The sequence below is a fragment of the Lithobates pipiens genome, unplaced genomic scaffold (assembly GCF_037356315.1).
Source record: "Lithobates pipiens isolate NorthernLeopardFrog02 unplaced genomic scaffold, aLitPip1_a1.2 Scaffold_23, whole genome shotgun sequence".
Lineage (NCBI taxonomy): Eukaryota > Metazoa > Chordata > Amphibia > Anura > Ranidae > Lithobates > Lithobates pipiens.
Window position 1 is genome coordinate 35093080 of NW_027507785.1, and position 420808 is coordinate 35513887.

Below are 420808 nucleotides of genomic sequence, written 5' to 3' on the forward strand. Positions count from 1 at the left end.
GGTATTGAGCTATCCCTTGTTGAACAGTCAATTGTATAGGGAAATGGACATGTCAGTCAGATGGTTGTCACATAACACATGTGCTAGTCTTTCCTGAGTTTAGCTTATTTTGTGAAGGGAGAAGGGTTCATTGGAAGTCTTCAGACTGGGCAGATCCTCTCTACCGACTCAACCAGGTGATGTCTGCTTCCGCTCTTGACACAAGACCATCCAGTCTGGTCACAAATCGCCAAGCATGCATTTTCTATCCAATGTCCAGCACACGGTAGTTCGTATGTGTGTATTACACTCCACCAGACTTTCTCAACCAGGATTCCATGAAACCCTGGGTTTTTCTAAAGAGGTTCCTAGGGGTTCCTTGAGTACTTCTGGATTGATCTCTAACCTACACTGACCATTAGTGCAAGAGAGCAATGTTCAACATACATCCATTGAAAGGGGTCCCTTCTACATTGACCAACAATGTAAGTTCCAAGGGGGCCCAGATGCAATGAATCATTTAGACAGCAGTGGGGATCAATTGACCAATCCCTTGTTGAACAGTAGGAGGTATTGCAGAATTGGGCAGATCTGTCAGATGGCTGTCACATAACACATGTGCTAGTCTTGCCTGAGTCCAGTTGATTTTGTGATGGTAGAAGGGTTCACGAACAGACACCTCCTAGCCCTCTACGCAAGGGAGACAGTGGAAATTGGAGGTCTTCAGATTGGCCAGATCCTCTCCAAAAGTGGTCAACCGAGAGATGCCTGCTGCTGCTGTTGACGTGAGAATGTCCAGTCTGGTCACAAATGGTCAAGCCATATATTTTTTATCCTATATCCAGCACAAGGTAGCTCACAGGTGTGTATTGCACTACCCCAGCCTTTCTCAACCAGGATTCCATGGAACCATTTGTTTTCCTCCAGAGGTTCCTTGAGTAGTGCCCAATTGATCTCCAAGCTAGACTGACCTTCAATGTAAGGGAGCAATGTCCAACCTACATCCACTGAAAGGGGTCACTTCTACATTGACCTACAGTGTAAGGATACCAAGGGGGCCCAGATGCAATGAATCATTTAGACAGCAGTGACGATCAATTGACTAATCTCTTGTTGAACTGTCAGAGGTATTGTGGAATTTGGCAGATCTGTCAGATGGCTGTCACATAACACATATGCTAGTTTTACCTGAGTCCAGCTGATTTTGTGAAGGGGGAAGGGTTCATGGATAGACTCCTCCTAGCCCTCTACCCAAGAGAGACAGTGGTACATGGAGGTCTTCAGGCTGGCCAGATCCTCTCCAGAAGTATTGCACTACCCAGCCTTTCTCAACCAGGATTCAATGGAACCCTAGGTTTTCCTCCAGAGGTTCCTAGGGGTTCCTTGAGAAGTGCCCAATTGATTTAATTAGTTGCAGTAAAGAGGACTTAACCTTTATTTCTCTGTTGTGTACAAAGTGTAGCACCCACCTCTGTCTGCCCTTTCATAATAAGGAGCAGATACAAGCTGGTCGCTGTCTGCGGACTGTGATCTCTGGCTGGGAGCTGACTTGTTTAGTTCTCGCTGTCTTTATTGTGACTTGGACTAGCCATAAGAGCTGAGTCACAGCAAATGTACAGAGCACAAGAGCATGTAAATTTGTGTACATATTTAAATGCACCTTGCACCGTGCACGCTCTGGCATAGGCTTGTGCAGGTACATGTGTGCGCACATTGGCATTTGCATGTGTACATTTGTGGCAAAAAAGCTATGATCCATGGTGTAAAAAAAAAAAGAAGAACTAGGGCTGGCTGAAGGTTGTGTTAGCTGTCTTTCCGGGAAGGTTAGATAATAAGTAACAGAAAAGCTGAAACACTTCTGGAGAACATGCTGCTACAGGCTCCCTCCATTGCTGGTCACTTGAGCAAAAGCTATGTGATTGGTCACATGAACTATGTTGAAGCGCAGAATCAGAATTCTGATTGGATGACCATCTCTTTCAGCAAAGATAACGTTCCTAAATTTTCAGGATTTGGCCATATGAATTTAAGTAATGATCTGCAGGAAAGTAATTTAGCGACTCTGTTACTATTTATTTAAGCACCCCAGCAAGGCGCAGCTTTAAGCAAAATAAATCGAAAGCCAAATCTTTTTTTTTTTTCAGTGGAGTGGGAAAAAATTAGAACCACTGCCATTTTTTTTTCATGATGTCCATGTCCTAGTAGAGGAGATTTAGACTACATTCGAATTATTATATATATATATATATATATATATATATATATATATATATATATATATATATATTTATGGTCGAAGCCCTATGTCCGATACGTATCTGAGCAATACAAGTCTATCATAAGATACCCTATATGAAATGGACCTGAAAGTGTGCCCTGGTCTAATGGACAGTATACCAAAATAAGGGGGCATACCCAGTGATTAGAAATAAATGAGTTTGAAGAGAAATGTTTTGAGAAATGCCTTAAAAAAGGGGATGGGAGGGTGGGTATTGCGCACAGGAAACCGACAAAGACCACAGGCGAGTGGGCTGGTTAAATACCCCCGGGCTCCTCCCATAAATTCAGGCCACCATACTGGCCTTCCTACTTATGGTCGAAGCCCTATGTCCGATACGTATCTGAGCAATACAAGTCTATCATAAGATACCCTATATGAAATGGACCTGAAAGTGTGCCCTGGTCTAATGGACGGTATACCAAAATAAGGGGGCAAAAACACTTAGGTAGGGGTAAGAGATTTTTATTGTTTTCAGCTTTATCTTACTGAGCCAGTTGGGAGAATGCCCGAGACATTTCTACCTGTGGGTTAGGAATGTATCGAGCGAAGCAGGCCGATTTCCACCTGCCCAATCTTTTGATGACGTGGTCCGGCACCCCGTGCCGGGATGCAGATGAAGCTGCTCCGATGCGGAAGGAATGACCGGAGTACTCACCGGGATTGAGGAGCAAATTGCGGAGAAGAACCCTTACATGCTTGATGAACTGGTGGTTCGTTAGTGGTTTGACCGGGAAGGGCAACAGAGGACAAGAGTCCGGGAGCTCGGGTAGAAGAGAGAGCAACTGTGAAAGTACAGCGACCGGGCACCAGGCGTTGTTGGTTTTGTAGAGGTGGATATCTACGCCGGTGCCTGCTTGCTGAGTCTTGGTAACCGGGAGGTGGAGAATGAAGTGGTCCTGGTGACGGATCAGATGATGTCTGCGAAGGACTGGACTGTGTGTGTTGTTATGGGTGAATTCGCTGGGTCGTAGAAAGCCGTAGTAGGCTAGATAAATGGCGGCCTGTATGACCACACTGGGGAGAACACCGAAGGGGTAGCTGATAAGTATGTTGGACATGTCCCTGAAGATGGAACTGGTGATGGGGAGCCGCTTGACCTTGTGTGGTGGTTGCTGTTTCTGAATGCCACGCAGGACGGCTCGGATAGCGTGAGATGAGAAGATGAACGGTTTGGTAGGATCCTGTAATGAGAGGTAGTGCTGTATGCCAGCTAAGTATAACCGGATGGTGTTGAAGGACAAGGCCAGTTGACTATGGCAGTACGAGGTGAAGGCTAGTATATGCCTGGCATCAGTTGGGGTGCCTACTGAGGAGGCAACCAGAAATGTATTGAACGCTTTCCAGGCTACCTGGTAGGCTTTCAAAGTGTTGTCTGCGAGTGATTGGTTGATGAGCCGAGTGGCTCCATGTAGATGCGGCTCTAGTCCAGGGTCAACTGAGACCAGTGTGGGATAGGCGCTGACACCGTATCTGCTCCGGGAACCTGCCGGAAGAAGGACAGGAAATTAAAACGGGACAGTGCGTCAGCGGCAAGGTTGTGCTTTCCAGGGATAAACGTGCAGTATACATTAAACTGATGTCGCAGAGACAGCTGCACCAGCCTGCGAAGGAAGGACATCACGGAGAGAGACTTAGACCTGCCTTTGTTGATAATTTCGGCCGTGGCCTGGTTATCGGTGGTAAAACCTACGGTTTGTCCTGTCCAGGTATGACCCCAGAGCTGGGCGGCTGCTACAATGGGGTAGAGCTCGAAAAGGGATGAAGACTGACTAAACCCAGGGATCAAGAGTATTTGAGAAGGCCAGGGTCCGGCGAACCAATGGTGGCCAAAAATAGCCGCAAATCCTGTGGAGGCTGCGGCATCTGTTACTACCTGTGGTGAGAGAGGTGAGATGGACGGGATGAACAGGGAGATACCGTTCCAGGAGGACAGGAACTCGTCCCACATTGCTAAGTCTGCTATAGCTGCGACATCCAGGCTAAGGACTTGATCCGGGTCTTGTGCCTGAGAAAGGCAGACCAACAGGGGCGAGATAAAGGAGCGACCTTGTGGGATAATTCGCATGGCAAAGTTTAGCATGCCTAGTAGCGCCTGTAGCTGCCTCTTTGTACATCCCCTGGTGCAGGTGAATCTGTGGAAGACTGCCCTAATGCGGGTCAGTTTGTCGTAGGGCAGGCTGGCCTGCATGGCGCTGGTGTCTAGATTGACTCCGAGGAAGGTGATAAATTGTGCGGGCCCGTCAACCTTATGTTCGGCGATGGGGACGTTGAGATTCCCAAAGACGGTCCTTAACTTACCAAGGTCCCTTGGAGGTATGCCTGGCTGTTCAATCAATAGAAAGTCATCCAGGTAATGGATAACTTGCTGACAACAGGCCTTGTGCCGAAGGATCCAAGCAAGAGACTGTGCGAACGTGTCGAACAGCCAGGGGCTGCTCTTGGAGCCAAATGTTAACTTAGTGGCGAAATAATATTGATCTCTCCATTTAATGCCGTGCCAGCACCAGAGGGATGGGTGAATAGGCAACAGTTTGAAGGCATCGGATATGTCGGCTTTGGACAGCCACGCACCTGTGCCTACTTCAAGGATGGCCTGGATCGCCATGTCCACGGAGGCATATTTTAATGAAAATTCTTCTGAAGGAATCAGGGAATTTAGGCTGGGAATGTGGGAAGAACGAGGCGCAGACAGGTCGTACACCAAACGATTTTTATTTGAAAACTTGCCCTTGACAAGCCCAATAGGGCTAACTCTCCACATATTGAAGGGGGGCTGTGTGAAGGGGCCTATGACGAAGCCTCGTTCCACCTCGGTTTGCAGCAACTGATCAATGGCCTGCTCGTCGGAAGCTGCTGAGCGGAGGTTTCCGCACTCGTAGGTTGTGTGGGGCAGGGAGATGAGGCCGGTATGGAAGCCTGTAGTGAAGCCACCGATGAGGAAAGTGGCTAGTGAAGGAGTGGGGTGCATGGAGAGGTAGAAGCCCAGGCATAGGACGTCTATGCGGCTCAGTCATGAGCCCTTGCGAGCTTTAACCTCACACAGATTTCTGGGGTGCGCTCTGTGACATATGACACAGACGTGCAATAGGCGGCACTGGCTAAAATTACATGAGCCATAGTTGTAATTATTACAAATGGCCGCACCCCCCATGGTTCGGACCGAACGCCCAAACTTGTCCACTTGAGTTTTCGGTGTAGGGCCTGATGGGCCTTGGCCTGTGCCGGAGGTGGAGGGGAACTCTACCGGGCGGCTAGCCGTGACGTTGGCGCACCAGGGGGCGGTATGGGTGGAGGACTGGCAGATGGCACACAGAGGTGAACGAAGGCCGGCAAAATGCCGGCAGAACAATTCGGTGTCCATCAGGCTCCAGTCCGTGGGTGATTGGAACTGTGCCAGTTTAGCGGCTACTTTGGCGGAAAAGGAACGATGGTAATCATAGAAGGCGAAGCCTCCGTATTTGTAACCTAGGTCCACCACTGTGTGGAGGTACAAGTCCAGCTCTTCCCTTCTGGCGGGGGATGCTGAACAAATGACGTCTCTAAGCATCCCAAAAGCTAGGGCAAACTCTGGGATGGAAAGTTTGCGGTTCAGCCTGGGATCCTTGGCTTTGAGGACTACAGAGACGTCTCCCCATGTGTAGGCCTTGTTCTCAGCAAGGTCGTGGACTGAGATAAGCAGGGAGGCAAGGTTGATATCCTTGCCGTCCAAGATGTCCTTCCTTATGCCGGCCGGCACCAGATGTGCTGGGTGGACAACGGGACATGTCCCTGCGTTACCTGCCGACAGTGGTAGTGGGACTGGAACTGGAACAGGGGCGGCTGTGGCTGGTTGATCCTCTAGAAGCGTCACTCTGGTCTGGACGTCCGTGACCGTGTTGTTTAAGGACGACACCATTGAGTGCAGCTGAGAAATAGTCGCTGGGTTTGACTGGAGAGAAGCCTGAGGTGGGGTACTGGGCCCGGCTGTAGCTGGAGGGGTGGAGAGGAGCCTGAAAAGCTCTGCCTTCCTAGCGGTAGCGGGGAAGGGAATGCCCTTGCGTCTCAGGTCTGCCGACAGCCTGGGGATAGTCCAACCCCTGTAGGACTGTATGCTGTCGCTCATTGAAGGCGGGCGAGGAGACAAGGGGGCGGTAAAGTCTTCGCTGCCGACTTGGGACATGGCTCCAGGTGAATCGTGCCCTAGGAGTGATGTCCCATCTCTCTGGGGACGAAGGATGGACGACCGGAACCTATAGAGGGTGACATAAGTCAAGACTGTTTCTCTATTTTACCAAGTGAATCCACCTGTTGCTGAGTGCCAAGGCGGGAGCGAACGCGTATACCTATATATATATATTGTCACGCCCTTCATATATATATATATATATATGTATGCCAGCATGGTTGCTGTCGCATTTTTACGCCTTCCCCTCTCTCTCTCTCTTTTTTTTTTTTTTTTTACCTGGGAAGATAACGTCCAAGCTGGTGCAGGGTGGACCTACTGAACTTGACTGACCTGGAGAGAGAAATAACAGATGACAAACTGGTGAGGAGCCTAACAAGTAAACTGAAGAGTGACGCAAACGGTTGGCTATTACGAGCGAGGTGCACCGGTGAGTAGACAGTTTCGTCGTAATTCCTTTCATTATCACCACCATTTGTTCTTCATTTTCCCCCTTTTTTTTTTTTTTGCTGTCCCAATCCGACGTATCATTTGCATGAAGGATGGGATGACCTGTGTCCAATGCGGGAGCGTAAATAAGTGCTGGATTTGTGACCGTACAATAAGGCAACCTGTGGAGAAAGTGAAATGTGGCCGTTCCCTCTGGGGCACACCGAACCGAATCGATGCATCATGGATGCTACTGGATTCGAGTCGGAGCGCTGTAAGTGACAGTAAATGAAGTATGATTGCCATGACAGAGGCACGAAATGGTCGTGTCGCAAGTGCGACTGACAACAAAGCGGACTCTGGAGCATGTACTGAAATGTGGGAAATAACCTGGGGCGAACCGGAACGAATCGGTGCATGTGAAGGTGCGACTGGATTCGAACCGGAGCGCGGAGCGTGACAGTGAAATGAAATGAACAACTTCTGTCATGACAGAGGCCTGGATCGGCTGGCCCCGAACTGAGACTGGAACCGAACCGGTCTCTGGAGCATGCACTGAAATGAGGCTGAAAAAATACCTGGGGCCGTCCGGACGAATCGATGCACAGGGATGCAACCGGATTCGAACTGAACGCACTACGTGACAATGAAATGTTTCCCATGATAGAGCTACGAATCGGAGAGGACGCAGCCTGCGACCGTCAACGAGCGGGCTCTAGAGCATGTACTGAAATGAGGCCAACGCAACTGGGACACGTCGATCGAACCTGTGCGTTGAGAAATGCGACTGGTTTCGATTCGGAACGTAATAGGTGACAGTGAAATGATTCCCATGACAGAGACCCGGATCGATTAGCAACGAGCGGGCTCTGGAGCCTGTACCGAAATGAGGCCGAGCAACTAGGGGCACACCGGAACGAATCGGCGCATTTAGCGGATGCGACTGGATTCGAATCGGAGCGCAGTGAGTGACAGAAATGAGTGAAATGATGAAATGACCTACGTGAGCCAGCTGTGGCAGAGGTACGAATCGTTGTGCCGTGTGATGCGACTGGCAACGATTTGTCTGTGGAACACGGTGATGAGGCAGACAACACAACAAGTTACGAAAACAGTGCAGTTTTTTTCTTCGAGCAATTCCTACTGAAATGAGGCCCGTGAAATGAAGGGCACTGCGAAAATGGTGCGTTTTGAGTGATAAACGACCCGGTTTCGTAACGAATGACTCGAGATATTTCAAGTTTTAACGATACTCAAAAATAGAAATGTTTCTTAGTAAAGGAAGGTCAATCGAGACCCTTACCTGCGGCAGTCGAGCCAGAGACGTTGTACAAAACACGAACGTGAACGAAAACCACGAGACTTCTAGTAGAGAGAAGTTATCCGAATGGCAACGAAACTCGAGCAGTCGGCCTAGTGACGTAGTATTGCGCACAGGAAACCGACAAAGACCACAGGTGAGTGGGCTGGTTAAATACCCCCCGGGCTCCTCCCATAAATTCAGGCCACCATACTGGCCTTCTTACATATATATATATATATATATATATATATATATATATATATATATATACACACACATATATACACACACAAAAATCTGAAATATTTCTGCAAGCTGAATGACATGTCACCTAATTTTTTCTGAGATTAATTCCTGTATCATCAGCCCAATCTAATGACCAAAATGCACTAGAGATTTCGCACTGAGCTATTTCAGAATACTATACTGTATTCTGGCCACTAGATGGAGCTGAGGATCCAGGCATTAATCTCTTTTAAAAAAAATACTGTCTGCCGCCCTCCATCACTAATTGGATTAACAGAGTCTCAAATATAGCTGAAATGGAAAATTTAATTTGTCAACCTGGGCATGTTGGCACCACTTCCGCACTTCAGCGGAATGTCACCAACTGTTAACCGGAGCCTCACCACCGAGAGAATTAGATACTCATTTATCTCATTAAAGTATCCCCCTTCGGGGGCTCCCCCTGAGCCCTTCCTATCCCTAATGCTTGCTAACTAAAACACTTTTAGGCCTTCTATTCTTACGCCTCATGACACAGTGGTCATTGTCTCCCATGCCCCCCTGATCCTTCTGTAGGCCTCATCCAAAGCCGATATTCTACCCAATCCTCCCGAGGATCAGGCCGAATCTTCCATTAATGCTTTAGAAATAGCTTAACATTTGCTGCATACTTTAAGGTTTTTCAGTTATAATAATATTTGGCAAATCTAAATGGCTCATTTACAGCCAGATTTCCGTTTCCAGTTGTTGTACATGTTGTGTTAATTTGCTAATTTCATTGGTTAGCATTGTTCTTGATCCAATGTATTTTACTCAACTGTATATTGCTATTGGCTTTCTTTGTACCGTGTGTATACTTCAATAAAAGATTTTGGAACTAAAAAAAATACTGTCACATAGAATATAAAAAGCACATACATATGAGCTGCTCGTGCGGCATGCCTAGGGTTGCCACCTGTCCAGGATTGACCCGGACAGTTCGGGTTTGGAACCATGTGTCCGGGTTTGAGACTGCCTGAAACCCTGACACATTATTCAGACTGGACTATGGCTTCCCAGCAGGGTTGCTGGCTGCAGTTGTCTAAGCTGAGAGTGACTGTTACATTCTTTCACGCTGCCCAAAGCCAGCACTAACACACACACAGACAGGAGAGAGGGCTTGATCTGAACCTCTCCTCCCCACCTCCTACCCCTCTGTGTCTGCCCACACTCCAATCCCCAGCGCTGTACTTCAGAAAAGGAAATCCCCTTCTCTCTCCTGCCTCTGAGAGAGTACACTAAGGTATATCAGGGTTCTCAGAGCACCCCTTACATCAGATTTCCCCTTTACACCAGAGGCCACAGTGTTTCCTCTCCATACATCAGAGTTCTCAGTGTTCCTCCTTAAATCCGGGTTCCCACAGGATCCCTTATGTCAGAGTCCCCAGAGTTCTCCTTTGCATCAGAGTCTGCAGAGTCCCCCCTTACAGTGAAAAGGAACTATGCAAGTTCAGATGTAAAAGGGGAACTCTGCGAACTCTGATGTAAAGGGGGACTCTTGTTATTAATTGCATTTGATTAGAAATGTTATTTAATACCAAAATATATATACCGTATTTATCGGCGTATAACACGCGCCGGCATATAACACGCACCCCAAGTTTAGGAGGGAATTTTGTGGAAAAAACTTTTAGGAGGGAAATTTAAGGAAAAAAAAGAAACTTACATTTAAATGCCCATCAATGCAGCCTTATCAGTGTCCATCTGAAGCCTCGTCAGCGTCATTTGCAGCCTTGTCATGCAGCCTGTCCTCATTGCAGCCTTATCATGCAGCCTGTCCTCATTGCAGCCTTGTCATGCAGCCTGTCCGCATTGCAGCCTTGTCATGCAGCCTGTCCGCATTGCAGCCTCGTCATTGCAGCCTGTCCTCATTGTAGCCTTGACATGCAGCTTGTCTGTCTTAGTGCATTGTCCGCTTATGTTTTTAAAAATGGCGCCCCGCCGAGATGTCCCATGTATCTCGGCGGCACCCGGAAGTTCTTGGCAGCTTTCGGCCGCTCTCAGACCTTCTCGGCGGCTTTCGACCGCTCTCGAACCTTCTCGGTGACTTTCGGCCGCTCTCGGACCTCGGCAGCTTTCGGCCGCTCTCGGAAGATCTGAGAGTGGGCGAAAGCCGCCGAGAAGATCCGAGAGCGGCCGAAAGCCGCCGAGAAGGTCCGAGAGCGGCCGAAAGCCGCCGAGAAGATCCGAGAGCGGCCAAAAGCCGCCGAGAAGGTCCGAGAGCGGCCGAAAGCCGCTGAGAAGGTCAGAGAGCAGCCGAAGGGCCCAAAAAATTGTGCGGAAATCGCGGAGTATAGGCGTATAACACGCACCCGCGATTTCCCCCTGATTTAAGGGGAAAAAAGTGTGTGTTATACGCCGATAAATACGGTATATATAGTTTATAATAGAAAAAAAAATAAAAAATTGCTGTGTGCCGATAAAGTGTTCGGGTTTGACTTGAAGAAAAGGTGGCAACCCTAGGCACGCCCCAAAGCGTTTATATAATGGGAAGATTCCCTCGTGGGTTTTTTAGCAGCCAAAAAATGATTCAAAGGGTCGTTAATTAAAAATTCTTTATTATATAAAAAGGCAGTTTAGCAGTTACATAGAGTTGTAAAAAATTGAGCTCTGGCATTTACATGAAAATGGCAAATCCAATCAATCATAATGGAACTACTTATTGTATGAAATCCTAATTTGCGTTTTACTGCAAAAGTGGTGTTCCACATAAAACCCCTACAGGTTTCGACCCTTCTAATTGTGGTCTTCTTCAAGGGGGTATATTATTCTATGTAGAGAAAAAGAAATATTTTGCATTTAATAATCATTTAACATTTTACCATTATCTTTAAACACACACAACGATGCATATTTACCAATCATGATGGAAGTGAGAAAGACATGTCCTAAGCTAATTTCAGCAATCCCAAAAACCATTTGTGTGTTTCGTCTCTGCCTCCCACAGCACGGGCCCCGCCCTCGAGGAACTTACAAGAGACCGTTTGTGTGGACCCCCAGAGGAGATGAGGGGAGCAAGCGAGCACCTGTAGTATATCATAATAAACGTACTATTTTTGCATTAAGTTAAACAAAAAGGGGGTATATTGAAGCTTTTGAGGATATTGCCACAGTATACAGCCACTGATTAAATATTTGAATTATTAGTTGTCATTTGAGTTTGTTAAATATTCCTTGGCAACAATGGGGACCCACATGGGTGCCATTGTGTATCGTGTGTAAGAGTAATAAAAGTAATCAAAAATGTAGTTAAATGTGGTAAAGATCCAGTTATGTGAATATGATGACATGAGTCACAAAGTGAAATGATGCAAAATGGTGTACTATATTATGAAAATAAATTATGAGAAATGAAAATGAAATAAATAAACTAAACTCGAGGAAATAGATGAAGTGATACAAAAAGCTAATAATAAATACATTCTAACAGTACCTTAGGTGATGTGAAAGTTTATTATTAGTTGTTACAAAGATTTTGAAGATTTAAATGTGGCTTTGCCTTTCCCTATCCCAAAGACTTACTTAATGGCGACGTTGTCCAATATGTCTGTGTGTCAGCAGCTCACTGGGATTAGTCTAGGATCCACAGGATATGGAATCATTATATATACTTCCTTTTGATTTTTGAATTGGGTACAGGTGCCTGTCCCTCAAGGGCCTCCCCCCTTCCACAAAACCCATCCGTTCGACCCGACCGCCATTACGGCGGTCTCCTCAGTGTTCCAGAAGGCATTGCCCCGGACGCTGCCGTCATTTCTGTGACAAACGCATGACGTCACACGCATGCTCCGCAACAACTACACATGCGCGCAATGCCATATGACGTCCAGCAATGATTGCGGAATGCCTCTGGCACAGTAACACTCTCTCTTACTGTCACATTTCATTTAGATTGAGATTGCAGGAATACTTCTGCCATTTGTGCAATAGACCCCCTATGTGTCCCGGTGATGATTTTCACTGAGGCTAAATCTAAATATTAAATGGCTTTCATTGGAACGGGAGGAAATGGGAAATGTATTAATGAGGACCCCTTTTCCAGTGACTTCCGAAGATTTCAACTCACTTTCTGTTGTCTCTCCAAGTGAGGGACACAGACAAAAATAAAATGACAGGGATTGTAACCTTTTTCTACTATATCCAAAATTAATAAAGAGTTTAGGCTTTAGATGTACTTTAACATTTTAGGATCACCTTACCAGGATATAGGTAGATCTCCTACTAATGAACCTTAAGGCCACATTCGCATGGTTGAGCTGTGGTAATGCACATTACAGTGATGTAGAGCCATCACCCCAAAAGACGTGTGTCACTGTGCACCACAACACATGTACTACCGGGTGTCGCATCACAAAAAATGACTACATGTAGCCTTTTTTCTTTTATATTGGAGAGATGCATCTTTTTCGGGGCATAAGGCCCTGTTTACACTGTTTCACTGCAGTAACACAAATGAATAGACTGCCTTAAAGCTGATCTGGTTTATAATAAAGGCTCCCCCACATTGCAAGGGGTACCAAAAAAAGCATTTTTACTTATCTTATCCATCGTTCCCCTGGCAGTTGGTGATCTTCTCTTCTCTCTGATGCTCTGAATTGTGGGCAACCCCTTGGCATCCTCACTCAGGATGCAGGACTGGTGGTCCTACGCAAAGACAACACTGCTGCAACACCATAGAGAAGAGGCTACAGGGTACTAGTCGCATGTAAGTAGGTATTTACTTCCACCTCACTACTGAAAGTATCTCTCAGGCTATCAACATAATGAGCTCCCCTTTGGAAATTCTCTTTAGTCTTTAGGAATACATTGAGGTAGTTACAGAGGGAAGAGAGTTTTGACGCCGCTATCCTCTATCACACTTTCCTATCGAATGGGCCTCCTCTATCGTACAGATAAAATCTGTGCCTCCCCAGAGGGGTGTCATCATCTACCGCTCCTTCACCTCGTGGCAAATGCTTCACTTCTAAGCCCCCCTGACCTCCTCAAAAACCTTCACATTAAAGATTCCCCACACCCCTTGATAAGGGAGGGGGGATAGGGATGTCTATTGACGATAGCTTCACCTTAGAGGAAAGATGTCTATTCTACTCTATTCTTCAGAGAGGTGCACAAAGCGTCTCTATTGCTGTCTTCTCTCCATTGTTTTTTTCACTGCTACACCTCCTAAATTGCTTCACAAGGCAGATTGTCTTTTCCTACACCTCCTTGCAGCTTCCAATCACGAGTAGTGGTCACCTCCCTCTTAAGCTCCATAGACACTATCAGTTTTTCTGCTGAGTTTTTCCTTCGAGTTTACCAAAACCATGTAGTAGAAGGGCCTGCCTGATTGCCTACAAATTGAAACTCCTAAGGTTTGACCTCATATTATATGGTTTTGGTAAATCTGAAGGAAAAACTCAGCAGAAAAACTGATAGTGTGTATGGGGCTTTAGAGAGGATTACAAGGAATTTTCAAAATCCTACATGTGGACTTTTATCCACTCAACAATGTTCCTAAAAACATCTATTCTAATTACTGCTGTAACCAGGCTCCCGGATGCTCTCCTGTAGACATATCACTAATGCCACGTACACACGACCGGACTTTTCGAGGGACTAGGTCCGACAGACTTTCGACAGAGTTCTGACGGACTTTCTGAATGAACGGACTTGGCCACACACAATCACACCAAAGTCCGACGGATTCGAACCTGATGACGTACGACCGGACTAGAATAAGGAAGTTCATAGCCAGTAGCCAATAGCTGCCCTCGCGTCGGTTTTTGTCCGTTGGATTAGCATACACACAAGCGGATTTCTCGGTAGGACCTTGGTCCGGCGGAGTTCTGGCGGAAAAATTTGAAACATGTTCCATTTCTAAAGTCTGTCAGACTTTTGCAAATTTAAAAGTCCGCTGCAGCCCACACACGATCGAATGGTCTGCCGGAATCGTTCCGTCGGACCTTTGATGTTGAAAAGTCCGGTCGTGTGTACGCGGCATAAGTCTACCACAGCAGCTTGGATTCTGCCTGGTCTTCTGTAGACCTTTCACTACATCTCTCATTTGTGTGATCCTCTAACTTTAAAAGCAACCACGATTTTACTCCCTATCTATTCACACTTCAGTTTCGTTTTTACACCTTGTGGTGTTATATCATTAGACCCTAAATCAACGCCTGATCTTTCAAGTCCCAGGGGGGCTTGGAGACCTTTTTTCCTGGAAAGGTCCTGAGTCAAATCTTTGAACTATAGGTCCAAACACTGATGCACTCACTTCCCTCTGCACCTTTCTCTGGCTTCTTCTATGACCTTGTACTGCTCAGAATATCTGGATAATCCTATCTATCTTATATCATTATTATTTGCATTCCCTTCAGCATGGTATTTTGTCCATCACTGACCCAGAAATTAGTGTAGTGGACCTCCTTTTCTACACAGGTCTTCCTGGCCTACAACTCTCAGTCTCTACCCTAAGTTTAGATATGCAATCTCTCCACATCTCAAGACGAAGGATCACTGGGGTTGCCTGTTTTACGAGCCGAGAAGTCCTGCTCTCACCTTCATAAAAGAACTGTTTTTTGCACTGGTCAACATCATTCGCTGACTTAGTACTAAAAAAAAAAAATTCTGTTTGGAAGCACAAAATGCCTAAGGCCGCGTACACACGGGCGGACTGTTCGCCCAACTTTGTCCGCTGAACAGTGTTTGGGCGGACAGTCCGCTCGTGTGTGGGCTTTCAGCGGACAGTTTCAGCGGACAGTTTGACGAACAAGGTTTTTCGGAAATTCCGTAAAACTGTCCGCTGAAACCTTGTTTGAGCGAACAGTCCGCCCGTGTGTAGGCTTGTTCGTCAAACTAAGTTCCGCGCATGCTCAGAAAGGATTTACACGCCGAAAGTTATAATGCAGTGTATAGGACGTCGTATTTTTCGTCCCGTCGTACGTGCCGTTCACGTCATCGCGCACGGTTTCAGCAAACTGTTCGTTCGTCGTGTGTGGGCATGTCCGTCCATGCTAATTTTGAGCGGACTGTTTGCCGAAACTGTTGGACGGACAAAGTTGGGCGAACAGTCCACGCGTGTGTACGCGGCCTAACCCTTGGTACCCAGCAGGTTTTGGCTAGGTCTTGTATATCCTCTTTCTAACACCTTGGCTTTGCACTCATAATGCTCTTCCTTTTTTGCAAGAGTTTGGTCTTTTTCGCGGTTTAAATTTTCTGGGGATGGTTTTGCCCACATGGAGCCCTCACTTTGTGCTCAAGGGGGTTATTCCCGTATGAGGTCCTCTGTAGGAATGGAACCTTCTTCTCTTCATTAACCCTAACAGTTGTAGTTCTGCCCTTTCTTTCCCTGTTTTATTCCTGGGGGTCCCCTGCTTCTCTTACGCTCAATGGGGCCAAAGTACAGTAATAGCTTGGATTACGAGCATAATTCATTCCAGAAGAATGCTTGCAATCCAAAGCACTCATATATCAAAGCGAGTTTTCCCATATGAAATAATGCCAACTCAGATAATCCGTTCCATAGCCACTGCTTGTCTATGCAGTGCCGCATGTGGCCAGAGGTGCGGGGGTGCCAGAGACACTCAGAAACACTCGAAGATTCAAAAAGACCACTCAGAGACACTTGGGAATGGAGTCACCGGTGCCCTCGCACCTCTGGCCAAATGCGGTACTGCACACCCCACCGGCTCTAATCCTGCTCACCTTGCGAGACAACGCTTGCAATGCAAGTCAGGATAAAAAAATAAATAAAAAAAAAGCTCATATCGCAAAACAATCGTAAAACGTTTTACTCGCAATCCAAGGTTCCACTGTATACTAAAGAGCAAGTCTTTCTTGCTTTCCTGGGGTTCATTTTATTGCCTTTCGTGGGGATGTAATTTCCCTCCCTATGTCCAGCCTTGAAGGCATGTCAAACACCTACAAATTGCATTATGGGTGTGGTCAAGACTATCATCAATGGCTGCCTCTCATGTATATCCTTGCCAACGAACCCGTATTCCATTCTTTAAAGGGCGCTCATTCTATGGGATTTCCCCCTCCTCTTGCACAATGTGGCTAATTGCCTTTCTTTCAGGGCTTCTGTCCTCAGGGATAGAGTCCCTCCTCCCCTACCGAAACCCATTACCCCAAGGGCATTTGACATTGGAGTTTCCCATGGATTTCAATCCACTGACAGTTTTTCACGTTTTCACAGCTGTTTTTTGACAGGTGACTGTTTGTGCCTCTGCTGATACCTGCTTTGGCTACAAGGTGCTTCTGCTGTTTTCCATCTGTTTGGGTCATTTGACCCTTCTTGTTCTTCCTGTGGGTCTGTTGCTACAAATTTTGGTTGTTTTCACGGCCAGCCCTCGATTTATTACTTGGGGACATCCCTTGGTCTTAGAATCAACTCCTATACTGTAGGATTAATAATAGGAGTTTTGATGTACCTGTAAATTTCATATCTTGGTGTACAGTAGCCTCCACGGCACTAGAGACCGGTCTCACAAAAGAAAACCCTTCCATGGACCAGGGGGAGGGGAGAGGGAGTTGGATGCAGGGGGTGTTGTTGGTGCAGGCACTGATGTTGGCTGAGAAGACCTGGCTCGCAGTCTCAGCTCCAATTCATCCCAAAGGTGTTTTATCAGGTCGAGGTCACGACCAGTCAAGTTCCCCCACCCCAAACTCGCTCATCCATGTCTTCATCGAGCAAGGTCCATAAAGACATGGATGAACAAGTTTGGGGTGGAGGAACTTGACTGGCCTGCACAGAGTCTTGACCTCAGCCTGATAGAACACCTTTGGGATGAATTAGAGCGGAGATTGAGAGCCAGGCCATCTCGTCCAACAACAGTGCCTAACCTCACAAATGCGCTTCTGGAAGAATGGTCAAACATTCCCATAGACACACTCCTAAACCTTGTGGACAGCCTTCCCAGAAGAGTTAAAGCTGTTATAGCTGCAAAGGGTGGGCCAACTCAATATTGAACCCTACAGACGCTAAGACTGGGATGCCATAAGCCCTTGTACACAACAAAATCCGTCGAATTTTTTCCGATGGATTTTGTCCGAAACTGGTGTTGCATACACATGGTCGGACAAAGTTGTCGGAAAATCTGATTGTTCAGAACGTGATGATGTTCGTTCGTTACGTTGCGGCTAGTAGCCAATAGCTTTAGTCTCGTGATTTGATCGGAGCATGCGTGGCACTTTGTCCGAAAGGAATTCTCTACAAACGATCGGACAAAGTCTGATCGGATCATGTTGTCGTAAAATTTTATATCCAGCTCTCAAACTTTGTTGGTCGGACATTCCGACGGAAAAAGTCCGATGGAGCCCACACACGGTCAGATTATCTGACAACACGGTCCGATCGGACATTTTCCGTCGGAATTTCCAACCGTGTGTACAAGGGCTTACAGTTCATGTACGTGTAAAGGCAGGCGTCCCAATACTGTTGACAATATAGTGTATGTTAAGGCACATGTGCTAATGCAGTGCTACAGTGTGAACTAACTAAACAGTTAGTATGTGAGCTGTCCCTGTTTTCTCAGAGGTAGAATTGTACTAAAAGATACCAGGAAAAGTACAATTTTCAGAGGGGGTGCACAATTATTTTTTCCAGGATGATATTAAAGTTAGCCATATATGTTACCATTTGATTTTATAATGTATTTTTAGATTTACTAAAACTATATATTATATGAGGGTTACCTAAAAAAAAAAAAATCCATGAAATCGGTACCCAATCAGACAAGCTACATAGTGGCTTGTAAATCTAAGGTAGATTGTACAATTATATTTTAATATATATGATCAGTTAAAGGGAGAGGATGTGAGTCTGCTTTGTAAAATTTTCATGTCTGACACTCCGGTCTCTTTATCAATATGTGATTTATGTTAGTAATGTGTTTGGTGTATGTTTACCATCAGCTATTGGGAACTGAATAAGCTGCTATGTAGAGCAATAATGTATCCTAAATGTATGATGTTACTTCACGTTACAGTGGAACTGTGTCGGACGCCGTAATAAAAATGTTTTTTAAAAAGACAAAATGATTTCTTCGTTCTTCTTAACCACTTCAGCTCCGGAAGATTTTTTTTTTCTCTTTTGGTGGTATTTGATCACCTCTGCAGTTTTTATTGTTTGCGCTATAAACAAAAAAAGACCGAAATTTTTGAAAAGAAAAAACATTATTTTGTACTTTCTGCTTAAAAACATATTCAATAAAAAAAATTAAAAAATCTAATTTTTTCATCAATATAGGTCCACATGTATTCTGCTACATATTTTGGTAAAAAAGATCAATAAAAAAAAAAATCAAATAAGTGTATATTGATTGGTTTGCTCAAAAGTTATAGCGTCTACAAACTATGGGATATATTCATGGATTTGTGATTTATTTATTTATTTATTTTTTTACTAGTAGTGCCAGAAATCATTGGCTTATAGCGGGACTGCGACATTGCGATACATTCATGGAATTGTGATTTATTTCTTTCTTTCTTTTTTTTTACTAGTAATGGTGGCAATCTTTGACTTATAGCGGGACTGCGACATTGCGGCAGACAATTTTTGGTAAAAACTTTTGGTAAAAAAAAAAAAATTCAAATAAGCTTATATTGATCGGTTTGCTCAAAAGTTATAGCGTCTACAAACTATGGGATATATTCATGGAATTGTGATTTATTTATTTCTTTTTTTACTAGTAATGGCGGCGAACAGCGACATATAGCAGACTGCGACATTGTGGCAGACAATTCGGACACTGACACTTTTTTGGGGACCAGAGACACCAATACAGTGATCAGTGCTTAAAATTTGCACTTTACTAATGACACTGGCTGGGAAGGGATTAACATTGCGGGGGGGGGGTGATCAAAGGGTTAAATGTGTTCCTAGGGAGTGCTTGCTAACTGTGGGGGAGGTGCTTGTACTGTGGGAAGGCAGAGATCCGTGTTCCTGCTTACAAGAAAAACAGGACCACTACCCTTCCTACTGACAGCCTACTCCAGCCAAAACTGATATTGTCATCAGAAACTAGCCACTTGACCTCCGGAGGATTTACCCCCCCCCCTTCATGAACAGGCCATTTTTTGCGGCACCGCATCTGACAATTGCACGTCTGTGCAACGCTATACCCAAATAAAATGTATGCCACCCCCCAAATAGAGATTTCTTTTGGTGGTATTTGATCACCAATGCGGTTTTTATTTTATTGCGCTATAAACAAAATAAGACTGACGATTTTGTAAAAAAATAAAAAAAGCAATATTTTTTACTTTCTGCCATAAAACATATCAAATTAAATAATCTAATTTCTTCACAAATTTAGGCCAATATGTATTCTGCTAAATTTTTGGGGTAAAAAAAACAATAAAGGTATATAGATTGGTTTACGTGAACGTTACAGCGTCTACAAACTATGCGATATATTTATGGATTATTTTATTTTATTTTTTATACTAGTAATGTCGGCGATTAGTGTCTCATAATGGGACTGTGATATTGCAGCAGACAATTGGACACTAACTGACACTTTTGACACTTTGCGGGAACCAGTGACACTAATACAGTGATCAGCGTTAAAAATATGCAAACTGTCCTAATGACACTGGCTGGGAAGGGGTTAAACATTAGGGGCGATCGATAGGTTAAATGTGTGCCTAGCCAGTGTTTGTGTTTACTATGTGTGCTGCTTTTACTAGGGGAAGAAATGGATTCAAGTCCCTGCTTTGAAGGAACACAGAATCCAACCCCCCCCCCCCCGTCAGAACAGAACTCTGCCTTGATTACATAGGCCGACCTCTGTTTTGCCCGACGATCGGCAGGTGCCGGAGGATATTGAGTGCTCGACACCTGCAGACCCCTTTTGTTTCCTTTAAAACTGGCTGATCTTACGATGATCAAATAATTATCAATCACACAGAGTACAATCTATAATAAACGTCTACTATAGAAAAAGCTGAACACCTTAAAATGCCAGTGGCCTGGCTGTTATGCTGAACCTCTGGCCTTAATACTTTGGACGTCATGGACCTGTGACAACATGAAATAATACACTGATCAGCTATAACATTATGACATAGGTGCAGCACTTGGAACTAAAAATAAAGTCCAATTTACATATTCATGATCAGTCCATATAAAAGCATTCCTAATCCTGCTTCAAATAAAAAATTGGAAAGTAGTGATCAATATGGGTAAAGAGAATTAGTCTTATATATACAGCGCAATGATGTGCGCTGACCACACCCCTGACAACCTCATTGATGATAAAACGCGTAGGGAGGAGTCGTGATATGTGATATCATTGTGTACTGCAGCCATTTTGATGCTTAGAAACTTTGGTTTTCCTTTTGCATTGATGCCTGATCTATTTTTTCACCAAGATCAGATCAGTAGTGTGTTCAATTTTATTGATATGTCCCTTTTATCCTTCCATACCTTTACGAAAGCATTAAGGATATCCTAGGCAGTGGAGGAACATCTTATTAGGCGGAGTCGGGTGGTTCAACTTCAGTGACACCATCCCAGGATCACTCTGAACAAGCTTGTTTGACCTTTCTTGGTGGGGGGTCCACATTGAAGGGTAAGAGGCAGTGTGGCGCCCCCTTTCTGGTAAGAGGCAGTGTGGCACCCCCTTTCTGGATACTCCCTCTTTTTACCCGTATTGATTGGTACTTTCCAATTTGTATTTGAAGCAGTATTAGGAATGCTTTTATATGGGCTGATCATGAATATGTAAATTGGACTTTATAATCTGATTTTTGGTTCTAAGCGCTGCACCTACCTTGCAATACTTTCTTTTTATGTTGTTATTCCAGCATACATGTGCTAGGAGTTTTTGCATTTCGTGTTTCTTATTTAACCTAGCGCAGCCTTTCTTGTACAATATTATAACATTATGACCACTGACAGGTAAAGTGAATAACATTGATTATCCTGTGACAATGGCACCTGAAAGCAGGTGGGATATATAAGACAGCAAATGAACATGTTGTCCCTGAAGTTGATGTGTTAAAAGCAGGAAAAAAATGGGCAAGCGTAAGGATTTGAGCACATAAAGCAGAGGTCTCAAACTGGCGGCCCTCCAGCTGTTACAAAACTACAAGTCCCTTCATGTCTCTGCCTGTGGGAGTCATGCTTGTAACTGTCAGCCTTGCAATGCCTCACGGGACCTGTAGTTTTTCAACAGCTGGAGGGCCACCAGTTTGAGACCCCTGACATAAAAAGATTTGAGCAAATGGGTCAGAGCACCTGCAAAACTTCAGCTCTTGTGGAATGTTCCCGGTCTTTAGTGGTCAGGACCGACCAAAAGGGGTCCAGGGAATGAAAACTGGCGAAACTGGAAACATGGTCATGGGCGGCTAAGGCTCATTGGTGTACGGGCGGAGGGAAGGTTGGCCTATGTAGGCTAGAAGAGCCACTGTAGCTCAAATTGCTGAAAATGCTGGTTTCGATAGAAAGGTGTCAGAACACACAGTTTCTTGCTTATGGGGCTGTGTAGCCACAGACCGGTCAGTATGCCCATGCCAACATTTGTCCACAGCTAAAAGCTCCAACAATGAGCAAGTGGGCATCAGAACTGGACCATGGAGTAATGGAAGAAGGTGGCCTGGTCTGATGAATTCAAGAATGGTTTGAGGAACACGAGTTTGAGGTGTTGACCTGTCCTCCAATTTCCCCAGATCTCAATCCAGTCGAGCGTTTGTAGGGTACATTATGCTGGAAAAACAAGTCCAATTCATGGAGGCCCCACTTCTCAACTTACAGGATTTAAAGCACCTGCTACTGACGCCACATACCACAGCATGGTATAAGAGATCCAGTGAATTGTAATTGTTTGTATGTACAGATTTGTTGCTGAGTAAAAGCCCATTAATATACCACAGAGATCGAAGCTTCCTTGCTTATAACGCAAAGTAACTTTAACCTCCCTGGCGGTATGATTATTTCAGATTTTAGGTGCTGAAAGCGGTACAATTATTTTGCATGAAAATTTGGCGTTTTATATTGTAGGCCTGTAATTCTTAGGAATAACTCACTTAAATCTGTCCAAACCAGAGTCTAGCAGACATCCCGGGTATGATAAAGTTTGAAAAATGAAATCATAAATTATAATATAATAAATAACTATAAATAATTGTACCAAAATAATATTATAACAATAATAAAAATTATTCAATAATGTAATCAAATCAAAAACACTGAAATTTGCTCAGTTGCAGAATTGTCACTGTCATTACTTTTCAGTATTTGATGACGGATCTCCCCACAAATCGCTATCCTTCAATTCTGCGAGTGATTCTAATTTATTATCGCAGTTTTCTAGCTGGTTTAAAACGGCTTTTGATGTAAAGGGACGGTTTTGGTTGCTATGGACAATCTCCAGTTTCCAGGCATAAAGAACAGTTTTATTATATAAAACGACATGCAGGACACTGGGCAGACCACTAGGGACAAAGGGGATGTGAAATAATTACATACAGCAATGTAATCTGTAAGATTACATTATACTGTATGTAATGTGTGTGTTTCACTTTTTGAATTTGGCGCCGTTCTCCGTCCCCGTGCGTCACAACGCTCATAGGGAGCGGAGATCGGCTCCGTGATAGATCGAGCGGAGCACGGCTCGCTCTTACAGCGGGGGGACATCGCTGGATCCAGGGGACAAGGTAAGTAAACCTTTCCCTGCATTCAGCGATGCGGTCCCGAGTCTGGCTCGGGGTTACCGCTTTTGGTACAAAATCTCCACCCCGAGCCAGACTCGGGAATACCACCGGGGGGTTAATAGACACGAAAGCAAAACAATCACATGTCAAACAAAAGGCCCGCGGGCTGAATCCAGCCTGCCAGGCCATTTCATGCGGCCCTTGCACCTCTCAGCAGCAGAGAGGACAGACAGTGCCTTAAATAAGTATTCATACCCCTTGAAATTTTCCACATTTTGTCATGTTACAACCAAAACCGTAAATGTATTTTATTGGGATTTTATGTGATAGACCAACACAAAGTGGCACATAATTGTGAAGTGGAAGGAAAATGATAAATGGTTTTCAAAATGTTTTACAAATAAATATCTAAAAAGTGTGGCGTGCATTTGTATTCTTCCCCCTTTACTCTGATATCCCTAAGTAAAATCTAGTGGAACCAATTGCCTTCAGGCGCCACCTAATTCTTAAATAGAGTCCTACTGTGTGTCATTTAATCTCAGTATAAATACAGCTGTTCTGTGAAGCCCTCAGAGGTTTGTTAGAGAACCTTGGAGAACAAACAGCATCATGAAGGCCAAGGAACACACCAGAAAGGTCAGGGATAAAGTTGTGGAGATGTTTAAAGGCGAAGTTCACCTTTTTTTTTCTTCTAAATTCCAGCTCCCATATGTACCAATATAGCAGTACTTCTTTTGCAAAAATAAAAAATCTTTTCATTTATTCTACCCATGCTTACCTCACTCTCTTCATGGATGTTTAACAATCCTGCTCCATTACTTCCTCCTTACTTCCTGAACAGACTTTAGGTCATGACACAGGAAGGAGTTGACCAGCTGAGGGTAGATCATGCAGTGTGTGTGTGTGTGCTAATGACATCAGCTAGTGGTAGAAAACTTTTCTTCAGCAGGGTCAGGGAAGCTGGTCAGAGTTGACGGGAAGATGGATGGAACCAAATACAGGGCAATCTGAAAAGAAAACCTGTTGGCCCCCGTACACACTGTCGGACATTCTGATGGAAAATGTCAGATCTGACCATGTTGTCGGATAATCCGACTGTGTGTGGGCTCCATCAGACTGTTTCTGTCAGAATATCCAACGGACAAAGTTTTAGAGCTGGGCTATAAAACTTTCCGACAACATGATCCGATCGGACTTTGTCCGATTGTGTGTAGAGAATTCCGATCGGACAAAGTGCCACGCATGCTCAGATCAAATTCCTAGACCAAAGCTATTGGCTACTAGCCTGAACATAGTCCCGTCGTAACGCAATAACGTCATCACGTTACGTACGATCCAATTTTCCGACAACTTTGTCCGACCGTGTGTATGCAACACCAGTTTCAGACAAAATCCGACGGATTTTGTTGTCGGAATGTCCGACCGTGTGTACAAGGGCTTAGAGTCTGTAAAAGACTTGAGACTGGGGTGGAGGTTCATCTTCCAGCAGGACAACGACCCTAAACATACAGCCAGAGCTACAATGGAATGGTTTAGATCAAAGCATATTCATGTGTTATGCCGCGTACACATGATCGGAATTCCGGACAGAAAAAGACCGATGAGAGCTTTTCATTGGAAAATGAGACCGTGTGTATGCTCCATTGGAATTTAGCTGTCCGAATTTCCGCCAGCCAAAAATTGATAGCATGTTCTCAATTTTCCAGACGGAAAAACTTTCTATCGGAAATTCCGATCGTGTGTATGCAATTCCGACACGCCAAAAATCACGCATGCTCAGATTCAACTACGAGACGGAAGCTATTGGCTACTGGCTATTGAACTTTCTTTTTCTAGTCCCATCGTGTTGTACGTCACCGCGTTCTAAATGATCGGAATTTGGTGTGACCGCGTGTAGGCAAGACAGCTTGAGCGGAATTCCGTCAGGAAAACCATCAGAGCTTTTTCCGACGAGAATTCCGATCATGTGTACATGGCATAAGAATGGCCCAGTCAAAGTCCAGACCTAAATCCAATTGAGAATCTGGGGCAAGACGTCAACATTGTTGTTCACAGACGCTCTCCATCCAGTCTGACCAAGCTTGAGCTATTTTGCAAAGAAGAATGGGCAAAAATTTCACTCTCTGCAGCACCCCCTCATCTTAGCATTCAGCAGATGACCCCAGCCCTTAGCTGGTCCTCCTCCAGGCGCCTGCACTTTCTGCTTCCCAGCTCCACCCCCAACTTTTTCCTGGCAGCAGCACAAGATAAAGGGGGGAACTATGATGTACAGTAATAGAGGGTGGAGAACTCTTGGCATCTGATGTAAGGAGGGACGGGGTGCTCTGGATATCTAGTCTTACAGATACAACTGGCCCATTGAGGGCAGCCATAACGCTGATGCGTCCCGTGATGAAATTGAGTTTGACACCCCTGGCACATATTTAAAATTAAAAGACTATTTATGCATAAACACCTACACAACACTTATCACCCCATCCTCCACAAAGAACGATATTCCACACATTTGTCATTAAAATTCAACCAGTCCTTTTTACTGAATCATTTCTTTTTCCAAATTCAACATTTCAAAACAAAAATGGTACAACATTTTAAGTTAAATAAATAATATATCTTGTTAAAATTACTCTTTAAATACTGTAACATTTCTCTAGGACTCCATCAATTGAGATATATTGGATCGGTTTTCTATTTATTATGCTCCGTTAAATCTTTCGGAGGCATCTTCTCAGATGTCCATACATGTTTCTGCTCGGGAACATCCATTTAGCATTCGTCTTGTTCTGTGGCTCTGGAAATTGGAAAGATTATAAACGCTACCATGTTAAAGAGACCCTGTCACCACAATCTTTACAATATCCACTTGCACTAACTCTTTCTGCTGCAAAAATATCTGTGCAGTCTATGTAGAGTTACAGAAATGAGACATTGCCTGGAGTGTCATAACCTTGGGGCTCGTTTGCACCAGTACATTGTGTAAATCCATGTGCACTTAACGTGTGTGTTGTGATAACGCAACCCCGTCAGCTTACAAAAAAATTCCAGATGAAGGGTTCGTGCAATTGAGGAGGTCACATCTCCAGTGGCCCGTGTCTCCTTCCCACCTTCCATTCCAGAGCTGAAACCCTTTCTGAAGGTGGCCATAGATGGTTTGAATTTTGGCAGCTTCCTGATGAATTGGATAAAATTCGAGCCATGGGTGGCTATTAAAGCACCACCTGGCTCAAAAAAAGTCAAGTTAAAAATTTACCTAGCTGGTTGTAAAGTTATCAGTGAAACAGTGACTGCATCCTATCAGATGCAGTCAGTGTTCACCAGCACCAGCCGCCGCCTGTGCCATGGCTGCCTGAATACATTGGAGATTCCTCTATCTTTAATGTTAGTGTTGATGGGGAAATCAATACATTTTAATCTCTCTCTCTCACAGACTAAATGGCCAAAATTCAAGACTTCAAGCTTAAAACTGAACTTAAATGTACCTGGGAACCACAGACTGAAAATTCATCTTTTTAATATTCAAAGCAAACTTATCCATGTCTTCATGTTTTATTGTGTTGATGAATCACTTAAAAACCTCTAGCATTTCTAGCTGTGGCCATCTTGAGTAAGGGCAGATGATTCATGTAGCATTTACTTTACTTTTCATCTACTATTTTGCCTGAAATCCATCTGCCCTTATCTCAGGCATGCAGGCAGAGGGTGTGCTTAGCTGAGAGAGCCCCTCCCCCTCTCCAAATGAATGAAAAAAAAAACTAAACCGTAATGACTCCTGGGATGTATAGCATCACTTTGGCCTAGGCCGGAAACCAGGTAGCAACTGTCAGGAGCGTGTGAATGCTCCTGTTCTTTGGCAGCAGCTGGCCTCATTCCAGCATCCTGGTTTTGGCTATGATGCATTTTCCCTGTCATGTCTTTCCACCTGCAAGGTGATTGATGTAGCAAGTCTCGGGGTGGAGACCAAACCTGATTTAAGCCAGCCAAGCCTGCAGTCTCATGCTTGTGATAGAGTGTCTAATACATGCAAGCTCTCTGTCTGTTTGTCCTCTGCTGTTTGGATTCCCCTATTTATGACCTTGGATCGGATCTCAACTGTTTTCTCAACTCTGCCTGTCTTTTGACTATGGATTGACCCAGACTATTCTGAACCTTGCCTGCCTTGTACCTGGATTCTTATTGAATCACTCTGCCTGTCTTCCAACCGCAAGTACCTGTTTGCTGTGCTCAGTTCGCGCCTGCCCCGGCGTAGTAGTCAGGCACGATATATCATTGTATATAAGACCTGGGGGCAACCGAGTACCATCAGGCCTGCTTGCCTTATGGGAAAGGGGGCTGCTATAGGCGAAGAACACAGACGCCAGCTATAGTATCTGACCGTCTGCATTAGGGGTACGCATGACAACAGAAGAAATGTAAAAATAAAAGTTTAAAACAAGTAAATATAATATACCTTTCTAATTACTAATGCTAGCAGCATAAGGATTAAAATCAGTTAATGTTGATTGAGAGAGGTTAGTTCACACAAGGCAAATACATGTATGCCCTGAACAAGGCCGTGCCTTGCTGTCATATGGAGACGCATGTATTCCATGCATCCCTGTGCCAGCAGTCCCCATTGTTGTCTATTGGGATGTAGTGGCTGCACAGACAAAGCCGCTGGGTCCCAAAAAGACATTCATATGGGTGTGGGTGCAAGTCCCCAAACCCACCCAGGGTGCATTCAGGGTTGTGTACCCACAGGGATGTCATAGTGTCCATGCAACCACTTGGGCCTCCCCATACAGTTTTGCTCTCCACCTGCTCTGAGACATACAATAAATAGCAGCTAGACTCAAAATCAGTTTACTCAATCAGATCAGGCAGCTATTGCGATTGGTTGCCAGAGGTTACAGTGTATCATTACCGCTCACTGACTGGTTGCTAGAGGTTACAGCACACATTACGGCTCACTGGTTAGTAGCTAGTGGTTACAGTACATGATTTCTGCTTGTTACTTGGTTGCTAGAGATTACTGTGGATATGACCTCAGGAGGGCATGATATACATATCAATGCCGTCGGCCGCCACTATTTACATATGAATGCTATTGCTATTTAAATATGAATGCCAGTAATTGGCATGTAAACACAGTGTCTGCAGGTGAGTCATCTGTACACAACAATAGGGCAGAGCTGGGCAGCATTAGTAGCAGCACTTCACACTGAGATATCGGGACACAGCACGGGACTAAAACCTCAAGGGCCGAGGGAATTTAAACCAGGATAGTTGGCAAGTATGAGGCAGCTGCTTTGGGCCCCACAACAATGAATGGGCCCAGGGCAGCTGCCCCTTTTGCCCTGCCTTAAAAACGGTCCTGACTATGCCCCAATAGAAAACAATGGGGCTGCTGGAACAGAGATGAACTGAACACCTGCCCATCCCCACGCTGACAAAACACAGCCCAGTGTAAATGAGGCCTAAGACTCGTTAGCATTCAACACTTACAGCAGTGTCGATGGCCTGTGTCCCCTGTCACAGGTTATGGTTCCTTCCTCTGGTCCCTAAGCCACCAGAGAATGCAACAGTAATAAAGAGGTCAGAGGATAGAATCACAGCGTGGAACGGGAAATACAGGCATCTAACACAGAACAGACTTACCGAGGACACAGTGCTGGGATGGTGGGAAGGTTGGAGACACAAGGATTTCCTAACCAGTATTAGTTGTAGCTCAGAGTGCACTGGTAGCAGCTCAGGGCAGAAGGTTGTCACTTGCAATTTAGGAAGAATTTGCTTGCTGCTGCAGTATTAGTGGCCATATACATGGCAATTTGATAGAGCAAATGAACAAACATTGGGTAGTTGCTTACACTGCAAAGCTTAAGAAAAGGCAACCAACTTCTAAGGTCACTAGCAAACAATGGAGACATGCTGGTAGTAGGAGGGCTAATCCTGTGGGGTTTTTTTCCAAGTCTCCAAACCTCTGGTAGGTTGCAGTATAACCCGAAGGTGAAAAACTTAGTGTGCCTCTCAATGGACAAAAAAGAGACACCACCACATTTAATGAAATTGCTGTAGTTTTTCCCCGTTTTGACTCTTCATTTCACTTCAATTCGGTCTTTCAATAAAGTGCACTGAAGTTTTCACTTTATTGCTCAGTTTTATGGTGGTGAACGAAACCTGCAGGTGGTAGATTAATTCATTTCTGCTTTCTACCTGCAGTCCTATGTGCATTTTCCTGTGGCTCAAAAAGTGGTTGAAATGGGCAACTTAAAACGGAAGTAAACCCATCGATTTAACAGTTTTAAAAAAACGGTTACATTTCCGCCAAATTTAGGGACTGTTAACTGTAACATTGGATATACACCCAACCAAACTGTCAAACCATCCAATGGCATCACCATGGCAGTTGAAGAACAAACAAAGGACAAGATGGCAGCTTCCTTGGATGAAAACTATAGGAGGGTTTACTTCCACTTTAAAGAAATTGTGATGTTGAAGGTGGGAAAAGGGGTAATAGCTTTATACGGCTTGGAAACCCAAGGCTGGATTTATGTGGGATAAGCAGCATCAGTAACTCTGTATAGACTACACAGAGGCAGCTAACATAAATGCATATTGTAGAGAATGGAAATTGCGGCGACAGGTTCTCTTTAGAATAAATATATCCTATGTGCCTAAGTCAAGGCTATATGGGCAATCAAATCTGTGCTACTGAGAGATTTAACTAGTTGTTGAAAATCGTCTCATTAGTAGCGCATTGTGTCCAGTGCGATGCAAATAAGGCCAACAAAAGGGTAAACTCCATCATTGCAATAAAATTAAAATATATGTAACCTAGTCTTTTAAACTTGTGCTGCAATACTCACCTCCTCCCTGGTGCTTTCATTCTGTGATCCGGTGCCAATTTTTTTTCCAGGCTGATGGACACCCAGTGGCATCCAACCCATTTTCTGTGAGCCCAGGCTGTCATGGACATGCATCCCTGGGGTACTTCATCACACCAGCCTGGGCTCACAGGACTATTGCACAGAATGACAATAACACCTCATTGCTTGAGAACTGATTGGTCCAGGAGGAGGGACTGCCCACTGCCACTGTCAGAAGAGGAAGGAACTGTGATATCACATGACTAGCCAGGAGACTGCAGGTATGGTAGGGATTTTATAAAAAAAAAAAAAAAAGCTATAGAGGATCTAGTGAGAATGGAGGGTCTCTTAAATTCTGGAATTAAATCTCTAAACAGCCAACAGTCCTAACTGCCTTTGTAGCCTTACAGTGGAAACTCTCTTCTTAAGTGATCATTATTGTCCATCCGCTCCGGGTTCCTGGCCTTTTCATGTAAACCAAAACCATGACCAAAACTGCCCTCGTCGGTCACAGGTAGTCGTCCTCACTGGACAGGGAAGTTGAACCTTCAGTCTCTGTGTCGGAGGAAGTCTGGGACTCGGCTCTGTTCATGTTCCATACCTGAGGACAAAAGCTCTTGCCCCAGGTGCACGGGTAGCCCACGGGCTTGGCAGAGCGAATCAAATCTACCGCCAGTTGCCAGCGATCCCGCTCAGTTCACTTGCTGCCCTTTGCTCCCCGTTGTTTATTCATCGATGTCAGCATCTGGCTGATGTAGGAAGTCAAGAGATCGTCCATCTTGTATCCCTGAAGAGACAAAGTCATGAAAAAAAATGTTACAGGACCTGTGCTGTATGACAGCTGTTCGGTTTTTGACCCCTTTGCATTAATTCTAGGTGCCTGGCTGTCATGCCGATCTAATGACTCAGTGGGGTAATTTACTAAAACTAGAGAGTGCAAAATCTGGTGCAGCTCTGCAGAGAAACCAATCAGCTTCCATTTTTTTTTTTTTGTCAAAGCTTCCAGGTTTTATTGTCTAAGGTAATGGTCTCCAAACTGTGGCCCGGGTGCCAGATGTGGCCCTTTACCTGCTTTTTTTCATCCACTGATACCACCAACAGGCCATAATTCCCCCCCACTGAACCCAACAAAGGGGCACAATTCCTCCCAATGGCATCAACAATGGAGCACAATTCCTCATTCCTACGAATGACCCCAACGATTGGGCGCAATTCCTCCCACTGACACAAAGGAAGCGGTACAATTCCTCCCACTGACACCAAGGAAGGGGTACAATTCCTCCCAATGACACCAAGGAAGGGGTACAATTCCTCCCAATGACACCAAGGAAGGGGTACAATTCCTCCCAATGACACCAAGGAAAGGGTACAATTCCTCCCAATGACACCAAGGAAGGGGTACAATTCCTCCCAATGACTCCAAGTAAGGGGTACAATTCCTCCCAATGACACCAAGTAAGGGGTACAATTCCTCCCAGCGACACCAAGGAAGGGGTACAATTCCTCCCAACGACACCAAGGAAGGGGTACAATTCCTCCCAACGACACCAAGGAAGGGGTACAATTCCTCCCAACGATACCAAATAAGGGGTACGATTCCTCCCAACGACACCAAGGAAGGGGTACAATTCCTCCCAATGACACCAAGTAAGGGGTACAATTCCTCCCAACGACACCAAGGAAGGGGTACAATTCCTCCCAACTACACCAAGGAAGGGGTGCAATTCCTCCCAACTACACCAAGGAAGGGGTATAATTCCTCCCAACGACACCAAGGAAGGGGTACAATTCCTCCCAACGACACCAAGGAAGGGGTACAATTCCTCCTAACGACACCAAGGAAGGGGTACAATTCCTCCCAACGACACCAAGGAAGGGGTACAATTCCTCCCAATGACACCAAGGAAGGGGTACAATTCCTCCCAATGACACCAAGGAAGGGGTACAATTCCTCCCAATGACACAAAGGAAGAAGTACAATCCCTCCCAATGATGGGGTATTATTATTTCTCAATTTTCTTTCAGACCTTTTCTCTCCCTAATGCCCAAAGTCCACCCCCCCTTTAAGTCTGAAGGACAGTAAGCTGCCCCTTTGTTTAGAAAGTTTGGAGACCCCTAGTAGAAGCTGATTGGCTACCATGGACTGCTGCACCAGAGTGCTCCAGTTTTAATAAATCGACCCCTGTGTTTTATGATTCACTGTCTTGGAAGATATATGCAGCAAAGAAAGGGGGATCCCCTGCTTACCCTTCTTATGGCAGGTCAGTAACTGAGAAGGAATTAGTGTTGATGGATTAGCATGGCAGCCAAGCCACTAGCATTTTCAGAGGGAGAGGCCAGCAATGGCAGTTTTCTTAGTTCAGGATACCTTAAAACTAAGGTTCTAGCTCTTTCCAAAAAATAAATATATATAAAGTGCAAAAACTTACATGAATTTTATAGGGGGGCTCATTCACATGGGCAACTCTGCCAAGTCCATACATCCGATGCGTTTCCATTCACTAATATGGGCTGCCTGCACGCAGCTCAGCATTAGGATGGAAAAGTGAACAAATGGCTCTGCACACTGTACAGGGCTGAGTGCCTGTATGAATGAGCCCTTAAAGGGTAACTCCACTTTCATGGGAAAAAAAATAGCAAATAAAAAATATAATGTAGTATATATAGAATTTCTACACAAGTCATATTGCAATTTATTGTTATTAAAAAAGACTTCTCATTATTGTAGCACTGTAATTTTCTGCAAAATACAACGCAATATGGCAACCTGGAGGCGTTCGGTACACAGATGTGTACAGAACAGCCCCTATAAATATAATTTTCTGCTTGTGCAATCGGTTCACTGATTTTCCCAGAAATCCACATTTGGCATCCTCTGCAACAAAAATTTCATTTTTGGTGAGATACCCCCACAGAGAAATTACATCTAAATCACCCTGCCAATTTCCTCATTAGAACCTTGCAAGTGCAGCAGCTAATTGATAATTCTGAAATCACTCCCATGCACATTCATTTTGCAAAAGTGGAGTTACTCTTTAAAGTAAATCTGTAGTTCAAGTTTACTTTAAGGCTAGGTTTCACACTTTTGTGGTGCTTTAACGCAAAGCATGTCAACATGCACTACTTCACACTATGTTTAAGTGATTTAATGGGCTCTCTAATGTACTTAAATGCATGAAAAAAAAGGTGGCACACCACAACGCACGTTGTACATTATGCTAAACTGGAGTTGGCAAGCTGCATTGGGGTGCCATTAGGAATGCATGGCACTACAGCACCACAATGCACACATTTGCAGGCTTTGCAATAATGTGCATGCTAGCGCGCATTTCCCAAGCACAGAGGTCTGAAACCAGCTTAAGTTCTTTATGGGGCTGGGGGCGATGTGAATGGTCAATGTTCTCTGTAAAGTCCTGTTTTTTAGGTGTCAGTTCTATATGAATGAGAAAAATAAATACATGATTAGCTCACCAGTGAAGTCTCGCAGAGCAGTTTGCTGCCTCGAACCAGATTCCCAATGGTGATGTGAAAGTAAGTATTTCCGCTGCTCCAGTTGGAGATCTTTGTGAAAGGGTGGGTGGCCAAAATATCCTGCAGGGAGAACATCCATTACACTTCTAGTGTCATGTGATATATATATATAATATATAACATATCTTGGTACTTGGCACTTCCTATTGTTACACTAAATGCCATCTAGTGGAGAGGCAACATAGGATGGTGAGAGGTACTAACAGACATGAGATGATGGTCAGTTTTCTGGACTTTTGATGAATTGATGTCTATGTATCAGATGCCTGCTGACCATAACTGACTGGCTAGGTTAGGAAAATTGTTCCATTCAGTGTTAAACTCCATGAAAATGTGCGCTATAGCATCAGCCTGTGCTGCACCCAGTTCCTCCACCTCTGTTTGTGCTGCACCCCGTCCCCCACCTCTGTCTGTGCTACACCTGGTCCTTCCACCTCTGTCTGAGCTACACCTGGTCCTTCCACCTCTGTCTGAGCTACACCTGGTCTTTCAACCTGTTTGTTCTGTACCTGGTCTTTCCACCTTTGTTTGTGCTGCACTCGGTCCCCCACCTCTGTCTAAGCCGTACGTGGTCCATCCACCTCTGTTTGTTATGCACCCGGTCCGCCACCTCTGTCTGAGCTGCACCCGGTCCTTCCACCTCTGTCTGAACTGCACCTGGTCCTTCCACCTCTGTTTGTGCTGCTTGGTCTCCCCACCTCTTTCTGTGCAGCACCTCGTCCTTCCACTTGTGCCTATGCTGTTCCTGGTCCCCCACCTCTGTCTGAGCTGCACCCGGTTCCCCACCTCTTTCTGAGCTGCACCTTGTCCCCCACCTCTGTCTGAGCTGCACCCTATCCCCCACCTCTTTCTGAGCTGCACCTTGTCCCCCACCTCTTTCTGAGCTGCACCTTGTCCCCCACCTCTGTCTGAGCTGCACCCGGTTCCCAATCTCTGTCTGAACTGCACCTGGTCCTTCCACCTCTGTTTGTGCTGCACCCAGTCCCCCACCTCTATCTGAACTGCACCTGGTCTTTCCACCTCTAATTGTGCTGCACCCGGTCCCCCACCTCTGTCCAAGCTGTACCTGGTCCTTCCACCTCTGTTTGTGCTGCACCCAGTCCCCCACCTCTGTCTGAACTGCACCTGGTCCTTCCAGCTCTGTTTGTGCTGCTTGGTCTCCCCACCTCTTTCTGTGCCGCGCCTCATCCTTCCACTTGTACATATGCCGTTCCTGGTCCCCCACCTCTGTCTGAGCTGCACCCGGTCCCTCACCTCTGTCTGAGCTGCACCCGGTCCCCCACCTCTGTCTGAGCTGCACCGGGTCCCCCACCTTTGTCTGAGCTGCACCCAGTCCCCCACCTTGTCTGATCTGCACCCAGTCCCCCACCTCTGTCCGAGCTGCACCTTGTCCCCACCTCTGTCTGAGCTGCACCCAGTCCTTCCACCCCTGTCTGAGCTGCACCCAGTTCTCCACCTCTGTCTGAGCTGCACCCGGTCCCCCAGCTCTGTCTGAACTGCACCTGGTCTTTCCACCTCTGTTTGTCCTGCACCCGGTCCCCCACCTCTGTTCAAGCTGTACCTGGTCCTTCCACCTCTGTTTGTGCTGCACCCGGTCCCCCACCTCTGTCCAAGATGTACCTGGTCCTTCCACCTCTGTGTTGTGCTGCTTGGTCTCCCCACCTCTTTCTGTGCAGCACCTCGTCCTTCCACTTGTGCATATGCCGTTCCTGGTCCCCTCACCTCTGTCTGTGCTACACCCTGTCCCCCCACCTATGTAAGTGGTGCACCTGGTCTCCACAACTGTGTGTGTGCTTCATCTAGTCCACCTTTGCCGTTGCTGCACCCTGCCCTTCCAACCTCTGTCTGTGCCACACTCTGTCCCCCTACCTCTGTCTGTGCTGCAACCGGTCCCCCCATCTATGTGTGTGCTGCACCTGATCCCTCCACCTCTGTCTATGCTGCAGCTGATCCCTCCACCTCTGTCTATGCTGCAGCTGATCCCTCCACCTCTGTCTATGCTGCAGCTGATCCCTCCACCTCTTTGTACAGCAATTATGTTTATGAAAGGGCCTGTTGAAATACACAATGGATGATAGATTGTGACTACATGTCTCTGATCACCCAAACATTTTAGGGGATAGAGAATCCCCTAAAGTCCCATGTATGATTGAACGGAATGAATAATCTTTTCAATTTGGATATACAAGTAAAATAGATCAGCCTAAAGTGTATGTAAACACTAAGTCAATCTTAAGATATGGGTTGCCTATCAAGTTTAGGATAGATAACCCAATGGACAACTGAAGTAGCTCTCACAGCCATGTGATAATGCTGTTTCTAATTACTAGGTAGTAACCTACTGCTGTCAGCCTGCAACAGGAACGGTCTGGCTCCATTACTACAGCCCCTTGCTTAGGCCACCCAAAAGTGACATTTTGGTCACAGGTGGAACGCGGTGGGATCAGCCAGCCCCAGAATTCTGAAATACCTTGGGTGGTCCAACTGTGATATCGCCACACAATAATCGCCAACAGTACTCCTGTCTATATTTCATGTTTTGATTGTTTTCCGCCCACCTCGGAGTGTCCCGGTTCCTCTTGTTACAAATGTTCCCTTTTGGTTTATTAGTTAGAGCCAGTGCTCTCCAATCAGCAGGGAGCATGAGCTTTGCTGAGTGCAGAGCTATAGGTCTGACCCAGCATGTGCGGTGCTGGACCTCTGCAGAGAGACCACTCCGACCGCACAGACAGTAAGGGTCCCATTCTGCAGCTGCTGGCAGGGGACAGGCTTTTCTACTAAGGCTGTGACTGTATTAAAAAAAAAAAATTTTTTTTAGGTGATTTAAACTGAAGGTTACATTTGCTTTTTAATGTAACTCATGAATCGTGATAACTACAAATCTGTCTCTGACATTCACCCACACAGTTTGCATCATATTCTCCCTGTGATGTGCTGGCAAGGCAGCTCCAACTGCAATTCTATAAGAATGAGAAATTGAAGGCAGGGTATACATATATATATACATACTGTACCTTTGTCTTGGGGTCTATCAAGCTGACGCCATGCTTGTTAATTGCAATTAGGAGAATTTCTGGAAAATGAGGCTCTGTGGTTTGCTAATAAAAAAAAAGATACATAGTTGTTTTCCAGGTCAGAGATGTGCGCTCAAATCATCCCAAAAAATAAATATTACCTGGTTGCTTGTTTTCACTGCAGCTGCATTCACCCCCAATTCAGTTTCTTTCCACTCAACCATGTTAGCCAGAAACGAGAACCCTCTCCCTACCCCCAAATCACAGTGCTGGGTGATTAAGTTCCCAATCGCCAAATATCAGTGCTACCACATTGGTCAAAAGTGAGAGTAACGTTCTCCTTTATATCTGGAAGTACAGTACCGGGTATTTCTTTTTACTTTCAGTGGTTTATTAGGACAGTAAGGGAGCGATGGGGAAGCATGTGCAGCTTCGAAGGGTGCCACCTGTTGATTTTTTTAATTTTTCTTTTACAAAAGGAAAGTGATTATGCTTCCATATCAACCAATTCATTAAGGTGCACATAACGCTCATTGGGAATGAGTTGTGCGAAAATGCAAACTGTCCTATCAGCACATTGATGTGAACTGAAGCAATAGGGTGTAAAGCACACTGGCTTGCTTATGTGTTGGGACTGGGTTGGGCAAAGCAGCCCGACCTGGCCCAATGGGGCTGATGTGAATGGAATCTTAGGCTGCATTTACACCTGTGTATCGCGTTTTTGACAGTTTTTCTTTTATGTTTGTATGAGGGTTTTTGAGCGTTTTTTGTATGAGAGTTTTTAGAGCATTTTTGAGCTTTGTTTTTTTTATTAGTCAATAGAGAAACATATTTTTATTATTATTGTTATACACGATTTATATAGCGCCAACAGCGCTTTACAATGTATGTGGGGGGGGGGGGGGGGGACAACACAATTACAGTTCAATACAAAAGGTACAGGAGGGCTCTGCTTGTAGAGCTTACATTCTAAAGGGAAGGGGTGGTGGTACAAAAGGTAATAGCTGCAGAGAATGATTTGATGGGGGTGGCTCGGGGACAGTTGTTAGGTGGGTGTGGGATAAGCTTCCCTGAATAAATTAGTTTTTAGGGAACTCCTAAAGGTGGACAGGTTAGGGGCTGATCGGACAGACTGGGGCAGGGAGATCCAGAGGATGGGAGAGGCTCTGGAGAAGTCCTGAAGGTGAGCATGAGAGGAGGTAACAAGGGAGCTAGAGAGCAGGAGGTCCTGGGAGGAGCGGAGGGGACAATTTGGGCGATATCTGCAGATGAGGTTGGTGATGTAGATGGGGGCGATGTTGTGGATGGCTTTGTGTGTTATCGTAAGCATTTTGAATTTTACACGGTGGGGTAGGGGAAGCCAGTGAAGGGATTGGCAGAGAGGGGCGGCAGTCACAGATCGATTAGTGAGGTGTATTAGTCTAGCAGCAGCATTCATAATAAAAATATCATCTGTTTTATCATTTGTTGCCATGTTTTTCAGACTTTTCACCTGCTTTTATTTATTATTTATTTACATTTTTTGTTCGGCTGTTATTTACTTAATTTTTTTTTTTTAGGTTAGGGATTAATATTAGGGTAAGGGATTAGGGTTAGGGATTAATATTAAAGTTAGGGTTAATTCATTTATTGTAATCATTCTTCTTTATTTATTATTATTATTATTAATTTTTAATAATTGTATTTATTATTTATTTATGACTATCACTATTTATGTGTGTATTTTATTTATTATTTTTTTGTGCTCAGCACAGGACCTGTAAGCTAGTGGGGATCATCGGCGTAGAGGTGCCTACTACAGTGATTTCCAGCTTGTAAAGCAGGGGTCGCCAAACGTTTCTCACAAAGGGCCATTTTATTGTCCTTCAAGCTTTAGGGGGCAAGACTGTGGTCACTGGGAGTAGAAAGGTCCTGACGTTAGTGGGAAAAAATAATGCCAATCATCGTTTCAGTGGGAGTAACTGTGCCCCATTATTAGTGTCAGTGGGAGGCATTAGGTCCCATTACTGGTGTCATTGGGAGGAATTGTGCCCCGACGTTGGTGTCATTGAGAGGAATTGTGCACCTTTATTGGTGTCAGTGGGAAGTATTGTACCCCATCATTGGTGTCAATGAGAGACATTAGGCCTCATTGTTGGTGTTATTGGGGGAAATTGTGCCCCATCGTTGGTGTCATTGGGAGGAATTTTGCCCCATTGTTTGTGTCATTGGGAGGACCTGTGCCCCAATGTTGGTGTCATTGGGAGGAATTGTGCCCCTTCATTAGTGTCAGTGGGCAGTATTGTACCCCATCATTGGTGCCAATGGGAGGCATTAGGCCCCATCGTTGGTGTCATTGGGAGAAATTGTGCCCCATCGTTGGTGTCATTGGGAGAAATTGTGCCCCTTTATTGGTGTCAGTGGGGGGAATTATGCCCCACAGTTGGTATCAGTAGATGAAATAGTGCTCTAAGGGCCAGATAAAAACAAGCAAATGGCCACGTGACCCCTGGGCTGCAGTTTGGAGACCACTGCTCTAGAGAGATCCCACAGCAGTGGCGAAACTACCAGGGTCGCAACAGTCGCACTTGCGACTGGGCCCATGTGTTCTGCCACTGTGGAGGGGCCCCCAGACAAACATGAAAGACTTCCGGTCCGGCGCCTGATGTAATGACCGCAAGGATGGTGAGCTCTATCACCGCCAGTAATGACTTCTGGTACTTGTTCCAGTGACTGGCTCCCGGCGTGTGTGAGAAGTTTCAGGTCTCCCATGCTACGATTACCCTGTATAGCAGTATTTCTCCCTCTTCCTGCCTCACATACAGACTAAAACCCCCTTCCCCCTCCGCCTCGGCTTGGCTGTCACAGACAGAAGGAGGGGGAGGGGGGGGGGGAGAAAGCACACAGCACTCAACGGGACGGGACATGCTGATAAGGTTTGTACTGACTCTGAATGCTTGGTACTTGCAGGGAAGGAAGGAGGGGGGAGAGCTAGTTGTGAAAGGAGGATGCTTGCTGGGTGCATTGTGAAGTTTGCACTAGATGGTTACAGTGCAATGTGCAGCATGCACTGGATGTGTGCTGTGTGACAGGCAGTGCACTTTGGATCAGTGCAGTGTGCAGTGAGTGGTATATTGCAATATGTAGTGAGCACTGAATGTGCGATGTGCACTGTGCACTCGATGGGTGCCATGTAATGTGCAGTGCACACTGGATTTGTGCAGTGGATATGCCATGTGCACTGAATGGGTGCACTGCGCACTAGTGGGGCAATGTGCAGTGTGCTTGGATTTGTTCAAGTTGTGAGAAGCATACTTGCAGTGATTTGGGGGGATAAGATGATGCTGTATGTGCAAGGGGGCACTTTTGGAGCAGACAGAACTTGTGCTAGAAGGGGGGGTTCAATAAATAATATGACCCCCCCCCCCCCCAGCACCAGTTCTCTCTGCTCCTAAAACGCCCCCTTGCACATACAGCATTCTCTTATCCCCCCCCCCAAATCACTGTAAGTATCCTTTTCTGACAACTTTTTCCCTCCCCCCATCAAAGAGAGGCTGTCTGCTATTGAGATGATCATAGTTTCTGGGATTCCGGGCACCTCGCTAGAGATTTGGGGTAATCACTCCAGGACTCAAGGCCAGTTCACACCACGAATCACAAAGGAACGCACTCTGCATTTTTAAGCGATACACATGCCTTCCAGGTGCTGTGTGCGATTTCAGCCTTTTCATTTGAATAGGCTAAAATTGTGTTGGTCTGCACCAAGAGCTGTGCATGTGCTACTTTACAAAACGCACTGCAACTGGATTGCATGGTACTGCTGGTCATACAATCTGGTGCAGGCAAACACTGCATTTGCAACCGGCATTTGGGGAGTCATTAAGTTGACAACCACTGCAGATCGCTTTGGCAGTGCATTTTGAAGTGTGGGAAACGCACCCAAAACGCATGTTTCCCTCAAGGCATTCTGGTGTGAATAGACCCTTAGTCCAGACACACAGGATTTCATTTGTATCTCAGGAAGGTCACACCAAAACCGGGACAGTTTAGAAGTATGGATTTGTATTAGAAGTAGAGAGGATTTGTGTTTTGGGGGGTTTGTACTGGAAAGGGGGATTTGAGTAGTAGGATTTGTGACAGAACTGAGGAGAATACTTATGCTGGCATGGGGGGAAAGAATTTAATGCTGGGGGAGTTTGACCCAGGATGGTGGGAAAGGGTTGTACTGGAAGGGAGGACCTGGGGGACAGGATCTGTGCTAGAAATTGCGAGAGGATTTTTGCAGAGAGGGTGATTGGGTGGGGGTGGATTTGTAGAGACGTCCTACACGTTGCACCCCATCACAAATACAGGTGTAATGTGAAAGAGGTTAGAATGTGAAGTGAGGGTGGGTTGCATTGTGGAGGGAAGAGGGGTGGCAGGGCTTTAAAAATCAAAATGCACCTTCGCCTGTGTAGCCAAAAATTCTTGCATTGGCTCAGCTGGTACTGATAACCGCTGCCCAACTTGCACTTGCGACCCTGGTGTTCTGCCACAGTGGGGGTGGGCCCAAGATGGCAGGAAAGGGGCCACTGTGGGACCGTAATAAAGGGCCCCGGGACGAGAGGTGGGGGGGGCCCTTCACTATTTCTTGCATCGGGGCCCTGAAGGTTGTAGTTACGCCTCTGTCCCACAGTAATGTTATATGTGTAATTACATTGGTCCAAACTGGACCAATGCAACTATGAAAAATTATCCATACCTGAACTTCTTCTTTAATTCTAAAAGGGGAGTCACAGAATGCTTGGCAAATCAATAACATGTAATAATTTTTCTCTTTTTCTGAAAGCTCTCTACCTGATAACTATATAAGCCTGTGGTCATTCTAGTTTCCTTCCTTGCCGTAATTATCTTGCAATATTGGGGACAACAGACATAGGCCAAATTGAATCACTATCCTGATGTGTGTAGGACAGCATGAAATCTAAATAAAATGCTGTTATTTCCCAATTTGCAGGGTGTGCCTCATACTGGGAAAGTTCTGGGTTTCATCCTTTGGCATTCTTTATAGCCATGTTGGATCTCTTGGGGCATTCCATGGTTATGGCTGGTGAGAGAGCAGAACTTCTTCTGAAATGGGTAGAATATCCAGAGTGTTGAGGGTGATTGGAGAAGATTATGGGCAATATATTTCTTACCTTGACTTCAAAAAAGGCTGAACCGAATGTTGGCCACTTGAAGATGATCTTCAGAAAGGCGACCTTGGACTCCTCTCTGGTTTTCCCTGCGTGTTTATTGAAGTAGGCGATAATGGACTGCAGAGGAACATGCAAGTGTTAAACATATTTAGTTTTTTTTACTAGTGTAAATAAATGTGAAAATAAGTACATACATTGCCAACATTTTTAAATACCGTAGTTAGACTGGTTGCCAAAAAAACAATAAAATCCCTTAATAGAACTGCACCCGCGGCAATGAAAACAGTTGACCAAGAAACTCTCTGTCAATGTATAGCAACTGCAATGCAATTTTCAATGCCAAATATTAGCTCCAATCCCTTGTTTCTGTAGATACTCTGCCATACAGACCACAGACCAGGCACGACATTGGCTTAGACCAAGGCCATTCTCGAAAATGTATGTGTGCAGACTGAGCAGCTATCATGACCAGATTATGGACCATAATCTGTAAATAAATTGTTATTTTGCAAAGTGTAGGTTCAGGGTTACATCCCCAAAGGATCATATCTGGCCAGATTGCTATTGTAATTTTTCCAGCTGTATTCAGTAAATGTTATGACATTATTTTTGTGATCTAAAGCGGTCTTAAAGTAGAAATTGCGCATTTAGAATTTAGACGTAGAATTGCCTGGAAATTGTCCTGTGGATGGCCAATATTACACTGATAGATTTATTGCTTTTGGGCGTTTAGGAATTTTACCAATACTGTTATTTTTTGGCTAAATCCATTAATAAAAAGGCAGAAGAAATATTTCTCTATGATAATAGATAATTCAGCTATCCAACCAATAAGAATGCGAGCAGGAGATCAGTTATCATGAGACATTGCCAAATAAGTTTCTTTCGCCTATATGTGGACTTATATCTCTGAATTAGTAAGAAGTCCACGACTAAGGATTGGGTAAAACTTCAGGCAAACTACTTTAAAGTGGAACTAAACCTTTCTATCTGCTGAGGGCAGTGCCATTCCATTTAACAGAGTGCACACTGCAGTGCTTAGACTTTTCCTTTATTCAGATGTCCTAGCACCCGATCTTCAGACAAGTTTAGACAATTTTTCTTTCAGGGTGTTATTTTTTGGCATTGCCCTAGAGTGGGCATGATGGGTACAAAAACAAACAAAAAAACAAACTAGGTAGGATCCCAGGTGGACCTTGTTGGTTATTTTATGGTCTATACATTTGTATGTGGTTGTTGTTCAGTAAAAAAAAAGCTGCACTTGCACATTTACTGGCTTATTCTAGCAATGAATATTTGACAATGTCAGAGTTGACTAAGCATCCATCACATCTCTTTGGTGGTTGAAGGCAGGGCAGTATGGATTGGTATATTTAGGTTTGTAATGCTGTCTGTGTTCCTACTGGAGGGATTTTCCCTCTACTAGTGAAATCACAGAAAGTAAAGCCTCGTACACACGATCGGATTGTTGGCCAACAAAACCATGGACTTTTGTCCGAAGGGCGTTGGCCCAAACTTGTCTTGCATACACACAGCACACAATTGTTGGCCAACAAATATGAACATACTGATGTACTACGTGGTTTTTCAGTTCTTCTTCTGCAAATTTTTGTTAGCAGAATTTTGGTGAGTGTTGATTCGCGCTTTTCTTTTCACGCTTTCATTTAGCGCTTTTCATTTCGTATCTGAACAGACCGTTCTTCAACCAGACATGTTGCATAATCGGAGGAGATAACGTGTTATTTATTATTGGCCTTGGAGTTATTGCTTTGACATTATTTTTGGTTGAATAATGATGTGATTTGGTATATTTTCTATATTTTTGGATGCATAGAATGCACTTTTTGGTTACGTTCTATCGGCAGATAGCATGTCTAATTTTATTTGTTTTCTTTTTATAAATGCACAATAAAAAAATTGTGTAGAATAATACTTGACTATGTGTTTTACTTCAAATGACAGTTTGGGAGTAGGCAGTTACATTTTAAAAGATACAAATGTAAAATTGACAAGAGACACCAACATAGTTGTATCTTTGATCTTAAAAACTACGGGATAATGGTGTTGTGGTAACTCGCCCAACAAAAAAAATAAAAAAAAATAAAAAAAGAAGCATAATAATATTATTCTTGATATCATTAGAAAAAAAAAACTTAGAAAATTAGCTTTGCAATAACTCCATCAGTATCTCCAGCAAAGCAGCTACATTATTATCCCATTAAAGAAGAAGAGAATTGTGCGCTGCATTTGGAGATTTCATAATTTGCCGCGTCACGAATGTTAATTCTCCATTATGAACGCTAGTTTACAAGACCGACCGCTTCCGAGCATGCGTATTTGCACTTTGGACTTTTGTCCGACAAACTTGTGTACACACGCTTGGGAAGTCTGACAACACACATTTGTCCGTGGAAAATTTGAAAACATGCGATCCAACATTTGTTGGCGGAAAGTCCGACAACAATTGTCCAATGGAGCGTACACATGGTCGGATTTACCGGCAACAGCCTGTCATTGAACATTTCCATACACACAGGCCGAATGTCGGGAGACAATGGCCGGTTCCAAAAAAACGGCAGACATTTGGTCCGCGTGTATGCCGGTTTGTGAGAGAAGCCAGCCGGCTTCTGTTGGACGTGCATGCTAGAAAACCAGCATCTGCCCGGCTCCCGATAAACGCTCTCAGCCAATGCCGGAGAGCACTGATTGGAGTGTTCAGAACAGAACAGCTCAGCAGGAGAGATCACTAAACTAACTTTGCATGGTTAGTACAGCAGCCTCAACTGGAGCTGGGCTGAACGAAAATAAATTATTGATATGTACCCGGCTTTACTCTTCCATTTTTTTCATTGTTCATAGTAAGGTTTGCACGTATCCCAACAAGCTTAAAGATTTACATTATCAGAATAAAATTCCAAAGCTGGAAGTGGTAAAGGAGAAGTAATGGAATTTTTTCTTTTTTTTCCCCATTCATACTTACCTTGGTGGATGCAGCATCGATCCGATGCTGCATCTGTCCCCCGGCGCCTCTACACTGCGAACCGAGCGATCGAACATAGCCAATCACCCGGTTTTCATTTACTGGAGTGCTGAGCTGTGGAGGGGGTGGGAGCATCCGGCTGAGGGTCTCACCGGCTTGCTGAGAGGCTGAGCTGGGTGTCAGCCCATTCTCTGTGCTGAAAACGGGTCACAGGATTGCAAAACGAATTGCATTCCTATGATCCATAGGAGAGACTCAGCCAAACAAGCTTTGGCTATACTTCTCCTTTAATGAAATTCAATGGCGAATGTTTGCAGAATCTTCACTAGATGCCATGGTCTATTTCTTGCCAGGAAAACCCAACAATTAGTGTACTATTGCCACTATTTAAGACAATATTTATGCCTTTGCAAATTTTTCCCTTTGCAGGTGTCAGTGCACTGTTGATGTTGGATCCCAGGTGTAACTTTTTCATTCTGAGATTAAAGCATAACATTTTGTAAGCCTTCAGGTTTTAGTTTTATAAATCAAGCTCTTAAAGCCTTTTTATATCTGTACCCCTGCATGTTATGTTTTGTGGCAGAATTTTGCTTGGAAATGCCTTACAATACCTTTTTATCTTAGTGAAAATGTTGCTTCCCTGTCTTCCAATCCGGTGCTCTGTGCTGGCAGAGCTGAGTAACAGCTGCACCCCTTATCACATGTCAGGCAGACTTGTACTACAGAAGAAGAGAGGGGGCGTGTCTTGCCAGGTCTGTTACAGACTACTGGGTCTAATTCTAGTGCCAGACTGCATAGTTGCTCTGCACTACCGATGTAACAGGAAAGTAGAGGTAAGGTTGAATAGGGAGATGGAGATTGACTATGGATCTGACACTATATCTATTTCTGTGACTTTGATTGGCTTTTAACACAATAAGTGACAAATTTGAGATCCAATTATGTAGAATTGGCATTAAGGCAAACTCGATTGTTGACCTACCCTCTTCCAGTCATCGGGATTCAGCTGACGGATGAGATCTTGAGGGACTAGTTCCTTCAGCATCTTGGGGATATTTGGGAAATAGGACTTATCATCTTCATACTTGACTCTGTAGATCAGAGCTCCCAACTGGAGGACATCTTCCCTTGTGCACTTATGGTATCCGCGTAAGTATTTTGGGAGCTCCTGCAAATATGACACATTTTAGGGAGAATATATTAAAGGAGCCTACCACTTTGAATCAGTCATGAGAGCCAATAAATAACAAGCTATGCAATTGTAACTGACAAAATATGACATGTTTAGGTCTCTGCAAATGTGCAGAAGACAGGGCCATCTTAAAGAATGAGTGTACCTTCAGGTTCTCCTGACAGCCTATCTTCTACTGATGATACAAACATTCTCCATGCTCTCTAGAAGACATGATTGCCTGCTGAAGCCCAGTTGGGGCTCCAGCAGGCATGTAAGGTCCCTGTAAGGCCCCATGTAAGGTCCATGTTGGTCCTTGTCAAAACTTACACAGGTGATTGGGCCTGGTCATTCAGATGTCAAGCACTGCATTGTGGGAAGAGAGGGTCCTATGCTCCCATATATCTGACATGGCAGTACTGGGTATTTTTATGGTCTATGACAGGAGGACATAGCATGGGTGAAGTGTGTTATTGTATTAGCAAGAGGAGGGAAGAATGATCAAGTAAAGCTGTCCCTTTACTCTGAAAGATAAACTTTGATCATACCTGGTCAAATCAAGGACGTTTTTAAAATAAGCGATTCATTCCTTGTTCATTCTGGGCCCCAATATCAGATAAACGATCATAAGCAATTGTACATTCTCAGATCCCCCAACCATCGGCTGTAGTAATGCACCAGGGTCCCTAAACCATATGCACACCTACCAACAGTCTTGACTTGATAGGGTGGCACAGTGGTGTAGTGGGTAGCACTCTTGCCTAGCAGAAACAAGGGTCGTTGGTTCGAATTCCAACCATGACACCACCTGCGTGGAGTTTGTATGTTCTCCCTGTGCCTGCGTGTGTTTCCTCCAGGTACTCTGGTTTCCTCCCACACTCCAAAGAAATGCTGGTAGGTTAATTGGCTTCTGTCCAAAATTGGCCCTAGTATATGGGTGTGAGTTGGGGACCTTGGATTATGGGCTCCTTGAGGGTAGGGACCGATGTGAATGTGCGATGTATGTGTGGAGTGCTGCGTAAAATTGACAGTGCCATATGGGTACCTTAAATAGATAATATATAATAGAGGAGTATCTTAATGAGACACAATGTACAGGGATAGGGACAATTGTAGACACCCACACTCAATCAGGCTGAACTGGGTGGACTGGTGTCTTTATTCAGCCTTACTAACTATGTAACTATGACTTATAACAAAAAGGCATGGCTTCTTGAAAGGTAGAAGAAGCCTTACTGGAGCTATATGGAAGATTTTTAAGCTTTTAAGGAAGTTTATAAGAAGGTGTAAGCTGGGCTTTAAGGGTAAAATGAGAATACCTGGTAGTAGTGGAAGATGGAGTCAGCCATAGGATCCTTTGCAGGAACTGTATTTGTCCACAATTTTTTCATGAAGAACACTTGGTAGGTGAGAGAAGGCACTATCCCTGCAATAAACATATAGCATTGTCGGATGGGGTTGTGCTTCTTGTACAACATTGTGAGGCAAAACAACAAATGTAACCATGCACACTGCACATAGCGGGAGATTTACTATAACTGGTTCACACAGAATCTAGTGAATCTGTGAATAGTAATCAGATTCCAGATTTTATTGTTAAAACTTAAGCCCTTGTTCACAGTGCCGTGGCTTAAAAGTTGTGTAACTTTGAATCCGACATCCCTGCGCGACTTCATCCCAGCTTGCATACAACTTCTTTACCAGAAGTCAATGCAATTTGCGTTGAAGTTGCATCAAAGTAGCGCAGGAACCTTTTTCTAAGTCGGAGTGACGCGAGTTGCACAGTAGAACGGTTTCATTGTCATTAATGGTGTGCAAGTCGCATGAGTGTGAACCGGGGGTAATTGAACAAACTGATGCTAGAAGATTATTGGTTATTATACATAGCTGCACCAGATTCTTTGTGCAACATTATTAGTAAATCTCCCCCTTAATGTCAAATTGTCAGGGGAATCACAGCAAGCTTTGAACAGGCAAGGCCTGTCTAACAAAGGGGTCTGTCTGACAAAGGGGTGCTGTAAAAGAGATCTTCAATTTCCACTGCAGTTGGATAGTAAATGTATTACCTTCAATTACTTTTTTATTTTGACTCTAGAAACAGCTACTGTATTAAAGAGGAACTGATCTCTGGAGGCTGAGCACAAAAATAGTTCAATAGAGGGCAAAGGACTAGTCACCAGTATTGCCTGTGGTCACCCTGCAGCCAATCTGTTCCCCGTTACTGTTTTACCCTACCTTGTTCTGTACGGTCCCTCTGTATGGAGGCGGCCATCTTGGTAGAAGCAGGGCTTTGCTGCCTCATGTCATAGCCTCCAGCAAGAAAAACAATGATCACTCCAAGTCTGCTAAGACCAGCAGTCAGAGATAGCAGTGCCTTAGATCTCACGCTGCAGATATACAGATATGAGGCCGTATATACAGTGCCTTGCGAAAGTATTCGGCCCCCTTGAACTTTTCAACCTTTTGCCACATTTCAGGCTTCAAACATAAAGATATAACATTTAAATTTTTTGTGAAGAATCACCAACAAGTGGGACACAATTGTGAAGTGGAACAAAATCTATTGGATAATTAAATTTTTTGAACAGTGGTGCGTGCAAAATTATTCGGCCCCTTTACTTTCAGTGCAGCAAACTCACTCCAGAAGTTCAGCGAGGATCTCTGAATGATCCAATGTTGTCCTAAATGACTGATGGTGATAAATAGAATCCACCTGTGTGTAATCAAGTCTCTGTATAAATGCACCTGCTCTGTGATAGTCTCAGGGTTCTGTTGAAAGCGCAGAGAGCATCATGAAGACCAAGGAACACACCAGGCAGGTCGGTAATACTGTTGTGGAGAAGTTTAAAGCCAGATTTGGATACAAAAATAATTCCCAAGCTTTAAACATCCCAAGGAGCACTGTGCAAGCGATCATTTTGAAATGGAAGGAGTATCAGACCGCTGCAAATCTACCAAGACCTGGCCGTCCCTCTAAACTTTCAGCTCAGACAAGGAGAAGACTGATCAGAGATGCAGCCAAGAGGCCCATGATCACTCTGGATGAACTGCAGAGAACTACAGCTGAGGTGGGAGAGTCTGTCCATAGGACAACAATCAGTCGTACACTGCACAAATCTGGACTTTATGGAAGAGTGGCAAGAAGAAAGCCATTTCTCAAAGATATCCATAAAAAGTCTCGTCTAAAGTTTGCCACAAGCCACCTGGGAGACACACCAAACATGTGGAAGAAGGTGCTCTGGTCAGATGAAACCAAAATCAAACTTTTTGCCCACAATGCAAATTGATATGTTTGGCGTAAAAGCAACACAGCTCATCACCCTCAACACACCATCCCCACTGTCAAACATGGTGGTGGCAGCATCATGGTTTGGGCCTGCTTTTCTTCAGCAGGGACAGGGAAGATGGTTAAAATTGAGGGGAAGATGGATGCAGCCAAATACAGGACCATTCTGGATGAAAACCTGTTGGAGTCTGCAAAAGACCTGAAACTGGGACGGAGATTTATCTTCCAACAAGACAATGATCCCAAACATACAGCAAAATCTACAAAGGAATGGTTCACAAATAAACATATCCAGGTGTTAGAATGACCAAGTCAAAGTCCAGACCTGAATCCAATCGAGAATCTGTGGAAAGAGCTGAAAACTGCTGTTCACAAACGCTCTCCATCCAACCTCACTGAGCTCGAGCTGTTTTGCAAGGAAGAATGGGCAAGAATTTCAGTCTCTCGATGTGCAAAACTGATAGAGACAATACCCCAAGCGACTTGCAGCTGTAATCACAGCAAAAGGTGGCTCTACAAAGTATTAACGCAAGGGGGCCGAATAATTTTGCACGCCCCACTTTTCATTTTTTTATTAGTTAAAAAAGTTTCAAAAATCCAATAGATTTCGTTCCACTTCACAATTGTGTCCCACTTGTTGGTGATTCCTCACAAAAAATAAAAATTTTATAACTTTATGTTTGAAGCCTGAAATGTGGCAAAAGGTTGAAAAGTTCAAGGGGGCTGAATACTTTCGCAAGGCACTGTGTATATATATATATATATATGCTTAGGCACCCTCACATACCAGGATATGCATGTTTGCTGTTCCCTATAACATAGCAAGTATTCAGTTCCACTGTAAATAATGGGTGCTGTCTGTATAAATATTAAAGTAGAACTCCACACAAAATGTTTTCTTTGTTTTGGGAAGAGGGGACAAGACCTTGGTCAGATTTTTGTCTCTGTGTTTCTTGCAAGTTATCCTCAACCACAAAACCACAACCCAGCCAACAACAAAACCTGACACAGGTTCTTACATGCACTTTTTACTCTCTCTCTCTCAAGCACCATTTACTCTCTCTCAAAGTATTAATATGGCCCTAATTCCATTAAAATGCTGGGGTGTAAACTGATGGACATTCCTGAAACTTATTTAAAAAAATATCCATATGAACTGAATGAGTGTTATACGCAGGGATAGGTATGGGTCAGATCTTAACTGAGTATTCAGTTAAGGTTATAGTAAATAAAAGCATAAAATACACTAATTACTACTGATAAGGGTGCACATTTCTTACATGTATATAAACACACATACTATAGGTAGAATTATATCTTACAGAGTACCCAAGGCAAAGCCTTTGTTTTTAGTTTTGGATAAAGTGGGCAATGGTTAGAGCCTCTGTCAAGCTTTTATTGTTGTCTGTGTCCCAACTGTATCATCTTAATATTTGTGGAGGTGACCAGTGTCACCAAGACAGAAAGCAAGGGGCTAGCCAAAATGCTAGAGTTGTTCCCAGAAACAAGAGGTAAGGGGACATCTTCCAATGGGGACACCTATTCCTAGGACAAATGTTTGAGGCCGGGTTCTCCTATGTGTGAAATGGATGCAGTTTTCACCGAATCCAATTTGCACAACATGTGAATGTGATTGGCTCTCAATGGAGCCGGTTCACACATGTCTGGGGGGAGGCCACGGTGCAGTTTTCAAAATGGTCCTGTGCGTTTTTGAGTCTGGTTCATGTGCGAATTCAGGCAAAAATTTGAACCTGAATCACATCTGAACAGGTAAACAGAAACTGGACCTCGGGCTGAAAACTGCAGCCGCACATATGTGAACCCGGCCTCAAAAGGGTAATCCCCTTCCCTTTGAGAGATTTTTTCTAGTGATTACTACATTACATACTACTGACTTTTGCACCCTACATTACGACCGCAACATAAAGGAATATACAATGTAATACTGACATATAATCACACACATAGGTGGGACTTGATGGACTTGTGTCTTTTTTCAACCTAACCTACTATGTAACTATGTAACATTACTTTTGACCTCTGTACTTTGCAATACTTACTCCTGATCCTTGCACTCTGTATTATCTTCTACTGACTGCCGAAATCTGTGCTACCCACAACAGACTTCTGAACTGTGCATTCATTTCTACTGACCCCTAAACTCTTTAAACCTTGTGTATTTTTAATGGGGCTTTGCTAAGTTATCTATTTTTAAAAAGAAAGGTGTTTTGCACACTGGTGATGTTTGCACTCTTACATGTTGTTCACGTAGATCTCTACCTCTCCACAGTTGCCTATCTCTGCTGTAGGGGAAACTACAGTGGAGAAAAAATACAAAGTACGGTATGTAGGCAGGTAGCTTACTTGACAGATCAATTGAGACCCAGAGTCAAATCAAGTATGCTACCGCTTAGTCATCACATTTTAGCAGAAAACACCTGCAGAAAATATGTGCCATCTGCAGTGTTATATCTTACCATCCTTGGACGGTCGGGCTTTCTTTATCCAGTCAGTCAGATGTCTGACAAAGTCGAAGAAAAAATCTCCTTCTGGGACACTTATAACCTGAAAAGAGATAAACAGGTTTAGTTGACCCAAATTTGTGAGCCCCAGCAAGTATGGAGTAAAACTGAATAAAGGAAAAGGAGTGTCTGAATCCATTTTTTTGGGATAGACCAGTGATTCTCAACCAGGGTTCTATGGAACCCTAGGGTTCCTCCAAAGGTTTCTAGGGGTTCCTTCAGCATTGGGCAATTTCTGCCTCTCAGATAAGTTCCCACTGACACCATTGATCTTTTTAGCTATCTGTAAGGAGGTAATTCTTCCCAATGACCACAAGTGTAAGGACCATTCTTCTCACTGACCATCACACTAATGTATCATGAGTTGTAGATTTATAATTTTTAGCAGGGGTTCCCTGAGACCGGAGAACTATTTCAAGGGTTCCTCTGTGTTGAAAAGGTTGAGAAAGGCTGGGATAGAGCATGGAATGGGTAGAACCACTGTTAGATTTGTATTGCTGTGTCCCCACTGGAGTGATCCATACTCTCTATTTGTTCTGAACAGACATTAAGGGAAAAATCTAAAATGTTGAGTTGTCACTAGAGCAAGAAGTGAGGGGAATTCTTCCACTGGTGAGATTTTTTTCCGATGAAAACTGTCCCTTACTTTGGAAATATCTTCATTGCTTTACACAGGGCTCAAGTCCTGCGGGAACGCATGGGAACGGAGTTCCTGTACTTTTTCCACAACAGGAACTCAGTTCCCGTTCGCAGCCGTGTCCTGCAAGACTTTGAAGTATGCGAGCTGTGTGGCAGGTGCTACACCAGCAGCCGCCGACACAGCTCGCAATAGAAAGTGCCGCACACCTGACCATTCAGGCATTGCCAGTAGGGGGCCCCATGACAGCTTCCGCTTCGATCTACCTATGAATCACAGCTAGCTGACGGGTAGATCAGGTCCCTGCTGCTAAGAGATTGTATTTAGTCAGATCTCGTGATGCCCTCCTCCCCATCGGCCCCTCCTGATTTCCTGTCTCCTCATCCCCTCCCCCCCAGTCTCCTGCATACTTGCTCTGTGTGTCCCGCTGAATCCCCCCCTCCTCTATCTTCAGTGCCATATGATGAGAGAACCCAGAGGAGGAGCACAGCTATTCTGCTCACAGGACATGCAGGGAGAGAGGTGAGCTGAGGGAGGAACATCAGTTTGGGGTGGTAAGCTGAGCACAATACCTGGCAAAGTTTAATGCCAGGAGGGAAGTTTATGTGGAAATATGTGAAGGGTTGGAATAGCAGCGAGTGTGTGTTGGAGCCCTGCAGAGTTTGCAGCCCCCCAAGCTAACATACATCTCCTAAGCAGGAACACATCACTATCTCCCCAAGCATTCTGTCCAGATAATGTGCAGTTCATTTATGACCTTTCCGTTTAACCCTGTGTTATCCAAACTCTGTTCAATGAAAAGTGTAAACTCACCACATAAACACTCTATATACAAAATAACATTCCCCAATAAAGATCAGAACATGATGTTCACATTTCCATGGAAGCACAATTGAATGAATGCTGAATATTCAGAGAATTACCATATTTATGTTTATTGAGGATTGCTTAAAGAGGAAGTAAACCCTGATGGGTTTACTTCCTCTTTTTTTCCCTGCAAAGGTAAAGCATAATGGACTACTATGCATCGCATAGTAGCTCATTATGTGTCACTTACCTGACACAGGAGCCAGCGAAGTCGCCGTTGTCCCCTGTAGTCCGCCGCATCCATCTTGCTGGTGGCGTCTCGCAGCTCCGACGAATGACAGCGGCGAAGCCGCGATGACGTCACTCCCACGCATGCGCACGGGAGTCGCGTCTCGCAGCTACGCCGCTGCCATTCGGCGAAGCCGCGATGACGTCACTCCCGCGCATGCGCACGGGAGTCGACAAATTAGGCAGATCCATTCTTGGACTTGCCGCATTTAGTGCGCCTGCGCGCCGCTGTCTACGGCGCATGCGCCGTAGACAGCGGTGCCCATTTTCGGGCAAATATCTCCTAAACCATATAGGTTTAGGAGATATTGCTTGGACCTACAGGTAAGCCTTAATCTAGGCTTACCTGTAGGTCAAAGTGGTTTGAAAGGGTTTACTTCCTCTTTAAGCTTCATACACACAATACGAAAATTGGATGAAAAATACCACTTTTGAAGCGTTCGTGCATATGAGCGTATTATTATTATTTTTTTGGTGGGCGTTCCCACACAGGGATCTTGGGTGGGAGTTCCCACACTTTTTTCCCCAGGACTTGACCCCTGGCTTTACACTGAGATAATTGGAAGGCAGCAGGTCCTATTTAGGCAGAGCTGCATTTGAATTCTAAAAGGGAAGCCTTTGGCAACAACATCCATCTACAGGACCCCCAAAGAGGTGCCCAAAAAAGTGCACTGCACAGGAACCATCTGAGTAATGAAACGAAAGAGCCAGCACTACTGGAAATTCCATATGCGATCTTTATTCTCTTCCACAAGCAGTGGTTTCAGCTGGGAGCATGAATGTAGTATAAGAACAAGTATACGTTTTTTGGGTATAAATTATCGAAGATATATTTTTCTACCGAAGGAAAAGGTCCACATCATATTTCAAATTCATACCCATTGGTATTCTGGTATGAAGGTTAAAAATCCACCAGGCTTCTCGTTAAAGAAGCCTGCAATGTAAATCTCCGCCCCGGGGCAGATTATTAACCTTTTCTAACCCATAAAACACAAAGGTTGACATATTAGCTGAGAGTTGATATTTTACATGTTTAGACACATTAGATTGGCCTTTATCGTATGAGTAGGATGCACCATGATAGTACTCGCTAATTCTTGTTCTCAGAGATCTCGTGGTACACCCTACATACTGTAAATTGTAGGAAGTGCATTCTATTAAATACACAACATTATTGGTCCTGCAGTTGATATACAGTAATTGCATATGGCAAAGTTTTTGCCAGTAGAGCAAGATTTTGCTCCGCTAGTTTTTTGGGACTGTTTACTGCAAAAATGATAAGTATTGACTCCACAGGGATAAGATCTCGTGGTATTCAGCCATTTCCTTTTTGAACCTTCTGATTGATACAAACTGGGAGAAAAAATATCTGACTCATTGGCTGGAAATCCTGCAACCTGATTTAATAACTGGTTTTAGGTCCTTGTCAGTTGACAGGATGGGGAGATGTTTTAGTACAGTAAAGCCTTCGATTGAGAGTGACTTGGTTTGAGAGCGTTTTGCAAGACAAGCTACATTTTTAAATAAATTTTGACTTGATATACAAGCGATGTCTTGATATAAGAGTAGCGTCATGTCAGAACTGAGTATAAAAGAGAAGAGAGGCTCCTCTAAGTGTAGCAATATAGTTACATTTAATGAAGGTACAACATTTAACAACTCACACGGCTGATGAATAAAACAGGCACATCTAAGTATGCAGGCATCCGGGGTAAAGTTGTCCACATAGATCGTCCTCCGCACCTCCTTTGACTCCATCCCTTCCAAGTTGCGCTCCACAAGCGCTTCAAACCTCGCTTTCAGATTGCTCTACTGTAGGGTAGTCTTCCCGGTCACGATTGCAGACTGACCGCGTTGAAAGTCGGAGGTGTTGAGGATGCTCTATGTGGACATCTTTACCCCGGATGCCTGCATACTTAGATGTGCCTCTTGTAATCATCAACCATGTGAGTTGCTAAATGTTGTACCTTCATTAAATGTAACCATATTGCTACACTTAGAGGCACCTCTCTTCTTTTTTATACTCTGTAGCTCCTGCTTGATTTTGCTTCTAATCCCCTTGTGGAGGCTTCCATTTGTGGATGGACAGGTTGTGTAACCATAAAATATCACACTGCTATAAGATTTTTACATAGACTATAAACTAAAGTACTTATGAATAAATGGTTGTGGAACAAATCATTTGAGATTCACTTATTTCTTATGGGGAAATTCGCTTTGATATAAGAGTGCTTTGGATTACAAGCATGTTTCCGGAATGAATTATGCTCGCAATCCAAGGTTTTACTGTATAATGTTTTTAACTGAATTAAACTTCTGTGAATATGTTGTAACAAAAGTAGCAGGTTTAACAGAGTTGGATCCTTACATTCTGTTGCCTTTCTTGCGTGACTGTTTCAAAAGAAAGACTATCTCTAACCCTAGCAATACTTACAGCTCTATCAATATCATTTTGTTTATATTTACGTGCCTTCAATCTTGAGGTCACTACACTGCAATCATCAGAAAGACTGACAGGTGTGGAGCAATTATGTTTAGCTCTAATACATTCTCCCACTGGGACTGACCACACTGTATGTGCCGGATGGCAACTAGTCGCCGTGAGAAGGGAATTACCGGCACAAATTTTACGGTAAGTCTTGGTATTAACAATCCCTGTGGAGCTACAACCCTAAAATGATATCTAGAAAATTTATACTGTTTTGATGAACCATCTGACGCCCAGGACCACCACTTTTAAACAGAATAGAGTTACACTTGGAAAAAAAGTCCCCTTTTCATTTCAGTTACAAACATAACAACTGAACTCCTCAAAGTGGCCTTCTCTTCTAACTCCTCAAATTGTGCCGCCAAACGAGCCGACATACAAGCACACAATTTGATTTCATGTTCTGAGCCCCCAAACTCCTGCCATTGTCACCTTATCAGAGATCTTCACAAACAGGCTGAAACCTTCCGGGGATTTCAGGAGCAGCCGGTTAGCGATATCTTGGCAGAAATCCTTGGCTTTGGTGCTAGATTCCACTTCGAATGCCTGTAAGAGATGAACAGCTGAACATGCAGTGGGACTTTTCAGGATGTCAATTTGCAGCAGCAAATGGGACTTAATTATAAAACCAAGGTGTCCACCATAGTACCCAATTAAATCCATGCTTAACGGCTTCATTACTGGGTACTTTCACCCCCTTCCTGCCTAGGCCAATTTTCAGATTTCAGCGTTGTCATACTTTGAATAACAATTATGTAGTCATACAACATTGTACCCATATGATATTTTATCGTTTTTTTTCTTTTTCACACAAATAGAGCTTTCGTTTAGTGGTATTGAATCACCACTGTTTTTTTTTTATTTTTAAAAAAATAAAAAGACCCATAAAAAAAAGTTTCTTAGTTTCTGTTAGAAATATTTCTAAATAAGTAATTTTTCTCCTTCACTGATGTGACTGCACTGATGGCCACTGATAGGCTACACTGATGGGCACTGATAGGCGGCACTGAAAGTCAGCACTGACTGGCATTACTGATGGGCACTGACTGGTATCACTACTGATGATCACTGTTGGGGCTGCATTGATTATCAGGGCACTTATGATCAGTGCTCTGATTATCTGTACAGATCTCCCCTGTGAGGAGATGCTACTGATCGGCTCTCCTCTCCTCATGCGAGGCGAGGAGAGCCGTTAACCAGCATTTTCTTGTTTACATGTGATTGGCTAAGAGACTGGGGCAACACCATGTGACAACATCCCTAAACGAGAGAGGATCCCACCCGCCGTCATTTGTCTATAGGGCGGGCATGAGGTAGTTAAAGATCTACTTAACTTTTCAAGTAATTCTTTAAATTTGAACTTTAAAGCTTAAAGCCAAATTGCAGCTCTGCCCGGTTTACTGCTTCCCACCTCCGCCCTGGAGCACCCGTGCACCCTCATTTAAAAATGGTTGCCTTCCAGGGTGGGAAAGCCTGGTTGACCGCAATGATGGTCTTTGAGCAGATGTCCAGTATTTTTAAGGATTCACACAAGAAGTTTCTTAAAGTTTGGGAACCATGGATAAGCTATTCTTTCCCATTCCTACCTCCAACCAGTTATGGTCGTTTATAGGTGTGTGTGTGTGTGTGTGTGTGTGTGTGTGTGGGGGGGGGGGGGGGGGGTTATAGGCAGGGGGGCTTGAAAGACTTAATTGTGTAAAGAGTGAAGTACTTGATGGGTTAAATAATATGAATTCTGCTCTGTGTGATATGGATTCTATGAGTGATATGGACTCACCTAAATAAAATATCATGACTCCATCACAAATACTCCCTATCAATCACCTTCCCTGATAGCTGATCTCCAGGAAAAATAAAAACTGATTCTTGCAGTTGGTCTTCTCCTGCACTGCAAGGGTTAAATTCTTGTTTGGTCTTTGGTCTCCTACACTGCAGAGTGCATGAGCATCATGGGAAATGTAGTTCCAAAACATCTGGGGTGCCAAGGTTCACCATCACTGGTCTAGGGAGAACAGAAAAAATTATTCCAGTGCCACTTTCCTCCCTCCAATGCTCTGGGTGGGCCCTTCGTAACCTAACTTACAATGCAAGACTGCTTGTCCTGCATTGTATGAGATGATGTTAGAGTACCTATGACCGGTAGAGTTGCAAAAAGAAGCAGTTTGGTTGAACCGGCTATGCAGTTTGGAGGAAGACTATCAAAGTAAGGAATAAGGTAAGTATATATGCTTTTTATGTTAATGCTAAATAAAACAGCCTTTAGCCTTTGCAGTGCGGGGAGAGTTCCACTGCAAGGGTTGGGTTTTATTTTTCCTGGAGTTCAGTTTCAATAATTAAACACAACACATTTCACAAAGTTTGTATTCCTCCAGTATTGATTTCCTTGCAACTTTTGGCATCCGGTCGCATAAAACTTCAAAGCTGCAAAGGAAGTTGATGCTGGAAGACTTTCCTCCGTCAGGCATGGTGATTGCACAACTAGGCACCTCTACAACACCCAGCAGCTGACATTTACTGAAGGTTCCAGCCTGACCAGTGTTTGGATAGGGGAGTATCTCCACTCAGGACCATCAGAAAATCATATATTATTAGTCCTGGCCCAGGGGACAAATTACCCTTTTCCCCCCATCCCCGTCCTCAGTCTAGTCCTCCCCTGAACCCTTTTGTCCTCAGTGAGACATTTTCCATATAACAATTCAGTGTTCTGCATCTTCTCTTCTTTATCTCTCACCTCATCTGTGTCATCGGGGAAATACACTTTGTGGAAAATCTGGGTGGTTTTGTGCTGAATTGCTTCCACCTCTACCAGATGTGGCGGGTACTTCCGGGAGCCATTCCTACACCAGGGAAAAAAGGGTTACTAAATTATATAAAATCAGCTTGTTAATGTTGTAATGCAATTTGTCCCCAAAAAAATGACCTAACTAGGTCATAAACAGCTTAAAGGAAATGTGAAACGTGAACCTCTGGGAGAATATAGGATGGAAAAGGACCTGGGGGTCCTAGTAGATGATAGGCTCAGCAATGGCAAGCTGCTGCTAAAAAAGCAAACAGAATATTGGCATGCATTAAAAAGGTGATCAACTCCAGAGATAAAACGATAATTATCCCGCTCTACAAGACTCTGGTCCGGCCGCACCTGGAGTATGCTGTCCAGTTCTGGGCACCAGTCCTCAGGAAGGATGTACTGGAAATGGAGCGAGTACAAAGAAGGGCAACAAAGCTAATAAAGGGTCTGGAGGATATTAGTTATGAGGAAAGGTTGTGAGCACTGAACTTATTCACTATGGAGAAGAGACGCTCGAGAGGGGATATGATTTCAATATACAAATACCATACTGGTGACCCCACAATAGGGATAAAACTTTTACACGAAATGTAGTTTAATAAGACACGTGGCCATTCACTAAAATTAGAAGAAAAGAGGTTTAACCTTAAACTACATAGAGGGTTCTTTACTGTAAGAGCGGCATGGATGTGGAATTCCCTTCCACAGGTGGTGGTCTCAGCGATAATTTAAAAAAACTATTAGATAAGCACCTGAACGACCACAACATACAGGGATATACAATGTAATACTGACATGTAATCACACACATAGGTTGGACTTGATGGACTTTTTTCAACCTCGCCTACTATGTAAATATGTAGGGTGTCATTGTCAATCTCTTAAACAAATGCTGGCTTTAATGCTATTGTCCTGGAACAGTTATGCATACTAGACATGTGCACTGACAAAAAATGTGTTTGTTTTCCTTTCATTTGTTTTTTTGGAAATTCAGAAATTTGAAAATTCAGAAATCTGAAAATAGTGATTTTCAAATTTCCGAATGATCATATTTTCACATTTTCGGAATTCGAAAATTCGGAAATTAAAAAATAGGTATTGGAATTTCCTTTCAAATTTGGCTGTTTGTGAACATAACGAATACAAATTTATCTGAAGTTACAAATTATCCGAAATAACGAATGCCACATCTAAACAAATGGAATGGAACAAATTAATAATAAATAATAATAATGAAGGTTTTATTGTTATTATTGTTAATTTATTATTATTCGTTTGTTGCATTCAATTAATTTCGATACGGCATTCGTTATTTCAGCTAATTAGTAACTTTGGATATTCGTACTTGTTACAATCACTAACAGCCAAATTTGAACAGAAATTGCAATACCTATAATTTAATAGTTATCATTAGTTAGTTATTATTTCAGATTTTCGGGTTTTAAAATTTTCAGATTTTTATTCTTATTTTCAAAATTCCAAATTTTAGAACTTTCAAATTTCTGAAATGTTGAATTTCCAATTTCTGAAATTTCCAATTTCTGAAATTTAGAATTTTAGAATTTCCGAAATTTAGAATTTCCAAAATTTAGAATTTCCAAAATTCAGAATTTCCGAAAAATTGGAAATGTGAAAATTCCAAGATTCGAAATTTCGAAATTTCAGAAATTGAAAAATTCGGACATTTCGGAATTAACGAATTTGTCAAAATTTGTTAAAAAACTAATTTGGAACTAAACGAATTTCACATATATAAAGCATACCAAGGGCTAGGACATTAGAAAACATATTTCCTGGTGCCTCCATGGCAGCATACCTGTGACAAGCTCCGCCTTGGCTCCTCCCTCAGGACTAGTGAATATTATAAAAGAAAAGGTTAGTACAGCCCCCGCATTCTCCTTTTTTTCCTCATACCTCATGGCAGTGAATCCTGGTCGGCGTCCTTACCTTCTGCATTCGGCAGCGTCCGTCCGGGTTCAAGCCTCTCCCGGACGCAGTTCCTTCTCTTGGGCAGCTAAATGCACTAATAAGGTTGGAAGTCCCTTCTGTAGGATCTTTTGGAACAAGCAGTTTGTCTCTTAAGTAAGAGCTTTACCTGCAGTACGGGCATTCAGGCTTTAGTTCATGGCAGCAGTGGTGGCAGCTTTTCCCTGTTCTTGAGACTCGCTTTTGTTTTCTGGTCTCCCCTGTCTCCCTCTCTTTCTCTTTCCTCTCCAGCACCCTGGTTGTTCCCTGGCTCCCATTCCTTTTAGAGGCCCCCCCCCCCTTCCTTCCCCCTTGCGTCTGTCATTCCCACTCACTAGGGGCCGCGCGCGGCGAGCCTCTGGTGCTTTATTGTCGCTCGGCGTTCCCCGCTGTCGTCTGCGTATGCGCCGGCGGGTCGTATGTTTCGACGGTTCGTCTCGACGCTCGGCGCATGCGCGGTAGTTTCGGAGGCTTCGGCGGCCATTTTTACTGAGGGCGAAATGTCCACTTTGCCCTCAGAGTGGCTGTGGTGGAGCACAAGCGTGCTTCCACTCCCCCTCCTCCTATTTTATGCCTGTGGCTGACAAGAGAACTACACTCTGGACTTCCAGGCTATTCCCACCGCTGTTAAAGGTAAGGCATGTCTTAACGCTTGTAGATGCATTTTGTCTTTTATATATATTGCTGGAGGAATAATTTTTTAATCGATGATTTATTTATTTATTAAGTTATTTAAAAAATAATAATACATTTTATTTTGTCATTGGAATTTCCAAAAAAAAAAAAAAAAAAAAAAGCACACAGTAGTAAGGGGGGGGGAAATCGTTACTCCTGTAGGCAAATTCCCTTCTTTTCCTTGTAAATTAGTGCATGACCAGTCGACGCCTCTCCTCTGACTCTTTCCTAGCTGTTACCTCTGCTAAGCCGCCTAATATGAGCCTTTCGCCGCCCGCTCAAGATCCTACTCTACTCCCAAGGTAAGGACCTACGTCCAGGTAAGTTTAAAAAAAAAAAGAGTGCACTAAGGACGGTACTTTTGTACTTCAGTCCTGTACGCCAGAAGATGTCTAAGAAGACCTCAAGGCGATACGAAGATAAGGATGACTCCTGTCACAGTAGAGTCAGATCGCCCAGACATGGGACTTACAGAAGTGGCAGAAAAGCTTCGGCCAAGAGGCGCCGTCACTCACGTTCCCCGAGACCTAGACCTACTAGATGTCAGGCCTGCGGTGGCACCCCGCTTCCGGACAAACTAATTTGTCGAGATTGCCTTAGAGACTATGCAGCAGACAGAGAGTCTGAGGGCCTACAAGTGCCAGATCTCCTTAAAAAGGCAGTAAAGGTTGGTCGCCACAATGCCGATGCAACAACCGGCATCCCCTTCTCGGGAGCAGGCGGCTGAGGCCTCCATGCCCAGGCCGTCCACGAGTGGAAGTTTTTGTCCGTTCCCTGCCTCCCCCCTCTAGGCATCAGTACGAAATGGCCATTTCAGAGGATTCCTCAGATGACCCAGATGCCTCTGGCTTTGCCTTTGCCTTGGTCCGGCCTTATGTGCAAGCTGTTAAACAAGCGATCGGAAGCGGATTCCGCAATTCTGGAGGGCCCTCCAGTGGTCGATGCCGCAGTAGTAAGGCTGGCCAAAAATGTCTCTTTGCCCATGGAAGATTCAACTTCCTTCAAGGACCCTCTGGATAGGAGGATGGACCTTGACCTTAAGAAGGCCTATCAGATGGCAGCCAATACCTGTAAACCTGCGATAGCCCTGACATCAGTGTCCAACGCATTACGCGTTTGGATGGATAATATAGAGTCGGCAATCCAACAGGACATCCCTAAGGAAGATATAATCAAGGCGTTGGATGAGCTGAAGCTCTCAGCAGACTTCATTGGGGAGTCCGCCATCGACTCAATTTGTTGCTCCGCAAGAGCAATGCTTCACTCAGTAATGGCCAAGAGGGCACTGTGGCTAAAACCGTGGGCAGCGGACGTTGCCTCAAAGCAAAACTGGTGCAAGATACCTTTTGATGGTAAAGCCTTGTTTGGGGAGAAACTTGACAAGGCCATCTCTCAGGTTACTGGCGGAAAGTCAGGCCTACTTCCCCAAGACAGGCGATCCAGACGTTTCTGATCATCCGCACCAAGGTTCCAATACTCCAAAATAGGGACTACCGCCAATCCAGACAAGGGAAAGGCTTCAGGCACAACTGGAAAAGCACAGAGTCTACGTTTCTCAAGTCCAGGAGGCAGAGGCCAGTACCCACCCCACAGGATCCATCAAAATCCTTTTGACGCCAGGCCAGCCCAAGTGATCCCTGTGGGGGCCAGGTTGAAACAGTTCTCAAAGATTTGGGAACAAAAATGCAGGGATCCTTGGGTAGTTGCAACAGTCAAACACGGTCATTTCTGGTCTTTCCTAGAAAAACCTCCCAAGGACTTTTTTTTTTTTTTTCCCCGACAAGGGTATCAAGATCTCCTCAGAAAGCGGAAGCTCTAAAGCAATTTCTTCTTTCCCTACAGGAGCAACGAGCAGTAGTTCCAGTGCCTCCATCCGAGAGATTTTTAGGTTTCTATTCCACCCTGTTTCTAGTCCCCAAGAGAAACGGAGGGTGGAGACCCGTGGTAGACCTAAAGAGGCTAAATCGCTATATCTTTCTGGAAAAATTCAAGATGGAGTCTCTACAGACAATTATTCGCGTAGTCCAACCAGGGGATTGGATGTTGTCAATAGACCTGCAAGACGCTTACTTACACATACCCATACTCCCTACATTCCAGAAATACCTGAGATTTGCGGTGGGGCAAGTACATCTCCAATTTCAGAGCCTTCCATTTGGCCTCTGCACGTCACCAAGAGTCTTTACAAAGACCCTGATTGCCATCATAGCACCTCTGAGAGAATTGGGGCTCCGGGTGTATCACTATCTGGACGACCTTCTACTCCTGGCGAAGGACCCAACCCAGTTATTGGAACACAGGAATATCCTGTTGACAACACTAGTGGATTTTGGATGGAAGATAAACCACGAGAAAAGTCTCCTCTCTCCGACTCAAGAGATGGTCTATCTGGGAGCCCTGTTCAATACAATGAACGGAACGGTGTCTCTCCCACCTCAGAAGGTATCTTCCATTATCCAACAAATGAAGAAGGTGAGCTTGAGATCCTACCTGACAGCCTCAAATTGTTTGAGCCTGATAGGACGGATGTCATCATGCATCCCTATGGTCCCCTGGGCCCACTGGCATTTGAGACATTTTCAGCTGGAGTTCTTAAGACTGTGGAACAGACGATGTCTATCCCAACCCATACACCTGACGATCCGGATGCTCAGGAGTCTACATTGGTGGATGAAGAGACAGTCGCTTCCGAAGTCTTGCCCGCTAGGGCATGTCGACTGGACCATAATTACTACCGATGCCAGCGCAGCTGGTTGGGGAGCACATTCCAACCAGACCTCAGTACAAGGAAGATGGTCCTTCAATGCAGCCGGCATGGTGTCCAATGTCCTGGAGCTCAGAGCGGCCTATCTTGCACTACTAGCCCTGGAGTTCGAGTTTTCGGGCAAACCAGTTCTCCTCAGGATGGACAACAGGGCTGCGGTATCCTATGTGCACCGACAAGGGGGAACACGCAGCAGATCTCTCCTGAATGAGGTGGAGCCCATATTCCTCTGGGCCGAAGGGAATCTGAAGGACCTGAGGGCAGTCCATCTGCCCGGCCATCTCAACTCAAGGGCGGACGGCCTTTCCCGCAGGTTCGCAGATACCAACGAGTGGTCCTTACACCCGGAAATCTTCAGCTGGATAGTGATCCAGTGGGGGCCACTCGAGCTAGACCTCTTTGCGACAGCATCCAACACCAAACTTCCAAGGTTTATCTCGAGGTTTCCGCACCCCAGGCGGAGGCAACAGATGCCCTCTTAGCCCCTTGGGCATGCGATCGGGCCTACGCTTTTCCTCCGCGGCCCCTCATACCGAGGTTCGTGTCAAGACTCATGAGGGAGACATCGACGGTGATAGCGATTCTACCATACTGGCCAAGAAGGCCCTGGTTCCCTACGGTAATGGATTTGAGCACCAGTCCTCCAGTCAAGGTTCCAATAGTACCCCTCCTCCTGTCGCAAGGATCCCACATCCACCCAGATCCCCGCAGGCTGGACCTTCACATCTGGCAACTGGAAGGAAAAGGTTGCAAACCCTGGGGTGCTCCGACAAAGTGATCGCAACCCTGCTCAAAGCGAGAAAACCATCCACGAACAACATACGATAAAGTATGTAACAAGTTCAGGGCCTTCATGCTTGATAGAAACTGTGATCCAGGTTCCCCTTCGTCATCTCAAATTCCTGAGTTCTTACAGGTAGGCCTGGACCTAGGTCTTGCGTTAGGTACATTGAAGGTACAGGTATCAGCGATCTCAGCAGCAACCAGTAAAAGATGGGCGGAGGATCCATTGTTAGTCCAATTCTTTAAGGCCGTCAGGAAGATCAGACCACCAACCAAACAATCTTTTCCCACTTGGGACCTTACGGTCATCCTGGAATCCTTAGCCAATCCACCCTTTGCCCCTTCGAACTCAGCATCGCTTTGGAATCTAACTTTAAAATTAGCCTTTCTGATAGCCATAACCTCCGGCAGACGGGTGTCAGAGCTCCAAGCTTTGGGAGCAGATCAGGATCACATTATATTTTACCCAGATAGAGTGGAACTCAGAACAGTACGAGGGTTCATTCCCAAGGTCGCTTCATCCTTGAGCATGTCAGGACCCTGGGCACTCCCAACATTTTCTGAACAGGACTCTGTCGCTCTTCATGAATTAGACATCGCCTTCACTCTGAAATGCTATGTGCAAGCCACAGCTTCATTCCGGGTTTCCATCAGACTGTTCATAATTCCCTGGGGAAAATACAAAGGAAAGGAGGCATCAGCCAGAACGATCGCCTCATGGATCGTCAAACTCATCCACAAGGTGTACAGGACAAAGGGACTAGAGACCCCTTCGGCGGTCAGGGCACACTCCACAAGAGCGGTTTCTGCCTCTTGGGTGGCAAGAGTGAATGTGTCGATCGAAACTATTTGTCGGGCAGCGACCTGGTCGTCCCAACACACATTCCTGAAACATTACAGGGTGGACCCAGGAGCTCTCTCCTCAGTGGAGTTTGGCAGACAGGCAGTCACTTCGGCCTTCGCCTCTTTTAAATAATAAATTCTTTAAATAAACCTCTAAGCATTATCCCACCCGTCTCAGCTAGTTATTTGTCACAGGTATGCTGCCATGGAGGCACCAGGAAAACAGAAAATTGTACCATACTTACCGTAATTTTCTTTTCCTGGTGCCTATCCATGGCAGCATACATTCCCACCCTCGGTATTCTATATTAACGAGAATGCGGGGGCTGTACTAACCTTTTCTTTTATAATATTCACTAGTCCTGAGGGAGGAGCCAAGGCGGAGCTTGTCACAGGTATGCTGCCATGGATAGGCACCAGGAAAAGAAAATTACGGTAAGTATGGTACAATTTTCTGTTTTTCCTACTTTCTCAACCAGACTGCAGTGCCCAGAGCAGGCACTTCTGCATTCTAATAATGTCTTAAGAGCAGGAGTGTCCAACCTGTGGCCCACTGGTCGCATGTGGCCCAAGGCAGCCATGAATGTGTCCCAATACAAAATCGTAAACTTAATTAAAAATATAAAAAAATTTTTTTTAAATGCGTTACACTTAGCAAACACATGCGGCCAAAGAATAATTTGACAGTGTCTCTTTACTGGACTTTTATAAGTTTTATCTTCCCAAAGAAAAATCTCCCACACTTCACAATCAGGCGTTATTCATGTCATCAGTTTTTTGGCAGCACCTATATTTGTGAGCGACTATTTTCAAGGAGGAAACATGCAAAGTGCAAAATTAGGACCAGAATATCTGATGAGCACCATGAAAATTTATTGAAAATTGCTACTCCAACTATCTAACCAGACATCGATGTGTTAGCCCTTGTACACACGGTCGGAAATTCCGACCACAAAATCCGTCTGATTTTTTCCGACGGATTTTGTCCGAAACTGGTGTTGCATACACACGGTCGGACAAAGTTGTCGGAAAATCCGATAGTTTATAACGTGATGACATTCGTACGTAACGACGGGACTACATTCAGGCTAGTAGCCAATAGCTTTGGTCTCGTAGTTTGATCTGAGCATGCGTGGCACTTTTTCCGATCGGAATTCTCTACAAATGATCGGACAAAGTCTGATCGGATCATGTTGTTGGAAAATTTTATATCCAGCTCTCAAACTTTGTTGGTCGGACATTCCGACAGAAAAAGTCCGATGGAGCCCACACACGGTCGGATTATCCGACAACGCGGTCCGATCGGACATTTTCCACGGGAATGTCCGACCGTGTGTACAAGGGCTACGTTTATCAAAAACATTTTCAAACATCGCACTAGTTTTATTTTGCCCTCTTTTAGACTTATCATAAAAAATATTACAAAAAAATTAAGTTTTATTACTCTGATAGGTACAGTTCAATATATTTATCAGATAAAACGTATGTCATGGGCACTCAGAATGTCAGGACCAGGCAGATAGTGTCTTTATTGGACGGATGAAGTGGTCTTCAAACACTTAGGGCTGCACTCAAAGAGGGAAGCAATCTCTAATAGAAAACAGATGAAAGAAAAAAGGCGCCTCTAAGTGCAGAATTAAAACTTTTAATATCCCCAAACAAGATTAAAAACACTTACAGAATCAAGGATAAGAAGAGGCATAACATGGATGTATGAAGCAGGTGATCCGGCATCAGGAGGTCCCAGTGTATCATCACAGCTTTCCAGGGGTAATGATATGCAGCAGCAAAAGGTCCCAGGATAACCAGCAGGTGAACACCCCAGGCTCTGGGAACACTGGTGAAGCAATCGCGCCGTCTGAGTCAGGGTGAAGCATGAATCCCGGAAATGGCATCAGCGGGAGGGTACGACAACCAGCATGGACCGCAAACAGGAAATATGTCATCAAAATGGGACGCGGGTCATTGGCTTGAAGAAGGAACCAATCAGTAGTTCCGAAACGCATCCCATTTTGATGACATATTTGTTTGGGGATATTAAAAGTTTTAATTCTGGACTTAGAGGCGCCTTTTTTCTTTCATCTGCATTATATTTATCAATGATTGTTAATTTGTGATCTGCCTGACTTTTTCTGCTCATCAGCTATCTCTGTTATGCCGCGTACACACGATCGGAAATTTGGCCAGCAAAAGACCGATGAGAGCTTTTGCTTGGAAAATGCGATCGCGTGTATGCTTCATCAGACTTTTGCTGGCTGAAAAGCAAAAGATTGAGGGCATGTTCTCAATTTTCTCGTCCGAAAAAGTTCCTATCTGAAAATGCATTTGTGTGCATGCAATTCCGATGAGCAAAAACTCACGCATGCTCAGATTCAACTACGAGACGAAAGCTATTGGCGTGTTCACCGGGTTCTTGACGGTCGGAATTTGGTGTGACCATGTGTATGGAAGACAGCTTGAGCAAAATCCTGTTGGAATTCCGTCAGGAAAACCATCAGAGCTTTTTCCGACCAAAATTCTGATCGTGTATACGCGGCATTAGTGTATTTTATGTGTGGCCCAAGACAATTCCTCTTCTTCCAACGTGGCCCAGGAAGGTCAAGAGATTGGACACCCCTGCTTTAGAGCATTCTCATTGTAAGAAACCAAGTAAAAAAAAAAAAAAAAAGTTAAAGCGGAGGTCCACCCTAAAATGGACCTCCGCTCATCGGAATCCCCCCCCCCTCCGGCGCCACAATCGGCACCTTTCAGGGGGGAGGGGGGTGCAGTTACCTGGATAATCCAGGTAACTGCACCCACTTCCGGGCTAGCTCTCTGCGGAACGAGCGTAGGTTACGCCCCCGTTCCGCAAGCGCCCGCCCCCTTCAGCAAGTGCCCCGCTGCCTGCTGGGAAACACACAGCTCCCAGAGGCAGCGGGGACCGTCCGGATTGCGCCGCGCGGCTCGCGCATGCGCAGTAGGGAACCGGGAAATGAAGCCGAAAGGCTCCATTTCCTGATTCCCATACCCAAGATGGCGGCGGGACCCGGCAGCCGAGCGAGCGATCGGCTTCGGGTGCCGACATCGCGGGCGCGCTGGACAGGTAAGTGTCACTATTTAAAAGTCAGCAGCTGCAGTATTTGTAGCTGCTGGCTTTTAAAAAAAAAAAAAAAAAACGCGGAGTCCCGGTGGACTCCCGCTTTAATAAATATACAGTGAGCAAAGCCAAACTTTATCAAATCTTTCAGTCTGGGTTCACATTAATTGCGGCCGCTGCTCACAGCAGGGGATCTGGTGCGTCCCTGTTCACTGTTTTTCTGGTGCAAATCGGGTCTGAATTTGCACCTGAAACAGAGCCAAAGACGCACAGGACCCTTTTCCAGTGTGCTTTGTGGCCGCCCCGGAGCTGTGTGAACTTGCTCCATTGAGAGCCGGTCACACTCTCCTGTCATGCGAATTGTATGCGGATGATTTTTTTTTTATGGATGATTTGATTAATATATTTCAGTCACACTGATATATGAACACTGACTATAATAATTTTGAGAGCTGCATTTTTATGTTTCATAGAATGTTTAGCTCATCGCTTTGTGTATTTTTTACTCCTGACACCATCATCCTCTGATACTAGTTTTGTGGAATATTTTCATACCGGATGGCTCTCTGAAGCCTGTGCATGCAGTCTGCGGCCAGGACGTGCTGCTTGCGGGACTGGATGAATCTCTGCACATGGGGGAGAAGAATATTGCTGGGCGGGAAGAGACCGGTGGCTAACCACAGCAGCTCCCATCCCTTCTCTTCACTGTACCTGGAATACAAACAGAAATAGAAGATTTGGGACACAGCTTAAATTTTTTTTTAGATAACTGTAGTATTATTTGATACAGAAATATAAATAGCACGGTGAAATCAATTGTCTTTTTGTATGAAGAATTTTATAGCAGTTCTTTTTTTCCAGCTAATTTTATTTTGTAAAAAAAATTTCATCATTTTTATAGAAGTTTTGTTCAGCAGAGGTCACGTAGATTACTGGTAAAACATCTTCAATGTTCAATGTTTCAGAACAAGTTCACCTGAATGTGACAAACTACTACTAGCTTTACCATTGTACATTTAATTTCACCTTAAAATTCTTATATTTAAGCAATCGTTAACATAGAGAGGTAAACTTACAACTTTATTCTGTTTGTCATCTGACTATATGAATTTTAAAGATGTACAAATATAAAAGAAACCAATAATTTATGTTTATTATACACATATACAAAGTTTGCTGTTGCCTCAGCATGGGCCAAGGCTCTTGTAGTTTTTTGCTAGTGTAGACCAAGGTTTTTGTACGCTTTTTCCTAGTGTAAGGCTAAGGCCTTGTAGACTATTTTGCTAGTCTAGGCCAAGATTCTTGTAGACTTTATTCCTAGTATAAACAAGGCTCTTGTAGTTTTTTTGCTAGTGTAGGCCAAGGTTTTGTAAAGGTTTTCCTAGTGTAGGTCAAGGTTCATGTAGCCTTTTCTTACTAGTGTAGGCTAAGGTTCTTGTAGACTTTTTCCTAGTGTAGGCCAAGATTCTTTTAGACTTTTTCCTAGTGTAGACCGAGATGCTACAAATCTTTTTTTTTTTTGCTAGTGTAGTCCAAGGTTTTTGTACCCCTTTTCCCAGTGTAAGCCAAGGTTCTTGTAGACTTTTTCCTAGTATAGGCCAAGGTTTTTGTAACCATTTTCCGAGTGTAGGCCTCTTTCCAACTGTCAAAGATTATGTATTTTTTCTGCTTTCTGTAGTCCAAGATTTTTGTTGCCTTTCCACAAATCCAGGCCTATCTTTTACCTTAGTATTAAGTGATGTAGGAGCACAAATATGGGAACAGGGCTATAACTGGCTACAGCTAGGTCTATATTTCTGAGGTGGTCTAAAGAGCAATAATAGGCAAATGCAGCAAGCTATAATAAACAGATGATTTTGATTATACACTATGAGCTACTGAATTTTCCAAGCCCAAGGGAATCATACTAGTATTACTGTATGATGATATATTACCCAGTTTCAGCTTGACCAATAAGGGCTTTGCTAGGGAAAGGAGAATCCCTGTGTAAGAAGGAACTCAATTGTTTCTTTATCATGGACAAACAATAAGAGGCAAACTTAAGTGTACTCCAAGCAAAAATCAAGTTGCCCAGAAAATCAGGAGGGGTTTAAAAAGAAAGCTGATATCTCAACACTTTTTCATTCTGGCTAACCTGTCTACTGACCTGAATTTGAGACTTTAGGAGCTTACCATCCATTATCACACGAAGATATTATATAATTGACTGATATTCAACTAAGCAGCAATCCTAGTTTTGAATAGGAAGCGTGTACCCACCATGCAATAAATATGGAATGTGCATTTTGGTTAAAAGGTCTTGACTAAAGATGGGCCCCTGAAATTAAATAAGCTGACAACTCAGGAGAGAAACACAGACAGCCACTGCTGGACTATTATGATGAAAAATGAGTTACGGTACCTGTCTGTCATGCTGATTTTTTGGTTTATTTCTGAGACACAAACTTGGGACAAGCGTGCAGCTAGTAAAGTCCAAATTCTGGTTATGCATACTTATTCCAGGAACCTCAGTCCATGGCTCTACATGACAGCCAAGCTACTGTCATGTAGAATTCAGAATGCTACTAGCATTCTTAACCCATGTTCAGGTATAGAAAATCCCTGTAATTTTCTTAAGACAAGCTCTCTTTTACTTGGGTTGAAATCTCAGCTCTGGGAATTTCATTGTCCCTGAATCTATTAACTTACTTGATGTGGTTTTCGGTGAGCTGCTTGAGTATCTGACAAAAGATCTCATCTTTCAGTGGTTCTGCTTTTAAGGCACCTTCAAAGATCTGATCTGTCAGCTCGTTGACTGTTCGCATACGCTTGGATGGATAGTCTCCCATATACTTTAACATAGGTGCACAATACCAGTCAAGGATTGTAAGGTACAATTATTTCATCATGTTTGTGTTAAGACATTAGCATCAGTAATCCCTGTGTGTTCGTACAGTCTGATGTTAGCAACTCCCCACCTGCAGCTTCCCAGAACATTAATGCTAGTCATGCCAATCTCTCATACAGCCTATCCATCTGGTATTGCCAAGTAACGAGCTGGGTGACTTTAAATTGGACCATGAAAAATATATTTTGTTTAAATTCTTCTTGTGCCTTAAGCCTTACAGCTGTATGTCTGTTATGGGAGATCATCTAAGGCGCTGTTGCCTTTGACTGCTAGTCCCACCAGATTTATAGTACAATTTGTGGATGTTACTATTGTGCTACTCACTGCAACACGGATGCAACTTGGAAGCTACTTTGATGCTACTGTGAAGTGGTTTGCATATTCATTAGTGCTGAAATTGTGCTAGAATTTCAACAAAGAAGTACAAAAGAAAAAAAATCAGTCCGTGCTGTGTTGTATTGATGTGAATGGGTACCATTGTAAACCATTTGATTTCAATTGTCATGTTGTGCGACTCAAGTTGCATCTGAAATTGCACTAGTGTGAACGGAACATAAATGGACCATCTGGCCACACATTTTAGTTTTGAATGAATGCTAGCACTCACTCCCTATATCTTTCAGGAACCAGCAGGTAAACTGAAGGTGCGTATAAACATTGAGGAGAAAGGGGGCAGGTAAGTCAACCAATCGCTTGCGCAAGCAAAACACAAGCTAACTTTAAGATCTCATTATTTCTAAAACGTAGCAGTCTGAGGTTGGCAACTCCAGAGAGGAGGACCCACCTCTTGAAAACCAAGTGTTATTTCAACCAACCAGCTCTCACCCCTAAAGCCGGCCATACACAGTTTAAATCTCAGTTGGTTCTGCAGAAACTGGCCAAAATTCAAACCGTTAATGGGCAGGCTGAATGTATAAAGTTGATTGATCAATCAACTTGGGTACAACCAGCCTGCCAGATTATTTTGCAATCATCGCTAGCTGCTGCAATAGTGGGCAGGCTTCCTCCGCCCACCCCCGCCTGGAGAAGACAATTGCTGATTTCCCTGTCAGCACTGTCTGGTTTCAGAAAAGAAATTTGCACTGTGTATGGCAGGCCTAACTGAGATCTCAGTTCTAAGTGGACAGTTAATTTAAAACTTTTTAAAAAGTTAATATGGCATTACTTCTCTGCCTTAACTGAAATCTTGGTAGATGGAAAAAAAATTTATAATATAAAAACTGGACTCCATAGATGTATGATATGTGTAGGTCCAACCCAATAAAATATGGTAACTGGTTTTCCATGAAAGGATATCGATAAATGACATGCAGGCCTCCTGAGACATCTCATCACTTATCAGCACTTTCCTTAGAAGGCCTTGTTTGATTGGCTCTCGGGTGTAGCACCACAGCTTGTCTTTTCCTCGGTTTTTAGTTATCATGACGCGGCTCAGTGTATGTTTCGGAGGCGGCCTAATTATAGAAGGAGAAAGTTATTAGATGCATAAAAAGCTTTCAGGGTAAAAGATGTCTAAATTTGACGTTTTACTCTTCCACATGTCTTAAAAGTATAACTAAAGGCAAAATATGTAGAAGAATACATATCGGCCTAAACTGAGAAAGAAATTCGTTTTTTATATATTTTTTTGGGGATATTTATTATAGCAAAAAGTAAAAAATATTGCTTTTTTCTCAAAATTGTTGCTAATTTTTTTGTTTATAGCGCAAAAAATAAAAAATGCAGAGGTGATCAAATACCACCAAAAGAAAGCTCTATTTATGGGAAAAAAAGAACGTCAATTTTGTTTAAATGGAAGTAAACCCTTCCAAACAACTTTGACCTACAGGTAAGCCTAGATTAAGGCTTACCTGTAGGTCCAAGTAATATCTCCTAAACCTATATGGTTTAGGAGATATTTGCCCGAAAATGGGCACCGCTGTCTACGGCGCATGCGCCGTAGACAGCGGCGCGCAGGCGCACTAAATGCGGCAAGTCCAAGAATGGATTTGCCAAATTTGTCTACTCCCGTGCGCATGCGCGGGAGTGACGTCATCGCGGCTCCGGCGAATGGCAGCGTCGGAGCTCCGAGACGCGACTCCCGTGCGCATGCGCGGGAGTGACGTCATCGCGGCTTCTCCGCTGTCATTCGTCGGAGCTGCGAGAGACGCCACAACCAAGATGGATGCGGCGGACTACAGGTGACAGCGGCGACTTCGCTGGCTCCTGTGTCAGGTAAGTGACACATAATGAGCTACTATGCGATGCATAGTAGTCCATTATGCTTTACCTTTGCAGGGAAAAAAAGAGGAAGTAAACCCATCAGGGTTTACTTCCTCTTTAGGTGCAATGTGGCACAACTGTGCAATTGTCAGTTAAAACAACGCAGTGCCGTATCGCAAAAAGTGCTCTGGTCAGGAAGGGGGTAAATTCTTCCGGGGCTGAAGTGGTTAAGAAATCACGTACAAACATTCGTACAAAAATTCTCATTACATTTGATGACTTGACGAGTGTTGCTCGAAGGTAGTTCAAAATTGAATGCGCTTTTAAAATTCAGTTTTGTCGTGAATGGAATTTCCTGAATGGAATGGAAACCACATACACTGTTAGAAATTCTTTTGTTTGAGAAAAAAATTTCATCCTGCTTCTTTGAATTTCTCATCACGGTGATGAAAAATGAACATCATCATGACTAATGATTATAAAATCAAACTAATATTCTTAAAATTTTTTTTTTTTTTTTAAATTAAATTCTACTAGCGTATGCCAGGGCTAGATTTCTAACAAGGTCGTGTAGGCTATGAGGAGAGTCACCTACCTGGACAACATACTAAAAAGTGTTGCCGGCTGCTAGTAATTTCATAGAGTCATAGAACCTAATGCCTTCCAAACTGTGCCCATTACTTGTATACTTTTATTTTAATTGCATTCATTGCCGCTGGCCCACCCAGGATGGCTCCACTCCACCTGTATTGCCAAAACACGAAGTATAAATCGCAAGAACCATGGGTTGCAGCTTCAGTGTTTCGGGCCCTCAGGTCACCCACCTGAGGTGGCATTGCAGCCTGCGCTGAGGAGGGGGAAGCAGCCCCCTCCTTTCCTGGACCTCTCTCTCCAGAGGAAGACCCCAAGTCCATGTGCTCTTCAGATATAAATACAGTGATCCAGCATGCCTTGGAGTACATCCCCTTCTGATTCACCAGGGCTGTATAGACATCCATGTTCTCATCTGCAAGGTTTCCTCTCACTGTCCAGTACATCCCATAGCTACCAGACCAGTGTGAAACATTCAAGACAGTATGAGCAGAACCATAGCACACTAAACAAAGTCTACCAATCAATCAAAGCTCTCTGTTAACCAGACGGCATATACATTTGCCTAGCCGTCTCCCTGTTAAGCAGAGAAACCTAAAACTAAGTACCTTCACTCTAGCACCTACCTAGGAGGGCGTTACACATAAAAGGTGTCTGTCACATGCTTTCGATTTCCATTGTTCCTCTACAGGACAAATATCAGTGCTGGAGATAGATTCATCTACCTGTCCAAAACAGGTAGATGAACTTGAGTTAAGCAACACACGAGGAGGTGCTCTGAAGGCACTTGATCCCCCAGACACTGCAGCAGATGAGGAGCTTTGTAGCCAGGGTGGATGTAACTTAATGGGGATTCAAAGACACTAGTTCCCCATCAGGTCCGCTCTCCTTGTGATTGACAGCAGGCAGTGGGGGGATTCCTTAGCCAGCATACAGCCTGCTATTGGCTATAGAATCTACCTACTGCCTGCTGTCAATCACAAGTAAAGAGTAGACCTGATATGGACTAAGGTCTTGTTTCTCCATTGGGCTTCGCTCACTGTCAGTGGCACTGGTTGCTAGGAGCCTGTTCAATGTGAAGCCAACAGCATCCTTGACCACCAATGAAAGGTGGAGAAGGGCGGGGGTAGTGGCAGCAAACATACTGCTCTGCTACACAGCAGCATACAAAGACATGTACTCTGCCTATCAATCTCCCTGCCGACTCAGTTGTTCTTAATAACCTCCAGTATCATTGTCTATGAACTGGAGGTATCTTTCTGAATTTAGTGCAGCTATAGCACAATTTTGTAAAATTGCCACTTTTAACAACTACTGGAATCTGCCATACATGCAGGCCAATCTGAAATCTGACGCAGGCCGTTTTAACAGGGCCATACCATCGGAAAAGTGCTTTACTTAATTCCTACAATAGTGTTTCCTATAATGGATGTTAGCCCTTGTACACACGGTCGGACATTCTGATGGACAATGTCCGATAGGACCGTGTTGTCGGATAATCCGACAGTGTGTGGGCTCCATCGGACTGTTTCCGTCGGAGTATCCGACGGACCAAGTTATCCAGCTGGGCTTTAAAATTTTCCGACAACATGATCCGATCGGACTTTGTCCAATCATGTGTAGAGAATTCCGATCGGACAAAGTACCACGCATGCTCAGATCAAATTCCTACATCAAAACTATTGGCTACTAGCCTGAACCTAGTCCCTTCCTAATGAAATAACGTCATCACGTTAAGTACGATCGGATTTTCTGACAACTTTGTCCGACTGTGTGTATGCAACAGTTTCGGACAAAATCCGTCAGACAAAATCCGACGGATTTGGTTGTTGGAATGTCCGACCGTGTGTACAAGGGCTAATGCAACATATGAACCTACAGGATTGGCAACACTTCTTCCTCTTTCCTTATTTTATGAAACATTCAAATATATAGTAAATAATCCATCTTTCCCTTTCTTTCTTTTTTTCTGACTGTAAATATTGAATTTCGCCTTCATTTTACCAGTAACTCCTTTTTTTCTTTTAATCAAATTACTGGCTTTGTTTCTATGTATTTGCTTGTTCTTGGTCTTACTGGTAATCCTCATTAGTATTCTCTATTATCTCTTTGCCAACTACCTTTCTGTGCTTTCTCAATCTCTCCAACTTACCTTTCTCAAAACTTCTATCCGTAGTCAAATAATGCAGCTCCCATCACAAATTCAAAATAGTTAAATTGCTCCAACTAGTGCACCAAACATGTTTTGTCACACTGTGACTTTTTTAGACGTTAAACCGCTGCAAAATCACAAATTGTAGTACTAAGTTTTAGTATCTAGTGGGTGCTCAGACCATCCATTTTCATAAATATCTCTTACATTGTTTAGGGACAAGGATGGAGAGCTCAAAGCAGAGCAGGCCCATAGACAAGACAGCTTCATTGTCCAGGAGCAGTCTTGCTATTCCAACCTTTCTCAAACTTTTTACCCCAGAGGAACTCTTGAAATAATTCTCAGGTCTCTGGGAACTCTTGATAAAACCAATTCATTGGTGGTGAACAAAGTGGGAAGAATGCAACCATTACAGTGGTGGTCAGAATGCAACCCTTACGGATAGCTAAAATGATCATTGGCTTCATGTAATTTGCTTTACCAAGTGGAATTGACCTTGGAACTATATAAGCATAATCATTTGGAGGTCAATCAGCCACCGAACAAGGAACCCCTAGCAACCTCTGGAGGAACCTTAGGGTTTCATGGAACCCTGGTTGAGAATGGCTGGGCTATTCTCTGAAATGTCCGCTGCCAAAACCAAGAGAGCAAAATGGAAAAAAAACTGGTTTGCCTGATCTGATCATCGGATGCCAACTCCATTCATGCTTGCTCAACTTGGCTCTTTCTAAACAATATATAGACATCCTAAAATGACCAATGCCCTAATTTAAAGTTCTACCAAGGCTTGAACATCCGTGGACCTTGTTGGATGCAAATAAAAAATGAATAATGGAACATTTCCTCCTTACAGACCTCAGAGCCTACCAGTGGATTTAATTTTTAGGCGTATTGCGTTCAACAGTACATTGTTAAAGCCCAATTGAATGTACAGTTTAAGTTGGCTAAATACATTCAAGGAGCATCAAAATAAAAAGGTATGCAAAGTCTTACTTTTTTTTAAAAGCAGCCACAGCCTGTAGAAAAAGCCCGGGGGGGGGGGGGGGGGGTCTCTTTGTAGAAGTGTGACAAACACACTACTGTGTCATAGACCACAGTTTCCCAATGAGGAGTTAGCATGAGCTTAGTTTTAGTTGATTGCAGAGCTATAGGTCTGGCTCAATGAAGAGGAGAACTAAAATTAGACCATTGCTTCCACACAGAGAGTAAAAGACATTCTCTGCAGCATGCTGGCAGGGGATAGGCTTTTCAACTTTGTGGCTGCTTTAGAAAACAAAATTAATTGAAAGACATTGAACACCTTTTGCTTTGATACACCTGGGATGTATTTCACTGATTAAAACGTAAGGTTCAGCTTCACTTTAACATTACATCATTTCTGCAAATAACAGTATTTTTTTGTGGCTTATTGGGGGGATAAGATACAGTATATGTGTCTGCAGATGAGGATATGCTAACCTGAAATAATCATAGGAAAATTCCTCCAGCGTGTATGGCTTAACCTTCTCCTCTTGCTCATGCGTGGCCATCTGCACAGTTCGCACAACATCCTGCTTCTCATCTGGGGTCATTGTAATCAATGCCTTGATAAAACCACAGCGAAAGGAATATGATTATTGCAGCTGCACACCTGAAATACTTTTCTATTTTTTCCATTATAACAGGAAATGTGGGAGGCCAGCATAACATTTAAAAAATCACTATACTTTCAGGACAGTTATCCTTTAGGTCACCCCCTTTCCCCACCAACACCCCTCCCCCCAAGTCTTTTACTTACCTGTGCTTCAAAACACATCAATAGATGCCCTGTTCATAGGAAAAAAGTAAGACTCAAAGAGCCCATCTAGGAGATTTTTAGAGCAGTAGCTGTGCAGCTTCCAGTAGAGATCTCAGAGGAACGATGATAAGCAAGTATTAGAATGGGGATCATTTAAAGGGTAACTGTACTATAAGCATAGATATGCATTCAAAATGGAATCTGGGCACAAAAACTTTCATTCAAATAGATTGTTCAATAACCAGGATATAAATGCACTATGTGCAACAAATGACATTGCAAACCTAGATGTTGCCTTTTAAAAAATAGTAGTGACATCATCATTCTGCTGCATAAAACTGCAGAGAGCAGAACTTTGGGAGGGCCTAACAGGCGCCATCAACTACAGAAGGGGACGGAGATGAGACCAGTTGCTCTGCACAAGGGAAAAGAGCAGCAGTGAGCGGTCTTTATTACAGGAAGGTCCTGCCAGAAGTACATTTCCATACTGGATCATTGCAAAAGTCTGGAAAACCACATCAGAATTCAAATAAGAACAGACACGGCTCTTGTATTTAGACAATATTTGTTAAGCCCATTTTTCAGCTTTATTGCTCTCACATTTCCCTAACTCTGAAATCTGATCTAATGCTGGCCATAGATCCCTGATGGTTGGACATTGGGCATAATCTTACCATTGGCAACATGCAAGCATTAATATGAATGCTCGGGCCAGTGGTGCAGTCATGTTAATGCTTAAGAATATGACACTGCCACAGCCTATGTCTGATCACAGTGTAGATGTCTCCATGAAGAAGGAATCAGGATCCAACCCACCACTATTTATCATGCAACTTGGTTGATGAGTGGAAGCATCACATAGGTGGTTAATGCTTTCTTTCTCTCTTATGTATAAATGAGAAGAAGAGGAAGACATCAGACCACTGCATGGAGCATTTCCAACAATTTTGAAGACCATTTCGCCTGAAAGGAACGTACCACAATCTCAGAGGGAGGCTTCGTGACTGTCGGCATCACATACACAATCTCAGTGGGAAAATCTCCTTTCTGTTTGCTCCGTTCATTGTATCCATGAGCCCAGCCTGCATTCATGACAGTTTCCCCCGTATCCTGGTCCAGGATGATCAGATCTCCTTTCTGAAAGCCGAGGAATCCAGAATTTTCACCTGCTACATGGGCAGGACCATGCATCCCAATAAACAATACAGAAAAAGGTTTACTATGCTTGGTGTATGATAAGATTCATAAAGAACATTGCACAGTGCAAAGGTTTTCATTGAGGATTCATGTTGAGCTATCACTGTAAAGTCTGCCTGTTATGTTTTTTGCACCTTTCCTTTGCCTAAAAGAGCACCTGCACTCAGTTACATAGTAGTAAGGTTGAATAAAGTGAATGGCCCATCCAGTTCAACCTATATATGCGTGTGCTTTTTTTTTTCAATTTATCTACACTCCCCACTGACACCACCAACTGTGGAAGGAAGTTCTGCATATTTACTGCTTGAACAGTAAAGAAACCCTTACGCAGTTAAAGATTAAACTACTTACCAGAGGGTGATATAAGAACTGCTGCCTCCTGGTGTCTGTTTTTTGTTTTTCTTTTACCTTTCTTTTAATTGACAAATGGCAATTTTACACTGCAGGATTGCACCACAATTGCAAGTCAAATGTTTGGCTCGCAGTTGTGGCGCATCCCCATTGATCTCAATGGGCGAGTTTGACAGGCGGTTCCAAAACCACCCTAATTTTACTTTTCCCATTGATTACAAAGTTGACCTGTTACTCTGACTTATTTAGCTGTGTGAAAGTCCTCATTGTCTGGTTGGCTACAAGTTTGTTTAGTCTTAGAAATTTCCTTACCGGCTTGTACTGTAATTTGTCATAGATAGGTCTAGTACTGTGAATGCTTTAGTACAAGCAAGAACGAGTTGAAATATCTACACTTTGTCTTGAATTTCTCCTGAAAAATAGCAGTGCATTTCCTCTAACTAGGCTCCCCCCCCCCCCCCCCCCCCCGTGCCTTGACCCTTGTAGCTGCAGTGTGAGTTAATCTAAGGCATTATTAACGCTGACTGCTAATCTCACCAGATTTGGAGTGGGATTTGGTGATGCCTCTACTGTGCTGCTTAATGTTCTCCTTCGGCCAGCCATAGACAAAGCTAATTTCTTTGTTGCAGGAAAGAAATTTTCTCTTGATTTCCCTATCAACACAGTGTTGATATGGAATTCCCTCCCATGGAGCCATTATATTCTCCTGGCAGGAGAATACAGTGATTATTGCTAGCAGCTATAACAGCCACTAGCAATAATCGCATGTAAAATCCATCAGGCTGGTTGTACCCAAGTTCAACAACATGGGTATATTCAGCCTGTTGTAGTCGAATTTCATATTAGCCAATGTATGTCATACTATTCATATTAATTTACAAGTGTTTTATTGATAATATATTATTCATATAATTATTATTCATATTATTATTAGTAGTAGTAGTGGAAATATCATCAATATTATTATTAGTTCAATATTAAGAAAAGTTATTAATTTATAGGAGTTAATACAATAATATTTATAATATAGAAAAGCTCATTGTAAGTTATTAAGTCAATTGCTTAGAAAAGAAACATTTTGAAAACAGTTGAACTATAGTCAGATAAGAGAACATTCCTTAAAGGTAATAAATAAACATTGTCAAGAATAAGTGGTAATACTTCTTATACTGGTGGTTTAAAAAGTAATTATGTGAAATATGGGAAAGTTATGTATATTTAGAATTACAGAGTCAAAAGGGTCTGCTTGTGTCCTCGTTAAAACTGTTAAAATACATTGAATAAGAGAACACTGATGTGTATGTATATATTAATAATTAGACAATATTGAATAAAGCAGTTAGCTTTGTATGTGTAGATATGGGTATATATGTAATATCATTTGCAAATATTATAGTACCTTTTTGTGAAACCAATATATGAATACATACATATAGGATTGTATAGTTAAAAATTGTAGGACATATAACACATAAGGTGGGGTTATTGCAAGTTCATTTTCCCAAAGTCGTAAATCTGTTATCCTTCAGTTGGTGAAGTCTTATCAGCACAGGGAGGGTTTGATTTAACATGACCGGGTGCCATATTGTCTCTATACAAGTATTTCAACGGGCCATTAAAGCCATAGACAAAAACAGTTCTAAATCATTTTAATAAACATGAAGGAATTCTGGGAATGAATACGTTTGTCTGGTTTTATGACAAGTGTCAGATTTATGGTTAGTTACATTGACGTAGATCTTAGCAACCAATCATGTTGTATGTAATATGCTTGCATTGTAAGAAACTGTATAAATTAGACCTGCATCTTGTAATACTTTGAACATAAACCTGTATGTTCCCAGCTGTTAATAAACCTACATCACTGAGGTCCTGCCTGATTCGATTCATCAATATTCTACTCCACTGTCCAATGTCCATATGTGGTTCGAATCTCAGCCGATTCAGATTCTAACCATCTATTGCCGACTTTGCTGTACCTAAGGGCCTGAAGTGCAAGGATCTCCTTGCTTCTTCTTTATTCATTCCATGGATCTGTGTTTCCTACTCTTCTTCTGCCGTTACATGAATATTACTCCACACGTCATCATATCACCAGCTATCAGGGGAGCATAGCTGACATGAACAAGCAAAGCCATGCCTCTACTAAGATGGCTGCCTCTGCATAGAGATACAATGCAAAATAATGCATGGAATGGGTAAAATATTAGCTTCATAAAGCCTACAGACAATACTGTTGACTTGTCCTTTGATCTCTGCTTGCTTTTTTGGACATATCTGCCACAGTACAGGTCCTCGGACACCTGAGCATTTGACCCATGATTGGTTAACAAAGGTGATTTCCTAATTGCTAGCTTTAAAAAAACAAATGTTTTTCCCTCCATCCATACCTGGATTCAGATTGTCTTGAAGAGCCACCACATATTTGGATCGTTTTCTTAGTCCCTCCAGAAAAGTCACAACCAGGTCTCTGATGTCCTCTGCATTGTTGGAGGTGAAGGTGTACTCATCACTTTTAATGGTAGCCAAGGTAAAACTCTGACCCTGCAACTTACTCCCTCTGCCGTGACCAGCAAAATACAATGGCAGGGAGAGAAAAATATAACAGTGTTAGGTAAGAAAAACAATTGACACTCTGGCTAAATATAAAATCATAATATCACACAACAGCATCACAATATTAAGCTAAAATGTATCTAAAATCAGAAGTTTTATTTTTGTTTTGGGTAGAAAGATGATGGATTAGAACCCCTGCCCAGTTTTTATTATAGTCTGTGTCCCCAATAGGGAAATTAACTTGTTCAAATTGTCCCAATGACTGCTTCATTAGCACTGAAAGCGAGGAAGAAACCAACATTGTGAGTTGTCACCAGAACAGAGAGGGAAAATCAAATCAAAACAAGAAAAAATTTAATTTAATTTAATTTAATATCACTTTAATTAAAGGGTAAATAAATGCTATACATGGCAATTACAAATAAATATATAGTTTAGGGCTTGCATACAGGACAAAATGCTCAGGTTATCTCAGGCTGCATTTTACACCATTCTGAATGCTGCCATAAGAGAGCACCACCAGCAGATGCATTGTAATGCTGTATCAAAGTAATGCCATCCAAATGCAGACATATGTACTAACCCCTTCAGCTCACTGCAATCTTTCAGACATGGAAAAGCCAGCACTCAAAAGCAACAACAATTCAATTCAACCCGTATTGGGGCTTGTTTACACTAGTATTAGCCCTCTGAAGAATGATTTGCAGTGGATCACTTTTAAGATAGCTTTTTACAAGTGGTGAGGAGGTGTTATGTTGTCTCACCAACTGTTTAACCAATTAAAATCCCATATCAATAGGTACCATTCACTTAAATCAATCACATTTGGTGGGTTGTAGTGCCTGCTGAAAGTTACAGGGATTTTTTTTACACAAATGTACAAACCTCTTCGTTTTGCAGCTTAAGGGGGAGGCATTAGGGATTTTTACCATCCCTCAAATGTGAGTGTAAACTTACTTACTCGTCCTGGCCTATCTCGGCAGTAAGCCGGAGGTTTTAACTGTTTATACATCATATTCTGCAATGCGCTACAATAAGGGATGAATTGAAGGACTGTCCTTTGGCATGCGTTGTTGGACAATGGGAGAAAGGCTCAAATCTGGCACAGCTGGGAGAACCAGAATAAGAGCAAGAGTAATCAAGCTGCTACCCATGAGTAAACATTTCTCCACTTTTGGTGCAAGCCACACCCCATAATGCAATCTTTGAAAAAATGAGACCCAAAAAAAATTTTGCCATAGCAGTGCTTTTTTTTTTTTAATAAACAACAAATCATGATACAAAACAATACAATTGTGACAATCATTAATCCAGATAACATTACATGCAGAAATGCAGTATTATGAGGAAAACCTTTCCTGTCACGGAACCTGGCCTATAGGTGACAAAATATTCAGCCATCTGATCACATATGGTAAGGCCATCATGTTTCCCCCTGACAATGCTCCATTCCAAAGTTATAGCCATCCATCTTCCTTTTATAGTTGTGTACCATACAGTTGGTCTTTATGACATTTGTTGCATTCTGTGGGGTCATTTGCAGAGCTGTGTGTAGTGCATACATCATTGTTTGCTAGTATACCAAACAAGCACACAACCATTTTCTGTGCACGAACAAGCCGATCAATCAATATTTGCCTTGCAGGTGTTAGACCCCTCTGCAAAGATGGCCATATAAGATGTTCTCCTAGGTCAAATGCCTCATCACCCACAAGAATAAATGGGTAGGCTGGCTGACTGGTTCCAGGCCACTGTCTGTTTTGTGGAATATATACTTGCTTATTAGACAATATATTGGCAAGTTTTGAAGAGTCAATACTGATTCCAAAGGCCCCAACGTCAATGTAGGCGAAACAGTAATCAGCATCTACAACTGCTAGAAGAACCACAGAAAAATATTTCTTGTAGTTGAAAAATCTGCTTCCGCTACCCATTGGCTTTTGGATTCGGATACACTTCCCATTGATTCCAACAAGACAATTAGGGAAATTGCATTGTGACCAAAATAATTTTGCAACATCTGTCCACATTGCCACTGTAGGTGTTGGCAAGTTTGTAGATGTTTGTTTCAAGTCTCGCCATATAGCTTTGCAGGTAGAATGCACTATGTCACAGAAGGTAGATTTTCCTAGGAGAAACTCCAAATTGATGAAAGTAAATAAATTTCCAGTTGCAGGAAACCTGAAAAATAAAAACAAAAAATGATCAATTTCCCTTGTACAATCACTGAAAACCAGAAAGCAAAAAATGTGTGGAAATTTTTAGCCAGGGATACAGACTGAGAATCGTAGTCGTTCCTCCAAAAATCATTACCCCTATGTTTATTTTGAACAACTTGAATTTCTGCACTTCATCATGGAGCTTCATCCATGAGTAGACATAGCTAAATAGCTGCGACACCCAAAAGTAACTTGAAGAGTTTATAATCTTTATTTTCTGTCTCTTTGCTACATAGAACTGACAGTGACTTTGATAATGATAAGGAGGTAGTGGAGAGGGACGTTGAAGAGGACAGGGAGTACTGTGTAAGGGGCTCCAGTGGTAACATCTGGGTCAACCACTGCCACCAATACTGGAAGAGGCAGGACCTTCAGGCCAATCAAGAGATGCAGCTCCACCACCAGCTAGCGCCACAGTGCCAAGCCAAAGCACAAGTGGTCCAGTGGCTTCCAGTCGCAGATCCAAAAATCAGTGACTTGATAAACTCATGGTTGCACTATATTTTTTTCATAGACGAGAGGAGGGCAGAGAGAGGAGGGGAACATTTTCACTTTATGACCCTTATCTCCCTTATGGAAGAAGTACCCGGTCACAGGTTGATGTGTTTTTAAATAGACCAAATGGACCTACTTTGCTCTTACAATCGGGACACCCCGCCAAGTTCCAGCAGGTCCATTATGTCTGATCCTTCCCCATCAGCACCACCACCGACTTCTCATTACAACCACAGCAGGGGTGCCTACCCTACCAACATACTTACTCACCGCCTTCAACCTCATTTTCTGCCACACCCCCACCAACTCGGTCATCAATGGGAAACCAAGTCTATGGAGAGGAGCAGCAGTCCTAGTATAGCAACTCCCTCACTTTGTTTTTGTTTTTTTTGTTAATGCTGTTTTTTGCTGTTGGTGTTACCAAGGTGACATTCACCTACTTTAAATTAATATTTTTTAAGAAAAAAAATGAAAAAATATACAAAATCAAAAAGGGCTAATTAAAATATCACCTCTGACACATTGAGATTTATTTACTAAAACTGGTGAGTGCAAAATCTGGTGCAGCCATGCATGGTAGCCAATCAGCTTCTAACTTCTAATAAATACCGTACTGGTGACCCCACAAGAGGGATAAAACTTTTTCATGGAAGGGAGTTTAACAAGACACGTGGCCACTTATTAAAATTAGATGAAAAGAGTTTTAACCTTAAAATTCATAGAGGGTTTTTTACTGTAAGAGCGGCAAGGATGTGGTGTCAGCGGGGGGCATTGATAGTTTCAAAAAACTATTAGATAAGCACCTGAACGACCGCAACATACAGGGATATACAATGTAATACTGACATATAATCACACACATAGGTTGGACTTGATGGACTTGTGTCTTTTTTCAATCTCGCCTACTATGTAACTGCTATGAAACTATGTAACTTCCATTTTTATCAATTAATCCTTGCAGAGCTGCACCGGATTCTGCACACTTCAGTTTTAGTAAATCAACCGCAAAGGGTTTTTGTTGCAAATGTTTGTCTAGAATAAAAAAAATACCTAACAAAATTAAAAGCAAATATAACCTGTGAAACAATGTGTTTTTTTTTGTTGAAAATAAAGAAGTGCCTAGCTTCAAGTTTTGTTTTTTGTTCTTAGATAAAATTTCTCCCTGATTTAAAGTAGAACTATAGGCATTTTTTTTTACATTTTGGATAGAGTATGGGAGGATGACCCGTCAGTTCTATTTTTGCCCTCCGTATCCCAGTTGGGGAGATTTCCCTTCACTTCCTTTCCCATAGCCAACACAGGAAGTGAAAGGAAATCCCTGCAAATTAAGTGAACACCTTAGCCCCCCCCCCCCCCCCATCCCCAGGTCACCACTGGAACATTTCCGTGCTGTTACTGCTCTGGGGACAACCAAAAATGTGGGATTTTCTTTTACATTCATATTTAATGAAAATGGTAATGAGGACAAATAGAGATGGTGAATCTCCCTAATGGGAGCACAGACAGCAAAAAAAATAAATAAATGTGACAGGTCTTCTAACCCCTCTACACTCAGTCCAAAACTAAAAAAAAACTTTGCTTTTGTGAGAATGTAGAAGGTGAATACTTGCATACAAACTGGCTTGTGTTATGTTCAGTTGGATGTTCAATGAATGCGGCCTGTCTCCTAGCACCAAATTATATAATCCATTCAGAGAAGGACCCATGGCCTGGCCCCACCCCCTTTTTTTCTTGATTAGCTGACTTTGATTGTCGGCAATGGGAGCCAATGGTGCTACGCTGCTGTCTCAGCCAATGAGTCTGATGAGGGGAGTCCTGGGCAGCCAAGACACTCCTACAACATCCCTGGATCTAGATGGGGCTCAGGTAAGTATTAGGGGGGCTGCTGCACACAAAAGGCTTTTTATCTTAAAGTGGAGTTCCGCCCCTCCTCCACAAAAAAAATTAAAAGTCAGCAGCTACAAATACTAATATTCTAATATTAGGACACTTACCTGTCCCCAGGGATCTTGCAATATTAGCACTCCAGCAGATTTTCGGATCAGCTCTCGGGTGCTGCTGCTGCCATTCAGGGTAAGGGAAACCGACAGTAAAGCCTTTCGGGTTAACAGCAGGTTCCCTACTGCTCATGCTGGAAGTCCGCTGCGCTTTCTAAGTGGCCCGGCGGAGGAAGAAGGAGGGGGGGGCAAATTTCCGAGGGACATTGCCGCAACGCAGTCTCCTGGAAGTGGGGACAGGTACCTGTCAAAAACAGGTACCCCCTCCCCTCTCAAAGGTGCCAAATGTGGCACGGGGGGGGGGGGAGCGGAGAAGCAGATAGGTGGAGCTTACACTTTTGGGTGGAACTCCGCTTTAATGCATAGAATGCATTAAGATAAAAAAACCTTCTGCCTTTACAACCACTTTAAGGCTTTAGGACCATTTAAAAAAAAAAAAAGGTATAACGTATTAGAAACTTACCACAGTGTTACTAGAAGACATTCAGTAGGTGACACAGCCCCCCTGTAATTTCTGTCCTGCAGTTGAAGATCGGGCGACAGAATTTCAAGAAGGTCAAAGCTATCATGGAAGGGAAATGGTTAATGATAACGATGGATCAGTATGAATCATGCACACACAACGCATTGCATGACATATACCATATGAAATTACTTTCATATGGCTTACTATCCAAATATATTGCAAACATCATCTTACCTTTCAAGAGACTTGCGGGTATATTCATAAAACTCATCTTGATGTGACTGCAGATCATGGTATTAGGTCCAAAACTGACCCTTCTGTTCTCTTTCTATCAAGAGCGAATGGACCCAAAAAGGCAGTTTAAGGATGACGAGAATTACCACCACGATTATGGTTGTCAGAGGTGACATTGAAGAAAAACGGAACCCAACACAATGTGACAAGCATGTACCATCAAGGCACCTGTGTTTGTGTATGTGAGCTCTGACAGACAGCGTGCATTGTGGATGACAGGCTGTTGGCAGAACACTGATGACAGACTGTTGGCGGAAAATCCGACCTCTCCATCGAACAGTTGTCGGATTTTCCACGGAGAAATGTTGGGTGGCAAGTTTTAAAATTTTACGGACAAATGGCTGTTGTCAGATTTTCCAAGCGTGTGTACACAAGTCTGTCGGACAAAAGTCCAAAACACAAACACACATGCTCGGAAGCAAGGACGAGCCAGAAGCGGTCGGTGTTGTAAACTAGCGTTCGTAATGGAGAATTAACATTTGTGACGCGGCAAATTATGACATCTCGAAATGCAGCGCACAATTCTCTTCTTCTTTAATGGGATAATAATGAAGCTGCTTTGCTGGTGATACTGATGAAGTTATTGCAAACTAATTTTCAAAGGCTTTTTTTTCTAGTGATATTATTTATTTATCTTGGGCAAGTTATCACAACAACAATATCCCGTAGTTTTTAAGATCAAAGATACAACTATGTTGGTGTCCCTTGTCAATTTACATTGCATTTTTTTAAATGTAACTGCCTACTCCCAAACTGTCATTTGAAGTAAAACACATAGCCAAGTTTTATACTACACAATTTTTTTATTGTGCATTAAAAAAAAGAAAACAAATAAAATTAGACATGCTATCTGCCAATAGAATGTAACCAAAAAGGGCATCCTATGCATCCAAAAATATAGAAAATATACCAAATCAAATCATTATTATTCAACCAAAAATAAAATAAAAGCCTCATGCATGTGTCCTGCTTCTTAATATAGGGGGTCAACAATGCCAAGAGTTGGTGAATGCAGGGGTCCGTCATCTGGAGATAATTCTGAAAATCATCTGGATTATTCTCCTGGAGCTCCCGCAGCAAAGGCAAAGGACATAACTGGTCACAATTAATAAAGCAACCATTTTTTGATCCAAGAAATCCTGCTCCTCCTGTTCCTGGAGTGGACTGGACTTGGGTCAAAGCAATAACTCCAAGGCCAATAATAAATAACACATTATCTCCTCCGATTCCGCAACATGGCTGGTTGACGAACGGCCGTTCAGAAACGAACTGAAAAGCATGAAATGAAAAGCGATAAATAAAAAGCGCTAAATAAGAAGCGCTAAATGAAAAGTGCCAAATGAAAAGTGTGAATCAACACTCGCCAAACTTCTACTAACATGAAATTAGCAGAAGGAGCCCAAAGGGTGGCGATGAAAAACAACACAGTACGCCGATACGTTCGAATTTGTTGACTGACAATTCCTTGCCGTTTGTATGCAAGACAAATTTGGGCCAACGCCCCTCGGACAAGCGTCCACGTTTTTGCTGGTCAACAATCCGATCGTGTGTACGAGGCTTTTGAGTGCTGACTTTTCAATGTCGGTTGCACCAAGGGAGACTTTATTGTGCACCTGTAAGTACAGCACAGCACCAAATTTCCCATTACTGGTACAGTCATTTAGACTCAACTTTTGGAGGCCTCTCGCCAAATGTCAAAAACACCTGGCAAATCAATAAGATATCCCCATCATACAGCAGTCTGGGAATGGACCTTGTTTTCTAGGTGCTGAAGCAAACAACAGATGGCAGCATGGCCAACAATCCATACACTTACCAGCCACTTTATTAGGTACACCTTGCTAGTACCGGGTTGGACCCCCTTTTGCCTTCAGAACGGCCTTCATTCTTCGTGGCATGGATTCAACAAGGTGTTGGAAACATTCCTCAGAGATTTTGGTCCATAGTGACAAGATAGTGTCATGCTGCAGATTTGTCAGATGCACATCCATAATGAGAATATCCGGTTCCACCACATCCCAAAGGTGATCTATTGGATTGAGATCTGGTGACTCTGGAGGTCAATGAAGTACAGTGACCTCATTATCCAGTGGTGAGATGATTTGAGCTTTGTGACATGGTGCATTATCCTGCTGGAAGGAGCCATCAGATGATGAGTACACTGTAGTCATAAAGGGATGGACATGGTCAGCAACAATATTTAGGTAGGCATTTAAATAATGCTTAAATGGTACTAAGGGGCCCAAAGTGTGCCAAGAAAATATCCCCCACACATTAGACCACCACCACCAGCCTGAACCAGTGATAAAATTCAGGATGCATCCATGCTTTTATGTTGTGTACGCCAAATTTTGACCCTACCATCTGAATGTCGCAGCTGAAATCGAGACTCGTCAGACCAAGCAACGTTTTTCCAAGCTTCTATTGTCCAATTTTGATGAGCCTGTGCGAATTGTAGCCTCAGTTTCCTGTTCTTAGCTGACATGATTGCCACCGGGTGTGGTCTTCTGCTGCTGTAGCCAATCTGCTTCAAGGTTTGATGTGTTGTGTGTTCAGAGATGGTATTCTGCATACCTTGGTTGTAACGAGTGGTTATTTTAGTTACTGTTGCCTTTCTATCATTTCTAAACATTCGCCTCTGATAGCAACAAGGCATGTCCCTCCACACAACTGCACCTCACTGGATATTTTCTCTTTTTCGGACCATTCTCTGTAAACCCGAGAGATGATTGTGCGTGAAAATCACAGTAGATCAGCAGTTTTTTAAATACTCAGGCCAGCCCATCTGGCACCAACAACCATGCCACGTTCAAAGTCACTTAAATCCCCTTTCTCTCTCATTCTGATGTTCGGTTTGAACTTCGGCAAGTCATCTTCACCACGTCTAGATGCCTAAATGCATTAAGTTACTGCCATGTGATTGGCTGATTAGCAATTTGTATTACCAAGCAATTGAACAGGTTGTACCTAATAAAGTGCTCGTGAGTGTAAGTTGCCAGCATACCAATTTCTTCATTAAAAAAAAAATCACATTAAATAATGCATTGTATCCACAAATTGGTACAAAGTCATGGTGGCTTCCTTCAACAATGCAATGTGACATGCCAAATTACCTTGATGAAGGAACCCGTCGTGATTCCAAAACCTGATGACTACAACACACAAATAAATGCAACAATTTTTCTGGTGACAACTCTGAAGGTTCTCATTTACCCAGGTCACTGTTTAGCCAATAATAGTAAGTTGCATTCAACTGGATTTGTTCAATAATACTGAAGAAGGTAAAAAAAACTCAGAAGTATTTTTAACAATGGCACCCCTGAGTCCTTCAAGCCCCACAACACAATGAGACAGAAGCTTGTACATTCTATGGACCCAACACCCAAACACTGTAGTAAGGAATGCATAGACCTGCACACTGGGGAGACAAAACAACCTCTCAACCAACGAGTGGCTCAACACAGGAGGGACAATTCTAATTTTCAAGATTTCACAGTTTTCATACGCCTCAAGGAAATGGATATTCATTCGAGGACAGTGAGGAGCATATTTTGAAGAGATAGGACAACTGGTTAACAAGTGTGAGAAAGAAGCCATCTACATCAAACTGGAACAACCATCATTGATCAGGAGTGGAGGCCTTCAGCGCAACCTGTCTTCCACATGTAATGCTGTTTTAATGTCTCTACCCCAGTTATTTGACATATCACATGTGAGTTGAAAGATTAACACCTGCACAGACTCTCTGACACAAGGGAAGAGATTATGTAACTAGATGAGAGGGGTTCCATAACTTTCACACCTCCCATCCTGTTCTTGGACCATCAGTATCTGACTTTCCATGATGAATGGGTTAAAGTGTCTGTGCTACTTGTGTGGATATAATTGTTGGGGGTAGAACTGAAAAAATGGCTTGGAAAAGCTACGAAATGTCTTCAAGTTTACAGAAGTTAATGGGACCAACTACTGGTAGCTATGAGCCTAATGCCGCGTACACATGATCGGAATTCTCGTCGGAAAAAGCTCTGATGGTTTTCCCAATGGAATTTCGATGGAATTCCGCTCAAGCTGTCTTGCCTACACACGGTCACACCAAATTCCGATCGTTTAGAATGTGGTGACGTACAAGGCGTACAACGGGACTAGAAAAAGGAAGTTCAATAGCCAGTAGCCAATAGCTTCCGTCTCGTAGTTGAATCTGAGCATGCGGGATTTTTGGCATGTTGGAATTGCATACACACGATCGGAATTTCTGATAGAAAGTTTTTCCGTCTGGAAAATTGAGGACATGCTATCAATTTTTGGCTGGTGGAAATTTGGACAGCTAAATTCCGATGGAGCATACACACGGTCGCATTTTCCGATGAAAAGCTCTCATCGGTCTTTTTCTGTCCAGAATTCCGATCGTGTGTACGCGGCATAAGGCCCCTTTCACACGAACGTTCCAATTGGGTCCGCCTGTCCGTTTTTCAGACGGACCCGATCAGAACTTTAATTTTCCTCAATGGAGTGGTGGGTGTAAACAGACATGTAAAAATGAATGAAAATATTCGGAGAATGGTAAGAAAATTGTGTAACACATTTAAATAAAATTGGCTAAAATTACTAGGGATGCACCAATATATCGGTCGCTGAAAATTATCGCCTGAAAATAAGGTAATCAGCATTTTGCTGCTAACAAAAAAAAAGGAATTGTTGATAATGGCATGCTGCGGCAAAATTGCATCCTATTGATTTCAATGCAATCTCACGTCCCACTAACTTCAATGCAAAAACGCATCAACTTCAATGTAACTAGTGACTTCAATGCAAAAATGTCCCTTAGTGACTTCAATGCAAAATAGAGTCCCATTGACTTCCTAGCAAAAATCGGCCCCCTAGTGACTTTGATGCAAAATTGTGTCCCATTGACTTCAATGCAAACACGCCCCCCTAGTGACCTCAGTGCAAAATCGTGTCCCATTTAAAACAAATAGCCAAGTATTATACTACACAATTTTTTTATTGTGCATTAAAAAAAGAAAACAAATAAAATTAGACATGCTATCTGCCAATAGAACGTAACCAAAAAGTGCATTCTATGCATCCAAAAATATAGAAAATATACCAAATCAAATCATTATTATTCAACCAAAAAAAAAAAAAAAAACCTCATGCATGTGTCCTGCTTCTTAATATAGGGGTTCAACAATGCCAAGAGTTGGTGAAAGCAGGGGTCCGTCATCTGGAGATAATTCTGAAAATCATCTAGATTATTCTCCTGGAGCTCCCGCAAAGGACATAACTGGTCACAATTAATAAAGCAACCATTTTTTGATCCAAGAAATCCTCCTCCTCCTGTTCCTGGAGTGGACTCGACTTGGGTCAAAGCAATAACTCCAAGGCCAATAATAAATAACACATTATGTCCTCCGATTCCGCAACATGGCTGGTTGATGAACGGCCGTTCAGAAACTAACTGAAAAGCACGAAATGAAAAGCGCTAAATAAGAAGCGCTAAATGAAAAGTGCCAAATGAAAAGTGTGAATCAACACTCGCCAAACTTCTACTAACATGAAATTAGCAGAAGGAGCCCAAAGGGTGGCGATAAAAAACAACACAGTACGCCACTACGTTCGAATTTGTTGACCGACAATTCCTTGCCGTTTGTATGCAAGAAAAATTTGGGCCAACGCCCTCCGGACAAGCTTCCACGTTTTTGCTGGTCAACAATCCGATCGTGTGTACGAGGCTTTTGAGTGCTGACTTTTCAATGTCGGTTGCACCAAGGGAGACTTTATTGTGCACCTGTAAGTACAGCACAGCACCAAATTTCCCATTACTGGTACAGTCATTTAGACTCAACTTTTGGAGGCCTCTCGCCAAATGTCAAAAACACCTGGCAAATCAATAAGAAATCCCCATCATACAGCAGTCTGGGAATGGACCTTGTTTTCTAGGTGCTGAAGCAAACAACAGATGGCAGCATGGCTAACAATCCATACACTTACCAGCTACCTTTATTAGGTACACCTTGCTAGTACCGGGCTGGACCCCCTTTTGCCTTTAGAACGGCCTTCATTCTTCGTGGCATGGATTCAACAAGGTGTTGGAAACATTCCTCAGAGATTTTGGTCCATAGTGACAAGATTGCTGCAGATTTGTCAGATGCACATCCATGATGAGAATATCCGGTTTCACCACATCCCAAAGGTGATCTATTGGATTGAGATATGGTGACTCTGGAGGCCAATGAAGTACAGTGACCTCATTGTCCACTGGTGAGATGATTGGAGCTTTGTGACATGGTGCATTATCCTGCTGGAAGGAGCCATCAGAAGATGAGTACACTGTAGTCATAAAGGGATGGACATGGTCAGCAACAATATTTAGGTAGGCATTTAAATAATGCTTAAATGGTACTAAGGGGCCCAAAGTGTGCCAAGAAAATATCCCCCACACCATTAGACCACCAGCCTGAACCAGTGATATAAATTAGGATGGATCCATGCTTTTATGTTGTGTACGCCAAATTTTGACCCTACCATCTGAATGTCACAGCTGAAATCGAGACTCGTCAGACCAGGCAACGTTTTTCCAATCTTCTATTGTCTAATTTTGATGAGCCTGTGCGAATTGTAGCCTCAGTTTCCTGTTCTTAGCTGACATGATTGGAACCGGGTGTGGTCTTCTGCTGCTGTAGCCAATCTGCTTCAAGGTTTGATGTGTTGCGTGTTCAGAGATGGTATTCTGCATACCTTGGTTTTAACGAGTGGTTATTTTAGTTACTGTTGCCTGTCTATCATTTCTAAACATTCGCCTCTGATAGCAACAAGGCATTTCTCTCCGCACAACTGCCCCTCACTGGATATTTTCTCTTTTTCGGACCATTCTCTGTAAACCCGAGAGATGATTGTGTGTGAAAATCACAGTAGATCAGCAGTTTTTTAAATACTCAGACCAGCCCGTCTGGCACTGAAGTACCGTATATACTCGAGTATAAGCCGAGATTTTCAGCCTCTTTTTTGAGGCTGAAAGTGCCCCCCTCGGCTTATACTCGAGTCATCGCCGTCTGACTGCTCGATCAGCGTATCGAGCAGACAGACGGCGGACATACTACAATTTGAAAGCCGCGCCTCCTTCTCCGCCTCCGCCTGTGATAGGCGGAACACTGAATTTCCCAGCAGCCTGTGTTCCGCCTATCACGGACATCGTCTCATCCTCGTCCGTAGTACGAGGATGAGACGATATCGGTGATAGGCGGAACACAGGCTGCTGGGAAATTCAGTGTTCCGCCTATCACAGGCGGAGGCGGAGGCGGGGCTTTTGAATTTTAGAATGGCCGCCGAGGCGATCCTGGCAAGGCACGGGACGGAGGCAAGGCAAGGCACGGCACGGGACGGGACGGAGGCAAGGCACGACACGACACGGGACGGAGGCAAGGAGGCAAGGCACGGCACGGGACGGAGGCAAGGCACGGCACGGGACGGAGGCAAGGAGGCAAGGCACGGGACGGAGGCTCGGGACACAGGTAGGCTGGACACACACACACACACACACACACACACACACACACGGACACACACACACAGGGATGGATGGATGGATGGAGACACACACACACAGGGATGGATGGATGGATGGAGACACACACACACAGGGATGGATGGATGGATGGAGACACACACACACAGGGATGGATGGATGGAGACACACACACACAGGGATGGATGGATGGATGGACACACACACACACAGGGATGGATGGATGGATGGACACACACACACACAGGGATGGATGGACACACACACACACAGGGATGGACGGACACACAGGGACGGACACACACACAGGGATGGACAGGCATATCTCACCCTCGGCTTATACACGAGTCAATAAGTTTGCCAGTTTTTTTGGGGGTAAATTGGGGGCCTCGGCTTATATTCGGGTCGGCCTATACTCGAGTATATACGGTAACTGATCAATTCAGTCTAGTACTACTATTATCAGTTATGTATTCCTTTGTCTAGTCCCTATAGTTTAGCTATCAATCTATTACGCCAAGCACAGGTTATTGTTAATATCACAATACTACCACCCTTGGCTATGAAATCAATACACGGTCTAAGATCAATCAAATCTCATTTATTTCCCAAGGAAATAATACAGCGTGCATAAGGTATCAATAGAAGTTACAATAATACATAGCATACAATCAAAGTACAATATAAGCCATACTTATCCGACCTTCGCAGTTAAGCCTCATGATGGAAGTGAGAGGGGGCCGAACTCATGGTTGCAACCCTTTTTGTTAAACATACCTCAGCCATACCACACCCCATAGCCCATCCTACTTTTCCCGTAGACCAATCAGCGTCTCTGGGGCGTTTCCTCCCCCAGGCTAATTACCTCATACAGTCCTGCCATACTTGGCCTCTGGGGGGCAGTGTCTGCCCATGAATGGCAACTGCTCCGACTGGATTGCCATCTTGTGGCTCGATCTCGGACGCCCCACCAGCTGTCCTTTGTTCTTACAGACAAGTCGGCACCATACTGTCTTTGAAGTTCAGTACATTCCAGGTGGGCTGAATAGAACTCATTCTGCTATTCAAATTGTGTCACATTCCTTGCTTTTAAACATGTGAGACTGCCTGGCATCAATATGGCTGAGTTCGGCTGTACAAACAGCTGTGTAGATGTATAATACTAATTCCTGTCTGATTCCAACAGGCACCAACAACCATGCCACTTTCAAAGTCACTTAAATCCCCTTTCTCTCTCATTCTGATGTTCGGTTTGAACTTCGGCAAGTCATCTTCACCACATCTAGATGCCTAAATGCATTGAGTTGCTGCCATGTGATTGGCTGATTAGCAATTTGTATTACCAAGCAATTGAACAGGTTGTACCTAATAAAGTGCCCGGTGAGTGTAAGTTGCCAGCACATCAATTTCTTCATTAAAAAAAAATCACATTAAATAATGCATTGTATCCACAAATTGGTACAAAGTCATGGTGGCTTCCTTCAACAATGCAATGTGACATGCCAAATTACCTTGATGAAGGAACCCGTCGTGATTCCAAAACCTGATGACTGCAACACACAAATAAGTGCAACAATTTTTCTGGTGACAACTCTGAAGGTTCTCATTTACCCAGGTCACTGTTTAGCCAATAATAGTAAGTTGCATTCAACTGGATTTGTTCAATAATACTGAAGAAGGTAAAAAAAACTCAGAAGTATTTTTAACAATGGCACCCCTGAGTCCTTCAAGCCCCACAACACAATGAGACAGAAGCTTGTACATTCTATGGACCCAACGCCCAAACACTGTAGTAAGGAATGCATAGACCTGCACATTGGGGAGACAAAACAACCTCTCAACCAACGAGTGGCTCAACACAGGAGGGACAATTCTAATTTTCAAGATTTCACAGTTTTCATACGCCTCAAGGAAAATGGATATTCATTCGAGGACAGTGAGGAGCATATTTTGAAGAGATAGGACAACTGGTTGACAAGTGTGAGAAAGAAGCCATCTACATCAAACTGGAACAACCATCATTGATCAGGAGTGAAGGCCTTCAGCGCAACCTGTCTTCCACATGTAATGCTGTTTTAATGTCTCTACCCCAGTTATTTGACATATCACATGTGAGTTGAAAGATTAACACCTGCACAGACTCTCTGACACAAGGGAAGAGATTATGTAACTAGATGAGAGGGGTTCCATAACTTTCACACCTCCCATCCTGTTCTTGGACCATCAGTATCTGACTTTCCATGATGAATGGGTTAAAGTGTCTGTGCTACTTGTGTGGATATAATTGTTGGGGGTAGAACTGAAAAAATGGCTTGGAAAAGCTAATGGGACCAACTACTGGTAGCTATGAGCCTAATGCCGCGTACACATGATCGGAATTCTCGTCGGAAAAAGCTCTGATGGTTTTCCCAATGGAATTCCGATGGAATTCCGCTCAAGCTGTCTTGCCTACACACGGTCACACCAAATTCCGATCGTTTAGAATGTGGTGACGTACAACGCATACAACGGGACTAGAAAAAGGAAGTTCAATAGCCAGTAGCCAATAGCTTCCGTCTCGTAGTTGAATCTGAGCATGCGTGATTTTTGGCATGTTGGAATTGCATACACACGATCGGAATTTCCGATAGAAAGTTTTTCCGTCTGGAAAATTGAGAACATGCTATCAATTTTTGGCTGGTGGAAATTTGGACAGCTAAATTCCGATGGAGCATACACACGGTCGCATTTTCCGATGAAAAGCTCTCATCGGTCTTTTTCTGTCCGGAATTCCGATCGTGTGTACGCGGCATAAGGCCCCTTTCACACGAACGTTCCAATTGGGTCCGCCTGTCCGTTTTTCAGGCGGACCCGATCAGAACTTTAATTTTCCTCAATGGAGTGGTGGGTGTAAACAGACATGTAAAAATGAATGAAAATATTCAGAGAATGGTAAGAAAATTGTGTAACACATTTAAATAAAATTGGCTAAAATTACTAGGGATGCACCAATATATCGGTCGCTGAAAATTATCGCCTGAAAATAAGGTAATCAGCATTTTGCTGCTAACAAAAAAAAAAGGAATTGTTGATAATGGCATGCTGCGGCAAAATTGCATCCTATTGATTTCAATGCAATCTCACGTCCCACTAACTTCAATGCAAAAACGCATCGACTTCAATGTAAATACGCCCCCTAGTGACTTCAATGCAAAAATGTCCCTTAGTGACTTCAATGCAAAATAGAGTCCCATTGACTTCCTAGCAAAAATCGGCCCCCTAGTGACTTTGATGCAAAATTGTGTCCCATTGACTTCAATGCAAACACGCCCCCCTAGTGACAGTGCAAAATCGTGTCCCATTGATTTCAATGCAAACTCGCGTCCCATTTATTTCAATACAAACTTGTGTCCCATTGACTTCAATGCAAAATGCGGAATTTTCATTTGAATACACCACTAAAAATGTTCCTACTCTAATGAGCAGGGCCCTCTTAATCCTCTTGTATTTTATTGTATTATAATTGGATTGTTCCTCTTTATATTGTAAAGCGCTGCACACACTGTTTCTGCTATATAAATCCTGTATAATTAAAATAATAAAAAAGAAATCAACCGCATACATTCATACTCCCATTGAAATTAATTTCGCACATGGACACAAACAAACAGCGATTTCTTCAGATAAAAAAAGATAGGAATCTGCAACAAAGTGTGTACATAGATCACCCAGAGGGGAATGATGTTTTTCTCAAAAAAAAAGTGGAGTTACTCTTAAACTAGTAATAAAATGTGTTTTTATTGACATATTTAATTTCCTCTCTGTGGTACATCAAAAGTCCCATTTAATATACTTACCCTAATATTTTGGGCTGAGTGTTTTTTTCTTTTTTTCTATTACAGTGTTGCAGCCTGACTTGCTATAAGGATACAACACGGTCTGATCACTGGGAGGTAGAGGGGACAGAGGAAATGCTTTCTCCTGCCTGCAGCAGACTTATGACATCATTGCAGTCTAGGCAGAGTCATTGACTGGAGCTCAAGGATTTTTAATGATAAAAAAAAAAAAAATCAATGATAAAAACGGTAGCTTTTCTGAAAAATTATACTGATGATATGCAGTATATTGTACCATGTATGGAATGTATTTATGTAGACTTATTTAAAGTATAATTAAAGGTAAAACTTTATTTTTAGTTTCAGAAAGAGTGGAGAGGGACTACATTACCTGTCAGGTCTTTATAACTGTCTGTGCCCCTGTTGGGGGGGGGGGGGTAAACTATTTGTCTTGTTTACTGTTATCTTCAAAAGTGAAAGAAAATCTCAAACTTTGAGTTGTCCCCAGAACAGGAGTGGAGGAGAATCTTCCAATGGGGACACTAGTTCTGTTGACCCTGGTGACAACCAGGGATTCCCTCACTTTTTGGGGATTTCCACTCACTTCCTGTTTTGGCTATGGGACAGGAAGTGAAGGGAAATTTCCCCAATAGGACACAGATGGCAAAAAAAGGTACCTATAGGTTATCATCTTTATTCTATTTATGACTTTATTAGATCATATCCGCACGGATATCCTGGCCAATCACTCTCAGAAGGACAGTTAATTTTTGGACTTTCCTGAACAATCACTATTTCTTCTCCCCTGGCTCATGATAACTACGACACAAAAGCACCTGCTTGGTGCAGTGATGGTGAACCTTGGCACCCCAGACGTTTTGGAACTGCATTTCCCATCATGCTCCACTACACTGCAAAGTGCATGAGCATCATGGGAAAAGTAGTTCCAAAACATCTGGGGTGCCAAGGTTCACCATCACTGGCCTAGTGCATGCAGCATGCATGTCTATGCAAATTTCTGTCCAAAAAGACACCGTTTGGTTGTTGTATATCCAGATGACAGCTCCTTGATGTGAAGGACCAAAAGGGCCAAAAGCTCATCAATACACACAATACACATCTATGCCAAGTAGGCAGTTTACGTCACAATGTATCATGCTAAACTAAAGGTGGGCCACTGCAGCCTTTCACATGGGTTCTGTTGATCTCTCTCCTTTACGTGGCTCCTCCTAAGAGGTCCCTCAAACCAAAAGGTAACACAGATATTGATGTAAGCCCCAGGGAATCTACTGGTGGTGTAAGCCCAGGGGAATCCACATCACAAGATCACCAGATTTACAGTATGTTCATGACCCAGGTATTCCTAACAATGTCTGAGATGTCTATAGGTTTTACAGCTATCCCCAGACCAAATACCTGCTGCTGGATACAGCGGTGATCTCAGGGAAGGAAAGTTCTAGAAGAACTTGCTCCTGCTCATCCACAAAGTAGACCCCGGTCCAGTTAACGGCGACAATGACATCATTCTTCGGTAGACTCGGTCCTGGGAAGACAAAGCAAAGAGATTATGTATCTAAACATTAAAGTGCAACTTCACTCTCTAGTCTCAATAAACATTTTGACTATTTTTAATTTTTATGCTGCTAGCTTGTTTTTTTTTTAAAATAACAAACATGTTATACTTACCTCCTCTATGCAGTTGGTTTTGCATAGAGAAGCCCGGCTCCTCCTCTTCTCGGGTCCCTCTTTGCTGCTCCTAGCCCCTCCCTCCTTTGAGTGCCCCTCAGCCAGCAGCTTGCTACAGGGGTCACCCAAGCCAAGTCAAGCCAAGTCAGAGCTCTGTGTATCCATTCAGATACAGAGCCCTGACCTGGCCCCGCCCCCACTCTCCCCTAATTGGCTGACTGACTTTGATTGACAGTCACAGGTGGCAATAGCGCCACTGCTCTGTCTCAGCCAATCAGGAGGAGTACACTGGATGGCTGACGGGATTGTGGACATGCTGGAGAGAGAAGGGGCTAAGGTAGGTAATTAGGGGGTGCTGGGGGGGGGGGGGGCTGCTACAGGTTTTTTATCTTAATGCACAGAATGCACTAAGATAAAAAAAAAACTTCTGCCTTTACAACTATTTTAAAAATTAATAAAATAGTGTTTTTGGTTTGTGGTGCTTTAACCACCAACCTAAGCTGAACCTTTTCCACTGTCCACCAGTGTAACGAGGCCCTTCTTCTACTGTGCTCCATTGTAAGGGGGCCCGTCTCTTCCTTTATGCCAATGAAAGGGGGTCCTTCACCACTGACCACCAGTGTAAGGGGGAACCTCTACCATTGACTGCAAATCTAATGGGCCCTTATCCACTGACCACCAGTGTAAGATGAAACCTCTACCACTGGGTGGCAATCTATAGGGCCCAGACCCACTGGCCACCATTGTAAGGGGGGGGGGACCTCTACCACGGAGTGCCAGTCTAAAGAGCCCTTACCCACTGGCCATCAGTGTAAGAAGGAACATCTACCACTGACATCAAAATAATGGGCTCCCATGATCATCAGCAAAAGGGGGCATATTTTTGTTGACAATCAATGAAAGCTAGCATTAATCCATTGACCAGCATGTGAAGGAACACAAACGTTTTCCCCGTTTTTTTGTTTTCTGGTCAATATTGTTCCTTTAATGTTATTGTTACTACTAAAATAATTTTGTCTTATAAAACAGCTATGGTGGGAAGATATGCGTAATTTTGTATTCTTTTTTATTTAAAAAAAAGTTAATTCAAGGGTTCTTCCCTCTTATTAGGTTTGAGAAAGGTTGTGGTAGGCCCATGTAAGACCCCTTGAGGAGCAGAGCAATTTTTACAATACAATTATGGGTCTAATTATTTATCAGTAAGACTGTATTCACTTTTGATACTGAAATAATATTGGATGACTAAAGTGATCACCATCAGGTCGTGTTCCTAAAACTATTTTATTTTCCATGTGTTATAAAGGGAAGACATGCTGACCTGGGGTAGTTGTATGGCACTTTGTGCTACTAAAGATCATCCTTCCAAAATAATGTGCACAATGTGCATTGAAATGGCTTCTTGTAGACTCCAAGGAGCCTGACTGGAAGATAGGCAATGTTGTTCAAGGCAGTGCCTGAACAAAGACCTTCATGGCAGGAATACAAGGTATTATTTTATTGAAATTTGCAGATATAATTTTGAAAAATGTCAGATTAACTTTTTTAGTTTTTTATTAACATGCTAAAGTTTAAATTACATATTTTTTTTTTTTTGCATTCATTTATATTTTAATTATAGCTTCCCATATCATAATTATTATAGATCCTAAAGGTTCCCCCCACTCCCATCTTTAAAAGCAATCCTTCCACCAAGAGCAGTGTTTTTTGGAATAACAACCACCCCTTCAACATACTCCCTTATTTCAGAGAAATCCAATAAATATGTCCAAGGTGTATAATACTGTCTGAGTAGATTATTATTCTCTCCAGTGCAGAGGTCAGCTATGCCTACAGCTGCATACTAGCCCAGCCATTTTCAACTAGGGTTCCTCCAGACGTTGCTAGAGTTTCCCTGAGCTGTGTCTGATCGAACTCCCATCTGATGATTGCTCCATAATTCCAGGACCATTGCAGCTTGGCAGAGCCAGCACCATGACACCAATGATTTTTTTTAGCTTTCAATAAGGGTGGCAGTGTGACCATCACTGTTGGTTGGAGTGGCATTCTTCCCACTGGTCCCCAATATAAAGAGAGTTCTTTTCACTGTCCCCCCATGAATTAAATTTAGCAAGGGTTCCCTAAAATTATTTCCTCTGGGGTAAAGAGGTTGGGAAAGGCTACACAAAGGGAAAATACACAAAGAGTATATTGCAATATGTTTACTGTAAATATACCTGAGAACTTGAACGCCTCATAGAATCTAGAGAATAGCAAAGGCCACTTAAATCTGGCAAAATCCACCACGTTCTCCTTCACCTTCTGGGCATCGGATCTCTTCTGTGCATATATGCCCTACAAAGATAAAACAAACATACATGAGTTGCTCAAGAAGAAGTTCCTTTTTACGTGGCTTAAGAAGTAGTTATCTCTTCTACTCCACTCTATACTCCTCCTCTGTGGCCGCGTACACACGGGCGGACTGTTCGCCCAACTTTGTCCGTCAAACAGTTTCGGCAAACAGTCCGCTCAAAATTAGCATGGACGGACATGGCCACACACGACGAACGAACAGTTTGCTGAAACCGTGCGCGATGACGTGAACGGCACGTACGACGGGACGAAAAATACGACGTCCTATACACTGCATTATAACTTTCGGCGTGTTAAGCCTTTCTGAGCATGCGCGGAACTTAGTTTGTCGAACAAGCCTACACACGGGCGGACTGTTCGCTCAAACAAAGTTTAAGCGGACAGTTTTACGGAAATTCCGAAAAACCTTGTTCGTCAAACTGTCCGCTGAAACTGTCCGCTGAAAGCCCACACACGAGCGGACTGTCCGCCCAAACACTGTTCAGCGGACAAAGTTGGGCGAACAGTCCGCCCGTGTGTACGCGGCCTGTGAGTTACGAAACGGAAGAGGTCCAGAGATATTTAGAAAAGATCCCACTTACTGTGTTGACCCAGGAGGCAGCAGCAGAACTAGATCTCCCTATATCTGTACCAGAAATAGAAGCGGAGATGCACACTCTTCTTCCTAACCAAACCCCGGGGTTGGATGGATATCGGGTAGAATGGTTTTGCACTTATAAGGAATTCTTTGCACAAAATTTATTAGAGGTATAAAAGATGCTTTTGATAGGGGTATATGCCCAGACTTTCTCAGAGAGGCTTTGATCATTCTGATTCCTAAACCGCACAAGCACCACAACTTTTGTAAGTCCCATCGCTATATATCTCTAGTTAATGCTGATGCCAAAATACTGGCCAATCTTCTTGCTAGAAGGTGATAGCTTCCACCTCTGACCCAGACCAGACTGGTTTTATACCAATGAGATTGTCGGCTATTAATGTGCGCAGATTGTTTATGATCCTCCAGTCTGTAGGACCTGAACCAGACACCCAAATTCTGATCTCCTTGGACACCCTTTAGGCCTTTGACTCTATTGAGTGGCCTTATCTAATTTCAGTCCTTGTGCGGTTGGGTTTTGGACCTAAATTTATAGCTTGGGTAAAATAATTTTATGCTAACCCCATGGCTCGTGTAAGAGTGAACAATGTTATAACTAATACCTTTGAGATAGACCGGGGCACACGACAGGGGTGCCCATTGTCACCCCTGCTGTTTGCCATAGCTATAGAACCACTGGTGGCACTGGTTAGGGCAGACCAGGCAGTTAAAGGATGCTGGTTAAACCCCGTAGAGGAGAAAACCTGCTTGTATGCGGACAATATGCTGCTGTACTCAGCAGATGACGGTGAGGCTTTAAATTAAGCACTAATTGCAAGTTTTGGCACCTATTCAGGATTTAAAGTCAATTCAAGTAAATCAGTTGTCTTCTCTCTAGACCTCCTATTTGTCCCTACAATGCCCCCGGATGTCCCCCTGCAAGTAGTCTCCAAATTCAGGCATTTAGGTGTGGAGATTCAATTATCATTAAGTATCTATATTTCCAATAATCTTACCCCTCTGGTGGCTCATCTGAAAACCAACTTGCAGACTTGGTCCAAGTTACCTCTAAATACTTTTAGGCGGAATCAACATATTCAAAATTATCTATCTACCCAGATTTCTTTATATATTATGGCATGTCCCAATTTATATCCCAAAAAAATTATGTACAGAAGTAAAATGGATAATCACCTAATTTCTCTGAGGAACTGGACCACCTAGGATCTCACTGGAGACCTTATATTTACCCGTCATGGAAGGAAGCCTGGCCTTACCAAAATCTTCAATGCTGTTATTTAGCAGCCCAATTGATGCATATACATTGATGTTTTTTCCAGATCTAGATATTGCTTAGGTGGATGCTCCAGCTGCTCTGATTCATGCCTATGAAGCACTGATTAATGTACTATATAGAAATGGCCCATATCCTGAAGACAGAGCAGGTATACTTAAACTTTCGCATACAATTTTCCATCTATGCAATAAGAAAATAAGGGGCTCCTCCTTGAGCAAATCGCCCAACGCTCCTCTCTGGTTCAATCCCCAATTAGCTGAAGTATATAATCTCCCTGTGGGGATGTGATGGGCTAGTTATGGAATTAAATATGCTCACCAACTGTTTTTTGATGGTGTCTTTAAAATGTTTAGGGATCTCCAGCTGGAATATCAGATTCCCAACAAGTACTTTTATGGATACTTGCAATTGAGAGACATGCGGTAGCGGCTCAGTTTGGTTTGACGGAGGTATTACGTTGCCCCTCTAGATTGGAGAAATTTTTATTTGAGGATGACCATTCTAAACTTATAGCTAGATATTATTCTCTTCTCCCATAGGATGGAGAAGATAGCTAGACAATGGACATCTGACATCCCGACCCTAACAGATGAAACATAGTCTGAGGTAGTGGGGGCTCTATTGCCATCTGTGATATCTGCTTGGGATAAAATTATACAATTCAACTTCTTGCATAGAATTTACTATACCCCAGCTCATATGTATAAAATGAGTAGAGTGGATTCCCCAGAATACCATCACTGTCACACTGAGGTAGAGGACTACAGTAATTCCTTGGATTACAAGCATAATTAGTTGCTAGTAATCCAAATAAGAAATAATGGAAACTCAGAAGATTCGTTATACAACAACTGCTGGTGTATGCAGTATTGCATGTGGCCAGAGGTTCGGGGACACTGGTGATGCTCGGTGACGCTCTGAGATGCTCACAGATGCTCACAGATGCTCGGAGACACTCAAAGACACTCGGGAATTGTTGACACTTCTGGGTGCTCCGGCACACATTACACCCACCCACCTGGGAGTGTCTCCGAGTGTCTCCAAGCGTCTCTGAGTTCTCCAGCGCCCCAGGACCTCTAGCCACATACGGTAATACATACACCAGCGGGTTGAGTCCTGCTTGTCTTGCAAGACAGCACTCCCAAATCAATCAGGATTTAAAAAAAATATATAGCTCGCCTTGCGGAACGCTCATATACAGCTTTACTCGCAAACCGAGGTATCACTGTATTTTCACATGATCTGGCAGTGCACGCATGTGGCAACATTTTGGAAGGCAGTCCTTTTGTTCCTGGAAGATAGGCTGACCATCTCAAATATTTATTTTCCAGCCAGATGTCTATCAGGAGATTTTGGATCTATCTAGTAATAAAAAGACCCTGTTGAATATAGTGTTTTTTTTATGCTAAGAAAGCCCTAGCACTCAAATGGAAAAACCCTTTACTCCTTTCTGTTCAATTTTGTGTGGACTTAATCAATAGAGCACTACCGTTGTTCAAACTAGCGTATGCCTCTAGGGGATGCCCTACAAAAATTTGAAGCTATGGTCAGAATGGATCACTTCAGTCTCTGGTGACATTGAAACTTAAATAAATGTAGAAAAAATACTATACTGAAATATGGAGCGGGGTGACGTACCATCAAATGCTCTACAGAGCGGTTTTGCTTGAACTTGGTAGACCTTGGCATAGGTATCAAGGTTAGACTCATGCAGATTATAATACATAGTTAAGTTTTGATGCTCTGTATGTTCCTTATATGATTAGATGTATACACTATAATACCCCATATACATGGTCGGACATTCCGATGACAAAATCCGTCAGATTTTTTCCGTCGGATTTTGGGCCAAACTTGTCTTGCATACACATGGTCACACAAAGTTGTTGGAAAATCCGATCGTTCTGAACGATTTGAAGTCAAACACGTACTTCTGGACTATAAATGGGCCAGTAGCCAATAGCTTTCGTCTCTTAGTTTATTCTAAGCATGCGTGGCACTTTGTCCGTCAGAATTGTCTACACACAATCGGAATTTAAACGATCGGATTTTCATGTTGGAAAATTTTAGATCCTGCTCTCAAACTTTGTGCGTCGGAAATTCCGACGGAAAAAGTCAGATGGAGCCCACACACGATCGGATTTTCCGACAACATGATCCGATCGCACATGTTCCATCTGAAAATCTGACCGTGTGTATGGGGCATATGATTCATTAAACAGTTCCTGACCAGAGCACGACGATGTACGTCGACAGAATGGCACGGGCAGGCATATTGGCGTACATGTACGTCCAATCTTCAATGCCGCCCTGCCGTCGGGAGCGCGCCGCCGGCAGCGCGCTCCCGCGCTGGTCGGGACCGCCGTGAGTCCGGTCGCGGGACCCGCGGGGATGGGTCCCCCACAATGTCGCAGTCACAATAAAAATCGCTGATCGCCGCCATTACTAGTAAAAAAAAAATAATAAAAAATTATTAATAAAAATGCTATAAAACTATCCCTATTTTGTAAACTTGTAACTTGTAACTTTTGCGCAAGCCAATCAATAATTTTACCAAAAATATGTAGAAGAATACGTATCGGCCTAAACCGAGGGAAAAAAATGTTTTTTTATATATTTTTGGGGGATATTTATTATAACAAAAAGTAAAAAATAATGCGTTTTTTTCAAAATTGTCGCTCTATTTTTGTTTATAGAGCAAAAAATAAAAACCGCAGGGGTGATCAAATACCACCAAAAGAAAGCTCTATTTGTGGGAAAAAAAGGACGTCAATTTTGTTTGGGAGCCACATTGCACGACCGCGTAATTGTCAGTTAAAGCGACGCAGTGTCGAATAGCAAAAAGTGGTCTGGTCTTTGACCAGCAAAATGGTCCGGTCTGTAAGTGGTTAAGATTATATTATTCTTTTCATAGATTTTGATAATGCCTAAACTGATGTTTGTTGAGAAACTATATTTATCTCTGAAATGATTTTATACTGTTATTTAACCATGTACTTTATGAGATATGGATGCTTCTGTGAAACATCAATAATAAAAAAAGTAGTTATCTCAAAGTGACTAAATGGGAAAGCCTGGAGGAATTACAGGATGTCAGCAGCACATCCACACAAGAAAAAAAGTAATGGCAAGAAAAGTATTTTAGTGACTATTTATTCTCTTCTTTCAAATACTCTTGACTTTTTATACTGAATTAAAGTGGTTGTAAACCCTTACAACACACTTTGACCTACAGGTAAGCCTAGATTAAGGCTTACCTGTAGGTCCAAGAAATATACGGTTTAGGAGATATTTGCCCGAAGACAGGCACCGCTGTCTACGGCGCATGCACCGTAGACAGCGGCCAGCAGGCGCACTGAGCGCGGCATCGTCAACAACGAAGATGCCGCACGTGTCGGCTCTGCGAGACCCCACCGAGAAGATGGATGCGCCGGACTACAGGGGACAGCGGTGACTTCACTGGCTCCTGTGTCAGGTAAGTGACACATAATGGACTACTATGTGATGCATAGTAGTCCATTATGCTTTGCCTTTGCAGGGAATGAAAGAGGAAGTAAACCCATCAGGGTTTACTTCCTCTTTAAGAGATGTATTAACTAAGCAGATGATTTGGGATATTTCCTAAAGCAGTGGTTCTCAACCCTTTGGTCGAGGCCTATCTCCTACTGGGTCTTGGGGCCTTCATTTCCTAGGCGCACAGAGCCTTTTTATGTGGCCACCACCCGTTCCCTTTTATTTGGGCATCAGTAGCTGCCGCTAGGAAAGTCCAATCACAGCTCACGGTCTTCACTCAACATGGAGGAAGCACTGTGACTGGGGCTGCCACCTCATCCCTTTAAAACCAAACACATATTAATTACACAGGTTCTGTGGCTGATTAAGGTGGTAATTAAACTCACTTGGTGCCTTATCTGCATTAAATTAGCCTCAGAACCTGCGTAATTCAAAGGTGTTCAGGTTTCAAGGGATGAGGTGGCAACCCTAAAGCCTCATACACATCGGATTGTTTGCCAACAAAACCGTGGAATTTTGTCTGAAGGGTGTTGGCCCAAACTTGTCTTGCATACACATGGCACACAATCGTTGGCCAATAAATACGAACATAGTGAAATACTACGTTGTTTTTCAGCTCTTTAGCGCCATCCTTTGGGCTCCTTCTGCTAATTTCGTAGAAGTGACTATATATTCTCTTCTTTCAATACTCTTGACTTTTTATACTGAATTAAGAGATGTATTAACTAAGCAAACGATTTGGGCTATTTCCTAAAGCAGTGGTTCTCAACCCTTGGGTCGAGGCCTATCTCCTACTGGGTCTTGGGGCCTTCATTTCCTAGGCACACAGAGCCTTTTTTACTTCTTTAGTAGAAGTTTGGTGAGTGTTGATTCACGCTTTTCATTTCGCACTTTTCATTTTGCGCTTTTCAGTTTGTTTCTGAACGGCCGTTCGTCAACCAGACATGTTGCGGAATAGGAGGAGATAACGTGTTATTTATTATTAGCCTTGGAGTTATTGCTTTGACATTATATTTTTGATTGAATAATAATGATTTGATTTGGTATATTTTCTATATTTTTGAATGCATAGAATGCACTTTTTGGTTAAGTTCTATTGGCAGATAGAATGTCTAATTTTAATGCACAATAAAAAAAATTGTATAGCATAATACTTGGCTATGTGTTATACTTCAAATGACAGTTTGGGAGTAGGCAGTTACATTAAAAAAAATACAATGTAAAATTGACAAAGGACACCAACATAGTTGTATATTTGATCTTAAAAACTACGGGATAATGGTGTTGTGGTAAAAAAAACATAATATTATTCTTGATATCACTAGAAAAAAAAAAAGCCTTTGAAAATTTGTTTGCAATAACTCCATCAGCATCACCAGCAAAGCAGCTTCATTATTATCCCATTAAAAAGGAAGAGAATTGTGCGCTGTATTTTGAGATTTCATAATTTGCTGCGTCACAAATGTTAATTCTCCATTATGAATGCTAGTTTACAAGACCGACCGCTTCTGGCTCCTCCTTGCTTCTGAGCATGTGTGTTTGTACTTTGGACTTTTGTCCGACGGACTTGAGTACACACACTCAGAAAATCCGTCAACAATTGTCCGATGGAGCGTACAAAAAGCCTGTCATCACACAATTCCCACGATAGGGAGGCAGTAAATTGTATGTTGTACCCACATCCAGTGTCGCCAACCCACCAGATTGAAATTTACCGACCACACCCAAAATTAGCTGGCACAGCTATGTTTTTACTGGAATTTCCAAAAGTCACAAAAAAAGGCTACAAACAAGTACAATATGCAATTAGCAATGTGATTTAAGGTAGGTATTAAGGTAGGTATTAAGGCAAAAAAACATATTTCTTCTTTTATTTTCGATATAGTAAGTAGTTTAGGGTCAGGACTCAGGAGGGCAAAAAATTTGAATGAGCAGGTGGCACTTGGCTCCCTTGCACTGCACCGTAACATCACACACGCACCACCTCCACTAGACCCGCTCCCTGCTGCCACCGCCTGTACACACTGTAGCAAGCACTTGAATGGTCTCAGCCAGCTCCGGACCGAATCTGCGCATGCGCAGTTACGAGTGTCACAGCCATATTTTTTACTGCCAACCTTTTTATTGTCACTGGCATTTACTGGCACTAGAAAAAGGTAATTTTTTTACTGGCTGCCAATAAAAATATTGACGGTTGGCAACACTGCCCACATCATTTACCCATCATGCAGTATATTTCTTATGTTTGGCCACATACATTACAATCCGCTAACATTACAATCGAATATTTTTTCATGTAAACATTAGAAAAGTGTTAGCTGGATTTTCAGCTTTGTGTTTTTGATTGATGTATGTCAACACATCAGGGCCGTTTTTAAGGCAGGGCAAAAGGGACAGCTGCCCTGGGCCCTGTCATTGTTGTGGGGCCCAAAGCAGCTGCCTCATACTTGCCAACTATCCAGGTTTAAATTCCCTCATCCCTTGAGGTTTTAGTCCTGTGCTGTGTCCTGATATCTCAGTGTGAAGTGCTGCTACTAATGTTGCCCAGCTCTGCCCTATTGTTGTGTACAGATGACTCACATGAAGACCCCATGTTTACATGTAAATAACTGGCATTCATATGTAAATAGGGGCAGCCAGCGGCATTGATATATCATGCCTCCCTGAGGTCATATCCACAGTAATCTCTAGCAACCAATCAACAAGCAGAAATCATGTGCTGTAACCTCTAGCAACTAATCAGTGAGCCATAATGTGTGCTGTAACCTCTAGCACCCAGTCAGTGAGCGGTAATGATACACTGTAAGCTCTGGCAACCAATCGTAATAGCTGCCTGATCTGGTTCAGTAAACTGATTTTGATTCTAGCTGCTATTTATTGTATGTCTCAGAGCAGGTGGAGAGCAAAACTGCATGGGGGGGGGGGGGGGCCCAAGAAAAGTTTTACCCAGGGTCCAATCAATATTAAAGACGGCCCTGACATACATTATATTGCACAACTCTGATTTGATCTATGCATTGATTTTTGTTACAAAGTGCATTGCAGCGGATGTTTAAAACACACAACAATGCATACCAACATGCATTTTGATGCATTTTTATTGATTGCATTGGAAAACAAATTGGGAAAAAAAACACCTTGCTATTGTTTACATGAAAAAAAAAAAAGTCTGGGCAATGGATGGTAATGTATGTTGTGTGTGCTGGTGCACTGTGGTGGCATTCATTGCGAATGGCATCACAACACACCTTGAAAACACAAGTACAATGCAGGGCAGCACAACACAACACTTGGTATCCTGTGCATTATGCTGCTATAAAGTATAGCATTCTCTCATTTCCACTGCATTGCTGTGTTATGTACACATTTTTAATTCTTATACGCTTATGAATATAAACTAGAGCTGCACGATTCATCGTTAAAGAATCGAGATCGCGATTCTACCCCCCTCCCCCATCTTAAAAAAGCTTTGCTTCGATTCAGTGGAAAGAGTTCTCTGCTTGCTGCTGACAACTGTAGAAAAAAAACAAAAAAAAAACAACAGGCAGCCTGCCAAGTTTATCACATCGCTTAGGCGGAGATAACTATTAGGCTCCATGCACACTGAAGCTCATAAACTAAAGTTTTTGGGAGTTTGGGCATTTTTTTTAACAGCCCATAAACTCCCCTCTATGTTATCCTATGTGTCTATGCACACATGGACATTTTTGGACGTTTATCAGCAGTGGCGTTTATGGGCTGTTGTCTGAACGCCCTAAAATAGCGTCCAGGAGCTGTTTTTCTGACCACAAAATTTTTTTTTTACGTTTTTGATCCATTGAAAAAAAAAAAAGTTTCATAAAAAAAAAAAAATGCTAAAAAAAACGCGGAACAACGCTAGTAAACGCTAAAAAATGCTATTGCAAAAACGTTAAAAAACTTTGAAAAATTCACTGCAAAGCTACTGGCGTTTTTAGAATGTTATTTTAACGTCCAGTGTGCATGAGGCCAAACATTGTATCTTTTGGTTGTTTTAGACCAAAGGTATGAACTTCAGTCTGTAAATGAGGTCAGTTTTATCACTTAAAGTCGAACGTCAGTCATTTTTTCATCCATTAAATCTTCTGCCCTTGTTGTTGTTTTAACTTTGGATAGTAAAACATGTTTTTTCTGACAGTAAATACCTTATACAGCCCATTTCCTGTTTCCTGTCTGGTCATTAGCCTAGGCTTATGACATCATGCACAGCTCTCTCTCTCACTCTCCTGAGAGTTTGCCAGGAAGAGAGGGGGGGATGAGTCATAAGAGGCTCAATGAGAGCTGCAGAGCTTGGATGTGTGCCTCTGTGTGTCTGTGTAAATCCAGGAAGTGAGCTTCAGCTGCCCACAGTTAAAATGATTGCATCCAGACTCAGTGGAGGGAGATTCAAATTGAAACTAAACAAAGTATCTGAATTTGAAAATGAATTAAAAATGGAAACATATTGCAATTAATACGGTAAATAAGAGGATGATTCCTACTTCAGTTGCTTTATAGTATAAAATAGAAAAGAATATAATAAAACAGAATAGAAAAGAAAAAAAGCGATAGAATATAATAAAAAAGAAAAGGATAGAACAGAATAAAATAGAAAATAAAATAATATAATGTGTTATAGAAAATAGCATGGAATAGAATAGAATGGAAATTAGACATGTGCACACTGAAATATTTCGTTTTGGAATTTTGTTTTCGTCCAAAAAATACATTTATTTAGTTACTCCCGAAGTTAGTTTTTTTATTTATTTCGTTCCGTTAAAAAATGCATTCGTTCGAATATCCAAAATAATTAAGGTTAAATCTGTCATTGAAGGCTTATGGTGTCTGTCGAATGTTCTAATGCCGCGTACACACGACCAGACTTATGTCCGACAGACTTCCGAAGGAGTTCTGCCGGAGTTCTGCCGGAGTTCTGACAGAGTTCTGACAGAGTTCTGACAGAGTTCTGACAGAGTTCTGACAGAGTTCTGACAGAGTTCTGACAGAGTTCTGACGGACTTTCCGAATGAACGGACTTGGCCACACACAATCACACCAAAGTCCGACGGATTCGAATGTGATGACGTACGACTGGACTCGAATAAGGAAGTTCATAGCCAGTAGCCAATAGCTGCCCTCGCGTCGGTTTTAGTCCGTCGGAATAGCATACACAGGAGCGAATTTTTCGGTAGGAACTGGGTCCGGCAGAGTTCTGGCGGAAAAATTTGAAGCATGTTCCATATTCTAAAGTCTGTCAGACTTTTGCGAATCAAAAGTCCGTTGCAGCCCACACACGATCGAATAGTCTGCCGGAATCATTCCGTCAGACTTTGGATGTTGAAAAGTCCGCTCGTGTGTACGGGGCTTAAGAAGATTCAATGGAGCAGCTAAACTGTAGGACGCCGCAATCATACATTTCTGGTCGAATGTTCCCGCCTACAAGCTATAGTAGAATTCTAATGTATGACACTAGTAATAATTATATTTATTAATCAGTCAACCAACATTAGAATTCTTCTATAGCTTATGATCGGAGCAATCTGACCATAAATGTCCGCTCACAGCAACTGCTTTGTTGAATCTTCATGTCGAATCTTTTCTCTCTATGTCGAATAATCTTGGACTAATAGAGTTAGGTCAGACACAGTTTTGCTATTGTCTCTATAATGTTGAATCTTTTCTCTCTATGTCGAATCTTTTCTCTCTATGTCGAATCTTTTCTCTCTATGTCGAATCTTTTCTCTCTATGTCGAATCTTTTCTCTCTATGTCGAATCTTTTCTCTCTATGTCGAATCTTTTCTCTCTATGTCGAATCTTTTCTCTCTATGTCGAATCTTTTCTCTCTGTCGAATCTTTTCTCTCTCTGTCGAATCTTTTCTCTCTCTGTCGAGTCTTTTCTCTCTCTGTCGAGTCTTTTCTCTCTCTGTCGAGTCTTTTCTCTGTCGAATCTTTTCTCTCTCTGTCGAATCTTTTCTCTCTCTGTCGAATAATCCTAGACTAATAGAGCTAAGGTTAGACACATTCGACCACAGGTTTGATGGACACAGATTGCTATTGTCAGTGTCATGTCGAATCTCCTATCTATATCGAACTGTTGTCGCAACGAAAACGAAAATAAAGCATTTGTTTATGTCGGGTCTTTCGGTTTTTGGATTCTGCGCGTTCGTTATCATTTGTTAAAACGATAACGAAAATACCTGATATTCAGACAAAAACGAATGCACATGTCTAATGGGGATTAAAAGCCATTTTTTTTTCTTTTAGTTGGTATCAAACTGATTCTTACATAAAATATATTTTATAAACGCCAATTATATCACTAAAGCAGTACAAAGTTCACAGAGAATGTTGCGAATTACGAATTTATAGCAATTAATTAAATCCCAGATTATGGAAGAAAGATCTAGTTCGCTGCAATGCCAAATAATAAACAATTGCAGAATCGGCATCTGCAGATCTATATTGGAAGCTTTAACATTGCCTTTCCATACGATTCAGATCAACAAAAATATGTTTAAAAAAAAACCAATAGGTATGCAAAACCATGAAACTTGCATTTAACAAGGCACAACTAACACTGGATTTGTCTGAAAATAAAAGAATAGAATATAAAATAACAGAATAAAACAGAATAGAATAGAAAATAAAGGAATAGAATAGAAAAGAATAGAACAGAATAAAATAGAAAATAAAAGAATAGATCAGACAAGAATAGAATATAATAGAATAAAAAATAATGGAATAGAATAGAAAATAAAAGAATAGCATAAAACAGAATTGCATAGAATAGAATAAAATACAACAGAATTGAATAAAAAAGAAAAGAATAGAACAGAATTAAATAGAAAATAAAAGAATAGATCAGAAAAGAATAGAATAGAATAAAACAGAATGGAATAGAATATAAAATAAAATAGAATATAATAAAACAGAATAGAAAATAAAAGAATAGAGTAGAATAAAACACAATTGAATATAATAAAATACAACAGAATTGAATAGAATAGAAAATAAAATAGAATAGAACAGAATAAAATAGAAACTAAAATAATAGATGAGACAAGAATAGAATATAATAGAATAAAAAAGAATGGATAGAATAGAAAATAAAAGAATAGCATAAAACAGAATAGACTCTAAAATAAAAGAATTGAGTAGAATAAAACAGAATTGCATAGAATAGAATAAAATACAATAGAATTTAATAAAATATAAAATAAAAGAATAGAACCAAATTAAATAGAAAATAAAAGAATAGATCGGAAAATAATAGAGTAGAATAAAACAGAATGGAATAGAATAGAAAAGAAAATAGAATATAATAAAACAGAATAAAAAATAAAAGAATAGAGTAGAAAAAAACAAAATTGAATAGAATAAAATACAACAGAATTGAAAATAAAATAAAATAGAATAGAACAGAATAAAATAGAAAATAAAAGAATAGATCAGAAAAGAATAGAATAAAACAGAATGGAATAGAAAATAAAAGAATAGATCAGAAAAGAATAGAATAAAACAGAATGGAATAGACTATAAAATAAAATAGAATTCAAATAAAACAGAATTGAATAGAATAAAATACAACATAATTGAATAGAGTAGAAAATAAAACAGAACAGAAGAATAAAATAATAAAATAAAACTGTAGAGAATAGAAAAAGAATATAGTTGAATAAAACAGAATTGAATAGAATAAAATGAATCAGAATGGAAAAGAATAGAAAAGAAAAGAATACAATAGAAAAAAAAACAGAATAGAATAGAAAAAATAGAATAGGATACAAATGAATTGAATTATTATTATTAACGATTTATATAGCGCCAACAGTTTACGCAGCGCTTTAAATTTAATATTTGAATATTAATTAATTAAGATTAATATTAATATTAAAATTAAATTAATATTAATTTTAATATTTATATTTAATAGAATATAAAAGAATAGACTATAAAATAAAAGTATAGAATATAAAAATAGAATAGACTAGAATAGAATTAAATAGAACAAATATAGCCATCTTCTGGAAATTCGAATCGATGTGAAAATAGCAAATATACGAAACAAATCCGAATATATAATATGAATTCTGAAAACAAATCATTCTGACATAACTAATACGATGAAACGAAATGATTAACAAATCCGAGAGGAAACAAATGCGCACATCTCTAGGACACACTTCATACAGCTCTATATATCTAATAGTTCTTCTTCTCCCCAGACACTGCCATATATGTCTCTGTATCACATGATCTGAGGTTGGGCAGATCTTCATAGTGAGAGGTCTTCTCACCTCTGACCAGATAAGAGCCTGGTGGTTTTTGGGTACAGAGAGCTGTGACAATTGTGATAAATGGGCACCAATGGTTAAAACAAAAGCATCTACAACTAGAAGTAGTATTCTGTTGAAATGTATTTCCTCCACAGATGCGTTGATGGTACCTTTTTGTGTGCAGCGATTATGAACTGAGCCCATTTCTCCACGTTCTTGGATGGCGTTATCTCTCGGTCGGGGATGTAGGAAGGGATAAGATTTAGCAGTCTCTCCATGATCAGCTCAGAACCGTAGTCCACAAAGTACTGCTGGGAGGCCAGCTCTGCCAGATCTTCTTCCTGCAATAAAAAGGAGATTTCGGTTTTCATGGGGCGCGGAGATCGATCGGCAGTAATTGTAGAGTGTAGAAAAGGAATTATTTTCAAGGGTCACAAAACGGGAGGCTAATGTTGAATTCAGAAAAGATGGTTCCTAGTCGGGTAAAACGTCATCAGATTGATATTTAGACCTTGACTCTCTCTCTGGATGTACACTATATGGCCAAAAAATATGTTGACAGCCTCAAATTATTAAGTTCAAGTGTTTCCAGTGAGGGGTACTGTTAATGGTACTGTATACAAAAAACATTTTAGACAATTGTGTGCTTCTAGACTTGACACAACCATTTGGTGAAGGTCCTTTTCTGTTCCACCACCACTGTACCCCTGTGTACAAAGCCAGCTTCAAAGAAAGAGTTTGCTGAGTTTGATGTGGAGGAGCTTGAGTGTCCTGCACAGAACCCTGACTTCAACCCTACTCAACACCTTTATGCCGCGTACACACGATCGGAATTTCTGACAACAAAACCGTGGATTTTTTCCCAAAGGATGTTGGCTCAAACTTGTCTTGCATACACACGGCCACACAAATGTTGTCGGAAATTCCGAACGTGGGAACGCGGCGACGTACAAGACGTACGGTGAGCCGAGAAAAATTAAGTTCAATATCCAATGCGGCTCTTCTGCTTGATTCCGAGCATGTGGGGACTTTGTGCGTCGGACTTGTGTACACACGCTCGGAATTTCCAACAATAAAATGAAGTTGGCAGAAAATTTGAGAACATGCTCGCAAACATTTGTGTGCGGAAATTCCCGACAGCAAATGTCCGATGGAGACTACACACGGTCGGACTTTCCGACAAGAAGCTCACATTGAACATTTCATGTCGGAAATTACAACCACGTGTACGCGGCATTTAGATTGAATTCTCATCCAACATCAGTATCTCAAATGCTCTTTTGCCCGCTTGGATACAAGTTTTCCCAGACTCCCTTCAAAATCTTGCAGAAATGCCTTCCAGAAGAGTGGAAGCTTTAACCACTTCCCACCCGGCCAATGCATATATACGGCCGGGTGGGAGCTGTCTACCCCTGATAGGCCGTTCAGGAACGTCCTTCAGAAGTAGCGGGATCGCGCGCGCGCGTGCCCGCGCAGCGGCGCGATCCCGATGTGCTCGTGTCACCCGGACACGGCACATCTCAGATCGGCAGGAGGGCTCTGTGAGTGATTGGCCCTCCTGATCACATGACAGCCGTGTCCAATCACGGCCGTCATGTGATGTAAACAAACAGCCGGTTGCTAGGCAATCGGCTCTCCTCTCCTCACACAGAAGTCATAGCTGAGGAGAGGAGAGCAGATCGCTGCAGCCGGCTGATGATCAGTGAGTATGAGCTGTTTTTTACAGCTTTTTACTCACTGATCACCAGTCTAGTGTCAACACACAACACACCACACAGTACAAACACAGTCCCCACATATGTCCCCAAAACACACATGTCCCCAAAACATACATGTCCCCAAATAATAAAAACACATGTCTCCAATAATAAAAACATGTCCCCCACATATGTCCCACTAAAATCACATGTCCCAATGATTATCTGCACACATATGTACGTGATCACCTGCACACATATGTACATGATCATTTGCGTACATATGTCCGTGATCACACAAATTGGGCTGGGAATGAAGGGGGTGAAAGTGCCCTGTATTGAAGTGGTTAAGACCCCCCAAAGGAGGAAACCAACTGCATGTTGCACATGGTTTTGGAATGGGATGTCCAACGAGCTCATATTGGTGTATTGCGGGGATCTCCAACCCTTCTAAATAAAGGGACAATTTATTGTCCTTCAGACTTTAGAACAGGGGTCTCAAACTGGCGGCCCTCCAGCTGTTGCGAAACTACAAGTCCCATCATGCCTCTGCCTGTGGGAGTCATGCTCGCACAACTGTCAACCTTGCAATGCCTCATGGGACTTGTAGTTTTGCAACAGCTGGAGGGCCGCCAGTTTGAGACCCCTGCTTTAGAGGGACCACACTGTGCTCAGAGGTAGTGGAAATTTTTCTGGCATTAGTGGGAGTAAATATCTCCACATTTGCTATCATTGGGAGGAATAGTGCCCCTTTTTCGGTGTCAATGGGAGATATGCAGCCCTATTGTTGATGTCCGTTGGCAGAATAGTGTCTCGTATTATTGGGAGGAATAGTGCACTAAGGGCAGGTAAAGGCAGGCAAAGGGCAGCATCTGGCCCCCAGGCTTCAGTTTGGAGACCACAGATTTATTGGTCAGGTGTCCACCAAAATTTGGCCATATAATGTAGTCAGCCTGCAGTCTTCTCCTTGTGTCTGTGTGGGCTTGTTCCAGGTTCTCTGTCCTCTCAAACCAAATATGAAGGCCAGAGCTCCCTACAAATAGGGTTGCCACCTGTGTGTCCGGGTTTCAGACCACCTGAAGCCCAGACACAATATTCAGAATGGACTGTGGCTCCCCAAGTATCCGAGTGCAACAATCGCTGAGTACATAGGGGAGCACATGGGCCCCATCCCCATACAAGGACAGGAGAGGAGAGAGGGTTTGATCTGCTCTTCCTCCTCCCACCCCTACCCCTCTGTCCACCCACCCACACTCCAATCCCCGGTATTCTATGCCCCAGGAAAGGGATGTGTGGGCTGAAAGTTTGAAGCTCAGCAACTCAGCTCAGATACATGGTGGATGAAAGGTGTTAATACCTGAGCCTCCATCCTCAGGTGAGTGAGTTCACCATCCACTGTTTGTGAGGGAAGTCTACCCCCTTCCATCCCTTCTCTCTCCTGCCTCCTAGCGAGTGAGTACACTAAGGTAAGGGGTGCCCTGTTGACTCTGATGTAAGGGGGGCTTTGGAAACCCTAATATAAGGGAAAGGCTGGGAACTTGGTGGTCAGAAAATCCCTTACATCCGAGTTCCCCTTTACACCAGAGTACATAGTGTCCCCCCTTAAAAATAAAATTGCAGTGCGCCACTAAAGTGTTGGGGTTTGGCTTGAAGAAAAGGAGGCAACCCTACCTACAAAGCTTTGCGCTGATACTGACAGTAGGGACCACAGGAGATAGTTATAATGAAAGTTTTTACATCATGTAGCACTGACAGTTGCAGAGTTTCTCAGGAGCTATCAGGGCCATATTCTTTGCTGAGAGCACTGAACAGCTGAGAGGGAAGGTGGGAGGAAAGTCATTAAGATATGACACTCTCAGAAGCATCAGATTCCTATTAAAGCGTTTGTTACCCCAACACTTCACATTCCTGATATGTGCCTTCTGTACCATGTACTTGTATGAGAAAGTACCCTGTCCTCTTTTTTTGCTTCCTTTATGTAAAATTCCTGATGTTCCTGCCAATCCCTCTGCTCACCTATTAAAAAACTGACCACACTAAGCAGGAGAGCACACTGTGGTCAGTTCACTACCTATTCTGGGAATTCAATGTACTCTCCTCCAATGATCGGACTTGTCCTGACACGCCCCCACTGCACAGCCATTCACTGGGAAGTTCAGTGTGCTGCAGCTTTTCCTCCCCCAGCTCTTATGCAGCTGAGAACAGAGGGAATGTGATGATTTATAAAAAAAAAGGGGGGGGGGGGTATTTATAATGTTTTTTTTTTATATCTATATAAAAAAAAATTGCCTTTTTATTTCTATTGTAAACTGAATAGGTTGTTTTACAAGGTGATTGTTTACAATCACTTCAACTTTGCAAGTGTTGTAATTAAAAACCAAAGCAGCTAATTTCATTTAAAAAAAATGCCAAAAGGATTTATTATTTGGTCTTAAAGTGTTACTAAACCAACAAAAGTAAAATCAGTCTGTGTATGCAGTAAAGCATGTTTGTTATACTCACTGTGAAACTTAAGGGGTTAATTCTCTGCACTGTGTAAAAAGGCTGTTTGATCCTGTATGCACAGATCCTCCCCCTCCTGCACTGTCTATCTGTGGAAGGCCAGCTAACACAGGCAGAGTAGCCAACCTGTACACCGTCAGTTGTGTATTTATGGCTGGAGAGAACAGTTACTTGTTCTCAGAGCTAGCCAGGTTACATGATATTGACATCACACATGTGGGCGTGTTTACAGGCTGTAGTGGAAATCTCCTCCTACCTGAACTCTCAGCACTGGAGAAACTGTGCAGTTTGTCATGTAATAGTGGTATACAGATCATCCAAAAAGGTATAGAGTGGCAGTATTTTAATGTAAAAAGACGATTTATAAGCTGTTGGCACTGTGGGGGGGGGGGGGGGGGGGGGACAGATTAACTATTTTCATATTACTGGGTTTAGTAAAATTAATTAAAGTTAAAGTTAATTTAAAAAAAAAAACTAACATTGCATTTAAAAGTTTAAAGTGGTGTCAAGATGCTAAACACAATAAAGAAAATATATACAAAACACTACAAAATGTAATATAACAGATAAGGAAGCTGAACAAAGTTAAGCTCACCTTGTCACACCTATACTCTCCGAATTTCACCCCTCTAACAATCTGCTGATAGATGAGGTTGGTGGCTACATTGTCCTCAGTAGGATCATGCCAGGGGGTAAATATCTCTTTCCTGAAAAAAAGTCTCCATGGGGCATTGCGCTCCTGTGCCCCCTGCTCCTTGGCGTACTGCTCACACTGAGACACAGCATCCATCACATGATCATTCCCGCTGCCCAGAGAGGACACCTAGAGTGAACAGATTACATACTGTAAGGACCTCTTCATCACAAAATATCTGACAAATACATCAAATATATTCCTTACTGATTATTATGCTCCTAAGAAATGAAACCAAAGTAAATGATTCAATATTAATGAAAATCGTTGAATCTGTTACATAGTTAGTCTTTTGAAAAAAGACACAAGTCAATCTAGTTCAACAATAAAAAAAAATTAAAAAATTATATATATATATATATATATATATATATATATATATATATATATATATATATATATATATATATATATTAATAATAATAAATATATTTGTTCTGACTGATCTAAGGAAGGTTGCGAACAAACCAGCCCGAAACGTATTCTATAGATTTGAAGGAATAAAACAACAAATTTTTAAGTGCAGCGACTTTTGGAACTTTATTCTTATATATACAAGATCGTGGGAGGACCTGTTTGCTGGCACTAGATTGAAAGCTATTTGCTGTTCTCCTCTACACGTCAACATATATATATATATATATATATATATATATAGTCGCCCCTGAGGACGCACTTTGCATGACGAAACGTTGGGCGGAGCTGGGCTTGACGTGGGACGTGGACAAACTACACTACAGCGGCTACTTCTGAATCGCTGGATGCTTCTTTTTTTGCCTTTATGATTCAACCAAAATGTGAGTGGAACTTTTATTAACAATAAATCAATGAATGTTTTGAAAGATATCTGCGCAATGAGCGATGTCCTTTTTTTTTATTTTTTATGATTTTTGAGCTACACAAGGATTCCTGTACCTGCTTCATGATTTGAGAGAGTTATTACATGTGCATAACCCTTGCACTGATGGTAAGGGTCTGTCGTGTCGGGTGATGATGATGGGACCCTACTATCTTCTTATCTGTTTTGATGAGGTGGAGGGCGACTAACTGCTGATTTGTTGAATTTTTTTTCTGCATCTCTGGACTTTTGTGTACATTTCTTATGTTTACATTTGTCAATGAACTTTTTGAGTGTGCCACATTTTACCTTTACATATTTTGTATATTGTTTCCAGCAATATAGTGTGAGCTGCCATTTACGTTTTTATTTTATTTTTATTTTATTTTTATTGAGCGCAACAAATGTATTGTTTATATTTCAGTTTGCATACCCAAAATAATGATCAAATGATTGGTGACCACTCTTAGGCCGGGTTCACATATGTGCGGTTGCGGTTTGCAGCCCGGGTCCAGTGCTTTTCCGTTCACCGGTTCAGATGCTATTCAGGTCCGAATTTTTGCTTGCATTTGCAACTGAACCGGACGCAAAAAAACGCACAGGACCATTTTGGAAACCTCACCGTGGCCGCCCTGGACATGTGTGAACCGGCACCATTGAGAGTCCGTCACAATCACATGTCATGCGAATTGGAATGCGGTTAAAACCGCCTCCAATTTTCACATATGTGAACCTGGCCTTACCGATTCCCAATCATCAGCTGGGCACAGGGCTTTGGCTTTGAGGAATGTTTATATGCAGATTGCAGGTGGGAATGGGTTGAACGGCTCTATACCTTATCGAACAACGCTATATACAATGAGAAGCCAAAGCGGTCCTTCAGGCTGATTTTGTCCGCCAGTGCGTTGCAGAGCTCCTTCGCTGTGGTGGCCGAGTCAGTGAGCAACGTTTTTGTTGTTCCATCCATGAACGTCACCGGCAACATGATGGGCTTTTTGGACTTTGTAGCCTGAGAAAGATTAGGAAAGGAAATATGGCAGATTAGTGCAAACAATAAAAAAAAACACTACAGGGAACATGCGTAAAAAATTGGCCACGAAGAGCAACCAATCAGAATTCTTGATTAATCATCTTCAATGACATCAGAAGGTTGATTGTTACTATAAGAAACAATAAATGTTTTCATGCATTGGCCCCCTAAGGAAAGAATGGGGTTCATTTACTAAAACTGAAGAGTGCAAAATCTAGTACAGCTCTGCATAGAAACCAATCAGCTTTAATGAACAGGCTGAAGTTGGAAGCTGATTGGACTACAATGCACAGCTGAACCAGATTTTGCACTCTCCAGTTTTAGTAAATCAAACCCATTGGATAGGAGCAAAAAGGTCCAATTTAGGCTTCAAACAAGGGTCTTTATTTTCAGCCACAAGACTTTATTTAAAAAAAAAAAAATCGATTTGGACTGAAAATCCTTATTCTGGCTCTTTAGCTTTGAAAACAGACCCTGATGTCTCTCAGTTTTTGAGTTCACTTATGCCTCCTACACACGATCGGATTGTTGGCCAACAAAACCGTGAGCGTTGGCCCAAACTTGTCTTGCATACACACAGCCACACGATTGTTGGCCAACAATTAAGAGCGTAGTGGCGTACTACATTGTTTGTAGCTCTTTAGCACCACCCTTTGGGCTCCTTCTGCTAATTTCATGTTAGTAGAAGTTTGGTGAGTGTTGATTCGCACTTTTCAGTTCGCGCTTTTTATTTTGCGCTTTCCATTTCGCACTTTTCAGTTCGTCTCTGAACGGCCGTTCGTCAAACAGCCATGTTGTGGAATCTGAGGATATAACGTGTTATTTATTATTGGTCTTGGATTTATTGCTTTGACATAATTTTTTTGGTTGAATAATAATGATTTGATTTGGTATATTTTCTATATTTTTGGATGCATAGAATGCACTTTTTGGTTAAGTTCTATTGGCAGATAGCATGTCTAATTTTATTTGTTTTCTTTTTTTATGCACAATAAAAAGATTGTGGAGAATAATACTTGGCTATGTGTTTTACTTCAAATGACAGTTTGGGAGTAGGCAATTACATTAAAAAAAATACAATGTAAAATTTACAAGGGACACCAACATAGTTGTATCTTTGACCTTAAAAACTACGGGATAATGGTGTTATGGTAACTTGCTCAAATAAAAAGAAAAAAAAGCATAATAATATTATTCTTGATATCACAAGGAAAAAAAAGCCTTTGAAAATTAGTTTGCAATAACTCCATCAGTATCACCAGCAAAGCAGCTTCATTATTATCCCATTAAAGAAGAAGAGAATTGTGCGCTGTATTTTGAGATTTCATAATTTGCCACGTCACGAATGTTAAGTCTCCATTACGAATGCTAGTTTACAAGACCGACCGCTTCTGGATTGTCCTTGCTTCCGAGCATGCGTGTTTGTACTTTGGACTTTTGTTCGACGGACTTGTGTACACACACTCGGAAAATCCGACAACGGGCATTTGTCTGCGGAAGCTTTTAAAACCTGCCATTCAACATTTGTCTGTGGAAAATCCGACAAAAATTGTCCGATGGAGCGTATACATGGTCGTATTTTCCGCCAACAGCCTGTCATCACACATTTCCCGTCAGAAAATCTGATTGTGTGTACGAGGCTTAATAGTTTTGTTTAAAACCTGCACCATAGCTATGTGGGATTAGTGAAAATGTCTCCTTAAGGCTTGATTCACACCAATGCACTTTTTGATGCATTTTGCAGGGAAATTTTTTAACATGGGTTCCTATGGAACATGTTCACATCAATGTATTTTAGTGCCTCTGCGTTTTTAAAAAGGGTCGGGGACTTTTTTCCCGCAAAATGCAGCATTTTGCATGTAATAAAATTCAATGGACCCGCATTCAAGTACCGCGGTTTTACCGCGATTTTGTTGTGATTTGCGTTTTGCATTTTTTTGTTTCTTTTTTTTACACTGTATCTAGATTGTTGCTAAGGAGAGGGTCGGGACACCGGCCGCCATGTCCTTAGCAACCGCTGTCAGCTGTCTTCTCGCTGAATGTAAAAAAAAAAAAGCTGGCTAAAAAAAAAAAAAAAAGAAAAAAAAACGGCGTGAGGCCCCCCCCCCCCCCCAGGTCCATACCAGGCCCTTGGGTCTAGTATGGATTCGGAGGAGACCCCCAAAAAAATTTAAATTTAAATTTTGTTTTTTAAATGGCGTGGGGGTCCCCCCAAAATCCATACAGACCCTTATCTGAGCATGCAGCCTGGCAGGTCAGGAAAGGGAGGTGACGACAGATCAGCGGGACGCATCATCAGAGGAGGAGCAGCAGCGGCGGCGGCAGAGGAAGAAGAACATCGGAGACAGAAGAGCGGAAGAAGGAGAAGACCGGAGGATGAAGATATGGGACAAGATGGAGGAAGAAGCTGCGAAGAAGATTTTAATAAAATACTTGTCAAAAACTGTCTACTGTATTTTTTAACACTACACTCCTTTTTTCCAGGTGAATGGGTAGGGGTACGATATACCCCATACTCATTCACACAGGGTGGGGGGCTAGGATCTGGGGGCCCCCTTATTAAAGGGGGCTCCTGGATTCTGAGAAGCGCCCTGCCCGCAGACCCCGACAACCAACGGCCAGGGTTGTCGGGAAGAGGCCCTTGTCCCCATCAACATGGGGACAAGGTGCTTTGGGGTGGGGGGCACAGAGTTGAGGGCATGTGGCCTGGTATGGTTCAGGAGGGGGGGGTGCTCGCTCGTCCCCTCCCTTTCCTGACCTGCATGCTCGGATAAGGGTCTGGTATGGATTTTGGGGGGACCCCTATGACATTTTTTTTTTTTAAATTTTGGTGTGGGGGTCCTCTCCGAATCCATACTAGACCCAAGGGCCTGGCATGGGCCTGGGGGGGACCCCACTCAGTTTTTTTTTTCGATTTTTTTTTTTTAGCCGGCATTTTTTTTTTTAAGGCCCTCTCCTTAGCAACCAGCTAGAAACAGTGTAAAAAAAAACGAAAATCGCAGTAAACATGCATGTCCAAAACCGCGGCAAGCACCGCAAAAAGCACTGCAGAAATGCTCAAAAGCAAGATGCATAGATGTGAATCGAGCCTTACATGCACATCTGGGAAAAATAAGAAAAAAAACACATGCAGTACAGCTCTGCAATGCATGAACATTTCCCCACGTTCATTTTCCATTGAGGCCTGGTTCACACCTATGCATTTATTTTTTAGCGCAATTTCAGTTTTGCAGAAACACTACAGTCCATTTAACATAGTTTCCTATGGATGTAGTTCACGTCTGTGCATTTTATGGAAAGGGTCAGGGATTATTTTTTTTCCGGTTTTTGGTTCCATAGACTTCAATGGTTTAAAGATGTGTATTAAAAAAATGCAAAATGCACCTGCAACCTGCACAAGTGTGAATCAAGCCTAAGGCTTGATTCACACCTATGCATTTTTAGTGCTTTTTGCATTTTGCAGATTTGCACTACAGTCCATTTAACATGGTTTTCTATGAAACACGTTCTGTAGTGCAAATCTGCAAAATGCAAAAGGCACTAAAAATGCCATCGGTGTGAATCAGGCCTTAAAGTCCTTGAAAAAAACAAGAACAATTCCTGTTGATCTGCCAGCAATTCATTTAGCTCTGAAGTCCTGTTGTGGACTGATAACAAACAGCATTTTTTGTGGACTGAGTAGTGTCAGCCCTGCCCAGTTGTCTTTTGCTAAACTGAGACCAGTGGCTTAGCGTGGTCTGAGATAGCCCTTTAACTTTGATAGTCAAAGAGCTATCTCAGATTAAACCAAAAATAGGCAGGCAGCCAATCACAGACTCCGGCTGTGTATAACGTGGATCCCTTACTAATCTGTACTGTTGCCGTTATGTTGGGGTTATTGGCTGGCTGCTCTGCTGTAAGTGAGGAGACCCACCCCCAGGGGGACAGAAGGGGTAAAAGATGGGGGGCAATAAGGATCATCCCCACACAAGGTGCCCCCCCAGCCCCCCTCCTGTGTCCTCCTAGCCAGGCAGGAAATATGGTGCAGGAACAGAAGCCTCAGTACTTACACACGGGGCACCCTGTGAACTCCCGAGTGCGGTCATCAGGTTTCCTCGACTTGCTGTGTGTTGCTGCGTGTGGCAAGCTGGCATCCCGAGGTCACTGGCAGCCTTCCTCATCTCCTCCTCTCCTGCAATCAGCAGCCCATGGCCCGGGGTCAGGGGAGACAAACAGGGAAACCTGATGCCTCGGTGTGTCTGCACTGAGCACAGCTCCGCTTGCATTCTCTCTGCCAGGTTCTTCCCACTCCTGGCCGGTGATGTCAGCACCCAGTCCCACTGACGTCAGTGGAAACCTTCTATCAGCATCTCACACGTTTCCGGCCCTACTTCCATAGACAACAATGGGGCCCGGCTGGGGCTTTGGACCCAGCACACGCAGGACGTGGGGGACCCATTTCTGAGCCCCTCTAAATGTTGTGTCAGAGGCGACCGCACCGGCTGCCCCCCCCCCACGCTATGCCACTGGCTTGTACCTACCCACTCTCCCATTTCTGCAGTATAGATACTAATCATTCTGTACTCCAAGAAAAGAACAAGGAGGGCTAATAACGCTCCGCAAAGCTGACCATACATTATTATTATTTTTTTCTTTATGTTCAACCAGCAGGTTGACTGAAAAAAAATAAACAAAATGACCCGGATCTCCCTTCCACATATTCAATGTGAATGGGGGAATCATTCCTGCTGTGCCATTGTGTTCTAATGGTGGGTAGCCTTCACCACTGTCAAAGAAAAAGAGCAACAAAAATGGACTTTGTAGGTACCAATTATAAAAAATATACGGTATATATAAATGTATTTATTACACAAATAATACAACAATACATGTTAAAAACATTATGCAAATAAAGCGCAAATAATTATTAGCTATATCTCTCTATTTACTGAGTACATTGCAGCAATGGAATCCTGTACTCATAATAGGTAATGCAAGGAAAGCTCTACATGTTTCGCAGTCTTCTTCGGGAGCTTATTACAGTCTTCTTAGTGCTTCTTCGGGAGCTTATTAAAAAAGCGACAACCTTACTCATGCATGAGTAAGGTTGTCGCTTTTTTAATTCATCTTTCTTAACGCCTTGCGGGTCTCCACTCTCTACTATATATCTGGTAATGGTTACACACCTTATTACTATTACCACTCTGTCCTCTATATATTCTAAGATGCTTTTCTATCAGGCACGTCCCCACGCCTCTATCTCTTGTCACCTTATACATGCCTTCACTGGGAGCCCCCCGTTGTGATTGCTTTTTGGTACTCACCGCAAAAAATCTGAGACCTCTTACCAACTTTTGTATTGTTTACTATTATTGATTATGTGTATTTGTGTCTCTCTCCTGTAGAATATTTAATAACCTCCCGAAGAAGCACTCAGACTGCGAAACATGTAGAGCTTTTCTTGCATTAACTATTATGAGTACAGGATTCCATCCCTGCAACGTACTCAGTAAATAGAGAGATTTAGCTAATAATTCTTTGCGCTTTATTTGCATAATGTTTTTAACATGTATTGTTGTATTATGTGTGTAATAAATTAATTTATATATATAGATATATATATATATATATATATATATATATATATATATATTTATTTTTTTCCTTTTAACTATTATCTAGTATGCGGCACTGCTTTACCTTAAATTTTCGCAGTCCATCATGTGTTGGAATTTGGTAGACTTTTTGATATATGCTTCTCCACTGTCAGAAAATTGAACAGTGTTGCCGGCTATACATACTGTATTTGGGAAAAACCTGACAGACTGGTTATACACATGTCGATCCATAGATCAATTCATGTAAACCAGCCTGCCCATACATGACTCAAAATTTGGCCAGTCCCTGATAAACTGGCTGAGTTTCGATCCATGTATGGTCACCTTAAAGTGGTTGCAAACCCTCATATTTCCCCAGAGAACTGAACAGCCTCAGATTTCTACAAAAGTTTTACTTGATTATCTGCAGTCTTCTCTTCTCTACATCACTTCAAAAGGGCAGATCGTGTTAAAAATCTTTCTTTATTAGTCAGGAATGCCAAACACATATTGAGATCCAGAACCTTACCCCTGAACCGACAGGGCCCTATATACCAATACCACTCTGTACAGCGTTCAGCCCTGTCCAGCCGCAGCCTGCCATAGGCTTTGACAGGCTGCCTGCAGTGGGGCTGGACTCTGCCCCTGTCCCTCCCAGGTACACTAAAGTGCCAGGAGGGACTCACAGCAACTGCATGCCCCAGTGTGCAAGAGGTATTAAGTGCACCCGAAGCTTTATGAATCAGGCTGCATTCACACCTGAGCGTAGCATGTTTGAACCTTTTTTACCGGCGTTTTGTCGCGCGACAACGAGCGTTTTGTCACACTACAACGCGCGACAACGAGCGTTTTGTCACACTACAACGAGCGTTTTGTCACACTACAACGCGCGACAACGAGCGTTTTTTAACTTCGGCGTTTTTTTTCAGCCAATAGGAAAAATATTTTTCATCTGCTTATTTTTTCTTGAGCAGATACAGCGTCAAAACGCCCGTAGAAACGCTCGTTGTCGCGCGTTGTCGCTCGAATCGAGTGTTTCCATTAGTTTCTATGGGAATGAAAACGTCCAAATCAGCCCGATTCGCGCGACAAAAAAGGGTCCAGAACTTGTTTGAGCTTCAGGCGTTCGGCTTCAGGCGACATGGAGTGGAGATGTGAACGATCTCCATTGAGAATAATGTATTTTTTCCCCTCCAGCGTTTTGTAGCTTCAGGCGTAGGGCTACAAAACGTTCAGGTGTGAACGGGCTGTCAGGGTTTAGGCCTCATGTGTCACTATGTCATGGTAAGAATGTTTGCATTGTTATTGTTTGACTTTACCATTTGTTTTGTTTTTTACTGCATCCCTGTGTAGGCTTATATGTGGACTAGGGATGAGCTTGAATGTTCGAGTCAAACGCAAGTTCGACTCGAACATTGGGTGCTCGCCGAACAGCGAATATTATGGGGAGTTCGCAGGAAATTCGAGCACCGCGGAACGTGGTGGCTCAGGGGGACAAAGTCCACGCCCCGCACTATATAAGGCTGCTTACACAGCGGCTGTGTATAATGTATGGACGGAGATAGATTGAGCTAGATTAGATGATGGATGGACATCGCGGGACACTTTTTTATTTTTTTAATAAAGGAATAGTCAAAACTGTCTCTCGTTTTTATTTTTTTTACACTTTTTTGGTGAATGGGTAGGGATACAATGTCCCCGATACCCATTCACATGGGGGGGCCTCTCCTAGGGGGTTATACAGTGCGGGGAGGAGCCGTGAGGGGACCTCAGAAGTCGAGGATTGGGACAACTCAGTGCAAATTGAACTGCACCGTGGAGGTAAGTATCACATGTTTGTTATTTTTTATTTTTTTAAAGAAAAGGCTTTACAATCATTTTAAGGTTAAACCCCTTCTTTTCCAATCTCATTGTGTGGCCCCATGTCCTCTTACACTTCCTGAGACTGAATAGTTTTCTACCTACACTGGAATCACCATTGAGGTATTTTTAAATTGCTATCCTATCTCCTCTCAAGCGTCTCTTGTCCAGAGAGAATAAATTTAGTACTTGTAGTCGTTCTTCATAATTATCAATCAGTCCTCCAGTTCCCTTAATAATTTTGTTGCCCTTCTCTGGACTCTTCAGCTCCAGCACATCCCTTCTGAGGATTGGTGACCAGAACTGGACGGAGTACTCCAGATGTGGCCTAACCAGAGTTTTATAAAGTGGCAACATACTGAGACCCAAAGTCATTTATTTTAGGAATGAAATCTCTGAGATTCTTTTGAAGACCACAGGATTGTGGTAACTCACCTGAAGTTCTAGCCAGCTGGGTGGCTGTGTTCTGGTGCCATTACCAAACGTCCTCCGCAGTCGCTCTTCACAGTAGGGTGCATATCCCGGGGGACCTCCGCTAATGAAGTTTCTCAAGTACTAGAAAACACAAGAAGACAGAAATAAAAGTCCTATTGCAGGTACAATAGCAAATGTGTATATATATATATATATATATATATATATATATATATATATATATATATATATCTATATCGTTATATATATATATATATATAACATTTAACTGTTTGACCAGAATTCAACTTTAATGCAGACCTAGGGATTTTAATGTTGTAAGTAAGTTAACTCTCACACACAGAGATCACCATACCCCTCAAGATCCCCCATCTGCTTTTCTCTCCAGAAAGACAGCTTCCTGGACATAAAGTTGCTGTATTTTATTGTGACATGTCAGGAATAAATTTATGCAGACTTGTAAAATTACTGAAAGGTCCACATTAGGTAAAACCTCATTGGCATCTACCAGTGCCTAGTTTATCCTACTATTTTTACCTGTCATCTGTTGTGACAGGTGTACTTTATATCAATTAGACATGTGAAATTTGTTTAGTTGTAAATTCGTTTTTTAACCAATTTTGACAAATTAGTTAATTCGGATATTAACGAAAAACCCGTTTAACACATTTTTCCAAATAGTTTGTAAATTCGTAAATTCGAAAATTCGTAAATTTGAAAATGAGAAAATACGTAAATTTGAAAATGAGAAAATTTGTAAATTTGAAAATTCGTAAATTCATAAACCCGAAAATTAGAAAATCTGAAATAATAACTAACTAATAATAACTAATTATTAAATTATAGATATTGGAATTTCCTTTCAAATTTGGCTGTTCCTGAACATAATGAATACGAATTTATCCAAAGTTACAAATGGTCCGAAATAACGAATGCTGTCTCTAATGAATGGAACATAACAAATTAATACTAATAAGGGCAGCACAGTGGTGTAGTGGTTAGCACTCTCACCTAGCAGTAAAAAGGGTCACCAGTTCAAATCCCAACCATGACACTAACTGCCTGGAGTTTGCATGTTCTCCCTGTGCCTGTGTGGGTTTCCTCCAGGTACTCCAATTTCCTCCCAAAGACATGCTGGTAGGTTAATTGGATCCTTTCTAAATTGGCCCTAGTATATGAATGTGAGTTAGGGACCTTAGATTGTAAACTCCTTGAGGGTAGGGACCGATGTGAATGTACAATGTATATGTAAAGCACTGTGTAAATTGACAGCACTATAGAAGTACCTTAATAATGAAAACATTTTATTATTATTTATTAATAATTTGTTCTGTTCCATTTGTTTAGATGCGGCATTTGTTATTTTGGATAATTCGTGACTTCGGATAAATTCATATTCATTACGTTCACTAATAGCCAAATTTGAAAGGAAATTCCAATACCTATGATTTAATAGTTCTTTACTATTGGTTAGTATTTTGAATTTTCAGATTTTCTTTCTTAATTTTGGATTTTTGAATTTATGAATTTTCGAATTTACGAATTGCGATTATAAAAGGGCAGCACAGTGGTGTAGGGGTTAGCACTCTCACCTAGCAGTAAGAAGGGTCGCTGGTTCAAATCCCAACCACGACACTACCTGCCTGGAGTTTGCATGTTCTCCCTGTGCCTGCGTGGGTTTCCTCCGGGTGCTCCGGTTTCCTCCCACAATCCAAAGACATGCAGGTAGGTTAATTGGCTTCTGTCCAAAATTGGCCCTAGTATATGAATTGGGACCTAGGATAGTAGGCTCCTTGAGGGTAGGGACTGATGTGAGTGTGCAATGTACAGGGATAGGGACAATTGTAGACACTCAGGTTGAACTGGATGGACTGGTGTCTTTATTCAACCTTACTAACTATGAAACTATGAAAACGAATGACTCGAAAAAATAAAAAAATAAACAAAAACGAATGAAACAAAAACTAATAAATGTTTTGGCAGTGCACATGTCTAATATCAATCTAATTGCTTGCGAATATAGGTATAATCATCATCAAAGTCCACCAATTATATGTTTACAAACCTTTTGTTTAAATTGCAATCACACAAAAGCTAAAAGTAGGAAATTTGAAGACAAGAAGAATTTTTTAGCAAACCTTATTTTATTTTATTTTCCTACTTCTGATCTTCTATACACCCTTCTCTCACCAACATGTTTCAAATTCGGGCCAAACTGGATGCTGTCAGTGCAGAGCTTGTCAATCACTCAAGCAAACCACCCACACATCTTTTCTACACTTCAGCGGAAATCCAGTCACCCAAACATTTTTTTTTAAACACTGCTCTGTAATTTTCCAAAATTGTACATGAATATTACTAACATGTCATATTTTTAAAGTTTTTACTTTCTTATAAATAGTTTGTTACTCAGAGATCTCAGAAGCAGGCGGGTTTTATTTTAGCTGTGGGCACCTGAAGCCCTCCTGTGTTCATTTCCTGGATTTCTGTGCAGCTGGCTACCCAGCATGCACCTCCCGATCTTGAGGCCGTCCTTCTTCCTGACAGGTTGCCATAGCAATGTTGGCATTGGCGGAAGTTCCACTTCATTGCTATAGCAACCTGTCAATCAGAGGAGAGGAAGGTAATAGAAGACGGATCTCCCATTCGCTGAATTTCTTCTCTGCCAATAACACGACATCTCGCAATGTAGGCGATTCGCAAAGGACTACTGGGATACATGACGCCCAGGAACCCTTGTGAATCGACTAGTGATGTAATCGCCTAGGCGGGGACGGAAAGAAGTAAAGGAGAAATACCACAAAGAAAAGGTACTTCTAATTAGAAAAATAAAAATTTAAAATTGCTTTTGGAAAAGGATGAGCTAAGGGGATGAAATAGGGAGAAAGTTCAGAAAATGGGTGGAACGCCGCTTTAAAGTTGCTTTTTAGAAATCAAAAATTTGACTTGAGAGCATGACCAAACCCTATAAGACATGGTAAAGGATAACTGCCGAATTATACATAATGTACATCCTGCTTTAGGTAGTAGTAATTTCTGGACTTGTTCTGTAATTTTATAGATGTTTTTTAGCATCCCCAAGTCATTTCTTCAGTTCTAATGATGACAGGTAGAACAGACACCTTCATCCAATCACCATGGAATGTGTATTAATTGTCCAAGAACAAGATGGGAGGTGTGAATGTTGCGAAACCCCCCTTGTTCTAGGTACATAATCCCAGCTAAGGTGTCAGGAAGTCTGCATGGGTGTCAATTGTTGGATTCACATGGTTTTTATACTATTACTTAGGGCTTTTTTTCCAGCTGAAATGTAGCACACCCTGAAGCCTAGACTCTGTACATAGCACACCCTGAACCCTGGACTCTGTACATAGCACACCCTGAACCCTGGACTCTGTACATAGCACACCCTGAACCCTGGACTCTGTACATAGCACACCCTGAACCCTGGACTCTGTACATAGCACACCCTGAACCCTGGACTCTGTACATAGCACACCCTGAACCCTGGACTCTGTACATAGCACACCCTGAACCCTGGACTATGTACACAGCACACCCTGAACCTTGGACTATATACACAGCACACCCTGAACCTTGGACTATATACACAGAACACCCTGAACCTTGGACTATATACACAGAACACCCTGAACCTTGGACTATATACACAGAACACCCTGAACCTTGGACTATATACACAGAACACCCTGAACCTTGGACTATATACACAGAACACCCTGAACCTTGGACTATATACACAGAACACCCTGAACCTTGGACTATATACACAGAACACCCTGAACCTTGGACTATATACACAGAACACCCTGAACCTTGGACTATATACACAGAACACACTGGACTCTGTACGTAGCACACCCTAAGCCCTGGACTCTGTACGTAGCACACCCTAAGCCCTGGACTCTGTACGTAGCACACCCTAAGCCCTGGACTCTGTACGTAGCACACCCTAAGCCCTGGACTCTGTACGTAGCACACCCTAAGCCCTGGACTCTGTACGTAGCACACCCTAAGCCCTGGACTCTGTACGTAGCACACCCTAAGCCCTGGACTCTGTACGTAGCACACCCTAAGCCCTGGACTCTGTACGTAGCACACCCTAAGCCCTGGACTCTGTACGTAGCACACCCTAAGCCCTGGACTCTGTACGTAGCACACCCTAAGCCCTGGACTCTGTACGTAGCACACCCTAAGCCCTGGACTCTGTACGTAGCACACCCTAAGCCCTGGACTCTGTACGTAGCACACCCTAAGCCCTGGACTCTGTACGTAGCACACCCTAAGCCCTGGACTCTGTACGTAGCACACCCTAAGCCCTGGACTCTGTACGTAGCACACCCTAGGCCCTGGACTCTGTACGTAGCACACCCTAAGCCCTGGACTCTGTACGTAGCACACCCTAAGCCCTGGACTCTGTACGTAGCACACCCTAAGCCCTGGACTCTGTACGTAGCACACCCTAAGCCCTGGACTCTGTACGTAGCACACCCTAAGCCCTGGACTCTGTACGTAGCACACCCTAAGCCCTGGACTCTGTACGTAGCACACCCTAAGCCCTGGACTCTGTACGTAGCACACCCTAAGCCCTGGGCTCTGTACGTAGCACACCCTAAGTCCTGGACTCTGTACGTAGCACACCCTAAGCCCTGGACTCTGTACGTAGCACACCCTAAGCCCTGGACTCTGTACGTAGCACACCCTAAGCCCTGGACTCTGTACGTAGCACACCCTAAGCCCTGGACTCTGTACGTAGCACACCCTAAGCCCTGGACTCTGTACGTAGCACACCCTAAGCCCTGGACTTTCTACGTAGCACACCCTGAACCTTGGACTCTGTACGTAGAACACCCTGAACCCTTCACTCTGTACGTAGCACACTCCTGAACCCTGCAATCTGTGCATAGCACACCCTAAGCCCTGGACTCTGTACAAAGCACACCCTAAGCCCTGGACTCTGTACAAAGCACACCCTAAGCCCTGGACTCTGTACGAAGCACACCCTAAGCCCTGGACTCTGTACGAAGCACACCCTAAGCCCTGGACTCTGTACGAAGCACACCCTAAGCCCTGGACTCTGTACGAAGCACACCCTAAGCCCTGGACTCTGTACGAAGCACACCCTAAGCCCTGGACTCTGTACGAAGCACACCCTAAGCCCTGGACTCTGTACGAAGCACACCCTAAGCCCTGGACTCTGTACGAAGCACACCCTAAGCCCTGGACTCTGTACGAAGCACACCCTAAGCCCTGGACTCTGTACGAAGCACACCCTAAGCCCTGGACTCTGTACGAAGCACACCCTAAGCCCTGGACTCTGTACGAAGCACACCCTAAGCCCTGGACTCTGTACGAAGCACACCCTAAGCCCTGGACTCTGTACGAAGCACACCCTAAGCCCTGGACTCTGTACGAAGCACACCCTAAGCCCTGGACTCTGTACGAAGCACACCCTAAGCCCTGGACTCTGTACGAAGCACACCCTAAGCCCTGGACTCTGTACGATACACACCCTAAGCCCTGGACTCTGTACGATACACACCCTAAGCCCTGGACTCTGTACGATACACACCCTAAGCCCTGGACTCTGTACGATACACACCCTAAGCCCTGGACTCTGTACGATACACACTCTAAGCCCTGGACTCTGTACGATACACACCCTAAGCCCTGGACTCTGTACGATACACACCCTAAGCCCTGGACTCTGTACGATACACACCCTAAGCCCTGGACTCTGTACGATACACACCCTAAGCCCTGGACTCTGTACGATACACACCCTAAGCCCTGGACTCTGTACGATACACACCCTAAGCCCTGGACTCTGTACGATACACACCCTAAGCCCTGGACTCTGTACGATACACACCCTAAGCCCTGGACTCTGTACGATACACACCCTAAGCCCTGGACTCTGTACGATACACACCCTAAGCCCTGGACTCTGTACGATACACACCCTAAGCCCTGGACTCTGTACGATACACACCCTAAGCCCTGGACTCTGTACGATACACACCCTAAGCCCTGGACTCTGTACGATACACACCCTAAGCCCTGGACTCTGTACGATACACACCCTAAGCCCTGGACTCTGTACGATACACACTCTAAGCCCTGGACTCTGTACGATACACACCCTAAGCCCTGGACTCTGTACGATACACACCCTAAGCCCTGGACTCTGTACGATACACACCCTAAGCCCTGGACTCTGTACGATACACACCCTAAGCCCTGGACTCTGTACGATACACACCCTAAGCCCTGGACTCTGTACGATACACACCCTAAGCCCTGGACTCTGTACGATACACACCCTAAGCCCTGGACTCTGTACGATACACACCCTAAGCCCTGGACTCTGTACGATACACACCCTAAGCCCTGGACTCTGTACGATACACACCCTAAGCCCTGGACTCTGTACGATACACACCCTAAGCCCTGGACTCTGTACGATACACACCCTAAGCCCTGGACTCTGTACGATACACACCCTAAGCCCTGGACTCTGTACGATACACACCCTAAGCCCTGGACTCTGTACGATACACACCCTAAGCCCTGGACTCTGTACGATACACACCCTAAAGCCTGGACTCTGTACGATACACACCCTAAAGCCTGGACTCTGTACGTAGCACACCCTAAGCCCTGGACTCTGTACGTAGCACACCCTAAGCCCTGGACTCTGTACGTAGCACACCCTAAGCCCTGGACTCTGTACGTAGCACACCCTAAGCCCTGGACTCTGTACGTAACACACCCTGAACCTTGGACTCTGTACGTAGAACACCCTGAACCCTTCACTCTGTATGTAGCACACTCCTGAACCCTGCACTCTGTGTATAGTGCACCCTGAACTCTGCATTCTGTACATAGCACACCCTGAACTCTTCACTCTGTACATAACGCGCCCTAAACTCTGCACTCTGTACATAGCACACTCTGAATTCTGTACATTGCACACCCTGAACCCTTCACTTTTAAGGTAACTGGGTACTCAAGGCTGACCCCCCCCCCCCTTCCCCCAGTAAAAAAAAATGATCTACAGCCCTGGGTTGAACTTATCATGGCTTGGAGAAGCTATGAAACACCTTCAGCACTACAGAACAAGTCCCCGAAAATGTGACTAACTATTACTAGCAGTACCATGACCTGGATTAATAAGAACCTTTACAGACATATACTGCTTATGATTGCAAGTACGTGTTTTGTCCAAAAGATGGTATACTATGCTCTGCTTAAATATGGACCGAGATCTTAACTGTGCTGAGATTTGGCAAAATTTAAATACAATGTGGAGGAAACTCAATGCATAGGGGAGTTGTAGGCCTCCCACATATGCACCTTAGTTTTACTAATATAGGTCTTTTTTTTTACTTTATTTCTTTATTTGACATATTTAAATAGAACAGACCAAGTTATAACAGACCAAGTTACAGCATCAGTATATATTTTACAATATTGTTTCCTTATATCGCTTATACTCCCTTTCCTCATTTTCCTATTTATTTTGATTGATCCATACAAAATATCTTTTTAAATTTTTATCTTTTCTTTCTTACTTACCACTATCATATATACTCCCTAACCATCCTTTAGACACAAGTATTTACAAACACTCAAACATACACAAAAACAAAAAAAAATGTAGGTCTTAATGGGTCTCTTGAAGGATAAATTAATATTTCCACAAAAAAACAAGAAGATGAACTGACTCTAAATATCCTGATCACCGCTCCAGACCACGCTACACATAGTGGTTGTGATGCCCGGTGCTGATGGGGTGGCCATCGGTGGACTGTACACCGCAATACACAGCCCCAAAGTGAGTATCCATAATAATGCTCACAAAGGCAAGCACTCATTGGTCAGCACAGCCAAATGACCATGCTGACTAATGAGAAGCACATTGGACCATTGGAGACGACTTCTTCTGGGAAGGTGCCCCAGAAGAAATAAGCATTTCTCATTGGTCATGCTGAGTAATGGGCACTTGCCGGGCTGCTGTTAGAAATTACAGGGCCCCACACAGCCTACCTGACAGAAACCGTCCCCCCCCCCCCCCCCCCACCTGCCTGGCAGAAAGTGATTGATAACAAAGATTTTATCATTCCCTTTCTTTCTCTATAGTCTCAGCTGCACGGGTGACTGAATAGGAATCGCTCTGAGGCTTCCTGCTCATTCACAGACTGAAGCATAGTAAACACAGTTTACTAAGCTGTAGTGTTGAATGAACACAGAAGTGATTGGTAACGATCGCTCACTGTGTTGATTCAGGAAAGGAATGGGACAGTAAATTACATTGCCAGGGGAGGGAGATGAGGAGAAGCTGGCAGTGCCGCAAGAGGAAGCAGAATAGTATTGGCGTCTGCAATAAGGCAGTACAGCTGACCCTCCTGCTTAGCGTAGGAGGGCTGGCTGTACTGCCTTATCAACTTGCCATTGAGAGCATTATAGTGGATACCCACAGGGCATCACAGCTCCTATGTGCAGCGGGGTTCAGAGGGGTGGCCAGGATATTTGTAATTAGTTCACCTTTTACATTTTTAATGAAAAGGTGAATTTTAAGGTCCCATTCACAACTCAGTGTTTGGTAGCCTGAAGCTCCAAAACGATTTAGGAGAAAAAAAATAAGACTCAATTATTCTCTATATGGAGTTGGTTCACATCTACAATAGAAGTCAACTGAAGCCAAACACCTGAAACTCAAGAACGTTTCGGGTTTTTATTTTTGTACCTCGAATCGGACAGATTGATGTGTTTTTGAAGCATTTTATGTTCCATAGAATTTTATGTTTCCATAGCATGGAAACGCTTGAGTTATGCGTTTTTGAGTGTTTTTCTGCTCAAATGCAATAGTTAAATAAAAATAATGAATAATAATAATTACATAAAATACATACATAATAATCATAAATAAATACATAATAAATAAATAAAAAATTTAATAAAAAATAAACTCAACCCCTAACTCTGACTCCTAACCCCAAACCTAATATTTACCACCCCTAACTCCTAACCCCAACCATAATATTAACCACTAACCCCAACAGTAACCCCTAACACCAACATTTACCACTAACCCCAACATTTACCCCTAAATCCTAACCCCAACCCTAATATTAACTACTAACCCTAACATTAACCTCTAACCCTAACCCTAATTCTAACCCTAACCCCAATCCTAACCCCAACCCTAATATTTACCCCTAATTCCTAAACCCAACCCTAACATTAACCCCTAACCCCAACATTAACCCCTATCCCTAATCCTAACCCCAAGCCCTAATAACTCCTAACCCTAACCTCTAGCCTAAAAAACTAAATAAATAATAATAATGAGTAAATAAATAAAAATAAATAAAATAAATAGACCCCAACCATAACCTCTAACCCCTTACGAAAAAAATAAATAAAAAATAAAAAGCAAATAACAAAAAACACGGCAACAAAATGATGAAACAGATGATATTTTTCTCTATTGGCTAATGAAAAATGCCAAAGCTCAGAAATACTTTCAAATTGCTGTACAAAAACACTCAAAAAACGGCAGAAAAAAATCTGAAAAACGCAACGCTCATGTGTGAATGCAGCCTAAGAAAATCAGTAATTCTGCTGAGGCAGTAAAAGCCATATTCCTTGCAAACGCACCAAATAAACAGCAGCAAATGTGTGTAACTCACCTTGACAAATTTTTCGGAAGGCGCAAAGCATCCTACACAGAGAGACATGAGGATCCAGCCACGGGCATGGCTGCTTTTTGAAGGGTTCTGGGTAAGCTGTTTGCATATTTGGCAGTAGATTTCATCCCTGCAGAATTGAAAAAATGCAAGATCAGTTCAGCATACATTGATAGGAGTACTATGTACTATATGTAGCCCTGGCTCCTGGCGAGCATGCGCTATATGTTTTTGAAAATTTATATTCCTGAAACCACAGTTGGGTTTTAGGGCTAATTTTTCTAAATTATGGTTTCAGTACCAGTCTGGCTGGATTGCACTGAGTTCTCCTTGGCCGCAGGTGTCGCTGTCACCGCCGGCAAGTGATAGAACGCAGTTTAGCTGGGTGTATTGGGTGCCACGTTTTCTCTGAACCAACCCAGTGGGAGTGTTCTCTTGCTGTGCACTCTGGGATGTGGTATTTAAGGTACTGACATCACGTGCTTCGGGATTCCGGTCCAAAAGATTTTTCTGTCTGTTTGGGTCCTGGTCCTCCTGACCAGCCCCCATGGCCCTCCTGGCCTGGGGTGCGGATCCATGCAATTCCAAGTCTCGAGGTTGGATCGAGGCCTGAGGATTCAAAGGTGGTCTGGTGCCGTCTCATCTAAGGAGAGGCCCAGCAACTGGAGAAGCATTCAGGGGAGGACTCTTAAGGAGAAGGCCATGCACAAGGCTGGTTTCTCTGAAGGAGCCTGGAGGCTCAGTTGAAGAACATTTCATGGATCTACACTCATATGCTATCGCCGGACCAGCTGAGAGATACTGGTAACGTATGATAGTTCTCTAAATTTGTCTACGTCCATCGGTTACGCTCAAGTCTGTGGCAGAGACTATTCTCAAGTATTTCACATTCAAGTCTGTAGCAGAGACTTTTCTTTACTTAACACCCCACCGGCTGCTAGGCCTAGTGGGAGGAGGTCTATCCGGGGGTTGTGAGAATCCATCTGTGAAACGGTTATTCTCTGGATTTCTTCTATAAAGACTTTCTATTTTTGCAGTCCAAAAGTACCTGAACTTCCTCCTAACCCTCTACCCTAAACTGAGAGACCCTGTTTCTATTTCAAATAAATAACCCAAAAGAAGATCCAGTGTCAGTTTATGCATTTCTTTGGGCCATCTTCCACAGGAAACCCTAGACAGAGACGAGGTCAAGAAGGTATTCATCTTTCATTTTTCCCAGCCCTAAAAAAAAAATAAAAAAAATAAAAGGCAAACTTTGGGCTCGGGATCACCCCCTGTTTTTGACAACCCTACACCTTTTATTTTTATTTTTTTATATTTATAAATCCAGGTGTCTTCTGTCTGGTATCTCACATGTCTTCTTCACCCTTTCTTCTTCCGATGGTGGGCAGATTCCAGATGTTGCAGGGGGGCAACCATTACAAGTCACTATAGTTTTTTTTTTTTTTGGCACACACCCATAGGCTATAATGGTCTTTATGTGAGTACCAGTGTATACCCCGTACCCGAAGTCCATCCATGCACAGCCGTTCATACACTATATTGTCAAATGTATTGGGACACCTGCCTTTACACACACATGAACTTTAATGGCATCCCAGCCTTAGTCCGTAGGGTTCAGTATTGAGTTGGCCCACCCTTTGCAGCTATAACAGCTTCAACTCTTCTGGGAAGGCTGTCCACAAGGTTTAGGAGTGTGTCTATGGGAATGTTTGACCATTCTTCCAGAAGCGCATTTGTGAGGTCAGGCACTGATGTGGACAAGAAGGCCTGGCTCGCAGTCTTCGACTGAATTCATCCCAAAGGTGTTTTATCGGATTGAGGTCAGGTCTCTGTGCAGGTCAGTCAAGTTCCTCCACCCCAAACTCGCTCATCCATGTCTTTATGGACCTTGCTTTGTGCACTGGTGAGCAGTCATGTTGGAACAGGAAGAGGCCACCCCCAAACTGTTCCCACAAAGTTGGGGTCATGAAATTGTCCAAAAGGTCTTGGTATGCTGACGCCTTAAGAGTTCCCTTCACTGGAACTAAGGGGCCAAACCCAACCCCTGAAAAACAACAACACACCATAATCCCCCCTCCACCAAAGGATTTGGACCAGTGCACAAAGCAAGGTCCATAAAGACATGGATGAGAGAGTTTGGGGTGGAGAAACTTGACTGACCTGCAAAGGACCTGACCTCAATCCAATAGAACACCTTTGGGATGAATTAGAGTGGAGACTGTGAGCCAGGCCTTCTAGTCCAACATCAGTGCCTGACCTCATAAATGCACTTCTGGAAGAATGGTCAAACATTCCCATAGACACACTCCTAAACCTTGTGGACAGCCTTCCCAGAAGAGTTGAAGCTGTTATAGCTGCAAAGGGTGGACCGACTCAATATTGAACCCTACAGACTAATGCCCTGTAAAAACGGTCGGACTTTCCGACAGAAAATGTATGATCGGATCGCGTTGTCAGAAAATCCGACCGTGTGTGGGTTCCATCTGACTTTTTCTGTCTGGTTTTCCGACACACAAAGTTTGAGAGCTGGATCTAAAATTTTCCGACAACAAAATCTGATCGTTTACATTTTCGATCGTGTGTAGACAATTCCGACGGACAAAGTGCCACGCATGCTCAGAATAAATTATGAGACAAAAGCTATTGGCTACTGGCCTCTTTATAGTCCCGACGTACGTGTTGTACGTCACCTCGATTGGATTTTCCGACAACTTTGTGCGACTGTGTGTATGCAAGACAAGTTTGGGCCAAAATCCGTCGGAAAAAATCCAACGAGTTTGTCTTCAGAATGTCCGACTGTGTGTACAGGGCATTAGACTGGGATGCCATTAAAGTTCATGTGCGAGTAAAGGCAGGCGTCCCAATACTTTTGGTAATATAGTGTATATATTGGCGGCTGTATACAACTGGGCTTTCCAGGTGGAGGAAATATGACAGAGTTTGTGCTTCCCAGGCCCCTGTGTGAAAGAGGCCCAAATGTTTGCTGTGCAACTGTCTTATTGTCACCTAACTTTCTGCACAGAAATAAGGAGAGATTTGTGAAAAAAGGTATTGAGAATTGTTACTAACACCCCAACCTTCCCTGTTCTGAGGCGGGCAAACTTTTGCTAGTAGTAATAAAAATAACAAAAACAACACCAACCGAAGTGCTGGTCTCAGGATCCCATTGCCAATAATAAAATGGAGTTTTTCCAGGTTTGAAGTGGGACGATCTTCCAGCATGCTGTTCCCCTGCAGGGTAGACTCTCCATCGTGCAGTCTTTTTGTTACCTGAACCAGAGGAAGCAAAGGGTTAAAGAAAGAAAGAGTAATCTAGGTCACATTACCAATACTATAGGCTCTAATGAGAATATTAATTGTCTACTTGTGCTACTTCTAACTTTCTCAGTCTGAGCTCTTCTGTACATGGACAGCAAGTGGCTGATACCAACCTCAAGTCAGGTACTTACAATGCTTGCATTAAAAAAAAAAAAACATTAACCACTTCAGCTCTGAAAGTGGTTAGGTCATTTTTTTGCTATTCAGCACTGTGCTACTTTATTTAGTAATTGCACAGTCATGCAACACTGTAGTAATGTGAGTTGGGGACCTTGGATTGAGGGTAGGGACCGGTGTGTGTGTGGGGCATTGCCTAAATTGATGGCGCTATATGGGTACCTTAAATACATAATGATATAATAGATGAGCATCTTAATGAGACACAATGTACAGGGATAGGGACAATAGTAGACATTCAGGTTGAACTGGATGGACTGGTGTCTTTATTCAACCTTACTAACTATGTTTCTTATCCCTGCTTTGCAGGGATGAGAAACAGAGATCATTCCCTCTGTACAGAGCTCTGTGTTGATTGTACACAGCTCATCAGCAGGTTCCAGCTGTGAATCATTGGCTGGGACTTGCTAAAACGCTCGCCCCTGTGTACAATCACAATGGGAGCTGGTTGGAGGGGCGCACATGTGTGCTAGTGTCCTAAACACTGGAGTAGGCAGCGATGTACGGGTAAGTCACTTTGGTTACACAGCCTGTACGCAGCGGGGCGGCCGGGAAGTGGTTAAAGAATACAGAATTGCACTAATTTAAGTATTTTATATCTGCTCGGAGTTCATATTTTTTTACTTGTGTAGACTGATAGAAGACTTAAAAAGTCTATTTGCATAAATCAAATCAACGGTTTAACCCCCTTTACTGCATTTACTATGCACTTACTATATCTAAAAAAGATAGATGTTAGACATTCATTCATTGTTGTTTTGTGATAACATCCTGGTGATAGCAGCAGCTAGATTTATTGCACACAGTTTCTGCGTTCATTTGTACTTTTACATTCACACACCACTAGGTGGCAGCGCACAACTAACACATATCCTATCCACTTACTATATATATTTGGTTCCAGCTAAAAAAAAACTGCTTTATAAATAAAATTAAAAAGTGACCATACAAATGTATACCACGTACCTCCTCGGTTAACTTGGACTTTTTCTTCAGTGTTAGAGAGACCAGTTTATGGCGAACGCTATTCTTCTTTAGGCTGTCAATGTGAGCGTTCTGCATGGGATGGTAAAAAGAACATTGCATTACATTCTCCACCTCCGTTTCCTGCTTTCCTTCCTTACACAATGTTACACTTTACCGAACCTTCTCACCAGGCAAGTCTGTGAGTCAGCTAACTCAAATAAAAACAATGCACTCCCCATGTGGCTGATATCTCATCCCAGTGAACCTTAGAGGATAAAATAAAAGAGCAGCAGTTGCATATGTAGCACTACCCCAGCAGCAGCTGCTGGTTATTTTTGGGCTTACCGTTACCTTCTTCTCTCCACACTTCATGTCTAGGGGTGGCCCATGGTAGATGGCCCAGTAACTCGAGAGACTGACAACAGATACACTTGAATGGATTTTATTTTGTGAAACGTAGACAATAAACAGTCTCTTAAATTGGGATCAGAGGGTTGGAAAGGAAATTCAGGTACCCTTAGTGTCAAAGTCAAATGTTGAAGAACTTGCTTACTTTGACTGCATCCAGAGAATAGCCATTCGCAACTGGATGTTCACTCAGGTTGGACAGTCCCTCTCTCACAAGGCCTAGCAGCCAACAAGGTGCTTAACTCAGGAACAAGTCTCTGCCACAGATGTTGTTGTAGAACGTACAAGATAATGTCTCTGCCGCAGACGTTGTTGTAGAACATGTAGGAAAACTAAACTGAAGAACACTCGTGGGATACCTGGATCTTTCAGCCAGCTTGGCGATATCCATGAGACCAGATTCTCTTGGGTACTTCAGCCCTTCCAGGCTCTTACTAAGAAACCAACCCATGCGTGGTCTTCTTCTGAAGAGTCCTCTCCTGGAATGCTTGAAGTCACTGGGTCTCTCCCAAACCGGAGACGGCACCCAACCACCTCAGAATCCTCCTTTAGTTTCCTTGCCTCGGGCTACCCAGCCCTGAGACATCAAGATCGGGTGGATCCGCAACCCAGGCCATAGCCTTCCTGGGGGCTGGTCAGGAGGACCAGGACCATGAAGTCAGTACATCCATCTGGACCAGAACACCAAACCACGTGACGTCCGCATCTTAAATACCCTCTCCCAGAAAGCACAGCAAGAGTGCCACTCCCACTGGGCGGGCTCCAAAAGAGAGCACCCAACCAGAACCTAGTTCCATACCTGCCAGAAGAGACATCGCCCCCTGTGGTCAGGCGGAACATCTCATAGTCCAGTCAGACTGATGCTGAAGTCCAAATTTAGACAATTGTACCCAAACCAAACTGCAGTTTAGGTATAACCTTAACTTTGAAAAACGCATAGCGCGTGCTCTCCAGGAGCCGCCGCTACACACACGTAAAGCCCAATTCCAGGAAATCTGAAAATGATTCCTTTACGCCGTCATGTTCAATGCAAGGGCATTGACCCTGCAACGATGTTGAAGTCAGGACCTTAGACCTCTGGAGCATGGAGTAGAAGACGCTGTGGGGGGCTGATCTAGCAGTTAGGGGGAGCGGAGGTAGGTAGGTCGATTCCTAGGGACCTCTCACCGTGATGGGCAACCTCACTGTATAAGAGAAGTGGGGGGCGGCACTTCGGGGGAAGGCAGAACTGACAAGATTCAGGAACTTTTCCATATCAAAACAGCCCAGCATCCAGGCAGATCAAGAACACTAAAATGCTGCACTTTCTATGGACGGTAAAATAAATTTAGCATTGCATTCCATTTTTAGAAAGAAAAAACTCTTATGCCCTGTACACACGGTCGGACTTTCCGACGGAAAATGATGCGATCGGATCTCGTTGTCGCAAAATCCGATCATGTGTGGGCTCCATCTGACTTTTTCCGTCGGAATTTCCGACACACAAAATTTGAGAGCAGGATCTAAAATTTTCCGACAACAAAATCCGATTGTTTAAATTCCGATCGTGTGTGATGAAAGCTGTTGGCTACTGCCCTCTTTATAGTCCCGTTGTACGTGTTGTACGCCACCGCGTTCTGAACGATCGGATTTTCCGACCACTTTGTGTGACCGTGTGTACGCAAGACAAGTTTGGGTCAAAATCCGTCGGAAGAAATCCGGCGGATTTTGTTGTTGGAATGTCCGACCGTGTGTACAGGGCATTAGATTGTAAGCTCTAACGAGCAGGACCCTCTGATCTCTCCTGTATTGATTTGTATTGTATGTGCGCTGGCGTTTTATAAATCCTGAATAATAATAATAATAATAATAATAGAATAATAATAATAATAATAATACATTGGTAAATTAGGAAGATGCATAAGACCACTCCATGTATACACATCTACTCTCCATATTAGAGAACTGGCCATCCTCTGCTGGCTCTGGTGCTAACCCCAGTTATGTAAGACTACTTTACACATTGAATAAAGAATGCAATTCATATACACTAAGGAAGTTCACCATCTCTATTTGTCCTGAATACCGATGTCACCGGGTACTGAAGGGGATTGGAAATCCAAAATATTATGGGGTGTCATGGGAACAGGAAATTAGTGAAAGTCTTCCAATGGGGACAACCTGTTCTAGTGATAGCTGTTAGACATGTGCAATTCGTTTAGTTCCAAATTAGTTTTTTTAACGGATTTTGACAAATTCGTTAATTCCGAAATTACAGAATTTCAGAATTGTTCAATTTCCGGATTTTTGAATTTGGAAATTCAGAAATTCGGAAATTCAGAAATCCTAAATTTGGAAATTGAAAAATTCGGAAATTCAGAATTTTGGAAATTCGGAAGGTTGGAAATTTGAAAATCCGAAAATAAGAATGAAAATCTGAAAATTCATTCAATTCTGAACTTCTGAAAATTTTGCATTTTGGAAATTCAGAAGTTTAGAATTTCGGAGATTCTGAATTTTGGAAATTCAGAAAATCTAAAATTCGGAAAATGAAAATTTGGAATTTCAGAAATTTGAAAATTGGAAAAAATCGGAAATTCGGAAATTTGAAAATGCTAAAATTTTTACATTTGAAAATTCAAAATTTCGGAAATTTGAAATTGGGAAGTTTGAAAATTCGGAAAATTCAAAAATTCAAAAATCTGAAATAACTATTAAATGATAGGTATTGGAATTTCCTTTCAAATGTGGCTGTTAGTGAACGTAACAAATACGAATTTATCCGAAATAATGAATGCCTTATCTAAACAAATGGAACTTAACGATCTAATAATAATAAATAATAATAATAAAGCCTTTTTATTATTATTATTTATTATTCGTTTGTTCCATTCCATTTGTTTAGATGTGGCATTCGTTATTTCGGATCATTCGTAACTTCAGATAAATTTGTATTCATAATGTTCACAAACAGCCAAATTTGAAAGGAAATTCCAACACCTATAATTTAATAGTTATTATTATTAGTTAGTTATTATTAGTTAGTTATTTAGAATTTTACTGATTTTCTTTCTTTTTTTAGATTTTCACATTTTTTTATTCTGAAAATCCGAAAATTAGGAATTCGAAAATTCTAAATTTGGAGATTTAAAAAATTCGGAATTCGGCAATTAGAAAATTTCGACTTTTTGAATTCCCGAATTTTGACTTTCTGAATTTCTGAAATTCAGAAATTAGAATTTTCGGAATTCGAAAATTTGGATTTTCAAATTTTCAGATTTTCTAATTCCGAATTTTGGAAGTTTTCAAATTTCCGAAAAAAGCAAGAAAACGAATGAAACAAAAGCAAACACATTTTTTGTCAGTGCACATGTCTAATAGCTGTCTAAGAAGCATTTCCTATAAATTCTGAGAGATTTTCTATCTTTCCGTTGTGTTCCAGGATAGGAAGTGAAGTTAAATATCTCCGTTGTTCTTACAGGGCGGTAGTGGGGGTGCTAGAACTTTGAGCGAACACCCAAGCTAGCCTTGAGTTCAGGTGACACTTACCTCCCCCTCTCCTTGTAGTGCCTGGAGCTCCCTCTTGTAGGTCTTCTTCCCCAGCGTCTCGTAGATCTTTGTCATGACGGGGATCTTCTCGCTGCCGTCGCTCATGGCAGTGTGGTATTTTGGCTCCGGAAGGTCGCCCATAAATCGGAGAATAGTAATCCAAACAGCAAGAGCAGCCTGAGGAATGAATTCATAAAAATGAGAAACCAAGTTAGGAATATATTATGTAAAAAAAAAGCTCAAACTACCATTTACAAATGCAGGGTTAGACCCTCTGTCAGATTTTTATTACTTATTTTATATTTTATTTATTATTTTATTTATTTTAATAGATGTGTCCCTATGTTAGAGATCAGCTCTCTCTTTTTCTGTCCAGGTATTGGATGTCAGACAAAAGGTGAAGTGAAGGGAAATCTACATAACCAGAGTGACAAACTGAGATAAAAACCTGACAGAGTTTGTAAAGTGTAAACCCAACACCAAAATGTAATACAGTATATTGCAGCTTGCCATTCCTCAGTGGTGGCGGCTGCATTCGTTTTCTGCAGGTCCTTTTATCTTTATTTAAAGTGGTTGTAAACCTCAGACATTAAATATGAACAAAGCACATCCCCCTATAGTGTGTACTTGTCTCAATCCAGAGCACTAAGGGGTTGATTTACTAAAGGCAAATAGATGCTTTGCAAAGTGCAGTTGCTCCAGAGCTTAGTAAATGAGGTAAAGCTTCACTTCGCAAAGAATAGCCAATGACGTACAAGGAAAAAAAAAAAAAAAAACAGGATTTGTGCTTGTACATGATTGGATGATGGAAGTCAGCAGAGCTTCTGTTCATTTACTAAGCTCTGGAGCAACTGCACTTTGCATAGTGCCCAGTCTATTTGCCTTTAGTAAATCCACCCCTTGGTGGTCTGGATTGAGACAAGTACACACTATAGAGGGATGTGCTTTGTTCATATTTGCCTTTAGTAAATCAACCCCTAAGTGTCATTTCTGTCTGCTGCTTCATACCTCTGCTATCAGCACGAATCCCTTCTGCCTTTTTTTCTGACACCAAAAGAACAAAGGTGACAGGTGAAGAAGCTCCAGCTGATTGACAGCCTCAGCTCTGTTCCTGTGTGCTGTGTGAAGTGGGATGTGTCCCTTCCCTCCAATCAGCTTTCAGAGCTCTCCTCACTGAGCTCTGCAGTGTCATTTCTAGACATGTGCATTGACAAAAAATTTGTTCGTTTTTGTTTCATTAGTTTTTTTGTCTTTTTTGCAAATTTGAAAATTCAGAAAATTTGAAGATTCGGAATTTGGAAATTTGAAAATTCCGATTTTTGAATTCCTGAATTTCCGGATTTTCACATTTTCGGCTTTCCAAATTTTCTAATTTCCGGATTGGATTTTCAAATTTTCAAATTTTTGAATTTTCAAATTTCCGAACTTTTGAATTTCCAAATTTTCCAATTTTCCAAAATTTAGAATTTCTGAAATTCCAAATTTCCAAAATGTAAAATTTTCTGAAATTCAGAAATGTCAGAAATGGAAGAATTCTGAATTAAAATTCTGAATTAAGGAATTTGTCTAAATTCATACAAAAAAAACGAATTCAGAACTAAACAAATTGCACATGTCACTGCTTTCTGGTAGCTCAGTCAAGCTTTATAAATTCAACACTTTGAACAGATGTAGAGAAGAGAACAAAGCAGATAAACAAGTACAACTTATGTAGGAGGGTTTGTTTTATCTCTGTGTATCATCTGACGTCAGTCATTTCACTGGATGTACGTGAGGGGTTTACAACCACTTTAATCACTTTAGCCCTGGAGGGTTTTCCCCCTTCCTGACCAGGCCATTTTGTGCGATATGGCACTGCGTTGCTTTAACTGACAATTGCGCGGTCCTGTGATGCCGTACCCAAATAAAATGTATGTCCTTTTTCCCCACAAATAGAGCTTTCTTTTAGTGGTATTTGATCACCTGTGCTGTATTTATTTTTTTGCGCTATAAACAAAATTTTGAAAAAAAAACAATATTTTTAGGGGATATATTTATTGACTTTTATTTTTTTTTAAATAGTTTTTACTGGTAATGGCGGCAGGACTGTGACATTGCGGTGGACAAATCTAACACTAAATGACACTTTTTGGGGACCAGTGACACCAATACAGTGATCAGTGCTAAAAAAATGCACTGTCACTGTATAAATGACACTGGCAGGGAAGAGGTTAACTACAGGGCCGATCAAAGGGTTAAATATGTTCCCTGGGAGGTGTTTTCTAATGCCCTGTACACATTCCGACCACAAAATCCGTCAATTTTTTCCAGCAGATTTTGGCCGAAACTTGTCTTGCATACATACGGTCGCACAAAGTTGTCAGAAAATCCGATTGTTCTGAACGAGGTGACGTCAAACACGTACGTCAGGACTATAAATGGGTCAGTAGCAAATAGCTTTCATCTCTTCGTTTATTCTGAGCACACGTGGCATTTTGTCCGTCGGGAATTGTCTACACACGATCGGAGTTTATGCGATTGGATTTTGTTGTTGGAAATTTTTTTTAGATCCTGCCCTCAAACTTTGTGTGTCAGAAAATCAGATGGAAAAAGTCAGATGGAGCCCACACACTCAGATTGTCCGACAACATGATCTGATCGCACATTTTCCGTCAGAAAATCCGACCCTGTGTTCAGGGCATAACTGTGGGGGGAATGGATTCACTGGAGGAAAAGAGAGATCATGATTCAGCTTAGCTGAACCACAATCTCTCTCTCTTTTCCTCCCTGACAGAGTAGCGGTGTGCTTTGTTTACATCGGCTCAACGCTGCTCTGTCTCTCCTGTGAATGATCGCGGCGGCCATCGCTATGCGAGTGGACACAGCGGGAGCGGCACGCCCTCTAGACTGTGTGCACTAAATTACGTATAGGTATGTGAATTTGCGCACCCGGGCCGCCCTTCTGCAGTAAAATGGATTCTGTTCCCTTAAAGCATGCATAACAGCACAGTGCTTGTGCTCTGTAACTTGGCCCCCTGTATCACCTAAAAAAACCTGGCTGATCCTGCCTAGCTATGTCCCCCCCCCCGTAAATTGAGCATGGTATATCATGGCTGCTGAGCCCTGACACCGTTGTCAGTTTACATGCCCCTGTCATTCACAGCCTTGCTCTGTCCTTCTCTGTTCTCCTCCTCCCTCCCCTCCCTGCCTGTCAGCTCCATCCAGTCCACGACCCCCCCCCCCCCCCTGCTGCAATCAAATCTATACTATAAGCATGTCATCCCCTCTGTTATATAAGTTTTGAGAGACATTATAGGTCCTCTTACCAGTTGGTCTCCTTCATCTTCATGGTAGAGAAGAGGCTGCTTCAGGGGTCTCCGGATGTAGGTGTTGGTGGTTGTCCCCTGGAAATACGTTGCTGAAAACTTTGCATACTTATACTCTGAGAGGTCCTCTTCCTCCTCTTCAGGAAGAGGCAAAGAATCATCTAGATCAGCTTCCTCCATGTCTCCCTGAGCTCTCTCCAGATCCTGAAGAAAATAAATATTGGTTAAAGGACACTTTAAATTAAATAGTAGCACGGTTCAAATTCCGAAGTATGGAAAAATAGAAGAAGTAGAAATTCTGAAAAATCTAAATTTCGGAAGTTCGAAATGCAAAAATTCGAAGATCCAAAATGTGAAAAGTCAGAATTTCACATTTGGAAATTTCAAATTTTAAATTAGAAAATTTGGGAATTCAAAATTCGAAAATCAGCATTTTAGGAGTGGTAATCTGACATATATTCCTGGTTTTAGATTAGACATGTGCAATTCATTTAGTTCCGATTTTGTTTCTTAATGAATTTAGACAAAATTTGTTAATTCTGAAATTTATGAATTTTTCCGAATAATCGGAAATGAAAAATTTGGTAAATTCTGAAAAATCTAAATTTCAGAAATTTGAAATTCAAAAATTCGAAGATCCAAAATTTGAAAATTCTGAATTTAAAATTTGGAAATTTCAAATTGTAAATTCGAAAATTTGAAAATTCAAAAATTCGGAATTCGAAAATCCAGAAATTTGAAAATAAGAAAAGGAAAATCCGAAAGAACGAAAATCCAAAAATTTGAAATAATAACTATGAAATTATAGGTATTGGAATTTCCTTTCAAATTTGGCTGTTAGTGAACGTAACATATACAAATTACGAATTATCTATTGAATGCCGCATCTAAACAAATGGAACGGAACTAAATAATAATACGTTTTTATCATTATTATTGTTATTTCTTATTATTAATTTGTTACGTTCCATTCGTTTAGATACGGCATTCATTATTTTGGATATTTCCTTACATCAGATAAATTCGTATTTTTAGCCAAATTTGAAAGGAAATGATAATACCTATAATTTAATAGTTAGTAATAGTTATTATTAGTTAGTTATTATTTCACATTTTCACATTTTTGTTCTTATTTTCGTTGTTTTGAATTTTTGGATTTCTGAATTTCCGGATTTTTGGATTTTCGAATTGAAACTTTGAAATTTCTGAATTTCAAATTCCGAATTTTCAAATTTTGGATCTTCAAACTTTTTAATTTCACATTTCTGAAATTTAGATTTTCAGACATTTTTAATTTCCGATTATTTGGAAAAATTCAGAAATTTCCGAATGAACGAATTTCATATTGGGCTAAAATGGGATATTTTTTATTATATCGTCAATCAGCGACTTATAGCAGGACTGCGATATTGCGGCGGACATTCGGACACTAATTCCGTGTACACACGACTGGACTTTCTTGCAGACTAGGTCCGACGGTCTTCCCGGCGGAGGTCCGACGGACTTTCCGAACGAGCAGACTTGGCCACACACGAACGGACTAAGTCTGTTCGAAAGTCCATTCGTTTTGAACGTGATGACGTAAACGGGACTAAAGGAAGTTCAATAGCCAATAGCCGCCCTTGCGTCGTATTTGGATTGCGGGACTAGCACACAGACGAATGGTTTTACCGATTTTTAGTCCATCAGATTTGAGTCCATTGGATAGATTTAAAACATGTTCTATTTCTAGGTCCGTCAGATTTTTTTTTTTAAAAAGCGCTTGGACTAGCCCACACACGATTGGATTGTCCGACGGAGTGATCCCGTCGGACCTAGTCTGCTGGAAAGTCCAGTCGTGTGTATGCGGCATAAGGGGTTAATTTACTAAAGCTAGAAAGGGCAAATTTAGTCACAATTCTGCAGAGAAACCAATCAGCTTCCAGGTTTTATTGCTAAAGCTTAATTGAACAAGCTGAGGTTAGAAGCTGAAGGTTTCTCTGCAGAATTGTGACAAATTTTGCCCTCTCTAGCTTTAGTAAATAAACCCCTAAGTGACCCTTTTTAGGGACCAGTGATACAAATACAGTGATCAATTCTAAAAATATGCACTATCACTGTACTAATGACACTGGCTGGGAAGGGGTTAACCTAAGGGGCAATCAAAGGTATAACTGTGTGCCTAACCAGTGTTTTACTACACTGTTGGGGTGCTTTTACTAGGGGAAGAGATGAAAATTGTTATATATATATATATATATATATATATATATATATATATATATATATATATATATATGCACACATCTGGCACATGTGAGGTGCTGCCCTGTAGAAAATAAAACTGTTGGACCTTCAGTGGGTAAAAGAAATGTAATACTGTGAAATTTGTAATGTCCCTTTATACCAACCATTCTCAACCAGGGTTTTGCGGGACCCTAGGGTTCACCCAGAGGTTGTTAAGGGTTCCTTGAACCGTAGCTGGTTGACTTTCTATTTGCATAGTTCCAGGACCATCAACAGTTGGCAAAGCCAACAGAATGACATCAATTGACCATGTGTAAGCATTGCATTATTCCCACTAACCACCAATGTAAGGGGCCATTGGCTCGCAACGAATTTGTTTTAGTAAGGGTTCTCTTGAGGCCTGGAAATTAATTTAGAGGTTCCTATTGGTTTAACAAGGTTAACAATGGCTTCTTTATACTAGTAGCCTTGTCCTCTTACATTGGCAATCAATGAAGACTTTATCGCTTACATAGTATGTCAGTGAAAATAACTCCCTTACATAAGTGGTCACTGTAGATGGGAGATGAATCTGCCATTGCTCAAGGAACCACTAGCAACCTCTGGTGAAGAAACCAATCATATACACCTATACTCTTATAAATCCACACCTATTATGCCGCGTACACATGATCGGAATTCCAGCCAGAAAAAAGACAGATGAGAACTTTTAATTGGAAAATGCGACCGTGTGTATGCTCCATTGGAATTTAGCTGTCCGAATTTCCACCAGCCAAAGATTGAAAGAATGTCCTCAATTTTCCAGATGGAAATTCCGATCATGTATATGCAATTCCGACATGCCAAAACTCACACATGCTCAGATTCAACTACGAGATGGAAGCTATTGGCTACTTGGTATTGAACTTCCTTTTTCTAGTCCCGTCGTACGTGTTGTACGTCACCGAGTTCTAAATGATTGGAATTTGGTGTGACCATGTATAGGCAAGACAGCTTGAGCGAAATCCCGTCGGAATTCCGTCCGGAAAACTATCAGAGCTTTTTCCGATGAGAATTCCGATCGTGTGTACACGACATTAGTTAGAAAAGCCTTTCTGAAAAGCTTTTACCTTGGAGGAACCCTTACAATAATTTCCGGTCTTAGAGAACAGTAAAAAATGATGTCTATAGCTCATAGTACATTAGCATAAACAGGAAGTTGTAGACAGTTTTAGAAAGGATGGCAAATTAGGGGTACCTAGAGTATTTTACACCCAGAGCAGATCATTTTTCAACACACCCCTGCTGTATAACACAGTAATCATTTAAATCAATTTAATCATTAAAATGATTTATTAAAATGGGCTTAAGTGAAATTCAAAATTGTGAGAACTGTAGTGTCCCCTTACACTCATGGTCAGTGGAGCTGTGTCCCCTTAGATTAGCAGTCAGTAAAAATGTTACCTCCTACATTGTGATGCCAATAAAAAGAACTCCCTTACAATGGTGGTCACGGTAGGTAGGAGATGAATCTGCAATTCCCTCATTGAACCACTAGCAAACTCCATAGGAGACATAGAGTTCCACGGAACCCTGGTGGAGAAAGCCTAACTTAGAAGCTTCACTCTTTTCAACATTAGAAATTCTGGAAATGAAGCCATTTGGAATGAAATAGGTATTTGTGTTCAGAACCCGTTACCTCAAATCCCGTGGGTGCCTGCCCCTCATGTCCTGGAAGGGATGACGTTGTTCCAAGGAATCCAAACATTTTGTCCACCATGTCGGAGTCATTCACAGGTTCGTTTCTGGCCTTCTCCATCTTGTCTAGCAACTCCTTCTTCCTTCGGGCCTCCTCTTTCTCCCTCACCTCTCTCTCTGCATCCTCCCGGGCCAACTGGGCAAGACGTACCTATTAGTGAGTACAAAGTAAAACATTGTGAGATGAAGAAAATCATTTCATTATGACTCTACAATCTCCATGTCCTCTGAGGCTACCTGATCGCTTTTGTAAATTATTGTGGTGGGTTATAAAAATCAGATTTGAGTCATCTTTGGTGTGATTTTTATCCCTTAGGAGGTGAATGGTCAAGTAAGATGCAACTGCATATCAGGAGGGGAATGGGACTTTCAGGATCTTGCCAAAACTTTTAAACAAATTTGATGATTTGAAGTATGAACAAAATGTCTTCATCCCCATGGTGTAGAACAGGGGTGTCAAACTCAATTTCATTGTGGATGCATCAGCACTATGGTTGCCCTCAAAGGGCTGGTTGTATCTGAGGTGCGCTACGTACAGAGTGCAGGGTTCAGGAGTGCATTACATAAAGAGTTCAGAGCTCAAGAATGTGCTTCGTACAGAGTGCAGGGTTTAGGGGTGCATTACATACAGAGTTCAGCGTTCAAGAATGTGCTACATACAGAGTGTAGGGTTCAGGAGTGCGTTACATACAGAGTTCAGAGTTCAAGAATGTGCTACGTAGAGTGCAGGGTTCAGGAGTGTGCGTTACATACAGAGTTCAAGAATATGCTACGTACAGAGGGTTCAGGAGAGCAGCAGCCCATACATTAGGGGCGCATGCCCCCCCGTCCATGCATTTGGCCCCTGATCTACATACAGGGCACTGGACTCATGGATTCCAATGGCCGGGTGGTTGTTTTTTTTTTGAAGCATGTGATTACAGTCAGAGGCTCTAATAAGCTTCAAAAATGGTGGGCTCTGCGCCCCGATCTCACCCAGTTGTGTGACAATAGCGAATGAATATTGGCTATTGCCACACTGATCCTCCTCCTGGCCAATCAGGAAGCGGGTCTTGAGACCCTTCACCCAATTGGCTAAAAGGACAGGAGATCCTATTGAACAGTTGGGAGGAGGAAGAAGCCGCTAAAGCTGAGGAGAAAAGGACACAGGAGCCGCTGCCCGCAACCCCCCTGCCGCCAAAGCCGAGGAGAAGAGGACACAGGAGCTGCTGCCCGCAAACCCCGCTGCCTCAGAAGCCAAGGAGGAGAGGAAACAGGAGCCACTGCCTGCAACCCTCTATGTCAACAAAGCCAAGGAGGAGAGGACACAGGAGCCGCTGCCCACAACCTGCCTGCTGCCCACCACTGAAGCTGAGGAGGAGAGGACACAGGAACCGCTGCCTGCTGCCCACCGCTAAAGAGGAGAGGACACAGGAGCCCGCAACCCCACCTTCCACTGAAGCTGAGAAGGCGAGTACACAGGAGCCGCTGCCCACAACCCCCCCTGCCACCGAAGCCGAGGAGGAGAGGACGCAGGAGCCACTGCCTGCAACCCGCCTGCTGCCGAAGCTGAGGAGGAGAGGACACAGGAGCCGCTGACTGCTGCCCACCACCGAGGAAGGGAGGGGACACAAGAGCCACTGCCCGCAACCTCCCCTGCCACTGAGGCCTGGGAGGAGAGGACACAGGACCTGCTGCCCGCAACCCCCTTGCCGCTGAAGCTGAGGAGGAGAGGACACAGTAGCCGCTGCCTGCAACTCACCTGCTGCCTGCCGCCAAAGCTGAGGAGGAGAGGACACAGGAGCCGCCGTCTGCTGCCTGCTGCCAAGGAGGAGAGGACACATGAGCTGCTGCCCGCAACCTGTCTGCTGCTCACCTCTCGTAGGAGCCAGCAACCCGCCCGTAGGAGCCCGCCACCTAGATCGGGTAAGTGCTGGGTAGGGACGTACCGCTGACTGACCGACTGACCAACCAACTGGGGGGGGGGGGGGGTGGTTATGGTCCCCACCCCCCAAAAAAAGCCACCAGCCGCCACTGGTTTAGGGGTGTGTTACATACAGAGTTCAAGAATGAGCTAAGTACAGAGTGTAGGTTTCATGAGTGTGTTACATACATTGTAGCCGTGTTCACGTTCAATAAATGGTCATGTGCAGATTCAATAAACAGGTATTTGCTTTTCACATGATTGGATAATTTAAATCAATCTTCATTAAATTTATTGAGTGAAAAATGTTAGTTCATTTAGTAAGTCAGCCTCTCCAATTGATCTGCATATCATATTTACTAGTTATGTTTTTTTTTTTTCATAAAATATATACTTATTTAATCTATATTAACCCTAACCTAATCAGCACTAATTATCTTCTTCCTTCCCTTAGCAATTATTTTTCTGCTGATTTTTTTTGTTCTTTTTTTTTTTTTTACCAGGAATATTTAGTTTTTTACTTTTCATTAATTTTCTTTATTTCTTTTCCAGTGTCGCATAATGAAAAAAAAGGGGCAAATAAAATAAATAAATAAAATCCTTTGTAAATAAAATCATTTTTGCCAAACACTACTAGTGAAACTGAGGATTTTTTTTTTAATGTACAATGTACATATTCATTTCTTATCCTAAGTAATGACAATGTTTTTGCCAGATATAGAGAATATGGTGGAAACAAAAAAAAAAACTAAGCACAGAAGCACAGATTAACAAACTGTGATTTCTTCAGAATAACAAAAAGGTAGGAATTTGCAACAAAGTTTGTTAAATTCCTTTGCTTTGCACATAGATTACCCAGAGGGTTTTTTTTTATGTTTAAAGCTGAGTGTAGACATGTGTGGTTCTTTTAGTTCTGAGTCAAAATTCAGACAAATTTTTATTATTCAGAAATTCGGATGTATCCAAATTTCCAAATTACAATTGTAACGAATTTAAAGGAATCCGAAGTAACGAAACAAAATTTTGGACGAAATTTGAATAGTTTTCAAATCTAAATTTGAATAGATTTTAAATCTAATTTCCAAAGAGAATAAAATAGAATAGAAAATAAGGGAATAGTAGAATATAAAATTATGTATTAAAAAAGAATAGAATATAATAGAGTAAAACAGAACAGAATAGAAAGTAAAGGGATAGAAAATAAAGGAATAGAATAGAATAGAAAGTGAAAGAATAGAATAAAAAATTTATAGAATAGAACAAAACCATCTTCTGAAATTTGAATTTCAAATAGAATAAATTTGAATAGAATAGAGTGGGATTAAGAAAAAACTTAAAGAATTAAAAAAAAAACAATAGAATAAAAATAGAAAGAATATAACCTTCTTCCGAAATTAAAATTGAATAGAATAGAAAATAATAGAACAGAAAAGAATTAAAAAAATAGAATAGAAAGAATATAACCATTTCTCCAAATTTGAATAGCATAAATTTGAATTTGAATAGAATAGATTATAATAGAATAGAAAATAGAAAGAAAATTACCATTTCCCAAAATTTTAATAGAATAAATTTGAATAGAATAGAAAAAAGCAATATAATTGAATGTAATGTAATGAATACAATCATCTTCTGAAATTCGAATTGAATACATTTTTATTAAAATAGTATAGAAAACAAGAGAATAGAATAGAAAATAGCATATATGAGAAAAAATAGAATAGAGTAGAATAAAAAGAATATAACAATATAACCATTTTCTGAAATTCAAATTTCAAATGGAATAAATTTGAATTAGAATATAATAGAAAAGAATAGAATATAATAGAAAAAATTAAATAGAAAGAATATATCCATCTTCCAAAATTCGAATAGAATAAATTCAAGTTTCAAATGGAATTCAAATTCGAATTGATTAGAATTTTCTAAATTTGAATCGATTCAAATTAAAAAAAAAAAAATTCCGAAAACGAATTACACTAATTTATGCAAATAAAGAATCAAAACTAAACAAAACAATTTTTTCCGTTCTGCACATGTCTAGTTGAGTTTGTGGCCTCCATTTTGTTTAAGTAAAATAAAGAATTATATGGAAGCTAAAGAGACTTTACTTGATGTTTCCTTTCAGCTTCTTGTTTGGCTTTTTTGGCGCTCATCTCCTTTTTCAGGCGTTCTTCTTCAACAAGTCTAATTTTCTCTGCTTCAAGGCGGCGGTGGTACTAAAGAAAAAAGGAAGATAAACACTTAGAGAATAGTGTTCTTGGAAAGGCAGAGCACTGCCATACGGACAGTCTCCATACCTCTCCTTTAAGGCGCCTGTATAGCCGCCTAGCGATCATGCCTCTGGCGTGCGCCTGAATTGTGTAGACTGCCCAGAGACGGTGCCTGAAAGCTTTTCGGACCAGGTAACCTCGACATCGGGCCTGGAAGTAGCTGATACGCTTGCGGGCAATATGGTACTGCTGGTGAAGTTTCCGGGAGCGGTAGAGAGCCTGGAGCCGCAGGAAGCCAATCCTCATCTAGAAGACAAGAGTAAAGGGGGTCACCAAGGTTCAAGATCCATCCCGGTGAACAATGGCCATTTCTTCATGATGTCAGTCCTCGTTATCGACAAATAGAACCATTCTTTTTCTTAGTACCTTTCATGTTGATGAATAAGCCCCCTATGATTACTGGAGTATTTTTATTCGTTTTTTTTATAATCGTGACTTACCACAGCATAATTTCTCCTGCAGTTGTGTCCTCTCCAATATCTCTGGATCAACAAAGCAGATTTTCTTACTTTTAAGAAATTGGACCTAAAAAATAAAAGTAAATTGGTTATCAACTCATTAATTAAAAGATTGATTCAGACCATAATAACAGAGTAACGTTGTTCGTAGCCAATTAAAGTAATCTGGTGCTTTAGCCATACAGTCCGCTTCCTCTTTGCTCTCCCATTGGTCTGTTCATTTGTCTAGGGCAGTACTCTCCAAACTTTCTAAACAAAGGGCCAGTTTACTGTCCTTCAGACTTAAGGGGAGCCAGACTGTGGCCATTAGGAGTAGAAATTGTCCTGGTGTCAGTGAGGGTAAACAGTGCATCTTTGGTTTTAGGGAGAGGACAAGTGGCCCATTGTTGATGTCAATGGGAGAAATAGTGTCCCATCAATGGTGTCAGTCCATCAATGGTGTCAGTAGCAGGAATTATGCCTCATTGCTAGTGTTAGTGGGAAGAATAGTGTTTTGTATCCGCGGGAGGAAATGTTCCCCAAAGGCTGGATAAAGGCAAGCAAAGGGCCACACCTGGCCACCAGGCTATAGTTTGGACACCACTGGCCTAGGGCAGTGCTCTCCAAACTTCAGGCCTTTGCTTGCTTTTATCCGGCCCTTGAGGCACAATTCCTACCAATGACACCAAGGATGGGGCACAATTCCTACCGATGACACCACCAATGATGGGACACAATTCCTCCCAGTGACACCAATGATGGAGCTCAATGATTCCAATGATGAAGCATAATTCCCCCCCCATGACCCCAACGATGGGGCACAGTTCCTCCCAATTACAACGATGGAGCCCAATGACAAGAATGATGGCGCACAGTTCCTCCCAATGACACCAATGATGGTGTCCAATGACACCAACGATGGGGCACAATTCCTCCCAATGACACCAATGATGGGACACATTTCCTCCCAGTGACATCAATAATGGGGCACAATTCCTCCCAATGACACCAATGATGGGACACAGTTTCCCCCAATGACACCAACAATGAGGCCCAATTCTTCCCAATGTCATAAATGATAGGGCATAATGCCTCTCACTTACACCAAAGATAAGGCATTTTTTCCTCCCGCATTTTCTACTCCCAATGGCCACAATCGAGCCCCACTAAAGTCTGAAGGAAAGTAACCTGGCCCTTTGTTTATAATGTGTGAAGACCCCTCGCCTAGAGCAAAGAAAACTATCTGGTACTTCTAAATATGACATTTGATTATGGAATTAACATAATCGGACCTGGGCTCTGTTGTAGAATCTCATATTAGCCAATGTATTTCATATTATTCACATTGATTTGCATATGTTTTAGCAATAATATAATTGTTGTTAATATTATTATTATATAGTAGTGGTCTTATCAATACTATTGTTAAATAGAAAAAAATAATTATTAATCTTTATTAATATATAAATATAGAGGAGGTTTTAAATGCTGAACTTTAGATGACCTCTCTGCTTCATGCTGATATTCTTAACTGGGTGAAAGTTCATTAGGATACTTCATAGTTTTTAAATTCACTAATTGGAAGATGAGAGAACTTTTGACAGTAGTTAAGATATAGCTGATAAGGTAAGCACCGTCAAAGAAAACAGGTGTTTGAAATAATTAGGGGGAATACAGGAAAGTTATGTAAAGAACATTTAATTAAGTTTGACAGGGTCAAAAAAAGGTCTGCTTGAGCCCTCATTAAAACTGTTAAAATACATTGAATAAGGAAGTATATATATATATATATATATATATATATATATATATATATATATGTTAATAATTAGACAATATTGAATAAGTAATTGGCTTAGCGTATATGTGTGTGTATATTATACATATATATATATATATATATATATATATATATATATATATATATATATATATATATATATATATATATATACACATATGGTAAGTGATACAGTACTTTTACACATAGGATTATACGGTAACACATATAACACATCTGGTGGGGTTATTGAAAGTTCATTCTCTCAAGTTGTAAATCTGTAATTCTTGAACTTAGTTAAATCTTATAAAGATAAGGAGGGTTTGATAACACAGCTGGGTGCCAGACTGTCTCTCTCTACACAGGTGTCTTTATTTGGACAAAAGCAGTTCTAAATCATTTTAATGAACATATAGGAATTCTGGGAGTAATTACGTTTATCTGGTTGTAGAACAGGTGTCAGAATTATGGTTGGTTACATTGACGTAGATCTTAGCGACCAATCAAATCTAGGATAGATGGCTGAGATAGGCTTGTAAAAGGGTATATAAATGCAAGCTCTACAATTGTTAGTCAGATAGTGGTCATGGTTAATTATACTCTTACGGCCCTGCTTCCCAATTCATTATTTCAAGTGTTATGCTTCTTCCAAGTCAATCATGTGCAAAGTACACAGCAGATGGCATTTGACAACAATTTCCACATTGCTTCACTACACCTCCCAACTTTTTGAGATAGCAATGAGGGACACCTATCAGCAAATGTATACAGGCATAGGACACACCCCTTGCCACGCCCCATTAAAGGAGAATTGTACACAAAAAACAAGATTGGTTAAACCCACAAGTGCTTTTTTTACCACTACTATTACTTTATTTTGTCTTTTGGAATTTACAAATGCAGCAATTTAAAAATCAGATGAAAGGTTTAGCACTGGGAAACACTTTTTGATAGATAAAAAGTGCATTTTATATACATATATATAGACCAGATCAAAATGATGGACACATGAGGAGGAAAGAGGGACAGAGGGACGTTGCTCCAAATCAGGAACACTCCCTCGTAATCAGGGACAGCTGGGAGCTATGCTTTACAGCCCTTATGATATATTAGGAGTCTAATGACACAACTGAAAGCGCTAATTGGAAACTCCTCATGTGGAAAAATTATTTGATGAAGTCAATGTGGTAAAAACATATGTCGGGGCGTGGCCGAGCGGAGAACCGAGTGGACGTGCCTGGGGTGAGCTCCGCTACTAGAGCGCACACCCAGAGCCTTCCCGTCCACCGGAGCGGAACGGACCCCACCGGAGGCCCTGGGCATACCAGGAGGAGCTGGACATACCTCTAGCGCGGGTGCGCTGTTCGCGGAGCTCCGGCCGCCCGGCAGGACAGTCCGAGGCTTCGGCCTACGGCGGTCATCTTGCTCCACCCGGAGGCCGAGCTCCGGCGCACTGCAAAGCCCAGCGGCTGTTTCTACCACCTGCAGGTTGCCGGGGACACCCAGCCTGCCATCTAGAGCCCGAAGTCCTCCCTGAGTGGCCCTGGGATCATCCGAAACGGTCCTGGTAAGTGACGGCGGCCATCTTGGTACACCCGGAGGCCTCTCTGTTCTCTCTGGGCTCAATCCGTCCCCATCCACCCTCAGGAACACTCTAGCCGGACCACCAGAGACCCCTGAAGGGGTTGTTAAGGGGGCATGTACTTTTCTCTGGCTGCATTTGCTGACAAGGCTCTGGCTTCAGAGAATTAGAGGGGCGGCCATCTTGCTACACCTCCGTGTCTTCTGGGCCCCTTTCTAAACTCGCTGACCCCCTGGAAATCCTGGCTGGGCACCTTCAGAATTAGACGGGGCTATCCTTGAGGACCAACCCCCCCTTATTACATGGGCTGCTGATACAGATCCAGAGACCCAGAGGGGTGGCCATCTTGGTTCACCCAGGCTGCTGTATGCACCCACACTCCTGAGCTCCCGCATTCTTACAAACCTGGATCTCTACATACACGGCCGCCAAAGCAGCCCAACCAGATAGTGCCCACCTGGGGTCTCCGTCCGTTCAACTCCGCAGAGACACAGAACGACCATGTCTGGCTAAGGAAATGTCCGGCTGAGTCCCGTGATCGCCAGTAGCGGACAGGCTATACCTCAGACATTGCACATACCTAAACAGCATGTCCACACACAGCTCTCGATCTACTGAGTCTGTGGATCTCCAACAGGGTACAATCCAGCGATACCTGCTCCGTACGTCTCAGTCTGATCCCCGCACTCCCAGAGACAAGATGGCACCAGCGCGTAATCCAGGAAAGAGCAAACCTCCTCCTCCTACTCAGCCGACAACGGACAGCGGCGAGGAATCAGATGACTCCCCGACCCAGCACTCAGTCCTTTCAAGTGTAGCGTCCAGAACCGGCACCACTGTTGTCCCTCTTCCAGGTGCAGTTCCTGGAGCCGTGGCCCCTCCAACCTCAGGAGAATTACCTAGGTCTGAAGCCTCGACTCCTCTAGCGGCCTTCCGAGCGGAGTTTGAATCCTGGGCAGTCAAAATGGAGTCCTCACTCCATAAGGATCTTCAGGCCATCCAACAGCAGGTCTCTACCAATCAGACCGCAATCTCTACCCTGACTGATACTCAATCTGACCATGCTGCCCGCATTACGTCTCTTGAGCGGGCCTCCAAAGAACACTTGCACCGTATTCGTCAACATCAACTGCGCATAGAAGACGGGGAGAATAGGAGCCGCAGGAATAATATACGACTACAAGGCATACCGGAAGCTACGGCGGGTACAGACTTGAAACCATCTGTCACTGCCATCCTCAACCTAGTCCTGGGAAGAGAGACTATGTCCCCTATTGAGATAGACCTGGTGCACAGAGTGGGGGGGCCCAGGAGGGAACATAGTGACCGCCCACGTGACGTCCTATGCAGGGTTCACTATTTCACCCTTAAAGAGGAAATTATGCGCAAAGCGTGGCGTTTGGGCCCTGTGGACTTTGACGGTTCAACTATCCACCTATACCCAGACCTTTCTCGCAACACTCTCCACATGCGCCGAATGGTCCACCCACTGCTAGACCTGATACGCCAAGCCGGAGCAACCTACACTTGGGGGCACCCTTTCAGCATCAAGGTGACCAGGGCCGAGCATAAATTTGTACTCTCTGATCCAGATCAACTTCCAGCCTTTTTCCGCTTTTTGGAGCAAGATCCAACTGATGTACCTAACTGGCTGGACCCCCCAGACGACCGCACTAGGGTACAAATACGTGATCCCCTCCCGCAACGCCGCAGACATCCGAGGTATGCATCGCACTCTGTTGATCCTGGACCACGTCACCCTACCTCTCCGGAAGATTAAAGTAACTTCAGGAAACCTTTTGGACTTATTTCGATGCACATTGTATGACTAGCGCCATCTCAGTACTATACCTATCCCTTGTCTCCTGGATGGGCAGCATTTTTCTTTTTTGGGGATGTTATTCCTTTTTTTTTTTTTGTGGTTTCTGCCATCCTTTCATCTCACTTGTTTCTCCATATACTCTGTTGGTTATGCCATGATGGGGGATGGGGTGGTAGACCGCATACTAAATACTTCAGTACAGCTGGTGCACTTAATTCACGGACCTTCTCCCTGCCCTTTGCTAGTGTATTGTGACTGGCTGGGGTTCGGGAGAGGCAATGGAACAGCGGGTTGCTCATGCTTGATCTAGTTATGTAAATGTTGAGTTCCTAATCTGCTTTAATATACAGGTCTACTCTCTACATGTTTAGCGGTAATGGCCCACCTGGATGTGGGTGGAGGGGCGACTGATGGACCGGTTGGGTCCACGGTCCCTTGCTGCTATCCACGTGGGCTTCCTTAGTTATATACTCACAGTTTCTTACGCACCAGGTAGTTTCACCCTAATGCGCTCTCTGTCATTATACACGGATGGATCTCTGGCCCCCCGTTGGGGTATGTGGAAACATATGTTGACAATGTTTGCTCCCTTCCCGTGAGGTGTCTCACGGACTGTTGTCTCCTCTGCGGAGGGGGGAGACGGGACTGGTGTGGAGCTATTTGCCCATGCGGACCGTCTCCCCCTCCGTGGAGGATCTGCTGTGTGTTCTGTATTAATATCTTGTTATACTAATGTGCCTCAGTGAAGTTTTACATGCCTGTCATGCTACTGGGCTCATGGCTCAGGTTCTCCGCTTCGACCCTTCACCCTCAATAGGCCGGGCACGAATAGTGCTCGTATACGTGAACTTTCACGTGGTGTCCCGTTCTCGTGGACCCCCTTAGATTTACCTGGCTCCTTACCTGGGAGCCCTCTTTCCCCCTTTTTTTCCCCTTTTCTTTTCTCTTTTTAGTTTTTTACTGGTACACTTTCTGCTACCTTATAAGTTCCCCCTTTCCTTCTCCTACCCCCCCCCCCCCCACTGTCTATAACCTGACTTTCTTATCCGCATTCCACTATGGCTCACACAGTACTATCTCGTCCTCGTTTGACGTGTTGCTCGTACAATGTAAATGGCCTCAATATTGCATCCAAGAGAGGACAAATTCTTTACCACATGCATAAACAGCAGGTCAACGTATTACTGTTACAGGAAACACATTTCCACACAAACTCCACCCCTTCCTGCTCCAACAGGTACTTAAACAGATGGTTCCACAGTACAAACCCCTCTCAGAAAACTAAAGGCGTTTCTATTGCCTTCCACAAAACGCTCCCGATTGATCTGATAGACCAGCTGTCGGATCCTCAGGGAAGGTATGTGTTCGTAAAGTTCTCCCTATGGGGCACCAAATTTACTATAGCCAACCTCTACCTACCAAACACTAACCAAATCTCGACTGCTCTGCGATACATGAAGCTCTTGTCAGAATTTGCGGAAGGTAAACTAATTATAGGCGGGGATTTTAATGCCCCCCTAGACCCGCTTTTAGACTCGTCCACCTCTCGCTCATCCATCTCCTTTACTAAGTTGAGGGCTTTTAAACGGGCTATATACGACCTCCGTCTAATCGACATCTGGCGGGTTCTGTTTCCAACAAATCGGAATTATACCCATTTCTCACAGGTCCATCACTACTATAGTCGTATCGACTACTTCCTTCTTGACCATAGCTGCTTGGATTGGTCACCTGAATGTGACATAGACTCAATGGTCTGGTCTGACCACTCGCCTATATATCTGACATTATCTATCCCTTCCACACCTGTGAGGGAATGGACATGGAGGCTGAATGATTCCCTCCTCACGAACCCTGAGTGTTCCCACAAGGTCTCGGAAACGATTTCTAGTTTCTTGCTAGATCATGCCACAGACACCACCTCACTACCCTTCCAATGAGAGGCGCTTAAAGCTGTTCTGCGAGGCCTCTTTATTCAGGTGGGAACCCGCTTGAAAAAGACTCGTTCAGCTGCAATAACCTCAGCAACACAAAAGCTTCGGGACCTTGAGACCCAGCATAAACGAGCCCCTACGCTTGTGACTTTGACAGAGGTTTCACTGGCCCGATCCCAACTCAGGGACCTATACGAGGCCTCAGCTCGTACTTATGCGGACAGACTTGCTTTACATCAGTACCGATTTCGAGATAAATGTGGTAGGCCGTTGGCCCGCACCCTCCATCCAAGCACGCCTTCCACATTTATACCTCATATTCGGGCCCCTTCTGGAGAAATGCTTAATGAGCCCTCCAAGATATCACAAACATTCAGAGATTTCTATCAGACACTGTACAACCTACCGACCGGTATCCCGTCTAGCCCATCCCACACTCCTGCGCCCGATGGCCAGTCCTATATCGAGGAAACTGAGCTCCCTATATTAGATGGCGATACTGCAGAAGAGCTAGAGAGAGTAATCACAGCAGACGAGGTAGTGGGAGCAATAGCGGCCACTCCTTCAGGTAAAAGCCCAGGACCCGACGGTTTTACCCCTAAATTCTACAAAACATTTGCTCCTCTACTGACCCCCTTTATGGCTAAGGTGTTTAACTCTCTATCAGAAGGCTCAGCGTTTCCTCCACAAACGCTTGAAGCCCACATCGCCATTATCCCCAAACCAGACAAAGACCCTACCTTGTGTGCAAATTATAGGCCCATATCATTAATTGGAGTGGATCTGAAAATATATGCCAAAATATTAGCTACTAGAATGCAACCGCTACTCCCCCGCCTTATACATCTGGACCAGGTGGGTTTTGTAAGTGGCCGCGAGGCAAGGGATAACACCCTGAAAACCCTGCTTCTTACCGACTATGCCCGCACCCACGAAATCCCTCTATGCCTTTTGACGGTCGATGCAGAAAAGGCATTCGACCGGGTTGACTGGCAATTCCTTCGGTTGTCTCTGCAACAGATAGGCCTGGGTCCCAAAATGTTATCCCGAATTATGGCCCTTTACTCCTCCCCTTCCGCTAGAATTCGGGTAAATGGCTCACTGTCGCCTACATTTGCCATTAAAAATGGGACACGACAGGGCTGTCCTTTATCTCCCCTTCTATATGTCCTTGTCATGGAACACCTAGCAATAGCCTTACGCAATAACCCCAACGTCTCAGGTGTATCGATAGGCCCCATTCATTCTAAGCTGGCGCTCTTCGCGGACGACTTGCTATTGTTTGTAACCCAACCCCACCTATCCTTACCACATATAATGCAGGAATTCACGAGGTTTGGCATGCTGAGCAATTTCAAAGTAAACCATACTAAATCAGAAATCCTGAACATCTCACTGTCCCAAGAGGTCCTCCGCCAGATATCCGCTAGGTACCCATTTAAAACAGGCTCTACCTCCATCCGCTACCTAGGAATTCAAATACCCACGGAAAGGTCCCATCTATTCTCTTTGAATTATGCACCCCTGCTGCTTAGAACCAAGACGGATCTCTCAAACTATGCAAAGAAATGCCTATCGTGGCTAGGCAGAGTAAATGCCCTAAAAATGGACGTAATCCCTCGGTTTCTCTATTTGTTCCAAACAATTCCCATTTCCATACCCTCCTGGTTTTTCAGGAAGCTCCGCCAACTATTCTCCTCCTTTATTTGGGGAGGGGCTCGTCCCCGGATATGCTACGAGACCTTATCATTCCCCAAGATTCGTGGTGGAGCAGGAGCCCCGGATGCCTCCTTATATTATAGAGCAGCTGTGCTCACGCGTATACTTAACTGGTTCCATCATTCCTCCTCCAAATTATGGGTACAGATAGAGAGCCATATTAACCCAATAGATCTCTGTGCATTGCCGTGGACACCTACTGAATTCCTGAAAGGAGAGGTACAACTGAGCGACCTCACCCGACAAACCATACAAATCTGGACCCGAATGAATTCTTCCAAGACCCTATCTCCCATGCAGGGACCCATGGCTCCACTGTTTGGAACTCCGGCTTTCCCACCGGCCCTACAGGGAGCGAGTTTTGGACCTTGGTGTAAGGAGGACCACAGGCGACTTGCCCAAGTCCTACGTTCGGACCCCTCTCTGACTCATGACATTCCCTCTGACCCATCTTCTCATGCCTCTACGCACTGGCTGCAGAGACAACAGGTGATTTCCTTCATTCGCACTTTCCCTTCGTTACCTAATGTACTCGCTGACTTAACAGACTTGGAAGGCATGCTGCTCCAGGCCACCCCTCCTACACATGTAGTCTCTCAATTATATTCCCTCTTACATGGGGCTTACAATCCTGACCTTCCCCCATACACACAGGCATGGGAGGAAGACCTGGGCCACTCCATCTCGCCTGTAGACTGGCAAAAGTGCTTTATACTGACCCACAAAATGTCCATAGCCTCCAATTCTCAAGAAAAGGGGTTCAAGCTGTTGACCCGCTGGTACAGATGCCCTTCGACTTTGCACCGAATTAACTCGACACTTCCGGATACTTGCTGGCGTTGCTTGTCATCTAAAGGAACCCTACTTCACATTTGGTGGGCATGCCCCCCTGCGAGGAAGTTCTGGCAAAAGATCCTTGATTTGTACTGCAAACTTATGGCGACCTCCATCGCACCCTCTCCTGAGATGGCTCTGCTATCTCTGCTCCCGGGACCGCTTAAGTCAGTCAAGAAAGACGTTCTGCGGCACTTTTTGGCGGCTGCTAGAACGGTGTTGCCCAGACATTGGAAGTCAACGAGCATGCCTTCCCTGGGGGATTGGGCAATTGAAGTGGACCGAATTAAAACTTTGGAAAGAATGTTGTCGCAGGAAACGGGTAGGGAGGAACAATTCTCTAAGACCTGGACCTCATGGTCGATGTTTCGATATTCCTCAGAGTTTATCTCATGGGCCACAGAGGACTCTACCAATACACCTGTGTGATCAGGGTGGAATGTATATCTTTTGATCCCTACGCTCTTTACTGTCCTGACCCCTCTTTCCTCACTCTCTTCCCCCTTTCTTCCCTCCCATATACAAGTTGCAGTAATACCCGATTACTTAAGTTATGACCTCTAGTCTCATTAGACCAGCATGGTGGCACATACAGAGCTTCCCCCCCAGAGTGAACATTGTCAGAATGAACACAATAGCCCTAGTCTACCTGTAATGAGTGGGCAACACCCGCTGAGAGGATAGTGGTGCACACACACCCACTTTAACTTAGACTAATCATGGTAGGACTACAGGCTCTCTTACCATACTACCTAAACCGAAGCTCAAAACAAACACTTTAACCTCGTGACAGTTCAACACCACTGTGGTACAGTGGATTTCTCTATGGTTTCTTTTTTATGTTTATGTAACAATGTAAAACGAATATGTTGGAATATTCTGTATTTTTTTTTTCCCCCTCCTATCTTGCTTCTATATCTCAATAAAAATAAGATTGAATTAAAAACATATGTCAGTTTATTTGATGTAAGTTGATGAATAGCAAACAGATAAAATCTCCTTGCATGGATGGAACAGCTTTACAACTTACAAACCGCTGTGGCAGTACCTTGATGAGCGGTGAGGTGTGGACCAGCTGTATGGAGCGCTGCGTTGGTAAAATGTGCTCCTCGTGTGCCAAACCTACTCCGCTGTAATGGGGGAGAGGATGTGTGCAGAGCCGGGTGGAAGATCAAACTGCTAGGCCAAGGCACCGGTGATGAGCAGCAGGGCAGCCATGGGAAGGAGAGGAGCAAGTGGACAGTTGGATGGGCCGCTAGCAAGGACTGGCAGATGGAAGCGCCCGAGCGTGACGCTCAGGGAGCACGAGTCCAAAGTGAGGCTTGGTACACAGGGTTGTGGACGGAGCGCAAGCCAAGGAGAGGAAGGGAAGGTTTCTCTTGAAAGATCCCAATATGAACTACAGACAGCCCAATTCTTGGTTGATGCGACAGGGTTTTTCCTGGAGCACAATTACTTTGTGTTCCAGGACAAATTTTACATTCAGAAACATGGTACAGCTATGGGAACGACTTTTCGCTCCCCCATACGCCAACATTGTGATGGGTTATTGAGAAGAGAGATTCATATGGATGCACAACCCTTACGTCAGATATATAGCATTCCCTGGACATTATGTTGATGATATTTTGATTATTTGGAACGGGAACCTTGAGTTGTTTGAGTTTTTTGTGTCTCATTGCAATGACAATGCCCTGGGTCTGAGCTTTACATATATGATAGATCCCACCAAATTGGTGTTTCTGAACCTAGAACATGTTGTTTTTACCACATTGACTTCATCAAATAATTTTTCTACATGAGGAGTTTCCAATTAGCGCTTTCAGTTATGGCGGTTTTCAGATTTATTTATTTTTTTGTTTTTGCCCATTTTCACAATGCTCTTGGAGTGGTTTGTCCACACAGCTGCTTTCTGGTCCCCCATAAGACTTTCACATATTGATCCCAGGGATAATCAGTCCCAGTCACCTGGCGCTAGACTTATTATTGCTGTTTCATTGTTCTAGGAGGGGATATTTGGGGGGAGGGGTTGCTAGGAGTGGTCATTTAGGGGGATTTGTGCTGGTAGGGGCGATGGTGGGGGAAGAAGATTTGTGGAGGATGTTTGATGTTTGTGTGGGGGGATTTGAAGTGGGGGGAGATGTGTACTAGGGGGGGATATTTTAGGGGTAAAGGATTTGCGCTAGGAAGGGTGAATTTTTTGGAGGGTGACATTTGAGCTGGGTGGATTTGGGGGTGGAGGGATTTTTGCTGACACATAATGCTCATACATCTTGGGGGGGGGGGGGGGCGCAGTTTGGCATGTTTGCCCTGGGCTCTTGATGACCTTGATTTTTGATTTTGCACTCTCCAGCTTTAGTGAATAAACCTCTATACATCTTTGGTAATAGAGGGAGGAATAGTGCCCCATCGTTGGTGTCAGGTGGAGGAATAGCACCTCATCGTTGGTGTCAGGGGGGAGGTATAGTGTTCCATCAGTGCTAATCACTGCTAATGATAAATACAAATCTGGGAGACTCGCCTGTCTTTGAAGCCCCGAACCACTTTCTGGATGAGAATAACCTTGTCTGTAATGGCCTTGTCTCTTTCAATTTCCAGCAGCATGTCATGGTGGTCCTGGAATAAAATAAAATAAAAACATGGTTGAAGTGTATATAAAATCTAACAATGATCTTATTTGCTCCCTTCCTGTCATTTAAATATACTTTTGAAAGCTTTGTGTTATATTTGTTACATAATGGAAAAAAAATATATAATGTATATAGACTTATATTTCTGGACCTGATTTCTGGACCCCCTTTCACTGCTGCACATCTATCAGGTATTTTGTTTCCAGTTCTCTCTGTGGACTACAGAACACCTTCCTCTATGTTGAGATGAGGATGGGGAGTGTTCTGTAGTCCTAAAACATTTCCTGTCTCAGCCCTTGTACACACGGTCGGAGATTCCGACAACCAAATCCGTCGGAGTAATTCCGACGGATTAATTTCGGAAGAGGTCCAGAAGTGATGTTGCATACACACGGTCGGACTAAGTTGTCGGAAAATCCGATTGTACATAACGTGATGACGTTATTTCGTTACGACGGGACTACGTTCAGGCTAGTAGCCAATAGCTTTGGTCTAGGAATTTGATCTGAGCATGCGTGGCACCTTGTCCGTCGGAGGAGGCTACACATGATCGGAGTATGTCCGATCGGAGCATTTTGTCTGAAAATATTTCCGGCAAGTTGGAAAAGTTGGTCCGACGGATATTCCGACGGAAACAGTCCGATGCAGACCACACACATTTGGAATATCCGTCAAAACGCTCCGATAGGAAACATTCCCACGGAATCTCCGACCGTGTGTACAAGGGCTTAGAGTGACAACACTACTAAAACTAAAGCAACACCAAACTTTAAGATTAGTTAACTGCAATAAATTACATTTATGTTCTTGAGATTAGATATGCCGGCCCTTGGGGCACTATTCCTCCTACTGTTATGAGGTACTATTCCTCCTAATGACTTCAACAATGGGGCACCATTCTTTCCACTGACACCAACAATGGGGCACCATTCTTTCCACTGACACCAACAATGGGACATAACTCCTCCCACTGACACCAACAATAGGGCATAACTCCTCCCACTGACACCAACAACGGGGCATAACTCCTCCCACTGACCCCCAAAGATGAAACATTATTCATCCCACTGATCTTAGTGATGGAATATTAATCCTCTCACTGATACCAGCAATAGGGCACAATTCCCCCCTGACACCGACACTGAACAATTCCTTCCACTGACACTGATGGGGTACAATTATTATTATTTCTTTTACTCCCACTGACCATCAACCCAGAGGCATTATTTACTCCCACTGACGCTTGGGGCATTTTCTAGTCCCATTGACGTCAGTCTAGTCCCCATATAGTCTAAAGCAGGGGTCTCCAAACTTTCTAAGTAAAGGGCCAGTTTACAGACTTGGGGGGGGGGGCATTGGAAGTGGAAATTGTCCTGGTATCAGTGGGAGTAAACAATGGGATATATTTACTAAAGCTGGAGAGTGCAAAATCAGTCTCACTTCCGCAGAGAACCCAATCAGCTTCTAACCCCAGCTTGTTCAATTAAACTTTGGCAATAAAACCTGAAATCTAATTGGTTCCTATGCAGAAGTGAGACTGATCTTGCACTCTCCAGCTTTAGTGAATAAACCTCTATGCATCTTTGGTAATAGGGGGAGGAATAGTGCCCCATTGTTGGTGTCAGGGGGAGGAATAGTGTTCCATCAGTGGGAGAAATGGTGACCCATCATTGTGTCAGTGGGAGGAATAGTGCTCCATCATTGGTATCAGTGGGAGGAATAGTGCTCCATCATCAGTATCAGTGGGAGGAATAAATCTCCATTGTTGGTGTCAGTTTAAGGAATAGTGCCACATCCTTGTTTTCAATGAGAGAAATAATGCCCCGTTGATGTCAGGAGCAGGAATTATGCCCCATTGTTGGTGTCAGTGTGAGAAATAATGTCTTGTATCAGTGGGAGGAAAAGCACCCCTAGGGCTGGATAAGGGCGAGCAAAGGGCCGTAGTTTTGAGACCACTGGTCTAAAGGATGTTAAATGGGCTCTTTGTTTAGAACTGCTTCAAATCATCATCCTCCGAATCAGATATGGTGACATATGACCACAGATTGGCAAGATATGACTCTCCTCCCCAGCAAGTCATTCTCTTGCTGAGTGGGGAAACAAAAATGGACAACATGCACTTGAAGAAGGTTGCTGATTATTGTCTGGAAAACCTGTGGCATAATACTCCTTTATTATGTAGCAAGATCCCCAGCCTCCTTTAGTCTAAAGAGAACCTCCAGAGCCAAGAGCTGCTGACATCCTTCTGTATAGAGTGAGCGATGCAGGGAAAGGCATCTAGCAAGACACCACATCTGCATGTGTATGAATGCTGTCTCCTATGGCAACAGTCTTAGAACATTTCCTAACACAAGTTGTAATGATCTCCCTTACTTCCTCTACAGTCACTTCTTGTAGGTTCTCAACCCACTGAGCTCCCAGTCTCTCTCGCTAGACTTGCTGATTCACTAATTAGAAGAAAAGAGTTTTAACCTTAAACTACGTAGAGGGTTCTTTACTGTAAGAGTGGCAAGGATGTGGAATCCCCTTCCAAAGGCGGTGGTCTCAGCAGGGAGCATCGATAATTTCAAAAAACTATTAGATAAGCACCTGACCGACCAAAACATACAGGGATATACAATGTAATACTGACATATAAACACACACATAGCTTGGACTTAATGTCTTTTTTCAACCTCACCGACTATGTACAGTAACTGCCACCGAATCCCTTCAGCTCTTCCAGTCTTCACTTAAGTACCTTCCTCAAGCTTCTCTGCTGAGTCCCTAGCTTGACACTCCAGATACTTCTCAAGCTTCACCCCAATGGCCTGCTCACTCCCTGGCTTGACACACAAGGCTGCTCTGCAAGCGTTACCTCCGCTGGCTGGGTCCCTGGCTTGACACCTGCTGAAGTTTCCCGATTCTTCACCATCCCAGGTTGGTGAGAATACTGCTCCGGTACTTGCTTCAGCTACTCACTGTGGTCCCTGGTAATAAGGTGGTTGGTTCCTTAGTGGCGACAGCTTCCCCTCTACCTCCGAGCACGATGGGTTCTCCGGCCGGTAAAATCATCACTTCTGGTTGGGCTGTAGTCTCAACCCTACACTGCTCTCCTGTTTCTGGATAGGCCCTCAGACAGCCTAGCAGCCAGTTGTGCCCAGGATAGGCCCAAACTCTGGCCTAGCAGCCTGAGCAGTACAACACACGTCCACCCAGACAAGCGTCCAGGTGACACAGAACACTGATCACCTGACTCCACACAAATTTATAGGTTCTCCCAGCAGGCCAAGGGATTTAAGAAAACCCCCATTGGCTGATGTACCCCATATACTCCTAATCTGTCCTTGCTTTGTCCTTGTCTTATCTAATGTCCCCAGTAGGGATGAGCTTCGTGTTCGAGTCAAACATATGAATTCCGAACGTTATGGGCCGTTCGCGCCAAATTCGTGTGGCGCTCACGGCCCACAATGCACTGCGATGGCGCAGTGCATTGCTGGCTCATGATTGGCCAAGCATGCACTGTGACCCCGCATGCTTGGCCAATCACAGCGCCGGCAGCGAGGAGAGCCATGATTGGCCACAGGCAGGATGCCTGTGGCCAATCATAGCTCAGGCTGTGTAGTACACGCCCCACACTATATAAGGCCGCCAGCGCGGCGGCCTTGTGTAGTGTGTTGGTGTCTGAAGCAGTTAGTGGGTGTTCTGTGTACCTTCAACACAGTACACACCGATCGTTATTGGCCGATTTTCGATCTTGCTCTTCTGTAGTGGTTGTTGTCTACGTGCCCTGACCGCAGTATACACCGCTATATTCACCTCACCTATATAGCTAGTGATCTATCTTTTATAATAGAGCTTGCAGTCAGTAGTGTTAGGAGCTTGTGCGTGCTGTCTGCGTGTTCTGTACCCAGTACACACCGCTACAGTGGTGTGAAAAAGTGTTTGCCCCCTTCCTCATTTCCTGTTCCTTTGCATGTTTGTCACACTTAAGTGTTTCGGAACATCAAACCAATTTAAACAATAGTCAAGGACAACACAAGTAAACACAAAATGCAATTTGTAAATGAAGGTGTTTATTATTAAAGGTGAAAAAAAATCCAAACCATCATGGCCCTGTGTGAAAAAGTGATTGCCCCCTAAACCTAATAACTGGTTGGGCCACCCTTAGCAGCAACAACTGCAACCAAGCGTTTGCGATAACGTGCAATGAGGCTTTTACAGCATCCTGGAGGAATTTTGGCCCACTCATCTTTGCAGAATTGTCCTAATTCAGTTACATTAGAGGGTTTTCGAGCATGAACGACCTTTTTAAGGTCATACCACAACATCTCAATAGGATTCAGGTCAGGACTTTGGCTAGGCCACTCCAAAGTCTTCATTTTGTTTTTCTTCAGCCATTCGGTGGTGGACTTGCTGGTGTGCTTAGGATCATTGTCCTGCTGCAGAACCCAAGTTCGTTTCAGCTCGAGTACACGAACAGATGGTCGGACATTCTCCTTCAGGATCTCTTGGTAGACAGCAGAATTCATAGTTCCTTTTATCACGGCAAGTCTTCCAGGTCCTGAAGCAGCAAAACAGCCCCAGACCATCACACTACCACCACCATATTTTACTGTTGGTATAATGTTCTTTTTATGAAATGCAGTGTTCCTTCTACGCCAGATATACTTGGACACACACCTTCCAAAGAGTTCCACTTTTGTCTCATCGGTCCACAGAATGTTGTCCCAAAAGTCTTGGGGATCATCAAGATGTGTTGTGGAGAAATTGAGACGAGCTTTGATGTTCTTTTTGCTCAGCAGTGGTTTTCTCCTTGGAACTCTGCCATGCAGGCCATTTTTGCCCAGTCTTTTCCTGATGGTGGAGGCATGAACGCTGACCTTAACTGAGGCAAGTGAGGCCTGCAGTTCCTTGGACGTTGTTGTGGGGTCTTTTGTGACCTCTTGGATGAGTCGTCGCTGCGCTCTTGGGGTAATTTTGGGCGGCCGGCCACTCCTGGGAAGGTTCACCACTGTTCCATGTCTTCGCCATTTGTGGATAATGGCTCTCACTGTGGTTCGCTGGATTCCCAAAGCTTTGGAAATGGCTTTATAACCCTTTCCAGACTGATAGATCTCAATTACTTTCTTTCTCAATTGTTCCTGAATTTCTTTGGGTCTCGGCATGATGTGTAGCTTTTAAGGATCTTCTGGTGAACCTTACTGTGTCAAGCAGCTCCTATTTAAGTGATGCCTTGATTGTGAACAGGTGTGGCAATAATCAGGCCTGGGTGTGGCTAGAGAAATTGAACTCAGGTGTGGACAACCACAGTTATAGTATGTTTTAACAAGGGGGGCAATCACTTTTTCACACAGGGCCATGATGGTTTGGATTTTTTTTCACCTTTAATAATAAACACCTTCATTTACAAATTGCATTTTGTGTTTACTTGTGTTGTCCTTGACTATTGTTTAAATTGGTTTGATGTTCCGAAACACTTAAATGTGACAAACATGCAAAGGAACAGGAAATGAGGAAGGGGGCAAACACTTTTTCACACCACTGTATATCCACCTACATAGCTCTTCTCTATTTGAGCCCACTTGCCATCTGCAGGAGTTAATGGAAGTTGTGTGTGCCTCCAGCACAGCACAGTATACATCTGTATATACCCCTTTATCTCTGGTGTTCTATAATAAAGGCATCTGCAGGAGTTAGTGGGTGTTGTGTGCCTCCAGCACAATATACACCTGTATCTACCCTTTATTGCTGTTCTCTAATAGAGCCATCTGCAGGGCTTAGTGGGTGTTGTGTGACTCCATTACAGTATACCCCTTTATCTCTGGTGTTCTATAATAAAGGCATCTGCAGGAGTTAGTGGGTGTTGTGTGCCTCCAGCACAATATACACTACCCAACTGCTGTTTTACCCAACTCCCTTCAGGCCATTACCATGTCTGGAAGGCCAGCAAGGAGAGGCAGACAGGCGCGAGCCGATAAAAGAGGGCAAGCAGGCTCTGTGTCTAGAGACAACAGTGCTGGTCGTGGACGCGGTGCATTGTCATCAGCACGTGGCCATGGGACACGCTTGTCCTTCTTTTCGGCAGCTGGACATGTTGAACCGCAACATGCCAACGACTTGGTAGAGTGGATGACCAAGCCCTCTTCATCCTCCTCATCCTCTCTCACCCAGTCTCAGGGTACTAGCAAAGCAGCTGCCAACGCATCGTCTTCCCTCGTCTCAATGTCATCATCAGTGACTCCTTCCCTAGACCCACCACGTCCTCCTGAGGAGTCTCCTGAACTCTTTGAGCACAGTGTTGGGTACATGCTCCAGGAGGATGCCCAGTGTTTTGTAGGCTCTGAATGCAGAGAGAGGGGATGCTCAAGAAGGACAGCAATCTGGCAGTCATGTTCCACAAGCTGCAGCATATTGCCAGGTTTGCAACAGCGATGAAGAGGGAGGGGATGATGAGGGCACTGACTCCACGTGGGTGCCTGGTAGGAGAGAGGAGGAGGAGGAGGCACATGTCCAACGAGGCAGGATGCCCTCCGGGGGCCAGCTTAGGGGCAGCACACCGACTGAATCACACCGCAGAGCTCCGCCTGTGCAGGGCGCTGCCTCTGCGCGTTATTCTCAAAGTTCTTTGGTGCGGGCCTTTTTTGAGACGAGTGCATCAAATCGCATCGCTGCTATTTGCAACATATGTCTCAAGCGTATCTCGCGTGGCCAAAACATCAGCCGCTTGGGCACCACATGCTTGACCAGACATATGTTGACCTGCCATGCAGCTCGTTGGCAAGCGTACCTCAAAAACCCACACCAAAGAACAAAGCGGACCTCTCCTTGCTCCTCATCAGCTGGCATCTCCAACCCCACTAGACCTTCAGTCCTCTCTGAAACCTGCTCTGAGAGGAATGAAGGTGTAGAATTAGGTGTGTCACAGCCAAGTGCTTCCGGGCACTCTGCTAGCAGTACACCCACGTCCGATTATAGCAGGCAAATGTCCCTGTCCCAGCTGCTGGACCGGCAAAAGAAGTTCACTCCCAGCCATCCACATGCCCAGCGGTTGAATGCTAGCTTGGCTAAATTGCTAGCACTTAAACTGCTGCCTTTTCAGTTGGTAGACTTGGCCCCCTTCCGTGAGTTTGTACAATGTGCGGTTCCTCAGTTGCAGGTTCCCAAACGCCACTTTTTCTCACGGAAGGCGATTCCGGCTCTCTACCGGCATGTGGAAGGCAATGTCCTTGCCTCGCTGGACAGGGCGGTCAGCGGTAAGGTGCATATTACCGCTGACTCATGGTCCAGCAGGCATGGACAGGGACGTTACCTGTCTTTCACGGCCCATTGGGTCACTCTTCTGGCAGCTGGGAAGGATGCAGGACAAGGTGCAGTAGTGTTGGAGGTTGTTCCGCCACCACGCCTCCAAAATGCTACTATTGGTTGTGACACACCTCTCTCCTCCACCCCCTCCTCTTCTTCTTCCTCCATGGCCTCTTCCAGTGCTCTGTCCTCAGAACCAGCGGTGCTCCGTAGGCGTTCCAGGGGCTACGCAAGTACGCAGGCAAAACGATGCCATGCCGTGCTTGCGCTGGTGTGTTTGGGGGACAGGAGCCACACTGGGGCGGATGTTTTGTCAGCTCTGCAGGGGCAGGCCGAGAGGTGGTTGACGCCACGCCAGCTTAAGCCAGGAATGGTGGTTTGTGACAATGGCACCAACCTTCTCTCCGCCCTCCGACAGGGACAACGACCCATGTGCCCCGTGTAGCTCACGTCCTTAACCTGGTGGTGCAGGGGTTCTTGGGCAGGTACCCAGGCTTACAGGATGTCCTGAAGCAGGCCAGGAACGTCTGTGTGACTACGGCACCAGGACAGGGTCAGGGGAGCTCGGTTTTTTCTCACCACGCCAGTGGGGCATGATCAGGGATGCATGCACTGTCCTGTCACCGTTTGAGGAGGCCCCAAGGATGGTGAGCAGTGACAGTGTATGCATCAGTGACACTGTACCTCTTGTCCACCTCTTGGAGCATACGCTGCGTGGAATAATGGACAGGGCACTTGAGGCAGAACAGAGGCAGGAAGAGGAGGACTTCCTTGCCTCTCAAGGCCCCCTTTATCCAGACAGTGTTCCTGCTGTGCCACCCATCACACAGGAAGAGGATGAGGAGGAGGAGGAGGAAGAGGAGGAGCAGGATGATTGTGTCAGCATGGAGGTGGAGGCTGGCACTCAGCAGCAGCAGCAGCAGCAGCAGTCTTGTAGGGATGATTTACAGTCCCAAGAAACACGTGGACTTGTACGTGGCTGGGAGGAGGTAGCTGCGGATCATGTTGCCCTTAGTGACCCAGAGGACTCCGGACCGAATGCCTCAGCTAACCTAAGCTGCATGGCCTCCCTGATCCTGCAAATCCTGCTGAAGGATCCTCGTATTCTTCGGATCAAGGAGAGGGACCATTACTGGCTGGCCACTCTCCTTGATCCACGGTACAAGGGTAAGGTTGCCGACCTTATCTTGCCATCGCAGAGGGAGCAGAGGATGAGACATCTCCGGGAGGCCTTGCAGAAAGGTCTGTGCAACGCATTCCCAGAGACTGGGAGGTTACAAACTCCTGGTCCTGGACAACGTGTTGCTGAGGCATCGGTCAGAAGGAGCAGTGGAGACGGTGGCCGTCTGACTGATGCTTTCAGACAATTTTTTAGTCCGCAGCCCCAAGGTATGATCGGTTCCAGCAACCATCGCCAGTGTCTGATTTACATGGTGCAGGAATACCTAGGGGCAAGGTCAGACTTGGACACCTTTCCCACCGAAAATCCTCTGGCTTACTGGGTCTTGAGGATGGATCACTGGCCAGAGCTTGCACAGTATGCAATTGAGCTACTGGCCTGTCCTGCATCCAGCGTTCTTTCGGAACACACCTTCAGTGCTGCTGGTGGCTTTGGTACCGATCACAGGGTGCACCTGTCCACCGAATCAGTTGATCGACTGACCTTCATCAAGATGAATCAGTCTTGGATCACCCACAGCTACCAAGCACCTGAAGCTGATGTAACCGAATAATTTTTTTTGAAATATCACATCCCTTCAAGACTGCCTATGCTGATGCTGAGTGACTGTCCTGTTATGTTGATTTTCTATCCTCTTCCTCCTCCGCTGATATGTTGGAAGAACATTTCTGGTTCTGGGTGATGCCATCAGCCCAATTTTTCTGCCCCTGTTTAACAGGGGCGTTTAATTACAATTTTTGATGCAATGCTTTGCAGCAGGGCTAATTCCTGCAATAAAAATAGAATATATGGAAGAGGTTGCAGTGTCGTGGCACCAGCACCAGTGCCTAAGGCCCAATTTTTCTGCCCCTGTTTAACAGGGGCGTTTAAGTACAATTTTTGATGCAATGCTTTGCAGCAGGGCTAATTCCTGCAATAAAACTAGAGTATATGGGAGAGGTTGCAGTGTGGTGGCACCAGCACCAGTGCCTAAGGCCCAATTTTTCTGCCCCTGTTTAACAGGGACATGTAATTACAATTCTTGATATAATATTTCACAGGAGGGCCCCTTCCTGTGCCCACCCAGAGTAACTGTGAGGACTTATAGTGTTGTGGCACCAGCACCACAACCACCAAAGGTCATTTTTTCTACCACTGTTCAACAATGGCATGTAATTACAATTCTTGATATAATCGTTCACAGCAGGGCGCTCCAGCGTCCACCAAGAGTCACTTTGAGGGCTTACAATGTTGTGGCAAAACCAACACCTTGTTCCGCCATTTCTGCAGAGCATATAGGGCAGGCCCCTACTTTCAAACATCCAACTTACAAACATCTCCTACTTGGAAACGGAAGGAGACAACAGCAAGTGAGATGAAAAAAGATGGACGACAAAACAAATTATACAGGGGTGATAACCCTTCCCTATGTTTTCCAAAAAGCTTAAAAATAGTTTTTTTGACTGGAGCTACACTTTAAAAATGTACCGGTTGAAAATTACAAACAGATTCAACTTAACACAACAAACCTACACAGTCCCTGTCTTGTTTGCACCGCCTGTATACTGCTGTTCTGAGTATATAGGGCCTGGGGGCCACACGCATTTCCTTTTTTTAATATGGGTACGGGGTTCCCCTTAATATGCGTACAAGACCCAAAGGAGCTGGAAATGGGCAGGGAGGGCTACCCATGCAATTTTTCTCAATGATTTTCAACCATATTGCAGGAACCAGATATAACATTAAAACCGCAAGCAGTTTTCAATGATGTTATTTCCGTTTAATGTCATTTTGTGCAGGGACTGTTCTAAACATGGGAAACACGTGGCACTTCACAGGCATACTACAGACACCCCCCCAGGCACCATATTTAAAGGAATATTTCACTTTTTTTTTCACTTTAATCGTCATTAAAATCAGTGCTCCCGCCAAAACGGCCATTTTTAAAAACATTTTAGGCATTGACCCATGTCCCCTGGGGCAGGAGCCAGGTCCCCAAACCCTTTTTAGGACAGTATCTTGCATATATGCCGTTAAAATTAGCACATTTAATTTCGAACGTTCGAGTCCCATAGACTTCAATGGGGTTCTAAAGTTCGTACGAATTTGGGGTCCGTTCGAAAGTTCTGGTGCGAACCGAACTGGGGGGTGTTCGGCGCATCCCTATACTACAGGCTTGTTTTTAATGCCCTTAAGGTGAGGGAACACCTGAAGGGAGAGAGTGCACATTACACAAAGACACCATTTGTTTCATTTTTCTTTGATATGTTTATGAGCTTTTTCTTGCTTATCAATATTGAGGACTGTGTATATACACACTGAGCACTTGCACTTTATTCATCTATTACTGAGCACTTGCACTATAATTGGGGATATTTTATATAATTATCTTATTATCTGTTCAGTTATCATATAATATCATTTTTAGAGTTTTAGTATATTACATATATTTTTTAGTGCCGTACATTGGGTATATATGTTCACATTGTGACATTTTGAGGAAGTGGTGAGTGCTGGCAGCTATTTTCTAGCATTTTCTTATTTTTATTTTTTTGTGATATTGAGGTTTTATTTTATTTTTCTTGTTTTGTTTTTTTTGTGTTTTTAGTTTTGGCAGCTCACAAGGTTTATACATATCCATAGCAGAATGAAACAGCTTACAGCAAAAAAGCTCATCCCTTATAGGGTGCGGCCAGGGACAAAAATCCTACTTTTGCTGTATGTCAGATATTTTCATACAGGTACCTCCACGGACTCCAGGATAAGCCAATACTGTGTAACAGGGGTGGACTGACAACTTATGGGGCCCCTGGGCAATAGGAGAATATGGGGCCCCTGGGCAATAGGAGAAGATTATGGGGCCCCCGGGCAATAGGAGAAGATTATGGGGCCCCCGGGCAATAGGAGAAGATTATGGGGCCCCTGGGCAATAGATTATGGGGCTACACAGTATACACACATACAGTATACACACATAGACACACAATATACACAGACAGAATACACATACACACACTGAAAAGGTACTGGAGAGGTGGGGCAGCTATAATCTTGGTATTTTTTTAAAAAACACAGATTTTTACATACGGTCCCTGGTTTTATCGAGGCTGGCAACCCTGATGGGGCCCCTTAGTGGCATGGGGCCCTCGGGCAGTGCCCGAGTGCCCGAATGGTCAGTCCGCCCCTGCTGTGTAAACACATTTGAGATCTGTGTATTCTTCCTTGAATCTAGGTGTGGGTTTTATTTATTTCTTGTGTGCAGTAATCCGTAATCCAGTGTAAAGCATTAGCTCCCCTGTCATTACAGAATGCACGAGGGTAGCAATCTCTAGCCGTAATTATAAAGTAACCCGTTCTATAAATATTTATCTGATCTCTATCCTGTTCTTGGAGTAGGAATAATTTGATAGCCTGTTATGTCCGGGCCCCTCCTGTTTATTCACAGCCCATGGAATGTCCAGACAGCTGTTCTCTCCATTTCCCGTTTGGGAAACCTCCATTTCCTGCAGGAGTTTCCTCTAGGACTGACAGATGCCACATCCGATAAAAGACATTGGAGAGGCTCCTGAGCACAATAGGATGTCATATAAGGGCTTTCTGTCAGCTTTTCTGGGCAGCTGGGATATAGGAAAGTGATGCCAACGTGTTTCTTGCACGGGCCAGTTTAACAGACACGCGAGCTGGAGTCAACTGGTTGCGTTTAGGGCCCATTTACACTTTTGCCAGTAAGACCTTACTACTTAACCACTTAAGGACTGAGCCTCTTTTTGAGATTTGTTGTTTACAAGTTAAAGCGGGAGTCCGCCGGGACTCCGCGTTTTTTTTTTTTTTTTAAAAGCCAGCAGCTACAAATACTGCAGCTGCTGACTTTTAAAATAGTGACACTTACCTGTCCAGTGCGCCCGCGATGTCGGCACCCGAAGCCGATCTGTAGATCGTTTCTCAGGTGCTGCCGCTGCCATCTTGGGTATGGGAATCAGGAAATGGAGCCTTTTGGCTTCATTTCCCGGTTCCCTACTGCGCATGCGCGAGCCGCGCTGCGCAATAAGGACGGTCCCCGCTGCCTCTGGGATCTGTGTGTTTTCCCAGCAGGCAGCGGGGCACTTGCGGAAAGGGGCGGGCACTTGCGGAAAGGGGCGTAATATACGCCCCTTTCCGCAGAGAGCTATCCCGGAAGTGGGTGCAGATACCTGTACTGTACAGGTATCTGTACCCCCCTCCCCCCTGAAAGGTGCCAATTGTGGCGCCGGAGGGGGGGAGGGTTCCGATGAGCGGAAGGTCCACTTTAGGGTGGACCTCCGCTTTAAAAAAAAATTTTTTTCTTTTGCTAAAAAATTACTTAGAACCCCCAAACATTATTGATTTTTTTTCTAACACCCTAGAGAATAAAATGGCGGTTGTTGCAATACTTTCTGTCACACCGTATTCGCGCAGCAGTCTTACAAGCGCACTTTGTTTGGAAAAAATACACTTTTTTGAATGAAAAAATAAGACAAGAGTAAAGTTAGCCCCCTTTTTTTTTTATATTGTGAAAGATAATGTTACACCGAGAAAATTGATACCCAACATGTCACGCTTCAAAATTGTGCCCGTGGAATGGCGACAAACTTTTACCCTTAAAAATCTCCATAGGCGACGTTTAAAAAAATTCTACAGGTTGCATGTTTTGAGTTACAGTGGAGGTCTAGGGCAAGAATTATTGCTCTCGCTCTACTGATCGCGACAATACCTCACATGTGTGGTTTGAACACCGCTTGCATATGCGGGCGCTAGTTCCGTATGCGTTTGCTTCTGCAAATTTTTTTCTTATATATTTTACCTTTTATTTTTACACTGTTCTTTAAAGCGGAGGTTCACACAAAAATGGAACCTCCGCTTTTCGGGAACCCTCCCGCCCTCTGGTGTCACATTTGGCACCTTTCAGGGGGGGTGCACATACCTGTATAATACAGGTAACTGCACCCACTTCCGGGCATAGACTCCCACGGGAGTCACGCCCCTTCACGTCCCCCCCCCCACTGTGTTCTGGAAAACACACAGGTCCCAGAACACAGCGGGGACCAGTTAGGATGCGCAGCACGACTCGCGCATGCGCAGTAGGGAACCAGGTAGTGAAGCCGCGACGTTTCACTTCCTAATTCCCTTATCGAGGATGGCGGCGGCAGCAGCCAAGAGCCAAGCGATTGATCAGCTTCGGCTGCCAACATCGCAGGCACCCTGGACAGGTAAGTGTCCACTTATTAAAAGTCAGCAGCTGCAGTATTTGTAGCTGCTGGCTTTAATTTTTTATTTTTTTTGAGTGGAACCCAGCTTTAAAAAAAAAAAACACCCCTTGTAATAGAAAAAAAGCATGACAGGACCTCTTAAATATGAGATCTGAGGTCAAAAAGACCTCAGATCTCATATTTACACTACAATGCAATAAAAAAATAAAAATAAAAATTGTCATAAAATAAATAAATAAATAAATAAATATGGCCCTTTAAGAGCTGTGGGCAGAAGCAAGGTTTTGACGTTGCTTCCGCCAGCAATTGTATGGAGACATGTGGGGGCCATCTTCCCCTCACTCGTCTCCATACCCAGCAAGGGGAAACATCCAATCGCCTCCGTTGCTGCCGACGGCTCCGGTAAGCGGTGGAGGGCACTAGATCATGGCGGGAGGGGGTCCCTCTCCTGCCGCTAATAAAAGTGATCTTGCAGTGAATCCGCCGCAGATACCACTATTATCGTAAACCGTGCCGAAAATGAGGATACCGGGGTTATGGCAGCTAACTGCTGCCATAACAACGCTATTCCTCTTCAAACATAGGACATATATCGGCGGGCGGCGGTCTGGAAGTGGTTTTAAACTATGGAGATAAAGGCCTTGTATGATGTCTATCACCAGGGTCAAATGAGGATCCTCTGCCTGTAGGTCCTCATTACACCTCCGCAGTGCGTTACCAAACGGACATCAAAGGTAAGGTTAATTTTCAGTCCAGCTTCACATCTGTGCATTGCTGTAATGCGGGTGCTTTACTGCAAATGATTGCATCACTCAGTAAATTTTGATCATGGTGCATTGCTGTGCCATTATTTTCAACAGTTTGAATGGGCTGCAACATACCTGTGTTGAGATGTGTATGCGGGGTGTGTTGGGGGTGCGGTTCAAAATAAGTAGCACTGCAACGCACAGTAACCATTACTTACGACGTGTTACAATAATTCACAGTAAAACACCCATATTACCGCATGTAACTGACCTCAACATGAACCTTTGCTTTCTCTATGAGATAGGTAGGTACAGTGTGGTGCGGCAGACAGTGAACACATAAAGAACGATATATTAAAACAGTGGGTTAACAACTCAAACGGGCCCGGTGGGGAGGCTCCCCTATCCAATGCCATTTACAACTGTACAGCAATTGACAGCTGACAGAAGACTCAGGGATGCGGATAGCATCTGCCACAAGGGCAAAGTGTGGCCTGGCCGGTCAGACCCAAGAGGAAAGCCTTCTGGTAGGTAGACAAAGGCCATACCTCCCAACTTTTTGAGATGGGAATGAGGGACACCTATCAACAAAAGTATTCAGGCATAGGACACACCCCCTGCCACACCCCCTTAAAAAAGAATTGTACAAAAAAACAAGATTGGTTAAACCCACAAGCGCTTTTTTTTACCACTACTATTCCTTTATATTGGCTTTTGGAATTTACAAATATAGCCATTTAGAAATCAGATGAAAGGTTTAGCACTGGGAAACACTTTAAGATAAAAAGTGCATTTTATATACATCTTTATAAATCAGACCAAAATGAGGGACAAATGAGGAAGAATGAGGGACAGAGGGACATTGCTTCAAATCAGGGACAGTCCCCCGAAATCAGGGACAGTCCCTCCAAATCAGGGACAGTTGGGAGGTATGCAAAGGCCTTCCTCTCTCCCTACTCCACTGAAATGTCTCCCAATTGCTGGTACTCTACCTGTCAGATGGGGTACCGGTCTCTAAACTGTCCATACACACACATAAAGCATGCCAAACCTAGAGGTCAGAGTCTTAAATAGACTCTGCTTGACCCAAGATGGCCACCAGGGTCACATGGGGCACGTGCATCCAACCAGATCACTGCCCGGGCGATGGCGGAAATCAAAGAGAAACACAGCTTCTCCCAACTTCCTCTCCCTTCTGCATTGCCGCTGCGGTTCAGCGCCACCTGCATCACTATGCTGAGTTCCCGGGTCTGAGTGTACACCTGCTGTGCCCATTATGAGGGGTTCCCACCATCCCTGTGCTGTGCTGACTTCCTCTGATTGGTGAAAAAAACACCAGTCACAATTCTGTTCATTTGGATCCGAAATTCCGAAATTCGTTAAAGAAATTTTGTATTTCGTATAAAATTCGTAAGCATGAATTTGGATCCGAAATTCATAAACTAAATTTCAAATTTCATACGGAATTCATATGCATAAAAATTTGTATTTCGGTTTAGTACGAATTTCCAGAAATTCATACTGTAATGGAAATTTGTAAGTTCTGTATATAATTGTATTCTATTTTATATGAATTGCACACTGTCCTCACCGTGCACACAGCACTAATAATGTTTAAAGTACATGTTTTGCATTCTTTCGAGTCCTGATTAGAATTAGCCTGCTTATGTTACGCCCCTTGTTACCATAAACGTACAATTGTAATATTAATGTGATACCTACCTAATCATGTGTATAAAAACCTTCAAATGCGTCATAATAAAGGAGAACAGTTATTTGGAAAGCTGCTGAGTGTATCTTTTGTGTCTGTTCTCTACTGCAGTAGTTATTAATTTGGAACCACTAATCAATATGAGAATAGGTGTTGCCTATCTATAAAGTATCTATTTCAGTACGAATTTTCGATTCGTACGAAACGAATCGCACATGTCTAGCACGCAGTGGTTTCTCCATCCAGCTCAAAAGTCCTGTATTGACACATGAGCTGCTAGAAGAAACCAAAGCAGATAGTGGGGGGAGCAGGTATTCCACACTCCTGGAATAATTAAATACTTGTAGCAGTGAAGATAGGGAGTTTCAACATATGGACCGCTGGAAAGGTAAGTACAGTGAATACCATATACAAGGTGACCCTATGCTGACAAGATCACTTTGCAAAGCAATTAGCCATTCTTTATCATTGGTCCGGCTATAGATATGTTGCGAGTGGTTATTGCACCTCATATCTCACCAATACTCCCTGCATTGCCGTGTGAAATAAGTCTGTTTAAGAATCAACGTTTTCACCGTTTTAAATACCTTTAAGAAGATCTTTGTTTTGCCAATCTGCCAATCGTCATCCTTGCCCAAAACGCATTCGGCGATGCGCTGACATGTTCCGCGCAAGTCTCCCTGAAAATGCAAGCAAAATATCACCAATAAGCTCAGAACATTAAAGGGAAATCCTCACTGTCATCTCGTATCCTTTGTTATAACATACTGTGCATAAGGCTCAATTTACAAGGCGAACACACCAGGATAAGTATCCTTATTTTCCAAAAAGTGACAAATATTTTCAGTCCAACGACATTTGGGGATTACATCTACATAGCAGAAAAATAGAATACCTTAAAATGGTTGTAAACCTCAGTCATGAAATCTGAGCAAAGCACATATAACGGTTGTGTTTACTTCTCCATCGCCAAAGCTCTAAGGCCGTGTACACACGCGCGGACTGTTTGCCCAACCTTGTTCGTCAAACAGTTTCGGCAAACAGTCCGCTCAAAATTTGCATGAGCGGACTTGCCCACACACGAGCGGACTGTTTCAGCGAACTGTTTGCCAAACAGTTCGCTCAACTTTTGAAATGAACGGACTCGCCCACGTAAGGAGGAGGCAAATCCGCCCATTTCGAGCGCGTGTACAGGTAGGCGGGGCCCGCGAAGGAGACGTCGCGGGCTCCGCCGCCTGGAATGGGCTTAAAGGGGAACCCCAACGCCGAAAAAAATCGGCGTGGGGGTTCCCCCAAAGTCCACACCAGACCCTTGTCCGAGCACCGCCTGTAAAAGAGCTACAAGAAGGCGCGGTGGCCCGGCAGAAGAACCGAAGAGGGGGACAAGACCCCCGAAGTCGGGAGAAGAGGCCGGCGGAGGGGAGGAAGAAAGCCGGACTCCTCCGCTAGTAAAAGAGCTACACACAGATAGCGGAGGAGTCCGGCGAGAAGACCCCCGAAGACGGAAGACCCCCGGAGCTGTGCAATAAAATATTTTTTCCCTGTGTTGTGTTTTTTTTTGTACTTTATTTCACAGGTGAATGGGTAGGGGTACATTGTACCCCATACTCATTCACATAGGGTGGGGGGCCGGTATCCGGGGGCCCCCTTCTTAAAGGGGGCTCCCGGATTCCGATAAGCCCCCCGCCCGCAGACCCCGACAACCAACGGCCAGGGTTGTCTGGAAGAGGCCCTTGTCCTCATCAACATGGGGACAAGGTGCTTTGAGGTGGGGGGGCCGCGCGGCCCCCCCTTCCCCAAGGCACCCCCCATGTTGAGGGCACGCGGCCTGGTACGGCTCAGGAGGGGGGGCGCGCTCGCTCGCCCCCCTTTCCTGGCCGGCCGGGTAGCGTGCTCGGACAAGGGTCTGGTGTGGACTTTGGGGGAACCCCCACGCCGATTTTTTTCGGCGTTGGGGTTCCCCTTTAAGCCCATTCCAGGCGGCGGAGCCCGCGACGTCTCCTTCGCGGGCCCCGCCTACCTGTACACGCGCTCGAAATGGGCGGACTTTCCGAGCGGGAACAGTTTGCTCATTTCGAAAGTAGCCTACACACGGGCGGACTGTTCGCTCAAACACAGTTTCAGCGGACAGTTTTTCGGAATTTCCGAAAGACTTTGTCCGTCCAACTGTCCGCTGAAACTGTCCGCTGAAAGCCCACACACGGGCGGACTGTCCGCCCAAACACTGTTCAGCGGACAAGGTTGGGCGAACAGTCCGCCCGTGTGTACGCGGCCTAAGTGTCGTTTCTCCCTGGTGCTTCATTCCTCTGTTATTAGAGGGGAATTCCAGGCTTTTTATGTTTATTAAAAGTCAGCAGCTACAAAAAGTGTAGTTGCTGACTTTTAATAAACATACACTTACCTGTTCCACGGTCCAGCGATGCGGCCAAATGGGGTGTCGCTCCTCTCCCCCTCCTCTCCGCCGGCGCCTCCATTGCCACTCTGGACACTCGGCCGTGACATGCTTTCAGCTTCACAGCGCATGCACAAGTCGCGCTGCGCTCCAGGAGTGGATAGGCGATCTCCTGGGACCTGTCGCGTGTCCCAGGAGATCGCCTAGAGGGAGGGGCCGCCTAAGGCGAAAGGAGGAGTCGGTCCCTGGGCGGAAGGAGGAAGTGGGACAGGAAGTCCCCCTCCTAATGAAGCCCCCACTCCCCTCCCTCAAAAAAAATTACATGCCAAATGTGCCATTTAAGGGGGTGAGGAGTGCTTAAAGCGGAAGTTCCATTTTTGGGTAGAACTCCACTTTAACATGAGTCACTTCTCAAGTTTCCGGACACATGAGATAAAATTTGTGTTGGGGAGGGAGCTCAGCATGGAGCTTGTCTATTCACAACACAGTTCTTTTGCTGTGTGGAGGCGGGTTGTTCCTTTCCTCCAATCAGCTCTCACACATGGTAACTGCAGCTCTCCACCCCCTTCTCTGTGATACTGACAGATGAAGAAGGATTTTAACACTTTTCTGCTGTGTACAAAAGAGAGCAGGGAGGCGGGACTTTAAATGAAGTACGCGGAGGGTCAAGTGTTGTGTGGCATTCTAATTGACATATCTATAATATAGGTAAAGGAGTAGGACATTTGTCTCATAATTCATATTAGATAAAATAGGGATGGAGGCTGATGACAACGTCATCTCCTCATATAAAGTCCCACAGACCCCCGCCCCCTTTTCTTTTAGAAACACTTTTCTGCCATTTTGAAGGGAAGTAGAGAAGAGAAAACTGCAGATAAACAGGTACAACTTATGTAGGAGGATTTGTTTAATCGCTGTGTCATCTGAGGACAGTCACTTCACTGGGTATATGTAGCGGTTTACAACCAATTTAAGCTGACCATACACTATATAATCTCCTTTAGCTCTAACATCAACTATATAGTGTAAAGGCCTACCTGATTAAATATGAACTGAATGGATTTCTGAGGTCTACCCTCCGATTTATCTGCATAGGTCAAACTCCAGACATCATTCTACTGCTCAATAACTTGGTAATTATAAACTGGTACAAAGACTCTCATTTTGCAACAGTAAGGTAGTACAAAAGAGTCATGTTCCTTATCATAAAAATAATGGTAAAGAGCAGATGACCATTAGACAATAAATGCTTTTTGAACAAGAACTTAAAGTAGTTGTAAACCCTCACATACCCCCAGTGAAGTGACTGGCCTCAGGAGATTAACATAAATGAAACAAATGCTTCTACATAAGTTGTACCTGTTTATCTACAGCCATATCTCCCCCTACAGCCACTCAAACTGCAGAATCTACATGGTATTTCTCAGCTCTGAAAAGCAGGGGGAGGAGAGCTGAAGCTAAATCAGTGAGGAGAGCTCTGAGAGCTGATTGGAGGGAAGGGACACCCCCCACCCCTCCACACAGCACACAGGGACAGAGCTGAGGCTGTTAAATTAGCTGAACGTCCCTTCCCTGTCACCATTTTTCTCTTGGTTTCAGGAAAAATTGTCAGAAGTGAGTCATGCTGACAGCCATAGGTGTGTGCGGCTTATTGAATTAAACACAAACACACACCTTTCTCCGCAGCCTCAGCTGCACTGGAGAGTAGACATGTACGATTTGTTTCGTACGAATCAAAAATTTGTACGAATTTCCAAAAATTCGTACGAATCCGAAATACGGATTTTTATGCATACGAATTCTGTACGAAATAAGAAATTTAGTTTACGAATTTTGGATCCAAATTCATAACGAACATTCGTAATTGTTACAAAAAGTTAACGAACCTAAAAGTTACAACCCCAGGAAGTCAGTACAGGGATGGTGGGAACCTCTCATAATGGGCACAGCGTGTGTACACTCAGACCCAGGAACTCAGCACAGGGATGGTGGGAACCCCACATAATGGGCACAGCGTGTGTACACTCAGACCCAGGAACTCAGCACAGGGATGGTGGGAACCCCACATAATGGGCACAGCGTGTGTACACTCAGACCCAGGAACTCAGCACAGGGATGGTGGGAACCCTACATAATGGGCACAGCGTGTGTACACTCAGACCCAGGAACTCAGCACAGGGATGGTGGGAACCCCACATAATGGGCACAGCCGGTGTACAGACCTGGGAACTCAGCACAGGGATGGTGGGAACCCTATGGGAATTTCTATGCTTACGAATTTTATACAAAATATGAAATTTTGTTAACGAATTTCGGATCCAAATTAACAGAAACGTGACTGGTGTTTTGTTCACCAATTAGAAGAAGTCAGCACAGCACAGGGATGGTGGGATACCCTCATAATAATAAAATCATCGTAACGAACTTTCGTTATTTTACGAAAAGTTTAGGAATCTAACGAAAAGGTTAGGTGTTGACACCAAACTGGCTATTTAAACTGGGCCAGTTCTCAGGTGCTTTGTCTTCAGCCTCCTGTGTATCCTGTGACCAGTGGCAGCTGGTGCTGAATATGTTGGGGGAGGCAAACAATACTTTCCGCCACCCCCCCGCAAGTTGGTCGGCTCCACGCTTACACCACCCCCTCCCCTGGTCAGTCGGTTGGCCTTGCACTTACCCCATCTAGGTCGCGGGCAGCTTCGGCTCCTTCCTGTGTCTCCACCTCCTCTGCTTGGGCTTCACAGTGGCTTCCTCTGCAGCAGCTTCCCTCCTCCTCCAGTTGGCACAGCGGCCAATAGTATTGCTTCTCCTCTCGGCCAATCTGGTCTCAGGACCAGCTTCCTGATTGGCCGGGAGGAGAATCAGGAAGACATTAGCGAATATAAATTCGCTATTGTTAAACAACTGGGTGGGTTCAGGCGCAGTGCTCTTGTGCCCTGAGCCCACCCTTTTTTGAAGAAAATTAGAGCCTCGGGCTCCAATCATGTGTTTCTAAAAAAAAAACACCACTGGAATCCATGCATCCGGTGGCCTGCATGTAGATTGGGGGGCGAGCGCATGGATTGGAGGGGTGATCCTGCACCCCTAATGGCCAGAGCGCCACTCCCTGTGATTCTGTATCCTGATTCCAGTTGCTGACCCGGCTTATCTTGACCACTCTCTGAACTCCGCTTCTGTCTGTTCCATTGGCTCCTGCTTTACTAATCTTTTTAAGACCTGGCTTGTTTCCTGACCACGCTCCTGCTTGTACCCTGTATCCGATCCATCCTGTCAGTGTATGACCCATCCTGCCTGACTCTGCTACTCTGCCTGCTGTCACCAATACCCGCCTACCACTCTGCTATTCCGGCTGACCTACAGTCTACTACCAGCAACCGTCTCAGGTGCCCGCTGTACTCAGTACCAGCCTGCCTCTGTCCCAGTCTGCTGCCCAGGGCCGTTTTTAAGGCAGGGCAAAAAGGGCAGCTGCCCTGGGCCCTGTTATTGTTGTGGGGCCCAATGCAGCTGCCTCATACTTGCCAACTATCCTGGTTTAAATTTCCTCATCCCTTGAGGTTTTAGTCCTGTGCTGTGTCCCAATATCTCAGTGTGAAGTGCTGCTACTAATGCTGCCCAGCTCTGCCCTATTGTTGTGTACAGATGAAAAGTTTTGCCCAGGGTCCAATCAATATTAAAGAAGTCCCTGCTGCTGCCTACCAGCTTGCCTGCTTACTGTTGTCTTCTGATGACTTTACCATCCCGACGTGGACCTGCCCTACTGCTAGCAAGACTTACAGGCACTCGTGCCACTCAGTACTCCGTTACAACCTGTCTTCACTATCAGGAGCTCTGAATCAGAGGTCTTCCTCATCTTATTAGGCTCTGCTACCAGGTACGCGATAGTGGTCTTCTCTATTTACAGTGGAACCTTGGATTACGAGTATAATCCATTCCAGGAGAACGCTTGTAATCCAAAGCACTCGCGTATCAAAGCGAGTTTCCCCATAGAAGTCAATGGAAACGAAGATAATTCATTCCACATTAACTTCTATTACATGCAATACCGTATGTGGCCAGAGGTTGGTGGTGGTGCGGGAGAGCCCTGGAAATACTCGGGGATGGCTCGGCTGAACTCGGAAAGGCTCGGAAACACTTGGGAACTGAGTATTTGCAAGTGTTTGAGTATTTACGAGTATTTCCAACAATTTCCGAGTATTTCCGAATGGCTCCGAACCGTTCCCAGTGTCACTGGCGCCCTCTTGCACCTCTATCCAAATGCGGTACTGCACACCCCATTAGCTTGAATTCTGCTCGTTTTGCGAAACAACACCTGCAAACCGAGTCAGGATTTTTTTTTAAAAGTTGCTCGTCTGTCAAAACGCTTGTTAACCGTTACTCGTTAACCAGGGTTCCATTGTATATGGTCATGAACTACACAATGAATCCTACTGAACTTGATTATAATGTACGAGATGCTCCTTCTGTCTTATATACTGCACCTGTTTGTAGGCTGGCTTAACTCCCGGCATTAACACTCGATATCGGTCCACGAATTCCACGAAGGTGTAGCGTATGGGGTACCCAGCCCGCCGGATACGGATGGTCTCCATCATTCCCGAGTACCGAAGCTGGCGGACACACAGCTCTCTGTCAAACAGCTGGAGGAAAAGAATAATCGTTAGACAAAGCGTTCTTAAACCCAAGCTCCAGGCAAACAGCTAAATACCCAGATAAACCAGATATCCCGCAACTGTTATTTGTATTTCTGTTCATCCAGTTCTAAGAATTACACAGCCCTGTCAGACTGAAGAGCCACAGAACGACAGCACTCAGGCCCCATTCTCAACTCAGCGTTTTTGTAGCTCGAAGCCTCAAAACGCCCAGGGAGAAAGAAAAACAATTATTGTCTATGGAGATCGTTCACATCTCCACTCCAAGTCACCTGAAGCTAGAGCTGCATGATTAATCTGTAAAAAAAAAATCGCAATCTCGATTCAAGCCCCCTCACAATCTTAATCCGGCATTTCCATGATTCATGTAATAAGTGCAGAGCCATTCTCTGCTCACAGCTGTCAAAAAAAAGAGCAGCTGACAAGGTTTATCACAAGATTGCTCAACACAGAGATAAAAAGAAACAAAATATAATTTGGTTCTTTTAGAGATCAAAGGGATGAACTTCGGTCTGCAAACGAGGGAAGTTTAGCCACTTAAAGACTAAGCCTATTTCTGACACTTGTTGCTTACAAGTTAAAATCAGTATTTTTTTTACTAGAAAATGACTTAGAACCCCCACACATTTTATATATATATATATATATATATATATATATATATATATATATATATATATATATGTACACACACACATATATACATTTTGGCAGAGACCCTAGAGAATAAAATGGCAATATTTTATGTCACACGGTATGTGTGCAGCGGCCTTTCAAATGCAATTTTTTTGGGGGAAAAATACACTTCAATTAATTTTAAAAAAACTAAACAGTAAAGTTAGCCCAATGTTTTTGTATCATGTGAAATATGATGACACGCTGAGAGAATTGTGATTTTTATTCTAAGCAAAAAAAAAATAAAAAATCCAGATTCTCATTTTATCCAGAATCGTACAGTTCTACCTGAAGCTCAAAAGAGTTTTGGAGCTACTTTGTAGCTCGAATTCGGGCAGATGGATGTGCTTTTGAAGCCTTTTCCATAGAGATGCATTGAAATGCATTTTGTCGCAACGTGTTTGAGCATTTTTCTGCTCAAATGCAATTGAAAAAATAATAATACATGAATAAGTAAACATCTGGAAATAAAAAGTAAATAATAATAGGACAATAAATAAATATATACAGTAAATAAAATATAATAAAAAATAAATGACATAAATGTATTAATTAAACCCTAACCAAATAAATAAATGAACCCCTAAATCTAACCCCTAACCATAATTAAATTAAATAAATATACCCCATAACCCTAACACGAACAACTAACCCTAACCTCTAACTCTAACCCATAATCCTAAACCTAATCCCCAACCTTAGCCCCTAACACTAACAAAAAAAAATTAATGTATAATTTTTTTTATATATATACATTAATAATAAATTAACCCCTAACTCTAAACCTAACCCTAACCTCTAACCCTAACCTCACTCTAACCATATAGCCAACCCCAACCCAAAAAATAAAGAATAAATAATGTAATTCATATTATAGTTTTTTTTTATATATACATAAATAATAATAAATGAACCCCTAACTCTAACCCTAATCCATAACCCTAACCTCACTCTAACCATAAACCTAACCCCTAACTTGAACAAAGAAATAAAAACAAAAAATAATAAATAATACATTTAATATTATTTATTTTTATTAACATTTTTATACATAAATAATAATAATAAATTAACTCCTAGCCTCTAACCCTAACCTCACTCTAACCATAAACATAAACCCAACCCCTGACCCAAACAAAAAATGATTAAATAATGCATTTTATATCTATCTATCTATCTATCTATCTATCTATCTATCTATATATATACATACATACACACACACATTAATAATAATAATAATAATAAATGAACCCCTAACTCTAACTCTAATCCATAACCCTAATGTCACTCTAACCATAACCATAAACCCATCCCCTAACCTGAAAAAAATAAAATAAAGACAAAAATGAATAAATAATACATATAATATTATCTATTTTTTATGTATCTACATGTTATACATAAATAATAATAATAAATTAACCCCTCACCTAACCTCATTCTAACCATTACCATAAACCCAACCCCTAACCCAATAAAAAAAAATATATATATATTATTTTTATGTTTTTATACATAACTAATAATAATAAATGCACCCTAACTCCAACCCTAATCTATAACTCTAACCTCACAACCCTAATCTATAAGCCTATATAAATAATAATAAAATAACCCCTCGTCTAACCTCACTCTAACCATAACCATAAACCCAACACCTAACCCAAACATAAAAACAAAAATGCATAAATAATAAATTTACAGTAATATTATTCATCACAGGAGAGGCAGAATGGCGGTCTGCCTATGTAAACAAGGCAGAGCGCCGTTCTGTCAGAGAGGAAAATTTAGATCTTGTGTTTTCCTTTAGTCAAAGCACATCCCCCACAGTTAGAAAGCACTCATTGGAAACACACTTAACCCTTTGATTGCTCCTGAGGGTAACCCCTTGCCTGCCAGTGTCATTCATACAGTGACAGTGCATCTTTTTCTAGCACTGATCACTGTATTGGTGTCACGGGTCCCCAAAAAGTGTCACTTAGTGTCAGATTTGTTCACCGCAATGTCCCAATCCCACTAAAAAGCACTGATTGCTGCCATTACTAGTAAAACATATAAAAAAAATAAAAAGCCCCTAAATCTATCCCATAGTTTGTAGATGCTATAACTTTTTAATTTATTTACATTTTTATACATAAATAATAATATTAAATGAACCCCTAACCTCTAACCCTAACCTCACTCGAACCATAACCATAAACCCAACCCCTGACCCAAACATAAAAATCAAAACAAAAATGAATAATTTAAAATAAAGAAAAGCTGATGAAAAAGCTAAAAAAAAGCTGAAAAACATAGGCAATTAAAAAAAAAATCATCTGTTTCAACATTTGTAGCTATTAAAAAAAAAATGCCAAACTTCAAAAACGCTTAAAATTGCCCAAAAAAGAGCTAAAAAAAGGTGACATTCAGATGTGAATACAACCTCACAGTTAACACGTACAAAAGGTGCTTATTGGTCAGCATTGGCTGAGGAGAAGCAGCAGACTGATCAGGTCATCGCTCTGCTCACTCTTCTTTCTCCTGATAGCATTTTCCCAGTCAGTACAATTCTGGCTGGACGTCATCTGGTATCATCTAGTTCTTTCCGCCCCATCTGACTGTTCCTGGCCCCGCCCTTTTATTTCAGCACTTTCAATCATAGATTCTCCACATGACATGGGGGTGTTATCTAGGACAAGTGGCAAGCAAATGTGGCCACCTAGAAATGCTCACTCTTCAACACTGACATCCAACCATCAGGGCATTCTGATTAGTGCATATCTCCCCTAAGAGCCAACCCATTGCTCCCATCAGGGCTGAGGGCACCTGGGAGGAGAACTGTGGCCGGGCGCTGTGATGTTTTCAGGAAGCCATGTACAGCACCCTGCCAGCCCCTCCCACCAGCCACGATCTCCCTGCATTGCATAGAGAAGCACAGAGACCCATTGATGAGGTCTCTTAGCATGTTGATAGGTGGGGCGAGGTCCAGCCATGAAAGGCACAATATAAGCAGATCGCACTTACAGCAGAACTTCAATCTGCCTCCTTCAGTGGCTCCAGTTATAGCCAAAAGATTTGGAATGTTGTTCAGCCAGGATTGTGATGGAGGCACCCCTGCCAGACAGCACAGCCAGCACAATGACATCACACTTCTCTGTTTCAATTATGCAATGTGTTCAAGCATCTACCCCAAACTGATTGGATAAGAAGCAGTAGCACACTGCTTGGGAGCTCAGATTGGATGGGGAGCTTCTGTGAACCGCAACTTTCAAGTCTTGCCACAGATTCTCAATTAGATTTAGGTCTGGACTTTGACTGTGCCATTCTAACACATGAATATGCTTAGATCTAAACCATTTCATTGTAACTCTGGCTTTATGTTTAGTGTCGTTGTCCTGCTGGAAGGTGAACCTCCGCCCCAGTCTCAAGTCTTTTGCAGACTCCAGTGGCGTTGCTAGGGGGTGGATATTGGGGCTACAGACCCGAATCTGGGGCCCATAGCCCCGAGTCTCTTGCCGCAGGGTCCCAGCCTAACCAGCGGGCCACAGCTGCGGAGGATGCGCTGCATGAGAGAGGCGGATGAGAGGAGAGAAGCGAGCGTGCAGACAAGCAGCCGGGCCTCTTCAATGCGGGAGTGAGGTGCGGCCGGAAGCAGAGTGATGACATCATCTCTCACTGCCCGCTCCGCATCACCCCTCTCCTGCCCTCACTAAATGGACCAGTGCTGCCAGCCTGCCACCAATGCAGCGACAATGCACATTTTGTGGCACTGGCTGGCATGACAAGTGACAATCCACATCTGGTGGCAGGTGACGTGGCAAGTGACAATCCACATCTGGTGGCAAGCGACATGGCAAGTGGCAATCCACATGTAGTGGCAGGCGACAGTGGCAAGTGACATGCTGAATCTGGTGGCAGGAGATGTGGCAAGCGACATGCCCAGGGCTCCCTCTGATTCTGCATTATGGTAAGTTGAACCACTTCATTATATATTAGAATGTAACAATAGAAATAATACGCTTCAATCATCCTGACACCATATCAACCATGGTGCCGTGATGATTGAAGCACCAACACCAGCCATTGCCCGTGAAAAATTGCTTACCACCAAAGTGCCCCCACGGACCTGCAAAAAGGTTGGTGACCGATGCTATGGGCTCTAGCCCCAGATCTTTTGCAGACCTAGCAACGCCCCTGCAAGACCATAGCAGCTTTTCTTCTAAGATCGCCCTGTATTTGGCTCCATCCATCTTCCCATCAACTCTGACCAGCTTCCCTGTCCCTGCTAAAGAAAAGCATCCCCACAACATGATGCTGCCACCACCATGTTTCACGGTGGGGATGGTGTGTTCAGGGTGATGTTCAGTGTTCGTTTTCTGCCACATTTAGTGCTTTGTTTTAAAGCCACAAAGTTCCATTTTGATTTCATCTGAGCAGGGTGCCTTCTTCCACAAGTTTTCTGTGTCCCCCACGTGGCTTCTCGCAAACGTTACTTCTTATGGCTTTATGGCTTCTTATGGCTCTTCAACAATGTCTTTCTTCTTGTCACTCTTCCATAAAGGCCAGATTTGTGGAGAGCACGACTAATAGTTGTCCTGTGGACAGATTCTCCCACCTGAGCTGTGGATCTCTGCAGCTCCTCCAGAGTTACCATGGGCCTCTTGGCTGCTTCTCTGATGAATGCTCTCCTTGCCCGGCCTGTCAGTTTAGGTGGACAGCCTTGTCTTGGTAGGTTTTCAGTTGTGCCATACTGTTTACATTTTCGGATGATGGATTGAACAGTGCTCCGTGAGATGTTCAAATCTTGGGATATTTTTTTATAACCTAACCCTGCTTTAAACTTCTCTACAACTTTATCCCTGACCTGTCTGGTGTGTTCCTTGGCCTTCATGATGTTGTTTATTCACTGAGGTTCTCCATCAAGAGGGCTTCACAGAACAGCTGTATTTATACTGAGTTTAAATCATACACAGGTGGACTCTATTTACTAATTAGGTGACTTCTGAAGGCAATTGGTTCCACTAGATTTTAGTTAGGGGTATCGGAGTAAAGGGGGGCTGAATACAAATGTACACCACACTGCTCACATATTTATTTGTAAAAATTTTGAAAACCATTTATCATTTTCCTTCCACCTCACAATTATGTGCCACTTTTTGTTGGTCTATCACATAAAATCCCCAAAAATACATTTACGTTTTTTTTGTTGTAACATGACAAAATGTGCAAAATTTCAAGGGGTATGAATACTTTTTCAAGGCACTGTAAATGCTATTCAGAGATCCAGACCACTCTACCATTACAAAGTATAGAAAGCTTTTTGTTTAGACTGGAGTTCATGAATTCTTAGTAAGAAGGATATGGGTTTTGGCGGAGGCGCCGTAGCGGATAGGAGATAATTGTGCTGAACGAACGTTCCTGATCCCTGTTTATTTACATATCGTGCCACATTATCCCTCTAGGATAATAAAGGAGGTTGTTATTGTTAGCCGTTCCGTAAATTTAAAATTAACACCTTATTAAAATAACTTCTGTGTGAACGGCGTTCACAAGAAACTTGTCCTATCAGGAAACTACCATCATCTCTAATTTACCATAAACTACATACACGTCTTCTTTTCAGTGGGCGGCTCATACATTCCAGATAACTCCAGTTCAGACTTTATTTTACATTTTTGGGGGGTTAGAACATTTCCTGTGGAGCATTGAACCCCAGGATAGGTTCAAATCAGGTTGAGAGTCCAACCTTTCCCCCAACCATGGTATTCCGCTTTCCACCAACCATGGTATTCCAGCTTTCCACAAGCCAGGCTATTCTAGCTTTCCACCGGCCATGGTATTCCAGCTTTCCACCAACCATGGTATTCCAGGTTTTCACCAACCATAGTATTCCAGCTTTCCACCAACCATGGTATTCCAGCTTTCCACCAACCATGGTATTCCAGCTTTCCGTCAACCATAGTATTCCAGCTTTCCACCAACCATGGTATTCCAGCTTTCCACCAACCATGGTATTCCAGTTTTCCACCAACCATGGTATTCCAGTTTTCCACCAGCCATGGTTTTCCAGCTTTCCACCAGCCATGGTATTCCAGTTTTCCACCAACCATGGTATTCCAGTTTTCCACCAGCCATGGTTTTCCAGCTTTCCACCAGCCATGGTATTCCAGTTTTCCACCAACCATGGTATTCCAGTTTTCCACCAGCCATGGTTTTCCAGCTTTCCACCAGCCATGGTATTCCAGTTTTCCACCAACCATGGTATTCCAGTTTTCCACCAGCCATGGTTTTCCAGCTTTCCACCAACCATGGTATTCCAGTTTTCCACCAGCCATGGTATTCCAGCTTTCCACCAGCCATGGTTTTCCAGCTTTCCACCAGCCATGGTTTTCCAGCTTTCCACCAACCATAGTATTCCAGTTTTCCACCAACCATGGTATTCCAGATTTCCACCAACCATAGTATTCCAGCTTTCCACCAGCCATGGCATTCCAGCTTTCCACCAACCATGGTATTCCAGCTTTCCGTCAACCATATTATTCCAGCTTTCCACCAACCATGGTATTCCAGCAACGTTTGACTGAGTCCTGTTAAATCTATTTTTCATTGTAAGAGAAGGTCAACAATCAATGCGTTTTGGTGGTTCAACCCCCCCCCCCCCCCCCACTTCATCAATGGGCTAACTAATAAAATAACATAAAATTATACTATATGAAAGTCTCAAAATACAAATGCAATCTATTGTAATCCAAAAATGAAATCCAAAAATAAAAGAAGACTTACGCACCTTAATTGTATTTTTTTTTTAAATCATTTATTACTATGTATTTTTTTATTATTATTATTTTTATGTATTGTTTTCATAAAATAAAAATAAAAAGCAAAAAAATCATTTAATAACAAAATAAAAATAAAAAAAATTGGTAAACATAGAAATAAAAATATTTTTTTTTAAAAAATAATACAAATGAAGGTATACATGTCTCCTTTTATTTTGTATTGTTATGCATTATTATCTTTAGGAAAAAAGGAACCAACAAATAAAAATAATTGAACGTAAAAATTCATAAAAATAATAACTAGTAACAAATACTTAAAAAAAATAATTAAATAATTAAAAAATGAATACATATTATGGTATGCATATCCCATATTATTTTGTATTTTCATGCATTATTTTTTTTTAAAAATTATATATATATAATAAATAGTAATACATAATTTCAAAAATAATAATAAAAATAATTTTAAAAATAATACAAATTAAGGTACACTGTATTGTCAAAAGTATTGGGACACCTGCCTTTACATGAATTTGATGACATCCCAGCCTTAGACCGTAGGGCTCAATATTGTGTTGGTCCACCCTTTGCAGCTATAACAGCTTCAACTCTTCTGGGAAGGCTGTCCACAAGGTTTAGGAGTGTGTATGGGAATGTTTCAAAATTCATCCACATGCGCATTTGTGAGGTCAGGCACTGATGTTGGACGAGAAAGCCTTGCTTTCAGTCTCCACTCTAATTCATCCCAAAGTTGTTCTATCGGGTTGAGGTCAGGACTCTGTGCAGGCCAGTCAAGTTCCACCACCCCAAACTCGCCCATTTTTTGGACCTTGCTTTTTGCACTGGTGCACAGTTGAGTCACGGAGCCTCAGAATGGGGGAGATGCCTATGTAAACAAGGCATTTCCCCATTCTGCCTAGTGATATGACAGAGACCTACTGCTTCCTGTCATCGGGAGCAGTGATCTCTCATGTCAGTGGTAGCCCCCCCCCCACAGTTAGAATCACTCCCTAGGACACACTTAACCCCTTGATCGCCCCCTTTAACCCCTTCCCTGCCAGTGTCATTTATACAGTAATCAGAGCATTTTTATAGCACTGATCGCCGTATGAATGACAATCGTCCCAAAATAATGTCAAAAGTGTCTGCTGTGTCCGTCACAATGTCACAGTCACAATAAAAATCACAGATCACCGCCATTACTAATAAAAAAATAATAATAATAAAAATGCCATAAAACTATCCCCTATTTTGTAGACGCTATAACTTTTGCGCAAACCAATCAATATATGCTTATTACGATTTTTTTTTACCAAAACATATATGTAGAAAAATACATATCGACATAAAATGAGGAAAATAATTGTATTTTCATATATTTTTGGGGATATTTTTTATAGCAAAAAGTAAAAAATATTGGGTTTTTTTCAAAATTGTTGCTCTTCTTTTGTTTATAGCGCAAAAAAAATAAAAACCGCAGAGGTGATGAAATACCACCAAAAGAAAGCTCTATTTGTGAGGGGAAAAAAAAGGATGTCACTTTTGTTTGGGTGCAACGTCGCACGACCGCGCAATTGTCAGTTAAAGCGACGCAGTGCCGAATTGCAAAAAGTGCTCTGCTCAGGAAGGGGGTAAAACCTTTCCGGCGCTGAAGTGGTTAAATTAGCCAGTAAAGGGTATTTTTTTACGGAAACTCCAAACTTTCTGCACAACATTCTGAAAAAAAGTTTAGGTCGCCAAGATATTGCTATAGACTTTAAAGACTTTAAAAGAGAGTTTGCTAGAGTTTCAGTAAACATTAAAGACCCCATAAAGTGACCCCCGAAGACCCCCCCACCCCAGTGAAGGGAGAACTCACTTACCATGGGCTTCTTGAACTCGTTGGGCTTTATACATCGTACGAAGAAAGGCTGACACACGCTCAGGGTTCTCATCAGCAGCTCCAACGATCGCTTGAACTGGCTGCTCAGGGTGGGCGAGCGCTTCCTGGTCTCGGCCCCCTGAAAGGAAAAGAATAACACATATATTGGAATTAGAAGCAAACAAATTGGAGTTCAGGAAATGAAAGATGATAAGAGTGAGAGCGCCTCTTCCTCCGTCCTGTGTCACTGACAGGGGAACAGGGATGGAGGGAGGCCGAGGTTCTCCACCAATGACTTAACCCCTTCCTGACTGCTGGTTTAGAATTATTGCACTTGAAGCTTAACCTGCCTATATTATGCCTTCCCCGGTTCCCCTTCATCAACAGGCTAATGAAGGTTTTAAATAAAATCTTTTTCACTTTATTCATACCTCCCAACATTTTGAGATGGGAATGAGGGACACCTACTAGCAAACGTATGTAGGCATAGGACACGCCCCCTGCCACGCCTCTTAACCACTTGCCCACCGCTATAGGCATATATACATTGGCAGAATGGCAAGGCTGGGCAAAGCAACGTACCCGTATGTCACTTTGTATCTCCCGCCGCGCACGCGGGCCTGCCGCGAGCCCCGTGACCGTGCCCGTGGACTCGATCGCCACGGGGATACCCGCGATCGTGTCATGGAGCTAAAGAATGGGGAGATGCTGCTAGTAAACAGCATCTCCCTGTTCTGCCTAGTGACAGGATACTGATCGTGTGCTCCCTGTCATCGGGAACAGCGATCAGTGTTGTGTCACTGCTAGCCCATCCCCCCAGACAGTTAGAATCACACCCCCAGGACACACTTACATAGTTAGTCAGGTTGAAAAAAGACACAAGTCCATCTACTTCAGTGATTCTCAACCAGGGTTCCGTGGAAGCCTAGGGTTCCTCCAGAGGTTGCTAGGGGTTCCTTCAGCATTGGGCAATTTCTGCCTCTCAGATAAGTTCCCACCGACACCATTGATCGTTTTAGCTATCTGTAAGGAGGTAATTCTTCCCAATGACCACAAGTGTAAGGACCATTCTTCCCACCGTCCATCACACTAATGTATCATGAGTTGTAGATTTCTCATTTTTAGCAGGGGTTCCCCGAGACCGGAGAACTATTTCAAGGGTTCCTCAGTGTTGAAAAGGTTGAGAAAGGCTGATCTATTTCAACCACAAAAAAAATTTAAATAATAATATCATAATTAACCCCTCCGCCGCCCCCTAGTGGTTAACCCCTTCACCGCCAGTGACATTTTTACAGTAATCAATGCAATGCCATTTAATAGCATTGATCGCTGTGTTAATGCCAACGGTCCCAGAAATGTGTCAGAATTGTCCGATGTGTCCGCAATAATGTCGCAGCCGCGATAAAAATCGCAGATCGCCGCCATTACTGGTAAAAACAAAAAATATGAATAAAAAATGCCATAAAACTATGCCCTATTTTGTAGACGCTATAACTTTTGCGCAAAGCAATCAATAAATGTTTATTGCGATTTTTTTTTTTTTACCAAAAATATGTAGAAGAATACACATCGGCCTAAACTGAGGGAAAAAAAAAAAATTTTATATATTTTTGGGGGGATATTTATTATAGCAAAAAGTAAAAAAAAAATGCGTTTTTTTTTTTCAAAATTGTCGCTTTTTTTTGTTTATAGTGCAAAAAATAAAAACTGCAGAGGTGATCAAATACCACCAAAAGAAAGCTCTATTTGTGGGGGAAAAGTTTTGTTTGGGAGACACGTTGCACGACCGTGTAATTGCCAGTTAAAACGATGCAGTGCCAAATCGCAAAAAGTGCTCCTAAATGAGGGGCAAATGAGGAAGAATGAGGGACAGAGGGACATTGCTCCAAATCAGGGACAGTCCCTCCAAATCAGGTACAATTGGGAGGTATGCTTTATTCACTTTATTATATACCATGTTTTAAATCCAGTGAACTCATCACTGGGTCTCTGTGCTTCTCTACGCAGGGCAGGCAGATCATGGCTGGTGTGAGGAGCCAGAAGAGGGCTGTACATGGCTTCCTGAAAACATCGCAGCACCCGGCCTCAGTACTCCTCTAAAGAGTCCTCAGCCCTAATACAAGCAGTGGGCTGGCTCTCGGGAGGAGTTCTGCAAATATCAAAATACCTTGGATGTGAGTCTGGAGCCTTCATCTCCAAAATCCGATGTATGAGAGGAGCGGGCTAGGGACATTCAGGCTGGGGAGGAAAGAATTCGATGATGCTGGACATTCACCACCACCGCCCTCCATATCTATGTGCCCTGCCCCTTTCAGGACACTGGGCGCATGAATTCCTATGGAGGGGGGTGGGTGTTTTTTGAAGCACCTGATTAGATCCAGAGGTTCTATTAAGCTTCAAAATAGGATGGGCTCAGGACGCAGGGTATTGCATCTGTAGCCCACCCAGTAGTGTATTCGCTGTTGCAACCCTGATCCTCCGACTGACCAATCGGGAAGCAGGTCTGATACCCATCACCGGACCAGCTGAAAGGACAGGCGATCCCATTGGACGCCTAGGAGGAGGGGAGGAGAGGCACGGCAGAAGCGAGGAGGAGAAGACACAGGAGCCGCTGCCCGATGCTCCGATCCCCGCTGCTGCCCAATGTGCCCGCCGCCTTGATAGGGTAAGTGCCAGTGGACAGGCAGACGGGGGGTTGGGGAGGTTTGTTTGCGGCCCTCCCCCAAACAAAAAAAGACACCAGCCACCACTGCTGGACATCCTCCAGCCAAGAAATTAGGTGGGTCTGTCAGCTTCTAATGCTCACTGTGAGCATTGAGGTAATACTGTAGATATATATATATATTATATATATATATATATACTCTGTATTTTTTTCAATCAAATCCTTATTATTTTTTTAGCAATAAATTCTGCTAGTCACAGGATTTGTCACGTCCCTCCAGCCTGTGTCTTAGCCCTTGTACACACGGTGGGACATTCCGACAACCAAATCCGTCGGATTTTGTCTGAAACTTGTGTTGCATACACACGGTCGGACAAAGTTGTCAGAAAATCCGATTGTACATAACGTGATGACGTTATTTCGTTAGGACGGGACTACATTCAGGCTAGTAGCCAATAGCTTTGGTCTAGGAATTTGATCTGAGCATGCGTGGCACTTTGTCCAATCAGAATTCTCTACACATGATTGGACAAAGTCCGATCGGATCATGTTGTCGGAATTTTTTTTAGCCCAGCTGGAAAACTTGGTCCGTCGGATACTCCAACAGAAACAGTCCGATGGAGCCCACACACTGTCGGGTTATCCGACAACACGGTCCTATCGGACATTGTCCATCGGAATGTCCGACCGTGTGTACAAGGGAATAAGAGGGAGGTGAAGCCACCATTAATCTACATGTAATATCCCACCCCCACTGTGTTTAGCTGGTTATTGAGCATGGAGAAGGAGGGAGGGAGTGGGCTGTCATGTACCACTGTGCATACGTCCACATGTGTGACTCTATAGTCACATGGGCTGCTTAGATGTGATAGGGAGGAAATGCTCAGCATAGAAACTGACTGTAAACTGAGCATGTGCAGAGTTGCCAACACTGCTCTGAAAAATCCCTAGCTGAGTTGGGGACATGAACAGAAGGGGGGCATGGAGAGCAGCAGGATCAACCAGGTTTTTTTTGTAGCTCTTTACCACGTGATCAGCTGTGTCCAATCACAACTGATCATGGGAAGTGAAGAAAGCTGATAACCGGCTTCTCTAAAAGGGAACTGATAATGAGGGCACTTATTATCAGTGTCCTGTTTATCAGTGCAGTTCCACCAGTGTCCATCAGTGCTGCCAATCAGTGTTTTTTTTTTTTTCCATTAGTGTCACCTATCAGTGCTGCCTATTAGTGCCCATCAGTGCCACCTATCGGTGCTTACCAGTGCCGTCTCATCAGTGCTGCCAATCAGTGCCTCCTCATTAGTGTCATCTATCAGTGCCGCCTATTTATAACAAACTATGAAAAACGTTTTTGTTTTTTTATCAAAAATAGTTTTGTTTATTTAGCAAAGAATAAAAAACCCAGTGGTAATTAAATCCACCAAAAGAAACCTCTATTTGTGTGAAACAAATGATAAAAATGTAATTTGGGTACAGTGTTGTATGGCCGCGCAATTGTCATTCAAACTGCGACAGCGATGAAAGCTGAAAATTGTCCTGGGCAGGAGGGGGGGTATAAGTGCCCAGTAGGCAAGTGGTTAAAGATTTTTTTTTTTTTTTATAATGAAAATAAAAAAGATGTTATACTACCTGCTCTGTGCAATTATATTGACCCCAGAACTATACAGGCGCCATCAGATGGGAGGTAAATCAGCCACAGCTCAAGAAACCCCTCACCTCCTTTAGAGGGGTTCTATAGAACCCTAAGGCTCGGTTTCAATTGAATTGATTTTGCCGCGACTTGAAGCAATGCCTGTGTATTCTTGAGGTCTATGGACCTCAAGGCGCATCAAAGTCGGACCAAAGTAGTGCAGGGACTACTTTGAAGTCGCACAGATATGAATGGTACTCATTGGAAATCATGAGGTACGACTTGTCATGCGACTTTTCAGTCCCATGAAAAGTTGCACTGGTGGAAACCAAGCCTAATTGAAATTGACTGGGTTAGCTCCTCAGTCTTTCTCTATTTATACTGATGACAATAGTCACTGCTTAATAAAATGAAGGGGAAATATACAGTGGGGCAAAAAAGTATTTAGTCGGCCACCAATTGTGCAAGTTCTCCCACTAAGAAAGATAAGCGAGGCCTGTAATTGTCATCATAGGTATACCTCAACTATGAGAGAGAAAATGCGGAAACAAATCCAGACAGACAATCACATTCTCTGATTTTTGAAAGAATTGATTTGCAAATTATGGTGGGAAATAAGTATTTGGTCACCTACAAACAAGCAAGATTTCTGTCTCTCACAGACCTGTATCTTCTTCTATAAGAGGCTCCTCTGTCCTCCACTCATTACCTGTATTAATGGCACCTGTATGAACTTCTTATCAGTATAAAAGACACCTGTCTACAACCTCAGACTGTCACACTCCAAACTCCACTATGGTGAAGACCAAAGAGCTGTCGGAGGACACCAGAAACAAAATTGTAGACTTGCACCAGGCTGAGAAGACTGAATCTGCAATTGGCAAGCAGCTTGGTGTGAAGAAATCAACTGTGGGAGCAATAATTAGAAAATGGAAGACATAAAAGGCCACTGATAATCTCCCTTGATCTGGGGCTCCACGCAAGATCTCACCCCGTGGGGTCAAAATGATCACAAGAACGGTGAGCAAAAATCCCAGAACCACACAGGGGACCTAGTGAATGACCTGCAGAGAGCTGGGACCAACATAACAAAGGCTACCATCAGTAACACACTACACCGCCAGGGACTCAGATCCTGCAGTGCTAGATGTATCCCCCTGCTTAAGCCAGTACATGTCCGGGCCCGTCTGAGGTTTGCTAGAGAGCATTTGGATGATCCAGAAGAGGATTGGGAGAATGTCATATGGTCAGATGAAACCAAAGTAGAACTGTTTGGTAGAAACACAACCCGTCGTTTTTGGAGGAGAGAGAATGCTGAGCTGCAACCAAAGAACACCATACCTACTGTGAAGCATGGGGGTGGCAACATCATGCTCTGGGGCTGTTTCTCAGCAAAGGGAACAGGACAACTGATCCGTGTACATTAAAGAATGAATGGGGCCATGTATCGTGAGATTTTGAATGCAAACCTCCTCCCATCAGCAAGGGCATTGAAGAAGAAACGTGGCTGGGTCTTTCAGCATGACAATGATCCCAAACACACCGCCCGGGCAACGAAGGAGTGGAAGCGTAAGAGGCATTTCAAGGTCCTGGAGTGGCCTAGCCAGTCTCCAGATCTCAACCCCATAGAAAACCTTTGGAGGGAGTTGAAAGTCTGTGTTGCCCAGAGACAGCCCCAAAACATCACTGCTCTAGAGGAGATCTGCATGGAGGAATGGGCCAACATACCAGCAACAGTGTGTAACAACCTTGTGAAGACTTAGAGCCCATTCACACTGAGGCAGCACGACTTGCAGCGCGACTGCCTCAGGCGACCAGGATCTGACTTTAGCGGCGGCTTGTGAAATGACTTCTGTATAGAAGTCAATGCAAGTCGCCCCAAAAGTCATACAGGAACCTTTTTCTAAGTCGGAGCGACTTGAGTCGCTCCGATTAGAACGGTTCCATTGCATAGAGCAGGACGCGACTTGTCAGGCGGCTAAGTCGCCTGACGGGTCGTCCCTGTGTGAACTGAGCCTTACAGAAAACATTTGACCTCTGTCATTGAAAACAAAGGATATATAACAAAGTATTGAGACGAACTTTTGATATTGACAAAATACTTATTTTCCACCATAATTTGCAAATAAATTCTTTCAAAAATCAGACAATGTGATTGTCTGTCTGGATTTGTTTCCACATTTTGTCTCTCATAGTTGAGGTATACCGATGATGACAATTATAGGCCTCTCTCATCTTTCTAAGCCCTTGTACAAACGGTCGGACATTCCGACGGAAAATGTCCAATCGGACCGTGTTGTCGGATAATCCGACTGTGTGTGGGCTCCATCGGACTGTTTCCGTTGGAATATCTGACGGACAAAGTTTTAGAGCCGGGCTATAAAATTTTCTGACAACATGATCCGATGGGACTTTGTCTGATTGTGTGTAGAGAATTCCGATCGGACAAAGTGCCACGCATGCTCAGATCAAATTCCTAGACCAAAGCTATTGGCTACTAGCCTGAACGTAGTCCCGTCGTAACGAAATAACGTCATCACGTTACGTACGATCGGAATTTCCGACAACTTTGTCCGACCGTGTGTATGCAACACCAGTTTCTGACAAAATCCGACGGATTTTGTTGTCGGAATGTCCGACCGTGTGTACAAGGGCTAAGTGGGAGAACTTGCACAATTGGTGGCTGACTTTTTTGCCCCACTGTACCTGCCTGCTTCCGGGTGGCGTCAAAACGTCACTTCCACCCATAGCTCTTAAAGAGGAAGTAAACCCTGATGAGTTTACTTCCTCTTTCATTCCCTGCAAAGGTAAAGCATAATGGACTACTATGCATCGCATAGTAGTCCATTATGTGTCACTTACCTGACACAGGAGCCAGCGATGTCACCGCTGTCCCCTGTAGTCCGCCGCATCCATCTTCTTGGTGGGGTCTCGCAGCTCCGCCGTTGTCATTCGGCGAAGCCGCGATGACGTCACTCCCGCGCATGCGCACGGGAGCCGACACACACTGCAGCTCCATCGCTGAGAATGCTGCGCTCAGTGCGCCTGCGCGCCGCTGTCTATGGTGCATGCTCCGTAGACAGCGGTGCCTGTTTTCGGGCAAATATCTCCTAAACCGTATAGGTTTAGGAGATATTTCTTGGACCTACAGGTAAGCCTTAATCTAGGCTTACCTGTAGGTCAAAGTGGTTTGTAAGGGTTTACAACCACTTTAACCACTTGAGATCCGCGCTATTGCCAAATGACGGCATTAGCGCGGATCTACTTTTCCGGGACTACGTCTATTGACGTCGTCCCGGTTACGAGCGGCCTGCGCGCCCCCTGAGGGGCGCGCGCGGCGCGCTCTGTGATCGGCGAGTCCACGAGACTCGCCTGATCACCGATCCGTGCAAGGGGTCGATCCCGACCCCTTATCACGTGATCAGCTGTCAGCCAATGACAGCTGATCATGTGACAGAACGGAGCCGGTAATCGGCTATTATTCCTCCTCGCGCTGACAGCGCGAGGAGAGAAAAAAAAAGCCGATCACCGGCGGCCGTGATCGGGACATCAGTCCCGATCACGGCCAGCAATACAGCTGACCACCTGCCTCCTGCCAGTGCCCACCTGCCCACCGCAGTGCCATCCTGAATGAAAGTAAGTGCCCCCCATCAGTGCCACCCAGCAGTGCCCATAGTGCCCACAGCGCCACCCACAGTGCCACCCACAGTGCCACCCACAGTGCCACCCACAGTGCCATCCAGCAGTGCCACCAACAGTGCCACCCACAGTGCCCACAATCTTCCTTAAAGGTGCTGCACCCCAGTGCCGCCCATCAGTGCCCAGCAGTGCCGCCCATCAGTGCCCAGCAGTGCCGCCCATCAGTGCCCAGCAGTGCCACCTATCAGAGCCACCTATCAGTGCCACCTATCAGTGCCCATCAGTCCCATCTATCAGTGGTACCTATCAGTGCCCATCCGTGCCACCCATCCGTGCCACTTATCTGTGCCACCCATCCATGCCATCTTATCTGTGCCCATCTTTGCCCATCAGTGCCGCCTTATCTGTGCCGATCGGTGCCGCCTTATCTGTGCCTATTAGTGCCACCTTAACTATGCCTATCAGTGCCCACCAGTGCAGCCTATCAGTGCCCACCAATGCAGCCTATCAGTGCCCACCAATGCAGCCCATCAGTGCCCACCAATGCAGCCATCAGTGCCGCCTAATCAGCGCACTTCAATGAAGGAGAAAAATGACCCGTTTGCAAAATTGTATAACAAACTATTAAAACATGATTTTTTTTTTTTTTTTTTTTGCATCTTTTTTTGTTTGTTTAGCAAAAAATAAAACTCCGAGCTGTAACTAAATACCACCAAAAGAAAGCTCTATTTGTGGGAAAAAAATGATAAAAATTTCATTTGGGTACAGTGTTGTATGCCCGCGCAATTGTCATTCAAAGTGCATCAGCGCTGAAAGCTGAAAATTGGTCTGGGACTGAGGGGGGTTTAAGTGCCCAGTAAGCAAGTGGTTAAAGGCACATATTCTTTTTCTTCATTTTTTGAGAAGAATTTTTTTTAGTGTAAATATGAGATCTGAGGTCTTTTTGACCTCAGATCTCATATTTAAGAGGTCCTGTCATGCTTTTTTTTCTATTACAAGGGATGTTTACATTCCTTTTAATAGGAATAAAAGTGACCCAATATTTTTTTTTTTATAAAGAACATTGTAAAAATAAAAAATAAAAGGTAAAATAAATAATAAAAAAATCCATAAACTTTTAAACGCGCCCCATCCCGCCGAGCTCGTGTGCAGAATTGTTTGCATACGAAAACGGTATTCAAAACACACATGTGAGGTATTGCCGCGATCGGTAGAGCGAGAGCAATAATTCTACCCCTAGAACTCCTCTGTAACTTAAAACTTGCAACCTGTACAATTTTTTAAACAACGCCTATGGAGATTTTTTATGGTAAAAGTTTGTCGCCATTCCAGGAGCGGGCGCAATTTTGAAGTCTGACATGTTGGGTATCAATTTACATTTACGTAACATTACATTTTCACAATATTGGGCTAACTTTACTGTTGTCTTATTTTTTAATTCAAAAAAAGTGTATTTTTTCCAAAGAATGTGCGCTAGTAAGACCGCTGCGCAAATGCGGTGTGACAGAAAGTATTGCAACGACATTTTATTCTCTAGGGTGTTAGAAAAGAAAGTGTATAATTTTTGGGGGTTCTAAGTCATGCTCTAGCAAAACAAAAAAAAATGTTAACTTGTAAATAACAAATCTCAGAAAGAGGGTCCCTCCTTCGTGTGCGTGTAAAGGCAGGTGTCCCAATACTTTTGGCAATATAGTGTATGTGAGTTGAGCCTAAATTTGTGTGAGGCGTTCTTATTGGCAGGTCTTTGACAGTATTATTTTTTTTTTATCAATGCTGACCTCCGGCCTTCCCTTCAGTCTTGCACAGTTGTACAGACTCCTCTCCTGTACAGAAATTGCTTACTCTGATTTGCTGCACACTGTGAGCTTCTCACAATGTGCATTAGAAGCTGCAGCATTTCCTGCCTGGGAAGATGTCCAGCATCACCTAGCTCACTCCTCTCCAGCCTGACTTTCCCTGACACACCCCTTAGATTGAAGTTTAGTTCTATAATGTATGGAGGCTCAGCAATACACTTACCTAGGACAATCTGTTCTCAGAAAGCTATGTGTAGCCCCTCCCACTTGCCATGATCTGCCAACAGGGACCCAGTTATGACATCACTGGGTAAAAAAATAAGGTTAAAAAAAAAAAAAAAATCAATAGCCTGTTGATAAGGGGGGAGGGAGGGAACTAGGGAAGGCAAAATGCAAGTTGATTCAACTTCAGCTTTAAGACTAATTAGTAAGGGGAGGATTTACTAAAGGCAAATAGACTGTGCATTTTGCGAAGAGCAGTTGCTCCAAAGTAGATGTGCAATTCGTTTTGTTTCTGAATTAGTTTAATGAATTTCAACAAATTCGTTAATTCATTAATTAGAAAATGAAAAAATAAATAAAAAAAATTTGTTAATTCAGGAATTCAAAATTTCGCTAATTCGAAATTTCTGAAATGCGAAAAATTCTGAAATTCAAAATTTCGGTCATTCAAAAATTCGTAATTCGAAAATCTGATAAATCGAAAATAAGAATGAAAATTCAAAAAATCCGGAAATTCGTTAAAATCCGAAAATAAGAATGAAAATTCAAAAGTACGAAAATCCCAAAAATTTGAAAAAATTCAAAAATCTGAAATAATTTGGCTGCTAGTGAACGTAACAAATACGAATTTATCTGAAGTTACGAATTATCTGAGATAACGAATGCCGCATCTAAACAAATGGAACGTAACAAATTAATAATAATTAATAACAATAGTAATAATAAAAACTTTTTATTATTATTATTAATTTGTTCCGTTCCATTTGTTTAGATGCGGCATTCGTTATTTCGGATAATTCGTAACTTCGGATGAATTCGTATTCGTTACGTTCACCAACAGTCAAATTTGAAAGGAAATTCCAATACAGTAATACCTCGGATCGCGAGTAACGCGGTTAACGAGCGTTAGGCAATACAAGCTATCACTTAAAAAAAAAACCTTGACTCAGTTTGCGAGTGTTGTCTCGCAAAACGAGCAGGATTCAAGCCTCTGTGGTGTGCAGTACTGCATTTGGCCAGACGTGAGGCGGGGGTGGCACCGTTGACACTCGGAAATACTCCGTTCCTGACCGTTTCCGAACCTCCTCGAAGGTTTCCAAGTCCATCCGAGCGGCTCTGAGTATTTCTGAGTCTCTCTGGCGCCCCCCCCCCCCCACTTCTGGCCAAATGTGGTATTGCATGCAATAGAAGTCAATGCAGAACTAATTATCTTCGTTTCCATTGACTTCTATGGGGAATCTCGCTTTGATATGCGAGTGCTTTGGATTACAAGCATTCTCCTGGAACGCATTATGCTCGTAATCCAAGGTTCCACTGTACCTATAATTTAATAGTTATTATAATTTTGTTATTATTTGTAATTTTCGGATTCTTTCATATTTTCGTCATCGATGAGACCCGGGTAGGTGGCCAGCAGTTCCAATCATGTCCTCGGAGGGCCTGACAGCCCTCTAATCAGGAATATGAAAGTGATGATACAAAATAACAATTCTAAGAGTGGAAAAAGGAAATAAAGACAATGATGGGCCGTGTTCTGTGACAACTTTCACTCCTGCCAGTAATGAGCGCGTCATGCAGAGAACATCCAAAAATTTAAAGAGCACCAAATTCTCACCCTCCGGCAATAAGATCTGATTCTGCGCTCAACTGCAATTCGGGATTTTTATTTCACGATATTTTGCAAATTGCCTGCAGATGAGATCTCTTTGCTGAGTTCCCGGGTCTGTGATGCCCATTATAAAGTCTCTTTCATACAACATACGAGCCGCCAGGGGCAGGAAAAACAGATAGTTGCACCCGCCTGAAAGCTACCATACAGACAGGACCAGGGGAGCTTCACAGTATCCCCAGCCACAGTCCTTTGCGATGCGACTGGGGCAAATTTAAAGTGTTTGTAAAGCACTGGACATTAAAAATGAACAAAACATATCCTTCTATAGTGTGTGCTTGCCTCAGTCTATTGCAGTGATCGCCAAACTGTGGCCCTCCGCTTGCCTTGGTCCGGCCCTTGGGCCCACTGATACAAGACACTGTTTTGTCAACTGACATTAAAAATGGGGCATCATTTGACTCGCTGACACCAACAATGGGGCACCATTCCTCCCAATGACACCAATGACGGGGCACTATTCTTCCCACTGACACCAAGGATGGGGCACTATTCCTCCCACTGACACCAATGATGAAGCACTATTCCTCCCACTTACACCATTGATGGGGCACTATTCCTCCCACTAACACCAATGATGGGGCACTACCTTTCACTGACACCAAAGATGGGGCACTATTCTTCCCACTGATACCAATGATGGGGCACTATTCCTCCCACTGACACCAATGATGGGGCACTATTCTTCCCACTGACACCAAGGATGGGGCACTATTCCTCCCACTTACACCATTGATGGGGCACTATTCCTCCCACTAACACCAATGATGGGGCACTACCTTCCACTGACACCAAAGATGGGGTACTATTCTTCCCACTGATACCAATGATGGGGCACTATTCCTCCCACTGACACCAATGATGGGGCACTATTCCTCCCACTGACACAAATGATGGGGCACTATTCTTCCCACTGACACCAATGATGGGGCATTATTCTTCCCACTAACACCAATGATAGGGCACTATTCTTCCTACTAACACCAATGATGGGGCATTATGCTTCCCACTGACACCAATGATGGGGCACTATTCTTCCTACTGACACCAATGATGGGGCACTATTCTTCCTACTAACACCAATGATGGGGCATTATTCTTCCCACTAACACCAATGATGGGGCACTAATCCTTCCACTGACACCAATGATGGGGCACTATTCTTCCTACTAACACCAATGATGGGGCATTATTCTTCCCACTGACACCAATGATGGGGCACTATTCTTCCCACTGACACCAAGGATGGGGCACTATTCCTCCCACTTACACCATTGATGGGGCACTATTCCTCCCACTAACACCAATGATGGGGCACTATTCTTCCTACTAACACCAATGATGGGGCATTATTATTCCCACTGACACCAATGATGGGGCACTATTCCTCCCACTGACACCAATGATGGGGCACTATTCCTCCCACTGACACCAATGATGGGGCACTATTCCTCCCACTGACACCAATGATGGGGCACTATTCCTCCCATTGACACCAATGATGGGGCACTATTCCTCCCACTGACACAAATGATGGGGCACTATTCTTCCCACTGACACCAATGATGGGGCATTATTCTTCCCACTAACACCAATGATAGGGCACTATTCTTCCTACTAACACCAATGATGGGGCATTATGCTTCCCACTGACACCAATGATGGGGCACTATTCTTCCTACTGACACCAATGATGGGGCACTAATCCTTCCACTGACACCAATGATGGGGCACTATTCTTCCTACTAACACCAATGATGGGGCATTATTCTTCCCACTAACACCAATGATGGGGCACTAATCCTTCCACTGACACCAATGATGGGGCACTATTCTTCCTACTAACACCAATGATGGGGCATTATTCTTCCCACTGACACCAATGATGGGGCACTATTCCTCCCACTGACACCAAAGATGGGGCACTATTTCTCCCACTGACACTAATATTGGGGTACTATTCCCCCCCCCCCCCAATACCAAAGATCACTTTTTACTCCTACTGACCTCAATTTTCGAATTTACAATTGACCCAAAAAATAAAAAATAAACCAAACAAATAAAATGAAAATGAACACATTTTTCGTCAGTGCACGTGTCTGCAAACTATGTAACTATAATCATTACATTTATAAGTCTGCCCCCCCCCCCCCCCAGCATGGGCACCTGGGGCAATTACCCCTTTTTCCCTCTTATAAATCCAGAACTGCCTATTACCCATTCAGACCAGTGAGGCGACTCCTCCTGTGCCTGCCGTCGCACTGCCATGCACGGCAATGGAGATCACATTATCCTCTATGAAGCCTATGCAGTGCAGTGCGATTTTTGAAAAGGTGCTGGTTTTAATGCAGCATAGTACTTTTTTGGCCCCATAGACTTCAATAGGAAAGCATTTTTTGTGCATCTGGCAGAGTCTCTTCTTCCAATGAAAAAAAAAAAAAAACATGAAGCATGAAAACGTATCAAAACGTGTGTAAAAATGCCTAAAAACATGTGACTAGTGCTGCACTAGTGTGACCAGGTGTCTTGTAAAATAGGGTCCTCCATCAGATGCTGTCCTCTGCGTACTGCGCATGCGCAGTACACAGGAGCACAGATTCCGAAAATTGCCGAGGACGAACGGCGCCTGCGCCGTGAGTCCAGGTTCTATCCCCACTATCCAAGTGGACATAGAGTTAGAATAAAAAAGAGCCGAGCGGAGCGAGGCCGAGCCCGAAGCGTGGCGATCGAAGCTCGCCCGCGAGGGGCCCTCTAAAATTCTAAACCCTATGTCCGCTTGGATAGTGGGGCTACCTCCTCCACTCACGGCGCAGGCGCCGTTCAGCTTCGGAGATTTTCCGAAGCTTCGTCTGCTCCGTACTGCGCATGCGCAGTACGGAACGGACACATATCGATGGTCGGACTCAATTGGGCAGAACACCGGCCCAGGCTAATGCTGCTGTGGCCTCCATATAGGTACTTCCTTATATCCCAATTTATGGGATTTATCAGTGGGGGGGTGCACTACCGCCATCTAGTGGGCTCTTTAGGTTTCTACATCGATGTTCTTTCATGGATTTTTTTTTTTTCTCATGTATTAAATAAAATGAAGCCCTTCGCTTTAAACTGAATATCTTTATTTCCTAATATCTTTGTTTCCACCTGAATATCCCCAACTTCCTGCAGGCTTCGTGATGGTTCAGACCAACAGATGTGTGAAGAACTTTATTTACCCCCAAACTTAATTGAGTTACTATTTTAATTAAACATTTACTAAATGATCGTCTGAACAATCCAAGCGTCCTTTGGTTTTGTTTTTTATCTGTATCTTGTATCTGACATACCTTTTCTGGATATATGGAAAGCCTGCAAAGACTGACATCTGGAGGGTGTGCTACATCAATACCAGGTGGGCAAGTTCTCACCCACATGTGGGGATTTCTAGCACTTCCACTAAAGCGGTATTAAACCCAAAACCAAAAATGGAATATATTGCAGCTTACCAATCATTACATGTGGTGGCTGCAGTTGTTTTTTTTTTTTCTAAGGCTTTTTTTCTCTGTTTTCACCTGGTGATCTGGTCAGTAATACACCACCTGTATTAGACTGTTCCCACTCTGGATGAAGGAGCACCGGGGGGCACATTTGACCAGCAGCATTGTCAGGGAGGGGAGTGTTAGATGTACGGGCAGATTTAACCACTTGCCTACCAGGCCGATTCTGACATTTCTCTCCTACATGTAAAAATCATCTTTTTTTTTTTGCTAGAAAAATTACACAGAACCCCCAAACATTATATATGTTTATTTTATTTTTTTTTTATTTTTTTTTAGCAGAGACCATAGAGAATTAAATGGCGACCGTTGCAACTTTTTTTATCTCGCACGGTATTTGCACAACAATTTTTCAAACGCTTTAAAAAACAAAAACAAAAAACAGTTTCATGCATTGAAACAAAAAACAAAACAGCAGTTAGCCCAATTTTTTTGCATAATATGAAAGATGATGTTACGCTGAGTAAATAGATACCTAACATGTCACACTGCAAAATTGCACGCGCTCTTGGAATGGCGTCAAATTTCGGTACTTAAAAATCCCCATAGGCGACGCTTTAAATGTTTTTACAGGTTACATGTTTTGAGTTACAGAGGAGGTCTAGTGCTAGAATTATTGCTCTCGCTCCAACGTTCGCGGCGATACCTCACACATGTGGTTTGAACGTTGTTTACATATGTGGGCGTGACTTACGTATGCGGTCACTTCTGCAAGCGCTTATGTGGGGACAGGGGCGCTTTAAAAAACATTTTTCATTGTTAATTTTACTTTGATTTTTCTAGTCTGATGCTTTCTTTTTACATTTTTTTATCACTTTTATTCCTATTACAAGGAATTTAAACATCCCCTGTAATAGGAATATGGCATGACAGGTCCTCTTTACAGTGAGATGTGAGGTCTATAAGTCTCCACATGTCACCTCTAGACTGGGAAGCCTGAAATCAGAAAAAAAAAAATGATCCTGGCGCCCCAGCCCCCACCCATTTTTTCAAATGCAGGGGCCGAGCGTGACGTCATAACATCGCGCCCAGCCTCCGAACCATCATAGAGACTCCGGCGACCATCTGGCCCCCCGGATATCTCTATGGTCAACATCCGGCGCCGGACAGTTCCTTCTCTGGTTCGCTGATTGCAGGGGCAAGCCAGGAGACGCACCAGAGGACAGCGGGAAGGGGGGGGGGGCTGTCCCCTCCCGCCGCCTATAAGAAAGATAAAGCGGCTGAACAGCCACTATGATTGTTCTTATGGTGTAGGGAATCGCTGGCTCTAAAAGAAGATATCTGTATGATGCCTGTAGCTACACCCATCATTCAGATATCACCGCTCAGTCGATGATGTCGTATGACGTGTGGCGGGCGGGAATCGGTTAAATACCAAAAACCAATTGAAGTCGAACTCAAATTAGTTACAGCATTTGTTTCCTTTTAGGATAAAGGTTTTACGTTAATAAAAGCTGGTCATTGTAAGTAACCCCTGCCAGTGCTAAATGGTTTGTCTCATTCCTGTAACTGATACATTCTGCTGCAGAGCCTGCTCTTTTGAAAAAAAAAACAGACTTATGCCCTGTACACACGGTCGGAAATTCCTACAGAAAAGGTCCGATCAGATTATATTGTCGGAAAATCCGATCGTGTGTGGGCTCTATCGGACTTTTTCCATCGGAAATTCAGACGGAAAGAAATTTGAGAGCAGGATCTCAAATTTTCCAACAAAAAAATCCGATCAGACCTTTTCCGATCGTTTGTAGAGAATTCCGATCGGACAAAGTGCTACGCATGCTCAGATCAAAGCAATGTAGTCCCGTCGTAACGAACGAATGTCATCACTTTGTCTGACCGCGTGTATGCAACACCAGTTTCGGACAAAATTGGATGGATTTTGTGGTCTGAATGTCCGATCGTGTGTATGGGGCATTACTGGCTGGATCGCCAGATGAAAATAAAAGAAAGAAAGAAAAACCAAGAAAAAACTAATGCAGCCATCACATCTAAGAATTGGTAAGCTGCGATATAATAAACATTTGCTTTTGGGTTTATTATTGCTTTAACTACTTGCCGAACAAAAGCTATAGGGGGCGCGACGCCAGAGCCGATGCGCTCGCCCAGCAGGCCACCCGCGATCGCTCCTCAGATAGCTAGAACGGGGATCCGTCAATGTAAACAAACAGATCCCCGTTCTGACAGGGGAGTTAGAGAGAGAGATCTGCTGTTCCTAGCGATAAGGAACAGTGATCTCTCTCCTCCTCCAGGCAGTCCCCTCCCCCATACAGTTAGAAACACCTCCCAGGGAACACACTTAACCCCTTGATCGCCCCCTAGTGTTAACCCCTTCTCTGCCAGTGACATTTACACAGTAATCAGTGGCTATTTTTAGCTCTGATCGCTGTATAAATGTCACTGGTACCAAAATAGTGTCAAAAGTGTCCGATCTGTCCGCCGCAATGTCGCAGTCCCACTAAAAATCGCTGATCACCGCCATTACAATAAATAAATCATGAAAATGCCATAAATCTATCCCTTATTTTGTAGACGCTATAACTTTTGTGCAAACCAATCAATATACGCTTATTGCAAAAAAAAAATTGCACCAAAAATATGTAGAAGAATATATATTGGCCTAAACTGATGAAGAAATTCGTTTTTTTGCATTTTTTTTTTGTTTGGGGATATTTATTGTAGCAAAAAGTAAAAAATATTGTTTTTCTTTTTCAAAATGTCCGGTCTTTTGTTTATAGTGCAAAAAATAAAAACCACAGAGGTGATCAAATACCACCAAAATAAAGCTCTATTTGTGGGGAAAAAATGAAATAAATGATGTTTGGGTACAACGTTGCATGATCGCGCAATTGTCAGTTAAAGTGACGCAGTGCCGTATCGCAAAAATGGCCCGGTCTTAAGTGGTTAAAGTGATACTAAACTATTGAAGTAGGAATTCTTAATTCAAAAAAATTAGAGTTACGCTTACCGGTAACGTCTTTTCCAGTAGTCTTTCAGGACAGCCACTATGAGAGATAGACTCCTCCTCTTCCTCTGGAAACACTGCGCCAGCCCATAAATTCTTACTTCCCCTGCCGGACCTCAGTTATATCGAGAATACCTCCGGCCAGCTGGGGAGACACAAGAACACGTTAATAACATATTTATCAAATACTATTATCTTGCTGCGCTCTGGTCTTTGTAAGACTCCCCCCAATTTTCGGGTGGGAACTAGGGCTGTCCTGAAAGACTACTGGAAAAGACGTTACCGGTAAGCGTAACTCTAATTTTCCCTAATCGTCTTTCAGGACAGCCACTATGAGAGGATAAGCGAGCACTTACCAGTTAGGGTGGGACTACAGCTTGCAAAACCTTTCGCCCAAAGGTTTGCTCACCTGCCGATACCAGATCCACTCTGTAGTGTTTAACGAAAGTGGAATAGCTGGACCAAGTTGCTGCTTTGCAAATCTGTTCTGGCGTAGCTCCTGCTTTTTCTGCTTGGGAGGCTGCCATAGCTCTAGTGGAGTGTGCTTTAATACCCACTGGGATTTCTTTCCCTGCTGCTGAATAAGCCTGCTCAATGGCTACTCTGAGCCACCTAGCAATAGTGCGCCGGGACGCTTTACAACCTTTCCTGGCCCCGGAAAACAAAACAAATAAAGAATCTGACCTTCTGAATGCCTTGGTCAGTTCCAGATAGTGTAGGATACATCTCCTAACATCTAAATAATGAAATCTTAATTCCTTCTCACCGGAGGGATTGGGACAAAAAGAGGGCAAAACTATTTCCTGGCTTCTATGAAAGCTGGATGCCACTTTCGGCAAAAAGGCTGGATCGGTCTTTAAAACTATCCGATCCGGAAAAATAACACAAAAGGGAGCCCTGACTGAGAAGGCCTCCATCTCACTGACCCTCCTGGCAGTTGTTACTGCTACCAGGAACACTGTCTTCAGAGTAAGCTCTCTCAGAGAACACTCCTTCAAAGGTTCGAAGGGGGTTCCAGTTAAACTCTGCAAAACTAAAGATAAATCCCATCTGGGAAAGGATAGACCCTGGACCGGTCTCTGTCTGGACAGGGCCCTAAAGAATCTGACTACCCACGGGTTGGTAGCCAAATGATCCTCCAAAAAAACACTAAGGGCTGATACTTGACCTCTAAGGGTACTGATGGATAACCCCTTATCTGCCCCACGTTGTAAAAATTCCAATACTGCGGAGGAGCTTCGTACAGAGAAAGAGCTCTCTGCGCACCACTTGTTGAAACGCAACCAGACCCTTTCATAGATCTGGCGAGTTTCCTTCTTCCTACTATCCAGAAGGGTAGAAACTAGCCTCTCTGAGAAACCTTTAGATTTTAACAAACCCTCCTCAGTAGCCAGGCCGCTAACTTCCACTGGTGTACCTGTGGGCATAGGACTGGCCCCTGAGAGAGGAGATCGTCCTGAAGGGGCAAGAGCAAGGGAGGTTCTATCGCCAACCGTTTTAGTACCGAGAACCATGCTCTCTTTGGCCAATGTGGAGCCACCAGAATCAGAGAAGTGTTTTCCATCTGAAACTTCCTCAGAACTGCTGGCAACAACACTGGAGGTGGGAAGGCATAGCAAGTTCCGAAATTCCAATCCTGGCTCAAGGCATCCACCCCTAGAGCTCCCTCTCCCCTTTTTAGGGAGAAAAAACAGGGGGTTTTTGCATTGTTTTTGGACGCGAACAGGTCCACCTCCGGAGACCCCCATCTCTTTACTATGAGATTGAAGACCTCCTGGTTGAGAACCCAATCGCCCTCCCCCAGCTTCTTTCGGCTGAGAAAATCTGCTACTACGTTTTTCTCTCCTCTCAGGAAAACGGCTGAGAGCGAAAGGGTGTAGGTCTCGGCCCAGGACAGAATCTCTGTTGCTAAGGACAATAGGGTTCCGCTTCTGGTGCCACCTTGTTTGTTCAGGTAGGCCACTACGGACGAGTTGTCCGACCGCACCTGAATATGGTGACCCTGAAGCTCCTTTTTGAAGAATCTGAGGGCTAGTCCCACTGCCCTCAATTCTTTCCAATTGGACGATCGAGTCAACTCGTCGTCTTCCCAAGTGCCCTGGGCTAGAAGGGAACCCAGATGTGCCCCCCAACCTTTTCCACTTGCATCTGTGGTTACTACCCGAGAAACCGGGATGAGCCACAGACGACCCTGCGACAGATTTGTCACTTTCCTCCACCACCAGAGGGATCTTTTTACCTGGAGGGGAATATGTACCAGGGTGTCTAGCGCCTCCTGACTGTGGTCCCACACCCCTAGGATGAAGGTCTGTAGGGGACGAAAGTGTAGCCCTGCCCACTGTACTGCTGGAAGGGTGGATGTAAGGAGACCTAGTACTGACATCAGAACCCTTATGGAAACCAGCTGGTTGCTTTGAAGAGAGGCCACCGCACTGTCCAGTTTTTGTACCTTTTCTTTTGGCAGAAAAACTCTCAACAGTGTTGAGTCCAACAGAAAACCTAGATAGGAGATCTGTTGTGAGGGGATCAGGCTGGATTTTTCCAAGTTCAGAAGCCACCCCAGGTCTGTAAGGACCCTTTTGGTTAGATTGAGATCCTTGACCAACTGAGTTGGGGATGCTGCAAACAGAAGCAGGTCGTCCAGGTAGGCAATTACACATACCCCCTGGAGCCGAAGAAAGGCCATGGCTTCTGCCAGGACCTTGGTAAAAATGCGGGGTGCAGAGGATAGCCCGAATGGCAGGGCCTGAAACTGAAAGTGTATTGTTTCTCTGCCCAGATCTATGGCAAGGCGTAGAAACTTCTGCGAGGCCTCCGCTATGGGGATGTGCAGATACGCGTCCCTTAGGTCCAGAGACACCATGAAACAGTTGTGGGGCAGGAGCGCTTTTACTGAAAAGATCGATTCCATGCGGAATCTCTTGTATGTCACTGAAGCGTTTAGAGGCTTTAGGTTCAGAATCAGCCTGAACTTCCCTGAGGGTTTTTTTACTATGAAGACGTGGGAATAAAACCCCCTTCCCTCTTCTGCTCTCGGGACCTTGCGAATAACGTCCTGATTCTCTAACTCCCTCAGAGCTTCTAGCAAGGCCTCGGCCTTTACCCTGCACCTGGGTAGATGCGTGACAAGGAGCCTTTGAGGGGGTGGTCTTAGGAATTCCAAGAGGTACCCCCTTCTTATTACCCCTAAAATAAATTGATTGGGGGATATTGCTTCCCACTGTGGAAGAAAGGCCCCCAGTCTTCCTCCCACTGTAGTTGGACTGTCACTGGGTTTTACTGGGCTGGATAGGAGGGCGAAAAATCGCCCCTCCTCTGCCCCTGCCTTTTTGGGGCCAGGTTTTCTTTTTTGACTCTGGTTTAGGGGTTTCCCTACGCCCCTGCGGACGAAATCCCTTCTTTGTTGGTACAGGGATTTTCCGTTTGAGAGGAAAGGACTTTTTCCTGTCCGCTGTCCGGTCTAGAACCGTCTCTAGCCCTGGGCCAAAAAGGAGGTCCCCCGTGAGGGGAATCCCACAAAGTTTTATTTTGGAGGCATTATCCCCTGGCCATGTTTTTAGCCAGAGGGCCCTTCTGGCCGAGTTGGCTAGAGCCGCCGTTCTGCCTGACATGCGGACGGACTCAGCAGAGGCATCTGCTATATAAGAGATTCCTCGCAGCATAGTAGGGAAGGATGACAGAATGGTTTCCTTATCTGTGCCTGCCTCAATATGTTGCTGGATCTGAGAGAGCCAGTGCTCTAAATTGCGAGCCACAACTGTGACTGCCATTTCAGGCTTAAGATTGCCAATGGCCGAGTCCCACGTCTTTTTAAGCAGGGAGTCAATCCTTTTATCCATGACATCTGCCAAGGCCCCCATGTCTTCAAATGCCAAGTCTGTGTGTCTGGAGACCTGGGAGAAAGCGGCATCCAACTTGGGACTTTTATTCCAAAGGCATGCCGGGTCCTCTGAAAATGGGAACCTTCTTTTGAGGGATCTGGATAAAAAGGGTTTTCTCTCCGGATCCTGCCACTCCTTTTTAACTGTTTCCATTAACACATCGTGTACTGGAAACACCCTTCTTTTTGGCTCGCCCAACCCAGAATACATTTGGTCATGCAGGGTAAGGGGCTTTTTATCCGTCTGGATACCGAGGGTTGTATAAATTGCCTTTAAGAGGTCCTCTACCTCATCAAGGGATAACTTATATCTAGAGGCTTTCCTGGACCCATCCTGGTCCTCCCCCTCTGAACCCTCCTCAGAATCAGAAGAGGAACTGTCTGGAAGTTCCCTATCTGTCCCTGAAGGGCCTGCAACCTCCGCCCCCCCTGTACTAGGGGGTTGGACTGGAGCAGAACTCTGTGCTAGAGGTGGGGTTGTATCCTGGGGAGATGGACCCGTGGGAAGCTGGAATTTTTCAAAAAGGGACCTAAAAGAGGAGAAGGTGGACGAGAGCTCTTTAACTGAAGCTGCTAGTCCTGACTCCTGTTCAGATTCCCTTTCCCTAACAAGGGAGTCAATACAGCTTTTGCACAACACCTTGGTCCAAGAATCCCCTAAAATGTCCCTACAGGAGGCACACTTCCTTCTAGAGCTATGCGTAGACCTAGTTTTTTCCGCCGCTTTCTAAAAGAAAGGAAAAAAGAAAAAACAGAAAAAACAGAGTCAAACGAACGCTCGGGATACAACCCTGGGAGTGCACTAGACCCTTATTATAAACGAAGGGATCTGAGCCTCCCCACCCCCCTGGCCACCCAGGGGGGTCTGCCCCCCCACCCATGATAGAACCATACATTGGGGTGGGGGGATCCTAGATAGAGAGAACCCCTCCCCAGGGCGCTCTTACCTTAGGAATGCTGGAGATAGAGTCGGTCGTTTGAGCCTCGGCTTCCGACATGACTGCAGGTGGCTGCTTAACACCGAGTTCCACGCTGCCTGTGCGCGTTCTGAACTCATCTCCCGCCTGTGCCCGGCCCTCCTATCAGCTCCACGACCCGGAACCGGAAGTCGATCGAGGTCAAGCCTTCGTTTTCCGCCGGATACGACGTCGCCCGTCGTTCGGCCCGCTCGGTTCAAGAAAAAAAGGAGGCGGACTGTACCCCCGTACAGGGAAATCATCCGAACGGCTTGCCAGCTGCGTCCCTGTAGACGCGATAGGAGTCCCCCACGACCTGAAGCCGCGCTCGACTTGGAAGGGGTGGCAGTACCTGGTGAAGGTAAGTAAACCGTTCGACCCGTCCGACACACGTTGGGTGCGAACGGTTTGAACCCGGCTTTCAAAACGAAGCCCCTGCTTCTATCCACCGGGCTCTTCAACGTCAAAAAATGGCCACAGCCTCCCCGACTGAACGGCCTGGTTCCTTGCACAGTGTCTCCCCGCCGGAGGAAACACTAATAACTGAGGTCCGGCAGGGGAAGTAAGAATTTATGGGCTGGCGCAGTGTTTCCAGAGGAAGAGGAGGAGTCTATCTCTCATAGTGGCTGTCCTGAAAGACGATTAGGGAAAAGTACATTCTATTCTCTCAGCATTCTATAAAAATCTCCAAATAAACACAACACGGGAAACACAACGGACACAACACAGGAGGAAGCAGATAGGAGATGGTAGAGCTTGAATTTACCTTTGCAGGAGGGGTAGATGATGGGCCGTAAGCACTGCTGGCATAGCCACAGAGAAACTACAGGACAGAGTGCAGCGGAGGAGGCAGAAGAAAGACAGTGATCAGTAAGAAGATTAGTGGTACGGGGGACACAAGGTGAAGCATCACTTGGTCAAAGCTCCCAAGATACTAATTACTGGACCATGTTATATAATCACTGGATTCGTGTTATGTAATCACACTGCAGCCTAAACAAAATACATTTAAGATAAAGGAAGATCTCTGATTTTTCACAACAAATACCTGAAATCGCTATCAATAATCAATGAAAGTAGAATTTTACACCATGCCATTTTTTTTAAGGGTTTTGCCATTAGAGAACAAAATTAGGGTAACTCTTCCGGGGGTGGGAGCACATGGAAAGCAATACAAAATGGACAGAGGTGCTGAAACTCTAAAGCAGGGATAGGCAACATTTGAGGGGTGGGGATCTAGAGCAGTGTACAGGGGTCAGTAAGATGTAGAGCAGTGTACAGAGGTCAGTAAGATGTAGAGCAGTGTACAGAGGTCAGTAAGATGTAGAGCAGTGTACAGGGGTCAGTAAGATGTAGAGCAGTGTACAGAGGTCAATAAGATGTAGAACAGTGTACAGGGGTCACTAAGATGTAGAGCAGTCTACAGGGGTCACTAAGATGTAGAGCAGTCTACAGGGGTCACTAAGATGTAGAGCAGTCTACAGGGTCACTAAGATGTAGAGCAGCCTACAGGGGTCACCAAGATGTAGAGCAGTCTACAGGGGTCAGTAAGATGTACAGGGGTCACCAAGATGTAGAGCAGTGTACAGGGGTCACTAAGATGTAGAGCAGTCTACAGGGGTCAGCAAGATGTAGAGCAGTCTACAGGGGTCACCAAGATGTAGAGCAGTCTACAGGGGACACTAAGATGTAGAGCAGTCTACAGGGGACACTAAGATGTAGAGCAGTGTACAGGGGACACTAAGATGTAGAGCAGTGTACAGGTGTCAGTAGGGCAAATGACAGAGGTGAGTAGGACAGGGGTGAGTAGGGAGGGCAGTGTATGGGGGAGGGGTAGAGTTTTTCTTCGAGTCAAACCCAAACACTTTAGAGGCGCACAGCAATTTATTTTGTTTTTTTTTAGCATACACCTCACCCTCCTGTCAGGCCCTGTTCCAAGCCACATTCATGTCTAAATATTGTGTATGGGTTTCAGGAGGACTGAAACCCGGACACATGATCCAAAACACGGACTGTCTGGGTGAATTCTGAACAGGTGGTAACCCTGGGGGGGTCAGGTAGGCACAGTGCAGAGGGGTCAGGAGGGCCTGGTATAGGTGGGTCTGCAGCGCACAGTATAGAGGGGTCATAAGGGCATGAAACTGGGGAGTCAGGAGGGCTGGGGGTCTGGAGGGCTCAGTACAGGAGGGTCAAGAGGGCACGTTAATGGGGGGTCAGGAGGGCACAGTACTGGGGGTTAAAAAGGTACATTTCTGGGGGGTCAGGAGAGCACACTGCAAGCAGTCCTGGAGGGCATGATACAAGGAGGTGTGGAGGGAATGATACAAGGGGGTCTGGAGGGAATGATACAAGGGGGCCTGGAGGGAATGATACAAGGGGGTCTGGAGGGAATGATACAAGGGGGCCTGGAGGGAATGACACAAGGGGGTCTGGAGGGAATGACACAAGGGGGTCTGGAGGGAATGACACAAGGGGGCCTGGAGGGAATGACACAAGGGGGCCTGGAGGGAATGACACAAGGGGGCCTGGAGGGAATGACACAAGGGGGCCTGGAGGGAATGACACAAGGGGGTCTGGAGGGAATGATACAAGGGGGCCTGGAGGGACTGATACAAGGGGGCCTGGAGGGAATGATACAAGGGGGCCTGGAGGGAATGACACAAGGGGGCCTGGAGGGAATGACACAAGGGGGCCTGGAGGGAATGACACAAGGGGGCCTGGAGGGAATGACACAAGGGGGCCTGGAGGGAATGACACAAGGGGGCCTGGAGGGAATGACACAAGGGGGTCTGGAGGGAATGACACAAGGGGGTCTGGAGGGAATGACACAAGGGGGTCTGGAGGGAATGACACAAGGGGGTCTGGAGGGAATGACACAAGGGGGTCTGGAGGGCATGATACAAGGGGGTCTGGAGGGCATGATACAAGGGGGTCTGGAGGGCATGATACAAGGGGGTCTGGAGGGCATGATACAAGGGGTCTGGAGGGAATGATACAAGGGGAGTCGGGAGGGAACGATACAAGGGGAGTCGGGAGGGAATGATACAAGGGGAGTCGGGAGGGAATGATACAAGGGGAGTCGGGAGGGAATGATACAAGGGGAGTCGGGAAGGAATGATACAAGGGGGTCTGGAAACAATGATACAAGGGGGTTGGGAGGGAATGATACAAGGAGGTCTGGAAGCAATGATACAAGGGGTTGGGAGGGAATGATACAAGGGGTTCGGGAGGGAATGATACAAGGGGTTGGGAGGGAATGATACAAGGGGTTCGGGAGGGAATGATACAAGGGGTCGGGAGGGAATGATACAAGGGGTCGGGAGGGAATGAAAAAAGGGGGTCGGGAGGGAATGAAAAAAGGGGGTCAGGAGGGAATGAAACAAGGGGGTCGGGAGGGAATGATACAAGGGTGTCTCGAGGGAATAATACAAGGGAGTCTGGAGGGAATGATATGGGGGGAGGGCACTCTACAGGGGGGTCTGAAGGGGATGGAAATAGGGGGGTAGGAGCACACAGTAGTGGAGGGTCAGGAGGGCACTGTATTGAGGGGGTGAGGAGGGTACAGTACTGGGGGTCAGAATGGCACAATCCTGGGGGGTCAGGAGGACATAATATAGAGATGTCTGGAGGACTTGGTAGTGGTGGTCAGAAGGGCAGGGTACAGATCGAACAAGAAGCCATGATACTGGGTGTCAAGGGGGGTCCATAAGTGGTTTCCTGATGCGGAGCAGTGCAGGGAAGCTGCTGTGGCGGATCTACCTGTTATTGTGTGCTGATCCCCGCCGGCCCTTCCTCTCTGGTCACATGATGTCACCCATAAGCCCCTTGAATGAGCTAGAGAGGAGGGCCAGCAGGGATCAGCACACTGCACACAGGGGACCAGAAGCGGAACTTGCCTAAGCGCTGTCAGGCTGGGTTCCCTGCATTGAATTCGCATAGCAGGAGATTGTGGCTGGCTCTCTATGGAGCCGGTTTATATATCTCCGCTGAGGCTCCGGAGCGAATTTGCACCGAGTCCTGTGCATCTTTTGGTCCATTTCAGGTCTGAATTCAGCCAAAAATTTCGGATTGAAATCAGACCTGAAATGGTGAATGAGGACGCACCGCACCCCTGCTGTGAGCCACATGCGGCTTAGATGTAAACCCAGTCTCAAAGCCGAGGGGCATGCTGCGTGCCGGGGAATACCTCCGTCTTCACTGCTTCTGTGCTCTGCTCTCCCGCTCGTAGGGGGGGGGGGGGAGGGGGAGCACTTGAAGATCGGCAGGACAGGAAATCGAATGTGATTTACTTGTCATCTGCCAGTGATTGACAGGTAGATCAGGATCGACGAGTTGCCGACCTCCACTCTAATGCCCTGTACACACGGTCGGACATTCCGTCGACAAAATCCGTCAGATTATTTCCGCTGGATTTTGACCCAAACTTGTCTTGCATACACACGATCGCACAAAGTTGTCCGATTGTTCAGAACAAGGTGACGTAGAACACGTACGGCAGGACTATAAAGAGGGCAGTAGCCAATTGCTTTCGTCTCGTAATTTATTCTGAGCATGCGTGGCACTTTGTGCGCCAGAAATTGTCTACACACGATCGGAATTTAAACGATCGGATTTTGTTGTCAGAAAATTTTAGATCCAGATCTCAAACTTTTTGTGTGTCGGAAATTCAGACGGAAAAAGTCCGATGGAGCCCACACACGATCGGAATTTCCGACAACACGATCCGATCGCACATTTTCCTGTCGGAAAGTCCGGCCATGTGTACAGGGCATGAGGGGTCTATTAATAAAGCATTTGAATGTTGGAAGAAATAAATGTCAGAAGAAATTGTGCAAGCTGAACAAAATGTCACTTTATATAACATTAATTTCTGTATCACCTGCTCCATCTAGTTGTCAAAATGCAGTATAGTTTGCTCAATAAGGTATTTTAGAAAACAATGACACATTTTGGGCACTAGATGGAGCTGACGATACAGGACTTAATCTCTTAATTCTGTTCAGCATGGATGAATGCTTCTAACAATGCTGTAATTATTCCTCTATATATTATAAGGCTCCATGCACACTGAAGCTCAAAAAAGCTATTTCTGGACGCCAGATTGCTGGCAGAAAACGCTGGTTGAAAAACCTGCTTTTAACAGCGTTTTATACTAGCGTTAATGAGCGTTAATGAGCGTTTTACAGCGTTAGCGTTAATGGGCGTTTTTTATAAAAATACACAGAGGACACTCCAAAAATCCCACAATGCATTGAAAAATAGAATGCCGAACACTAATGAACGAGCGTTAATGAGCGTTAATGAGCGTTAATGAGCGTTTGTCGTTTTTTGCCGCTGAAAAACGGCACTTTGAACGCGAATTTCTGGCGTTCAGAAAAAAGCCCATAAACTCCACTGCTCATTAAAGCTGAAAAACGTCCATGTGTGCATGGACACATAGGCTAACATAGAGTGGAGTTTATGGGCTTTTACAAAAAACGCCCAAACGCCAATAAACTGCAGTTTATCAGCTTCAGTGTGCATGGAGCCTAAATAGACACCTTAGAGGAAAAAAAGTGGGATTTTATAAACGTGTCTGTTTTATTGTGATCTGTTGAAACTGCCCAAAAATATATATGTGTGCCTTTTTTTTTTTTTTTTAAAGAACTCAAGTTTGTATTTTTTTTTTTTTTAAATGATCTTTGCTGCACAAGTGGTTTTGACTCCACATTTTTTTTCCCTGTTCTTTACAGCTTCATGTTCTGTACATAGAGCACCTTTGTGTGCTTTCCTCCAGCAACAGCTTAGTGGGACCTTCTGACTGCATGATAATGAGTCTCAGCGGCCACTTCCCAGTCATTTTAACTACAGTGCTACAGTGGTGCGGAAGCCATTGCTTCTTTACCAGGGCTTTTTTTCCAGTGGGAACGCAGTTTTGACACCTCCAGGACTGAATGTATCTAATGACAAGGGACGCTGGGGTTGTTCTGGTCTGTTAATGTTGGCTGCTTGGGGATCTATTGTCACTGGAGGAGATCCATTTAGTCTGTTGTTGCTGGCAGGGGATCTATTGTTACTGGGCCGGGTCTTATGTTTCTGGGAGGTCAGTTGTTGCTGGGACGGATCTACTGTTGAAGGAGAGGTCTATTGCTGGCTGCTGGAAGATCTGTTGCTCCTGCTGGGGGGGTCTATTGTTGCTGAGGGGGGAGTGGTATTTTATTGTAGGTGGCCCATTGTTACTGGGGGGGGGTCTATTGTTGCTGGGGGTCTATCAATGCCGGCTGAGAGGGGAACTGTTGTTGCTGCAGGGGGTCTATTGTTGCTGGGGAGGGGGTATTTTCTTGTAGGTGGTCCAGTGTTGCTGGGCTGGGAAGAGATCTATTGTTGCAGTAGGGGGTCTATTGTTGCTGGGGAGGGGGGTATTTTGTTTGTGGGTGGTCCATTGTTGCTGGGGGGGTTACTCTTTTAGGGCCAGTTCACACCACATGCAGTCCAGTGCATTTTTTTTTCTACATCGAAAACGCACTGGAACGCACATGTCCTTATTTAGGGTTAAGAAAAAAATAGGGGGCAAAAAAGTACTGGACTGCATCAAAAACGCATTAAAAAATGCACTGGAATGTGTCAAAAACGTGCATGCAGATTAGCATCTGGAACGCATCCGGACTGCATTTTTATGGTGTCAACTGGCCCTAAGATAAACAACGAGTGTACATTGTCTAAGGGTAAGGGAGGGGACTGGAAAAAACAATTACTTTGTTATCTGAAGTTCTTTTTTAAAGCCAAAATTAGGTTTTGGGGAGCACCAAATTAGTACAGACAATCTGCTTATAATGAAAGTGACTCCAGAACCAGATTAAAGCCGCATTCCAGGTATGTATTTTATTGCATAGTTACAGCTTGGATCTATACAAGTATTCATACACTATACCTGCCCAATTCCTGTGGAGGTGGAGAATCACTGTAGCTACTACATTGATTGCCCCTGTCTTCTGTGCCGAGCAGCACCTACTACAGTGATTTCCAGCTTCCACAGGAACTCAACAGGAATGCATAGGTGTGCGCAGCCTATTGTATTAGGGTGTACACCTCAAAGCTCAAACACACACATGTGTGTGTGTATATATGTATAAATATAGCAGTAGGGCAATGGACAGTATCACTAGCGCAGTGGGCGGGGTTAGCAGGGAAGAGATTGGTGTCAGTAGTTTATTTTAATATATATATTTTTATTATTATTACTTACCATTGTATTTTTTTTTTTCCTTTTACAAGCTTCATTGGGGGGCTTTGGTGAAACATCAGGGTTCTAAACAGACCCCTGATCAGGGCCGTTTTTAAGGCAGGGCAAAAGGGGCAGCTGCCCTGGGCCCTGTCATTGTTGTGGGGCCCAAAGCAGCTGCCTCATACTTGCCAACTATCCTGGATTAAATTCCCTCGTCACTTGAGGTTTTAGTCCTGTGCTGTGTCCCAATATCTCAGTGTGAAGTGCTGCTACTAATGCTGCCCAGCTCTGCCCTATTGTGGTGTACAGATGACTCATATGCAGACCCCGTGTTTACATGTAAATGACCAGAATTCATATGGAAATAGCGGTGGCATTCATATGTAAATAGAGGCAGCCGGCAGCATTGATATGTATATAATGCCCCCCTGATGTCATATCCACAGTAATCTCTAGCAACCAATCAACAAGCAAAAATCATGTGCTATATCTCTAGCAACTAATCAGTGAGCCGTAATGTGTGCTGTACCATTGCCAACCAGTCAGTGAGCGGTAAAGATACACTGTAACCTCTGGCAACCAATCGCAATAGCTGCCTGATCTGATTCAGTAAACTGAATTTGAGTCTAGTTGCTATTTATTGTATTTCTCAGAGTGGGTGGAGAGCGAAACTGCATGGGGGGGGGGGGGGGGAGCCCAAGAAAAGTTTTACCCAGGGTCCAATAAATATTAAAGATAGCTGTACCCCTGATGTCTCACCTTTGAGACAGAGAAAGTGACTGAGGAGAGATTCCCCAGTCCCTTTCTCCGCAGCCAAGCAGCAAGAGGAATCTGCGCAGCACAGGGTGATTAGGGTGTGCCCAGGCACACCTGGCACACCCAGTGCGCACACCTATGCAGGTATGGAATATGCATATTTAAATTGGTCCATTATAGACCAATGTAACTATGCTATGAAATCCTTAACTGTAACTATATAGCATATTTATTTAAAAAAAAAAATCTACACATTTGCACGGACTTTAAATACATTAAATTTATATTTTATTTGCTATACATCAGCAGATCTGAATGCACAAATGCATACAGAAATCATTTGTGTGGCTCCACCCATTATGTTTAAATGAAACATAGACTGTTTTTTTTGACACGACTGGGTTCGGATACACTTTAAAGTGGTTCTTTTGTTTGCCCCCCGGCTGTAGCACCTGTTGCCACTGGCCAGTGTATTCTGACAGCAGAGGAGTCCCACTGTCAGAATACAATGGCACATCGTGGAGGATTTCACCATCCATTGCATGGATGGAAGAATCTGTTCTTTTTTTTCATCCCACTGGCTGAACAAAACAAGACTGGTAATCCATGGCCAACTTTGCACTCAGGAAGAGTTGTCTGCTGCCTAAAAATGTCCACAGAAATAGCCGACACCCCAGCAAGCAAGCAAGCATATTCAGTATGGTCATCCTATAATACAAAATAGTGAGATACAGCCAAATAAAAATACAACGTGTTTCGGCTGTTAGGCCTTAATCGTAACCATGATTAAAACCTAACGCCAGAAACACGTTGGTTATCCATTCAGCTGTATTCCACTATTTTGTAGGGAAGGATGACCATATATGCTGACTTACCTGGGTGCCTGCTAATAGTGATGGCCGAACAGTTCGCCCGGCGGTCGTTTCGTGGCGAATTTCGGCTGTTCGCGGTCTGCCCGTTCGGCGGAATATTGGCACCGTTCACCCGGCGGACTTCCGCGTTTACTGTGTAAAAGAACTTTGACCTATCATGACACATCCTTCATGGGGTACAGGACAGCCAATTGAGACATTACAGCACATGGACACTTGGACATTCCCCTTAACTTATAAATACACCCGATCCGGCGGTCATTTTACATTCTTTCTTCTGTCACTATAGGGAGAGGTTGCTGTGTGGAGCAGGGAGAGATTACAGTGACCCAAATCGCTAGCTATTTGGTACACAAAAGTTCTTTTCAGGACTGGTATAGGTGTTAGGTGTAGTTCATGATAGGCAGTGCTGTGCTAGTGATTGTTGCAGCAGCCTGAGTGTCTTTTGTCAGTTTAAAGGGACAGGACGCTGTGTGCTGCAGGGAGAGTGAGTTTAGACATTAGCTGTTACTATCAGGTCCACAAAAGTGCTATTCCAGTTATTGTTCCAGTAGCCTCTGTTTTGTCAGTTTATATAGGGACAGGCAGGAAGCTGTGTGTGAGGCAGTGAGGGTCAGTTTAATCAGTAGCTGTTACTATATTAGGTCCACAAAGGTTATTTTCATGACTGGTATCAGTGGTATGGTAATAGGCTTGTACACATATAATATTCTTTCTTCCAAATATAGAAAGAATATTATACTTGACTGCTGCCCTTCTGCTGCAGTCTGCTAATCATTCACAACTCACTTGTTCCACAAAGCTCTTTATCAGGACTGGTAACTTGGTCTGTCTAGGGTGCTACAGTACATAGGGTTGAGTGAGGTACAGTATGCTATTCTATAAGGACTGGTATCGGTCCACAATACATAGGGTTGAGGTTCACTACTGCTGACCGCTGCCCTATACTGCAGCAGTCCTTCATCAGTATAGGGACTGACGTACAGTCTGCTAATCACTCACACACAACCTACTTGGTCCACAAAGGTCCTTATAAGGACTGGTAAGGTATAGGGTACTACAGTACATAGGGTTGAGTGAGGTACAGTCTGCCATTCTATAAGGACTGGTATCGGTCCACAATACATAGGGTTGAGGTGCACTACTGCTGACCGCTGCCCTATACTGCAGCAGTCCTTCATCGGTATAGGGACTGAGAGTTTTGTCACAGGGTCATTTAAAAAATGACAGGCAGAGGAAGAGGCAGGCCCTTCCGCAGGGGTGGTATACAGGGGTGGGTCATATTTCTACTGGGGCTGCTTATTAGGGGCTCACACCATCCCTGTGCTATGCTGACATCCTCCTGGGGCTGCTTATTATGAGGGGCTCACACCATCCGTGTGCTATGCTCATTATGAGGGGCTCCCACCATCCCTGTGCTATGCTTATTATGAGGGGCTCCAACCATCCCTGTGCTATGCTCCTTATGAGGGGCTCCCACCATCCCTGTGCTATGCTGACTTCCTCCTGGGGCTGCTTACGGTGCAGGTGTCAGTGATATATATCACGGTGCTGATGTCAGTACTCTCTATCACGGTAGATAAAGGAGAAAAAGGAGAGAAAGGGGCGCCTCTGGGTGCAGATTTTTTTAATCTCTTCTCTCTATCACGGTGCTGCTGTCAGTGCTGTATATCACGGTTCTGGTGTGAGTGATTTATGTCACGCTGCTGATGTCAGTGCTCTCTATCACGGTGCTGCTGTCAGTGCTGTATATCACGGTGCTGGTGTGAGTGCTTTATGTCACGCTGCTGATGTCAGTGCTCTCTATCACGGTGCTGTTGTCAGATGACTCTATCACGGTGCTGGTGTCATTGCTGTATATCACGGTGCTGATGTCAGTGCTCTCTATCATGGTGCTGCTGTCAGTGCTGTATATCACGGTGCTGGTGTGAGTGCTTTATGTCACGCTGCTGATGTCAGTGCTCTCTATCACGGTGCTGTTGTCAGATGACTCTATCACGGTGCTGGTGTCATTGCTGTATGTCACGCTGCTGATGTCAGTGCTCTCTATCACGGTGCTGCTGTCAGATGACTCTATCACGGTGCTGGTGTCATTGCTGTATGTCACGCTGCTGGTGATCATCTCCTGCACCCTCTTCTTTGCCTACCCTGACCTTCCCTCTCCTCCATTGCCTTCATGCGCTCCACAGTCCTGAATTGTCACAACAATTTCCCATATAAAAAAAGAATGCTTGTAGTTGTCGATCCCAGATTCACCTCATACATGTGTTATGTCATTGGCCATGTGGTGGGACTATATTTGCACAGCTATTAATTATTTTGTGGCTGCAAATTTGACCTGTAGGTTTGTGAAGTTCGCCTCCCATTGACGTCAATGGGGCCCGCCGCGAACATTCCGGTTCGCAAACTATCGGCCGCAATCGCGGTCCGCGTTCGCGAAACGTCCCGTCGGAAGTTCGTCCATCACTACCTGCTAATTCTGTGGACTGTGTAGCTTTGGAGGTTATTGGAGACCCAGTACTTGGAGCTGTGGATTGAAGAGGAACTTGCAGCACTGTCTCACCTGTTGTGTAGTTGCTGCCTAAAAAACCTTTCATTAAATATTCAACCAAAACTCTCACCTCTTTAGTGCCTACACTAACTTCCAATCCCAGTCCGCTGCCAGTACAATCTCTGTTCTTGTAAAAATCCCCATATGTGGAGGACACATGGCATACCCCTGGCCTATCTACATAATGGACTTGGGGATTATTTGGCCAATCACCAGGCTGTAACACTCTCACATGGGAACACACCATAGAGTGTACAATTATGGATAATGCTGCATATTGTTGACAACTCCCAATCACATCTCAGAGGCAGTAGAAGTGAAGAGAATATTGGGCACCAACATTTACCTGGCCAAGGGTGGGAAGATGGACCTTGTGTCAGGTTTACTTTAAGTCCAGAAAAATATTGCCAGCGCACGCCCTCTTGGAAATGTCTGTTAGGTAAGTGGGTGCTGCAGCGACCACCGGCTGGGAACCAGAAACACTCAGTGCAAAGGATATGTCACCAACGTGCCAAGAATCTCCAAAAAAAAGGGTCCAGCACTTTAACAATCTCATTACAGCTAAAACAGCAACCTTTCTGGCCATGCTGGACCTCTTTATCAGGCCTAACTGATGAAGGGGTCCTGCGTGGCCCCGAAATTTTACTGTTTCAGCTGTGATACGATTGTTAAATAAAGCATTGGACCCTTTTTTTGGAGATCCTTGGCATGCTGGTGACCAGGGGCAGACTGACAACTCATGGGGCCCCCAGGCAAAAGATTACGGGGCCACACAGTATACACACACACACACACACACACACACACACACACACAGTATATACACACGATATACACACACCGTATACACACAGAGAAAGGTACTGGAGAGGTGGGGCAGCTATAATCTTGGGATTTTTATTTTTAAAACACATATTTTTTACATACTGTCCCTGGTTTTATTAAGGGCTGACAACCCTGATGGGGCCCCTTGGTGGCATGGGGCCCTCGGGCAGTGCCCGAGTGCCTGAATGGTCAGTCCGCCCCTGCTGGTGACTTATCCTTTGCGCTGCGCCAGATACCACTGATGGATAAACACTGACACCCACACTGATATCAGTACTTACCATGGCCACATCTACACTTTAAATCTCATTAAATAAAGCATTGGACCCTTTTTTTGGAGATCCTTGGCATGCTGGTGACCAGGGACGGACTCACAACTCATGGGGCCCCCAGGCAAAAGATTACAGGGCCACACAGTATACACATTCAGAAAGGTACTGGAGAGGTGGGGCAGCTATAACCTTGGGATTTTTTTTTTTAAAGCACAGATTTTTTACATACTGTCCCTGGTTTTATTGAGGCTGGCAACCCTGATGGGGCCCCTTGGTGGCATGGGGCCCTCGGGCAGTGCCCAAGTGCCTGAATGGTCAGTCCACCCCTGCTGGTGACTTATCCTTTGCGTTGCGCCAGATACTACTGATGGATAAACACTGACACCCACACTGATATCAGTACTTACCATGGCCACATCTGCCTGAAAGATCTGTTTAATGAATTTGTTTTTAGAGGAGTGGACCAGCTGTATGATGTCACCATGGAGGGTGTCCCGATTCTTCTCCAGGAATCCTGCAGAAAAAAAAGAGGCAAAATAAATTAAAATATATTTATAAATCAAAATCTTTTTTTGAGTAGAGAAGGGATAGAACCCCTGGCATGTTTTTCTTTTTTACGGTTTCTCTATTAAACACTCTCACCAGCTTTATTCAATTGAATGGGCTGGCCCTGTGCGACATGCAAAATCGTGAGCAAATCGCTCAACCCATATTACAAGCGGGAACAAGCAAAAATGTGAATACATCCATAAGAAGATCTTTCATTATAGTTTTTGACACTCCACACTCTCCTTCTGCATTCCTCGTCTTAGGAAAATGTGAGGGCCCAGACAAGCTGAAGTTAGGATCGATCTGTCTACTTTCTAGCCACTGTCAGACTTTCCATGCAAGGAAGGGAGGGGTGGCAAGGCCAGACTTCATTAGACTTAGGGAGCACCTAACTAAGGAAAGGCTTCTTCCCAGTAAGAGCTCCGAAAATGTGGAATAGACTCCCTTTAAGGTGAAGTACAGCCAGAGCTTATTTTGGCTGTACTTCTCCTGTGGATCACAGGAGTGCAATTCGTTCTGCACTCCTGTGACCAGTTTTCAGCAGACAGCGGGCTGAAGCCCGTTGTTGGCTGACGTTGCAGAGCCGGTTCAGGCTTGGGAAAGATTGCGACAATGAAGTTGGGATCCACCCAAATGCTTGGACCGGCACTCGGCTCAGCCTATCAGCGAGCTGCTGAGGGCCTGAGCCGGCGGCTCCCTCCGCAGCCCAACGCTGGGGGGAGGGGGCAGGAACAGAGAAGAGAGCTGGTGACTGTTTAATCACCAGCTCTCTGCTCAGGGAGACCTAAGAACCGAATGATCGATGATGTTTGATCAATCGGTTCTCAGTGTTGAGTCAGCGGGAGAAAGAAGCAGCATCGGACCAAATCCACCTAGGCAAGTATGGTTCTGGAAAAAAACGAAACCTCGTTCCCTTTTAAAATATAGGTCTGTTCAGCTGACTAGATTGTTTTAAAAAAAATCTTAAAAATGCACAATATATAACTGAATTCTGAGATTTATAGGTAATAACACCAGTAGTAGCTGATCCAGGGAATAATCAATTGCCTCCTGGGGGATCAGGAAGGATTATTCCCAACCCCCTGGAGCAAATTGGATTATGCTTAAGGGCCAGTTCACACCAGATGCAGTTCCCTGCAGTTCTGTTTTTTCTGCCCCAATACAGTCAGTTCCGGTCAGTTTCCGTTCAGTTTCTGCACCGGAAACTGACCAGAAACTGACTGCATGGTGTGAACTAGAGCCATTGGAATACATGGAAAACGCTGTGCATGCATTTTTAGTGCAGAAAAAAGCGCACGGAACTGCGTCTGGTGTGAACTGGCCCTGATTGTTTTTTTTTTGTCTTACTCTGGATCAGCTGTGGGTATAGTACTGTGTATATGGAAGATTACTATTTGTTTTTCTTTTTTTTTGCTATTAATTGAATTAGAAAACTGTCTTTTTTTCAACCTGACTAACTATGTAACCGTGTAGCTACATGAGACAAAGTACTACTTTGTCCCATGGGGCAGAACAGTATTAAAAAAAATTGTAATGAGAGATTTTTTTTTATTACCCGTTCTACTACAGGTCACCATTTTGTCTACGTCCGTCCAAGGTTTATCGTTTGTTCAGTCCTGATGAAGGGAATTGGTGTTACACCAAAACTGTCTGTATTTATTTGACCTCTTCTCCAACAATTAAAATGATCTTGGATTCTTCCATCTGTTTTTGGTCTGCGCTCCTTTCTGAATTTATTAGGTTTGAGTTACAGACGGGTGCCCATTGAGGGAAGCCTTGGGAGCCGCCTCACCAGAGCCTCACCAGAGCCTCACCAGAGCTATTGAGCTTGTTCTCCTGAAGTTTTCCTTCATCTGAACGCACATACAAGTTGGAAACTTCCCAGCAGCATTTTAAATACACTATATTACCAAAAGTATTGGGACACCTTTACATGCACATGAACTTTAATGGCATCCCAGTCTTAGTCCGTAGGGTTCAATATTGGGTTGGCCCACCCTTTGCAGCTATACCAGCTTCAACTCTTCTGGGAAGGCTGTCCACAAGGTTTAGGAGTGTGTCTATGAGAATGTTTGACCATTCTTCCAGAAGCACATTTGTGAGGTCAGGTACTGATGCTGGATTAAAAGGCTTCGCTCTCAGTCTCCACTTCAATTCATCCCAAAGGTGTTCTATCGTGTTGAGGCCAGGACTCAGTCAAGTTCCTTCACACCAATCTCGCTCATCCATGTCTTTATGGACCTTGCTTTGTGCACTGGTGTGCAGTCATGTTGGAACAGGTAGAGGCCATCCCCAAACAGTTCCCACAAAGTTGGCAGCATGAAATTGTCCAAAATGTCTAGGTATGCTGACGCCTTAAGAGTTCCCTTCACTGGTACTAAGGGGCCAAGTCCAACCCCTGAAAAACTACCCCACACCATAATCCCCCTTCCACCAAATGATTTGGACCAGTGCACAAAGCAAGGTCCATAAAGACATGGATGAGCGAGTTTGTGGTGGAGGAACTTGATTGGCCTGCAAAGAGTCCTGACCTCAACCCGATAGAACACCTTTGGGATGAATTAGAGTGCAGACTGCGAGCCAGGCCTTCTTGTCCAACTTTGTCTCACATGACCTCACAAATGCACTTCTGGAAGAATGGTTAAACATTCCCATAGACCAGTGATGGCAAACCTTGGCACCCCAGATGTTTTGGAACTACATTTCCCATGATGCTCAACTACACTTCAGAGTTCATGAGCATCATGGCAAATGTAGTTCCAAAACACCTGGGGTGCCAGGGTTCGCCATCACTGCCATAGACACACTCCTAGAAACACTCCTAAACCTTGTGGACGGCCTTCCCAGAAGAGTTGAAGCTGTTATAGATGCAAAGGGTGGGCCAACTCAATATTGAACCCTACCAACTAAGACTGGGACGCTATTAAAGTTCATGTGTAATGGCAGGTGTAACAATACTTTTGGTAATAAAGTGTATATTGTTCTGGAGTTTAATAATAACACAATCATTCACAACATTAGATATCAAAATGAGAAGTTCTTGCTTCTCTTATGCATGAGTCCAGAAAAAACAAACGTATGGCCGCTGGACTCTAAGGATCAGGAACATGAGACCGGGCATTAATATGAAAATTGCTTTATACCTGACCCTGAAGACACAAGAGATGAAGAATTGTGTCACTGATTCTGCACCTACCATCTGGCTCCTGCTACCTATCAAATTCACCACAATGTTCTCTTCTACACTGAATTACCCCTATCGCCTTTCACGAAGTGGCCGCACATGGCCTCTTCTACACTACATGCAAAGTTCTCCCAAAACCAGGGGGGAAGCATGGCAACTGGCTCGCCAGCATGACAAAATAATGCCAAGGGGGTGTATCTGAAAATCGGTAAACAATTGGTAGATGGATCGCGTTGCTGCAATAGGAGTTTCATTTTTGGTAGATATAATTCTGAAAGTCTCTCTCACATAAAGGGTTACAAAGGCTGCTGGTGTTTTCTCATTACAACACAAGACGGATCAGATAGCGGGTAGTAAAACAAATCCTCCCACTTAACAGTCTGTGTGAGCAGAGTGCTTGAAAGAACCAACAGCAATAGTCTTAGGACAATATATATATATATATATATATATATATGTTTGCAATAAACTTCACTAAACTCATATAATGTTTTCTCAGCAATACTAGATCTTTCAGTTTAGCTCAGAGGTCTCCAAACCTTCTACACAAAGGTCCCGTTTACTGTCCATCAGACTTTAGGGGTGCCAGACTGCAGCCAGCGAGAGTAGAAAATGTCCTGGCATCAGTGGAAGTAAACAATGCCCCATCTGTGCTACTAGTAAGAAGAATAATGCCCCATTGTTGGTGTCAGTGGGAGGAATAGTGCCCCATTGTTGGTGTCAGTGTGAGGAATAGTGAACCACTGTTGGTTTCAGTGAAAGGAATAGTCCCCCATCGTTGGTGTTGACATGATTAATAGTGCTTCATCATTGGTATCAGTGTGAGGAATAGTGCCCCATCATTGGTGTCAGTAGGAGCAAGAGAGCCCCATCATTGGTGTCAGTGGGAGGAATAATATCCCATTGTTGGTGGCAGTGGTAGGAATGGTGTACCATCGTTGGTATCAGTTGGAAGAATAATTCTCTATTTTCCGGTATGGATCTCGACCATTCTTCTTCCGATTAACCCATTTATACTTCTTTGCCAAACTGGACTTGACTTCGGCTCGGATCTCGGACTAAGGCTTGCACAGTGCTCCACACCCCTGGCACCTGTGTCCACCAAGTCTCTGCCTCCATCTCCAGAGGCTTCAAGAACCCAAAGTGCAAGGGAGGCCTCCCCACTACTTCAATCTCATCTCAGGTACGTGGCCAGTAGGGATGAGCTTCGTGTTCGAGTCGAACGTACGTTCGACTCGAACATTGGCTGTTCGTCCGTTCGGCGAAGTCCGAACATTTTGGTCCGTTCGCGTCAAATTCGTGTGGCGCTCACGGCCCACAATGCACTGCGATGGCGCAGTGCATTGCTGGCTCATGATTGGCCAAGCATGCACTGTGACCCCGCATGCTTGGCCAATCGCAGCGCCAGCAGCGAGGAGAGCCATGATTGGCCACAGGCAGGATGCCTGTGGCCAATCATAGCTCAGGCTGTGTAGTGCACGCCCCACACTATATAAGGCCGCCATCGCGGCGGCCTCGTGTAGTGTGTTGGCATCTGAAGCAGTGGGTGTTCTGTGTACCTTCAACACAGTACACACCGATCGTTTTCGGCCGCTTTTCTATCTTGCTGTTGTGTAGTGGTTATTGTCTGCGTGCCCTGACCGCAGTATACACCGCTATATTCACCTCACCTATATAGCTAGTGATCTATCTTTAATAATAGAGCTTGCAGTCAGTAGTGTTAGGAGATAGTGCGTGCTGTCTGCGTGCTCTGTACCCAGTACACACCGCTATATCCACCTACATAGCTCTTCTCTATTTGAGCCCACTTGCCATCTGCAGGAGTTATTGGAAGTTGTGTGTGCCTCCAGCACAGCACAGTATACATCTGTATATACCCCTTTATCTCTGGTGTTCTCTGGTTATTGTCTGCGTGCCCTGACCGCAGTATACACCGCTATATTCACCTCACCTATATAGCTAGTAGTAGTGATCTATCTTTTATAATAGAGCTTGCAGTCAGTAGTGTTAGGAGATAGTGCGTGCTGTCTGCGTGCTCTGTACCCAGTACATACCGCTATATCCACCTATATAGCTGTTCTTTATTTGAGCTCACTTGCCATCTGCAGGAGTTATTGGAAGTTGTGTGTGCCTCCAGCACAGCACAGTATACATCTGTATATACCCCTTTATCTCTGGTGTTATATAATAAAGGCATCTGCAGGAGTTAGTGGGTGTTCTGTGTACCTTCAACACAGTACACACCGATCGTTTTCGGACAATTTTCGATCTTGCTGTTGTGTAGTGGTTATTGTCTGCGTGCCCTGACCGCAGTATACACCGCTATATTCACCTCACCTATATAGCTAGTAGTAGTGATCTATCTTTTATAATAGAGCTTGCAGTCAGTAGTGTTAGGAGATAGTGCGTGCTGTCTGCGTGCTCTGTACCCAGTACATACCGCTATATCCACCTATATAGCTGTTCTTTATTTGAGCTCACTTGCCATCTGCAGGAGTTATTGGAAGTTGTGTGTGCCTCCAGCACAGCACAGTATACATCTGTATATACCCCTTTATCTCTGGTGTTATATAATAAAGGCATCTGCAGGAGTTAGTGGGTGTTCTGTGTACCTTCAACACAGTACACACCGATCGTTTTCGGACAATTTTCGATCTTGCTGTTGTGTAGTGGTTGTTGTCTGCGTGCCCTGACCACAGTATACACCGCTATATTCACCTCACCTATATAGCTAGTTATCTATCTTTAATAATAGAGCTTGCAGTCAGTAGTGTTAGGAGATAGTGCGTGCTGTCTGCGTGCTCTGTACCCAGTACATACCGCTATATCCACCTACATAGCTGTTCTCTATTAGAGCCCACTTGCCATCTGCAGGAGTTATTGGAAGTTGTGTGTGCCTCCAGCACAGCACAGTATACATCTGTATATACCCCTTTATCTCTGGTGTTCTCTGGTTATTGTCTGCGTGCCCTGACCGCAGTATACATCGCTATATTCACCTCACCTATATAGCTAGTAGTAGTGATCTATCTTTTATAATAGAGCTTGCAGTCAGTAGTGTTAGGAGATAGTGCATGCTGTCTGCGTGCTCTGTACCCAGTAGTGTTAGGAGATAGTGCGTGCTGTCTGCGTGCTCTGTACCCAGTACATACCGCTATATCCACCTACATAGCTGTTCTCTATTTGAGCCCACTTGCCATCTGCAGGAGTTATTGGAAGTTGTGTGTGCCTGCAGCACAGCACAGTATACATCTGTATATACCCCTTTATCTCTGGTGTTCTATAATAAAGGCATCTGCAGGAGTTAGTAGGTGTTGTGTGCCTCCAGCACAATATACACTACCCAACTGCTGATTTACCCAACTCCCTTCAGGCCATTACCATGTCTGGAAGGCCAGCAAGGAGAGGCAGACAGGCGTGAGCCGATAAAAGAGGGCAAGCAGGCTCTGTGTCTAGAGACAACAGTGCTGGTCGTGGACGCGGTGCATGGTCATCAGCACATGGCCATGGGACATGCTTGTCCTTCTTTTCGGCAGCTGGACATGTTGAACCGCAACATGCCAACGACTTGGTAGAGTGGATGACCAAGCCCTCTTCATCCTCCTCATCCTCTCTCACCCAGTCTCAGGGTAGTAGCAAAGCAGCTGCCAACGCATCGTCTTCCCTCGTCTCAATGTCATCATCAGTGACTCCTTCCCTAGACCCACCACGTCCTCCTGAGGAGTCTCCTGAACTCTTTGAGCAGTGTTGGGTACATGCTCCAGGAGGATGCCCAGTGTTTTGTGGGCTCTGATGATGACACTCAGCTAGAGGAAGGCAGTAGCGTGAGCGCAGAGAGAGGGGATGCTCAAGAAGGACAGCAATCTGGCAGTCATGTTCCACAAGCTGCAGCATACTGCCAGGTTTGCTACAGCGATGAAGAGGGAGGGGATGATGAGGGCACTGACTCCACGTGGGTGCCTGGAAGGAGGGAGGAGGAGGAGGAGGAGGAGGAGGAGGCACATGTCCAACGAGGCAGGATGCCCTCCGGGGGCCAGCTTAGGGGCAGCACACCGACTGAATCACACCGCAGAGCTCCGCCTGTGCAGAGCGCTGCCTCTGCGCGTTATTCTAAAAGTTCTTTGGTGTGGGCCTTTTTTGAGACGAGTGCATCAGATCGCACCGCTGCTATTTGCAACATATGTCTCAAGCGTATCTCACGTGGCCAAAACATCAGCCGCTTGGGCACCACATGCTTGACCAGACATATGTTGACCTGCCATGCAGCTCGTTGGCAAGCGTACCTCAAAGACCCACACCAAAGAACAAAGCGGACCTCTCCTTGCTCCTCATCAGCTGGCATCTCCAACCCCACTAGACCTTCAGTCCTCTCTGAAACCTGCTCTGAAAGGAATGAAGGTGTAGAATTAGGTGTGTCACAGCCAAGTGCTTCCGGGAACTCTGCTAGTGGTACATCCACGTCCGATTATAGCAGGCAAATGTCCCTGCCCCAGCTGCTGGACAGGCGGAAGAAGTTCACTCCCAGCCATCCACATGCCCAGCGGTTGAATGCTAGCTTGGCTCAATTGCTAGCACTTCAACTGCTGCCTTTTCAGTTGGTAGACTCTGCCCCCTTCCGTGAGTTTGTACAATGTGCGGTTCCTCAGTGGCAGGTCCCCAAACGCCACTTTTTCTCACGGAAGGCGATTCCGGCTCTCTACCGGCATGTGGAAGGCAATGTCCTTGCCTCGCTGGACAGGGCGGTCAGCGGTAAGGTGCATATTACCGCTGACTCATGGTCCAGCAGGCATGGACAGGGACGTTACCTGTCTTTCACGGCCCATTGGGTCACTCTTCTGGCTGCTGGGAAGGATGCAGGACAAGGTGCAGTAGTGTTGGAGGTTGTTCCACCACCACGCCTCCAAAATGCTACTATTGGTTGTGACACACCTCTCTCCTCCACCCCCTCCTCTTCTTCTTCCTCCATGGCCTCTTCCAGTGCTCTGTCCTCAGAACCAGCGGTGCTCCGTAGGCGTTCCAGGGGCTACGCAAGTACGCAGGCAAAACGATGCCATGCCGTGCTTGCGCTGGTTTGTTTGGGGGACAGGAGCCACACTGGGGCGGATGTTTTGTCAGCTCTGCAGGGGCAGGCCGAGAGGTGGTTGACGCCACGCCAGCTTAAGCCAGGAATGGTGGTTTGCGACAATGGCACCAACCTCCTCTCCGCCCTCCGACAGGGACAACTGACCCATGTGCCCTGTGTAGCTCACGTCCTTAACCTGGTGGTGCAGCGGTTCTTGGGCAGGTACCCCGGCTTACAGGATGTCCTGAAGCAGGCCAGGAAAGTCTGTGTGCATTTCCGCCGATCATTTAATACCTGTGCTCGGCTGGCTGAGCTCCAAAAGGAGTTGAACCTGCCCAAGGGAACAGGGGTGGTAGGTTGCGCTATGGAGCTTATATGTAAGTATAAATAAAATAAAGTGAAATAGGTAGGAGCTGCCTCTATTAGTATCCACCTGGTAGGGTGGAGAATGTTAGATTGGGGGTTGCTATGAATAGATCTGGCGCTATACCTATATATAGAAGTGTGTCTCCAGGGACTTAATAGATTAAAGGTGTTATTATAACCTGATATATAAGTGACAAGGTGCAATATGCTATTTCAATATAAAAAAAAAAAAAATATGTAGGTAAAAATTGAAAAATGTGTAAATAAAATTATTTGTCACATTGATAGATATTTGCCAGCGTGCTGGCTGTGAAATGAAATTATGTGCAAAACCATAAATAAGTGATCACTTCTTATCTGAAACATATAAATACCCAAAACATATAAAGTGCTGCTGCTAAGTCTGCTTAATATATAGTGACAAGTATGAAATATGAACGCAGGTTTACCAAACTGTAAAAATTTAAAGTGCACAAATGTGACAGTAGAATATGCATGCAATAATAAAATACACAATAAATATATGATAGATATCAGTACATCAAATGGAACATGCCAAAAATGGGAGTGAAAAAAGTGAAAAAAATTAAAAAAGGTAAAAATGGAAATATTGAATATTAGTCCAAGCAAATAAAAATGTATAAAAAAAGTGTAAAAAGAATATATATGGAAAAGAGCAAGAAGTCTCTGGTGCAGTGCGGTAAATGTGTTTTTTTCCGTGGATAAAAGGAGGGGATGTGGTAGATTCAAATCTATTCTTCATGCATTGTGGACACTTCTAGGTTGTACTCTCACCAGAAAAGTAACCCCATCCGGGGAGGATCAGCCTTCACAGTATGAGCTACTGTGTCGCTCTCTGGCTTGCTTCCAGTGGACTGCTGGGGATCCCTCGTTATTTCCCGGTGGAGTGTGCCACAGTATGTATATGTTAAAAGAGAGGACCATCCATAGTGTGATACCGTATAAAACAATTTATTAATCATATGCTTAAAACTACTCACAATTCTTGATATAGGTAATGGCATAAAAGGTTTGCTGTATGAGAAGTAAGGAAGCTGCTGCGAGCGTTCCGTTCGGCTTCCACGCCGTTTGTGTTGAAAGTGTGTGTTCGATAAGCCACGCCCTACGCGTTTCGTCACTAGGACGTCATCTGGAGCGGCCATCTTCACACACCTTACGCTCTATATAGAGCACAATACATCTACAGCGCATGCGCGGGCAAACGCCGCCATTTTGGATATGGGAATGCCCTTATGTCGAATAAAGCGCTGCGGTGATTGTGTTCCTGCTACTATCCTTTGGTGTATTCTGCAATTTAACCCACCGGAGGTTTTTCAAAGCCTCCTAATCATGTGTGTACATATTCATGTATATATGCCTATTCTTTATACTAAAACCAAAGTTATAATTACAAACTAATAAAATATAAATATAGATATGAAAATACAGAGAAAAATGCAAATAAAAATGACATTAACGATAAACAGACCATGCTATAAAAAGTAGAGTACAGATGCCAATAATAAAATATAAAAAAAAATTATTAAAAACTTAAACGGATAATACTTAGATTTGGTTATATGATGCAAAGGGAAGGAAGTATGTTGTGAATAGGAATGTTCATTCCTTAGCAGCATAAAGTATATCTGGGCAAAAAATAAGGATGCATGTGTGTATTGAAGGATTGGATTAGGATGAGGTGAATGAAATTTACTTAGTATAAGATGTTTGGACTTTCCGACTACTTAAGTTATATAAAACCCTATGTTCACACATATATACACACATATATATATATATATACGTATGTACAAAGAGAGGAATGTTTCAATGTTAAAAGTGCCCCTCCACAATTATTGTTTTTTATATTGAATAATGGGTTGAGATGTTGTTTTGTCGAATAGATGACATTCGACCCTCAGTACTACAGGCTTCATTTGATCCAAATTCGACCTTTCTTTAATGTTTGAATGGTAGCTAGTGTTAAGTGGAGCATTCGGTCTAAAGTGCTGTGGACTATATTCGATCACAAGTTCGACACTAAGTAATATATTATACCTTTGGTAATATTGTAGATAGAGTTACATATGATCTGGATGAATTATTAAAAATTAATTAAAAATTAATAAAAATTGATTAGAAATTTAATCCAAAATTAAAATTGTTGGAGATTTAAAAGTATTTTTTCAAAAAAAAATTTTTTTAAAAGAATTTTGAATTAAAAATTAAAAATTAGTTATGAAACAATTCAAATCCAGGTCTATGTTCATTCCTGCTGGGTGTAGGCTTTCTAAATTAAAGATCCACCTTGTTTCATTCTGTGAAATCTTTTTAGTCATGTCTTCTCCTCTCCAGTGTCCCTTCACTTTGTCAATGGCATAAAAAATCATTTGATTGGGATCTTGGTTATGAAAATCTCTAAAATGCCTCGAGACACTGTGTTTATCATATCCTTTCTTAATATTTTTGATGTGTTCACTGATTCTTATATGTAGTTCCCGTGTTGTTCTTCCTACATATTGTTTGCGGCACGGACATTCTATAACGTATGTCACATGCGTGCTTTTACAGGAAATCAGTTCTTTTATGAGGAATTCCCTTCCATTGGTAGCTGACATGAATTTGGTGGTTTTTCTTTGGGTTTTTTTGCTTTTGCGACATGGGAGACACTGTCCACATTTGAAGAAGCCTTTCAGGTGTTTACTGATTTTTATGTGTCGTGGGGGATCGATAGTATTTTTAACTAATTTGTTTCTTAGGTTAGGGGCCTTCTTGTAAATAAAAGCGGGGTTATTGGGTAATATTTTCTTTAGCGTTTCATCTGTTTTTAGGATTGGCCAATGTTTCTTTATGATCTTTTCTATTTGTTTGTGATGTCTATTGAAACCTGTAAAAAAAGCCGTTTCTATATTTTTCTTGCTCCTGGAGGTCGTCTTGTCCTCTATTAGTTTTCTTCTTTCCGTTTTGTTTATGGTTTCTTTAAGGGCTCTGAGATAGGGTTCTTTGTATCCCTTCTGTGTGAATCTTCTAATTATAACCTCCGCTTGTGCTTCAAAATCCTCTCTTTTGGTGCAATTTCTATATATTCTTAAGAGCTGTCCTTTCGGTATATTGCCTATCCATCTTGGATGGTGGCAACTTGATGTAGGTATGTACCCATTTCTGTCCGTAGCCTTAAAGAAAGTTTTTGTACCTAGTGATCCTTCTGACTTAAAAATTTGTAGATCTAGGTAGTCTATACTTTGTGTGTCCCATTTTTCTGTGAATGTGATGCCATAAATGTTATGATTTATTTCTTCCAGAAAGGACCGTAGTTCCTCTTGGGAGCCCCCCCAGACTATTAAAATGTCATCTATATACCTTCTGTACATTTTTAGATTCTCTCTGGGGGTTCCATAAATTTGCTCTTCTTCCCAGTGGTCCAGGAATAAATTTGCTACGCTGGGTGCGTATTTGGCCCCCATGGCAACTCCCTTGGTCTGGACATAATATTTGTCTTTGTACCAGAAGTGGTTATGTTTCATTGCCAAGTCTAATCCTTCCAATATGTAGTCTATTTGTTCTTGTTTTAAATCAGATCTTCTGTGGAGGGCCCATTCTACCGCATTAAGGCCGTCTTTCTGTTTAATGTTAGTGTATAAAGAATTGACATCAATAGTGACTAATAAATCCTTTTCATCTATCTTGATGTTATCCAGTTCCTTCAATAATTGTCTGCTATCTCTTAGATAAGATTTGCCTTTGGTTACTAATGGTTGTAAAAAACCATCCACATATGCTCCCAGTCTCGAAAAAAGGGAGTCAATTCCACTTACTATGGGTCTCCCTGGGGGTTGCGTTTGGCTCTTGTGGATTTTTGGGACATAGTAAATTACAGGAATTTTTGGTGCTTTTGGAATTAGGTATTGGGCTTCTTTTTTATTAAGAATCCCTTTATTTAGGCCTTTTTGGACGTAGCTGCTAAGTTTGTTCTTATATATTGTTTTTGGATTTTTCTTCAATTGTTGGTACGTGTCTGGAATATTCAGAAGATTGGCCATTTCTTGTTCATAGTCTGTTTTGTTGAGTATGACCAGTCCACCTCCCTTGTCCGCTGGTCTTATAACTATATCTTTCTTTTTTTCCAGCTGTTTTATGGTCTTCCAAATTCCCTTCCTCTTGGAGGGTTTAATTGTTAATTCCCTAATGTCTCTTTCAACCAATTTTTTGAAAACTTTAATTCCCTCGTTTTGCTGCTGGTTGGGATTAAAAATTGAATTATTTCTCAACTCAGAATGTTTAAAACTTGTTGCTTCCTTCCCTTTTTCTGAGTTTTTATTGTTGGCAAAAAAATTTTTTATATTTAATTTCCTAATGAACTTTTGTAGGTCGATAAAGGTTTCGAATTTATCCAAATCTTTGTCCGGCGCATATTTTAAGCCTAAGTCAAGTATTTTGAGTTCCTCCTCGCAGAAAGTGGTCCCACTTAGATTGTATATACCTTCACCTAATATTCTCGCCTTCTTTTTCTTGAGGCCTCCTCTTTTGCCCCTCTTTCGTTTCCTTCTGCCCACCTTGGGGGTCTGTACTCTCTCCCTTGGTTCTCTCGGTAGCCCTGTTGTGTTACATGTTCTTCTCTCGTATTTCCTGGACCTGTCCACCTGGGATTCCATCCTCCATATCTCCTCGGAGGTCTCTGATGATGGCTTCTTGTTGGGTACCGGAAAGGTCTCCAGCCATCTCTTGGTCCAAAAGGGGGGTTTCTCGGTGGTCTGTGTCCTTGCCCCCTGTGAAAAAAATCGTTTTGGTACCTGCCATGAGAGGGGGTAGTTTGAGGGTATCTTCTGAGAGGGGAGTACCTGTTATAATGTCTTGGAATGTTATAAGGATCCTGGTGTGGTTGAGGGACATATCTAGGAGTGTCCCATTCTCTTCTGTCCTGGTTTGTGTTCTGATTAGTTTCTGATCCTCTGTAATTGGGTGTATAGGGTTCTGTTAGTCTGATTGCCCTATTAGGTGTTTGGGTGGGTTGTTGCCATTCTACATCTCCTCCATTTCCTTGGTCTTCATCTGGGTCATCACCCATGGAAATGTTGTTGTCCTCATCTGTATAAGTGGTATCCATTTGCCACTTGTAGATTTGTTGATTTTTATAATCCAGTACATCCCTCCGGAATTTTTTCTGCTTTTTTTGTTGTACATCCTTATCATATTTCCTGATTGCTTCTTGCAAATTTTGTTCTTTTTCCTTGTATTCAGTTGTTTCTTTATATGGTGACAGTTGTTCTTTGATATGTGAAATCTCTACTTCAATGTTTTTGAGTTTGACTTGTCTTCTCAGTACAATCTTTTGTAGTAGCAGAGTTTCACTTTCATTGAAAAATTTAAACCAGTCTTCCATTAGGTGTTTGTCATTTAGAGCGTCGTTGGGGGAAATATCCCATCTTAGCCTCCTGGGGGTGATTTTTGCTGAGTTGCCAAGGGAGTTGCCATGGGGGCCAAATACGCACCCAGCGTAGCAAATTTATTCCTGGACCACTGGGAAGAAGAGCAAATTTATGGAACCCCCAGAGAGAATCTAAAAATGTACAGAAGGTATATAGATGACATTTTAATAGTCTGGGGGGGCTCCCAAGAGGAACTACGGTCCTTTCTGGAAGAAATAAATCATAACATTTATGGCATCACATTCACAGAAAAATGGGACACACAAAGTATAGACTACCTAGATCTACAAATTTTTAAGTCAGAAGGATCACTAGGTACAAAAACTTTCTTTAAGGCTACGGACAGAAATGGGTACATACCTACATCAAGTTGCCACCATCCAAGATGGATAGGCAATATACCGAAAGGACAGCTCTTAAGAATATATAGAAATTGCACCAAAAGAGAGGATTTTGAAGCACAAGCGGAGGTTATAATTAGAAGATTCACACAGAAGGGATACAAAGAACCCTATCTCAGAGCCCTTAAAGAAACCATAAACAAAACGGAAAGAAGAAAACTAATAGAGGACAAGACGACCTCCAGGAGCAAGAAAAATATAGAAACGGCTTTTTTTACAGGTTTCAATAGACATCACAAACAAATAGAAAAGATCATAAAGAAACATTGGCCAATCCTAAAAACAGATGAAACGCTAAAGAAAATATTACCCAATAACCCCGCTTTTATTTACAAGAAGGCCCCTAACCTAAGAAACAAATTAGTTAAAAATACTATCGATCCCCCACGACACATAAAAATCAGTAAACACCTGAAAGGCTTCTTCAAATGTGGACAGTGTCTCCCATGTCGCAAAAGCAAAAAAACCCAAAGAAAAACCACCAAATTCATGTCAGCTACCAATGGAAGGGAATTCCTCATAAAAGAACTGATTTCCTGTAAAAGCACGCATGTGACATACGTTATAGAATGTCCGTGCCGCAAACAATATGTAGGAAGAACAACACGGGAACTACATATAAGAATCAGTGAACACATCAAAAATATTAAGAAAGGATATGATAAACACAGTGTCTCGAGGCATTTTAGAGATTTTCATAACCAAGATCCCAATCAAATGATTTTTTATGCCATTGACAAAGTGAAGGGACACTGGAGAGGAGAAGACATGACTAAAAAGATTTCACAGAATGAAACAAGGTGGATCTTTAATTTAGAAAGCCTACACCCAGCAGGAATGAACATAGACCTGGATTTGAATTGTTTCATAACTAATTTTTAATTTTTAATTCAAAATTCTTTTAAAAAAAATTTTTTTTGAAAAAATACTTTTAAATCTCCAACAATTTTAATTTTGGATTAAATTTCTAATCAATTTTTATTAATTTTTAATTAATTTTTAATAATTCATCCAGATCATATGTAACTCTATCTACAATATTACCAAAGGTATAATATATTACTTAGTGTCGAACTTGTGATCGAATATAGTCCACAGCACTTTAGGCCGAATGCTCCACTTAACACTAGCTACCATTCAAACATTAAAGAAAGGTCGAATTTGGATCAAATGAAGCCTGTAGTACTGAGGGTCGAATGTCATCTATTCGACAAAACAACATCTCAACCCATTATTCAATATAAAAAACAATAATTGTGGAGGGGCACTTTTAACCTTGAAACATTCCTCTCTTTGTACATACGTATATATATATATATATGTGTGTATATATGTGTGAACATAGTTTTTTATATAACTTAAGTAGTCGGAAAGTCCAAACATCTTATACTAAGTAAATTTCATTCACCTCATCCTAATCCAATCCTTCAATACACACATGCATCCTTATTTTTTGCCCAGATATACTTTATGCTGCTAAGGAATGAACATTCCTATTCACAACATACTTCCTTCCCTTTGCATCATATAACCAAATCTAAGTATTATCCGTTTAAGTTTTTAATAATTTTTTTTATATTTTATTATTGGCATCTGTACTCTACTTTTTATAGCATGGTCTGTTTATCGTTAATGTCATTTTTATTTGCATTTTTCTCTGTATTTTCATATCTATATTTATATTTTATTAGTTTGTAATTATAACTTTGGTTTTAGTATAAAGAATAGGCATATATACATGAATATGTACACACATGATTAGGAGGCTTTGAAAAACCTCCGGTGGGTTAAATTGCAGAATACACCAAAGGATAGTAGCAGGAACACAATCACCGCAGCGCTTTATTCGACATAAGGGCATTCCCATATCCAAAATGGCGGCGTTTGCCCACGCATGCGCTGTAGATGTATTGTGCTCTATATAGAGCGTAAGGTGTGTGAAGATGGCCGCTCCAGATGACGTCCTAGTGACGAAACGCGTAGGGCGTGGCTTATCGAACACACACTTTCAACACAAACGGCGTGGAAGCCGAACGGAACGCTCGCAGCAGCTTCCTTACTTCTCATACAGCAAACCTTTTATGCCATTACCTATATCAAGAATTGTGAGTAGTTTTAAGCATATGATTAATAAATTGTTTTATACGGTATCACACTATGGATGGTCCTCTCTTTTAACATATACATACTGTGGCACACTCCACCGGGAAATAACGAGGGATCCCCAGCAGTCCACTGGAAGCAAGCCAGAGAGCGACACAGTAGCTCATACTGTGAAGGCTGATCCTCCCCGGATGGGGTTACTTTTCTGGTGAGAGTACAACCTAGAAGTGTCCACAATGCATGAAGAATAGATTTGAATCTATCACATCCCCTCCTTTTATCCACGGAAAAAACCACATTTACCGCACTGCACCAGAGACTTCTTGCTCTTTTCCATATATATTCTTTTTACACTTTTTTTATACATTTTTATTTGCTTGGACTAATATTCAATATTTCCATTTTTACCTTTTTAAATTTTTTTCACTTTTTTCACTCCCATTTTTGGCATGTTCCATTTGATGTACTGATATCTATCATATATTTATTGTGTATTTTATTATTGCATGCATATTCTACTGTCACATTTGTGCACTTTAAATTTTTACAGTTTGGTAAACCTGCGTTCATATTTCATACTTGTCACTATATATTAAGCAGACTTAGCAGCAGCACTTTATATGTTTTGGGTATTTATATGTTTCAGATAAGAAGTGATCACTTATTTATGGTTTTGCACATAATTTCATTTCACAGCCAGCACGCTGGCAAATATCTATCAATGTGACAAATAATTTTATTTACACATTTTTCAATTTTTACCTACATATTTTTTTTTTTTTTATATTGAAATAGCATATTGCACCTTGTCACTTATATATCAGGTTATAATAACACCTTTAATCTATTAAGTCCCTGGAGACACACTTCTATATATAGGTATAGCGCCAGATCTATTCATAGCAACCCCCAATCTAACATTCTCCACCCTACCAGGTGGATACTAATAGAGGCAGCTCCTACCTATTTCACTTTATTTTATTTATACTTACATATAAGCTCCATAGCGCAACCTACCACCCCTGTTCCCTTCTTTTATTTGGAGCCTTTTTGACTCCCAATAACAGGTTGCAGCAATGGACCTTTTTAAATATGTTGACAGCAGAGCCATCAATCTAATGGAAATTTTTAACCAAGAACATGTAGCCAATAAACAGGATTTAGACAGTTTGTTCAAACAATTAAAGCACAATTTAGAAAAACAACTAAGAGTATGGTGGGACATAGCCATCCTGGAGATGTACATCTCAGCAAAAATCACCCCCAGGAGGCTAAGATGGGATATTTCCCCCAACGACGCTCTAAATGACAAACACCTAATGGAAGACTGGTTTAAATTTTTCAATGAAAGTGAAACTCTGCTACTACAAAAGATTGTACTGAGAAGACAAGTCAAACTCAAAAACATTGAAGTAGAGATTTCACATATCAAAGAACAACTGTCACCATATAAAGAAACAACTGAATACAAGGAAAAAGAACAAAATTTGCAAGAAGCAATCAGGAAATATGATAAGGATGTACAACAAAAAAAGCAGAAAAAATTCCGGAGGGATGTACTGGATTATAAAAATCAACAAATCTACAAGTGGCAAATGGATACCACTTATACAGATGAGGACAACAACATTTCCATGGGTGATGACCCAGATGAAGACCAAGGAAATGGAGGAGATGTAGAATGGCAACAACCCACCCAAACACCTAATAGGGCAATCAGACTAACAGAACCCTATACACCCAATTACAGAGGATCAGAAACTAATCAGAACACAAACCAGGACAGAAGAGAATGGGACACTCCTAGATATGTCCCTCAACCACACCAGGATCCTTATAACATTCCAAGACATTATAACAAGTACTCCCCTCTCAGAAGATACCCTCAAACTACCCCCTCTCATGGCAGGTACCAAAATGATTTTTTTCACAGGGGGCAAGGACACAGACCACCGAGAAACCCCCCTTTTGGACCAAGAGATGGCTGGAGACCTTTCCGGTACCCAACAAGAAGCCATCATCAGAGACCTCCGAGGAGATATGGAGGATGGAATCCCAGGTGGACAGGTCCAGGAAATACGAGAGAAGAACATGTAACACAACAGGGCTACCGAGAGAACCAAGGGAGAGAGTACAGACCCCCAAGGTGGGCAGAAGGAAACGAAAGAGGGGCAAAAGAGGAGGCCTCAAGAAAAAGAAGGCGAGAATATTAGGTGAAGGTATATACAATCTAAGTGGGACCACTTTCTGCGAGGAGGAACTCAAAATACTTGACTTAGGCTTAAAATATGCGCCGGACAAAGATTTGGATAAATTCGAAACCTTTATCGACCTACAAAAGTTCATTAGGAAATTAAATATAAAAAAATGTTTTGCCAACAATAAAAACTCAGAAAAAGGGAAGGAAGCAACAAGTTTTAAACATTCTGAGTTGAGAAATAATTCAATTTTTAATCCCAACCAGCAGCAAAACGAGGGAATTAAAGTTTTCAAAAAATTGGTTGAAAGAGACATTAGGGAATTAACAATTAAACCCTCCAAGAGGAAGGGAATTTGGAAGACCATAAAACAGCTGGAAAAAAAGAAAGATATAGTTATAAGACCAGCGGACAAGGGAGGTGGACTGGTCATACTCAACAAAACAGACTATGAACAAGAAATGGCCAATCTTCTGAATATTCCAGACACGTACCAACAATTGAAGAAAAATCCAAAAACAATATATAAGAACAAACTTAGCAGCTACGTCCAAAAAGGCCTAAATAAAGGGATTCTTAATAAAAAAGAAGCCCAATACCTAATTCCAAAAGCACCAAAAATTCCTGTAATTTACTATGTCCCAAAAATCCACAAGAGCCAAACGCAACCCCCAGGGAGACCCATAGTAAGTGGAATTGACTCCCTTTTTTCGAGACTGGGAGCATATGTGGATGGTTTTTTACAACCATTAGTAACCAAAGGCAAATCTTATCTAAGAGATAGCAGACAATTATTGAAGGAACTGGATAACATCAAGATAGATGAAAAGGATTTATTAGTCACTATTGATGTCAATTCTTTATACACTAACATTAAACAGAAAGACGGCCTTAATGCGGTAGAATGGGCCCTCCACAGAAGATCTGATTTAAAACAAGAACAAATAGACTACATATTGGAAGGATTAGACTTGGCAATGAAACATAACCACTTCTGGTACAAAGACAAATATTATGTCCAGACCAAGGGAGTTGCCATGGGGGCCAAATACGCACCCAGCGTAGCAAATTTATTCCTGGACCACTGGGAAGAAGAGCAAATTTATGGAACCCCCAGAGAGAATCTAAAAATGTACAGAAGGTATATAGATGACATTTTAATAGTCTGGGGGGGCTCCCAAGAGGAACTACGGTCCTTTCTGGAAGAAATAAATCATAACATTTATGGCATCACATTCACAGAAAAATGGGACACACAAAGTATAGACTACCTAGATCTACAAATTTTTAAGTCAGAAGGATCACTAGGTACAAAAACTTTCTTTAAGGCTACGGACAGAAATGGGTACATACCTACATCAAGTTGCCACCATCCAAGATGGATAGGCAATATACCGAAAGGACAGCTCTTAAGAATATATAGAAATTGCACCAAAAGAGAGGATTTTGAAGCACAAGCGGAGGTTATAATTAGAAGATTCACACAGAAGGGATACAAAGAACCCTATCTCAGAGCCCTTAAAGAAACCATAAACAAAACGGAAAGAAGAAAACTAATAGAGGACAAGACGACCTCCAGGAGCAAGAAAAATATAGAAACGGCTTTTTTTACAGGTTTCAATAGACATCACAAACAAATAGAAAAGATCATAAAGAAACATTGGCCAATCCTAAAAACAGATGAAACGCTAAAGAAAATATTACCCAATAACCCCGCTTTTATTTACAAGAAGGCCCCTAACCTAAGAAACAAATTAGTTAAAAATACTATCGATCCCCCACGACACATAAAAATCAGTAAACACCTGAAAGGCTTCTTCAAATGTGGACAGTGTCTCCCATGTCGCAAAAGCAAAAAAACCCAAAGAAAAACCACCAAATTCATGTCAGCTACCAATGGAAGGGAATTCCTCATAAAAGAACTGATTTCCTGTAAAAGCACGCATGTGACATACGTTATAGAATGTCCGTGCCGCAAACAATATGTAGGAAGAACAACACGGGAACTACATATAAGAATCAGTGAACACATCAAAAATATTAAGAAAGGATATGATAAACACAGTGTCTCGAGGCATTTTAGAGATTTTCATAACCAAGATCCCAATCAAATGATTTTTTATGCCATTGACAAAGTGAAGGGACACTGGAGAGGAGAAGACATGACTAAAAAGATTTCACAGAATGAAACAAGGTGGATCTTTAATTTAGAAAGCCTACACCCAGCAGGAATGAACATAGACCTGGATTTGAATTGTTTCATAACTAATTTTTAATTTTTAATTCAAAATTCTTTTTAAAAAAAATTTTTTTGAAAAAATACTTTTAAATCTCCAACAATTTTAATTTTGGATTAAATTTCTAATCAATTTTTATAAATTTTTAATTAATTTTTAATAATTCATCCAGATCATATGTAACTCTATCTACAATATTACCAAAGGTATAATATATTACTTAGTGTCGAACTTGTGATCGAATATAGTCCACAGCACTTTAGGCCGAATGCTCCACTTAACACTAGCTACCATTCAAACATTAAAGAAAGGTCGAATTTGGATCAAATGAAGCCTGTAGTACTGAGGGTCGAATGTCATCTATTCGACAAAACAACATCTCAACCCATTATTCAATATAAAAAACAATAATTGTGGAGGGGCACTTTTAACCTTGAAACATTCCTCTCTTTGTACATACGTATATATATATATATATGTGTGTATATATGTGTGAACATAGGGTTTTATATAACTTAAGTAGTCGGAAAGTCCAAACATCTTATACTAAGTAAATTTCATTCACCTCATTCTAATCCAATCCTTCAATACACACATGCATCCTTATTTTTTGCCCAGATATACTTTATGCTGCTAAGGAATGAACATTCCTATTCACAACATACTTCCTTCCCTTTGCATCATATAACCAAATCTAAGTATTATCCGTTTAAGTTTTTAATAATTTTTTTTTATATTTTATTATTGGCATCTGTACTCTACTTTTTATAGCATGGTCTGTTTATCGTTAATGTCATTTTTATTTGCATTTTTCTCTGTATTTTCATATCTATATTTATATTTTATTAGTTTGTAATTATAACTTTGGTTTTAGTATAAAGAATAGGCATATATACATGAATATGTACACACATGATTAGGAGGCTTTGAAAAACCTCCGGTGGGTTAAATTGCAGAATACACCAAAGGATAGTAGCAGGAACACAATCACCGCAGCGCTTTATTCGACATAAGGGCATTCCCATATCCAAAATGGCGGCGTTTGCCCGCGCATGCGCTGTAGATGTATTGTGCTCTATATAGAGCGTAAGGTGTGTGAAGATGGCCGCTCCAGATGACGTCCTAGTGACGAAACGCGTAGGGCGTGGCTTATCGAACACACACTTTCAACACAAACGGCGTGGAAGCCGAACGGAACGCTCGCAGCAGCTTCCTTACTTCTCATACAGCAAACCTTTTATGCCATTACCTATATCAAGAATTGTGAGTAGTTTTAAGCATATGATTAATAAATTGTTTTATACGGTATCACACTATGGATGGTCCTCTCTTTTAACATATACATACTGTGGCACACTCCACCGGGAAATAACGAGGGATCCCCAGCAGTCCACTGGAAGCAAGCCAGAGAGCGACACAGTAGCTCATACTGTGAAGGCTGATCCTCCCCGGATGGGGTTACTTTTCTGGTGAGAGTACAACCTAGAAGTGTCCACAATGCATGAAGAATAGATTTGAATCTACCACATCCCCTCCTTTTATCCACGGAAAAAACCACATTTACCGCACTGCACCAGAGACTTCTTGCTCTTTTCCATATATATTCTTTTTACACTTTTTTTATACATTTTTATTTGCTTGGACTAATATTCAATATTTCCATTTTTACCTTTTTTAATTTTTTTCACTTTTTTCACTCCCATTTTTGGCATGTTCCATTTGATGTACTGATATCTATCATATATTTATTGTGTATTTTATTATTGCATGCATATTCTACTGTCACATTTGTGCACTTTAAATTTTTACAGTTTGGTAAACCTGCGTTCATATTTCATACTTGTCACTATATATTAAGCAGACTTAGCAGCAGCACTTTATATGTTTTGGGTATTTATATGTTTCAGATAAGAAGTGATCACTTATTTATGGTTTTGCACATAATTTCATTTCACAGCCAGCACGCTGGCAAATATCTATCAATGTGACAAATAATTTTATTTACACATTTTTCAATTTTTACCTACATATTTTTTTTTTTTTTTTATATTGAAATAGCATATTGCACCTTGTCACTTATATATCAGGTTATAATAACACCTTTAATCTATTAAGTCCCTGGAGACACACTTCTATATATAGGTATAGCGCCAGATCTATTCATAGCAACCCCCAATCTGAACCTGCCCAAGAACCGCCTTATATGTGACATGCCCACCAGATGGAACTCAACAGTGGCCATGCTACAGCGGCTGCACACGCAGCAGAGGGCCATCAATGAGTACCTGTGCGACTACGGCACCAGGACAGGGTCAGGGGAGCTCGGTTTTTTCTCACCACGCCAGTGGGGCATGATCAGGGATGCATGCACTGTCCTGTCACCGTTTGAGGAGGCCACAAGGATGGTGAGCAGTGACAGTGCATGCATCAGTGACACTGTACCTCTTGTCCACCTCTTGGAGCATACGCTGTGTGGAATAATGGACAGGGCACTTGAGGCAGAACAGAGGCAGGAAGAGGAGGACTTCCTTGCCTCTCAAGGCCCCCTTTATCCAGACAGTGTTCCTGCTGTGCCACCCATCACACAGGAAGAGGATGAGGAGGAGGAAGAGGAGGAGGAGGATGATTGTGTCAGCATGGAGGTGGAGGCTGGCACTCAGCATCAGCATCAGCAGCAGCAGCAGCAGTCTTGTAGGGATGATTTACAGTCCCAAGAAACACGTGGACTTGTACGTGGCTGGGAGGAGGTAGCTGCGGATCATGTTGTCCTTAGTGACCCAGAGGACTCCGGACCGAATGCCTCAGCTAACCTACGCTGCATGGCCTCCCTGATCCTGCAAAGCCTGCGGAAGGATCCTCGTATTCTTCGGATCAAGGAGAGGGACCATTACTGGCTGGCCACTCTCCTTGATCCACGGTACAAGGGTAAGGTTGCCGACCTTATCTTGCCATCGCAGAGGGAGCAGAGGATGAGACATCTCCGGGAGGCCTTGCAGAAAGGTCTGTGCAACACGTTCCCAGAGACTGGGAGGTTACAAACTCCTGGTCCTGGACAACGTGTTGCTGAGGCATCGGTCAGAAGGAGCGGTGGAGAAGGTGGCCGTCTGACTGATGCTTTCAGACAATTTTTTAGTCCGCAGCCCCAAGGTATGATCGGGTCCAGCACCCATCGCCAGCGTCTGATTTACATGGTGCAGGAATACCTAGGGGCAAGGTCAGACTTGGACACCTTTCCCACCGAAAATCCTCTGGCTTACTGGGTCTTGAGGATGGATCACTGGCCAGAGCTTGCACAGTATGCAATTGAGCTACTGGCCTGTCCTGCATCCAGCGTTCTTTCGGAACGCACCTTCAGTGCTGCTGGTGGCTTTGTTACCGATCACAGGGTGCACCTGTCCACCAAATCAGTTGATCGACTGACATTCATCAAGATGAATCAGTCTTGGATCACCCACAGCTACCAAGCACCTGAAGCTGATGTAACCGAATAATTTTTTTTTAAATACCACATCCCTTCAAGACTGCCTATGCTGATGCTGAGTGACTGTCCTGTTATGTTGATTGTCTATCCTCTTCCTCCTCCGCTGATATGTTGGAAGAACATTTCTGGTTCTGGTTGATGCCATCAGCCCAATTTTTCTGCCCCTGTTTAACAGGGGCGTTTAAGTACAATTTTTGATGCAATGCTTTGCAGCAGGGCTAATTCCTGCAATCAAACAAGAGTATATGGGAGAGGTTGCAGTGTGGTGGCACCAGCACCAGTGCCTAAGGCCCAATTTTTCTGCCCCTGTTTAACAGGGGCGTTTAATTACAATTTTTGATGCAATGCTTTACAGCAGGGCTAATTCCTGCAATAAAACTAGAGTATATGGCAGAGGTTGCAGTGTGGTGGCACCAGCACCAGTGCCTAAGGCCCAATTTTTCTGCCCCTGTTTAACAGGGGCGTTTAAGTACAATTTTTGATGCAATGCTTTGCAGCAGGGCTAATTCCTGCAATAAAACTAGAGTATATGGCAGAGGTTGCAGTGTGGTGGCACCAGCACCAGTGCCTAAGGCCCAATTTTTCTGCCCCTGTTTAACAGGGGCGTTTAAGTACAATTTTTGATGCAATGCTTTGCAGCAGGGCTAATTCCTGCAATAAAACTAGAGTATATGGAAGAGGTTGCAGTGTGGTGGCACCAGCAGCAGTGCCTAAGGCCACATTTTTCTGCCCCTGTTTAACAGGGACATGTAATTACAATTCTTGATATAATATTTCACAGGAGGGCCTCTTCCTGTGCCCACCCAGAGTAACGGTGAGAACTTATAGTGTTGTGGCACCAGCACCACAACCACCAAAGGTCAATTTTTCTACCACTGTTCAACAATGGCATGTAATTACAATTCTTGATATAATCGTTCACAGCAGGGCGCTCCAGCGCCCACCAAGAGTCACTTTCAGGGCTTACAATGTTGTGGCAAAACCAACACCTTGTTCCGCCATTTCTGCAGAGCATATAGGGCAGGCCCCTACTTTCAAACATCCAACTTACAAACATCTCCTACTTGCAAACGGAAGGAGACAACAGCAAGTGAGATGAAAAAAGATGTACGACAAAACAAATTATACAGGGGTGATAACCCTTCCCTATGTTTTCCAAAAAGCTTAAAAATAGTTTTTTTGACTGGAGCTACACTTTAAAAATGTACCAGTTGAAAATTACAAACAGATTCAACTTAACACAACAAACCTACACAGTCCCTGTCTTGTTTGCACCGCCTGTATACTGCTGTTCTGAGTATATAGGGCCTGGGGGCCACACGCATTTCCTTTTTTTAATATGGGTACAGGGTTCCTCTTAATATGCGTACAAGACCCAAAGGGGCTGGTAATGGGCAGGGAGGGCTACCCATGCCATTTTTCTCAATGATTTTCAACCATATTGCAGGAACCAGATATAACATTAAAACCACAAGCAGTTTTAAATGGTGTTATTTCCGTTTAATGTCATTTTGTGCAGGGACTGTTTTAAACACGGGAAACACGTGGCACTTCACAGGCATACTACAAACACCCCCCAGGCACCATATTTAAAGGAATATTTCACTTTTTTTTTTCACTTTAATCGTCATTAAAATCAGTGCTCCCGCCAAAACGGCCATTTTTAAAAACATTTTAGGCATTGACCCATGTCCCCTGGGGCAGGAGCCAGGTCCCCAAACCCTTTTTAGGACAGTATCTTGCATATTAGCTGTTAAAATTAGCACTTTTCATTTCGAACGTTCGAGTCCCATAGACTTCAATGGGGTTCTAACGTTTGTTCGAATTTGGGGTCCGTACGAAAGTTCTGGTGCGAACCGAACCGGGGGGGTGTTCGGCTCATCCCTAGTGGCCAGCATGACAATACCAAAGAATATGGTTATAACCCTTGCAAGTTTATATGTTGCTATATGTGTCCTGTTGGGGAGATTTCCTGGCCCTGAGAAGACAACCAGGAGAAGATATCTCTACAAAGTGAACAGGTGACCTATTAGGAGATTTGCCCTCACCTCTGCCGTGGTAAAAATTCTACCATTTTGGTTTTGGAAAAGCTTGGTGGTTACTGAACCTTTAAAATTGTTTTACATACCTAAAAATTAACACCTCCTCCTCCCTAAATGTGGCTCATAAGATAGCAAAGGATGAGGCCTCTAGTGTCAATAATGCCTTGTACACATGATCAGACTATCCGGCGGACAATCCGCCGGACTTTGCAGCGGAGGCCCGCCAGACTTTCCGAATGAGCGGTATTGTACACACACGACCACACACAAACGGCTTTCCGGCAGACAATCCGCCGGACTTTTGGTGGAGGTCCGATGGACTTTCCAAATGCACGGACTCGCCCACACAAGGACTAAAGTCCATTCATTTTGAACGTGACTTCAGGTATGACGGGACTAGAAAAGGAAGTCAATCTCGCCGCTTCCATCGGCGAGATTGACACCTTGCGAGCCCCGTCGACTGGTATGGGTTTTTCAGCTTAGGGATCCCCCCAAAGTCCATACCAGACCCTTATCCGAGCACGCAGCCCGGCCGGTCAGGAAAGGGGGTGGGGACGAGCGAGCACCGTACCAGGCCGCATTCCCTCAACATGGGGGGATGGGTGCTTTGGTGACCCCAAGGCACCTTGTCCCCATGTTGATGAGGACAAGGGCCTCTTCCCGACAACCCTGACCGTTGGTTGTCGGGGTCTGCGGGCGGGGGGCTTATCGGAATCCGGGAGGAGTAATAAGGGGGCCCCCAGATCCCGGTCCCCCACCCTATGTGAATGAGTATGGGGTACATCGGAAAAAGTGTTAATAAAAAAACACACTGCACAGGTTTTTAAAGTAGTTTATTAGGCAGCTCCGGGAGTCTTCTTCCAACTTCAGGGGTCTTCTTCTGACTTCTCCACGCTTTCCGGTTCTTCTCACTGGGCTCCTCCGCTATCTTCTGCTCTTTTGCCGCTCTTTTGCTAGCAGAGGAGCCTGGCTTTCTCCATCATCGTCACCGTCATTGTCGCCGTCACCGTCTTCTTCTTCTTCTCCTTCTTCCTTCTTCTTCTGTTCTTCCGATGTTGACACAACGCTCTCTCCCGACTTATATAGGCATACGGGCAGGGGTCACCGGGTGATGTCACATGGTGACCCCGCCCCTTATGATGTCATAGTCCCAGCATGCCCCGGGACTGTGACGCCATAAGGGGCGGGGTCACCGTGTGACATCACCCGGTGACCCCTCCCCTTATGCCTTTTTAAGTTGCCGTGCACCATGTCCACGGCATTACAGCGGGAGAGAGCGTTGTGTCAACATCAGAAGAACAGAAGAAGGAAGAAGAAGAAGATGGCGACGGTGACGATGAAGGAGAAAGCCGGGCTCCTCCGCTAGCAAAAGAGCAGCAAAAGAGCAGATGATAGCGGAGGAGCCCGGCGAGAAGAACCGAAAGCGCGTAGAAGTCGGAAGAAGACCCCCGGAGCTGCCTAATAAACTACTTTAAAAACCTGTGTATTGTGTTTTTTTATTGACACTTTTTCCCTCAGGTGAATGGGTAGGGGTACGATGTACCCCATACTCATTCACATAGGGTGGGGGGCTGGGATCTGGGGGCCCCCTTATTAAAGGGGGCTCTCAGATTCTGATAAGCCTGTCTGCAGACCCAAACAACCAACGGCCAGGGTTGTCGAGAAGAGGCCCTTGTCCTCATCAACATGGGGAAAAGGTGCTTTGGAGTGGGGGGGCCGCAGGGAGCCCTCCTTCCCCAAAGCACCCACCCAATGTTGAGGGCATGCAGCCTGCTACGTTCCCCACCCCCTTTTCTGACCGTCCGGGCTGCGTGCTCGGATAAGGGTCTGGTATGGACTTTGGGGGGACCCCCACGCCATTTTTTCGGCGTAGGGGCTTACCCTTAAAACCCATACCAGCCGCAAGATTGACTTCCTTCTCTAGTCCCATCGTACCTGAAATCACGTTCAAAATGAACGGACTTTGGTCCATGTGTGGGCAAGTCCGTTCATTTGGAAAGTCCGTCGGACCAGCATACAGACGAGCGGACTTCCTGACAGGAGCTGGGTCCGGCGGACAATTTTGAAGCAAGTCTTTGGGAAGAAAAAGTCCGCTGGAATCGATCGAATTGTCCGGCATTAGTCTTCTCTGACCCGCACATAGATGTTCATAGATGTAGCTTCACAGAAAGATATTAGGATGCTGTCTCACCTTTTGTCTCGTAGTAAACAACGCCTGCAAAGTGGTTGATTCCGAACTGTGTCTCGTAGCTGTTTTTCGGAGGGATGTAAAAGGTGTTCAGTTTATGTTGGCTGTTCAGCTTGTGCAGCATGGTGGTATCCGTGCCCTGTGACACCAAAAGCAAGTTATTTCTATCTAACCAATTACGGAGCTGGTTAATGCAAAAGGAATGAAGTTTAGGTATGGCAATTTTTAAACAGTTACAACCAATGTAAGCGCCAGGCATGTACTGGCCATTGGGACTACAGGGAGTTTCCCAGAGGGCCAATGGCTCAGTGGGCCGGTTTCAGTGACAAGGTAATGGCTGCGCGGCTCACCCTCAACTTCACGCAGTGATGTGAGAAAGATGAGAAAAATACAGAGGAGAATAAGTGAAATAATAAAAGAGGTTAGTGAGGATTCCTTATGTTATACTACTTATGTTTTTTTGCACAATTGCGTATAGTTTTATAAACTGTTTTTGTGCTTGTTTGTAAAATGAAAGTGGGCTGGTCTGGATGAAGTCTAGGGCCAATTTTTTGCCCCAGTTCAGCCCTGGTAAGCGCTATAGCTGTGGGATCCCCGTGGAAGCTGGAAATCACTGCAGTAGGCCCCACTACTGCAGTGAATGCTGCTAGCTTTTGGGTACTGTGCTGATTGGCTGTCCTACTGCTTACTGGATACAGGAAGTCGCTCAATCAAAAACGGGCGCCATTCAAGGAATACTTTTGCATTTTCTCAATGAACGCAAAGGGTTCTCTGATTGGATGTGGTGGAGATTGTGATGTCACCTCTTCATTTCATCCAATTAGAGAATACTTTGCATTCATTGGGAAAATGCAAAGTGGTCCCTGAATGGTGCCTGTGCTGAGCCACCTCCTGTGTTCACAATGCAGCAGGGCAGCCGCTCAACACGGGACACAAAAGCTAATGGAGAAATGAGCTGCGCCAATGTACCCATCTTAACCACTTCAGCCCCGGAAGGATTTACCCCCTTCCTGTCCGGAGCACTTTTTGCGATTCAGCACTGCGTCGCTTTAACAATTGCTGGTCGTGCGACGTGGCTCTCAAACAAAATTGGTGTATTTTTTTTCCCACAAATAGAGCTTTATTTTGCTGGTATTTGATCACCCCTGCGGTTTTTATTTTTTGCGCTATAAACAAAAAAAATCATACATTTTGAAAAAAAAATGCATTATTTTTTACTTTTTGCTATAATAAATATCCCCCAAAAATATATAAAAACAATTTTTTTTCCCTCAGTTTAGGCCGATATGTATTCTTTTACATATTTTTGGTAAAAAAAAAAAAAATCGCAATAAGCGTTTATTGATTGGTTTGCGCAAAAGTTATAGCGTCTACAAAATAATGGATAGTTTTATGGCATTTTTATTAATAATTTTTTTTTTTTTTACTAGTAATGGTGGCGATCAGCGATTTTTATCATGACTGCGACATTATGGTGGACACATCGGACAATTTTGACACATTTTTGGGACCATTAGCATTAATACAGCGATCAATGCTTTAAAATTGCATTGATTACTGTAAAAATGTCACCGGCAGTGAAGGGGTTAACCACTAGGGGGCGGGGGGTTAAGTGTGTCCTGGGGAGTGTTTCTAACTGACTGGGGGATGGGCTTGTGTGACGTGGACACTGATCGCTGTTCCCGATGACAGGGAGCAGATAATCAGTGTCCTGTCATTAGGCAGAACAGGGAGATGCTGTTTACATCGGCATCTCCCCATTCTTCAGCTCTGTGACACGATCGTGTGTATCCCCGTGGCGATCAAATCCATGGGTCCCGTGTGAATGGTCACGGAGCTCGCGGCAGGTGTGTGCGCATGGCGGGAATATCAAAGTAACGTACAGGTATGCTACTTTGCCCAGCCATGCCTTTCTGCGGACGTACAAATGCCAACAGCGGTCGGCAAGTGGTTAAGCAATCCAGCTTGGTCACCTCCCCGTTGGCAGCCCAAGAATATTCACTATCAGCACATCCGATTGTCCCGCCCTCACCCAGAATACCTAGAAATATATACACGATGTCAAAAGTATTGGGACACCTGCCTTTACACGCACATGAACTTTAATGCCATCCCAGTCTTAGTCCGGAGGGTTCAATATTGCATTGGCCCACCCTTTGCAGCTATAACAGCTTCAACTCTTCTGGGAAGTCCGTCCACAATGTTTCGCAGTGTGTCTATGGGAATGTTTGACCATTCTTCCAGAAGCGCATTTGTGAGGTCAGGCATTGATGTTGGACGAGAAGGCCTGGCTCGCAGTCTCCGTTTTAATTCATCCCAATCATGTTGAGGTCAGGACTCTGTGCAGGCCAGTCCAGTTCATTCACCCCCAAACTCGCTCATCCATGTCTTTATGGACCTTGCTTTGTGCACTGGTCCAAATCATTTGGTGGAGGGGGATTATGGTGTGGGGCTGTTTTTCAGGAGTTGGGCTTTGCCCCTTAGTTCCAGGGAAGAGAACTCCTAAGGTGTCAGCATACCAAGACATTATGGACAATTTCATGCTCCCAATTTTGTGGGAACAGTTGGGGATGGCCCCTTCCTCTTCCAATATGACTGTGTACCAGTGCACAAAGCTAAATACTTTTGACAATATATTATATATATATATACACACACACACACACTGTATATACACAATCACCAGCAGCGATCATTGTATTGTGCCGGTGGGGAAGTCGTGGTAAAAAATAGGTAGTTGAGCCTCGGTTTACCGCCCCTCAGTCTCCCCCTCCCCCTCCCCCACCCCCTTTTCCCCCCAAGCTGCAAAGGCAACTGGATTAGGTTGTACACATGCCGCAGCAACAATTATACCTCTTGTCATGTTGTACATTTAATGCCCTGTACACACGGCCGGACATTCCGATGACAAAATCCGTCTGATTTTTTTCTGACGGATTTTGGCCCAAACTGGTCTTGCATACACACGGTCGCACAAAGTTGTCGGAAAATCGGATCGTTCAGAAAGCGGTGACGTAGAACACATACGACGGGACTATAAAGAGGGCAGTAGCCAATAGCTTTCATCTCGTAATTTATTCTGAGCATGCGTGGCACGTTGTCCGTCGGAATTGTCTACACGCGATCGGAATTTATACGATCAGATTTTGTTGTTTGGAAAATTTTAAATCCAGCGCTCACACTTTGTGTGTCAGAAATTCTGATGGAAAAAATCAGATGGAGCCCACACACATTCAGATTTTCCGACAACAAGATTCGATCGCACATTTATTCCGTCGGAAAGTCCGACCGTGTGTACAAGGCATAACACTCCCCTTCCCCAAGACTGACAATCCTGCTGTCCAAAGGTGCACTCTGTGCTCCTTCATCCAGAGTGGGGGCACGCTAATACAGGAGGTGTGTTACTGGCCAGATCACCAGGTGAAAACAGAGGGGAAGAAAGCCTAAAAAAAGAAAACGAATGCAGCCACCACATCTAATGATTGGTAAGCTGCAATAGATGACATTTTTTGGTTTTGGGTGTAATGCCGCTTAAGGCCCTTTCAATGACTGGGTGCCATACCTTTGGAAACTTGCTCTCCTCGTCGATGAGTGAGATGATGTTCATGGGTTTGATGGCGATCATGTCCAGCGCATCCTGGTTGTCGGTGAACTCGATGTGCTGCCAGTTTATGTTCTCCAGGTTGTACTCCTCCTGCTCCAGCTTAAACACATGGCGGACGAAGAATTGCTGCAGATTCTCGTTGGCAAAATTGATGCAAAGTTGCTCAAAACTGCAAAAAGTAGTGTGGTAAAGAGTTAAATCTGAACTGTAGGCACAAATATATATATATATAAAAGGAAATACATACTGTATAAGGGGGCTGTTTAACCCTCCAAGGATTTGTATTTCTGTCCATCCAGTCCTGAGATTTACACAGCTCTGACACAGATTTTGTTCCTCTGGCTGTAGTAAAAGACTACATGTCTGAGACACTGACCTGGAGCAAACAAGCAGCAAAGATCAACTTCTGATCTGCATGCTTTTTTCTGGATCAGTGGCTCAGAAAGTATTGAAGCCCCTGGATTAGCACGACATTTACCATTTTACAAAGGAAGAGATAAGAAATGGAAGTCTCCATGTGTTTCCTTTAGTAGAGAACCCTTGTAATGTAAAGTTTAGATATGTGCACTGACAAAAAATTTGTTCGTTTTCGGTTTTTCCTTCTTTCGGAAATTCAGAAAGTCGGAAAAACGAAAATTCAGATTTCCAAATTTCCTCATTTCCAAATTTCTGAATTTTCAAATTTCCGAATTTTCAAATTTCCGAATCTTCCAATTTTCACATTTTCAAATGTCCAAATTTCCGAATTTTTGTAAATTCAGAAATCCAAAAATCTGAAAGAAAATCAGTCAAATTTGAAATAATACCAATTATTTAATTATAGGTATAGGAATTTCCTTTCAAATTTGGCTGAACTCCCTCCCTTGTCACCATTTTTCTCTTGGTGTCAGGAAAACTTGGCAGAAGTGACTCATGCTTACAGCAGGAGAACGAAGCAGCAGATAGAAATTACACTTAAAGGTTGATTTACTAAAACTGTGCAAAATCTGGTGCAGCTGTGCATGGAAGCCAATCAGATTCTAAGTTCAGCATGTTCAATTAAGCTTTGACAAAGAAAACCTGAAAGCTGATTGGTTTCTATGCAGAGCTGCACCAGATTTTGCCCTCCCTAGTGTTAGCAAATCAACCCCTTAGTGCTTTTAATTGAGGCAAATACACACTATAGAGGAAAATGCCTTGTTCATATTTCATGTCAATGGTTTACAACCACTTTAAAGTAACTGAATCAGCATGACGGCCAAGGAACCAGCACTTGCAGAGGAAGGGATGCCCATGTATTTCTCTTATCGAAGGATTAACCAATGTTATATTACCTATTTACAGTGAAGTTCTCAAACCCGAAAATATCCAGCAGGCCAATCGATCTTCTCATCATTTTAGGCTCAATGGAGACCGGTCGGTAAATGGCGGCGTTAATCTTCTCCACGATCCATACAAACAGACGTCCATATATGCCCTACCATACAGAAAGGAGTGGATGTCACCCCAACCTACATGTACAAAGATTTTCGGTGCATGCTAAGGTCAATCATGTTGCTTGCAAATATTGAATCTTGTAGGGGTTAGCCTGCAGCTCTGCCTTCACACAAGACTAGATATGGGCTGGTGGAGCGCTGGACCCCAGAGTATGTGAAAATCTAAAAAAGGATCCAACTTTCAGAGGCAGCTCCCCATCAACCAGAGGGTCCCTGGAGAAGTCTGGAGAACATTAGAGGAGAGCACCACAAAACTTGAATGAGTTCAGAAAAAAATTATTTTTTCAAACAAGTAAAAAACGTGTTTTAAAGGTTTGAAGCTCCCCTTTATCAAGGCTAAGAAACAAAAAACAACATGTTTTGAAGGTTTACAGCTCCCCTTAATCAAGGCTAAGAAACAAAAACCAACATGTTTCGAGGTTTTAGAGCTCCCCTTCATCAATGCTAAGAAACAAGAACCAACTTGTTTTGAGGTTTTAGAGCTCCCCTACACCATGGCTAAAAAACAAAAAACTTGTTTGAAGGGTTTAGAGCAGGAGTCTCAAACTGGCGGCTCTCCAGCTGATCTGAAACTACAAATCCCATCATGCCTCTGCCTGTGGGGGTCCTGCTTGTAACTGTCAGCCCTGCAATGTCTCATGGAACATGGAGTTTCACAACAGCTGGAGGGCTGCCAGTTTGAAACACCTGGTTTAGAGCTTCCCTTCATCAAGGCTTCCCTTCGTCAAGAAACAAAAATCAACTTGTTTTGAGGGTTTACAGCTCCACATTCATCAAGACTAAGAAACAAAAAACAACAACTTGTTTCTAGGATTTACAGCTCCCCTTAATCAAGGCTAAGAAACCAAAACCAACGTGTTTCGAAGGTTTACAGCTCCCCTTAATCATGGATAAGAAAAAAATACAACTTGTTTTGAGGGTTTACAGCTCCCCTTCATCAAGGCTAAGAAACAAAAACTAACTTGTTTTGAGGGTTTAATGCTCCCCTTCATCAAGGCTAAAAAAAAAAAAACATCTTGTTTCAAAGGTTTACAGCTCCCACTTATAAAGGCTAAGAAACAAAAAACAGCTTGTTTCGAGGGTTTACAGCTCCCCCTCATCAAGGCTAAGAAACAAAAACCAACATGTTTCAAGGTTTTAGAACTCCCCTTCATCAAGGCTCAGAAACAAAAACCAACATGCTAAGAAACAAGCTAACATAAAATAATATAAACTGAGGATCTAAAGTTACAAACACACAATCTATAGTGAGATAACCTAATAAAAAATTATAAGTAAATAAGCTATGTTCTCTAGAAAATGATATAATGTACTGTAAAAACTACCTGTATGTAAGGTAAATAAAATCAGAAACAAAAGTAATAAATGAGTTATAGAAATATATTTTTATAATTTAAATGTATTAGCTGTAATGCTCTCTTTTTTCCTATCACCCTTTTGTTTCTTAACCCTGATAAAGGGAAGCTCCGAGACATGTTGGCTTTTTGACATCTTGTTGTGAAAGATAAATTCTTACTGAACTCATTCAAGTTTTGTGTCACTTTCCTCCTTCTAATGTTCACACGAGACTAAACATGTCATATAAAACAAAAACTCAAGTACATACATATTGCTGGCCCTTTCAATACCTTAACAAAGGCGTCCCTGACATCCAGAGCCTGCTCCTTGCTGAGAGGGGTGGACACTGTCTCTCCTCTGGTGATAATAGTTCGACTTGTGAGGCAGTTCATGAGGTCCTGAGGTTCCACCTATAAAAATATATGTAAATATGATCACTAAAATCTCATATAAGCTTTAACAACATGTCAATGTAATTTTAAAAGTAATATTCAATATTTTAAAATTTAAAGCGGGAGTCCGCCGGGACTCCGCGTTTTTTTTTTTTTTTAAAGCCAGCAGCTACAAATACTGCAGCTGCTGACTTTTAAAATAGTGACACTTACCTGTCCAGCGCGCCCGCGATGTCGGCACCCGAAGCCGATCTGTAGATCGTTTCTCGGGTGCTGCCGCCGCCATCTTGGGTATGGGAATCAGGAAATGGAGCCATTCGGCTTCATTTCCCAGTTCCCTACTGCGCATGCGCGAGCCACGCTGCGCAATAAGGACGGTCCCCGCTGCCTCTGGGATCTGTGTGTTTTCCCAGCAGGCAGCGGGGCACTTGCGGAAAGGGGCGTAATCTGCGCCCCTTTCCGCAGAGAGCTATCCCGGAAGTGGGTGCATTTACCTGGATTATCCAGGTAACTGCACCCCCCTCCCCCCTGAAAGGTGCCAATTGTGGCGCCGGAGGGGGGGAGGATACCGATGAGCGGAAGGTCCATTTTAGGGTGGACCTCCGCTTTAAGATTTATTTAAAAAAAAAATCTGGTGACCCCGGAATAAAGTGCTTTTGTTTATGCCCCATCAATCTGTTGCTGTCTCCCAGTTGCTCTCCTGCATTGTCAGCCTGTCACCAATGAAGATGGCCATTTCAACGCACATTACACAGGTAAGGTCCACTGCTGACACCATCAGATAACCCTGCCCTGAGGAATGCCATGCAGTCATCACTGGATGGCTTCATCACTGGAGTGCATGTAGACAGGAAGCACCTGAAAAGGAGCGGCAGGAGATCAGCAGCACTGAGATGGGTGAAAAAAAAAAGGAAAGTGAAGGGAAAATGAGCAAAACTGGAGCAGCTGGGCAGGGCAACCAGTCATCTATTTTCATTTTCAAAGCTTAAAAAGAGTAACTTTACTTTCGTTGAAAAAAAAAAAAAACATTCCCCTCTGGATGAACTATGTACATTGCAGGGATTTTAAACACTTTGTTGCAGTTTTCTACCTTTTGTTATCCTGAAGAAATAGCTGTTTGCATCCACGTGCTGAGTGAATCTGTATGGGGGTGATTTTATCATTATCAATCAGCTGCTGCTCCTGCAGGGCTCTGAGGAAAGTGGCAGTGTCTGCATTCCTTTGAACATGATTTCCCTTTGGAAGTATCTTAGCAAAATTACATTTTTGTTGTGGGAATGCTCAAAATTTGACTTGTATCTTAGTGCAGACTTCAGGAAAAATCAGTAAGCCAAGCACAAGCAGTTGATGGATCAACTTGGGTACAATCAGCTTGTCCATAAATACAATATCTCACAAAAGTGAGTACACCCCTCACATTTTTGTAAATATTTTATTCTATCTTTTCGTGTGACAACACTGAAGAAATGACACATTGCTACAATGTAAAGTAGTGAGTGTACAGCTTGTATAACAGTGTAAATTTGCTGTCCCCTCAAAATAACTCAACACACAGCCATTAATGTCTAAACTGCTGGCAACAAAAGTGAGTACACCCCTAAGTGAAAATGTCCAAATTGGGCCCAATTAGCCATATTGCCTCCCCGGTGTCATGTGACTCGTTAGTGTTATAAGGTCTCAGGTGTGAATGGGGAGCAGGTGTGTTAAATTTGGTGTTATCGCTCTCACTCTCTCTCTCTCTACTATGGTCACTGGAAGTTCAACATGGCACCTCATTGCAAATAGCTCTCTGAGGATCTGAAAAGAAAAATTGTTGCTCTACATAAAGATGGTCTAGGCCATGAGTGCTCAACCTGTGGCCCTCCAGCTGTTGCGGAACTACATTTTCCATGAGCCGTTGCAAGGCTGATAGCTACAAGCATGACTCCCAAAGTCTGAGGCATTATGGGACCTGTAGTTCTGTAACAGCTGGAGGGCCACAGGTTGAGCACCCATGGTCTAGGCTATAAGGAAGATTGCTAAGACCCTAAAACTGAGCTGCAGCACGGTGGCCAAGACCATACATCGGTTTAACAGGACAGGTTCCACTCAGAGCAGGCCTCGCCATGGTCGACCAAAGAAGTTGAGCACACGTTTTCAGCATCATATCCAGAGGTTGTCTTTGGGAAATAGACATAGGAGTGCTACCAGCATTGCTGCAGAGGTTGAAGAGGTGAGGGGTCAACCTGTCAGTGCTCAGGCCATACGCCGCACACTGCATCAAATTGGTCTGCATGACTTTTGTCTCAGAAGGAAGCCACTTCTAAAGATGATGCACAAGAAAGCCAGAAAAAGTTTGCTGAAGACAAGCTAAGGACATGGATTACTGGAACCATGTCCTGTGGTCTGATGAGACCAAGATAAACTTATTTGGTTCAGATGGTGTCAAGCGTGTGTGGTGGCAACCAGGTGAGGAGTACAAAGACAAGTGCAAGCATGGTGGTGGGAGTGTCATGATCTGGGGCTGCATGAGTTCTGCCGCCACTGGGGAGCTACAGATCATTGAGGGGACCATGAATGCCAACATGTACTGTGACATACTGAAGCAGAGCATGATCCCCTCCCTTCAGAGACTGGACCACAGGGCAGTATTCCAACATGATAACGACCCCAAACACACCTCCAACACGACCACTGCCTTGCTAAAGAAGCTGACGGTAAAGGTAATGGACTGGCCAAGCATGTCTCCAGACCTAAACCCTGTTGAGCATCTGTGGGACATCCTCAAACGGAAGGTGGAGGAGTGCAAGGTCTCTAACATCCACCAGCTCTGTGATGTCATAATGGAGGAGTGGAAGAGGACTTCCGTGGCAACCTGTGAAGCTCTGGTGAACTCCATGCCCAAGAGAGTTAAGGCAGTGCTAGAAAATAATGGTGGCCACACAAAGTATTGGCACTTTGGGCCCAATTTGGACATTTTCACTTAGGGGTGTACTCACTTTTGTTGCCAGCGGTTTAGACATTAATGACTGTGTGTTGTTTTTTTTGTTTGTTTTTTGAGGGGACAACACATTTACACTGTTATACAAGCTGTACACTCATTACTTTACATTGTAGTAAAAGTGTAATTTCTACAGTTTTGTCACATGAAATAAAATATTTACAAAGATGTGAGGTGTGTATTCACTTTTGTGAGCTACTGAAAATTGAAAATCGTCCGGTCCCTGCTGAATCAACCAAATTTCAATCCAGGTATGACCGGCTTAAGGGCGACACATCCTCCCGCTAGACTTTAGGGTAGCCCACAGAACTTCTACAAGCTAAGTGAAAAATACATATACTGTGTATATACTGTAGGTGCAGGTGACATTTTTTGCAATAAAAAATAAAAAAAGCCAACAGTGCAGATGAAATGGCTAGGCCTTGTGGTCTGGTAACAAACATTGCCCCAGCTATGGCCAAAAGGCATAGCTATTTGATCATTAGTATATTGTATGGAAACCATGGCTTCTATGGAGTTGGGCTCGGGACTCAACAAGAAACCATACCAGATACGGTGCGAAGGGGCTAATTTGTTTAAAAAAAACTCCAACCAAGCCAGAGCATAGTACAGTAAAGCCTTCTTAGACCTGAAGGCATTCACATTTCTAATCCATCACATGTCCCAAAAAGTAAGAGGATTATTCCTCATTTTAGAACAGTGGGTGGTTATCTTTTCTGATAACTTTTAATGTTTTTAAATTTAGAGGTAAACACTAGAGAGTATTTTTATATGCTCCAATTGCTAAATTTAATATTTTGACAACTTGGCCTTTTGTCTTATTTTCCCATTTCATTATTGTATTCAAATTAGTAGATTAGCTAAAAGAAATGATTACACCAACTCAGCACAATGATTCTGTTTCTCTATCATAGCTGAAATCCAGGCAAATTCAAAATCTACCCTTGCAGTGAGGATTCCCCCGCACTGCAAGGGTTAATGCTATTTGTTTCCTAGGGTAGCATTAAAGAACAGTTTTACTTACCTTGTCTGTTGTTCCTCCGGCATCCAAGACTCTCCTCTTCCCATTGACACTCCGTGTTGTACACAAGCCCTCAGCGTCCTCACTAACAAATCAGGACTGCTGGTCCTGCATTGTATGTGGATGACATTAAATTTCAACTGAGGTATGGAGCACCAGTGGGAAGCGGGTTCTGGGAACCAATCATGTGGAGAGGAGGAAGCTTGAAGGGGATGGATAAAGTAATTAAAAGAGCTTTTTAATGGCATGCTAGACAAAAACAAGCACTTGCTCCTAACAGTGCAGGGGGGAGCCCCACTGCAAGGGTCGTTTTCAAACTTCCCTGAGTCAATTGATAAGATGTCAGCCAGGCAGGGGGTGTATTACTCTTGGCCAACTCATAGACTTGCATTGTTCATAGGAGCAGTAAACCCCAACCATGCCATGACCATCAGTAGACCAGTGCACAGGTCTTAAGACCATCGGTAGACCAGTGCACAAGTTTTGTGGCCACCTGTAGACCAATGGACAAGTCTTGTGGTCATCAGTAGACCAATGGACAAGTCTGGTGGCCATCAGTAGACCAATGAACAAGTCTTGTGGCCATCAGTAGACCAATGGACAAGTCTTGTGGCCATCAGTAGACCAATGGACAAGTCTTGTGGTCATCAGTAGACCAGTGCACAAGTCTTGTGGCCATCAGCAGACCAGTGCACAAGTCTTGTGGTCATCAGTAGACCAGTGCACAAATCTTGTGGTCATCAGTAAGCCAGTGCACAAGTTTTGTGGCCATCAGTAGACAAATGGACAAGTCTTGTGCCCATGGGTGCTGAGGTCAACAGTAGACAAGTTCCAGGGAGCAATCAATAGACAAGGGCATGGGTGCTGTGGTAAACAGAAGACTAATGTGTGAATGACTTGGCCATTAGTGGACAAGTGCATGGGGGCTGAGGACAGCAGTCTCATTTCCACATCATTAACAGAGCTAAGTGAATGATTCATCAGAAACAGTGACATGTCACTATCAGAGGCTTGAAAGTGAAGGATTTGTGCAATATGGTGCCACTGCAGAAATGGGTAAGGTATCATTGTGGATGGGGCCTGAATTTAGTTTTCAGTAAAGAATAATTTAATTTATACTACCATAGTTGATACGCTGTACAGTCCCATAATAACCTATTTATATGGAGTTCATTTTTGTATGTAGGTTTTCGACACTGCAAGGGAAAGGTCTTCCACTCTGTTTATAAAGCAGAAATATAAATTCTATGCAACTAACCTCCAGTAATGTTGCAGCTGTAGTTAAAGAGGTGGAATAAACCACTTCACAGGCATCCAAGTTATCGTACATTCGGGCTGCAAAAATAATAAAGATTTTTTTAAGATATTACATCAAACATGAAACTTGATGTATTAAGATGAGGAACATTAGTGGGAATGATATTCTATTAGTTTTCATATGAAAACATAAAAAAAACAATCAGGCAGGGTACATGTTGCCAGGTCAGTAAGACAGAATTCTAACAATTAGAAAGAACAAAAAGTTCACATAAGTACCCAAGTATTCTACATAAAAACAACAAAAGGTACAACGATAACAAAACAGCTGGTTTAGCACTTTAGATAATCGAGATACTCCATTTAAGGCATTTAGGTAAGCAGGCATTTAAAGAGGCACAGCATATGGCAAAGTCCAATAAGACAATACCGAAGTGCATCCTATCCCATTTAAATTTCTACATCTCCCAAGACTGTGGTGGTCCAACCTGACCAGATTTTATCAAATTTCTTTGGGCATCTCCTTGCAGTATAGGTCATTTTGTACATAGGCAGGGCATTAATAATCAGGTCAATAATCAGGTCAACCCACATCTGTAAGCCAGGGGAGGGTCTGGCCTCTTCCAGCATTTAGCATAAAAGAAGAGAGAACGAGTCAACTATTTTTGAGAGGCACCAAGGTCCTCCTCTTCGAAGTCTCCCAGAAGACACCTGGCGAGGGTACATATATTTGGTAAATCTAATTTTGGTTCCATGAAGGAGGTAATACTAGACCAAAACTGATGCATCCTCAGGTATTCTCATATCATATGGAAAACATTTCCCATAGCATTATGACACCTATAACATTTAGGAGACATCAACCTACCCAACCAATAACATCACTGAGAATGCTGCCTATCACACCCTGATCCTGTAAATTCCCGCTGGTGTCTTTTGACCTCTGAGCCCTTGTACACACGGCCGGACATTCCGACAACAAAATCAGTCTGATTTTTTCAGACGGATTTTGTCCGAAACTGGTGTTGCATACACACGGTTGGACAAAGTTGTCGGAAAACCCAATAGTTCGGAACGTGATGACGTTATTTAGTTACGACGGGACTACGTTCAAGCTAGTAGCCAATAGCTTTGGTCTAGGAATTTGATCTAAGCATGTGTGGCACTTTGTCCGATCGGAACTCTCTACAAACAATCGTACAAAGTCCGATCGGATCATGTTGTCGGAAAATTTTATATCCAGCTCTCAAACTTTGTTGGTCGGACATTCCGACGTAAAAAGTCAGATGAAGCCCACACACGGTCGGATTATCCAACAACGCGGTCCGATCGGACATTTTCCATCGGAATGTCCGACCGCGTGTACAAGGGCTTAAAGAAACAAGTTATCCTGGATAATGGTCCCACTCCTAATTTGCGGGCTGTGTATTCAAACATAATGACTAGCTACAATACATGACCAATTCATGGCTGAGAGGACCCCTTGTCTTAGATGAGGGTGCCCCCGGCCATGCAGTTCCTTTTCAGAGGACCAATCTTCTGTTCTTCAGAACTATAGTCATAGCCTAAAAAAAGCTCTATACCGGTTCTTTAATGTCCAATGCTGTAAGTCAATAATGTTGTCATGCTTCGGTACTTCTCTATACTTTATTGTACGGTTTTATATATGTATGGTTGATAACCGTAATAAAAACAATTGGAAATACGAATGCTGCTTATCCATTTGCAAGAAACCAATTACATCATTGAAGATGCAGCCTATAAATTCGCTAGAGACCAATGACATCATGGAGAATGAAGCCTATTCATTCGCTAGGGACAAGTGACATCACTGAGAATACAGCCTTTCCATTCGCTGTAGGCAGATGACATCACTGAGAATGCAGCAGTCCATTCACTAGAGACCAATCACATCATTGATAATGCAGCCTATCCATTCACTAGAGACCAATGACATCATGGAGAATGAAGCCTATTCATTCGCTAAGGACAAGTGACAGCACTGAGAATACAGCCTATCCATTCGCTAGAGACCAATGACATCACTGAGAATGCTGCCTATCCATTCACAAGAGTCAAGTGGCATCACTGAGAATGCAGCCTATTGATTTGCTAGAGACCAATGACATCATTAAGTAAGCAACAGATATATTCAATAGAAACCAGTGACATTTCTCAATTACAGACAATATCACTACATGGGTGCAATTAAACAACTGCAAATGACACCCAGGATAAAAAAACTATTAAAGAAACAATAGATAGCAGAGCATTGTATAAGTCATTACCTTCATAGCGAAGATTCCCCATGTGCAGTATGGCAGCCAGGAGTCGGGAGATCTCCCAGTTCTCAGTATCGGTAAACATTAAGACTTTCATGGCTGAGCGAATGTTAGCATACTCTTTACTGTCATCTCTACCGTCACAAGTCGTACATTTGCCCTGCAAGACATAAAGCGGGCATATCACATGATCAGCTCACCTACCTCTCCTTCCATTCTGAAGCCTGTCAGTCCCTGCACTGACCAAGCTATGAAGGTCTTATGGAGAATCAGTCACTGATGGGCATTTATAATAATCAGCCAATAAACTCCACTTCTAAAGTGTGTAAATGTGCAGGCTTATCTCTTAGGCATTGCATTTTTTTGATTATTTACTTGTATGGCATCCCTGTTAGAGTAGCAGTGTCACCTTTCTGTCCCCCGGCCTGAGCTCAGTGCTGATAACAGACTCTCACACATCTGTCATATAGTAAATGTGCAGTATGCATTACATAAAAGAAAACTTATGCCGCGTACACACGACCAGACTTTCCATCAGAATAAACTCTGACTGTCTTTCCGACGGAGTTCCAACTGAACGGACTTGCCTACACACGATCACATCAAAGTCCATTTGTTTCGAACGTGATGACGTACGACGGAACTAGAAAAGGAAGTTCAATAGCCAGTAGCCAATAGCTGCCCTTGCGTCATATTTGGTCTGTCGGACCAGCATACAGACGAACGGTTTTCCCGATAGGAATTGATTTTGTCTGAAAGATTTAAAACATGTTCTATTTCTAGGTCCGTCAGACTTTTTGAAAAAAAAAAAAAGAGTCCACTGAAGCCCACATATCCGATGAAATGATTCCGTCAGACCTTTTCTGCCAGAAAGTCCGGTCATGTGTACGCAGCATAAAAATTTTGCAAATTGACAAGTTCCAAGACGCTGCTTGGGCCATCCTGGGAAAGCTTAGTAAAAAGTGTGACTGTCCCAGCAAATCTGGGACAGTTGGCAAATATGATGTAATGCAAGATTATCATGGGGCCTCAATGCACATGGGGCCCTAGGGCACTGCCCAAGGGTTCCCATGCATTAAGATGGCCCTGGTATCCAGCAGACTAGAGTGTTTTTTTTTAAAGGAGACAGGTCAGCCTACATGGGGTCCTTACAACCTGACATTGAACTTTAGTGACATTTCTGCTTAGACAGGATAAGAAAACAAGTGAATAACAGCACAAATATACAACCCTGAGAGGTAAGACAACACTGTTACTACAACCATCCCTGACTGGTTCTCTTTAAATATCTAATATTTCCATCCTATGATTGAAGATTTAATATCAATTACTCTATTCTTCCTTCTGGTTCACCACTCCCTATGCACACCATTTGCTGCTTCTATTCTCTGGATCTCAATTCCACAAACCATTAGCAATAACCAACCCTCCAAGTCCCAAAACCCGTCATTTTTTTATATAGCATACAACCTTATCACCTGAAATATGACTTCTGCTGCCTCTCAACTTCAATAAAATATGTACCCATTTATTGGAGTCACTGTTTTCCATGAAACCCCTAATGTGCATCACTTAAAGCCCAACTGAATTATGGGTTTAAATCTGCTAAATACATATCAGCTGCATTAAAACTAAGGTGTGCAAAATGGTACAGTCTGTTTCCTTTAGAAAGCAGGCACAGACTGAGTAGGAAAGGTTGTTCCTATCAACATGCTGCAGAGTGGGACCCCCCTCTGTTTGTGTGGAAGCAGTGTTCTCTCTGCAGAGGTCCAACATACCCCTTGCTGAGTCCTAGCAATCAATCACAAGCTGAGTAACAAGAAAAGTTGTGCAGCTCCAGTGCTCCATTCATAACTGTCCTGCCTCCTCCCTCAGCTCTAGACCTGCCGTGTCTGCCGCACTCAGCCCCCCCCCCCGTGTAGGGTAAAACAGGGGAGAGGACTATGCCACTGCTGTAAAGGATGGGGAGGAAGCCGGGGGTGATATAAATGGGGGGCCAAGGACAGGAGTTTGAAGGTGGAGGTGGGCACTGTATAAGGGGGGGCAGAATACAGGAATGTATAGGTGTGGGGGGGTGATAAGAAGGGGGGGGGGCAGAGGACAGAAATGTGAAGGGGGGTGATACTGTATGAAAGAGGGCTGAGCACTAGAATGTAAAATAAATACAGTGGTGATATGAAGGAGAGGAGGGAGGACAGGGATGTGATGGGGGGAGGGCCATATGAATGGGGGGGGGTGATCTGCAGGGGGGGACTGGGAATATAAATGTATTAATGGTATTGTGATGTGAAGGATCTGAGGTTACATTTGTATCATTGCAACCTGCGTTGTGCATGAAGGCAGCCCATTCATGCACAACACTATGTTAAATTGCGCCATGCTGAGCCGCATGGTGCAGCAACATGCAGTTTAGCACTCTCGAAAATACGTTGCTTTTGCTGATGCATGGAGGTGCTATTTGTACTCAAACATGATGTTTGGACCTCTGCAGGAATAACATTTTACTGACTGGACCTCTGTGGATTTCAATTCAATGCCCCGACTTTTGTTTTGTAGGACCTGGAATGCATTCAGCTGATCAAAACTGAAATTTCAGAATTTAGCCACAAATGTCCCTTGGAGGACAGAAAAAAAAAATCAAATGAGGAAGAAGGTTTCATAATCTGAAAATGTTGAGGCTTCGTGGTGCCCCATCTAATATTTCTGCCCTGGACATTGTTCCCTGTGGTGAAAAAAACCACCATGCCCACTTACCATACAGAGGTAGTTGAAGTCAGTGGCTTTTCCTAGACCCAACTTCTTCTTATGATCTGGTGGCATCCCTTTCAGCATACAGTAGAAAATATGATAATTCCGTTCATCTGAAGCCTAGGAAACAAAGCATTCATATCTGCATCTAAATATATCATAAGTATAAATAATTTACAATAAATTGAAATAAATATTTTAACAGTGATTGAGTAAAGAGATACACCTTTTTTCAGGAAGAATGTACAGGGGTTGTATATGTGAAGGAGATGCTGAGACCAGCTCACTCTTGCCAGGCCAAAAGCAGATATAAACCACCTTCTTGTCCCCTGAGGATGTCCCTTGCATAGATGAAACGTGTAGGGTAGGGCTAGCGGCCTATGACGTCATCACACCCGCTGGTGTACCCCAACTTGGTGTCTGTAAACTTTTGTTACCCTGACATGATTAATTTTACTGCAGACAATTGCGCTTTCCAGACAGCCACCAGAGGACCTGGTAGGCATTGAGGTTGTTACCATACCCTGGTGTGATTTGTATTTAGGGTATCCTATGCTAGTGATCTCTTAAAATCTGCAGATCCTGGTTATTTGTTTCTAGCACCCACTAGTGTTTGTAGCACCCTCTCTTCAGAATACCCCAGGGAGCTCCACCTTTCCTCTCCTCCTTAATTTCCAGAAAACACTAGAACATTCTGGAAAAAAGCGGGAGGTGTTGGTGATGCTGCCTGTGAATCACCCAGCGTTGCCCTGGGTCACTCCCAACTCAGGTCAAAACATACCCAGACTTGACTGCCAGCGAAGCCTGGAAATTTACCTATCCTACCAAAACTGCACTATTACTTTATTGCAATTGATAACAGTTCAGGGGGTCAAGCAGACACCGTAAGACCAAACACCATTAGACCAAACACCAGACTGTAGGCAATCACAGGAGGTATGAAAAGACCAGAGAGTCTAGTTTGCAACACAAGGATGAGAAACTCCTATTTGGGGACACTCAGCACATGATCTGAGGTCCTGTAGGGAATGTGTACCTCTCCCTGTGTACCTCCTTCCAGCTAGTTTCTCATCCTTGTGTTCTTTGCAAACTAGACTCTCTGGTCCTTTTATGTCTCCTGTGCTTGCCTGCAGTCCGGTGTTTGGCCTTATGGTTTCTGCTTGACCACCTGAACCATTATTAATTGCAATATATTTTAGGAAGGCTCCGGTATTCATTTGGACAGCGTCCCCTGAGGAAGCCCCATTGTAGGGCGAAACATGTTGGGAACCACACCATTGTGCTGTACCTTTAAGGGCCGTTATGTATGAGTCTTTTCTAATGCAATTGCATTGTTTTTATGTAATAATAAAATGTACTTTTTAATACATTTTTCCTATTGATTTTATATGCACCCAAAAAATTGCAAAAATCTCCAACATACAAATTAACTAATGGATGCCTGTGGGCAAACACGGCCCTCCTCCCATGGGTGTATGCTGTAGTACACTCATGTGAATGAGGGCTTTCTCTCCATTATTTCTCCTCCATCTTTTCAAGTAGACAACTGAAAAAAAAACAAGGAAGAAGTCCAACTAACTGCTACTCCCTAAAGGGTATAAAGGACACATTTTTTCATCTACCTGTCGACAAACCCGTGACTTTTCCAGAAGATACTGCTCAATCTTGGCCCCCTCTATGGCTCCTTTCTTGTTGAAATGAATGTCGATGTACTTTCCAAACCGGCTGGAATTGTCATTTCGTATGGTCTTGGCGTTGCCAAAAGCTGAAAGTGCAAAACTCAAAGTCTGAGGCAGGAACAGCAAATGTGTGAAGTCTAATGGAGTTATAAGGTTAGCATACAGGAAGAGACAATGAGAACCACAGTCTGACCTTCTAGGATTGGGTTTGCTTCCAAAACCTGCTGCTCTATCCATGAGTGCTGCCCGCTGATGGCCGCCAGGAACTGCAGAATTAACTTGGTGCTTTCCGTCTTCCCAGCGCCTGACTCTCCACTATAACAGAACATAGCAGAATGAGACATCTGGGATTAATCAGCAGCATGGTGGAAAGAGCAGTGATCGTATTTCATATGTAATGCCCCGTACACACAATCACATTTTCCAACAACAAATGTTGGATGTGAGCTTGTTGGTGGAAAGTCCAACCGTGTGTACGCTCCATCGAACATTTTCTTGTCAGACTTTCCACCAACAAATGTTGGCTAGCAGGTTCTCAAATTTTCCGCCAACAAATGTTTGTTGTCGGACTTTCTGATCGTGTGTACATAAGTCCATCGGACAAAAGTCCACGCATGCTCGGAATCAAGTACGAGTTGAAAATATATCTAGCATTCATAATGGAGATATCACGTACAGCTTGTATGTCACTATATTCATAATTGTTGGCCAATATTTATGTGACCATTTGTATGCAAGACAAGTTTGAGCCAACATCCTTCGAACAAAAATCTTTGGTTTTGTTGTCGATGTACGATCGTGTGTACGGGGCATTATTGTAGCCTGGTCCACAGTGCTGACAGCAGAGGAGCAAGCAGGTAGCAGTATACACAGTCTCTGTTATTCCCTCTGCAGCTGACAGAGGGACAAGGGCAGCTGTGAAGAAGAGAAAGAGGATGCAGCCTAGGTAAAGCCATCCACCACTCTGGGAAAACAGAGGAAGGGGTGTGCACTACTGTGAATGCTGGGAATAGCTAGAGCATGCTGGGAAGTACTGAGATTTGTGAAGGATGTGAGCCCTGAACAGATTGAGTTGTTGCTGTGGTTTTCAAACTAGTGGTGGAAATACATACGCTAGGATCATGGGAGCTGGATGGACAGGAAGAGAGGAGGGACTGTTCCCGGGCTCCGGCAGATGTGGTGAGGACATTTTGGGAGGCAGACCATGCAGCAGTCTGCTAACAGAACATTTTACCACTGCATTAGTGGTTCAGGGGGACGCAGTGGACATTAGAAAGCTACTGTTGCTGACTGGTGCTGCCACCTGATGTGGAAAACGCCGCTCTTGCTGACTGGTGCTGCTGTCTGACAGTTGGGAAGGATGTGGCAGCCGCTGGCCTTCAGTCTTTTAGCACCTGCAAAATGAATTCAGATCAGGCAGCAGGTGCAGTCTACTTTCCCCTCTGCGGGTGCTGCTCTTCTGCAGTGGCACTGAAGAAGCAGAGAAGGCCGAGAAGAACATGGTTCCTCTATAGATTCCTGGGTTACTGGGGAAGCAATCCAATTGGATGCTGTCGCCCCATGTGACTAGTAGACATCTTGGGTCAGACAGAGCCTATTTATGGCCATGGCTATTAGTCTTGGTGGTTTTGTTTTTCGAAGCATGTGATTAGAGCCAGAGGCTCTAAATGGCTTCAAAAAAGGTGGGCTCGGGCGCAAAGCACTGCATCCCGAGCACACCCACTTGTGTGATAATTGCAAAATATATTCGCCATTTTCTTCCTGATTCTCCTCCTGGCTAATCAGGAAGTGGGTCCTGAGACCCGATTGGCCGAGAGGAGAAGCAACCGTATTGAGGAGGAAGCCACCGAGGAGGAGGAGACGAAGGAAGGATCCCAAACTGCCCACGACCTAGATGGGGTAAAGCTGGTGGGTGGACGGATGAGCGAGCAATGGGGGGGGGGGATTGACTTACCAACCAACTGACAGACCAGGGGGGCTGGGTGTGGCGGATGGTTTGATTTTCCACCCCTCCCCCAAAAATGGAGCACCAGCCACCACTGGTTAGAGCTCATACAGAAGGGCTTTTTTGTCTAACTCAGCCTTTGACAGGAAAAGGCTTTGTTTGACCTACTTTCCTGCAATCCAAATACACCTCGTTAGGACATGATGCATCTATTGAAGAAACACAATGTAAAGCCGACCAGGCACAGCCTCTAAACCAGGGATATGCAATTAGCGGACCTCCAGCTGTTGCAAAACTACAAGTCCCATCATGCTCTGCCTCTGGGTGTCATGCTTGTGGCTGTCAGAGTCTTGCAATGCCTCATGGGACTTGTAGTTCTGCAACAGCTGGAGGTCCACTAATTGCATATCCCTGCTCTAAACTGTCATCTACACCACTCCATTGAAGTAAGTGAGAATCTCCTGACCTGCATTTGGTGTGCATTCCAAACACACAACCAACCATCTGCGGCCCTGAGGATTACATAACAAACCTTTGGTCAAAGACTGATAAAGACCAATCTGCTTTGAACTGACATTTCATTAATGAGTAGTGTGACAAACGGCCCCACTTGGTCCAGGGCAGCATATTGGATTTGGCTTACCTGCTGCCTGGCAGTTTATGAGATAAGCTAGTGGTAAAGATCTGGGAAGCCATAAACGGGGGGTTAAGCACTGGCCACACTCTCCCCCCACCTTAGGTGTAATTTAAAGCATATTTAAACCCAAAACCAAAACATTTTTTACATATTGCAGCTTACCAGTCCTTAGGTGTGGTGGCTGCATTGGTTTTCCTATGTCCATGATGACAACATTTTCAGGGACTACAGAAAATGCCTGTTGATCTTACCTGAAATGTCTCGTCCTTGTCACTTCTTGTGAAGTTACAAGAAAGTAAAAATAACTTTATTTGTATTGTGTTGGTTTTTAGTTCTATAATTCCCCCATGTAATGGAGATGAACAAGGGTGAGCATGTTTGAGGTTCAGCATGGGTGACAGCTCGGGGTGAGCTCAGGTGTGTTTGGATACCAATCCAAACATGACTGTGCAATCCTGTGAGGAAGCTGTCACTGCAGACCACCAATCATAAGCGCCAGGTATTCCCCACCACACAGCCACACATATACACTCACCGGCCACTTTATTAGGTACAACTTGCTAGTATCGGGTTGAACCCATTTTGCCTTCAGAACTGCATTAATTCTTTGTGGCATAGATTCAAAAAGATGTTGAAGGCCCTGTTCACACCTATGCACTTTTTAATGCGTTTTTTAGTTTTGCAGAAACACTCTACAGTCCACTTAACATGGTTTCCTATGAATGTAGTTCACATCTGTGCATTTTATGGAAAAGAACAGAGACTTTTGGTTCCATAGACTTTAATGGATCAAAAGCGTGTATTGAAAAAACGCAAAATACACCTGTAATATGCAAATTGCAACCTGCATAGGTGTGAATCAGGCCTTAATCTGCAAGCATTCATCTAAATTCTAAAACTAAACAAAAATTTGACCAGTTAAAGCTCTAGGTGTGTGTAACTTCTACAAAAATATCCATGACTTCCATAGGCCGAGATACTACCAATCCCAGCATGCTTGTAGGCGGGGCATAAGTGAAGTATGAGTACTTTTGGAAGAACAATGAGACAGAGTGGCTTGGCACTGTTTTTTTATGTTGCAGAGATCAACAAAACTCAACAGATAATCATTAAGTCACAACAGTTCAATATAACATTGGCACCAAATAATCAGAGTGGTATTCTGTCTTTTTGTCTGCAGAATACTGGTAGGGATGTATACCTTGCACAGCTGTGTTACAGGTTTCACGTACAATTTCCCTCCATTGGAGGGTTGGTGGTAAAGTCAATGGTACTGGGTTTCACTAGGTAGTTGAGGTATATAATGGCCAGAGGCAGACCGATCGGCTAGGACCAATGCAATGGGGACACGCTAAAAAGGAAACCTACACGTCCCAGCTTTTCTAGAACCTATACTTATTTCTGTACCTGCACTTTCCCTACCTATTAGAGCTCTCTCCCTGTCTTACTGTCTAACTGCGTGCGCACCAAATGATATTGGCCTCTATATTTATAGGGTTCTTCATCAAGATAGCTGCACAAATCTTGAAGGACTTCGGTATGCAATACGATCACCGTCCTCCCCAAGATGGCAACCTGAAGCCTAAGATAGGAAACATCCCCCCCCCCCCCCATTGGACTGCTGCCAACCTTAGTTGAAGGTATCGCTTCTAGTATCAGAGCATTTACAGTATAAGTACTCATGAAAAAGCTAAGTATTGGCCCCAATCCTGATACCGGTATCAGTGCAATGCTAAACCAGATGGGATGAGATGGGGACACAGCTCACCTGATGATGCAGCATTGGTCTTTGTTATTCCGCTGCATATTGAAGTAGCAGTTGTCAGCTATGGCAAAGATGTGTGGCGGCATTTCTCCAATCTTCTTGTTGGTATACAGGCGAATCTGATCTGGGGTGTAAATGGGCAGAAGCTGGTACGGGTTCACTGCTACTAATATAGATCCAGTATATGTCTGCAGAGAGGAACACATTGAGTTGTATTAACAGATGCACAATATTAACAATAGGCTACAACATATGGGCTTTAAATGAAGCTGATGGACTTTATGAGTCTGATTAAATAAAAAAAATGGCTATGGGAATTTTAATACTAAAATGTAAAAAAAATAAAAAAAAATTTAATAAATAAAAAGTGAAGATTTTCTAAGTTATAGGGAACATCTAAACATTATTTTACCTGCAATTTCTTCCCAAAAAATAGCAGTACACATTTTTATATGTGAGTGTGCCTATGCACTCCTGTGCCTACAACCCCATAGCTGTATATCTGAGGTAACAGATCTAAGGCGCTGCTAGCCCCGACCTAGTCTTAGGAGATTTGGAGTTAGCTCTGGTGATTTTACTGCTGTGAAATCATCGCAGAAGTTTAGATTTAAAATAAAACTGAGCCCATGGTGACCCATTTTTAGCATTTTTAATGTTAAAATTCTGCTATATCATTTCATATAATATAATAAAAGAAAGCGGTCATTCTTGATTTGCCACTCGTCCATGTGAAATGGCGGAATGTTATGTGGACTCAAAAATACACCTAAGCAGACTCATCTGCTGCAGAGGATATATTAAACCACAACTAGTGCTGGTGTTAACAGCAGAAATGGTCTGTTATTTGAGTCCATTTAAATATTGTTTGAGTCTAGTTAACACTTTGCCATATCACTTAACCCTGGTGAAGGAGGAGTTTGTCGCCCCTGAAATGCATTGGCTGTCCTTTGCTTTTTTTTTTTGTTTTGTAACTAGTTGAATAATTTACGATTTTGGACTCCCAAGGATTTTTGTTTGGTGCTCTCATTGGCCTTTTACTCTTCTATTGAGAGTCTGTTTAGTGCCCCCTTACATAGGTGGTCATATGGGAAAGCCCTCCCCACACTGGGTGTCAGCTTAATGCCTTCTTACATTGGTGATCAAAAGGGAAGGATCCCTTACATTGTCAGTTTTGTGCCCCTTACATTGGTGGTCAATGGGTAAGAATACCAACTTACAAACAGTTAAAGTGTAAGTAAACCCCCCTATCGTTTTCAGCCAAGGAAGCTGCCATCTTTGCCTCTGTTTAATCTACAACTGCCATCATGGCAGTTGTAGATTAAACAGAGGCAAAGATGGCAGCTTCCTTGGCTGAAAACGATAGGGGGGTTTACTTACACTTTAACTGTTTGTAAGTTGGTATTCTTACCCATTGACCACCAATGCACATGTGATCAGTTTAGACACCAGCCATTGGATGGCTTGACAGTTTGGTTGAGAGTACAACCAATGGGAGTGTTACATTTCCGACACATGCTGGAAATGAAATTGTTTTATGGATGGGTTTACTTCTGCTTTAACTGAGATATGAAAGGACAGAATGCTGGATCCGGCAAGTGACACTGGTGGCAAAACTTTGTAGGCACTATTATGTGGAAGATCAATCCACCACTGTTCACTGCTACGGAACCACTTGCAGTCTCTGAAGGGACCCTGGTTGAGAAAACCTTATCTATAGACCTATGGGACAAACCATGCCTCCTTTTTAATGGAAAATACCTCCATATATATCCTACAAAAAGCTCCCTCTTACCGAACTCAAATTTTTTACTATATGTAACTTTCCTATCATCCCCCAAAATTCCATTGAATTTTCAGGCCCCATAATTCCAGGAATAGGGGAGCATGTGGCCCCCTTCCCTTCCCCTCCCTCTCCAATTAGTACCATGGCTTCTATAGTTCAGTGAGGAGGCCTACACTTTGATGTCTTTACCTCTAAGCCCTTGTACACACGGTCGGAGATTCCGACAACCAAATCCGTCAGAGTAATTCCGACAGATTAATTCCGAAAGAGGTCCGGAAGTGATGTTGCATACACACGGTCGGACTAAGTTGTCGGAAAATCTAATTGTACATAATGTGATGACGTTATTTCGTTACGATGGGACTACGTTCAGGCTAGTAGCCAATAGCTTTGGTCATGGAATTTGATCTGAGCATGTGTGGCACTTTGTCCGTCGGAGTAGGCTACACAGGATCGGAGTGTGTCCGATAGGAGCATTTTGTCGGAAAATTTTACCGGCAATTTGGAAAAATTGGTCCGTCGGATATTCCGACGGAAATAGTCCGATGCAGACCACACACAGTCGGAATATCCGACAAAACGGTCCGATAGGAAACATTCCGACGGAATCTCCGACCGTGTGTACAAGGGCTAAGCCTCACTGATCAGAAATGCTACTGGCCTACTCAGAAATTTCCATGGCTATGTGGAAAATCTTATCATGTCCAGCAAGCATCCATGAGATATGAAATCGTAAAAAGAAAGACATGTGAAGATGATATTGCAATGCTAGGAGTGTGGAATGAATGGACCAGAACTGTGATTATGGATGACACAACCTCAGCGAGTCTGGTAATCAAAGATACTTACTCTCCCGCCGCAGTTAGTCTTAGAAAAAGAAACAATAATTGGAAGGTTAGTATTAACTATAGGACTGAATATTACTGAATGTTACTTTAAAACTACATTCCTTTCTGTTAGTGAATTATAATAGTATATCATTTAAATGCCAAAACGTATTTGTATTGTTTTGGATAGAATAGAAAATATTAAAACTTCCGTGACTTGACTTCCTTTCCCAGAGCTTTAGAAATAGTGAGAGGAAATCTCTCTCCGGGTGTCCCCATAGGAATATTTCTTCTGAATTCTTGTTTCAGTGACAACAGTAAACTTTAGGATTTCCTAAAAAAAATTCTGTCAGAGAAGATGAATCTCACAGACAGTAATATAATCTTTTCACACTTTATCCACATCTACCATATTTTCCAGCGTACAAGACGACCTTTTACATGTAAAAAAACTGGCCAAAAAGCAGGGGTCCTCTTATACGCCTGGTCAGCTCCTCAGATGCCTGCTGGGTGTTCGGTAATACTGTATGTAGCTTCGGCTACATACAGTATATACCGCTGAGCCAATCCTGGTGAGCGATGTATTCAAATGAATACAGAGCCTGCTCGGATTGGAGTAACAACCTCTGCCAATCCGAGCAGGCTACTCTGTAGCCTGCTCGGGTTGGCTTTGAGAGTCAAAGAGGCGCGGACTGATGATGGTACAGCCTCTGCCAATCCAAGCTCGCTTTGTATTCATTAATAGAATACATCGCTCGCCGTGATTGGCTCCAGCAAAAGCAGGAAGATGGAAGAAATATGAAGCCTCGAAAGCCGGGTCGTCTTATATGGTAAGTACAGTTTTAAAAGCGCTTTTGTCCTGTAAGATTAGGGGGTCGTCTTATATGCCGGGTCGCCTTATACACCGGCAAATACGGTAAAACAAAAAAAGTTTGGCCTTAGATGCACTTTGAGGGGTTGTGTTGATGGGCTTTTGTTCACTTCAAGTGGGTTTGCAATACTGTACAAATCTATGGGAACACAAAACCATCTTGAAAGAGGTCAATTGCAAGTGAAAAGCAACTGGATTCTGAATGATCTCACAAGGGTCTCAAAATGATGTCAAACTGATACTATCGGCCCAAGACCAAAGTTCCTCTGTGTAAGTCCTAAAGAGAAAAAAGAAATATGGAGGCTACCGTTGCTGACAAGTGCTAGTTGTCTGGCTGGTCATGCTGCTGACCCTTTGGATTAAATATTTGAAGTCAGTGACCTGTAATTCATAGGCAGGTAGGTACTGCTCTGACTTTCCTGATTTGTACTCTTTTCAAATAATAACAGTTCATTAAACGTTATCAAAGAGCAGTGTAAGGACAAAATGTACAAATGTAAGATGGGACAAAAATTTGATTACAAGGTTAACAAAGGAGGTAAGACAATTGTACATGACCCATTGGCCAGTTGCTGGATGGTACGTTAGAAGCAAAGCAGGATATGACTACATGGGGCATTGTACTGGGAAAAATTGAGTTATGATAGTGTAGACGTTGAAAAAATCCCAAACATATACACGTTCAAAAAAAATACATCTTAAATTTCTTCCACCCTACTGGCACCTTTCCCTTGCTTCTAAAGCATGCACTGGTACTTTCCCATAATTAAAAAGCCTTCACTTCACCCAGAGGAAGCATCTATACCCCCAAACACCACGCTACAAAAGGTTTTGCAATTTAGATACCTGGGAATAGAGATCCACAGGGACCTAGCTCAGTTCATTCCACTCAATCTGGCCCCGGTAATGTCCCTCCTGTTTTAGAGATGCGCTGCTTGGAAATCACTACCCCTCACCCCGGTTGGAAGGGTTAACCTCATTAAAATGTCGGTCCTTCCCAAGTTCCTCTATGTTTTCAGGCAGACCCCGGTGCATATCCCACAAGCTTTCTTCGAAAAGCTGGACAAACAGATTATCTCATTTGTTTGGAATGGTAGCGTCCCCAGGATTGCCAAATCCAGCCTCCAGTTGCCCCTAGAGTTGGGAAGCCTTGCCCTGCCGTGTTTCCTCAAGCACTACTGGGCGGCAGCCCTGGTCACGCTGAGATGGTGGCTGTCGGAGGAGCCGGTCAACCCCGCATCAACTTTGGAGGCGGCGTTGCTTGGATCATACTCTGAGCTGAGAAACCTAATGCACTGCGGGCCCAAATCTAATCCGAACATAACCCCCTCAATGAGAATTACACTTAGAGTCTGGGAGATTTTTTCGGACTAAGACCCGAGCGCCTAACAGCTGGTCCCCTCGCACTCCGTTGTGGGGGAACCCGCGGTTACCACACTTTCAGACGATCTCCGACCCAGTGCTTTGGGCCCGATATGAAGTCAAAACATTAACCGATATAATGTCCTCTGCTGGCCTGCTTTCGTTCGATTAACTGAAGCACCAGAGGGGTCTGCCTAACCGTATGTTTTTTAGGTACATGCAGCTCCATCATGCATACCGAGCCCAGTTTCCTGTACCCCCAGTGCTGGTAACCACTTGTATAGAACGTTTCCTGAGCACTGTGGAAGAAACTAAGCCCCTCTCTGCCTTATACTCAAGCCTAGCTTAGACTAGACACTTCCAGGGTCTCGCTGTTGTTCTCGGTATGGCAGGGGGACATACCCTCACTGGCTGATGATGACTGGGGGGAGGGCATTCAACAGTACCTTCCCCTGGCCATATCCACGCATGACAGGTTCGTCCAACTGAAATGTTTACACAGAGCGTACTTCTCACCACAACGACTAGCCAAAATCTACCCTGGCAGTAGCCCGTTCTGCCCTAAATGCTCCTTGGAGGAGGGATCATGCTTCCATGTGATTTGGTCCTGCCAACATATACAGACCTTTACAGGTCTTTTGGAGGGAGGTAGTCAAGGTGCTCAATTCCATTAGTAAGTTGACTATATAATACCGTGTGACCCAATCCCATTACTGCTTGGAATAATGGATAACTTACCAGCTCCTCAATCTAAGAAGCTGTTCGTGTTTTACACAGACTTTTATGCTAGGAAGGCAATCTTGCTCCAGTGGAAAGGGGCTATTCCCCCGACAATAGAACAGTGGAAAAAACATATAAATAATGCTCTTCCACTATATAAGCTGACTTACCTAGGCTGCAATTGCCCCCAAAAAATTCTCCAAAATCTGGGGTCCATGGGTTCACGAAGAACAGTTGCCCCTCGATTAGCAAGAGATTTTCTACTCCCTAGAGGAGACTCGTGTTTGACTAAATTATACTATTGACTGCTCAAGGTATTTAACTTATGTTTATTTGTATGGGGATTTAATCTGTAGATAGAGAGGCTATAGGAAAGTGTGTAGCTGGAGTTATCGCTTTCTTGGTTCTCCTCCTATCAATCATAGAGTACCTTCAGTGTTTTCTACAACTCTGTCTCCTCCTCCTCTCCGTTTCCTATTTCTGTATCTGTTTCCCAAGACTCTGTCCTTGGACCCCTTTTTCTTCTCTATCTACACTTCCTCTCTTGGTCACTAGATAAACTCCTACGGCTTCAAAAACCATCTCCTTACTGATGGCATTCAAATCTATCTAACTACCCCTCTCCTCACTCATCAGTCTTGTCTTGCAATACTTACTAACTGTCATATACCATAAAATTAGTGCAGAGCAATGGGTATAATGTATGTTAAAGACACTAAATAAAAATTAACTATGGTGCTTAAAAAAGGTGTAGCTTAATATAATGTGCATACACAGCAAGCTATACTCAATAATCTGACCACACTCTGCAGGACTAGTGATCAGAAACTACACATTAATACAAAATAAACATATATCTGAAAAGTCTGATATATAATATCGTAACATAGTGAAAACCACTATGTTATGTTATGAAATGGTGACAGTTCATATATCTTCACAGTGCTTCCGGTGACCCACCACCTTCAGGTCAAATACCTTCTCACCTCAAGTACCAGACCCCATTGCAGAGTCATATACGCCTCTGACAGATTCCTCCTAAGGGAAGTACAGCAAACACTCTTGTCTCGAGGTACAACTGCTGCCTTTCCCTCCTCGCTCCTCAGTCATCAGCATAATAAACCATAGAATAAAACGGAAAGACCATATTGCTCTCTATTTCACAACATTTATTATAAACCAAAAAGGAATAAAAACACTCACAAGGATATCAAAATAGCAAGCGTGTATAATCATCAGCTCAACACGCTGACACTGCTATGTGACATCACAGGCTTCGGCTCCTCCCACCCATACGCGTTACACCCTCTTGATTGGGCTTCTTCAGTAGGCTTGCTTTGTGCACTGGTGCGAAGTCATGTTTGAACAGGAAGGGACCATCTCCAAACTGTTCCCACTTAGTTGAGAGCATGAAATTGCCTAAAATGTCTTGGTATGCTGATGTCTTACACGTTCACTTCACTGGAACTAAGGGACCAAGCCCAATCCCTGAAAAGCAACCCCACACCATAATCCCCCCCCCCCCTCCACCAAATAATTTGGACCAGTGCACAAAGCAAGGTCCATAAAGACATGGATGAGCGCGTTTGGGGTGGAAGAACTAGACTGGCCTGCAAAGAGTCCTGACCTCAACCCGATAGAACACTTTTGGGATGAATTGAGTGGAGACTGCGAGCCAGGCCTTCTTCTCCAACCTCAGTGCCTGACATCACAAATGCGTTTCTGGAAGAATGGTCAAACATTCCAATAGACACACTCGTAAACCTTGTGGACGGCCTTCCCAGAAGAGTTGAAGCTGTTATAGCTGCAAAGGGTGGGCCAACTCAATATTGAACCCTACGGACTAAGACTGGGATGCCATTAAAGTTCCTGTGCATGTAAACATAGTTGTCCCGATACTTTTGACAATATAGTGTATATAAAAACGTTTGCAAGTGGTTTACCGGGATTATGGCTCAAGATATCAGCCATAACCCTGGTACCATTTTGTTGCAGCCGGTGGCTAGCTTTACCATGAAAGCATTTTGAGCGGCTCATGAGCCATGAATGCTTTCAGAAGCGGCGGGAGGGGGGGGGGGGGGTCACCTCATCTGTGTTTCTCAGGCTTACCGTTTTCACCGGTTCACCCATGAAATGAAATGATCCAACAGTGTAGCCACCTGCTCCTATAGGCAATCAAAGAGTACATACTCTTTGATCTACTCTATGGCCTTGGAAGACTGGAGCGACCTCATGACTGGAGCGACCTCATGTGCGTGTAAAGCAGGCATCCCAATACTTTGTGTATATATATATATATATATATATATATATATATATATATATATATATATACACACACACACACACACACTTACACACTTTAAATATTAAATACCTTAGTTTTTCTTTTTCATAAGTGATCACATATTCTCTGTTCTCAGCTGCATAAGGGGCTAGAGCAGTGATGGTGAACCTTGGCACCCCAGATGTTTTGGAACTACATTTCCCATGATGCTCAACTACACTGCGGAGTTCTATTGGTTAATGAGGCTACATATCACTGAACGGGCCAATAGAAAGGTGCAGGTTGCTGGATGGGGCTGACCAGAGCAGGTGATTAAGTAAATGCTATTTGCATATCATAGGACCCCAGTTTCTGGATCTCCAGTAGCGTTCTACAGGAATGTTCAGTAAACCTGCAAGCATTAATTGGTCCAAAGGGCCCATGTTTCCATTTTTTATTTAACTTCTACATTTGTACAGTTCTGCTGTACCATATCTCTGTACTCCGTTGTACTATAGTGTCTCTTTAACAGTGTTATGTACTCGGTTGTCTATATCCCCCAGGACTCGAGTGTTTCAGAAGTAGTATGAGGCCACGGGTCTCTCCTGAAACTCAACTCTCTTCCTTGCGGTGAATAATTTAGAGCAATATTACGCTGAGTTCTACTCAAACAATGACGGCAGGAGCACACCTTACCCGCTCCATTAAATCTTAATGTAGATTTTTCTGGGCTGAACAATGTATTACAGATGGGATGCGGGAACAACAATCGACCAGTTTATCCATTGTAATTATCTCACTAATAGCGGTGTGAGAGCCATTCCAGGAATAATCGGAAACATAGTCCTGAAAATGCAAATGTAAATAATCCAAAGGAAACATGGTGGATCAACCAATCAGCGATTCTTTTTCTAGTGCATGTTACAAAATGAACTCCAAAAAGGTAAAGACGTCAAGGATTTGGATTTAGGATCAGGTCCAATCCAACTGAACAAAATCGAATATTGGAGAAGGGCCATGGTTGTCCTTATAGAGCAGTGGTCTCCAAACTGTGGCCCGGGGGCCGGATGTGACCCTTTGCTTGCCTTTATCTGGCCCTTGAGGCACTATTGCATCCGCTGACACCAGTGGTGGGAAACTATTCCTCCAACTGACACCAGTGGTGGGAAACTATTCCTCCAACTGACACCAGTGGTGGGAAACTATGCCTCCAACTGACACCAGTGGTGGGAAACTATGCCTCCAACTGACACCAGTGGTGGGACACTATGCCTCCAACTGACACCAGTGGTGGGACACTATTCCTCCAACTAACACCAGTGGTGGGACACTATTCCTCCAACTGACATCAGTGGTGGGACACTATTCCTCCAACTGACACCAGTGGTGGGACACTATTCCTCCAACTGACACCAGTGGTGGGGCACTATTCCTCCAACTGATACCAGTGGTGGGGCACTATTCCTCCAACTGACACCAGTGGTGGGACACTATTCCTCCAACTGACACCAGTGGTGGGACACTATTCCTCCAACTGACACCAGTGGTGGGACACTATTCCTCCAACTGACACCAGTGGTGGGACACTATTCCTCCAACTGACACCAGTGGTGGGAAACTATTCCTCCAACTGACACCAGTGGTGTGACGCTATTCCTCCAACTGACACCAGTGGTGGGACACTATTCCTCCAACTGACACCAGTGGTGGGACACTATTCCTCCAACTGACACCAGTGGTGGGACACTATTCCTCCAACTGACACCAGTGGTGGGACACTATTCCTCCAACTGACACCAGTGGTGGGACACTATTCCTCCAACTGACACCAGTGGTGGGACACTATTCCTCCAACTGACACCAGTGGTGGGACACTATTCCTCCAACTGACACCAGTGGTGGGACACTTCCTCCCAACTGACACCAGTGGTGGGACCAGGGGCATAACTATAGGGGGTGCAGCAGTCGTGACCGCAACTGGGCCCTGTGATGCAGGGGGCCCATGCAGCAGCATAGGCAGCTAGGGGTACCAGTGCACCATGCACACGGGTGGCTGGAGGTGGAGGGTGACTAGCAGAGCTCCATGCTCGACTATCGCACTCGCTGCTCTTTAGTTGTGCATTCCCTGGATGACCTGTGTCCTCGTCCGGCTCCTCAGAGTACCCCTCTCCTGCTCCACGCATTGCCGCTCAGTCCGATGTTTGTTCTCCCCAGCCAGAGACCCGCCCCCCCCCCCCCGAGTCCGGCCCACACTGCACTGCATACTTCTCCTGGGTAAACAAACTTTAAGCACACAGATGCAGTGCAGCCCTATGAGAGCCCCCGGAGGACACTGCAGGCTTGTCTGCCAGCCCCCCTCCTCCCCCGTCATACACAGATGATGAAAGGTCTTTCTGGAAGATATGCTGATCGCCCGTCCAGCACACTGGATGGAACCCAGGTCAACATGGATGAGTGCGTGGCCTACAGCTTGGTCATGGTGAGTGAGAGGACCCCATCCCCCACACACCATTACATACCCACTCCATCTCCCCCTGGGGACAGGGGCCCCTTCTCACGTGGGGACAGGGACCCCCATCTCCCCTGGGGAAAGGGACCCCTTCTCACCTGGGGGCAGTAACTTCATCTGCCCTGGAGAAAAGGACCTCATCTCTTCTGGGGACGGGTACCCCATCCTGCCTAGGGACAGTCCCCCAATGGGGCACCTAAAAATAAAAAAATAAATAATAAAAAAAAACTACTGATGCCAGTGGTGGAACTACAGGGCTCACAAAGGTCATACCTGTGACCATGCCCTGGAGTTCCACCGCCGGACTCGGACGGAAGGGCCCTGGCTAAAACTAATCATGGGGCATTATTTACTCCCACTGATGCCTAGTCATTTTCTGGCCACAGTCCGGCCCCTCTGAAGGGCAGTAAACTGGCTCTTTGTTTAGAAAATTTGGAGACCCTTGTTATAGAGGAAGGGGAAATGCCTATACCCCAGTTACTTCTATTTAAGTGCGGTAACACATATGCATTAATGAGTGTTGCATCATGCATTAGTGTGCATTACATCATGGCAAGCCATTCAAAATGAATGCACTGCCAAAACACCCTAACAACCTTAAAAACGCATGGCCTTTCTTTCTGACTCAACATATTACTACATGTTGCGGAACACTGCAACATCGGTGAATTACCCTAGGGACTATTGGTGAGCCAAACATACCTGGATTCGGTTCAAGCAGGCTTTGGTAAACATAACCAGTGCCGTATCCAAACCCAATTGGAGTCAGTGAGAACTGAATGTTAAAAAATAATTCTGCCCATTTTCTAGGTTTATATGCAATGGATTGTCAAGCAAATGGCATGTGGGCTGGGCACAGGCATGGGGGACATGTATTAACCACTTTCAGATCGGACCATTTTGCTGGCTTAAGACCAGACCACTTTTTGCGATTCGGCACTGAGTCGCTTTAACTGACAATTGCGCGGTCGTGCGACGTGGCTCCCAAACAAAATTGACATCCTTTTTTTCCCACAAATAGAGCTTTCTTTTGGTGGTATTTGATCACCCCTGCGGTTTTTATTTTTTGCGCTATAAACAAAAATAGAGCGACAATTTTGAAAAAAATGCATTATTTTTTGCTATAATAAATATCCCTCAAAAATATATAAAAAAACGTTTTTTTCCCTCAGTTTAGGCCAGTGCCTCTCAAATAGTGGGGTGCGCCCCCCCAGGGGGGGCGCGAGACTCCGTAAAGGGGGGCTCGTTTGACCTCGGCAAATACTGTCATATTGGATGTCTAGATCGGATCATCCGACTCACTCGCAAGCGGCGTCCCACACGGCGTTGGTTGCCTAGCAACTCTACGGCTGGAGAGAGGGGCCAGCGCGGCGCGAACACTGGAGATTGTCCCAGCGCAGCCCCAGTAGCAGCCCGACGCGGAGGACCACGTGACCGCCAACGCACGTGACACATGCAGAGGACCCGATTGGATAGACATGATGCTCTATCCTGATTGGCCAAACCCGCCCGTGTGACTTTTAGACCCGGAAATCGGTCCTCTGTACAGAAAAACGCCTAAAAGAAAGGAGTTGAAGACACATAAAAGGGGACACCGCCGATTCAGCCAAAAAAGGTCAGTGTTCTGATGAAAAGGCTTTTATTATGCTTTGAAATGCGTCAACACGACCTGTAGGGGGCATTCATCCATCTATGCCTTATTGCCAATGTCCACAAAGTTTTTTTTAATATTGTGCTCCGTTAAATCCTGTGCTCCTTTAAATCTTTTCTGCTACAGTTAATAAAGCTATTTTTTCTTGTAAATTGATCCACATTTCTTTCTTTTTTATTCTCATATACGTTAATAAGGATACAGTGTTATGTAGAGGTGTACTTATAACAATTTTATAGACAAATGATACTATTTACAGTCGCGCGGGGGGCGCAAAATGTTTTCTTCTTCCTAGGGGGGGGGGGGGGGGGGGGGCATGACAGAAAATAATTGAGAAACACTGGTTTAGGCCGATACGTATTCTTCTACATATTTTTGGTAAAAAAAATCTCAAACAATTATTGATTAGTTTGCGCAAAATTTATAGCGTTTACAAAATAGGGGATAGTTTCATGGCATTTTTATTAATAATTTTTTTTACTAGTAATGGCGGCGATCAGCGATTTTTATTGTGACTGCTACATTATGGCGGACACATCAGACATTTTTGACACATTTTTGGGACCATTGTCATTTATACAGCAATCAGTGCTATACAAATACACTGATTTCTGTGTAAACGACACTGGCAGTGAAGGGGTTAACCAGGCGGTGGCAGTGTAGGGGTTAAGTGTGTCCTAGGGGCGTGTTACTAACTGGAGGGCTGGGCTGTGTGTTAGTGAACACTGATCTCTGCTCCAATCACAGGGAGCAGAGATCAGTGTCACTTGTTGCTAGGCAGAACGGGGAGATGCTGTTTACATCGGCATCTCCCCGTTCAGCCTCCCTGTGAGACAATCGTGGGTATCCCCGCAGCGATTGAGTCCGTGGGGCCCGCGACCGGACTCATGGGGGTCCCGACGCAATGGCAGGGCGGCAATTACAAATGGACGTACCTGTACGCCAATTTGCCTGCCCGTGCCATTCTGTCGACGCACATCATCGTGCGCCGGTCGGGAAGTGGTTTAATAAAAAAGTTTTTGTGAAATTCAGTTTGTCTGGGAGAAGTGATTTGAGCAATTCTTAAAGTAAAACATTAAATGCCAAACTGCATTAAATAATATGCCTGGGGATGCCCTGACCTTGTCCTGTGAAGTGGCGCATCTGTTGCGATGTATACAACCCAGGGCCCAAACTAGGTGGGAGGGGGGCAGGGGGGACATCTGCCCATGGCGCCGCACTGAGAGGGGTGCTGCTGACAGGAGCAGTGACAGCTTTATCACTTCTCCTGCCAGCTTTCTCTTTTACCCTTCTCTCTTTCACCCCTCTATCTCTCTCTCTCTTTCACCCCTCTCTCTCTCTATCTCTCTCTCTCTCTTTCACCCCTCTCTCTCTCTCTCTCTCTCTCTCTCTCTCTCTCTCTCACCCCTCTCTCTCTCTCTCTCACCCCTCTCTCACCCCTCTCTCTCTCTCTATCTCTCTCTCTCTCTCTCACCCCTCTCTCTCTCTTTCACCCCTCTCTCTCTCATCTCTCTCTCTCTCTCTCTCTCTCACCCCTCTCTCTCTCTCTTTCACCCCTCTCATGCTTTGTTCACACTTGCTGCGGCTGCGGGTCACAGCAGGGGGTCTGGTGCAATCCTGTTCACTGTTTCAGGTGCAAATCTGGTCCCAATTTTTGCCTGAATTTTATTTTACCTTTTATTTTTTATTTTTACACTGTTCTTTAAAAAAAAAAATGGTGTCCCTTTTATTCCTATTACAAGGAATGTAAACATCCCTTGTATTAGAAAAAAAAAGCATGACAGGACCTCTTAAATATGAGATCAAAATGTTATCATAAAAAAAAAAAAAAAGTCCCTTTAAGAGCTATGGGCGGAAGTGACGTTATGGTGTCGCTTCTGCCCTGCAATGATATGGAGACGGGTGGGGGCCAGCTTCCCCTCACTCGTCTCCATACCCAGGAAGAGACAACATCTGACCACCTCCACCACTGCCGGCGGCTCCAGTAAGCGGCGGAGGGCACCGTAGCAATGCGGGAGCTGGGCCCCTCTTCCGCCACCGATAAAAGTGATCTTGCAGCAAATCCGCCGCAGAGACCACTTTTATCTTAAAGCGGACCACCCGCCGAAGAAGAAGATACCGGGGGTTATGGCAGCTATAACAACGATCTTCCTCTACAAAGTGGTTAAAGTGATATTAAAGTACATTTTTATTTAAAATAACAAACATTATATTTACCATCTCTGAGCAGTGCTTTTGTACAGAGCAGGCCCCTTCCTCCTCTTCTTGGGTCCCCCGCTGGCACTCCAGGCCCCTCCCTCCTGCCAAGTGCCCCCAGATCAACCAGCTTGCAATGTGGGCACCCAAGCAAGCTCCATCCACACACAGAGCCATGGCTCGGCCCTGCCCTCTCTCTCTCCTCTTTCGCTCACTGGCTGTGATTGATAGCCCAATGGCTCCTGCTGCTGTCTTAGCCAATGAAGAAGGAGAGTCCCCGGAGAGCCAAGGCTCTCATGCACATTGCTGGAGGAAGATTGGGCTCAGGTAAGTATTAGGGGGGCTGAGGGGATGCTATATAGAGAAAGTTTTTTTACCTATTAGCTAGCAACCACGTTCCGTCATTTCCTCTAGGTCAGTCCCCTCCCCCTACAGTTAGAAACACACAGTTAACACCTTGATCACCCCCTAGTGTTTACCCCTTTCCTGCCAGTGATATTTTTACAGTAATCAGTGCATTTTTATAGCACTGATCTCTGTATGAATGCCACTTTTCCCAAAAATGTGTCAAAAGTGTCCGATGTGTCCGCCATAATGTCGCAGTCCCGATAAAAATCGCAGATCGCCGCCATTACTAGTAAAAAAATAAAAATAATAATAAAAATGCTATAAATCTATCCCCTATTTTGTAGACGCTATAACTTTTGTGCAAACCAATCAATATACGTTTATTGAGATTTTTATTACCAAAAATATGTAGAAGAATACATATCGGCCGAAACTGAGAAAAAAATAGCTTTTTTTTAAAAAAATGGGGATATTTATTATAGCAAAAAGTACAAAATATTGAGTTTTTTTTTTCAAAATTGTCGTTATTTTTTTGTTTATAGCGAAAAATAAATAAATCGCAGAGGCAATCAAATACCACCAAAAGAAAGCTCTATTTGTGGGGAAAAAAAGGACATAAATTTTGTTTGGGTGGAACGTCACACAACCGCGTAATTATTAGTTAAAGCGACGCAGTGCCGAATCGCAAAAAAAAGTGGCCTGGTCATTCAGCAGCCAAATCTTCCGGGGCTGAAGTGGTTAATGATTAAAATGTCAAACAAACACATCATAGCTCTGTTACTTTCTACAATGGCATCTCACTTCTTCCTCTGTGGAAGTGTTCCCACATCTTCTGTAGGCTCCTTTAAAAAATTCACAAAAAAAATAAAAAACAATATCTAGCAGGAGGAAATTACTTCTGGTAAACTTATAGCTTGAGGGAGTTAGAACTTCTGTTAAGCAGCCTAAAGATTTAGACTTCAGTACAATCAGCCTGCCCATAGATGGATCAAAATTCTTCCAATTCCTGCTGAACCACTGGCCAAATTTCTATGGCCAGCGCTAGACTACCTGCTACTAGCGCAGGAAGTGATCTGAAATCTCTCCAGTGAAGACACAGAAAGCAGCAACAAATTGGCAGAGGTTGTAACACATCCCTGCTTAGTCTTTTAAATGTACAAAGTATTTTATAAGCCATTTCAAAAGACCATAATGCAGTGAATTACGGGAACTGTTTGCCAAACATTTTCTGACTCCGCAGTAAAATGTCCCTAGTGCCGCGTACATGCGATCGGAATTCCTTCCAGGAAAAGACAGATGAGAGTTTTTCATCGGAAAATGCGACCGTGTGTATGCTCCATCGGAATTTAGCTGTCCGAATTTCCGCCAGCAAAAATTTGAAAACATGTTCTCAATTTTTCAGACGGAAAAAGTTTCTATCGGAAATTCCGATCGTGTGTATGTAATTCCGCATGCTCAGATTCAACTACGAGACGGAAGCTATTGGCTACTGGCTATTGAACTTCCTTTTTCTAGTCCCGTCTTACATGTTGTACGTCACCGCGTTATAAACTATCGGAATTTGGTGTGACCGTGTGTAGGCAAGACAGCTTGAGCAGAATTCCATCGGAAAAACCATCAGAGCTTTTTCCGACGAGAATTCCGATCGTGTGTACGTGGCATAAGAATTATTGAGGCAGCATTGGAAGTGTAATGCCCCATACACACGGTCGGACATTCCGACCACAAAATCCATTGGATTTTTTTCCGACGGATTTTGGCTGAAACTTGTGTTGCATACACACAGTCGGACAAAGTTGTCGGAAAATCCGATCGTTCTGAACAAGATGACGTACAAAACGTACGACGGGACTACGTAGAGGCCAGTAGCCAATAGCTTTCGTCTCCAATTTTTTTCTGACCATGCGTGGCACTTTGTGCGTCGGAATTCTCTACGCGCGATCGGAAAAAAGTCAGATCGGATTTTGTTGTCGGAAAATTTTAGATCCTGCTCTCAAACTTTTTCCGTTGGAAATTCCAATGGAAAAAGTCCGATAGAGCCCACACACGATCGGATTTTCTGACAACATAATCCGATCTGACTTTTTCCGTCGGAAATTCCGACCATGTGCATGGGGTATAAGAAAGCTAGAGTGAACTCATCTGTCATTACAGTCAGGCATATATGACAATAAAGCCCCTTCATACTCACATAGATAAGGTGTTCCCGATATCTAATGAGTAGGTTACGCAGGATTCCAGCTTCATTAAGATCCCCCAGACGGATCATGTCTTCCACTCCGTGGATGGAGGTTGGGTGCATTGGTTTAATGTGCGATGCATTCTGGGGGGAGATCCAGTGCTCCTGTAGATGGAAGCAACCAAATAAATATCCAAAAATAACAAGTTACTAATTAGAGCTAGAGACCACGCTGGACTGGTTCAGACTGGTACTGATAGTTGTTAGGTGGTTCAGCAGGTAAGTGGTGAAGGCTCCTAAGGGGTTACCCTTAGGAGGTTTGGGCTGCAATCTTACAATACAAGAAAAAGAACCGCTGCTCCAGGTGTATAAAGATGAGGCTTATTGGAGCATCTAGCCCCGGCCCGCCTCCATGGGAAACTTGGAAAGAAGAAAGAAATAGCTGCACATCCAGAACTTCCGACTGCCTTTTATTTTGTTTCACAAAGATAACACCAAAGACACCAAACTGTTGTCACGTAGACGCATTTCACACATACATCTGGTGCTTAATCATAAGCACGTCAATCAGAAATTCTGGATGTGCAGCCGTTTCTTTCTGCTTTCCTGGGCTGCCACATTACTGATACGACGGAGCTGTCGCTTCAGTAAAACCAATGCTTGAATAAGAAGGAAGGAGCACCCAGGGTCCCCTTCTTCAGGGGTATTGGTACATGCTAACGGAGATGGATGGACTATGCGGCAGTACCAGAATTATTTGTGGTGGCAAATTTCAGCATGTAAGATGCACTTGCCATCACAAAGAATTCTGGCACTACCATGGAGTCCGTCCATCTCCATTAGCACGTACCAACAGCCTTGCGGAAGATGGAGGCAGTTCCCCCAAAATGCATTGGATCAACCTCTACTTTTTCAATAAATTTGTTTTGGACTAATGACAAGTTAGTCAAAGAACCAGCTATATTGGCAATGCTGTGGCACACACCAATGTGTCCTTTGACACTGCAACAACAAAAGTTTACACCCAAAACAGCTAACCAATAAGGCTGGCATTCACAGACTGCTATTCAAAGAACAAATCCACCTAAGGTCTGGAAGAGAATTACAGGGAAAAGCATCATTAAAACCACTGTCTACAGCAGACTGAGCATACCTTCACAAAAATAATATCTTGTTCTTGTGGTGGCCACCAGCCATTTTAGGTAACTCAGGCATTTAAACCTCAAACCAGATTTGTGGTCCACTAAGAGCTCCATTAGTCCTCCTTTATGTAAACCTGTGACGATTACCACCCAAAGAGAAGAACTGTACATGGTAGATTCTAAATCAGTGGTATCCAAACTGCGGCCCGGAGGCCGTATGTGACCCTTTGCTTGCCTTTATTCGGCCAATGGAGCACTATTTAATTTACTGACACTAATGAAGGGCCCAATTCCTCCCAATGACACCAACAATGGGGCCCAATGACTCCAATGATGGGGCACAATTCCTACCAATGACAGGGGATTGTTTAGTCCTACTGATGCAAGGGCATTTTGTAGGCCCTATGGCCACAGTCCGGCCCCCTCTAAAGACTTAAAGCGGCGTTGTACTCACATTTTGAAAACCTCACCAGCCATAGTGTCTCTTCCAAAGATGCCAAAATGAACCTTTTTAAAAATACTATCGGCGTAATTAACTTTTAATTTTCATTTCCAAGCTGACTTCCGGGCTCTCCTCCCGTGGGAGTAGGCGTGGTTGTTGCCTTTCCCTGTCTCTGCAAAGTCCCCTGGGAGGTATCTTTCATTGTTCCCATGAATCAATGGGGAACGCTGTACTGCCGAAATCTCGTGAGATTTCGGCGTCACGTGACACCGGTCTTTGTTCTCTTGATGTTTACTTCGCCATCACAACAGGGCGGGAACTTCCGAGGACGCCGCCCGTCGTGATGGCAACCAGAATCTTTTACAGCGCTGCTCACTGCTATCAATGAGCATGCGTGGGATGGAGCGGTGGGTGCTGGGAGCATAGCGTCATTGCATCCAGGAAGGAAATGCTTGTGGGCTTCAAACACCCACAGTGAAAATGGAAACTGCCGGACTGCATTTTTAAAAGTTATCCTTACAACTGAAATCGTCACGTCCGGGGTTAAAAAGACGCCGATCGTGACTACAAAGACACCTAAGGAATCGCCCACCAGTGACACAGGTAGAAAAAAAAAAAATCGGCAGCGGAATCCAGTTTTAAGGACAGTAAACTGGCCCTTTGTTTAGAAGGTTTAAAGACCCCTGTTCTAAATGAGTAGACTTACATTTCCTTCATCATCCAAGACTTGGTTCTGCCCAGAATCAGACAGTTTAACCACGGCTCCAACCGGTACATCAAACTCCCGACCTGTCTTAAGGTCCAGCCAGACATAATCGCCCTATAGGAAAACCAAAAAAAATGTTGATTAGTAAATTCTCTGATATTTTACTCCAAGTTTCAGTTCCTTCCTGCCAAAAGATTCCTGCTTTAAAAACAAAATAAAACAAAAAAACTTGAGAACTTTGGTTTTGGTTTTATAGGCATATTCAAAGTATCAAGTTATGATGGTATACAGTATATAGTAATAAAACACAGTGAGTGCTTTAGCCCTTGTACACACGGTCGGAGATTCCGACGACCAAATCCGTCGGAGTTATTCCGACGGATTAATTCCGGACGAGGTCCGGAAGTGATGTTGCATACACACGGTCGGACTAAGTTGTCGGAAAATCTGATTGTACATAACGTGATGACGTTATTTCATTAGGACGGGACTACGTTCAGGCTAGTAGCCAATAGCTTTGGTCTAGGAATTTGATCTGAGCATGCGTGGCACTTTGTCCGTCGGAGTAGGCTACACATGATCGGAGTATGTCCGATAGGAGCATTTTGTCGGAAAATATTTCCGGCAAGTTGGAAAAGTTGGTCCGACGGATATTCCGACGGAAACAGTCCGATGTAGACCACACACAGTCGGAATATCCGACAAAACGCTCCGATTGGAAACATTCCGCCGGAATCTCCTACCGTGTGTACAAGGGCTAAGAGGTGAAGCTGCTAGAACAAAGGTGACCAACCCTATGAGTCGAATCAGTAATATACAAAAAGTGCAGTGCTAGAACACTCTAACAACAAAGTGTCATAAATAAACTTACAAAAAATCTTTTGTCACGCAAACTCATAAATCACAAAAAAGTCGATAAGGTGCATTAAGTGCAGACTGTGCCAAAGGTGAAAGAGAATCATCCAATGTTGGTATGTTCCAATGTGATAACAAACATAAAGTGACATCAACGCTCCTCTGTATAGAGTCACTCCAGTGGTTTCCTTCACCAATATGCACTCACCATAATGCCATTGGTAAACGGCATTGTATCTATCAAGCTTGGGCAATTCCCAACAATCATCCAGCTGCTCCTCCCGAAAAACAATGGCACCTCGCACAGAATCCTGGTCAAAAAGATGCTCGCCAAAAGGAGCCTGAGAAATGATTTATAGTGTAGCAGTTTTTTTTATTTTTTATTATGACATACAATTTAAAATAAGGGATGTACATCCAAGTAAAAACAAACATAAATGAACAAACTTACAATTGCCGCCGAGCCAGACCTTGGATATGGCGGGGTGGCATCAGCGCGTAAGGCTGCTCACTGCTTTGGTGTTGGTGTATCCCCTGATGATGTGCAAGAGCACGAAACGTGTAGGGAGGAGCCTTACGTGCTGATGCCACGCCATCCTATCCAAGGTCTGGATTGGCGGCCATTACTGTAAGTTCGGACGTTTTACTTGGATCCCTTATTTTATTGCATTCTGGTGAGTGCATATTGGTGAAGGAAAAAAACTGGAGAGAAGCACTGATGACACTTTGTATGTGTGTTATCACGTCAACATATCATCATTGGATGATTCTCATTCACCTTTGGCACAGTCTGCACTTTTTGTACTTTTTTTGTGATTTATGAGTTTGTGTGGCAAAATATTTTTATATATCAAGTTATGATGTTTTTCAAGCCCATATGAATCTTCACTTGAAATCAGCTAACAAAAATTTGGAAGTAAAATGGAGAAAATCAAAAGGTGTCCAAAGAATTAAAGTAACATTTCTTTAGAAAGCAGCTACACCCTGTCCCCTTCCAGTATGTTGCAAAGAAGAACCCTTTCTCCCTGTGTTCAAACAGTAGTCTCTCTCTGCAGAGATCTCAAATGACCCCCGTGCTGAGTCAGAATTAGAACTCTCCAATTAGCAAAGCTCATGCTCGCTGCTGATTGGAGAGCCCTAGCTTTGACTCACAGGGGTTGTCAACTTTGCCACCAGGACAATAAAGTTAAGGTAAATTCCGCCGGAGAATAGTAAAAACCACAAAGAGGTTCTAACCTATTCCTACATTATCCAAAATGATATAAAAAAAATTTTTTTAGCTTCTCAAACTTTTTGCCACACTGCTGAGCCATGATGCTGACCCCATCTGACACTGATGTCCCAAACTCTTCACCCTCACACTGCAGTCTCCTACTCCTCACCCCCTATCCAACACCGCTGCCTGCTGCTCCTCACCACCAATCTAATGCTGCTGGCCCCTGCTCCTCAACCCCATCTGACCCTGCTAGCCCCTGTTCTTCATCCCCTGCTCTTTGCCCATTATCCAACACTGCTGCCTTCTCCTCACCGAATGCTGCTGGTCCCTGCTCCTCACCACCATCCAGCAATGCTGCCCTGCATTCCTACCCCACCATCACCCTCATATGATGCTGCTAGCCCCTGCTCCTCACCCCCTATCCAACACTGCTGGCGCCCCTGCTGCTCAACCCCATCTGACGCTGCCAGCCCCTGCTCTTCATCCCCTGCTCTTTTCCCCCTATCCAACACTGCTGCCTGCAGCTCCTTATCACCAATCTAATGCTGCTGTCCCCTGCTCCTCACCCTCATATGACCCTGCTAGCCCCTGCTCCTCACCCCCTATCCAACACTGACGGCCACTGCTCCTCACCCCCATCCAGCGATGCTGCCCTGCATTCCTACCCCACCATCAGCTACTGCTATCCCCTCCTCCTCCATTACCATCCAACATCCCCCCACCCCCACCATTCCCCCTATGCTATGCTATTGGTCCTCACTTCTCACCCCCGTTCTGACACTGCTAGCCCCTCGCTCTGCTTAACCCCATCCAATCCTGCTGTCTCCAACTCTTCCCTCCTATATGAGGCTGGGGTCCCCCACTTCTCACCCTTCATCTAATACTGCTGGCCCTCACTCCTCAGCCTTGATCTGACTCCTCATCCTCCTTCATTACGGACTCAACCCGAGATAGTAGGAGCCACCTGGGATTGCCAATAATGGGTGTTGTGTCAGAAAAGGAGAAGGACACAGAGGGCATGGTTGCTACCAAAGTTGTAGGGAGTATATTGGAGTGGATTGGACTCTACATCAAGGAGGTGTAAGGGGGTGACCCTCACTGCTCTAAAGCACCTTCCTTCCTGTCACCCGCCAAAGTCATAGCATACCATCCCCCTGCCTCCACCACCACCCACCTTAGGTCACAGCACCTCTAGCCCCTGCTCCCTCCAAAATGAAAGACAATTTGGAGCTATGATAATATGAATGGAAATTATCATTTTGGCGTGGGGTTCTGGATTTGGGGGGGTGGGGAGGGGTCCATGCCGTACCAGGCCCGAAGGAACCCCACTGACAGCTGATGACCCATCCATTGTTAAGGAAGCGGCAGCCAGCTTGCCGTCCAGCTCCTAGGTAACCAGCTGGTTGTTAAGGATGCCGGCGGTCACTGCTCCTTATAACATGCTAGCACTCCTAAAAACACTTTTTTGAAAACTCTCCTAAACACTGCAAAAAGAATGGTGGCAAAAAAAGCTTATATCAGCATTATCCAGCATTTTTTCTAGCGTTTTTTTGAGCTGCTAGTGTGTAGGGAGCCTAAGTGCCGATTCACACAGGGGCAACACGACTTCAGCGTGACTTTGCAAGGCGACTTCAACGCGACTTCGAGTGACTTCAAATCGACCCCAGGATAGGCGACTTTCGCTGTGGCCAATCAGAGAATAATCAGCTCTCCAGGAGGGAGGGGTTTGCCTGCGTAAACTAATTTATTTTCCTGTAAAGTCGCTTCAATATAGATGCTAGACTTCAACGCGACTTTGAGCGACTTACAACACGACTTCAAGTCGCCCCCAGGACAGGCGACTTTGGCTGTGGCCAATCAGAGAACGATCAGCTCTCAGGGAGGGATTTGCCTGGGTTAACTAATTTCTTTTCCTGTAAAGTGGCTTCAATATAGATGGAGATCCGAATTGGAGGCGACTTCCATTGAATTCTATGGGTAGAAGTCGCCTTGAAGTAGTACAGGAACCTTTTCTGAAGTTGAAGCGACTTCATTAGTGTACAGTAAGATGGCTCTCATTGACTATAATGTAATTCCCAATGTCAAGCGACTTAGGTTGACTTGAGGGCTGACAAGTCGGATTCCAAGTTGTTGTAGTGTGAAATTACCCTAAAAGTACACGGTGATGGGGGCGCAGGTTACTTGCCTTGCCCTGGGCGCTGACAACACACGCTACGCCACTGGGTGAAGCTGTTTATTGCAATAGAGTGTATATACAGCTCCTGTTATTTTAGGTAACCCTGTCCCTTCTGGTCTAGGATTTTATAGCTAGTTTTAGCTTAGGGCTCAAAAATCAGCATAGGTTAGAGTCAGATTAGGAATTCAATGGCCACTTCTGGTAGTTAGAAGTCTGGTTGCATGTCAGATTGCATGCCCATACATGGTCAGCTTTTTCATTCAGCCAGATAATTGTTTTCAGTGGTAGCTTACATGAGAGTCACAAAAACCTCATTGCTCAGGGAACCAGCAACCTCTGGAGGGACCTTTTTCAAGAAAGGCTGCCTCAGACAACTGTTATCGAAAACAAATGTCCAAATTGGAATATTTTCCCTGTCCTGGAGGAAACTGTAAGATTTTGGATTTTCCATCATGTTCTGCATCCCCCCTCCTGGGTAGATTCATCGTATTTCTCCTAGTGGCCATTGTCCATGGGACTGAAAATGGAAGGTTCAGCATTTTCCACTCTTCACCAAACCAGGAGGTGAGGGGATATCTATTCAGTGACAGTTAAAGAGACATTTCCCTAATTCTGGAGACATTTCCCTTCACTTCCTGTTGTGTCTCCCAGGCAGGAAGTGAAAGGAAATCCTCTTAATAAGACACGGACACCAAAAGAAAGGGGGAAAAAAAAAAAGCCCTACCTGGTCAATGCCAATCCACCCAAAATGGATATCTTAATAGTGGAAAACTTTCTGAACAAGGCTAATGACTACTTAAAGTGGAACCTTATAAAACTTCTGCTTTCTGAACCTTATTAACCTTATAAAGCTTCTGCCCCAGAACATCTCTCAAGGACACCAGGACCTCTGTCACCATGGCAAGGCTATCAAAGATCACCGCTCACCGGTAGTAGGGTGCTGGGTTTCACTGCCTGGTTAACGTTACGCAGAAGTGCCCACTTGCCCTGGTCTTTCTCCAAGACGTCCTCTACTCCTCGCCGGCGATACATTCCAAGGAAAATTCGGTCAGCCTTCCAACGAACAACGTAAATGGCCAAAGGACGTCCTCACCATTCTCAGGAGAAAAAACGGTCCACTTTTTCCACCACCAGTCTCCCAACTAAGTAAGCGTTTCCATGTTACAATTGGTGTGTTGCCAGTCAAAAAAAGAGGCCGAAGATCCTTTACGAGTAAAAAACGCAGTTTGTGGTGAGCACGAGTCCAGATTCCATGTGCCGATCCAATGTGGCCACATCACCGACCACTCGTACACAAGTACAACCAAGCAGGTCTTCTTTTTTTTGCAGACTCAGCTCATGTCAGACGTCCTCCTTGGCTGCTTCCTAGTGAACTCTGAGACGTAGAGAGAGAATTTGAGTCCCTTTTGTACTTATTAATCTTCAGATGGGTCCAGTGGTATGTAACACATGGCTTCTACATTAACTTAATTCCTTAACAACCAGCAAGACACAGAGCACTGAGGCAACCCAAAACCAAGACCCATCTGCAGCTCCTCCGAGTATAAACAGATAACCTAGATCCATAGCAACTGAATTTTAAATAATTCATTGATTTGTCACCTTCCTTAAGCAGTGTGCTCTCCTTGGAGTATTGACTTGTGTCCGAAGCGCATGTCAATCAATTACTCATTAGGGCAAAGCCAATAGCTGTTTGTGAAGGAGGTTGACACAGCTTAGCCATCAACTGTCCCTTTTTTTCCCCTACCTTAGTAAAAATAAATACTTAGATGGCAAAATAGTTTATTTTATAATCTTTCATGAGAGACATATACTTATACTAACAGGTAATACAAAAAAAAAAAAAAAAATAATAATACTAAATATAATATAAATAACAAGACATATAAAATGAGAAAAGAAATAAAATATAACAAAAATAACGTGAAAAACGAATAAACTTAAAGAGGGATTCCACCAAAAAAAAAAAATATTAAAAGCCAGCAGCTATAAATACTACAGCTGCTGACTTTTAATAAATGGACACTCACCTGTCCCGGGTTCCAGCGATGCCGGCAGCCGAGGCCGATCGATCGCTCGGCTCTCGGCTGCTGTAGTCACCATTCTAGGTGAGGGAATCAGGAAGTGAAGCGAATCGGCTTCACTTCCCGGTTCCCTACTGCGCATGCGCAAGCCGCGCCGCGCAATAGGAATTCTCCGCGCTGTCACTGGGACCCGTGTGTGTCCCAGCAGACAGCGCGGCAGGGCAGGAAATGGCGTAGACTCCCACGGGAGTCTATGCCCGGAAGTGGGTGAAAATACCTGTCTTTGACAGGTATCTCCACCCCCCTCCCCCCTGAAAGGTGTCAATTGTGACACTGGAGGGGGGAAGGGATCCGATCAGCGGAGGTTCCACTTTAGGGTGGAATCCCGCTTTAAGGTCACCAAATGTGTTGCAATCTCATAGTTGCCAACATTGCAAAAAAAAAATCCGGGACACTTTTTTGGTTGTAGGTGGAGTCATATTATAATTAGGGGGCGGGGCATGCGTTTGTAGGTGTGTCATAGCAAAAAAAAGTCGCTCGCTCCCTCCCTCCACGTGGCGCCAGCGGCCGAGTGTCCGCCAGTTTCTGCCTGGCTAGCTACAGTGGTTCTGACGTTAGTCCTCATCCTCCTCAGTCCCTCTTAGGCCGAGGAGGCAGTGTCAACACAGAGGCAACCTCCTCCGAGCTCTGGCTCTGACGCAGCAGGCGCAGGCGCAGTAACACAGCAGCACACACCTCTTCTTCCTTCCATCCACGTGGACTAACTAGCCACGCCCCCGCTTGCAGTATCGGCAAATGAATGACGTGAGAAAGAGCATGTGTCCTCCTTGTCCAATGGAAGACAAGGAGGACAAAATGAGGCAAGGGGGGGGACACTCTGGGGTAGAGGGAGGACCAGGCTGTTCTAAAAGCGGCAAAATAATTAACACTTGATTGCCCAAAATTTCAGATGCCCGGGACAAGCGGCAACATTCGGGACAATTAATGGGACAAATTAAAATCGGGACAAGGCTCGAAAATTTGGGAATGTCCCGGGATTTTCGTGACTATTGGCAACTATGCAATCTGGCCGTACAATCTTTGTACAGTCAACTTCAGATTTACAAAAATATATGTATCCAGATAGGTTTTTCCTCTCATTACATTAGATCTAAAGAAGATTGTACAATCAAATTGTAAGTACTTCACTAAAAGGATGCAGCAGCTCCAAGCACTGTATGTACCGTAAATAATCCTCAGCTAATTGCAATATACGGGGAAATATTCCAGCAATGGGATGGGAATTTCCCATCTCACTCCCAGGCTGAGCAGCACTAAGCCCTTCACAGGAAGCTTAGTATTCTACGCATGAATACTAAGCTGCCTGTGATTGGTTGGGCGAATGATGTCAGCCATTCAGAGGAAGCTTTGTATTCATTCTCACCCAATGGGCATTTTACATTGAACTACCAGGCAGCAACTGCCATATCAGTGTTCGGCACGTGGACTTCACTTGGCGTGTTGCCTAAGTTGGCCACCAGTCATTTTAGTTTTTCAACTTTTATTGCTGAACTTCATTCTAATGCCGCCTACACACGACCGGACTTTTCGATCGACAATCCGACGGACTTTGCAGCTGAAGTCCGCCGGACTTTCAAACGAACGGACTTGGCCACACACACAATCACGCCAAAAGTCAGACGGATTGGAACGTGATGACGTAGAATGAGGAAGTTCATAGCCAGTAGCCAATAGCCGCCCTAGCGTCGGTTTTAGACCGTCGGACTAGCACACAGACGACCGGATTTTTTAACCAGACTCAAGTCCGTCGGAAAGATTTGAAGCAAGTTTTATTTCTAAGTCCGCCGGACTTTTGGGAAGAAAAAGTCTGCTGGAGCCCACACACGATCGAATTGTCCGACGGATTTCAGTCCGCCTGACCAAGTCCGTCGAAAAGTCCGGTCGTGTGTACGCAGCATAAGGGAGAGGGTGCAGAATGCCCAAAAAATGTAGTTATTCTGCAGTAGAAGTGGACCCTTTAAAAGGAATTGCTGGCCCCATGGTAGCAGCCAGACATACACTATATTGTCAAAAGTATTGGGACACCTACCTTTACACGCATGTGAACTTTAATGTCACCCCAGTCTTAGTCCATAGGGTTCAATATTGAGTTGGCCCACCTTTTGCAACTATAACAGCTTCAACTCTTCTGGGAAGGCTGTCCACAAGGTTTAGGAGTGTGTTTATGGGAAGCGCATTTGTGAGGTCAGGCACTGATGTGGACGAGAAGGCCTGGCTCGTGGTCTCCGCTCTAATTCATCAGGCCAGTCAAGTTCCTCCACCCCAAACTCCCTCCCACTTTATGGACCTTGCTTTATGCACTGATCCAAATCATTTGGTGGAGGGGAGATTATGGTGTGGGGCTGTTTTTCAGGGGTTGGGCTTGGCCCCTTAGTTCCAGTGAAGGGAACTCTTAAGCCATCAGCATATCAAGACTCTTTGGACAATTTCATACTCCCATCTTTGTGGGAGCAGTTTGCGGATGGGCCCTTCCTGCTCCAACATGACTGCGCACCAGTGCACAAAGCAAGGTCCATAAAGACATATATGAGAGAGTTTGGGTTGGAGGAACTTGACTGGCCTGCACAGAGTCCTGGCCTCAACCTGATAGAACACCTTTGGGATGAATTAGAGCGGAGACTGTGAGCCGGGCCCTCTCAATTGACCTCACAAATGCGCTCCAGGAAGAATGGTGAAACATCCCCATACACGCATTTCTGAACCTTGTGGACAGCCTTCCCAAAAGAGTTGAAGCTCTTTTAGCTGTGTAGCAACGTCTCGGACCTCCAAAGGCCTAATGGTGACCTTCAGAGTCAGGGATAGCTGAGATCTGTCTTTGTAAAGTGGGTTACAAGGCATTGTGGGTATGACGCGAGATGGAGTGATGGGTGCCAGACACTTTTTGAATGCAAAAGAGATGTATTGTCTCTCAACAGAATGGTGGGAGAGAGGGTTAGGGCCAGGACACCCTTGAGTAGATGCAATGATTATTGGCAGACTCAGAAACTTCTATACGTAGACAGCTGTAAACAGCAGGGGAAGGCCTCCAGCCAGATACCACTTCTGTATAGGTAGGACCACTGTATCCTATGGCAACAATCTTGTAACAGTCACTAATGGTAGTTGTATTTAACTATTGGCAGCACAGAATAGTTATTTTCTTACACTGCAGTCTCTCACTGTAGACTTTTACTCACTGGGCTCCCAGTCTTTCATTAGACTTCCAGATCCAATCGCCACTGAATCTCCTGAGCTCTTCCAGCTAGCGCACTCAATGACCCTCAAGCGTCACCCCTACTGTCCTACTGGGTCCCTGGCTTGGCACTCGATGATCCTCAAGCGTCACCCCTGCTGTCCTACTGGGTCCCTGGCTTGGCACTCGATGATCCTCAAGCGTCACCCCTGCTGTCCTACTGGGTCCCTGGCTTGGCACTCGATGATCCTCAAGCGTCACCCCTGCTGTCCTACTGGGTCCCTGGCTTGGCACTCGATGATCCTCAAGCGTCACCCCTGCTGTCCTACTGGGTCCCTGGCTTGGCACTTGATGCTCCTCAAGCTTCCCCCTTCTTCACCAACCCTGGCTGGTGAGAAGACTGCTTGGATACTGGCTCTAGCTTACTCACAGTAGTCTCCAGGAACAAGGTGGATAGTCTCTTAGTGGCGACAGCTTCCCCTCCACCTCCCACCACAATTGGTTCCCCGTCCGGCTGAACCTTCACAACTCGGTTGGACTCCAATCCTGCAGTGCCAACCCTACGCAGCGTCTCCTGCTCCTGGATAGGCCTCAGGCAGCCTAGCAGCCAAGTGTCCCTGGGATAGGCCTCTGGCTTGGCCTCGCAACCTGGGGCGACATAACACATATCCACCCAGACAACCGTCCAGGTGGCACAGAACCCTGATCACCTGACTCCCCCCCAAATAAATAGGCTCACTCAGCAGGCCAAGGGACTAAAGAAACCACTGCCAATTGGCTGAGACATCCCATCCATTCATACTCTGATCTTGCTAAGCCCCCTGTCATTCTGATGTCATCAGCCACAGCGCCATCTAGTGACAGAAGAGAAAAGGTGCAGCAATTCCAGAATTAGAGGAGAATCAATTGATCTTCTAACAATCAGTCAGGATGATTAATACCTGACAAACTAAATTTATTAGTAACCCTGTCTAAACACCAGGGTGCTACATCTGCAAAGGGTGGGCCAACTTAATATTGAACCCTACGGACTAAGACTGGGATGCCATTAAAGTTCATGTGAAGGTGAACTTTTGACAATATAGTGCATCTACGACCCTGCAAGAGCAGTCACTTTTTTTGTTTTGTTTTTTGAATAGCAGTGGTTGGCTCTATGACAAACCTGGCTTGGACCCTCTGATAGCAGCCAAAGATACCTTGATTGAAGAGCAATAAATCTGTCCTAGGCAGGGGCGTCGGGAGGGGGTGGCTAGTGGGGCTGAAGCCCGGAATGTGACCTCCTAAAGCCCCGAGTGTCAGCTCTGCAGGATCTTCATTGTTAGCCCCGAGCGCTGCGGCGAGCGCCAGGACCAATCTGATCCCGAGCGCCGCCGAGTGTGGCCGAGTGCGGCCGAGTGCGGCCGAGTGCCAGAGCAGGTCCCGCCTTCTGGAGCCTGCACGTCTATGATGGACGTCCCACTGGTCCAATGCCGGGACCGCGGGACGTGTGACATCCATCATAGACGCTGTTGGATGCAGAAGGCGGGAATTACAAAGCGGCTGCCGCGCCACATCCCCACTTGGCGCTCGGGCAAGCCGTTCTCCTCTCCTCCTCCTCGGCTCCTCCTCTGAGGACTGGCTGCTGTGACACCCCGGCTGAGACAGGTCAGTGTGTGTTAGTGTCAGCGTAGTAGGTAGGTCAATGTATGTTAAAGTCAGTGTAGGTAGGTCAGTGTGTGTTAATGTACTGATCACCCCAGACTGTCCATTAGATTCCCCCTGCTCTGGGCCCCCTATGTGTATGCAGTACTGACACCTTCCACTGCTCCATTCTCCCCAAAAAGTATTGTGAAAAAAAATAAAAAAACTCCAACAAATAATAATAAATGAAGAAAATAATTCAAAAATGTCATAAATAATAAAAAAATAAAATGAAGGGCTCATTGACATGGGTTCTCTTGCGCATACACTGTGAATGAGTGGTTTGTTTAGAATATTTAATTTACTTTAACAAAAAAACATGTTTTCATTTTATTTATTTCCATAAAAAGGCCCATCAAAATCCTCAGCACCAGGCCCATGATACTTTTAATCCAGCCCTGCCTGTATCAAAAAAAGATCTGTGTACTTACCTCTTTTTAATCCTCTCCAGTCCAGTCATTCGATTCTGTAGGTCTGTGTAAGGGAGTGCTCAACAGTGACTCTCCCTCCTTTCCCCTGCAGCAACCACTCACTAAAACAGGAGAGATAGAGCTGCGGGATATTGTGACCGGACCAGAACAGATAAAGAATAGATAAGTATTTAAGTTGCAATATGTCTGCCTTAGTAAGTTAGAGGCTGGCTTCTGGTCTGAGTTTACATAACCTGACGACTCTCTCTTATCCCCTACGTGATGTTGCTGGGTGTCTGAATGTCCAATCCCCAACTACCAGAATTGTCACCTTGGAAAGCTGACCCATATTTTGGACTTGTATATTGAACTCAGTGGAGCTGGTTCATTTGTGTTTAGTGCCTTGGAAGGATCAGAAGTGGTGCTCATAGTTCCCCAGTCCCAAAAATAGCAGGAGAATGAAGGGAAGGTAATTACAGTCTACTGAATTGGGCATCACTAAAGTGTGCCTATTGCTTTGCCCTGTATGGCCAAAGCACAGATTCTACTCAAAACTTGTTCAGGCTTTTAAATAGGGTCTTAGCAGGTGTTTCTGACCCCAACTGCCAAAGCTCTCCCCAAACGACTGGGCCCATTATATGAGCAGTGGGTGCACAGTAGCCCTAACACTGTATACAACAGCCATTCTCAACCAGGGTTCCATGAAACCCTAGGGATCCACCAAAAATTGTTAGGGGTTACTTGAGCTGTGGCTGATTGACCTTCCATCTGCTGGTGCCTTCATAGTTTTGGATCCAGCAACACTTGGCGCAGAGCTAGCGGCATAAAACTGTTGATATTTTTTTACTGTCTGAATAGTGGCATTCTGACAACCAGGGGGGGGGGGGGGGGGGGGGAGAGAGAGATGCATCCTTTCTGCTGACCACCAATCTAATGCCGTGTACACACGATCGGAATTCTCATCGGAAGAAGCTCTGATGGTTTTCCAGATGGAATTCCGCTCAAGCTGTCTTGCCTACACACGGTCACACCAAATTCCGATAGTTTAGAACGCGGTGACGTACAACACGTACGACGGAACTAGAAAAAGGAAGTTCAATAGCCAGTAGCCAATAGCTTCTGTCTCGTAGTTGAATCTGAGCAGTGAGCATGCGTGATTTTTTAGAATTGCATACCTACGATCGGAATTACCGATAGAAATTTTTTCCATCGGGAAAATTGAGAACATGCTATCAATTTTTGGCTGGTGGAAATTCGGACAGATAAATTCCGATGGAGCATACACACAGTCTCATTTTCCGATGAAAAGCTCTCATTGGTCTTTTTCTGGCCAGAATTTCCGACCGTGTGTACGCGGGATAAGCGGTGTTCTTTCCACTGACTCCCCATAATATCATTTTAGCAGGGGTTTGCTGAGACCTGAAATTTTTTTCAAGGGTTCCCCAAGGGTAAAAAGGTTGAGAAAGGCTGGTATACAAGATACAGGCCTTGGTTGCCTATCAATTTGTATGACTATCCCCAGTGGCCCTGTTTCAATAACCCAGGTATTGGACACTCCTCGACAGCATCCGTTTGAACCCAACCACATGCTCTTTGACTCTGATAATTTTCTATTATTCCTACTATTTTGTGTTACATTTGTAATAAGCAGAATCATTTGTACATCAATAATCATCCATCTATCCCATGACTGGTCAAATGTTTGTACAGACAATGAATCGCTGATAAATTCCTACCAATCAATTTGCTATTAGTATCTAGGAATGAAGGACAGCTGTAATACTTGTAGTGGCTGCCTGCTCTCCCAAGGGAAGTGGGTCACTCCTCCCAAAACCACAGAGGCTGATTGATATTCAATTAATATCCAATTTTGTAGGCCTTGTCTGTGTTAGACTGACCTTCCCTCTGTTCAATAGGATCAATGAACCAACCAACTAACCAACCAACCATACAACCTCTCAACAAATGAATGGCCCAACATATGGAGGCAAATTGTATAGATCAAGACTCAGATGTCTTTCTACACCTTAACCACTTCCCACCCGGCCAATGTATATATACGGCGGGTGGGAGCCGCCTGCTCCTGATAGGACGTTCAGGAACGTCATTCAGGAGCAGCGGGATCGCGCGCGCGCGCGCCCGCGCAGCGGCGCGATCCCGATGTGCTCGTGTCACCCGGACACGGCACATCTCAGATCGGCAGGAGGGCTCTGTGATTGGCCCTCCTGATCACATGACGGCCGTGTCCAATCACGGCCGTCATGTGATGTAAACAAACAGCCGGTTGCTAGGCAATCGGCTCTCCTCTCCTCACACGGAAGTCACCGCTGAGAAGAGGAGAGCAGAACGCTGCAGCCGGCTGATGATCAGTGAGTATGGGCTGCTTTTCACAGCTTTTTACTCACTGATCATCAGTGTAGTGTAAACACACAACACACCACACAGTGAAAACACAGTCCCCACATATGTCCCCAAAACACACATGTCCCCAAAACATACATGTCCCCAAATAATAAAAACACATGTCCCTAATAATAAAAACATGTCCCCCACATATGTCCCACTAAAATCACATGTCCCAATGATTATCTGCACACATATGTACGTGATCACCTGCACACATATGTACATGATCATTTGCGTACATATGTCCGTGATCACACAAACCAATTATTATACACTTAACGGAATTTTTTTTACCAAAAACATGTAGCAGAATACATTTTGGCTTAAATTTATGACAAAATTTGATTTTATTGGATTTCTTTTCAAATAGAAAAAAGAAAATATTGTTTTTTTCCCAAATTTCCGCTTTTTTTGCGCTTATATCGCAAAAAAAAAAAAACGGAGTCGTGAATAAATAACACCAAAATAAAGCTCTATTTGTGCAAACAAAATGATAACAATTTCATTTGGGTACAGTGTAGCATGACCGCGCAATTGTCACTGAAAGCGCTAGAGCGCTGAAAGCTGAAAATTGGGCTGGGAAGGAAGGGGGTGAAAGTGCCCTGTATTGAAGTGGTTAAGGAAAAAAGGGGCATCCTTTGAAGGACAGTGGGGTGCACATTTTGAACAGAAAGGACAACTAGTTCACAAGAGGTGTGAAAGAGGCCATCTACGTCAAACCAAAATGACCATCCCTGAATGAGATGAGGGCCTTCAACGTCATCTGTCTTCCACATATATTGCCATTTTAACATCTCTACCTGGACTATTTGACATTTCACCTTTAGCCATGTACATCGAGGAATAACACTTATGCAGACCTTCTGACACAAAGGATGGAATTATATAACTAGAACAAGGAAGGTTACACAACTTTCAAACCTCCCATCCTGTTCTTGGACAATCGACATCTACACATTCCATTGTGACTGGATTAAGGCAGGGGTCTCCAAACTTTCTAAACAAGGGACCAGTTTAGTGCCCCATCGGTGTCTGTGGGAAGAAGAGTGGCCATTATTTGTGTAATTGTGAGGAATAATGCCCCATCATTGGTATCAGTGGGAGAAATATTTCCCCATCATTGGTATCAGTGGGAGGAATAGTGCCCCAACATTGGTATCAAAGGGAATAATAGTGCCCTATTAATAGGGTCAGTGGCGGAAATAGTACCCCATCACTGATGTCAGTGGGAGGAATAGTGCCCCATCATTGGTATCAGTGGGAGGAATAGTGCCCCAACATTGGTATCAGTGGGAGGAATAGTACCCCAACATTGGTATCAAAGGGAATAGTAGTGCCCTATCAATAGAGTCAGTGGGAGAAATAGTACCCCATCACTGGTGTCAGTGGGAGGAATAGTACCCCATCACTGGTGTCGGTGGGAGGAATAGTGCCACATCATTGGTGTCGGTGGGAGGAATAGTGCCCCATCATTGATGTCGGTGGGAGGAATAGTGCCACATCATTGGTGTTAGTGGGAAGAAAAGTGCCCCATCCGTGGTGTCAGCAGTAGGAAAAGTGCCCCAAAAGTGAGAGGAATAGTAAGTACCTCATCATTGGTGTCAGTGGGAGGAATAGTGCCCCAAGAGCCGGATAAAGACAAGCAAAGGGCCGCATCCAGCCCACGGGACACAGTTTGGAGACCACTGGATTAAGGCACTGGTGCTACCTGTGTAGAGATAACTGCTGGAGAATGTTACACTCATCACTCATTAGATCTGAAGACGTGTCTTGAAGAAGCCACTAGATGACTTCAAAATTAAAGCGGACCTTCAGTAATTTTTTCATCTTTCCTTCTATTAAATCTGCTGCCCTTGCCGTTTTAACTTTGGATAGTAAAAAAAAAAAAATGTTCTGCCAGTAAATTCCTTATACAGCCCACTTCCTGTTTCTGGTCTGGTCATTAGCCTAGGCTTATGACATCATGCACAGCTCTCTCTTTCACTCTCGTGAGAGTTAGCCAGCAAGGGAGGGGGAGGGGGAGAGGATAGGGATAGGTGAGTGGAGGAGATATGAGCCATAGGAGAGCCAAGGAGAGCTGCAGAGCTGGAGGGGGCTGGATGAGGGTAAAGATAGGAGGAGACTAAGAGATCTACTTGTATTTATCGAGAGAGGAGAAATGTGCAGGCAAGCAGTGGTGTAAGTGTGTCTGTCTGCCTGTATATGTATGTGTGTGTCTGTGTAAATCCAGGAAGTGAACAGGCAGCAGCTTCAGCTGCCCACAGTTAAAATGGCTGCAGCCAGATTTAGTGGAGGGAGATTTCTGCAGCATATTTGGCTAGTACAGAATCACAGTATACATAACATAATACACAAAGTGGTTGGAGGGAAGCTTCGGAGTGGAAAAGATGTTTTTATTACAAATTGTGTGGGCAGACTGCAGTTCCCTCTTTAAGGAACAAGTCCAGCTGAACGAGACTAATGTCTGCTAGTTTTTCTTTGTTGTTCTATAAATATTTTAATAAAGAATTGCGCAAGTTACAAATAAAAGTGAAAAATAGAAAATGGTTCTATAGACCCTTTCCAGTCTTCTGGAATTCAAAAGTAATGTAGAAGAGGAGGAGGAGAAGATCTCGAGTGGTCCTTTTAAAGGAAAGTGCAGGATAAATTCACGAATGATGATACCCTGAAGAAGTTCCGCTTATCCAAGGCACTAATCTTGGAGCTATATGCTCATCTCATTGGGTACCTTGAGCCCTCAACCCAGAGCAACCATGCCATACCAGCCATGATTAACCACTTCAATACCGGGCACTTTCCCCACTTCCTGCCCAGGCCAATTTTCAGCTTTCATTGCTGTCACACTTTGAATGCCAATTGTGCAGTCATGTGTAGTGGAGGACATTTTGGATCAAATGTCATACTCATGTAAATTTAGTTTTTTCCCTCGGAACAGTAGGGGTTCTGAGGGTTGATTGTGTAGGTTGGCCTTAACACCAGTCTGGCCAGGCTGTGTTTGAAGTTCTGCCTGGTCATGTGAACGGTGAGGTGCACATGACAGGCCAGAACCAGGTCTGGTTGGATATTTAAGTATCAGCCTTCTCTGAACCAATTAGTGGGAGTGCCGGGCCCGCTGAGGAGTCTGGGAAGGGGTACTTAAGGGGTGTGGATCACGTGTTTGGGAGAGGAGTTCATGAGACCCGTGGGGTCTGGTCTGGTTCCAGGACCGGGGTAGCCCTGTGAGGGGTCCCGGTCATGGGGTGTTCAACACCCCGCAACATGTTCCTGTGGAAGGCCCCTGATAGACCCGTTTGGTCTGTTGTAGGGATCCGTCTGTTCCCGAGTCTCAGACCCAGCTGGTCCAAGGCGCAGTAACTGAGGGAGGATTCAAGGTGTCCGGGTGTGCTCTTGGCTTGGAGGGGCACCGCAGCTCATGGAAGTGACTGGGGGAGGACTCTTTGGAGGAGGGCCGACAAGTGGCATCCTGGGAAGTGTCTGGTTACTGAGTTGGGAAGGACATTGATGCTTCACACTTTTCCAGTTCCATTGAGGAGATGGGAAACGTTCCAGGTAAGGAGGAAAAAGGTTCCTGTTCACCTTTAGTTACAACTTGTACACGTTCATAGGATTGTTTCAAGTTTTGAGTCAACGCGCTGACTGCCATGATCTCTGGCTAGAGATCTGTTTAGCCTTGAAGTACCCAGCTGCGAGTGGCTACTCTCTGGGTGGAATTAGAGACTTTGCTAGACCTACAGTTCAGTGTGCCTTAGTTCTTCACCCGTGCCCTCTGTTCCCTAAGAGAATGTGTTGTTTGTGTTGTTTGGAAGTTATCATCGCAAAATAAAACCCTTTAAAGAGGACTTCATCTGTGTCAGTGTTCAAGTCGTTGGGTATCAACCCTGGGAACCCCTAGACGTGGAAGAGCAGGCTGAGAGAAGGTAACTGGTAAGCCCAACAAGTCAAGGCCGCACAGCAAAGGGTTGTGGCCGCTACACATGTACAATTTTTTTTAATCATTTTGTTCCCACAAATAGAGCTTTCCTTTGGTAGTATCTGATCACTGCTGGGGTTTTTATTTTTTGCACAACAAATTAAAGAAGACCGAAAATTTTGAAAAAAACTTTTTTTTTCTTTGTTTCTGTTATAACATTTTGAAAATAAGTACGTTTTCTCCTTCAGTGATGATGCTGCACTGATAAGCATTAAAGATGGGCACTAATAGGCGGCACTGATGAGCAGCCCTGGTATGCAGCACTAATGGGTATTGATAGGTGGCACTGATGGGCACTCATAGGCAGCACTGAAATGCTGCACTGATGGGTACTTATGGGTGGCACTGATAGGTGGGCACTGATGGGCATGACTGATGAGGAGGCACTGGCAGGCATTAGTGATGGGCACTGACTGGCACAATTTGTGGGCACTGATTGGCATTGATTTTGGACCGGCTGTTATCCTGAAGGGTCAATATAATGGAAAAAACGCTTGGCCGTCATTGCTATAAGCCAGGCAGGAAGTGGTTAAATTGTTGGCTGCCTTTCCCTTTTTTTTTTTACACTTACACAAGCGAGATGCTTGCGATGACTTACCGCATGGTTTCATGCAATATTTGAGGTATAATTTTAAGGAGAGTTTCTTTGTGAATTACACCGTTTTTTTTTTTTTTTAAACGCTGTGCGTTATTTTAATGCATACTCGGATGCAGTAAAATATTGCTTAGTGAAATTGTGCCCACTGCACCTTACCCATTATACTGAAATGTTTTCCCAAGTATCTTCTAATATCTTCATACAGTTATAGGTATTGGGGTCTTTAAGTGCCCATAGATGAGTTATGATCAGAGGGTCCAATCGTCTTATAAGCAGGCATACTAGCTAAAAGAGCATAAGGGCAATCAATTCTTCCTTCGGAGGTGGTTTTATAATAGGGTAATCCAAACCTGCAGACCTGTGATCATTGCTCCATCTGACCATTTTTTGCTGTATTAGGAGATTACTTTTTTTTATGTCTATGCTTACCTTTCAACCTCAAACCTCGGCCAGGAACATTTTAGGTCAGGGTATCTCAACCAGGGCTCCATGCATCCCTAAGGTTCCTCCAGAGTTTGCTAGGGGTTCCTTGAGCACTGTCTGCCTCTTAGATAAGTTCCCACTGACACCATTAATCTTTTTAGCTACCTGTGGTGGTAATTCTTCCCAATGACCACAAGTGTTAGGAGCATTCCCACTGACCATCACACTAATGTATCATGAGTTGCAGCTATAGTCATTTTAGCAGGGGTTCCCTAAAGCTGGAAAGTTGTTTTAAGGGCTCCTCTGTGTTGAAAAGGTTGAGAAATGCTGATTTAGGTAGTTAGAGGGATAATGTAAAAATGAAGCATCAGTTCCACCTAGTGGAAGAATATGTTCATTACAGGCTTTGCATGGTTAAAGTAGAGCTCCACTCAAAAAGCCAATCAAAAAGCTGAAGTGGTTAATCAACAAGCTAACAAACTCTATGACTGTCAATTTAGAGAGAGACTAACTGGGCCTTAAAAAGGGTACAAGACTCCAACCCTGCGGCGGTTCTGGAGGCTGCAGTGGTCCGTTCTGTGGAGGCCTTAACACATTTACCCCTGCGGGGTCCCAAAGCTCCCTACGATTTGACACCCTCCATGCACACGACTCTAAGGGCCTGGAGGGCGGGACTGGGACTTGAGGGGTTTCCACGGAAGGGGTTTCCACGGAATGCCACACGCCCCCCTATGGAACAACCCTACCTTACCCCATCTCTACTCACTACCAGACCCCAAAATATGGGCCAAATGTGGTATTAAACTCATATCTGACCTCACAACCGGCACAACTATACACCCCTTCAATCACCTGGTATCCCACAATAATGTACCCCCCTCGCATGTATTCCGATTATATGCAGCTGTCTCATGCATTTAAAGCCCAAATATTACCCAACGACACGCAAATAGTGTAATCCGATCTGGAAAAGGTCACAAGGTATGAATGCACCAGGAAGCCAACTTCGGTTCTCTATGCGCACCTCATTAGGGTCTCCTCTCCAGATCTGTCAAAGCTCCGTCAAAGATGGAGACAGGACATCCCGGATCTAGACTCCGAGGACTGGGAGGACATGTGGGACTTCCCCTTCACAATCCTGGTCTCACTTCGAGACCGTCTCATACAATACAAAATACTACACCGGGCATATATTACCCTGTATAGATTGCATAAAATGAGTTCCTCCCTGTCCTTGGAATGTTGGAGATGTACTGGGGATCCGGGTGACTTCATACACATCTTCTGGTCCTGCCCGGCAATTAAAAACTACTGGTCACAGGTTCTATCTGTAATACAAGCAGTGGTGGGAATAGATGTAGCCCAAACCCCGTGGATATGCCTTCTAGGCTTAGTAGAAGAATTAGCCCCCAGGATAGCAGACAGAACTCTGATAGGACTCCTAATTTTCTATGCCAGGAAAATGATCACTCTCTGCTGGAAAAAGCAGGCCCCGCCGTCAATATTGTTGTGGAAAACACATGTCAATAAAGTACTACCACACTATAAGGAAACCTACCATAATAGAGGATGCCCCAAAAAATACACGAGAATGTGGGCCAGGTGGCTGGCTGAGGCCTCCACAGCGTCCACAAACTGAGCATGTACATAATGCCACTCTACGGGTGGATGCGATTTTGCTGCAGTAGGTGATTAGTATCGATTTATTTGCTTTTATTTATATATTGTAGCCTCTGATATGGGTTTATTTCATTTATTTTATAGTCCCTTGGGGCTCGACTGAAGAATTTGGTCCTTAGTTATTTCAATTGAGCGGGAGCCAACCCAGCACTAAGTTAGTTGTTTGTTTGTTCTTGTGGACGTGCTACAGCTGTAGATCAATAATGATGGAAGCAGCCCACTGACCCCTGCGTGGGTCTAGTCCCAATGCTGTGGCATGTTTACTGTTAACTGTTGATTGTCTGTTTGTATGTCTTAAACTCAATAAAAATATTAAAAAAAAAAAAAAAAAGGGTACAAGACCACTCAAATGTGAAATCAATGTCCAAAGGCATATGGATGAGCCTTGCTGTACCTCTTCGGGGGACACAGAATACATGAGGGCATGAAGAGAATGCTGGTATACATGTGTGGAAACAGAAAGGGATCTAGAATGTAGAGAACATGCAAAGACACTCAAGGAGATAACCAAGAAGCACACCAGGAAAAAGCAGCTCTGAAAAAGAACCACCATAAGGATAAGCCAGAGAATAAAGCCAACGACTTTCCCCCAGCCATGGCCCAGAGTACCACTGACCAACAGATGGACAAACACCCTTCAGATAGATTTTCCTGATTGATCCTTTGCAAACAGCTTCTAGAACTTCTTACCCCTGCCTTCCTCTCCATAGATGTGACACAACTTCTAACAGACTTCTGAATGAACCCGAAATCTAGTGGATGGAAATAGAAGGACATGCTGCAAGACCCAGAAGCTGCTCAGACTGGGGCTTTCAATGGAAGCCAATATCAATCAAGTGTACAGCCCATTATATCAGATGAACTATTTAGATAAGAGTGCCCCAGATATAAAGGGTTCCAGTGGTTGCAGCCTAATGCTAGGTACTCACGGTTAGTTTTTATTTTGTGGGCTGAATAGAAAAAAAACAGAGTGGTCGACGTACTAACTATGCAATGTTAGTGAGGTGATATCCCCTGATATGCTATTGTGTTCTGATCGGGGAACTGTCCCCACCCCACCAGAAAACACTGATCAGCGCTCACACCCATTGGCTACAAGAGCTGATTGGATGCTGGTTTTCCAGCATGCCCATTCAATAAAAGCCAGTCTGTTGGACAGGCTACTTGTAGGCAGGTGCAGTCTACTTTCTCCACTGCAGGTGGAGCTACCTGCAGTAGCACTGCAGCTGGAGAGGAAGCCAGGAGGAACATGGTTCCTCTATGGTTTCCTGGGGAAGTGATTTTATTGGATGCTGCAACCCCAGGTGACTCTGGCGACCATCTTGAGGCAGGCAAAGCCTTTTTAAGGCCCCCGACTCCCAGGTTTGGCACACTTTTGACGAGTTGGTAGAGAAGGGACAGGTGCACCACCTATGAGGGACAGTATTAGCGCTAGGAAAAGGTTCCTGATGAAGTGGGAAAGCGTAGGGTTACATCGCTTCTGGACACCTTCCTGATTGGGCACGAGACGGCCAGGCCGCATTCTGTCCTCTCTCGACAGATGCTGTCAGTCCGGCTGGAATCTCCTCCTTCACGTGTTTGGAAACTCTGGGGTTGATTTACTAAAGGCAAATCGACTGTGCATTTTGTAAACTCTGCAAGTGCAGTTGCTCCAGAGCTTAGTAAATGAGCATAAGCTCTGCTGACTTCCATCATCCAATCATGTGCAAGCAAAAATGCTGTTTTTTTATTTTTACTTGCACGTGATTGGGTATTTGCAAAATGAAATTTAACCTCATTTATTAACTCTGGAGCAACTGCATTTGGAGAGTGCAACTGCACTTTGCAAAGTGCACAGTCCATCTGCATTTAGTAAATCAACCCCTGTGAGTGTACCCGGCTGGGTAGTTTTCCCACCAGGTCTGTTGTGAACTGTCACTATATTACTTCAATACAAGTTTTTCATTGCCCCCGACTGTGTGAATTATTGCTGCTGCACACACTGCACCCCACCCACATGCTGTACACACTGGCTGAATGTTGGCTGGTTTCTGGTCAACTGGCCAATACCATACCATGTGAACCAGCCTTAAGCCATCAAAGATCATCAGACCCCACTGCAATCTGTTATGACCCTCTTTATTATCAAATAATCACAGCATACAAAGTGAAAAGTGATAATGTTCTGAATGAGTAGGGGAGGGAAATTTCATTATGAAGCGTGCATTCCGAAAATTGCAATGCTTCATTAATTTAAAAGAATAGCCCAGGAATTCCGCCATGGAGCCCTGGGACCATTGTTTGTTCTTCCAGTGGGATGTTTGGTTTCAGGACCTGTGCTCTTCAAAATTTTTCAACATTGCGGCCGAAAAACGAACTTCGATTTGACCCCGCTAACCCTAAGAAAATCAAATGAACATTCTTAAAATAAGAAATTTCAAACAAAATTCAATTAGTTTATTGGTAGTTTTATTGTGTTGCCTGATAAATGCTCCACAGCTTGGGAGGTCAGGCCGTTGGCAGAGAAGTAAGACCCATTTCACACTGAAGGCGTTTTTCAGGTGCTAAGGCTACTTTCACACTGGAGCGTTTTGGGCGCCGGTGGTAAAGCGCCGCTAAAAATCATCGTTTTGCGGCACTTTTAGGCCGCTAACGGGGTGCTTTTAACCCCTGCTAACAGCCGGAAAAGGGTTAAAAGCGCCCACAAAGCACCACTGCAGCAGCGCTTTGCCGGCGCTACGGCGGCACTGCCCTATTGAGAAGCACTCAGGCTTTCACACTGGAGTGAGAGGAGAGGCTTTTTACAGGCGCTTTGCAGATGCTATTTTAAGCGATATAATGCCTGTAAAGCGCCTCAGTGTGAAAGCAGCCTAAAAGGGCTAAAAATAGTGCCTGTAAAGCACCTGAAAATGCCTCTCCTGTAGCCCCAGTGTGAAAGCCCGGGTGTTTTCACACTGGAGCGGTGTGCTTGTAGGACATTAGTAAAAGTCCTTCAAGTAGCGGTTTAGGAGCGGGTGTATACACCGCTTCTCCACCGCCCCTGCCCATTGAAATGAAATGGCACCACTGCCAAAGCACTTTAGCAGTGGCGCTTTTCAGGTGCATTTAACCCTTTCTTTGGCCGCTAGCACGGATTAAAAGTTATTATACCGTATGGTAATCATGTTAGTGGACGAAAAGCGATGTGAGTGGGAGAGGGGGCTTAATATACGATTTTAAGTAACCATTGAACTAGTGGCGGCTGCCTCCGTAATCTTTGCGCCCGACCCCTAATCTGCATGCAGGGTGCTGGACGCATGGATTGCAATGGGGGTTTTTTTTGAAGCACATGATTAGAGCCTAAGGCTCCAATTGGCTTAAAAAAAGGGTGGGCTTGGGACACAGAGCACTGCGTCCTGAGCCCACCCAGTTGCTATTGTTGTCCCGATTTTCCTCCCGGCCAATCAGGAAGCGGGTCCTGAGACATGATTGGCCAAGAGGAGAAGCGATTGTATTGGCCACCGAGGGAAGGAGGAGGGAAGCCACTAAAGTGGAAGCCACCATGAAGCCCGAGGAGCAGGGTGAAGCCACTGAGGAGGAAGCTGCCACTGAGGAAGAGATGCAGGAAGCTGCTCGTGATCTAGATGGGGTAAGTGCAAGGCTGGTAGACTGACCAACCGAGCAGGGGTGTGTGGTAAGTGCAGGGCCAACCGACGGGGGGGGGGGGGTGTCTTGTTTGCTATCCCCCCAAAATATACAGCACCAGCTGCCACTGCTTTGAACCCTTCCACAGAATATGAATCATACATGTGTTTGTGTGTTGAGGCATGCTGCATTGGGCGGGTTATTTGAAATGAAAGGTCTGAGAAAGCATAAAAAATAAATCGGCCCTGCAAATTTTTTCTACACAGAGCTAATGCAGTGCAATTAACTTTGCATTGAAATTTACTGCAAGGCGCATTCACGATTACCACACGGTATAATAACATGCATCTCGCGTGAACGAGCCCCAGTGGCCATGTCACACCAAGCCACTGTTGATAGAGGCTACAAGCTCTTGTTTATCGGTGTCCTTTTTGGATACAAAAACACTTTTACGATAAACATTTTCATTTCTTCTTGTGGAAGTTGAAGGAAAGTGCACGCACATCCTGTAACAACTTACATGACCCCTCCATTGTGTGACCGGGTCCTTTGTCAGTGGCTGGAATGGAGGTAATTTGATAAAGTGTCTCCTATGAGAGCAGAAGTTGGGTCACAAATGTCAGCACTTGCAAAAATCGTTTGCCAGGCTCCTATTGTTTTAATTGTTACAATAAATTGTCCCCGAGTGATTGAAGAGCCCTTCCTGGTAGACACTATTAAAATGTCATCTGTGCCAAAAATACTAGAATTAACGGCCAGCTCCAGAGGTTTATGGCCACTGCATGGCAATCTATATGCTAATGTGAACTTCTGAAGGCTTGTAAAAGCAATTGTCCATGGCTATCAAAAAGATTTCATTCCTGGGGGTCTAATTTTATCATAAAGGGAAACTGTACTTCACTTAAAGTGAACACGTCATTAATACACGGGAGCTGCCCTTGGTGTCTTGGTTTTTAAAGGTGCAAGTTTTGAGGCTGTCATTCTTATCCCAGCATTGGCTTCCTAGTAAGCCATTGGCCTACCTGGCTAGGTATTGAAGCCAAGATGGCAGCCTTGCAGCTTGAGAAAAATGGTAGTGGGAGTTCTTACATCCCATCCTCATTATTTTACTGAGCATATGACGAAAAAGTACTTTAGATGAAAACAGAATGTGAAATTTACTTATAAAGGGGGCTTGTGAATGGCTGTGTGGTGGCGCCAAGAGTGTAAGTCACTATCCCGCTTCCACTGCATACCAGAACAACAATCCACCAACTTGAGGCTTTAACCCTCCACCATCTTGTGCCCATCTCTTTGCCAGAACCATTTTTTTTTGTGTTGTTAACCTAGAAAAGGAAGTGTGTCTACAAAGCACCACCCCCTATCTTCTTCTCCATAACTTGAAATGTAATTGATAAACACTGAACACAGGAAGCTAACAGGCAACTTACTAGATTTCTGGCAAGATCAACAGGTATACACTGTATATATATATTTTTTTTGTACTTGACAAACATTTATAATACAGCATTTTCAACTGTATATTTAGCAAACCAAAAGGGAGAAAATAAGAGAAGTTCATTGCTAGGTTTTACTCTGAGAACGTTCTCTGGCGTCATCCTCTTAGAACGGTCTCCGGCGTCGTCCTCTGAGAACGGTCTCTGGCGTCGTCCTCTGAGAACGGTCTCCGGCGTCGTCCTCTGAGAACGGTCTCCGGCGTCGTCCTCTGAGAACGGTCTCCGGCGTCGTCCTCTGAGAACGGTCTCCGGCGTCGTCCTCTAAGAAAGTTCTCCGGCGTCATCTCCAGTGTCATACTCTGAGAACGGTCTCCAGCGCCATCCTCTGAGAACGTTCTCCAGCGTCATCTCCGGCGTCATCCTCTGAGAACGGTCTCTGGTGTCATCCTCTAAGAAAGTTCTCCGGCGTCATCTCCAGTGTCATCCTCTGAGAACGGTCTCCGGCATCATCTCTGGCGTCATCCTCTGAGAACGGTCTCTGGTGTCATCTCCAGTGTCATACTCTGAGAACAGTCTCCGGTGTCATCCTCTGAGAGCAGTCTCCGGCGTCATCTCTGGCGTCATCCTCTGAGAACGTTCTCCGGCGTCATCCTCTGAGAACGTTCTCCGGCGTCATCCTCTGAGAACGTTCTCCGGCGTCATCCTCTGAGAACGTTCTCCGGCGTCATCCTCTGAGAACGTTCTCCGGCGTCATCCTCTGAGAACGGTCTCCGGCGTCATCCTCTGAGAACGGTCTCCGGCGTCATCCTCTGAGAACGGTCTCCGGTGTCATCCTCTAAGAAAGTTCTCCGGCGTCATCTCCAGTGTCATCCTCTGAGAACGTTCTCCGGAGTCATCCTCTAAGAGCGGTCTCCAGCGTCATCCTCTGAGAACGTTCTCCGGCGTCATCCTCTGAGAACGGTCTCCGGCGTCATCCTCTGAGAACGGTCTCCGGTGTCATCCTCTGAGAACGGTCTCCGGTGTCATCCTCTGAGAACGGTCTCCGGTGTCATCCTCTAAGAAAGTTCTTCGGCGTCATCTCCAGTGTCATCCTCTGAGAACGTTCTCCGGAGTCATCCTCTAAGAGCGGTCTCCAGCGTCATCCTCTGAGAACGTTCTCCGGCGTCATCTCCGACGTCCTCCTCTGAGAACGGTCTCTGGTGTTATCCTCTGAGAATGGTCTCCGGCATCACCCTCTGATCACACCCTCCATAGTCATCCTCACTGAACGCTTTGATTTTATTATCCAATTTAAGTGTAATTCAATCAAACTGATCAAATCTGCAAACAACTGAATAACTTTAACTGAGTCGATCAGCCAGGGTGAGAAATTATCAATTGTTTTGCATTGTTCGGCAGCACTGAGTTACTTTGTTCATGAATAAGATCATGTTTCAATCGCTCAGATCATGAGATTACACAGTGGAACCAGAGATGCGATCGATAACTTACAATCGTAAGTTAAGATTGTATCAAAAGCCATTTACCATTTACCCTTGTGTTGCATATCTTTTGAATGGGCTGTGGACTATAGATTGATTCCTACCAGAAGAAATTGATAAAAATAGAAAACAATATTTTTTTACTTAAGCATGTACGGCCAGCATAAGGGCCCATCCACAATGACAACCACACTCTCCAACATCATCCTTTCCTAACGCTCTTTGACGTCATCCTCTTTGACCTCTGTCCAAAGGCTCTCTGCATCAATATGAGGTCAAAGAGTGTTTAAAAATTATGACTTTGGAAAGAATTCTGACAGGTTGGTGTTGGAGAGCATTTGAGGAGGGCAGCTTCGGAGAGTGTTCAAAAAAGGATGATGTTGAAGAGAGTTAGAGAGGATGTCAGAGACTCTGATGCCATCCCCTCTAACTTTCTCTGACCTCATTCTCTCTGAACACTCTTTGACCTAGTCCTCTCTGAATGCTCTCCAACATTATCCTCTTTGAATGTTCTCCAAAGTCATCCTTTTTAAACCGTCCCATATGTCAGATATTCTGAATGCTCTCCAACATCATCCTCTGATGAGCATCTATCCACATCCTAGGAGCATCAGAGTCAACCTCTCTGAACACTCTCCAACGTCATCCTCTTATGGGCACCCGTCCACATTCTGGAGCATCAGTCAACATCTATGAACATTCTCCAATGTCAACCTCTATGAACATTCTCCAACATTCATCCTCTGATGAGTGCCTGTCCACATCCTAGGAGCATCAGATTCGCCCTCTATGAACACTCTCCAACATCATCCTCTGATGAGCGCCCACATCCTAGGGGCATCAGAGTTAACCTCTCTGAACACTCTCCATCATCATCCTCTGATGAGCACCCATCCACATCCTAGGAGCATCAGAGTCATAGTCTATGAAGCCTCTCCAATGTCAACCTGCGAACGCTGTTCAAAATTATTCTCCCTAAATGCTCTATGATGTCATTCTCCTCTAACACTCTTTGACGTCATGGTCTCTGAACACTCTCCAACCTCATTCTCTCCAAATGTGTTTAACTGCTCACATCCTTGGGAGAGCCGGAGAGCGCTGGCTGCTGGCAAACTGAGGGATGAGGTAAGTAGTTCACCTTATTCATCATCCTCTAGTCAAAACAGGCATTTAACCCAGGGGTGCTCAACCTGTGGCCCACGGGGCCCTCTAATGTGGCCCACCACCTTAAACCAAGGAAGCGCATGCTCTGGGATGGCGGGTCCGTAAGTCTAGATCGCTATCAATTTGTTGCTGACGCTGGCACCAGGACCTGAAGAAGCAGGCGACTGGTTACCAAATCACATAAGTGGCCCTTGCTCTTCAAAAAGTTAAGCACTGCTGATTTAACCCTTGTAGTGCAGACGGTACCCCATTGCAAGAATAACTTTTTTCCCCAACCATGATGAGTTCAGCTTTTAAAAAGAGAATCTCTATAGCCAAAACAGAAAAACACTGGCACAAAGGTCATGAAATCTCAGCTGAGCAAGCCTTCAGTTCCGTTGTGGTTTCTATTTCAGGACACAGAGATAAAAATAACGTACCTGTGAGTAGGCTGGTCTGTGGTGTCCGCCCAGTTTCACCTCACAGGAGTGGTGCTCTGACCCACCGCACCCACGCCCTTGTGATTCTGCTGCCATGGCGACCAGTCCAGGTAAACGCATCAGTGAATTCGGTGTGCCTGTGCACCAGACTCCTCTCCTGCTGAGTGCCAGAGCTCCGACTACCAGCACCAAACTCTGCACAAGTCACATACCCTCCCTGGGGGACACAACAGCCACCGTTCACAGGATCCTTAGGCTGCCAGAGCGAGGCGCCCAGGCAAACCCCATTTCCATTGTTTACCAAAAAGGAGGTGCCAAGACCAATTAGTCTGTGAATAGAAGAGATACGTTTTGGCTCTGGGCCCTGAATTCCAGCTCTCTGTTTGCTCGTCTTTAGATGCAATGAGTGATGACTTTGTCCTGCATTAGTGTGGCGTGTTGTTTACTCCTCAGTGGAAATTGGTTTTATTGGTTCATAACCCTTTATACAAAAAGGAGGAGATGTCTGTGACTTGGCCGACTGCTTCACATGACATCACTCATGTGACAGGGACACCAAAAACAAAAAAACATTCTGCTATGTACCATTTGTATCTGATTGGCCCAACTCCAGACAATTTTGTTCTTTTTTTTTATTATTAGGATTCAGAAGTGTAAGCACTTCTGTCTGTAACTTCTGCCTGTTAACCTGTTGGGAAGATTTGCCCTCACTTCCTGTCCCTGTGACACCAAGACAGGAAATTAGGAGAGTGTCACGCTGGTCATACATGGATCCAAATTTAGCTGGTTCAGCAGGGACCAGACATATTCCGATCCATGTGAGGCCACTGTGGTTGAACTTCGACTTCTGTGGTCGCCAATTGTTTTACTGTCCTACCGGATAAAAACCACTTGATCAGTGATGCAGTGCTGCCACTTCCTGGGCTTACGTTACCGATCGCTGAGCCCGGGAATCCATCTAGCACCTGCGGTGGCTTACCATAGAGAAAGAAGCTATGGCAAGATGGCTGCCGCTCATCTCTATGCCCTCAGAGGACCGGAGCGACCTCTTGATGTAACTTCCGGTTCACAGGCCATGTAAACATGGGGTTTTTTTTCCCTTAAAGCTGGGATAAGCAATTAGCGGACCTCCAGCTGTTGCAGAACTACAAGTCCCATGAGGCATAGCAAGACTGACAGCTACAAGCATGACACCCAGAGACAGGGGCATGATGGGACTTGTAGTTTTGCAACAGCTGGAGGTCTGCTAATTGCATACCCCTACCTTAAATCAAAAGATAGTTATTTTTTTGTTGATCTTTTAAGGGTAGAGGATAGATTAGGGGTCTTTTAGACCCCAGATCTCTCCATAAAGAGGACCATCATCAGTGGCAGTCGCTCCATTAGGGGCACCGCCCTCCCCCAATTTATGTGCCGGCCCCTAATCTACATACAGGGCACTGGACACATGGATTTCAATGGTGTTTTATTTTTTTAAGCACATGATTAGAGCCCAATGCTCGAATTGGTTTAAAAAAAGGGTGGGTTTGGGGCGCAGAGCACTGTGCCCTGAGCCCACCCAGTTGTGTGACATTAGCAAATCAATATTCGCTATTGTCTTCCTGCTTCTCCTCCCAGGCCAGACTCAGGACCCACTTGTTGTTCGGCCATGAGGAGAAGCAACAGCCCCTCGGCAAGCAGAAGCAGCATTGGCCTCCTAAGACTGATCGCTGCCTTCCTGGCCCCATGAAGCTCACGTTGGCCACTGTTCTCCAGAGCCCATAGCAGCAGATTGCAGCATAAACAACAGCAGCAGCCCGAATGATGAGGATGAGCGGGAGCTGGTGTGGATAGCGAGGAGAAGTGTGTGTACTGTGGCCGGCCTGTTGGGGGGTGGTATATGCGAGTGAGGGGGGGGCAAGTTTGCCATCTTCCCCCCCCCAATATATTGAGCTCCAGTCGACACTGCCCGTCATGCTGCATTGTTATAGCAATAACAATACAATAGCAATAAAAGTGACTTTAAAACATTTTTTAAAGAGACAGTTTAAAAATGTAAAAAATAAAAAAATAAAAAAAATGTATAAAATAATTTTTTTTTTTTTAAAGTGTCCCCGTACCCTGTGTGCTTGCACACAGTACTGAACCCATATGTAAGCCACACCCACATATGTAAACAGTGTTCGCACCACACATGTGAGGTATCACGGCAAACGTTAGGGTGAGAGCACTGATTCTATCGCTAGCGCTCCTCTGTAATGTTAAACTGGTAACCTGTAGAAATTTTTAAAACATTGCCTATGGAGATTTTTAAATCCCGTAGTTTGGCGCTTTTCTACGATCACATGCAATTTTAAAGCATGACATGTTAGGTATCTATTTATGCGGCGTAACATTATCTTTCATATTATGCAAAAAAAAATTGTGGTATATATTGTTTTTTTTTTTTTTTTTTTTTATTCATTAAACTGTATTTTTTTCCACCAAAAATTGGAGTTTGAAAAAACGCTGCGCAAAAACAGCGTGACATAAAAAAATTGCAATGACTGCCTTTTTCTTCTCTAGGGTCTCTGCTAAATATATATATATATATATATATATTATATTAGGGCTGTGGAAATTAAAGATTAATTCCTCCATTAATCGTTAATTTTTTTGATCGATCCAAATTTTTTCGGGTTTCCGGGTCTTCAGGGATTTCCGTCGGAGATCCGGTAACGTCACGGACATTGCCGCCACCGGACTCCTTGGGTGACGCCATGCGTAGCTCCTCCCCCGTACGTATTACGTCCAATCACAACTTCAACATCACCGGACTCCCCCCCCCCCCTTCTCTTCGTTAGCAGACAGAGGCACTTGGGGAAGAGGGAGGAGTCCAGTGACGTTGAAGTTCTGATTGAACGTAACGCATACGGGGGGAGGAGCTACGCATGGCGTCACCCGCTGCTGCCCTATGGAACTAACACGATTGACAGCTTTACTTGCTGTGTTTTTATCATCTTTATGTGAGTAGTTTGTGTTTGAACACAAAAATTAAATCTTATACTTAAACGGTGAGCACTTAGATCTTTTCTTTCTACCCATGACCCGGCGTCCTTGCTGAGATCTAAGGAGACGTGAGAGAAGTTTATGGTCCTTGTTAACCCTTTTGATACCCGCTTGCATGACCACCTGTTTGCACAGGGGTCCATGCCATGAGGTGAGAGTGATTAGTTAGACCGGAGGTGGAGGGATTGTCACGCTACTGTGGAAAAAAATGACTTACGTCAGTGCTACAGTTTGAAGATAAAACGTATTTGTGTGAACTGTGAAGTTAAGTCATGGATTGTGGAAACTAACTAGTGTCGGGTGATTGTATATGGTGTATACCACATTTACCACTGACCAATGCAGATTTGCAATGCAAGGAGATCAGCTAAAAGTAGTTGGATCTGTATGTGCGTTATAATTAATCAAAATTAGTTGATTAAAAAATAAATCGATTAATCGAACACCAAAATTTTAATCAGTAACAGCCCTAATTTTTTTTTATATATATATATATATATATATATATATATATATATATATATATATATATATATATATAGTATGTTTGGGGGTCTAATTTAAAAAAAAATGATTTAAATGGGTAAAAACAAGTGTCAGAAAAAGGCCTCGTCAGCAATCACTGGGACAGGACTCAGACATTAAAAATGATCATAAAACCAGAAAACAAAAATGTGGGACTTTTAGGCTTCTTGCACACTGCAGCCTTTTTTGTTAATAGTGAAGGACGGCTTTAGACTTATTGCTCTCACTCCAGCTGGCATGCATTAAAATATAATTATTTTTCTGTAGATTTTTTTTTTCGTTATTAGAACAGTACCCATATCTACAGTATGTGAACACTTTAATTTAAGTTTCAATACAGCATGAATCTTTTTTTTTTTTCTTTTTTTTTTCGATTTTTTTATATTATCTACTACAAGAAATAAAAGGAGTACCTGCCGCAGAATGACCATCTTGTCACTTTATTCAGAGACATCAAGCAGCGGTATCTGGGGACAGACAAAACATTTATTATTATAACACGAAGAATTATTGGCTTTTGCAGCATTGTGTATGCGTTACAACATGTGCCCCAAACAACGGCCCCATATGGTGTCAGCTGCCTTTTATCAGCAGTCCTGTAATGACATTAGCATAGCCCATTCTGCCTGTTCAGCAGTAATCTGTTAACGAATGGAGAATTAAATTCCCATTGATAAATTGGACACGCCACTCGTCCTTTACATCTCCCAGGAGAAGACTTCAGCTCATTTCCCTGTGCTGGATTTCAGCACACACCTGTGACACCATGTAGAACAAGGCTGCTCATACTAGATCACTATATATACACATAAATACAATAAATATACAGTGCCTTGAAAAAGTATTCATACCCCTTGAAATTTTCCACATTTTGTCATGTTACAACGAAAAACCTAAATGTATTTTATTTGTATTTTATGTGATAGACCAACACTAATGCTGCGTACACATTGATCGCACTATCCGGTGGACAATCCGCCGGACTTTGCATTGCAGCGGACGTCCGCCGGACTTTCCGAACAAGCGGACTTGCACACACACGGCTACAAGCGAACGGACTTTCCGGGGGACTTTTGGTGGAGGTCCACCAGACTTTCCAAATGAACGGACTTGCCCCCACGCGGACTAAAGTCCGTTCATTTTGAACGTGACTTCAGGTACAACGGGACTAGAGAAGGAAGTCAATGTCGCCGACTCCATCGGCGAGATTGACACCTTGCTAGCCGCGTCGCATGGTATAGGTTTTAAGGGTAACCCCTACCCCGAAAAACGGCGTGGGGGTCTCCCCAAAGTCCATACCAGACCCTTATCCGAGCACGCAGCCCGGCCGGTCAGGAAAGGGGGTGGGGACGGACGAGCGAGCGCCCTCCTGAACCGTACCAGGCAGCATGCCCTCAACATGGGGGGGTGGGTGCTTTGGGGAAGGGGGGCGCCCTGCGGCCCCCCACCCACAAAGCACCTTGTCCCCATGTTGATGAGGACAAGGGCCTCTTCCCGACAACTCTAGCCATTGGTTGTCGGGGCCTGCGGGCAGGGGACTTATTGGAATCCGGGAGCCTCCTTTAATAAGGGGGCCCTCAGATCCCAGCCCCCAACCCTATGTGAATAAGTATGGGGTACATCGTACCCCTACCCATTCACCTGAGGGAAAAAGTGTCAATAAAAAAAAACACACTACACAGGTTTTTAAAGTAGTTTATTAAGCAGCTCCGGGGGTCTCCTTCTGACTTTGGGGGTCTTCTCACCTGAAGTGCATGTACATATACGTGATATACATGATCCTGTGACAGCTGCTGCCCTGTAGCAGTGAAATTGCTATAGGGCGGTCAGCAAGTGGTTATGAAACAAGAGGCTGACAAACAATCGTTATTCTAAAAATACGAATGTCATCTTGGGTTTACGCTACGTACGTACAGGGCCATTTTTAAGGCAGGGTAAAAGGGGCAGCTGCCCTGGGCCCTGTCATTGTTGTGGGGCCCAAAGCAGCTGCCTCATACTTGCCAACTATCCTGGTTGAAATTCCCTCATCCCTTGAGGTTTTAGTCCCGTGCTGTGTCCTGATATCTCAGTGTGAAGTGCTGCTACTAATACTGCCCAGCTCTGCCCTGTTGTTGTGTACAGATGACTCACCTGCAGACACTGTGTTTACATGCCAATTATCGGCATTCATATGTAAATAGCAATAGCATTCATATGTAAATAGCAATAGCATTCATATGTAAATAGTGGTGGCCAGCGGCATTAATATGTATATCATGCCCCCCTGAGGTCATATCCACAGTAATCTCTAGCAACCAATCAACAAGCAGAAATCATATACTGTAACCACTAGCTACTAATCAGTGAGCCGTAATGTGTGCTGTAACCTCTAGCAACCAGTCAGTGAGCGGTAATGATACACTGTAACCTCTGGCAACCAATCGCAATAGCTGCCTGATATGATTCAGTAAACTGATTTTGAGTCTAACTGCTATTAATTGTATGTCACAGAGCAGGTGGAGGGCAAAACTGTATGGGGGGGGGGGGGGGGGGGCCAAGAAAAGTTTTGCCCAGGGTCCAATCAATATTAAAGACGGCCCTGCGTACGTACTGTATATGGTCAACTTTAGACCTCGTCAAACCTGCAGCCTTATATTCCACAGTGAAGGCTGCAGCAACTGTTAGATGTGCCCATGCTCTGTGACGGCTAACAGAGGAAATGCCAGTTCCCGTTACTTTTGTGCTTCCAGGGACGGAATTAGCGGTCGGCTCTCTTTGGGGATTTTGCCTATACCTATGCTGGGGCTCATATAAGGACTCGCGGAAGGTGATCTCTGATTGAGGACACAAAAGGTAACTGCAGTTCACACCATTAAATATGCTCCACAACCCGGCTGCAGATATCAAGAATTCTCGGAGATTCCCGATCAAAGAATCCCGTAGTAAGTTGATGAAGTTGACCTCCTTCTAAACCTACCAGTTCCACGGCTTTCATGCTGATCCGCTGGCTTCTGTACTCGTCAAGTCACTGCATGCAGGTTGTGTCCTCATTCCACTCTTCTGCTATGCAGACTCGTTGTGGATCAGGGTTTTATAGATTTGAGTCCAGAGACAGCCAGGTAACTAGCATTTTCTGAAGGAGGTGGCAATGTCCTCTGTGTTTCCCCTTGCTCCTAGTCCTGTCTACAGACACGAAGATGCCGATGGAAACGGCGTCCTCGTGCTGTTTACATCAGCTCGTCATACTAACGGAAGTCATATGAGAGGCCACATCGCTGTTAAAGGGATAATCTCATTTAACACCCAAGTCATTAACTTTCCAACGCCGATCGGCATTGCCGCCACCTAATCTCTCACATTCTTTCCCAGGAGTGCCTGAGAACGCTTGTTAATCAGAACCACAAGACGGGATGTTTCGTTTACAAAGCCCATGATGAGGAAAATGGCAGAGCGGACTCAGCGACCAATCGTTTTCCAGATTACATTTTCCCAGCTTTGGTAGGCTGCGTGTGATTGGTTGCTAAAGGCCTTTGATGCCTTAGGCCTGAATTCAGTTGGGATTCCACGTGACAAGTGCAGATATCTCACTAAGTATATTTTATATTTCAGTAACTATTGGTCCTAGCGTATGAAAAGTGGGCTGGAGGCAGGTGCGGACTGACCATTCGGGCTCTCAGGCACTGCCCGAGGCCCCCATGCCACTAAGAGGCCCCATCATGGTTGCCAGCCTCAATAAAACCAGGGACAATATGTAAAAATCTGTGTTTTAAAAAAAAAATCCCAAGATTATAGCTGCCCCACCTCTCCAGTACCCTTTCAGTGTGTGTATGTGTATTCTATGTGTGTATATTGTGTGTCTGTGTGTGTATACTGTATGTGTGTATACTGTGTGGCACCATAATCTATTGCCTGGGGGACCCATAATCTCCTATTGCCCGGGGGCCCCATAATCTCCCATTGCCCAAGGGACCCCATAATCTCCTATTGCCCGGAGGCCCCATGAGTTGTCAGTCCGCCCCTGGCTGAAGGTAAAAGGTCTTGTGGCCCCTAGGGGCCAACTGGCTTCCAAAACATTTTTATAATCAGTTTTCTTTGTATTGTTTTTTTAACCGCTTAACCACTTCCCTACCCACCCATAGTCATATGACGCCCACAGATGGGATCTCCCATCCTGGGTGGGCGTCATATGACGTCCTCCCATTCCCGGCGGCCTAGGGGGCACACCCACAGCGTCACTCGGGACCCGGTGCGCGTGCGTGGCGGCTGCGATATCCGCCGGGCACCCGCGATTGCCCGGGAACACAGCAGAACCGTGGATCTGTGTATGTAAACACACAGATCCACGTCCTGTCAGTGGACAGGAGACTGATGGTGTGTTCCCGGTACAGAGGAACACCGATTGGTCTCCTCCCCTTGTGAGTCCCCTCCCCCACAGTTAGAATCACTACCATAGGGAACATATTAACCCCTGCAGCACCCCCTGGTGTTAACCCCTTCCCTGCCAGTCACATTTACACAGTAATCAATGCAATTTTATAGAACCAATCGCTGTGTAAATGTGAATGGCCCCAAAAATGTGTCAAAAGTGTCCGATATGTCTGTCACAATGTCGCAGTCATGAAAACCATTACTAATAAAAAAAAAAAAAAAAAATGCCATAAATATATCCCCTATTTTGTAGACGCTATAACTTTTACGCAAACCAATCTATATACGCTTATTGCGATTTTTTTTACCAAAAAAATGTAGAAGGATACGTATCAGCCTAAACTGAGGGAAATTTTTTTTTTGGTTTTTTAAATTGGATATTTATTATAGCAAAAAGTAAAAAATATTGTGTTTTTTTTCAAAATTGTCACACTCTTTTGTTTATAGCGCAAAAAATAAAAACCGCAGAGGTGGTCAAATACCACTAAAAGAAAGCTCTATTTGTGAGAAAAAAAGGACGTCAACTTTGTTAGGGTGCAACGTCACACGACTGCGCAATTGTCAGTTAAAGCGATGCTGTGCCAAATCACAAAAAGTGCTCTGGTCAGGAAGGGGGTAAAATCGTCCGGGGCTGAAGTGGTTAAGGACCGCCTCCTGCACATTTACGTCGGCAGAATGGCACGGCTGGGCACATCAACGTACAGGTACGTTGCTCTTTAAGTGTCCAGCTGTGCCCGTGGCCGCGGGACCCGCGGACCTGATCGCCGCTGGTGTCCCGCGATCGGATCACAGAGCTGAAGAACGAGGAGAGGCAAGTGTAAACAAACCTCTCCCCGTGCTTCCTAGTGTGGCTGTCTCCGATCGTTTGTTCCCTGTTATAGGGAAAGACGATCAGTGACGTCACATGCCAAGCCACGCCCCCCCAACAGTAAAAACACACACGTCACACTTAACCCCTCCCCGCCCCCTAGTGGTTAACTCCTTCACTGCCAGTGTCATTTACACAGGAATCAGTGCATTTAAATAGCACTGATTGCTGTATAAATGACAATGGTCCCAAAAATGTGTCAAAAATGTCCGATGCGTCCGCCATAATGTCGCAGTCACAATAAAAATCGCTGATCGCCGCCATTACTAGTAAAAAAAAAATATATTAATAAAAATGCTATAAAACTATCCCCTATTTTGTAAACGCTATAACTTTTGTGCAAACCAGTCAATAATCGATAATTGCGATTTTTTTTTTTTTTTACCAAAAATATGTAGAAGAATACGTATCGGCCTAAACTGAGGAAAAAAAAGTTTTTTTATATATATTTTTGGGGGATATTTATTATAGCAAAAAATATTGCATTTTTTAAAAATCACCGCTCTATTTTTGTTTATAGCACAAAAAATAAAAACTGCAGAGGTGATCAAATACCACCAAAAGAAAAAAAGGACACCAATTTTGTTTGGGAGCCACGTCGCACGACTGCACAATTGTCAGTTAAAGCGACGCAGAGCCGAATCGCAAAAAGGGGCCTGGTCCTTTGGCTGCAAATTGGTCCGGGGCTTAAGTGGTTAATGTGCTGATGGGTTTCTAAAGAAATTTTACCTTTATCCCACTTTTCATTCCTTGAGCCCAGTGGTTGACAACCCTTGCTAAACCTAAAGTGGAACTTCAGCAATTTTTTCTTCTTTCCATCTATTAAATCTTCTGCCCTTGTTGTTGTTTTAACTTTGGATAGTAAAACATTTTTTTTGCTGCCAGTAAAGCCTAGGCTTATGACATCATGCACAGCTCTCTCCCTCACACTCCAGAGAGTTTACCAGGAAGGGAGGGGGGATGAGTTATAAGAAGGCCAACGAGAGCTGCAGAGCTGGAGGTGTGTCTCTGTGTGTAATTCCAGGAAGCGGACAGCAACTTCAGCTGCCCACAGTTAAAAAGTACAGAATCACAGTATAAATAAAATAATATGCAAAGTGGTTGGAGGGGGAAGCTTCAAAATGGCAAAGATGTTTTAATTACAAATCATGTGAGTGCAGTTCCTGTTTAAACCAATAGACCTATGATTTTAGCTTTTCCTTTTTTTTTTTTTTTTTTACACTATTTCTTATTTATATTACAGATTTTATGTTTATTTTTATTATTAGATGTATTAATTTTTATTAAAATTAGAAAAATAACGAATAAATCTAATAATAAAAATACATGAAAAATCTTTAATATAAATAATACTTTTTATTAAAATTAGAAAAATAACTATTATTTATATTAAAGGGTTATTTATTTATATTATCGTTATTATTTTTATTATTAATATAAAAAAAATATTTATTTATTTTGTGCAACGCTGCAAAACAAAATCTAATGAAACAAATGCAAGCAAATGACATATTTACATCCTAGCAGTAAAACTTTTTTTTTATTTTTATTTATTTTTTTATTTTTTTAGAAAATAAAGCTTTATTTTTATTGTTTATATAAAAAATATTATTTATTTATTTTGTGCAACGCTGCGAAACAAAATCTAATGAAACAAATGCAAGCAAATAAAATATTCACATCCTAGCAGTAAAACCTTTTTTTTTTTTTTTAGAAAATAAAGCTTTATTTTTATTATTTATATAAAAAATATTATTTATTTATTTTGTGCAACGCTGCGAAACAAAATCTAATGAAACAAATGCAAGCAATAAAATATTCACATCCTAGTAGTAAAACATATTTTTTTTTAGAAAATAAAGCTTGCCAAGACATAAGGGAGGAGTAAAAAAGGCTAATTAGGGGTTAAATAGGTTAAAAAAAAAAAAAAAAAAATGATACCAGAAAAAAGCGAATTATTCTGCCAGGAGTCGTTTTGATTGGTCCCTGTTCACAGACCAGAATCCAGCGGCCAGTTTCAGGGTCATGTTGCGTTATGGGGTTGGCCGCATTACCTTAGCACACGAAAAACGCACATGTTGTTATGTGTTGTGGTACTGCAGGGCCGTGCTTTCTTAATGACCCTCCAATGCGTGTGCGTTCTGCCGCACCACAACGCATGGTAGCAGCACACTACTGTAGTGCACCATCCTTCAAAAAAAAAAAAAAAAAGTACATGCACCTTTTTTATGTGCGTTTTATGTGCGCTGTGTCCCCCGCTCGATCATCCACCTGATCTATCGATGTTCTGGGCTCCGTTCCCTGCAAGCGTCGCAACGCATAGGGGCGGAGCCCCCGGTAAATTAAAAAAATTCAAAACACATAACACACATAAATACACTGTAATCTGTAAAATTGGATTATTGTATCAAATCATTTCACATCCCTTTTGTCCCTGGTGCTTTGTCCAGTGCTCTGCATGCAGTTTTATATTATGTATACACAGTGGAACCTTGGTTAACCATTTGCCGACCGCTGTCGGAATATATACGTTGGCAGAATGGCACGGCTGGGCAAAGTAACATACCCGAACGTTACTTTGAATTTCCTGCCCGTACGCGCGCCGGCCGCGAGCTCCATGACCGTGCCCGCAGGACCCGGTGACTCGATCACCGCTGGGATACCCGTGATCGTGTCACGGAGCTCAAGAACGGGGAAATGCCGATGTAAAAAGCATCTCCCCGTTCTGCCTAATGACAGGACACTGATCGTCTGCTCCATGTCATCGGGAACAGCGATCAGTGTCCATGTCACACACAGCCCATCCCCCAAACAGTTAGAAACACTCCCCAGGACACACTAAACCCCTCCCCCGCCCCTAGTGGTTAACCCCTTCACTGCCAGTGACATTTTTACAGTAATCAATGCAATTTTATAGCCTTTATTGCTGTATTTTATAGCATAGCATTTATAGCATTTTATAGCATTGATTGCTGTATTAATGACAACGGTCCCAAAAATGTGTCAAAATTGTCTGATGTGTCCGCATTAATGTCGCAGTCACGATAAAAATCGCTGATCGCCGCCATTACTAGTAAAAGAAAAAAATTATTAATAAAAAGGCCATAAAACTATTCCCTATTTTGTAGACGCTATAACTTTTGTGAGAACCAATCAATAAACGCTTATTGCGATTTTTTATTTTTTTTTACCAAAAATATTTAGAAGAATACATATTGGCTTAAACTGAGGGAAAAAAAATGTTTTTTTAATATATTTTTGGGGGATATTTATTATAGCAAAAAGTAAAAAATAATGTGTTTTTTTCAAAATTGTCGCTCTATTTTTGTTTATAGCGCAAAAAATAAAAACCGCAGAGGTGATCAAATACCACCAAAAGAAAGCTCTATTTGTTGGAAAAAAAAGAACGTCAATTTTGTTTGGGAGCCACGTCGCACGACCGCGCAATTTTCAGTTAAAGTGACGCAGTGCCAAATTGCAAAAAGTGCTCTGGTCAGGAAGAGGGTAAATCCTTCCGGGACTGAAGTGGTTAACGACTAACGCAGTTAACCAGTTCCCGACCGGCGCACGCCGATGTACGTCGGGAGAATGGCACAGGCAGGCATATTGGCGTACAGGTACGTCCATTTTTAAATGCTGCCCTGCCCTGCTCGCGTGGCGGTCGGGACCCCTGTGAGTCCGGTCGCGGGTCCCACGGACTCTATCACCGCGGGGATACCCCGATCGTCTCACAGAGAAGGCTGAACAAGGAGATGCCTTGTAAACAGCATCTCCCCGTCCTGCCTAGCAACAAGTGGCGCTGATCTCTGCTCCATGTGATTGGAGCAGAGATCGGTGTTCATTAACAGAAAGCCCAGCCCCCCACAGTTAGTAACACGCCCCTAGGAACACTTAACCCCTACACTGCCACCCCCTGGTTAACCCCTTCACTGCCAGTGTCATTTACACAGGAATCAGTGCATTTGTATAGCAGTGATTGCTGTATAAATGACAATGGTCCCAAAAATGTGTCAAGAATGTCCGATGTGTCTGCCACAATGTCGCAGTCACAATAAAAATCGCTGATCGCCGCCATTACTAGTAAAAAAAAAAAAATTATTAATAAAAATGCATTAAAACTATCCCCTATTTTGTAAACGCTATAACTTTTGCGTAAACCAATCAATAATCGCTTATTGCATTTTTTTTACCAAAAATATCTAGAAGAATACGTATCGGCCTAAACTGAGGTAAAAAAATGTTTTTTTATATATTTTTGGTGGATATTTATTATAACAAAAAGTAAAAAATGATGCATTTTTTTCAAAATTGTCGCTCTACTTTTGTTTATAGCGCAAAAAATAAAAATTGCAGGGGTGATCAAATACCACCAAAAGAAAGCTCTATTTGTGGGAAAAAAAGGACATCAATTTTATTTGGGAGCCACGTCGCACGACCGCGCAATTGTCAGTTAAAGCGACGCAGTGCCAAATCGCAAAAAGTGGTCTGGTCTTACTCCAGCAAAATGGTCCGGTTTGAAAGTGGTTAACGAGTGTTTTGAAAGACGAGCAACTTTTTTCTTTTTTTTTTTTAATCCTGACTCGGTTAGTGAGTGTTGATTCGCAAAACGAGCAGAATTTAAGCTAATGTGGTTTGCAGTACCGCATTTGGCCAGAGGAGCGGGGGTGCCGGTGACACTCGGAACGGTTCGGAGCCGTTCAGAAGTACTTGGAAACACTTGGAAATACTCTGTTGAGTGTTTCCGAGCCTTTTTCGAGGGTTTTCGACTTCAGCCGAGCTGTCTCTGAGTATTTCCGAGGCTCTCCAGCGCCCCCCTGGGTAATTTTTTGCGATTCAGCACTGCGTTGCTTTAACTGACAATTGCGCGGTCGTGCGACGTTGCACCCAAACAATGTAGGTCTTTTTTTCCCACAAATGGAGATTTCTTTTGGTGGTATTTGACCACCTCTGCATTTTTTATTTTTTGCACTATAAACAAAAAAAGAGTGACAATTTAGAAAAAAAACACAATATTTTGTACTTTTTGCTATAATAAGTACCCCCATTTTTTTTAATAAAGCAATTTTTTTTCTCAGTTTAGGCCGAAAAACACAATATTTTACTTTTTGTATAATAAGTATTGCAAATTTAAAAAAAACGATACGTATTCTTCTACATATTTTTGGTAATAAAAAAAAATCGCAATAAGCGTATATTGATTGGTTTGCGCAAATGTTATAGCGTCTACAAAATAGGGGATAGATTTATGGCATTTTTTTTTTTTTTTTTACTAGTAATGGTGGCGATCTGCAATTTTTTATCGAGACTGCGACATTATAGTGGACACATCGGACACTTTTGACACATTTTTGGGACGATTGACAATTATACAGCGATCAGTGCTATAAAAATGCACTGATTACTGTATAAATGTCACTGGCAGGGAAGGGGTTAACACTAGGGGGTGATCAAGGGGTTAACTGTGTTCCCTCAGTGTGTGTTCTAACTGTAGGGGGAGGGGAATGACTATGGGAGATGACAGATCGCTGTTCCCAGCTCATAGGAACACACGATCTGCATCTCCTATCCTCACAGAACAGGGATTTGTGCGTTTACACACACACATACGTCCCTGTTTTGCCTCTCGTGGGTGGCCGGTGGTCATCGCGACCGCCGGTCACGAGCATAGGCATCCCTGCAGTGCAGCGGCGCATGTGTCTGCTATCCCACTTAAAGGAGCAGACGTACAGCTACAACGGTTCGCGGGATTGTGCCGACCTGCCGCATTATAATGACGGCGGCTGGTCAGCAAGTGGCTAAATCGGATTTTTAGGAAACCTTCATTTTGTTTGCAAATATTAAAGATTCTAACTACCAGCAAGAATAAGTCCTTACATTTTTAAAGAGCACCTGTCATTTCAGATCCATCATGGCAGTGCTTGTTAGCGGGCGTCCATTCACCCGCTGCCGCCACGTCCCTCCCCTTGTTGTGTCCCTGCCACAGCACCAGCCGTCCCATTAAAGTGAATGGGACTGTCGGTGAGTCAACAGCGGGTCAGAGGAGGAGCCACTGCGGGGCAGAGAAGACAGTTACTCTTTAACCGCTTCCCGACCGGCGCAAGACGATGTACATTGACAGAATGGCACGGACAGGCACATGGGCGTACAGGTACGACCCTTTGAATTTGCCGCCATGCCATTGTGAGCGCGCCACCTCCATGAGTCCGACCACGGGTCCCGCGGACCCGATCGCCGCGGGGATACCCGCGATCGTCTCACGAGGAGGCTGAATGGGGAGATGCCGATGTAAACAGCATCTCCCCGTTCTGCCTAGCAACAAGTGACACTGATCTCTGCTCCCTGTGATTGGAGCAGAGATCAGTGTTCACTTACACACAGCCCAGTCCCCCACAGTTAGAAACACGCCCCTAGGACACACTTAACCCCTACACTGCCACCTCCTGGTTAACCCCTTCACTGCCAGTGTCATTTACACAGGAATCACTGCATTTGTATAGCACTGATTGCTGTATTAATGTCAATGGTCCCGAAAATGTGTCAAGAAATGTCTGATGTGTCCGCCATAATGTCGCAGTCACAATAAAAATCGCAGATCGCCGCCATTACTAGTAAAAATAAATATTAATAAAAATGCCATAAAACTATCCCCTATTTTGTAAACGCTATAACTTTTTCGCAAACCAATCAATAATCGCTTATTGCGATTTTTTTAACAAACATATGTAGAAGAATACGTATCGGCCTAAACTGAGGGAAAAATATGTTTTTTTTATATATATTTTGGGGATATTTATTATAACAAAAAGTAAAAAATATTGCATTTTTTTTAAAATGTACACTCTTTATTTTGTTTATAGCGTAAAAATTAAAAACCGCAGGGGTGATCAAATACCACAAAAAAGAAAGCTCTATTTGTGGGAACAAAAAGGACATCAATTTTGTTTGGGAGCCACGTCACACGACCGCACAATTTTTAGTTAAAGCAACGCAGTGCTGAATCGCAAAAAGTGGTCTGGTCTTAAGCCAGCAAAATGGTCCAGTCTGAAAGTGGTTAAAAATCATGATTTCAATTGAGTTGATTTAACCACTTGCCGACCGCCTGCTGTCGTGATACGTTGGCTATTTGAAGAGGAATACCATTGTTATGGCAGCAGATAGCTGCCATAACCCCAGCATCCTCTTCAAGAGCTTTCAGATGAAAGTGGTCTCAGCAGCGGATTCGCCGCAAGATCACTTTTATGGGGGGCGGGAGAGGGGCGGGTTCTCTTCCCTCACAGGCTGGATACCGAGTGAGGGAAAGATGGCCCCTGCTCGGTTCCATACCATTGGATGATGTAAGCGACATCAAAAACGTCACTTTCGCCCAATGGTCTTAAAGGGAATTTTTATTTTTATTTTTACAAAAAAAATTGACATTAAATTTTTTTATTTTTTATTTTTTATTGCATTTTAGGCCACTTTCACACTGAAGCACTTTACAGGCGCTATAGCGCTAAAAATAGCGCCTGCAAAGCTCCTGTAAAAGGGCCTCTCCTGTCACCCAAGTGCTTTCACACTGGAGCGGTGCTCTTGTGGGAAGTTAAAAAAATTCCTGCAAGCAGCATCTTTGAGGCGCTTTAGGAGCGGTGTATACACCACCCCTAAAGCGCCCTTGCCCATTGAAATCAATTAAGCGCCTGCAGAGCACCTCGGCAGCAGCGCTTTGCGGGTGTTTTTAGTCCTTTTTCGGTTTAAAAGCGCCCCCGCTAGCGGCCGAAAAGCGCTGCTAAAATGAAAGAAAAGCGCCGCTAAAAATAGCCGCTGCTATACCGCCGATGCCCTCAATGCCCCAGTGTGAAAGTGCCCTTAGTGTAAATTTTAGATCTGAGGTCCTTTTGACCCTCAGATCTCATATTTAAGAGGTCCTGTCATGCTTTTTTTTCTATTACATAGGATATTTACATTCCTTATAATAGAAATTTAATTGACCAAAAAATATATATTTTTAAAAGACAGTGTAAAAAATAAAAAATAAAAAAGTAAAATAAAGAAGAATTTTTTTTTTTAAAGCGCCCCGTCTCGCAGAGCTCATGCACAGAACCGAACACATACATAAGTAGCGCCTGCATATGAAAACGGTGTTCAAACCCTAGACCTCCTCTGTAGCTCAAAACTGGTAACCTGTAGACATTTTTAAATGTCGCCTGTGGAGATTTTTCAGGGTCAAAGTTTGTCGCCATTCCACGAGCGGGCGCAATTTTGAAGCGTGACATGTTGGGTATAAATTTACTCGGCGTAACATTATCTTTCACAATATAAAAAAAATTAATTGGGCTAACTTTACTGTTGTCTTTTTTTTTTATTTAAAAAGAGTGTATTTTTTCCCCATAAAATTGCGCTTGTGAAACTGCTGCGCAAATACCGTGAGGCAGAAAGTATTGCAACAACCGCCATTTTATTCTCTAGGGTGTCTCAAAAAATATATATATAATGTTTGAGGGTCATTTTCTAGCAAAAAAAAAACAACAACCAATTTTTAACTTGTAAACACCAAATCTCAAATCGAGGCTCGGTCCTTAAAGCGGAGTTACACCCAAAAATGGAACTTCTGCTTTAAGGGAAGGTGACCCCCTGACATGCCACATTTGGCATGTCATTTTTTTTGGGGGGGGAAGGGGGAGCAGAAACCGTCTTTTTAGAGGGTTCCAGCTCCCACTTCCTCCTGGGGGCGCCGGAAGTCAGTTGACCTCTCCCTCTAGGCAATCATCTGGGACACGTCACAGGTCCCAGATGATTGCCCGGCTAGTCACAGTGCGGCTCTTGCATGCGCAGTGGGTGCCCGGCTGTGAACCCACAGCTGGGTGCCCACAGTGACAATGCCAGAGCCGCAGAGAGGAGGGGGGAGACGAGCGGGGCTTCATTCCCCCGCATCGCTGGACCCCAGGGTTGCCACCTGTCCAGGATTCACCCGGACAGTCCGGGGTTTTGAATAATGTGTCCGGGTTTCAGTCTGTCTGAAACCCAGACACATTATTCAGACAGGGCTGTGGCTCCCCCAAGTAACTGAGATAGTTACACAAAACTTTGTCCCCACCTGGGAGCTGCAGGTCGCTGTCTGGGGGCAGGTCCAGCATTTCTGAGGGGAGGAGGGGGCTGGTGGTGATGTCAGCAAGAGCAGTTTGGCCACACCCACTGTTCCAGGTGTCCCTGGTCTTTTATAATTCTATACTGTATACTACGGGGGGGGGAAAAATTGCCCTGTGCCACTAAAGTGTTCGGGTCTGGCTTGAAGAAAAGGTGCCAACCCTACTGGACCCTGGGACAGGTAAGTGTCCGATTATTAAAAGTCAGCAGCTGCAGTATTTGTAGCTGCTGACTTTTAATTGTATTTTTTTTAAATTGAACTCAATGGTTAAATCAAGCCTTTTTACTAGTGATTTAAATAGACTTGATTTAAATCGAATCGACCATGGCTAGGACTGAACTAATTAGTACTAAACAGAATGGGGGTGGGGGGTGAGATTGGGGGAGATAGAGAAATATACCAAAATCAGATTAGTGCACAAGTTGTAGTGGCCCCAAACCCCCACTAGGTGTCAGCATACTACAAAACAATGATAACCTCATGCAGTTATTATTATTATACAGGATTTATATAGCGCCAACAGCTTTGCAACATGGGGGGCAGACAGTACAGTTACAATAGAATTCAATACAGGATGAATCAGAGGGCCCTGCTCATTAGAGCTTACAATCTAATGTCCCGTACACACGGTCGGAAATTCCGATGGAAAAAGTGCGATCGGATTATGTTGTCGGAAAATCCGATCGTGTGTGGGCTCTATTGGGCTTTTTCCGTCTGATTTTCCGACGCACAAAGTTTGGTGACACTCGGAACGGTTCGGAGCCATCCGGAAATACTCGGAAATACTCTATTCCCAAGTGTTTCCGAGTTCAGCCGAGCTGTCTCCAAGTATTTCCGAGGCTCTCCGGCGCCTCCCCTCACCTCTGGCCACATGCAGTATTGCATGCAATAGAAGTCAATGTGGAATGAATTATCTTCGTTTCCATTGACTTCTATGGGGAAACTCGCTTTGATATGCAAGTGCTTTGGATTACATGCATTCTCCTGGAACGGATTATGCTTGTAATCCAAGGTTCCACTGTACATCGATGGGATTAGTTTAGCTTTAGGAAATAAGAGGCTGATAAACACACGTTCAATACAAAACATAAAAAATAAATTATATGAAAGTGGGGCAGAATAGTACAGGTCTACTTTATGGTGATGGTTAGAACCTATGGAAGCCCTTTTCATAGGTTTTATAGTTTTTTGGAGGTTTTTTTTGTCCTAAAACCAAAGTTTCCAGGGACATCCCGCAGAGATTGGACCCGAAACAGAGACCTCCGAGGACAGGTGAAGGTGTTGTATTGTCCCCGGTCTACCGGAGTCACCTTTATTATTTTCACGGGCGAGGTTCATCTATTATTGAAGGCATTCATAGTTCTGCAGCCATTGTCCCTGTCCGGCATGCGCTGTATGGAGGACGGGGGCCGTGTGTGTTATGATGGGATCCGGTATCACTAGAGTTTATCTTGTCTGTTATTCTTCTCAATAAGAACGTGACACCTCATGAAGATTTTATGACGCTGCATGCTTCACGTGTATGAATAGAGCGAATCAGCGCCGCATGACGGACGCCGGACAAGAGACATCCTTCACCGACCCCGACCAGAACTCCTATCTACCGGAAAAGGAGAGAGAAGACGGAATCAAGTCCGTTTTAGGGCGCTTGTCGATTTTTATGTGCAGTGGGGTCCAGGATATTTGAGGCTACTTACGTTTTTGTTTTTCGTGAAAAATGTGAACTTACCCTTTAACCGCTTGCCCTCCAGAAAGATTTACCCCCTCTTCCTGACCATGCCATTTTTTCCCCGATACGGTACTGCGTTACTTTAACCACTTCAGCCCCGGGAAGTGTTTACCCACTTACTGACCAGGCCCTTTTTTTTGCGATACGGCACTGCGTCGCTTTAACTGACAATTGCGCGGTCGTGCGACATTGTACACAAAACAAAATTGATGACCTTTTTTTTTCCCCCCACATATAGAGCTTTCTTTTGGTGGTATTTGATCACCTCTGCGGTCTTTAATTTTTGCACTTCAAACAAAATAAGACCGACAATTTTGAAAAAAAAACAAGCAATATTTTTTACTGTTTGCTGTAATAAATATCCCCAAAAAATATATAAAAAAAAAAAACGAATTTCTTCCTCACTTTAGGCCGATATGTATTCTTCTACATATTTTTGGTGAAAAAAAAAAAAAAAAAAAATCACAATAAGCTTATATTGTTTTGTTTGCGCAAAAGTTATAACGTCTACAAATTAGGGGATAGAGTTATGGCATTTTTATTACTGGTAACGGCGGCAATCTGCGATCTTTATCAGGACTGTGACATTGCGGCGAACAGATCGGACACTTTTGACACTGTTTTGGGACTACTGACATTTATACAGCAATCAGAGCTAAAAAATAGCCACGGATTACTGTATAAATGACACTGGTAGGGAAGGGGTTAACACTAGGGGGTGATCAAGGGGTTAAATGTGTTCCCTCAGTGTGTGTTCCTAACTGAGGGGGGAAGGGGACTGACTGGGGGAGGAGACCGATCGCTGTTCCTAAGTAATAGGAACAAACGATCTGTCTCTACTCCCCTGACAAAACGGAGATCTGGCAGATTGCCAATCTGTCAGCAGGGAAGGCATTGATCCTGTGTTCCTGCAAAGCAGGGGCATGAACCCATCCATGCCTTTCCTTAATAAAAGCACCTCCTACACAGGGCACAAACACTGGCTAGGCACACAGTTAACCCTTTGATCACCCCTGATGTTAACCCCTTCCCGGCATATTTTTTTTAGCACTGACCACTGTATTAGTGTCCCTGGTCCCCACAAAGTGTCCAAATTGTCCGCTGCAATCTCACAATCCTGCTATAAGTCGCTGATCGCCGCCACTGCTAGTAAAAAAAAAAAAAATCATAAATACATTATCTCACAAAAGTGAGTACACCCCTCACATTTTTGTAAATATCTTATTCTATCTTTTCATGTGACAACAGACCATCTTTATGTAGAGCAACAATTCTTTTTTTCAGATCCTCAGAGAGTTCTTTGCCATGAGGTGCCATGTTGAACTTTCAGTGACCAGTATGAGAGAGTGAGAGTGATAACACCAAATTTAACACACCCACTCTCCATTCACACCTGAGATCTTGTAACACTAATGAGTCACATGGCACTGGGAAAGTAAAATGGCTAATTGGGCCCAATTTGGACATTTTCACTTAGGGGGTGTACTCACTTTTGTTGCCAGCGGTTTAGACATTAATGGCTGTGTGTTGAGTTATTTTGAGGGGACAGCAAATTCACACTGTTATACAAGCTGTACACTCACTACTTTACATTGTAGTAAAGTGACATTTCTTCAGTGTACTTCAAACATGATTGGCTGGCAGCACAATGCTTGTACAATGCCATTGGCTCTCAGTGCAGACTTTCCACTCTCAGTCCGATGATATTCTGTGTATGGATTATTTTTGAAAAACAAGGATATCTTTTAACGTCACTTTAAATGTAAAGCTGGTCATACACTAGTAGACTAGCAGAATTGTATTTGACATTTTTCATTTTAAGAACGTTCAATCCATTTTCAAATTTTTTTAAACTGTGTTAGTTTTTGGCGGCACTGAAAGGACAACGGAAGCTGGACAGAACATTTTTTTCTTGAACAATAAAAAATTTGAACAGTGTATATATTTATCCTTCGGTAAATGATATCCGTTCCAAAGTCGAATGGTAAAAGCAAATGAGTGCTTTTCGAACGACAAAGAATTTTCATACGATTGCTCGAGTGTATGGCCGGCCCAAGTGAATAATGGATTTCCTTCTTGGCTGCCCCAGAGATGGTGAGAGTCGGCCGGGCCGGGTGGTAAATGATTGAAGAGGTGGCGCTGCGCTGGTTCAGGAGGGCAGGGTGTAACCGAGTCCAGGCTCTTTGAATGAATTCAGGTTACCTTTATTATGTGACCTCGGAGGGATGCTGTTACCAGAGATTAAAAGACACTTAACCTCTCCGAAATACAATCGCTGTGCTGTATGAGATGGCCCAGGGGGTAGAAAATCTATAACCGCCGGCTCCTTACAAATCTGCATTCAGGGCCCATTCACACAACAATGGTGCTGGGTAATGAGCGCGTTACCGCAAGACGTGGTGATGTGGCGTTACACTCAGAACACACAGAACTTATCTGCATGTCGGTGCATTTTAAAGGCCCCATATTGGTTCTGTTAGTCGATTAAAGTAGAGTAGAGTAGGGACTGGCCAAACAGAGAACACTCTGACATTGTTGGCCAGAAAGGGATCACTTGGACACAGTTGATCGGAGAGGGATCACTAGGACACAGTTGGTCGGAGAGGGATCACATGGACACAGTTGGTCAGAGAGGGATCACTAGGACACAGTTGGTCGGAGAGGGATCACTAGGACACAGTTGGTCGGAGAGGGATCACTAGGACACAGTTGGTCAGAGAGGGATCACTAGGACACAGTTGGTCAGAGAGGGATCACTAGGACACAGTTGGTCGGAGAGGGATCACTAGGACACAGTTGGTCAGAGAGGAATCACTAGGACACAGTTGGTCAGAGAGGAATCACTAGGACACAGCTGGTCAGAGAGGAATCACTAGGACACAGTTGGTCAGAGAGGGATCACTAGGACACAGTTGGTCGGAGAGGGATCACTAGGACACAGTTGGTCAGAGAGGAATCACTAGGACACAGTTGGTCAGAGAAGGATCACTTGGATATAGTTGGTCGGAGAGGGATCACTAGGACACAGTTGGTCGGAGAGGGATCACTAGGACAAAGTTGGTCAGAGAGGGATCACATGGACACAGTTGGTCAGAGAGGGATCACTAGGACACCATTGGTCGGAGAGGGATCACTAGGACACAGTTGATCGGAGAGGGATCACTAGGACACAGTTGGTCAGAGAGGGATCACTAGGACACAGTTGGTCAGAGAGGGATCACTAGGACACAGTTGGTCAGAGAGGGATCACTAGGACACAGTTGGTCAGAGAGGGATCACTAGGACACAGTTGGTCAGAGAGGGATCACTAGGACACAGTTAGTCAGAGAGGGATCACTTGGACACAGTTGGTCAGAGAAGGATCACTTGGATATAGTTGGTCGGAGAGGGATCACTAGGACACAGTTGGTCGGAGAGGGATCACTAGGACAAAGTTGGTCAGAGAGGGATCACATGGACACAGTTGGTCAGAGAGGGATCACTAGGACACCATTGGTCGGAGAGGGATCACTAGGACACAGTTGATCGGAGAGGGATCACTAGGACACAGTTGATCGGAGAGGGATCACTAGGACACAGTTGGTCAGAGAGGGATCACTAGGACACAGTTGGTCAGAGAGGGATCACTAGGACACAGTTGGTCAGAGAGGGATCACTAGGACACAGTTGGTCAGAGAGGGATCACTTGGATATAGTTGGTCAGAGAGGAATCACTAGGACACTGTTGGTCAGAGAGGGATCACTTGGACACAGTTGGTCAGAGAAGGATCACTTGGATATAGTTGGTCGGAGAGGGATCACTAGGACACAGTTGGTCGGAGAGGGATCACTAGGACAAAGTTGGTCAGAGAGGGATCACATGGACACAGTTGGTCAGAGAGGGATCACTAGGACACCATTGGTCGGAGAGGGATCACTAGGACACCATTGGTCGGAGAGGGATCACTTGGACACAGTTGGTCAGAGAGGGATCACTTGGACACAGTTGGTCAGAGAAGGATCACTTGGATATAATTGGTCGGAGAAGGATCACTAGGACACAGTTGGTCGGAGAGGGATCACTAGGACAAAGTTGGTCAGAGAGGGATCACATGGACACAGTTGGTCAGAGAGGGATCACATGGACACAGTTGGTCAGAGAGGGATCACATGGACACCATTGGTCGGAGAGGGATCACTTGGACACAGTTGGTCAGAGAGGGATCACTAGGACACAGTTGGTCAGAGAGGAATCACTAGGACACAGTTGGGCAGAGGGATCACTAGGCCCTTGTACACACGGTCGGAGAATCTGTCGGAATGAGTCTTATCGGACCGTGTCATCAGATAATCCGACTGTGTGTGGTCTCCATCGGACTGATTCCGTCCGAATCTCCGTCCGACCCAATTTTCCAACATGTTGGAAATATTTCCCGACCAACTGGGCCTGACGGACCTAATCCGATCATGTGTAGAGAATTTTGATCGGACCAAGTGCCACGCATGCTCAGATCAAATTCCTACATCAAAGCTATTGGCTACTAGCCTGAATGTAGTCCCATCGTAACGAAATTACGTCATCACGTTCTGAAAGATCGGATTTTTCGCCAACTTGGCCCGACCGTGTGTATGCAACAGTTTCGGACACAATCCGTCGGACTAAATCCGACGGGCAAAATTTTACGGATTTGGTTGGCAAAATCTCCGACCGTGTGTACGTGGGCTTGGACACAGTTGGTAGGAGAGGGATCACTAGGACACAGTTGGTCGTAAAGGGATCACTTGGACACAGAGAGGGATCACTTGGACACAGAGAGGGATCACTTGGACACAGTTGGTCAGAGAGAGTTCACTTGGACACAGTTGGTCAGAGAGGGATCACTAGGACACAGTTGGTCAGAGAGGGATCACTAGGACACAGTTGGGCAGAGGGGGATCACTAGGACACAGTTGGTTAGAGAGGGATCACTTGGACACAGTTGGTTAGAGAGGGATCACTAGGACACAGTTGGTCAGAGAGGGATCACTTGGACACAGTTGGTCAGAGAGGGATCACTTGGACACAGTTGGTTAGAGAGGGATCACTTGAACACAGTTGGTCAGAGAGGGATCACTAGGACGCAGTTGGTCAGAGAGGGATCACTAGGACGCAGTTGGTCAGAGAGGGATCACTAGGACACCGTTGGCCAGAGGGGGATCACAAGGAAACAGTTGGTCAGAGAGAGATCACTAGGACACAGTTGGGCAGAGGGGGATCACTAGGACACAGTTGGTTAGAGAGGGATCACTTGGACACAGTTGGTTAGAGAGGGATCACTAGGACACAGTTGGTCAGAGAGGGATCACTTGGACACAGTTGGTCAGAGAGGGATCACTTGGACACAGTTGGTTAGAGAGGGATCACTTGGACACAGTTGGTCAGAGAGGGATCACTAGGACGCAGTTGGTCAGAGAGGGATCACTAGGACGCAGTTGGTCAGAGAGGGATCACTAGGACACCGTTGGCCAGAGGGGGATCACAAGGAAACAGTTGGTCAGAGAGAGATCACTTGGACACAGTTGGTTAGAGAGGGATCACTAGGACACAGTTGGTCAGAGGGGGATCACAAGGAAACAGTTGGTCAGAGAGGGATCACTAGGACACAGTTGGTTAGAGAGGGATCACTAGGACACAGTTGGTCAGAGGGGGATCACAAGGAAACAGTTGGTCAGAGAGGGATCACTAGGACACAGTTGGTTAGAGAGGGATCACTTGGACACAGTTGGTTAGAGAGGGATCACAAGGAAACAGTTGGTCAGAGAGGGATCACTAGAAAACAGTTGGTCAGAGAGGGATCACTAGGACACAGTTGGTTAGAGAGGGATCACAAGGAAACAGTTGGTCAGAGAGGGATCACTAGGAAACAGTTGGTCAGAGAGGGATCACTAGGAAACAGTTGGTCAGAGAGGGATCACTAGGAAACAGTTGGTCAGAGAGGGATCACTAGGAAACAGTTGGTCAGAGAGGGATCACTAGGAAACAGTTGGTCAGAGAGGGATCACTAGGACACAGTTGGTTAGAGAGGGATCACTTGGACACAGTTGGTCAGAGAGGGATCACTTGGACACAGTTGGTTAGAGAGGGATCACTTGGACACAGTTGGTCGGAGAGGGATCACTTGGACACAGTTGGTCGGAGAGGGATCACTTGGACACAGTTGGTCAGAGAGGGATCACTAGGAAACAGTTGGTCAGAGAGGGATCACTAGGAAACAGTTGGTCAGAGAGGGATCACTAGGACACAGTTGGTTAGAGAGGGATCACTTGGACACAGTTGGTCAGAGAGGGATCACTTGGACACAGTTGGTTAGAGAGGGATCACTTGGACACAGTTGGTCGGAGAGGGATCACTTGGACACAGTTGGTCGGAGAGGGATCACTTGGACACAGTTGGTCAGAGAGGGATCACTTGGACACAGTTGGTCAGAGAGGGATCACTTGGACACAGTTGGTTAGAGAGGGATCACTTTCCAAAATATTCCTTTGAAAGAAGTTGCCGCAATTCACACAGGTCAGGCAGATCGATCCACTCAGTTCAGTATCTCTGCATAGAGTTTCAATCGTACTTAAAGCTGCTGCTCACCCTCCACTGGCCAATCTAATCTACACATCAGTGGCGCCGGACCATGGATTCCGGTGCGGGGTGGGTGTGTTTTTGAAGCACATGATTAGAGCCTGAGGCTCTAATTGGCTTAAAAAAAGGGCGTGCTCGGGGTGCAGAGCACAGCGTCCATCCTGAGCCCACCAAAAAAAAAAAACCCACCAGTGTCCACTAATCAGATTGTATAGTCACTCGCAGTGATGGTGAACCTCGGCACCCCAGATGTTTTGGAATTACATTTCCCATGATGCTCTTACACTCTGCAGTGTAGTGAAGCATCATGGGAAATGTAGTTCTGAAACATCTGGGGGTGCCGAGGTTCACCAGCTTTAGACTTAAGTGTAACATTTAACCTAACCGACCCTTTCCACCCCTAACAAATCTGACAGGCTGTTCCTCTACATAGGTGATGGTAGATCTAAAGAAGACTGTACAATCCGATTGTATAGTGCATGGTCAGCCTTAAATTAGCAAAACAATGTTATATACGACGACAAACCTAAACAATACTTTCAATTATGTATCAATCAGGCAGACGCTTCTACCTTATTGTTGACGGTAGATCTAAAGGAGCTTGTACAATTTAGAGATTGTATTGTGTACGGTCATCTTAAAGGAAATTGTACGATCAGATTGTATTGTGTACAGTAACCTTAAAGAAGATTGTGCAATCAGATTGTATGGCGTACGGTCATCTTAAAGGAGATTGTACAATCAGATTATATATTGTAGGTCATCTTAAAGGAGGTTGTACAATCAGATTGTATAGTGTAAAGCTGGCAATACATTATACAATTTTCTAATTAAATTTTCTTTAGATTCACCTTTAACTTTGTAGTGGAATGACCTGCCCGATTGTATACAGATTAAAAGCGTTTCAGTTTGACCTCATATTATATGGTTTAAAAGGAAAATTGTACAAGAAAATTGTATAATGTATGGCCAACTTAAGATCACCAAAACGACATATCATGAGAACAAACAATATATTACATTAGTATTCATACAGAGGGGGCCCCGTACTTTATAAATGGTAATAGAAGATTGTAAGGTGTACGGTCACCTTAATGGAGATTGTACAATCAGATTGTATAGTGTACGGTTATCTTAAAGGAGGTTGTAAGATCGGATTGTATAGTGTAAAGCTGGCCCTACATTATACAATTTTCTAATTCAATTTTCTTTAGATTTACCTTTAACTGTATAGTGAAAGGGCCTGCCAGATTGTATACAGATTGAAAGTATTTCTGTTTGACATAATTTTATATGGTTTAAAAGGAAAATTGTATAATGTATGGCCAGCTTTAAAATGACCAATTGTATACAGATTGAAAGTGTTTAGGTTTGACCTCATATTATATGGTTTAAAGGGAAATTGTATAATGTATGACCAGCTTAAGATGAACAAAACAAAATATCATGAGATCAAACAATATATTACATTTGTATTCATACAGAGGGGGCCCCCTACTTTATAGTTGGTAATAGTAGATTGTATAGTGTATGGCCACCTTAAAGGAGAATGTACAATCAGATTGTATGGTGTACGGTCACCTTAAAGGAGAATGTACAATCAGATTGTATGGTGTACGGTCATCATAAAGGAGATTATACAATCAGATTGTGTGGTGTACGGTCATCTTAAAGGAGAATGTACAATCAGATTGTATGGTGTACGGTCACCTTAAAGGAGAATGTACAATCAGATTGTATGGTGTACGGTCATCATAAAGGAGAATGTACAATCAGATTGTATGGTGTACGGTCACCTTAAAGGAGAATGTACAATCAGATTGCATGGTGTACGGTCACCTTAAAGGAGAATGTACAATCAGATTGTATGGTGTACGGTCATCATAAAGGAGATTATACAATCAGATTGTATGGTGTACGGTCACCTTAAAGGAGAATGTACAATCAGATTGTATAGTGTACGGTCATCTTAAAGGAGAATGTACAATCAGATTGCATGGTGTACGGTCACCTTAAAGGAGAATGTACAATCAGATTGTATGGTGTATATTATATCCCCCCCGGTCCAGCATTGTCGGTCCCCTGCCCCCCATCCCAGGTGAGTGAGGACCCCCGAGTCGATTTCCCGATGAATGGGACCCTTGTGTGTGTGTGTGGTGGGGAATGATGAGGCCGCTCCAAGCCTAAGGAGATTAAGCAAATCCTTTGCAGACTGAACAAAGTGCAGCTTTCCTGCAGAACTCACCGTCCCCATGGGTGGTATCCGGGCAGACTTTGGGGGGCGCTGCGCCCTATAGGTCCATGGTGAGGATGGTGAGGATGAGATTGGGCTCCCTCCTCTCTTCTCTCTCTCTGTGGGGATCAGCTGGAGGAACACCTGAGCCTGTCCCGGGTGTCAGCGACAACACCTGCTCTGCATCTGACAGGCTGACCATTCATGCCGGCTGATCCTTCTTAGAGGAGGAGATTAGAGGGCGAGGAGGCTGACACCGCTCTGCAGGGAGGAGACACACAGCTACACACACAGAGGGGGGACTACAAGTACCAGATTGGTGGCTGCACCTCTTCTATTGCATTTTTCATGGAAGGCTTTCATTTCAGTAAAGGCTCGGGTTCCCAGGAGTGCGACTTATCATATGACCCGGGACTGCAAAGTCGCACGACAAGTCGTTCCGCATGATGAGTCCCGTTCATATCTGTGCGACTTCAAAGTAGCCCCTGCACTAATTTGGTACCACTTTGATGCGACTTCAAGAATACACAGGCACTGTTTCCTGTCGCATCAAAATCACGGGCAAAAAATCGTGCGACTTTGGGGTTGCAATAGCCTTGTTCACATTGAATGCGGCTTTGAAACCATGCGACTTCCTCTAAAAGTCAAAGTGTCAATGCGACTTAGAAGACATCTGTGCAGCTTCATGCTCAGATGCCTATGCAAGTCGCACCCGAAATCGCCAAAAAAGCGGCGCAAGAACTACTTTTTTTTTAAAACAAACGCGGCACCGCAAAGTCTACGTCTCCCCAATTTCAACATGCCCATTGGGCCATTTCAAACCACATGCAGTCCAGTGCGTTTTTTTTTCTCTGCATCAAAAACGCAATGGATTGTAGATTAGCTGGTTTCCAATGGGATAGTTCACACCGGTGCGTTCCAGTACCAGGAAAAGAAAGAAGTAGAACATGCTGCAGTTTTTCCTGTACTGGGACGTGGTAAAAGGCATCAAAAACGCATCGGAATACACAGGAACGCATCAAAAATGCACCAGAACCCAATACAGTGAAAAAAAAACAGGAAAAAAAGTATCTGCAATGCATCCAGAAACGCATCAAAAATGCATCAGATCCCAACACAGTGGATTTTTTTTTTTCGTTTTTTTTTTTGTCATGTCAGTGCGACTTTGAAGACATCTGTGTGGCTTCATGTACAGATACCTATGCAAGTCTCACCTGAAAACGATGCGGCACCACAAAGTCAGCGTCGCACCGATTTGAATATGGCCATGTTCAAATCGCATGACAAGTCGCTCCAATGTGAACAAGGGCTAAGGGCCAGTTCACAACCACATGCAGTCCAGTGCATGGATAGTAGATTATATGGTTTCCAATGGCATAGTTCACACCAGTGCGTTCCAGGTCCAGAAGAATAAAAAGAAAAACATGCTGCATTTTTCCTGCGCTGTACTGTACTGGGACGTGGTAAAACGCACCAAAAACGCACCAGATATACTCTGAAACGCATCAAAAATGCACCAGACCCCCAACACAGTGAAAAAGAAAACATATATATTTTTTTTTGTCATGTCAGTGCGACTTTGAAGATATCTGCGTGGCTTCATCCACGGATTCCTATGCAAGTCGCACCTGGAATCAATGCAGCACCACAAAGTCAGCCTCGCATAGATTTGAATATGACCATTACCGACAATAGGGTGCGACTCGTCATGCGATTTGACCTGTCACTCCAATGTGAACGAAGGATAAGGGCCAGTTCACACCGCATGCAGTCCAATTTTTTTTTCTGCATCAAAAACGCATTAGAAAGTAGGTTAGATGGTTTCCAATGGGATTGTTCACACCCGTGCATTCCAGTTACAGAAAAAAAAAAAGTAGAACATGCTGCATTTTTCCTGCACTGGACTGTACTGGAAAGCTGTAAAACACATCAAAAGCGCACTGGAATAAACTGAAACTCAACAAAATGCACCGGACCCCAATACAGTGAAAAAAAATAAGAAAAAAAGAATCTGCAATGCATCCGGAAACGCATCAAAACCGCATCAAAAACGCACGGTGCAGTCCAGTGTGTTTTTTTTTCTGCATCAAAAACGCATGGAAAGTAGGTTAGATGGTTTCCAGTGACATAGTTTACACCAATGCGTTCCAGATCCAGAAAGAAAAAAAAAAGAGTAGAACATGCTACATTTTTACTGTACTGGAACGTGGTAAAACGCATCGAAAACGCATCAGAATACACTGGAACGCATCAAAAATGCACCAGACCCCCAACACAGTGGGAAAAAGCAGGAAAAAAAAGAAGAAAAAAGAAACTGTAATGCATCCTGAAACGCATCAAAAAAGCACCAGATCCTAACACAGTGATTTTTTTTTCTACATTTTTTTTGTCATGTCAGTGCGACTTTGAAGACATCTGTGTGGCTTCATGCACGGATACTGCCTATGCAAGTCGCACCTGAAATCGATGTGGCACCACAAAGTCAGTGTTACACCGATTTGAATATCACCATTATCGACAATAGGGTGCGACTTGTCATGGGATTTGACCTGGGGTCCTGAGCTATATTCTGAGCTGTATCCTGAGCTGTATTCTGAGTTGTATTCTGAGCTGTATCCTGAGCTGTATTCTGAGCTGTATTCTGAGCTGTATCCTGAGCTGTATTCTGAGCTGTATTCTGAGCTGTATTCTGAGCTGTATCCTGAGCTGTATTCTGAGTTGTATTCTGAGCTGTATTCTGAGTTGTATACTGAGCTGTATCCTGAGCTGTATTCTGAGTTGTATTCTGAGCTGTATCCTGAGCTGTATTCTGAGTTGTATTCTGAGTTGTATTCTGAGCTGTATCCTGAGCTGTATTCTGAGCTGTATCCTGAGCTTTATTCTGAGTTGTATACTGAGCTGTATCCTGAGCTGTATTCTGAGTTGTATTCTGAGCTGTATCCTGAGCTGTATTCTGAGTTGTATTCTGAGTTGTATTCTGAGCTGTATCCTGAGCTGTATTCTGAGCTGTATCCTGAGCTTTATTCTGAGTTGTATACTGAGCTGTATCCTGAGCTGTATTCTGAGTTGTATTCTGAGCTGTATCCTGAGCTGTATTCTGAGCTGTATTCTGAGCTGTATCCTGAGCTGTATTCTGAGTTGTATTCTGAGCTGTATTCTGAGTTGTATACTGAGCTGTATCCTGAGCTGTATTCTGAGTTGTATTCTGAGCTGTATCCTGAGCTGTATTCTGAGTTGTATTCTGAGTTGTATTCTGAGCTGTATTCTGAGCTGTATTCTGAGCTGTATCCTGAGCTGTATTCTGAGTTGTATTCTGAGCTGTATCCTGAGCTGTATTCTGAGTTGTATTCTGAGCTGTATCCTGATCTGTATCCTGAGTTGTATTCTGAGCTGTATCCTGAGCTGTATTCTGAGCTGTATTCTGAGCTGTATCCTGAGCTGTATCCTGATCTGTATCCTGAGCTGTATTCTGAGTTGTATTCTGAGCTGTATCCTGAGCTGTATTCTGAGTTGTATTCTGAGCTGTATCCTGAGCTGTATTCTGAGTTGTATTCTGAGCTGTATCCTGAGCTGTATACTGAGCTGTATCCTGAGCTGTATTCTGAGTTGTATTCTGAGCTGTATCCTGAGCTGTATTCTGAGTTGTATTCTGAGCTGTATCCTGAGTTGTATTCTGAGCTGTATCCTGAGCTGTATTCTGAGTTGTATTCTGAGCTGTATCCTGAGTTGTATTCTGAGCTGTATCCTGAGCTGTATCCTGAGCTGTATTCTGAGTTGTATTCTGAGCTGTATCCTGAGCTGTATACTGAGCTGTATTCTGAGTTGTATTCTGAGTTGTATTCTGAGTTGTATTCTGAGCTGTATACTGAGCTGTATTCTGAGTTGTATCCTGAGCTGTATTCTGAGTTGTATTCTGAGCTGTATCCTGAGCTGTATACTGAGCTGTATTCTGAGTTGTATCCTGAGCTGTATTCTGAGTTGTATTCTGAGTTGTATTCTGAGTTGTATTCTGAGCTGTATTCTGAGCTGTATCCTGAGCTGTATCCTGAGCTGTATTCTGAGTTGTATTCTGAGCTGTATCCTGAGCTGTATACTGAGCTGTATCCTGATCTGTTACAAGCAGAATAAAAAGAAAGCGATGCGTGTGTCTTCATCAGGACTGCATCAGTACCTACACCAAATGAATAAAGTCAGTTCTTAGCAGCTGAGGGTACATGTCAAGCTGTTATGGATGGGAATATACATGGCTGGATAGGAGTGCATTGTGTAAAGGTTATTTGCTTTCTTTATTTGGACGCCTTTCACACTGGGGTGCTTTTCAGCCAATAGCGTTTTTAACCCCAAAGAAGGGGTTAAAAGCACCCATGTTTGCAGCACTTCCAAAGCACTTTTCACGCTCTTTGGAAGCGCTCCTGTAAAGGAAATTTGTAAGTTCTGTATATAAAATTGTATGAATTGCACACTGTCCTCACCGTGCAGTACATGTTTGCATTCTTTTGAGTCCTGATTAGAATTAGCCTGCCTATGTTACGCCCCTTGTTACCATAAACGTACAATTGTAATATTAATGTGATACCTACGTAATCATGTGTATAAAAACCTTCAATTGTGTCATAATAAAGCAGAACAGTTATTTGGAAAGATGCTGAGTGTATCTTTTTGTGTCTGTTCCCTACTGCAGTAGTTATTCATTTGGAACCACTAATCAATATGAGGATAGGAGTTGCCTATCTATAAAATGGCCAGGTCACTCCCCATTCATTTCAATGGGCAGGGGCGTTTTGGGAGCTCTAAATACAGCGCTCCTAAAAGATGCTGCTTGCAGGACTTTTCCTAATGTCCCGCAAGTGAAAAATGAACGGGCGGCCTTTTTTCAGGCAGTTTAAAGGTGCCATTTCTAGCGCTAAAAAGCCGCCTCAGTATGAAAGGGGTCTTAGGCTAGGTTTCCACTATTGCGACCCGAAAGTCACGCGATTTTGCCACACTTTTGATGCGACTTGAAGCAATGCCTGTGTATTCTTGAGGTCTATGGACCTCAAGTCACATCAAAGTGGGACCCAAGTAGTGCAGGGACTACTTAGAAGTCACACAGATACAGGGGCGGACTGACCATTCGGGTGCTCGGGTCCCATGCCACTAAGGAGCCCCATCATGGTTGCCAGCCTCAATAAAACCAGGGACAGTATGTAAAAATCTGTTTTTTTTTTTTTAAATCCCAAGATTATAGCTGCCCCACCTCTCCAGTACCTTTTCAGTGTGTGTATGTGTATTCTGTGTATGTGTATTCTGTGTGTGTATATTGTGTGTCTGTGTGTATATACTGTATGTGTGTTTATACTGTGTGGCCCCATAATCTATTGCCCGGAGGCCACATTAGTTGTCAGTCCGCCCCTGCACAGATATGAACCGTACTCATTTGGAATCATGGGGTACGACTTGTCATGCGACTTTGCAGTCTCAAGTCGCATGACAAAGTTGCACTAGTGGAAACCGAGCCTTAAGACCCCTTTCACACTGGGGCGTTTTTCAGGCGTTTTTCAAGCGCTTTAGCGTTAAAAAAGCGCCTGTAAAGCGCTTGAAAGAAGCCTCATCTGCAGTCCCAATGTGAAATGTCAGCGCCCGAAAAACGCTCGTAAAGCACCGCTTAAACTAGCAGCGCTTTACCAGCGTTTTTCGAGCGTTATTGGGGTGCTTTTAACCCCTGCTAGTGGCCAAATAAAGGGTTAAAAGCGCCCACAAAACGCTGCTGCCAATAGCGTTTTTCAGGCGTTTTTCGGGCGTTTTACAAGCGCTTCCCATTGATTTCAATGGAAAGGGGCGTTTTAGGAGCGTTGTATTCACCGCTCCAAAAGCGCTGCAAAGAAGCTGCTTGCAGGACTTTTTTTGACGCTCTGCCAGCGCAGCGCCTCAGTGTGAAAGCACTCGGGCTTTTACATTGGGATTGCAGTTGCAGCTTCTTTCAGGCGCTTTTTTTAACGCTAAAGTGCATGAAAAACGCCTGAAAAACGCCCCAGTGTGAAAGGGGTCTAAAACCAATGACCCAACAAGCGCTAAAACACTAGACAGTAAATAAGTCCTCACTCCATATATGTGATGGCGGCGGTCTGTTTCGCCCGGCGTCCCCTTCCCTGTGCGGGTCTGAGTGACATTACGCTGCAGCCTTGACGAAGAATAGCCCATATGGTGTGCGATGCCGCAGGAGGACAATAAATGCCATTTTTGAAAGGGTGTGGAGGCAGCGGGAGTATAAAAGAAGAGTTAAAGGCTCAGAATAAGTTCAGCGTTGTGTTTATTCTGTGTGAAGAGTGATATATTGTGCAATTTCATTCATGTATGAGCCTTTCTGTCCGCTCATTCTTCTGTTCTATATCAGGAACACACAATACAATGCTATATATACCGATCATACAACTATCTCCGCGGGCCTTGGCTCCCTTTATCCCTGGGGTGTCAGAGTCAGGAGGTCCTGATGTGACACAGTACTGGCCAGCCAAGGCTTGCTCAACCAAGGTTCCTCCCGGGGGGTTACTAGGGGCTCCTTGAGCAATGAACCATTAATGACAGATTGATCTCCCATTTACAGTGACCACTGATGTTAGGGGCGATTTTCCAACTGGCATCCATTCTAAGGGGTCACGTCTGCACTGATTACCTGTGTAAGGGGCTTCTTCTCCACTCTCCATCTACAGTAAGTTGCAGTGTAACCACTGATATAAAGGGGGATTTCTCCACTGAACTCCAATGTTACATAGTTACATAGTTAGTAAGGTTGAATAAAGGACACCAGTCCATCCAGTTCAACCTCAGTGAGTGTCTACAATTGTCCCTATCCCTGTACATTGCACACTCACATCAGTCCCTACCCTCAAGGAGCCCACAATCCAAGGTCCACATTCATATACTAGGGCCAATTTTGGACAGAAGCCAATTAGCCTACCTGCATGTCTTTGGAGTGTGGGGGGAAACCGGAGTGCCCGGAGGAAACCCACACAGGTACAGGGAGAACATGCAAACTCCAGGCAGGTAGTGTCGTGGTGGGGATTCAAACCAGCAACCCTTCTTACTGCTAGGCGAGAGTGCTAAACACTACACCACTGTGCAGCCCAATAATGTAAGGGGGCTTTTCTCCAATGAGCACCAAGTAAGAGGGCATTTATTCACTGAGCCCCAATGTAAGGGGGCATTTCTCCACTGATCACCAATGTAAGGGGGGTATTTCTCCACTGAGCACCAATGTAAGGGGGCATTTCTCCACTGAGCACCAATGGAAGGGGGCATTTCTCCACTGAGCACCAATGGAAGGGGGCATTTCTCCACTGAGCACCAATGGAAGGGTGCGTTTCTCCACTGATCACCAATGTAAGGGGGGTATTTCTCCACTGAGCACCAATGTAAGGGGGGCATTTCTCCACTGAGCACCAATGGAAGGGGGCATATATCTACTGATCACCAATGTAAGGGGGCATTTCTCAACTGAGCACCAATGTAAGGGTGCGTTTCTCCACTGATCACCAATGTAAGGGGGGTATTTCTCCACTGAGCACCAATGTAAGGGGGGCATTTCTCCACTGAGCACCAATGGAAGGGGGCATTTCTCCACTGAGCACCAATGGAAGGGGGCATTTCTCCACTGATCACCAATGTAAAGGGGCATATATCTACTGATCACCAATGTAAGGGGGCATATATCTACTGATCACCAATGTAAGGGGGCATATATCTACTGATCACCAATGTAAGGGGGCATTTCTCCACTGAGCACCAATGAAAGGGGGCATTTCTCCACTGATCACCAATGTAAGGGGGCATTTCTCCACTGAGCACCAATGGAAGGGGGCATTTCTCCACTGATCACCAATGTAAGGGGGCATGTCTCCACTGATCACCAATGTAAGGGGGGTATTTCTCCACTGAGCACCAATGTAAGGGGGCATTTCTCCACTGAGCACCAATGTAAGGGGGCATTTCTCCATTGATCACCAATGTAAAGGGGCATATATCTACTGATCGCCAATGTATGGGGGCATATCTCCACTATGCACCCATGTAAGGGGGCATTTATATTTACTGATCACCAACAGGGCTGGTGCATGGATTTTTGACACCCTAGGTGAAACCTGATTTTGGCTCCACTTCCTTTGGCTTTGGCTCCACTTCCTTTGCAATGCCCATGTATACCCCACCTTTTTAATGAAATGCCCATCAAATGCAGCCCCACCAGCACCCATCAAATGCAGTCTCACCAGCGCCCATCAATGCAGCCTACCAATGCCCATCAATTAATGTTCGCTTGCTTCCATTCATTCGGGACTCCGGACACAGACACAGTCCTTCACCGCCGCTGCGCCTCTGACACTATGGGGGTTATTTACGAAAGGCAAATCCCCTCTGCACTGAAAGTGCACTTGGAAGTGCAGTCGCCCTAAATCTAAGGGGTAGATCTGAAATGAGGGGAAGCTCTGCTGATTTTATCATCCAATCATGTGCAAGCTAAAATGTTGTTTTTTATTTTCCTTGCATGTCCCCCTCGGATCTACAGTGACTTTACTTCCAAGTGCACTTCAAGTGAACTTTCAAGTGCACTTGCAGTGCAAAGTGGATTTTTCTTCAGAAAATATCCCCCAATGTGTGTCTGCTGATGCTGATACTTAGTTGCTAGCTGCAGAGAGAAGAGAGTAGGGACACCAGTGGCCAGGAGCCCTAGGGAGCAGTGCGCCCTAGGGGGCTGCCTAGTTTTCCCAGTGGTAGCACTGGCCCCGATCACCAATGTAAGGGGGCATTTCTCCACTGATCACCAATCAGTAGATATATGCTCCCTGCTAATGCTGGCTTATTTTTGGATTTGGTGAACATAAGTGGAATTTTGAACTAAAGTAGAGAGTTAATAACTAGGAATTGAAAACAGGAGTTAAGACAGGATTCTTCTAACATCTTAAACTTCCTATAAGTAATTCTATTGTAACTGGGAAATGAGTGCTAGCACAGTTGAAGGTTTTGCTCAGTGCACAGTGTGCCACATGTATGCAAAATTGGTGCAACAGCTCCAGGATAGATACCGCTGTGACAGATGTGAGCGGGTTGCCCTTCTGGAAGCTCACATTACAGATCTGGAGGAGCAAGTTGCAACACTGGGCAGAAAGGACAACCTTGAAAGGGGTCCTCTTCTTGCTGAGCAGGTGGTCAGTAGGGTTGATGTGGAGGGTGGCGGGGCAAGTCAGGATTATCAGGTAGGAAGATGGGTTAATGTAGTTAGAGGGAGTGGAAGGGGCTCACAGAAAAAGAAGGCCAGTCTTGTGTTTGTGCATCAAATCAAATTTGCCAAGTTGAGTGAATATGTGGAGGTGGCAAACACAGAGGTGGCAGCCCTGGAGGTCAGTGCTTCCCCTAACAGCCGGGAGAGCAGTCCATCTAGTAGGGGCGGTGAGGGGAGCGCAGGTAGGCCTAGACAGTTGGTGGTAATAGGGGATTCTATGATCGCATAATTTGTCTCCAGGATTGCCTCAACCAAATAGTTTGCTGTCTCTCTGGTGCCAGGGTTCAGCATGTGGTGGACCGGGTTGATAAATTACTGGGAGGGGCTGGGCAAGACCCGGCTGACTTGGTCCATGTTGGAACCAATGACAGAATACATGGAAGGTGGAGGTTCCTTAAGAACCAATTTAAAGAACTAGTCTTAGTAGCGTTGGCCCGGGCTTCTGTCGCTGTTGCCGCCGCCTTCTTCTTCCCTTCTTCCGATGTTGACGCGACACTCTCTCCGACTGTAATGCCAGGGACGCGTTGCGCAGCGACTTATATAGGCATAAGGGGCAGGGTCACCGGGTGATGTCACAGGGTGACCCTGCCCCTTATGATGTCACAGCCCCAGCATCCCCGGACTGTGACATCATAAGGGGTGGGGTCACCATGTGACATTACCCGGTGACGCCGCCCCTTATGCCTATATAAGTCGCCGCACAACGCGTCCCTGGCATTACGGCCGGAGAGAGCATCGTGTCAACATCGGAAGAAGGGAAGAAGAAGGCGACGACAACGAAGGAGAAAGCTGGGCTCCTCCGCTAGTAAAAGAGCGGTAAAAGAGCAGAAGATAGTGGGGGAGCCCTGAAGTCGGAAGAAGACCCCTGGAGCTAATAAACTACTTTAAAAACCTGTGTTGTGTTTTTTTATTAACACTTTTTCCCTCAGGTGAATGGGTAGGGGTACCATGCACCCCATACTCATTCCCATAGGGTGTGGGGCCGGGATCTGAGGGCCCCCTTATTAAAGGGAGCTCCCAGATTCCGATAAGCCCCCCGCCCGCAGACCCCGACAACCAATGGCCAGTGTTGTCGGGAAGAGGCCCTTGTCCTCATCAATATGGGGACAAGGTGCTTTGGGGGTGGGGGGGCCGCAGGGCCCCCCATCCCCAAAGCTCCCCCATGTTGAGGGCATGCGGTCTGGTATGGTTCAGGAGGGGGGGTGCTCGCTGCCATAAATCTATCCCCTATTTTGTAAACGCTATATATTTGCACAAACCAATCAGTATACGCTTATTGTGATTTTTTTTACCAAAACTATGTAGAAGAATACATATCGGCCTAAACTGAGGGAAAAAAATTATATATATTTTTGGGGTATATTTATTATAGCAAAAAGTAAAAAAAAAAATTTCAAAATTGTTGCTCTTTTTTTTTCGTTTATAGCACAGAAAATAAAAACAGAGGTGATCAAATACCACCAAAAGAAAGCTCTATTTGTGGGGAAAAAAGGACGTCAATTTTGTTTGGGTACAACGTGGCAAGACCGCGCAATTGTCAGTTAAAGCGACACACTGCCAAATCGCAAAAAGTGCTCTGGTCAGGAAGGGGGCTGAAGTGGTTAAGGGGGCATTTCTCCACTGAGCACCAATGCAAGGGGGCATTTGTCCACTGAAACCAATATAAGGGAACATATGTCTACTAATCACCAATGTAAGGGGGCATATATCTACTGATCAAGAAGGTAAGGGAGGGCCTTAAATCCATAATTTTTTGGCCATATAGAATAACTGGAGTATACAATTCTGTAAACTTCTAGGCACAAATAACCAGAAATGACTATAATGACTGTAACCAATGGACACAAGTGCTGAGACGCCTACTTTTACACGCACATGAACTTTAATAGCATCCTAGTCTTACACTTCGTACACACGGTACGATTGTTGGCAGGGGATTGTCTGTTGACAGACTGTTGTCCTAAAATCTGACAGACTCCATTTGACAATTGTCCAACTTTCTGCCAACTAATGTTGGATGGCAGGCTAGTAAATTTTCGGCGGACAATGGTCTGACATCAGATTTTCGTATGGTAAGTACACAAATCCGTCACACAAAAGTCGAAAGTACAAACACACATGCTCGGAATCAATGCTCACCAAACACAAAATTAGCAGAAGGGGCCCAAATGGTGGTGCTCAAGTAATTTTGCCTAGTACGTCACTACGTTCGTGTTTGATGTCGGACAATTGTATACCGCTAGTACGCAAGACAAGATCCTGGCACACGCCCTTTTGATAAAAATCTCAGATGCTCGGTTGGCCAACAATCGTATTGTGTGTACGAGGTTTAAGTCCGTAGGGTTCACTAATAGGATTTTTATAACAGCTTACCTATAAAATACTTTTCTTGGAGTACATCATGGGACACAGAGCCATAGTAGTTACTACGTGAGTTATAGGCCACCTTCAGGTGATGGACACTGGCACACCCTAAGACAGGAAGTCCACTCCCTATATAACCCCTCCCACTACTGGGAGTACCTCTGTTTTTGTAGCAAAGCAATATAGGTGAATTAGAAGAGGGGATGGACCTCTGTGTCCTGTGATGTACTCCAAGAAAAGGATTTTACAGGTAAGCTGTTATAAAAATCCTATTTTCTTTATCATACATCACGGGACACAAAGTCATAGTATTTACTATGTGGGATGTCCCAGAGCAATCCCAACTGAGGGGAGGGAGATGCAACAAAAGTAGGGCAACCATGAGACTAGAGGACTTATACTACTGCCTGCAGCACACTACGCCCAAAGGCGATATCGTCATGCCTTTTTACATCCACCTGATAGAATCTGGTAAATGTATGGACTGAAGACCAAGTTGCGGCCTAGTACATTTGGGCCATGAAACCTGGTGATGCACTGCCCACAAAGCACTAACAGTCCTAGTGGAGTCCGCTTTGATTTGAGAGGGTGGAATCTTCCTCTTCAAAGTATAAGCTTGAGCAATTACTTGCCAAATTCATTTAGAAATAGTAGATTTTGATGCTGCCTGTCTTCTTTTAGGACTTTCAGGCAACACAAACAAAACAACCGTTTTTCGAATCTGAGCAGTCGCCTTCAAATATATTTTGACTGCTCTCACCACCTCCAGAGAATGTAGTGACTTCTCTTCCGTAGATCCAGGTTCTGGAAAAAACAAAGGTAGAACAATATCCTGGTTTAGATGAAAACCTGACACCACCTTCGGTAGAAAGTTAGGATGAGGACGCAATACTACCTTATCCTTGTGAATAATTAAATATGGCTCTTTACAAGAAAGAGCAGCCAACTCTGATACCCTTCTAGCAGAAGATATGGCTACCAGAAAAACAAGTTTCCTTGTCAAAAGGACCAAGGGAATAGGCCGTATCAGCTCAAAAAGCTGTTTCTGCAATGCCGACAGAACTAAATTCAAGTCCCAAGGGTTCACGGGTGACCTAACCGGAGGATTAAGCCGCGTTACCCCCTGAAAAAAGCTACGACCCAAAGAACGCGAAGCAAGAGGTCATTGAAATAATACCTACAGGGTCGAGACCTGGCCTTTGATAGCACTCAAGGCCAGCTTCATCTCTAACCCCGACTGCAGAAAGTCAAGGATTCTACCTATGACATATTTCCTGGGGTGCCAACCCCTGGATTCACACCAGGAGACATATGCCTTCCAGACTCTATAATATATGACTCTGGAGGCCGGCTTCCTTGCATTAATCAAGGTAGAAACTACTGAACCGGAGAGACCACACTTCTTCAGAATGTGGGTCTCAATAGCCAAACCGTTACATTTAGCGTTTGTAAGGTAGGATGGAATACCGAACCTTGCGAGAGAAGGTCTGGACGTGGTGGTAGTTAGCTACTGCCATCCTTACGATCTCTACATACCAAGATCCTCTGGGCCACAAGAATCACCAACTTCCCTTCCTGCTTGATCCTGCGAAGAAGTCGTGGAAGCAGCAGAATAGGAGGAAATGCATAAATTAGTGAAAACTGATTCCATGGGAACAGCAAGGCATCTGTTCTGCAAGCTAGCGGATCCTTTGTCCTTGACAAAAAGTTGTCGATCTTGAACCTGGATGCAAACAGATCTACGTCTGGGATCCCCCATCTTTACTCGTGACTAGGGATGAGCTTCGTGTTCGAGTCGAACATACGTTCGACTCGAACATACGTTCGACTCGAACATCGGCTGTTCGCCCGTTCGGCGAATTCCGAACGTTATGGGCCGTTCGCGCCAAATTCGTGTGGCGCTCACAATGAACACAATGCACTGCACCATCGCAGTGCATTGCTGGCTCATGATTGGCCAAGCATGCACTGTGACCCCGCATGCTTGGCCAATCACAGCGCCGGGAGCGAGGAGAGCCATGATGGGCCACAGGCAGGATGCCTGTGGCCAATCATAGCTCAGGCTGTGTAGTACACGCCCCACACTATATAAGGCCGCCAGTGCGGCGGCCTTGTGTAGTGTGTTGGCGTCTGTAGGAGTTAGTGGGTGTTCTGTGTACCTTCAACACAGTATACACCGATCGTTATCGGCCGATTTTGCGTTCTTGATCTTCTGTAGTGGTTGTTGTCTGCATGCCCTGACCGCAGTATACACTGCTATATCCACCTATATAGCTAGCTATATTTCTCTTTTTTAATAGAGCTTGCAGTCAGTTGTAGGAGATTGTGCGTGCTGTCTGTGTGCCCTGAACCCAGTATACACCGCTATATACACCTATATAGCTAACTATCTTGCTCTTTTTAAATAGAGCTTGCAGTCAGTTGTAGGAGATTGTGCGTGCTGTCTGCGTGCCCTGAACCCAGTATACACCGCTATATCCACCTATATAGCTAACTATCTTGCTCTTTTTAAATAGAGCTTGCAGTCAGTTGTAGGTGATTGTGCGTGCTGTCTGCGTGCTCTGAACCCAGTATACACTGCTATATCCACCTATATAGCTAGCTATCTTGCTCTTTTTTAATAGAGCTTGCAGTCAGTTGTAGGAGATTGTTCTACCAATTTTTCTACCACTGTTCAACAATGGCATGTAATTACAATTCTTGATATAATCGTTCACAGCAGGGCGCTCCAGCGCCCACCAAGAGTCACTTTGAGGGCTTACAATGTTGTGGCAAAACCAACACCTTGTTCCGCCATTTCTGCAGAGCATATAGGGCAGGCCCCTACTTTCAAACATCCAACTTACAAACATCTCCTACTTGCAAACGGAAGGAGACAACAGCAAGTGAGATGAAAAAAGATGAACGACAAAACAAATTATACAGGGGTGATAACCCTTCCCTATGTTTTCCAAAAAGCTTAAAAAATAGATTTTTTGACTGGAGCTACACTTTAAAATTGTACCAGTTGAAAATTACAAACAGATTCTACTTAACACAACAAACCTACACAGCCCCTGTCTTGTTTGCACCGCCTGTATACTGCTGTTCTGAGTATATAGGGCCTGGGGGCCACACGCATTTCCTTTTTTTAATATGGGTACAGGGTTCCCCTTAATATGCGTACAAGACCCAAATAGGCTGGTAATGGGCAGGGAGGGCTACCCATGCCATTTTTCTCAATGATTTTCAACCATATTGCAGGAACCAGATATAACATTAAAACCGCAAGCAGTTTTAAATGACGTTATTTAGGTTTAATGTCATTTTGTGCAGGGACTGTTCTAAACACAGGAAACACGTGGCACTTCACAGGCATACTACAGACACCCCCCAGGCACCATATTTAAAGGAATATTTCACTTTTTTTTTTCACTTTAATCGTCATTAAAATCAGTGCTCCCGCCAAAACGGCCATTTTTAAAAACATTTTAGGCATTGACCCATGTCCCCTGGGGCAGGAGCCAGGTCCCCAAACCCTTTTTAGGATAGTATCTTGCATATTAGCAGTTAAAATTAGCACTTTTAATTTCGAACGGTCGAGTCCCATAGACTTCAATGGGGTTCTAAAGTTCGTACGAATTTGGGGTCCGTTCGAAAGTTCTGGTGCGAACCGAACCGGGGGGTGTTTGGCTCATCCCTACTCGTGACCAACACTTATGACACTGGCGAAAAAATGGAGGTACTTCCAGTAGTGGGAGGGGTTATATAGGGAGTGAACTTCCTGTCTTAGGGTGTGTGCATCACCTGAAGGTGTCCTATAATCACATAGTAACTACTATGACTCTACTATGTGCCCTGTGATGTACAATAAATTAAGTTGGCTCACCCTTTACATTTATAACAGCTTCAACTCTTCTGGGAAGGCTGTCCACAAGGTTTAGGAGTGTATCTATGGGAATGTTTGACCATTCTTCCAAAAGCGCATTTCTGAAGTCAGGCACTGATGTGGACGAGAAGGCCTGGCTCACACTTCATGCTCTAATTCAGTGTTTCTTAACTCCAGTCCTCAAGGCGCCCCAGCAGGTAATGTTTTCAGGATTTCCCTCAGATGAAGCAGCTGTGGTAATTACTAAGACAGTGAAACTGATCAAATCACCTGTACAAAATAAAAGCCTGAAAACATGACCTGTTGGGGTGTCTTGAGGACTGGAGTTGAGAAACAATGCACTAATTCATCCCAAAGGTGTTCTATCAGGTTGAGGTCAGGACTCTGAGATGCCACTGAGCCGAATCTGAGAACCTGGAAGCCACCAGTGCAGCCGGGAACATCAGCTGCCTCTCCACCTGCGAGCCGACCGCCTTCCCCCAGGAGTGGATGAACTTCCTATACCATTTCACATGCGCTGTAATCTCTACAATCATGTGAGTTTAAAATAGTCTGTTTTTTATCACGCTGCACTTAGATGGCGCTGCTCCCTTCTTTGTTTTTAAGTATTTGTACTTTTGACTTTTGTCCGACGGACTTGTGTACACACGCTCGAAAAACAGACATTTATCCGTGGAAAATTGAAAAACCTGACATCCAACATTTGTCCGCAGAAAATCCGACTACAATTGTCCGATGGAGCATACACCCGGTCAGATTTACCGCCAACAGCCTGTCATCACACAATTCCCGTTGGAAAGTCCCATTGTGTGTACAGGGCTTAAGACCCCATTTACACTATTCGATTTTCTGCAGATTTTTGTCTTAAGATTTACCAAAACCTTGTAGTGCAAGGGTCTGCCTGACTGCTTACAAACTGAAACTCTTATGCTGTCTATACACCATCGGAATTTTGGTCGGAAAAAGGTCTGATGGCTTTTCCCGATGGAATTGCACTCAAGCTGTCTTGCCTACACACAGTCACACCAAATTCCGATCGTTTAAAAAGTGGTGACGTACAACACATACTACAGGACTAGAAAAAGGAAGTTCAATACCCAATAGCTTCCGTCTCATAGTTGAATCTGAGCATGCGTGAGTTTTTGCGCATCGGAATTGCATACAAACAATCAGAATTTCCGATAGAAAGTTTTTTCCGTTGGGAAAATTGAAAACATGCTCTCAAATGTTTGCTGGCGGGAATTCGGCCAGCTAAACGCCAATCGAGCATACACACGGTTGCATTTTCCGAAGAAAAGATCTCATCGGTCTTTTGCTGGCCGAAATTCCGATCGTGTGTACACGCCATTAAGGTTTGACCTCCTATTATATGAATTTTGGTAAATCTGAAGACAAAAACCTGAAAAAAATCGAATAGTGTATATGGGGCTTAAATTGGTAACTTGTAAACTTTTTTAAAGCGTCGCCTATGGAGATTTTTAAGTACCGTAGTTTGGTGCCATTCCACAAGCGTGCGCAATATTAAAGCGTGACCTGTTAGGTATCTATTTGCTTGGCGTAACATCTTTCATATTTTACCAAAAAATTGGGTTATGTATTGTGTTTTTTTAAATTCATGAAAATGTACTTTTTCCAAACAAATAGCTTTTTGAAAAACTGCTGCGCAAATACTGTGTGATCTAGAAAATTGCAACAATCGCCATTTTATTCTCTAGGGTCTCTGCTAAAAAAAAATTTATATATAAATTATATATATATATATATATATATATATATATATATATATATATATATATATAATGTTTGGGGTTCCAAGTAATTTTCTAGCAAGAAAATACAGACGCTTACTTGTAAACAAGAGGTGCCAGAAAAGGCCGGGTCCTTAAGTGGTTAAAGGACATCAGAAGCAGACACAATTATTAATGACGTAGAAATTACAAAGTAGCCCTTGGAAGCATATGACGGGAATTAGGAATTGCCGCAAATCTGACGTGTCACCCGATTCTTCTTCAACCTCTACTAATTAGGAAAGATGTTTCTGCTTCCCTATAACAATCCCAGAGTTCCCCTTTAGGGTTAATTCATACTTGTGGTGGGGGGGTGGGTGACCTAGTCAGGTGAATTGGTTTGGACCACAACAGCAAGCCAAAAGCTCGGCTCACTTTTGCGGCGTGGCATTCCTTTTCAAGAACTCCATTCAACTGTGGAAAAAAAAAAAAGCTATTAGAGGCAGTACTGTCTCCTGAATACCTACACCACTCTGAAAAGCAATCCACCATGGATCACCATTCAGAGACCAATAAAAAAAAATGCATTTCTTTTTGTTCTGCACTCAGTTCATGATCTTCAGGACATGTTGTAGTAGTTGGAAAGGCTTTACAGCAACTCTAACATTTTACTGCACATTATAGAAGTGGCGCTACAAGTGATCATTTTTGCCTAGGCCTTTTACATAGTTGCCAACATTGTAAAAAAAAAAATTCGGGACACTTTTTTGGCAGTAGGCGGAGTTGTATTATAATTAGGGGGCGGGGACATGCGGTTATAGGTGTGGCATATAAAAAGGTGAAAAATGCGGAGTGCGAAGCAAAATATGGGCGTGGTTTATGTAAAATAGTGGGCGTGGCTCAAAGGGGTGTGGTTAGAGTCTGAGATTCGGGGGGGGGGGGGAGAGGGAAAGGAGGGACATCAGCCCCCCGATCCTACACCACAATAGCAATATGTGTTTGCCAGAGTTTGACAATCAGCAGATAAAGATACTCCAAATACCTGGTGTTAGCGCTTCAATCATCCCGGCGCCATGATTGTTATGGTGTCAGGATGATTGAAGTGCATTATTTCTATTATTACATCGTAATATGAAATGAAATCATTCCACAGACTGGCCCCCGCATCCTCACTGCACGGACTCCCCCGACAGGACATTACATCTCCTGGCGTCCAAGCGGCAGCCATCGTTGCCGCGCTGACTTTGAACTGTGGCGCTATTGAAGACCAGCTTCTGGTCTTCTTAAAAATTGCGGCCGGCGGAGACATTGTCTCCGCCAGGCGCGGACCTCTAGCAGCCGGCGGCAAAAAAACTGGAAATGAAATTTCCCGGGACAAACCGAATTTCCCGGGACAAAATTAATTCGGGACAAATGTCCTAATCCCGGAAATGTCCCTGGAAATTTGGGACAATTGGCAACTCTGCATTTATTTCCCAGCAACATTTTGCGAGTGTAATTAAACTGCAGCTTTCCAACTCCACTGTTTGGCACTGCTGAACACATTTCTTCCACATCTGCTACTCTATACAGTTTTTCAGAAGCCCCAGACCAGCACACATTACATTTCCTTCTTCGACTGTGTCCATAGTGCCACCTTGTGGTCATCTTCAGTATAACAACTGCTGGAAAAGAATGAAAGTAAAAAAAAAAACTGCCATTGCCAACCTGGAAACGTCAGTTGCCAGGCTGTCATACTGGTCCCCGGGCTTCACTTACTCAGAATAAAGATGCAGACCAGGAATTCTGATTTCACTGGTGCACCTTTGTTCCGGGTGAGTATCACTGCAGGCACCAGGCAGAGTTTGTAACAGCATTGCACATCATAAAACGATTTCTTCAATTAAAATTCTTGTTTTACCTTTTGTAACCCTTTGCTTTGTATCAGTGCTGCCAACTTCCTGCAGCCTTTTTGCAGCCACATCATGTGCTCCAGCGATGTGTGTTCCATGTAGGGTTGCCACCTTTTCTTCAAGTCAAACCCGGACACAGAATTTTATTTTTATTTTTTAAGACCCCTTTCACACTGGGACGTTTTGCAGGCGCTATTGTGCTAAAAATAGCGCCTGCAAAGCTCCCCGAAACAGACGCTGCTCTGTCTCCAATGTGAAAGCCCCGAGGGCTTTCACACTGGGGCGGTGCGCTGGCAGGATGGGAAAAAAAAAAAGTCCTGCTAGCAGCATCTTTGGAGCGGTGTATACACCGCTCCTGTCCGTTGAAATCAATGGGGCAGCGCGGCTATACCGCCGGCAAAGCACTGCTGCAGAGGTGGTTTTAACCCTTTCGGGGGGGTAAAACCGATCCACTAGCGGCCGAATAGAGCAGCAAATCCGATTGTAAAGCGGCGCTAAAAATAGCGGCACTTGACCGCCGACGCACCTCCTGTCCCAGTGTGAAAGGGACCTAATAGTATAAATATACATATATTTTGCTATTAAATAACATTTCTAATCATATGAAGTTAATCACAAGAGTTCCCCTTTACATCGGGGGGGGGGGGGGGGAGGGGTTGTTAGTGCTATGGTTTGGGCACTGTGAAAGAGAGTGTAACAGACAATCTCAGCTTAGCCAACTGCAGCCAGCAAACCTGCTGGGAAGTCATAGTCCAGACTGAATAATGTGTCCGGGTTTTAGGCAGTCTGAAACCCGGACACAGGATTCCAAAGCCGAGCTGTCTGGGTGAATCCCGGACAGGTGGCAACCCTAATTCTCATGGAAGCCTACATGCATCTCCTATTTATTTCAGAAACAAGGTTACAACACACAGGGGTATATTTACTAAAGGAAAATCCACTTTGCACTGCAAGTGCACTTGGAAGTAAAGTCGCTGTAGATCCGAGGGGGACATGCAAGGAAAATAAAAAACAGCATTATAGCTTGCACATGATTGGATGATGAAATCAGCAGAGCTTCCCCTCATTTCAGATCTTCCCCTCAGATTTACAGCATCTACACTTCCAAGTGCACAGTGGATCTGCCTTTAGTAAATAACTCAATTTTGTTGCTTTTACACCCGATAGGTCCAGTTGGATCATAGCAGGCAACGGGAGTCAATCTGCAAATTGTATCACCCAATCCTGCAGTCTGCCTTTCAGTTGTACAGGTTCCACTCTTGTCCTGCAATTACTTCCTCTGATTTCACTGCACACTGTGATCTTCTCAGTGTGCATTAGAAACTGCAGCAAGTCAGATAGAGGCCTCCTCAATTCCTCCCTGGAGGACATCCAGCATCATCTAAGCTCTTTCCTACCTTCTCTTCAAGCCAAACCTGAACACTCTGGAAGCTTACAGAAATTTTTTTTTTTTTTTTTTAAGGGGAACTCTGATGTAAGGGGGCTTCTGCTCACAAAACCTACCATTTATATCAGCCTTCCCAGCATTTCCCCTTAAATTAGGGTTCCCAAAGACCCCCTTAAATTTAGAGTCCACAGGGCATCCCTTACATCGGAGTCCCTTGTACCTTGGTGTATTCATTCGCGCGGAAGCAGGAGCGAGAAGGGATGGTGGGGATTAGTTAAGTCACAGACATTGGATGGTGAGTTCATTCACCCAATGATGGAGTCTCAGACATCAACCTCTTTAATTTATGATGCATCTGATGGTTGCTGAACTTCAGATTGCCAGGCCACACACCCCTGTGAGGACCAGAGCACTGGGGGATTGGAGTGTGGGTGGGCAGATAGAGGGGTGGGAGGAGAAGGAGCAGATCAAGCCCTATTTCCTGTCCTGTCCTTGTATGGGATTGGGCCAAAAATGCACCCCTATGCACTCAGTGGTTGTGGTATTCGGTTACTTGGGGAGCCACAATCCATTATGAATATCCTGTCCAGGTTTCAGGAGGTCTGAAACCCGGACACAATTCAAAACCCAGGGTGACACATCAACTATATAAATATATACAGTGCGTGTGTGTGTGGTCCGACTGGAATGAGGTGACAACACCACAGAAGGGGTGGTGACCTCTGAGGAGGGAGGACATGAATGGTCGGTTCTCTGTCCACGCCGCCTCTCCCCAACCGATTGCAGGACAAGTTTGGCTCGGCTCCTCCTCCTGGACGTAGTGACACCATCATGTGGCGTGCGCTCCCCGGCTGTCCTGGGAACAGGTGATTGTTTATTAAACAGAGCTGGACGGAGTGATGGCGGCCAGGGGAGAGGTGAGAGACCGTCCTGGGGGAGAGGGGTGCAGGAGAATTGTATGCAATGCGAGATTGTGGGGTGCAGTGGAATTTGAAGGGAGGGGGGGCTACAGGGGAATAATAATTGTGTGGCAGGAGGGTAAATGTAATTAAAGGGGGGGCTGCAGGTGAATTATAATTAAAGGGGGGCTGTAGAGGAAATTATAATTAAGGGGGGCTGCAGACGAAATATTAAAGGGGGCTCCCCAAAAAGCCCTGGGTCTCAGGCATTCACAACTCTATTAGCCCAGAGCGGGGAGCGAGCTGACTACAAGCTCGGCCAAGTGACATAGCAGATTCCGCCTTCTGGAGCCTGCAGCACCTATGATGGATGTCCCACTGGTCCAATGCCGGGACTGTGGGACGTGTGATGTCCCATCATAGGTGCTGCAGACTCCAGAAGGTGGGAATTACAATACAGACATGTCACTATGAGAAGATCCCCACTCGGCGCTCAGGTGGGCGGCTCTCCTCTTCTGGCCCTGGCTGCCTGCTGTCTACTGTGATGGGCGCACCGCACACTACAGCTGAGCTGCAGGAGGTGGTCACCTGAAGTCTGGTCAGATAGGTCAGTGCGTGTCAGTGTAATGTTCAATGCCTGTCAGGTAGGTCAGTGCATGTAAGGTAGGTCAGTGTAATGTCTGTGGATGTAAGGTAGGTCAGTGTAATGTCAGTGCGTGTCAGGAAGGTCAGTGCGTGTCAGGTAGGTCAGTGTAATGTCAGATCGTGTCAGGAAGGTCAGTGCGGTCAGTGCGTGTCAGGAAGGTCAGTGTAATGGTCAGTGCATCTCAGGAAGGTCAGTACGTGTCATGAAGTTCAGTGCGTGTCAGTGCATGTCAGGTAGGTCAGTGTAATGGTCAGTGTGTGTCATGAAGTTCAATGTGTGTCAGGTAGATCAGTGTAATGGTCAGTGTGCGTCAGGAAGGTCAGTGCGTGTCAGTGTAATGTTCAGTGCGTGTCAGGTAGGTCAGTGTAATGGTCAGTGTGTGTCAGGAAGGTCAGTGCAATGTTCAGTGCGTGTCAGGTAGGTCAGTGTAATGTTCAGTGCATGTCAGGTAGATCAGTGCAATATTCAGTGCGTGTCAGGTAGGTCAGTGTAATGTTCAGTGCGTGTCAGGTAGGTCAGTGTAATGGTCAGTGTGTGTCAGGAAGGTCAGTGTGTGTCAGGAAGGTCAGTGCGTGCCAGGTAGGTCAGTGTAATGGTCAGTGTGTGTCATGAAGTTCAGTGCATGTCAGGTAGGTCAGTGTAATGGTCACTGTGTGTCAGGAAGGTCAGTGCGTGTCAGTGTAATGTTCAGTGCGTGTCAGGTAGGTCAGTGTAATGGTCAGTGTGTGTCAGGAAGGTCAGTGCAATGTTCAGTGCGTGTCAGGTAGGTCAGTGTAATGGTCAGTGTGTGTCATGAAGTTCAGTGTGTGTCAGGTAGGTCAGTGTAATGGTCAGTGTGCGTCAGGAAGGTCAGTGCGTGTCAGTGTAATGTTCAGTGCGTGTCAGGTAGGTCAGTGTAATGGTCAGTGTGTGTCATGAAGTTCAGTGCATGTCAGGTAGGTCAGTGTAATGGTCAGTGTGTGTCATGAAGTTCAGTGCATGTCAGGTAGGTCAGTGTAATGGTCAATGCATGTCAGGCAGGTCAGTGCGTGTCAGGCAGGTCAGTGTAATGGTCAGGCAGGTCAGTGTAATGGTCAGGCAGGTCAGTGTAATGGTCAGGTAGGTCAGTGTAATGGTCAGGTAGGTCAGTGTAATGGTCAGGTAGGTCAGTGTAATGGTCAGGTAGGTCAGTGTAATGGTCAGGTAGGTCAGTGTAATGGTCAATGCATGTCAGGAAGGTCAGTGTAATGGTCAGTGAGTGTCAGGCAGGTCAGCACGTGTCAGGAAGATCGTGTAATGGCAAGGTAGGTCAGTGTAATGGTCAGCATTGATGGGCACTGGTAAAGCCAGGCAGCAACCAGCAAGCCCCTCCCCCGGTGCCGGGCTCGGACTTCGGGCTGAAGCCCCTGGTCTTTTTGCCCCCTAGCAACTCCCCCGACTGGCCCTAAAATAAGATACTGTATATATAATGAAACCTGGTCAGCATGAAAGGAGGGAGCAGGAAGGACACTATACAAACAGATGACACTTGAGCTTTAAAATCAGACAGAAATCCGGTTAAATTGTGGAGACGTTTATTACAAAGGTATCTGTCGCACAATATCATGATTATAAAGTGCTCATCTGTAAACGTAGAATAATCATCAAAAACAGAACACAATAGAAAAAGTTTAATCGTCAACAAAAATAAACCACAAACCCAAATCAAAAGCAAAACGCACAATGAAATGGTACAATAAAAACATTTTAAAAAAAGCGCAAAAAATGAAATCATCACAGATGAATGTGAAGACGTGAAATGATACACAGAGAAACGAAAAACATTTGGCATTTTGGATCCGGTAACACTTGCGGATATCGCAGATATGGCTTCTGACTCTCACAGGCACGTTGTAGAAAAGTCCCAGCACCCACCTTCTGGAGTCGAGAGAGATCAGCAGTGTTAAGACCGGTCATACACATTACAGACTTATTGTGCGTTCTCTTTACAATGTCCTTTAGATTTAATGAGATTAATAGCATGTGAGGGTCTCTGTCAGCCATCTGTTTTATTTGTATCCATTCAAGACAGGCCTTTGCACTAGGGCAGATCTTAGGGTCACCATACACATTACAATCTGACCATACAATCTTTGTACAGCTTTACCAAAACTATGTACTAAAAAGGGAACAGGTGCATCTGAGCTACTCCCTCCTGTAGAATTCCTCATCCGCCCATAGATACACGGCACTCGGCCTCGGAAGTCTCTGCAGACCTCCATATACAGTCAATGCAAAAAAAGGGAAAGGTTGGCGCCATGAAAATTGGCTAAAACAGGTTTTGTTTTTATTGATATAGATGAAAAACAGTCAAGAAAATCCAACACGTTTCGGCTGTCAGGCCTTAATCATGAAGCACGATTAAGTCCTGATGGCCGAAACACGTTGGATTTTTATGGCTGTTTTTTACCTGTATCAATTATAAATCAGGTTTTAGCTTTTCCCTTTATGCATTGTATGTATTAAAAAGGGAACAGGTGCATTTGAGCTACTACCTCCTGAGGAATTCCTCATCAGCCCGTAGATACACGGCACTAGGAAGTATGTGCAGACCTCCATATACCGCCAATGCAAAAAAAGGGAAAGGCTGGTGCCATGAAAATTGGCTAACACTTTTTTTAATTTTTTTATTTATACAGCTGAAAAACAATCAAGAAAATCCAACACGTTTCGGCTGTCAGGTCTTAATCATAGCTTAATCATGCTTCATGTTTAAGCCATGATTAAGTCCTGACATCCGAAACACGTTGGATTTTTATGGCCGTTTTTCACCTGTATCAATTACAAATCTGGTTTTAACTTTTCCCTTTATGCATTGTATGTATTAAAAAGACCTACCTAGTCCAACCAATCATATTGTATCCAATGAGGCCTGCCCTTCCAATATGTAGTTGTCCGTAAATAAGAGATGGTACAATCAGATTGTAACGCATGTGGTGAGCCTTATATTTAACAAAACTATGTGATACAAGGACACATTTAAACTATGCATTCAATATACATTTATTATTGCAGACCCTTACCCTATATAGCTGTTGGTAGATCTAAACACAGTTGTACAATCAGATTGTAGAGTGGGTTGCCATATACACTATGATCTGATTGTACAATCTCATTTCAATTAACGTAAACTATGTCATAGAAGGACAGACCTATACAATCCATCTCTATCCAATTGCACAGGTCCTAATATTACATAGTCATTGGCAAATCTAAAAGGAGATTGTACAACCAGGTTGTACAGTGTATGGCCAGCTTAAAGGCAGTTGAACAATCAGATTGCAATGTGCATGGTCAGCTTTAATCGTACCAACTTTCCTGGTTCAGTTTTTGTGATCAAAGTCCTTTGCAAAGCTAATCTCGCTCCATATCCTGCAAGTCAGAACGTCAGAAAGGACTGGAAGAACAAGTATTCACAGTAAGAAAAGAAATTCACCCCATAACCGCCTCCAGTGGAACGCTCCATAGTTCACTCAAATGCAGGCATGGGGTGGATGTGGCTTCAGCAAAGGGGGAGAGCTTTCCTAAAGTAGGTTTAAAATCAGATATTTTGACAAGCAGCTAAAGATCCAGAAATGCACATCTGTGAACCCACTCGACAAAAGATTTATTTTTTAAAAAGCCCAGCCACTCTTCTGATCCAGACAACCCTGCCAGACAGAACACCCAGGTCCTCTCTCTGTAGACTACACTGTAGCTATAACATACAGCCTGGTCTGGGACCTGTCCCCAGCCTGCGATTGGATAATAAAGGAGCATCAGAATACAGAAGAGGTCATTCCTGATCTCTAAATCCTGAATGTAGGTTTACATGCCCAGAGCAAGCAATATGGCTCCGGCCAGATATGGGTGTTGCACTTTGTGAGCAGCTGAGCCGACATAAGTATGCAAGTCAGAGATCCGGATTCTTGTTCAGTGACACTGTTCAAAGAAAGAGAGTCAGTATGGGTAACTGGAAAGCAAACATCTATCATATATATATATATATATATATATATATATATATATATATATATATATATATATATATATATATATATATATATATATATATATATATATATATATATATATATATATATATATATTATATATTTACACCCCGTTTTCCCTGAAAATAAGACCTAGCGTGATTGTCGGTGATGGCTGCAAAATAAGCCCTAGTTAAAGTCCTTGTAGGTCTTATTATCAGGGTAGGGCTTATTTTCGGGGAAACAGGGTGTGTGTATGTGTGTGTATATATATATATATATATATATACACACACACACACATACACACACATATAGTATCTCACAAAAGTGAGTACACCCCTCACATTTTTGTAAATATTTTATTATATCTTTTCTTGTGACAACACTGAAGAAATGTCTACAATGTAACAATGTAAAGTAGTGAGTGTACAGCTTGTATAACAGTGTAAATTTGCTGTCCCCTCAAAATAACTCAACACACAGCCATTAATGTCTAAATCACTGACGACAAAAGTGAGTACACCCCTAAGTGAAAATGTCCAAAGTGGCTCGTTAGTGTTACAAGATCTCAGGTGTGACTGGGGAGCAGGTGTGTTAAATTTGGCGTTATCGCTCTCACTCTCTCATACTGGTCACTGGAAGTTCAACTTGGCACCTCATGGCAAAGAACTCTGAGGATCTGAAAAAAGAATTGTTGCTCTACATAAAGATGTCCTAGGCTATAAGAAGATTCCCGATACCCTGAAACTGAGCTGCAGTACGGTGGCCAAGACCATACAGCGGCTTAACAGGACAGGTTCCACTCAGAATAGGCCTCGCCATGGTTGAGCAAAGAAGTTGCGTGCACGTTCTCAGCGTCATATCCAGAGGTTGTCTTTGGGAAATAGATGAATGAGTGCTGCCAGCATTGCTGCAGAGGTTGAAGGGGTGGGGGGGGTCAGCCTGTCAGTGCTCAGACCATACACCGCATCAAATTGGTCTGCATGGCTGTCGTCCCAGAAGGAAGCCTCTTCTAAAGATGATGCACAAGAAAGCCTGCAAGCAGTTTGCTGAAGACAAGCAGACCAAGGACATGGATTACTAGAACCATGCCCTGTGGTCTGATGAGACCAAGATAAACATATTTGGTGCAGATGGTGCCAAGCGTGTGTGGCGGCAGCCAGGTGAGGAGTAAAAAGACAAGTGTGTCTTGTCTACAGTCAAGCATGGTGGTGGGAGTGTCATGGTCTGGGGCTACATGAGTGCTCCCGGCACTGGGGAGCTACAGATCATTGAGGGGACCATGAATGCCAACATGTACTGTGACATACTGAAGCAGAGCATGATCCCCTCCCTTCAGAGACTGGGCCACAGGGCAATATTCACCACTGACCACCACACGACCACTGCCTTGCTAAAGAAGCTGAGGGTAAAGGTGATGGACTGCCCAAGCATGTCTCCAGACCTAAACCCTATTGAGCATCTGTGGGGCATCCTCAAACAGAAGATGGAGGAGTGCAAGGTCTCTAACATCCACCAGCTCTGTGATGTCGCCATGGAGGAGTGGAAGAGGACTCCCAGTGGTAACCTGTGAAGCTCCGGTGAACCCCATGCCCAAGAGGGTTAGGGCAGTGCTGGAAAATAATGGTGGCCACACAAAATATTGACACGGGCCCAATTTGGACATTTTCACTTAGGGGTGTACTCACTTTTGTTGCCAGCAGTTTAGACATTAATGGCTGTGTGTTGAGTTATTTGAGGGGACAGCAAATTCACACTGTTATACAAGCTGTACACTCACTACTTTACGTTGTAGCAAAGTGTCATTTCTTCAGTGTTGTCACATAAAAAGATGGAATAAAATATTTACAAAAAATTGAGGGGTGTACTAATTTTTTGGAGATTATTATATATATATTATATATACACACACACACAAAGGATGGGACCCTTTTAAAGAGAACCCGTCATGCTTAGCCTCTACATCTCCTCAGCAGCCGTGATTAACCATCATCAGCGGACCGGGACACATATGTAGATTATTTTGCATGTGGCCAGATATGTACTGCGAGTTCTAACATTTTTTTAAACTAACCACTAGATGGTGCTTTAATCCCTTTACACACACACACACACACACACACACACACACACACACACACACACACAGCGAGAGAAATGGCATTTGATTTGGACAGGAATCTCACCACATTCCTGTGCAAATCGCATGCGATTCTTTGCAGTGCCATTTGCGCCCGTTTTGTATTGATGCAAATCGCACCACAATGTATCAGCTTCACGATTAATGATACTTGTGCAAATACTTGGGATCGGCACCGATATCGCTGCATCCCTACTCTACACACTCTTCCTGTGATTGGGAAACACCAACAAAAACCCGCCATTTACCGATTATTGAAGATAAAAGTATAGATCATCTGTCACCTTTAAATCTCAATCATGCCCATTCATTTTTCTACCATGATAATGAGGTTATAGCATGCTCTGTAACATTCATAAGAAGAAGAATCTGCCTATTAGAATACATGACACAATGAAAGAGTTATTCAAGCAATTTGGTCTAAAGAAAAGTAACAGAATTGATCTGCAACAGATCAGACTGGTCACAAGGAATGTTATAAAGTGCAGGCTATTCATTTTACCATAACCACTCAGTATCACATTGAGGAGACAGCCTCGCCTAATAAAATCCAAAGTTACATGCACTGGATTTTTTTATATATTTTTTTATTTAGTAGGATTAGCTGGCCAGTGGTAATACCGATTTATATAACATTCATTGGATGATTGTCACACACGTTCGTGCAGGCTGGAGAAATTTTCCCTGTATTTTCGCCAATAGATTAATTCCTATGATCCTCAGCGCCACCTAGTGACCACAATTCAGTATTTTTTTTGTCATCGATGGGGTTTCAGAAAACAATTCTGTATTTTGGCCACAAGATGGAGCCGAAGATCATAGTAATGAACCTATTATAGAAAATATGGGGTACATTTGTCCAGGCTGCATAAATGTGTGTGACGTTTGTCCAACAAATAGATTGACCCCTTAAAGCGGGAGTCCGCGTTTTTTTTTAATTTTTTTTTAAAGCCAGCAGCTACAAATACTGCAGCTGCTGACTTTTAAAATAGTGACACTTACCTGTCCAGCGCGCCCGCGATGTCGGCACCCGAAGCCGATCTCTCGATCGTCTCTCGGGTGCTGCCGCCGCCATCTTGGGTATGGGCATCAGGAAGTGGAACCTTTCGGCTTCATTTCCCGGTTCCCTACTGCTCATGCGCGAGTCGCGCTGCGCATTAAGGATGGACCCCGCTGCCTCTGGGATCTGTGCGTTTCCCAGCAGGCAGCGGGGGACTTTCGGAAAGGGGCGTAATCTACGCCCCTTTCCGCAGAGAGCTATCCCGGAAGTGGGTGCAGATACCTGTACAGGTACCTGCACCCCCTCCCCCCTGAAAGGTGCCAATTGTGGCGCCGGAGGGGGGGAGGATTCCAATGAGCGGAAGGTCCACTTTAGGGTGGACCTCCGCTTTAAGTGTAGACTTTGGCATCCCAATAGACCCTGAATGTGCAGGATAATATATCTATCTAATTAGATAGATAGATCTAGTATATATATATATATATATATATATATATATATATATATATATAGAGAGAGATAGATGTATAGGTGTGTGTGTGTGTGTGTATATAGATAGATATAGATATATAGAGAGAGAGAGATAATAGAATATATAGATGTGTATATTATAGATATATATACACACGCGCACACATATACAATTTATATATAGATAGATAGATGTGTGTGTGTGTGTGTGTGTGTGTATGTGTATATATATATAGTGGGCTTGTATGCAGGCTCTCTAATCTTTAAGAACTGAGGCAAAACTTTTTTTTTTGTTTTGGATAGAGTAGGGAGGGACTAGAACCCCTGTCAGTTTTAGCTGCTATCTGTGCTCCCCCGTTATGGAGATTCATCCACTCTTTTTGTCCCGTTTACTTCTATCAATGAAAGTAGAAGAAAATTCAAAATTGTGGGTTGTCCCCAGAAAAGGAATAGGTAGGGAAATCTTTCAATGGGGACACTATTTTTGGAACCCCCGAGGGATTCCCATAATTTGCAAGGATTTCCTCTCACTTCCTGTTTTGGCTATAGTACAGGAAGTGATGGGAAATCACCAAAATGAGACACAGATGGTGAAAAAAAAAAAAAAACTCCCTTTCTCAATCCAAAAAAAAAAAAAGCTTTGCCTATAGTTCGACTTTAAAACAACCTGGATATACAGTTTGGGTGCTCTGCACTTGTACCAGATCCTGGAATTGTACAGGAAACCAAAGAGAAGGAAAGCCTCCAAGCAAAAATAGGATGTTTATATTCACTGTAAAATCCTCTCTTCTGCTTTCATTGGGGGGGACACATGCTTAGATCGACTTCTCCTGCAGGTGGCACTATACCTATCAGGAGAGAATCTAAAGCAGAGCTGTGTCTACAATGAACATTCAAGAAAATAGGAGCTCACCATAAAATCCATTTCAGTGCATTCACTGCAAGACACCCAGAGGTTTGTTGAATGTTTAAAAAAAAATAAAAAATTCTTTGGCGGCTGTAGATCATCGAAGGGACAATCCTAACTGTAAAGGCATACAGGAGGGCATGAACACCTAGTGTATTACCAAAACCACTTTTATTAAAACCATAAGCCAAGAACATTCACAGACATAAGATAAAATAAGCACGATAAATCTTCCTGTGGGGGCAATGTCATATAAATACACAAATGTAGGTCGTTGGGTTGGCATGTTTCAGGGGAAGTGCCCCCTTCCTCAGAGCCAACACTTTAGGTCTGAGAAAAGGGGCATGTCCCCCGAAACACATCAACCCAACGAGTTACATTTGTGTGGTCAGATGACACGGCCCCACGGCTGGATAGGAGATTTATCTTCCTTGCTTTATCTCACGTGTGCGAGTATTTTTTTCGACTTATTAGTGTTAATAAAAGTGGTTTTGGTAATGCACTAGGTGTTTTTGCGCCCTCCTGTGTGCCTTTACAGTCATTCTGCAGAGATTTCCCAGCCTGACAAGGGCGGCACCGGTGAAGCATTACGATTTGTAAGACCTTCAGATGTGTTCCGGTCTGAGCGCTGGAGTGGTCGTGTTACAGCTGTGGAAGGGGCAATTCTACTCAGCACCCACCACAAGAGAGGCACGTAGAAAAGTCTGTCTCCTGCTGTAGATAAGGTCTCTGTGTGGAAGCAGTAGTCTCTCTGGAGAGATTCAACACACACCCTACTGAGTCAGACCTTTAGATCTGCCTAGCTCATGCTCTATACAGATTGGAATGTTCAGGCTCTGATTCAGCAGGAGACCTGATGGATCTCTGCAGAGGGACTACTGCTTCTGCACAAAGACCAAGGGTCCTTCTATACAGCATGCTAGAAGGGAACAGGTGCTTTCTACTCAGCATGGTGCTGCTTTTTAATGCAAGACTTTGAAAACCTTCTGCATTGATGCACCTGAAATGTTTTTAGGCAATTGAAACGGAAAGTCCAGTTGGGCTTTAAAAAGGTACCGTCAGCCTCACCTAGAAGTCCACAGAAAATATAATTTGATGATTAGTTCTAACACTATCCTAAAGGGGATATAAAACTTCTTAGCAATATGATCTTAACATAATGATTTGTTAATGTTGATAAATTTTTCCTATAATAGATACAATACTAAGTATAATTACTTGAATAGACCTGAATGAACAAGGACACAAGATATGGCCGTGTAGTCACCGATTACCATCACTGACTGCAATTCCCTGTAAGTTTTGGCTTTGAAAAGCACACGGACCGCATGCATCCGGCTGGATATTTTATCATATGGCCATAAAGGTTATCGGTGAATAAGGAGGACACAAGCCGATGCACCAAAGTGTCCATTGTCTGTAAAGAAGCTCAACCGTCCAACAATCCTTGGTCTTCCAAAGGCACCTACTGCGGAGAGGTCGATCTGGCGGTTATGGAATGTAGCGGTTAGATGCCGGTGAGGGTGTTGCAGGTGAACAGGACCAGCTGGACAGAGCCAGAGACCTGAGGATTGGACTTGTTGCTCTTGTCCTGGAGAGGAAGGCTGTGTTGGGACTGCTGATTGTTGGCTTCTGCGGAGAGGACCACCTGACCCATGAATTCATCCTTCACTACGTTGTGATTCCAGACCTTGGAAGAACAAAAGGGATGTGAAAGTAAAAAACAAAACGGCAAAAAAAAAAACACCCAACGTGGTAGGGCATGTCACTCCCCTCCTCCCCCCCCTCCCCCCAGCATGGTGCTTGTGATTGGTTGCTCAGGAAACAAACGCTGTATTTATGAGTCTAAGATAATATTCTCAGGTCTGTGATGGCTCAAAAGCTTGACTTGTGGGTTTCATAGGGGGTTTCTCTCTACACTTTTAAGTGACCATATACAGAACAAGAAAAGGCATGTTTAAAGAGACCCTGCCACCAACCTAAAAAAATTGAGGTAAAAGCACAGGAAAGAAAAAAAAAAAGTCAAGTAATTTAAATGCCTACTTGCAGTGTTTTTCCTTTCCATACATTATTATTATTTTACTTTATTATTCACTTTCCATGTGCCTTAGAAAATGTGACTACTCCAAGAGAGTCAAATCCAGAGAAGAATCAAATCCCGAGCACAGTTTCCCCCTCCCATGTCATAGCCCTCTCCTTTTCTGGGAATGTCTAATTACTGTACATGCTGGTCCAGCTCCTCTACCCCTCTCTTCACTTATCCACATAACCTATTGTGTAGCTGCCATAAGAGGTGCAAAGAGGAATACTATAAAGCAGCCATTCTTACCAAGTGTTCCTTGGTAAGAAGAGTTCCTCCAGTGGTTGCTATGGGTTATCTGAGCTCTGCCTGATTGACCTCCCATCTGATGGTGCCTGAATAGTTCTGGATCCAATGCCACTTGGTAGCGTGCCACTAAAGATCTGTCTGTAAGGGGGGCATTCTTCCCACTGACCACCAAAGTAATGGGCATTCTACCAACAGACCTCCCCTTCACCTCACTAGATAATCTTTAACATAGCTGTAAGGGTCTTTCTTCCCAAAGATGACCAATGTGAGGAGCATTCTTCCCACTGACCACCAATGTAAGGAGCATTCTTCCCACTGATCACCAATGTAAGGAGCATTCTTCCCACTGACCACCAATGTAAAGGGACATTCTTCTCACCGATCACCAATGTAAGGAACATTCTTCCCACCGATCACCAATGTAAGGAGCATTCTTCCCACTGATCACCAATGTAAGGAGCATTCTTCCCACTGACCACCAATGTAAAGGGACATTCTTCTCACCGATCACCAATGTAAGGAACATTCTTCCCACCGATCACCAATGTAAGGAGCATTCTTCCCACAGATCACCAATGTAAGGAACATTCTTCCCACAGATCACCAATGTAAGGAGCATTCTTCCCACTGATCACCAATGTAAGGAACATTCTTCCCACTGATCACCAATGTAAGGACATTCTTCTCACTGATCACCAATGTAAGGGACATTCTTCCCACTGATCACCAATGTAAGGAGCATTCTTCTCACTGATCACCAATGTAAAGAACATTCTTCTCACTGATCACCAATGTAAGGAGCATTCTTCCCACTGATGACCAATGCAAGGAGCATTCTTACCACTGATCATCAATGTGAGGAGCATTCTTCCCACAGATCACCAATGTAAGGAGCATTCTTCCCACTGATCACCAATGTAAGGAACATTCTTCTCACTGATCACCAATGTAAAGAACATTCTTCCCACTGATCACCAATGTAAGGAACATTCTTCCCACTGATCACCAATGTAAGGGACATTCTTCCCACTGATCACCAATGTAAAGGGACATTCTTCTCACTGATCACCAATGTAAAGAACATTCTTCCCACTGATGACCAATGTAAGGAGCATTCTTCCCACAGATCACCAATGTAAGGAGCATTCTTCTCACTGATCACCAATGTAAGGAACATTCTTCTCACTGATCACCAATGTAAAGAACATTCTTCCCACTGATGACCAATGTAAGGAGCATTCTTCCCACAGATCACCAATGTGAGGAGCATTCTTCTCACTGATCACCAATGTAAGGAGCATTCTTCCCACTGATCACCAATGTAAAGGGACATTCTTCTCACTGATCACCAATGTAAAGAACATTCTTCCCACTGATGACCAATGTAAGGAGCATTCTTCCCACAGATCACCAATGTAAGGAGCATTCTTCTCACTGATCACCAATGTAAGGAACATTCTTCTCACTGATCACCAATGTAAGGGACATTCTTCTCACCGATCACCAATGTAAGGAGCATTCTTCCCACTGATCACCAATGTAAGGGACATTCTTCTCACTGATCACCAATGTAAAGAACATTCTTCCCACTGATGACCAATGTAAGGAGCATTCTTCCCACAGATCACCATTGTAAGGAGCATTCTTCTCACTGATCACCAATGTAAGGAACATTCTTCTCACTGATCACCAATGTAAGGGACATTCTTCCCACTGATCACCAATGTAAGGGACATTCTTCCCACTGATCACCAATGTAAGGAGCATTCTTCCCACTGATCACCAATGTAAGGGACATTCTTCCCACTGATCCCCAATGTAAGGAGCATTCTTCTCACTGATCACCAATGTAAGGGACATTCTTCCCACTGATGACCAATGTAAGGGACATTCTTCCCACTGATCACCAATGTAAAGAACATTCTTCCCACTGATGACCAATGTAAGGAGCATTCTTCTCACTGATCACCAATGTAAGGAGCATTCTTCCCACTGATCACCAATGTAAAGGGACATTCTTCTCACTGATCACCAATGTAAAGAACATTCTTCCCACTGATGACCAATGTAAGGAGCATTCTTCTCACTGATCACCAATGAAGGAGCATTCTTCCCACTGATCACCAATGTAAAGGGACATTCTTCTCACTGATCACCAATGTAAGGGACATTCTTCTCACTGATCACCAATGTAAAGAACATTCTTCCCACTGATGACCAATGTAAGGAGCATTCTTCCCACAGATCGCCAATGTAAGGAGCATTCTTCTCACTGATCACCAATGTAAGGAACATTCTTCTCACTGATCACCAATGTAAGGGACATTCTTCTCACCGATCACCAATGTAAGGAGCATTCTTCCCACTGATCACCAATGTAAGGGACATTCTTCTCACTGATCACCAATGTAAAGAACATTCTTCCCACTGATGACCAATGTAAGGAGCATTCTTCCCACAGATCACCATTGTAAGGAGCATTCTTCTCACTGATCACCAATGTAAGGAACATTCTTCTCACTGATCACCAATGTAAGGAACATTCTTCTCACTGATCACCAATGTAAGGGACATTCTTCCCACTGATCACCAATGTAAGGGACATTCTTCCCACTGATCACCAATGTAAGGAGCATTCTTCTCACTGATCACCAATGTAAGGGACATTCTTCCCACTGATCACCAATGTAAGGGACATTCTTCCCACTGATCCCCAATGTAAGGAGCATTCTTCTCACTGATCACCAATGTAAGGGACATTCTTCCCAATGATCACCAATGTAAGGAACATTCTTCCCACTGATCACCAATGTAAGGAGCATTCTTCTCACTGATCACCAATGTAAGGAACATTCTTCCCACTGATCACCAATGTAAGGAACATTCTTCTCACTGATCACCAATGTAAGGAGCATTCTTCTCACTGATCACCAATGTAAGGGACATTCTTCCCACTGATCACCAATGTAAGGAACATTCTTCCCACTGGTCACCAATGTAAGGAACATTCTTCCCACTGATCACCAATGTAAGGGACATTTTTCCCACTGATCACCAATGTAAGGAGCATTCTTCTCACTGATCACCAATGTAAGGGACATTCTTCCCACTGATCACCAATGTAAGGGACATTCTTCCCACTGATCACCAATGTAAGGAACATTCTTTCCACTGATCACCAATGTAAGGAACATTCTTCCCACTGATCACCAATGTAAGGGACATTCTTCCCACTGATCACCAATGTAAGGAGCATTCTTCTCACTGATCACCAATGTAAGGGACATTCTTCCCACTGATCACCAATGTAAGGGACATTCTTCCCACTGATCACCAATGTAAGGAACATTCTTCCCACTGATCACCAATGTAAGGGACATTCTTCCCACTGATCACCAATGTAAGGAACATTCTTCCCACTGATCACCAATGTAAGGAGCATTCTTCTCACTGATCACCAATGTAAGGAACATTCTTCTCACTGATCACCAATGTAAGGAGCATTCTTCCCACTGATCACCAATGTAAGGAGCATTCTTCTCACTGATCACCAATGTAAGGGACATTCTTCCCACTGATCACCAGTGTAAGGAGCATTCTTCCCACTGATCACCAATGTAAGGGACATTCTTCCCACTGATCACCAATGTAAGGGACATTCTTCCCACTGATCACCAGTGTAATGCCGCGTACACACGGGCGGACTGTATGGCGTACTTAGTCCGTCGTACAATCCGACGGACAGTCCGTCATACTTTCGATTGAATGGACTTGACCACACACGGATACCCAAACAGTCCGTCGAAAGCTTGCGCGATGACGCGTACAGCACGTACGACGGGACTAGAAATAGGAAGTCCAATACACAGCAAAGCACCCTTCCGCCGTGTAAATCCTTTCTGGGCATGCGCCATTCTTAGTCCGTCGAACTAGCCTACTGACGAGCGGATTGGCCGCTGAAACCAAAGTACGACGGACAGAATTTCGAAAAATCAGAAATACTTAGTACGCCAGACTGCACGCTGAAAAAGTCTGCTGAAGCCCACACACGAGCGGACTGTCCGCTGAAATGTGTTTCGACGGACTAAGTACGCCATACAGTCCGCCCGTGTGTACGCGGCATAAGGAACATTCTTCCCACCGATCACCAATGTAAGGAGCATTCTTCCCACTGATCACCAATGTAAGGAACTTTCTTCCCACTGATCACCAATGTAAGGAGCATTCTTCCCACTGATCACCAATGTAAGGAGCATTCTTCCCACTGATCACCAATGTAAGGAGCATTCTTCCCACTGATCACCAATGTAAGGAGCATTCTTCCCACTGATCACCAATGTAAGGAGCATTCTTCCCACTGATCACCAATGTAAGGAGCATTCTTCCCACTGATCACCAATGTAAGGAGCATTCTTCCCACTGATCACCAATGTAAGGAGCATTCTTCCCACTGATCACCAATGTAAGGAACATTCTTCCCACAGATCACCAATGTAAGGGACATTCTTCCCACTGATCACCAATGTAAGGAGCATTCTACCCACAAACCTTCCCTTCACCTCACTGCATAACCTTTAATATGGCTGCAGGGGTGGAGTAAAGGTCAATAGTACATAATGTCACTTGGGTGAGACTGCCAACATCACATCCATCATAAACAGGATGGGTTTTTGGATATTTACAAAAGGGAGGCCCTTACAGGTAAATAACAAATAAAATACTTTCAATGTAAAATATAATCTTTTGAGAAGATTCTTGTTGAAATGTATGATCTGGCACAGGGTCTCTTTAAGCTTCTAGTAGGGTCACCGCTTGCATAACAGTCCTGCACCGTAAAAGATAACCATTTCCATACTACTACACGAACCGCGGCTCCACGGACCCTCATCTCTGTCTGAGCTGTCCCCGCGAGCCGCTGACTCAGTCTCACACAGTCGAGCAAAGCCGCTTCCCCCTTCTCTGTTTACATTCTCACAGGAGGGGGGACACTGCTGAGGACGTCCTATGATGCGAGGTACACACTGAAGAGGGAGAAGGGGGGGTCTTCACTAAAGGAGGGGGACTCGGATGTAAGGGGGAGGCTCTCAGGGGACCCCGATGTACGCAGGGGGCTCCCACATATGGTAAAGGTGCTATATTCCTCAGTCACACATGTGGTCACACAGATCTCATTAGTAGAGTTTAAAAAAAATCTGAAGTGAGATATATTGTGTAAATATTGTTGAGAATATATATATATATATATATATATATATATATATATATATATATATATACACACATATACATATACATATACACACATACACACACACACACACACATATATATATTTGTTACATATCTGAGTGCGGATCCCATGGTTTATAGATCTATCTCTCCCTATCAACAACAAACCATGGGATCCGCACTCAGATATGTAACAAATATTAGGTGTGTGTGTGTGTGTATAATATATATATACACACGCATATATATCCACACACACACACACACACACACACACACACACACACGTGTATGCCCGCCCAATCATTAACATAATGATTTGTTAATGCTAAAAAATTCTTCTTATAATAGATACAATACTAAGTATAATTACTTGAATAGACCTGAATGAACGAGAACACAAGATATGGCCGTGTAGTCACCGATTACCATCACCGACTGTGATTCCCTGTACGTTTTGGCTTTGAAAAGCACACGGACCGCATGCATCCGGCTGGATATTTTATCATATGGCCATAAAGGATATCGGTGAATAAGGAAGACACAAGCAGATGCACCAAAGTGTCCATTGTCTGTAAAGAAGCTCAACCGTCCAAAAAAAAACAACCCCCCTAGCATTTCTGGCCGTGGCCATCTTAAACAAGGGAAAATTATTCATGTAGCATTTACTTCCTGTAATCGCTCTGCCCTTAGCTCAGGCATGCATACAGGAGAGTGTGCTTAGCTGGGAAAGTCCCTCCTCTTCTCTTGGAATGTAGGACATAATTTGCCTAGGCAAGAAACCAGGAAGTCATATCTGTTTACTAATGCTAGCAGCATGAGGATTAAAAATAATCAACGTCGATTAGGAGTGTGAAGTTTCACTTTAAGATACCAATGATTCCATCACGATCAGTACATAAATAATTGGTACAGCACAATCAGCTGATCTTTACCTGAACAATAATAGGCTGTCCAGGTTTCTTTCGGAAGAACAACCCTTTGACATCAAATTTGGGATCCAAGTTGTCCTTGACGACTGGAGACTGAACTTTGTTCCCTTCACAGCTAATGATGACATAGGGATCAGCACCTAAAAAAAAAAAAAAAAAAAGTGTTTAGTACATTAGTTTCTGCCAGCTCCAAGAATAAATGATCATTTGCGTCTTTATACTAAAAGCGCAAAAGTAAAAAAAAAAAAAAAAAATCCACAAATATGCCTTTTTCTCCAGTTTAAAGTGGTTATATAGTAATTTTTTTAACTTTTACCTACAGGTAAGCTTATAATAAGGCTTACCTGTAGGTAAAAACAATATCTTCTAAACCTGTACGGTTTAGGAGATATTCCCCTCGCAATGTGCCGCTGACTGCAGCGGCGCATGCGCACAGGGGATTCTCGGCTGAAAGTCCGGCAGACGCTGGACCCTGGCGGAAAGAGATCTCCCGCGCGCATGCACGGCAGTGACGATATCGCAGCTTCGGCCACTCACAGCGCCGGAGCCGTGATACACGGAAGACATGCAGAGGGAACATGTCAGCTCCCTCGGCGTGGATCGGGCCAGATGTCGGGGCCTCGTTCTAAGGTAAGTATTTCATAATGAGCTAGTATGCGGTGCATACTAGCTCATCATGCCTTTTCCTTTGCAGGTCAAAAAAAAAAAACTTCTGCGGGTTTACTCCCGCTTTAACCAGTGATCATTTAAATGTGTTGTAGGGTTACCACTGTAGATAGATGTAAATATTTATAGTGCATTATTTCCTGACACTAATCAAACTGGCCCAAAAAAAATGAATGCACGCGAGTTATGCAAAAAACAAACAAAACAAATACATATTAAATATATATATATATATATATATATATATATATATAATATTTATACACACATAATAAATATATATACACACACACACACATTTATTTTAATATACATACAGTAAACATTTGCAACATTGTCTCTGTGGCAATAATTGTGCCAATTTTCAGGAGCTGGGCTTTAAAGTGTTTTTTTTTTTTTTTTTTTTTATTATTGCATAGACTAAAGCAAGAGTATAGAAAAAAGGTCATCACTCCAAACCAGACTTCATTGCTGTGTGTGCCCTTGATGGGGTAGAGTCGGTCACTTTATGTGCTCTGTCTTCCCCAGGTAGAAAGGGATGGAAAACCCAAAATGTTATACGTAGTTGTCACCACCAAAGCAATAGACTTGGAAGATCTCTTCCCATTAGGACATTTGTACCAGTGACAATGTAGTGGGGAACGCCACCCATCAAGGCATTCAGATTTTTGCATAACTCCTCCCAGGGGCGGACTGACAATTCATGGGGCCCCCGGGCAATCGGAGATTATGGGGGCCCCCCGGGCAATCTGAGATTATGGGGGCCCCCCGGGCAATCTGAGATTATGGGGCCCCCCCGGGCAATCTGAGATTATGGGGGCCCCCCGGGCAATCTGAGATTATGGGGGCCCCCCGGGCAATCTGAGATTATGGGGGCCCCCGGGCAATCTGAGATTATGGAGCCACACAGTATACACACACACACACACACACACACACACAAACAGTATACACATACACAGGGCAGTCTTTAATATTGATTGGACCCTGGGCAAAACTTTTCTTGGGGCCCCCCTCCCCATGCAGTTTCGCTCTCCGTCTGCTCTGAGACATACAATAAATAGAAGATAGACTCAAAATCAGTTTACTGAATCATATCAGGCAGCTATTGCCATTGGTTGCCAGAGATTACAGTGTATCATTACCGCTCACTGGCTGGTTGCTAGAGGGTACAGCACACATTACGGCTCACTGATTAGTTGCTAAAGCTTACAGCACATGATTTCTGCTTGTTGATTGGCTGCTAGAGATTACTGTGGATATGACCTCAGGGGGGGCAAGAAATACATATCAATTCCGCCGCTATTTACATATAAATGCCGGTAATTTCCATGTAAACACAGGGTCTGCAGGTGAGTCCACTGTACACAACAAAAGGGTAGAGCTGGGCAGCATTAGTAGCAGCACTTCACACTGAGATATTGGGACACAGCACAGGACTAAAACTTCAAGGGACGATGGAATTTAAACCAAGATAGCAAGTATGAGGCAGCTGCTTTGGGCCCCACAACAATGACAGGGCCCAGGGCAGCTGCCCCTTTTGCCCTGCCTTAAAAACGGCCCTGCACATACATGTACACACAGTATACACAGACATGTTTCTATTGGCTGAGAAGGGGCTGGAGAGGCGGGGCAGCTATAATCTCTGGATTTTTAGACCAAAAGGATGTCGGTAAGGGACATTTCAGAGACAGATGTAAAAAAAAACGCAGATTTTTACATACTGTCCCTGGTTTTACTGAGGCTGGCAACCCTTATGGGGCCCCCTAGTGGCTCGGGGCCCTTGGGCAGTGCCCGAGTGGCCCAATGGACAGTCCACCCCTGACTCCTCCCAAGAGCCAACCCACTGGTTTTAACAGGATGGCAGGCTCTTGAAGAGTACGGAGGCTGGGTGTTGGGATGTTTTCAGGAAGTCGTGTACAGCACTCTACTAGCCCTCCCACCAGCCGTGATCTGCTTGCATTGCATAGAGAAGCACACATACCTAGTGATGACATCACTCTCACTGGATCCAATATAAGGAACGTAATGAAAAAGGAAAGCCTTTAATTATAAAGCTCATTAGCATGTTTTTTTTTTTTTTTTGTGGTTGAATTGGATGGATTTGTGTCTTTTTTTCAAACTATGTTGATTGAGGGGTGGGGGGGGGGGAGATTGGAGGAACGCCAAAATCAAATCAAAATGAACAATCTTTAGGATAGATATTGTTGCCGCACACAACCGTCTTATTACCTCCTTCAGAGTCTTGGCGCTTGAGTCCTGCAGCGCTGACCACGTGTACCTGAGACACCACCTGGGGGAACCCGCACATCCCTGACCAGCATGTTTTTGGTGGCTCATCTACCGTCAGCTCACTATACAGAGGAACAAGCACACATGTTTAACAATGCAATGATTAAAGCAGGGTTTTACTTTTCAGAGGTGCAGCAGTTATTTCGTACATAATGATTTTCCTTATAATAATACCAACCTGCATCAGTTTAATCACAGACTTTTTTTTCTCATGTCTGTATGATATCCACACAGTCTGATAGATTTATGAGACAAAAGAAAAGTAATAAAAAAACAGGACTATCGTTCAACCGCCATGTATCAAAAATATCTGTAATCCCTGAACTAACGCATATACAGTGCCTTGTAAAAGTATTCACCCCCTTTGGCTTTTTACCTATTTTGTACATTACAGCCTTTAGTTTTTTTTTTTTTTAAACTGAATTATATGTGATGGATCAGAACACAATAGTCTAAGCTGATGAAGTAAAATTAGAAAATATATACATAAAACTATTTTTCAGAAATAAAAAACAGATAATTGGCACGTGCGTATGTATTCACCCCCTTTGTTGTGAAGCCCATAAAAAGCTCTGGTGCAACCAATTACCTTCAGAAGTCACATAATTAGTGAAATGATGTCCATCTGTGTGCAATCTAAGTGTCACATGATCTGTCATTACATATACACAACTTTCTGAAAGGCCCCAGAGGCTGCAACACCAAAGCAAGAGTCACCACTAACCAAACACTGCCATGAGGACCAAGGAACTCTCCAAACAAGTAAGGGACAGTGTTGTTGAGAAGTACAAGTCAGGGTTAGGTTATAAAAAAATATCCAAATCTTTGATGATCCCTAGGAGCACCATCAGATCTATCATATGCAAACGGAAAGAACATGGCACAACAGCAAACCTGCCAAGAGACGGCCGAACACCAAAACTCATGGACCGGGCAAGGAGGGCATTAATCAGAGAGGCAACACATAGGCCTAAGGTAACCCTGGAGGAGCTGCAGAGTTCCACAGCAGAGACTGGAGTGTCTGTACATAGGATGACAATAAGCCGTACACTATATAGAGTTGTGCTTCATGGCAGAGTGGCCAGAAGAAAGACATTACTTTCAGCAAAAAACAAAATGGCACGTTCTGAGTTTGTGAAAAGGCATGTGGGAGACTCCCAAAATGTATGGAGGAAGGTGCTCTGGTCTGATGAGACTAAAATTGAACTTTTTGGCCATCAAAGAAAACCCTATGTCTGGTGCAAACCCAACACATCACATCACCCAAAGAACACCATCCCCACTGTGAAACATGGTGGTGGCAGCATCATGGTGTGGATGTTTTTCAGCAGTCAGGACTGGGAAACTGGTCAGAGTTGAGGGAAAGATGGATGGTGCAAAATACAGGGATATTCTTGAGCAAAACCTGTACCACTCTGTGTGTGATTTGAGGCTAGGATGGAGGTTCACCTTCCAGCAGGACAATGACCCCAAACACCCTGCTAAAGCAACACTTGAGTGGGTTAAGGGGAAACATGTAAATGTGTTGGAATGGCCTAGTCAAAGCCCAGACCTCAACCCAATAGAAAATCTGTGGTCAGACTTAAAGATTGCTGTTCACAAGCGCAAACCATCCAACTTGAGCTGGAGCAGTTTGGCAAGGAGGAATGGGCAAAGATCCCAGTGGTGAGATGTGGCAAGCTCATAGAGACTTATCCAAAGCGACTTGGAGCTGTGATAGCCGCAAAAGGTGGCTCTACAAAGTAATGGGGTGAATAGTTATGCACACTTTTTCTGTTATTTTGTCCTATTTGTTTTGTTTTTTATTATTATTGTGAAGCAAAAACATCTTTAAAGTTGTGGGCATGTTCTGTAAATTAAATGATGCAAATCCTCAAACAATCCATGTTAATTCCAGGTTGTGAGGCAGCAAAACATGTAAAATTGGGGGGGGGGGGGGGGGGGGGTGAATACTTTTGCAAGGCACTGTAAGTGTAAGAGACCCAACAGACCGCTCAATGCAAAAATGTGCAATACAATAATTCTAGATTAGAATACCTAAAAAAAGAAAAGGGGATCTCCTGTACCCATGCCAACATCCTTATTTATACCAATTGATACATGGAAAGGACTCCCTCCATATAATGGGGCTTTTTAAGGCAAGATACAAAATATTCTTTATATTTTACAGGTAATAAAAATTGTTTAAAAAAAATACAAAATTTCAATACAAAATGTTACAAATAGTGAACACAGTATAAGAATGGTTGCAATGCAAAAAAACACTTAATTGACAGAGGCTCTGTAGGAGTACCCTACACATTTCACAGACATGGGCTCCTTCCTCAGGGGTAACTCTTCAGTACAATATAATCCATAGGAAGATTGAAAAAACATTTACATCATACCATATATCCATCCATCTATCTAGATAGATATAGATGTTAAAAGTGTAGCGTCATCTAATACTCACATGGCAGACAAACAACAGGAATTAGACCACGATGGAGAGCCACAGCCATGGGGCAACCATATCAATGTAACCCTCCAACATAGAAGGAATAAGGGGGTCTCCACCTCAAAACTCAGTCCATTGTTATGTTAGGAGGTCTGCCTATTATACTCATACAGAGTCTCTGCAAATTAAGCATTTTTGCATTAGGCCGCGTACACACGGGCGGACTGTCTGACGGACTTGGTCCGCTGAAACGTGTTTCAGCGGACAATCCGCTCGTGTGTGGGCTTCAGCGGACTTTTTCAGCGGACAGTCTGGCGGACTAAGTCTTTCGGAATTTCCGTAATATTGTCCGTCCAAACTTGGTTTCAGCGGACAGTCCGCTCGTGTGTAGGCTAGTTCGACGGACTAAGTATGGCGCATGCTCAGAAAGGATTTACACGGCGAAAGGTTGCATTGCAGTGTATTGGAACGTCGTATTTCTAGTCCCGTCGTACGTGCCGTACACGTCATCGCGCAAGCTTTCGGCGGACTGTCTGTTCATCGTGTGTGGTCAAGTCCGTTCATTCGAAAGTAGGACGGACTGTCTGTCGGATTGTCTGACGGACTTAGTTGGGCAGACAGTCCGCCCGTGTGTACGCGGCCTTACAACCATTCTTGTACTGTGTTCCCTATTGTCACATTTTGTATTGACATATTGGAATTTGTACTTTTTTTTTTTATTTGATTACCTTTATGGTGTAAATGACAAAGAATATTTTGTAACTTTTTATACTGTCAAATTTGCCTAAAAAGTCCCATTAAATGGGGGGCGTGCTTTCCATGTATTATTAGACTACCTAGAACATGCACAAACCTACTGCCTAACCTATAAAACCCCAATTGGGCAAGTATTAAAAAACTAACAGCAGCAGCTGCAGGAAAAAAAAAAGTGTGTAATACGCTTCACCCCTTAAAAAAAAGTCTACACACCCCTGTTAAAATGTCAGGTTTCTGTGATGTAAATTTTTTTTTTTAAATATTAGATAGATAAAAAAAATTCAGAACTTTTTCAACCTTTAATGTGGCTTACAAACTGTATAACTCAATTAAAAACAAACTGAAATATTTAAAGGGGGGGGGGGGGGGTTGGGGGAGTAAACATGTAAACTTTAAATACTGTGGTTGCATAAGTGTGCACACCCTCCTATAACTGGAGATGTAGCCAACTAGCCATATTTAGAATTAGGCAACCACATTCGAGATAGGAGTCAGTACACACCTGCTATCATTTATAGTGCCTCGGATGAACCCTAAATAAAGTTCAGCTGTTCTAGTAGGTCTTTCCTGACATTTAATCAGGACACTTAGTCGCAGTCTACAGCAAAAGCCATGGTCCCCAGAGAGCTTCCAAAGCATCGGAGAGATCTCATTGTTAAAAGGTATCAGTCAGGAGAAGGGATTTCCAAGACATTAGATATACCATGGAAAACAGTGAAGACAATCATCATCAAGTGGAGAAAATATGGCACAACAGTGACATTACCAAGAACTGGACTTCCCTCCAAAATTGATGAAGACAAGAAAACTGGTCAGGGAGGCTGCCAAGAGGCCTACAGCAACATTAAAGGAGCTTCAGCAATATCTGGCAAGTACTGGCTGTGTTGTACAGGCAACAACAATCTCCCGTATTCTTCATATGTCTGGGCTATGGGGTAGACAGAAGACTTTTGTTATGAAGAAAAACATCCAAGCCCAGCCACATTTTGCAAAAACACATCTGAAGTCTTCCAAAAGCATGTGGGAAAAGGTGTTCTGGTCTGATGAAACCAAGGTTGAACTTTTTGGCCATAATGCCAAAAGATATGTTTGGTGCAAAATCAATGCTGCACATCACCAAAAGAACACCATACCCACTGTGAAGCATGGTGGTGGCAGCATCATGCTTTGGGGCGGTTTCTCCTCAGCTGGAACAGGGGCCTTAGTTAAGATAGAGGGAATCATGAACAGTTCCAAATACCATTCAATATTGGCCCAAACCTTCAGGCTTCTGCTAGCAAGCGGAACATGAACAGGAACTTCATCTTTCAGCAACGACCCAAAGCGTACATCCAAATCAACAAAGGAATGGCTTCACCAGAAGATTAAAGTTTTGGAATGGCCCAGCCAGAGCCAAGACCTGAATCCCACTGAAAATCTGTGGAGCGGATTCAAGAGACATGGACAGCAAATTAAGGAAAGTAAAAAAAAAATGGATGAATGGATGGATGGTGGAACGGGGAATTCTAGGCTTTAAGTGGGATTACAGGACAGAGATGCTAAAGAGCACTGATATCGACTTGGCAGCACTGAAGACTCAGAAAAGTGTTGTCTCCCTTCTATGCTGCCACATACCGTAGCACAGCAGTAGTGGGGAGATCATCAGTGTATGTGCATTACTTTACTAATCTGACAGATAAAACAGATCCTATATATGCGTTTATGTATTTGCCCTTTGAGGGTTTTAGAAGACCCATTTTTCAGGCTGTCCACACTGGTGGAGCAGCAATAAAAATGATGATGGCCTGAGGTTCTTACCAGCAGTTTGAAGGCACATCACTGAAGACTCGGAGGAGGAAGTCTTCTGTTTCTCCAGGCTCGAATGTGGTTGGAATGATGACATAGCGACCTTCTTTTAGCATACTCCTGAAGAAGACACTGCGCGAGTTTATGTAGACGGAACTGGCGACCTTCGGCTGGAGTGTGTGCATGCGGTATTTGCGGTTCAGCTCCACCTGCTCGAAGAAGACAAGTCAGCCCCACCAATGCTAATCAGGAATAGCGGTAGATCACTAAACATCTGACTAGGCCATCCCGACTATAAAAGGTGGAACTTTAACCTTATAGTAAAAGAAATACAGGGTCTAGAACCGTGTTGGGTCCCTTACTGCCATCTTCAAGCCCATGGCTGAGATTTTCACACTAATGATCACCCCCGTCATGGCTGTACTTTAAAGGAGAAGTTCATCTTTTTATAAAAAATAATAAATGCACTTTTTCTTTGCAGGTAAAAATAAAAATGCATTTTTTTTTTGTTGTAGGAGCCTGTAAAAGCATTGCACCACTGATCAGCAGATTGCTGATGCCATGCAGGACTGCCAGCGTATCTTCTTGGCGGTACGTCGTACGGGCAAGCTGATACAGGAAGAGACAATAAACTACCACAGCGCTCACAGGGCTGCCAAGGCCGTCGGGACTTGTAGTTCTCCATTCATAGAACACTGTGCCGCATTTTCTTTTTTTAATTGAGACAGCTAGTGGGGGGGAGAAGATCCCCCAATAGCTGTCAACACTGTGGATTGGGGTGGAGCAAGTTCTGGTCCTTTCATAACAAGTTACATGTTACACCCGGAATATGGGTGTAACACGTTATGAAAAGGTGAACTTCTCCTTTAAGCTGATTTTGCCTGGTTCATGTCTTGAGTGCATTCTTCATATAGTAGTATGGCAGGTAACCCCATAAATGCTGGTGTCGGCCGACACCTGCCAATGTCTGCACATGCACCTGACAGAGCCACAATATGTATGCGATTAGAAGATAAGAGGATAGAAATCTCACCCTGAGCACATCCAAACCAATAGCTAGGTTTTCCGCTTTCCCGTCTTTCCGCGTGGTCCTTTTAGTTTTCTGCTGCAGGCAAACCAGAATCTCATCCTCTGGTTTCTTTACATCAAACACAAACTAGAGAGAAAAGACAAGACAGACCTGTGAGATGCAAGTCACGGCCCTAAAGTTGAACTCCGGGCCAAGCCGCTAAATTAATCGTTGAAATACACGGGGGTTGTGTGCTTTTTTGTACTTGCAAAGGGGATATCGCTGTCCATCCAGTCCTGACATTTACAAACAAGAGTCATCACCATCGTCAGCCCCAGGGGGGGGGTGAACAGGGGCCCCATCGTCAGCCCCAGGGGGGGGTGAACAGGGGCCCCATCGTCAGCCCCAGGGGGGGGGGTGAACAGGGGCCCCATCGTCAGCCCCAGGGGGGGGGGGTGAACAGGGGCCCCATCGTCAGCCCCAGGGGGGGGTGAACAGGGGCCCCATCGTCAGCCCCAGGGGGGGGGGGGTGAACAGGGGCCCCATCGTCAGCCCCAGGGGGGGGGGTGAACAGGGGCCCCATCGTCAGCCCCAGGGGGGGGGGGTGAACAGGGGCCCCATCGTCAGCCCCGGGGGGGGGGGGTGAACAGGGGCCCCATCGTCAGCCCCGGGGGGGGGGGGTGAACAGGGGCCCCATCGTCAGCCCCGGGGGGGGGGGTGAACAGGGGCCCCATCGTCAGCCCCGGGGGGGGGGGTGAACAGGGGCCCCATCGTCAGCCCCGGGGGGGGGGGTGAACAGGGGCCCCATCGTCGCCTCGGGGGGGGGTGAACAGGGACCCCATCGTCAGCCTCGGGGGGGGGTGAACAGGGACCCCATCGTCAGCCTCGGGGGGGGGTGAACAGGGACCCCATCGTCAGCCTCGGGGGGGGGTGAACAGGGACCCCATCGTCAGCCTCGGGGGGGGGTGAACAGGGACCCCATCGTCAGCCTCGGGGGGGGGTGAACAGGGACCCCATCGTCAGCCTCGGGGGGGGTGAACAGGGACCCCATCGTCAGCCTCGGGGGGGGGGTGAACAGGGGCCCCATCGTCAGCCTCGGGGGGGGGGGTGAACAGGGGCCCCATCGTCAGCCTCGGGGGGGGGTGAACAGGGGCCCCCATCGTCAGCCTCGGGGGGGGGTGAACAGGGGCCCCATCGTCAGCCTCGGGGGGGGGGGTGAACAGGGGCCCCATCGTCAGCCTCGGGGGGGGGGGTGAACAGGGGCCCCATCGTCAGCCTCGGGGGGGGGTGAACAGGGGCCCCATCGTCAGCCTCGGGGGGGGGGGTGAACAGGGGCCCCATCGTCAGCCTCGGGGGGGGTGAACAGGGGCCCCATCGTCAGCCTCGGGGGGGTGAACAGGGGCCCCATCGTCAGCCTCGGGGGGGGGGGTGAACAGGGGCCCCATCGTCAGCCTCGGGGGCAGGTGAACAGGGGCCCCATCGTCAGCCTCGGGGGGGGTGAACAGGGGCCCCATCGTCAGCCTCGGGGGGGGGTGAACAGGGGCCCCATCGTCAGCCTCGGGGGGGGTGAACAGGGGCCCCATCGTCAGCCTCGGGGGGGGGGTGAACAGGGGCCCCATCGTCAGCCTCGGGGGGGGTGAACAGGGGCCCCATCGTCAGCCTCGGGGGGGGGTGAACAGGGGCCCCATCGTCAGCCTCGGGGGGGGGGGTGAACAGGGGCCCCATCGTCAGCCTCGGGGGGGGTGAACAGGGGCCCCATCGTCAGCCTCGGGGGGGGGGTGAACAGGGGCCCCATCGTCAGCCTCGGGGGGGGTGAACAGGGGCCCCATCGTCAGCCTCGGGGGGGGGTGACAGGGGCCCCATCGTCAGCCTCGGGGGGGGGTGACAGGGGCCCCATCGTCAGCCTCGGGGGGGGGTGGACAGGGACCCCATCGTCAGCCTCGGGGGGGGGTGAACAGGGGCCCCATCGTCAGCCTCGGGGGGGGTGAAAGGGGCCCCATCGTCAGCCTCGGGGGGGGGGTGAACAGGGGCCCCATCGTCAGCCTCGGGGGGGGGTGGACAGGGCCCCATCGTCAGCCTCGGGGGGGGTGAACAGGGGCCCCATCGTCAGCCTCGGGGGGGGGTGAACAGGGGCCCCATCGTCAGCCTCGGGGGGGGTGAACAGGGGCCCCATCGTCAGCCTCGGGGGGGGTGAACAGGGGCCCCATCGTCAGCCTCGGGGGGGTGAACAGGGGCCCCATCGTCAGCCTCGGGGGGGTGAACAGGGGCCCCATCGTCAGCCTCGGGGGGGTGAACAGGGGCCCCATAGTCAGCCTCGGGGGGGGTGAACAGGGGCCCCATAGTCAGCCTAGGGGGGGGGTGAACAGGGGCCCCATAGTCAGCCTCGGGGGGGGGTGAACAGGGGCCCCATCGTCAGCCTCGGGGGGGGTGAACAGGGGCCCCATCGTCAGCCTCGGGGGGGGGGGTGAACA

General features: G+C 44.1%; 2 protein-coding genes across 6 annotated transcripts in view; both read right to left on the reverse strand.

The window, feature by feature from the left end:
- Nucleotides 1-25560: 25560 nt before the first annotated feature.
- Nucleotides 25561-370545, reverse strand: MYO7A (myosin VIIA). Of its 4 annotated transcripts, XM_077451417.1 has the most exons (50): nucleotides 370369-370545; nucleotides 345817-345870; nucleotides 313079-313192; nucleotides 310801-310953; nucleotides 294080-294264; nucleotides 289923-290044; nucleotides 289673-289815; nucleotides 288057-288170; nucleotides 285309-285462; nucleotides 283022-283098; nucleotides 277661-277780; nucleotides 275871-276013; nucleotides 274516-274726; nucleotides 270957-271092; nucleotides 242124-242230; nucleotides 230003-230059; nucleotides 206286-206423; nucleotides 196811-196969; nucleotides 190531-190623; nucleotides 173710-173804; nucleotides 161521-161605; nucleotides 161108-161326; nucleotides 160919-161026; nucleotides 156846-157055; nucleotides 152942-153145; nucleotides 149637-149813; nucleotides 145701-145790; nucleotides 144382-144509; nucleotides 141240-141366; nucleotides 131524-131643; nucleotides 123458-123631; nucleotides 121686-121913; nucleotides 117062-117232; nucleotides 103095-103212; nucleotides 100612-100738; nucleotides 82219-82388; nucleotides 79259-79449; nucleotides 77962-78086; nucleotides 72855-73012; nucleotides 71360-71513; nucleotides 69227-69382; nucleotides 58509-58614; nucleotides 56210-56323; nucleotides 51513-51600; nucleotides 47069-47175; nucleotides 45561-45746; nucleotides 41599-41715; nucleotides 36443-36526; nucleotides 33369-33488; nucleotides 25561-30684 (listed from the first exon to the last, which is right to left on the reverse strand). In XM_077451417.1, exons 2-50 carry the CDS (start codon nucleotides 345832-345834, stop codon nucleotides 30595-30597), a joined length of 6591 nt encoding a protein of 2196 aa, XP_077307543.1. In that variant the 5' UTR covers nucleotides 345835-345870; nucleotides 370369-370545; the 3' UTR covers nucleotides 25561-30594. The 4 variants fall into 4 exon arrangements, with proteins under 4 accessions (XP_077307543.1, XP_077307541.1, XP_077307542.1 ...); XM_077451415.1 differs by lacking the exons at nucleotides 345817-345870; nucleotides 370369-370545 and adding an exon at nucleotides 341852-342278; XM_077451416.1 differs by lacking the exons at nucleotides 230003-230059; nucleotides 345817-345870; nucleotides 370369-370545 and adding an exon at nucleotides 341852-342277.
- A 31426-nt stretch (nucleotides 370546-401971) lies between these two features.
- Nucleotides 401972-420808, reverse strand: part of CAPN5 (calpain 5) — a 181068-nt gene continuing 162231 nt past the window's right edge. For both annotated transcript variants that reach the window (XM_077451419.1, XM_077451420.1), the window contains exons 9-13: nucleotides 418362-418484; nucleotides 417341-417537; nucleotides 412291-412412; nucleotides 409396-409532; nucleotides 401972-402592 (exon numbers count right to left, since the gene is read on the reverse strand). In XM_077451419.1, the coding sequence (XP_077307545.1) occupies nucleotides 402410-402592; nucleotides 409396-409532; nucleotides 412291-412412; nucleotides 417341-417537; nucleotides 418362-418484 (762 nt within the window). In that variant the 3' untranslated portion in view covers nucleotides 401972-402409. The remainder of the gene's footprint in view (nucleotides 402593-409395; nucleotides 409533-412290; nucleotides 412413-417340; nucleotides 417538-418361; nucleotides 418485-420808) is intronic.

Excerpts from the sequence above, each read along its gene's own strand:
- MYO7A (XM_077451415.1), bottom strand. The coding sequence starts at position 341,971 with ATGCGTTTACCTGGACTGGTCGCCATGGCAGCAGAATCACAAGGGCGT. Across the intron at positions 161,327-161,520 it reads GCAGGAGAAATTATGCTGTG|ATGAGGATTGGCTTCCTGCG; the intron begins GTAAGTCACGAT and ends CTTGTCTTCTAG. Across the intron at positions 56,324-58,508 it reads TCCCCGATGACACAGATGAG|GCATTCGAAGTGGAATCTAG; the intron begins GTGAGAGATAAA and ends CATCTCTTACAG.